Here is a 512,081-nt window from a genome sequence, read left to right as displayed (position 1 = left end):
TGTGCTGAGAGCTCAGAATGCATGTCTAGCACCGCTACCTCGGCCGAGAGCACTTCTTAATCAAGGAATTCGGGTCGGTGTTCTGTGTAAGCTTCTGAGAAGAATATTAAACCTCGGTAGAACCACAGATAAGGCATGCTTCTGTCTGCAAGCTAAGCTGTTGATCTTCGCTTCCTCGTCTGCCCATAGTGGCAGGAAGATGAGAACTTGCGAATGACCCTGGTTGTGTTACCTCACAGTGAAGCCGAAGAGAGTCCAGCATTTGCAGGGCGCCGAGTGCCATATTGTTCCACTCACAAGATCTTTGGTTGAACTGAGCCTACACGATAGAGTGTATCGGCGAGTCGGTGAGCCTGTTCCCTTTCCAAGTTCGAGATTGTTTCGAGAAGACTTCTTCGCTGTACGACATTCCCAAGGCTAGGACAGACTATCGATCAGCAGGGCCGGTCCTGTACGAAGTACAGCCCATTACACTCCTCAGTCGCGCTCTGTGCACCGGCTAAAGAACCGGTCCTGCACAGACGCGACTTTGCCTGTCCTTTTCTGCAAGTGCTCCTCAGGCGAAGATGGGTCTACGGTAACAGAGCCGACTGTTGGTCGAGTGGACATTCTAAGAGCATCACTTTGAATCATAAGCAGACACGATGTTTATGGAGTGCTTAATTTGAGGAACCGCGCGCTGTAGAAAATCTGACCAGGAGGTGAGGGCGAGAGGAAGAAGGATTCTAATAGTGATAGTGATGAGTCAAGGATTGACAGCCCCGTGGAACGAGCGAGAATATTCAGTAAACAGCTATATTTAGCACATAGCAGTACGTAGCCAAGATACATTAGGATTTTCTCTTCATCAAGAGGGTCAAGCGGACGCCCAATCTGACATCAAGGTCACATGGCCACCCAGACGTACCTATTGATGGTAAGTTGGAAGGTAAATTCGTAACAACCAACCACTATCTATCCATCGTCCAGAATCATCAGTCTGTATCAGGTTAGCTATTGCAAAGTCACTACTATCTCATAATATGTTCTCCTTTCATACAGTTCTTACATCAAGCCCTGCTAGCATAATGACAACTCGTCTTTCTAGAATGGACTTGTCTCCTCGATAGACATGCACTCCTATGCTTTGATCGTCTACGTTGTGGTGTATTTCTTTCTTTGTTAATTTTACTTTCTCATCAGAATGACAAAGTGACTTAACTTCGTCATGTTAGAAGCCCAAGTTACCTACGATATTCAGGGATGCTGCTCGGGCCATTCCCGATTGTTACTCCGAGCCTGATCGTCAGCCTGTTCAGCCATACAGCAGACCGGTCATTGTTCGTTGTACAACATGACCGACAATATCACCTCAAACAAGACGGGCCACCCAACCCCCTCCGCTGCGAACGAGAGCACCCTCCAGCAACCAAGTGGTATGCTGAATGCTTTACGTCCTCTTGATGCATGCAGATAGGCAGGCTAATAACAACAGATGTCCCGCAGTGTTCCCGATGCCTTAATCAAGTCGGTCATTCGGACGATCGCTGTCCACTACAACCTCAGCTGACTGCCGTGAGACAGACTACCATTGTCAATCCTCGACCTGGCGCCGGCGGCACTACGACTTCCGGCCTGGTGATTTCTGTCGGAGTCAGTCATACCTGGCACTATGGCAGCCCCACCGCTACAGTTGCCGTCCAGATTCCCACCGGAGTCAATGAGACGCCCACGGATGCGGTCCAAATTTGCAACAAGCCAAAGCGCAGACGCAGGAAGAGACCGGATACGGCGGCCAGGTGTGAGAACCTTTCCCGAGCAAGTCGAAGCCATGTTACTTCACAACTAGTGATCTGTAAAGAGTTCAACATAAAGTTGTCAGACAGCAAAGAAAGATGGTCCTTATGAAGGGAAATTGCATATAGGTGCATGCTGGTGGAAAACGCCAACCACATCATGTTGCTAATGAACCCTGCGCCAGTGTCTCGCCGATGTTTCTCGATCTAACATCAATACTCTTGGGGATATTACTCTTCTGAGACCACAGCATCTCGTCCACCCCACGCACTACCTCCATAAATCACTTTTTATGTGCACGTTGGTCGACATTATCCGCTAGACACCAAATGGCGTTTCTTGATACATTCTTCTTTGGATTTCCTTTCAGCCACAGAAACCATGTGAGCACGGAGCACTGATTTGACCCTTGACGGTATATCATCTGCTGGATATGAGTTGATGTATACTAACTTCGGTATAGGCTTCCAGAGACGAACAATTTCTCTCCTTAGCCATCGCCTCCGCCCCTGCCAGTCAATAAACGAGGTTTATCTACCCAACCTTTGTGAGAGGAGTCTGAAGAGAGGGGATACTACCACTACATTTGTAGCACCTAGATTGTGACGAGCGCGGAAAATCCCCTACAGGCAAGTACTGGTCTTTTTACCTGCCGTGCGGCTCACCTGCAACAGAAGTACGTTTATTTGATCCATGCATAAGAACTTCAGTACTGATACTCTCTCATATAATAGAGCAAATGCGGCGAATATGAGAAATCTCACACATAAGGGAAGTGCTGGCCCTGGTGCTGATGCCGGCATCCTGTCAGCAAGTGCAATACCCCTCGGCCCGACAACGGTCGATGGTGTCATCAATAACCACTATCATAGTCATGGCCATATTATCAACAACATCTTCTCTAAAGAACCGAGATGGGGATCCTGATCCATGGATGGAATATACATAAAACATGGATACCAGTGCTTAGAGTCCATCGCTTCCATCGTGAATCGTTTCTTGTCGCTTCTTTCTTCTCTTTCAGGGTCCGCATAGTAGGACAGATTGAGATGGCAGTTTCGGACGAGGTCCGAGATAATCAGTTATAACCGCACTTTGCGGGGACATTGGATTAGAACACGATGATGCTCTACGGAGTATGACGGTAACCTAATAGAAGATCGAACCCATTTCAGGGGCAGGGACCTAAGGTATAACTGCTCACTATGGGGGTAAAAACATAAATTACCGAAATCCCTTTCTAAGAAATAGATTACCCTGTCATTGAATTCAATCGACCGCGATAAGGTCCTTCCAGGAGGTTTAATATCCTCAGTCTGACCTTCCTCAGAAATAACCCACGCCAGAATATTGACTAAGACGTGTAAGAGAAGATCCAGTCTTGGTCTTGGCAGAAGTGTGTCTATACTGACTCTTCTTGTTGGCGACTGGGAAGGGCTAGCAGGGCGGCGCCAGGTTCACAGGGGACTCACGCGCCAGAGGTGGCCATACCAGTGTTAGACAGTTGATTCAATCCAAAGATCACCATCCGGGCCAGCTCAACGCTGTGTACTCGCATTATATTGGGCCGATAAGGCACCCAAAGAGGTCTGCTTCTGAGATCTTGATTTTTTCCCGTTGGGATCGAAGAAGGAGCGAGAATAGCGAGGAATTTGCTGCTTTGATGCTCATGCAGAACATGGTCGAGGGAGTGTTTCTGTGGGTGTTAGTCACTGAACACATTGCAGCTTGCATGAATGGTGTACTTACTTGAGTCTTAAGGACTGCCAGGAGTGGTTGACAGTCTTTGTAGGGCGAACAGTCAAAAAGAAGTATTGCTAGTTCTACCAGCAGGCTTGGAATCAAGGTCAGAAACCATATTGAAACAATTGTGGTAGTTCATCCAAGCGCTGTTCTGCTCCAGGCCGCCTTGTGAGCATTGCAGTGCCAGACCTTCTTGAGGACAGCTTCTCCTCAACACTGTTTCGTATTTGCACCTTTGCCTTTGTTAGCAAAGTGCAGCTCCACGAACTGTTTTGTTTGTTTGCCGGAGGACAGGATATAATTACGTCCTACTATAGACATTGCGAGCAGGGAACTTGGTGGACGCCGCCAGCGCCCACATTGGGGGCTGGGACCAGCGTGCCCCTGTGTGGGATTTCGCACACTTGCCACATTTTTGCCGCTCTACATCTGAGCATTAGTATTGCCACTCTTTGGATGCTTCTCATGAAGGTCGAATCAATATACTTACTTCTTTTATTGGCAGGTGGGGCCGGGCAGGAGGGCGGCATTTGCCAGCGAGATGCCAGCGCCCGCAGAGGACGCAGACAGAGCCGAACAGAGATGGTGATATTCACCGCCGCAGGGGCTTGCTGGTGGGAGGGTGTGTGCGACAGTGGTAACTGCTAGGATGGCGTGGAGGATGGAGAAAACCTATACTGATGTTAGTATATACTCACATTGTTGCGGCGTGACAGGTGATTCAAGGAATTTTGAGATTTCAGAAGCGCAACAGGAAAAGGACATGGCACTCTTTTAATACCTAGAATACGAGTCCTAGGAAAACGCTAAGGCCACCACACTTGTCATAATGCTCTGCTCTATGAACTAGGAAGTGATACCCAATATTCCAGAGGAGACCGCTCATATCTGAAGCTGCATTGAGATCTTGTCCACATCATCAAGCGCATTAGGTGCCCGCTCTCTGTGCTGTTTAATACTACAATAGTTCAACTTTGTTTACATACTTAGCAAGGCAAGCTCATTTAGGACAGTTTTGATCAAGACTTAGTATAGAGACTAAGCCGCGGTAAGACGTTCAGCATCTCCGTAGACACATTACCTTACAGGCAGGGCTGACATCCACCCAAATTGTAATAGTCGACGGCACAAACCTCTCTCAGACCGGGTTTACCAGAAACGATTGACTTCCTGGTTAGGAAATTCTTATGGGATCAGCTAGGAAACCCCGAGCTGGATTTCCAGCGTACGTAAACATGATCGATCCAGGCATGCAGTCAAGCAATACTCCCAGACGCGCTATGGAGAGAAGATGTTTTCATGCACAAAAATGAAGAACATTATCGATGCCACGGACGAAGTACCTTGCTAATTGAGAAAGGTGACATTGCATCACAATGCCTCCCAGTATCAAGGTCACTTTTCGATGACAGTTCATATGTTGAGGACTACGTACGCTATTGTATCCAAAAGTGCCTACAATGAAAGGAATGCTCGAATCACTGATTCGATTGATGAAAATTACTATATACAGAATAATATACATATGGTTAACTATATGAGCTCACTCGGAGCTGGGCTTGCCGACCACCTTCTCACCCCTCTTCTCAGCCTCCTTCCGTCCCTTCCTCTTCTCCTCTTCTTTTTTGGGCCTTTTCGGCTTTTTTTCTGGCCCTCACCAGGGCGCTTCCGCCAACGCGGCTTCTTAGCGGGCTTGGTGGGCTTGGTGAGCAGGGGGGCGGCGGCCGCCGAGGAGGTGCGAGGCGCGGTGGTGTCGACAGTGATCTGGACACTACCGTTTCAGACGACCGCAGCGACTTCTTGGCTGGTGATGGTGGTGATGGTGGTAATGGTGGCGGCGGGCACTTTCCGGCATGCCGGAAGCCACAACTGTGGCAGTATGGCTGGTACTGCCCCGTGTGGGAATTCCCACAACGGGGGCATCTCCGCTCTATACCCAAGTATTAGTACTGCCGCTCTTCAATGCTTCTCATAAAGGTTGAATCGATATACTGACTCTTGGAAGCAAGGACAGGGGCCGGAGCAGGCGCAGGAGGAGGGGCAGGCTCAGAAGGATTAACGACCCCTGCAGTAAATAATGCTCGAATCACCGGTTGAATTAATGGAAACTAATTATATACATGATAATAATATAAAGGCTCATTCCTTGGCCTCTCCCTTGTTGGGCTTCTTGCCGCGGCCGCGGCGGCGCCTGCTGGCGGGCGGGGGGGCGGCGCCCGAGGAGGTAGAGGGGGGCGGATAGAAGTAAACGACCCCGCCGTAAACATTGACCTGAACCGCCGAAGCGGCCGAAGCTGGCTGAGGTTGGGCCGGGTCGGGAGGAGCTGGAGGGGCCGTGCCCTGGCTTGCTTGGAGGGGGCCGGGGCGTGGGGCAGTCGCCAAGATGGCGACGCCCGCAAGCATCGCAAATTGGCCAGCAGGCCCCTGTGTGGAAGTTTCCACACTCCCCGCACCTTCGCCGCTCTATATCTATGTTAGCATTGCCACTAGATGCTTCTTGTGAAGGTTGAATTGATATACTGACTCTTAGAAGCGGGGGCGGGTGCCCGAGCATCGGCAGGAGGAGGCGGAGGAGAGGGGACGGCCGAAACCGCAAGCAGCAGGTTCCTCTAATAGAGGTGGCCTATAGCCCTATACGATGTTAGACATGCATTCATCCAATAGAAAAGTCATTATTGGGGCCAGCTCAACGTATGGACTCACATTTTTCTTGTTCTTTCGTGAATATCAAAAAAATTGCAAAGATTTTTGCGTAGTGGGATGGAAATAGAGGCTTTAACGAGGAATGGAGAGATGAGAGAGAGAGAGAGAGAGAGAGGGAGGGAGGGAGGGAGGAAGAAGGAAGAAGAGAAGATGCGATTGCTACGAAGGGGGTCCTGCTCGAGCTACGGAAGCTTCCATCATTCACTCAACCACAGGAAGGTGCGCATTCACGTACAAACAGGCAACAATGCTCATTTCAGGAATACTCGCCTGCCTTAGGAAGGAACGCCCGTGTATTCCAAGAAAGTGAATGACGAAATCTGAGAAACATGGATAGAGGCAATTCGAGTCCTCACGGAGCACGCTTCGAAGACTCGGCGATTCCATTCTACCTGATACAGAGGGTAAATAAATTATATACTCCAACGACACGGACGTAGGCTGGTGCAGGAAAAAACACGGCGTTAATTCGACCCTTACGGGTTTAAACGTAGCTCGCGGAGCTCAACGTCACAGTGGGAGTTCTGACAGATCTGAGGGCTCGCTAGAGCTGCTAAATGTGGTTGATAATGGTGGGATGTTTGGTGACTTTGGTCTTTCTTCATGACCTCTTTATCGTATCGCGAGTCATGGATTCAGTGGCATCTGACGAAAGTCAACTTGTCTCATAGATATCGACGAGGGCTTTGAATCTCCAGCAAGGGATGAGTCCTTATTGTGCACCAGAGAAGTGATGTCAGTATATGCGAATATCGATTTTCATTTACGCCTCACTTCCTCGGCTCAGCCCTCTGTTAGAGAAGCCTTCGATATCATCAATCTGTAGCTTTTTTCTTCCCGGGTATACCACGACCAATCTCAACTAAGATGTCAGATTGCCGAGGGTGGTGGGGGTTTACGGTTGACCTGCATCCTCGGAGAGGATCCGAGATGATGTTACCAGAAATATGGAGAACCAGAAGATTACGGCAATTATTTAGAGAGATGAATTGAACTCAATCGAGGTGCGGGGACAACTAGCACATTGAATTGTTTGTATGATCGTAACAATCCGACTGCCTACCTACTCGTCCTTGCCTCCGACCTTGACAATATAGAACACCATGGCGTCAAATCAGATCAACCGCAGCAAAATCTTTCCAGGAGGCATTCATGTTCCCTGTCTGACCTTCTTCCAAAATAACCAACGCCAGGACATTGACTGGGATGTACAAGAGAAGCATCTCTCATTTCTTATACAGTCCGGTCTCCACGGGGGTACGTCCACCTCCATCCCCAAAACATACAAAGCTACCACCTAACAACTTCAACAGTCGTCCTCGCCGGCTCCAACGGCGAAGCAGTCACACTCTCAACCGCCGAAAAGACCTCACTCGTCCAACTAACCCGCAAGCTCGCAGCCCGCCTCAGCCGCCCAGACGTAACCATCACCCTCGGCTGCGGCGGCCAATCCACCCACCATGTCATCGACGAGACCATCGCAGCCCATCAAGCCGGCGCCGATTTCGCCATGGTCCTAGTACCGAGCTACTACCATTTTGCTATGGACTCCGCGGCCATCGTATCCTTCTTCGAAGAAGTTGCGGACCACAGCCCCATTCCCGTTATGGTGTACAATTACCCCGGTGTGGCGGCCGGGCTGGATGTCGACTCTGACATGCTAGTGAAGCTGAGCGCGCATCCGAATATTTCGGGGGCTAAGTTGACGTGTGGAGGTATTGGGAAGGTTCCCCGTGTGACGGCCAATGCGGCGAGACCGTTCAGCGTGCTCGGCGGGCAGATTGACTGGATGGGGCCGGCAATTGCCGTTGGTGCTGTCGGAGCGATTACGGGAATGGCGAATCTGTACCCGAGGGTGAGTATTCTGTCTCCAATTTTGTTTCCTTGCACTAATAACGAGCCGTGGCGTAGGCGTGTGTTGAGCTGTACGATCTCTACAAGGCTGGTAAGGTCCAGGAAGCAACCGAGCTCCAGTTGAAGGCTGCCACGTCAGAATGGGCCTTTGCAAAGGGAGGAATCAACGGAAGCAAATGGGTCGTCGCCAAATTGCTGGGTTACCCCGATGACAGCGCCGCTTGCCGAAGACCATATCCTCTCTTCGCAGATGCAGCCAAACAAGAATGGATACTCGAGCTAGCCGGGAAGCTGAAGCCAGTCGAGGACGCGCTGATCAAGCGTTCAACATAGCCAGAATAGCATCTTTTTATCGTACATAGGCCCAATCAATCAGTCATACACGTCAGAATATAGTACAAAACCCTCCCTCACACATTATACACATCAAACGATGAACCATCATCAACCAACTTCCCCTACAACACCCTTCGCCCCCAACCGCCCCAAAACCCCCTTCTTCAACCTCAACATCCCCTCAATCTCCCCCAGACTCAAACCCTGCCGATCCCGCATCGTCAACGCCTGTCTAATCGTCCACGCATCCACAAACTCCCGCCCCGCAAACCCCGGCCGCCCAATCTGCTCCGACTCCTCCTGCGCAGCCTTAGCAGCCGTCTGCCGCGCAGTCAGCACCAAGAGCGCCGGATTCGCCGCTGTCGGAAAGACGGGCTGGTTTGGGTTTTGTCGTTGGGTAGGACCGGGGTTAAAGGTGCTCGTACGCGAGAAGGTAGGGTTGGGGACGACGGGGCCGATGGAGCGGAGGGAAGCGGCGAAGTCGGGGTCGCGGCCGTCGAGATCGATGACTGGAGACGTTAGCTTGTTAGCTATCTTTCTTACCCGGTTGCCGGAGAGGTATTTGTACCCGCTGATTTTGTTGTGGAAGCTTGTTCCTTCGGGAGTGATGGAGCTTGCGATTGAGCTTGGAGTGGCTGTGAGAGGTTTGGTTCTCGCGGAGGAACTTGTGGCGCCGTCCTGGACGCTGCGGAGGGCTGTTTGGGATATTGGCGTCGTGAGACGGTGCTGGCAGCTGACCGCGCCGGTTTGGATGCGGAGGAGCCCATTTTTTCCTCCTGGGATATATAGATGCTGACGATCTGATGTCTCTCAAAAAGTGAAGCTGAGTTGATAAGAGGCGGAGAGCTTGCGGAGGTTCTTCAGAAAATCAAAGACCCGCCAGACTAGCCCGTCTTGGTCAACGTTGTGCCCGCTGAAGTGACGTCAGGCCGTTGAATGTTATGATTATTTTTCGTTTTTATGACTGGAAAGTGAAGATACCAAAAGTAATATTTTAGAGATTGTAGTAAGCTATGCTATAGTGTTGTGGGTTTTACGTCCGATGTCAAAGGATATAGATAGTATATCAGGGTTCAAGACCGGTCCTACTAGTACAAGCGCATCGCCTCGTCTCCTAAGTCTGCCAGTATCCAGTACTATGCGCATCTATCTGAGACCTGCAAGGCGCCTGCCCTGCACTTCACCCAGAGCGCGGCTGCCGCTGATGAACGCGACAACACCGGCCGCAGCGACAGCTGGAAGAATCTGGAAGAGTGTCCAATGGGAGTAGTAGAGGAAGAAGATCCATTCGATGGAAACCAGGGATCCCAGGAAAACGGCGTGGGGAAATGGGGCAGACTTAAAGGCAGTCGGCAGATGGTTGAGGTTGACGCCAATGAAGAGCCACTATACGAGTCAGGACATCGGCAAGTTGCCGTCGTTTGGAGGAAAAAGACTCACCAGGCCACCGAGGATTGGAAAAGCAGCCAGCACCATTCCAATGAAAACCAGAGTCACGATAACAGGCGGGCTCTGAGGATCAGACTTGAAGATATGGTGAATCTCGGGCAGTTTGCCATATCGCGAAACCTCGACGGTCGGTACTGGTTCGTCGGGATTACGGGCCACTGTCAACGGGAAGGCAAGTTCATTGTACGCCTGAGAGCTTCCAAACGATCCAATGACAAATCTGGCGTCCAGGGGTTCGGCGACGGAGAGGAATTGAACGGGGAGGTCTTTTTGAGTCTAAGCACGCAGGCCACGTCAGCTGTTAAGTAACTCAGTACACTCGACCTCTGCTTACCAGCTCAAGCCTTGATTTGCCATTGTCCTTGACGGTAAAGGGATACGAGATATCTAAGCCGGTTTTGGGATCTTGAAGGAGGAGGAAGACTTGGTGAGCGCGTTTGGCCGAGCTTCCTTCCTGTGCTGTGAGGATCACTTTAAGGGTATCGGAGCTTCCGAGCGCGACCGGTTTGGAGAGCGGCTTGTTGTCGGGGATTCTGCAATTGGTACCATCATTAGCATGTTAATTTCTTAAATAAAGTATCAATGAATAAATGACTATACTTTTCTTTCAGTCCAGATCCGACACCTGCGCCTTTGGTTTGAACTGACACGGTGGCATCAGTAAACCCCCACGAGGATGCTGCTGCGGTCGGGATTGTTGCTGAAGCCAGCAGACAGAGCTGGAGAGCAGTATGCCAAAGCTGCATGCTGAGTCAAATAGTCAAAGAATAGAAACTAAAAGACAAAAAGACAAGTCGTGCAGTCGAGATGACAGAACAATGCAATGTTCTAGCGCAACTGCGGAGTCTTGAAGAATCGCGGAAGCGCTAAACAACGGACCTCCAGATAAGCGCCGGGACTCCCTGATAGTCAGAGTTGGGGCATCGGCGTCCACCTGCTCCGCGCAAGCCCTAATTATTTCCCGGATTCCTGCAGTTCTGGCTGTCGGCCAAACACCTCATTCCCTCCTCGACCAGCTACCTGCTGTCAACGTCCCTGCAGCGTCGCTGTGACATCGTCGATCGCCTCGATTATCGCTCCGGTAGTGATTGAGCATGTTGTTTCCTGCAGATAACTAATTACGGGAACCTTTTTGCGCTGGCAAATCGATCGACCTGAACCTGTCCAACTCCTCGCCTCCGCTGCACCGACAGGTAGCCACCGTCATTACCTGCCTTTCCATCCTATTTCTACATCATCCTACTATCGATATTGATACTATAAGGTCATAAATATCTGGAGATAACGTGTGCTGGTATGTAAATATCTTGTTTGCCGCTATTCAAACAGGCCGGTCGTTGCGGAGTGGCCATTCTGCAGGGATTGCCGCTACGACTCATCTGCCTGTGGTTTGCTCTCACCTTGGACGCATTCACTGACTGTTCACTTTGCATCAGGTGCTAGGGTTGTCGAAAACACAACACTTCCTTCTCGCGTCTCGAAACATTCGAATCTCCCTCCTTTCCTTTCCTAATCCCAACTGCTACTACTGCGTACTCCGCATACTTCTCCAAGTTTCGAAACACGTTACATCACAGACTTATTCGAATACCTGGATCTGGATATTTACTCGAGACCTCTTGCAAAAGTTAAAAGTATGTGGCAAACACCGAGTGTTGGCATGTCTCGCGCTGTGTCCCTGAATCGACGCTCTCAACTAGGGCTTCTACATAATTCTTTCATTCCTCTGACTTAACGACTAATCCTGATATAGTGGCTAAAAGAGATTCTGCCCCTCGCGACATGATTTCTCTGAACACTGTTTTTGATAGAACTCCTGTACGTGTCTTACCATCCCCGTCTTTTCCATCTCTAATCGTTCTCCAGAAAACAAACTCTCGGCGTAGCTCTTCTCATCACTCACGTAAATCAACAAGAGAGCCAGAGTCGACTAAGATTAAGATGGCTCAGACCTCTTACTCACTACCTCCGACCCCTATCGCCTCATCTTTCGAAGAATCGGCGCCATCAACGAAGCGTCGTAAATCCCAACGTCCAGTTGATCTCAAGGACTCCCAGCCAGAGAAGATCACCAAGACTCCGGTGCAAAAGAAAGACGATGTTCCTGCTTCAGAGTCTAAAAGTGATGCCAAAAGTGGCAGCCGCAATCGGAAGTCAGGCAAGCTAAATGGTCACGCCGCTGATGCAGGTGACTCGCACGGCCATCAACTGACAACTCATACTACTTCCAATGCTAAGCGCAAGGCGCAAGCTCCGCCGTCTAAGTCAAACTTGCACGCCTCTCATAAAGATCCTCGAATGAAACGCAAGTCTCTGGCTACCGAGGCCGAGCTGGCCAACGCATCCAGAGACAGATCTGGCTCGACGTCGTCGACCATGGCTCCTGCAACAACGCAGAGCGATCGCAAGGCAAGAAAGTCAATGCCTGCGAAGCTCAACGGTGTGAGCGACAAGAAAGAGACTGTCCATCCTAAGTCCGCTGACAAACCCTCCGCTTCTCGCCCTTCTACTCCCGCTCGCATTGATCGTAAAGCCAAGCCAACATCTCAAGCCAGCGCCAAGGCGACCAAGTCTGCCAACAAGGTAGCTCAAGTTACATCAACAGCCAAACCTGCTACCCCCGTTGCCCCCAAGTCTGAAAAGGCTGAAACAGCCGACTCAACAACTCCCGCCGCTCAGGCTAACACAAATCCACGCGACTCTACTGCCAGATCCCGTCGTCGTGATCGCAAGTCCAAGCCCGGGACCGATCGCAACCTTGGGGATCATATCCAAGTGTCGTCGACCAAGCACAATCACAATCACAATCCTCCTGTCCGAATTCACGAGACTCCATCTCAGCCTCCCTCTGTCCCAGATCCTACTCTCGAAGCAGCTCAACCTCTTTCTCACAACATAAACACTCGAAGCTCGCGAGCCAAAACCGCCGCTAAACTTCTGGCTGTCGATAAGCCTCTGGAGTCACCAGCGACCCTGATGGTTCTTGAGACCACCCCATACAATGGGGAGGTCGCCGACAGTGTCGAGGGGACGCCTGTGCAAGCCTACCGTGACAATTTCCACTTTGAATATGGCCCTGAGATGTATGGTAACCGCTTCGGCCTCGACGGCCAGGTGGATGGCCCGGGCTCACCGACGAGTTTATCCACGGGCACGTCCGCTGCTGCGAGGACCTCGAGTCGCATTCGGAAGCCCACCATGAAGGCTCTGGAGTCCCTGGAGTCGGAGCGGCAGTTCCGCCGCTCCAGGGCTCCATCCAGCAAACCCGAGTCGACGGCGTTTATGGGGCAGAAGAAGGGAGGCGCGGCCCAGCCTGAGCATCAGGTTCCGGCATCCGCGCAGGCGTCTGCCGCTCAGCAGCCTGACACGGCATTTATTGCCAGGCGGCTGCTTGAGCTGGCGGTGGCAGCTGTGTCTGCAGACCCTGCGCTGGATGCCGGGCTTGATGCCAGGCTGGAGAGCCTGCGCAAAGAGTTCGAAGCGGAGCAGCGGGGGCAAGATGGAGAGGGGGCGGGGTCGGAGGGAGAAAGTAGGCCAACCTCCAGCCTGCCATTTGGTATGGACAAGACGAAAGTATCGGAGCCGTGGACTGACGAGGATGGTTGGACGCATACAGGTCTTCTCAACAAGTTTGGGGAGGAGTACGTCTTCGTCTCTTCCGACTTTGAGTGGGTTCATCCCACCAACACCTACGGGGATGACCAACTCCCCCAGCCGCCGGGGCGATTCAGATCGCGTGAACAGGCGGAGAAGGACCGTATCTTCGGATACCCGCCGCGGCTGGGGGAGCGTAATCTCCCGCAGCAAACGAATCTCCCTTTTCGACTGGAGGACGTTGACGAGGAAAAGGCTAAGGTCAAAGCACGAGACGCAGCCCGGCTGAGGGGCATCCCGGTTGATCGGACGATGTCGGCAGCGGAGATTGACGCCTTGATCGCGCAGCATGACAACGCTGGGCAGAGTGAGCCCGCGAAGGAAGAGAAGCCTGCCAGTGGTTCGCGCAAGAGAAGGCGCACGGAGCCAGTCAACGCTACCCCTTACTCGACTTCGGTGACGAAGAGGCGGCGACAGAATCCGAGTGCTCCCAGTCCCGCTGCCGCTGCCGAGAAGCCAAGTCTCACGGTGAAGTTCAGATTCTCGAACCCCGAGAAAGCGGCGGCGGTGGCAGGGCTTTTTGGGGCGGTGCCATCTAGCACATCGAAGAAACGCCTTCTTGCCGACGCGGAGACAGACGGTGATGCCAGTTCTGCTAAGAAACTCAAGTCATCGCCAGCGACAGCCAGTCCCGCCGAGCTGAACCAGACACCGAATGGTCGTCCGCGGCGCCGCGCGGCAACGGCTCTGATGGCCGATTTCCAGTCTCACGCCGAGGAGCGGGCTCGTCGGGCCGCTCGAAAGAAGGCCACCACTCCTTCGAAACAGGGAGGCGGGAGTGCTGAGGGTGTGTCCATGAGAAGCGCATGATTCGGCTACTGTTGGTATTTGTTCACTTGCATTCTACCTCGCCTTCTACAAACCACTCGTACTTCGAATTACGCTTAGTTCACTGGCCTCTGCTTTGTCTCGATCGCCGTCCTCAATCGCCTTCTTCGTCACGCCTCCAGTCGATTTAACCCCGCCTCACATCACTTTGGCATCTCAAGGCTCGACCATTTGTTGAGTTGAGACCGCTTTGCCTATGTTTCACTGGGTCTTACCTCACTTCACCTGGGACGAAGTCGACCTCGTGCCTGCTATTTGAAGTCAATGTACTAGCCACTTACATGTCCATCATCTGATTTTTTCTTACTATTACTATCGTCTTCCCTCACCCGCGAAAACGCCTGCTCATACAATCAGTCCTGATTGAGTTCTGAATCTTCGGCTACATCTATCTGCCTTTTGGGGAGTGATCACCCAGCAAAATGATAGACAATTGGCGCGAGCAGTCTATTGGCTCTCCATCTACCTTCTTCTCCGTCTTATCTCATTCCTCTAAGACTAACGATTCAATTTTGTTGAACCTCTTTTGCTATGATTGGCACGAGGCAACATCATCTTTACCTAATCTAATCACACTGTTGTCGCACGGCGTTACGGATTGAGTACATGCATCAAAGCATAGCGAAGCATTCGGTGGACTTGGGCTCTTCTGTTCATTTTGCGTTTGTGATATTCTCTCTTGTTGTTTCATTGAACTCTGTTAGGTGATTGGGCCGAGCTGGACGCTGCGGACCTCCCTAGACATTTCTAACATGTTCATGCCATCAGCAGGAACCGACACGCTGCGTGTGAGGTGCCGTTGATGGCGACTGTATGTATCATTTCTTTCACCTGTACAATCTGGGGTTTGAGGCATATCGGATCCGGCGCTAGCAACGGGTCATGGATGCATAAGCAATTGATATTAGCGGATATGGCTTTGAGAAATGTACCTTTGCGTTAATAGAATTACGATATCGATCATACGGACTTGCCTGTGTGATTGTACCCAAGAATCCCTGGTATCGTAGAAATGTTCTTAACCTGCCTGAGGCATCAAGGCACCAAGGCAAACTTTTCCGCCAACCGCACACCCGTTACGTCTCAATCCTTGACCTTGTAACAATCCATTTCTCTGCATCAATTTCCATTCATCTTGTCCTACTTCGTAGTACCTTATAAACCAACCAGAGAGTAAAACAATGACAAACTCAACCCCCACCTCAAAACCCAGAGTCATCATCGACCCGCAAACCCTCTCGCAGCGACGAAATACCCGCCCCCGGACCCAAGGCCAGATCACAGATATCCGGCAGACGAAGGAGTACAAAGTCGCCGCTAGACGGTAAGCCTAGTCCATTTTTCTTTTGTGTCTCGAACTGATGATGTCATGATAGGTGGTTATCGACTATTGTGGCGCTGCCGATATTTCTGTATACGTCGTGGGTGTTGTATGATCGGAGTATGTGCTTTTCTTTCTTACTAGAATTGAGTTGAGCTGATGTTGTGTTTCTTGTAGCATATGGGAATAGTAAACCGAAGCGGTTGGGGAGACCGTCTACGGAGGAGAATGAGAAGGAATAGATTCGTTTAATAGGGTTGTATATTAGTGTTGACATTGATTTTTGTGCCTGCCTTGATGCGATATGTGTACCAAATCCAAATCCAACTCCAATTGCAGAAAGCCAACTATTCAGTATCGTCCATTTCGACACCACAGATCCCCAGTATCAACGCGGCCATCGAGCGGCTGTCCTCCAGATGACCGACAAAGGAGACGTGGCTTCCTCCCAGCTCCTCTGTTTCGGTGTCGTTCGAGGGTTCAACTCGTGAATGGCAACAGGGCAGTCCCCACGAAGCTCCTCGTCCTCTTCATCTCCCTCTTCATCTTCGTCATCCCCATCGTCCTCATCCATCTCCTCACTATCACCAAGATATCCGCCCTCGTCACCAGCAACCTCACCCTCAGACTGAACCTCATCCCAATCCCCGACAACCGTATCCGGCGTCTCAGTCCACGGCCTCCGATGCGAAAGCGTCCACCGATTCATCCTCTCCCACTTCCCAAACTCAACTTCACCATCTTCACAACTCACCAACTTTCTCCTGCCTTGGGACCCCCCGCAGACACACACCCCTCATAGGAAACCACCGGCGGTAGTTCCTCGCCGCTGACATCCCCGGAATATGTTGCTGTAGCTCCATCGCTACCCGCTGCCGCAATTGCCCAGCGATGGTCCAGTTGAGGTTGAAGTAAGTCTGCATAAAGGCTGTAAAGAGGTGTGGTATTTGGCCGCTGCGCGCGGGGGAACTCGAAGGCGAAGATGAGGGAGTATGCGTGCAGTTTGAGGAGGGTGGTGAGGCGGGCGGGGAGGCCTTCTATTATTTCATTTCCATCTTCAGGTTCAGTTTCCTTTGAGGTTGAGTTTGGGTTGGTGTTGTTGCGACGACGAGGGGGGAGGACAGGAACATAGTCCTCCGCAAGCATGATATCTTCCGTTTGTGACGACAAACCCCGCAATCTCGTCTGCGTGCTCGTCGACCAGCTCGTTCAGACCATAACGTTTGTGACGCAAATTGAGGCTGGCCTCGCGCTGGGGTTTGCGGATGAGAAAGAGGTATGTGCTCCAGGTGTTGACTCGGCGGGAGACGATGAGCACGAGGATGGGTTTGGTGTAGTTCGTTTTGTCGGTTTCGGGGTGTGGGAGGGTTTCGATGGGGAGGTAGTGGGTTATGTCGTAGATGGGCATTTGGCATTTACTGCTGTAAGGGTTTGGGTGTATATTTGACTGGATGAGAGGGTAGAGGGAAAAGGAAGTGAGGGTCTGAAGTGACAGAAAGGCGAGGGAACACAGCAATTGATTCGAGTAAAGTGAAGGGAATGACTAGAGCAACGGTCTATTGAAAAATGAAAGAACAATGGCATCTCAACTAAAGCACTCTCCCCAATTTCCTCCAGATCTAGCCCAACTCAACCCCTCGACAAAGTCATTCAGCTTGCATCTCCCCAGCTTGTCCACAGCGCAGCCATGAAGAGGCACAACCCGGTCATTGATCAAAGCGCGAACAAGAGGCTCCTTTTCCGACTTGCATTGCATCGTCTCGAAGTAGGCTCGCGCCCCAAAAGGCACGGCCCAGGACGCAGAATACCCGTCTGACTCCTTGGTGCTCTCCACCGAGGTCTGGGACAGCGGCTCAGTACCATTGTACAATCCCATGGCAAAGAATATGGGAATCATGCCGTTGTCGTGCGAAAAGTCAACGTACATGGTGGCGTTCAACGGGAAGGTGGCCGGGTTGGAGTCCAGAGTCGAATTGGTGCTCGTGTGGTCCTGCACTGGCGAACGGGTCAACCGGGCAATCAGCTCGTTGGTGAATCCTATCCCCTGAGCTGGTCCCAGAGGGTTTCCTGCGCCGTAGCCGTAGTATTTGCCCAGGGACTGGAGGTAGTCGTACTTCTTCCACTCATTGTGAGTGAAGAGTTCACAGAATGGTGACAGCTGACTCGCGTCGGTGGTGCGCGCTACGGTATCGAACGAGCACATGTCCATCAGACTGACAACATCGTCGTCTGTCAGCTTCACACCAGGGAGATGCTTTTCAGCGCGAGAACGGATCGCAGGCGCAAAGAGCGCAGTGAAATTGGCCGCAACCTCATCCCCCAACTCACTCGCCTCAAAGTTCGTGCACACGCTGTGGTCCAGCGTGTTGTTGAACGTCTCGCTCTCTGGGATAATCACACTAATCACCGGAGCGGCGCGGTTTGTCGCGCCAGAATCCGCCAGCCTCGCCTGCTGAAAACCCTCGATGAACTTCTCCCCAGAAGCGATGACGCGGTCCGACCCCGATGAGCGAATAAACGGCAACACGCTGCGCGCAAGAGCCTTGTACCTCTGGTAGAACTTGATCCCCGAGTTCACCATCTGCTGCTCCCCAAAGGGCGTGAGGTCGTCCGCACCCAGAGTATAGTTGTACGTCTTGAGAAAGGCAAACTTGCCCTTGAACGAGGTAGCATTTCTCTGGATCGCCGTCACTAGCTGCTTGTACTTTTTGCTCTTCGAGCTGGTCGGGTACCGCGCTCCATGCCGGGATAGGACCTGCACAAACGTGACCCGGCAATCTTTGGGAAGCTCACTCGACACGGACAGCTGGTCCTCCAGCGAGAAGAACGGAGAGTACTGGCCCCATAGATGAGAAGTCGCAGGGGAGCACTGGTACCCGAGCTCTACCGTATCGCAGGGCTTGGAGCCAGCCGAACTAGGTGCAGCAGACACTCTACTCCATACCAGAGTCAGAACCACAGCCCTAGCATAGCATGAAATCCAAACCACTCACCTAGATAGCAGATACGCCACCGAAAGCAGAAAAGTAAGAGTACCCATGATACCGACAATCAGGGTTCCGATTCCCTCTTCGTTGAAAGTCCTACTCCTAACCCTCAATCTGAACGGGAAACCATCCACCCCCCGCCGGACACGCCGGCCATTATATAGCTCCTTCATATCTTCCCACCGGACTCACATCGCACTCCCCTTCCGCTTACGAAACGGACGTCCGGCCCCTAGCCAGCTTGCAGTCCACCACGCCGCTAGCAAGTTAGTAGCCTCGGAGGACGAGTAGCCTATCGTCAGTGGAGCGATTCGTAGCTCTGTCGCGTGAGGGCAGGGATGAATCCGAACCGAGGACGATAGTGCACAGAAACTTGACCGAAGGGGAGATGCCATAAAGTCGGACAAACTGATGTGTGGTGATGTGCGAGTGTCTGATAGGCTGCGCGGGAAACCACGTGGGTGCAACCGTTGTGGTGGTTGGAGAGTGCCTGGCAGCCTTAGACTGACGGCCTGAGATCCCGAGCTGGGACAGACTATGTGGGGGCCTGGGTGCCTTGGAATACTGCCGAGATTAGATTGATTATAGAAGTATCGCGAATTCGCGATAGATTGAATTCCGACGAGGGAGAGCATACGCAATAAACTCTATCGAGATTTGATTTAACACTGACTACCTTCTAGGCAAAGCAATTCAGCAGTACATCAAGAACAATCGAATTACCTACGGAAACTACGAAGTAATCCGAAGTAGAGATCAAATAGCGCTTTAACAGCCCTATAATGCCCAGACCAGTACCCGCAATCTTGTCTGCCTCTCCGAGATTAATATATACCTTCCCAGCACCAATCGAACACCCTCTCACCGCAACGTGTGCAACAGCCAACTTCCAGGACATCGCTATGTGCTCCATACAGCATCATCCATGTAGACCTGCTTCCCCAATCTAATTACCTTTGCTAGTGATATGGCACACATGAACCCTGCAGATGACGACTCTGCAACTAACATCGGAGCAATGTTCCAGAGAAATTAAGTATGATGATCATCGCGCGGTTTGTTGACTCGTTTGGTGGCGTGCGCCATTACGAGGAAAAAAATATGCAGGAGATGCATTCGAGTCACGGATCAGCAGTGACTGCTTGAGCTAATGGACTTACTGTATATAGCACCAGCATGTGATTGTATGATGCACAGATGGAGGATCTGCTATATTGAGATAGTTCGATGGATGTGTTGAACGGACGAGGTCAATCAGGGGCAATCACCAGGCTCTTATCCAACGCCTAGCCGAATCAAGACCGGCTTTCTGAGCTATGTACAAATATGAGGGTCACTTGCGGCAATTTTAGTCAACTAGATCACAATTTGGCCTCCCAGAAAGCCAAGAACATTTTATAGAAAAGGCTCGATGAATATAAGCTCTCGGCCTTTCACCCACAGTCAAAATGAAGATGCAAGTTTTTCTCGCCGAGGACGCTCCCAATGCAAGCACGATGCTTATGTTTAAGAAAAAAGAGACAGTAACAATCTTGAGGACAACACAATAAGATAAAAGACAAATGAAAAGGATCATACATGAGTCAGAGGTCTTGAGCTCTCCGCAGATATAGGCAACGATTCACAGGGTCTGTCTGCTAGGAATGCGTCCAGTTCTCAGGCAGCTGGGACAGTTGCTTCGCCTGTTGTTCATGAGCAGTCACTGGGTATGAGACACCGTTGTGCCAGCTTTCTCGTCTGACAGGTAATCCAGAATCTGCACCGGAGGCTGGCAGTTTTCCGGGTGATCCGCCTGTAGCATTCAAGGCACCTCTGGCCTCTGCAGCGGACCACGTTGTCTCAGCTTCCCGCTCCGGAATCGAACGGTACACAGGAGGGGACGGGGGCCGCAGTGGAAGCTGCCCCGGCGGTACGAGGCGGGTGACATGCTCTCGGTAAAAGTCCCGCTCGGATCGATAATAATCGCGTTGCTGCATCAGCTCCCGAATCTCCTGCGCCTGTTTGTGCAGTGCCTCCTGCTGCTTCCGGATCTCGTCCTGTTGTGCCGTGATCTTCTGCTCCATCTGCATCTCATTTCTCTTCCGATTGCGGAACCTTCTCGAGGCATCGCTGTTTGCTTTTCGCTTCTCTGCCTGGCTGGATGACCCGGACTTGAGGTCCAAAATACAGGGGATCATCCCAGGCAGAGGTGGGGCATTTGTAGTTCCTCCCATCGTTGGTTGCTCGTCTCCTGCCGGCCTATCACCGACAACTGACGGCAACCGACTGACCGGTTCTGACATTCCATATACCTGGTGATTAGCGAATGATGGTGCAGATTGTGGGACGGGCATCCCCGCGATTGCTGGTGATGATCGACCGAGCGGACCATGGATGGAAAGAGGCGTCGTGGGGCTCCTCTCTTGGGAGCTGGGAGTAGGGGTCGGATTCACGCTCGTCCCCCGACTGTGGAAGGTTGGGGTGGAGTGGACGGAAACGGGGACTGGGGCCATGGTTTCGGGTCCATGGTTCGGGTTCACTGTAGCATTTTCCAACGGCAGAGGCGACCCAGAGGACAACCGATACAGTCCCGGCCGTGACGCCTGAGCCAGGGGAGAGTGTATAGCACTGTGTTTCCTAGCATACGGCCCTCCGGCTCTGACAAACCGAGATGTGGGGGAGAGAGGCGAGAGAATCTGACGGTTCACCGACCCAGGGGAGAGTGAACGCCGTTTGGCAGGATGTATCGACGGAGAAGCCAGACGAAGCGTAGGCGATGAATGCAGTCGGACATGAGAAGCAGGTGCAGAAGGAGATGGAGGGACAGATGACTGATGTCTCGTCAGACTCAGGTTATCTCCTCCCGAAGGTACCAGACAAGGAGGAGCAGATTTTGTGGGGGAATTCAGGATGGAGAGCACTCCAATAGAACGAAGTTGGGCAGCTTGCAACGGGGGCTCCACTGGAGCAGAAGGGCGCCATGAGAGCGGCCGAGGACGCACGAGATCACGGACCTCGGACGAGTGAGAATTATCGTCTACACGAGGCCGCTTCTTTTCGGACAAGGTGCATGAGTCTGTGCGGAGAGAATCGTCCTTCAACGGTTCAGAAGCCGGTGAAGTGTGCGACATGTGCTCCTGTTTACTTTCGTGAGACTGTCGCTGAGAGTTGGGGCATGACGCAGGGCCCCCCCTCTCCCGGTGTATATCGGAGCGAGGAGAGTGGGAGAGGGAGCCGGTAGGCTGGGGAATATGATAGCCAGACAACGACTTATATTGATAAGGAAGATGCACAGGATTGGAGTAGGAGGTAGTATTCAACACGCTGATCCCTAGAGTAGCCAGGTTGGCGGATGAGAGTCGACTATAACACGAGAGAAGAAAGATGACGAGGTCGAGGAAGATGAGTAGTGAGTCAGAGGAATATATCTCTCAGTCTTCGTTCTCTTAGGGGAGAGCGATGAAATTACAACAAGAGATGAGGAAGGTTAGATCAGAAGGGGCCAGAGGAAGTATGTGCAGAAGCAGGAGGTATCCAGCTGGGGCGGAAGCAAATCAATATGACCCTAGGACTCAATGGAGGCGCAGAAGAGGTCGGAAGAAGATAAGGTGATGATGGACCATGCAACTAGAATTAAGTAATAGTGCCTCGAGAGCAGCAGCAGCGGCAGGGAGAAAAGAAATTGGACGGAATCAGGCAGATTTAGAGTGATAATTCAGAGGAGTGGGAGGACATATTTTCTCTATTATTATCTTGATTATTGCTTTTTATTTATTTATTTTTATTTTTCGAGACACATGGCACTTGCACAGCACCAAGGCCCAAAGTACCTTACCTGCCATAGTCGAGATGACAATAATAATACCTAATAATAATGTTGACTGTGACAGACTGTTCGGAGGACCGTTGACAGCAGACAACAGCAGATCAAGCGGTGAGCAGAGTAGTGGAAGACGGGGGGAAGCAGGAAATGAGTGGAGACCAGTGGGTATGGCAGTAGCACTAATGCTGGGCCTGGCAGTGGGAAGTGGGAACCTGTACACTAGGAACCTGGGAGCCTGGGACAGACCCGCTCGGGAACCGCAGGCATGGGAACTGGCTGTAGGTAGCACTGCTTTAGTTAGCCGTTAGTTACATTCGACTAGTATCCAACACAATCTCTTGGTAAGTTCTAGACTTTAACCTACATAGGTATCATTATTGATATTTGAAACGTTAACCACGCAATCATGAAGAGAAAACTCCTTCCTACGGATATACCCACCTAATAAGGTAATCCTGAACCTACCAAGATACGTATCAAAGCCACTGCTTACCTAGAGAGTCCTTTCTAGGGTAGACACCGGGTGTCTACCTACCTAAAGGAGGGAACGCTATATGGATAGGGCCGGGGAATCGGAACGCGACTGTTGGTGTTCACGAGTTGGTTCGTGGTTGGATTGAAATTGGAGCTGGGAGTCTGTGAGATTCAACGTCACTCCACATCCTGAAATTGGGTAGACTTGGGGAAGGCAGTTCAACCTATGACGGGCAGAGAGCTAGCGGAAAGTAGGTAAGAGACAGAGACCCGCTCTACCCAAAGATACTTTACCTTGGCTCCAGGGTTGAAATGGAGCTGATCGCGCAAGTCATCCGATGATCGAGGGATGGTGTGCTGCTGCTGCGACCACAGTTGCGTTTGTATAAAGATTTCCAGTAACAGTTCGGGTTTCACTGTTAAGTTTGTAGGTACAAGTAGGATTTACTCCTGTAGCTTTGACCTGGTCATGGCCCAAATGCTAAAACTAAAGAGCGCCGTCACCATGGGCGCGGACAGGATCGGAGTGGAGTCCTGGTACATACCACAAAGTACCGTTATTCTTAGTGTATTACCAATATCATCTCAGATACATATTCGGTACAGGCATTAGTTACTTACCGCTATTATAACATCACCATGAGGGCATCCAGCTATTGAGCAAGATCAACAGTGCACGAGACATGTCACCGCCTGGCCTCCACATCCATTTAATGGTTATGTGATAGAATCTCAGTCAGGGCCCGGTAATTCAGTCAACAAATCACTCGGTTGTTCGAGTATCTACACCTTGCTTGTCGCTGTTGAACTGATGTTCTGTCCAATGAAAAACTACAATAAAGTCAAGTACAATACTCCGTACTACAGTAAATTAGTCCTTGAATCCGTGTCGCAGGATATCGAAGGCTGAATGAGTTAGTGAATGTCAAACGGTTGCAGGCCCACACCAGAAACACTTGCCTCGTGGCGGACCGGGGGTCGTATCATGAGACCGCACATAGACCAGACTGCATCGGTAGTCGTGATCCTACCATACTCCCTAACGCAGCTCGAAAACCAGCCAAGACCACAAAGGCCATGCCATAATGCCACGCCGCCAGTGAAGGCACTAAAACAAGGGCCCCGTTAGTCTCGGGCCGGCATATTGGATTGGGGCCAGAGAGTGAAAGTTTACCTAGTGCTTGGCCACAGTGGGCCCGGCCAGCTGACGAGATGGGATGGATTCGAATGTTGTGCATGCATGCAGTACTTGTTAGATCCTTTCACGCGTCTTCTCAGTACTCTTCCTCTTGGCTGTGCCATATGGATGAGGCGAATTGGTCCTTTGTTTCAAGACACTCTGGCACCTGTAACTGTCGGCATCTGTAAATGGTCTTCCTGGTCATTCCTCTATGCTAGCGGTCTCATAACAGTTCTGCTGCCTGCTATCCATGAGACCAATCCCTTCCGAGAGGCATGGTAGAATGCTCGCCAGTTGGCACACGGCAGTAGCGCAGCCTCTCTGAGATCCAATCAGATTGGAGATTAGCATACGCTGCAGGCGATCTCGGACCGTCCCTGGGACAAAAGTTTCAGCTACACCATTGGGCATCTGGGCATCAATAGAAGTGCTGGTGGGCACCACATGATGAGACACGCAAGGCAAAATAGGGCAAAACAAATATCCTCAAAAGACAAGCCACATCGATCATAAGTGTCTGTACTTTGTTAAGCGATTGACGAGTGTCCCGGTTCGGCGGTTCTCTGTGCAGTATGAAAGCAGGAGGACCGAAAAGTGTGGACACATCATCGGTTGCCTTGATGGCACAAACTTCCTGGCAGATGTGGCCGAAACCCAGAACCGGCCAGCTGCATGCTGCAAAAATGCCCTAATGTATGCCAAATGAGTTGCATATAAGCTTCCACCTCAAACAATACATATGTACGTAGACAGTAGAATGGACAAATCAATTCGTAGAACACAGCGGGAGAGGCGAGGCTAACTTCAAGTGTTGCACCTCAGCAACTCAAAAAGTACTTATTTTCGTGTTGCGCAGCGTTTACTCGTGCTTTTGAGATTCGACACAGCCAATCTCACCTGGTAGGAATCAGCCTGTCGAGGGATCCTCCCGACCTGTTATTGTGGATGTTGTAGCGCCGGCGATGTGATCTATCTCGGGTCCGAGATTTGAAACCTCGTACTTTGGTAGAGGTCCAATAGTACACTTTCTAGAAGAAGAGTAGATCGCCTCATGGAAACGCACTGGGGAGATACGTGCTTGACCACAATATCAGATGCAACATCCACATTGGTCGACTATGGTGATCAGATGAGGTCGAAGGCTTGAAGCTCGGTAAGTAATGATCTGCAGCAGAAGGTGAATTATCTGCAGTGCAATTTCGAAATGAAAACCAATCCCGAGTGATTCCATGGACTTTGGAGACATGATTGGTCAGAGGTGAAAAGTCTACTCTGGATATTATTCGATATTCCCTTTTTTCGTGCCTGCACCATCGGATGTGTTTTAAGCTCTCGGATAGCCTACAGCTAATCCTGCTCCGGTGAGTTACACGACTTGGTACGTTGATTCTTCGTCCTTTTCTTTTCTGATTTGTGCATCAGATGCAGCATTGACTTTGGGCTATAATTCTGGGTTGTTGGGAATAAAAGTTAGGTCAGTTTCCACTGTCTTGGCTGGATGAAAGACTGGATTGTCCCTATGTAGTCTGTATTATGTATGCCCTGTAGATCCACACTGGAGTACCTCTCAATGAAGTAGAGTCATATCATGATATCATGCATCCTTCGTCCACGTTCAGACGGTAGACTATCTATGGGGAATAGTGGCACACTGGTAGCTTCATGTACTCCATAGTAGAGCAATGTCTCACTAGCCGATCCATGGAAATTACTGACATCGAGACCTCATCGAATATATTATGTATGTGCTTGCCTCCTGAGCCTTGGATCCTGCCTGATCTCTGTTTTATGGGAAGTGGGAAGTGGAGTCTGAATCCAGGCACAGCTGACCGGGAGGATATATCCCACTTAGGACTTGGCAAGGGTGTATGCATTGTATGGTTGTTCTCAATTCTCAACTGTGACCAACTACCTTTAGCTTCGACCAGTGGGCAGTGCGACTCTAATTTTGGGGCTGCAATCAATATTGAAATGCAGATGAGCGTGTTCCAGCTTGCATTAGCACCTTTAGTTGAACGAATCCTTCCACAGGGGAGTGATTGCTGTGCTCTACTCTAGTTTCTGGGGACAGTCCTCTGTACTCCGTAGATGGCTACCTTACCTCAGCCCCTGAGCCTTGGTTCATTCATTCCGAAAGAGAACTAGAACAAATTAATATCCATCCTTTTGGCGAGGTGATCCATATATCCATACATAATCCGAGTCCTATCTGTTCGTACAACATGATAAGAGGTTCAACCCAGTTTATGAGACCCCATGCTTACCTTCCCTATTATTTACCTACCTAAATAATGAAGTCGATGAAGAAGTAAAAAATAGAATTAACCAATGTACTCCGTAGTCCATTAAGGGAACGCGAGATCCTCCCCTCCCTCCCTCTCACTTCAAACCTAGGAACCCCTCATCCCGCGCGCTTTGCTTTTTCCCTGTGAAAGCGCAACCTGCCGCTCCAAGCGCCTGTCAAGAGATGATCTCAACTTCAGATCCCGCTTTCTCGAGCGTGATGAATCAATATCTTGTCATTGGGTCCCCAACGCTCTGTATGCCTTCATCGGATACTGTTGGCAGAGTCCACATCCTCTGCGGGTGGCTCCGTATTGGTCCACTGCTGTCCCTATTCCGAGACCTGGGTTCAAAATCTACTCGTAGCGGACGATGATGCTTGGTAAGCAGCTAATCCCTACGTAGGCATTGGTATGGACTTGCATAGCGCTAGAGGAATAGAAGGAATAGATAAGCGAATCATTATTGTTGAACGGTTGCTTGCACTATAATTCTACTAGCTAGAATTGGTTGTCTGGACACCTTTTTGTCTCAGTGTTTGAGTCCATGCAACAACTCATTATTGGGTTAGGCGGCATCGACCTCCGGAGGAGAAGAGGACTAGCAAGATAGATCGATATCTAGAGGACACACGAGTCAGTGCAGCTCATGCAGCTCTGGTATCACGAGTTGGCCGAATGTGCCTCATGGAACTTACGAGCACGACTGGAATATCATCCAGTCCTCCGGTGCAACCATAAAGGAAAGAACAGTCGATTTTGATAGATGATCATAACCCGGTGCCAGATACAGTAGTCTGTGTAATTCGCTCTCCTTATGGTTAGAATGTTGCCACCGACCTTGGGCACTTCCGCCCGCAGTTGTGATCTCCAGTGCATCCACGATCTCCGGTACATGGACGTATCTCATGCATGTGGGAGACTCAGAAATAGGTCTTCTTTCTCATCTATTGCTTGTCTAGTTGGAATACTTCTGCCAGATGAGGAAGCCTGTGTATGCTTTCTATATCATTGCATTGCCGTGTGATTCTGGCCATGCGTCGTCTCGATTCTTTCTGGATGTGCGTTGACGATTCACGGTCTTCGATCTGCTGTCGTACTCTTGGCTGGGATAGGTCCATTGGTCGACTTCTTAATACCTTCCAGGCCTCCATTGGAACCGCAGATCAAACTCAGTCTACGAAATTGACAGTAAGCTTATCGGGCGCCTCGTTTCCGAATACCATGTTGTGGGACACATGATCGATGGATGAGTATAGACTCATATCGCAAGGTACAAATGTCGTTCCTTGAAGGATGGCTGGGTCCACATTGCTGGAAAAGTTGGAGCTATATGCGACTATTGAAAGTCCCATGCGTATATTCATGACTATTGACGTATCCCTCGGCATTTGAAAAACCTACTTCTGGAACCGGAACTCGTTCTTCGGCTTTCCCCTAACTCCCACGTCAATTCGATAGACCCGTCCGCCATAACGGACAGACTCTGGGAACCGCTCATCGTTGACGTCGTCTTTGGCCGTGGTGACAAATAGTTCCGTCCCTACAAAGGTCGGACAGGTGATGTTCCTGGTTGGGAACGAGATCTCGCCAATAAGCTTGCCCTCCGGAGAGATACGGATGATCTTCCCGCCCCCGTAAATCGCGCTCCAGATGCATCCTTCCTCATCGATGGCGAAGCCATCGGGTTCCATAGGCTCGCCAACATCATAGTGCACTCTGCGGTTACTGATGGTTCCCGTGCTGGCGTCAAAGTCAAAGGCGAAGATCTTCGCCGTAGGCGAATCGGTAAAGTACATGGTATCGTCTCTGGGGTTCCAGCCAATCCCGTTGGGAATGGACACCCCCTCGACCATACGATGCAACTGCAGGTCGGGGTCCAGCCTGAACAAGACGCCCTCGTTGGTTGGTTTCTGGACTTTGGGATCGTTCATCGATCCGGCCCAGAACCGCCCATGACTGTCGACGGCTCCGTCATTGAAACGCATTCTGGTTCAGAGAGCGTTCGGAACGAGTCAACTTCTATGTCCAAAGACCGGTTTCGTCAGATAATCCAGACTTACCGATGAGGTTTCTCCGGATCCTTCTCGTCGTCCCAGGCCTTGCGGATGTACGACAGTTCCCCAGTGTTGCGGTCAGCAAGGGCATAGCCGTGTTTGGCGGCTACGACTATTTGATCCTTGTGATCATCACCGCCATTCGCAACATTGGCGGTGACTCTGCATGTCTCGCTCAGCCAACCAGCCATCAGGGTCATTTAGAAGCTTAGACCTACCCAAGAGGAGAAGCTGTGTCTATTGTTTTCAAAGACTCCGGACCCTTGGCTAAATCCAGAACGTACAACTTCTGATCCCAGATGTCGACAAAGCGAAACTCGTTTCTGGCCTCATCGTGAAAGGGGCCCTCGAGAAGGGTGCCTGCTATGTCGATGTAGGGCTAGCAGCAAAGAATGGTGAGATTGCACGCTTCGTCTACAACTGATGCGCTGTACATAACAGCTACAAGCGGTGGTGTTTGAGATTCATACCTCAGTGACCGTCCACTTCTGAAATTCCGCCATTATGAGGCTTGATCGGGGATTTTCGCGTTCGTATACTGTTTCGGGCAACTGGCAGACCAGCTAACAAAGTGGGAAAGCTTGCCTTGCCTGGATGGTGCCAAAGGATGATCTCTGCGGATCCGGTAAAGTCAAGTTGCGGCCAGGATGATCACGGCGAAAACCAACGGAACTGCTCTGAGACTGATTTTCAGAAGCTCTAGCTGTCACTAATGATGAACGACAGCCGTCGACAAAATGAGCAATGGTGATGGAGAAGTATTGAGCTCAAATCCAATAGTCTCTGTGACCGGCTACGTGGGATGTCAACGCCAAGACGAACCCCCACAACCCGATCTGTCTATTTATCCACTGCCTTTACCCATCACGTCCACTCACTCGGTCCATTTCTCCGTGGGCTCCGTACTCTGTTCACTCTAGGTAAGGTAGGTGACTGTCAGTGGGCCAGCAGGCTCGATAGTTCGGTCTCCGGAGCGACAATCTCTGCCAGTCTTGTCTTAGCTTCAGTCCGGTAGGCTGCAGGTACGTGACGACAATCATCAGAGTTCTCAAAGGCTTCACAGTCACTGCTTGTTGGATGGTCGAGAACAATCTGGAGACATACTCCGTTCGCTAACGGGAAATAGTTGCTCCCTGGGAGATGAAACTCTGCCTCTCATGACGGGAAGTCGGCACCTTGATCCTTCAGGAACAGACATCCAATCAACTGGAGCGGTACCGAGACCGTTGCTAACTCAGTCCAGCTTATACCTATTCATGGGTTAATAATACCAAATTCTTGTGAGCTTCAGTTGAAACGATAACACAGGACCCCCGAGTAAAAAAAGTGAGCAATCAGCTGTCATTCGATAGGAATAGAGACCGTTCATCAGTGATGGCAGAGACTCTCAGCGACCGAATTAATGGACAGCGTACACCATATGGCGTGTCAACTTTCCCAAGGAGGTGGCTTTTTGTTTGGGGTTGTCGGGGTACGGCAGACTTCCCGTCTTGCGCCTCCTTTGGCCCCATATCCAAATCCAGACCAGGAGTTAGCTCATCGCAGTGGAGAAACAGAGAAAAGTATCCTAACCAAGGAATTGGAGCCATGGAAGCAAATAGGAAGTGATCCGATCGGACATTATGGGGTCAGCCATCCTGCTGTCCAATGTCAAACTATCGCTTGTCCAGGGTGACAGCTGATAGTTTAGTGGAAACTGATAGACATCATCGGAGTTTGAGACAACAACTAACAAATCCTGGAACATTTCCGGCCTCTTGCTCCAGTTTCTGGCCTATGATATTGGATACAGAGCATCCACTCATGGTTCAGGCACGCAGACTTCTCAACGGCGGTTCGCCGGTTTGCTAATTTGTTTTCAACTCAAAATGCGTGGGCGTCAAACATCTGACGCACAGCCGTTGCCAGGACATGTCACTCTGCATTATTCGCAGCATTGATCACCAGTTCTTGCGCCTCGAGGCGGCCTGTGTGCCGCGTTTGATTATCTCCTGCATGAAATTGTCGGAGATAGATCAGAAATGAGGCCTGGGCGTGTGCGATCCTTTAGCAGTTACCGCCCTAGGGATTTATGACCACCAGAAGGATTTCGAATGAAGCTGGGCATCACTATTTACTACTAACTTCTGAGTATCGCCGATCCAGGTAATCTAATAAACATTCGCGGGTTATGTACCGACCTTCAGCTAATTCAAGCGGTCTGGCTGTGGATATCTTTACTTAAATCGATTAGGGGCCATTGACGTCGTCTAATATACGCATACTCCGTACTGGTTAGCTTTCAAAGCTGACTCCTCTTTCCATCTGTTTCGACGATCATCAACGGGCTTGGAGATCATGTACCGGATGTCGGTTCAATCGAACGCCATGCATTGCTCCACGTCCGACCACTCCTTGCACCGTAGATACTTCGCAAAGTAAGCGGTTTTGCTCTCCTATTGAAAGGAAAAGTTAATGAAAATGGAATTTGCTGCGTACGGATCCAGCAACCTTATGCAGTGGCACTGGCCGCATTGGTTTGACCGGCCCAACGTCCAAGCTGCATAAGTCGTGCAACGGAGTGACGGGTCAGAGTACGGAGTAGAAAATGCACCTCTGATCGTCTGGAACAAGGTGGAACTAGGCAGCTGTCGCTGCCTGACAGTGACCTGCAATCTTAACTTGGAGAAGAAAATGTTGATCCACCACCGAGGCACCGACCGCTGCATGAGGCGGTCGAGAATCGACACCGCACATATGAAAATGCGGTGAAGCTGTCAAACTGTTAAGTAACGACGGCTCTGACCGTTATGATGGAACCTGAGAGGTCATATTGACTGATCAAGTTTTATCCTCCGTAAATAGAGATATGACAGACACTCTCGTGGTTTGGTGCTGTAGTATGTGGGTAGGTAGTAGGTACATTGTCAGCTTGGGTTGAAATAAATAATGAATAACAACCACCCATGCTTTAGTTCACATGATTGACTCTTCATGCAGCTGCAAGCCTGCAAGAAAGGAGCGGAGCAGAGCACCTCTAGTTAGGTTAATTTAGCAGAGTCCGTGATGCGTTGGGTGTGCAGCTGCATTAGTTGCTAGCTGATTATCTGCGCTTACCAATTGGTACTGGTGTGTATGGTAACTTACAGTACCAGCGCATTTGTACCTTAAGGAAGATACCTAAGGTACCACTACATCCTACAGAGTACATCGACCTCACCAGTTGGTAGGCAATTAGGCAATAGATAATCAAAGTGGACACCAGATCTACCAGACCAACCACCTACTAAGAGCTACGGCTACACGTACACCTACTTGAGTATATGCATTTCATCTCAGCCAGGACTGGAGCACAGCGACAATAGCATCAGGATGAAGACCTACCTACTACCCATATAGGTACCCCCAGGCTAGCACAAGCTGCAGGTGCAACTGCGCCTACGCAGCGCAGCGCTGCCTTGCATTCCACACCCTGCATCACATCGCCTCGCACCGCATGCAAGGCAAGGACACCAATGACGAGTAAGGACTTGCCACGACACTTCGAGGACCGTGGGTACGGAGTACACAATCCTCCAACCGGATCGACTGCAAAGTGAAAATTCCACCCGCCTCATTCGCCTATTGGCTCTGACTGGGAATATATACTGGACGTAATGCGGAGTATTCAAGGTTGGACGCAATTGGGTTATCTCATTTGGATTTCGTGCATATGCGCTACCTTACCTACGTTGTATGGAGGTTTGTTGGGCGTTGGTTGGGTATTAGGGTACAAGGGATGGGTGAGTATCCGCTGTAAATGAATGGAAATGTGCATTGAGGGGATGCGGTGCAGGTGCCTTGCGTTTGTTGGAGACTGGGTGGGTTGGTAGATGCTGGGAGATGTGGTTCGAGGACGGTTGCCTTGTTGCTGCCGGTGAGTTATTTTCTCTAGATGCTGCTGGCTGGTTGCGAGAGGGAAGAGCTGTTTATTGGGGATTTGATTGTTAGTTGACTACGTATCAGTGCCTATGTGAAATGCTGGATGATAGGAGTCGAATTGCACATGTAGAACCAGTTCTTTGGTTCGTCAGAAGTACTCCGTACAGAATCATATTGCTGGCTAAGATTCGTTGCTCATGTCATACCTACAGCTTGGTTCCCAGGTTGACGTGAACGGCCTTGATCTGTGTGTATGCCTCGAGACCCGCCTCGCCCAGTTCCCGACCGATACCGCTCTGCTTGACGCCGCCGAAGGGGACACGAAAGTCGCTGTCATTGCTGCTGTTGATCCAGACCATGCCGGCCTCGATCTCCGAGGCCACGCGGTGCGCCCGCTCAATGTCCTTGGTGAAGACAGCCGCACCCAGCCCGTAGGTTGTGTCATTGGCCCGAGTGATGGCCTCCTCCTCGGTCTTGAAGCTCGAGATCACCACGAATGGGCCAAAGACCTCTTCGCGGTAGATGCGCATGTTGTCCTTGACGTTGGTGAAGACGGTAGGGGCGATAAAGAAGCCCTTGCCGTCCTTGACGTTCTTGTAGGGCTCGCCGCCGGCAACAAGGGTGGCGCCCTCACTCTTGCCAGCCTCGATGTACGAGAGCACCCGCTCATACTGGGCCTTGGTAACCTGGGGTCCCTGGAAGGTGTCGTCGGCGAATGGATCGCCAACCTTGCTGGTTGTGGCCACAGCTTCCTTAAACAGAGTCACGAATCGATCATAAACGGACTCGTGAACAAGGATCCGCGAGGTCGCAGTGCACACCTGTCCCTGGTTGTACATGATGCCAATGTGCGCCCACTTGGCTGACTGTTCCAGATCCGCGTCATCAAAGACCAGCAGGGGAGACTTGCCACCAGTCTCCAGGGTGATGTTCTTCATTGTTCCGGCGGCCATCTTCATGATCTCGCGACCGGTCGCGGTCGACCCGGTAAATGCAACCTTGTCCACATCAGGGTGGTTCACAAGGGCGCTGCCCGCGACTCGACCGAAACCATTCAGAATGTTGACCACACCCGGGGGGAAGCCCGCTTCCTTGATGAGAGTGGCCAGGTAGAGAATACTAAGGGGAGTCTGTTCTGCAGGCTTCATCACGACGGTGTTACCACACGCCAGGGCAGGGCCAAGCTTCCAAGCGGCCATGGCCAGAGGGAAGTTCCAGGGGATGATCTGGCCGACCACACCGATCGGCTGACGAAGCGTGTACGCAAATTTCGCTGGAGTGGTGCTGATTGTCTGTCCGTGGACCTTGTCGGCCCATCCGGCACAGTATCGGATGGTGTTGATGACTTCTCCGAGGTCATCGTTAAACGCGACAGAGTATGGCTTTCCTGAATGATGTCAGGGGATATTCAACCCGCAGGCAGACAATGAAAGCATACCGTTATCCCAAGTCTCAATAGTCGCCAAAGTCTCCCGGTGCTGCTCAACCAGATCCGCCAGCTTCAACATCAGGATCCCCCGATCGGTAGCTGGCAACATCTTCCAGGAAGGATCCTTAAGAGCCTTCCGGGCCGCCTTGATGGCGATATCGACATCCTCTTCCCCCGCAGCATAGACGGAAGCAATCTCCGACTCGTCCCTGATCCGTCAGTCAGCCTTTCGAGCCGCTCTAGGGGGCCACAAACTTACGAGGGATTGATCGTGGCGAGCTTCTCGCCTGACTTGGACGGAACAAACTCATTGTTGATGAATAGACCAATGGGCTGCGAGTACTTGCGCCCGTTGGGAGCTGTCAGTTGAAGCACAACGTCCGACATGATACGAGTGCTGTGGAAGTGTCGATGAGCGAAGGTGGGATTGTTGGGGATACTACGGATAGTAGAAGGGATTCGAAGAGGAGGAGTAGTAGTAGTAGGATGGAGATAGCGCAGGCGCAGTCGGAGGAGAAAAGAGGGGATGTTCATATGCAGCATTCGGAGCTTAGAAAAAAAAGGTGCAGCGAAGAAGCAGGGTGTATTTATTTGTGCATGCAAGAACTGACAAATTATTCGGTATGATCCAGACAGTCAGCTTTCCCCGCCTGCCGATAACCAGCTTGTAGATAGCTGCGTAGATAAATCTCTCTCATTCGATAAAGTCGCCGCGGCCAAGTGGGTTTCTGCTGGACTTTTTCTGGGCCGTCCTAGTAACTTCGGATACACTTACTCTTCCCAGGCAAACGACCCTTTGCCGGAGTTGCCTCCAAAGCCTCGATTTGTTCTTCTGACATATTGGCAGCATGCCTCACGTTCAACCTGGCTTACGGAATGATACAATAAAATGCCCATGATGCGAACCTGTCGCATTCAGTACTAGATAATGACCTATGAAATGTACAAATGAAATACCCCAATGATTGATGCACCCTTGATTTATACCAGCGAGCCAAGACAAGTTCAAATACATACTCTTTATCATTTATTCCGCGGACTCCGACGACTCGCCCGCCAACCCCATAATGAACTTCCATTGTGCCGGCGTCACGGAGGAAACGCTGAGTCGAGTCTGCTTCAGGACTTGTAGATCCTCGAGAGGACCGCCGGGCTTCGCGTGAGCCTTGAGGTCATTGAGTGTAACCATCTTCTTGAATTTACGACGGAACTCGACGTGAACGACTTCCCATTTCGGGTTGTCTCTCTTCGACTTTGGGTCGTAGTACGGGTGAGCAGGGTCAAAGGCAGACTCTGTATGATGCGCCAAATTATACGTTAGCTATCGGGCTCAAACGCATGAGTCGGGTCCAAGACGAACCATCTGGTGTGTGCTCTTGGACGATCTCCATCATGCCTACGACTCCAGGCACTTTGCAGTTGGAGTGGTAGAAAAATGCGTAATCGCCCTTCTTCATCGCCCGAATGTGGTTCCGTGCTATCGTCCCGTAAGCCTGTATTCTGTAATGGCCATTTCCTCATATACCCTTACCAACGGGGTTCCGAACGCCTGAGAAAAAGTAAAGTCAACTCCGATCCGTCATTGCATTGTATTGAAAGGGCCAAGAATCCAGAGACTTACCATCCCACGGCTCTGGCTTCTCAGCCGCCTGCAAATCGTCAATGGAAAACTTGACATCCACTCCTTTTTCCATGCGCGACTCAGGCTCTGCCTTCATCAACCAATATGACCGGTCACTCTCCTCATCAGCAACTTTCGACTCTTCCGAATCTGAGTGTATCGGTTGCGATGCTGTCTCGGTTCCGTTCTGTACGGGGGTTTTCCTGGGTCTCCCGACTGGCCGCTTGGGGCCCTGGGGAGTTTCGGGTGCCGAATTTGGAGCTTCAGGCGCAGTTAGTCTCACAGAAGAATCTCAATGCGGCCGGCCCGTCTAGTCGATTGTTCCGTCCGGGCATCTTACATCTGATGGTCCCGTCTTTCCGGGGACGGCCTCGGCCTCTTTTGGGTCCCGGAGGAGGGGGTGGCTCCTGACCAGGTGGATACTTTCTGGGACGACCTCTTTTCCTGGGCTCTCCCGTGTAAGGATCAATTGCAGGCTATAAACGAAGAGTCAATATCAGTGCATGTTCATCCCAAGTTTTTATCGCCTCTTTCCGGTATCCTGAGTCAGCAGTCGTATTCCTATGGGTAGAGACAAGAGCCAGGACTGTAGACGGGGGTATCGATGGATTGATAACGATGCGTTCAAGCTGCCAAGAATTGCACATTCGCGGATTGACGGCTCGCATGACGCGCTGGGGCAGCTTGGACTCGACGGAGAGACCATGCGAAGAGGAAATCCGCATTGAAATTAGGCTTACGCACTCTCTTTGGAGGATTGCTATCGGCAGCGCCTTCGGACTTGCGCTTTCGGCCCATTTTATTTCCTTCCTGAAAATTGATGTGATGAGCTGAGAACTGTACTCAAAGACGTCGACGGGATGAGGGGAAAGGAATAATCAAAACAAAAGGAGAACAGAGGAAGCATCAGCCAGTCAGAAGGCAGGGAGGGGGATACTGTGACAAAGGACAGATGAGGCACTGGATCAGTTTTCTAGACGCGCCGAGACGCATAACAAACATCCAGTGCGAAACCTGTCATTGGGTGCGGGAACACCTGTGGGGGAGGGGGGAAAGGAACATGAAAGGGAGGAAGTTGATACTGGGAGAATAGCAATGGTAGTTGAACTCACCTGAAGGTATTCAGCACCTTTGTTTTCGTCTTATATAGTAAGTAGGAGGAGAAGATAGAATATTGGGAGACTACTACGGTATCGACAACACCGGTCTGGACACAGCTTGGATGGAAGCTTTACTCGCGCCTCCTCGGAAGAGACATGGGATTGACGGTCCAGCTTCAACGGGACGCGACGGACGGAAGCTCAAAGTGGGTCACGCTAATCGGTCACGTGATATATGCTAACTCTTTACGAGTCAGTCCGCAGTATCTCTGCAGTAGTATCTATGCAGTACTCTTGAATAGTAGGCTTGATCAGAGCAAAAGGTCAATGATCAGGAAATGAGAAGTCAGACAGAAAGAATGCAAAGGCCTAGTCATGAAGGCTGGACGCGCTTCCCGCGAATGTTCTTACACTGCTATAGGGTACTGCATTAGCACCATCGCTGGAACAGCCTCTTTTTCAATTATTAAATTATAGCCAAGGAACACAGAAAGACTAGATGTGAGGTTTATCTCAATAACTGTCTTCTCTTGGCCTCTGAAATGTCCGTCAACGGGTCCGAATGCAGGCCTTCGGGGAGGAGGCGATCGTCTCATCTACAAGACTACAACAACATTCGGAACTCCTCACCGGTCTGCTATGACTGGATTAGCTCGGTGACGAACTCATGGCTCACAATCATTTCCATGCTATTTCTATGAAGATTGCTTGAGCAATTGACGACGAGCTAAGTACCGAAATGGTAGGCTCGAGCAAGAAAACTCCGCCTAACATGGAAGCATGCGCCCCTTCGAGTTGATGAACGATCTGAAGCGATCGGTCATCCCTCCGAAGCAGACGCACTAAAGCAGGGACCGGGTTCCAGAGCCTGGATTAAGCAAGTTCGTGCTCCACATGGATTTTCCTCCACTCAGAGTGACAACACGGGGAGGATCAGTTCATCGGTCAGTATGGCCGTCAAGTCTACCATTGTACCAGTACTATGACTAAGGACGATTCTCTGCTTTTGACTCGAGCCTCGATCTCCTCAGTATCAGTCTTTGGATCATTCTCATCTAAATTGCCCGCGATTACGCTGAGACCTCGCAAAAATGCAACAATGAAAGCCCATCAAAAGATAGCCGTCGGCTATCGGCTCTAGGTCGAGAGGGGATCTCCGAGACAGTGAACAATCATGTTTTTTTATGAGGCAGATACTGCAGCAGAAGAAAAAGTGCTGCAGGGAGATTGCGAAGCGGCCGGGACTACTCTATCAGATGTTGAATATGTGCACCTTAACTTCGGCACCCCACTGTTTTACCCACGAGCATCTCGTCTCCGCATCCTGGGCAGCGGCTCCACTATCATTACGAAGACTACCTCCAGTTTCTATGGCCAATACCTGATCTCCTGATGCCTGACTGCTATGGCTGCGTATACGGAGGTCGAGCAGACGCTTCCATCTAATTAGTTGACGGCTAAGTGGAATGTGAGTAAGACTGGCTACGACCTGCGTATTACTCTGTTCACATTCGGTTTGGGTATTGCGCAAATGATGCTGGTTATAGTCTCCGGAATCAATCGAGGAGATCTATATCGTCTTGAGCGTATTGCCATTATGATTCGTATGATTTATTCTCTGAGTAGAGAAGTAGGAGGCTAAGCTCACCCTACCGCAATATCCTTAAATTGGATGTGGAGTCACGGAGTCCCTTGCCAGCATGCTTGTTGCAAGGTCCTTCCTCAATGAAACTCGGGGTAGTGCGCCTTTGAGCCGTAAGGCAAAAGTCCTGAACCGGTACTACGATGCGCTAGAAGAATCTGGCTATCATAATGTGGCGTTCAGTAGGCATGACGCAAAGCTATTCGCCGAATCCGATGGAAGGTCGAGAGTGACTGAGAACGCAAAACTACCGTTAGACGCAACGGCCTCCGTTGGCGCTCTATTTTGACAGTCCTGAGTTTCCATCAGGAGCAGTGGAGTAAGATGTCGGAGCGACGGCTCTATTTGCCTGCATCGAGTCCATACGATTCCGGTCGGGTTATCTTCATGGGTTCTAGCCATTTATGAACTTCAGATTCGCTCAAGAAGCGAGTTTGAAAGCATATGTCACAAACTTTATCTACTTCTCCCAGCTTTATTGGTCCTTGATCAGCGCACAGGAAGCCATGCCCCAGCATTAGAGGTTCTCGACCATTTGACGCCAACTGCCCCTCATTGCCTATGGATCGGTGACCGAGAAACTCTGGTGTGGGCCGCTGGTGCTCGGGATCGTCAATCTACGAAGTAAATAATTGTTGAAGGCCGTCTGTTGTTGCATCGAGTTGCTGCGTCGTGCACCGATTTTTTGCCCGTAAATGCTAGGTAGCATGCGGAGTAAGCATACGCAGTATGACGGAAAGGGATGTCCTATTGCGCCATTTTCAAAGATCCCCATAGGCTCTGAGCTGTAGTTTTGTTGCTTGTCAGCCAAATGTCTCCTGCCAAACCCTCTTGAAGCATGATTGGCTGACGGGTCCTCAAAAGGACTGTACCTTTACGAGGCTACCATGAATAAACAGACTATGTATTGTTAAGCTCGGCAGTTAGCAGATAATCAAACTCGAAGCTGTGGGACGGCAACAAAGAGAACATTCCACGAGACTGCAGAGAGTGGCCATATCAAGAATAGTGCATCGTCAGGTACAAAAGCCCAAGTGAAATCCAATTGCAGTCAGCTAGAACCATGACTCAATAGGACGAGGTTGTAGTTAGGGAATTGAGGTTCCATTTCTCTTCAAGAGCCCCAGGCACCGAGGCATCCGTACCTTGGTAGCCTTCATGGAACGCTGGGCTGGCCTCATAATCCCCGAATACAGCAAGTGTGGGGCCGAACCCCAAGGAACAGAAAAGCACGCTAAACATCCCACCAAGGATGAGCTCATGTTGCACCAATCACACGCTTTCTGCCCTGCTGGCGGTGGTGAATTGCGTGATCGCGGAGATACAGGAGCCTCGCTGTGATTTGCCCATGGAGCATTGTAAGAGGACGATCTAGAGGGGTATCATTTGGCTGTTCGCCGTTTGGTATAGGGGAGTGGACGACTATTTCTAGCTGATAAATCTCACTCATCCTTGTCGAGTTCGTCTTCCCATTCCATCTCTCACTCTCTGCTCAATCACCCTAAGCTTACTACCTATACCTCCATCTTCCATCTCTTCCATACACAGTCACAATGGCCCAGGAACGTGCTGCTCCGTAAGTGTGCCTGCATAGAATGACTATTTCCAAAAACCCTGTGTTCTTGAGAATCATATACTGAACATCCCCCCTCATTCCAACAGTCTCCGTCTCGGCTCTACTGCCCCTGACTTCGAGGCTGAGACCTCCAACGGTCCCATCTCTTTCCACAAGTTCATTGGCGACAGCTGGGCCATCCTCTTCTCCCACCCTGTTAGTACCCCCAATCTCCCAGATCACCGCACGCAAGGATGGTCAAATCGATGGAAAGAAACCAAACTGATCACCAATGGAATAGGATGACTTCACACCCGTCTGCACCACCGAGCTCGGCGCTTTCGCTAAGCTCGAGCCCGAGTTTGCTGCCCGCAACGTCAAGCTGATTGGTCTCGTAAGCTGAATCACGTCACCCCTAGTCATGGATAGGTTCGCTGACATTCCGCTAGAGCGCCAACGGCACCGACTCCCACAAGGCCTGGATCAAGGACATTGACGAGGTCAATGGCTCCAAGCTCACCTTCCCCATCATTGCCGACCCCAGCCGCAAGATTGCCCACCTGTACGACATGGTCGACTACCAGGACACCACCAACGTCGACGAGAAGGGCATCGCTTTCACTATCCGCTCCGTTTTCATCATTGACCCCGCCAAGAAGATCCGTCTGATCATGTCCTACCCCGCCTCCACCGGCCGTAACACCGCCGAGGTTCTCCGTGTGGTTGATGCCCTCCAGACCACCGACAAGCACGGCGTTACGTGCCCCATTAACTGGCTCCCCGGTGACGATGTCATCATTCCCCCTCCCGTCTCCACTGAGGATGCTAAGAAGAAGTTTGGCGATATTCGTGAGGTCAAGCCGTAAGTCTTGTCTTTCCTGGACGCAACATGAACGAGTCATGCTAATCAAATGGTATAGTTACCTGCGCTTCACCACTCTTAAGGAGTAATCTATTACTCGATTCACTTGCCTCCTTGGAGTAGAGAAGCAGCGGCATGAAAAGCTGGAGTTCTACCAAAAGGAACGGAACATGATGGCCATGACTTTGTCAAATGATCTTGCTTCTATTTTTTGATACCTCGCTCAACTAAATACATACATTTGCTTAATGAATAAGCTGGACCTCTCGACAACAGTATCAATCTTCACATATCAGTGTATTTTTCTTTGCGTATAGTCAGAGGGTTAGTTGTTCGTATTTAGTGTGCGGTGCCTGAGGAAATGCATTCGACCCTATGCTTCTGGGTCTCATATTAATAATACGTACCCATGCGAGAGATATCCGAGGATCTGAAATCATAAAGTCACATGGCACAAACCTGTCGTCGTTCATTTGAGATGTTTGGCAATGCCTGTGAGTGGTGTTTCGGGCTCTCCAAATCGACCAACTAACAGTAGTACGTAAATAGACAGAAGCTAATAGCATCCCCACAGTGTTCTTCATCCATATATCATTGGATCGGCGGCGGTGCCTGACTGCCTGGACCACTTGAACGAGCGACCGCTTCGAAGCCCGCACAACACTAAAGTAGTACCGTATCACTTTCGTCGGCCCCCTCTTCCTTCCACATCGCTTCTTTCTGCTGACCGGTTTCCATCTTATTAGACTCAGAATCCCGAACGCAACTTGGATTGCAATATTTTCGACCAGCAATTTCGCCAACCTCCAGCTCTGTTTCGAATCCTCCCGGGGAGTAAGGGCGGGGAACGACCAGCCCCCGTCCCACTCACTTGCCTGCCAGTGCCCGCCCGCCCCTGATCTACGCAGAAAGAGGTCCCGGTGACGATCTGGACGAGGACCGATTTGTGTTTTCTCTCTGCGGTTTGACGTCGATTCTCCATTTTTCCATTCGATCGCTGTGACCGGCCGGAGTTTCGAAAGTGTTATGTGACCTGGTTGTTTTCGCGACTCATGTACCACGGGCTGGAAATATTTTGAAATAAAACTTCTGAGATACCTAGTACCTACTGAGGGAACGAATCGACATTAAGAGGGTAGAACACGGAGAAGACGAAATCAGGCCGGCCGTTCGCTCGAATCGGGTTCATGATGATGTCAAGAAGTCAGTCAAGTTTGGGTTACATGGATACGGGCAGGGATGAACCCTCCACGTCTGGGGCCTCTCCAGGATATCAACCGCCGCCATCTACAGCCGGACCGATCAATTTGTCGGGATTAGTCTGCAATGTACGCCGCACGACAGGCAGAGAACCACACCCGCTGGTGGGAGCCACCACCACTATCCTCGGCGACAAGCTCTACGTGTTCGGAGGCCGCGTTCTATCGAAGACTCGCCCGCAGCTGACATCGGACCTATATGAGCTGGACTTGATCCGGCGGCACTGGACAAAAATCGAGGCCACCGGCGATATCCCACGCCCGCGGTATTTTCACAGCGTATGTGCTCTTGGTGATAATAAGCTGGTCTGTTATGGAGGCATGTCGCCTGCACCGAATGCGTCCAAGGAGTCTGCGAGCAATGGCGCGTCAGGGCAGGAAGCGCAACCGGAAGTTGTCGTGATGTCAGATATTCACATCTTCGACGTACCGTCTCGGACATGGACGAGAGTCCCCGCTACAGACTCACCTCAGGGTCGATACGCTCATTGTGCGACGATCCTTCCGTCGAGCGCCTTTTTCACCTCCGCTAGTGCTCCACTCTCCGCTATTCACCATAACCCCGCATCATCCAACCCCCATCAGGGCACCATTGGAGTCGACATTGATGGATTTGGCGGTGCCGAGATGGTAGTGGTAGGAGGACAGGATAGTTCGAACCACTATATCGAGCAGATCAGTGTGTTCAACCTCCGCAGCTTGAAGTGGACGAACACAAGCTCTCTGGGAAGAAGCTGCGGCGCCTATCGCAGTGTCGTTGCGCCGTTGATCGGAATGAATGTGGCAGACATCGGGTCTGCTGCCGCCGACCAGGAATCGCAGGAGCCGGTGGAGGAATCGGAAGTGGAAGGGTGTCCCATGCTGATTTATTCCAACTACAACTTCCTAGATGTCAAGCTGGAGCTCCAGGTGCGTTTGCCGGACGGTCGTTTGATTGAGAAGCCAATGCACAGTGCAGCATCGCCCCCTGGCTTGAGATTCCCCAACGGCGGTGTGATCAACGGCCATTTTGTTGTCAGCGGTACCTACTTGACCTCTTCCAAGCAGGAGTATGCGCTCTGGGCGCTCGACCTGAAGACTCTCACATGGGGTCGGATTGACGCCGGAGGGTCTGTGTTTGGTCATGGCAGCTGGAACCGTGGAGTGCTATGGGCGAGACGGAATACTTTTGTGGTTCTGGGACACCGAAAGCGGAGTCTGGTCGAGGATTACAACCACCGTCGAATCAACTTCTCTCATGTCTGCATGGTCGAGTTGGAGGCCTTCGGTTTGTACAACAATCCATGCAGAACCGCGCCCACTTCCGGGTACATCTCCCACAGTGCGCCTTCAGTTCCTGCGTCTCTACAACACAAGTTGACTCAGTTGACATCGGGTGGAAGGCCGTTCTCGCCCGCTTCTGACGAGCTGGGCAAACTTGCCCAGTCTCTTCCTGAAATGGCCGACATGGAGCTTCAAGCAGCTGGCGGAGAGCGGATTCCCGTCAACTCGCGGATTCTTTCTCGGCGATGGGGCCCTTACTTCATCCAACTTCTTCGGGAGTCATCCGACACTGGTGTTTCTGACACGGCAACCCTGCGTGGAGCGATCCCGATGTACCCCAGTCGAAACTCAAGCATCACCATAACCCCCTCGATAGGACAAAACAGTTCCTACTCCAGCGCCAGCACCCTTGTCAGCAACCACTCGAACCCTTCCAAATCTTTGTTAGCGAACCTTGAGATACCCTCTGCTCATACCTTGACCCCTACCTCTCGACCGCGTGTTTTGTACCTCCCCCACACCTTCCTCACCGTCCGAGTCCTCGTCTACTACTTGTACACCTCATCGCTCCCACCCGTCGGATCCTCCCTCTGCACGCCCCAAATCCTCTGTTCCCTGCTTCAACTCGCTCGCCCCTACCAGGTAGACGGCCTCCTCGAGGCGACCGTCGAACGACTCCACCAGATCCTCGACGGTCGCAACGCCGCCGCCGTCTTCAACGCAGCCGCCATGGCGGCCGGCGGCGGCAGAGGCACCGGCTTCATCAGCGGGCCCGGCGGCACCCTCGAGGCATTGAATGGCGCACACGCGGCCGCCAGTGAAACCGCTAGCGCCGGCGCCGGCACCACCACAGGCACCGACGCCTCGCAGAACAGCCACCTCACCTCCGACTCCTCCGACACCGAACACGGCACCACCTCTGTCACCAGCGGCGGCGGCGCCACCAGCGCGCCCTCCTCCCGCGGTATCCCGCTACGAATCAACACCAACCTCTTCGGCCGCAGTCACCACCGCACCGACCGCGACCGCGAAGACTCCATCAGCAACGCCAGCACCGCCACCTCCGCCTCGAGCTACGACCACTCGGACTCCGAATTCACCGGTAGCGAGTCGCAGTCGCAGTCCCGTCCGCGCCGCGTCCGCCGCGACACAGACGCCCAGCTCCGGCCAAACAGGGAGATCTGGACGGGCGATCTGAGTAGTGTCATCGGTCTTCAGAAGCGGGGCCTCCGCGGCCTCATGGAGGGCCGAAGACTGATGAGAGAACGCAATGCTAAACCCGGAAGCTCCGGTGGTTTGACGTCTCTGCCTGCGACTGCTGTAGATCAGAGTGCCGCTTCTGGGGTATAGGTCTGATTGCTTCTACTGTTGTGTTGAGTTTTTGGTATGTGCGACGATGATCGAGTACAAGTATATAGAATGCATTGTGTTTTTGTGCCCGCATCTAGATAGCTGGTTTCGTCTCTCGCTTGACTTGTGACCAGTGATAGCCGGTCCGGTCTACTAACGTATGGATGGACACGTTCGGTGTTATCTCCCACTCCGCTTGAACAGAAAATGCATAATGATCCTAACCTTCTATCACCTAACAATCTCAATTGCATGCTAGGAACAAATATGAACATAGAGCTTTGGAAATGAGACAGCCTCCACCAATCCTTCAAGTAAAATTCAGGGATAGGAAAATACAATACAAGACTTTGTGCTAGATCGTCAATAATGAGGGCGAAAAAGAAAAGACAGACATCACTGCCTCGAAAAAGACATTTGTGAACTTGAAAGAACCCACGCTTCCCAGAGGAAGATCTGTTCACGCTTGACTGCGAGTCCGTCGTCCCCGAGCTCGTCGACTGTCAGAGTGCGCAGCTTTTGCATGGTCGCCTTTGGTATTGATCGCCTCAATGTTCCTCGCGGAGCTAATGACATGTAATCGTCGTCAAAGGTGACTGGCTGGGGAGGGCCAGAGGGCAGATTGGACACGAGGGAGAGCGCGGGAATGGCCTCTATAATACTAACTCCAGCGCCGTTGCCGTTACTATGCCTGCTACTGCTACCGTTCGTGTGGTCGGCGGATTGTGTTTGTCTGACGTAGTCGATTTCGCGCAGGTCTATACGTTCCAATTGCTCCGTCTCTTCACAGAGGCAGGCTAACACGTCCCGCCAGCGTCCGTCTCGAAGGTGCACATTGATGAGCCTGATGTCACGAATCTGTCGCTTGTGTTGAAGGACTATTGTGATGATGTCGTCTGCATCCAGGCACCAACCCTGCAGGCTGACAGTTTGGAGCCGTTTCCATTGGACGCGATGAAACATCTGTTTTACCGGGAGAAATACAGATCCGTTGCCAGGAACTCCGAAATGGACGGCAGTCAGATTTCGAGCCGCCCGGAAGAAATCATGGAAGACGCTAGACACCTTTGACATTGCAGTGGCCATCCCAGTGTACGACTGGAAGGTGATATCCAGGCTCAGCAATCGTTCGCCCAAGGCGGAGAACATCATGGGAGGAGTTTGCAGTAGCCTGATCATGGAATCGGAACTCATTTGAGGCCCAACAAAGCGAATGGAGTTACAACTTGATTCCAGAAGAGAAATCGCCAGATTTGTGACTGCTCGAGTGCAAGCGGGCTCCCATTCCAGAATGGTTGATCGTTCCATCGGGCGCCCTTGAGTGTGTCCCATTAATATCTCGTCCGCCTCGTCCTGTAATCTCAGTAGTTTGACCTGCTGAAGACCCGAAAACGACGCTATTGCACGCCGCAGCAAGAGAAGATCCTGGTTTTCCTGGACGATCTGTTGTTGGTCCTGCAACCGATGTTTGACTGTGTTGAATAGTGAAGGATCCGTCTTTTCTATTTCAGTCAAGATTAACGGCCAGCCTGGAAATCATCAGCATTCTTCAATACTTGTTGGCGTCGAAGAATCTTCAGTTACTGTACCGTTTTCTGAATAGAATGGTCGCACCATGTAAGTGAAATACCTCACATGACAGGCTAGTTGCATAGTCAAGAAATCTTCCAATCGTCCAAATTCATTCCGCGAAAACCGCAGGACAAATCGACGGAATTTCCTTGGAGCGCCGATTCGCCTGAATCTCTTGCATACAAGTCTGAATCGATCCAAGTCGGACTTCTCCCCATACAAATGAATGCGCGCATCACCAGTGCATTGCGAGTTATGCTGATAGTACGTCTGAGATGCTCCTTTTATCGGAGGATCCAACTCTAGGAGGAACGAGAGGATTTCACTGAGCAATTCGTCCGCCAAGTCGCAAATATGTCGCGCGTCGTTCATGCTGTTCGCACAAGGAGGCAGCCGCATATTCAACTGCTGTGACGAGTCGCAGTGACACGGAAATCAAGCCTAGTACAAAATGAGTTGCAAGCGGCTGCGCGACTTGCTCGATAATGCGCGAAGAGTCAGCATGGGGATCGATTTGGGTATATATAATGGGAATAAGAAAAGACTCCAAGATCAGGGAAAAGGAAGGACCAGAGAGAAAGACGCCAACGATAAAAAGAAAAAAAACCAGAAAAAGAAAAGAAAACCGAAAGAGTAAAGACGACGAGGGAAGGAATGCATGCTTCTCTTGCAGTGTCAGTCTTGTCTAGGCTGGAGAGCAGACAGACGCCGCAGATGCCACTGCGTGCATGCAGCAAGTTGACATGTCTGACGAGGGTTAGAGCAATCCAGCCGGACTACCAGCCCGTTCGACTGGGATCATCGTCAACAATAGTGACACTTATGGTGGACTTCTACCCTGCATGCCCTTCTGTCATCAAAATTTCCCGGTCCTCAAGGACGACTGGATATTGGTTCGCTGACTGGCACACAGCAGTCACATGATTGAAAAGGCATGCGGTTATCCAGCGCGAACCTGCAGGAGATTTGGCAGAGACGGAGGACGAGTGGCTGGGAGTTGAGAGGAGTCCCGATGAGTTGGCAGGACTAAAAGGAGTCCAGGAGGGGAAGAAGAAGACGGAAGTGATCATAAGAATAATGATTGATCCGATGATGCGACAGAAGAAACAGCCGGCCGAGTCAGGATCTCTGCTAAGGCCGTCGTCGCCCTTAGTCCAACTCTGTGCTGCAGACGCCCACCCCCGCCCCTGGGCAGCAGAAAACGAATCACCGCGCTATCAGCTGCAGGTCTGGGTTGTTTCTGTGACCGGTGGGAAAATCAGCGTGACGATTCTCTGCCTTTTATTAGTCCTGGAAGCGCGTCGAGGAGCAACACCACGGCAGATTTCATGCACAACGGGGTTGAGGTTATGGTGGGACAATGCCATTGCTGTCCTCCCTAACAATCCTGACCGACCCGCTGAATCTGGCTTCAGAAGAAAGAGGGAAAAGAATCCATATCAGCCACTCGATTTCCGTCAGAAAATAAGTCTCTCGCGTTTTGAGTCTTTCCTGTGGAATCCAATCCATCATGCTACAGAATGAATCAAGGAGGGATATCGTCAGACAATGAGGACGACAGTTCCTCTTTTTCCCGGCAAGCATGGGGGAAGGCACTAAGGCAGCTAAGGTCAACACTCGGTCACTCAGACCCCTTCTGAGCCATATTGATCAGAACTGCTCTTTCCATGCTCCATAGGACATAGACATTGTCAGGTGCCTATCTACGAAACTCCGGTTTCCAGTTTAACAGCGCCGCAATTCGTCATCTGTCCTTCGGAACGTCCTCGTCTCTGAAGGTCTTGAAAGCAGGATATTCAGTCCAAGTAGGTTCTCAGAGTCTGGCTGATTAACATAACTAATCTAGTTACTGAGCCGTGGCCATTTCCATACGACGCCGTCTGATATCTGTACTGCTTATTTTCGACGCAAAGCTTTCGCCATCGGTTGTGGGAACCTCCCCAGAATGTAAGACATCTATCTCGAAGACATCGAGGCTTTTCCACCCATTCTTCGCTCGCTCGTCATTGACAGCTGCACCTCCCGAGCGAGTTTCCGCCGACACCACGAGAGCATCGATGCTTTCATCGGTGATCGTGGGTCCAAACGGGTCCGTGATTTGTACCAATTTCAGCGTCAAGCCACAACGGACCTTCATTAGCACATAATGGCCGTTGGGACCCGGCTGTGATACCCGCTCAATGCGCGGCGCACTTTTTTCCGGACGGCTGAAGTCCATAATGGCCAAAAGGAAGGACGAGGTGCTCTGACATCGGTCATCCCAGCTCTCCAGAAATTCAGCATACTTTTTGTTCTTCAACAATGCATCTCCTGTAACGCCCACAGTCAGATGTCGCTCAGGGATCGGATCAAACTCTTCCACGGGTTCCAGAGCCAACGCAGTGGCAGTGAGGAGAAGCTTATGTCCAATATGGAAGTGATCAAATGTGCCCCCTACGGCAACTGAATAATGCGGCGATTGAGCCTTAACTTCGGGGACTATCAATGTCGTGGGAGAGGGCCAGTCGGGTTGATTTGAGAGTGAATGCAAAGAACCAGCGTTCGGATCTTTGTTCTTCGAATAGATACTATCAAACGCTGTTGCTAGCTGCTGACCTGCTTCGTTTCCAGGATAGTAGATCCAGTCCCATAGTCGCGAAGAATTCGCCAGCGATGGCAAATCGAGGATCGGTCCATGTCGTGGAGTCTGACGATCCTCTGCCGAGGTTGTTGGGAAATCAATAAAGATTACCCGAGCATCAATGCCACCAGGGGCATCCAGCTCAATGCTGTGCTCCGCGCTGACAATTCCGATCAGCCTGTAGATATTTGCCAAGTAATGTTGAAGGCTTGGGAAGATCTTCGCCCGAGGTTGAGAGCTTCGTGAAAGTAGACCCGGTATGGAAATAGCGATGTCTAGAATTGCAATGCTATTAACGCCATTAAGCGTCTTGCAGAGTTTGGAAAAAACAGTAGACAAGGTCGGTTCATAAGCATCTTTGAATTGTTCAAACTTGACAGCCGGGGGAGGAGGGAGAAGCAGCAGAGCTGCGATCTCCTGGGGACCGTCATCGGAAGCCATTCTGAAAGGAATTGCGGGGGGTTAGACGAGGGGAAGATCGCAAAAGGAAGACGGAGATAGCGCGACAGATGATACACGCTGGGGGGTTATATATGCTGAGGAATTCAACTGAACATTTTTGAATAGACTTCTTGAACCAGCGAATAGCAGAGAACTAAAAGACAGGAACGCAAGTCCTGTGTTACCTCCGAGCAGGAGAAGTATGGCCGTCGGTCATGTCTCCTTCGAGAGACTCAACTCATCATCACGGCTGACTCAGCAGCACGAGACTCCTCCGGCGACTCTGGCGTGTCTCATCCTCGACCTGTTGCTGCCCAGTCGTTGCCATTCAGCTTTTCTTTACGGTCCCTGTGGGTTTCTTCGTACACTCCATGATGTGCTTGTGAAACACTACCAAGGTGATTTTTCTCTGATATGATCCCATACTGCAACACATAGGCTTGGTGCGGTCGGAGCTCCATACTCCTACCTGTACATGTCTCTCTCTCCCTCTCTTCACGGTAAAGTCATCTGCTTACCATGCTCTCAGAACTAGTCACCGGCGAGAACCTAGTGGGAGCTTTGGTTGTAGCGCAAGAACGTTGCGTACCGGGAAAGACGTTCTTCACGGATTCCTCAACGACTGAGCTGCAACAGCATGTCAAACCCCGCGCAACCCTACGAGCCCTCTCGACGGACGACCGTCTATAGCCGCCAGCCAGAGGAGCTTCATATCCCGTCCGGGGCCCAGACCAGTGCAAATATGCAGCGCCAATCCATGTCTCACGAATTATCGGCAGCTACTGAGCCCCCAATGAACAATCTCCCTTCCATCAACGTCCAGCCTTCGAGCGCCCAACCAAGTCACTATGGGGCCGGTACCAGCAGTGGCAGCGGTGCTCTCCCAGGAGCACTTCAACCAGGGAACGTGAACCGTCCTCCAGCAGTGTCTATGAACACAGCGCCTTCTGCGCTCCCAACGCTTACTCAACTGTCTACTCAGCTGCAACCGCAGGCATCGCAACAGCCACCACAACAACAGCCACCGACGACCCCCCGTTCGGGCATGGTCAATTCGCACGGTCATTCCAGATCCAGTCCTTCAAACCTCGAGCAACCCAAATATAGATCGCACGGAGTGACAGAGAATTCCAGATATGCATCATCACCTGGCGCGGGTTTCCAGCCTCATACTCCGCAAGGAGCGAAATACTCCCCGCTTGGGTTGGCCGATATACGTCCGTCAGGGGATCTTCTGAGCGACGCACTCCACAGTCCGAGCATGCCGCCAATTAATGGAGATACTCAGGTTCCAACGAACAGCAACTACATCGCTCCTTGGCCCGTATATGCAATGGATTGGTGTAAATGGCCAATTTCAGGAAGCTCGGGCTCCTTGGGCGGCAAGATCGCACTAGGAAGCTACTTGGAAGACAACCACAACTATGTAGGGACATGTTCTACATGCTTCGTCATCGTTTGGATTCATTCAACTGCTGACTAGAATCCAGATACAAATCATTGATACCCATTTGACGCAACCAGACCCGGATACACCAGATCTCGCGCCGGGAGACATGAAAATAGAGTATGTCAAAACCGCGGAAGCCACACATTCTTATCCCGTCACGAGAATCCTCTGGGAGCCGCCCTCATCCCAGAAGCAATCGACGGACCTACTTGCGACGTCCGGCGACCACCTACGACTGTGGTCATTACCCACTACCCAGCCCTTGCATAGCTCCAACTCGATCACACGTCCTGCAAATCAGCGGGATCCCCCGACTGCCAAGCTTTCCCCCTTAGCATTGCTATCGAATTCAAAGTCTCCCGAACATACTGCCCCTATCACCTCTCTCGATTGGAATACGATCTCTCCCAGCTTGATCATCACCTCGAGCATCGACACGACATGCACAATCTGGGACATTCCTACGCTTACAGCCAAAACACAGCTGATCGCGCACGACAAGGAGGTATATGACGTTCGATTCTGTGCGAATAGCGTCGACGTCTTTGTTAGCTGCGGCGCTGATGGTAGTGTGCGCATGTTCGACTTGCGCAGCCTGGAGCACAGCACGATTATCTACGAGCCGACTGAGAAGAATGACAAATGTATTTCGTCCACATTATCCTGGATGGAGTCATGCTGACACGAGCCTTCTGTAGTAATGAGCCCTGGAAACGGTAGCCCTTCAGCTCCCTCCAATTCCGTCTGGCCCCCGCCTCTTTTACGTATTGCAGGTGTGTATTCTTAGGCGCGTGCACGATGCAGACCATACTAAACACAAATTGCAGCATCACCGCACGACGCTCATCTCCTAGCAACATTTTCTCAAGACTCCAACATCGTCCGCGTGCTTGATGTCCGGCAGCCGGGCCAAGCCATCCTCGAACTCAAAGGCCACTCCGCACCCATCAACTGCGTCGAATGGTCCCCCAACAGACGGGGTGTCCTCGCCTCCGGTGCAGACGACTGCTTTGTCCTCCTGTGGGATCTGATCAACCAGCACAATGCCGCACCTGTGCCCCCCGTTGTGCACAACCCAGGCACACCGTCAACCACATCCGAACGAGGGCCAGCTGCGGCCTGGCAATGCGATTATGAAGTCTCGAACCTTAGCTGGTCGCCTCAAGGGGGGACGACCAGCTCCGGTCACCCGAGGGATTGGTTAGGAGTTTGTGGAGGCCGAGGCGTGTGGGGAGTTGCATTATGAGATGGGGACGGATAAGCGATCTTTTGCTTCTAGACAACTACTACTTATTCCCCTTTTGTTCCTTTTTCCTTACTTTCTCATCTTTCTTGAGTCTTGGTTTGCCTTGCTTATCGTTCTATCCGACGGGTGATGAAAAATGAAGTCATGCATGCCGGTATATGGAGCGAACTGGACGAGTGATGATTGAACGATTGACTGAATTGAATCAGTGAAAACATACAGACCTTGACTGTAACAGGGTGAGCGCTCATGTGAGGCAAAATTCAAGAGGGTATATAGAGATTCCTCCAATCTAAGTCTATTTACTTCTACTCCAGGTAGGTATGTAATATGTACAGTGCAAAAGGGAAAAAGCAGACCAAGCGGTTCGGGAATTGAAAATGCAACAGCCGATCAGTGGCTAGATTGAAAGACAGCATTAATGTGCTAGCGAATATGTGCGTTCGGCGTTGAATTCTGCTGCACGGTCATCTTGACAAGCACTTTATCCTCCACCCACCGGGCGAATTTGACGCTAGGGATGTCGACGGCGCGCCAGAAGATGTCGCCTGCCCAGAGGGAAACGGGCAAGCAAATGAGCCACCCGATGAAGAAACCCAGGCAGTACTGGAAATCTGTCTGCTTGCCGGTGATTTTCCAGATATTCGGCATGAGCGAGTAGCCCAGGGAATGCAGGATAGGGCCGTGGACGATGTAAAAGGCAAAGGAGATTTTGCCTAGGTATTGCGACAGTGGGTTAACAAAGAGCTTCTGGATATCCTTGGAGTGGTTTATGCTGAAGACGATCAGGACTGCGCCGAGCGTCTGCGGGAAGCGGTGGGGTTCGGGATAGGTCTTGGGGGTGATTCTCCACGTCCACGTGTAGAACGGGGTCCACTTGTAGCCTGTGTTCGGAGCGGACCCGAGATAGAGGCCGAAGATGAAGAGGGCGATCCAGAATTTGCGCCTTGAGAGGCGGGAGAGGGTGGGCCGGGTGAGGTGCATGGGTTTCTCGTCTGCGGATGGGCGCTCCCAGGTACCGTTGATCAGATCGGCTTCAGCCATGAGCATGCCGGACAGGAACAGGACGACGTCCCACCGGCCCCAGCGCATACAGAACCAGACTAGGCCGCTAACCAGGGAGAGGCGAGCAACGGCTGTGACGCGCGAGGTTGCGATGATGGTAAGGAAGAGGACAATCGAGCACCGGAACTCCACTGGAATCGTCCACAGGTGTGGGTTGTAATAGTTGTAGTAGAGCGCCCAGTTCCAAGGGTCCATGAGGTGCACCACCGTGAGGTACATGTCCCATAATTGCTTGGTAAAGGACTTCATCAGCGGAGGATGCTGCTCGTTCGTGCCGAGGACGGTGTGTCCTTCATTGAGGACTTTAAGCGAGTAGTTGTAGACGCCGAGACGGACGGCAACAAAGACCAGAACGATACCGACAATAGAGGGGATGTACAGCCGGAGACCGCGACGAAAGGTCGAGGACGCCAAAGTCGCCAATGTTTGCTCCCAGGAGCGAGTACGGATCATCTTCAGAGGCTTGTAGGATAGCACATATCCCGAAATCACAAAGAAGATAGCAACCATGATGTGGCCGGAGACCAGTAGGTGAACGATAGGAAGGTGAAGGATCCCATAGTTCTCATTATTGAAGCCCCACCCCACTGCGACTTTCCATGTGTAGGTGAAGAGAAAATGAAAATTGAAGACCAGCAGACAGGCCCAGCCTCTCAAGCCATCCAGCGCCGCGATCGCATGGAGTTTCGTGGGCTGGGGAGGCTCCCCACCCACTAGATGTTGCAGATAGCTTGGTGTGAGCGCGATGCCCAATCTTTTAAGCCAACGATCAAAATATTCCTGCCAGTGATCTGAGACGTGCTGTACGTGTGACGACAGCCGATCAGGACGTGCGAGCACATGGGTGGGGGTGTAGTCGGATAGATTTGTCCAGTTGAAGGACGACTTGCTTCCATAGGGGCCTGATTCTAGGTCATCGAGGGGAATCTCATGGATCGCAGGAGAAGGCCGAGTGTCATTGTCAGTCAGCGACATATCGTGAGAATGTTTGTATCAGGTATGAGTTTGTGCGAAGACGTTAGGGAGAGCCGGTGCTCCATACAGAGGTGGGCACTGGTATGGGGTCTGATTGCGCAATCAGATCGACAAGGCGATTCAGAACGATCCAGTCGTTTGAAATAATCGGGAAACAACGTTCGAACCAAGTCGTTCGCTTTAAGGTATTCAACAGTACGCGAAAATGGGTATATTTAAGATGCAGATGTGTTCCTTCAAGAGTCCATCAATCGACAATGCGCTGAAGCAAACGGGTAGACATTCTGGACACAGAGCCTCAATTGTTAGAATAGTCGCATGATCTCTGAAATTAGAGGGTCGAGAGACTCTCACCTCTTGTGTATCACCGATATAACGTGAAAAAGAAAGAAAGATAGCTAGGGGGCAAAGGAATGACTGAATAGAGAGAGAGAGAGTGATTGATAGCAAAGGAAGAGTTGGAGTAGAGAGAGGGAAGAGGACAAATCAGACAGAGCCTCTTTTAAGTTCCAGTCGTCAACTGGCGCCGATCACCAATCCTGTCCGCAACTCAGCTCCGATCCATGGTGAGGACACAGGGAGAAACGAAGACTTATGGGACTCCCTGTGGATTGATAAATCTACTGGATATCTTCAGGAATTGCTCAGAGAAAATCAATTCGATACGAAGTAGTCAGGAGATGCGACAGCTCTCGTTGTCCATCGCTCTCATAGCAGCAGCAGGGTCAACCAAACCAGCCAAACTTTTTCGGGCTTCTCCAAATTCTCTCCGTCTCATCCACTCCATCTCCATCTCCATCTCCGTCGTCATCGCACATTTGTTGTCCGAATTTATCCTCAACATCCAATCCAACCGTCCCTACAAAAGGCGCCAGAGTCATTCCTTTACTTTCATCCGTATCCCCCTCTCAATTCCTCTTTCCTCCCCTCCTTTCCTTTCGAACAAGACAAAGAACAGTGGCCCCTCGACGCATCCGATTGCGACGTCGGAGCCCCTGTTTTTTTATTTATATAACTTTTTAATCTGGATGTCTGGCTGGGTCATTTCATCTTCTTTATTTTGCCCTTTCCTCGCCTCAGTGTCTTCTAGTGAATATTGGCCATTATGGATTTGCGCACGATCATGAATAGCGATGCCACTGGCACCTCTGATGCTGCCCCTGCTCCGTCGCAGCAGTCGCTTTCTCGAACTGAATCTGTGTATCCTCCACGTCAAGCGCAAAATGTCACCGCATCGCCCTCGCCCTCGTCGCCTTCCCATCCTCCCGGGTTCCAACAACAGCCCCCTCAGCCGCCTCCATTGCAGAGGCCTCATGCGTCTCCAGAGCGATCGTCTTCCTATGGCTCAATACAATCGCCTTTTCAGTATCATTCGGCTTCTGCGCTGAGCGCCGGTGCGCAATCCCAACGAGGGCAGAGTCCGCCCCCTCCAGCTCCTCCATTTGCTTCCTCCGTCTCGCGTGACTCCTATTCTGCGGCCGCCGGTTATAACGCGGCTGCACCATTGGCCTCTCCATACACCCCGCAACCCGCGAGTTCTGCGGGCCCTTTCCCGGAGCAGCAACAGCAGCAGTCGTATTTCGCGCAGCAGCGAACCCAGTCCATCCAGTCTGTCCTCTCCCCTCCACCCGCAACCAACCACTCATTCCCACCCAGAGAAAGTCCTTCCTCAGCTGCTTCGCAGTCGCATCCATCACAACTGTTCTCACCCCCCGCGCATGGGTCGTTGCCTGGTACTCCGCGAGCATCCGCTACCACATCTCTACCGCGTCAAACAACGCCGTCCACACGTCCTCAATCCTCCGGCCATGACTCCCAATCACACCATGGCTCAAGCCCTTGGGTTGGCCCGGATTCCCAAGTCCACATGTCTCCAACTTCGATGCCAAGAGCTTCGCGTCAGGATTCAAGGCACCGGGAGCTGACCCCGCGACAATTTCCTCCAGGGGTTGACAGGCGAGCATCGGATGAAAGCGTGAGCCCCAAGACTGCCTATCCTGCAGCATCCCGACAAGGAAGCATGACCTCAACTTCCGAGCAGAGGTTTGCAGCTCAGAGCAGTCGCATCGGAGACGGCGCAACGAGAGAGAACTCCACAGCGTCAATTATGAATATGTCGCAATCGCCAGTTGCTCCTGTGGACGCTCGTACTGCGCCAACGACGTCTCAAACAAACAGCTCGCCCTCATCCCAGTCGTTCAAGCCCAACGCATCCCTCACCGGAGACGCATTTCCGACTAAGATGGATGTTACTCCCGACTTCAATTCCGATTCGAGTGAACGTCCTGCGAAGCGGAGAAGAAGACGATATATTGAGCCCCCAATCTTCGCTCAGCGGTCAGTTCGCACCAAAGGACGATGCCCGATGATCCCAAACCCACTCCCACCGATTCCCAAACACCTCAGAGACTCGCCCCGGAATCCCTTCAAAGCACGCCGACAGTCAACTCCTTCACAAGCGCCACCCGCTACAGTCGCGCCCTCGACCGCCGCAACAGCTGTGACCAAGTCTGAAACCCCACCTGTGAACGGCCCTCCAGCCGCCCGGTTACCCCCGGCGCCGGCTGCTCCGGCTCTCCCAGTAGGAAGCCTAGGGCCATGGGAGCCCTCGATCACCGGGTTTATACCTCACGAGGAAATTACCAAGCTGGTGTGCGACTTTTTGTTCCAACACGTAGTGCTCCGGAACGATGCTACTGCCGCACCCGCCGGCACAGCTGCGGCAGGCCAGGGTGCCATCATCGAGGTGGAAGCTAAGTTAGGACACCTTATCGACATGGATCGCGGCGAGAGACTCAGCCTCCCTATTTTAACGGAAAGCGTCATTAACAAGGAAAATCCTCGTTTTCGGACCGCATTCGAAAGCTCAATGACACTTGTGAGTACCAGTTCTACGTCTACCCTGAGCCACCTAATTAACAAGCCATTTAGTCACAACATCGGGCGATGAACAACTTTCTCAACGAAGCCGTGAAAGCATCTATGCCTCAAACAAACCAGGGCCGAATTCCCTTATCCTACGCACACAAGAAAGAGCGAGACACTTTCTATGAAATCTCCCCATCCGAGCTTCCGCCAGTCATCAGACAGAACCTCAATCCCCGTCATAAACCGAAGGTCCGCGTCACGGTCGATCAGCGCACTGGCGAGGTCCTCGCTAAGATCGTCAAATGCCGCATTGCAGACATGGACGTGCACAGTCCGCGCACAAGCGTCGATTGGCGAGTAAGCGTCAACCTCGAAATGAGCTACGAAGGCGACGTCAGCCATCTCCCCATGGTAGACAGCCGAGGCGGCCGCGGCGGAGACAGAAGCAAAGACCGCATGAGCTACAGACATTTGGCATACCAGATCGATCTGACCCAGGTTGCCAAATCAGAGGTAAGTCTTTTTTCTGGCACCTGTCCCCTACTCCTGAACCCGTTCTGACGATGACCCAGCCCCCTAGCAAAGGCGACTTCGAACACGAACTCGAGATCGAGGCCTCCGCCGCCGAGATCCGCCGTCAGGGCCAGCTAGCCATGGCCGGTGACCCGCAGAATCAATACGAAGATCTGGTCAAGGGATTTGTGGATAACATCCGCGTGCTGGCGCGTGCGGTGCCGCCGCCTTCTTGATATTCCATGCCAGGTCGGCAGGCTTCAAAACCACGTATCATCGCTACTACACCTTCCCCTTCCAGGTAGAAGAAATACAGACTACTACTACTACTACTACTCCTCCTCCTCCTCGGATGGAATTGCCTTAAGCCTTCTCGATTGTGTTAGTATATATCCCTTCTAGTTTTATTTTTAATGGCCAGGTCGACGAGTAACGGAAAGAGCCTGAAATCGTGACATGATATGACTGATACGACATGTCGAATATTCATTGCCCTTGTGACTTCATTCAAGGCCAGCATATAGATCGAGGCCCTTACAGCTGATTACAATCTATCTTCAATTTGACCAGGTGTACATGATATTGAGTCCCCCTGTTTGTATATGTCTAAAATACAACTATCGAAGTATGAAGTGAACTGACTGACCACGCATTATACATTGTCCATCTGTATTTGGGAAAAGATAAGCAAAAAAAAAAAAAAAAAGAAATAAAACCGGCAACGTAAAATACATTCCAAAAGATTCGCCTTTTTTGTGCGCTGAAAGCATGCTCTAAGGGCTGGGTGTTCCTTCGTCGTAGCGAGGCCCGCCATCCTCACCGTCCCCATATACTCCTGCGCCCGGGGTCGCCGCCGCACCACCCATCGCCGGCGTGGGTGCATCGTACGGACGACCTGAGAGGCCGCCGGGGGTCGGTGCATTGAAAACCCCCGGTGTCGGGGCGCTGTCAGCCCAGGCTCCAGGCGTAGGTGCGGAGGCCCCCGGGGTTGGTGCGGTATATGCCCCTGGGGTGGGAGCGGAATAGGCCCCACCGGGAGTGGGAGCGTCGTAGCCGCGAGAATCTCTATTCCCGCTTTCAGCCGAGGAGCTTGCAGACCAGGCCGGTGTGCGGCCGCCGGCGTTCGCTCCGCCCCAAGCTGGCGTTCGTGAGCCTGCTGCAAATGCATCAAAGCCACTCGATCCAGAGCCGGAGTCGTAGGGTGTTCGTGCGCCGGCGTTCCAGGCTGGTGTGCGTGAGCCAGCGCCTCCGTATGCGGTTCGACTCCCATCGTAGGGGTTCGATGTGCGCGATCCATCCATCTTCCATGCTGGCGTGCGAGAACCGCTGATGCCTGCCCAAGCGGGTGCTAAATACTAGTTAGCCCCAAACTTTCCACCATAAAACGGTATCAGAGAAACACTTACTTCGAGCCGAGGAGGCACCACCCCAAGCAGGCGTTCTGGATGAATCTGCCGCTGCCATAGGAGTACGTCCGCCTGACCATCCGGATGGCGGCGCTGCGGAAGCACCATATGGCACACGCTGACCTCCCTTTCGAGACATATCCAGCGTTTGGCCGGTGACAGGATCCTTGACGCTGAGTACGTCTTTCGGAATCGTCACCAGTTTGTTTCTAGAGTGAAGCTCCACACGCGCTTGTACATCTGTCGAATCTTTCACAATACCAACTAGACCCTTGTACGGCCCCTTGCGCACTTGAACAGTCTTGCCAATCAACCGGTCACGGCCAAAACTTTTGGGGGGCCCCATTGAAGCACCAGGAATGCCGTTTCTCATCAGCGCAGGATTCATCTTGGTGAGGTCAGGCCCAGTGGATCTGCCACCCTTGGCAGACACAGTGACAACATTGGTCGTACGGACCACGACGATACCTGAATTCTCTGCCTGTGCTTTGTTGTGCAAGAACAGGAACGAGCGATAAATGTGAAGAATGACGCCGCTCCTCTGGTCTCCATACAATTCCCGCACAGTATCGCCGATTCGAATTTCAGCACCATTGCGATCGGTGGCCACCGCATCTCGACGTGGCGTAATCTTGTTTGCGACCTGTGACGGAAGGACAGTGCGAATAGACCCGTTCTGGTCTAGAACCCTCAACGATTCACGATCGACCTTGACAACGCAAGCAACAGTGGAGGCACTGGGACAAGATCAGCGAATAAAGAACATATTAACCCAGTAAGAGAGAACTTACTCTAGTTGAACAAGGTCATGCACATCAAACATGCCCAACTTCCCATCGACACCAGTCTCGGCAGAGAGCCTGAGATCCTTGCTGAAGACGGTAATTTCCTGCATGCTCATGTCACTGAGCAGTGTCACAGTATCGTCTTTGACCTGTACCACCATACCCAGCTCATCCTGGTATCGACTGCCGCCAATGACCTTGACATGGTCACCTTCCCTGAAGCGCTTGCGAAGAGATTTGACTGGAGCTTCAATCGTCTGCCCGGCCAATTCACCTTCAGTTACTTGCAAGGTAACGATGTCTCCGCGAGTCGAAGTGGTGCGACCGACCAAGCCCTGCTGCTCGCCTCGGAACACCTCGACTGGGTCACCAGGAAGATATGATTCCTCGGCCGTCGAGTTTTTGAGCGTCTCCGCAAGTGATGCAAGGTCCAAGTTCGAGGTACCGTCATCAGAGCCCCGAGCGAACATCGTAACCTCCTCGAGACGGGGGTTGACGTTCTTCGTGATAAGATGCTGTACCTTCATGTCCTTGATCAAGAAACCGTCGATATAAGTCTCACCAAGGTAGCTCCACGACTTTCCGCCCAAGCCAGACGTAGCTGACAAGTATTTTCCATGTCGTTTCTTCGCTTCAGCCTCGCTGAATAGCCGCTGAGGAGGCCGAGGTCCTCCTGAAGCCATGCCTGGGCGTTTTCTCTTGATGTCGACTACAGGAGCTCCACTGTCTTCATTCAAGCCATAGTCTAACCGCGGGACCAAGCGCACTGTAACCTCCAAGCCGTTTGTGTCCACTTCTTCAATTTGGGCCAGGTCGCCTTGGTATTTGCCGCGCTTGATGCGAACCCATCCGCCAGGGTTGAGCTCCTCGGATTTCTGAACTCGAAGTAAATCGGGCATCTCTCGAACGGGAACCAGGATCATCTTTGTCCGTGGATAGACGTTTGACATATCTTCCAGCGCCTCCATCACATCAGCCTGCCTGCGCGCTTCGACGTAGATGTAACCACTCATGGCACCCCCACGCTCAAACGCGGAAATGATCTTGATGGGTTTCCGAGAGCCAGCTGGGCGCTCTTCGATCCGCTTTTGAATCGCAAATACGACTTCACGCTCCTTGCCGGCTTTGCAACGGACACCCCAGATACTGGGATCATCAACACTGGGAAGAAGCAACCGCTTGGGCACGACGACTGCATCGGTGGCGGCGGCGCGGTTTCGGCCATAACGTTCTTTGAGCAACTGCGCCTGCTTCTCAGCATCCATACTGGCCTCGAGTTCACGCTGGCGATCTAGTTGTCGATGCCGGCGGTCGTCTGTCTCCGCGCCAGCGGGGAGCGCATCCAGATCATCCGGGTGCATCTCTGCGCCAAACTCCATCTCATCCTCCTCGTCTTCAGCTTCGTCCTCTTCCTCGTCGACACCGGCCTCCGTATCGATGAGAGCATGCACGCCACCCAACCTCTTTCTTCGTTTTCTCGGACGGCCCTAATTGTAAGACAGCCAAGATTAGATCTGCCATCAGCTCGGTAAGGAAGCCACATCACTTACCGACGAGACGTCTTGCTCATCTTCGTCTTCATCTTCATCTTCGTCGTCCTCATCCTCCTCCTCCTCCTCCTCGTCCTCCTCATCATTTTCACCTTCTTCCTCGTCGTCTCCTTCATCTCTCTCACCGCCAGCGTCGGCCTCATCCGCATCAACGTCTTCCTTTACGTCATCTTCACTCCCCTCTCGGCCGGCCCTCTCGGGCTTAACATCGGCATGGTCGTCCTCGTCTTCCTCTTGCTCGTTAATCCGGCCGCGACTCGTAGACTATTCCAAAGAGTGTGAGCGTTTGTACCGATCCCAGCCAGTAGATCTAGTATACACGCACCTGTGGCTTGACATCCTCCTCATCGGACTCTTCCGCAGGCGCGGGATTAAAGTCATCGTCCTCTTCGTCGGACCCAAAGTCCTCGTTCAAAAAATTCCGTGACATGTTTTAGGTTGTGGCGTGGATGTTTGTAATGAGGCTGACACGTTGAGTAAATTCGCTAGAATTCCACAATGAATGTCGAGAGCCCGTAAGTTGATCCCCGATATCGAGAATAAAACACAAGATCGCACTGATCTCCTCTCTAGGCGAAACGAGGTGATTCCACAATCGAGCTCGAGGTAGACGAAGGGCGGGAAAAGATCCAAAGAGGAAACAGTTGCTACCGGGGGGTATCGACTGATGTAGATAGAAAGTAGGCTAGCTCACAACCGGGAAAATAGAACGTCCGGTCGAGGTCCAGAGTACTCCGTACGAGAAGGACAATGATCAAAAGCTCAGGGTGTCGAAATCGGCCAGACAGTTGAGCGGCAACTTCCCCGTTCGTTCGCCGACTCCGCGACCGCGACGAAATGGGGTTCCTGCCTTTCCGGGACGGAAAATCGGTCTGAAAGGTGAGAGAATGTGAAGTATACAGCTGCCCACCAGAGTCTGATGGTGCGAGCAGCTACTTTCGTGAATCGGCAGGGAAAGAGTTGGTTTGAGCCCCAAGGCGAGGGAACTTTGAGGTGGCAGCGCAATAAGCAGAGGGTGACTGCGCTTGTGGTTTCAATGCGCACCCGGAGTCCCCTCGGTCGGAACTCAGCAACACAACAGCAGTCGATGGATTCATCAACATCTTTTAACTCTGGACTTCGAGATTCATATTACATCTAAGCTTTCTTCTCTACATCATTAAAAAGCATAAAGCATTGTCTAGCAGTATAACCCACTTTTTTAAAAATTATTTTATCGGATCTTAGCTGGTCGTTGCAAAGGCTTGACTGTCGAGCATATGAAGAGTTCATGAGTACTTCCTCAGGCATGGTCTGGAAAGGTAGAATCAATTGATATTCCTATATGTACAAACCCACCGACTGGAATGCGAATCAAAGGCAATGCGCAACTTGGAACAGAGCTAGAACAAAAGGTGGATATCTATGTATTTTGCAATCTCATATCCAGGAAAAACTAGAGCTTCATGCCAAACATCTGGTGCACCCGCAAGCTCTGGCGCACGCTGAGGTCCAACATGATCTCCTCGCTTCCACCAGGGATAGCGTAGGCACGAACATCACGGTACAAGCGCTCAACCTTGCCACCCTGGCCTCCGCGGCTGTAGCTGAGACCTCCGAAGATCTGACTTGCCTCACGGGCGCAGAATTCGAAAGTGGTAGTCGCCTGAGCCTTGAGACCAGCAATGGCACCACCCAGCTTGAGCATCGCTTCGGTCTCCTCCATCGACTGGCACTGATAGATGATGTTCTCCAGCCAGTTGTAAGTTGCTTCGATCTGGCGAGCCATGTGTGCCAGCTTCATGCGAATGACAGGGTGGTCAATGAGCTTCTTGCCGAAGGTCCTGCGCTTGTGGGCGTACTTCATGGCTTCTTCGTAGCATACACGAGCGAACCGGACACACTGAATGACGATACCAATTCTCTCGTGGTTGAAGTTGGTCATGATAACTAGAACGTAGTCAGTATTTGTGTTTTGGGGAACTTAGAGGTAACAACTCACCCTTGAAGCCCTGGTTCTCCTTGCCGATCAGGTTCTCCACAGGCACCTTGACGTCCTCAAAGGTAACATAGGTAGTGCCACTGCTCCACACACCCTGGCAATCCATCCGTCTGGTGCTGACACCACCCGCCTCTCTCTCAATCAAGAGAACACTGATGCCGTTCATGCCGGGCCCGCCGGTACGAACAGCAGTAGTGAAGTAATCAGACCAAATACCATTGGTAATCCACTTCTTCTCACCATTGACGATATAGTGCTTGCCATCAGGAGACAGCTTGGCTTCGCATGTCAAGTTGGCAACATCACTGCCCGCATCGGGCTCGGTAATGGCGAGACAGATGCGCTTGTCACCGGCCAGAATGCCAGGCAGGATTCTGTCAACCAGAGGCTTCTTGCCGAACTTGACCAGAGGCGGGCAACCGATACCGAAGCCACCAATCAAGTTCCAAACCAGGCCACCACTGCCAGCGCGGGACAATTCGTCCGTGAGTAGCATCTCGTGGAAGAGATCCCAATTCTCAGGCGCAACCGACTGGACCCTGTTGCGAGTGTGTTGGGCGGGGTACTTGGTCCCCAACAAACCAGCAAGGTATCCTCTCTCACCCATCTGCTTGTAAATGCTGTCGGGCACCTTCTTGGCCTCATCCCATTCGGTAACGTAGGGCTCAATCTCGGTCTCCACCCATTGTCTGACTTCGGCGCGTAGGGCTGCGTGAGTTTGGTTAAAGTAGGGCGAGTGGTACTGCAGTCATTCAGAAGATCAGCGGGACGTTTCAAAAGCGTAGTAAGGAGGATACTTGCAGAAAGAACATACACCTTGGTACCATGAAGGGTCCGCGAAGGGAACCAGTTCACCGTAAGGCTCCAGGGGCTCGTCGGACTTCGCAGCAGCGACATCAACCGGGGCTGCAGCTTGAGGCCGGGGCGCCTCCTTCTTAGCAGGAGTAGGGGCAGAAGCAGCCTTCTTAGAATCTAGAGAACCAATCTGCAGCTGGCCCTTGTACTTCTTCAGGATCCCCTCATTGTGGTATTTCCAAAACTGTTTCGAAGCATCCTTGCCCGCCACTCGGGAGAGAACTAGATGCGCACTGTCAGCGCCGGTGCTGCTATTTTTCGACTCTAGCATGTGACAACGACGTACTCTTCTTTCCACCAGGGTGATCGTCCTGGAACTTGGTCAAGTCATACACATCCTCATCGATGATAACCCACAGGTTGTCTGGCTTGTTATGCGACGCCACGTCGTCCTTGGAGAATGTTTTGGACATGATTGTCTTTATAAACAAATGTTATGAGCAAAACGAAAGTATAGATACAAGCCTAGTGTATATATGTCTGCAACCCACGCAGTTAGATCAACAAGCTATCTGGGGTATGGGGCAGAGTGTGGTCAAAAAAGTGAGGGACAGGAAAACAATCCGGGGTAAGACAAGAAGAGAGGATTCGGGGATAGATATAGGTCTAGGAATTTCGGCACAACGAGCGGATCCCTCCACCTCGGAGCTCCAGGATATAATGAGGATGAGAAGTGATGATATGCCTGCGCTATCCAGCACAGCCAGTAAATGGCATGAAAAATGTACAAGTAGTGGATATCGTTTCGGAGGAACCGCCCAAAAGAGCCCACTGAGCCCGGTTCTCAAGGTATTAGTGCTTGTTATTGTCGGTAGATTTATTGATGACAAGTAGAGCAGTAGTGACACTTGCAGGGTGGTATTTGGCCATCTTTCACATGCGCAGGCCAAAAAGCAGCCATGGTGATTGATGACTGGCTGGCTGCCATGTCCCCCCAAATATCAACTGCAGCACACACGCGAAACACCTCGGCCAGATGATGCTCTGCAGGGTCATCCGCCGGTGATTGTGTGTCGTGCTATTGGCTGTTGACCGTCCGCCTGCGTCATGGCCGCACGTGTGCCGATCGCCCATATTGGGAATCTGCCGAGGTAGTGGCCGGCCACACGTGACGTCGCCTTAGTCCAGTTTGAGCAATCAGCGCGAAGTCCCGTCTCACCAGTCTCGAGGGGGTACTGTTCGGGTACTACTTACACACAGGCTGTTTAGGAGCACCTCCCATGTGAATCCGCTCTAAGATTCTGAGCCGCTCATTTTCATCACTGGTTCGGAGACAAGGATCATAGATCAGGAGGGCTCTCTTCGGCCGGTCCATATCACCAAGATTTATCCGATGGGCTGGTTAAAAGGCCCTATGCATGGGGTTTCTTAATTTAATACTCCACAGTAACCGTTCGTGGCTGCATAGAGGCATCTGTTGCGAAAGATAGATGGTAAACAGGTCTCGAGTTAAAGCTTTCTTTGATACACCCCTCCAGCTTCTTAGTGCTTAGTGCTGAACGATGCAACCAAGATGCTGCATTGCGAAAAGCATCACATACCATCATGATCTACAAAATGAACTGGCTAAGGCTTGACGTCCAAGTTGCGAAAGTGTAAACCTCAAGCACGAGTGGTGCTCACTCGCTGAAAGTAGAAGTGAAATCATCATTAATCTAGTAGTACAACCGCCGTGTAGACATGCATCAATATGCCTGCGTTTACTCCTCCATGCCTTCAGACTCGTACTCAAACTCCTCCGGCACGGGGGCTTCCTCGCCACCTTCTTCATCCTCATCCACAGCCGTTAGGACACCAGCGGCGGCCGCTGCCCCTGCGGCTGCGGTGGGATCCGCACCCAGAGGCATCCGACCAGCATCGCGCTGGGGTGTCTGCAAGGCTGCGGCGCCAATGGCGGCTTGCAGCCGATCTTGAAGCGATTCCGCGGTTGCTGCGGGTTGTCTGACTTCTTTGCTTGCTTTCATCTCGATTGTTTCACGAGGTTCGTCGGGATTCTTGTCCAACACGACAACAACTCCTCCAGTAGGCTGTGGGTACATAGTTAGCAATTTTCTGGGATGGACAGAAATGTGATTTAAAACCTACCCGTTTTACCGGCTCGTACCGTGGGTCTGGGAATGTGAGGTACTTGAGCTGAGCAGGAAGAACCCTGGACATGTTTTCGAGTTCATATCCGACCTTCTCCCGCTCCGCTTTCTTCTTCGGACCTTCGCCAGCGCCCTTCTCTCCTTCCTTCGCCTCTTCCTCAGGCTTCTCCACACCTTCGTCGGTCTCCATCTTCTCGGGGAGCTGGTCCGACACTTTAGGTGTCGTGGGCGTCTGGTCAACATCCATGCTCTCACGCCGTTGTTGTTTCTCACGACGTTGAGCGCGACGCTTCGCTTGAGCAGTCGTCGAAAGTACAGCAGTCTTGACTTTCTCAGGCGCCTCCTCAGCCTTCACCTGCTGCTCTGGAGGGTAGTCGAAAAGACTAGGTCTCGTGTTGCTATGGAACTTGAAGAAAGGAACTTCAAGCTTCTGATCCACGCCGATGACTGCAGTTGGTGTGAAGCTGAGCGACAAGAAGTGAGTGAGAGGGAACCAGTACCAATACTGAATGAAAACGGCCGCTCCAACGATTCCGGGCATGTTGAGGTTGCCTGTCTGTGTCTGCAGGCTGATAGTGCAGTTCCGACCACCGGCGTCGATGATGCCAAGAGCCACAGCGCAGCCGAACTTGGCCATGGCGTCTTCGTGCCTGTCTCCAATCATCTTCATCATGGCTTTACGAAGACTGCTGACACGGGGGTTCATAGCCTCGTTCTGCTGAACCAAAACCATGGCCAAGGCGATCAAGGCGCCCTGCCTGACGAAATCGGTGGAATCCTTCAGCATGGGCTCCAGAAGGTCGATCGCCTCGTCCAACCCGGTACCAGCGCAGGAGATACCCAGCGCCATCGCCGCACCATATCTCACATGGGGATTATAAGATTCGGACAACAGCTCAACCATCCGAGGCACGCTCTGGTACTTTCTGAACAGGATGAAACCCAAACTGAGAACTGCCACACGACGAACGTCATCGTTGACATCGCTAACGGCAACGTGCAGGAGCCTGCGGACAGCTTTGTTGCTGCCAGTACCGCAGTAAGCAAGAGCAATGGTCATGATACCACCGTAACGGAGGGTCGGGTCAGGGTCGCCCAGAAGGCCGTTGATCAGCTCATCAGCAGCCTCTTGGCGGCCATACATGATCAAGGCCATACCCATGGCCAGACCACGAACAATCTTCTCATGCTGCGTATCGTGAGCATACTGAATCATGTCCTCAAGAGCTCTCATGTTTCCGGTTCCCAGCATGACCAAGCCCATAGCCAGACCAACGGCCTCACCGTTGAGTGCCGAGTCAGTGTAGAGCACGTTCCGAAGATCCTCGTAAATACCATCATCGCCAGTGGCCATGCCCGCAACACCCAATCCTAGCGCTCCACCGTGCTGAACAACCTCCTCCGTAGCCTTTTTGAAGTGATCCCGAATCATGTCAACAGCCATTCCACCATGGTTAGCATAGATCAGTCCAAAAGCGTAGAGTGATCCACCCTGGCTGTAAACGGAGCCCGATCCGCCAACACCAGCAATATGCTCCCTTGGGAGATAGGGTTGCAGCAGCTTTTGGCCTTGGCTCAGATTACCACGGTGAATGACACCCAGCGCGGCAGTAGCCGTGAACTTGGACCAGTTAACAGCCTTGCCCAGCCACTCCAGATTGTCGCGGAAGAACTTGTCATGTGTCGTGCCAGCATGCATGAAAGCATTGGAGAGAGTAACGGCTGTATGGAAGATGGAGTTCCGAGCCTCCAGACTATCGCGGACCTTGTTCAAGATGGCAATGTCGGCTTTGTTATTCCGGTAGAGGAACTCGAGATTGAGTTGAATAGACTTTATACCGTCGAGAATCTCGAGTATATTCTTGAATGCTGTACGCGCTTCATCCGATAACTCCGCCTGGGCATCGTTCGATCCAAGAGACCTTGATTGCTCCGAGCTGGACTGGTCTTGCAGCAAAGGATCAGACTCCTTGGGCTCCTCTTGACTCTCGGTTTTACTGCTGTCGGCTTGCTGTGCTTCGGGTACAAGTTCGGCAATTTCTTCGCGAACCTTCTTGAGGAATTCTTGAGTGCTATTGTCGTAAAGGTCAAAGGAGATCTGGTAGGCAACGGCAAGTGACCTGGCATCACCCTTCTCCACCAACTGTCGAAGAATGACGGACGCCATGGAGTGCTCGTTGAGGAAGACAACACATTTAGCAATCGAGAAGTAGTCCGGAGCAGGAATTTCGTTCAGGAGTTCGAGAATGAGTTTCAAGATCTAACTCAGTTGTTAGCGGAAAACGGCCTGACAACGGCGAAATAAGGGGGGAAAAAAAATAGATAGACATACTTCATTGCGAAAAGCCCGCTCCTGCACGATTCCCATGCAAATATCCAAAACGTACTCCATGAGCTCTTCGCTTCGGCGGGATCCACCGTGTTTCTTCTCATCCTCGCTTGCCCGGACAATAGTCCTGCGGAGCACGTCCAAATTCTTCGCTTCGATGGCAATTCCGATGACTTGACGATAACGTTTTTGGACAAAACATTGCTCGAACAAACGCTCAATGACAGCTTGCAGCTGGCCCTGAACTCCCCGTTTCAAAACCAAAGAGGTTTCATCATGCTTGACAGACACGTCTTCTCCTCCCGGATGAGCGGCGTCCAAACCTGGCACTTCTTGCCGAGACAGCAATGACTTTGACGGCAATGTGGACTGCGAGAATGGTGTGATGGGAGATGTTAGGCTGGCGGATGTGCTCGTGGCTCCTTCACCCGATGTCGGGAATGAATTGTTCAAGTTGGCAGACGAATCGCCTGCGGCAGGTCTTTGAGCAGCGGACAGGGAGATAAACGTATCGACACATTTGGCTTGAGAAATCTTAGGTCAGTCGAAAGTTACATCAGTCGGAGGAGTGCTGCCAAAATTACCGATGATTGTCTCCTCAAACTCGCCACAGTTCTCCAGCTTGAAGAGTTTCCCAGCGCCGAGAGCGAACACCATGCTTTCGTTGTATTCTTGAAGGTGATAGTAAACCTTCGCTGCAACTAAAGCGGCGAGCTCTCGCTCTGGGAAAGACTCATCTTCGTATAATGCCTCTCTAAAGGTCAAGAGTCGGTTAGCGACAAAGAATTCTGGCAGGAACTTTTTCAATCATGATGTGGAAATGCGATTCTATGCAGATAATAGATGGATGACGAACATTTGAGGCACTGCGTCAACAACTTCTGTCCAGAGGAGGTCGATTTGAGAATCGAGGGTCTTCAGAGCGAAGACTCTCAACTCCGGATCGGGTTCAGAGAGAAAGCCAACAAGACCGGCGGCCGAAGCAAGTCCGACCATCTTTGAAAGATTTGTCTTGCTTCCAAGACCGGCTTTTCGTAGTTGATGGAAGGGGTCAGCTTTGCTATCGCGAGAGATGAGGCGATAGCTTCGAGATGGAGCTTCAGGACAAGTGAATCAGCTCAAATCTAGGGCAAAAGTATTCGGAAGAAGCACATACCGAGTTATAAAAATTTACAGAGAGGCAGTAAATCAGAAAAAAAGCAGATAATGGGTTGCAGATGAGAGAAGGAAGCTGTGAGTTGATTAGGAAGCTTCCGACAGCAGCCAGGCACACGTCAACGGTTGAAGCTGACGAAAGGCGCCCGTGGTTCCTGCAGAAACCCCTAGAGTGATCACGTGGTTGTATGATGGAATGGTGAACAGGTGAGCAGTTGGCGAAAGGAACAAAGCCAAAATGTCAACATGACCACCTTCGCAGATGATCATTCTTTCCTTGCGTTGTTTGGCGTTCTGTGGTGTTAGGGTCCCTTTTTTTGTTTCCTGTTTCTTCTGGTTTGACATCCATCGAAGGCAATATTTCCCCCTCTCTACTGAAGCCTAGCTAAGTCCGGTTTTAAATACAACGCGCAGAGAGTAGTAGTTCACCCTCTTCAAATGATCACATTTCATCTTCTAAAATGTCAGCCATTTTTCTTAAGAACGCGAAGCAGAATTTGTTATCGTTGCCTCTGAGAATGCCTACGTCTCAGCAAGACCCCCTTCTCTACATTGACCGCCAGACGAAACACATACAGCGCAGTTTACAGGTCTTGATTGACGCCCAGAGTGACGGTCTCCTAGCAGGCCTCGCAGGAACGCCTCATACTGACTCCATCTCCAATCAAAGCATCGCCCCGACTGAACTTAGTCGCTCCAAGAGCCCGTCTACCATACCGGTCCGACAACCTGTCGCGAGGAAGATTGGGTTACGTGAAGCACGGGAGGGGATATTCAAATCGATCTATGATTTGCTGAAGCTGAAAGAGGAGGAACGAGAAATACTCAGCTTTCGACTTGACGAAAGGGTGGATGCTCTGGAACAGATTGACAGCTTTAGTACCAAACGAGCTGGCTTGAAGGATGCCATCTCGACAATCCATGATAACGAGGAGAGCTACCGTTCAAAGGAGCTGCTTGAGGAGAGCCATCAGCTTGAGACAGAGATTCAGGAGTTGGAAACCAGGCTACTGGAAATGAAAGCAAGGCATCGGCGTGTGATTCGAGAACTTGCACAAATGGAGGATGCCATGGAATCCAAATTATCCTCTTACAAAGCTTCTCTGTCTCTTGTGGAATTGGACATCGAGAAATTCCTAAAAGACCCTCCTGTTAAGCCTGACTCGGTTACCAGCAGTCATTCAACGTTCTACTCCCTGAATCCTAAGCGCCGCACTCTTGAGATGGCCCACGAACATTGGACAACAGAGCAAGACGACTTACGGAAAAAGCAACAAGAGGTAGATGCTGAAATCCAGGCCCTTGAAGAAGGTGGAGGGGTTTGGAAGCAGGTAGTAGGGGAAGTCTCAGGCTTTGAGAAACGACTCAGGTCGGCCATGCGCAGGTCGATCCAGACACAGTCGCAACTTCTTGAAGCAGAGGGATATTCGAAAGCCAATACGGAAAATGATCAGGTTCAATCTATTATAGAAGATTTGGAGCATACGACCAACCGCGTGGAACAACACCTCAATCTTGCAGAGAAGAAGGATTGGAAGCTACTCACGTGCTGCATTGGAGCGGAGCTCGAGGCCCTGCGTGAAGCACGGGAGATGCTTCTCGACGCTTTTGATACGGCTACGGAGGACAAATCGCCCGCTCCGGAAAGAGAATCAAATGCACATCGTCCTGATGATAGAAACGATTCATTGACAGATCCTCTTGGGGTGGACAACCCCGAACCTCCAGCTGATTTACTCAGGGATGCGGAACACGGGTCTCCAGAACCGAATTTCAGATCGGATAACGAGGATGACGAGCCCGATCCCGCTTGGCTACTCCCTGAAGCTTGAATACTTAGTCTGAAAAACATATAATTCCATATAATAGCAATTATGTCGTAAATGGCATGAACTGTTAGCATTGTATAGCATTGCTGATGCTGGCTAGCAGAAGCAATGACATGCATAATATTAGCCTGATCGAGACATCCATTTTTCATTCAATGATTCATTTCGAATCAACCATCGGTTTTTTCAAGATGCAGCTGATTGGGGTGCTGGGCTAAATCACCACCGGAGCCTCTGGAGCCATGTATAAAGAGACCGTGCACAGCGAATGGTTTCCGACTCGCCTTGGCCCTCCCAACATTAGTCACAACTATATATATCCGCATCTTCGTATTGACAGGTCAACAGCTACAGATTGCCACATCTTGTGCTCATTAGCAAGGGCAGGAAGACAAAAATAAAGAAGCCGGTGTCCATTGAGATGCATCTTTCTGCCCCGACTTACAGCTTCAACATCCCTTCAGTGCACGACGGGACGGAGTTAGAGTGCCGTCTCTATTTGCCTCTCGAGCTGCAGCAGTCTGATTGTGCTCGCAAGTGGCACATACGAGGTGCGATAATAGCCCATCCATATGCTCCTCTTGGAGGATGCTATGATGACCCGGTTGTGGGCTTCATTGGCGGGGAGCTCCTCAGAGGCGGTTCTGTGGTGGGCACCTTCAACTTTCGGTAGGTCTTTAGGATGGTGCCATGTCTTTTCCACGATGGATGTCGCCGTCACTGCTTCGAAGCTAATTTTATTGACACTGTCAATAGCGGAGCTGGTGAATCTGGAGGCCGAACTAGCTGGACAGCAAAACCGGAATTGGCGGACTATGTTTCCTTCTACGGCTTTATGCTCCATTACCTGCATTCTTTGAAAGAAGACCACGCCCGACAGAAGAACAGGAGCCCAGGTCCGAATTCTGCTCCACCAGCCGAATCAACTGGTAACTCTAAAAGCGCTTCTGGGGATGTTCATCTCATTCTAGGAGGTTATTCCTACGGGTCGATGGTCGCTTCACATCTACCAACAGTCGATGTGGTAGCACGCTTGTTCTCAGAGGACGATAGCGCTGCAGGATTTCACAAAATACGCCAAGCTGCGAAGGAGCTCTCAGCTCTGTCGATAAAGAGTGTTCCTGGCACAGACATGCCGTCGACATCGAGCAATTTAGCCTTCAGAGAATGTAGCACAACTGTTGAGGATGTTGCTCGAACAACAATTTCATACCTTCTCGTTTCACCTCTTCTGCCGCCTGTCAACTTACTCCTGACATCTTTTTCGAAGCTCTCTTCGGGCTTGGCAGTAAAAACCCCTACACAGAGTAAAGAGGTTCTCTGCCCAAAGCCAGCCGACCAGCTCTGCTCACACAGAACACTGGCAATCTACGGGAATCACGACACATTCACTTCCGCCCACAAGCTACGCAAGTGGGCTAGCGATCTTTCTGAAGCGGCTCACAGCCAATTTCAATCGGCCGAAATCGACGGCGCCGGCCATTTCTGGCGCGAGAAAGGCGTTGAATCCCGAGCAAGGGAAGCTCTGAGAACTTGGCTGGGTCACATTCCATGATTGTGCGAGCGAATACCACGCTCCTGCGATCGATTAGGAGGCCTTTATGATCATTTATATCAAGTTCCTACCTCGCAGCGCAGTCGAATAAACTCAATGAGTCCTCGGTTTCCGTTTTAAGAACTCCGCCGCCAACGACAATTCTTCTGCTGTTGATATAGACCAGATGCAGTGCTCCTTTTCCCACATCATAACACTCAGTCGTACATGGTGTGTCCAATTCGCCACGCATTCATAATGCTTGTCCTCCTCAAGAATGGACACTGCAGAATAGTGGCTGCGCAATGATGCTAGTCCGCCGCAAACAAGGGTATCCGCCTATAATTATCTTACACGCTAAAGTGTGTTTTGGGTGGCCTAAAGCTACTGTATCAACCAAACAGGTGAAAGGAGTACTTCCGCGTGTTGGAAGCTTGCCTGAAAGGCATTCTCACGGTCGCACGTCAGCGTAAGCACTAGGTATTTCTCACAACCCATAGCGTCGCTGTCCTAGGCTCTCCTTTGGGTTCAACACACAAAATCAGCGGCCGGAGGTTTGGAATTCATCACCAGTTGCGGAAAAAAAAAGAAAAAACACTATCAAAGAGACCCATCTGCATGGCTCCATAACAGTTGACTCATTAAGCCTTGTCAACTGTTACCGATTTAGGTCGCCGACACCCTGGAAAAGGCTTAATGCAATCAAAGTGGGTTTCTATGATCGGGTTCATTGAGCAGCTGCATAACGCCTCTTTTTGAGCTTGGGACTTGATGGGTGAAGAGAGAAGCACTCTAGGGAAACGGGGTGCCGAAGCATTGAAAGTATATAAGACTGTATAGCCCGCGCATTAAATGCGACGTTTTTCCTCGTGGCATCGTTTCGGACATTTCCAAGCCGAGAGTAACGAGCAAATTTGTCTTTTTCCATGATCATGCTCGTTTCTGGAGAATTCATTTTGGTTTCCACCCTCCTTAGCCTTGCTTCGGCATCTCCCACTGCGGCTATATCAGCCTCTCAATGGCCTACGGATCTGAAAGTCAAACAGCTCGCCAATTTTGGGCCTAGTTCCTGGATCGAAAATCTTGCCATACGACACTCAGGCGATGTCTTGGCCACCCAACTGCTCAACCCGCGGATCTTGCAAGTTGATCCCGATGGGAAATTGCCGCCTATAGTGATTCATAGCTGGGCCGAAGGTGCCAGTGCTGGCGAGTATGATGGTGTCTTGGGAATCACGGAGACCAGACATGACGAGTTCTTTGCGGCTGTGGCTGGGCAGTACGACGAGACTATGATGTTATTACCCAACTCGACCAATTACATATTCCGGGTCGATTTCAGTACCTTGAAGATGTCGTCGACAGGGGAGGTGCTCTCAAATGCCACAGTGACAAAACTCACCAATCTTGAGGGCTCTCAACTCGTGAATGGAGCCGCGACGCTCAATGAAGGTGCTATCTTGGTTTCCGATTCCTACAATGGATGGGTCTATAAGGTCGATGTCCGGACTGGTGCATATGATGTGATCGTGGATGACCCTCTGATGAAGAAGAGTTACGCAGATTCAGAAGGGAAAATCGGTGTCAATGGGATCAAGGTCTTCGGAGGACATCTTTACTGGACCAACACTGATGCTGGTCTCTTGGCCAGAATCAAGATTAACGAGGACGGAAAGCCATGCGGTGCATCCGAGATCGTTGCTTCAAATCTGACGGAGCCGGACGACTTCACTCTGGACGAAAACGGGACAGCATATATTGCTCTGGGCCCCTTAAACGAAGTCAGCGTTGTCCATCCTGGAGGCAGCAGCAGGTTGGCAGCTGTAGATGGGCCAACAGCCGCGAAGTTGGGACGTCAACATGGTGACCATCATCGACTGTACTTCAGTACACATGGAGGTAGGTCTTTTGTACCAAATTCGAGTCACTGTGAAGTAGACGCGATGGGCTAATAATCTGACCAGGATCGAACATACTGTCCAATAATAGCACGGCAATTTACAATGGGACCATTTCGTATGTCGACATCCCCCATACGATATGGTGACTGCGAGGCGACAGTGGTGGTCAAAGTTAGGAGGTTATAATTTAGAGGAGATTGTCTCTTCTCAATAGATCTTTTCACTCAGTGGCTACTGTTTAGATGCTAGATGAAGTCTCCAGCCAAAACTCTGTTGTGCTTTCCATGGGTATAAGTGCTGATGAGGTCCGAATTGCATATTGGCCTGTTGATAATCCTGTCACATGCTTGTATTCCCCAGGAATCATCATGACTCAGGCACACGAGCTCATGGATGGGAAACAGGCAGATGACGTCACGTGTCCAGCATAAGTATAAACTGATCAGAGGGCCAAAAAAACAAAACAGCAGATTAGTACTTGCGCTATAAGCCAGTCCTCATACGAAGAAAATGAGGATGATGAGCAGTATCAAAGGAGGATTGCACAGAAACAGTGGGAGTCTGGAGCAGGCGTCATGTGGCGATGGGCGATGGCCTCCGGAGACTCCACACCTGAGGCCCAACTCTGCCCGCGTGACGTCTGAATCGCTGCTGACTGCCGAACCCCACGCTGATTTCCTGGGGTTACTACCTTATGCTGTAGAGTGCAGACTACCAAGGCAAGGGCAGTCCGCTTGGAGTACATTCACATTCATTGTCGCCTCCATCTCTATGGTTTTATTTTGCAAGTGCTCTCCTTGACATATAAATTGAGGTCTGCAGAAGATTGTCTGGCATCGTTTTAGTCTATCTTCATGCTTTGTTCTAGTCAACTTCTTCTCTGTTCCTCCTCCCTCTCTGTATTTGCCAAATGGATGGCTCTCCCTCAACGTGACGCCTACTACCATGTCGCTTTTTCATGACTCGCCTATTGTGCAACCTAAATGTTACGGCGGTGCCAAATCCCGGAGTCAGCTCAATGTCTCAACGACCCCGGCACGGCAGCGCCATATTCTAACGAAATCGATTTCCATCCCATCGTTGCCGTCGGTGGTGCGGAACTCGCTATCATGGGCTGGGGATACCCTAAATGCGTATCGCGATGGAGCCTCAAGAGAGCAAAGGAAGGCGCTCACGGATATTGAGGATCGCAAGCAGGTTTTGTACCTCAGAATGCGTAATGTAAGTCGCTAGCCTTCCTCTTTCCATTGCAGCTGTCGGTCCTTAGCTAAATCAGATTCATGGTCTAGGCAGTCTCGTACGAGGAGTGGAGGAATTGCGCCTGCGTACTGGACGAGTTAGAGGACAATAACACCTGGAAACAGACGTTCGAATGTTCCGAATACAACCCTCACCTTGTGCAAGAGCGTCTCAAACAGCTGGAAGAAGCCCGCATCAGTTGTGACGTAAGCCGGATGCTTTTTCTGATTCGCACTTCGCTGAGTCGTGATCTGGGAAATATGAGCAATGCGGCGCTGTACAGGCATTCTCATGTCGGTACAAAGGACTTGATCGACCGGTACATCACGACGGCGCTCGACACGATATCAATGTTGGTGGAACTGGCTGGAAAGAAGTGTGACGTGTTGGAGTCGAGGTATATGCTCGATCAACTGCTCGCCGCGCGACAGGCGTTTGGTCGAAGTGCTCTTCTATTCTCGGGAGGCGCCACGTTCGGAATGAACCATATCGGAGTACTCAAAGCTCTGTGGGAAGCAAAACTGCTCCCGCGTATTATTTCCGGCGCCTCAGCAGGCAGTATTGTCTGTGCCGTCTTCTGCACACGTACGGACGATGAGTTACCAGCGCTTCTGGATACTTATGCTTACGGAGATTTCGCTGTCTTTGACGAGGAAGGACAAGAGGAGAATATCTTGCAGAAAACAGCGCGATTTCTGAAACATGGCTCCTTTTTGGACATTTCGCATCTTGCTAGAGTCATGCGAAACTGGCTTGGCGACATTACATTCCAGGAAGCATATAACAGGACGAGGAGGATATTGAACATTTGTGTCTCCAGTGCTGGAGTGTACGAACTTCCAAGGTTGTTGAACTACATTACCGCACCCAATGTGATGATTTGGTCTGCTGTGTAAGTTTCATTATCCTGATGCTCACCATACCCTCGATATCTTCCCCGAGTTGTGTTCTGACCTGCTATAGAGCTGTTTCCTGTTCAGTACCGCTGGTTTTCACGCCCTTTGTGCTGATGGGCAAGGATCCATTGACCGGAGAAGCGGTCCCTTGGACTGATTTCCACAAGCAGTACATTGACGGCTCAGTGGATGGGGATTTGCCCATGACCAGGTTGTCTGAGATGTTCAACGTCAATCATTTCATCGTCTCACAGGTGAATCCTCATGTGGTTCCTTTCCTTCCGAAGGACGATGGTCCCAGCCACGGGCCAATGCAAACGTCATCTTCACCTAGCTGGCTTCACACCGTGACACATCTAGCCAAGGACGAAATATTACACCGGATGACGGTCTTGTCGGATCTTGGTATCTTCCCCACATCGCTCACGAAAGCTGCATCCATCATGAACCAGAAATATTACGGAGATATCAATATCTACCCGGAGATTTCTTACGCGAATTTCCCTCGAATCCTCAAGAACCCGACCACTGAATTCATGCTTCAAGCGTGTCTCAGCGGAGAACGCGCAACCTGGCCCAAACTCGGACGGATCAGGAATCACTGTGCGATAGAGCTCGCATTGGACTCGGCTATCCAGCAGATGCGCGTGCGAGTTGCTTTCAGTCCTAGCCTCTTAGACTTGAGGAACCACGGGTTGAATGGTCATTCGATTGATTCGCCCGATAGCAGTGGAGGGCGCGGACGCATGCTCAACCGGAGGAGCTCGTACGATCATGAAATGGAGCGAATGGAGCGCATGCGTCCCAATTCTGGCCGTCGATCCACAGCGCAAGTGAGGCGGTCTCGTAGCGAATTTCTCGCCGAACTGTCACATAACTTGACTGTTGTTCGTTCAGCCGAAGTTGGACAGGAGATTCAAGATCGAAGCGATGACCGCCCGAGGGACCTGCCCGTTGACGGAACATATTGTATTGACTTCGATTATGACGAAACGGATCTATCCTCTCCAGAGCGACCAGTACTTTTACGGGGCTCCTCATGGGGATCGTCAGCGGGTCTGCAGCCAGGATCACGGCATGGTCAGCAGAGCCCTGTCCGAACTCGGCCGTCCCTAATATCAACCGCGTCCGTGATGAGTCCCTCCATAGGCGCATCACGTCGGCCATTATCTACGCACACTACCGACGATTCCAGTACCCGAATGTCGTTGTACTCAAAGACGATATCACCTCCTCGCAGCTTACTACAGATGACGCCTGCAGTTCATGGGGGCTCGACTGGTTCGTCAACCCGTCACTCTTACAGCTGATACACAATCAGGGTGGCCAATATAAATGCTTTCCCATCATAATGAACTATGGCTCATCTGGAGATATTGGGAACTTCACTTAGAGACTCGACAAGAAGTCAGTTTACGAAGCACTCTATCCGACCTCTTTTTTGAGCATTTGTCCAGCATGTGAGCCACGGGCAGCAGTCCATTTCTTATTATGACCACCTATTACGGCTTTGATTCGCATGTGATGTTGCCCTGGGTTCTAGACCATGAATTGCAAGTTACACAGATGCCTGCAAAGGCGTTTTTGGCGACAGGGAAGCCTCGATTAGACAGTACATATACTGCGACCTTAGAGAAGGACTCGGAGTTGGTTTTCAGGTCATTTGACAGGTTCACAGGCCATACCACAGCATGTTGAAACGGCGTTCTTAGCTATTTTGTGGGCAAGAGGGAGGGTTGATCTGTTTTAGAGCAGACGATCAATAGATGCACGTCCTATACTACTATCCTATCCCATTTCATGCTTGCTCTGTATAACCGAAAACACCGAGTTGCCCACAATAACCCCTCATGAGCTGTCAATCCACTCACCAAATCAGTTGCATGCAGGACAAGGATATTAATTCATTTAACAAACCGAATCCTGCATAATTAGTGTGTTTCGTCCTCTCCAGCTAGTGCTGAGAGAAGGTCTCACTGGGCGCTTCTCTGCTGCACTGCAACCTCAGTCCTCCTAATGCTGAACTAAATTTGGCACAATTACCCTGCAACCAACCTGCAAAAGAAAACTAATTATGGTACTTGACTGCATATTCCAGACTAATTCGAAAAATCCGCGCCGTCTTACATGGATAAGTTTCTAAGAATGGACATGTTAGCCTGCTGCAATGCCTGTTAAGTGACGCTAATACGCCGGGCGGCAATAGAGCGTCTTTGTTTGTTACTAATGTTGGCAACTTGATCGACCGGATCGATGCAAGCTTAAGCTCTTTGTGGCTGTTTCAGAGACTCAGTGGATGATGAAACATAATTAGAAAACAGCAGCGTTAACTGGATATCCAGCATGGATAAGCTTATATACGCCCGTTGTCGTCCTGGTCGACAAGAGTCTCAAGCTTGTCCACAGACTGCTCTGGTGGTGCTTGTGACTGAAGCCTGCCCTTGTCCTGCATTGCATAGACTGATGGTGGTCATCCGTCAAGATCATCTGTGCCTTATCCTTGTCTCTTGAGCCCTCGCGCTTGGACATTGCAGAGCAGCCTCGTTCCCCCAGACTGCTCTTCCAGTTTCGGCTGCCAGTGTCACATCTATATACCTCTGATCCCAGCATCAGTACGGAGTACTCCGTACCATGAGAGCCATCTCTCTGGCCCCACAGCAAAACAGCAGCATTGAACATAACCAAAATGGCGAACATCGTCACCCGGCCCCTCAGCATCTTCCGCAAACACGACTCCTCCAAGCCCCAGTCGCAGCCGCAATCACATTCACTACACACCAGATGGGGCGACGCAACCATCTCCGCGCCAACAGACGGCTCCTGGACCCAATACGCCACCTCCACCCCTCATCAATCTTCCTCCTCAACCCGCAGGAGCAAGAGCAAGAGCAAGAGCACGGACAAGCCAGCCTACGAAGTGGAATACGTGCCTCGCACGCATCAACTCATCGAGTCCCGCCCAAGCTCAACCCTAACCCCAACCTCCACCACTTCAACCTCGACCTCGACCTCCCTATCACGGCGTCTCTCTATACGTCTGACGCCTAGATCGAGGAGCTCCCGCTCAGACTGTGACATAACCGAACGCCAACCCCTCGTCGAGCGACGAGCCCAGTTCGCCTACAGACCCATCCGCCAGGATTATCCCAGCGAAGTCGCCGAAAAGACAACCGCGGCGCCTCGGATCACCGTCAAAAGCGGCGCCGAGCGGTCTATATCTCCATCTCCATCTCCCGCTTCGTCGCTGGAGCCGACGCCCTCGCCATCGTCGTCGCGCTTCCGGTATATCCCTGCCTACCCGCGGTACGAGGAGGAATTCGCTCGCTCGCGCTTGTCGCGCGCGTACTCCGTTTCTTCAGGGGGTAGTTACAGCGCTGGAGACGATGAAAAGTGGGATGAGGGGTTCAACCTGGACTCCGGCTCCGGGTCTCGGAGGAGTGGTTCGTCGGCCAAGAGGCGGGTCTCGGCCAGACGCATGACCATGACTATGGTGCCCGATGCGGATGAAATCTACGGATGATTTGGTTTTGTTTATCTCGTTTGTCTTGAATGCATTTCTGCGTCATGGTGGACTTTGCGGCATATTTCAAGGCGTTGGGGGGTTGGCGTCGATTCTATAGTTTGGCAACTTCATGGTGTTAAACAGAACCATGATAATGATAATGACATTATGGCATCCAGTAGCTGATTCTTATCCTCTTAACTCATCTTACGTCTTGGATAACCTGGTATAGAGGGTTGGAAACCACCTCACAAATACGCCTTGTCTAGGTAAAGAATCGAAGTCTGAACCAATACCCTACGCTACACCGAAGTTCAAATGATCAAGTCTAAAGTCTTCCGAATACTACCTGACATTAATAATACAAATGAGCATTAGATACATGTATGTTTGTATAAATGCTAAGATCCCACGGAGAAAGGTACCCGAGGTGAGGGTCCTATCCTGACGTCAGATTGGACACCATCACCATCACCATCACCAGCCGACGTCAGAACACTTCAACCGTTCGCCCATATTTCCTATTGGCGGATTGGTCTCCCCTCTTCGCTTTTTCACAGTCGCATCGATTCACCTAGCCAAGCTCGCTACGATATCAGGCAATGGCGGAGTTAGTTCCCTCCAAATTTCCTGTTCTGTCGCCTGTTCCACTGGGTATACCAACAATGACGCCATGCCCACGCATTGCACCTTATCATCGTCGCAAGTCAGGCCATCTTCGGCGCTGCTTTCCACATCGCTCATGATTATTATCCCTATTGCTTCCTAAACCCGTCGCTTGACGATCAGGAGTAACAATTCTTACAACCAGCGCCTCAATCCCAAGTTGAATATATCCGGCACAATGGCAGAATCAGTGGTCCAAATTAAGTGTGAATGCAAGGTTCGTCATCACTACCTTGAATTACAGATTCGAGATCTAACGGTCGTATCATAACAGCACGATCCCTGGGGCAAAAAGGGCAAAGATGCACTGGCTGCCCAGCTTTGGGCCAAATCACCTGGCTCCGGCGATATCAAGGAGACAGAGACATATTCTGAGGTGAGGAATCGCCTTATCCTCTAGCCATGCTGCTCATAACAATTAACTCTTGAGCTAGATGTGGATGGGTACTTATCCGACAAACCCGTCCAAAATCCTCGCCACAGGCGAGATGCTCGCCGACTACATTAAAAACAACCCGCAGTTGATCGGGAAGGCCGTTTTGGATCGATATGGGCCAGAGATCCCCTTTCTACCCAAGGTACACACCGTGTCCAGAGAAACAGCCTGCCGACTTTTGACTAATGAAAAGCCAGATCCTATCTTTCGCCAAAGCCCTCCCACTTCAAATCCACCCCGACAAGGCCTTAGCCGAAAAGCTCCACGCAACCGATCCGAAGAAGTTCGGCGATCCCAACCACAAACCTGAGATAGCAATTGCACTATCTAACTTTGAGCTCTTCGCCGGCTTCAAACCCTTGAAAGACATCGAGTCCCTCATGAAGTTGAAGCCGCTGGAACGGTTTGTACCGCCTCACGAGAAATTCGATGACGAGCTTCTGCGGCAGATTTGCAAGGCGCTGCTGAGCGCGTCCCCGGTCGCCGTTGCCGAAACGATTAATGAGCTTCAGAACATTCCAGAGTCCCAGTTCGGTCCCAACAGCAGCTATATTCCGGGTATGCTGGAGAGACTTCGCAAACAGTATTCGGAGTACGACAATGGCAACCTGGTCGCTGCGTTGTTGATGAATTATCTCAGCATCGGCCCAGGTGAGGCTGTCAATGTACCTGCAGATAGTCTACATGCATATCTTAACGGCGACATCATGGAATGCATGGCCCGGTCCGATAACGTCCTGAACACAGGATTCTGTCCCAGGCCGGCTCGGGACAATGTGGATCTGTTCTCGCGGGCGCTAACGTTCAAACCTCACTCAAAAGATGAGGTGATTCTGCCACGGAAAAAGAGTGACAAAGGCTTGAACGGGAAAACCGATGAGTATGCGCCCGCCTTTAGCGAATTCAACGTCCTTGCGACTTGTTTGGGGCCCGGGGAGACGGAAACACACAAGGCCATCTTAGGCCCAAGTCTTATGATCGTCGTAAAAGGTAATGGTTATATGAACGCTCCAGGCGACAAGCGGTTCGATCTGAAGGAAGGATACACCTACTTCATCGGACAGGGAGTTGCCCTAGACTTCTACACAGAGAAGGGAATGGCGGTTTATCGACCTTATGCAGAGTAATCAGGAAGTGGCGCATACATATTAGAGGTGGTCAGTCAATGTGATAGAAGGAATGCATCATCTGGTCCTAATCTCTTCAATTGTCAGTCCTTGTAATTTCACAACGCAGACCATGTGCGTCAGTTGCCGAAGCAAAGGTAGAACCCTTTTGAGGTTGAACAACTCATCTGCAGAGAGATGGGTCAGATCGCAATTCCCCCTCCACCCTAGCGCGGAGATACGGGGTCAGGGCGCGCACAACCGAGTCGCCGAACACTCTCAGCCAATGATTTGCCAATCCGCACCAGTTTGGATGCTATTTTGGGCGAGGAAGGATTCGAGCATGCGTTTCAGCTTTGCGTTTGTCTGTAACCATCAACTAAACAAGATAAGCGCAAGTGATCCTCCCAGAACGTCCTCCGATTCGGTTTCTATCTTTGTCCATGACTACCGCAATCCCGCATTGCTTGATCCCCAAAATAACTTTAAACTCATGGTTCTGAAACGAGGGACCGTGATCAGGCCCGAGCTTATCAATATGACAGGGCTTAAATATTCTCTTGTTTCCGTTCATCGTAGAGGAGTGATCCGACAGCCTTGATGGAGAGGCTGGCGAGGCGGATCAGGGTCCTCTCATTCTTTCGCAGTTGATTGGTATCGAACAAGCATTGCTTCTTTTTCCCTGAAAAACGATTGTCCAGTATGGTCATTTCGCGTGATACCAACTATGCAGCTCACGTTGAATCGGATCACGCCTCGTCGACGTCAACCGATGGTTCAGGATCGGGGAGCTCCAGCAATGTCACTGCGATAATCATCGGAGTGGTCGTTGGAGGCGTTGCTGCCATTGCAAGTAGGACTCTCTTCTACCGAGCTAGGGTCCTCTGCGTGTTTCAATGCTAACAAGTCTGTATCAGTCACCGCGGGCATACTTTTCTTCCTCCATAAGAAACGCAGATGGGATCGTATCCGTCGACACGAAGAACAACTCCTCGAGTATCATATCCAGGCAGGGTTGAAGGCAGAGGATGCTGAGCTTGCTACTATGCGGGGTCGACCGTCATCTTCGCTCTCCATGTACCGCGCCCACTCTGACGACATCAGTGACCGACCACCAGCATATCAGACTTTGCACGTACCGGTCTATGACCCGTCCAGGTACAGAGACATCGATGTTCTACCAGCCGTGCAGTTCTCTGCGATGAGACAACCATCATTCCAGCCAGTCGATAATGCTTCTGTGAGAGTCTCATCACAACTTCACAACCAGCCTGTTTCACATCTAAACGACGCCTCGCCATTGCCACAGCTATTGCAGCCACCTGGGCGGTCATTTCTGGGAGCCTCGCCAGACTCGACACGAGATTCGATACAATCAGACAGTCTCTTCCAGGCCAGTGTGGCTCCTGCGGACTCGAGCACACTCGATCGGACGGCAAGGCTACCTAGGAGACCAAAACCGGTACTTTCGAGGTTGATCACAAATCTCAACTAATGACGAGACGCCTGTTTGTATTAGTTGACCATGATTCTGGCGTAAGGGGATTCTGTCTGTTTGGACGGCGTAAATGGATATTAGCGATGGCGCATGGTGTTGGGTCCTGGGTTGACTTACTCTTGTTCTTCTCGTGATCATTGGCTCAGAAGCAGCAGAAATAATGATAACGACTTGATAAATAAAACATGAAATCTGGAGGACTTCCAAATCTCAGAGCCCTGGGCTCGTGGAAGAGGCTCCAGTTGATGATTGATTCAGCAGGTTCGACCCTGAAGGCTGCATTCGGCAATAGGCAGCAGTCATACTAGGACAAATAACGTCAATAGGGATGGGCTCGCAAGTGTCCCCGAGGACAATCAAAAATTGAGGTGCGAGGAAGGAATCATCTTGAAGACTGAATGGGAGGACTCACCTCCTTCCTTTCTCTATGCCCTCATTGTGCATGATATGGAAGGAAAGTGCAGACTTGGAGTCCGCTACATCAAGACACCCTCAGCTCGATGTATTCTCTTCCGGTCTCTCGAGAAAACACGTCCGGCGGAGACATCTCTCTAATGTCCTGTTTCCTCGTCTCTGCCATATAATATTACCTATTCTTATTTCAGTCGTTACTCTCGTTACGCGTACACAGGCGAACGCACATCACCTGGACACCCATTTGCGAATCAGCATGGATGAAATGGTAGCAGGGTGCCTATGCCTGTATGGTTTCGCAACTGTGCAACAACCCGCTGACCAGGCCGCTCTTGTTTTCGGAACGAATCTCTCCGCCGCATCCAATGGAGCCGTTATCAGGAAGGAAATAGCTTGTGCTGAAGCCCTGACGCGGGCATTCCCACCAGAGTCGATTCATGTTTTTGAACCCACGCGCACCTGGTCGGAATGGAAAAGCGATACTGTTGCCGCAAATGCTAATCCGAGGTCAGCACGGGCGCGCATCTACCGCTCTCAGACGACGTACAGAATGGGCTTCGGGGATGTGGACTTCATGCGCCATGTGGCAAAGAAGCTCGATGACCATAAGGGCGTTGAAATCCTGGAACTCCACTGGCTACTCAGCAGGGAGGCCATCCGTTTTCTAGAGTTCGAGGTTGCGCAATCGGCAATGAAGGATGCAGGTCGAAGAGCGGAAGTACTAGGCAGGAGGGCTGGACTCAGCTTTGCTCCCTTGCGAATGACAGATCTCGAATGGCGAGCAAACGGGGACATCTTGCCTGCATCCTGGAAGGACGCTGAGAACGATGCGGGTGGCCGGTATCTCGACATGGAGCCGAGGATGTTTCAGTTTAATGCTATCGTCAAAGGCAATTTCATTATCTGGTGAATGTGCGGAGCGGAAGGGCTGTGCTGGTCGTTGGTTGCTCTTTGCGTTTCGGTCGCTTTGCTTGTTCGAAGGGATAACAGCCAGAGGATCTCGAAACGCTGGTGTGTTTGGCTTGCGATTTGGATCGCTCTTGCGATATATTTTTGCTGAATGGCTAGATTTGCTTGAACTTTGCTGGGATCGGTGGCTTGGGCTGAATTGCTTTGCTTATGAGATGAGATATAGGATTACAGAGGTATAACAAGTTCTACTTGCTACGTCTATACGTCAAGCATCCTAGCCAGTCCAGGGTACTAAGCCTCCCCAAAGTAGACTCGAGCCTTTGCCTCATAACATCAAGTTGCGAGACCAGTAAGAGGTCCTTGCTCTGAAAAATTTGCAACCGTCTTCATACAAACAGTGGGGAAATCTAGCAGTGCCATAAGATCTGCGTCTTGGTACGCTAGCTCTCTCTCATATGGGAGATTTGCAATCCCTGTGGACAATATTCCAAAGCTGAAGCATAGTTTGTCATTTCATGGGCAAATTCGTGGAAATAGGTCGACTGGCGTCTCCGAGAATCTCCGCATTGAAGGTAAGCGTGCAAGTGTCTCTTTCACGGATCCATGCCATAGCCAAGCTTGATAGCAGCTGCGAGGTTACATTTGATCGGACTTAACGAGTGTCGGTACGGAGTATACGCATTTACGTTCCAGACCCTGATACGAGGCGCTTGGCATGTGCGGGTTACGTTTGACTGCCAATATACGGAGTTATATCCCCGCTCTTTCGAATGTCACGAGCGTGGATCCAGTGTGCTGAGGACTGACAGATCGAGAGAGTACGTACTCCGTAGTCTTATTCGATTCGGCCGAACAACGGCGAAAAGCGAGATTTTCGTCCTGGTCGCAAAGTTGTCAGTCGATGATGTCTTTTCGTTGTCGAGGTGCTGAGAAAGGGTTCGATCTATTCGCCTAGATTCAGTCAGTCCGGAATTTCCACCTGGAGGACGACACGGAACGACTGTGATTAGACTAATGAGACATGAGCTGATGCTCCATCACGGCGCGTAGTTAAGCTCTGTGGATGGTTCGGTTCACTTGGCCCCCTCGACGGATTTACGGACTGCGGGACGATCAACCTTGTGCTTGTTCGCTTCTCAACCAACGAGGATACGCTAAATAATCGCCGAGTGTTGGTTTCAGGGTTCAACTCTGACGATGTCCAACCCAGTTAGCGATAATATTATGATGACTTGTCGGTTCTGATTCTGAATAAGAAAACACGGAAAAATACGGTGGATGCACTACTCCGCTTGGGGCAATGGGAGGAAGAGGCTAAGGGCCTTCCTGTTTGAGAATCGAGCTTCAGCTCGTTACTTTGCCCCTCCTTTTGCTGATGATCCCTGTCTGTCTCAAGTGTCCATCCCCTTTCAGTTACCCACACGATGATATGATATGATAGCGATGAGCATCATGGGGCGTGCGAATAGCAGATCCCAGTAAGTGAGACATGACATCCACACGGAGATTTCTCCCCCAGTATTGGTCGAACCTTTTCCTCAGCCGCATCCTGACCCTTAAGACATACGTTGACGACTTACCTGTCCTTAGATTACGTAGTCTGGCCATCTAGGCTACTGCCTGGCAACTGGGGCACGATCCAGAGGAACGGAGGTTTTCATCGTGGATGCTGATTATCGACGAGAGTCAACCGCGGGGTTGGAAGATGCTACCTGCTTAGTCTCCACATAGTTGGTCATCTTCTATTGCGCCCTTGCGAAAGTCCCACATTCTTCTCGAGGCTTAATCGATTGATACGGCTGCCCCCTGGTCCTGCTTCGAGCAGTAGATGATGAGCAAGCGCCACGCCAAGAAGGCGGACAGCTGCGGGCGTCGTTGTGTGCAACGTAGTTGACCAACATCCAAGATCGCTTGGCTGCGTCGGCAAGAGCTGTAAGGTGACTACGCCGCAATTTCTCTTTCCTTGCAATGTTTCTTACTCCTTCCGCGACGTACCCCTCTCGTTTAATACTATGGCTTGCAGTCCAGAGACTGTAGCCTGCTCTCTATCCTGTCTAGAAAGGTGCTCTGCCGGGGTCTTCAGGACCAGTCACCGTCTGTCATTCTGCGTGCCGCTCCAAAACCGCTGCGATGCCCAAAGACGATCTTCTTTGGGAAGTTTCCAGGTGGCGGTCCGTTGACTTTCACCTGAAGGGGGGTTGAACCAAACTGTCGGGTCTGTAACGCGTCTTTGTCTCGCATGACTCCCGTCCTACGGTGCCGTCTACTCGAGCGGACTTCTTCAGGATCTTTCCTTTCGGGTCATGTCACATAGAGCTATGTGGCTGTCATTTGATTGTGCCTGATGGATGTGTTATGATTTCTCCTCATCCCATGCAGGCCGTCGGCTGTCCAGTATCTCTCCTGTTTCCTCTCACTACAAAGCCTGACTCCCTTTTGACTCACTCGGGGGAGTCTCTGTAGGAGAGGAATACATAATTTCAGCGTCAGTCGCTACAAACTTTGCCTTCCCGACGGTGTGGCATTATTGCCGGCCCGAGTCCTTCTCAAGAAGTGAACTTCTCTTCTGGGGTACATTCTATGAGAAATCCTATCGCCATCATGACGGCCATTATTCGCAAGTTGAGGAGGAAGCGCAAGCTTTCTTCCGAACTGCATTCTCGATGGGGCGATGTATCAATCACTTATCCCACGGAAGGCTCCTGGAGTCAGTGGGACCAGCCTTCTAGCATCAACATGAATGTTGCCCCTGAGCTGCCTTCGGAACAACGTCGAAGGCATAGTTCGCCAGAGGCTCGACATCGAGAAAGTAATTCTTCCCGCCCCGAACCGACCTTGCATTCTGGGGACTCGGAAGGACGAGAATCGTCAGTCGATTCTGCCATGACAATACCCACCGGACACTACGATGCGAAATTACGAAGTCGGTCAACAAAAGAGCTACCCCCGCAGAAAATCTCAGAGCACCGGGGAATTGTAAGTGAGCAGAAGGGGCTTGTCAATCCTTGGGATGAAATATGCTCCAGCGATGAAGCCGATGAAGACGTTATTCCACCGCCAAAGGGGCCCAAACGGCTTCCGCAAGAATTAAATCGTCTCAAACTCAGTGCACATATGGATGACTATAGTCGAGCGTCCAAGTCGCCCCCGCTCTCTGTCACCTCGCGAATGCGCCGACGCAGTCAGCAAAGCAACGTCACCGAGCCGACAGCATCGGTTTCAGGGACTGCAAGTTCCAAGCATACGAGCTTTACATCCTCAGTACCGTCAGTTCCACCTGAGGATTCTCGACATATGTCTCATTCTCCATTTCAAGAACAGAAACTCGCTCGTCGGTCAAAGCATCGAGAGACTGAGCCAGTCCGCGAGCCCGAGCTGGTACCTTCCTACGATGAGCTGTACGGGTAGTGCTTATGTTCGATCTTCATACCCTCCGCACTACAATCACCATTTCTGTTTATAACAGACCTTCATTTATATGAGGCCTTCTGGCTGGGGCCTGGCTTTTTGCCCGAGGATTTTCTTAATGATTATTATGATTCGTTACCTTTTGTGCCACCAGCGAGAGCGCAATAGGACATACAATTTGCATTTTGGAGTCTTATCTTTTCCATATGGGAGGCCCCTTCATTTTTGGTCTAGGTGCCTGTCTGGCCTTCTCTTCTCAGCACAAACCCGGTGGGCCTGGGGAATGATGGGCCAGTATCTACCATGTATGAATTTGTTAGGGATAGGGGTTTTTCTGATCATTCATTATCATATCATGCCATTATCATGGAAACTATGAAATATTATTTTATTTGCTGGGGCGGATGATTGTTGACTCAGATTAGTGAAGTCGTGATACAGGGATGAGTCGAGGTAGCTGCTTTGTACCCAGTACAAGCGGCTATTATCACTGACCTACTTGTCCATCACCTTTGCTAGACTGCAGTAGGTACATGCACAGGACTGTCTAGATAATCTGGACACAGATAATATCGGCACAGTACTTCCGAGCACAAAAAGATGGAACCCAGCAACCAGCAATCTACCTTACAGATGATGCTGTCTACCTGTAAAGTACTTTGTACCTGCCTACTGCGAAGGTAAACGATGTTCTGGGCACTTAAAATGAGGGGTTTTGCTAGTGATCGACGAATCATAGCCTCCTGCCAGGGCTAACGTGAGCCGATGCGACAAGCTGCAGGCCCAGTCACAATCACATCTCCAGTCTTTTGTCGACTCTCGTCACACTCCAAATCCTGCTCCCAAGACAATTCCAAATGGCCACGGTGACTGGCTTCAGCACCAGCCCCGGTCCCGCTTTTCTTCCAACCAGTCGCGGGGGGGATAATGGTAGACCAATAACTAGCCAATATTCGCTGCCACTGCGAGCGTGTGTCTTAGCGCCCAGACAAGCACCATTGCTCATGGTGCATGCTTAATCGTCCTGGACTAGCTTGCACCCTACGAGCGACGTCCCGACAGATCCTGGAAGGAGGAAGTCGACCTGACCATGCTGCAGCGTGTCGCCTCCGGTCGGGTTCTTTATCAATCCACGAGGAGTACCAAGATGTCAACCTGGCGATGGTGATAACCGACTCAAGGACGTGACCTACCTTCATTATCTCTCTTTTGACAGGCCACTTCCTGTCTGTTCTACTTTCTTGGGCTATTGTGTTCGATCACTACGCTGTCAATTCGATGACCGGTTATCGAACCTACGGCGTGTCGCCTATTTGTCCCTCGAACTTACAGTAATAGATTGATTGGCATCAGCCTGGATCGATCGGTCCGGCTCATCCTCCAAGATGATCGGCTTCTTGAGCCAAAAGCCGAAATCTACGTCGCTTTTGGCGGCTGCTTTCTTGCTCCTCGGTCACCTTACACCTGCGGTTATCGGATTGAGGACGACACCCGGCTCGCCGTGCGCTAACGTCTGCAATAAAGTGTCCTCGAACACTACAGGTTCTGAGATCGTTTGTTTGGACGAGCAGTTCAGCCAGACTACGAAGGGGTCCGACTTTCAAAACTGCGTGGAGTGCCAATTGGAGAGCACTTACAGTGATTCGTCGTCGGGGCAGGCGGATGTCGACTGGGGACTCTGTACGTATATTACAAATCTTGGTGATATTGAGACACGCAGTCGCTAATGTGAAGCTTCAGACAATCTCCGGTATGCCTTCAGCAGCTGCGTGTACGGCTTCCCTGAACAGGTCGCCAATATCTCTTCTCCCTGCGTGGTTTCCTGCCAGTCATTATCATCGGCGCTAAAGTATGACTTGGATGATCCGAGTGGAGTCAACTTCGATACCTGGTGTGGTGCTTCGGCTTTCGCGGACAATGTCATCAGCCAGTGCGAGTTTTGTTACAACTTGACCAGCAATATGACCGATTCCCAGGTCTACCTTGGAAATTGTGTGTTGCTTTCCTTTCTTACCTCATGCCGTTCTGAACTCGCCAGTTACTGACAGCCTTGCCAACGATGCAGTTCTAGAAGCTCTTCGCTACAACTGTCACTTCCGAACCCCTACCAGCAAAGCTTTTCCTATTAGCCCGAGTAGAGTCTTCAGCGAGTCATTGCTGCCCCAATCCACAGTGGACCTGATTTCTCCTTCCGCGAAGCCCAACTCAGGCTCCAGCCGTCTGGCTTTGATCATTGCGCTTCCGATCCTGGGATTTGTGATCCTGATCTGTATCCTCGCAGTGGGATGCTTCTTCTTTATCCGCTGGCGACGCAAGCAGGCCCGCAAGAACCGTCGTTCGGACCATCTTCATGCGCGGTGGAACGATACCACCATCAGTACCCCAGCTCACGGGGCGTGGGCTGATCCTGCCGTGTATAGCCAACCGATGCACCACCCAGGGTCTGGACATGGCTTCAACTTTGTCGACACAGACGGCCGTGCTCAGGAGGTGGGATTCTCCAAGTCCAATTATGTCGAAATCAACGAATCTCCTGTCACGGTCCCATCTACCACACATTCTCCGGAGCAGGAGAAGGCTTATCACGCTCAGACATACTTTTCTGAGCGCAGTGTCTCACCTCCTCAGAAACAATAAGCTGAGAGGCTGTGAGTAATGGTCGACATTGCTCCCTTGCTACCTGCTGGTATATGGCAATCCATGGGCGTTGGTGAGAACACATGTACTGGTCGGGTAATGTGAATGGTGTTCATATTCTCCAGTGCAGGCCACTATCCGTTGTCAGAATCTCTTTCCTTTCCGCAGTTCTTCCCTTATGCATAATGAACCGCATGTTATCGAAGTCGTCAAATGATGTTTATATACCCTCCTTGAACGGTCGACTCAATCTTCATTCCACTTTCCCTCCAGCGTTTGAGCGAGATGTTGTATTGCGTGGTGATATTGCTGGCATTGACCAGTTGGCGGGTAATTCCTAGCAATGATTGACCATAGCTCAGCAGGAATAATCGACAAATATCAAAGCTGGTACATAGTAACTTTACAAAAATATAAGATATTTCTCTGACAGACTCCATCGTCTTTTTATACCCTTCTGTGGTGAGAGCCAAGGGTAGCGCTCACCGACCAGCCCCTCTTCGGCCGAATGATCAGGACAGGCATCTAGCTAAAAATAAACACGGGTTTTGGGGTTTTGGCGCCAACGAGTCAACGACAGCATAGTTATCGTAAGTCTCCAGCATAATAACACTGCCAGGTTGGACTTATTGCATTCCAGGCGTTTCATCAAGGATGCCAAGTTACCAATGGCGAAGGGTGGTTGTGTTGAAGGATTCAGCTGCTTGGGCTCGGTGGTGGTGAGGACTCTATTTATAGCAGGTTGAGTGATTCTCGTGCAGCTGAGATGGAGCAATCAATCTGCTAGGATAAGTGGAGAGTAGAAGGAATTAGCATACACTCTTAGCTATTGATGTCCTAGACTTCGAGGCTATCTTTCAAAGAAGGTGTTGTAGATTGTACTAGACTCGAAGATGTAGATGTAGATCTAGCCCTATGGTTTTGTAGCTGTGGGGTTGCATGGACAACCTTTCCAGCTATCGGGCTATCGCTTTCTGCACCTCATCCCGGTCATCGTCCCAGCCGCATACCTCAACAGCATCAACGGCCCAGTCCGGACTTCCCCATCCAAGTCAAAATGGCATCTCTAAATCAAGACCAGATAAAAACCCTCGAACAATCCCGCCAGCGGCTCGTCCAGCTCACCCGCTCCCTAGCCTCTCTAATCGGCAGCTTAAACCAAAGCGACCCGCTGCCATCATGGTACACCATCCCAACTCAACAACCGCATCCCCAAACGCAAAATACTAATTGAAGCAGGTCCTCGCTCCAATCCCAAGCAGGCATTATCTCAAACAACCTCCTCAGCATCTCCGAGCACCTTTCCGATAACAAAGACCTCCTCTCCGCGCTCGTTGCTTACCCCGGCCCCTCGTACCCCGGCCGCACGCAGGCCCCGACACTTGAGCAGCTTCTCCGCACGAAACTTGATCCAAGGGTTGAGGACTGGGTATCGCGCGGTCGGCGGGCGGGGGCGTCTGCGCTTGAGGACCGGGGTGCGTTGAGTGAGAGTGCGCTTGCGGAACTGTGGGACTGGGCGCCTGTCGAGGCGAACCAGGAGGCGAGGAGGAGGAATTGGGGTGGGAATTTTACGCTGGAAGAGAGGGAGATGGGGATTCAGAATGTGGTTACTGGGTTGAGGAGGCAGTTGGAGGATGAGGATGAGGAGGAGAGTGAGAGTGAGGAGGAAGGGGAGGGGGAGGAGGAAGAGATGGAGGTTGTTGGTGTACGACGCAGGTCTGGTGCGGGCGCTGGATTGGAGTTTGATATTGCGGCGCCTACGCCGGGGTCACGGCAGCAGCAGCAGAGAGCAGCTGGGCCTGCGGTTCCATTGGAGGATATTCTACGGTATATGACTACGGGAATGCCACCGACGCAGCGCTGATGACTGCGGGCACTACGCGGAGAAGTTTTTCAACGACATTAAAATTGTATTCAAGCATTCTGATGAGAATTGTCGGAGCGACTAATCTAACCCCGTCTGCGTGTGGTGGGCGACTTGGCCGAGGGCTTGGGCGATATTCCAGTACTTTCAGCAGCAGGAATCTTTTCCAGTGGCCTAGAGGCTCGAGCAGGCCGCTTCTTGGGCTGCGCCGGGCTCTTCCAGTAGTAGACCATCTGTGCTGCCAGGATAACGTTCAGGACAAACCCAGCAATGAATCCATACAGAATGAGCTTGTCGTCAACTTCTTGCAGCGTAGTAAAGATCCGAGAAAGGGAACCGACGAGGTAGTTGAACACCTGTCAAGTCAGTTGTGTATACTCAATATCAGTAGACAGAAAACTTACCGCAAAGGCACTCAGCTGTCCGGTTCCTCCCTCGCGCCAGATCGTGTAGATTTGAGGTGCCTTGCTGGCCACACCGAGCGCACCAGCACCAGCCTGTAGATACGACATGGTCTGCGCATCCACCAAGGTCTGGTCAAAGAGCAGCGCATACACACTGGCGGCAACCACTGCAATGAAGGCCGCAGCAGCCGTAGGGCGATCCGCGAAGGTCAATACCAAAACTCCAACGATCACATCCTGCACCGCAATCAAGGCAGACTCTCCGTATGTGCTGAAGGGGAACTGGTTGCGCACGCCGTAGGACAGAGTGATCAACAGACTGGCGGTTTCGAGGGCGTAGGAGACAAAGGATACGCCAGCGGAGGATCGCGAGCGGATAAGCTTCAGGATCTGCGGAACCTTCACGATGGCACTCGCACCCACGATGGCAATACCAAGAGCCTTGGAGATAGCAAGGGACGTGCAGGCAGGATCCTTGGTGACATCAAGATCGAGGAGGAGGGCGCTGTGGCATGGCGATCCGACCAAGGAGATGATGACATCGTGGACAGGTTGCGGGAGAGCGGAGGAGATAGGACGGAGAACGGGTTGAAGAGGGTCAATAACAACCTTTTGAAGCGTATCCATGGCGAGAGAGTACAGGCCAAAGGACGTTTCTGGGTTTTGATTGAGGATGAATTTGCCAACGGAGCACGATGGTTCTTAAGAGCAACAACAACTATCGGGGCGGTATGGTACATTCCTGCGGTTGTGGTCTTTGTGCCTCGCCGGGGAATTTCTGCTCCGTCAATCGCGACTCTTCCGAGATTCGTCTATCTCATGATCTAGATTGTCCTATCGTGGTTTAATATCGTTCCATCCATGTTCCTTCCGCCATGATTGTTCTCCGGTCCTCGTTGCTGAGGTCTGGATTGGCGCGAGATCCTGCTCGCCTGTGTTCCCAATGCTTCTCACGACTTTCACCATCACGGCGACCTGTCGCAGTTCGCAGCTTCCTCTCCTCATCTCGGCTGCGGGCTGGCATTGCCGATCATGAATCAGCCCCCTCGACTATTCAAAAGACTTATTTCTCTGCCAATCGGACCGCAGACGGCTCCACGGACAAAGATGGCTTACTGGCATCCTTATCCGCCGTCAATAGCTCCCCTCGAAGTATTGCCGACAATCCATTGTCACAGGATGCAGCCGGTTCGGAGTCGATTGCTTCACAATCTACCTCACAAGAGTTACCTCATCGCCGGAGGAAGCGGTTAAAGGAAGAGGCGGCCAAGAATAATGCTGCAGAAACCGAACTCCCTCCTGATGCCTCGTCGCAACTGTCCACCCTCTCGTCAGCCCTCCCTGCGACTTCCCTACGCCGCAAGTTGGCCGCGTTTCTCGCCCTCACGAAGCCTCGTCTCTCGTTCCTGATCGTATTGACGACTACCTCCGCATATGGGATGTACCCTATCTCCTCTCTTCTCACGCTTGACCCTTCAATGACTCCTCTACCGACCCTCTCGACCTCAACCTTGACCTTTCTCTACCTGACGGCAGGAACCTTCTTGTCTTCATGCAGTGCCAATACCTTGAATATGCTCCTTGAACCTAAATACGATGCCCTCATGTCGCGGACACGGAACCGGCCGTTAGTGCGCGGGCTGCTGTCACGCCGTGCTGCTGTATTATTTGCGATTGCGACTGCTGCTGCAGGTCTCGGTTTGCTATACATTGGAACGAACCCTACGACTACCGCGCTCTCCGCCGGTAATATCTGTCTCTACGCCTTTGTGTATACACCACTGAAGCGTATATCCGTGATCAACACCTGGGTAGGCGCCGTGGTAGGGGGCATTCCCCCGTTGATGGGTTGGACCGCTGCGGCAGGCCAGACAGCAACCACTGGCCACGACAGCTGGCGGGATATGTTGTTCAGCAAGGACAGCATCGGTGGCTGGCTCCTGGGTGGCATTCTCTTCACATGGCAATTTCCTCATTTCAATGCTTTGTCCTACATGATCCGCGAGGAGTACAAAGCAGCCGGGTACAGGATGCTCGCTTGGACTAATCCAGCTGCAAATGCCCGTGTCGCACTACGATATTCTATTCTCATGTTTCCATTCTCCATCGGTCTCTGGTGGGTCGGGATAGTCGGTAATGGCTTCCTGGTTGGCAGCACCGTTGCCAATGGCTGGCTAGTCAAAGAGGCCTACAAATTCTGGCGGCATCAGGGCGCCAACGGCAGTGCTAGACGCCTCTTCTGGGCCAGTATTTGGCAGCTGCCAATCCTCCTTGTCGGTGGTCTGGTGACGAAGAAAGGTCTCTGGGATGGTGTTTGGAACAATATTTTCGGCCAGCCTGTGGAAGACGAGGACGACTATCTCTACGAAGATGAGGATGAAGGGGCAGAGGTGGAGCGCAGGATGATACCTGCGAAGACGAGTAGCTCGTGATTCTTCCTTTCGATTTATCAGCGCAATTCGACACTGATATTGATCCTGTTACAGCATTTTATTATACTAGACCGCCTTTTTGGCATGGGAGGCTGGCGTCGTTGTATAACACTTTTGTTTAAACTTTCACCCATGATGATCCTCAATGTGTAGATATAGCCTCAACTTGATCGATTCAGGTAGTTTTCTCTATGGCACCTTAAAAGAGGGGATGTCGCTGTAACGTACCTCTTACTCCAACTGATAAGATTGAGTTCTGTATCACAATCTACTCGCACTTAAACCAAGACTATATGGGTGTATCTATGAGACATCTATTTACAGATATTCCCAAAAAAGCCCGTGAGAAGAGATTGGGTATCATGTCTATACTAATGTACATTTCAGTCGAGCGGCTTCCGGAAACTGCATATTCATACACTCATTCATCCTTTAAACGAAGGTGATAGGTTTCTAACGCTTCTTCCGTCATCATGCTAGGAGCCTTGACCATGGCATCATCGCCACCCTTGCCCGTCTTAGGGAATGCAATCACATCCCGCACCGATTCCTTGCCCAGCATGACAGCGACGAGCCGGTCGAAGCCGAGCGCTAGTCCAGCATGCGGCGGACATCCGGCCCGCAAGGCATCCAGCAGATGGGAAAAGTCAGCCAGCCTCTCCGGCTTCATCTGAAGGATATCTCGGAGGATGAATTCTTGCACGGCGGCGTCGTGGATACGGCGACTGCCACCGCCCAATTCGACTCCGTTTACGACGAGGTCATAGTGATCAGCCACCGCCTTTGTGGGATCTGTCAAGAGCTGGTCGACGTCTGCGGCGGTCTTGGGTGCGGTAAACGGGTGGTGTGTGGATGAGATGCCCGCTGCACCGCCCTGGCCTGGTTCCGAATCACTGGAGGGCGAGAATAGGGGGAAGTCCACCACCCAGAGGAAGTCGAACCCCGTGGGCGCGGGCTTGAATCCGGAGGAGACTGCAGCGGTGTGGAGTGCGCGGCGGAAGTCACCGATTGGAGTGGAGCCACCGGCGAAGGGGGCTCTTTCACGGGCTTGGATGACAATCAGATCGCCGTGATCGGGGTCTAGGAGTTCCTCGACGCGTTCAGCAGCTTCAAAACCGAATGGCTGGAGGCCACACAAAGGTTTCTTGGCGTCGTACACGAAGACCCCTGGGCCACCTTCAGGGTTGTTGTTAAATGGAGCACCAGCTGGGGAGTCGAGGAATTGCTTGATGAAATCGTAGGTTGCGAGCGGGTCATTGTCGTTGCCCTCAAATTTGAAGGCCTCGATGATGGGGTCGGTCAAGGGAGTTATCTTGTTGACTAGGTCGACAGGCAAAAGATAGTCGATCTTGAAAATCTCCATTCCAAATCTTGTATCGGGTTTGTCTGACCCATAGCGGCTCATTGCGTCCTGATATGACATTCTCCGGAACGGTCCAGAGGGCGCCTCGTCTTTCATCAAGATGGACCAAAGCCTGCGGATTATCCCTTCAACAGTCCGCATGACATCCTCTCCTGTAGCGAAAGACATCTCCAGATCGAGCTGAGCGAGGAGCTTATGTTAGATCACAGTATGAAGGTGGACAATAAGATTCAGAGCTCACCTGAGTGAATTCTGGTTGTCTATCCGCTCGGAGATCTTCGTCGCGGAAACAGCGCGCAAACTGGTAGTATCTTGGTATACCACTTGCCATGAGGATCTGCTTATATTGCTGAGGGCTCTGAGGTAAAGCGTAAGCCAGACCACGCCTCCGAGTCGGCACCAGAAACTCGCGAGCACCCTCTGGAGTTGACTTGAAAAGAAGAGGCGTTTCGATCTCCACAAAAGGAGGCCGGCATTGTTCCAGCTCTTCCTTGCATATATTGCGAACTTGAGCGCGGAATCGCAGGGCATCCCGGAGTTCACTGTCGGAGCGCAGTTGAAGATATCTATGTTCTGGAGCAAATGCAGTCCCTGGAGTCATGATAATGTCTTTAGGGAATTCATTCAGAGGATCAATGTCCGCAATGTGCACCTCCCAGCAGTCGCTGTGCTCGGTATCCGATCCCTTTCCCTTCTTCGGCTGCACGATGCCCCGTACAACCACCGGACTATTCGCATTAATTGACCTTAGCTTCTCAAGAGGGCTATTTTTAATAAACGAGACAAGTTGAATGCTGTGTTTCATGGTAGGATCTGTCAGGCGAGCAAAAGATAGCTTTTTGGAAAGGTCGGAGCGGGGTCCGAGATATCCATGAAGCTGGACCTCCTGTCCTGCAGATACATTTGCGAGGAAAGTCTCGAAATCGCTCGTGGCTGGTGGGAACTCAACTATATCATACAACTTTAGCATTTAACGCTGCGGAGGACGAGAACTGTGTTAAAATGCAACAGAACGGGTTCTTCATACCGGCCTTTTTATACCGCTCTAAAAAGGGTCGAGGAGAAGTAGGATTATCTTGCTGTTCGAGCAGGCAATGTCTCCTGTGAAAGGTCCTAACAGAAGAGGGACCTTTCAGTCCATTGCGCAGTCCTGATGGCCGACTGCGGAGGTAATTGGAGATTTCAATATAGCTCGTGCGGAGACGAGGTGAGTAACGTCCCACATTGCTCAGAAGCATACCGAGCCGTGTCTGATGGACAGCTTATAAAAAGTTGCAGTTCTGATAGTCCCCAATAGGCAATAGAGCTGGTATCAATGCGTTCCAAATTGACTTCAAATCCAAGCATGATCGAAAGATATCCAGTCGGATCTCCTCATTGTTGAATGTATCGCAAGCTTATCCGGCAGAAATTTACCGCTCATCCGATTGGGAATAGTGTCTCCTAGCCCACTACAAAATATAAAACCTCCCAGGATCCACACTAGTTATTTTCCTTTTTTCTTCATCCTTCCAAGTTTTGTACAGGTGAGTTGTAGCTCTCAAGATTCCGCTACGAGAATCGCGCAGAACGATTTTCTAACATATCCCTTTAGATGATGAAAGCCTAGTGTGTTATATTTGATCTATCGCTCCTCTCTGAGCCTTGTGGCTCTCCCTTCGGGGTTCAAGGGCTGCTTGACTCGGGATGGAGGGAGGATGATAAAGGCGTTCGGCACATCTCCTTGTTACTTCGACGGACGCGATGAAGGCATCTCTGATCCCAAATACATTACTTGGTGGTGTTAGCTCCTCCATGGAGCTTCCATGTGACCTAGGATCCTAGAAATGTGCTACGGCCCCTTTTTTGGTGCTGTAGCACATTCATGATAGGAATCTTCGGACATAAGATTGGACTCCTCAATGCTAGAGTAGCTGAAATAATTGAGCAATGCAATTGATTACCTACTTTGAGCATACCCTCTTTTGCGCTGCCGACTTTTTAAGACTTTTCCAGCAGTATATCTATTCAACACATTTACCTTCCCTCCAGCTACCAGCTACTATTTTCCCTGACTTAGAAACGTAGTCTTATTGAATTTCTCACTTGACGGCCTTGCGTAAGAGAAAATCTGTATTTCCATTTGATCCTAAGCTCAACGCAGTTATTTACGACGATTGACCTTTTTCTTGGTTGGAGCAGCTCCGCATTAATATTTATCCGTTGGAGAGAGCAGTTGATCGGCTTCTTATCATCGCCGATAGTGATAAATTCCTATTCCGTCAGGCCGGGTTATATGCTTCGCTGACCTGCATTAAAACCAATTAACCGCTTTCAACTTGCGGTTAATTGAGGTGCCAGTTCGAGGTTCCACCAATGAAGCCGCAATTGTTGTCTTTGCCTCGTGCAGGACGCTTGCGCATTCCGGTTACCCTAAAGACAACAATGCAGACGGGCTACGGTGCGCGCAGCTACATGCGAACTGCTCAGATTGCGCGGAAATGTTCCTTAGGTGCACAAGAAAACCGCTTTCTTGTCAATTCATCGATACGATCGCCGGGGAGGGAGTCGAGAAGGTGGATTACCCAAAAACATATACAGAAGGTGAAAGCTGGGGAGGAACAGTGGGCTCAGTTTGCTGCGCAGATTAAGGCTGGGAAGCGAAAAAGCTTTGTTGAACATCTAGAAGAGAGAGGACTGATCCATGATGTCGTTGGGTGAGTGGTACATGAATGCCGCCAAGTTGTCCTTGTAGTAGCTAATGGAAATCCGTCTTGAAACTACAGCGAGCGCGACTTACTACACCGCGTTTTTACCGAGAAGAGAGTCGGGATCTATGTCGGGGTAGACCCGACAGCTCCCTCCTTACATGTTGGCCATATGCTGCCGTTCATGGTGCTGGCCTGGGGTTATGTCTGGGGTCTACCTGTTACCTATCTGGTCAGTCTTGCCTCGCCCTGACACCTGAATCGACGTGGACATCATGCTGATACAATATACAACAGCTCGGCGGAGCTACTTCTAGAATCGGTGATCCAACTGGGAGGTTGAAAGGACGAGAGGCGATGGATTCGTCGGTCCGGAAGGCAAATATGGCGAGCATGCACATGCAGCTGAAAAAGTTGGGTGCCTCTGTGGAGCAATACGGCAAGAAACACGGATATCACAAAGAGAAGATCTGGCGGCGAGCTTTGGTGAACAACAACACATGGTGGAATTCGACATCATTCTTGGAAGTGCTACGGGACCTGGGCGCCCATACACGGCTTGGTCCCATGCTGGGCAGAGAGACGTGAGTCTAATTGCTATCTTTCATTCGGTCGGTCATACGATTACTGATCTCGATGATTATAGCGTGAAGAACCGGATGACCAAAGGAGACGGAATGTCTTTTGCGGAGTTCACATATCCCCTACTTCAGGCATGGGACTGGTGGGTGCTGTTTCGAAAAGGTGTTCAGGTGCAAGTGGGAGGTTCCGATCAATATGGAAATATCCTCTTCGGCATGGATGCTGTGAAGTCGATCAGCAAGAATACTGCGATAGAACAGGACCGAAATTCTCTGGAAGATGATCTAGACAAACCCATTGGGTTCACTACGCCACTATTGACAGCCGCGAATGGTGAAAAGTTCGGAAAGTCCGCTGGTAATGCCGTCTGGTTGGACAAGGACATGACTTCTACGTTCGAGCTTTATCAGGTGAGCCCATCTAGATCCTAGACGGTACGTGCAGGAATCATTAACTTTGCGTAGTTCTTCGTCCGGACACCAGACGACGTTGTTGAGCGCTATCTGAAGCTGTTCACGTTTCTGCCTTTGCCTAAGATTGCCGAGATCATGGAAGAGCAGAATAACGATCCTTCGAAGCGAATTGCTCAGCATACGCTGGCTACCGAATTCTTGGAGCTGATCCACGGAAAGGAAGAGGCTGACGCAGTTGCTTTACAGCATCGTCAACTTTTCCGGCCACGCTCCTCGACGGCTGAACCTAGTCCCATGCCCAAGGTAACCAGCCCGCCTAGCAACCACGCAAATTCGCCCACTGCAAACTATGCCAATCCTCAGTCTGGGAACAAATACGCTCCCCAGACCAATTTCGCCAACATGGGCAGCCCTCATGTCACGCTTCCCCACTCCCTTGTCTATAACCAGCCATTCCACAAGATCCTGTGGCATGCAGGACTGGTCTCCTCTAAAAGCGAAGGCCATCGCATTGTCGCCAATAAGGGCGCCTATGTGGGAAGTCGCCCAGGAGACAGTGGGCCGATGTCTGATGATCTGGCGTTCACGCCCATTGAGACTTGGCTTCCAGAAAAGACGCAAGAGTTCATCATCGACGGGGATCTCTTGCTTCTGAAACTTGGTAAATGGAAGTTCAGGATGGTAAAGATCGTCAGCGATGAAGAGTTCAAAGAGCGCGGACTTACTGCTCCTGGCTGGGAGGTGGAAAAGTCCAAATCAGAATCGGCTGCTGAAAGGACAACAGAGACGAAGTCAACATGAGCCAGTCTACTTCATGCATGTATTTTTAGACAGACCTGTAAATATACTAGCGATATAGATTACATCCCAAATTCACCTCGGATATTGAACTTCGTTGCCCCTAGTACTTTGGGCACATCATGCATTAAGCTAGAGAGAGCTATTGAACTTGGCAGTCCCTTGAGACACTACTCTGTACTGTACGCTGCTTCGAGGCCGACCAATAGCATCCCAGCTGGGAAAGATTTCATTACCATATAAGTGACTCGGCAAAGCCGTATGCACAAGCTGACTTGTTGTCACACAGAAAGCCAAGACATGAGACTTTGGCTGTTTCTCATGCACATAGAACCCTTGATCATCATATCATCCAGAAGACCTTCTTACATCCAGTGTCCTAAGGCGACCCAGTTAAGAGTGGAACCCAGCGCTGAAACTACGGCTAATGGGATTATTTCTTTGATATGACCCTGGCGCCAATGTCTTTTGTGATTAATCATCGTGTTTATGATGATTAATCGCCAAGCAGCTGGAAATATGAGGGCATTCACACAACCTGCATGACTGCATGATTGTATGAGGCTGAGGCGCGTTAGAAAATATTTGGGTCTAGGCCGTTGCCAATAGAGAGCTGGGAAGGAACACCTGCAGCTTCACCCGTACCTTGTGGACAATCTCCTTGGAGAAACTCGACGTCGACACGAAAGACTCCGATGACACTTTGTACGCACCTGCAGATTTGACGGATTGTAACATCTTCGCTGACTGCGATACTCCACAATGGGGCGATCTTCATTGAAGCGACGATTTACAACCGCAGAACTCGACTTGCGATGCTGCAGCGCCAGTCGGTCTCGTAGCCTCAAGCGTCGGGTGATCCCCGTGAAATCGATGTCTGTCAGCAGCCAGTAGACCAGTTTCCACAAAGGGAAAGTGGTCTGGATGCAGGGAGCGAAGGTGGTGATGGTGTACCCACTGCATGACTATAATTGATGAAACATTTTGCCTGCAGCTCAGGGTTGACAGAATGAAGGCGAGCTATACCATCAAGAGATCTTCATCGCTGACTGCAAAGGTATAAAAGCAGCTCATTTCCCACAGCAAACTCGATCTCAACAACAGCATCATCAGACTCAAAGCAGGTCAAACAGCAAGACTAAATCCCAATCAGCGTCTCGCTTCCAGACAAAATGCAGTTCTCCCTTCTCAGCTTCGCTGCCCTTCTAGCGGCCACCTCTGTCAACGCCACTGTGTACTTGGGATTGCGCACCAACTATGATGGACATAAATCCCAGGTGGCATGGTATGTTTGAGCGTTCATAATGTCCTGACATGATCACAAACGCTGACCAGGACTCCAAAATCAGGACCAACGGAACTCCAGAACCCTGCAGCGGTTTCGTTACCATTGTCGACAGTGACAGCAACCCCTGTGGACGAAACTTCTATGTCGACGGCAACAACGGGCCTTTCCGCTTCGAAGGCTGCGGTGGAAATGGGTTGACCCTCTTCCGCAACGGACAATTCAACAGCAACTGCAAGTTCGAAAGCCGCACTATTAAATGCAATGGAGGAGCAAAGATTGCTCAAGCCTGGGCTTGCTATTAGGCATCAGCCAGCCGGGGCCACCCGAGGTGGGAGTGCGCTCCCTAGGTCTATCGGAGACATTGCCATCTGTTGCGGAAGGGTGGAGGATAGGAACAGTGGGAGATCCTGTGCTCGTGCTCATAACACTGCTTTATTATGCTTGATCCATGCCTATGACAATGCCGCCCGGTTTGTCATGCATAGATCGGGACCCATTGTGGGACAGCGTAGGATATTGTAGCTTCCTTAAAGAAGTACATGCTTCAGAATTTTCTTCTCTTCTACGCGTTATATGCAAGATTCTCCGTACAAAGGTACATCTAGCAGAATATTCTCTGTGCCAAGTACCGCTTAGTTGGCCTAGATTGCTGGAGTGGTGTTTCCTGAGTGGATAGGCCATGGGGGAGGCCAAGAAATGATGTGTCCGTAGATAGGACCACTAAACGCGTCGACGCGCTGCGTGACGCCTCCTTATCAGACGATCCGCCATTTTTCCGTCCTGAGACCTCCATCAACATTCGCATTGCGCTTCTATCCCGCTGCTTTCTGACATCCTCAGTATGGATTATACATCATCTTAATTAACACATTGTATCAGCCGAGCATTGATTTTTCGTCAGAATGGCCAAAGGAGCTGGTGCCGCATCCTCTCCCACCACGGCGACACCTCCCTCCGGAGCGCTGAAACGATCCACCTCCAGCACACAAAACATGAAGAACCAGCGGTCTATTCTGGGTTTCTTTCAGAAATCCTCGCCATCGACGCCATCTGGTGCTCGTAACGTAGAACCTGCCTCGTCTCCCGCAGAGAGGGCCTCTGAGAAGCGCGAGACGAATGCCAGCAAAGCGACATCGAAGAGTGAGAAGAAGAGCGTACCGAGGTACACACAGAACTTGACTCCTGTCCCAAGCAGCGACTTGGTGGTGCCTGAGGAGGATGAGGATAAAACTCAGGTATGCTGATATTTCGGACGCCGCACCGTATGCTAGGTTGACAGGTTGCTGATTGCGCTTGTACAAATGCAGGATCTAGAAAAGAAGACTGCTTCGCCCTCCCGTCGGGTAAGACTATCCGTGCAATCGTCTTTGCGGTTGATTCTGGTGGACCCTGTCACTAATTGCGACATATAGGCCAAGAAACAGATCAGTTATGCCGAATCCGAATCTGAGGGTGAAGACGACGATGATGTGATATTCGGGCCCAATCGACGAAACAATCGCGCCTCTAAAAGACGCAAGGTTTCTCCAGAGAGCGAAGATGAATTCGAGCAAGGTGGTGAGGTCGGCTATTCAGATGACGGTTCGTTATTGATAGCTCTACGACCGTTGGCTCTCGGACTAACAGACTAGTAGAGATGGACGACTTTATCGTTGCCGATGACTCCGATGAAGAAGCCAAGCCATCCAAGAAGCGTAAGAGACCGTCAAATGCAACGACTCGCAAGGCGTCCTCTCTTCCCGCGCCTCCTTCTCCAGTGGAAGACCTGGACTTGGATGTTCCAGACGCCTCCTCAGGCACAGCTCTGAAGTGGACCTATGATCCTGAGAATCTCGAACCCCGCCAGAACCGGGTAATACAAGCTATACCGAAAAGTACCGCAACTCCTGCCAAGCAGAAAGTTCATCTCAGGGAACCTGAAGAGCGCTATCCTTGGCTCGCAAACATTCGGGACATAGATGGACACCCACCAGATCACCCCGACTACGACCCTCGCACTATATATATACCCCCACTGGCTTGGGCAAAGTTTTCTCCTTTTGAGAGACAGTACTGGGAGATCAAGCAAAAATTCTGGGACACAGTTGTCTTTTTCAAGAAAGGCAAATTCTACGAGCTGTATGAGAACGACGCTACCATCGGTCACCAATTATTCGATCTAAAGCTCACGGATCGTGTTAACATGCGGATGGTCGGTGTGCCTGAGATGAGCTTAGATCACTGGGCCAATCAATTCGTGGCCAAAGGTTTCAAGATTGCCCGCGTGGACCAGTCTGAATCTGCACTGGGTAAAGAAATGCGCGAGAGAGACGGAAAGAAGGCTGGCGGAAAAGAAGACAAGATCATAAAGAGAGAATTATCCTGCGTCCTGACGGCTGGCACATTGGTTGAAGGCTCTATGCTGCAGGATGATATGTCCACCTATTGCGTTGCGATCAAGGAAGCCATTATAGACGACCATCCTGCTTTCGGGCTTGCGTTCGTCGACACAGCGACAGGCCAATTCTCTCTGTCAGAATTCGTGGACGATGTTGACATGACCAAGTTCGAGACATTCGTCGCACAAACTCGTCCCCAAGAACTGCTTTTGGAGAAGTCCACGGTTTCTCAGAAGGCTCTGCGCATTTTGAAAAACAACACTGGTCCCACCACGATCTGGAACCACTTGAAGCCTGGAAAAGAGTTTTGGGAGGCAGATATAACTGTGAAGGAGCTCGATGCTAGCGAATACTTTGTCTCCCAAGATGACGATAACTTACAAGCGTGGCCGGAGGCTCTACGAGAGGCTCGAGAGAAGGAACTGGTCATGTCTGCGGTCGGAGCCTTAGTCCAATACCTCAGGGTTCTGAAGCTCGACCGCGATCTGATCACGATAGGAAACTTCTCGTGGTATGACCCTATTAGGAAGGCCTCCAGCTTGGTACTTGATGGTCAAACTCTGATCAACATGGAAATTTTCGCCAACTCATTTGATGGTGGCTCAGAGGGGACACTCTTCCAGCTTCTAAATCGCTGCATCACTCCTTTCGGCAAGCGTATGTTCAAGCAATGGGTTTGTCACCCGTTGATGGATGCAAAGAAGATCAATGCGAGGCTGGACGCCGTTGACGCCCTGAACGCTGATTCAAGCGTTCGAGACCAGTTCTCTTCCCAGCTAACCAAGATGCCTGATCTCGAACGGCTTATCTCCCGTATCCATGCTGCCAACTGCAAAGCGCAAGATTTTGTGCGTGTGCTGGAAGGATTCGAGCAGATTGAATACACAATCACTCTCCTCAAGGATAGTGGTTCTTCGGGAGAAGGAGTCATTGGGCAGCTGATTAGCGGGATGCCCGACTTGAGCTCTTTGCTAGAATATTGGAAAACAGCTTTCGACCGCACTAAGGCGAAGGAAAATGGCATCCTGGTTCCCAAACCAGGTGTTGAGGAAGACTTCGACACCTCCCAAGAGCGTATCGAACAATTGCACCGGGATCTTGACAACCTTCTCAAACGCCAACGCCGTGAGTTGGGGTCCACGGCCATCTGTTATCGTGACAATGGAAAAGAAATTTATCAGCTCGAGGTGCCGATCAAGGTGAAGAATATCCCTAAGACTTGGGACCAGATGTCCGCCACGAAACAGGTGAAGCGTTATTACTTTCCCGAACTGAGGTCTCTCATTCGCAAATTGCAAGAGGCGCAGGAAACACACAGTCAGATCGTCAAGGAAGTCGCTGGTCGATTCTACGCACGATTCGATGAGAACTACACGACATGGCTTGCAGCCGTCCGGATCACCTCACAACTGGATTGTCTGATAAGTTTGGCCAAAGCCTCTTCGTCCCTGGGTTACCCGAGCTGCCGCCCTGTCTTCGTCGAAGACGAACGCAGTGTGCTTGAATTTGAGGAGCTGCGTCACCCATGCCTGCTGTCGTCGGTGGAGGACTTCATTCCCAATGACGTGCGTCTGGGAGGCGAAGCGCCGAATATCAATCTCCTCACTGGTGCTAACGCAGCCGGAAAATCCACGGTTCTCCGAATGGTAAGCACGCAATCATTCGCCAACTTTTTCTAGAGAAGATGGACTAACTGTTTTCGCTTCTCTAGACATGTATCGCTGTTATCATGGCTCAAATCGGCTGTTACCTGCCCTGCCAGTCCGCTCGGTTGACACCTGTTGATCGTATTATGTCTCGTTTGGGCGCGAATGACAACATCTTTGCAGCCCAGTCCACGTTCTTCGTGGAGCTTTCAGAGACGAAGAAGATACTGTCTGAAGCTACACCGAGATCGCTCGTCATTCTGGATGAGCTTGGTCGTGGAACTAGCTCTTATGATGGTGTCGCTGTTGCTCAGGCAGTGCTGCATCACGTCGCCACTCATATTGGGGCAATGGGCTTCTTTGCGACTCACTATCATTCTCTCGCTGCAGAGTTCGATGGTCATCCGGAGATCACGCCCAAACGCATGAAGATCCACGTTGATGATGAGGAAAGACGTATCACTTTCTTGTACAAGTTGGAGGACGGCGTTGCCGAAGGTAGCTTTGGTATGCATTGCGCGTCCATGTGCGGTATTCCAAACAAGGTCATCGAGAGAGCCGAAGTTGCTGCCAAGCAGTGGGAGCACACAAGTCGTCTCAAGGAAAGCCTCGAGCGCCGGAAGGGCGGCGGGTTCGTTGGCTTGGGATGGTGGAGTGACGTCGCCTGGGCTCTTCGCGAGACCCCTGCTGACACTCCTAGCAGCGAGAGCGTCTCCGACTTGAGCCTTGAGGTACTCCGCAAAGCTATCGAAGCACTTTGAGCTATCGAAGTGGAGATCATCGGTAAGGTCCACATGGACTTCTCGTTTCCGCTGTCAACTGATTCTTGTCATTTGCTTTTGGGAGTGGGAGTATGGCGCTGGAGTTATTCTCACTGCATGACTGCGAAAGATCCACAGATGAGGTCAGGGAGCATTTCGGGATATATATCACTCAATACTAGAGAATCATAGACCATGATTCAAAAATGGTTTCGACTGATGTGCGATTAGTTACGGTATATTTCAAAAAAATATAGCGTCCCGAGATCGAGGACCTTTTCTCTTTATCTCGTCTCTTGAAGGCTCGAGCACTTAAGGACTCATGAAGATAGCATTTAATCAGGAAACAGAACGGCATTGACTATTCGGGGTATCTTCTCATCCAGCTAAGCAGAAGCACCCGTCATCCCATAGAAGTTCACCACGACGTCAACCCCAAGAACTGAATGAACAGCCGTCGATCAAAAGAAAAGCGCGTAATTGAAGAAACAAAGATCATAAGCCAATTCCACTCGAGTGTCGTCCTGCCATCAGTCGTTAAGAATCGGAGCACGAATCTATGCAGTGTGATCCTCCGCCTTTATGTTCTGCTGGGCAACATCCAAAGCGTCGAGCTCTGCATCAAGGTCCGCATCGTTCATGACCTCATCAAGTTCAGCTTTGACCGTGAGCTCCGAGTCATCATTGCCTTCCTCCGTGGGTTCATTCTTGATGATGACTTCGGACTTGGGAGGCTCGGGTTCGACTTCAGAGGCACCGTTTCTGTCATGAAATACCATGAGTTATGTAACCTTAAATCGAAAGAGACGAAGCAGATGAGCCAAGCAACGTACCCATTCTGGACATTGTCAGCTCCACCCTTAGCAGCCGCTCCCTTCTTCGCAGGCGTCTTTCTCTGCCGCTTGGGCTTGGTAGGCGTTGCAGCTTCCTCGCCATCGCCACCGCCATCCTCCGCACCTGTAGCAGCGGCAGCCTTCTTACGTTTAGCTTGTCCTTTCTTGGGTGTAGCCGTCGCGGACTTCGAGGACGAGGCTTCGCCGGTAGCAGAAGAGCCATTCTCGGTGCTGTTGTCGGGGTTGAGTTCGGCGAGCTTGCGTTTAGCCTTGTTGAACATGACGTTCGCGGAGCCAGCTGTGTAGCCGCCCTTGCTGGCGAGCTTTTCGTAGTCGATCTAGGTGGTTGTCAGCTTGGTGGCTCGTGTTGTCTAGTAATTCATGGGCCGATGTGTACCTTGTATTGGTCTGTGATGCAGAGAAAGCCTAGGATGATGATCTTGGCTTCGGCGGCGGAGAGGCCCAAGATGCCCTCAGGTTTGGTTTTTGCTGGGGATGCCATGTTTGTTGTTGGAGAGGTAAACGGTCGAGAAAGTAGAGAGTTGTTCTGTATGGCGAGGGAAAAAGTATGGAGGCTGGAGGGGAAACAGGAATCGCACGAAGATAAAGGAAGTTGTAGCAGGAGAAGTGAGAGAGGAGAGCGGAAGGAGCAGTAGATATAGTGCCAGTGAGAGGGCCTGTGAGTGGTTTAGAACAGTATGATGGAGAGAAACACAGACTCAGACGCAACACAAGTCAGATAAGAGAAATGTGAGGCGAGGGTGAGAATTGCTTGTGTCGTTGTGTGAATAATGTTGAAGTGAGAGTAGAATCCAGTCTCCAGGTCCCGCTCTAGTGACCGACATTTGTCTTGTGAGTGTTCCAGAAGTGTGCAAGGAGAATCTTTTAAATTACAGGGAATGTGCTAGGTAGTTTGATTCTATGTGTTGTTTTCTTTTCAGCTTTCGGGTTTTCTAGCTTCGCCTCGGTCGTGGTGAGGTTGGAATCTGCCTGTATACATGCTCCCACAGTTCAGGGTAAAATGTGGAGGACTCCTTCCCTGGTTGACTCTTTTCTGCCGTGTAGAATTGCCTCAATGTCCTACCTGCCCACCAAGGTAGAGGAACTGGGTTTGTATTTCGAAAGCTCACTGGCCGTAACAAGGCTTTGTCACGAACCAGGTCTCCCAATCGCACCTCAGTCTGCCGCGGGATCGTCGTGAACTTCATAGTATTGATATACAACGTGGCTGTCGGGGGTAAGTTCTTCGCATATTGTAGGGTCTGCTCCCGCGAACGACGAGCAAAGACGGGAAGCGCGAGGTGTACAAAGTTCACAAATGGGGCAGAAGTGTAGGCAACGAATAGCATCGGTAACGCGCCACCCACGACCACTATTGAAGGTCAGCTACGCCATTTCGGCTCGAGGAATCTCACAACTTACCAGCTGGTGCTATATACCATGGGTAGTCGTCAGAGAAAAAGGCTGGAGCCACGACAAGGCAAGAAACTCCAAAGAGGAAGATCGTCGTGATACGCAACATGCCCAGGAATATGACCTTTCCCGTCCCGCCATGATAGATCAATATCCGTTCTGGAGGTCCTATAAGCTTGCTTTTAGCATCATGTCTGTTGAGCTTGGTCCAGGGTATCCCGCTACCTCGTCTGATGGTAGTCTTTGCGTGTGTCGTCGGGGAGTTCGTAGAAGCACTGGAGCCTGTCAAGCTGCCATTGTTCTCTTTCGGTTTCGCGGCAGATAATCCATTTCCCTTGAATGCGTTCTGAGTCGTCTTGAGCCGAGTAAATAATCTGCTACTGAGATCTCTCTGCACGGATCGGGGAAGCGCTGCGCGCAATTGTGGGTGGAGGAAGCATTGAATTCTCATCTTGAGAGTCTGTGATATAGACCGTCAATTGATATACACTGGCTAAAGAAGGATAGGAAACCGTCTCGCCGACTGCCAGTTTCAATGATCGAACAGAAAATCCAAGGGAATGACGGAATGACTGCGCGGGTGATCTCCGCAACGGGGCCTTATCTAATTATCTAATTTACCGCCGGCCGACTTATGCAGGCCTTCTTAGCGCGGATGGATTGTCCTCCTTGCTTTGTCTCGATTGTTTGCAATTTCCTCGAGCAGATGTCTTCTAGTGCCCAATGTCAGATTTGTGAGAGTATCTGGGCTTCCTGAAGCCAGTAATTCCCGAGTATATCGGAAACAATCCAAGATCGACGATCACTTGCCATGAAAGCCTGCTAGCATCATCCTAAAGTCGCCATGGTTCCGGCTTACGGTGGCCTTGTTCGCTGGCTACTTACGATATGCCTCACCCTGCCATTTCTGCTGCTCTCCGCAGGAGCGTACAAGTCGATCTCAGATGAGACCTTGAAAGCCCTGCCACGACCGAATAGCGACTTCGATATCCACAACGGAGCACTCCTGGCGCCAATCCTGCGACCCCGTGTCCCTGGCACCCCCGGCTCCACAGCGGTGCTCAATCATTTTGCGGACTTCTTCCGCACATCTCTACCAAACTGGAAGATCGAATTCCAGAACTCTACATCGAAAACGCCCTTCTCCCATGGCAAGGAGGTTCCGTTCGTCAACTTCATCGCGTCGCGCGATCCTCCCTGGGCCACGGTGGGTGACGTGGGTAGACTGACGCTCGTCGCACACTACGACAGCAAATACAAACCGGAGGGTTTCATCGGGGCCATCGATAGCGCGGCCCCGTGTGCGATCATCATGCACGCGATGCGCAGCATCGATGCGGCCCTGTCGAAGAAATGGGAGGTTATGCAGGCGCAGGGCCGAACAGATGCAACCCTAGAAGATCAAAAGGGTATACAGGTGCTCTTCCTGGACGGCGAGGAGGCATTCGGTCTCTGGACGGACACCGATTCGCTATATGGCGCGCGCTCTCTCGCCGAGCACTGGGACTCCCAAGTCCACCCGGCCATGTCGGTCTACAAGACTCCCCTCTCGTCCATCTCGCTCTTTGTGCTGCTCGATCTATTGGGTAGCAAGAACCCCTACATCCAGTCCTACTTTGCGACGACCCACTGGGCCTACCAGAAACTGGCCGCGCTCGAGAAGCGGTTCCGTGATCTGAAGCAATTCAAGTCGTTCTCGGGGGACGCGTCCGAACGGCAGTGGTTCGCTGACGGTACGAAGAACGAGCATCAGCTGTCCACCGCCCATGGCATACAAGATGACCATATCCCGTTCCTTGCGCGCGGCGTGGAAATTTTACACGTAATCGATGCTTCACCTATGACGGGGTTCCCCAGTGTCTGGCATTCGTTGGATGACGACGGGGAACATCTGGATCTGGACACGGTGGAAGACTGGAGCATGCTCGTTACCGCATTTGCAGCGGAGTGGATGGAACTGGAGGGCTTCATGCCCGGGGCTGAGGCGCAACCCAAGGAAAAGCGATCTCATCCGGAGAGGAAGACTGAATTGTAAGCCTCGGCCATCACGACCTTGTTCTATCACAATCTCTGTTACACAATGTACTATCCATGGATTGCTATTGAATCGAGCCCCGCTGACATTCAATTGGTCTGCCTAGCAATTAAGGTCGGCGAGTTATACATATATCAACAGTGCATTCTGTAACTAAGGAGCTTTGGGTGATATTTTATACCTCAATCTATCAATTTCGCAGCTGGCCTGCATGAAGGGATACCCACCAGTCAAACCTACTTTTAGAAAAGGTTGCCCAACATATACCCCGTCATTGCCACAAGGCCCCATGTCGGCTGGAGCACCGTACGCAGAATCGCAGGGCCCGGGCATACCCCTTGTAAGCCCCAGGCAAGACCAAACGCTGCCGCACCAGTCACAAACCGCCAGTCAATATCCGCCACAGTCAATGTAGGCAGTCTCCAGTTATCCGCCAAGGTAGGCTTAGTGGACTCCTCTCCCTCCGGTTCCTCTCCCTTTTTCTGTCCAGGCTTCACGGACAAGTAAGTCGCAAGCGACGGGCCGATTCCGAACAGAATGATGAGCGCAAGCGAAGGATCCCATCGAGAGGGATCAGTAAGCACGGCAAAAAAGCGGAGGACTTTTGCCGGATCAGCCATTCCGGAGATGAACAGTCCCAGACCGAATTGCAACCCGGCCAGGTACGAAAAGATCGTCGTCGACTTCTTCGACCGGTCCAGCACTCGGGGGACAACTACGAAGTTTGTCACGAGTGTTAGAGCGGTGGCCGTGACCATGAACGCGAGCTCCTCGATCGACGGGTACACGGGGGTATAACAGGGGATACCGGACGGGCAGGGCGGAATGGTCTGGCCTCCGTTGACGAAATTCGCGGTCAGCAGGGCGGTAGTGAAGAAAATGGCCGTTGCGATGAGTGAGCGTGGCGACAGGCGCGAAAGACCGCAGAGCATGTGGCCGGATGTGCAGCCGCGGCCATTCTAGTTCAACGTCCTCTGTCAGCAAGAAAGCTCAGGAAAGCAGCCGCGATAGCCATTCACCTTTGTTCCCCAGCCCAGTAGGAGCCCTATGCCAAACGTGGACGCCACGGAAGCCCACGAGTTCGGCGCAGGTGGATACGTTGGTATCAAGGATGGCGCGAACAAATAGATCGGAGCCACGCTGGAGACTAACCCTACGATTATGGGGACATTATCGCAACTGGGATTGAAAACGCATCCGGACAACAAGGACGAAACGCCAAAGACAGCTCCATTGTGTAGAAGGAGGCCTGAGGAACTCTGGAAAAGCAGCAAAGCTCCAAGGGAGGTGTGGACGGGCGTGAACATTGCGACCGCTGGCCAGGTTGAATCACTCTAGAATATCGATTGAAATGAGGTTATTCCTCCCATACCACGAATTCAATGGGTTCGTCGAGTCTAGGTGTAGACGTTTGGTTGATCCTCAAGGGGTTCACCATGAAGAAGAGCGAATTCACAAAGCTGTCGATGCGCCACAGTCATTTTCCGACATTCTCTAAGATTTGTTCGGCGATTGTGTGCTTCCCCGTGAATGACGATTGTCAATGGTCCCCGAGGAGCTTATTCAGTTTCCAATCCATGGATGAAGGTTGGGGACAGCTCTCCACCGTCCGCAGGTCCCCGAACTGAAGCATAAATGAATAACGATCATCAAGGGGTAGCATTCTGACTTCTAGCTACTTCGAGGACCAAGGAGTTTTAAGGTTTTAATAGTCGATGAGTTCCCGAGAATACGAGAAGTAGGTCCGCTAAAGAGAAGCTTGTAGAAAGCTCAGTCCGAGCACATCTCATTACCGTGAAGGTATATCGGGACTCGGGACTCTTATAGTAAGGTTTGGTCCCCGAACCGGACTTTATTGGAATGGCTTGTCCTCATCGGAATGATCGACATCTCCACCGAGCTTTCTGGCAAGGAAACCTGTGCCTGGGAGAAAAATTGATAAGACTAAGAGCAGAGGAGGTCCGATGCAGGTTGTCTGTTCAGGAAGAGTGTGTGTTAGCTCTCATAATGGATCAATAGTGGTGCATAAGACCTGCAGGAGAGGCGCATATGACAGCCCCCGATACTAATCGCTTACCAACTATAGCCTAATTGTCTGCAAACACTGGTGCATATGTGAAACGGGTTGTATTGATATTACATGGACTCGAAACAAAGGGAAAGAATCTAAACAACTTTATAATGATACGTTAGCAGCCCTCATGTAAGGGTGAAAGGAGAGACCAGTCAAGCCATCTCTCCAATGTCTCCGTTCATGTCACGCATGTTATATACCACGCGGTCTCAAGCTTCAAATGGGAGGGGATTGCTCGTGTCCTTGGTTGGTGTCTCCAGACCAAAGGCCAGACAAAGGATAGGGGGAACCTTCAACGGAAGTCCGCGAAACTTAACGGAGAAAAGGGCTAAACTTACATGGATTACCCGTTCTTTCTTGCTGTAGAAAACATTCCAGTCGAAGCTTCATCACGCATGGGAGCGTCTCTGAATACATGGCAGTGCTTTCTTCATCAAGGTGGTGAACCTCTGGTTGGTTTGGACAAGGTCGGACGATTAGTATAGCGGTTTGGCTCCAACGGTCTAAATGTTAATTATGCCCGCCATGGCTGCTCACCTACTCTCGGGAAAAGGAGGAATAGTACAAGGTCAGCTTTAGTGTACCATAGACATATTTATTTGCACTGGTAATTTGCAGATGTTGTCAAAGCAAGGTGTGAAGGAAAGTGCAATATACCTAATGATGGATGGAGACATAAACAGTATGACTAAGCAATGCATAACACCGATGATCATCATCTCGTCCCTGACGTTGTCATCTCTTTTCCACTCATGATTATTGACAAGCGTAGATGTCGACAGAGTACTTGAAGAATATGTGGCCCATGCAATACCAGCTACAAACGCTCATGTGATGAATTTCCAGATACCCCACGAGCAGTCCCGCTCCCCTTCGTATCTGACAGCATCATGAAGCGCAGTTTGAACGGGGAACAGAAACAACCACAGTCCTGTTCGACTAGCGATCAGGTTCTCGAGGATAGGAAACCATTACTGTCAACGCTAGATGCGCCTGTATCGCCACCTAGAAGAAGAAGTCGGGTCAAGAAAGCTTCAGATGATCAGCCTGCACCTTCAGTCTCGTCCGCGAAGGAAACAAATGGTGGAGACTCAAAACCCCCCAGTTCTGAACCAAGCCTTGCAGCCATCGAAGCTGGCGCAATAGAGGTGGCAGACCACCTCAAGGTCTTTTCCTCCAGACTTGCGAGGTGTGCTCGTCCGGTATCACCCCGAGTGCCTCGGCTGCCGATCAGAGACTGGGTGGACCTGTACGAACGAAACCTGCATCCAAACGGCCGACACTTTGTGATTCATCAACATGATCACCCCATCGCAGGACCGCACTATGACCTGCGGCTGCAGTTTTCGGAGACAAGCTCTGTCAGCTGGTCGATCATGTACGGATTACCCGGTGATCCCAACAGTCGGCGGTTGAACCGGAATGCGACTGAAACGCGGGTGCATTGTTTCTGGGTATGTTGCCTCGTGGCCCATGGTCTTTAGTGACGCATGTTCCCTTTACATTAATCTGACAGCCATTGAACCTACAGAACCACCTAATTGAGGCAGCATCTGCAAACACAGGTAGCATGATCATTTGGGACACGGGGGAGTATGAGATCCTTCCCTCCCAGTCCCAGCCAGAAATGGCCGAAACGGACGATTCCCGGTCAGAACTCTCTGACGCGTCACTTCATTCCCCTGTTCTTAAAAAGACTGACAGTGAGAAGCTACGCGAGGCTTTTCGCAACGTACGTGATATGTCCCTACCTCAGCCCTGACGACGACTGAGCCATGCTGATAACGAACAGAACAAAATCCGGCTCCGACTCCATGGAACCCGTCTTCCAGAGAACTACACCATCATCCTCCGACTAGACAAGAATTTTGAATTTGCAAAGCCGTCTACCCGAATTCCCCGGAAGAGACGTAGACGGACTATCCGTTCATCAACCACCCGTCCAGAGCCTAGCACCTCCTCAGACTCTGACATTTCAGACGGGGAATCTCACAATCAATCTGCAGGCGCAGATGGAGACACCATGGCCTCCCACTCCGAATCCGAAAGCGCTATAGACCATCAGATTCGGGTGAATAATGCGTACCCCGGTTCCACAAACACGATCGGCTCGATCCACCAGCGACGATGGTTTGCCACGCTGGATCGCGTGAACTCCGGCTTTGTCCCTGAGCATGCTAAAGCTAAAGCTGGGTCAGGGAAAAAGAGATGGGTGCGCAAGCGGAATGTGCGGACTGGACAGCAGCTAGGGTTCGAGCCGTTCTATGTTCGCGGGCCTGACGTTGAGCGGAGCGTGGTCACGGGGAGGCTGGGGAAAGATGTATTGGAGGATGAAGGTGTGAAAGACTTTGTGCCGAGACGGGGGTGGAGGGCGGTTGTCGAGTAGGATTTCCCTGGGCCCATCGACCTACAATTGAATGGATTCTGTGACAAAGCATTTCATTCCTGCTGATCGAGACTTATCCGGACTACATGAAACGATCATCCAACAAAGACCTGCACAAGGACCTCATTGCTCCATCCACTATCCAGCCCCATTGCTTTCCACGCTGCCTGAACATCAACCGCCAGAACCTTAGCATGAGCACCTCCCTCCTTCCAAACCGTCTTTCTTGGCACAGCCCGACCACGGATAGTGACCATGAAGTTTCGAGCAATACTCCAATCCTGCAGGTCAGAAAAATAAATACCCAGAGTCCCCAAAGCTTTGAGGCTGACGTCGAAACGCAGTCGCCCGTTCTCCGCCATGATGATATCACTGTTCGCCACGGCGGCTGCGCCAGTCATCTTACCCAGCAAACCCAAGATAGCGACATGGGTGAGCCTGGAGCCGTCCGCGTTGCAGCCCCTACTTCCCCTTAGGGTAAAGGATTTGGTCGGATAGGCCGTGAGAATCTCCCATTCTTTCTGCTCGAGTACGACGGATACGAGGGCCTTGTCGTTGGATGGATGCATCAGGTCGGTGATTTTGCCGCTTGTGTGCGCGCGGATAATGTATTGGCCATCTGAGCCTGAATGAATGCCAGGGAGATCGCGCAAGGGTACGATGCAAGATGATCCCGCGGCGTGGATGTTGAAGAGTCCCAGAATGCCGCTGCCTGTCTTGGCCCACCCGGTGTACGTGCCGATGCGGAGGATGTTGCCTTCGTTGTAATCGTGGTACATATCTAGCGTGCGTCCCACGATGCTGGGTCTGAGGATGACTGTTGATCCATGGATAGTGGGCGCGGTCATCTGGTTGATGACCGGTAGGCCGTGTTTGCCGGGCTCGTCGGTAATGTATATCGGGCCGCCCGAGAGGCAACGTGCAGCTGCATGGAACGAAGCGTAGGGATGGCACGTCTGGAACATGTCCCAGTCCGGCAAGACGTTGAGGTACCGTGTCAAGAGGGCGTTGTGTGCGTTGCAAAATACATGCCATGTATGAGATGCCGGAATCTCCGGGAAGAAGTCATCTGAGTTGCGCAGAGGAATCTGAGGCTTGTTCGTTGGGAGCTGAGAGTGAAAGATGGCTTGCGGGATCATGGACATGCACGAGATTGCCCTTGTACTGAAGTGACGTAGGGAGGAAATGGACCATGCCTCCTGGTAAGCGTTCATAAACCGTCTGCGGTCCTCGGGATTTTTCAGCAGATCAAGGAAGAACTGGGCGTCTGTTTTGACCGAATCCACACCAACCGATGTTAAAAAGCTGTAGAAGTCATCATAAAAGCGCTGAATATCTTCCGGGTCAATGGCCAGCAATGACCCCTTCTCAAAGGCGTGTGCAACGGGCCCTCCTGTGGCCGGGTCCGTAATCTGCACCTCTTTGGTCTTGTACGCTCGGGCAAGCTCCCCGTTGGGCGAAATTCCACCCCAGTATCCAAAGAGGGCATGCCAGACTGCGATATGCTGGATGTTCCGATGCTTCTGGCGGATGGTCTCGATGCCTCGTTTAAATCCCTGCGGGAACGCTTTGGGATCTGCCTCAAACCGCGTCCAAGCCCTCCTGAATTGTGACTCGCCTTCGTTATCGAGAGCCTGCCAATTATCATCTATAATCAGATTTTGAATCTTGATCCCCTGCTCCTTCAAGGAGTCAAGAGCGAAAAGGATTTTTTCTTCGGTCAGATCCTGCCCCAGCCCGTTCCAAGTACAGTAACTTAGGCCATCATACCACTCCGACATCCATTGCGCCTGGGGGTCCTTTTCTACCACCACAATATCGTTGTCGACGGGCGAGGCTGGAGTCGGTGATCGATCAGACAATACCTCTGTAGCGTACGGTCTGACCATTTTCCGAGCTTCGTATATGACAGCGCTCATTGCTACTTCGAAGTCATCGGCGGCAGAAGCAAGAACCTGGAACTTACTTGCTTCAGTGTGATCACTCTTGGCCTTAATCACGACTTCCCCTTTCTCGTTCGAAGCAAGCACAGTGAGGACATCACTAATCCCTGAGACCGCCAGAAGAACCAGATGGGAACCGTCGGTCCGCAGGAAGGAACACAATACGGCATCCTCTGTCAAGCTAAAATTCTTCTTTCCGTGTCTAGGCCCGAGCCATGGGATCCATACACGTACTAGGGCAAAATAACGCGCGATTGATGATGGTTTACCCAGAGCGACTCGCTTGAAGCTCGACTCGCCCTCTTTGGCCGCTTCTACTGACCCCGAAAGGTTCCACAGAAGAGACGCAGGGGCCTCGCTCGTACGCGACTCGACCTCGACCTCCGTCGAGAGATTATCGAAGTACTTGCCAAATCGCTCTCGGCCTGGCGTTGTAGATGCACTTTCATATGTCATCGCGGAAGGACTATAAGACGGTGCCCGAGCGGGATCCGTAGTAACAGATGGAGAAACAGCCGTGTCGAATTGAGAATTCCGCGCCGGAAATACCAGCTCCCCGTCATTGATATGACGTTGTTGGTTCACCCATTGCCATTCTGCCTGTGGAGTGGCTCGAAATCGAGCTGTGAACTGCGCATAGCCCCCGGTGGCGGGCAGAGCGATTTCCTCGGAGAAGACATAGCGACGGTACTTGTAATCTTCCTCGTCCCCGTTCATCAGAGGAGCTACACTGGGCTCACATTTCTTTAGCGGGAGTGCGGTCCATTCGGAGCTACCGAGATTATGCCAAATCTGGGCCTCCCACGGCTGTTCTGGGAATAAGCTGCTTGATTCAATTACCACAGTAAAGCGAAGCTATTGTCCATTAGCTTATTTGATGGTAGCTCTCCCCAAGTTCAAGAAGAATACACAAATCAATGGCAGTAGCTCACTGTATCATCCTTTTCGGATTGCAAGGCCTTCTGTACCCTTGGTATACCAGTTACCTGCCCCAGAGGCGGGTAGCACGTCACACGTGCAAACAGACTCATTTGCGCGGGACGGTAGAAGTGAAGCTGTGATGGCATCTGATGGCGACCCGGACCGATGATGGGCCGAGTCGACGTATTCCTCGTGCTGACCTGCATCTCAAGAGTAGGCCGGGAGGCTCGAGAATATTAAGTCGAGTACGGAGCTAAGAAGTGGAGAAACATCACTACTTTTGCAGTAGCACGGAGTAATGTGAAGAGGACCCATTTCCACGATGGGTGCAAATCAGGAGAAAGGGATGCTGGGCGATCATGGCGTTATGATGCATGATGAGCTGTTGTGCGGCGGTGGCGTGTTGCGGGCAAGATGAGGGGAAGGTGCAGAGCGACGCCCCTCCAGCGTCTGTGGGCGTCCCGGGGGCGTCCGGGGGCGTCCGGGTTTAGAAGTTACCTGTCTGCAATGTAATAGTATAAGAAAATGATATCTTCAGCTTGTGTCGATAAATAGATAAGGAAACTAAAAGTGGAAAGACTACCCGGTGAAAGATGGAGATTGCTGAGATAGCATCATACGTCCATTGACATTAATTTACATCACTATATAGATAGTGCAATGGCTATGGCAGTGCATATGCACTCGACAGTCCATTCAACGTTGTCGTATTCCTCATTAATAGCCTTTAGCATAGTCTGATACGCTCACGTTTAATCAATCTCGATTGCCAGCTTTCCAAGATGCTTTTGAGCCCACTATTGTTCGCCATTAGCACCCATTCTCGATGACCTTCAAGAGAAAGAAGACTCACCATGTATTCATAGGCTTCCTTGGTCTGATCGAGACGGAAAACCTTCTCGTCAACGACTGGGTGGATATCGTTCACCTCAATGGCCTTGATCATATCGTTCATCAAAGCCTTGCTTCCGACGTATACACCCCGAATGGTGCAGATGTGGTTGAGTGCTTCAAGCATGCCAGGCTGACCCTTGGGATCGACTCCTCCGAGGAAACCAATGATGCTGATTGTGCCCTCAAACTTGATGCACTTCAAACTCTGACTGAGAGTTCCGGCGCCTCCCACTTCGATAATGTGATCGACACCGACGTTGTCGGGAGTCATAGAGCGAGCAATTTCGCCCCAGTTGGGGTTGGTCTTGTAGTTGATGATATGGTCCGCTCCAAGTTCCTTGAGCTTCTTTGCCTTCGTATCAGAGGAGGTCGTAGCAATAACAGTAGCTCCAGCTGCTTTAGCGAACTATTCCGGGAATATTGTCAGCTTGTCGCATGTTCCTTGCTCAAGCATGCCGCCAAAATCAGCTTGAAGACGTACCTGCAGGGCAAACATGCTAACACCGCCCGTTCCTTGTACCAGAACAATCTCACCCGGCTTAAGAGCGTTCATACCATACAGAGCATTCCAGCTGGTGAGAGCAGCGCACGTAAGGGTACTCGACTCGAGGAAGTTTAGATTCCTGGGAGCCCTGACCAGGCCATTTTCGTTGAAAACACCGTATTGGCGCAGAGTACCATCAAGGACACCACCGAGACCGGATTTGGTGCTCCGCGTGTCGACAGGACCGTACTGGTGGAACTGATTGAACAAGGTCACGACCTTGTCGCCCTTCTTGAACTGGGTCACTTTCGACCCGACCTCAACGACCTCGCCGGCGCCATCGGAACCGGGGACAACGGGGAAATTGATAGGGAAGGGATACATCCCCTATAGAGGCATCAGAAAGGTGCGCGACAAAAGGCTGATTTGCTCATGCCGTCTCGAGCGTAGCTGAAGTGACGCACCTTGGGGATGATCAGGTCACGATAGTTGAGCGACGCAGCGCGTAGCTTAACGAGGACCTCATTTTCACCGCACTTGGGCACAGGACATTCCTTAAAATTAAGGCTGTCAAAACCATTCTCCTTATCCACAACAACCCACTGCTTCATAGTTGAGGGAGCCATTTTCCGTATTTAAGACGTCGGGTTCTCAGGATGGTCAATTGAAGGGATATCGCGATCGAAATTAGGCTGTTAGCTAGAAATGTACCCATCAGGGAGGCCCAAGCAGATATATAATCCTAACTCAAGATCTCGACCTTTAGTTCTTGACGTAAGGAAGAGCTCCACCTGCTATGACGGCACGCTGATAACTCTCCGATTCGGGCCATCTTTAACGGTGCCGAGGGATATCCGAACTATTTGGGTTTAGTCGACGAGCAAATCATCAATGCTTGTGAGAATCCTCCGTTTAATCTGCTTATAAATGCGGCCCATCTGTGCTCAGTCTGCTGGAGATAGTTTGGGCAACAACTGCCGGACGTCTCCTAAAGTAGTGTTGTGGTTCAAGCTGCTCAAGGGATAAAGTGGATGTGGATACCTGCAAACACCGAGTCTCCAATGGCCGGCAGTTGCACCTGAAGAGATACCTTTCTAATTGTTCATTCGATTAATAATCATCAACGCTGAGGTTGAGCAGTAGAAGGGTGGATGTAGGATCCTCTTCATCGTGCGCTACTATTTGTCCGGCCTTTTTACTACGATGGGTAACGAAGAGACGTCCCGAAACTGGATTCATCTAGAAGTCTGTCTCCACTCAGGCAAATCCACGAACCGATAGTCAAATTGCCAGGCCCGTTGTTTTGGTTTCAGAATCAGATAGAATAATCCATCACTCAGCATGCTGTTAAGGCCAATATCGAGTACTAAGCCTTCTAGACAAAGAAAACCAGACTTCTTGTTCAGGACTTCTCCACGTAGCTTGTATGGCTCGTACGGTCGTACGCACGGCTGTACTTTCTCACGAATGTTACCCACCTTCAAGGTCACTCACATTGTTCCTCATAACTGCCCGGCTTGTAGGGGGTAAATCTGTGTTTCGGAGAGTCTGACTTTGCCAAGGAGGAGCTGAAGCCGGGCTCAAAGTAATCAGCGCGAGCACAGGGCAGGAGCGGCTTCAGAAAGATCGTGAAAAGAAGGCTGAAGTCGAAGTTGATTGACAATGTACGCCGCATAATGGGCCAGGCAGTCCACGAGACTGTCGTTCAGCGGGATCTTGAGGAATGCGACTCGCAAGAAAGCGATAACTGCACGTTGTGTTGATTGAGTGTTTGGGGTCTGTTGATATCCAGAAAGCATGCAGTGAGCTTTTTCATAGACCAACTGCTTTGGTTCAGCTTTGAGGTATGCGTCGCTGAAAATATAAAGCCGAGATGGGCCAGCAGAGGATGGTTGTCAAGCTCCACATCCGTGCTTTCGCTCAAATTGGCGGCTGCTGATGATGCATTGTCCTCGTCAGCATCATCGGAGGCTTTGAGCGTAGTCTGCACCAGATCCTTGCTGATCACTGATGCCTGATAGTCGCCTCGATATGCCCACTCAACAAACCGCGCAAGAGTCCCGTCAGTCGTGTCTGAGCAGGTATACACTCCATCCCGGCCCCCCGCAAACCCACTGGTGAATGCTGCATGGAGGATTTTACACTTGGACTCCAGGAGATCTTTGTGAATCTTGGACGTGCACGTTGATCCTGGCGATTTTAAGGTAACCGTATCGGAAGTCAAGAATCTATCTGGCTATTAACAGTTAAACTTGCCAACAAGGGCGAGATACTCACTCGAGACGAGTTGTCTTTCCTCCTCTTTAGACATTTTCCAGCTCAAGTCGAAGACCAACCGACAGTAGGTTAGGTGGGAAGTACAAGAGGAAGTGGATGAGCTTTGGCGCAGAGTAGAGACAGTTGGTGTTCCCTGTACTCTATTCCCTACGCAACGATTGCTTGATAGACCGTCTGCGAGACATCCTGGCTCTATATATACCTGGTTGACAGTTTCTGAGCCGCTATCATAGCCACACAGACCATTGCGTGATATTGTCCAATCTCATGGCACAGGCGATCAAAAGAAAGTGAATAGATATGGGAGTGGATTCAGTAAACAACTCTTCCACGAAAGACCATCTGCTATCAGCGGTCATTGGAAGTAAGGTGTACCTGTTGGTGTATCCATGGGTCTCATGGAGAATAAACATTCATATAGGTGGCTTGGTCTTAGCAATCAAAAGAGAGAGAAAGACTGAAACAACCCCAAAGTCAGAAGTTTGCATTATCTTGGCGGATGCTTGTCAATTGCGGAAGCGAGGAAGATGGTTTCAGAGGAAGGGGCTTCGTTTCAGGGCTCATCATAGCCCAAGTGAGCAGACACATTAGATGACAGAATGAGAGCGCTTTCGTTAAGATCCATTGTTCAGAAATCTGTTGACGGAAAATGTCCTCGTAGAGAATCCACGTAGTCTTATCGCTGAGTGAGATCTACATTGCATAAGGGGTAAAAGTAAAACAGTCAGCAGCCTGGCGTATCCCCTCACTAATTTGACAACCGATCCTTTTCCATACACCTCATCTCTGGGCGACTGCTTGCATACCCTATCTTTCTAGATTTAAAAAACGAATCGATATGTCTCTAGGACGTAAATTCAAGCTCAATTCTGGGTATGAGATCCCCGCTGTTGGTCTAGGAACCTGGGTTAGTAGATGTCCGCGTTCGAGCTATATAAATCACGCCGCTAATAACCTGACAGAGATCCGCGCCTCACGAGGTAGAAGATGCTGTTGCGACGGCACTTCGCGTGGGATACCGGCATATCGACGGTGCTGCTGTCTATTTGAATGAAGCCGAAGTAGGACGGGGATGGAAGAAGTCCGGTGTTCCTCGCGAGGAGATATTTGTTGGTTCCAATCACAATTCGCTCAATTGCGTCCGATAAAGTATCTCATATCATTCTGCAGTTAACGAGCAAGCTGTGGAATACGCACCATCATCCGAGCCATGTCGAAGAAGCGCTCGACAAGACACTCAAGGATCTACAGACGGATTATCTGGACTTGTACCTAGTATGTCCGTTCCACTCTTGACGGATATCTGCTGATAGATGAAAGATCCACTGGCCCATATCATTCGCACATACGAACGACACATTTCAGCCTGTCGACCCGGTCACAAAACGATTCCGTTTAGTGGACATTCCCATCGGGGATACTTGGGCAGCGATGGAGAAGCTAGTCAAGGCTGGCAAGATTCGAAGCATTGGAGTCAGCAATTTCACCATCGAGAAGATAGAGGAACTACTCAAGACAGCAGAGATTCCCCCGACGGTCAACCAGATCGAGGCTCATCCTTATCTCCTTCAGCCCAGATTGTTCCAATACCTGAAAGAGAATGTACGTCCCGCCAATCTCCTACAATGGCATACACATCTTGTTGACTATCTCCCAGAATATTCTGCCGGTTGCTTATAGTCCTCTGGGCAACAATATCTTCGGTGCTCCTCGGTATACTAAATCCTCCTACCACCGCTGACGGAGTGAACTAACCGCCCAACAGTGTTGTCGATGACCCCGCCGTGATCGAAATAGCAAAGAGACTGGGCAAGGATCCTGCAGGATTGCTGATCTCTTGGTCTGTCCAGCGTGGTTCCGCTGCTATTCCAAAAAGTGTCACAGAGAGTCGTATTCAGAGCAATTTCCAAGGTATTATATGCCAACCCGTCCTCAATCTAACCTTATGACTGACCGGAACGTCTCCATCAGACTTCATCATCCCTGATGCAGAGTTCGAAGCTCTCAGCAAACTGGACCGCCATCAACGGTATAGCTATCCGTTCCGCTGGGGTGTGGATGTGTTTGGGGAATTGGGTGCTGAGGAAGCCGAGAGACGCGCGGAGGAGCATGCAGCGAAGCTCAGAGAGAGTGAGAGCGCATAATTTTCGTAGCGGTCAAAGTCCTATAAACGCGGAGTGGCATCTATATAACATGATCTATACTCTAATTGGATAGGTCGGTGCTGGGAGTTTAATACTTCAAATGGGAATGAGTCAGTTGATACGCCTCTTGCAATGAATATCTTCATCTGCGTGCAGAAGTTCCTCTTGGACCATTGTTTATGGGGGTACTTGCATATTAACCTGATGTGACTGACTCGGCTTGAGTGTCTGTGAGTTACGGAACTTTCCTGATGGAGTTGCGGCGTTGATCACTATTCCTCGCTCTGGATAAGCGCTTGGTTCGAATACGTATATACATCTTCATGCTTGCCGGGCTTCATCTTGGGATGGAATCTATGTTCAATAATGTGACCTCTTGTATTTGCTACGTGCATGAAAGACAAGATGCTCACTGATATTTCCACGCAGCTGTCCCGACTGGATCCCCTCAGTCTGGCTGGGGTGCTACTCATCTCAGGGTTGTTCTTCCTATTGACTCTTCCTCGAAGGTCGTCGATCCCTATGGTCAATGAGAAATCGCTCTCCCAATTTCGGTCCTCGCATCTTCAGAGGCGGTTTTGCAAGATGCGCGCAACTTAATCAAAGCTGGTTTTCGCAAGGTACTTCCCGCATGCAGTTGATGCTTGGATTCAAGAACTAAGTCGCTGGAGGCCCTGCATCTTTCGGGTCCACTCGGACAATTTCATCAAGACCATGCTTGCAGTACTCAAATGAGATTCGCGCTCACCCTGTCTTGAGCTTTGGCCGTGCAATTACTCTGGAGTTCCACTCAGACATTCACGGATTCGAACCTTTCAATCAACTAGCCGGCAGCGATGAGATCTTCCAAGATGCTATTCGAATGAAGCTGGCCCAGAACCTGGGTGAGTTTTAGGATCTTGAAATAACTCCCACGTCATGTACAATCTTCTGATTCCTTGATTGTCAAACAGGAAGTGTGACCAAGCCCCTCTCAGATGAGACATCGATTGTCCTTGAAAAGCACTGGTCCAACGATGCCAGTGAGTTATCATTTCCCTCTGTTTACAAATACTGATCAGGTCAGATTGGCACGAAGTGGCTCTCAAGCCGACCAATCTCAAGATGGTTGCCCAGCTCTTATCAAAAGTCTTCCTTGGGGACAAGATTTGTCGTAACCCAGACTGGCTGCGGATCACTGTCGACTATACCGTGAATACCTTCTTAGCCGCTGAGGATCTCCGGCTCTGGCCCAGATTGATACGCCCTAATATGGCCAACTTCCTGCCATCCTGCCGTAAAATCCGCCGGGAACTGAAGGAAGCGACGAAAATCATAACTCCGGTGCTGGAAGAAAGACGCAGGGACCTAGAAGCAGCAGGAAGGCAAACCAACCACCGAAACGCTATGATAATGCTATGCAGTGGATGGGGGAATGCGCCAAAGGCCGGCCCTATCCCCCTGCGGAAGCGCAAATGGCCTTCTCAATTATTGCCATCCATACGACGCAGACATGCTCACACAGGTCCTCCTCGGCCTTTGCGCTCATGCAGAGGTTATCCAACCGCTTCGCGAGAAAATTGTCACGGTCATCCAGGAAGAGGGATGGAAGAAGCCCGCCTTATATAAGCTTAAACTCATGGACAGTGTGCTGAAGGAAAGTCAGCGCATGAAGCCAGTCAACATCAGTGAGAATTTCTAACCCCTGTCAAGTGTATATATCTCGTGATACTAGAAAAGACTGACTGCGCAAAGCTTCAATGAGACGTCTCGCACTCAAGGATATCAAATTATCGGATGGCACACTCATTCCAAAGGGCTCCTCCCTTCTGGTCTCTAGCCACAAAATGTGGGATCCAGACGTCTACCCAAACCCGGAGACGTTCGATCCCTATCGATTTATGAGACTACGCGAGACTCCCGGCCATGAGACTTCGGCCCAGCTAGTGTCGCCGTCTCCAGAGCATCTCGGATTTGGCTATGGGAAGCACGCTTGTCCAGGACGGTTCTACGCTGCCAACGAGGTCAAGATCGCATTGTGCCATATTCTATTAAAGTATGATTTCAAACTGCCTGATGGCTATACACCGACGGTGCGAACGAGGGGCATCTCGGTCAGTGCTGATCCTTCGGCGAAGCTCGTCATCAGACGGCGACAAGACGAGATTGCTCTCTGAAAGTGGGATTGGGGTTTTTTTATGACGCCTCTGCCAACGTGTGATTTGTGTGCAATAAGATGCACTACCTAGAATGTAAGCGTTTGAGTATGAACTATGTTCTTGTAACACACCAGTCGACATATTGAAAGATGTCCTACATTGATGACAGAAGCTGTTAGTGAAATAAAAAGAATGTTATGATGAAAGTCTAGGCCCGATCTGCTGTCAGCATTTATAAAGGTCAAGATCTGCTGGAAGAATATTCAATTTTCAGCTGGAATCATCACGCTCGAGAAATGGTTGAACTTGGGCCAAGCAAGCATCCAGTAAAGTGTGAATGCAGGAGAGAAAGGGGAGTGACTGAAGCGTCAAACACCAACTGGCGAACATAAACTGATGATTAAGTGAAAACAACCTCAAGGCAGCTAAACACGCCCCAAAACTGCTCGCTCACCAGGAATAATTTTCACATATTTATGATACTTGTTGCCATGAACTCTCATAAATAGATATTGAGAAGTGTGGCAATCACAATGCCAGCCGTCAAAAAAGGCAGAGTGACAAAAACCAAGGCTAAACAGTCATCACGACGAAAATCCACTCGACGTATATTGACAGGAAAGGCAGACCATGATCAGAATAAAAGTGAGTGAGTCATCAAACTGCGGTTATCGATATGCCCATAGATAGCATAGCTGTGGTCCTGGATGAGTCCAACGGCTGGATTCAACTTGTTTCTACCTGCCCCTTTCTGCTATATCACGACCGACGCAACTCCGGTCCATTCTGTCTCATTTGGGGCCATCCCTACACACCAAATTTCACCATTTCACTTGTGCTCTTATTTCAACTTTATTTGAAAGATTCTGCATTGCTAGATATAATTGAATCGAGACGCGTATTGACCTAGTTACAGATCCCAAGCCACTACCTCTGGTAGAGCGCACCAACAGTCTACCAATCGAAGAATTCACCTCGCTATATATCGACCCAGAGCTTCTTGATTACGATTTACTATGGCGTCCAAACGGCAAAGACAGTCCTCATGACCGCAATAAGATTCACATTAAAATGCACTGCACCGTTGACGTCTACTCATCCAGTACGATTCCCGCAGAGGTATTCGAAGTGTGTTTCAAACTCATCGAGCAGACGTCGGCAGACGCTTACAGGGCGTCCAGCTCGGGATGGTCTGCGGCCCGCAAGCGAAAAGAGATGCGATTGCCTGATATGAAATATCTTATTCAGCGACGCAGCCTGACAGGTTCACCTGAAGTGACCTTTGCGGACGGCATATCCTTCCAGAGGGGAGAGATACTTGCGTTCCTTTCGTTTATGGTCACGTACGAGGATGGCAAGGAAGTAATTTACTGTTATGAGGTGCACGTGGCCCCGAAGGCTCAGGGCCAGGGAATTGGACTGCGTCTGATGATGTTGTTGCGATCAATCGGGGTCAAGATTGGCCTGGAGAAGGCTATGTTGACTTGCTTTCGGTCTAATCATCGCGCATTGCGGTTTTACAAGTCGATTGGTTACAAGGTGGATGAGAACTCCCCCAGGTCGATTCGGTTACGGACAGGAGAAGTGGAGCCTGACTACTATATCATGTCTGAATCCCTGAAACAGAAGTCGTCGCATGAGAATGACGAGGGTTGAAATACCTTTCCAAGTTTGATACCTGAAAGGTCTAAGAGATATAGACTAGAAGCCAGAGGAATTTAAGTTGGACTTCCTGTTAGTCTCAAAGATGAATGCGCATGATACCATAATCTAGACCTGTCTAACATCTTTGCCGCGCATTTCTGGATTCTCCTGCTCCCACTCGTCTCTGAGAGCAGCAAAGGTCGTGTCAGCCAAAAGGATGGAGAGTCCCAGACTCCAGACTAGTGTGATCGCATAGAAGAAGTTGGCATTGCCAGATCCAGCGTAGATCCATAAATAGTAGAATGCGGGGCCCAGAAGGGTGGCGTACAGAAGAGCCGAAATGGCAAAAAAAGTGTAGCGCATCACTGTTTGTTGTTAGCAGAAGCAAACCGCCAAGGGGGCACTGGCAAAACTCACAGGGGAACAAATGCCGGTAAAGAGGGAGAAGGGCAAAGTACAAGGAGGCATCCGAGATACTAGGATACGGCTTGAAGATGGCGAAGATGCCCATAAGGGAAGTCAGAATGAAAAGAGGCTGCTTGCGCAATCGAACGGTGAGACCACCGACATAGCCCGTTAGATGGAGCCAGAAGACGCCAAGGAAGAACTCTCGGAAGGAATCAAAGATTTCGATGAAGAAATACCACCAGAGGCCAATGTTAGGAGTCAGGTCGGGGACAAGCAATTGGAACCCGTATGTTGCAGAGATAAACTGCCGAAAGTCTGGGACGACTAAATAAGATAGGCCAAGAAGCCCTCCGACGCCGAGTAAAAGTATGCCAAAGTGTTGGATGGAGAAGATTGCAACTCCAGATGGAGGCTTCGCGCCTTGAGCACGGCGATCGTAACACAAAAGCACGAGCGGAACAAACAGGAGGGCCGGGTAGATTGACAAATATGACGCGCATCCTAGAGCGAGCATGGCATTGAAGCTATTCCCAGTGACGGCATTGGACAGAGCATAAAGGATTGCGGTCGAAGTGAAGGCGCTCGTGGATCGGCCCAGACAGGCGGCAATGGTGAAGGGGTTGAAAAGGTACCTGTTATGGGTCAGGAGCATAGCCATGCGGGAAGTCGCAGAGTGTAATTACCATGCTGCCACATCTACCCCACCCCACTTGATATCCTTTCGCAACGCTGTATACAATCTTCCCGATATCGCCTGGTTGGAGTCGGATATGGTGACCAAGGCATTGGCATTAACAAGGTCAATCAGAGCATAAAAGACGGCTGTCGCTAACGGATAGTCTCTAGCATTCGGTAGTAAGGCGAATATAGGGAGAAGAAGCGGCGCCTAACCCGTGGTATCGCGACTTAGTAAAGACCAAAGAGAACGGATCCGGGACTCCATACCTGGTGGAAGACGCCTCCGTCGTAAGGGGAAACATTCCGGGTGTAAAGAAAAAGGCCTTCTTGAACTGGAAATAGAGATGTCAGCCTGAGTGTTCCAAAAACACTGGGAAAATTCTCGTATAAGACTCACGTCTTTTGAAACTGTTCACCGGTGTAGAGACCTCGACTCTGCCCGTCAGCAGGTCCGGCAGCGAGGGGAACAGGAGCAAGAGGAGAAGTCGCAACACGAAAGCACCGCCAAACACGGCGACTTTCCGTCGATCGACCGGCATGATGTGTTCAAAAAGAAGGTGAAGATTGCAGCATAGCAACTATCAATAATTGACCATCACTGTCTGGCTTTCAGTCAGTGCCTCACTGTGGCTCTACTCCGTAGGCTTTGTATTGCTCCAGCTGTCCTTCGGCCTGGCGCGCCAAGACTCCGCGCATTACCCTTTTCCGCAGCGCACGGGCCAACCAAGCTTGTGATTGGAGAAAAAAAGGAAAAGAGGGAAAAAGAGTTATCAAGAAATTTTTCCGGTTATCAGAAAAAAAGTCTCCCCATCAACAACTTCTCGCTCAACAGCCGTACACCGCAAAGATGGGTAAAATCAAGAAGAAGGGTATGCTTATCGATCCAAATTCATTGCGTTCTTGAGATTTATTTAACATTTTTTTCAGGTACCTCTGGTCAGGCCAAAAACTACATTACCAGAACTCAGGCAGTTCGCAAGCTTCAGATCTCTCTGCCTGACTTCCGTCGTCTTTGTATCTTCAAGGGTATGTTCAGAGAATCTGATTCTTATTTCTCTTCTCTATATGTGGTGGCTTCGATCCTAATCGGATTATTTCAACGTATTAGGTATCTATCCTCGTGAGCCTCGGAACAAGAAGAAGGCCTCGAAAACATCGACACCGAACACCACCTTCTACTACACCAAGGACATCCAATATCTTCTCCATGAACCCCTCCTCAGGAAATTTCGGGAGCAGAAGGCCGTTGCGAAGAAGATTGCACGATCTCTTGGACGCGGAGAAGTCGGCGATGCAGCTCGGTTGGAGAGGAACCATGCCCCCAAGCTCACATTGGACCATGTCATCAAGGAGCGCTATCCGACTTTCATTGACGCCTTGAGAGATCTGGATGATGCCCTGTCACTTCTTTTCCTCTTTGCCAACCTCCCCTCAACCGCTCACGTTCCTCCTAAGACTATTGCCCTCTGCCAACGGCTGTGTCACGAGTTTCAGCATTACTTGATCACGACCAACTCTCTGCGCAAATCTTTTCTTTCGATCAAGGGTATCTACTACCAAGCTACTATCCAAGGACAGGACATTATGTGGCTGGTTCCCTACCGATTTGTGCAGCGCGTCAACGGCGACGTCGATTACCGTATCATGGCCACATTTGTTGACTTCTACACCACTCTGCTCGGATTCGTGAACTTCCGGTTGTATTCGTCGATTGGCCTGAGATATCCTCCCAAGTTTGACACAAGAAGTGACGAAAATGGGGCGGAATTGGCGGCTTTCACTCTCGAGGGCCGGGGAGTCGGCGATGCCCCGAAGGCCATCGAGACTGGTAACACACAAGCAACCACCTCCACTAACAAGGAGGTCTCGAAGGAAATCCAGGCGAAGGTCGACAACGTGATCAAATCAGCAGGACTGGATGAGGCAAAGGAGGAGCCGGCGGCCGAGACGACCGAGGAATCTAGCGAAACGATCGACAAGTTCGAGCCCGCAGCCCCAGAAGCCGATACACTTCCCCAACCCGACCTGAGTGGAAGCGAGGCCGGATCGCTTTTCGCCCCATTCACATTCTACATTTCACGCGAGGCACCCAGAGCTCCCCTTGAGTTCATTCTGCGGGCTTTCGGCTGCAAGCGCATCGGCTGGGATGCCGTGCTCGGTGATGGTGCTTTCACGCACGACGAGACAGATACTCGCATTACTCACCAGATTGTCGACCGACCTCAACTGCCCGAGTCCTCTCTACCAGCTATTCCTGCTGCCTCAAAAGACGGTTCTGACGCCGTTCAGAAGGTGAAGCCCGGTACTCGGATTCCTGGTCGAACCTACGTCCAGCCTCAGTGGGTCTGGGATTGCATCAATGAGGGCAAGCTTGTTCGTCCGGATTTGTATGCACCCGGTGCCACTCTCCCGCCTCACTTGAGCCCTTGGGTCAAGCCTTCAAGAGGCGGCTACGATCCTAAAGCCAGCCTGGCCGAGCAGGAAGAAGAAGGGGAGGCCGAGTTAGACGAGGACAGTGACGAGGAGATGGAAGAAGCGTCCAACGATAAGAAGGCCGAAGCTAAGGCAGATGTTGGATCGGACAGTGATAACGAGGACGACGAGTCTGTCGACGGTGGCATGGATGTTGCCGGTACCGATGATGACGAGAGCGAAAGTGAAGAGGAAGAGGAAGACTTTGGTGGATTTGAAGAAGAAGAGGCTGCTTCTGAATCAGAGGACGAAGAGGAAGCGGCTCGCACGCAGCACCAGAAGGAACTCGAGGCTGAGGCTGCTGGTCTTCCCTTCTCTTCCAACGGTGCTACTAGCGATGCATCCAAGAAGAAGTCTTCCCAGGCTAAGAAGATCGCTGCCAAGAAGCGCAAGGAGGAGGAAGAGCTGGAGAGACAGAAGATGATGATGAGCCGTAAGAAGCGCAAGTTGCTTGAGAAGATGGTCTACTCGAACAAGAAACAGTCCGAGGAAGCGGCGAAGCTGCGGTCAAAGAGGAGAAAGCTTGAGAAGGAGGCGGCAAAATGAGTTCATATAGATAAAAGTTAGCAGCATGCTTTTGGCGACAAGATGATATCCTTTCTGGAACCTGGGGACATTCAATCTTCTGGCGTCATTCCTTGGCTTTGTACTAATTTCAGCATATAAACATCGTATATTAAGATTCCTCCACGTTCTTGCACCAACCGTGTATATTCTCAACTATACGCAGCAGGTTTGCTGAAAGCTCGATGCTGGAACCTGAGGCTGTAGCTGTTCGCACGTCACGTGATATCTTTTTCTTTTTTCTGGTTCTCGTCTGGATGCGATTCCTACATGTAATCAAAACTCATAAGGCTCGAGGTTTCTCGCAAGAAAACTATGTTTTGAAGCCAGGTCCGCTGATATTCCACTTCTGAATACCTGTTTTGGCAACTTTCTATCTAACGCCTCTGAATGAGGTCATGATCGTTCCGCCAGCTGCAACGACGCACTTCTGATTTTGGCCATACGATGTTAGAAGACGGGCAATTTTCATCAGATTACTTCCACGCCACGTATAAGTGATCTACCAGTCGCTAAGTTTCGGCTACTTAGAGGTGTATGACACTCTTTGACCGAAAAGAATGTCCTCTGTCTTTGGAAGCCAGCCCTCCCGCTTCAGTCCTCCTCAATCTGCACAACCGTACAGATCGATATTCGGAGGTCCAAGTAGCCAAGATGTGGCAGAGCTGGAACCGTACCCCGAGACACAGCAGTCCGGAAATCGCTTGAGTCAACATGATTCCGACGTTGACATGGAAGAGGTCCCATTGACTGAAAACGATCACTCAGATGATGAGACATATGTCGAAAGTGAGGACGACGGATCTGTGTCCGACGATGAGGCCAGCAATGATGGTGATTCGTACAAGTCATCGACGAAGAAGGCCGCGATAATGCCTCCTAGCAAGCACCACCCTGACAGTCCGCCGTCATCGCCCTCATACAGGCCTAATAGGTTCCGTGGGCCTGAGTCTACGTGGAGAAAACTTACGTTCGAAGATCGGCAGAATGCGCAAGCTCTGGAGGAACTCAGAGCCAGAGATCTTGCCGCTCATCTTTACAATGCTTTTGCATTACGGGCTAGGGCACGCGAGATTGCACAGCAAGCGTTAGAAAGTGATAAGCAGCTCGACGAAACCGAAGCTTTTGTACCTCCGAAACGTTGGACAGCGTGGCCTGTACCGGCAACGGAGGTCCCTCGTCCAGGAGAGCATCTTCGAAGACTAATAGACGATGAATGGACTTTGAGAATGCCGCCGGATCCCCGGCCCAGCGCGGAGCTGGAAGAGTCAATAATAGCAATCATGCTCAAGACTGCCAAGGATCGGTTCCAGACGCGAGATTGGACGACTAAAGGCGTCGGCCCAAACCCAAAGCAGAGAGCACGATCTATGTCCAGAACGAACGACGAAACTACTGGTATGGAGAGCGAATGGGAAAGTGACATTGACGCTACGGATGCTATGGAGCTTCGTCCGGTAGTCCAAGCCGATGATGACAAATCACGACGACAGCTACGCCCTCTTACGCGCAACATACTTACCCGATTCGATCAGCTACTGATGGGTCTGCACCATGCTCGAAAAGGCGGAGTGGCGGGAGATGATAGCTCAGCAAGTGAATGGCAGAGTGACACGGAGAGTGTTGCTTCGAACGCATCTCATTCAAAGAAAAGGCGCAAGGGCGAGAAGGGAGAGAGGAGTCAATCAAGAGGGCGCAAACGTACTCGCAGATCCTCCGTGCGGGCTGCATCCACGACAGGCCGATCTCGCAGCGTACTTGCATCGAGCGCATGCACTGCCTCTCGTTCACGTGGAAGGTCCTTTGATAGTGATCGCAGGCGATCAGCCAGTCGCATTCGTCGCGGGCTTCGCGACTGGAGCGAAGTGTTAGGTATTGCTTCCATGATAGGCTTGCCGCATGCTGCGGTTATGCGAACCGCTCGCAGATGTGCGGCTCTTTTCGGCGAGGATATGGAATTCCAGACCTTCAGGGAGGGTCAGCTGCAGCAGTCGAAGGAGGGATATGTCAACAAATGGGAGTATGTCGAGGACGAGTCCGACGAGTCAGAACCAGAACCACAAATCGAGCCTTCCCCTCCTAGCCGAGCTCAATCTCGAAAGCCGCGCTCCCGCGCAGCGTCTACAATTGGCTCGGCTTCTCGTCCCGGTAGTCCAACATCGGAGGCAGCTGGTAGCACACCACGACCCAAAGGCAAAGGGCAGCATCGCAAACAGGACATAGTGTGTCCTGTCAAGTCATGTCCCCGACATATCGATGGTTTCACTCGGACATGGAATCTCAACTTGCACATGAAGCGAATGCATGGCGGATACCGGTCCAGAAGCGCCAGTGTCAAGTCTGCGGGTGCCAGGTCCCGTGCTCCGTCAGTGAGCGGTTAGCAACCGTATTGCTGAAGTTAATTACCATTCCTAAGATCCAGCTCGAACAGTAGTCACTAAATTCAGGTGCTAATAGATTAACTCTGTTCATCCAGCTGAATAGTCCCTTTGGCAGACTCAATTGATAAGGTAAAATATTTGGTCACATTCTGTTATTTACCGCAGTAGGTCGGTGCGTACTATTGGCTAGATCCACCGGATCTCTTCCAACATTGAATATTACTGGATAGAAATGCCGAGCTACCCATCCGCATTTCTGGCCGTGTTTTATCGATACGCGAGATGTATTTGATATCGAAATTTGGGGTTGTGAACAGATCTATGATCTTCAACAGGGCAGCTATTTCTCTATGACTGTAGTTGGCAAATACACAATGTGTGCAGTCTCATAATCTTCAAATGAATCAACTCTACCATTGGGATATCACTGAGTTTATGTATACATGCGTTCTGTTTCTAGAATGACGTAGACCCACGTGAGGGACAGCTCCCCGCCTGGAGCAATGGTGGTAATGAATGCTTGACGGGCTCGGAGATACGATTAGCATTTATTTTACATACTCATCGTTGGATCCATCCTTCCCTCGATTCTGTAAAGTATAAAGATAACTTAATTCCCTTCTCCAGTAGACAAAGCCTTTCTAAGATCTTTTTTATTTCCGCAACATTCCAGTACTCCATCGGCGGAAGAGCTTCACGACTTTCCCCGCATACTGAGATAGGGAGGAGAATCATATCGATTATCCCTTTTGTTGCTCCCAATTTACTGTGCCACTGAAGGCCAGTTAATCCCTTTGAGGGCTCATCATACAACCACCATGGAGAGGATTATCCGTCCGGTTTCGCGGCAGTTGTTGAGATCGCGAGCTCGGTATCCCTTTGCCGTACCTACGCTTCATGCCAAAAGATTATACTCAAAAAGCCATGCTGTACCTCCGGTAAGGCCACTCTTGAAGGCTGGCATCTTATGGAAATGAGCTTACAACTGCTACTTTTAGCTGAAAGACCAGTCTCTCTTCATTGAGAAGGCCTATGTCAACGGACAATGGGTAGACGCGGAGTCAGGAAAGACATTCGAGGTTCATGGTAAGGCTGGTGCTCTCCTGGTGTTAGAACGAAACTTATCCCATATTCCCCTTAGATCCCGCCTCTGGGAAACTTATCGGCACATGCCCCGAATTCGACGCCCTCGACACAGAAAAGGCCATCGAGGCAGCCTCAGCTGCCTTTCCCAAGTTCCGCGCAACCCTAGCGCGCGAGCGTGCCCGCATGTTGCGACGATGGTACCAATTGATGATGGATAATGCAGAAGACCTAGCAACATTAATCACATGGGAGAACGGGAAGCCCCTAGCTGACGCCAAGGGCGAGGTGAACTACGCAGCCAGCTTCTTCGAATGGTTCAGCGAGGAAGCACCCCGGATTTATGGCGACACGATCCCCGCATCAGTTCCCGGTAACCGAGTCATGACGTTGAAGCAGCCCGTTGGCGTCTGCGGCTTGATCACTCCGTGGAATTTCCCCGCGGCTATGATCACAAGAAAGATCGGACCTGCTCTGGCCGCTGGTTGCACGGTTGTGTGCAAGACTCCTGGTGAAACACCCTTCACAGCGAACGCCCTTGCGGAGCTGGCTCATCGCGCCGGTATTCCCAAGGGAGTGGTCAACATCGTGACGTCGCTCAAGAATACTCCGGAGGTGGGAGAGGTGATCACCACCCATCCTGAAGTTCGCAAGGTCTCGTTCACCGGTTCGACCAATGTCGGTAGACTGCTTATGAAGCAGGCTTCGTCTACTATCAAGAAGGTGTCTTGGGAGCTGGGCGGAAACGCGCCATTCATTGTGTTCGATGATGTCGACGACCTCGACGCCGCAGTCTCCGGAGCCGTTGCCTCCAAGTTCCGCAGCTCAGGCCAGACCTGCGTCTGTGCTAACCGAATTTACGTCCAGAGAGGCGTCTACGATGAATTCGTCCAGCGCTTCGCCGCAAAGGTCAAGGATTTCAAGCTCGGTGCCGGCTTCGAGGATGGAGTCACTCACGGCCCGCTTATCCACGAGCGTGCCACCGAGAAAGTCGACCAGCACGTCAAGGACGCTCAAGCCAAGGGAGCCAAGCTTGTCGCCGGAGGCCAAAGAGTCCCCGAGCTGGGCCCCACCTTCTACGAGCTGACTGTCCTCGCTGAGATGAGCAAAGATATGTTGATGGCCTCGGAGGAGACGTTCGGCCCTGTGGCTGGAATTTTCCCCTTTGAGACCGAGAAAGAGGTTGTCGAGTTGGCCAATCGTGCCGAGGTCGGCCTTGCAGGTTACTTCTTCAGTGGTAACGTCAAGCGTATTTTCCGGGTTGCGGAGGCGCTGGAGGTCGGTATGGTGGGAGTCAACACAGGTCTTATTAGCGATGTGGCCTCTCCGTAAGTGTCCCAGTCAGACAGACTGCTAGTGCATTGTGCTAACTTTCGCTAGGTTCGGTGGTGTTAAGCAGAGTGGTTTCGGCCGTGAGGGCAGCAAGTACGGAATCGACGAGTTCCTTACGATTAAGAGCGTGACCTTTGGTGGTATGGGTGAGCCATTGCAGTCGTAGAGCGGCTGTATCATACGGGGTACTTGGGCAAAATTTGAATTCGAATCTGTAATTTTCAAGCCACAGTAATGACAATATAGCAACATGGGCCGTTAAACACGTCCTAATCACACTTCGTCTCATCACGGTAATCATCCTTAGTTGTCGTACTATAATCCCACCAGAAGTCCAAATGCTGAGGATCCGACTCTGGGATCTCGCACTCCGAGACATAATCCGGTAAATCTTGCCTCAGGATCGAGGCATACTCCTCCAAGAGACAGGAATAGCCTGGTCCAGACTGGCAGGCACGGAACGGCACCACTGCTTCGTTCAAGACTAATCGGACATATATTCCCGCAGGCGAGATGGCCGTGGCGTTGCAACTCAGTCGCTCCATGGTGAGATGGCCGCCCATTGGCACCAGCTCACTACTCGACCATGAATGGCCGAAGGCGACACGGTCAGTTGGGAGATCTTCGGGTGGGTTTAGGATACCCAGTGAGTCGATGATGGGGGTGATATCGGTATCATGTGCACTACAAGTGTGGTTATCAGATACGTACGACTGAGAGGGCAGATGGTAGGGAGGTCCACCTACAAGTTAAAGAAGAGGGTGCCGGACGAAGGTCCCTGCTCGAGAAGAGCGAGACTGGCGTTGACGTACACGGAGCCAACTGGACGCATCTTGTTATTTCCAGGTCTAGGAGCAACGGAACGGTCAATGCTGATTCTGTACTAGATGAAAGTGAGATCGGCTTACCCGGCGCAATAGTAAAAGTGTAGATCCCAGATGTACGCAAAGCTGACCCATTCATCCATGGTGAACACTCCTGTCCAATCCGAATGTCCACGGACGCTGGGTTCATAGGATGACATTGCTTCTGAGGTTAGTAAACGGCAAACAAGCGAGTAGATGCCAAAGGCGCGACCTACTCATCAACCAGAATATATCCGTGGACGTCAAGTCCAGACCGGGATACTGGGCGTTGAGCCGCTGCGCCGCACCCTCAAGCTGGGGCAACGACTGCGGCCATGCATCGCATATGCGCTGCGCATGCTGGTCGCGAGCATGACACGTACGCGATAGGGCATTCGCGCCCTGACGAGCCGATTCGGAGATGATATTGATAGCCGCTTTCGTCTTATACTCGTCATCACCGAAGAACCCTTCCCCGAACATTCGAGCCGTGTCCACGATGCGGCCGGCGTCGCTGGCGAACAGAGGCACAATCGTCTCTTCGTCCCAGAGGTGGCCGTATCGGTTGCGTGCATCCATGCCGTGCTTATAGGCGTCCTGAATACCGTTGTACGGTCCAATGGTGGTTTCCTTGTCATAGTAGCAACTTGAAGGGACAAAGTAGGTCCAGTTCTTGACAAAGTTCAGATCACCATCGGCGTGTGGCTCGTCGAACACGGCGTTCTTGACCTTTTGCAACGCCTTTTCTATCTTTGGCCCTTCGCTTGCGAGAGGGTATCGCTCCCCATGGCGTTTGATGATGATCACCTGGTCAACTGAACAGCCTGCCGGAGGGTCGCGATTGATCCCGTAGTTGCTGCGGTCCACGTATGGTCCCATTGCGCCATTGTGTTTGAGGATGTTGTTTCCATCAAGGGTTTGCTGCGAGAATAGCAGTGTTGCGGTGGTCGCTGGGATTAAGACCAGGAGTTGCGCATAATGGCGAACCATGGTGTTGGAGGTTGTCCAAACTCGCTTCATATCCAGCGGCTGCTAGATAGTTCACACAGTGTACATGGTCTTGGACACGGGTGAGAAGTTCGCGAGTCCTAGAACAAACATACCAGAGGGCAGGGGTTCATCCCGCATTCCTGAGCCACAGGAGGGACAAAGTCCCGGGCCTAATCTTGCAGTATTGAAAGGAGTGTTTGCTGTCGAGGAAGCCACTGATTTATACTTATGCGCATGCTATTGCTCGTTCATCCACAATGGCTGTAACCTGTGATAGAATGACAGCGCGATTTGGTTGCAGCAGTAAATCTCGTGACAACTGAAGCGACACGATATCGGAATTCGACCGCTATTCTTACGAGATCAGTGGAGGTCACTTGAGCGCGAGCTGCAGAAATTTGGATAAGGTGGGTTTTGAGAAGTGGTTAGTTGAACGAGTGCGTGGATCCAAGAACCAAAGACGTAGAGGAGAATGGTCTTCTGAAAAGAAGTGCATAGTGAGGCAGTTGTCTAATGTACAAAATAACACGAGCGCCGGAACCAGTAACCGATAATAAAGTTGACCATGCATATCCCGAGTATCACAACGAAACCATATGTTCAATGAAGCATGTCTGTGCCGAATCCAACCAAGCACTGTACCGTGATACAGTCGATAAGGCTTCCTTCATGGTTCAAATAGTCGATGAAGATCGTTTCCTCATTTCCTCTGCTCTATGTTGCACGCAATTATTTTCCTTGACGTTGCTTGTGCTTAGGATTCTTCGAACTGTATTTGTATTTGATCAGACTTAGGCCTATCGAATGCAAAGGGAACCGCCGATACTGACCAGATAATGTAAACTCGATTCTTCCTCCGAACAGGCTATTGACAACCAGCCGTTAGTATGATGTGGACCATGCAGCCACGCATATTTCATACCTTGCAACCATCGCATAACCGCTTAACGGACGATCTCGTCTTCATGCCCCGAACCTGCTCGAGTTGTCGCACAGTGGACCCCACAACACCGACATTGTTATCTTGCTGCTTCGCAGAACGCAGGCTCCGAAGGCTGTTGCCGACCGACGCTCTTGACAGTTGCGATAGTGACCGCGAGAGGAACTGGTGAGAGAATGGCTGACTCGGGAGAAGTTGGCGGAGGGCCCGGGTCGAAGAACCCAAGATGGACCGAATGGACAGCATGGTGAAGAATGGCGGAAAGGACTGGTAGCCTTTACCGGGACAATTCGTTCTTGATCGGCCGTCCAGAGGTGCAAAGGATCAGATGGTCGGCTTCATGCTCCCAAGGTCATCAAATCCGCGGAGCAAATGTTCACCGGAGTTTCTGTATCGCCGAGATCCGGGTCCATCACCATCCACCAATCCATAGGTAAATACTTTAGGTAGATACTGCATGCAGTCAAGGTTCCATGGACGATGTACTTCGTTTCTGGGTTACTACTATGGTTTGTATCAGGTATCACTACGAGGCACCCTCGATCGTGGTGAAATGTACTACATGAAGTCAGGACATCAGTTCTGCTTCAACCCATACCTGGAGCGACACAAGCACGGGTCGGTTCTTGACCAGAATCGAAGCGCGGCTTATTGACGATGCTCCGTGCGTTGGTGAAAGGGGACATTGAGGAGAGAAAGGAAACTGGAGGGTTGCGGGAGCCTACACCATTCATACAGCCGAGAATACGACGAGGCGGAGCTCATCGAGTTGGTGGCTGTGGACCTGCATCTCAATGATGGAGAGCAAATGCCCTCACTCTACCGCCAGAGTATATATCGCTAGTCTTCAGTGTCCTCATGGCATATTTTGCTCCCTGTGTTGCATACCCAACGTCAATATGTCGTTGCTTGACCTCCCCTTGGAAATCTTACAAGGAATTCTCGATTTTGTTGTTATCCAACAGAGACACCGATCAATCCAACTTCGTCTGGTAAATCGTGAGTTTGCATCGCCCCCTAATGATTGTTACGTGGCTGGAATGCTGAACCTCTAGGGCTGTTCGACCATGAAATCATGCTTGCATACGCCAGGAACAGAATCCTGGGGGAAGATAGGCTATTCTGGGTGCGATATTGGAGCGTACAGGAAAGATTTATGGTGCCCTACTTTCTTCATCAGGGACGGGATGACGATGACTCCTCAGGTACTGATATCATATCCCTGATGAACCACTGGGTGGATCGTCTTGCGCGGGACTCAACCAAGGGTAGCGAGAGAAACAAGCTGCGTCATCAATTCATGAAGCGACTTATATCACACATAAAGCACGATGTTCGCCGCGTCGTTTTAGCGGCCGAGAGTGGCTCCATTGATTTTGACCAGTCTTATGAACTGTTGTTTGCAGCAACGTATAACGGGGACCTTGAACTTGTGGATCAACTATCGCAGGATACGCGCCGCATCCGCGAGGATGCCAAGTCGGGGCTGTTCGAGGATCGACTTATCGAGGCAGCGGTTAAGTCCCTCGATTCGAAGATCGTGGACATGCTTCTGCGGCGTGGCGCCAGAATGCACCCAGAGGACTCAGATGAGAAAAGCTGGGACTCCCCGGTGGTACCGGCCGTTGAAAACTGGAGTGCGAAGATACTCCAACTCCTCCTGCAGCCCGAGTTCGGTCTCAGGACCTCTGGCGTGGCCTATCAGCGCGCAATTGTCATTGCGATGAGCGTGGATCGGGCAGAAGCTCTGGCGACGCTACTGGACCATTACACCGCACCGCTATCTGAATCGCGCTATCTTTTGACGGAGGGTCTTCGGGAGGCTTGCAGGTCGGGCCGCGTTGACTTCGTCCATCTCCTCCTTGACAACGGAGCCGACGTCAATGAGACGCTCAACGACGCTAGGAACCTTCATGAACCACGGCCTCTGGCGTATGCCGGCTGGAAAGGCCAGGTGGGAGTAATGCGTCTCCTCTTGGCCAGGGGGGCAAGCATCGGTGAGCACGCCGACAGATCAATCGATGTTCCTCCTGGTCCCCAGGCAATGCGCGCAGTAGCATGGGGCGGCCACTACGACGCGATGGAGGTCCTCATCGACGCTGGCCTTCGGCTGAGTATCCGTGACTGGACTGGTGTGATGTTTATCCTGAGTTGCCACCCAAACGCAGCGAAGCTCACGAGAACTATCCTTGATGACGGGCATCTCCGTGTGAGTCACCTGCTAGATCCCGACGAGGACGACAGCCCCGTACTGGCAGACCTCGTTGTTCTGGCATGCCGGCAGGGCAATTTTGAATATCTCAAGGCATTATTTGACCACGGCGCGCCCCTGAACGACGACGCCATTTACATCCAAAGGGGATATCCGCCTCCCATTGTGATGGCCATGTGCTGGCGCCAAGATACACTTGTGGAGGCCTTGACAAAGCTTGGAGCACATGAGGTTGATCCCTTGCAAAGCATTATTGGAAATCGCTTCAAGCGAGGGGACTTTCCATGCGATCCTCCTCCTCCTCCTCCCTGCCATCGAAGTTTTTCTCCCAAGGTCATTTGAGTGCTGCTGCTGTATGGAAGTGGTCTGGCTCGTAACCGGATAGTAAATATGCAATGTGAGAAAGCTTCGTTTGGGGCAGTATACCCGATTCTGTAGCATATTCTGTCTGATGCTGTAGGAGCTGCTTCCGGCTTGATATGTCCAGCAAAAGCAGTGGCCACCGCTTGTTTCTTTAATGTACAATACTACCTTCAGGCTTCTCGCTGCTAGATGAAGCCTTACAAATGTAGTATGGCGTATCTCCCAGATTCTAACCCAACTTTCTCCCGATTATTTTGCTTTATCTTTACAGATTTTCCAAGTTATTCGCACACAGTTGGATCCATCGCAATGACGCACCTGAAATTGATCTTCTCAGAAAGAGTAGCGGACATAACAACCCCTCGAAAATCAAACACATACAAGTGCCCTCTTCCCTCTCTTCCCTCTCGTCTCTTATCACAGAATACCTACAGTCTCGGTACTTCTACGCATCAGAGTATATAGGAACAAAGAAACCAGACGTGGAAGACAAACAGCAGTGGCGCCGTCACTTGCTTCTCCACTTATAATCCAAGACTCAATCACGTCCAAGATTCCAAGCAATAGCGGGCAAACCGCCGTCGTCTTCCAGTGAGAATTCTGCCTTCTGAGGTACCAGCTTGTTCAGCTCCGACGGACCGTTATGATCGGCCAGCATATAGTACTTGGACTTGCCACTACTCGAGGCAGCGAGGGCCTCGAACGGCTCCCCATCCAAAGGAGGATCTTGCTGCCGAGAATAGGCGATGTCTTCTTGGTGGCCTTCACCGAGTACTTCTTCTCCGCTTCGGCAAAGTTATGGTCATCGGTCTTGGATGCTGGTTGTTCTCGCGGAGATTGTTGATGAGGACTCGACCCTTCTCGGCGTAATTGACATTGGAGATAGTATAGCCTTGGTCGCAGGTGCCAGTTCTCTTGCAAGGCTGCTGTCCAGGGGACTTGGGTTGCGGCTTGGGAACAGGAACAGGGACCGGGTCGATGGAGGAACAGGCTGTCACTATTACGACCTCTTCAGAGAATTTAAAGGGTTGATTGTCCAATACAGCCTAGGAGATCTAAATGGGCACGCAGATTACAAACATATGACATGTATTCAAGTACTATGAACAAGATATACAATCAAATAACCCCGAAAGAAAAGCAGAGACAATAACCACAATCCTCAAGGCAAACATGGAGGGTGCAGTAAAACCCGAGGCCAACGAGCCGCTGACCTGGCCGATCAAGTTACTGGTGTCCTCTGGCTTCAGAGCCATGTATTGGATATCAGGCCGAGACAAGTTCGACTCTGGATAGAAGACCGTGATGATCGGCGTGGCACCCAGAACCATATTCTTCAGATTAGTCGATCCATTGGCGTTGGCGAAACTGTTCGAGTCCACGAGAGTGAGGTTATAGTCGCCGCCGGACGACGAATGGCAGTTTCCACTGCTGCTTGTGCTGGACGTATTCCGATTGGTAAAGGCTATAAAACCGATTAGACCATGCGATGTGACGAGGTGGTCGATTCAATTCTTACCTTGGAAGTGCAACTCCCCTAGGTTATAGTTGTGGCACGAGGTTGGCCGATTGCCGGTTGTTGTCTCTACTAACTTCTTACACACATTCGATAGATCACCATCATTCTGGGGCATCAGTTCTTGCGCAGTATTGTTCACTAGGGCCGTCAGATCTCGAACGCAATCGTCGGAAAGTTCCTGAGTACGTCGACCGTCCGGGTTGGCGTCAGAGTAGAGAGGCTCGGAGGCACCATGGTAGAAGATACTGCAGGCGCGAAAGGACGCATTTTGAATAGAGCCAGGATCTGAGCCAAGGCCAAAATAGAAATCCCTCTCGATCTGGATGAGTTTGTTCCGTCCTGTGTCGTCCGAGCTGTTCTGGATGTGGATGCCCAGCGTCCAGGAAAGTTGGGTAGAGCCATTGTTGACCAAGGGCGAAATGAAGAATGTCGTCCCAGACGCCGAAGAGCTGTTATCTGCTGCTATGCAGTGCGATAGTGCATGGCTTTCGAGAGAAGGGTTCTTGCCATTCAGGTTGGCTGTTCTGGGAGAGATCGAGAGGGAGGAAAATATCAGGAAAGGGAGACTCGTCACTGTTGACGGCCGCATTGTTAGGAGAAACTATCCATATACAATTCAGTTGCTAGATTATTGAGAGTAGTCATGTCTAAAACCCAAGTCAGGGCAATTGGCGCCCTCTTATAGTACTTCTGCTACATTGACGCCGACGGGGCAGTGCACCAAGGCAGACTGGACAAATGACGATAATCTACTTTCAATGTTGGTTTTAATGATTTTCCAACTGCTAACATGAGACATTAGCTTATATCGAAGCTACTTACCAGCGGTATAAGCTTTGCTGAAAGTGTCAACAGGCATGGTCAAATGGGCAAGATTATCACGGTGATGCGGTCCAACTAAATATATATCACCAGCCAGCATGTGCTGTTTATGAGTGTAGGCTACATTAATCAAGACTAGGCAGAATTACCCTATTCTCCAATACTCTCGCAGGACTTGCAGAAAATCTGGTCAGTTATTGATTTCCTCATGAATTGATCCATCCTATGTTGTTCCTGTTCCAGCCATTAGGGCAGGCTTCTAGGGTTCCCTGTTCCTCAGTCGCGGAGGTAACCCGAGATAGTAAACAACTGAAACCTACCTGTCAAAATATTCAATTCAATGAACTGCTTCAACCACGTCTAAAGATGTATTACCAATACTACGATCCTCCACCATCACCAGAGCCACTAGAGTCAGGCGTCTTCACCTACGGCAAAGATGGCATCAAAGCAGGAGGTTTTACCCGAGCCCACAGCGCAGTTACATCTCTACGGAATCCCTTTTCAGGTAAACGCTAGTGCAGCTGAATTAAAGAGTGCTCTAGAGACTGCAGTGAAGAACAGACAGGTGAGAAAAGCGTATTTGAATATTAGGAGGCAGGACTGACCTGCCAAGTGCTTAAATCCGACACTGACACTAGCAGTGATTGCTATCGAAAGGTCCCTGGCTGAGCAATACCGCAACCTGGAAAGAGCTCGTGAGGAACGCATCAGCCGTGAATACGCGGCGAAATTTGCAACGCTGGGGACTCCTTCTCTCGAGGCTCGCTTTGATCCTCGATTTTTTCATTGCCAAGTATTTCCTCGGACCGAACGGGGCCCCAGAAAAGAGATGCAACGAGAGGCGTTGATCCTTGAAGACGTTGATGGATCGGATTTCTCGAAAGGCCGTGCAGGCAGTACCCGGTCTGGTTGCGCATATCATCAGGCGACTGACTCTAGTTGGATGGGAAGACAGCTTCGAGCATGGACTCGACGCTGCCTTTGCGGCTCGCTCTGCACCTGGAGCTCGGTTTCACATCCCCACATCCGAGGCTAATTTCGACCTTGACCGTTTCATGGCAAAGTATTTCCTTGACGGCTTGAATGGCAAGCCTGATCCGAAGAAGACCACCACCCAATCGAGCTCTACCCATTCTTTGAGCATCTGCCACGCCTCATGAGTCTTGTAGAGTCAATACCAGGGCTGCACCTTATACGGGTTAAGGATGCATGGAGCAGATACACGATCCTTGGCTGGGACATCGCCAAAGTCATAGCCATCAAGAAAGGACACGAAGATGAAAGGGAGCGAAAAAAGGCTGAAGAAGAAGCCGAAAAGCGCGCACAAAGGCAAAAATGCTGGCACGAAGCGTTACAGCCCCATCGGGATTATATGAGAAACTATCACCCTCCCGCCGGTCCGCTGGCGCTGGACGATATCGTGGGATCGTATACCATTCTTTGCGAAGCGATAGATGAACACCTGGGTAATTATCATGACGAGCTGACGCTCGAGATCCAGAAACCAGCCAGCGCAAATGGAGTAGTGGCCGCGTTCAATCTGGATCTCGTTGAAGGGACCATGCTGCTAGCATTGTCCGATGATGCACTGCACCGTCTCCGTGAAGAACAGCCTCCCGAGTTGACCTATTATGAAAAGGAAGACGAAGACAGATCCGACAGCTATGAGTCGAACTCCAATAAGCGCAAAGGAAGCGAATTATCAGGAGGACAAGCAATCAGACGTTGGGTGGGTGAGATCCCCAACCCGAATCGTGTGTACCTCCAGTGGGGCGGCCGAGTGGTCCTCGCAGAAATCGAGGTAGACGAGGGTAACGAACACACCGGATACCTCGACTTTGATGCTTCAAGGGCGACCGCTCGCGGAGAATGGGCCTATCCGGCATTGTGGGGTAAAGAAAGAAAGATTGCTTTCTCGATTATAAACGTGGAGATCAACCTCGGAAAACTCCCAGAAATTGGAATTACTGGACCCAGAAGTGGTACGACATAGAATGGATGGGGCGCTGGGGCCGTTGGTGACTTGTATACACATCAGGACAGAAGGGAGTGGCATCCAATAGACAGCCTGAAAGCGACTGGATTTTCAAGCTGACGATGATCTGTCGCAACTGATCATTGTGAAACTGATGGCACAGCCTATCCGTGCTGCTAAGATATTCACTCGCCTCGTAATCTCAAGCAGATGAGAATTGAAATCCATTGCTATATGCAAGCCAGTTCATTAAAAGCAGGCTTCAGCCTCTAATCTATCTGATGCTTCGATCCGAACGCCGACGAAAATAAAGTATTCTTTTCATCCCAAGAGAAAATCAACAACCTGACCCAGTCAAGTATTCCCTCTAGCAGAAACGCAAAATAACGGAGAATGTGGTACTCATTTTTAACAACGGAGGAATGTCTGGTAAGTGGGAGAGTCGGTTTGCTCGCTGAACGGATACCCGAGGTCGTTGAGGAAGGCCTCCAGATCCTTCTTCTCGTCATTCGGGCACTGAATGCCTGCCAGTACCTTTCCGACATCGCCACCATAGTTGCGGTAGTGGAACAGGGAGATGTTCTGGTTGGGCCGGAGCGTGGTGAGGAACTTGGCCAAAGCTCCTGGACGCTCTGGAAACTCGAACATGAAAAGACGTTCATCCTTGACGTCGCAGCGTCCTCCAACAAGGAAACGCACGTGTCGCTTGGCAAGCTCGTCGTCGCTCAAATCCTTCGCCGGCATGCCGGCCTTTTCGAGCTGATCCATAATCTTCGCCAAGTCTTCGCGACCTGTCAGCGCAGACAAGGAGATACCCATGAGGACATCGGCGGACTCGGCTCGAGCATAACGGTAACTGAAGGCGGTTACGGCTTGAGGAAGGATCACCTCGACGAGATTTGCGAAAGCACCAGGCTTCTCCGGGATGTTGACGCTTAGCAGCGCTTCCTTCCGCTCTCCCAAAGCAGCACGCTCAGCAACAAAACGCAAGCGGTCGAAATCCATGTTTGCACCAGATGTGATGGCGACCAGCTCCCGGTTGATGTCGGGGCTAGGGTTCTGGGAGATGTACTTCTTGAGTCCTGCGAGTGCCAGGGCACCGGCGGGCTCGATGATAGATCTGGTATCTTCAAAGGCATCCTTGATGGCGGCACAGGTCTCGTCGGTCGAAACCAAAATGACATCGTCAACCACCTCACGGGCGAGACGATATGTTTCCTCGCCAACAGTCTTCACAGCCGCACCGTCCGCAAACAGTCCAACCTCCCTAAGGAAAACTCGAGATCCCTCACCCAACGACCGGGCCATGGCATTGGCATCGTAGGCCTCGACTCCGATAACCTTTACATGTGGCGCGATGCGCTTCAGATAAACCCCGAGACCGGCAACTAGCCCCCCTCCGCCGACAGCGCAGAAAACGGCCTCGAGTTTCTCCAAGTTTGCTTGACGCAGAATTTCCATTCCAATGGTACCCTGTCCCGCAATCACGTACGGATCATCAAAGGGAGGAATGCTGGTCAGACCGTGCTGCTTCTCCAGTCGATGAGCTTCCTCCTTGGCAGCGTCGAAGTCGTTTCCGTGAAGGATGACACTGCCGCCGAGACGGGCGACATTCAGATGCTTGATGGCAGGGGTGCCTGAGGGCATGACGATGGTCGCGGGGATCTTGAGCTTGCGAGCGGAGAATGCAACGCCTTGTGCGTGGTTACCTGTATACCTGTCAGCTCTCCTCGGGGTGAGTCACCACATTGAAAGGCTCTGACCTGCGGAGCAAGCAATAACACCCTTCCACCGCTGCTCGGGGGTCAAATGCGCCATCTTGTTGTAAGCTCCACGGAGCTTGAAGCTGAATACAGGGAGCAAGTCCTCCCGCTTGAGAAGCACACGACATTCCAGACGATTGCTAAGATTGATGGCGTGATGGAGCGGTGTCTCCTGAATAACATCGTAGACCCGTGACGTCAGGATAAGGCGGAGGTACTGTGTCGCCAGGATGGTGGTTAACTATATTCCGGGAACATATCCTTTGGGCTAGGACCTTACATCTGGGTAGCCATTGGGAAGCAGAAATGCACTTGGGATACCCCAGTCTCGGGATAAGCCCAGCGCGGTGTTTTGGTCCTTCTCCGAAGGGGGAGTGGGAGCGGCGGTGTACTCAGTCAGAGCGAGGTTGCTCAGCTTTGCAGTGACCGGAGTTGTCGTACCGTTCGTGGCAGGTTGATCGGGCATAATGAACCTGTATCTCAAATCAAAGACACTGATTGCGATTTAGGGTCAGAAGAACGCAATCGAAGGAGTCAGCGGCGAGATCAAAAATTCGCCGGCAGTGGCACAATCACGCCTTCGACAAACATTAATCCTTCCCGCGGGGCCACCCTTCTTGAATGCCGTGATCGGAGCGGAATTGGTTGACTCATCAGCCCTCACCTTGAGCCCTAATTTCCCTGCAGGTAAACGTACTTTCTGCGACATCTTGTTGAATAATTTCAATATCTCAAGCTGAATCAGTTACGTATTTGTCTTGATGCTCATTCTGAGCATAAGAATATGACATCCTTCTGGGATGGTCTGACCTGATTCAATCGATAACCAGTAGTACCTATGTGGCATACCTCCCAGATGATGCGAACTACTCACGCTCTGATCGTCGGAAAGCTTGGCTAACTATAAACTCCTGACGTTTAAGTGACTTAGACTTCAATGGATGTCGGTCTCGGATCAAATATAAGCTCAGGTTCAGCTTGTTCTCTGCGAGGCTGTGTATCATCCCTAGTTCCTATGTAAAAGTAGATAATCTCGAGTCACAAGAGCAGAACTAGCTTTTATACCAGTAGTTAACTACCTAGACTGAGGACTTCCCCGTCATTTTTCTGCCGTAAATCCTCTTTACGCCAGCGTCGAGCCGTACCTCTGGTGTAAATAGCTTCGAATCGCTGTCAGTGCACAATATAAAAGAAAGGCATGGTAACGTACGATACGGGTACGGAACTTTACCGCAAGGATCTCCGAATTCTCCGCAACGTCATGTTGTCTCTGGAAGTTCGATAGATTGAGGCGACATCTGCCTTCCTATTTCTAAAGAGAGAGTGGTTGGAGAAAATAATCCGCTTGAATCATTCAGTTCACTTCATTTATTATTTCAATTCTTGCAAAACCTGTACCCATTGCAGTGCTGTCCTTCATTTTCACTCGGATTGGAGTAGTGGCGTGTCAGCCCCGAATCAATCCGCGCGACTCGATAACTTTTTTACGAATCCAGCAACTCACTTCGTGAGACGTCCTCCAAAGACAAAATGCTCAACGAACCCCTTCCTTCCTCCATGGAGGATAACCCGTACGTACCGGTCAATTTCCTCGCTAGCTGTTGAGACGCGGAGGAACAGGATAGCTAACCAATCATGACCACTAGCCAATTCAAGGAGGAGACCTCTCTCCAGAAATTCCGCAGACGGCTCAAGGAGGAACCCTTGATCCCGCTAGGTAAGTTGAGTTGAGATACGCATCCTCCCGTTGCTCCGATCTAATGCGTACTTTTGCGTCCAGGATGTGCCGCCACATGTTACGCCCTCTACCGCGCATACAGGTCGATGAAGGCCGGCGACTCGGTCGAAATGAACAAGATGTTCCGTGCTCGTATCTACGCCCAGTTCTTCACACTCGTCGCTGTTGTTGCCGGAGGCATGTACTTCAAGACAGAGCGCCAGCAGCGAAGGGAGTTCGAGAAGATGGTGGAGCAGCGGAAGGCACAGGAGAAGCGGGATGCGTGGTTGCGTGAGCTGGAAATCCGAGACAAGGAAGATAAGGATTGGAGGGAGCGTCATGCTGCCATTGAGGCTGCTGCTAAGGAGGCGGGCAAGAGGCCGGCGCCGAAAAAGATTCCAGAGCAGGACGCTGCTCGGTCAGCTATTGAGCCTGCTGATGAGAAATCGATTGGGGTACTAGCTGCAGTGCGAGATTTATGGATGCAGCAGAAGTGAACTTGACATTACGAAAATGCGTCATTTACAATGTGGTTCCTCGCGATAACTTGTACATATATACATTTCAGGGTCCTGTAAGAGTAAGAGAAGCTCTCCTTCACTAGCCGATTTTGAGCCAAATGCCTCGTGGCAGACGCGACCACGGGTCAACTCCGAGGAGATCGATTCAACTCGCGATTTGTTCGTCGATATACCGTTTCATAGTTTCGAACTCGGCTTTTCCAGTCTGCCAAATGGTCAGCCGGCAAGCTTAGAACTCAGGAGCAATGCCTCATACCGAGACGAGATATCGTATATGTTGCTTTATTACAAGCAAGCAACAAATTAGCTGTACGCTTCTGCGCCGTTTCGCAGACACTCACCAAGTCTGTTACGTTGCGATGCCGCTCAAATCCTGAACGAGCATAGCTGCGCAACTCATCCCGAGTCGACGATTTAGGAATCTCTTCAAGGTCGAGATATCAATCAGCTTGCAAGACTCAACAGGTCATGGCAATTCAAATCTAGACTTCCGAGTACGGGAGACTAACTGTTCAGCGCCCTGACTATCTCCCGCCATAGACCCAGGACTCGCTGTCTTTGTATGAACTAACAGTCGTATCAATATTGATTATTTCATAGATGCTTGATATGGAGATGTTACATACATGGTCCAAGCTAACTGCAGGCTTTCTGAGTTTCGAAGGCTGGCTGCGGGAGACAGAGGCAAGCAGTCTCAAAGATGAACGCATCTTTTCATAAGCTGCCTAAGTCGAGATATGGGAAGTTGACAACATTGACCATTAAGACGCCCCAATCTGCTTCATGAACGGTACCCTGCTATACTCAAAAATAGGTATCCATGACATATTTAGCTGAAGGTAAACCAATTGGCGGCGGAAGACAAGGCGGTGAAGTAAAATTTTCAGGCGTATTGTCTTGTATGATACAGTGACATACAATACATCATACCTAGCTGGATAAACCTATCTGGTTGAGACTTGAGTGGCTTTGACAGAGAGAGCGTCATGTATCTATTCTGCACCCCCTATCACAAGTCAAACAGATCAATGATAACGATATTGTCCACTATGAGAGTCACATGAACGCAATGCTAAATAGAGCTGATGGGACGCCTAACTCTGTTACCTCCATTAAGCCCGTTAACACCGAACCACCGCATGGGCAGGTTGTACAGACCACCCCTCACTTTTATCTGACTCCTTTACTTGGCTTCAACTATGAACTTGGCATCTTTGTCCAGATAGGCAAGTTCGTATCCATCGACTAATCAATCCAAATGCCGTCGATTTCATCCGTCGAAGCCGTCTTGTCTGCTGCCGAGAAGGATAGCTCCAAACTTCTTGGCCTGGCATTCGGCGAGCAACGCATCACGACGCCTGGCCAATACCTTCCTAGAAGTGGTTAGTAGATCGAAGAAAACGGTACTTCAATTACTGATGCTTGAACTCTGCATCTAGATGCACAGAAAGAGCCCCAGATTTCCTTCAATGTATCATCTGGCACCTATATTGTCATCAGTCTGGACCTCGATGCTCCATTTCCATCGCTCGGCTTCCTAGGACCCATCCTACACTGGATTCATCCGGGTTTTAAGCCGTCGACGAACACCACTGTCACGGGGGAGACCATCTTGACAACATCTGCCCCTTTTGTTGCGAACTATATCGGCCCTGCACCTCCACCGGGCAGCGCGCCGCACCGGTATGTTTTCCTGCTGTACGAGCAGCCAAACGGCTTCGACATCGAGAGGCATGCCCCAAAGAACGGGAAGCCCGTTGGTAACTGGCAGAGGATAAGGTATGATCTGGATGCATTCGCGAAGGAAGTGAACCTCGGGCCAGTTTTGGCGGCGAACTATTTCCGCAGCAACTGAGATTGGATCATTTTGATTGATGTAAAACTGAGATAATCATAATATTGATTACCGTAGTAGTCCCCAGGCTGTCAGTCATATCAAACGTGCAGAGTACATGCACTGTACAAATGGTCTGAACTTGCCGGATCTCATTGGTCGTGACTGAAATGATCACGTGCCTTGTTCCTGGCTTCCCCGAACTTTTTTTCGGAGCAGAAAAAAGATCGCGACGCTGAGAGTAGCAGCAGCATCAGCACTCCCCAGTTCCCCGTGGTGGTGGTTGACAATCATGCGGTGTCCTTCTCTTGCACGGTTACCTCACCGTGCCCTATCTGGTTTGACCAGATCGCCTGTGCGTCTTCAATCTCAGAACTTCTTGTATCAACGATGCGCGTCGACGGCCACTCTCCGTTCACCCATTGCCGGCCCGGCTTATCAGTCGGCTTTCAACAGACACAATTTGCAACGACGGAATGCCTCCGCTGCTACTGCTGCCGCTGTGTGAGTAATTCCGATCTTGTAGTGATCATTGAGTCTCCCCTGGGGTTGCTAGATTTATCTCGTGCGCTGTATGTTCAATCGCTAATCTCGTTCTTCTCAGTCTCGAGGCCGCCGCTTCCAATCCCGACGGTCTGTCTCAGGAGGCAATCATTGACAACCTTGACCCTGCCGAAGCGATCAGACTGTCCAGGCTCCGGAACATTGGTATCGCTGTAAGTCATATCCCGGGAAATCCAAGCATTTCCGCGGAGACACAGCATCTGACTAGTACTTTATAGGCACACATTGACAGCGGAAAAACCACCTGTACCGAACGAGTCCTCTTCTACACTGGTCGTATCAAGGCCATCCACGAAGTTCGCGGCCGTGACAATGTTGGTGCCAAGATGGACTCGATGGATCTCGAGCGTGAAAAGGGTATCACTATCCAGTCTGCAGCGACGTTCTGTGACTGGGTAAAGAAGGGAGACGATGGAAAAGAAGAGAAATACCACATCAACCTGATCGATACGCCAGGACACATCGACTTCACCATCGAAGTGGAGAGAGCGCTGCGCGTTCTTGATGGTGCTGTCATGATCCTGTGTGCTGTGTCAGGTGTCCAGTCCCAGACTATCACGGTCGACCGTCAGATGCGCCGCTACAACGTTCCTCGAATTTCCTTCGTCAACAAAATGGATCGTATGGGAGCCAACCCTTTCAAGGCCGTTGAACAGATTAACACCAAGCTCAAGATCCCTGCTGCTGCCGTTCAAGTGCCAATTGGTGCTGAAGACGAGTTCGAGGGTGTGGTCGATCTGATTCGTATGAAGTCCATTTACAACGAAGGACCGAGCGGTGAGAATATCGTGATCAAGGATGAGATTCCTGAGAAGGTCAAGTCAATTGTGGAGGAACGAAGAAGAATGCTCATTGAGACGCTTGCCGATGTCGACGACGAGATGGCTGAGCTCTTCCTGGAGGAGACTGAGCCTACGGAGCAGCAGCTCAAGGCCGCCATCCGCCGAGCAACCATTGGCTTGAAGTTCACTCCCGTCTTCATGGGTTCTGCACTGGCCAACAAATCTGTGCAGCCTATGCTTGATGGTGTCATCGACTACCTTCCCAACCCATCCGAAGTCGAAAACCTCGCTCTTGACCGGAAGCGCGATGAGGCTTCCGTAAAGCTTGTCCCCTACAACTCTCAGCCTTTTGTTGGTCTTGCTTTCAAGCTGGAAGAAAGCAATTTTGGGCAGTTGACCTACATCCGTGTGTATCAGGGTACCCTACGCAAGGGTGCCAACGTCTTCAATGCTCGCAACAACAAGAAGGTCAAGGTTCCTCGCATTGTTCGCATGCACTCCAATGAGATGGAGGAGGTATCGGAGATCGGAGCCGGTGAGATCTGCGCCGTGTTCGGTGTAGATTGCGCCTCTGGCGACACTTTCACCGATGGACAGCTGGGTTACACCATGACTTCCATGTTCGTGCCCGAACCCGTCATCTCGCTTTCTATCAAGCCCAAGAACAACAAGGACTCCGCCAATTTCTCCAAAGCTATGGCTCGTTTCCAGAGAGAAGATCCCACCTTCCGGGTGTCTTACAATGCGGAGAGTGAGGAGACTCTGATTTCTGGTATGGGTGAACTGCACCTTGACATCTACATCGAACGTATGCGTCGTGAATACCGCGTCGACTGTGTGACTGGCCCGCCTCAGGTCGCGTACCGCGAGACCATTGGCAACCGAGTCGAGTTCGACCACTTGCTCAAGAAACAATCGGGAGGTCCCGGTGAATATGCCCGCGTCGTCGGCTGGATGGAGCCCACCGGCAAACTTGAGGACAACAAATTCGAGGAACAGATTGTTGGTGGAAGTATCTCCGAGAAGTTCCTTTTCGCTTGTGAGAAGGGTTTCAACCTTGCTTGCGAAAAGGGTCCGCTCATTGGTCACAAGGTGCTTGGTACCAGGATGGTGATCAACGATGGTGCTACCCACATGACAGATTCATCCGAAATGTCATTCAAGAACGCTACTCAGCAGGCTTTCCGCAAGGCCTTTATGGAAAGCAACCCCTCTGTCCTTGAGCCCATGATGAAGATCGTTGTCACCGCTCCTGGTGAGTTCCAAGGTGACGTTATCTCTCTCCTCAACAAGCGTAATGCCACGATCAATGATACCGAGACTGGTGTGGATGAGTTCACCGTGTATGCTGACTGCAGCTTGAACGGAATGTTCGGCTTCAGTACGCATCTGCGTGCTGCCACCCAGGGCAAGGGTGAATTTACCATGGAGTTCAGCCACTACGAGAAGGCTCAACCTCAATTACAGTATGTGCAATCTTTCACCCCTGATTGCCAGCGTGTCGATTTGAACAATCACTGACAACTTCTTACAGGAAGGAACTCGTCCAGAAGTACCTGAAAGCTCAGGCTGACAGGCACAAGAAATAAACGTTATGGCTGTCGTCTCTTCTCGTTGCGCAGTCATTCTGATTGCAGACCTTGGTCGTTTCATTCATATCCCTGGACAGTCTTTTACGAATCTTCTTCTGCTCAAGATGAAGCTCATACATACCCCTCGAGCATCTTGGCATTCTATTACCACTACGACAGCGATCTGCTTCTCTCCACGTGTATTCTCATCTCATGTCCTCTTCACCTTTGTGCCCAAAGCATTTGGAGCCATGTATTACTTTGCAATATAGACAAACCCTGTGGGTCTTATGAGGGATTCTCTTTGTTGGCTTTTGACAATATACCTTGTTATAGCAGCTGGGAAAAGTGAATTCTAAGATAATTTGCATTTTCAATGTGCGTTCTTCCACCCATGTCGTCTCTCAAGCGATTTAGCGTCTCAGGCTTCCAGAACATCCACTGGATAGCTGGGCGGCGTGCTGCCTCAATTCGAATTATAGCTCTTAATGAGATCCACGTCCCAAAGATAGTCAAACTTTGGAGGTGGATCCATCTCCTGCTTGCAGGTCCAGACGAACTCCTTCCAGTCTGCTGAAGACCATATCGCTAGGGAGCGGAAACGGCAGGTGGGCGTGTTGTGTCCTGCGTCCGCACGCTAATTGTGGCTGAGATGGCGCTCGGCTCCGGTGCCTCAGGCGCTGGTCCTTCTCCTGGCGGGACGAGCCCTTGTGCATGGCGTTTGAGGAGCTCCTGACGGCTGCGAAGAGTCGCATAGTTCGTCTCAATCGTATCTTTGACCCAGAAATGCAGATCCCGGGTCCACAGCATATCGGAGAACGCTGGGTCAGCGATGGCCGACTGGATCTGCGGAGTGAGGCCGACCCGCGCCATCGCTTCTTGGATGTCCAGGTCACCGTAAGAGTCGGTTTTCAGGACTGCAATGTGTGCCCATGCATAGTCCAGAAGATGGTCAGGGCACTGATCAGGATCGGGCCGGTTAGCGTAGCGCTGGAAGATCTGGCTGGCCGTTGACGGCTCAAACCCGAGGTATTCTAGCACAGCGGCGCTCTCTTCCTCAATTGGAATGTTCATGGAGATGGTGCTGGGTCGACTCCGCGTTCGAACCGACGCTGGGGACGACGATGGGCTGGAGATGCTTGAGGGTGAACTCATGACTCGAGCGAATAAGCAGGCGATGTTTCTCTGGAAGACGCAAAGAGTAGGAATGTAGAGAGTAGAGTATAGGGAGATAGGATAAAGAAGAGACTGAGGAGCTGGGAGACGAAATCGAGAAGATTCTCGTAGGCGAGGTGATAGCAGGGTCTGTATGACGATAGTAAGAAAGTCGGTTCCTAGGTATCTATGACTCTGTCCCAGAGGTAAACTAAACCTACCTTCCTAGGCTACCAACAACTGGGGCCCCATGGAAGAAGTGAATGAAAAAGGGATAGGAGTAGGGGTGATATTCACTGACAAATGACGCGAAGATTTTGTGATTGAAAAACTCTAGCAGCAAGATATTTCTAAGCACAAGTAGGTTATGGGTTCTTGTATGTATTCCTGGCCGTCTCTCCCTTCCAATGGTCAGACGAAAAAACAAGTATCATGCTCTTACTGATCGCGGTAGATGAATGGGTATATATTGGGACGGATTACAGAAGTTGCCTGTCAAGCTATTTCCCGGAATCGTAGGGGAAGATCAAGGAGTATATTTACTCCTCAAAAGCTCTGAGCGCAGCAAGCGCAGCAACAGAGAAAGTAGCCACACGGTTATGACCTAGAACATATTAGTTCTGTCTCTCCCTGCGCAAAGAACGTTGAAGGAGTTTGCAACATACCACCGTAGCCTACACGTTCCCATCGAACCTTCTTCACACCGTTCTTCCCGGACCTGTTCTCCCAGACCTTCACCTCGGTTGGGCCACCCTCTTCCTTTTTCTGGTACACAAGAGCGCCAGGGGCATCTTTCTGGTTTTCACCAGTGGCAGCAATCCAGACACTACGTCCTTCGTACCAGGGGATTTCGACATCATTGAACGCATGAACGATTGCGAGATCCAAGTCTTTGCTGGCGTACCCTGCCTTCGCGTCTTCCTCAGCCGATGGTCCGACGCCCGTCAGGCGTGCGAGGCGAGCGGCCGTGTCCCAATGGTCGACGATATGGCTCCTTACCCATCTTTGTACGCGAGGGTAGCCAATCAAGGGAGAGAGCATCGGGGGCGTAAGACCTTTGAAGCTGTAGGATTCGATAAGGTTTCGCAGGTTGCTGAATGATGCGAGGAGGATTACACCTGCGAACGGTTCGGGGTCTTTGATGGCGGGTTGGACAGCTGCGGGATCTGGCGAACCAAATGCATATCGCTCAGCGACTGCGGCGCTGACAGCTGTTCCCAGGCTCTGTCCCGTGATGACAATCCTGGATGGCGGGATGTTCAAAGGGCCGGCGGTCAGGAAATTGATAAGGGAGACACCGTCCGTAATTAAGCCTTCTTCGGTCGGGGAGCCGGTGGACACTCCGAACCCACGATAGTCAATTGCGAAGACATGGACAGGGTTGGAGGGCGTTGACAAGCCCAGAAGCATGCGATAAATTTCAGGTCTCTGAGCGGAGCCGAGATGCGCGGCATTGCCGTGGACTGCAGTTGAACAAAGATTAGTTAGTGTGCATCTTTCGATTTGTGTTGCAAGGCGAAGAAAACAATGCGCTTACAGTTGACAACTACTCGAGCGTTAGGGTCGTTGGCTAGAAATTTGAAAGCCGAGGTTCGGGTATAGTCTTCAGCTGGTCCAGATGGCTCGTTTGCATTCAGTTCCTCTTCGTGCTCATGGCAGAGGTGCAGAGGGAGTAAATGCCAGCCATAGATTGTCTCATTATCGGGGGTAACCAGATTGAATGGTTGGACCTGCGTTTCTGGCCAAGTCAACAACGACCACTTCATGGATAGCTAGGCGTTTCCACGTACTCAGGAATCCGAAGCGCTCGACCTGGTTGACATCCTCCCACAGAGCAGGATTGACTTTGTTCGCATACAGGGCGCTATGCGCATGGCGCCAGAATTGTTAGTCGCGTTCTTCGAAATATGGTTAAGCAAAGCATACAATCTTTGGACATTGGGCCATGTGAGCGCGCAGATGAAGCTCACATAAACCAGGCCTCCAGCGGCCAGCGTCCAGTAGGCCTTTTTGAAGATCGGTTGTAACTCAACCATTGTGAAGTGGGATCCGATAGCCAAATACCAAATCCTATGAGCACGCAAGCATATCTCTCAATATGAGCTTCCGAAAGAAGAGAGCAAAGTACGGAATATGCGAGCGATGCTCTAAAAGATAGGAAGCGTACCTCGGAGATCCACCAGATAAGTCGGAAAGATAAGGATTTGATGAGGAGAAATATTATTAGAAAATCATCAGGATAGATAAATGACCATGTTCATGTTTAAAAGTCACTGTGAAATATCCGTACAACGAGAGAGAAGCAGTATAGAATGAATGGAGTAGTGACACCCAGCACTGGCAGTAATCTTAGAAAGCGGCGTGATTTCATTGCTCGTGGATTCTCCGCGTTCCTTTTCTTTCTCCGCAACCCACCCTCGCTTCTTTCATCTCTTTCCCTGCAGTCACTTACAGAACTGTTGGAGATGCTTTTGATCTCCTCTAGCAAGGTTATTCCTCGACTGCCCCGTGTGTGATAGTTCAGCATGGCTGAGAAGCGCAAACTCTCCACTCGCGACCGTCGCGAGCCTTCCGCGAAAAGACGTCAATCTGAAGCCGCACCTCAATCTCAGGCTCAACAGGGCTCTTCTTCCAAGAAAAAAGGTTCTACACCGAGCGTTGCTCCCACGCCCCAGCCTCCTCCGCCTGAACCAGAGGTCATCGAGAAGCCCCTGCCGACGAAGATCAAGGATGGAGAGGCTCTCCCCACGCTGTCCGCGCCGCAGCCCGCCAACCTTTCATTCAAAGAGTACCAGTCAATCGCTGAGAGGTGCGTTCTTCGGGGTTTCATCGAATGCCACTGCCTTCGCTTTGTGCTTGCACCTATTTGAGCGCGTACTTGAACTGACGCGATTCCTTTGTCTCCCACAGTGCTGTCCTTCTCGCCTCTCTGGAACGATCGAAGAAGAAATGGCTCAGCGACGGCATTCTAGAGCGATACTACACTAAACCAAAGAAGTCCAAAAGAGAGCAGATTGAAGGCAAAAATCCCCCCAAGGAGTCCATGTTGAAAGTTGGACCTTGCAACATCGCGATTGGGCCTCACCTTTTCGATGCTATGCTGTACACCGTCAAAGATCCTAACGCGCCGCCACCGATTCAATACACTCCCCCCCAGCGGCCGATGGTTCACTATGGCCCTCCCAACAACTTCCAGCAGTACCATTCCTATCCACATCCGCCGCCATCTCAGCAGTCACGCCAGGCCGCTCATTACTCCCCCGCCCACTCGGCCTCACCACAACCAGGTTACCCCCAGGGCAGCCAACATCCGCCTCCACATCCGGCCCGAACACCCACTCATCCACCTTCTCACAATGCTCCTCGTCCCCCCTATACCCCTCAGTCAGCCCAGCGCCCGCCTGCGTCTCAGCATGCACAGCCCCCTCAACCTCCAAAGCCCAGTCCGGACCCGGTCATTCAAATGCTTGCAACGCGAGCTGCTTCGGACCCCGATCTCAAGGCGCTGATGAGAGTGGTTGCTAGCAGCAAAGCGTCTCAGGAACAACTTCGAGCGTTCCAGGCTCATATTGATGAACTGAATGCGATCATTCGTGCGAGAGAGCAACAGCAACAGCGACAGCAACAACAGCAACAAGGGCAAGCTACAGGCAGTGCTCAATCGCAGACACCACGCCACACGCCGCAACCTGCACAGCAGGGAGTTCCACAGCGACAACCTCAGCCTTCACCGCTGCAGAATTCCCAGCAATCGCAATCAGAGCAGCCGAGTCAAAAGCAGGGCCCCTCGCAGGCCCAGCCAGGCTCGACCCCCCAACATCGGCCGCAATCACAATCACAAGCTAAACCGCAGCCACAGCCGCAGCCGATGCCAAGAGTGGAAGTTCAAATTCCCAAACCCTCACCAGCGATGAAGTCTGCAGTACAGAGTTCCAGTCAAACTCCTCCCAAGCAACCTCAAACACCCACTGCTCAGAACACCAATGCTACTCCTCAGGTCAAACAGGAGCCGGGAACGACTACGACAAGTCGACCGCCCCCTGGTGGAGTATCTAGTCCTAGTATCGCGGTAGTCCCGCCACCTCCTCCAGGCGCAGCTTCTACTCCTCACCAGCCAAATTCAAGTCCTGCAGTACGGCCAATGAACCAGCCTCCTCCGAACCACACTCCAGCACCGCGTCCAGGTGGCCAGTATCCGCCATTCCAAGGCCAATCTCCTTCAATTCAATCACGTCCACAGCAACACGGGTCTCCGGCCTACTATCGTCCCGCTCCTCCCCCACCTCCTCCTAGGGTGGGCTACAAGTCGGTTGTCTTTGAGTTTACCTCGCCATTGACTCCCTACGGAAGTAGCACTTCGGGCCACGCAGGTTCAGGAGACCGGTATTTGTTTCCGGAGTACTCTATTCTGGAATGGCTGCCCGGCGGAAACACAGTTCTAGCGTCCTTCTTGCTCATTCGGAAGGTGGATCCCAGAACACCGTTCCCCATAGAAGATGCTTCGGTGACGACCACATCCCGAGCCAAGGGCAAGTCGACCTCCAAGTCGAAGAAAGCGGACAAGAACAAAGACAAGTCAGCGGAAGACGGGGAGAGCAAAGAGAAAGACAAGAAAGAGAATGACAAGCCCGATGAGGCCGCTAAGGAGAAGGACAATGCTCAATCTTCTAGCAATCAGGATTCCGCTACAGCCGCTACTGACTCGGCCAAAGGATCAGACGATAAAGGCAACCAGAAGGCTCAAGCGGAAACTCCCAGCAAACCAGACTCCAACAAATCCAAGGAGTCAAAGGAAGATGCAAACAAGTCGAACCTTAAGGAGTACTACCAGCCCGTCACGATGCGCATCTACAGCGCCAACCCAAAGTTTCTAGAGCCTCTGGCACGGGTGGTCAAGCCACCGGACGAGGTGCGCAAGTACATGAATGAAGTCATGGACCGCGCAGAACGTGCTCCCGAGGGATTCCTCGCCTTACGTCTTCCACGCGAGAACAAGGATGAACACGAGCCCGAGGACACGAGAAAAAGTGGGACTCCTGCTCCTGCCGCAAATTCAGGCGCGCGCAGCCGGTTCCTAAAGAGTAGCGCTGCGGATGAGGAATCAGAAATCGAGAACATGAATGGACCTGTCGAGGAAGAAGAGGAAGAAGAGGAGTTGAAGGACTTTTATGCGCCCCCGACTGGTCTCACGCCTCTTAGAGTATGAAATGGAGGTTTATGGCGAGTATTCAGCTCGCGTAAATCATGTATTATATATCCTGTTTGTCGTACCTCTGTAGCATCAGAATTCTTGAAACACAGAATCAATGCTCTGTCCATAGCAAGGGAGCTCTCCTCAAGTGGGCTGTTCAAACCAGGACTCGGTATGGATCATGGATCACGCCGACAAACATCATTGCCCGGGAAGTGTATTAAATACTCCCACCCCTTTGTCCAGGCCTATCACCAATCAACCCAGCGGTCTCCAGAAGCCATCTCGCGCCTTCCATTGCAGAATCACCGGCTCCCGCTTTCAGATTGAGGTTCCGTCTCCGTTCAGCCTCACGAGCTTCAAACTCCCACTTCGCCCGCTGCACCTCGACTGCACTCTGCCTCGGCTCTGCTGAGGATGCGTCAGACGGCTCAGGGACCAATCCCCAAATTTCCAGAGTGTAAATGTCTATTTGTTTTCTAACTGTTTCTTCCGACAGTGATGTAGTAGCTGGGGGGAGGAAAACGCCATTATGGCCGATGGATGACACATAGAAAGTTGCAGACTCGAGACTCGTGTCAATGGTCAAGCTGCCTGCTCCAAGAGGCGTAGGCTTCAGCTGATGACTTCGAGACGGAGGTGGAATCTGGCATCCGATCGCTATGCCCGTACTGGTGGAGAAGTATGCTACGGGAGCGTTGGGCTTTTGCACGGAGGGTGAAGGATTCCCTGGCAAAAGCTGGTGCTTTGGCGAAAGCTCAAAGAGACAGGGTAAGGCTGAAGAGTCGGAAGGCTTCGTTGAAGAATGGGACAATGGTGCAGATTTCCACGGCTGCGGAAGGTATGCTCCCAGCGTAACCATGCCCTCTCCATGTTCGGATGATTCAGATATAACACCCTCGAGTAGGAGTAATGTGCCAGCGTTCCATGTGAGAACGTTGTGAGAGAAAGAGGTTAATGATGAACCGTGCGCAGCTGTTGAGAAAACAGGATGCAGGCGCATGTTGCCCCGGAGTAGATTGACGTTTGAGGTAGGAGAAGGCAGGAAGAATGAAAGATGAGATACAACACTCGGCTTGAGGATGCTGGATTCAAAACTCCCAGGAAGCATAATTGTCGACGGAGAGAATAGTGCACTATCTGATGGCTTTTCAAGGGTGTCTGTTACTATTGCGTCAGATCCGCTCTTTTTGGTCATGTCCAGGTTCTTGCTGAACAGAAGATGTTCGAAAAGGGGCGTCAATGGATCAAAGAGATATGGTAAAGCGGTCGAAGTAATGTTTGCAAACGATCGGTAACTGATACCACCATCGGAGTCTTCAATATTGAAGGCTGCCAAAATGGTATCAGCCTCTTTCCGAACGCTCTCCATTCGGGCCCCGTTGAGGTCTGAGGTGTACGAAGCCACTGGCTCCAAGGTCTTCAAAGGTGCGATGACAATCAAGAGCATCAGAAGACGACGGAATGTAGCGACGGATATTCGAGCTTCATAGACCTTCTTATCGATGCGAGAGTCATGCTTGAACACATCAATAGCATCCAACGATTCCAACGCCGCCAGGGCAAGGTCATCATCATCATCATCATCATCCTCATCCCCGTAGTCATCGTTGGCAGGCGCATCGACCTCAAAGCCTGTTACATGCGAGTTGACAGCGGAAGAATCATCTGTCTCCTTACGTACATCCTCCGCGCCTGGAGACGCGCCGACATCACGCCTCCCAACATCAGCGAGACTTCCGAACAGAAGTTTGATGCGGTCCTTGCGCGCTCGTCGTAGAACTTTCCCATACCGTTCTGTTAGCAAGACTGCAACCTTTACCATGGCCTCGAATGTCAGAACACTCGGAGCCAATGTATTCTGAAACGGAAATGCACCCAAGTACGAAACCATCCGGAAGATCACAGGTCCAGCATCAAGCGGACAATGGGAATCGCTACTGTCAGGAACACCAAGGAAATCCGAAAGAATCTTCTCGTTCCAGTACTTCATGCCCCCTTGATCTATTGCGCGAGAAAAGAAGTTATCTTTGAAGTGAGTGAGCTCCAGTGGAGTGAAACATTTGGTCGCGAAGCGCTCAGCCAGCACATGGCTTAAGTGTTCTGTTCTTGTATTAGCTTGGCTCAAATCTGCCTCTCTTCTCGTGCAAATTGGATGAGGAAATGGATATTGCAGGAGTCGGTGCACTGGGTAAGACAGAAGACAGCGATGGTTAATACTAACCTGGGTTGCCTGCATGGCCCAGATGTTCGGTCGACTGGCCGACACCCATTTTGAGTAGGTAGAAAGGACAAAGAATATGTCACAAATGTAGCAACCTTCAATGCAAATTCCGGTGCATACAACCGCTTGATTGATTCGCACCTCATCGACTCAAGTCGAGAAATGGCAGAATGGCCGTTGGAGGTGATGGAATGCTGAGTACTCCGCACTTAAAAGAGGAATGGGAGTTTACGATGACAGTTCAGCTTCAGACCGCACAGTCAATGGCCAAGACAAGATTATTCATAGTTATCCATATCTGGAGAACCGGGAGAGTCCACCAGGCTAATCGGCTGGATGAACAATATGTTGTGTTGATGCAAAGAAAACACCAGAGAGTCTGGACCTTCCATGTGATGAAGACGTCACGGAAGCGGGTATTATTGGGGTTGCCTTGGCGCCTGGGGCTCTCCCCCACATCACAGGTCGCTGCCCCAGGCATCATCGTTACCATCATACGAGATCTGCATTCGGACATCATTTTACTCCCGGGTATGATTGGAGATGGGATTATCGTGAGAAGCAATTTTAATGATATTTTCCACACTCAAATTCATTTCACAACGAGAAATAGGTATAAGATGCGATCATCAACGAGGCATGATCCATGCCGCGAGAAGGTTTTTTTTTTACAGCATAACAATGCCAACGCCTCCCATTCTCTTCTCATCCGGCAGGTTCTTTTCGTTAACTCCTCCAGGGACAGGGGCGGTGCGATAGTTGTAGAGGTAGAAGTGAAGCTGGCCGTCGCCGGCTCCAAATTTGAGTTGCTCGAGGAACAGAGGGTTGTCGTGAAGTGTCAGTGCATTAAACACATCAAAGTGAGCCTATCAAAGATAGTGTCAGCTTCAGCAAGTCGAACCGAGAGACATGGCAGTGGATTCCTTATAGTTACCTTCTTGGCCAGGATCAGAGCGTCATTCATCAGCATCAGCAGACGCTCTTTGAGAGCCTTCATGTTATTGGTGAAGGCTGTTTCGGTTGCATAGTAGTACAGGTAAGCAGCACGCACATTGTCGTGCTTGGGGTTCTGAATGACGGTGGATTCGAGGTTATAGAAAGAGAAGAAGTCGGTGATCCTGTGCGTTTCAGGGTCCTCTGCCACGTATGCCCAGACAACCTGCTCTTTCACTGTCTCCGGCTTGTGCACGAGCCAATGGTCGACTTCCTCCCGTGTAAAGGCCTGGTTCAGCGCAAACCGCGCCGAGTATCGCTGCAAAAGATCATGCACGGCGTCAATGTCTTTGGGTTCCATGGGGCGGAGACCGGGGGTGGAGGTAGTGCTGGGAAGGTGATTCTTGGTGATCTGGCGCGCCTTGGTGGATCCGGCAGGGAGAGGCGAAAAGCCAACTTCGTAAAGCTTCAACCAGTCCAAAGGACGGTGGTAGTAGCGGCATGAGCTGACAGGAGTGGGAAGCACCACACCCGCAGTGTAGATGGCTTGGTAAATGCCATTAAGGTAGCATCGACGGGTAATTTCTTTGATGAGAACAGGGGTCAAGCGCTTCGAGCGGAGCTTCTTGTGGATACAGAGGAAATTAATCTCCACGACCTTGAGCTTTTGATTGCGCACACTGATCTCTGTCGGGACACCGCAAATGGACGCCACCAGTTTGCGCGACTTGGTAGCGCGGACGCCGACGTGCCATTCCTTTTTCCAGCCAGGCGACATAAGAGCCCTACAGCCAAATTGTCAGCGCTCAAATAATCCACATCCTTATACGCCGGTAGGAATAGATCCATCGGCCACGTTGTGCACCCACCAGTGTAGGAACGACTGCGAATATCTGAACCGGAACATGGCATTGTCATCCTCCACGTAGTGATACGTCAACAAATCCCACAACTCCTGCAGCTCAGTCTCGTTCGTCAGGTCGAGTGTCGCCCATTCAAACCCTTCAATCAGAGCGTCCGGTTCCTTCGAGACCTTTTCAGGATCAATGATCTTAATGGGGCCCCCAGTATCGGTACTCGTCTCATCGAATCGGGGCACAGGCTGCGTCTGCCAGAATTTGTACGAAGCCATATCCTTCTGATTCTTTCCCGAAACCGACAAACCCGTCAGCAGTTCTGCAATGTTCATTTTGCGCATTGCCTCCGCCGCCTTCTCTTTGTCCATGCCGGCCATCTCGTTCCTGAGAGCGGGGTTGTTCTCCAACAGCGACTCCGCCATCTGAGGGGTTATTTTCACGGTGCCGTCTTTCTTGTCGGTGGACTGGCCCTCGCGGGCCTTGCCCTTGCGATCCTTAGAGTCGGACATGACCTCTGGAGTGTGGAGAGCGAGGAGGGGGTGGTTGAGATTCGAGGGCGCGAAAGATAAATGGAGTTCCGGAAGGTTTGCAGCGATGGCCCCACGTCAGAGTCTTAAGATACTGATGGTGGGAGACGTTTCGCGGGGGACCACAATAATAGTTCGAGTCGTGTTTAGATTAACTACAAGCACGGAGCTAAATCAAATGGTAGCGAATATGAATTCGAATCAAGTGACACGTATCCTCTTCATGGCATATATTACCTCATTTCGTAGGTCTTACAGCCCCCTACTATCTACTTTAGTTCTCATGTGCCTCTTTATCCTCACGAGTGGACCTCGGGAAAGAAATGTATGACACGAGCATAAATCTTCTCGAGTTACTCGGCTACAGAGAAAGAGTTCATATTGCAGCATATCGCTATGTATAGTTCTTATTCATTTGAAATAATGGTCAAATATCCACAGTGGGCACGCTTTGGAAGGAGAGGTCTTGTTGAAAACCGGTTGAACACCTTCAAACCCAAGAATATAATTCTATATGAGACCAAAGAAAAAGAAATTCATATGGGTATCTTCGCGTTGTTGAAAACCTTTTGACAGGCAGAAAAGATGCGGATCCTGAGCAATGTAATGAGATGTGACACTGGCCTTATTGTGGACCAGGTTTGGTCTCGATAACGTCAAGGAAACCTCCGACTAGATGTAAGCTGCCCGTGACAAAAGTCATGACAGGGGCTTCGTCATGGCCTATACGGCTTCTCTCCTGTCTCGCAAGCTCCCGAGCAAAGTCAACAGCCTCCTCGATTGTGCCAAAGACCTTGACTTCCGCCTTGGGATCGATGGAATTCCATTTCTCAGCGAGGCCGTTTTGCACCCGCAACCTTTCCACATCAGATGCGTTCGTGTTCATGCTTACGAGGTCCGGTCGGTATCCCGCGTCCTTGTATGTTACGTTGGTGCAGAAAATTGCATGGGTGAATGGGCTCTCCGACCCTAGAGCACTTGAGAGGGTTTCATGGAGCGCTTGGGCGAGAGCATTACTGTCGCGAGTTTGTTGGTTAAAGATCAAAAGCCGCAGCTTCTTCTCAGCTGCAGCGCTCGATGACGAATGGATCTGAATCTGGGAAGCGAACCATTGGCCAGCCAGTTTGATGCTCTCCAATGTATGACCGCCATCAATGTACCATGAGATGTCTTTCTCACGTCTGGTCTCGCATCGGCCGCCCAACCGAGCCGATTCCAATCCCTTGCGAAACTTGGGCGGGAGAGGCCTCTCCATAAAGTCCGACGGAATATCTTCAAGCCCCAGTCTCGCAAGGAACTCGGCGGCAGTAGCTACAGCCAACGACGCATTTGTATATTGAAAGTCGCCGGCAAGGCCAAGCTTCAGCTCACTGCCGCTATGAAGTTCAGGGTGCCCCGACACAATCTGCAGCTGCGTTCCCTTCTCCTGCGCACGCTTGTGTAGTACTTCTTCAGCACTGGGGGGTTGAGGTGAACTGAAAACCTTCACGTCTGGCTTGATAATGCCACCTTTGTGCCAAGCAATCTCCTCTATTGTGTTTCCAAGCAAAGCGGTATGATCGATCCCGAGGCTTGTAATGGCAGTTGCAACAGGACGTTCAATCACATTTGTGCAGTCGTACTCCCCGCCGATTCCACACTCGATCACTGCGGCATCCACACCTTCGCTGATATATGTATGGAATGCCATCAGTGTCAGATAACGGAAGTATTGAGGTTTCGTCTGTGGATCTGAAGGGTTCTCCCCCGCCACTCGAGCAGCCTCCTCCAAGCGGTCCCATACCTCGAAAAAGTACTGAGCGAACTTTTCCTCGGAAAGCGGCGCATTATCGATTTTGATGCGCTCGCGGGCAAATCGCAAGTGAGGGGAGGTATACAACCCAACCTTGGTGATTTTTCGGGAAGAGCTTTCCAACTCGGGTGATTGCGAGACAGTGTATTGGGAAAGGATGGACGACACAAAAGCTGAAGTTGAGCCTTTGCCTTTCGTGCCCGCGATGTGAACGAGATTCAGTCGGTCCAAATCAGAAGGCTAACACATTTATAGACATTTCATCAGTACGTGGCCGTCCGTATTTTAGGTGAACAAGGGCTCCGCCAAAATAATATCAAGCTGGGAAGAACACGCACCTTGTACCCGATGCGTCGGAGCCACTCGATGGTCTCCGGAATGGACCGTAAATTCATGTTCTGCCTGTCTTTATTCACCTGTTGAATGGCGGCGAAGTTGCTCTGCAGCAAATTCAGCGCCGAGATAGCAGCCTAGTCCTGAGGTCAGCATTGTTGGATCAATGGTGCAGGGTCATGGACACAATGACCGCCAGAGCGTTACTTACATCATAGTTTCGAGCCATTGCGGATGATGAGCAAGACAAAAAGCGCAGTTGATTACTTCTAAACGGGAAGGAGAACATGAGAAGTCTCGCATCAGAGCTGGATATAAAAAGCCCTCCTGGAAGGCCGGGGAAGTAGAGAGATACGAGTAGATTATGTGATTTATCTTTTTTGTAGCCTGCAAGACCGCGGGTCTCCGACGCTCGGAGGTTATTACGGGACTTCCTTATCAACGGCATCACGTGGGGTCAGTCAATTCTATCCTAATCGTCACCCTCTCAAATATAGTCGAAGAGTGAGTCTGCAGTGTAGGTCCAGTTTAATTCCATCTAGAGCCTACGGGCCACAGAAATGTCCCTAAAGCAAGACTAGGACGCAATATGCACGCAACGCAGCCCATATGTAAATACATCTGACTGGAGGAAAAGCTTTTGAACCATGAATCGAATGAAATGAGAAGAATCTGAAGTGATAAAATATTTGAAACAGAAGAAAATCGCAAACCGCTGTCCAGCGTAAAACTACAGGAGAGCATATGCCATAGACATGCGCTATTATAACGAATATTGAAAAGGCGACGATTGTAGAGGACCGGGCACGAATCACTCAATCCTGGTTTTACCTTCTTCCAAGAAAACCAGGCGAGCATTGCTGTAACCTCTTTGGTGCCTCCTCGCAGGGAGAAATTGTCCAACGATTGGGTCGGAACGTGCTTTGATGAGTGCATCCTGATAGCCTTCGGATCCAGCTGTAGGAGTATTCAGTTTTGGCCAGTTGACCTACGTGACCAAAATGTTAGTGACAAATGACCATGCCAAGCAATGGTGTAAAGGTCAAACTTACATAGAGCATGCCATGCGCGAAGATGAAGCGTGCGCACCAGGCCGAAACACCAATCCAGAAAAAGACGAATATGCGGATAGGCCAGACGGCAGAGTCCGGCAACCGCCTCGTGAAAATGGAAACAAAGATCATGAACAGGCCTGCAGCAAGGATGTAAGGGATTGACTGGATGATCAGCGGCCTGCGGTCAACGAAGAGCTGGATGTTGCCGAGAGCAGAATCAGGAGGCAGATAGGTGCCCAAGAACACATCAAACCCATCTTGTCTGGGGCCGTCCAGGAAGTTGTTGCGGATATAGCGGGTGATGGAATTACATAGATCCTGCACCATTCCAGCCCGGGTTCTCTGACCGGTGCGCGTGAAATCCGTCTTGAGGGCTCCTGTGCCGGAATATGCTTTCGAGACAACGTCCGCATTATCAGCCCAAATGTTACGAAACAAGTTCTCAAACTCCCGATCGTCATTAGCTGCTTCGCCTGGACGAAGGACTCCTGCGTCCATGAGCTGCCGCGACACAGCCCATCGCCCAAGCATACTCTGCACCACATTCGTCCGGTCAAGGCAGTCCATGCAATTGGTCCGGACGACGCTTGACTGAAGGGACCGAATTTCTAACAATCCGCCAGGGGCACCGGGATCCTCAACACCACGGAAGTACCCGCCTCGTGAGAGTCCATCCACAAGACGTTCCAAAAGCAGCTCGGCACGATGCCATCTCAGGCCTTTGGTCTCATTGTGGAAATCAAAATAAATGTAATGCAGACGGTCCAGTTCTTTTTGCCTCTGGCTGGGTTCTACCACATGGACTTTCTCGGAAGTGTTTTCATCGGCCTCGGTGTCCTCGATCGAGGAAGACACCAATATGCGTACCAGCTGCTCATAGGCCTTCTTCACACGCTCCTCCCTGCCTTTTTGATTGACAAGATTGACCATGTAATTTTCGCCGTAAATTCTGATTTGCTCCGAGAAATGCTTGCGTGCAGCATCAACAGCTGTCTCGACTCCACGAACCTGAAGCTTCGGCGTGTACTTGAGATTGTTGACTTCGGCCCAGTATACGGGTACACTTCCTCGTGTCTGCACGAAGGACATGACCTGAAGATCTTGGCCCGAGCCACCGGATTTATCCTTGGCCATGGACTGACCTGGTGCAAACCCAGACAGCCCTCCCGCCGCATCGTTAAGGATCACGATCTGCTCCGTCTCATTATAGTTCGAAACGTGGCCGTGCTCGTCTATGCCGCGCGAGAAGTATCTGGTCCCACCCCGATGCCTAGACCTTCTGGTGATAAGGGCAAATGTAAATGAGGTTGACTTGACCCTGGCCGGGGTAATACGGAGCATTCCAAATATGACCGGCAGGATATAGGGGTCGACTCCGGGTTGTGGGCCGTAGCGCATACCGGTCGCATCATGTGCCCCGAGACTGAAATCTATCAAGTCCGATTGAATGAAGCGATTCCAGAAAAATCGATCGTCAGCGCGCTTCCACATGGGAAGGGTGGGATCACTCTGAGATTGACGCTGGAAGCTGTTGGTAAGATCCAATGCATAGGAGAAATACATCGGTCCGGTTCGGAGCAATTCTTTCAACATTGCCAGGTAGGTGTCTTCATCATGATCGTGCAGTGGACGCTCGCGGAGGGGCAAGAACTCGGTGGCGGCGACCTTGTATACCATGTGTCCGCGAAGTCTACCCATGGGCTGGGCCTTTGTTATGACTATAATGTATTTGTCTGCGACAGTTAGTATGGAAACTGAAGATAGGACGTAGCTGACATTTAACCTACCCAGTTTGAGCTTGATCATACCCAAGATACCAGCGATGCTAGATATGCGTTTCGCGCCGGACAGGGTACCATCCGCAAGTCGCAGGTCGCCCGTTGGACGGTCGACAACGAGCGTCTGAGCATTAGGTGATGATGGAGAAGTGAATGCATAATGAGAGGGAGAGGCGTGCAGGTTGATGTCGCGAAAGGGTAGCACAGACGGAGCCATTGTCGATGTCTCCCACTGTTGAGGGGGTTAAGACTTGAGAGGATATGGGTCGGTAAATCTAACGGAAAGAAGGTTGCGATAGCTTTGATTGTTGGAAAAGGGAATGAACTAAATATCAACGCATGGTGCGCATGTATTTTAAAAAAGGAAAATAGTAATCAACCCAGAGAAGGAGAGACTGAAAGAAGAAGGCTGGAGACCGGTTTTCCCAGCGAGAAAGGGAACTATCGTTGAGTACTAGATAGCACTAGGTAATGCCAGCATGTGGTTGATAAAGTAAGGTACCGTTGGCGCTCCGTCCATCCCAAAGGAAGTGATAAGGCCCACCCTCGACCCTGAGGTACCTAGGCAAGACGCAAGAGAGGCAAGGTATCTTACTACCTTAGTACTACGTACTGCGAAATCAGAGGTCGCAAGTTGTATTCTTATTATTATTACTACCTAGGTACTACAGGTACGTAGGACCAATATTATTACCTCCTTATTGGGAGCGCCACACCGCCCCGCAGGTTATTCAGTTGCCTTAGGCCCTGAAAAGCCAGTTGTGGCTGACCCCCTTCGTCATCTGCTTCTACCAGACTGCTACAGACAAGACTACAGTAGTAACCTTACCTTACCAGCAGCCCGCCATCAAACCTCCCCGGTATCCCGATCCCGCCTTCATCACTCTCAAAACCATCCCTCAGAACGTTCTTGCCTCATTCTTATACCACTTTAACCCTCAGAGATCTCGGCGCTCGAATTCTAAGATACACCCTGAAACTGTGCTTCTCCAAAATCAGTCATTATGGCCTCCAGAGCGCCAGCAGGAACCCGCCCGGGTGCTAGATTCGCCCAGTTCAAGCTTGTCTTGCTTGGTTAGCTTACCCTTTCATTCTTTCTCGCTGCATTTGTTCGAGTTATGTTACTGACGTCTATTTGATTTGTAGGTGAATCTGCTGTTGGAAAGGTTAGAGCTCTTTATATAGCCAACTAATGATGTTCTGTCGGTCGCTGACATCTTATCCTCCAGAGTTCATTAGTGCTAAGATTTGTCAAAGTGAGCTTTAGCCTTCTTCTCCTGGTGTCTGTTGGTTCATAAAGACAGCCTAGATTTTAACGGATATCATAGGATCAATTCGATGACTACCGAGAGTCGACGATCGGCGCTGCCTTCCTAACACAGACCATTTCGCTGGACGAAAGCACAACGGTCAAGTTTGAGATATGGGATACCGCTGGTCAGGAAAGATACAAGTCCTTGGCCCCAATGTACTACAGGAATGCGAACTGTGCTGTTGTTGTCTACGATATCACTCAGGCTGTATGCGCCCCGATCACCTTCTCTGCTATTAGGCTACTTTGAGAAAAACTAACTCGGGCAATTTGCGAACAGTCATCGCTGGACAAGGCAAAGTCATGGGTGAAGGAGCTGCAGCGACAGGCGAATGAGAATATTGTTATTGCCCTCGCTGGCAATAAGCTGGATTTAGTTACGGAGCATCCCGACAAGAGAGCCATTCCGACTGCTGATGCCGAAGCCTATGCGCGTGAAGCCGGACTCCTTTTCTTCGAAACATCTGCGAAGACTTCGACAAATGTGAAGGAACTATTTGCCGCAATCGCCAAGAAACTCCCTCTCGATCAGGCGGGCCCGCGCAATCTGCGCACCACTCCTCGTCCCGGTGTGGACTTGCGACCGGAAGCACCTGGCACGCAGGGCGCGGGAGCTTGCAACTGTTAATTGCCAAAATCTCTGCCATCCTCCTCAAATTCCCCCTACCGGGATCCAGATTATTTTCCCGCTTCAACTTCTTGTGCCTAGATATGAGAGGTCCGCATCCTCCTGTCTTAAGTTTGACCAAGTGATGCCGGCCTTGCTTCGCAATATGTTTTAATGGTGTTTCAGTGACTGAGAAATAGTTTCAGATGGAATGAACAATACTTTGCGCTCCTGCCTCTGTCTTCTCGATCCCGGGGAATCATCCACCGTCCTCGGCTGCGGAATCCGCACGTCGTGGCAGGGTCAATTTGGGATTTGGCTTTCTAGATCCTTTGCGATAGGGCTGTACCTCCGCTATGTCGCCTTATCTTGTCTTTAGCTGTTTCTGGTCTGAATCCGGCGTCTGCATTCTCTGATGGGCTAAATCTGGTTCTGCACTTGTCACTCTTCGCTTGTCTTTATTCAATCCAGGTTACATTAGTGTGCTATGCTTATATAATTCTCATTTCAACGCCTTGTTCGAAGATTGACACTTGAGTTGATCACTGTGTGCTTGGTTTCGCATTAACGTCGAAAGACAAAACGCGCAGCTTGTAGCCTTCCAATGCTCCATGAGAAGGTATATTTCCAACGGAGCAGTAATTACGAAATAAGAAAATATTGTTCCCAGATGTAGACACTCAGTTCAAAACGCAAAATGGTTGCATCACTCTTTCGCAGTATGTAGTCGGTGGCAGAATTTGGGCGGTGTGCGACCTCCGAAACTAAGCCACTTGGATATGGCTGTGCAGGGCTGTCGGAGCGGATCGTAAAAGCATCATCCCAATTCCGGTCCGCGTTTTCCCTCTTGCCAACATCAACCCCCTCTTCTCTACCCGCCTTCAGCGTCTTCCTTTCTGTTGTGCGGCCCGCCATGCTGCGCTCTTCTTTTGCACAGAGCCGACGGTTGCTTCTGTCTCCAGCTCGCTCACGGACAGCTGCGCAATGGCTGCCGAAAGCTGGAGCAAGCAATCGCTTTGCCGGCCAGGTATGACGACAACCTACCTTCCTGACTGTGTTCGGGGATACGTGCTAATATCAATGGCATCTTATACAGAGATTCTTTGCTGATGCCAAACCTCCCGTCACCGGTGCACCTACTCCCGCCTCCCCTTCTTCCGAATCACCTATTCCTCCAGAGACCCTCCCCAAGCCATCACCAGGTTCGACTCCCGTTGTCCATTGAAGTCATTGATGGTTCCAAGGGCTAATTAGTGCAGCTGCTGAGGCTCCTCTTCCTCCCCCGCCTCCCCCTGCTCCTACCCGTAAGACCGGGCGCTTTCGAAAATTCCTTCTCTACTTGATTCTGACGTCTGGATTCGCCTACGGTGGCGGTATCTTTCTGGCGCTCAAGTCTGACAACTTCCACGACTTCTTCACGGAATACGTTCCTTATGGCGAGGACTGTGTTTTGTACTTTGAGGAACGTGACTTCTACCGCCGCTTCCCCAACACGTTGAGAAACCAGAACCGCGCCCCCAAGGATGAGGGCCACACGGTCACAATTCCGAGCAAGAGCGGGCTTTCCTGGAAGGTTGCAGAGGAGGAATCTGGGGCTGATGTGTCACAGAAGGGCCCTCATATGAGCGCACTCGATAATGGCGACAAAGCGCAACTCAAGCCTGGCGCCGCTAAGCCTGAGGAGAAGGTCGCCGCTGTCGAGAAGGCCAAGGCCGAGTCTGCTGCCAAGGAACAGAGCTCTGAGGATACGAAAAAGGTGCAGGAGGAATCCAAGAAACCCGCGGCCCCAGCAGTGACGCCCATTGAATTTGCAACTGTCAGTGAGGGCGATGAAGAGGTCGTGCAGGAACTGGTCAAGACTTTCAACGATATTATCACTGTCATTGGCGCTGACGAGAACGCGCACAAGTTCTCTGGTGCTGTCAATAAGGCAAAAGAGGAGCTTCGAACTATTGGCGAGAAGATCATCGCCATCCGCAATGAAGCGCGAAATGCTGCCCAGGAGGAGATCAAGCAAGCCCATGCGACTTTCGATGAGTCTGCACGAGAGCTGATTCGTCGCTTTGAAGAGGCACGTGCTCATGACGCTGCTCAGTATCGGGAGGAGTTTGAGATTGAGCGCGAGAGACTCGCCCGTGCTTACCAGGAGAAGGTCAACACGGAGCTGCAGAGGGCTCAAGAAGTGGCTGAGCAGCGCCTCAAGAATGAGCTGGTTGAGCAGGCCATCGAGCTTAACCGCAAGTACCTTCACGAGGTGAAGGATCTGGTTGAGCGGGAACGTGAAGGTCGTCTAAGCAAGCTGAACGAGTTGACCGCCAATGTAAACCTGCTTGAGAAGCTTACTACCGACTGGAAGGAAGTGATTGATACCAACCTCAAGACCCAGCAGCTTCAGGTTGCTGTGGATGCCGTCCGCTCCGTCCTCGAGCGCTCTACCGTCCCCCGGCCTTTTGTCCGTGAACTTGTTGCTGTGAAAGAGCTGGCTGCCGGTGACCCGGTTGTTGAGGCTGCTATTGCATCGATCAACCCAACTGCTTATCAGCGTGGTATTCCTTCGACGTCTCAGATCATTGAGCGCTTCCGTCGGGTGGCCGATGAAGTCCGCAAGGCAAGCCTTCTGCCCGAAGATGCTGGCATCGCCAGCCACGCGGCCAGTCTTGTCCTGAGCAAGGTCATGTTCAAGAAAGACGCGGTCGCGGGCAGCGACGACGTCGAAAGTGTACTCCTTCGCACTGAGCATTTGTTGGAGGAAGGTAACCTCGACGACGCTGCTCGTGAGATGAACACCCTCAAGGGATGGGCCAAAATTCTGAGCAAGGACTGGTTGAGTGACGTGCGTCGGGTGTTGGAGGTAAAACAGGCTCTGGAGGTAAGATTATGGCCTTTCACTCTATTGATCATTTATACAGATGGGCTGACATAAGTACTTTGCAGGTTATCGAGACAGAGGCACGCCTCCAGTGCTTGAGAGTTGAATAGATAAAAGACTAGCGATCCCTTTCTGTTTCGCGTATATGTTCCTGTAGTCTATGGAAGACTTGTACCTCTAGTGGCACTCCTACGTTATTAGAATCAATCTAGATATTCCATTTGTCTAGATTTTTCGATCCATGCCTACAGGGTTCCCTTCGTTGACGTTGTCTTTATGGATCGTGGATCTATATATAATGTTTGTTCTGTTTGTATACCCACGTGCAGCTCCAAGCCGTTGACGCGCATGGCTGATCGACTGATTGTCAACTCGAATGTCTTGCATCTGAAAGTTGTGACGGAATATGGCACTTTATTCTATCTTGCCGCTATGTCCTTGAGGTCGAGCAAAGGTTGAAGTCGGCAGTTGCGGTGTTTTCTTTCAATAATTCCATGACTTCTCCACCACGTAACACACACCTCCTTACTCACTCCGCGGGAGTGACCCGGATGTTTCTCTCATTGATGTTGAACAATCCGGTGATTCCGTTGAATCGCTGTTTTCAGTGTTAATATCTATTTTGACACATAGTGATAACTTGGCATCGAAACCTGCTTCCTAACTCGAATCTAATGGCGATTTCTATCGGCGGAGTTCCACACGAATGACCGAGGGACGAGGAAGCGGCGAGCTGGAGGGCAGCACGCTCGGCAGCAGCTCGCGCGATGGAGACAGGGCCAGACGCAGTCAACGACGGACAGCCAGTTCGAGCTCATTTCTCGTCGACTCATCGTTTCTATCCAAGTCAAAGAGCATACGGACCGGCTCTCATCGGCCGCGGCGTTCGGAATCGCATCGCAACGAGAAGCGTGGCGCTCCCGAGAGTGATATTGCAACACCGAAGAAGAGGTCGCGGTTCCCCTGGAGTCGTAATAGAGAGTCGCTGGAAGGGCCGTCGGTGATTGCTGGTCCTCAGGAGCCCGCAGGGACGGAAACGCCTGGTCCATCGTCCGCACAGCAACCTCCAACGTCGGAGCCGCCGCCAGCTAGCACGGACAATAATGAGGCTGCGCCAGGTTTGGACAGGGATTCACTTCAGATTGTTAATCTGGCTCTGAACTTGAGTGAGTCCCGGAGGAGAAATAACCTCGGTCGGTCCGTCTCGACTCGCCTCCCAGGGGCTGGGACGTCGGTTCCCTATACTGATAGTACTACGTTGACTACGAGCGCCGGCCGTGGATATCCGACTCTTCATACGCATCGCGATTATACTCATACGGGGATCAGCGACCGCGCCACGCCACCGCCTGGTGAATCAGCCCTGAATCCTTCATCCGTACTGGATCTGCTACCTAATGCTGCTGGAGGAGAGACCTTGCCTCAGGCATTCTCAACGAGTACGCTAGCTCGGGCCGATAAAGCCAGGCGTCATTTTGAGCTATTTCATCTCTATTTGCGTCTACTCCCTTCGCTCCCGCCACTGAGACATCATGGCACGCAAGATGCCACAGACGCCTCATCAGCTTCAAAGGGTAGCCTTCCTCAGTCGCGAGACTACAATCCCCTCCAGGCCATTCGGAACCGAAAAGTTCGTTTCCGTGAGAGACGTCCGATTGATCCAGAGTCGGAAGGTTGGTATGACGTCGCTAGGGTGCGTGAATGGGTGAACTCGGTTCAATCTCACTATGGCAACAAAAGATACCAGCCTTCTGAATGTCTAAAGCTGCCGCCGTTTGAACGAGGCGAGAAGGATCTGCCACGAGAAGAACCCGATGATCCAGATCTGTTTGCAGCGTCTCCTCCTTCCAGCTTAAGACGCGTCAGCCGCACTAGCAGCACCAAAGCAGCTCGCAGGCCAAGATTCGACTGGACTATCTCCCCGGCTGAGCTTCTGGCTGATGCCGCCTGGGTTGAAGAAGGCCAGAATAAGAGCAAGATGGTGGACAAAGACGGAAATCTCCTGTTTCCGGACCCAGCAGAGTTACACCCTTCTGGTGACATGCCACCTAGCTCTGCCCAGACGCATATGCCAGCCAAGCCGCCGTCTGCGGGCGCACAACACCCGGATTCTGATACGCCTTTCTCAAATGCCCATCCTGCATTGGGACCCGAGTTCAGGAGCGTCAATCGTGGAAGGCGACGGCACAGATATCATAGTCCTGCACATGGTTTCCACAGCAGAGGTACTTCACTAACCGGCATAGGCACCAAGGAGCGCAACCTGGGATTACGGTCAAGTAGCTCTTCGAGTGTCTCCACCACTGGTGAAAGACACTCCTGGTATCGTCATGCGGACAATATAGGTCGATCTGCCGCATCAAAACTTACTCGAGCTCGGATCTCACGAGTGAACTCCCCTACCACTGCGCCAGAAGAAGAACATGGCCTCGATACAGGACTGCTGCCGTCTCAGACCTCGAGTACTCAACCAACGTGGGCCAAATTGGACGAGCGAAGCGGCTCGTTGTCATCCGCCGCAAGTCGTCAGGATCCTTCTTCTACTGGCATTCCGCCTGTTTCCCTTGGATACTTCCCTAGCATTGCGTCCAACTTGTCTCCTCCTTCAAGTCGCTCACCGTCGCCATCCAAACGACAAATTGCTCACGGAATCATTGCTCGCCATGCGCGAAGCAAAAGCCGCTCACGCCCCAAGGAGATCCTTGAGGACAAGTTGATCTCTGCGGCGGATACTGCCGATAATCTACAAAAACATATATCTGATGGCGCACATCCAGCCGGCAGACTTGAACCAAGCCCAATTCCCGATGATGTGTCTCCGGTGTACCAAGCTGACAAGACATGGAGCTACACGCATGCGCGCAAGGGATCAGTTCAGCCTGAATCGCGGCTGCGCGGAATCTTTAAAGGGCCAGGAAAAATTGCAGAGATCGTAGGCAACGAGGTTTCAAAAATGGGCGACCTGATAATGAAGAAGGACGACCCGGCTCATTCAAGGAATTCGTCGTTGGAGACAGCTCTTCCCTCCGAGGATAGTGCATTGGACGAGGGCGAGGAAGCGAAGGGTGAAAAGAGATCCGGGCCCAAGGCCCTCCTACGCCGACTTCCAACATTCTCGGATGGGACTCCTCGCAAGCCTCCCGAGCGTGGCAGTGCGAAGAGTCTTTTGCAATCAACTGCGGCTTTGGCGACTCCATCTCGACGGGCCGAGCAAGAAGAACAGCGTAGAGCTTCGGCCCTGGATAGTCCTTTGAAGCAGGGCTCAGATGCTCCATTGCATGATGCGCAAGTGCCGCAGACGAAGAGGGTCGGCGCTTCAATGCTACAAAAGGATGCGCACATGCTGGCGGCGAAAATTGGTGATGGCCGAAGATTTGAGCCCGAGTTCCACGGGGTCCGGAACCAGATCAAGAAGGGTCAAATCAAAGATCCATCGGTTCCTTTCAGCATGATCCGTCCCCCGGTTACGGGGCTTGCGCAAGCAGATATCTCGGCTGCAGATCGTCCTCAAGACAATCGTTGTGGTGCGTCAGGTCAGTCAAGGACATGGAGCATCTCCAACCGCAGCATTTCGACTGCGGTGGACTCTGGTATCCCGGATCGAAGGGAAATCGAGCGTACAAAGGCGCTTCTTCTGACATCGGGTATCAAAGCGCGGGAAATCACTCGCCGGGCCGAATCGATACGCAGTCCACCGCCAGACTTTCTACAGAAAGCCTATCCCGACTCCCCTGTGCCCCAGATCATTCGCCTCTATGAATTTGATGTGGCGGCCAAGGGACTGCTCCGGCGATTAGAGACGTCTCATGACTCGTTTCGGCGAACTGTGGAGAGTTTCCCTAAGGCCTCGGGCGCTTTGAGAACGCAGTTGGCACAGCTGGAAGACATGGTCAACCAGACTCTTGCCCCGCGCGTTCGAGCCCTGGCGGAAGACGCCGAAAATCTCAGCGTCGAACTCAACACGACTAGTACGCTTGCAGTGAAACAGTTGAGCGACAAACTCGACAAGGGCATCCGCAAGCGTCATCGGCGTTTGCGTTGGCTCCGACGCACCGGCTTCGTCATGCTCGAATGGGCTCTTGTCGGGATGCTGTGGTGGGTGTGGTTAATTGTCATGGCCTTCAAGGTCCTTCGCTGTATCTTTCGAGGAGCCATTTCTGGCATCCGGTGGGTGCTTTGGTTGTGATGAGGACATTTGGTTCTTTTCTTTTCAGTCTTTCTACCTACTTGTAATACTTTGAGTGGTTGGGCCATCTGCCACCGGCTCCTATTTCTTCTCTTTCATTAAGAGCGCATATACCCCTTTATTGAGGATTCAGTTTGCCTGGCGCAGCTTACTCTTTGATTCGAGAAATTGTTTTTTTCGTCAGATTTGTATATAATTATTTCTGTATGATGTTGACAATAAGAGTATCTCTATTTAGTTTTGCATAATAGCCACTTGAGTCTCCTTCCCGGACATGATGTATTGGTCTTACTCGTTTTGAGAGACGAGTTCGAATATGATGCCTCAGACTACCGATGCGTATATGCTACGTAAAGTAGGCGAATAATGCATTGCCTTCTGGAGTAGCTTTTCGAAACTCTCTCTTCTCCCTTTACGGGCGGTTGGGAATCAATAACATTGCTAGTTATTCGGTGACGTAGGAGACCTTTCTGTGTTCAGGTGGATTCACGTTGATTGTTGACATTATTCTCTAGCTAGTTGATAGCTGTAGCGATGTAAGCAACCATGCACACTGTATTTATGCTCCGGTATCTAGAACATCAACAGGGTAAGTTTTACGTATAATAATTTGATATATATGCACAGAAGTGGTTGAGAGGGAGATAGCTGGATACTTTGGTAGCTCTGGTATGAATCATTAACAAGCTATTGAGCTAAATATAATATCCAATCCAGAGCGGACTGGATAAGAATGAGGACAGCTGATGATGATGATGATTCGGAGGGGTATAATGATGCACCTGCACATGCAATGCGAGGCTGCAGAATCATACTGTACAGTAAGTAATAATACTGTGATGCCCCCTGCAGATCAGGAGGAGACCAGGAGCGGGAAGAGAAGAGAAATCAGGCTGCAATTTTGGGTTGGAAAAGAGCAAAGATGAGTCAATTGGGGGAGGACGAATAGAATGACGGATATTAATTACAGGTACCTCTCTACATAGTGAGAAATCCCTCAGCTTCGTCATAGAGGGGCACCGGAAAATACTCGTCAAGTGTCAGCACAGCGACTCAGCGTTGTTCCCCACAGTCTGTCTCTTCTCCGTCGGTCGGTGCGTTCTCCTCCATCACCAACTTTTCCCTTCTTTCTTCTTCCTCTCCTTTTTCCCTCTCCCTCGTTCTCACTTTCCTATCCATTGCCATTCGAGGTAAGTTGCATTTCGTCTGATCCCCTGCCCCTTCATTTCCTTGATTTGGCCTCTGCCTATATTGGCATTCCATATCGTCTTTCCCCCACTTTCGCTGGCGTGTGCCCTTTGCCCTAAAACACCACATCCTCCACCGCCGCCGAACGAGCCAAAAAAAAAAAAAAAGACCGCACGCGCCTCGTCGTTCGCCCATAAAAATCTCTCACCTCTCCCTCCCCCTCCGTCCTACGGTCGTTTTCTCACCTCTTCTGCAAGGGTACTGACCGCAGCTCTCCTCTCTGTCAGATTTATCTCATTTGTGGGATTAAAAAAAGTTCTCTTACTTTGTCCGCCGAGCGACAAAGTTTTCTCTACCCAATTTTCAGACCGCGTCTCTACGCCTTTGGAAACTCGTTAGTTCCAAAGGCACCAGCTCATCACGGCTTTCGCAGCCTCTCCCTTGCCCTTTCGTCAAATTGTCTCGCCTCGACGGCTCCGCGACACTCTTAACAACATTCCACCACCTCCTGCTGCTGACCCCTCCCTCGGTTTCCTCCGGTGCGCCATTTTTTAACAACCCTTTGACGCCCCTCCAACTTATTCCCGCACTCTTTGAGCTGCCGCATAGGACTTCTCTGAAGGTTCTTCCTCTTAAGGAGGAAGGGTCTAGGAGGCTTGGTCCAGTCAACCTCGGTTGCGAATCTTTTCGTCCTCCTTAACACGCAGTCGCGTTCTTGACACTCGTCTCATAAACTTATTTATCTATTTCAAACCACCTTTCAAGACCTGTTCCGTGCTTCGTCGCAGCGCATGGTTATGGCACCGACTGCTTGTGTACCTGCTGAAGTATGCATGACCAAACATTGTCACGACAAAAACGACTATAGTTTTAATCACCATAGTCAACTCAGCAATCATGGAGGGGACGACCTTTCGCAATCTAGGTTGGCTGCCAAGAACCTCGTCTTGGATGTCTTGAAGAAACGCGCCGCCGAGGTGGATGTGGACCGGTGCGGCCCCGGTGAAGAAGATGCCTTTTATGTGGCCGACATGGGGGAGATCTACCGACAGCATCTTCGCTGGAAAATGAACTTGGGTCGCGTCAAGCCTTTTTACGGTAGGTTCATTTGCCATTGGAGCTTGAGACCAACGAGCTAACGATTCCCCAGCGGTCAAGTGCAACCCCGACCCGGAGATCCTCCGTCTCATGGCTAAGCTTGGAAACGGTTTTGACTGTGCCTCCAAGGCGGAAATCGATCTGGCCCTCGACACTGGCATCGATCCCAGCCGCATCATTTACGCGCAGCCCTGCAAGACCAAGTCCTATCTGCGCTATGCCGCCAAGGTGGGCGTCAAGCAAATGACCTTTGATAATGCCGACGAGCTCTACAAGATCAAGGCCTGCTACCCCGACGCGGAGCTCTACCTGCGTATCCTGACCGATGACTCGACCAGTCTGTGCCGGCTCAGCATGAAGTTCGGCGCCTCCCTAGACATCGCCCGTCAGCTGCTTGAACTTGCTCACGAGCTCGAGCTCAAGGTCGTCGGAGTGAGCTTCCACGTGGGCTCCGGTGCCGAGGATCCCTGCGCGTTCCTCAAGGCCGTGCAGGATGCTCGTCTGGTCTTTGACCAGGCTGCAGAGGTGGGCCACGAGCTCCACACCCTGGATGTCGGGGGCGGCTTCTGCCAGGACACTTTCGAAAAGTTTGCCGGCATCCTGAGTGAGGCGCTTGACACGTATTTCCCGCCTCACATTCGTGTCATTGCCGAGCCTGGCCGCTACTACGTCGCCAGCGCCTTCACCCTGGCCGCCAATGTCATTGCCCGCCGCGATGTGCGTGACCCCGAGGACCCGGCCAACGATGCCTACATGCTGTACCTGAACGACGGCGTGTACGGCAATTTCTCCAACATCATCTTCGACCACCAGCATCCCGTGGCCAAGATCTTGACCTGCTCCGGCGAGACCCAGCCGTCCGCTCTGAATGCTGCGACTTCAGAGGGCATCGCCTATTCCATCTGGGGTCCGACCTGTGATGGTATCGACGTCATCACCCAGCGCATTGTGCTGCCTGGTCTGTTGGACGTCGGCGACTGGCTGTACTTTGAGGAGATGGGCGCTTACACCAAGTGCAGCGCCACCCGGTTCAACGGCTTCTCGGACAATCACGAGGTGATTTACATCTCGACCGAAGCCGGTGCAACTGCTCTCCTGGAGTATTAGAGACATTCTTGTATTTGCTTAAGCGTTGACTGTATTCATTTGCTGTCTGTATTTATGTTTGTTGTGGGATAGATAATGGGGAGGACGGGGGATCCCATAAAGTTTTGATTTGCTTTTTGCTTGATAGACTAGGCTTTGTCACATTGTCTAATCGATCTGCTAAGCTGCTTTGGTCATTCTTTGGTTCTCTTGGTAATCCTGGACGCTATAGAGTGCATTTCGATGCTGAAAATGGGGTCATCTGTATATCTATGAAATATCTATCTTTTTATCTACATTCGTGCCCGCATCGTCTCTTGACCACAATCGTAAGGAGCCAGCTCCACTGCAGTTCATGTACAGAAAGAAGACAAAAGTAATCTATACCAGGCGTTCGACCACTAACACGTCCTCGGCACCTTCACCAAGCTGAATCAACCCACCAGCTTCCAGCTTCTTCTTCCACTTGCCCGACTCGTACCGGGCCAGAATAAGCGTGAGACGCGCAACGACAGCCGGGTCCGCGCTCTCCGCCACCATTTCCGACGGCGTAAAGGTCCAGCGCCCAAAGGCCCAGTTGAGAATGTAATGTCGGACAGCTTCATTGCCGGACGTGGGAGGCGGCGCGGATTTCTTCTCGCCGGGGTTATCCCCGGAGTCGGCAGGCGGTTGCGAGGCAGGACAGCGCATGGTCCCCTTGATCCGGTAGACCTCGTCCTTGGGCGCGGCGAGCAGCATCATCTCGAGGGCGGCAACATCGATAGTCTGGTCGGGCCGGCAGGCCTTGAGCGTGACGGACAGCACTTCGACTTCAGACTGGTGGTCATGCCGATGCTGGTGATGGTCATCCGTCAAGCGCAACGCATCCTCAGCATCCTCCTTGGCGAACAACGCCCCGTCAATCCCCAGGAGAACCTCCTTATCCACGCGGCCCTTATCCGACTTGACCCACGGCGTCTGCACCTCCAGATCGCCCACGCGATCCAGGCACAGCTCAAACCGCTCCTCCGGCACCCCCTCCCACTTATTGAAGATGATCAGATCCGTGTACTTGGCCTGCAGCTTCGCCGTGTACGACGTATCCTCGTACCCCTCCCAATTCTCCACATCAATCACGCTGATGACCCCGTCCAGCACAAAGCTGCCCGGCTGCTCGCGCGCAAGCCGGTTCACCTCCATCGCCAGCGTCGCGGGGAACGCGCTCCCGCTCGTCTCGATGACGATGCGGTCCGGCTGGACCTCCTCGCGCAGCTGGTTCAGCGCGTCGCTGAGCTGGCCCACGAGGTTGCAGCAGATGCATCCGTTCAGCAGCTCGCGCACGCCGGAGATGGACTGCGTCGAGGCGAGCTGCGAGTCGATGGCTACGTCGCCGAATTCGTTTTTGAGGAGTGCGAGGCGGTAGGTTGCCGGGAGCTGGGGGATGAGGTTGAGGAGGAGGGTGGTCTTGCCGGAGCCGAGGAAGCCCGTTATGATTGTTATCGGGATGGGCATTTTCCTTTCTCTTCTTTTTTCTTTTGCCTGATAGTTGACAGTCTCACTCCGATGGTGATACTTTTTACACCGGAGGGGTAGAGGCGCTAATCCTGATCGGGAAGCCCTAATCAAATGACGTAGGTACCTGTCGCCGAGGGTAAGAATACTATTTATATTTTGAACGGGGTCATTGAGTCAATAGAGTATCTATTTGGATATCAATTGGCTAGATGTACAGGATGCAATTCAGGATGGTGGTCAGATACTACATGGAAGTGTAGACGATCGAGCGTCGAGACAGCACCTGAACGGACATCAACAGCTTCAGAACAGCTAGATAGTCCGTAAGGGGTATCATGGGATCATTCAGTCCTCTCATACAACACCTCAGTATAACCCTCAACACCAGCGTTCGCCATCGCCTCATCGACACTCTCCAGCGACAGCTCACTGCGCACCCTCCTCAACTCAAACTCCCCAAAATAGCTCGGCTCCTCGCTAACCTTGCAGAACCCAACACTCTCAAACAGCGCCAGACTGCGCCCATTGTCCTTTCCAATCTTCACACTCAGCGCGCCGAACCTCCAGTCCGTCCTGCCTTGTAATGTAGCACCAGCACCAGCACCAGTGCCTTGCACAAACTCCCCCACTATGTCTTCCTCATGCTCAAGCACATACCGCAGAAACGCAAGCAACGCGGCCCGCCCATAGCCCTTTCGCTGATTTGCCTTCTCGGCAATCATCAGCTCAATCTCCCCGATGATCTGTGGACATGACGGGCCGTCTTCGTCTTCATCGTCATCCTCAACCCGGAGGAAGAGGTTAATGTCGCCGAGCATCTGCCCGGGAGCATCATCTCCGTCCTGCAGCCGTAGCCCTGACCCAGGCAGCTGCTCTTGACTTTCAGTCTGATGCTGAGACTGATGCTCAGACCGAGCCCGAGGAACAGGCAAACAAATAATAAAAGTCAACTTATCAGCATCCTGCCGCCAGTTACGCTGCATGGCGTACTCTTCTTCCAGGGTAAGTGGTTCCGAGGCCGTGGCGGCTTGGATTTCCTGTAGTACATTTAGCATGGCATCTATCATCTTATCAATTGGGTTGGGAATGGGGTGAGTGTCTACCTCATCTTTCATCCATTCGTGGTAGCGGGGGACGTGCCAGCTGGAGTATGGGACTAGAAGCACCTTTGAGGTGGAGATTGCTGCGTCCTTGTTAGTTTTTAGTTTTTGCGGTGTTGTTTGAAGATGCGTAGTGCGTACCGGTTTTTGCGTTGAGGCGCATGTCTATTATGTTTTGAGTTAATGTCAAGTCTATGTCTATTGCTGCCTGCAGCTGTTTGGCTTTTTGATCGGGGGGCTAGATTGAATTTCCGGCAGAGGAAATGAGGACTTTGCCCGGTCTTGGCGTTGATGTACAAATATAGCCTACAACATAACTACGGAGAACAGTCATTGCAGAATTCGTGGTGACGCACATATCGATGTCATCAGGTCTTCTGTTGTATTATTGCTTTTCTTGCTTTCCTGCAAAAGAACCGAATTTGACCACCTCCACCTCCAATGTCTCGCTATCCACGAGAACCAACTCCCCCGTCTCCTTGAACTTGGGAATCGACAACAGACGCACACGCGCACCAGTATTATCGGCCGCGTCGGTCATCTCCGTGTCGGCTCCGTTAAGCCTAAGGGGAGAGTCGCCTTCCAGCACGGCCGTCTTGAACCGTGGCTGATTGCCAGTGAAGAAGATGTGCGGACAGGACTGCATTACAAAGGGGTCGTTTGTTTGGAAAGGATAGGACCCTGCAGAATAGTCAGTACTTGGTCGAGATATGCGGCAGAGAAACGTACATATTGTATCAGGTGCGGTGGGAACTCCACACCTCCACCGTAGCATGGCCTCCATGATTCTCATCCTGGCCTCGATGTCCCCATCACCGGCGTCCAGCGCATCACGGTCCGCAAAATCCAGATACCGGAGGACATCGTCCACGTTCTGTCCACTGCTTCCCCACAGCCGCCATCCCTCGACATCTCCTTCCCACGGGTTTGTGACGCTGTCAAACCAGCCCGGCTCGGGAGCTTCGTCCCCCGACGGAGGCGGAGCACAGTATGCTCTGGCTCGTGGGAACATCGCTCGGTGGATCCCCTGCTGAGGGAGTGCAAAGTTCGCCGGGTCACTCTCCCCCGGCATGAGAGTCACAGGTATGCTCGGCAGGATCTCCGCAAGGAAGTTGTCTAGTTGTGTAATGGGCGATGCGTTGTATGCAGAGGCATCGTATCCATACTTTCTCGGGGCAAGCTTCTTCTTCGCTGCCGCTCCCGTCTCTGCGCCAGTCGCTGCTGCCTCAGCCGTCACATTCACCCCTAGTGAGTTTCCGGCAATGATAAGCCGTGTGATTGAGGATGCATCCGACCCTGTATACCCCAGAAGATAGTCTGTCAGAAGTTCCAGCGCAAGAGTATCACTCGATGTGCCCGTAATCCCAAGACCACTCACAAAAGCAATCTTGCCCTTGCGCGACTCTTTCGTATCCGTCTTGTCTTCGTCTCTCTCCCACCGACGCGGCTGAGGAGGCAGGTCAGGCACTCTGATATCAATCGTTTCAAAATCACCATTCGCATTCTCCGTTCCCAGTACCGCTATAATGGCTCCTGTCGCGAGTTGAGTTGACCGCAGAAGATTCCCTGTTAATCGCAGGCGGCCCGACTCGTCTTCCAACATGATTTGTGTCAATTCCGGATGAGCGGGGTCTTGGTAAGTGCGACGTGGCGGAGGGGCTAGGGTGTGACTCTAGGAGGTGTCAGCGATGCCTGGAGACATGACCGTTGGGGACTTTCGGACCTCTCTGGAAAGATCATCCAGGATATTCGGCTTCAGGGGCATGTCCATGTAGACCGTCCCAGCCACCCAGCAAAGCTCGCCTTGTCGGACATCGAGCACTCGCTCTACACGACGAGCGCGTTCTCCGGCAATCTATCACCCCATCAACAAGGTCAGAAAATGACGAGCAAGTGCCAAGCGACTGTCTTACACTGAATCCTTCCCATGCGTCCGTTCCAACCTCTTCCACCACAGGTTTCAGTCGTGCGAGTCGCAAGAAGTACATGTCGCCATATTGTTGCTGGTAATGTCTTGCATCGCCGGAGGGGAGTTTGAAGGTATGAAGTGGGTTGTAGTGGGAGGTCTCGCGATACACAGGCGAGAACTGTTCGTCGCTGTATCAAGCGACGGTTAGCATCATTTTCATCCATCTGAGCATTGAGAAGAGCAGACCTCGGGGGTTGCAAAAACACGTCCTCCGCTGTGTTGGTGGCCATTGTGTGAGGAAATCTCTTATCTTCCAAAGCGTTCCCTTTGGGCAGTGGAAAATAAGACGATTCTTTCCGCTATGGCCCAAAGAGCATGTAATTGAAGAAGTTGAAGCCGAGCTTCGTCATTGTTCGATTGACTTTCGAGGAGGCCGCTGTACCACGCGAATCACGCGTCTTTTGGCGTTTCCCCGACAGTGTAATTACAATACCGAATTGGGCGGAACTATCTACCACTACTACTACAACCAACCTAAGACTGCAAGTGCTCTCTCGCTGGAACAGAAGAGATAGTTGCTTGTTGAATTCTACGAGAGTGTTTTTCCGAGTTCCTTCTCAGAGCCCAAGATGTTTTTGAAAATGCTAGATTCTGGTTGATTGACGACATTCAACTCCGGTCATCGTTGCGAATGATCTTGGACCTCCAGTAAGAATGGCCAGAAATTACTCTGAGACAGAGCTCTTGGAGATAAGACCAGCAAATAGATTCTCAGACTCATGCTTTCTTCTGCAATATGCTGGCTGTTTCGGCCAAAAACGTGCTTGTGTCACCGAGGAATGCTGGCTTGAAGCCATACCGGGTCGGCTACACAGCTAATCAATCATTACAGATCTCTCTGGCAGAGTCTAGAAGACCGAGCTTTTAATCTGCAGTAGTGATGAGGTCGTTTGCGAGATCGCCATTGGGACTAGACGTCGTGAGTGGACCTGGACTAGATGATTGTTGACTATCTGCCGGAAGACCACGAACGCATTCCGATCTCCATTCCGCATACCACATCTTCCATGAGTTGGATTGCCTCGAGTCGATCGAATGCACCAGGCCATGATTGTTTGGCGTCATTATGTGTCTCCTTCTCTGATAGGTCTGCTCGCTCGCAGACGGATCCATTTCATTCTTGTCGGTTGAGAAACGTTATTCGAATGACATAGTCGAAGGACTCGAGAATGGATCTGCTCATATCTCATACGTGCATCTGCATGTCTTCCATGAGTATGGCAGACTTCATAACATTAGCCAGCCCATATCTCGTCCTCCCATCCGTGGCTGGCCAGAGAGTTGATCTCCCCAGGTCATCCTCACAGCTCCAAGACGCGTTGGAAACACCGGACGTCGTGAAATCTATTTTCACGACAACAGCATCAGGATGAAGATCCTACCGTCTTTCCTCCGTCTTCTAGGCAATCTACTGGCCGTCAGTCTGTTGGCGTGCCTCTTCGTCACGGCGTTCAATCTCGACTTCCTCCCGCGCGGTTTATCGACGCGATTGTTCGGACGAAGCCTTCCAGGATCGCTGGTAACGGCTCCCCAAGGTGCAGTTGGCCATCAACCTCCTCCAGGGCCCGTTGCCAACGATGCGCGACCAACAGAGGCAATGGCCTACAAGACCATCACCACAACGATCATTACCCGAGAGACAACGCATGAATTGAGGCAGGCCCCGGCGGCAATGAGAAACTCGTCAGCTCTGCATGGGTATATCTGCTCGTTCTGATCTCTAGGCGGTTTTGCTGATGAAGTTTACCAGACCCTCGAACAACGTTGTCGTAGTCACTGGGACTGTGACCAGGACACGGGTGATGGTGGTACCTACACAGACAGCTTCCTCTGAAGGAAGTAGAGCCGCTACGGGATGGGGCTTAGCTACATTAGCCTCTTCGGTTTTGTGGGCCCTGTGGCATTTGTGATTGTGCAAAGAATAGATGGTCATCTCAAATTCAAATGTTCACAGCATGCCCCGTTCTGGCCCTCTTCTGGCTGGCTCCCTGTGGGTGCAGCATAATCAGTATCTAACCCTCGAGCACGCTCTGATTGATCAAATCGGGGCTCAGTAGCCAAGCCTCGGGCGCCGTGACCAACAATGCCGATCCCTTCCACGCCAGTCTAGTATCTAGTGGAACTCTGCTCTATGGCAGGAGGTAGAGTGGATAGCCTGACTCGTAGGGTGGATAGGCATAATTGGACAGCTGTATTTCTCCTCCTTCGATTCTCTAGTGCTCACGCAGATTATTTCTGTATTCGCGATTCGTGCAGTCCAGTTACGAATCGCAATATCATAGAATGTGGGCCTAAATGACAGGCATTGACAATTGACCCAATGGGGGGGGGCTATGTGTACATTATTCCTGTAACCCCCTGATGGTCCGATTGACGTGCACTGAAACCCTGAGCCTCATAAGCGATTTGCAAAATCTCCAATTGCTCTGGAATTTGGGGCCTTAATTCTGTTTGTTACAATTGACTCTCAGGTACTATCCTCTGCGGTAACCTAAGTTTACAAGTAATCCTACGCTGGTCAACATTCTCCCTCTGTATTGTCATTGCTTCGACGCCCTCACGGCCAGTCGACCCGGAATTCACAGTCAATGTCTGGCGTATTAGACGGCCCCGCTGGGTTTGCGCTCCGCAAGAATGGCACCTGTCTCGACACAGAGGTAGACTGTGGTGCCACCCTTCACCCCTTTCGAGCCTGTTGTCCCGCGGGCTCACACTGTCCAAGCCAATACAATGTGGACTGCTGTCCATCCGCCGCAAACTGCACACAGCTGCTTGTGGAGACGCCGAAATGCGCCAATGAGACGTGGGATTTGTACAATTATTACGGATACTTTTGCTGTGAGAATGGGACAACAGCCTTCGGGACAAGTTCGAACAGTGATGGCTGCGCGCTGCCGGGGTATAAATTCGATAGCTCTGAGACTCTGTTGCCGGTTGTCTCCAAGGGGAAGGGTACGTGGGCTGTAAAACATCCAGAAAGCTTCAGGTCAATGCTAACGTACCGTTCCAGCATCGGTTGCGACATCGACTTCCTCTGTAACATCCGCAGCGACGAGCTCTACATCCGCGACATCACCAATACAGACGTCGACTCAGTCCTCCGAAGCGCCCTCCAAGACAAACACAGGAGCCATTGCAGGAGGTGTAGTCGGCGGCGTGGCTGGAGTAGCCCTCATCGCTTTCTTGGTGTGGTGGCTTCTCAGTCGCCGAACGAAACGTCAACCAGTCGTCCCCGCGCCACAGGTAGTCCCCGTCACAGATTACAAGAATAATAGCCATATGGTCAGTGAACTTGACGGCCGCAGTCCTGCACATGAACTTGAGGGCCAGGTGAATCCTCACGAGTTACCGGCGGACTCGACATTCCGTCGATGATACAAGGAACGAAGGATACCACTAATCATTAGCGCCTTTGTCACTATCGGCTATATGAAGTAACGGAAACAAAGGAGATGGTAGACGTAAATGGTGTATTGTTGATAGTTGGAACGAAGGCACAGGGTGAATTCAGCCTCGGTCCGACTACTCGAGGCCTCCGCTTCCCCGCATTCACAGACACGACAGCTGCATCGCCTGCTCTGTATTTGATCATATGTGTGGATAATGATTCGGGAGCTCGTGAGAGCTATTTCTTCTGTATTCATGTAGTCAATAGTGCTATTAAGATGACCTCCCGTCTACTCGATCCCTAACGATTTATTAAGCCGTCTCACCCTAACTATTCCTTCTCAATCTAGGCACATCCTTTACCGCAGTTCTCTCCTTCACTCAGTCCTCTACGACAGCGGTGAAGAATAGGGATGACACAAGACAACGCTTACTTCTGAAGGCAACTTGATACCCCTAGTTCTATTATCTGAACTACAAAATGTCCGTCCACACACCCCTCTGCTCGCTCCTCAACATCCAGCACCCCGTCCTGCTGGCAGGCATGGCGCGTGCATCCGGCGCTCCCCTCGCCGCCGCCGTCTCCAACGCAGGCGGACTAGGAACAATCGGCGGGCTGGGCTACACACCCCAGCAACTCTCAGAGATGCTCACGGAGCTCAAATCGCTCCTCCGCGACAAATCTCTCCCCTTCGGCGTGGACCTGGCCCTGCCGCAGGTCGGCGGCGGCGCCCGCGCCACAAACCACGACTACACACACGGCCAGCTCGACGAGCTCATCGAGGTTGTCATCTCGCACGGCGCGAGGCTCTTCGTGTCTGCCGTGGGCGTGCCGCCCGAGCGCACCATCAAGCGGCTCCATGACGCCGGTATCCTGGTCATGAATATGGTTGGGGCGCCGAGGCACGCGGAGAAGGCGTTGCAGCGCGGTGTGGACATTGTCTGTGCGCAGGGTGGGGAGGGTGGCGGGCATACGGGCGACATCCCCTTCTCCGTCCTCGTCCCGGCCGTCGTGGACGTTGCGAAGCGGTATAAGAGTCCGATGACGGGTCAGCCGGCGCTGGTCGTCGCGGCGGGCGGCATCAACGACGGCCGTAGCCTGGCGGCGTCGCTGATGCTGGGTGCGGCCGGGGTCTGGGTGGGTACGCGGTTCGTGGCGTCCGAGGAGAGTGGTGCTAGTCGGATGCACAAGGAGGCTGTAGTCCGGGCCCAGTACGGCGAGACGCAGCGGACGCTTGTTGTCACCGGACGGCCGCTGCGCATGCTGCCGAATGATTACATCAAGGACTGGGAAAGGCGGCCCCAGGAGATCGCCGACTTGACGGCCAAGGGCATCGTCCCTATGATGCACGACCTGGAGAACGAGAAGGAGGTCGATATGCCCTTCCTCATGGGTGATGTCTCAGCCAGCATCACAGAGATCAAGCCTGCAGGTGACATTGTGCGCGAGATGGTCCGGGATGCCGCCGAATTGTTGAAGCTAGGAGCGTCGTATACCACCGGATCGTCAAGCAAGCTATGATTCTTTGGCTGTGCGTAGTTTAGATGTCTTTGGCACGCTAGAGATTCCAGCAAATTTGATGCTATGTTGTAAAGATGAATTCCATGATTGCCTGAAGCTATCAATAGGGTTTTTGTTCATTCGGCTTGTACAAGTACAGGAACATGTGCAACAAAACAGAACGGGTGCGACGGGCGAAATGAAAAACCTCGTGGATGAGGAAACATGCTTTGCGGTATACTTTGAGACTAGTTCGGCAGCACCAGACGAGAGGCTCACCGATAGCGTCTCCATTATTCTGGCTTGAACTATGTGAAATGAGCCTTCAGGCGCTGAGAGGCTTGCTGCTACACGTAATTTCGTGATATGCGCGACTCAAATCAAATACTCATAGCGAATCGAGTCATATCCACGCGGGTGACAAGCGTCTCGCAACGAATATACACCCTTCTATGCATTGGCCGCCAGGAGACTCATAGAATACGAGGTAAACGCGATACAGCAGGTACTAGCGATGACCAAGATCCATTAGTGGCATCCGTTGATCATGGCTTTGTTTCCGTTCGCTCGCGCTTCCAAGAGGTTAGGCGGCGGGGGTGGCCCAAAGACAGGCTTCTCAGTCGGCTGGGGAGCGCTACGGCCACCGTTGATGTCGTGCTCCGGGTTGTCCAACTCGTATTCATCGTCGCTGATACCCTCGTCGTCTTCATCATCTTCGTAGTCTTCGTCGTACTCGCTCTCTGTTCCCTCGTCATCTCCATTCAACTCGGCTGTGAGACCCTGCCCACGACCCTGCGCCTGCATTCGCCGGCAAAGCGCTTCAAGGTGTTGACTCTTCTTTCGCCACTTTTCCAACTCTTCGTGATTTCGCGTCCGTTCCTCGGCCATCTCTAGTATGTTTCGGTTCGTTTGGTCGTGCTTGCGCGTGAGTGTCAGGTTCTCCTTCTCTAACCGTTTGGTTTTCTTCGACATTTCCTCCATCTCTTTGCGGAATGTCAGGAACAGTTCGTTACTGTTATTGAGTGTATCCTCCACCTGTGACATTATTATTACCTGCTATTGTAACAGAAGTGATGGGCTGGGTAATGGACGCCGAAGCATACCTGCTTGAACTTTTCAACGTAAATATTCAGTTGGCTGCGCAACTCGGCTTCGGTATGCGAAAATGTAGACACCTGCGAACTGAGTGCACGACAACGGGCCGCTTCGTTTTCAGCAGCGCGGCGCTGTTCTTCGTACTTGGCAGTCAGGCACTGGATCTCGGCATCCTTGCTGCGCAAGAGCGCTTTATAATGCAACTCTCGCATTTCGAACTTCTCGCCGATGGTCTTAATTTTGGCGCGCAGACTGTGATGCAAAGGTCAGCGGTTAAATTGACTGTCCGTATGACAGTGGACTTACGCCTCGTCCAAGTCGATATCCAGCTTTTCGTTGCGAGGGTTGCCCTTTGCTGCCATGACATCTTGGATATCGTACAGCAGAGAGTCAAGCCGTTCATTCACAATCAGCCGCGCCTTTTTCTCGGTTTCCTCCAGTTTTTTGTTTTCGTCCTGTCGAATATGCGCCTGTCAGACCAACGCTCTTGCAGCTGAAATAGACGATTCCGTCGAGTCCGAATCAACCCACCTTGACCTTCTTGTTCTCTTTGGTAAGCTCTCGGCAGAGTTTCTCCAGTTTATCTTTCATGGTGACAGTCTTGTTCAGTTCCGACTTGCCCTTGTCCTGGTCCTTCTGAAGTTGATCGGCCCGCTTTTTGCTTTTGGCATAGTCGCGATCCAGCTTCTTCATGTCCGCCAACAGTTCGGTGTACTTCTTGTGCACGGTCTCCAGTCGGGTCATGGGGGACTCGATGTTGCTGAGCAATTGGTTCAAATCTCTGGTAGCCTTCTTGACCTCACGCTCTGTCGGTTTGTGCCAGTTAGTGTCAACCCTCAATAAGTATCGTAGCGACCAAAACTCAGCTGCACATGGGATTTTTTGAGAGGAAAAGGCAGCATAACGAACCGATTTCTTGTTCTTGATCTTTCTCCCCAGCGGCATCTTGCTCCAGCTGGGAGATTTTGGCAGCAAGTAGCTTAGACGTCTCGTTGGGATCCGCCATCTTCTTCCCCTTGTTCTTCTTCGACATTGCTGCAGATGACATGACCTCCGATTCCTGCAGAAACAGTGCCGAATATTCGGTGCGATTTGCGGATTCGTTGGCGGTGGTCGCGTGGCCAATCCACGGATGCCGAAAATTGCGAAGACGGCAAGGTTGGCGAGAAGCGGTAGACCGTTAAATGGGTGGCTTTTTTCGGTACACGGCTGCGGAGGCAGGAACACCACGGATGTAAGACAGTACTCCCCAAGAAGTATGATCGAAGCTCTAGTCTAGTCGGAGCCCAAAACCCACAGAGTACCTATACTAGCGGAGAACCTAGGTGGCCTTCTCTTTTAAGACTCGCAGAACTCGGTGGATTGTATCTCCACAATCTTTTGCACAGTTCTGCCAGACGATCGAAGACCTTCAAGCAAGAGAATAGGCTGCGGGGGCTTCCGGGGAATGAGAGCAGGTCTGCCAGATGAAAGACGGACACACAGAACAGAAGCTTCGAGGACCTTGCCGGGGAGAATGGATCGAATCGAATCCAGTCGTGAGCGTAGGTAAGAGGGGGATGCGCTCTTGACCGGCACTAACCCGATTTGAAATCTTCAATCTTGGCATCGGCCAAAGTACCACAGCCTGGTCTGCCATCATATCCTTCGATTCACCTACACCTGTACAGCTACTTCGACCTTTTCTGCCGTCCTTTTCAAACGCCCCCGTCTGTCCAGTCACGGGTATTCTTGGTCGGATCAGAGTGATCGGGACACTTTTGGCTGCACCCTTAAACGACCTCCTCATCTCGGCACCATAAGTTAGAGTAACAGCTCCTAGAGGACAGAAAGCTCACCATCCCTATAGACTGCTGCAGCTAGGCGGTCTCTCTCCTTTCCAGGTTGTCCACGCCATGTTGCGCTCTTTCTCAGGGGCAGGGAAATGCAAATGCCGAATACCGGTCTCGAGGCAGCCAGTCTGTGGTCGGTCGCTGAGAGTCAGCAACACACTCGCTCCATGGAATCAATCTCGAAGAGCTGCGTCGACTGTCACTAGCTTGGACAGTTTTCCAAATGTCGGAGAGAAACTTCACGGGTTTACAGTCCAGGAGAAGAAACATGTGCCAGAGTTGCATCTTACGGCAGTACGGTTAAAGCATGACAAGACAGATGCAGATTACCTTCATGTCGCCAGGGAGGATAAGAACAATGTCTTTGGTATTGGCTTTAAGACGAACCCACCTGATGCGACTGGCGTGCCACATATTTTGGAGCACACCACGTTGTGTGGAAGTGAAAAGTGAGAAAGCTTCGGTCCGACTCTTGCGCAAGTATAAATGTGCCTTTAGAGTTGAACTTATTGCTGATATGTTTCGACATTCTAGGTACCCAATTCGCGACCCCTTCTTCAAGATGCTTCCCCGATCATTGTCGAATTTTATGAATGCTTTCACCTCCGCAGACCACACCACATACCCCTTCGCCACAACGAATCAACAGGACTTCCAAAACCTGCTCTCAGTGTATTTGGACGCTACACTGCACCCATTACTGAAAGAAGAAGACTTCAGGCAAGAGGGGTGGCGGCTGGGACCAGAGGACCCTCGTTCCATCCTTGCCCAGGGAGAACAACCCAAGGGAGACCTGCGGTCAGACGATGTGGTCTTCAAAGGTGTCGTCTACAACGAAATGAAGGGACAAATATCGGACGCCAATTATCTCTACTACATCAAATATCGTGAAAGCATCTGCCCGTCGCTGAATAACTCTGGTGGAGACCCTCAATACATCACCGATTTGACGCACCAGCAGCTTGTGGACTTCTCCAAGCGGAATTACCATCCCAGTAACGCCAAGATTTTGACATACGGGGACATGCCTCTGAGCGGACACTTGAGACAGATCGGTGAGGTGTTGGATGCCTTTGAAAAGGGACAGGCCGACCGAGATGTCAAGCTGCCCTTGGACCTGAGTCGGGGTCCCCTGAATGTTACTGTTCCCGGACCTATCGACACATTCGCCAGCGAGGACAAGCAGTACAAGACCTCGACCTCTTGGTATATGGGCGACACGACCGACGTCGTCGAGACGTTCTCGGTCGGAATACTTTCTTCCTTACTCCTCGATGGCTATGGTTCGCCAATGTATCGTGCGTTGATCGAGAGTGGGTTAGGGTCTTCTTTTACTCCCAACACGGGCCTTGATTCCTCTGGTAGAGTGCCAATCTTTTCAGTCGGTCTTACCGGCGTGAGCGAAGCGGACGCACCAAAGGTCAAGGCGACTATTCAAAGGGTTTTCGAGGAGTCTCTTTCCTCGGGTTTCAATGATGAGAAAGTCCAAGGCTTCCTTCATCAACTTGAACTCGCGTTGAGACACAAGACGGCTAATTTCGGTATTGGTGTCATGGAGAAAACCCTTTCATCCTGGTTCAATGGTTCGAACCCTATGAAGGAGTTGTCTTGGAATGAAGTCATCGATGAGTTCAAGAAAAAGTATGAACAAGGAGGCTACATTGAGTCATTAATGCAAAAATATCTCATGAACGATAACTGTCTGACGTTTACGATTGTGGGAACTCCCTCGTATAACAAAGATCTCGATGATCAGGAAATGGTGCGCAAGGAAAAGAAGCTCAGTCAGCTCGTTGAACGCCATGGCTCGGTTGAGCAGGCTGTCTCTGCGCTTGCTGAAGAAGAGCTTCAATTGCTCAAGATTCAAGAAGAGGCGCAAAACGCCGATTTGAGCTGCTTACCCTCTCTGCGCGTTGAGGATATCTCCAGGGCAAAGGAACGCAAACCCGTGCGGGAGTCCAAGGTGGACGATATAGACGTCGTCTGGCGCGAAGCCCCAACAAATGGACTCACCTATTTCCAAGCATTGAATTCTTTTGAGGAGCTCCCAGATGATCTGCGATTGTTATTGCCGCTGTTCAACGATTGTATCATGCGGCTAGGCACTAGAGACAAATCCATGGAACAGTGGGAAGATCTGATCAAGTTGAAGACCGGCGGAATTACAACATCCACTCTCCACACATCTTCTCCTACGGAATTGGGCAAATTCAGGGAGGGCTTGCAGTTTTCAGGATATTCCCTGGACAGCAACATTCCAGATATGCTGCAGATACTCACTACTCTCGTCACTGAGACAGATTTCACCAGCCCTCATGCGCCCGCCATGATTCAGGAATTACTGCGCATGACCACCAACGGCGCTTTGGACGCTGTTGCGGGGTCGGGGCATCGTTACGCCCTGAATGCGGCAGCCGCTGGTCTATCTCGGGGTTTTTGGGTTCAGGAACAGCAGTCTGGTCTAGCGCAATTGCAGGCTACGGCTAACCTCCTTCGCGACGCGGAGAGTTCTCCAGAGCGTCTTGCTGAGCTGATTGATAAGCTTCGGCTGATTCAGTCATTTGCTATTTCCAAAGGCTCTGGTCTCCGTGTTCGCATGGTCTGTGAGCCCAGCAGTGCATCACAGAACGAGAATGTGCTCCAGAAATGGCTGGCAGGGCTACCTCGTAACCGGTCACCCACTTCGCCACTTGATAATTCTGGCGTGAATTCGGTAGCTAATAAGGTGTTCTACGACTTGCCTTACAAGGTCTACTACTCTGGACTTGCCATGCAGACGGTCCCTTTCATCGATCCCTCTAGTGCACCTCTCAGCGTCCTTTCTCAACTTCTTACCCACAAATACCTTCACCCTGAAATCCGAGAGAAGGGAGGCGCGTATGGCGCCGGGGCCAGCAACGGCCCTATCAAGGGATTCTTCGCCTTTACTACCTACCGGGATCCCAACCCAGTGAACAGTCTCAAAGTCTTCCAGAACAGTGGGATCTTTGCTCGGGATCGTGCCTGGTCAGACCGCGAACTTGCTGAGGCCAAGCTGGGCATCTTCCAGGGCCTTGATGCTCCTATGAGTGTCGATGAGGAGGGTGCCAGGTATTTCATGAGTGGTGTTACACATGAAATGGACCAACGTTGGCGAGAGCAAGTGCTGGATGTCACTGCAAAGGATGTCAATGAGGTCGCTCAGAAGTTCCTGGTTGAAGGATCTCGCCAATCCATCTGTCTGCTCGGTGAGAAGAAGGATTGGGCTGATTCCGAAGGCTGGGAAGTCCGAAAGCTCTCTATGAATGCCTCAGGTGAGCCTCTGATCGACCCCATGGGCCAAGGTGGTGCCGTGGAGTCTGCTTAAAGTTGAGACGGTCATCGACGACTTGGTCTAGACGAACATGATACCCCGAAACTTGGACCCTTTTTGACGCTCTGGGGCTCCATATTGTATCAGTATAATGACCTTTTATCATCACGTTCGCCCGACAAATGGCTTGTATATAGACATCTCCCTGTATAGTATACCGACTTCACTCCCTGTGTTTCTTTTCTTCCTTCCTTTTCCCGTATCGATCATTCCAGCGCGTCTCAAGAACAAACCTCGACCCCGTCTTCGATCTTGATCCCCATGATCGGTAGATGGCTGGTCCTCCTGGCTTTTCAAAGCCTGGAGTAAGCGCAAGATCAGTAAGAATGTGAACCCACGAGGTACACTTCTTGTCTCCGTTTCTCAGACCCTCTCTGAACTGTCAGCCTACGCAGAGCGGACTAAAAACGCGAGAACATGGATAAAATTGGAGCAAGCTGGTATCTGTTGTATTTGATCTCATAATAGTTGATACTTGGATGCCGCCTACCTGCGCTGGACGATGACTTGTTGAAGTCTATAGACCATCAGACCGGGGGTTACGGTCACTTTTCATAAATTAAGAGCTGCAAAGAAGGCCAGGAACGATAAACGGGGGTCGTGATTGCATTCTGCAACCAATTTCCAATTCTCGTTAGAGTAATCTTGGCTTATCAGGGATCCGTTGACCAACTGACGAATCGTGAGAGGATCTAAATCAAAGAAGAGGAGGTCTAGTCTAGTGTCTAGGTACAGAGTACTGTCCAGCCTCCCCCTCTCACGTGTCTGGACTTTAGACCCTCAACATCCCGAATACTCCAAATTCTTCTTATCATCGTTTACTTCAGATGAACTTGAAAAGAAACGTTCCCCAGGCGTAAGGAAAGTGGCCGCTCCTTTGCCTCGGCTGGGTCCTCCGACGAAAATCATGCTATTCGGAGATTCATGTGTATAGCGCCATGAAGAGAACGGGCTCCATTGTCCTGGGCCCCAAGCCGACAAAGGCATGCGGTAGGTGGAGCTGAATTCTCTTGGATTCAAAGTAGATTGATTAGTGTCGGATAAAACTGACGAAATCTGTTACAGTCAATTGTCGTAGGCTGAAGGTGAAGTTGCAGCGACTGTCGACCAGAATGGGCCAATTGTACTGACTGTCTCCAAGATGAAATGTGAAGTCGACGGGGCTCCTCCATGTCGTCGCTGTCGTCATACAAACGCTCCGTGTATCTTCAAGCCTAGATCAAATGTACTGATCGCATTTGCCTCAGTGCTTCCCTGGAAAGTCTGAGGAATTTCCATTGCATACTGACACCCTCTAGGCTGCAGCGGTCCAGTCAATCCCAGAACGGTCACAGAGTGTGCAGGGCACGCTTGTGTATCATCCTTCGTCTCCCGATCAGGATGCTTCGTCTATCATCGGGCGTCTGGAGCGGATCGAGTCACTGCTAGGCATTGGTAAAGAGGGAAACACGTCCTCATTGCCGACCATCGACTCCGATCTGGAGGAAGAGCCTGACGATGTCTCTGCCCGCGGACTTTGGAAAGCTGTTGAGCGTCTTAAGATCATCACCAGTCCGCCTCAGGATCATAATATCTGGTCATATTCGATCGTCACCCGTTTATGGATCTCGTATGTAGCTCATACTTTGTTTGCCTTCTCCCTTCGCAGTGTGCGGGCTGACTCAAATCCAGATTTCTGAACAACCTTCCATTACTTCATTTTGTTCAGGACCAAAGTGTCTTGGTCTCCCCTTCACCTCTATTGCTTGCTTCTGTTCTCTACATATCGGCGGTACATAGCCCTCTAGCAGAGCTTGCTTCGTTAGCAGGTGGGTATTTCGCAGCTACATGCAGTGCAATTTCCGAGCTCGTCGTTCCAAGCGCAAGGCCTGGCATGTCTGGCTGGACCAGAAGCCATGTCTCCTCATCCTCAAGTGACGAGCATACGGTGTTTCAGGATATTCTCGGCCTTATTATGGCCAGTCTAAGTTGCGAAGCGTACATTGAAACTACGGACAAGTGGATAGCCCTCGCATACCGGCTTCTACTTGACCACTGCCCTTCCAACCTGGAAGACGCGACATACGATTGGCGCCGACTTTTTTCAGGCATTCAGGTACTTTGCAGTGTGCTTGTGTTTGATTCTGGGCTATGTGCTAATGTCTCTAGGTGATCGACATAGAGCATGCCTCCATGCACATGTGCTATCCCCTTCTTCCGAGACAGCCACCCATACCGGCTCTGCAACACTTGGATAGCCAACATGACAGTGCATTTCGCGGCCTCTCACAGATGATGCACCAAGGCCTTAACCATTTCGTAGGCCGGAAACTCCCCACTATATGGTCCTTTGTGAGTGCAAGGGATTCAGATGCCTTGCCCTCGGTCGGTACACCTTTCACAGATAAGGATTCTCAAGTTATTCGGCTGTGGGCCAAGAAACTTGATGAGTGGCTGGTTCAATACAACGGAGCGTCGCGTAAGGCATTTCCCTGCTGGACAGAACTAGCGATGGATGTAGCCAACACTAACATAGCTGCTTGTGTCCATAGAGCCCTCACCGTCCGACCGTCAAGGTATCCTTATTCTCCTACAGTATCATCTTCACAAACTCTACGTTCTGTCAATCTACCATCCAGCTCGTGGGTTCGACCTGGGCTCTGCGAACATCACCCCGAGCGAACGGCAGGAGCTCCTGATGTCGGCGCGCGCTGTCCTGCGATTGCGGCAGGATGATGCGAGTATCTGGTCGAACTGGGATCTAATTGTAAGCATATACTCACCTCCTTCTCAGGACAAGACTAACAGTCCAGATGATAACATGGGCAGCCATGCTCCTGCTACGCGGGGTCGAAGACGGAATGACACATCACGATGGTACAGTACGATCAGCCATGCGTTGAATCATCTGCTAACACGACTTGTTGCAGATCTCCGTCTGATCCAAACCCAGCTCAGCACCTTGAAACGGAGCGATCCGTCTACATTCAGCATCCACGGCGTCCTTGCAGAGCGGCTTCAGTCAGGAATACAGAGCATGCATACCCCGCCGGACAATGGACCTGATTTTGCCTTCCCGGCGCCGAATATGGATTATACGTGGACGATCTTTGATCAGCAGATCATGAATTTGGCCAATCCGCCTTGGCTTTTTGATGACTCTTCCCTAGCGCCACCATAAGCCGGTCGAGCGATGCCAGTGACACTGACGTCGAACTCTCTGTGATATATGGCAAGCTTCATGCCTCTGAGCGGTTCCTTGCAAGGTTTTAGACTCCGCAAGCCAGGACAAAGCTGAACATAGCAGTGGGTTCATATTGGCGTTACTGTAAAAAGATTATACATTGATCGTACAGTACACCGAGTGTATAGCTGATTGTCTTTGTTCTTGAGAACTGGGTATAAAGTAACTGATCGTTAATCATATCATAATGTACAACTCAGGCTCAATGCCATGGAATTGGCCCATTTGAATATAAGCGTTTCCAGCCGCCTTCTTTTCTGAATCACTGCTGCCAGCGTTCTTGGCATTCCTTAACTTCCAGCCGGAGCGGGTCAGACAGTTCCTGCAGCAAGCGGATTAATCTTCTCCACTTTGCCCGTGAGAAGCCTTATAACCATGGCTGTGGGACGAATTTAGCTGACCAGCAGCTCCCGAGGGGTTGCTGGGAACTTGAGTAGGTGTTCTCGGGGACGTTGAAAGGTCTTCGAACGAGCCAGTCGCTGATAGAGAGGAGGGTAGTGGGGGGAAGGGTTCTGTTTGGGAGGAATTCGCAGGCGGTCGCCAGTCCGACTCGCGGCGCGAGACCCCTCCACGGGTAGGTGAAAGGGTACGGGCTTCATTTGACTCTACATGGGTGTGATCCGGGGCTGTAGAAGGACTATCTGAAACACGAGGTGCAGATTGTGGATAAAATGACGGCGAAGGCTACAATTCCTAGTGAGCATGAATGGTTCCAAGTTTCATCGCAATTAGCATACCTTGTCTTTGCTTTGATCGAGGCCACGACTTGCAGCCAATTTCCGTGCAGCAGCCCGTCTCCGAGCGACGTCTGTTTCTTCCTCTACCTCTGCTTGCTCCTCTTCTTTTCTCAGATCCAGCAAGGACGCTGTGCCGTAATCACGAGCATGCTCTTTGTTATGACTTTGGGATTGTCGTAACCGACTCTTTTTCTTTTTGGACTCCCTCGAAGCTGAAGTCTTAAAACTAAATGTTCCCGACATGGACCGTTTCATTCCTGCAACTTTGTCGCTCAATTGATCATCCGAGTCTAGTCCTGTCCCTCGGCGACTGACCCACGCCAGTGCAAATTCGTCGTCTAGAGGAACTGCATCTTCCTCCTCGTCGCTAGGAATCAAATCTCCTCTCGAGCTCAAGGAGTTCGCGGTCTCACGCGATGTCTGCGTGGCACTGCGGTAACGCCCATTCTTGCTGCGGGAGTCCTGCTCCTCCGTTTCTTCAGCGGACTCCATGAGGGGTTCATCCTCGGGCACATGCCGGCGCAGCCCCGTAGGATGTTCCTGGAGATCCGCAGCAGATGGTCGATATTTCAGCCCTCGCGCCCCCAGTCTCCAAGGAAAGCGCTCCAAGAACCCCAGAAAGGACGAGCTTGGAATAACAGTCGGGTCATTTCGGTTATCTGGTACCAGAACACTGCTCTTCCGTCTCGTGCCTCGAGTACCGTAACTCATTTTACGCTGTCTGCGTGGCTGTTCGGCGCCCCCGCGCGTCAAGCCGCTCCCCGCCAGCAGCCGGTCGAGCTCGTCCGTGCCCCATCCAAGCAAGCTGTCGTTGGCATCATCATTATCCCAATCATCGTAAAAGTCAAAGCTGGCTTCCGCACGACCCCGTCTTCGACGTCGAAGATGGTCCTCCCTACTGGGAAGACAGGGGGCCGTACATGCGTGGATGCAGTTTCCAATCGACGAAAGACAAGGCAGGATATAATGGTGCGAAAATGTATAGAGCCCTTCCTGCGCCGTCTCGTTCGCGGATTCCAGGTTGTGAGAGATCTGGTTGATCGTCTGGCGGACCCGAGGGTCTCTGGGTCGCATCATCTTGATGATAAGGTATCCCGTTTGGGTATGACAATCAGGCAACGGCGGAGACTTTGTGCGCAGATGCTTCAGTCTGTTCCAAAAGAATCACATTGAAGTGAATCGATGGGACGAATGATATCGGCAGTGGGCGGCTCGATCGTCAGCCCCATCGATATATCCATACGACGTGTAGATAGAATGCGATGGTTTGGATGAGGTGTGTCTCACTGCCTCAGGAATGAGGGCCCGCCTCCACTCTGCGATGTCATTTCGGCACTTGGCGGTTTAGTCAGCGGGCACGTGCCATCAGTATCTATCTATCGTCCATACCAGTAAACATTTACCAGAATCTAACTCACTAGGATCGCCAATCAGTTCTCCGTCTCTGACTTGGAAATGGTGTATTACGTTCGTTTCCTGAAGACTCCTCGACTTCAGAGTCAAAAAGCGGGGCCCGTCACTGTAACTGCGCTCATATGCATCACCACGGACTTGGGAGATGCATTTCTAGCCCAAGATATCGATTTGCAGGTGATATTGAGTTCCAATGGCTCAGGCAGGATCCTTTATAAGGACAACCTACAGTGGAAAGCAGGAAAACGCGAGCTTCCGCTATCTTTAGGTCCATTTCCCGCCAGACTATCCCAGGAGGCTATCGTGCTAGGCGTAACCGCAGTTGACCCTCAACGGCCGAGCCTGCCCAGTACAGATTATCTGCTCGACACCTCTAAACTCCCTCTAGTCATATCAGGCTGGAGCGCGCCGTTTGGAGGAGCAGAGACTCTTGTGGCTGAGAAGCTCGTCGAACGACGCTTCTGCCCAAAGGATCAGTTGGATCTCCGGATATGGGAGGAGACCGGCAACAGCATTGCGCGGCACATCTGGTGAGGCCTCTAAATCCCGATCTGGTTATCGTTCTAAGAAGATATATATTGCGTTCACAGGGATGCAGCTATCGCATCCGTTATGTATCTTGAGCAAGCGATCACTAAGACCCCAGGGTACGCCGCACCTCTGCTCGGGAGCCTGCTACAAGGCCAACGCAGCACCCCTCTTCACGCCATTGAATTGGGGTCTGGCTGCGGTATTGTGGGTATAGCGCTAGCAGAGCTCCTCTCGCATTGCTCGGTTCTACTTACAGATCTTGATGAAGTTGAGGAGATTGTCATGAAAAACATAGCCGTCGCAAGGCCAGCTCCGTCGTCTCAGGTCAGATATCAAACACTTGATTGGGATGTAAAGCTGCCTGACGATTTATGTGACGGCCACATTGACCTCATTCTTGTCTCGGATTGCACGTATAACGCGGACAGCCTGCCAGCGCTGGCCAATGTGCTGGACCGTCTGGTCCAGATGTCGCCTGACGCTGTGGTACTGGTGGCTTTGAAGAGACGACATGATAGCGAAGAAGTCTTTTTCAGCCTGATGGACTCGGTTAATCTTTTCAGTCTGCATAAGGACACCATGCAACTTCCGTCTCAACATGACCAGTTTGACGAGATTGAGTTGTATTGCTATGGACGAAAGGACAGACATGACGCTCAACATTGCAAGCCCATCATGACGAGCTGAAAGACACTTCTTTGTCGTGATCAATCCATTGTTTAAACAATGAGCAACTAGCAAGCTTGCCTATCGCGCGGCGAACCTTTCAGCTGAAAGGCAAACCCGGCATATTGTATGCCGACTCTGGCCAGCTTCTGGACGCACTTGCCCGGATGGCTTGTTTCGGGGGTTTTCTGCCGAATTATGCCATCATTCTCAGTTGGCGCTGCCAAGCAAGCACGACCATCCGACATATACGGTTTTAGGTTGATCGTCGCATCTACCTCTCCTTCACCTGACCACGTGAATCCGAGACGCTAGAACTATTGAAGAGCCTCCGGATGTCGCTCCTTACAAGAAGTCGCATTGGGCCACAAAAGCGACGATGGAACACTTGGATTAGACTAGTAATAATCCTATTCGCCGAATCGTATGAGTGCGGCACATCGGCCGCGCAACATTCAAATTGGACATTCATATTGTGATTTTCAATTATTCTGTTTGAGATCTGCTGTTGTTGTTCTATACCAGCGCCTGAGTACTGTAATCTGACACTTCGTTTTGCAACCTGCCCTCTTCCAGCCGTGCAATCTGCTCAACAGACACAGCCAAGCTGACAGGAGTCTCAAATGGAATGACTTAGTGCCTGGACCGAGAACGGTACTTGGATCCTGTTTCTCCAACGCGTCGTCGAGAACTGGATCGGTTCCAGGATCGTGCATACTCGGACCGCTTCCGTCGCGACACGCGCGGTGCTGTCCCTCGGCTAGTGACGCCCATAATCTCACGATCGACGTTCGAACTGTTTTCTTGTTGCTGTTGCTCATCGTTGGATGGGAAGTCTCCCTCTTCATTCGGAGGGTTGGATGACATTGCCTAAATGTGGTGCACAACTTGTGGGTCAATACTATCAAGGGTATGCGACAACCGAGCTGAGATAGTCGCTTGCGTGTTCTTTGAAGGCCCTGGGATCTGATATACGGGGTTTGGACCGAGAGCGCCACAGTAGAGGATTTGGATCATGATGACGATTCTGCGATGCAATGACGGAAGATCATACCTCCCATTCAATGAAGTCATATTGTTGATGCTCGCGATCTCGATCAGAGAAATTTCTCCGACTTCTGCCTTGCTGTTTCAAGTCGTCCTCTGTGAATCCGCAAGTGATGCCGTCTTGTTAGTGGCTTTTCTTGGAGGCCCATCCGTCACCAGATACCATTCTAATATTGGTCTATGGCTGTAAACGCATGTAGAGCTCGACCTCCGTTTGGCGTAGAGGGCCGTCGAATGGGTTACCATTGGACGAGCCGCGTCTCATGATCCTGAGTCAAGCGTAGAAGATATGCGCTTCATCAAAGAGATTTGGCTCCTCGAAATGGTCACACCTGTTGTTCTCATTGACAAACGGCGGGACACGTGGATCTCGCAGAGTTGTTTTGCAAACGTGGCAGTAAGCCCCATACGAGTGGCTTGGTAAATACTCTGCATGGCGACGCCTCTCGGTCACTGTATCCTGAAAGGACTCCATGTCCGTACCATCGGTCATCCCCAACGGCTTGGAAAACTTCGAACCCCAACAAAGGGCACTGGGCTGATACTGATTACTGATCACTTCAATTCAACGTGCTCTAGTTTCTTGGCACTTATCAAATTACGGAGACTGTGAAGCTGATCTGTTCAAGTATGCTATACAGCCAAGGGATGCGGCTTGCAGTGACCTGGCCATGAAAAGAGAGAGATGCGACTGGGACTAGAAGGCACTATCTCCTCAGCATGTTTCATCTCGCATCGCACTTCCTCATTGAGATAGAAACAAGGAAAAAAAATTGTCATTTTTTGCCAGCGTTCTTTGGCTGTGTCCTGGATTCCTGATGTAGCGGTCGGATGCATGATTCCATGCTCTCGGGGTTTAAAAATGTCTCCTTGAACGAGCATCAGAGTGGCTAGCAGCGTAGAGATATTCAGGTGGCCATGGAGAGAGGAAGCCGCGGCCTGGAGTTGCCGGATAGTCATGTATACGAGCGTCTACATCGGAGAGCATGAAGTACTTCGTATTACGGTATAGAATCAATGGGTACAGCCCTCGGCAGTCCCGCTGATGATGACTCAGCAGCGTATGTTGAGATGGTAGTTATCCAATGCCACGGCACTCATCAATACTATTCAGCTTTTGACGAACTATATAAAGAGTCTTATTTGCTTCCGGATTTACAAGACAGAGCCGTAACAGACTGCGTTACCTGGACTGCACAGCATGGCCGCTCCCAAGATTACACTCTACTTCGACGTCGTGAGCCCGTTCGCTCATATAGCGTTCCATGTATTGAAAGTGAGTGATAGCATGCTCGCATCCCACATCTAAGAGGCTGCTAGTAACATTTTTGAAGCACTCTCCCACATTTGTCAAGTGCGATATCACATATGTGCCCATTTTCCTGGGTGGGTTGTTGAAGGCATGCGAGAATCCTCCGCCCATCCGGATCAAGAGTAAGTCAATTTCCAGGGAGGTTCCATGCTCAACTCAATACCTAATTGTGTCCTCCAGATAAGGCGCAATGGATCAACCAAGAACGGCTCCGCTGGGCCCGCTACTTCTCCGTTCCCATTGTTGAACAAACACCGGCAGGCTTTCCGTCCCTGACTGTGGCACCGCAGCGTGCTCTGTGCGCCATCTCGCAAAAGGCGCCGGAACGCTTTGTTCCCGCTGTCGAGGCGCTCTTTCAGTCCTACTGGGTCGAAGCGAATAGCCAGATCGGACAACCTGAGGGATTCGGCCCCGTCCTGGAGAAAGTGCTCGGCAAAGAAGGCGCACAGCAGATCCTCAACGCTGTACGTTGACTGTTGTTCCTGCGTTTCGTATTGCTGGCTTTACTGACCGTCGGTGACAGACGAGCCAAGACGAGGTCAAATCGCTCTTGTCGGACAACACTGACCGTGCATTCCAGTCCGGTGCCTTTGGGCTTCCCTGGTTTGAGTGCACCAACTCCAAGGGTGAAAAAGAAGGGTTCTGGGGAATTGACCATCTGGGCCAAGTCGCCGAGTTCTTGGGATTGGACCGCAGTCTGGACAACGGTTTCCGGGCGGTGCTGTAGCGTGTGAGATAATATCTAGTCTGTCGCATTTGAGTCGTTTCAGTGGTCATTTCGCAGTTCGCGATTCTTGTTTGCCATTGGTATCGTAGCTAGGCGGATCGTCAATTGAAATGTATGTACATCAATTTGCTCAGATGAAGCCAAGCCTTCGCATTGTCATTGCTGCTTCGAAGGCCGCACCGCATCGCTCTTGTGCTTTTCCTGCAGAAACTCGGCGATTCGCTCTTTCGGCAGCTCGTCAATCCTGCGAGCTTCTTGCGGATCGCAGTCTGCCTCGTATCAGCCCCATCGCCCATTAATAGTTAGGAAGAGGCGAGCAAACCTTCAACCCCCGTACCCGTACTCTCCTCCGCCTGTTTACTCCCCATCGTGATCGAGTACGCCGTATCCCGGACCTCCCGGACAACATCCTCGGCTGAAACCGCACCGGCTTTATTTTTGATTTCGGACATGGTCGTCCCAGCCATGTTCCTGATATTATTCCCCAGGTCAGCGAGGGAATTCGTTGTCGTCGAGTACATATCTGCAGTGCTGGTGCTAGACCCCGTCGCCCGAGTCCCGTCCCGCCCTTGTCCCTCTGCTTGCTGCACCCTGGATTCCATTTCCGGGGGTTGTCGGGTATCGCGCGTAGAACCAGAATCGGGATCCATTCTGACAATCTCTTGATTTAGAACAATTCTCAATTGAACTCAATCGCGAGGAAATTCTAGATTGGATGTTGTATTGTTACCAATGTTCTGTCGGGGTGTACCTATATGAAGATATGGGTCCACGGCCGAGGCGATGACATCAACCGTGCAGAAGTTCCAGGATATCATCATGTCATGATTATCTTTAGGTCCATCCGTCAGCCTTATGGATCCCCCTGGAACGATTGCCGAGTTAGCTCAGTGGAGCCAAAATATTTTATGTGTGTCTTATTCGCCGGTTTGGAATTTGTTGAACAAGCATGCCTTTCGTCGGACCATGGCTTTTGTCTCTGGGGACTGGGCTGAAGTCATACAGCATACTGCTCTTGATTAGGCAGCATAATTTTTTCAGCCATGCAGGAAAGATGTCGTTCTTTGTGATATTCTTGTTTAAATTTGTAGGTCCGTATTATTGTTGAAGTATCAGTATGCGTAGTTCTGCTTTTATGTATCTTTCTTCCTTCAATGGAATCTGGGATCAAAGCATTACGCATCTAAACTCAAAAATCGACTATATAAATTTGCACTCAGGGGTGAGGAATATAACCTCTCTAGGGTGATGTTGTGCTTTGAAGACATACCAACCTCCTATTCCAGTAAACTTCGTGGAGAATATATATACATTGAAAAGATTCAACCACAATCATAAAGACAGTGCCATAAGGATTGTCAGACAAAGAACTAGGAAAGAACTTTGATTCAACACATGTGCTAACGCTTGTCCCAGCCGTCTTCCAACCGCACTCTCCTCGCCTCAAACCGGCCACCGTCTAGCCAGCTTCTGGCAGCCTGGGTCTTGGCCGGCGACGGAGATCAAACAGTGCTCGCACCCTTAAGCGTTGAACAATGCAGGACCAGGAATAGGGTATCCACCGCTCAGGCTCGAGTAGATGTCAAACTTGATGCCAGGATCAGTGTTCTTGTACAGGGACGTGCCAGCGGTGCCAGATCCCTGAGCACTGCCGCTACCGGTGATCTTGATATTAAAGCACTGGGGGTAGTTCTGAGCGCCGTTCAGGTTACCCGCAGAGTGAAGGGCAATAATCTCGTGACGGAGGACGTAGTTGCCCGGGGCATATGAGGCAGGAATGGTCACCGTGGCCGTGTTGTTGTTGGCGATCATTTCATCATCAGCCCATTTACCAGGTGGGCTGGAGCCGTCGACCAAGCCTCGAGCGGCAATCTTGACGAACTTCAAGGTCGTCTTGTCCACGGTGGCGCAGTCCCCGTTGCATGGAGCAAGGTAGGTGATCAACTATACTATGTTAGCCTGCCTGGTCACAGTGTGCTCTCGTCTCTTCGGCCTCGTACCGGTCCATGGTGAGACTCTGGCCACGTGGTCCACTGGAATTCGATCTGTGAACCAGCTGCAACGGTTGCGGTCAACTTGCCATTCTTTGCGTTCCTGTGGCAGATAATGTCCGAAGACTGGTAGCCGGTGCCGTCCACAAATCCGAGGTCGGTGGCGGTGGTGGACCAGGCAATAGTGTCCGGGGGGTTGCTCATGTAGGGGTACTGGTTAACAAGGTACCCTCCGTAGCTGGAATAGGTGTTAGCTGTTGTATCTGTCATAGTGTGGTTCAAGCACATACTATTTCCCATCAGCAACAATGCCAGAAACAAAGCCGTGGCCCGCCACGAGAGATGCCGAGCCCAGAAGGCCAGCAACGTAAGCGATCTTGGACAAAATCATTCTGGCTGATGGAAGAAGGCGGGTTCAATGAAGCAGCAGCAGCCAATGATGAAAGACCTGCTTGATCAGGGGCGTCTGGAGGAAGTAGCGGTTGGGTTGAGCACAGAGAACAGAACAGAATACAGCAACGAGCGACTTCTCAGGCCCTTTTATAACCATTCTGAAGAGCTTCGACCCCTGCAATATCAACAGTGCATGGTACGAGAACCCCCACAACCCCCGCAACCCCCTGGAAAGTGCCCTTGTGGGAAGCCGGCATCACTGAACGAATTATCCATCCCTCCGATACAAGGGCTCCTGAATCACCAGATTCCCTTCTTCATCTTCGGCAGATAGAAACGCTACGAGAAATCCCGGCGCCAATGGCTGCATGCATGCATGGGTGCCTTGAATCATTGGCGCTCCACAACCTTGCAATCCGGAAATGTTCCCTGAAGCCGGCCTCTTTGGGATCTGAACGAATGTACCATGCAGCCACAGTCCCTGCCCTGCTTTTTCCTCAGACCTTGCAGCTGGAACCATCCAGAAACATCAAACGCATCAGCATCTTTCACCTTCCTCCACAGTGGATATCGCGGTTTGACCCAGTGGGTACCCTCAATACAGCGAGTAAGTATCACGACTCAGCGTAGCGAAACCCGAACACAGACCCCATAGCGATCCATCTCTTAACACAATGCGCAATATGCCAGACCGTCGCGACAGACTGAGACGTCCTGGTCATCCGACTGACTAGTACGCCATCCAGATGTTTCTCTTTGATGAAAGGAGGCGCTGGGTATGCCGCACAGAGCACAGCCAAGAGGCTCCCTGTATGGAAAGCGACGATCCCCCAGGTTTTGCCGGACACACGGGCCGACGGCAATATACGAGCCTTTGGCACTTTTGTCTTGGGATCCGTGCCTGAAACGGTTACATCGCAGTTTCTTTTGCTGTGTTGGGCCTCCAAGGCGGCTTAGGCCGAGAGCAGGGAGGGTACGCCATATATAAGTGGCCTTATCTGCTAGTGAATTGCCGTGCCTTGAAGAGAAATGATTAGCGTTCGATGTCCCAACTATTGTTTTGATTCGAGGATGTTTACTTTCGCTGGCAAGCTGCTCCGAGCCTCTACTTCGAATAAAGCCGGCGCTTGATCTCAGTTGTTCTCCATCGATATCAAAGACGAACGCTAGAACAAGTGCACAATTGATTTGTCACCTGATGTGGGTTCATTACCGTGCAGACAAAATCCTATGCGGAAGCCTTCATGGCCGACAGTCAGACATGACGATCGCCGTCATCCTGACTCGCTGAAATAAGAGGGAGGCATTGGAGTCGAGGGGTTCATGTTTCATCAAACCTTTGCCAAGACATAATATAGCCTAAGTCAGTCCAAATCTGATACGACGTCCTGAAGATCGTGGGAGGTGGACAATAAACCCGATACTGGAGGAAATATGAAGATCCAATGAGAAAGCGATCTTTCTGGCCGAATTCTAGTCAACCGGTGGTCTGCAACAAAGTGGGACTTGGAGTCCAGTCATTACTCGGTATCCCCCGAGGCGAAGTAAATAGATACGCACAGGTCAGACGTCGCACGAAGTCTCGATAACTGTTAACAGCCTAGACAAGATCATCAAGCGACACATGCCATGTTTGTACCGGATGCTGTCCGAGTCCCGTACCCATATTGCTTCAGATAACAATGCCAAGTGCTCCATCGTCTGCTCTAAGGAGGCAGCGCAGTATCATGTCCACCCTAAAGTGACCGCGTCAAGAGGGACGATTAAAGCTATCCTACGTCATATGGCTGAAACCTACAGAGTATTTGAACTGATAACTGAACTATTGTGGCCCATCCATGGCGACACAGGTCACAATCCGTGCGTAAAACTACTCGTTTCAGCATCACCTGGAAGCGGAAAACAAGTAAGAATTTTCAACTGTTTTTCTCCATTAAGATATAGAGCTCAGGGGGCTCCGACAAAGCAGCCCCTGGTGGTAGGTGCAGGTAGGTAGGTCTGTCTGGCTGATGTGAAAATGCCATCTGCCCTGACGTTTCGACGTGTTCAAAAACAGTCGCGAAGAAAATCAAATTCACCGCACAAGCTGAATTGTCATTCTAATGTCGGCCCACAAAAGTTCATGCCCATGCCGATTCGCTTTTGGTAGTTGTTTCCTGCATTGACCGAGCTCCATTGACCGAAACTCAAATCACCCTTTCCCCATCGACTGAAGGTATTTACAGAGCCTTCTTCTTGTCACCCTTGGACACATCGACAACCTTGAGAGCTGTTGGATGACGTAGCGTTAGCTTGATATCCCTAGGAGAAGCGCGGCTTGTTTTCTCATTCCACTCATCACGTCTACTACTACACACTATTCCCAAAAACAGTGATCCGTGACTGGGGCAATTCGGATAGAAACTTAGGTTTGCAACGCACCTGGGGGCAGGCTCTGCTTGAGCTTGTCGGCCTTGTCGGAGTCCTTCAGGACAAGGGTGTAGATGAAGCGGTGGCATCTGACCTTGAACTTGATCTGCTGGGTCGAACGGTTGCGCTTGATGCGGGCAGCTGTAAAAAGAGAAAACCAATTGTTAGCATCCATGCAATTCCATCGCTAATCCTTCCACGGAGCTGAATCCGAGCTTATTCCCATCGCTCTACTCCGTTAAAACCGGGGAAGTCGTGTGCGGGAAACGTACAGGAGGCATCCTTGCGGCGGCAGATCTCAATGAACTGCTTGATATCGGAAACTTCGCGAGGCATGGTGGGCAGGGGTTATGGACGCAAACCGGGTGATCTGAAAGAAAGTCGGGAGCGAGGGAATGGAGTGCAATCACTTTCACGGAGTCTCAACACGGGCGGCTGCGGACACTTGAGGCAATTGTGTGGAATCTGGCAGATTAGGGTTTAGCCGGTCGGAAACCCTTGGCTGCTGTGCCACACAGCCACACAGCCACACCTCACAGTCTCTCCTCCTCTTGTGGCTGGTGCTGTCTCCACTGCCATGGCGGCACAGTCCCAGGCGCAATGTTGTCGGTAACTCTGGATGCATCTCTGTAAATCGGGTTGGGGCGATGAATCACTGATGCAGCATCCGCTTGACTTGGTGCAAAGTCATATCGAATGGGTGCAGTTGTGTGAGGAACATCTCCGAGCTCCACGCCGTTTCTGCTCCTCGGGTCTCTCTTGGAAAGATGTACTCGGAGCCTGTTTCGCCTCCAGAAGGCAACCCTGAGCATTGGAGATGAGCATCACCGTCATATATGGGATACAATACTGCCACTTACAATTTGACTGAATTGCTGAGAAAGATGATCATAAATGTAAGGACACTGAAAGCTAGACCTGCCCGCAGCAGTGTATCGAACCATTCGAACGCAGGATCGTAAAGGCGATTGCTGCCCTTGGGCGGCGGAGGCATGATGATGACGATGATGATGGAAATAGCAGAGTAATGTAAAGGTACTCTGATGTAGGAATAGGCGAAACGTTTGAGTATGAGAGAGCGTGGCTTGATAACAGTAGGTATACGGTAAAAATTCTATGTCTGCACAGAGGAACGAACAGGGAAAAGTGAGAGGTATTGAGAAATCCATCTTCAATAAGACGGACTGCAGCTATAAGGTACTATATCTAGAGTTGCTCTTTCCTACTCAAGCCACCACAAGTAATACTACAGGAAGTCATGATCATGACAAACAGGAGCTGGCAGCTTGAGAAAATTGCAACAACGGGCTAGGCGCCTCACTTCCTTCTATATTCAATCTATACCTCTCGAGAGGTAGAATTCAGGAAATCATGCGGCAAGCCCCGAACCGAGGAGATGTGGATGCCTGAGGCGTTGATATCCCCAGAATGTGGCGTCGGTGCTGCAAGTGGCGGTGCAAAGGTCTAGGCGGCAGCTTTCCGACCATGACAATGGAAGCTTGACTCGTAGCTCCGGTGGCGAAACCATCATATAACAACAGAAGATAATATCAAAATACCAACAACCGACCTTGCAGACGTGTTCTTCGCCCAGAAAAAGCCGGAATCTGAAAAAATGCCCACAGCCTTAGACCGAGCAATGAGTTCCAAAGTGAGCATACCCCAGCTTGCTGCATTCAGCCACATTTCAACTAGTGGTAACTTGCTGACACATATCCAGAATCTTGTCCTGGGTAACTTCTCCTGGCGGCGCACACATTGAGTTCACGAGTTAAACTGAGAGGATGTAGGTTTCGCCGGGATGGTCACGGCTGCCGCAGCGTGGGCAATCTGGGGTAGCGACATGTTCCCGTCCGAGCCAGACCCAACAGGAGGTATGCAACTCGGGGCCATTGCCATACCGGAATAGGAGGCTGACTGTGCGATTCTGAGAAGATCCTGAATATTGGACTGCCGACGAGATGCGGAGATGGCTTCGCAATGTACGTTGCGCTCCTCTCGTCAAGGATGTACCAACTAACTGGCAGCGATCTGCAGAGAGCTCTCCTGCCCACTGAACAGGCCACACGCGACGAATTACTCGAGCGTGTCAAAGCGAATCTGCGCGTACCGCCGAGATCGACCACCTGAGTTTTATGAGACACACGAATGTTGTTCTGAGCAGCTTCTGTATTTTCGTGGCGTTCTTTTGTAATCATTTCGTACTTCAAACCAGCAGAGATACCTAGTGCGCGTGCCTTATATGGATGAATAGGCGATGCTTGTGTTGTGAGTGATTTGTCGAAAAAGTTGATATGTCGGACGTAACCACGTTGCCTCTTCGGAGTATGCATTAATCAAACGACAAGTCGAAAGTTTTGTGTTTGAATAAGCCATTCTCTCCGGCGTTTTCCTTTGGGGGCATCCGCGGTAGGATTCGGTACCAGAATGAAGGTTTCGCTGAAGCCACGCTGCGGTAGATCTCTGGACTCCCCAAATCGTACATAGCCGCTTACTACCACCAATATTGACATGTCCTTGACAGTCGTCTGATTGGGGAGCTTCACGCCGGATGTTGTTGGCGTGGGGTATGTTGGATTGATGACCTGACAATCGAACGACTGCACCTCGTAGTGAGCAGGGGGCATTTGGTTGACGAAGATTTCTTGGACGGCATTGCCATCCGCGACAGCGTTTCCGTTGAATAGGATGGTAGAGGTGGGCTGGCTGTAAAATGAAGCGATTGCGGCGCGATTGGACTGTAGCGCGGGGTAGAAGGATTGGACAAATTCAGTAGTAGCTGGAAAGACACAGTCAGAGAGGAACGACGACGTTGGTAGGGCCCAACGCACCATCAGTTGACACTCTTGTGAGCACATCTTCACTTCGAGTAGTCATTTTGACGACAGATTGATTATGTTAATCAGGATGCAGATTCCGCGAGCTTTGGTTGATGGAACACGCGACAACAATTTCGTATACGACAGCGAGACGCGCGACACAAACGTTGACTATACGGTATTAAGCTTCTGGAGGGACTGTAGAGGTTCAAGGTCCCAAATAGATCGGGTTGAGGAGAGAGACCGGCGTTAACAAATGCAAAGGTGGAAAATTGCAGTGTATTGGAAATCGGACTGAAGAGGGAAAAAAAAGTTACGGAGGAGCTAGGACCACCCGGAGATTATCGAGCTCCGAGAAGTCATCCAGCGTGAAGGTGTTATCCATAAACTACTTCATCTTTCCATGTGACTATTGCTTCCCAATGGCTTTTTCTAAGGGGCGACTCCGTACGCTTTCATGGGCCAGTCAATTTGTAGCCCATAGGCGTCCATTGTCGAGATATGCTCTGTGCAGAAGTCCTACTCAAACCATTTCGGCGCGCCGATTCGCGACAGCGACTTCTGAGCAAGGCTCGAAGAAGCCGTACTATGTGACAACTCCAATATTCTATGTGAATGCCGGTACGAGCCTCTATCAAAACTCTATGCGGACCGAAGCGTCGCATTTGTACTGATGGGATCGATTTTCTGAAAGCCCCCCATGTTGGTCATTTTTATACTATGGTGATCACCGATATTCTGAAGAGATGGCGGGTACTACTTGGAGACAAAAATGCTCAACTGTTGACGGGAACCGACGAACACGGAATGAAGGTATCTCCTGGTGCCTGATCTGGGGCTGTCTCACGCGGTTAACTTGGTGAAATAGATTCAGCAGGCCGCGAGCGCGGCAGGCATGGACCCTCAAGCCTTTTGTGATATGAACTGCAAAACATTTCAGGTCGGTCGCGCTCTTTCTGTAAACTCTTACGAGGGCCTCTACTTAAATTTGCGATAATATGTTTCAGGCGCTAGCAAAAGCCGCAAATGTTGATTACGATCATTTCATACGAACGACCGACCCTGCGCACAAGGAAGCTGTTCAATACTTCTGGGTTCGTCGAAAATGCTGCTAACTTTCTGCTCCGCATGCTGACCATGGGAAGGAAATGCTGAACCACCGGGGCTATATTTACACTGCAAAACATGAGGGATGGTATTCTGTCAGCGACGAAACATTCTATCCCCCGACACAAGTGCAGAACTCCTTGGATCCCTCTACTGGAAGGAAGAGAATGGTATTTTGTCCTAGAAGCTGGATGTTATCAGATGTACAACCACTCACTGTGCCAGGTTTCAATTGAGACAGGAAAAGAGGTAGAATGGTCGTCGGAAACCAACTATCACTTCAGACTGTCTGCCTTTCAGGAGCGCCTTCTGGAGTTGTACAAGAGTACAGAGTTTGTCACGCCTGGTAATTATATGACAGACCTCGTTAAGTCAGTCTCCTCGGGACTATCGGATTTGTCGATCTCTAGGCCCGTAGAGCGATTGACCTGGGGCATTCCTGTACCGGGCGATGAGACACAAACGATCTATGTCTGGCTGGACGCCCTTATCAACTATTTGACTAAGGCTGGGTACCCTTTTCCTCCTGGTCAGGAGGGCCGACTAGGTTGGCCAGCCGATGTGCATGTCATCGGCAAGGATATTGTCCGGTAAGTTATTCTTCCGCGTGACGGGCAGGACGAAAGATTGACAGCCGTGTCAGTTTCCATTGCGTCTACTGGCCCGCCTTCCTCATGGCATTGGATTTGCCCCTACCTCGTAGGGTCCTCATTCATGGCCACTGGACCATCAACCGGGAAAAGATGTCGAAATCCACCGGGAATGTGGTGAATCCCTTTTTCGCGATTGATCGGTTTGGCGTCGATACCATGCGTTTCTTCCTTGCTTTCCAAGGTGGACTAGCGGGGGATGCCGACTATGATAACTCCTACATTATTCGTGATTACAAGAAGATGCTCCAATGGGGTATTGGAAACCTAACCCACCGTACAATTGGTTGTGCAAAGGGTAACCTGCGATCGTACATTGCGGATGCAGCCGCCGACAAGCTGCCCGCGCCGACGCCCGAAGATCTGGAGCATCAATCGCTCCTGGAGCAGACACCTGATAGAGTGGCGGAACAAATGGAAAAGTTAAACCCCCGTGCAGCTTTGCAGGACATCATGGTGATTATCGAGAAGGTCAGTGTTGAGAGTCCATATCACAACGACTAGACACGATTATCTCAGACTGACATCGCTTTTGTTATCCTAATCGCAGACAAACAAGTATTTCCACGCGGCAGAGCCATGGAAAACTCCAGCCGAGTCGCAGCGAGTGCTATACAATGTCGCCGAGTCCCTACGAATTTCCGGTATCCTATTGCAACCTTTTATGCCCAGTAAGTCTAACGAACTTCTCGATATTCTCCGTGTAGACAAGACAGAGCCATCGAAACGGAGCTTTTCGGCTGCACGCTATGGTTGTGATCCGGACTACGGTGAGGGTGTCAAAAAGAGTATCCTTTTCCCGCCTCTCATTATTGAAGAATGATGAGAAAATGAGTTTTCGTTTGATAAGAAGAAAGGATCACAGTCCAATCATACAGAAAGGTGATGATTCTCTGCTTCTCCGCCAATGCAAGGGTTAAGTAAGACACTTTTCCGTTACTTGCCAGTGGAGCTGGGTTACAGGACTACACGATCATCGCCATGTATAGATGAGACAAGGTTTGTGTTATGTCATGGCGTACGGCTTCTGGATCCTCCTACGCTTGTCCACAAGGTTATCAGCGGGAAAAAGTGTTCCAGAATCGCGACGTTGAATTCCCGAACACCTTGCGGACGGAAAACCCTGGCCCTTTCCCGCGGCAAACCTCCTATCATAGTATTCGGGAAGTATACCCTAATGTATATCAGAAGAACTGGTGTTTTGGAGTCATATAGATCATGGATAAGCAGGAATTGGCTTGTATTATTTCTCTCATGTTTTATCTTGGCTTCTATTCTCCAGTGTGATACTAGAACTCTCCTTTTTCCCCGGCTTTTTTTGCGTTCCTTGATACCTCATATACTCTGCTCTGTTTATACTACTACCATCACAGCTACGAATTGGACTGTATACAATACTTGTCAACTGCGCTCCTCTGTCTTTTCCCTGGTCCCTTGAGCAGAAGTGCATACCCGCTCTTGCACCATGGGCAGCATCTCACCTGAGGAAGCGAAGCTGAGCTTCAAGATGCCATGGGTTGAGACTCCCCTTGTGGAATCCGCCTGTCTGTCTCGTGCGGCAGGCTGTAGAATCTTCTTGAAACTCGAGAACATTCAGCCCAGCGGATCCTTCAAATCCCGTGCAATGGGCAACCAGATCCTCTCGCACCTCGTCAAGCCGGAAAACGCTGGCCGGCCGGTGCATTTCTATGCTTCCTCGGGGGGCAATGCCGGCCTTGCTGCGGTCTGTGCTGCCCGGAGCTTGGGTTATCCTTGCACCGTGGTCGTGCCTGTCTCGACGAAGCCCTTGATGGTGAACAAACTGCGTGCGGCGGGCGCTTCGGACGTTATCCAGTACGGCGAGACATTCTCTGAAGCTGGGGAGTACATGCGCGAGGTGATTATGAAGGCAGATGACGGAGACGCCGGGAAAGATGTGGTCAAGATTGCCCTCCATCCGTTCGACAATGAGCCCATCTGGGAGGGGAACAGCACGATCATCGATGAGCTCGCTGCTCAGCTGCCGCCGGTAACAACCAGAGAAGAAGCTATCGCCTACAACGGTCGACCTTTGCCACTGGACGCGGTGATCTGCAGTGTTGGCGGCGGCGGACTGCTTAATGGTCTGATCATGGGCCTAGAGCGACGGAGACATCTACAAAATCAGAGCTCACACTACAGCAACAGCATCACATCCTCTCAACCAGACCCCATCCACATACTCGCCGTCGAAACCCAAGGCACAGACTCCCTTGCCCTCGCTGTCGCCCAGAAATCCCTCATCTCCCTCCCGAAGATCACATCCCAAGCTACCTCGCTGGGCGCCATCCGCGTCTCAGAACGTACATTCAAATACGCCATCTCCCCTCCACCTGGCATTGCTGTGCACACTGCTGTCCTCTCAGATGCCGATGCCGCTCGAGGCGTGCTGCGTCTCGCGGATGATGAAAGACTACTGGTGGAGTTGGCATGCGGTGTCTGCGTCGAGGCAGCCATCGGCGATGCGGCCAAGGCACGCGCCTCGGGATCAGCAAGCACACATCTGGCAGCCGAGCAGGCAGGCCTGGCAGGGAAGAAGCGGAAGAGGACACAGACGGAATTCCCCCAGCGGGATGAAGGGTACGGCGATGACCGACTGTCGTCCGGAGAAACCGAAACGGAGTCGGAAGAGACGGGCAGTCAGCCTCAAGCACATCCTACCGAAAATACGCCGCCGTCTCTGTCGCCGTCGCACGAGTTCCAATCCAAACTGATGCAATTGGTCCCTAACCTGCAACCGGATAGTCGAGTGGTGATCATCGTCTGCGGAGGCAGCAATGTCACCATCGACATGGCGGCAGAGTGGAGAAAGATGTTGCAGGAGGGTTGGGGTGCCTAAACCAGTTCTTCCCACAACAGTATATACAATATGCCCTTTAATAACGGATACGCTTTTTTGATTTGACGAACTCGTTTATGCCATGGCTATGGGACCTGGATTTCTTGGAGTACTTGGGATCGTTTTACATGCTAGAATGGAGGATTTGTGAATTTTACGCTGAAATGACTGCTACTGAGGCCATTTACGACCTCGTTTCTTCCACCTCTGTCTTTAATACACAGGGTAGGATAGGATTAATCAATGCGTTACTATGGATTTCCTTTTTTGAAGTTGGAGCTGCCGACGTGAGACGGACCTGCCCAATTGGAACATGCAGGATGAGATGCCCTGCTCGTTTTCTCTCTCCGTCTTTTGCCGTTCTTTCTCTCCTCTTTTCCTTCTCTTCTTTCGTTTATTCACTTACTTCCTCGTTCTGTAACTCTTTACAGTTTGATTATTCCGATCAGGCACCCGACTGTGACATCTCTGCTGGGCTGCGTTGTATATTAACGGGAGCATAATATGACAACCAGGTGCGTAGTCCAGCTAGACTCGCTCCAATAACTAAGGGTTCCTTCCGTGTCCTCCGTCGCAGCCATCTTCAAATAAGGCAGGCCTAGGCCAGGTTCAACATACTTTGGGTCAGTAGATAGCTTAGGCCTTTGGATGCTATACATTGTTCTGTTTCAGGTAGATTTTTTTCTTCTGAAAATTATGCAATAGATGAATAGCTTCTTGTGTATTTCGATTGTCTCCCAGACACACTATCAGCGCCCTTGCTTACGTATAAGACAGATGTCCTGGCCCTAAACGCTGCAAGTCGCTCTGTAAACGGAACATAATACCAAAACCGCTGTGGAATCACAAACTATATACATGGAAAACCAAGAACTGAACACAGATAGGTAGAAGTAATATAAAGAAGAGTATTCGAAATATCGCAAGAGAAACATCTCCAATCAAGCGGACGCAGATACCTCCGTAGCATGTGCCGCCGACACCGTAATCTGTCGGATTCGATACTCCCAGTAGTTCCTCCGGATAGGGTCGTACTTCTCCTTGAGGAGAGTGAGCATTTTGACCGCCTCGGCTGCACTTCCTTCCTCGCTTCCGTCTTCCTCCGCGTACACGTCCGCTAACCACTCAATAGCGTGGCTACTTTTGACCACAACATCCACCACCTGACCGTTCTCCTGCTTTTCAACCACGAATCTCCGGGCAAAATCCTTCCATTCAGAAAGGGGTCTGCCGGCTGCCTGGAGTACTCCGCGCGCGTACGACCATGGACTGCGGTTCTCAGGAGCTTTGAGTATCTTAGCCTGCGAGTACTGCAGCTCAGAGTCGACCAGATCCTCGTCGACAACTGGCAGGCGGCCTTTTTCCGAGGATGGCCCCGTGGTATTGTGTAGACCGGCATCAAACTCGTTTTCATCACGCGGTCCAAAGCGCAGCATGTACCGATGGTTCCAGGCGGAGTTGTTCCGGACGTCTGATTTCAGGAGCGTCTCCACATCCTGGATCTCGCGCGGATGATCCCAGAGCTTGAAATGTCGGACGAGCCAGTGGCGGTATGTCCAGACGTGATAATTTTTGGCGTCCTGGGCAAACATCTCCATCAGAAAGTCCTGCTCTCTGGGCGGAAGAGCTGGGAAATGAGCCCGCGAAGACATGAGAACTTGGCGGTGGTGCCTGTGGAAGTGCGTCAGACGGATGGGATGCAAGGTGTAATAGGGCCTAATACTTACCATATCTGGTAGTTCTTGAGATGCTTCAAAGCGACTCTATTGAGCCATTCAATCTCCTCATTGAGATCTTTTCCTAGGGCGAAAAGAATCTTAGCCCGGTATATCCTACATAAAAGATATTAGTCGTTTTGAAGACGTTTTTAAGGCGGCGAGGACTGTAGTCTGATCTCACCAGACAGTGTAATGCGCTGGGTTCATGGAGATGATGTCTCCTGTCAGTCTCAGGGCTCTCTCAGACATCTCGTTGGCGGCCATTACAGCTCGCAGGTAAGAAGTAGCCTCGAGATATTCTGGGGAATAGGAAATGGTGGCCAACGGCATGGCGCCGGATTCGCTGCCATCATTGAGCTCAATGGGCTTGATAGATGCCCACTCTGGATCGGACGAGTATTTTCCCTCCATGCTGGGACGGGATAATGATTGTTGTGAGTCTGAGCAACTGTCAACAAGGAATTCTCCGGGAACGAGCTCCAAAACGCCCTGACAATATTAGAGTTTTGCTTTAATGCGGAAGCACGCGAAATAGTCAATCAAAGTGAAGTATCCCGTAAAGGGTCGTGTTGATCTTTGCTTGGAGAAGAGCGATGGTACTGTGCTCACAGTGTCCACAGTCCTTTCCCACAGAAAATGTGGGTTCCCCCTCGTCAGAAATTGGTGACCAAGCAATTGCTTCCAGATCGCCAGCGTCTATAATCGTATTTAAAAGGCAGATGTAACAACAAGTAGAAATGATCCCAGTGAAGAGGGCGGTGCGGAGTAGTAAGGAGGAAATTCCTCAAATACACGATAAGATAATCGAGTGGGGTTGTGGCAGCCTCAGGCGGCCATCCCCCGAACAATATCAAGACAACAATATCAAACATCCATTCCTTTCGTCCTCTTTGCTTCCTCATCCACAGCCACAAATCATCTGATCATTCTTCTTTGTTCTAACCATTGAATTTGATATACATATACAGAAATAGGTCATGTCAAGCGAGTTGCCATGGAGCCCTCGAGGCTGGTAAGAACAACGAGCTTTCATCTTACTTCGTGGTCATGTACGTTTCTGGTAGCTGAGATGAAAGAGATCCGCCACGCGGCGCTGAAAGGCGTCGTACTCCATGCTTTGGATGCCTTATCTGCTTTTTGCAGCAGTCTTCAAGCATCTCTTGATACAAACGCCGTCTTTTGTGGAAGTAGCAATGCTGACCTGTTGTTTGATCAGTTCAAAGGGTCTCAATCATGCAGCTAGTTCCAACCATAGGGACTCCTGCCACTTCCCGAGAGCAGGGGATCAATGAATCGACATGGATAGTCCTGAGAAACCTTATGATTCATATACTTCATGGAGAGCCTTCAACTTTGCCCCAAACAGGCAAACGTCCCAACCAGTCTCTAATTGGGCGCCGCCTGCTGATAAGCTCAGGGTTTCCCCGCACGCTCTCGGCATCTATTATCTTGTCCAGATGACTTGCTTCTACTTTGAGCGGTAATGGGGAGTTTGAAGATTCTTCCAACTTCCAACATCTCTCGATGACAACCTATCTGCTTTATTGTTGTCTCAGCCGATGAGGTTGAATCGTTATGCGACGAGTCAAAAAGTCCCGCAACGGTTGTGCTAGGTGTAAGAGCAAAAGGGTGAGTGCATCCTCAACATATGCCCGTCACGTAGAGCCTCGACTCTGTGACTGCGATAATTTATCAGGATCACTGAACAGGATGATAGGTCAAATGTGGGGAAGAAAAACCACACTGTAGCCGATGTATCCGTTTGGGAGTGAAGTGCCCCGGATATGTTCAATCTTTGCGCTGGGTAACCAAGTTTCAAGAGCGTGACAATGATCAAACGAGCATATCTGAAGCATCCGCATCCAGATCAATTCAATCCTCAGATCGGCGGCCGTCAACTTCACCCAAATCGCCGGTCTTCATCAATTCATTGCCGCAGGTCCCGTTGGCCTTAGATAGGAGCAATCTGAATTCGAACAGCCCACATGAACCATCTGAAACAAGAATATTGGAAGCGAATGGCGGAAGTGTCTTGTGTGATAATTTATGGGATCTCCAGAGCACAGGCTCTCTTCCTGAGTTGACAGATCTTTGTCCTCCATCTCCAGCGTCAGCATCGCCTCCGATATCAGTGCCGCGACGGGAGAGCTCCGTGCTCGACTTCGGAACGCCAACGAATCTCACAACCTTCTTTTCATCAGCAGGATCAGAGCTGCAGCATAATTCTCATCATTTTTCCGGTTTCTCGCCTTCGACGATCATCCGCATGTATTCCTCGTCCCATCCAAAGCCGCCTTTGCACGATTTCACCCCGATTCCTCAAACGTTGAACAACCCCTCTTGGACTTTGATTGAATATTACTTCAAAGAGGTAGCTGCTCTGTTCTCTAGCTATGATAGTCAGATGAACCCATTCCGGTCGACTGTATCACGTCTCTGGGGCTCCTCTCTGGCCATGTGCAAGACTATGCAAAGCATGGCAGCAGCCACCCTGGTGAACGACTTTCCAGAATTCGGCCCGTTGGGACAACGCATGCGCAACGAAGCAGTGGAGATCATTTCCAAGGAGACTACCATGGACGACAAGTCCCTGTTGGCTCTGCTTATGCTGGGCCAAACCGCTAGTTGGCACGATTCCAAAGATTTAGGCGTCTCCTTTTTCAACCTCCTTCGCAAGCATCTGGATGTCAAGGCCGCCGAAACTGCAAGTCATAATTGCGGTAATAATTACCAATTCTTCGAGGAGGCTCTCGTCTACTGGGAGATGCTTCTGTCGTTTGTCGCAGACGACTCGGCCGTGTTGTCTGGGAAATCTGCCTCGGGAATCGGTGAATCAGTCGTCCTGCAGCGAGTGCCCCATCCTTGGACAGGGATTGCCCGCGATACCCAGTTCACCGTACAAGAAGTAGGAAGGTTAATTCGCGCAGAGAGGAAGAGAGTTCGCACCAGGAACTTCACCTCTCAGGCAGACATCGACCGAGCGCAGATGGCCATTACGAGGGCTCGAGAGCTGGAAGAAAGGCTGCTTGGCCTTGCTCATCCTACAGAGGGTGAAATCGTCAGTCCTGGCGACGAAGAGACACCAGTTTGGCATCTTCTCACCATGGCTGAGGTGTACCGCTGTACAGGCCTCCTGCAGCTGTATAGAGTATTCCCCGATCTACTTCGCCGTCGGCTTCCTTCCAATCAAACGTTGTCTTCACAGACAGACCAACAATCGTCCGCTACTGCTCCACGCGATCCTTTCTTCTGCTTGGACCCCGACTTAAATCTCGAGGGCATGGCCTGGTTCTCCGACTCTCCCTACGCACAGCCGGAAAGCAATATGCCGTCAGAACCAGCAGCATCAAGTACAACCCACTCAGATTCTTATTACAGCAGCTGGTTGACCGAATTTGCACTCACCACCCTGTCCCGCCTCAAGACCATTCCCCTCGAATCCCGCACCAGGTGTCTCCAACCATTTCTGCTCGTCGCATCAAGTAGCGAACTTCGCCTGCCACGTGTAACACCGTCGGAAATCCCTCTAGACGTAGATGGGCCCCATCTCTCGTCGCATGCCATCGAGGTCTCCAGGACGCGCCGCTTCGTTCTCGGACGGTTGACCTCCTTCATGCATGTCCTGCCTCCGAAGCCGATCAGCGTCTGCCTTCAACTTGTGCAAGAGGTGTGGAGACGAATGGATGCGGGGGACAGTAACGCATACTGGATGGATGTCATGATTGAGAAGGGCTGGGAGACGACGATGGGTTGACAGCCTTGAGACATGAGGACCGCACCATCCTGTGATACCAGATTAACGATATTTCTACGATGTTGTTCAATGGGCTATCGAACATGACTGCCTGTCGCGTTGCGTCCACATGTTTTGGACTCATTACACCATTGCATGTGCTTGTATAACTATAAAATATAGCAATTCATGGCTATTTCATGCAATTCCCTGGACTTTGGTTGTATAGATACATAAGTTTGTTCAGCGCTCAATCCCCGACCGCTCCCATGACGATCTCAAACAAGCATACGCAGATGGTTGAAAAATGGAGTACTCAAACAAAAACTGGCGCGGAAGAAGCGAACAGTAAAAAGAAGCGCCATGCAAGAAAAGAGCAGGCACTATCGTAACAAGTACTGAAATATGATACAAGAACGAAGATAAAGATATTTGTGAATGAGAATAGTTAGAGAAAAGCGCTTATAAAAGGCATATCATGCAAGAGTTCCTGACGCATACTGGGTGAAACGGAGCCGGAATTTTAGAAAGGGCAGGAAAAAAAGATAAAAAATAAATAAAAAATAAAAATAAAAAAAAAGGATGCAGAGTGTCCGAGGGCATCATGAGAAACGAGGCGACCGTTTCCAGAATTTCCATCCTTCCCGCTTCTCCTGGACGCCGACGCCCACGAGACGCTCGATGCCCTCGGGGCCGACTGCGTTCTCGAACTTCTGCTGGTCAATCTCCTCGCCACCTTCTTCGTCGGTGCCGTTGCGAAGAACGGCCGGCCAGAGGACACCGATGCCGTCACCTCCCAATGTCGTCTCGTACTTGACGAATCCTTCGGTGGAGAGCTTCTCTTCGAGCTCGCGGACGGCCTCCTCTTTGATGTCCGGACGGAGAAGAGTGATTGCGCACCCGCCGCCTCCAGCACCGGTCAACTTTGTCCATCCAATGTCGGCGTAGTCGACAAGCTCGCGGATTCGTTCCAAGCGGGGATGCGAGACACCGAGCGATACGAGGAAGCCGTGGTTGATGCGGATCAGGGTACCCAGGTCTTCCAGCGTCCGGTCTGAGATACCATTGGTCTTGATTTCCTCGATCTTCTGTTGCGCCGCTAGGGTCACCTGGTCGATCGCCTCCAGAATCGAGTCGGTCACGACCGGGTGTTCATCCTTCAGCTTGCCCACCTTGGCCACTTCGACGGCGGTTGAGCGGGATTGTCGTGTGTCGACGAGCAGGAGAGGTAGTTCGGGAAAGTTAAGGAGCGGAGTGACAGTCGGTGGCTTGGAGTAGTCCTCCCGGCGGAACACCACGGCCTTGCCGCCTGCGGAGACCGTGTTGTCCACACCACTGGGGTTCCCGTGCGTGCACATCTCCCCGACAAACGCCCAGCGATTGATGCGCTCGATTTGCACTTCCGCCTCATCGGGAGGTTGGTCGGGATGGGGACCGGCGAGGGTGCGAATCTGGAGCAGTAGCGCAGCGCTCAGACAGACGCAGACGCTGGCGCTGCTGCCGAGACCTGCGCCGATGGGGATGGTGGACCGGAGGGTGTAGATCGCTCCGGGGTTCTGCGGCGACCCGAGGGAAAGGAACAGGTAAAGGAACGCGGAAGCGGATCGGCGATGAATCTTGCGCACGTCCTCTGGTTTTTCTGGGGACACGGCATCGGCGTGGGGCTGGATTGCGGCGACGAGTTCCGGATCAAGGGAGGTGACGAGGTCGTAGTAGAACTTCTTTTTGGACGGATGCTGGAACACGTCCCACGGCAGCTCGTCAATGTTCCACGTATGGTCCAGACCGATATCCCGGAAATTCATTGTAATTGTCCTCTGCGATTTCGACAGCGTTGTGACGAGAAGGTAGGACCGGAGGGAAATGGCGGCAGCCATGGCTGCCTTGCCGTGGACAACAGCATGCTCGCCATAGACGATAACCTTGCCTGGCGCAGACACCATAAAGGCCGGAGCCATTGGTGATGAGGGCTTTCTCGACATATTTCTTTTCGTGCTGTCTGTACCGTTGATAGCGGTCTTCGAGGTGGATTCGGTCGTGGAAGGAGTCGTGGATGCGCCGCCGTCAGAACTGTCCTGGCTGTCGTCGTTGCTGACAATCGAGACCTTGGGTCGTGGTGCGAGGGGCTGGTCTGACAATAGGTTGGACACTGTACCACGTTGGGTACCCTTGCTGGTCTTGATGCTGCCGTTCGTTCGGCGTCCACGGGGGTTGCCCATTCGAGCTATCGGCGATGCGACGAGAAAGGGGGGTCCCGAGAGGAAGGACGATGACGAAAGAGGATTCGAAGGGATAAGCGACTGGAATATTATTCGCGTGCACAAGGTAAAATATTATTATTAGTAGTAGAGAGATTAGTGCAATGGATTAGAATAAGAGCGAAGGGAGGGTAAGAAATAACGAGAGCAGTTCAATTGGCGATGAGCGATAAAAACATCCCAGTGTAGTTATATTTTATTATTTATCTATGTACCGAGGGGTACAGCACTAGATACGGTATTAACGGAAAAACACTTGGGGATGACCCAGACCGTGCGCTATGGCCCAATAACACGCGGGCAAATTGTCATTTGCTACCCCCAAACTAGGTAGGCTTCTCAATGGAAATCTATTTCGTTTGATGACTTTTGAGAATGAGAATAATAGTAACTGGTTTCCTTCATTTTCTACTTATTGTCGGGATCTCGCTGCCGTCAGCTTCTGTCAAAGAATAGGGTTTCTTCTTTTTGCGCTGCTGACATGCATGTGTAATGTGATTACACGAAGATTACGAGACCAAACACGCCTCATCCTTCAGCTGTGCTGACACTGGCCTTCCTCTCTTCTAAGCCCTTTCGGTCAAGATAATAATAGTAAAAACTGGAAGAGGTCTGACAAAGCAGTCATCTCAGTCAATTATAATCTATGTCATTGTGCTAGCTGTATTGAATGAATCATGTCGCCAAGTATGTGTGCAGCGCTTCAAAGCATCATCACTGGAAATCAAATAGATCATCACAGGTTCATCGTCACGGTCATACTATTGCTGTGGACCAACAGGCAGGGTGGCAGTCCTTGCCACAGGACCTCCAAGTCACTCAGGTAAGACTCGCTTGTCTCTTCGCTTTCCGCGGTACCCTCAGACGGGGAAGGCAAGGTCGTGAAGATGACGGCCGTCTGACTGCTTTGCCTGGCCATCAGTTCGTTAAGGATCAGGTGCTGCGCACGACTGGGAAGATCGTCAAATGACAGAGGAACAGACGCCTGGTTGGGATATCCCGAAGCACTTCTGGCCCCGGAGGAGGAACGTCGCCTGTAGATTGATTCCAACCGTTTCTGGAAGCGAGGAGGCGATGAGCTTGGCGCAAACATGATGGACGGGCCCGCGTTTTCCTCTGTGCTGACTCTTGCTTCAGGTATGGGCGAGGAGGAGAATCGGATGCTAGATGGTGAGCGGCTGATGGGTGGCCGGATAAGCCCAACTTTGCTCTTGGGAGATGCCTCTTCGTCCGTAGTGATGATGGATGGAATATCCTGCCTGACTGTAATCTCCTGAGGGGACATCTGATCCGGCTTAGGCGAAGTCGCAGCTTCATGACTTTGTGAGTTATGATCATCAGTCGCTGGGGATCCCTCTTCTCCGTCGTCGGCGTCGTCACTAGCGTACGGCTCAAATTCGCTATCACTACTACTCTCGCTTGCACTGCTGTCGTAATGAACGAGTGAATCAAGCAGGCGATGCGTCTTCATGCCTAGACTGACCCCTCCGAGCCCTTTAAAACTCGATATAGATCGCCGCCGCCGGGACTGGATAAATTTCCTCAGTCCGCCAGCCATTTGACTCTGCGACCTTGTCATTTCGTGGCCCGATGCCCCACTCCAGCTGGACATTCTTTCTGGTAGGCTCGCGAGGCTTAATTGGCCCGATGTGTCCGGGGAATCTTCCGAGTTATTGCGGAACTGCCGCAGCTCCTGCCACCAGTCTTCATGCTCCAGCACAGCGTGGACATGGTCCTGGGCTTCCTTGGTATCCGGGCTCATGTCACCGTTGACAATGATGCGATACGCTTTCAAGTCGCCACATGCAAGCCAGAAGACTAGGACTTCCGCCTCGATTCGAAGTTTCTCAAGGAGAGCTTCAACCCTTCGGCGCTCGTCTTCAACGTCGGTCTCGTATTCCACAAATACCGCCACCCGAAGCTTATACGTCTTCTTCCACGAGGGGACCGTGTTTAGAATGCATCCTAGCTGAAGGATGAGGGTGTAAGTATCAAAGTTAGTCGTGAGGACATTTTGTTTGCTTTCGTTGTCTGCGCCAAGCTCGGCCGACATCTGAATAGGCCACAGATCGATATACTTCTTCGTATGCTGTCCATCCGGGCTTGGAAGCTCGAGATCTTCGAATCCTTTTGCCACGGCAACATTAATACGGAGCTTGAAGAGAAGATCCTCGAGTATAGTCACATAGCTTCTGCAGCTCATAGAAAGGCCATGCGCCTCATTCTCAGATGACTCGCCATGCGTCTCGTGAGAGTTGCGTTTGCTATTCGTAGAGACTTTTCTGTGACCGGGAAGCTGCAAGACTTCAGCAAGCGATTGACCTTTCCGAAACTGATCAATAACCACGATGTTGGGCCTCATCCCTCCAAGTCCAGAATTCAGAACGACATTTCTGACGCCCCACTCAACACTTGGAGCCACGGCAATGTTGACAAAGGCCTTGACTCGAGAGTACTCAACTAACTTTGTCCATGCACTTTGCTGACGACGAGCTTCTGGCACTGCGGCAGAGAAGTCATCCGTCACGAGCACGTGGCCCAGCACAAACAACGCTCCTTTCTTCAGTGAGTTGCAAAAAGAGACCATCTTGTACTGTTCATCAAGATTGGTCACGAAAAGCAGAATTTGAGGCCGCCAGAATTTGACATGTTCCTGACGAAGGCGAAGCAAATACTTGCGGACCTGGTGGTAGATCAGGCTTTGGCTAACATCTCCCCACGACTTTGGAGGCGAGGAGTAATGAATCAGCAAGAACAGCACAATGAGAATGACAACACAGCCGGTGGCATAGAGACCATCCACAAAGAACATGCTGGCACCGCACACCAAAGTTCCGGCTGCCGCAGTCTGCCAGTTGAAGTAGTGGAAAGACGGTCGAAAATTGGGCGCGGAGCCGATCTTCAGAAGAAAGCACGCTAAGTTCATGACCAAAAATGTCATCAGGTACGTCATGGTAACAAAGGATGCGATCTGGTTGATATCGAAAAGCATTGTAAGCTGTGCAAATACAAAAGTCAAAATAATAGCATATACCGGGTCGTCGCTCTTCTTGCTGCCTTTGCCGAAAAGACTCAGCCCAGGAAGAAGGCTGTCGCGCGCAATGGCCTGGAGGAGTTTCGCAGAACCGATGACTCCCATCAAGGAGGAGAAGAACGACGTTGCAAACTCCCCCAGCAGGATAACGACACCGGAAACATTGACCAGCTGGAGGACGCTGGTATTTTTGTAGAACGACTCTCTGGTTATTGAGGCAGCCATTGCCAGGATCACAAGCGTGTAAGTGACAAAGGTCAGTGCCAGTCCATGAAGCGTCCCCTTGGGTATCGATTTGCTAGGATTCTTCAAGTCACCCGACATGCTGGCACCTGCAAATATTCCGCCTGTAGCAGGGAACAAGATTCCGAAGAGGTCCTGGAAATTTTCTCGTCCATGGATTTGGCTACCAGCGGCACCCTTGGTGAGCCTAGGCTTCAGGTTCTCCAACAATGTCTGCAGCCGAATGCCAGTGAATTCAATGTTCAACTTGGGATTACTGAAAGGTTTCATGGCAATCACGGAAACTGGGATGCTGAATGTCGCCACCAGTAGAATGACTAGCAGTCCGTTACTAGCCCTCGCGAACATGGAGCTCCCGGCCAAGCATATTGCAGTGCATAGAACCAAGACGACAGTTCCCCATAGATACTGCCACCAGAATCCTTCTTCAAGGAAGTTGGCCCAGTTGCCCGATTCCGTGCCAAAATTCTGAGTGAAACAGTCAACGAGACCGACAGCATTCATGCCAGTATTCAGGACATAGCCTAGGTAGAATACGATTCCAATCGAGCCACCAAATTCAGGTCCTAGTGATCGGGAAATCAGATAATATGCGCCGCCTCCTCTTACGGTGCCGTTCGTTGCGATGGCGGAGAGAGACATTGTCGTTACCAGGTTAATTGTATAAGAAGCAACAAGGAGTCCTGCGTCCGTTAGCAGTCTTTCTAAATGGAGGAAGTTGTCCAAGACAGCATATACCGACCTAGCATCCCAAGTAAGCCGGCCTGCCCGAGGACGAACCCAAACCGAAGGAACATCAGGATACTGAGCACATTCAGCGTTGTCGGTACAAAGACTCCAGAAAATGTCCCAAGCTTATGTGCAGTCTCCGACGCACGGTGTGCTGATGCGTTTTTTTCCTTCTTATCAGGACTCGAGTCTCTCCGCGGCCCTGCAGAGAGGGAGACATTGGCTGCCACATTGTCCGCCCCGGGATCCTGGCTGCCACTGTCTCGGCGGTGCCACCAACGAGAGAGACTGCTGAAAAGACCGGTCAGTTGCGGATGACGCTGATTATCTGACCTTCGCGAAGAGGCATTCAGCGGCTCATAGGGACGGGACGAGAGAATAGTCCTCCAATCGAGGAGTCTGCTGTTCGCCTCAGGAGATGCCTGGGCTGGGTCGTTTGGATCCAACCTGGATACATCTTCTTCAGCAGTTCGTGTGGAAAAGTTCGGCCTTCGTCTGGACATCGACCCCAATTTGCTTTTGTTTGGTCCGTCGTTCTTCAAAGACACAACCCTACACCTTATCGCAGTGGGGTCCCCACCCCTTCAATAGCACACTGGTCGTAGCCGAGGATCGCAACAGAAGGGTGTATCAACAATGAAGCCTTACGCGAAGATGAAATGGCAGCATATTATTATTATAATGCGTTCTACTTCATGAAAAGCATTGGTGCGTTCAACGATTCGAAAATTCGGCAAAATCGAGCTCAGAATGAAGCAATTGACTTGGCATCGCTGCAAACTGCAATGCTTGGAAGATCGGCAATGACCTCACGCAGGGAAGAAGACAAACAGTGCAAATTCCTCGTTAGTCACCAAGCACACTCCCATGCGTCCTCCTTCCGTTGGCTGTGTTATACTCATCTACCTCTCTATAAATGAGAATGAAGGATGGATACCACTACCACTCTTCATTGATATAGCCATCAAGATATCTTTATACAAACAAGACATCGCTTCGGTGGAAAATACAGCCGGCGGAAAATACAACCGCTGCAGAATACACCCAATTTTTACACCCAAGTCGCGTTCCCTCGTCAGCGCTGGCTCACTGCTTGTGAATAGGCCGAGGCTCTATACTGAGTGTGCCGGTCCCACTCAACCTCTCAACTTCTTATCTTCCCATCTTCAGCTTGCTTATTCCATTGCGAAAATGGCGTCGTCGGGGAGAACAGACAATGGGGAGGGACCATCATATCAACCAAATCGCTCTACTCCTATGTCAACTCCAGCTAAGCGTTCGGAATCTCCTTCAGCAGACATTGGGTCAAGACATGCCTCTATTGCACGACTAGCTTCGCCAGTCCCTTCAGTTTCAACCTCATATTCATCCAGACAAGTACCTATACCAAACCAGTCTACGACAGGTAACGGACAGGAACTCGGCCGGGTGGATAATCCAGCCTCGCTACCAGGCCCAGGACAGTCTATGATCGCATCTGCGCTTCAGGAAAGTCTTGGTCGCTCACCTCCGAGACTTGGAACTCCACCGAGACGAACCGACTCTCCCGCCTTACTGAATCAGCCAGTGAGGTCAAATTATGGTTCATTCGACAATAAAATAGGAAGGGAAGGCTCCATATATTCAAATGCGCCATATGAGGATCCTGAGGTCGTGAAGAGACACCTCGTGCAACCGCAGAATGCTCTCGAATCCAATAACTTCAGGGACATGGCAAGCAACGCCGACGATGAATTCTCTAGCTTGCAATTGCAGGGAGGAGACATTACAAGACAGGTTTATAGGTGGGCTGAGGATGCCGAAGCCGGGAATTCTGTACGAAGACATCTACGAAGTAAGAGTTTCAGTCTCAGTAGACCTACGCCGGAGGAGGAAACCATGGACATCAATACCATCCGGGTGCCAGGAGGTTTCAGAAGAGACTTCATACGAAGGACTGCAGGCAGTCCTCATCCTGGAAGTACCGACGGCCGCGCAAAAGCGTCAGCGACTCATCATCAGCTCCATACCAGCAGCTTCCTGGAGTTTCTCACCCTCTACGGTCACTTCGCGGGAGAAGAGCTAGAAGAGGACGACGAGGTTCTAGGGCCCGATGAGTATTTCTCCTCAGAACCCTGGGACGAAGCAGAAGAGAGAGAACCAGGGGAAGACTCGGCTTTGCTCCGACCAGAAACTCCTGGCCGAAGGAAGCGTAAACCAAAACCGCGCGGTGGAACGGGAACCAACACAAGGACAGGAGCTGCTCTACTTCTACTCAAATCGTTTGTCGGCACGGGTGTTCTCTTCTTGCCAAGGGCTTTCCTGAATGGTGGGATGTTATTCAGCAGTTTGGTTTTGCTTGCTGTATCCATACTCAGCTTCTATTGCTTCATTCTTCTGGTCAACACCCGCTTGAAGATCGAAGGCTCCTTCGGTGACATTGGTGGTGCTCTCTTTGGAAAACATATGCGCCGGATCATCCTCGGATCTATTGTTCTCAGTCAACTGGGATTTGTCTCGGCATACATCGTCTTCACTGCTGAGAACCTCCAGGCCTTCGTCCTGGCTGTCAGCAAATGCAAGTCGTTCATCGACATCAAGTTCATGGTGCTGATACAATTGGTCATATTTCTGCCTCTCTCGCTAATTCGTGACATTGGGAAGTTGGGTTTCACCGCACTTGTGGCAGATGTGTTTATTCTACTGGGGCTCATTTATCTCTATTACTACGACGTTGCCACTATCGTTTCGCAAGGTGGCGTTTCGGATATCAAGTCATTCAACCCATCCACATGGACTCTTTTCATTGGCACTGCCATTTTCACCTACGAAGGGATTGGTTTGATTATCCCAATTCAGGAGTCAATGAAAGAACCACGTCGGTTCCCAGGCGTCCTTGCCGGTGTCATGGTCCTCATTACCATTGTCTTCCTCTCTGCTGGTGCTCTCAGCTATGCAGCTTATGGCTCCGCGACGCAAACTGTGGTCATTCTCAATCTTCCTCAGGATGATAAATTCGTGAATGCGGTCCAATTTCTGTATTCTCTAGCAATCCTGCTGAGCACCCCCCTACAACTATTCCCTGCCATTCGAATCATGGAAAATGAACTTTTCACTCGCAGTGGCAAGTATAACCCCGGGATCAAGTGGAAGAAAAACTGCTTCCGTTTCTTTCTGGTCATGATTTGCGCGTTTGTTGCCTGGGGCGGAGCGGATGACCTCGACAAATTTGTCTCGCTCGTCGGCAGCTTCGCCTGTGTTCCTTTGATTTACGTATACCCGGTATGTCTCTAGCAACTAGGACTCCTGAAGCTTTGTCTAAAGTTACTGACTCTTGCTCCAACAGCCACTCCTTCATCTCAGAGCTTGTGCGCAATCAAGACGCCAGCAGATCGCCGATATCGCTCTTTCCTGCTTTGGAGTCATTTCCTGCATATATACTACCTCATTGACACTCCACAACTGGGTGAACTCTGACAACACCAAGCCTCCAGGATACTGCGATTCGTGATTCGCATATCGATACAAGTTTCTATTGCGACTGTTCTTTTGGTGTACGAGACCTTTTGTAGATATGAGACGACGATCCACTGCTGTTTGGCACTTTGATTAGAGAGCAAGCGATTCATATCATTCCTCCGTCATTATAGTCCTTGGTCATGTTCAAGCAAGCCTGCATATGCACTTCTGCCATGTGTGTCAATAGTTAGATCATTATGTCACTAGAGTCTAGCAGCATTGCATATAGGTTGCTAGTAACAAGCGAGATATTAGACCAATCGATGTGCTCAGACTCACATTCGACAGGCACTGCTAAAAATCTCCTGCGATCAAGCTCTCAGCGAGTCACGCTGCCGAGACTATCAAAAACAGCCAAGTAGTGGCAGTGCAAAGCATTCATTTCTGCAAGAAAGACTATGTACAGCCTCCAGGAGTACCCGACCATCTCATCTATTTAGCACAGTTTATCAGAGCTGAAAAAGCTGTTCTCTGGGTAGAAGCCGTCGGGTAATCCTCGAACGAGTCGACACTCGAAATCCATTTTTGCATTCGCCTGGAGTAGGTCTAAGTACTGCTGAGAAAGAGGGAGATTATATAGGGACGGCATCCACCCGGGAGAAACCAAGAAACACGCGAATAAAACGGGGGAATCACATCGTTTATGCGCCGGCTTCGGTGACTTCCTTACCCTGCTTGGCGGCCTCTGCGAGCTTGGCTTCCCGGCCTCCCCAGCTAGATTTGAGAAAGGTTGTCAGTCATGCATTCTGTAATTGTGTTGAGAGAAGATTAAGGAACAGGAGGCAGCAGGTTCGAGGAAGGCGAGCAGAGAACATACTTCCAGTAGTTCAGGTACCGGTATCCTTGAGTCATCTGAGCGGAGCAGTTGATGAAATGGCAGGCGAAGAGGAGGTAGTTCTTGGGTGAGACAGCGAGGGCGTAACGCATGAAGGTTGCGGAGTAGACTGTGAGCGCAGCGGTCATCTGTCCGGAGATACTGTTCGAGTATTAGTTGAGCGAGCTGACTCGTATCTGCGCAGGAGATGCAGAGCAGGCGGGAGGTTCAACGAGACATAGTAGCATTCCAGTCTGAGATAGGGGGTTCATTGAAATATGGCCAGGCTCGGAACTGGGTGCGATGACGACGTACATTTCAGGGTCCTTTTGAGTGTCCATCACAGCAGCAATGGGGATACCAAAGTTCGAGGCAGGGCCCCAGAAATCTGCATTGGCAAAGCTTCGTCAGCGATTCTCATGCACATTATCCCGTCAGAACAAAACATCATCCCGAGATCAATTATGAAAGGCATCAGAAACCTGGATGCGCTTTCATGGATACCGTCGCCGCCGTCCAGGGCAGGCCGATCTCGGGCGACAGCGTCGACGTGAGGCATTGTACGTACGTGTTGAGCAGACATAATCCAGAACCTTGTTGGAACGGATCTTAGCATTGATCGCCTTGATTGCAGCGGCCATGTTGAATGAATATTCGATGAGGCAGGGGTAACGGTTCAACGACAAGTATCCAGGCTTGCTAACCAGGCACGATTTGTTACCATTCCCCGACCACGGAATCTCAGCGCGGAGTTAACCGGGTGTCACGTGAGACTTTACTTGATATGACTACAGCTTCAAGCGAAGTTGTTTTAAAGAAACATTTCAGAAGACATATTATGAATTGACTAGTGTATCGGTACTTTAGACATATTTAGCATTACTGCTTATCGATCCTAGACCAACTTCCTGGAGTTGATTCGTTCTTCATCGGGACATTTCCAGCATCCGCACACGCCGCAACGCCGTTTGCCTGGTAGAGATGTGTGCTGTATCTATTTGTCGGATAGACTTGAAATCATGGCGAGTCCTTTTTCCTTTTCCTAGCCTCAAAATCTTGCCGTGCTCAATGGACGGCCGGGATATTGTATGCCATCGTGCCGTTCCGGAAATCAATTAATCATCTACCACCAAAGCCTGGAGGAGGGAAACCCCGGCCCTGACCGGGAGGTTGGAAGCCTGGTGGAGGCTGGAAAGCGCCAGCTGCATCGAACACAGTTAGCAAAGAGTTAGCCCATACTCAGAAGTATTGAGAACTTACGAGGACCACCTTGAGGCGCAAATCCAGGTGGGGGACCGAAGCCAGCTAGGAACAGATGGTTAGTTTCGCGTTTGGAACGGAAAACTCTTCACAAAAGAAAGAACTTACGAGGTCCACCAGGGGGTCCTCCACGGCCAGCAAATCCTGGAGGAGGTGCTCCAGGGAATCCACCGGGTGGGAATCCACCGAAGCCGCCAGGGGGCGGTGGTGGTCCTCCAACGCCAGCAACAGGGCCTCCCAGGCCGACAGGAAGACCTCGTCCAGCGGGCTTGCTTATTCCTGGGCCAGCAGCAAGAGTGGCAGCTGCAGCTGCGCCGGGCGCACCTGTTCCCAGTCGCGCAGAGGGTTCGGCGGGAGGTGGGCCATCAACGGAGCAGGAAACGACGTGAGTACCGCGCACGATTGTGAGACCGAGAGTCCGCTTCTCTTCCGCTTCGACTAAGGGAGCGTTTGACGGTCCAGCAGCGGGCTTGGACTTCCGCTTGACGCGGCGGAATTCTTCTGTGTCTGCGAGTACGAGGTTCATGTGCTATAAGTCAAAAAGCGTTGTCGTTAGCTACATTATATGTGCCGAAAAACGCCTGGCAGAATTCACCTTATCGAAGGCGAGCATTTGTCCCGTCATCTGTCGGCCGTCGGTCAGGGTAATCCTCATCCGATAGTTGATCTGCAAGAATGTTAGACTCGGTGGATGGGGAGCTCTAGAAGAGTCATCGAATCAATGACTTACGAGGTTTTGCTGCAAAAGAACGGAGTGTCAGCTATGAAATACCGCAGAAACATCCTCTTCAACAAGAGAAACGACGAAAAGAACGGCAGGACGAAAACTTACCATCTTGCCCTGCTTGTTGGCGGCCATGTTGGCTGGGCAATGCGCACGAATGCGACTTGGGAATAGAACCAAAGAATGTAGTGAAACAGTAGAAGACGAACTCCTCTACTTGATCATTCACTTTTTTGAGCTAATGCGCCCGTAGATAGGTAATGGTGAATCCAGCTAAAGCAGGCTCTCCGACTCTATCATTCCGCTGGCACGGGAGTCGGAGTCGTGATCGAGACGCGGCTCTGCGCTTAGCGCCAAACGACCATGCCAAGACGCTAAGGGCTCTCGCTTCCCACACCAACCCACACATACACTTTTGCACACTTTTCGAACCTTCGATTCTTCCACTCAACGAGTCGACCAATCTAACGCCAAAAGCAGTCGCCATGGTATGTTGCCAGTTTCCCCTACAAAACCCACTGCAATTGAGGAAGAAGGACAACTTTTTTTTCTAACAACTTATCGTCATGCAGTCGGACGGAAAGGACAAGAGCGCAAACCCCATGCGCGAGCTGCGCATCCAGAAGCTCGTGCTCAACATCAGTGTCGGCGAGTCTGGTGACAGACTTACCCGTGCTGCTAAGGTGCTCGAGCAGCTGAGCGGTCAGACTCCAGTCTACAGTAAGCACGCCCGAATTCGATTTTGAATCCCATTTTTTCGATGCCGTTGGGACGACGAAGAGGGGGGATATGGAAGGAGCAAGAACAACAATCAGAGTCATGGGAACAGTATGGCTGATGGGACACCTCTTTTCCAAACTATAGGCAAGGCTCGCTACACTGTCCGTACCTTCGGTATCCGCCGTAACGAAAAGATTGCCGTCCACGTTACCGTCCGTGGCCCCAAGGCCGAGGAGATCCTCGAGCGTGGCCTCAAGGTCAAGGAATACGAGCTGAGAAAGAAGAACTTCTCCGAGACCGGCAACTTCGGCTTCGGTATCAGCGAGCACATCGATCTCGGTATCAAGTACGACCCTGGTATCGGTATCTACGGTATGGACTTCTACTGCTGCATGTGAGTGGCCCTCGGTTCTAGTTTTGGCTTCCCCCTGGACTGCCAGTCAAGTCCATGGCTGACAATTGTGTCTTTTTTAGGACTCGCCCTGGTGAGCGTGTTGCCAAGCGTCGCCGCTGCAAGTCTCGCATCGGTACCAACCACAAGATCACCCAGGCTGAGACCATCAAGTGGTTCAAGAACCGCTTCGACGGCATTGTCCGGTAAATATTCCGTCCATGGGTCTGCAGAGGGGCGGCTTTGGGGCTGTGTGTTTTATGATGAATCGATAAAAAAGGCGGGCGTTTCTCTACATTGCCGCTCTGCTCTGAAATGCTTCTTTCTACCACGGCATATGGATAGGCGTGCTAGGAATATCAATCCACAATTTCAAAAAACGCATCCACTTTTCACAATGAAGGCTTCACAAAGGGTGATGTTTTCCGCATAACCATTGTTGAAAAGTTTTACATGATGCTCCCATGAATCCATGGGCTGCTCATGGGATGTTCCTGGCCGTGGGGTCAATGACTCTCAGCCGATTGCTTTCCGTCAAGGAACACTTTCGGTTGTGTCATGATGTGGGCTGTCCAAGGGTTGAAGTCGTAGGACTTGGGTCACCCAACCCTCTTCTGATGCCGGTCTGGTATCAGAACGGACACCCTTCTAGCACTGGCGTAGGCCGTCCATCGTAGGGTGTTCTTGCGCTGTGTAGACGCTCGTAATGGTCCGTAGTACTTCGCCAACTCATCAGCATCGTCTCACTTTACGGCAATTTAATATTGGCTAGGTATACGACAACCTGGTCCTGGGAACGCCAAATTGCACACAGCTGTTACCTGGTGCATGCTTAATAGGGTATGGGCTACGGTATAGGACATGCCGCAATAAGCAATAATATTCAGGAACTCACGATATTGACGCATTCCTCAGAATCAGCAGCGCAATTACGCTGAACGAAACTAGAGCAGGGAAGGCAGTGAATGTCCATTCTGGTGCCCAGCTTCGTAATATTGACATGCTCCGTATGCATTGCATTAACATGTACAAGACAATTCCAATTTCCCTTTCTTTCCTTCACAGCCATATCGGCTCAATCAACGGCCCCTGGTGTATGTATTCCAGAGCTTCGAGAGGTAGCCGCCCTGCTCAGACTGCTCCAACCAACTCTGCCGACGAGCAGCCACGCTAGGATCAGTGGCATTCCGCTTCGTGCTCGTCAAGCCTTCAAAGAGACCTGTGCTTGACCGTCTCCGCTCCCCGCTCCCATTGCGTGGAGGACTTGCTCCTTTGGCAGAAGCGTTGGACGACTCGGATGATGTTGAGTCCTATGCACGTTAGCACTGAAAGGACACAAAACCAGAGTTGATGACGAGAGGAATTGTTTGAACGGTAGTTTCTAAGAAACCTGTCAGACGTACATGTCTGTCGTTCATATCGGTAGAGGGTCTTCTACCGGGCAGCGTTTGGATAGCGCCGCCTCTAACCCAGACATTGAGTTGTTCGTAGCGGTCACCTACAGTTCCGTGCCAGTGGCGTTTTGGGGGTTCGGACCCGTTGTTCATTTTGGATTAATTGACTGAGGTTTGCGAGAAGTTGTTGTCAAGATAATGGTTCCTAGTAAGTGTGATAAATTAGGCAACGCTCCAGTATCAATCAACAGTGCTATTCTTGGAATTAAGAGCAATCAGAGCGAGGAGATCTAATAAATAGTAACAGCTTCAGAAATGTCTAGAGAAACCCAATGAATAATCAAGATGTCTCACAACCTTCCGGGGATTACAAAGATGACAAACGGAGATACAAGAAGGATATCACTCACTTACCAAACGTTATGAAAGGTTGTCTGCTCATCTTGTGAAAGACCATGACTGATTGGTGTATATATAGCCGACTCTTCCTGCCTGGCCAAGGGAGGCGTCTCCAGGCGAGAGGGGTAAGCTACCTACCTACCCTAAAGCAGTGAAACAAACTCTGCTGGGATGATGTATCACTGCTTCTCCATTGTCTTTCAGGAGCTTGATTGGGGCAAATAAGAAAATGGATTGATCCAATGGTGGCTCGCAGCTGGTCATCCTTTGAGAAATTGGTGTCGACAAAGGATTGGTACGATGATTCATCGTCTTCGCAGAAGCGTCCAGGTCTGCTGATGGCAGCACTGATGGACATGCTCTAGGCGAATCACCGCTGAGGGATGATCATCCCATGCTCAGTCAGACTCCGGAATTCGGTTCACCAGAAGCGAGTCTCGATGTCAAAGACAGCAGAGTATCTGCCGTCGTCGAGGTGATCTCGTGAGGGCTGACGTCAAGAGTCCTTCTTGATGCGGGGAACCTCGCCGGTTCATCCATGGAATCATATTGTAGGGAACGGACTCAATTGCAGAGGGAATAGACGTCCATCTGATAAAGTGATCCATTGCGTCTCATGCCGATTGATAGTTGAGGCTGTTTCTGACTGCGATAAGCATTCATCGAACTCCTTGTCTCAGATTGGATCAGGAGCATACCCATTTAGATGCCTCAGGCATCAATCGGCGTCCAGTTCTGGCGCCGACGCGTAATGTTGCTACTTTCCCCGCAAAGACTGGCCAAACTGTCGGCTGCCCTGGATGTCGACTCCATCTGGTTGGCTCTCCCGTCGCTTTTGCCGATGAGCTCACATCGATCTTGGCTCATATCGCTTCGAGATTCGTTCTCTTGGATGTATGCTTCCCTAGTAGCTCAGCTGCTCGGGTATCAGATGGCTTATCTTCGCCATGCTGGGGGAATCCCCACTGATCGGCCACGTTATATATAATGGTAGCCAGATGTCCTATCAATATGATACTTGAAGGCAAGAAAACGCACTCAAAACATAACAGGAACTGGGTTGAGAATCACAGTTCGACATGGAAACCATTCGATCTCCGTATCTGAAGTCTCTCGCCCACCGAGGCTATGTCCAAGGTGTTACCATTACATCGAAAGCTACAAACACTCCCCTTTGTCGCTTCTTTGGTGGCATTCGCTACGGCTTAGCTCCTTCTCGGCGCTGGCGTAGAGCCCAGAGACTGCCTTCGGATTACGCCTATGGCACCCGGGATCAGCCCGGTCAGTGTGACAGGCTTTCAGGCGTCTGTCCGCAACCTCCCTTTATGAACGTTTCTTTTAGAGATGAGTGGACCGAAGATTGCTTCCAGTGTAATGTGTGGGTTCCTGTAGCCGAACCTCCCAAGAAAGGTCCGTCAGCGAAGACCTATGTACCATCTTGAACACCGTCCTGACTGGTTAGCTGACAGCGGACAGGATGGCCTGTTTTTGTCTTTATTCGTAAGTCTTCTATAGCTATCATAAGGGACAGATCATACTCTTGATGGATATTGTCTTAACCCTTTCCGCGTCTTAGACGGCGGTTTTCTCCAGTTTGGTACGCCAAACACCTTCTCGGCGGCAGCTTTTCTGGGTGAGACGGACTTCAATGCCATCATAGTCATGCCTGCATATCGTCTAGGGGTCTTTGGTTTCCTTTCTTCTTCCGAGATTGGACAAGACGCCGGCTCTGTAGGAGAGACTGTGGGAAACCATGGCTTCTGGGATCAGCGTCTAGCGCTAGAGTGGACCACAGACAACATCGTTCTCTTTGGGGGCAACCCGTTGCAGGTCACCATATCTGGTTATTCGGCTGGTGAGTCTCCTTCAGTCTTTCGAAGATCCATCCTCATTTCTTGTGTACCAGGAGCCTACTCGGTATTCTATCAGCTGGCCTACGGTCTAGAACTCCCTCCAGAACAATGTGTTGTAAAACAAGCTTGCATCTGGTCCAACTCGCCCGGCGTCCAGCCCAAAAACGAAGTAGCAGCGCAGCTCCAATTCAACCAGCTTCTCTCCGCCCTCAAGATCCCCGCGTCCCTGGCCTGGACAGAAAAACTGTCCCGTCTCCGCTCTATCCCAGCAAGGACCCTGCTCGACGCAGCAACCAGCATCGAGCTGCACCAGTTCCGCCCAACAAGCGACGGCACCTTCATAGACCCATCTCTCTTCAAGTCCTTGGACAACGGCACCTTCGCCCGCAAGCTCGCAGCCCGAAACATCCGAATCATGCTCGGCGAATGCCGCGACGAACAATCCCTCTACGCAACATGGCACCCACCACAGAGCAACACCCTGCAATCCCTCCACCGCCGTCTCCTAGCCGACTACCCCCGTCACATCGCCGACGCCCTAATCAAAATCTACTGTCCACACGGTCAACTACCCCCCGGCTGCGAGAACTGGCACACCGACGCCTTCGGCCTGATCTACGCCGACATGCAGGTCCACAAGACGCAGCGCGGGCTCATCCACGCCCTCGCCGCCGGCAACGCAGGCCATCTCCTCTACCGCTACCGCATCGAGAAGCGGCTGCGGTGCGCGGACCGGACGATCCCGCCCTCGTGGGGTGTCACGCACGCAACAGACCAATACCTCTGGTTCTGGGGCAACGGGGAGGCGCTGCAAGCGGACGAGAAGCCCATGGTGCGGGAGGCGTTCATCGACCCGCTCACCAGGTTTGTCCGGGGCGATGCGGATGCGGATATCGGCTGGGGAACGGGGGATTACCGGCAGTTGAGGACTCTCAGGCCCGATGGGTCGGTCCAGATCTGCGAGGACGGTCTGTGGGACGAGGCCATGCGGGTCTGGAGGGCGTTGCGAGAAGTGGGGGAGCCCGACGGCGGCGCTGCGTCTGCGAAACTCTGACGAAGCAGCAAGGATCGTTGGACGTTAATCCATGTCTTTGTGTCTGGATTGGACTACCCAGGCCTATCAAAGTAGTATGACACGACTTCATATTCCGCTACACTTCGAGTGAGTTTGTGGAAGTTGAAATGGCATCTTCGTTGTGCTCAGAAATAGATTCCTTGACAGACATAGAAACAACCGACAATAAACCCCAACCCAGATTATAAACGCTCTAAGGAGACATCAAAAGCCATTCCCATTTTCGTATCTCCATACAAATAAGCCGTGTACGGGCCTGTATACAAGACGATACAACTTCATTCATTCGTAATTTCGATCTACGCCTTGGCGATCTTACAGATGAGGTCCTGGCCATCGACGGAATCGCCTTCCTTGACGAGCAGGCCGGAGACCTTTCCGCTGTGAGGAGCAGAGATTACCATTTCCTAATAACTCCATTAGCTTGTTTGACATCGTAATATTTGGGCAAGAAATGCAAACTCACCATCTTCATGGCGCTCAGAACGGCAACGGGGTCACCCTTCTTGACCTCCGAGCCCTCGTGGACACGGATTTCAACGACGACACCGCTCATGGGAGCACCGATTTGGCTACTGTCGCCAATGTCGGCCTTGGGGCGGGCGGTGTTGTCGACAGAGGCCTTGTTGTCGTCAACGGTGACCTGACGGACCTCACCATTGACCTCATAGAAGACTTCACGCTGACCGGTCTGCTCGGACAGGGGGCCGATAGCCAGCAACTTGAGGATCAGGACCTTGCCCTGCTCCAGCTCGACGTGGAATTCCTCGCCGATCTCGGGCTTGGCCAAGAAGTAGCGGGTAGGCAGGATGGAGAGATCACCAAACTTCTGCACGAACTTCTTGTAGTCCTCAAAGACCTTGGGGTACATGGCGTAACTGGCCACGTCGTACTCGGTGGCTGAGCCATACTTCTCCCGAATTTGGTTCTTGATCTTGGCCAGGTCCAGAGGCTCCAGGTAGAGACCGGGGCGCTTGTCGAGCTTGCGGCGGTCACGCAGAGCCTTGGATCGCAGAGGCTCGGGGAAGCCACCGAAGGGCTGGCCCATAAGACCCTCGAGGAATTCAAGGACAGAGCCGGGGAAGTCCAGCTCGCCAGCACGGGCGATAACGTCCTCGGGAGTCAGCTTGTTGGAGACCATGAACTGAGCCAGGTCACCGACAACCTTGGAGGTGGGGGTGACCTTGACAATGTCGCCGAGCAGGTCGTTAGCCGCCTCATAGGCTTTCTTGGTCTCGGCCCACTGTTGCCCCAGGCCGAGCTGACTGGCCTGGAAGAGGAGGTTGGTCAACTGGCCACCGGGAATCTCGTGCTCGTAGACCTCAGGGTCGGGGCCGGTCAGACCAGCCTCGAAGGGCGAGTACAGTAAGCGCAGCTGTTGCCAATAGGAGTCGATGGCCCGAACGTGGGCCCGATTGAGCTTGGGGTCGTGCTCGGTACCCTCGAGAGAGGCAAGGATAGCACCAACGCTGGGCTGAGATGTCATACCGGACATGCTGTCGGTGGCGGCATCGACGGCGTCAGCACCGGCCTGAGCGCAGGCAACCATGGAGGCCACACCGGTACCGGCAGAGTCGTGGGTGTGGACGTGGATGGGAAGGTCGGGGTAGCGCTCACGGATGGAGCCAACCAGCAGGCGCGCGGCCTGGGGCTTCAGCACACCAGCCATATCCTTGATACCAAGAATATGGGGGTTGAACTGGACAATCTTGTCCACCAACGCCAGGTAGTACTCGAGGTTGTACTTCTTCTTGGGGTTCAACATGTCTCCGCTGTAGCAGATGGTAGCCTCGACGACACCCTCGGCGGCCTGCACAGCCTTGATACCGACCTCGAGCTGGTCAACGTCGTTGAGAGCATCGAAAACACGGAAGATGTCGACACCGCACTTCTTGGCCTGCTTGCAGAAGTGGTAAATGGCGTTGTCGGGAAGAGATGAGTAGGCGACACCGTTGGCACCGCGAAGCAGCATCTGGAAGGGAATGTTGGGCACGGCCTTACGCAGCTTGCGCAGACGGTCCCAGGGGTCCTCGTAGAGGAAGCGCATAGCGACGTCGAAGGTGGCACCACCCCAGCATTCCAAACTGTAAGCGTTGGCGTACGCGTAGCTGGTCTCCTTGGCGATGTTCAGCAGATCGATCGTGCGGACACGAGTAGCCAACAGCGACTGGTGGGCATCACGCCAGGTGGTGTCCATGATCAAGCAGCCCTTGTTGGCACGGATAGCCTTGGCAAAAGCAGCGGGACCTTCACGGTCGATGATCTGCTTCCAACCGTGGGTGCAGGGAACGCTCACGTCAATCGGCTTACCGGCGGCGTCCAGCAGTGTAGGCTTGATGATATCGCCCTTGAGCTTGGGCTCACCGATCTGGCCCTTGATGCTGCTGCCGTTGACGGCGACATCACCCAAGTAGGCAAGAAGCTTCTGAGCACGGTTCTGGCTGCCGACAAGAGCGAACAGCTCGGGAGTGTCATCGATGAAGGTGGTCCAGCACGTGCCATCGATGAAGGTGGGGTGGCTCAGCAATGAGGTGAGGAAAGGAATGTTGGTCTTGACACCGCGAATACGGAATTCAACCAGGGCACGCACGACCTTGCGGCGCGCAATCTCGTATGTGGAACCACGGCAGGTACACTTCACCAGCATAGAGTCGTAGTGAGGAGTGATGATGGCACCAGCGAAACCATTGCCGCCATCCAGACGAACACCGTTTCCACCAGCGGAACGGTAGACTTCGATCTTGCCGGTATCGGGCCTGAAGCCGTTGGCCGGGTCTTCGGTGGTGATACGGCACTGGATGGCGAAACCGCGGGTGGAGATGCGGTCCTGGGTCAGGCCCAGCTGCTCCAGAGTAGCACCGGCAGCGATTTGGATCTGAGCGGCGACGATATCGATGCCGGTGATTTCCTCGGTGATGGTGTGCTCGACCTGAATACGAGGGTTGATCTCGATGAAGTAGTAGCGGTTCTGCTGGTCAACCAAGAACTCGGCGGTACCGGCATTGCGGTAGTTGACCGACTTGGCCAGCTTCACAGCATCGGCCAAGATGCGGTCGCGCACATCGGTAGGCAGATCCTTGGCGGGGGCGATCTCAACGACCTTCTGGTGACGGCGCTGGACGGAGCAGTCACGCTCGAACAGGTGGATGACGTTACCGTGGTTGTCACCGAGAAGCTGGACTTCGATATGCTTGGGGCGGTCGAGGAAACGCTCGACGAAGACGGTGCCGTTACCAAAGGCGGAGCGGGCCTCTGAGGTAGCACGCTCAAAGGCGTCCCGCAGATCGGCCTGGTCGCGGACGACACGCATACCACGACCGCCACCGCCGAAGGCAGCCTTGATGATGATGGGGAAGCCATAGGTGTCGGTGAAGGCCTTGACCTCCTCGTAGCGCTCCACGGGACCGGGAGTACCAGGGACCACGGGAACGCCGCACTTGATGGCCAATTGACGGGCAGAGACCTTGTCGCCGAGCGCGTCGATGGTTTCCGGAGTGGGGCCCACGAAGACAATACCGGCCTTCTCAACCTTGCGAGCAAATTCGGCGTTCTCAGACAAGAAGCCGTAGCCGGGGTGAATCAGGTGCACACCATGCTCTTGAGCAATCTTGACGATCTCATCGATGGCCAAGTAGGCAGCGACGGGGGTATATTGACCGCGACGACCGATCATGTAGGCCTCGTCGGCCTTCTGGCGGTGCATGGACAGACGATCCTCATACGAGTAGATGGCGACTGTCTGCAGGGAAAGTTCGTGGGCGGTACGGAAGATACGGATGGGAATTTCACCACGGTTGGCGACGAGGATCTTTTGAAATTGCATGATGGCGGAGTTGGCACGTAGCCGGCGATGGACCGAGTCTCTGTGGTGCTCATGGTGATCATCGATGAACTCGGTGTCATCGACCGCCTCCTCGGGCTGGCGAAAGGGAGCAGCCATGGTCGGCAAATGTGCGATGAATGAGGAGGGAAAGTGATTCAATCAGCTGGCCAACTAGTTGCCGCTGCTGCTGCTGGTGACACCAGCGATCAGTAGTTGTAGAAGATGAGAGAGCGAGCCAAAGAGGGGAGGAGAGGGGGGAGACGATGGGGAGTTGTAGCGGAAGAAGAGGTTCAAACAAGTGAGGTCCGGGACAAGAAGAGGAATGTTAGAAAGCTGGGGAGATTTAAGTTTGAGACGGAGACACGAGTGATGGCGAGCCACGGAGGAAAAAAGGAAAGGAATAAGTAGGAAAATAATGAGTCACCTTGGTGGAAGAGGAGGAGAGATCAAGGGAAGCTTCCCGCGGGGCTGCACAAGAAGCAAGAAAAAGGACCGGTTTCGGCAGCGGAGGAGATGAGCGGCCAGAACAGGAGGGGCGGGAAAGGTTGGAACGACTCCACGGGTGGAATAGGCGAGGCAATGGTCAATGGGGATATAGTTGGAGCTTGTAAAGAATTGATGCAGGGATGACTTGCGATGAATTGATCAAGAGCAACAACAGAGGAAGCTGATGAAAGGATGAGAAGCGAAAGTGATGGAAAGACGTTGTTGATAACAAGGAGCGGGGGATTTGGACGGTGATAAGAAGGATCTACTGCCTGAGGCCAATAATGATAATACTACCAGAGGTATCTACACCTAACAATCATATTTATGAAAATACTGTCTGCTGTATTTGTATCCTGATGATGCAGAACTATGGAGTATCTAGATACAAAAAGAATAAATATCACAAATGCTACTCTGATCGACCTCTTGGAAGTCTTGGATTTAGCTCACCGGTACACCGGGCAGCGGGGGATTCCATGGATATCCCGTAGGTTTTTTCCCCTTTGTACAAATTGTTGTACAAATCGTTTTACTCTACTGAAAATCAGATACTGGACTATCTATCGACATTCAGCCAGCAGAATTATCCGCTCGACCGAGCCATTGGTGGATGAAATATTAGTTAGTTAATTGATTTTGTCGTTAGTATCTTGTCTACCGTATCTATCTACTTCTTCGAGTATCGACTTTCAAGTGTGAAGGAGAACTCAGAAGAACCGATCCCTCTGCACGATCTCCAAGGTGAAGATGCTCGGAAAATGACACAATAATAACCTCCAAGCTAAAGAACATCCACAAGGCTTCATGTCATATTCTAAAATATCGAACTATCGATAAAGAATCGGATCATTCAGGTACCGCGATCCCTACAACCTCGGGCCCTCGGGAGATAATCAATCGATCCATTTGAGTCTTGAGGAACTACTTTCCCAAAAGCATCATTTCGAGAACAGTTAGTTCGTTCCTATCCTGGGATGGGGATCTCACGTTTCCAGAATAATGACCCTACTCATACCCACAATCCCACATGCTTTCTAGCAATCTCCGTAGGTAAACGGCGCTAGGCGCTCGCTCTGGGTCTGATCGGCAGCATTGCCGGACAACAAACTCCGTGCAATCACGTCACGTCCGTCTAGTCTATCTACTAAAACTAACGATTCTGGTTAGATGGACCGAGGTCATCGCAGCCACAAGAAACGTAAATCGTCTGCAATCTAACTGGTTGTTCTGGTTCAAACGCTCTCGGACTGGAATGCCCCGACCGATCAACGGACCAGTGTAGAAGTTATCCAATTCCATCAGCAGTCCCAAACTGGTGCAGGCACGGTCTTACAGGTCAGCAATTCACTATAGAACTCTGTGTACTCCGTAGAAAATGGGCTAGACCATGCATGACCTTGGCAGAGAATCTCGTTTTGGCAATGGTCATACCGACAAGACGGGACAAGCTGGATCTTTCCGTGAGGTCATCTGACCTCTATCTACACATCCCTTGCGGGACACATAGTAACGGCATAGTAGCCAGTAGCGTTTAGATACGCGGAGTAGAGATAAACTAATTATGTAACTATGGACCATGGACTGCTTGACCATTCTACTACTACGCAGTACTATGCGTACCGGGTAAGGTAATGCTATCTTACTGCGGTCAGCAATGCAGAATCCATGTACTTCATACTCTCCTTGACTCCTACACAAACCCGGCACCGAAATGCAGCGATGATTTTGTCCCTTGCCGTGTCACACTGAAATGCCACACCGTCTGTACGGTGCATCCCAGCCAATTGTCAACCTTCAACCGCACAATTCATCCTTCTTCGCATGCCATCCGGCTGCATCTCTACAATTGAAACTCGTCTGTCATTCTTGACATTTGCCTCGTCAGCCTCCGCGAATCGCCATCGTCACGGGGAAAAGTTCGCTGCCCCGAATCGTCCGGGCTAATCTATTTCCCTGATGCTTCCTTTCAACCCGATCAAGAGCTCGCCCACTATTCATCGTCAGAGACAGCTTACAGAACGTAGACTAATGACTGCTGCAGTCAATAGACCGGCAGCCACGACCCATTACTCTTCATGCCGTGAAAGATACTAGTTTATTCACCTGGAGGAGAAAAAGGTACAAATGTTCAAAGCCTATCGAATACATTGGTACGAAGAAAAAAGAAAAAGAAATGCAATGCCATCAGGGATAATGAGTAAAAAATCACATCGCGGACGAGATACCCAGCCATGTATATCACGAGCCCACCAGCTGGCACTCTCCCGGTGCATACATTAATGAACAAACGTCAGCTAGAACGAACGGAAGCCAGTGGCTTGCGGCGTGATGCCATTAGCCTGTCCGTATGCCATTGGTACAGGGGCAGGCGTCGCCGGCCCTTGAGTCAGCATGAGCCGCGAGCCTCCCAGGATTGGTGTGTTGTCTTCTTCCTTCTTATGCGACACTTCCCGCGCCTTGCGTTCCTCATTGTCCTTCTTCAGCATTTCGATCGTACGTGTCTGCTCGCAGAGGAAGTTGATCATGTAGGGCATAGTGAAATCATGAAGACCGTGACGCCAGGACATCTCCAGGATGACATCGGGGCGGATGAGATCGTAGCAGGCATACAGCATGCCGACGTAGCACTCCCGGCTGCCAATATCGACAAACTAGACACAGTCAGCAAAATTGTTCCAGTGTGAGAAAAGCGATCGATGAGGGATGAACTTACGTAGCGAAGAAGCTCCTCGACCACGTCCGACTTGCCAGAAATCGCCGCGGTCTCAATGGCATCCTTGTATAGCTTGTCCTGCTTGGAAAGCGAAATCGACTTCTCCCAGCGCTTGTTGTTACGGTAGATGTTCGCCGCAATCTGCCGGAAGAAGATGAGGTCATGCTTCTCGAGACGCTGCGCCAGCTGCACCGCATCAAAGTTGTCATAGTTGTCCACCGAGTCGCGTAGAGTCTTGTAATCCTCCTCCTCGATCAAGAGGTCGTTGATGGCATCATTGACGGCTCTCTTGTTCTGAGACTGGACGTTCAACAGGAACGGCTTGATAAGAGGAATGTTGTCGGAGCTCTGGAAAATGCGTACAACACGGTTCACGTCGATCCGAGGGGTCAAGACCTGGAGTAGATCCGTAAGAAGCAGAGGCTGCTCCTGCAGATAGAAGTTCAGAGCACGATAGTAAATCTCCAGGTTGGCAACCTTAACAATGATATCCTTAAATGAATGGTGCTCCCAGGCATCCGCGGCACGCTCCATCATTGCCAAAGCGGCGTTGTCCCACTCGTCGTAGTGGCAATACAAGAATACTAGCTCTGGCCAGAGATTTGCTTCCTCGCAGGCGCGGATCATCTTGGGAATATTGATGCGAGACCAGAAGAGCTTGAGGTGCTCCATGACCCGGTCAGGGTGGTACTTGGACAGAGCAATGCCAAGCTCGGTGAACATGCCCATGTGCGCCCTCTCCAGTCCCAGACCAGCTTCGAGAACACTGATCAACTCGTCGAAGTAGCCATTGCGCTCGTATTGGCGCACAAGATCCTGCAGCTCCTCGGCATGCACAATGAGGTTGAGACCGCAAATCTGGGCGAGACGGAACTCCTTCTTGTCCACACAGGCCTGGTTGACTTCCTTCCAAACCTTGACACTGTTGGCCTTGCGTGCACACTCGACTGCAGCCTGGTAATCCTCCAAGTGCACCAGGGTGGTAGCCAGCTTAGCCCAGTTGGAGATGCTAGTATAGAAAATCTTGGCTGCCTGGTGGTAGCCTTCAGCATAGGCCTTGTCACCGGACGTTTCGATATCGGCCACGTTGGTGCTACGCAGGAAGTCCTCGAGCTCCGGCAGCTGGTCAAGACGAGCATAGCAGAAAGCAAGGGCGGTGTCAATGGCTGGCTCCCGCAGTGTCTTGCGAGCCATCTTGAGATATTTGACAAGCTCCTCGTCTTTGCCGGCGTGAGTGGCAGTCTCAATGACCTCGAGGTAATTCGAGGGATCATTGGCGCGGATGTACGATTCGATCGAGTCAGACACACGGAGACCGTCAAGCTGTGCCTTTGCAACCTTGCTCCAAACATCCGGCAACTCAACGCGCTCGGCAAATTCCTGAGCACGGTCAATGCTGACAATGTTCTCAACAAGAACATTGACGGCAGCAATGTAGTTGTTGACCTTCTTATATATCTCGAACGCTTCCTCGTACAGCCCGACGGAGATACACATCTCGGCGATCTCGTCAGCGCTGAACTCATTGAGCTGATGAATGTAATCCATCAGACGTCCCTTGTCGGCCTTAGCTGCCGTCAACATCAGAAGGTTCTGCAGGCTACCATTGTCGCTGAAGGGCGAGGGCTCGAGGATGATCTTTTCCAGGAGCTCGATAAGCTCGCCAGGGAGGTCGGCCTCAAGGAAGGCCTTGACGGCAACGGAAACCTTGTCGGGCTCAGTCGATTCAGGAACTGCCGTTGCGATGACCTGATCGACAAGAGAACGGCGGTGCAAATTATTCTCGCTCAAGACGAACGACCAAATCTCAGGATCGGCACGCTCAACAAGGTAACGAGCTTGGGCCCGGTACATAGCATTCTCATTGGTAATGTTGATGAGTTCCAGGTCATTCTGTCCCTTCCTGTATGCAATGTAGGCCAGGTTCGGATCACGCTTCTCGCAGTATTTACCGACGGTCAACGTGTCATACATGTCGTTCTCCTTGAGGAACTTCTCGGGGTTGTTGTTGCTGTCGATGTAAATCTTGGCGAGAGCATTGTAAACGGCCTGTTGCTGATTGCCAGCCGCCAGAGTGGCCTCAAGGAAAGGTAAGAGCAGCTTCAATCTGTTTCGTGTTTCGACCTCAGAGACGAGCTCGTCAATGGGAATAACAGAGGGCTCGACGGTCGACAGAAGGTTCTTGATGATAGCTTCATCACAGTCAACATCCAACAAGCCTCCAACGACGGCCGGAGTGCGAGAAGGGTTAACACGCTGCACATAGACCTCGATTGACTTGTACTGTTGGTTCTGGTATAGGTAGAGAACCAAATCGTGGATGAAATTGAAACGGTCGCATACGATGATGAGAGGAAGCTGCTCGGTCAATTTGGCTTCTTTCAGGAAATTCTTGACCTTCTCCGGGTTGTAGTAGTTGCTCTCGCGGCAGATGCGCTCGACCTCGGTGATCTGGCCCATGGCCGTAGCAGCCTCAATATACTTGAAATGAACCTCAGGATCCTCGCTAAGGTTGACAATGCTTCCGAGATAGTAGTAGAGACCCTCAGCCGTGCGGTACTTCTCGAAAAGGCTGATGAGTTGACCGGGCCCAAGGAGATCCGAGAACTTTGTTGCAAGCTGAACAACAGCCTGCAAGTTCTGGCGGATGTTCACCTCCAACATGGTGTCCATGCAGTCAAGAGTCTGTTCCACAGAAAGACGGCCAAAGTAGTTCATGAGCCATTCAGGGTTCAACTTGTCGGTACGAACAATGTTCCGCTTGATCACCGCAGGGTCATCAGTATTTTCCAAAGCACGTTGGATGAGGCCGGCATTCTCGCAGAGCTGGGAGATTCTAGGACGATCATAGTGGGTGAAAATCTCGTTACCAAGAATTGCGTCTGCAACCTGGGGAGCGTTGACGAGGTTCATCTCAAGCAACCGTGTCTGTAGGTGGCCGTGCTCGGGCTTGTTGTCCTTGAGGGCATCGAGCAAGAACGAGGTTGCCTGCTGAATCATGTTCTGCGACAGGAAGACGTCCACGACGCGGTCAAGATCAATGAGTGCGCCACTTTCCTCGTTGGCAAGCTGAGCCGCGAATTCGGCACCCTTCTCGGGATTGACGCGGACAATGTGCTGCAGAAGTTGAGTGTAATCGGGCTGGTATCCAACTTGCTTCGAATAGGCGAGGATCTTGTCAAATTGACCAGTCTCGGCAAACCCAGCAATGACCTTGTGGGGTACATTGGCTTGCAGATAGATGGCCAGAGCCATGTTCATGTCGAATGGTCGGACGATATCTCCGAGTTCCTCGGAGGCTTCCAGCTTATTCTCACGCATCCATTTCTCCAGCAGGTGCTTCCTGTTCTGTTGCAGGACAGGGCGCACAAGCTCAACACTTTCATACTTGTTGAGGGATCCCTTGTCCAAGAGCATACCGAAGTACTGTAGGATTACAGACATCTGCTGGCCAGTTTGAGGCGCATTCTTGAAGCGGTTGATGGTCTCGGGTGTACGAAGGAAGCCTCGGGGAGAGTTGGCAGCGATCTTGGCAGCTTCGGAATAATTGCCTTGCGCCAGCAAGTTGTCGAACTGCTGCTGGTAGAGGTGATCCGCTCCAGGAAGGCCAGCCTTTGACGCGAGCTTCACCGCAAGTCCAGACATGGCAGGGTTCTCCATCAGGTACTGGATAATAGTTCCCTCATCAACGCTGACCGACAGGACTTGGCCTTTGCGGTTGACACCGACCAGGCCTGCAGATTCTGAGTCGGGGGCTGTAGTGAAAATTGTTTCACTGGAGATACGGTTCATGAAAATGCAGGTTCCGGTTTCGAGGTCGTAAAGATGAATGAAGCCATACTTGGTAACGAGATAAACGATGTCGTACTTTCTGGAGACCTGCATAGCGACCGGGAAATCATTAACTGCTTCTTGCGGGAAGTAAACTTCCACGGCCTTCTTCTGGAAGCGCGGGTTCGGCTCCTGGTGATCGATCTCGGCGATCTGCAGTTTCGCGCCGGTCTGAGTACGAACAGCGAAGGTGAACAGCTTGTGCTCCAAAGGAGAGCCTTCGACTCTGATTGAAGCAAAAGCTGCCGCGTGTCCTTCAATAAACTGAGAAATCCCGCGATCTTTGGAATACAGTTGCATTGAACCCACAACACGTCCCTGCTGTTGGCTGATACCCACCACAACCATCCACTTCTCCTCGTCATTGACACGGTAGTTGATAATTTGGCAACCCTGGCAGCGGTGATGTCAGTTACTATGGGTCGAGCAATGTGTTGGACTTTCTGATTTCCGCCACACTTACACTCAGGTTAGGAAGTCTGTCAAAAATCTTGAGAGGCTGGTTCTGGGTTGGATCAAAAACGTCCCAGTGGTAGACCGATGCCTCGGTGACCAAACCTAGACTCGTTTCACTGAACCACTTCCAGTAAACAACATCTTCATTCATGACCGCAGACTTGAGCTTCTGCTTTGCAGAAAGGTCGAAGATCTGAATTGTTCGACCCTGAGCTCTGAGGGCGATGATGTTCTTGGTCCAGTGCATAATGGCACTGTCCGCATTGATCGGCCGCTTGATGACTTCATTGTTGTTTTTGAGGTTGACAATAATGACTTGAGGCTTGTCTTCTTCATTGAGTTTTTGCCTCACGCAAACGAAATGATCCGATTCTAAAGTCTATCCAGCAATGACACTATGGTTAGCAAGCTTCGGCAAGATCCCTGTTTGGAGGTGCGCCTCCAAGCTGTACTTACACACGAGTTGAAGCCAATCGATTGTGGCTAGAAGAAACAAAACGTAAGCAGAGATCCACAAAATTTATAGGCAAAGGAAGGCGCGTCCGGCGTGCCGGCGTGCGACACCCTAGTTCAGCGACGGATGGCATCAGGCAGTATCGGATGGTAGGACATACAGCAATTTCGGCATTTGTCAGCTATAGTAGATTAACCACACATTAGCACTCTCTGTCAACGAGCGGAATTGAATCAACACATGAGAGAGGGGAAATACATTGATGAGCTCCGTGAACTTGATGGGAAGAGGAGCCATATTTACCAAGGCCGCAAGACGACCTTACCCGCCCAACGAAACGCCGCTCAAAAGAAATCAACTAAGCTCGAGGTGAAATGGTGAAGGGGATAACGGCGAATTGAAGCTAAAGACGGAGAGAAAGAAAGAAAGTAAAGGTGAGGAATTAGAGGAAAGTGAGATGAGTAGGAGGGATACGTAGGTGGATTAGCAACTGGGGAATGCGGGAAGTGACCTCAGGAGGCCGACGCTGTTGTCGTTGCTGAGGTGTCGCTTATGGGGACGTCACGTGCAAAGGGGTAAGCTCCAAACGGTACCTGGGAAGTGACGACGGCTGCAGTCAAGCGTTTGAGAGACAATGACGAAGATGAGGTGAATGAGAGAAGTTAATGAGGTTAATGAAGTGAATTGAATGAAATGCCTAATCTCCTGAGATATTATTAGGCATTGGTTGAAGCATTCAATTGAGAGTTTGTGTTTGCTTTTTCTATTTTTATGTTCTTGAATCTTGATTGAGCTCCCACAGATAAGTGACAGTGAGGCTCACAGGCACGTGGATGGCCTGAGGTTCATTTCTATGTGACAGGTGCCAGGGTCTCTTCAATTAGGTAGTGTTTTGTCTAGTTCAGTTTTGATTCACTACCACCAGGTCCACATCCATCTGAGCTGATCTGAACCAAAGATGGTTATAGAAACAGTACTTCACTAAGCGGGCTCAGATGCAACCTGAAATGAACTCCTGGGGTGCGACACTAAAGGACTGGTCGAGTCTTCTTTAAGGGTGGAAATGCTCATTCGCAGCACCCAGTCATACTCTCAGTTCCATTAGAACGTTCACGAAACTCAAGTAGCACGCCCATACTCCTGTCTAAAATGTCTCAAATGGCAGTCTCGTCCGTGTCAACATGTCCAGAGAATATGGGAGTTGAGAGACAGACTGTCACTCTCTGCCTCCAGAAGCATGTGCGCCGACTCGAGCATGTCCTAGTACGGCCGGTTTTATACCTGATATCAGGTCAAGCAAGACGAGGATCGCGGCAACCACGATCATCTATGACCACGGGAGCATTGACTACGTCAACGTCACAACATCAAAGCGTACATGAAACCTCGGAGACATGGGGAGACAACGACCACTGCTGTCAGTGTTAAAGTGGACGAATACTGGTGTGAGCTACTTGTGAACCGATTGTTTAGATATCACGTAGCAGGAAACGAGTAGTATTATTTCTGACTATATACAACAGAGCAGTATCTGCCACCAAGCGGTCCTCGATGTGGGTGTTCCTGTCCCCGGCTCGGACTTACGTGGTTCCAAGGACAGACTGTTGTGGTTCTCGGGACAAACCAGGAGCTGGCCAGTGCAGGCAATGCAGGACACGTACGGTTGATCTTCGTCATGCTGTCCAAGCTTCTTACATGCATATGTGACTGCATCAGTTGTTATTCTCCAACGGTGCATGCACCTTAGACCTCCGCAAACTATATAGTTCCGCCACGCTCATCGAACACCGACGTAAGGCGTATACGCTGGGACGGAGGCAATCTGAGCTTCGTCCGGGTGCTAATCACGGCGACAGGATGATATTCTAAAGAAAGGTTGAAAAAATAGCGGTAAAAAAAATGCTCACAAGCGGATTTGAACCGCTGACCTCATGATTACTAGTCATGCGCTCTACCAACTGAGCTATGCGAGCTAGTAGATATTAGAGCGTGGTTCGCTTTGCTAATAATAATATGAAAATTATAGTGTGCCCTACCTACATCTCCTCTGTGCCGCATCCACTTGTGTCTTTCTACATCACTACCACCCGATTCCATACCCGACCTTCGACCTTTCGGGAAACATGGGATGGCTCTTAGTTAGCTTTCCAACTTGATGGATACTCTCTCCGGTGCAGAGCTAAATCCCTCATGGGGTCCGTCCCTTGTTCGCGCGAGTGGTTCTTGGTCCTGGTAACCATGGCCAGAGTCGATCCCAAGTATATTTCCGTGACAATGCCGACGGATAGAGTGCAACACCAATGACAAGGTAACCAACTAATAGCAGTCTTACATGCCTTATCAGCTATATCCGAACAAAGTGCAATCAGGGACAACAATTTGCCAAGATGCAAAAAGAAAGCATGCAGAACTGTATAATACATCTATCACAAGCTCACGATTACCGATATCAAACTAACTGCAGAAACGGTATGTGTGAGGAAACATGGCCGACCTTTAGAAGAAGGTCCTACTCATACCGTCTCAAGCCTTAGATAGGCAACGGGAGCTATATGAAAATACCGCTCAAATAGCCTCGACAGTCACACAATCGACGACCTTCTCTCCAATCCACCCCGCGAACGTAGTCCTCACAGAACAGCATAGATCATGTTAGGGACCCGCAACACATCGCACCGCGAAGCTTGGAATATAGCTAGTGACGGGCGTCGACCGTATTCTACCAATCGCTAATTACCAGGCACCTTTCTCGCAAAGTTCCGTACCAGATACTTCGATGCAGACAGTCCCTCTACTGTTGGTCTGTTACATAGCTACGGCATCTCAGAGAGTATAAACATAAATAAAGTGGTACTGAGTTGAATCTATACAAGTTCTGTTCGTCAAGGGCGCTATTCAGAACGCCAACACATCCCATAATCACATCAAAGACATCAAGCACTTTTGGCATGACTCTCTTGGAGGCCTGTCGATGGTAATACTTATAGGGTCATCACAAGACTACGCAAACATCACTGCGGTATCATCGTCCACCGAGACAATAGTAAACTCCCCACACTTAGTGGTGGAACAAACGAGTGCCCTGTTCGACGAAGACGATACCCAGCTTCTCGGCCGTCTCGAAGACGGGGCCGTCGTTCTGGCTACCGCTGGGGGCAGCGATGTACTTGGCACCCGAACGGGCAGCACGGAAAACGTTGTCGATGAAGGGGAACTATTTGACTCTGCATCAGCACAAGCTATACAATCACATGAAATAGAGCGGTCAAGCACTTACGAAAGCGTCGGACGAGACGGCAACCTCTCCCATCTTCGACAGCCAGCTGTCACGCTCCTCCTGGGTGAAAGGAGCAGGGACTTCCTCGAAAACGCGCTCGTATTCGGCCTTCTCGACATCGTTACGGGGAGTCTGTCCGGAGCAGAGAAGGTCGATGGCATTGCTCTTGTCAGCCCGCTTGGTGCCGGCCTTCCACTTGATGTTCAGCACACGGTCGTGGAAGCGCATCCACCAGTTGTCGGCCTTGTCACCGGCGAGACGAGTGCAGTGGATACGGCTCTGCTGACCAGCACCCAGACCGACGACCTGGCCGTTCAGGGCGTAGCAGACCGAGTTGGACTGAGTGTACTTCAGAGCGATGGTGGCCACAGTGAGATCCCGCAGAGCGGAGTCGGGAAGGGCCTTCAAGTCCTTAGGAGTGATGATGGTGTTGAAAGTCTTCTGAGGCGAGATGACAACATCGTTGCGCTGTTGGCTGAGCTGAACACCGTACACAGTGCGAGTCTCCTCGGAAGCGGGGACGTAGCTCTCGTCCATCTGCAGGACAAGGTACTTGCCACCCTTCTTCTTGGAGAGGATCTCTAGCGCCTCAGGGGTGTAACCGGCGGCGATAACACCGTCCGAAACCTCGCGGGAGATAATCTTGGCAGTGGGAACATCACAGACGTCGCTGAGAGCAAGTAGATCTCCGAAACTGGACATGCGGTCCGCTCCACGGGCACGAGCATAGGCCTGGGCCAGTCCAGAAGTCTCGATACCGGCAATGTCATCGACCATGTAGACCTTGCGCTCCTTCTCGCTCAGGGGAACACCGACGGCAGCACCGGCAGGAGAGACGTGCTTGAAGCTGGCCGCAGCGGGGTAGCCAAGGGCCTGCTTGAGCTCCTTGACCAGAGCCCAGGCGTTGAGGGCATCGAGAAGGTTGATGTAGCCCGGGGATCCGTTAAGAGCCTTGAAGGGCAGTTTGCCATGGAGCATGTAAGCAGAGGCAGGCTTCTGGTGAGGATTGGCACCGTAGCGCAGAGACAAGTATTGCTCGCCGTTACCAGCATACTGCTTGCGGAAGAAGCCCGAGATGGCAGTATCGTAGTCCGCAGTGTGTTCAAAGGCCTTGAGGGCGTACTGCTTCCGGCTGGCTTCGGAGATCTCTCCAGCCTCCAGCTCCTTCAGGAACTCGGGGTAGTCCTGAGGGTCAGAGAGGATGGTGACACGAGCGTGGTTCTTGGCAGCAGCGCGCAGAAGGGTTACACCGCCAATATCAATCTCCTCAACGGCCTCGGCGATGGTAACGTTGACCTTGTTGACGGTCTCCTTGAAGGGGTAGAGGTTGCAGACGACGAAGTCAACCTTGGAAATATTCTGGTCGGCAAGATCCTTCTCGTCGGACTCGATGTCGCGAGCAAGGATACCACCGTGGACAGCGGGGTGAAGGGTCTTGACACGGCCACCGAGCATCTCAGGAGCATGAGTGATAGCGGAGACATCCCTAACAATTGAAATACCATGTCAATAACCATCATACTCCGAGTAAATGGGAAGAGCTGGTGACTCACTCAACCGGGAACCCAGCTTCACGGATCATTCTGGCGGTACCACCAGACGCGAGCAGACGGACATTGTGCTTGACCAGACCCTTGGCCAGGTCCAGAAGGCCAGTCTTGTCATAGACGGAGAGGATAGCTGTTTATAGAAAAGAAGTGTACAAGCTTGAGTCAGTCCAATGCTCGTTTCAATTCCACACGAGTAACAAAACTCAGAGTGGGGAAGCAACCGGCCAGTACGACTTGGCGAGGAACAGACCCAAGCCCCGAGTGAGGGGAAGAAGAGGCTGAGGAGATATCAATGATGGACATACCTGACTTTTGTTGAGACATTGTGAGACGCTGACAGTGATGGACACTGGGACACAACAGAGTCAGAATCGAGCACCGACGAAAATTTGGAGGGGTGGTTGGAGTATTGTGAAAAAGTTCAGATGACAATCATGACAGGAGCCCCGCCTGAAGTCAATTGAGTTGGGTCCTGAGGGCGATAAGTCTATTATTCTTATTCTTACCTGAGAATATGACAGTCTGGATAGGATGAAGATAAGTGTCACCAGTCTCTGTCAATCACAGCAATAAGAAGTACCTGCAACAATTGTCTATCGACAGCTTTTCTATCTCTGCGCATCCTACCGCGGGGTCAATCATGATCCTCTCTTTCCTCCCTGAGAATCATGGCCGCTCTCGGACTGGTTGTATCATTACAGATGATTTCCCGAATAACCACCCCACTTCCATTCATCTTTTGGTAAATTCACAGCGTTAGGTGTAATGTAATTTCCACAAAAGGTCCCCTGAGCCGGAGCTGTCACATGAGCTCCACATATGCTATGCAATACATGTTTACATAATTATGCACAGCGCAAGAGGTCTCCAAAATCACATGACAAAGCACAGACCACCAATTCTCAAACGGAACACAAAACTCGCTCCGTTGAAAACTTCTTTCCTTTTCTTTTCTTCTTTTTTCTCTTCATGAACAACGCAAATAACAACATTCTTTCAAAAGCGTTCCTACGAGGATTATCCTCTTCTACGGAAGAGATAGGCCTATGAAGTACGGAAATCGTCATATAGAATGGAGAGGGATTGTGGGAAACCGCAAAGTGTCGATCTTGGGTGCAGTGTCTGACTTGATCTCGTCTAATGGCGAGCTCGGTGGAAGGGACTGCAATGATTGGCTCTACAGCCTTTTGTAGAATCTGGAGAATGTGTATGGTGTCCAGTCGTGTGTTGTCGCAGTGGTGGAGGACGCGGCACCTTGAGTAGTTGGAGACGTTGCCACTGACATCGTTGACATGGTAAGTTCGTAAGTTCGTACCCAAAGCTTAAGCCTCCGAGCTTAGGGCTTGGTGATCAGGATCATTCCATTGTCCTATCATGAAGCTAGTCTATGCTAAGAGCCCTATCTATCGATGGTAACCTGTTGAAGGAAGCTACCTGGCGCCGATCAACCCAAAACTCAGCGAGGTAAAAATGAACACGAAATAGGCAAAAATTCGAAGGACTGTGACATGGACTCCACTAATCGAGTCTATCTCCTGCCTGTACCTCCGATGGCAAGTTGCCGGCCGACGTTGCCAAAGCAGACGCAGGCGCAGAAGAGAACACTTGAGAGCCATATGCGGATCGCAACGCCCTCCTGAGTGAGACCCGTCGGTAGTCCATATTCTAGGACAGTGCCATTTAATAGAGGTATGGTAGTCGCAGGAGTATCTGCGGACGTTGGGACTAACTCCGGCTTGAGCCCCAGCACTACACCCGTCCCAGCTAGTCCCACCACGGTCGACAAAAGGAAGCCTGCCTTTGTGCGGTCAATGAGATACCACAGCACAGGGTTGACTAGAGCCAGAGTAGCAGACGCCTGAGTTGTTGATTCCCAGGGAAGTCTCCTCTGTGCCGCAGAGCCCAGTCAGCGTTGCAAGCCTTTAGGTAGATAGATGCGAGTGATCGGAAAAACAAAAGAATAGAGATAATTCACTTACCAGAGCAAACGCAATTCCCACAAACGCCCCAACGCTCCGAGCCACTGTAACCCAAGCAGGAGTACGATCTTCGCGGGGACGATTGTTCTCCTGCCCTTTGACGGTCCGGGAACGATCCGTATCCCACTCTCCAGCAATGGAATCCAGCCAGGGAAGCACATTTCCCAGAGCCACTCCAGCCAGACCCCACAGACCCAGGTATTGCCAAGAGTCGTAGTAGCGAATATTCTCCAACTTCACGGGTGTGATCCAGTGATTTTCATGTAAATGGACTGTGATAACTCCGTAGGCCACACCGAACCCAAAGAGAAGCACACTTCGGAACACCTGGGGCAGAATCACTCCACGGAATAGCCCATGACTGAGGCGCGACCGAGTTCTCTGAAGTGAATGGCGAATTGGCGTCTCAGGAGACGTTTTAATGATAGGTGGATTTTCCGAGATAGGTGTTTGTCCCTCGCCTTCGAATGCGGTCGGAGAATAAATGCCATAAAGGGTAGACGACGTCAGATTCATGATGGAAGCAGTGCGGCTTACGCTGGTCGAAGCGGCCTCCTTGGGATTGAGCAGATCGGAATTGGCGGGCTCCGCGGGAGTAGGAGATTCGGACGATTCGTTCGAAGCAGGCGTAAGGTCGAACACTCGCCGCGGACGAGGTTGAAGGATGGCGGGTTTATCAGCCATGATGCGTGATCTGCTGAACAAGGATATGGTATGTTTCGCAGTGGGACAGAAATAAACGATCAGGTAGTTGCGGTCTCCCAAATCCAATTATGAGTTCGATGCGGTATCGGCAGGTGAGGTTAAGGTCGCAACTGAGAATCCCCCGCGTTTATATCGCCGAAAATAGACCAAAGGTAGGATGATGTAGGATCGAACGCCCCCTGTAAGTAAATGTGATCTCTGCAGTAAAGAAAATAGCCAGCCTGATGGTGGCAAGGTACTGGGTGGGGAGACACCCCGAGAAGGGAAAAAAAAGGAGGAGAAGGAGGTCAAGGACCTGTCAGGTGTGCAGCGACAAGACTGGAAGTTGCTGTAGCTGTACGGAGTACTTCTGTAGCAATGACAGCGCAGTCGTCGACTTAGCGGAGGTTTGAAACTGACGAGATGAAGGCGACTGAAGCCGACTCGTTCAAGAGCTGGAGTGGAGCACACTTGCAGGTGCAATTCGGCGGCAAGATTCCTTGTGATCGGCTGATCTCTGGGGCACACAAACAATGGAAGGAGGACCCAGTATACTACAGTTCTTGTTGAATTTCTATAAGAGCCAAGATGACACGTTTACAAGTGTAACCTGATATAAAGATAAACACAATGACAGATGAGTGCAATGATGAGTGCGGATGTTTGTGCTGTGAGCAGATCCGAGAATTTTTGTTGAGCGCTCGTAGGACAGGGGACAACGATGAAAGAGGCGGCGGATGCGTTCACATGTCAATAATGATCATGGTTGAGTACTCCCATAGAGACATTATTGTACGGTAACCTCTCAACCATCCAGGGTTCCCCTCCACAAAGTCTACCTATGCTATTTCATTTGCGTGGGGGACTCTCTACGATGCACATACTGTAAGGTAATAACTGGAATTGAAAATGATACATGGTTCGTTCGACTCTACAACTCCGAGGCTGCTCTGCAGCAGCAGCCATCTCTCCCTTTGATTGCAGCACAGCCCTGGACTGCCCAATAACGACGTTCGATCGGGTCTGGAATGTCTGTATGATGTCCATTTAAGTCCGACGCTGGATTTATCGGTTTTATCGGTCGCCGTTGTTTGACATCTATTCATACTGAACTTGACATAGATGATCAGAAGACAATGTAATGTAGCTTATGCAGCGGAATTGAGTCCTGAGCACAAGTCCGTTCTGGACACTCATGATTGTATGTGGCTACTGTACTCTGCTATGGTAACAAGATGGACACGGTCACATGGGCAAAGACACATTAAAAATTTGAAAAAGGGCAATGAGGAAGACAAAGTAAGAAACAGAGTGGCAGAGTGCTAAAATATGAAACGTCTAGTGTGACTTGTAGGAGCATTCCAAGAAGAGACCCAAGCATGAAAGCGGTGTCTCTACTAGACTTTGCCATCGTCTAGGACAGCGGTAGTATCACCAGCAACAGAAGAGGTCTCGCTGGCAGCGTATCCATTTCCGCCATCGAAAGTCGAAGAGTTTTCGTCCACATCGACTCCACCATCTCCGTCGTCGAGATCCTCCTCATCGTCAACTTCATCGTCGGATGATAACGCTTCCGCGTCGTCATCTGCATCACCACCCATGAAACTATCCTCGTAACCAGGCTCTGCTGGGCGCGAAGATCGATCGTCGCGATCCGCAGCGTCATCCTCATCCCCGCTTCCTTCACCTAGCAGTTCGCGATCCAGATCGTCAAGGCCTTCGCCGTCAAGATCGGCGTCCTCATCGGCCAGACGAATGGAAGGAGGCAGCGGCGAGAGATCCTGGTCTTGTAAGGGAACGTCGAGATCATCCTTGCCTGCCACACCGGAAGAGGCCCCTCCAGCACCGCGGCTAGGGCGACTTCGGCTGCTCTTGGAGCGGGAGGATGACGCAGTTTGCCCCTTGGAGGCCTCGCCGGCCGTAGCACCAGAAGCACCAGCCTCTGCTTCGGCGAGCTTGCGTCTCGCATTGCGCGCTGCGCGGGCTCTGCTACGAGCGGACATCGAGGCTCGCCCACTCAGGTCAAGGGCATCCATGGCATAGCCGTTCTGCCTGGCCTTCTGGCGCTCCTCTCTCTCTTTCTTGCGGTCTCTCTTCGGACCATTCGCGTTTTCATAGTCCCAGCGGTCAAGCCTTCTGGCGGCCTTACGGATCACAGATAAGAAGTAGCCCGCGGACTCTCCAAAGTCTTCTTCTTCCTCGTGGTGAGGGATCAAGCCACCCTTGCCCCATGAGGCCTCCTCGTCCTCAGTGTCGTAACCTTCCGGAAGAGATTGCAACAAGCGACCGTAGCGCGCGAACGGGATTTCGTTTTCTCTCTTCGCTCGTAAAATTCGGTAAGCCTCGTTTTTACGCTTGGCCAGGAGATAATCGATACGCTGGCGCCGATTCTGTTCGACAGCCAACTGGTGCTGTGTAAGTGGCCGAGGGCGGCGAGATGAGGGAGGCTGACCAATAGTGGATTCGGTCACGAATCTATTCAGAATCGGATGACCTGATCCTGGAGGCGCCGGCGAGGACGCGTCGGGGGTCTGCTCCATCTTAGTCTTCAAAATCAGTCGCTGCTGACCGACCGAGCGGTTGAGAGACGACTCCCGCTTGGGTCGTTTGGACTCAGAACGCGATGATTGAGTAGGCGTCAGATAGCCTTCATCTGGATCCGCTGGACGCTTGGAAGGCGGCCGCATAGAACTGGTTCCATAATACGCGTCGTCTATTCATAGATAACCTTGGTTAACGCATGACTACACATGCTGGATCATTGGACTGAACTTACACGCAGGACCTTCTCCTGGGCCCGCATCTAAGGGAGGTCGCGGAGGGAGATGGTCAGAATTACCCTTTCGTGGACGCTTTGGCGGCCTGGGTAATGGCTCGTCCTCTTCCAGAATGCCTATGACAACGTCAGCCCACGCACCGAAAGGCGGAAAATGAGTCGACCATCGCATGAACTTACGTTTACGCTCCAAGCGTTTTGTTTCTCCGTATTCGATTTCTGAGGGCGTATCGACATTTTCCTCGTTTGCCTGCTCTTCCGTGAGGCTCTCGAAGCTGGGCACCTTGATTGGCAGGCCCTCGGTTCCTTCACCATCCTGGCCCGGGCCGAATGGGTTGTTGAGGGCAGCTTCACGCGAGTAATCACTCTCCAAATACCACCACATCAGCCATAAGAAAGCTCTTGCACGGCTCTTACTGCTGAGCGTGGATCTCATGACCAAGTCGAAGAAATCACGGGGAGGGAAGAAGTGCAATTCGGACACCTTGGGAGCGTACTGTGCGAGGACAAAGATGAGGTGCACCGGATTGGTCCGAGGGATGGGATGGCGTTTGATCTTCTCGAGCGTATTCGGCTGGTCAACATCCTCTGATGCACCCTTGAGGATCGATTTGAGACGAGGAGCATCCTGAAGCTGCTTGTATGCGTTGGGGTCCTGGTGTGCCTGCAGGGAAGGAATGGAGTGATAAGTCCGTAGTTGAGCGCGCATTTCTGGGAAAACTAGATTTGTCTCCGAGTCAGTCTCGAGATCCAATGGCACAAGTTAAGGGAGGGTTTAGGGAGGAATGAGATCGCGAAGAGGGCTGAGTGAAGAGACAAAGAGAACGGCAAAACCATACAGTTCAAAGTGGTATTCATCCTCCCAAAGTTAACGAGCAGACAAACCATCGCCATATTGATGGCGGCTTGCTTATCGCTCTGCAGTTTGTCCTTAAGAATCTTGCTCGTCTTACTGCTCCTCGCCATCGCATCGATGTAAATATCCGCAAAATCCAAGTTCTTCTTGCCATCGGACCAGCGAGTGAAGACGGGGGTCTTGTCCTCGAAGACCAGTTTGAGAAACTGGTACTGGATGTCCTTGCGCCAGAGCGGCATGCCATCTTCCTTTTTCAGATGCCTGATTTTGTTTCCCGAGTAGACGGAGCCAATGGTGCCATTCGCCTGACGCCTGATGCCGACCGTCGCGCTGACCGTACTGTGCGAAGGCTGCTCGTCCTGGGTTTCGGACTGCGCAAACGACTCGTCTGCGACGTTGCTTTCAGCGTCGGCCATCTTCGAAGGGACCCCGTCAATTCAGCAATTTCTCGAGAGGTAGGTTATTATCAATGGAGAAATTATCCACTGTCGCGAATGGTCCGAAATTGTGGATTGTTGATTCGTGCCCCAGGGGGGGCGTCACACGCTGTCAGGCTTGGGTTATCGAGGACCGCGAAGCGTGTAACTATTTAAAGGGGAGGAAATGATGCCAACAAGTTTATAGCTAGAGTCAAGGAAGAAATGAGAGAAACTCCAGAGGGTTGGAGATGACAAAATGAAGATGAGGGCTGGATGCGATGATGATAAATATAAACGAAGATGGACTCTGGTGTTGGATGAAGAGAAAAGAAAGTGGTTCGAGCAAAGGCAAAATGAGCGTTGTGGGAGTTCTGGTGCCGATATTTCTTTCTGGCTTCCTTCCGGGATCTTTTGCCTTGCCGCAGCTTTGGTATACAGAGGTCATACTACCTACGTGCTACTATGTACTGTTCTTTAATCATTCTGTCTTCCCCTATCATTACTTCACAATGAGGTGGATTTGATATAACCTTAATCGCCGTAATTGATGTTATTCAATCCAATGATCAGAATATTCGAATCAAAGTTACTCATTGCGAATTTCGCCATTCGTCTAGCATCCATGCGAAGATGCTCAACAATTGACAGACGAAGCCCCGGATTATGTAAGAACTGAGTGAATACGGCCCTTGAGACGTATCGTATCTACTCTGGATATGTGAAGTTTGACCCCTATTACTACAGAAAAAACAGAATCTCAGACAGAGATCTGCTAATCTGTGTTGGGGGTGAGGAAGAGGAGGCTGGGGGTTTTCAGTCAGTGATGTTATTATTATTCCGTGGATTGAGGTCAGACCTTGCAAACCACTAGTAGTAATAACACCCACATTCCATCAACGCGGGAAAAGGAACTTGTCATTGCTCATCACCATCCAGACAAATCGAGAAAATTACTGAAACATTAACACGTCCTCAAAAGCTACAATGACACAGACAAAATAGAACTTTTTAATTGATAATAGGTAGCTCTCTTCTCTCGAGACTAAGGGTCTCCGTGAGCTACGCCGTGCCGTTAGAAGGCCTAATGCCCCAAGCTGCTTCTGACTGTAAAGGATGATGCCTCCGAACCAGCATGAACATCAATGCGCCAGAAATCACAGCTTTACCCCCTCCAAGGATCCGAGTAATGAACCACAAAAAGACTCCCATTCAAATGTCAAGCCTCCACGGACCCCGGTGCAGAGAATATCTTGTGGACACAGCAGCTCAAGTCAACGCCATAACACAATGCAAATAATCCCATCTATATCACTCGCATCGAGTAATTTATGCACCGCGGTAAAAGAAAAACGAAAGTACACACAAGGAAAAAAAGGCCCGTGAACACGATTGCCGCGTGCACTCGCCTCTTTCATGCGGTGTGGATGCGCAGACCCGGAATAACCGTTCAGAGTCGATGGAAAGTGATGACACAGTTCGGAGAAGAAAGCGTTGATTTCCATGAAAACAGGAATAACGCATGCAAGTGCGAGTAAGAATTCGAGCAAAAAGAGGAAAGACACAGAACAGGCCCGCCTTTAGATACCGAAACCGTAGAGATCTATGTTGCAAGACACAGTCGATGCAGCTGCAATAGCACCGAGCATATGAAAACCATAAAAAGTACTTTTCTGAAGACGAAAAGCCGGCACTCCCGCTCGGCGCGCATCGTTCAAGCGTACCTCCACATGGACGCTTGAAAAACAGGTAAGGGTATCTGAAAAAGACGGTCGTAGCAGGAAATTCAACGCGATCTATGATAGTCATGCAATGCCGATCAAGGCGCTTCTATCCATACCGACCGTATGGTTCGGAGCAGCGAGATGGAGATATCGGACCGCATCGAACGTCCCATGTCTAAGACGGAAAAGGCGAATGAAAAAAATAGCAATCGCGAAATGCTCAGCAGATAAAGAACACCCACAAACCCAAATCGAGGAATCAGATAACATAGGAAATTGTAGAAGAGGAAGTCGTGGCGGTCGTGACAAAGCCGGTCCTGATAGGAATGTGAGAAAAGGGAGAAGGACGAAGAGAGGTACTTCAGGACTCGTTTTCCGATCGTAACCATCAGATGAAAGGCGTGAGAAAAGACGAGCCATTCAGACCCGACGGCCTCGCCAAGGACCACAACCTCCTAGGTAATTTACCACCAGGAAGAGGGTCCAGTTGGGCCCGAGGGGTTTCCGTAGCTGCCGCCGCCATAACCACCGCCGTAGCCACCGCCGTAGGCTGGGGGGGCAGCGTAGCCGCCAGCGCCGCCGCCATAGCTGCTGCTACTGGGAGCACCGTAGCTGCCGCCAAAGGAGGGAGCACCACCGCCAACGTTACCACCCACACGACGCACATCGCGAGTGGCATTGCCACCACGACCACGACCTCCACGGCCTCCGCGCCCACCATATCCGCTGCCTTCGCGAGCAATGCTCTCCAGGAAGGAAGGAACTTCTTGATGAGCCTCCTTGAGAAGGTCAATCAGCTCACGGACAACACCACGGTTGCCACGGTTGAAGAAGGCAGTTGCGATACCAGTGTTACCCGCACGACCGGTACGACCAATGCGGTGAACGTAGTCGTCAATGTCGGTGGGAAGATCATAGTTAATGACGTGGGTGACGTTGGGAATATCAAGACCACGAGCAGCGACAGCAGTAGCAACCAGAATAGGGCAACGTCCGGAGCGGAACATCTCCAGAGCGCGTTCACGCTCACGCTGGGTGCGATCACCGTGAATAGCAGTTGCAGGGAAGCGCTGGTTCAGCAGGAAGTCGGAGAGAGCATCGGCCATACGCTTGGTCTCCACGAAGATGAGAGTGAGACCGCTCGTGCCATGAGTGTGAAGGATATCAAGGAGGACGGAACGCTTGTCGTGGTCCTCGACATACTCGACCTTCTGAGTGATGTTCTCAGAGGTAGAGCCGACACGACCGACGGAGAGGAAAACGTAATCCTTCAGGAAGTCCCGGGCAAGCATCTGAATATCGCGGGGGAAAGTGGCCGAGAACATCAGAGTTTGGCGCTCATTGACGTTAGGCATGTCTTCACCCTCCACGATGCGGCGAATCTGAGGCTCGAAACCCATGTCCAACATACGATCAGCCTCGTCGAGAACCAGGTACTTAATGTTAACCAGAGAGATGCGGCCACGCTCGATCAGGTCAACCAGACGACCGGGGGTAGCAACCAGGAGATCGCAACCACGCTCGATCTGACGGAGTTGAGAGCCAATATCGGCACCACCGTACACGACACAGGGGCGAACCCAAGAGCGGTAAGCGAACTTGCGGGCTTCGTCAAAGATCTGAGAAACAAGCTCACGAGTGGGGGCGAGGATCAGGGAAGTAGGGTACGCCTTGCGTTGACGACCGTATCCGAACTGGCCCGAGGCCTGAGCAGGCGCGGCGGAAGGACCTGTCTGGAAGGCCTGAGAGAGAATGGGGAACAGGAAACCACCAGTCTTTCCGGAACCAGTCTGAGCACACGCCATGAGGTCGCGACCGTTCATAACGATGGGAATAGAGTACTTCTGGACGGGAGTAGGGGTTTGATAGCGAGCGAGCTTGATGTTGGAAATCAAGTGGTCATCCAGCGGGGGGTTCGTGAATGCATTGACGGGCTCGGGAACGTCCTGACCGGATGCTTCGACGGGGATATCGTCGTAGTTGGAGAAGTTGATACCAGTGCTCTGCTTGGTGGGATCGTTGGGAACACCGAAAAGCTCACGCTCCAGGCGGGCGTTTGCGGGACCGGGGATGTGCTTGCCGTCGCGCCACTGGCCGTCTCCAGAGCCTTTGGCAGAACCGCCTTGGGAGCCGCCGTAGGAGCCTCCGTGTCCTGGGTGTCCGTAAGCATGTGGATCAAAGGGCCGACGTTGAGCTTCCGTGGGAGTCCAGCTGTTGTTACCATTGGGGACATTGGGACCACGAGGGCTGAAATCAGAGGCATTGGCATTAGCCCAGTTGCCACCGCGAGGAGCGTTTCTGCAAGAAGTACGCCACGGTCAGCCAAAATGAACAAAGACAAGAAACTGAGATTTGAGAAGGATCTCGAATACATACCTTGGGCCGTTCCAAGCTCCAGCAGGAGCAGCAGGACCGGGGGGAGGAGGAGCAGCGGCACCGTCGACGTTGGCGCCCATGGTGCGCTGACGGAGATGGGGAGGGATGTAGGCAGCGCGGCCGTTTGAAGGGGGACCAGCAGGCGCATGCTGGGATTCGTTAAGGGACAGATTTCCCATCTTCAGACCGTCGGCCATGATTGCGGGAATTTTTGAAACTGTATCAGATAAATGAGCAAGCCGATTCAACAGTTCAGTGTTTGAAATCAATCGGATCTGGTGACTCTGAGGACGCAATTGTAAACGTACAATCGAAGGGTTGCTTAGTGTTCTTTTAGCTCGAGAACGTGACACAGACAATCTATTTCAGAGATTATCTGTTGTAAGGAAGGCTTGAGATTCTTTTCGAAATCAAGAATGTGTACAAGATGAGAGAAGAGAGAAACTTCAAACAAAAGCGTTGTCTCTCTATCGTCGAGTGGCGACGTAGCAAAGGTCTCAAGCAGAGAAGTAACACAACTTGGAAACTGAGCAGACTTCAAGGGAGATAAAAAACTGAAAACAGTGTTCTCCCAGATCTAACCCTCTATCAAATCTTGCAAAGGAAGAAAAGAAAAAGGGAGGAAGAGAAAGACAGTATTAAGTGGAGAGAGGTTTGGGGGAAGAAAGAAGGAGGAAGATGGAAATTTAGATTAAGTAGTAGCCGATAGATGGGAGGGGAGAAGAGCGGAAGAGGTTTTGTGGGAAGGGCGAGAAGATCCAGCGAAAGAACTTTTAAGAAAATGGAAATACTGACACCGGGAGGCGAAAAAAAGGAAAAAAAAAAGTTCAAAAAACGTCAAGTCAAAAAAAGGGCGAAAAAGGAGAGGAAAGGGTCTGACTGGATATCCAGATAACCATACAGCTGGGCCCAGTCTTTCTTTCTAGTGAATTTTCAACCTTTTTTTTTTTGTGTTTTGGGTCCTACAACACGTATTTTATTACTGTTGAATTTAAATAGAATCATGATTGGTCATTATTATACATTATGAATGTCTTTGGTTCAAATAGATATCTACTACACGCATAGGTAGATCGTCCATGTGCTTCAATATCATTGATGGCAAATTTTGCAATGATTACGGAGCGCATGTGTCTTCTCTGGGTCAGGTCCACAATCCTTAAAGCAAGGTAGAAATCCGGAACCTGCTGAAAGGGTAAATGACTTGGATTCACTTACAGTCACATACATCTCCAGACTATCGGGACTAGATAGGTTTACCTTTACATACTTGGATACTATCAAGTTATCAACGTCAACCTATTACTTCAGGCTATTGATTATTGGGTGCTCAATAGTATCAGGCAACAAAAAGCAATGTTGTTTATTCGCCCAAGCTTTGTACCTAGTCCCCGAGTCAACTGAGTATCTTCTTTCTGTTGTCAGTGCCTGCTAAGGCACGGTTACGCTTGATTCAATCGTCGACTAGAGGGGTACTACTAATACTAAGGGATACCTAGTAAGGTACTCCGTACGTGCGTGTCAACCCCACCCAAGTGACATGCTCCAGGTTGCCACTACTATGACTCTATGCCTGGCTCATTCGATGGACATTTGCCACCACCTACTGGCGGCAATCTGGACTGTATGATGGCGGGTCAAGCGTACCACACAGCATCTATCGAAGTTAAATATTCTGTTTTGAAATATGTATTCAATTTATGGATCTATATAAACAGCTGAGCTTTAGCACTAACACTGTTGACTAGACCTCGCTCTTCTCATTGAACTGCTTTGCCTTCTTCTTGCTGATCTTCACCGCCATGATAACCATAGCGATGACGATGGAAAGGAATGCAACGTTGCGAAGAGAATAAGCGGAAGACTCGGGCAGAGTGGATATTTCTGACGGTTCTCCATCGTAGAGCCCATCAGCTGGATCTTGTTCTGAGCGTCATCCAACCATCAGCATATTTGATTGCATATCAAAGCAGCAAGGACTGACCAGGAACAGGTCTACAGCTCCTCGTGGCTACCTTTGGTGGATTCATCCTTGATCTCTCCACTCTTGACGATCTTGACGGTCTCTGCGGGCTTGTCGCCAGGACCCTTGGGCACATTTTCGATCTTTTCCACGATCTCGTAGCCCTCTAGAACCTCACCAAAGACGACATGGCGACCATCGAGCCATCTATCAGTTACATGAGGTATTAGTACGCTGCTCGTATATATCGGCAAGGAAATTACGGGTGGTAAGCTCACGGAGTAGGAACGGTGGTAATGAAGAACTGAGAGCCGTTGGTATCCTTGCCAGCGTTTGCCATGCCTGATATAGTTAGAGAACGGCGACGTTCAAGTCAAGAGATCAAGGAGTGTCGTACTCAGAAGGCCCTTGCGGGTGTGCCTAAGCTTGAAGTTCTCATCCGCGAATTTCTCGCCGTAGATCGACTTTCCACCGGTACCTACAAGTCAAATATTGTCAACACATGCGCTGTTACTAATTGACGTGCAGAACTTACCATCACCACGGGTGAAGTCACCGCCCTGGATCATGAAGCTCTTGATGACACGGTGGAAGGTAGAGCCCTCATAACCGAAGCCCTTCTCACCGGTAGCGAGAGCGCTGTGTTACGTTTAGTAGGGGTCGATAGATATCAATTGATTGAACAATCGTACCGGAAGTTCTCAGCTGTCTGAACTCAGGCCGTTCCATTAGTATCCAGTCCCAACCTAGAAGCAGTGCTGCAGAAAGGAACGATGCCTACCTTAGGGACGGTCTTGCCGTACAATCCAAGCACAATTCTTCCTAAGGGCTTGTCTCCATGCTCAATATCAAAGAAAACCTATGCAACCAATCGTTAGATGCATATATCAATGGCACGAAACTTGCTTACCTTGCTTGTGATTTTTGGGCCTCGTGGCTCCTTAGTCTCCTCAGCGTGGACCAGAGCGAGTCCAACCGCGAAGACCAGGAAGAAGGACAAAAGAAGACTTTTGAAATTCATAGTTGCTCACAATTGCCGGGAAGAGTAGATTTCAGGCAATGACTGTGAGAAAGCTGTGAGATAGATCGAGATTGAAGGAGGTCGAGGCCAGCTTGCAGTTATCCATAGCGTGCGGAGATGCCAAGACACTTTCAATGAATCAGGTGCGTAATTTTCAAGATGACTTGCTGCAAGTCTGCTGCAATGAGGAGCAGAATATGCGACGTGTACAGTGGGACTAAGCTTTTGATACAAAACCTGGTAATTTTCAATACATTTGCAAAGCCAACTCGGAGAAATATTTTTGCAGCCTAGTTTCTTCCGCTTCCTTGGTGATCAATTGCAATCAATGATAGCAGTCCAGCGCAATTGGAAGAGGAATCCGTCCTAGGAACTGCAGATTCCTACTAGTTATTCAAGATGGTATTGCCCAAGTTCTTCTCACTGCGATTATGCATGCTCACCGTAATCTAGGTCTTCATTCTGGGTGTGAATTTCCCCGAGCGGAATCTCGTCAAGGCAAGCGCATCTCTATCCCGCGACTCAAACCCGGCGACCAAACCTTTGTTTGATCATACAGTCTTAACGCGATTCTGACGATTAACATAGAAATCACTCGAGACGTTCTTCGGCGTTGGTCCCCTGGTTTCTGCACGCCTCCTCGCCCGCTTCCACATCCACCCCACATGCAAGGTTGGGGAGCTTGCGAACAAGCAGGTTCTGGACCTCACAGCTGCTTTATCCGACATGAAGATTGAGAATGATCTCCGGAGACAGATTCTTGATGATATCAAGCGGTTGAAGGAGTCGGGTTCGTACCGTGGCAGACGCCATGCGTTGGGACTACCGGTTCGGGGCCAGAGAACGAGGACACAGGTGGGTTATCCTTCTACATTTGCGAGTCTCGTCACAGACTCGCATCGTGCTATGATTTGGAAACAGGAAAGGCAGTACTGACGAGATCCACAGATTTCGACCGCTGTCAAGCTCAACCGTATGGAAAGACGACTGTGACTTTGAAACGATGGCTGCTATACTTCAAGGCATGGTAATGGCGTTATGCTCGTTGGCTCTTATGTACTTTTGAAATTTCTATATCCATGTATCATATTATAGGCAGGAGAATGTGAAGCTAAAAGCAGATTAGATCTCCTCTTCGTTATATGCTCTTTGATCTCTACAAAACAAATCTGATAGCGTCTAAATCGGTCGAGACAAGAATAACTCCAACTTTTTCGTACTCCACTAAGAAACCAAAAGAATATGTGCGATACATATTATGCCGACAATACGCCTTCGCCCCGGTTGATTTGAATCCTCTTATCCTCTCCCGCACTAACAATGCCGACTGTCTTGTCCCAGCAAACACTGAAGACCTTGACACCTTCCCCTCCGACACGCTTAGTATCAGACTTTCCTTGCTCCTCCAGACTCTTCCGTGAGATGGAGTAGACGCTCTCGCCGACGACACCGTCTTTATCGGTCTTCGTGGCACGGATATCCCAGATGCGACAGGTGCCATCGTGGCTTCCACTGATCAAACCATATGTACTGTGAGGGTCGCGAGCCAACGAGACGACGGCGTTTGTGTGACCCCGCAATGTCATGGCGGAGATTGTCGTCGCTGATACGCGGGGGTCAATGAGGGTAATGTGCCGCGCGGACGTTCCCGCAGCGAGCAGATTGAGTTCCGGAAGATGCTCAAGGGAAAGCAGCGAGTGAGACGTCGTCCGGGTGTCCACCAGGGTACTGGTGACAAGGTCCCATGTGCGCAGCGAGTGGTCCCAAGAAGCCGAGTAACCAACCGTCGAGTCCTTCGCATCGAAGATAGCAGCCGATACGGGTGCGGTGTGCGAGGACAAAAGTGCCAATGGCCCTCGCTGGGGAACAGTCACGGAAGAGTTCAGCTTTCTCCTCTTAGAGCTTCTCGATGCGGCTGATGGCAGCAGGTCCTCTGGAGCGGTAGGGGCGTCCGATTTCTTGGTCGACCAGAAGCCAACACTATTGTCTGAGGAGGCGGATAGTATACGGTTCGAGGGCGCGTGAACGGCCAGAGAGTTAATGCCAGACTTGTGTCCGTACAGCTCGAGCTGGGGAGCTATTGTGCCTGAGAACCCTTCTTCACTCTCAGAATATTTCCATAGACGCACTGTACGATCAAGGCCCGCCGATGCGATCTGGTTCGGTGTGACGAATTTGGCAGCTTTGATGGATGCCGTATGGCCCCCATCGGCGGCCGCTGGGGAAGTCGCAACAATCTGAGATGACATGTTCCATACCCGAAGCAAGCCGTCGTAGCTGCCTGAAAGGATCTGCTCCTGGCCTTGAGAAACTGTCGCTGATGCCCAGGTGGCAGCGGGGCAGGTTGCAGAGAGCACATCAGTGGAGCTAACCCAGTCATCGTGCTGGAAGGACGCGATGTGCAGCGGGGGAATCAATGCTCTGACATATTCAATTTCCAAAGTCGTCTCCGCAGAGATACCGTTGGCTGTTAGATATTCATCGATCGAAGTCCGCAGAAATGTACCGTTGATCAGAAACTCGAATGGTATCGGTTTGTCGTTACCAAGGAGGTTGTTCACCAGTGTCGAAAGCGCATATCGTCGCAGACCTGTAGTAGCAGACTTGTCAGATTTGCGACAATTTAGTCGAATGATATTTGAAGGGTATGACCTACTTGTAGGAACCAAGATTGGTCCAGCGTTATCTGGCAGCGCAATATCTTCCTGTTTGCTGGTGAGCTGCACGCGGACCTGTCGCTGGGCAGCAGACGAGGTCGCAGTAGCATCAAAATCCGAGCCGTCGTTCATATTGAATTCTGGACGGTAACTATCCCAGAAGAGGCGTGTTTGGAAATTCTCGTCGATATCAGAATCTTGCTCCGTCGACCGTAGAGTGAGGAAAAAAATACGGCGGCCGATGCGGCCACTTGCGCAGTGCGCGGAGTTTCGCCGCTCCCCCAGTCTGCCAATTCGGAGAAAACAGAGAATATCTACAGGCAAAATAGTCAATCATATCTGCGTTGGTCAAGGATCTCTTGTGCTATCTATTACAGTATGTAATTATATACAACTTGTCAATTTAAGGTCTTATCCCCTAGACTGTCGTCGAATATCTGCAATCGCCTTCCGTCGGTAATCAGACTCCGCAAAGAGAGCCTCGATCAGATCAACCACCTCGTCTGCTGAAAATTCGAGCCGAAGCTCTCCTTCTGTCCACAGAAATTTGATGTCGGCAAGAGAGCTTTCCAGTATATTTATCAGGTATTGAAACTTCAGCCAGTTGCGCACGTACACCGCGGTCATTGGCACACGCTCAATACCTTCATTTGGCCCAGGCATGAACAAGTCCTCCAATTGAGAGACCTGATTACAGAAAGACACCAGGTGCTGGGACTGAGCTTCCGAGATGTCACCCAAATCCTCGATATCAATGATAATCTTGTTGATGACGGAGGCTACCAATGATCCAATCGATTGAAGAAGCGCAGAGTGTGACAGGATCGGTTGCCATTCCTTGTAGACATCGCGGATTCTGTCAACAGTGGCGCTTATTGCATTTTCGCACTCCCCAAGGAACGGCTGTTCTGAACACTGACTGAATCCCTGGGTGCCATCGAGCAAGTCGGTGACTATAGTGCGTTGAGTCTGCATCTCCTTGCTATAAGCGAGCTTGCCGAACTTTTCAAGCGCATCCAGATCCGAACTGAGACGCGACAGCTTATATTCCTCAACCATAGTTCGGAGCTGCTCGACGAGGTACAAACTGTCGTTATACAAGTACATTTGTCCAGCATTGAGTTTGAGACTGTAGAATGAAGGTGCCGTGGCCTTGAACATAGCCAGGATTAACGTCGGAAGTGCAAGAAGACCAGCTCCAGAAGAGACAATACGCGTATGATCGTGTCTAAGTTGTTGTAAGCGCATGTACAGATCATAAATCATTATCAACTTACCCAGGCTGTGAGATGGCCTCCACATCCGTGACCTGCCGTCGGACAATCGCCATGATGGAGTCCGGAATATCCGTGACAGTGTAGTGCTCTCTCAGGGTAACTTCCCGGGGTGCACGATGTCCGATATCTCTTCCAATTACGGAAGTCGCCTTATCAGTCTCCTGGGCTGGTTGGTTTTCAACACGTTCATCTCCATCTTCGTCGTCACCCCAGCCCCACGCATCTGCATCGTCGTCATCGGCAGATTCTGAGATATCGGCTTTGGTCTCCACTACCTCCTCCGTAGCGTCGTCATCAAGACCCCAAGCGGCGACATCATCCTCACCTTCTTGGGTTCCTGAGGGGATTCCCTTGGACTCGCCCCCATTCTCGTCGTCCCAACTAGCATCCCAATCGTCGGAAGTGGCGTTTTCCAACAGTACTTCATCTGCTCGAGATACCTCTTCCTTTTCAACCCTTTCTACTTGCTTTGTCAACCCCTGACTCCCCGCAAGAACTTTACGAACTTGATCGAGGGAGTCAGCTCGCCGCCTGGTAAGCCAGAGGCGGGGCGCTTGATTCACCCAAGACACAAGTTCTTCCTGCCCGCGCCATCCAAGTGTCTCGATTGTCTGAGCAAATTTCAACACACTATCCAGGATCGCTTCAAAGTCAGCGAGGCCTGCAAGATCTGTAGGGATTGCAGATGAAAGCCAAGATGATATGATTTTGGAGGACAGAGCCGGTACGAAAGTGTCGGAGAAGGAATCTGAAATTGACGAAGGCAGACATTGCCGGAGAAGGCCTAAGACATCGGAGACACGATCGAGCAGCTGCGGAGCAGTGGTTGTGGCTGGTTCTGGCTGCACATGAATCGAGCCTTCTGCAACACGGATCGGACGACTATAGCCGTCCAGATTAAGCAATATCGGTTCCACTATCGCTAACAGAAGATCCTTCTGCAGTTTGTCGTTTGCTGGGATAAGTAGGTCCAATCGAGCCATGGCAGCTATTGTATCATCCAGCAAGGCACCTATTCGCCGTCAGATTGGATGATACACAAATCTCTCTAGATGCGACTTACCGTCATTTTTGGCGACCTCGAAGCTGCCGGCCTGTCTGTCAACTTTCAGCAGGTTGTTCCACCGAGCCCGGAGATCCTCCGCAATCTGTTTTCTCAGTTCGGCGACATTCTGCACCAAGATGTGTTTTACGTTAGTGTTGGCGAAAAGACTATCCTTTTGTACAGTGTCTTCCACCGCGTCTACCGCGTCAATGGCGGCCATGATGCGGCCTTCCGCAAGGTCTGTCCGTCCTGCATTGAGTCGCTGGCAAAGCTCTTGTACCTCCTCGAGGGTCCTAGTCACGGCCTGGTTGAAAGCAATCTCTGTCTGAATCAATCGAACCTTCGCAGAGGCGTCTTCGACCTTCAGCTGCAAGGGCCTAGTGTTCTCGTGCTGCGCAACAATCTCACGCGCCGTAAGCCTGGATCGCTCAATATCTGCATGAAGCTGTTCGGCTTGCGACATCCAACCGTCGGCATCAAAGTCATTCTCTCGACTCAATGAGTTTATTTGAGCCTTGTGGAAAGGAAAGATATTAGCAATAGGGGACCGAACATTGCGGATATTCACTACGTACTTCGACCTGCTCCCGTGCATTCGATATAAGCTCCAGTTCTTTAGCCAGAGCTGACGTAGGAAATACTGATGATACAACATCTTCTGATCCTGGAAAGGTGCCTTCTGTGACGAAATCCAGTACCGACTGGCAAATCTTCTGCTCCGACGCCTGCGGAGACATCTTTCAGACAGTCTCTAGGGTGTCTGGGCTTGTCCTGAAATATAGCTCAGAGGTAACCTCCGGCTCTGACTGGGCGATACAGTGCCCGCAGCACTTGATGATATATCCTGGGCAGGGAAAGCTATGAGCTTCGGTGCTGGTAGTAGCTGGCAGAAGCGAACTTGCTGTCCATAATAACAACAATCCCCGCCATGTGACCTCACCGTCAGATTCACCGCCTTAGCTGGATAAGCTGAAGGAGTCTCACCACGAGCTGTCGTCTTCCTAAATAAACTGACAGATGAAATTTTGATTTATTTGCTGATTGGCACTGAGGACGTCTATTAATGCTGTAGAGTTGCTGGGTTCTAGTCACTCGAGCCTGGTTGACGTCGTCTGTTGAGACTCTTGCGTGCTAGTGGCATGGTTGATCTTAGGGAACGGGACCCAAACTCCACTCATAGGATTCTGAGTTCGACGACAGCTGCAACTGTCCAGGATCCTAGCTCGTTTTCCCCCTAAAAAAGCAGTATTGGCGCCGCTTACGCAGTCGTGTTGTCTCGGCTTTTTCAGCGAGGCCTGAGTCGGGCGTATCCTACTCGATCTATGTGAGTACAATACACTTATTGTTCTCTACTGAGCTCAAGCGGAGAATCAAAAGATTCTGTGTCCCGCGTTATATCGAAGTCAATGCCGCTTCGAAGCCTGTGCTGTGCCATAGCGTTATAAAATCCACGTCCAACGTGTTCTTCGCAGCATTATACAAGCGAGTCGCTCTTTTTCGTTGATATTTGCGTTTTTGTTATCTGGGTGCCAGTCATGGAATGGGTGCAGCTCCCGTTTCTTTCATCGAACCTGTCATTCCTCTGCTGTTTTCCGATGACAGACGTTGTTCATACTTTGAAAGGTCCTTCAATTACTGACTTTGTACCAGATTGTCTCAACGAGATTTGTTCGGCAGTATTTGGAGGATCGGAAACTGGACAGAGTTTCCGTTCATGTCATACGGCAATATGTCACCCTCTGACCAGAAGACTCACTTTAAATTACTCCAGAGGTTCAAGCCCGACTACTCGCCGAGCGAGTTCATTCAATATGAATCTCAGAGGACCGGAATGAGAGTCGTGGTCATTGATCAGAAAGGGCCCAAGGTGACCGGGTACTTTGTCCTCGCCACAGAGATCCTGGATGATTCAGGAGCCCCTCACACTCTGGAACACCTGTGTTTCATGGGATCGCGCAATTATAGGTATAAGGGATTCTTAGACAAGCTCGCTACGCGAGTGTATTCCAACACAAATGCCTGGACGGCCACAGATCACACAGCCTACACGCTGGATACAGCGGGCTGGGAGGGCTTTTCTCAGATCTTGCCTGTCTACCTGGAGCATGTGATTGCACCTACTCTGACAAATGAAGGCTGCTACACAGAAGTGCACCACATTGACGGTTCCGGTAACGATGCGGGTGTCGTATACTCGGAAATGCAAGGAGTGCAAAACAACGCCGCCGAGCTGATTGACTTGACGGCTCGACGCCTGATGTACCCGCCTGGCGTAGGCTTTCGTTATGAGACCGGAGGCATGATGGAGCAGCTTCGTGTCCTCACTGCAGACAGGATTCGCGCGTTTCATCGTGAGATGTATCAACCTCGTAACCTGTGTCTGATTATCACGGGTGAGGTGGACCACGATAACATGCTGGAAACACTTGACAAATTCGAAGACACTATTCTGGATGTTATTCCAAGTCCCGATTCGCCATTCAGACGACCATGGGTAGATTCCAAGCAAGCTCCTCCATTGGAGAAGTCGATTGTGAAGACCGTTGAATTCCCCGAGGAGGACGAATCTTTTGGTGAAATAGAAATCAGGTTCTTGGGTCCCGATTGCACTGATCCCGTACAAAGTGAGTCCCCACGTCTCCGTCCTTTTTGTGATTCATCGCTTATATGTACAAGCCGGTGCTCTTAATGTCGCACTTTTGTACCTGGCTGGGTCGTCGGCTTCTCTTCTAGAGAACATCCTTGTGGAAAAGGAACAGCTTGCCAGTGCGGTCTACTATGCTACTGAAGATCATCCAAGTGTCGAAATTCGTTTCACCCTTACCAGTGTCGAAACCGCCAAACTCGCTCAGGTGGAGAAACGATTCTTCGAGGTCCTTGATGACGCAATGAAGAAGGATCTGGATATGAAGTATCTGAAAGAATGCGTCGACCGACAAAAGCGGACTTGGAAGTTTTCCACCGAGAACTCTGCTTCTTCTTTGGCAGAGTATGTCATCTCTGACTTCCTCTTCGGAAAGAAGGACGGCTCAACGCTGCTGGACGTTGCAACCTTGCAAGAGTACGACGTTTTGGAGAAGTGGAGTGAGGATGAATGGCGGAATTTCATCAAGAAGTGGCTCTCGGACGCACCACATGTCACTATACTTGGCGTGCCATCAATGAAGATGTCCGAAACCTTGAAGAAAGAGGAAGAGGCCAGAGTCGCAGCTCAGAAGAAGCGGCTCGGGCCCGAGGGCCTGAAGGAATTGGCCGACAAACTGGAGAAGGCAAAGGCCGAAAATGATAAAGAGATCCCTAAAGAGATGCTGGAAAAGTTCAAGATTCCTGGCACTGAATCTATACATTTTGTGGAGACAAAGACGGCCCGATCCGGTGCTGCTTTGACAGCCGGACGCGCGGATAACAAGGTTCAGAAGTTGGTGGATGCCGATGGCTCGGAGCTGCCACTATTCATCCATTTTGAACATATACCCAGTAGCTTCGTCCAACTTTCACTTCTTATCTCGGCTCAGTCTGTGCCAGTCCACCTTCGTCCTCTTCTGTCCGTGTATACGGAGGCGTTTTTCAACCTGCCGGTCCAAAGGGATGGGGAGACGATCAATTTCGAACAAGTTGTGGTTGAACTGGAAAGGGATACTGTTGGCTATTCGATGGAGGGTGCAAGAAGCCTGGGTAATTCGGAGATGTTGCGCATCTCCTTCCAGGTCGAAATTGAGAAGTATAGCAATGCAATCGCCTGGCTTGAGGAGCTCTCCTGGAACTCAGTCTTTGATGTGGAGAGACTGCGCGCGATCACCAGTCGGCTCCTTGCTGACGTGCCCGACGCCAAGCGTAGTGGTGATGACATGCTGGCAGCTGTGCATGTCATGGTTCACTATGCGCCTGAATCCATTGTGCGGGCGCGGAGCACCTTGGTCAAGGCGCGGTATCTTAAGCGGATCAAGCGACAATTGGCCGAGCAACCCGAGGCCGTTGTTGCTCGCATGGAAGAGATCAGACAAGCTCTTTTCAAGTTTGAGAACATGCGAGTTCTGGTTATCGCAGATATTGACAAGTTGCCCAATCCAGTTTCATCCTGGAAGCCGTACGCTGAGCGACTCGGTGATCTGACCACTCTGAAGCCCGTCACCGTCCGCAGGGACTTGCTGAGTGAGGCAGGTCGCACCCCTGGTGGAAAATCGTACGTGGTTCCGATGCCGACGATTGACTCGTCCTTTGCCTACGCAACTGCTCTGGGTCTTGACTCGTACGATCACCCCAAGCTCCCCGCTCTGCTGGTTGCCATTGCATATATGAATGCCGTCGAGGGTCCTCTCTGGGTCGCCGTCCGTGGCAAGGGCTTGGCTTACGGTACGAACTTCGCCTATAATATCGACACTGGCTTTGTGAACTTTGATGTATATCGGTCACCGAATGCACACAAGGCATTCGAGTCCAGTAAACAGATTGTCGAGGACCACCTCTCCGGTGATATCCCTTTTGACCCCTTAATGCTAGAAGGTGCTATCAGCAGCATTGTTGTCAGCTTCGCCAACGAGCAGTCGACCATCGCCAGTGCGGCGCAAGGCAGCTTCATTCGTCAGGTCATTCGCAATCTGCCCAGCGACTACAAGGAAAAGACGCTCAAACAAGTGCGAGTCACTAGTGTCGAAGACGTCAAAGCAGCCTTGCGCGAAATCATCCTACCATTGTTCGCTCCGGACAAGGCAAACCTTGTTGTCACCTGTGCACCTGTACTTGAAGAGGTAAGAGTTCTCTTGCATGCGTAGAATAAGGCTGTGAGCTACAGATACTTACTCTGGATATAGACAATCAAACAAGGTCTCGAAGCGGCTGGTTTCACTCCTACAGTGCAGCCACTGAAGGACTTCGAAGATGACTATGGATTGAAAAATGTTGGCGACGAAGACGAAGACTCCGACGACGAAGATGATGACGACGACGACGACGAAGATGATGAGTCTGTATCTGAGGAAGACGAAGAAGAATCCGATGATAACAAGTGATGCAACTTATGATGACGTTGGGGAGGCATCGTACGAGCGGATGTATACCTCACGACCTAGACAAGAGTTCTACATTCACTATGATAGACCCGGCAGGTACTTCTCGTCCATTATACAAGAAAAGCGTAACGAGAGAAAACCTGCTATCATTCCTAAGCGACTTCGAATGGGACATCTGGACTTTTCAAGCCGTTTATACAGCAATCTAGATAGACTATGCAGATTGGACGAAGGGGGCCTGATTCGCATGCAATTCAACATATATTAACCTCTGGCCAATGATACAGTATCTGCTGTCTTAGTTCGTCTCACTAGGCGCAAACTTGATTAAGCTGCTCCATACTGCCAGTTGTGATTGGAGCTGATGGTGCAGTAAGCGCCGGGAGTGTAGGATAGCTGCGCCGCACAGTATAACCAGTTTAGTGTTGATCATGAGATAACCAACGGCCTCAACCTCAAGTAGTGACACAGCCAGCATGATTTCTCCCCCATAAGCAATTCTTTTGACTCATGCCTTGCTGTGAGCAGCCGTTGACGAGTTATTCAAGGGAATTCCGAGACAACCCTGACAATATACTCAATCAATTCCATGTCATAGTTCTTTGAGGTTGAGTACTTTTGTTGTATAGCAATCACTCCGAGTCAGCAATCGGTCTGCGCTAAAGATTGATGCAATGTCACGGTTCGCAGCAATGACAGCGAGATGGTTACTTCGTCACCAAACCAATGCCAGCTTCATTTTCCTGGCATTGCTGTCGACGGTCCCCTCCATCTCAGCTACGAATTGCTATACGCCTGACGGAACAATATCGAACGATCGCCCATGCAACGCGTCAGCCTCAGCCAGCGTCTGCTGCACGCAGGGCTTCCTCTGCACTTCCAACCAGCTCTGCCAGCCCCCCGGCTGGTGGGATGGCTCGGACGGCAATCCCCTCCAGTTCATCAGAGGGACCTGCACGGACAAGACGTGGGCTGCGCCTGAATGCCAGGGACACTGTGTTGCAGGTGAGCCTCGAGCCAAACCCACTAATTACTGTGTTCGCTCAGTTGAACTCTGCCTGCAGATAACCCCTCGGGAGGAGAGTGGGTGATGCGATGTGGAAATACCACCAGCAACTACTGCTGCTCTGCAGATGACTGCTGTACCAAGGCTTCGTACTTGAAATTCACCCTGGACGAACCCACTATCACTGCGACGGCGGGTATAGAACCTACCTCGACGGCGACGACCACGACAGAGTCCTCCAGGGAGACATCCACGGCAACAACAAGCACATGGACGTCGAAGACGCCAACCCCCACCACGAGCGCAGCCTCAAACTCGAACGATTCGCGCAGTTCAAAGTCAGACTCAACAACAAGTATAGCGATCGGCGTCGGTGTCGGTGTCGGGGTAGGCGTTGTCATCATAGGATGTCTGCTCGTGCTGTTTGTCATGCGATCGCGCCGGAAGAAGCGACTCGCAGCCGAGCAGAACAATTCAGCCTTCTTGCGGGGGTCTCAGGAAGGCCCCTTCGGTGTCTATCCTCCGGTGACTCGAGTCCAGCATCCCTCAGAGCTAGACTCGCAGCAGCAGCAACACCCGACTGTGGCGGAGCTAGACGGCGTCCACACGGGGAAGCACGAGGTGCGGTGAGATTGGGATAGAGTGTTTACATCTGCATGATCAATCTCCGCGATTTAGCATTTATACCCGGAGTACTTTGCGTGCATATATCAGAAGAATCTGCGCTGTGATGGAAATAAGGGTTTGCACCATGCTGGTGCCTCATGATCATTTGGTGTTGCTTCTATTTCCTGTATATAAAAGAAGTTAAGGTTGAATGGCTTCTTGGGACCCAGATCCTGGCCCAGAATGACACTCCATATGTATAATAGACGCAACCCGAAGTAATGTAAGGACCTGATATCTGTATGTATATGGTACATGTGAAAAAAGCATCTTGTCCCAGCGAAGTCAAGATGCCACACCAGCTATCCAATCGATCTAAACAATCACAGTGATCGGAATAGCTATACAGTTCTCGAACCCCCATGAACACAGGAATAATCCTGATAAGTCCGGAAAGAATCGAGACTGCATCGTCTCCAGATCCATTGAGACTCGCCATCCATCCATCTAGCGAGACAATGCCCACGCCGATTCCCGTACAATCCCCTAAAGATCGTGACCAACGCAAAAAGCACACCCCTTACCAACTCAGCGACTTCCGTCCCTTCGCTCTCCGGTGCTGGAGAACCTTCCTCCCTCCCCTCGACCGCAACCGCGCAAGGAACCCATGACGACGTTTCTGCACTCTTCGCGAGGGATTGTAGGTAGCACGTTTACCGGCCAGCGACGCACTGGCAGAGAATGACCGAGTCTGCTCCGTCAGACTGAATGACAGCGAAGAGACGGGTGTGAGAGATGTGCGGAATGAGGGGAGACTCTGTGTCAACAGTGTCGGTTGTGAACGGAGGGCGGATGAAAAGGTGCGGAGTGGTGTTGATAGGGAGGTGGTGAGGGTCTGAGTCGGGAGTCTGTTGATTCAATTGTTAACTGAAAACCTAGCCTCATATGATAGCTAGTAGAGTCTCTCGAAAGTCGAAAGGATACTCTCAGAGTATTGACAGGACGTACCTGAACGGCTGGGAGCGCATTGCAGTTCGCAGCGCGGAGGGCACGGCCCTACATTGGAAGCAGAGCATGTCGAAGTTTCACAAAATCTGAATAATTAAGTAGTTCGTGACCGTTTTCCCTCAGAAACGTATTGAATGGACCGCTGAATATTGCGGAGACGGTGACGGTCGCTGAGTCTGAGGCTATCGGACACTGACTTGAGTTGAGGCGGACGAAAATTGAACCTCCGGCGCGGCAGACGCACGGACCAGCAGATTTCTTTTCAATTTGATGCTTCAAGATTTCATGGTTAGAGCTTCTTTCCTTTGCTTTCGCTACACCTAAGTTTTTTGAGTCTATTCTCTACAAAGAAATCATCCACCCAAGGCCGCTGGGATATACGCTCATTAATTGCGCCAAGCCACCAGACTTTTTCCTCGACCATCCACTTGCGACACTACATTTTCATCGCAAACCTATTCGATCTACATTCCACGAAATCAACCGAGCAGACAACAAGCCTCAGAAGATCCAAAATGGCGTCTCAAGGTCCCTCCCCTCTTCCTCCAACAACCATTCTCTCCTCAAAACCCATCTCTCAGTCCGCCGCCCATGACTTCCTCGCCGCCTATCTCGATCGCGCCGCCACAGACCCAGCCCTGCAACCCAACGCTAGCATCAGCGAGCACGGCCCTATCTCCCGCACCACAGCTGCAGCGCCGAACCTCATCCTGCACAATCTGAAGCGCGTCCAGGCGGGGCTGGCTGGCGAGGTTCTGGGCCGCGATTTGACTCTGGCGAAGATCAATGCCGGTGAGGCGCTGCAGGGTGAGAGTGGGGACAATGTCGTGTGGGAGGAGACCAAGCATGAGCAGGTGGCAGCTGATGATGCGATGGATGACGACGAGGAGGAGATGCGAGGGGAAGATGATGAGGAGAAAGAGCAGCAGCCTGGGAAGGTAGAGGGTGAGGCTGACGAGCATACCGTGGACAAGGAGGAGCGGAAGAGGAAGAAGAAGGAGCGCCGCTTGGCTGAGAAGAGAGCTAAAGCCAAGGGGGCGGATGCATAGATCGAAACCGGCTGGCAGCTTCATTTGGATTACTTGCATCGTTCTGCTGATGGATTTTCCCGTCCAATTGGTTGCGGTTCTCAATAAACAGAACCCGTGTCTTGCTATTGGCGTTTATTTTTGGATGATATTACATCACACAGGGTATGGAGTTTGCTGCTATACTAGAATCAAATCGACCTTTGCTCTACAACCAACGGACACCTTTTACCCCAGCCGCCACCTAACACCGTGAACGGAACGAAACAGGAGAGAAAGGACTTATATCGAGCGAGGAGAATCGGTCTGAGTTTAAAGCTCCCGATCAGCTGCCTTGACCGGCTTTTCGCTATCTTCGATCTTCGCGTCGGTGACCTTTCCTCCCTGCCAGCCAAGCGCCTTGAGTCGCTCGGATAGGATCGGGTGAGAGTAGTGGTAACTGGCGTACATCCAGTCAGCGTCCATGGTGCTCAAGTTCTGGATCTGAAGCTTGAGAAGGGACGCGGCAAGCTGTTCGGAATACCCGAGCTTCACGGCGAAGGCATCTGTGGCACAGTCAGCTTCTGTTTCTAGAGAGGTCCTAGAGGACAGGAATCATACCAGCTTCGAATTCGAATTTGCGGCTGAGAATGTTCATCAAGAGCTTGACGACAGCATCCATGGGAGCCAGAGCATCCGAGAACAGGAGGAATCCAATCATGATGGGCATTTCCTGGTGGAAGCCAAATGATTGATAAAGGGACTTGTTGTTCACAAATACCGAGAATAGGGCGAAGATGTAGAACATGTGAGACTATAACGTAGGTCATTAGCCTTCATCTGTGCACTTCTGTGTCTCCACAAGGGCGCAATATCAAGAGGCTGTTCAGTAAAAAACATACCTGAGCAATAGCAAAGAGCTTAGTAGTGTGGCCGAGGCTCCAGTGACCAAGTTCGTGACTCAAAACGGCGACGACTTCCTCAGTCTCGCTCTTCTCAATCAGAGTATCATAGATGACAATGTGCTTTTTCCACGGCAGTCCGTAGAAGTACGCGTTGCTGTGAGCACTCCGCTTGCTGCCGTCAATGACGTACAGCTCATGGAGAGGGAACTTGAGCTTGCGGGCAAGGCTCTCAACGCCTGTCTTCAACTCGCCGGGTTCTAGAGGCGAGAGCTTGTTGAACAGTGGCAGGATGACAATGGGGTAGATGGTGATAGCGAAGATCTGAACGAAGACACCAAAGAGCCAGAGGTAGTAGAAGAACGAGTTGCCAGTTTTCTGGACGATCTTAAGGACGGCGCTGATGATCGGGGTTCCCAACACAATTCCCAGCATCTGACCCTTGAGCATGTCTGTGACCCAGAGCTTGAGCGTCTGCTTGTTGAAGCCAAACTTCTCCTCCAGAACGAAGGTGTTGTAGTATGAAATTGGTAGGGACAGGATGGTGCTGATCAGATTGAACCCGAAGATGAACAGAAGCGTCTGGGAAATCTCGCCCTGGAACCGAGAGGGAAAGTACCGGGCTAGCAAGAGACCGCTCAATCCCCAGAGCTTGGGGAGGACATCGCCGTAGATGAATGCAAGATTCTGGATTTGACCGTAAAGACCCGAGATGAAACCAAACTTGGCTTTTGCGCGACCATACGCCTATAGGGAAGGACGAACATGTCAGACCTGCAATCGTTACAATAACAATATTACCATCTCTGCTTACCTGACTCTGATCGAAGACTTTCTGTGACACTTCATTCTCCAACACCTTGGGTGGCTTTGTCCGCTGCAACACCTTGTATTGCCGGAAGGACAAGAATCCTTCGAGGATGAATTGACCTAAAGAGAATCCTACGAGAACATTCTTCCACGGGAAGAACGGGCGGTCCAGAAGACGCGCTAGTTGCTGTTAAGGGCAGAATCGTTTGGTCAGCTTGAGCAAGCAAGGTACAACATGAACAATATCAACAGGACATAGGTGCCTACAAAGGGACGAATTCGGGGAGCTTACCTCAAGGATATACATGGCTGGAAATTCAGCACAACAACAGGCGATTTGAAAAAGGCGCTGTGTTGTAACCTGTTGTTCGCAGCCTTGTGGTGTTGACAGATGCAAGTACTCCCGCTCGATGGATGGTGATTTAATGTCTTAGTCAACAACCACTTAGTGCAAACTGGCCGCATCTCCAGCTGACAGAACAAAGAATGTTCAACAGCACATTTTTCAGAACGTGAATGGATGTGATCTTTCAGGTCAAGGGCCATAACTGGTTTGATAGTCTATTCTGTATATATCGCATATTCAACTTTGGTTATTATAAGGTTGACTACTCCCCATCCTGTTGTTCGCTTAGATACTCCATCGGTTACCTGGCAAAGCATCTACATATGTACTCCACAATAGGAGACAAAGCAACAAATATATAAAAGAAAATAGAAAGTTTTCACATAAGAACAGCTTCATAACACACATCACAGAAGTAGTGGCACTTCATCAACGTGACTCATCCTTTTATGCACCCATGTCTCAACCAAAACAGACAGCCTCTAATCTTTTAATGACCCCTTAAGTACGGCCGTCTTTGCATCTCGTAAACAACTTCCTCAGAGCTCCAACAGCAGGAGAGACGAACGCCGGAGCTTCCTGCGTTCTCTAGACTGGAGTGAATCCCGACGCTCTTCCGTGACCTCGAGTAACCAACCTCTTCTTTTCAGCTGCTTCCACCGCCTTGGTCTGCTGGCGAAGAATCGGGGAATGCGAGTGAGCTGGGACCCCTAATGTCTCCCTCAACAGCTCCACGAGCGGGTTGACCCAATTGACCTGACAAGCGACTTTGTCTAGTTCAGAATGGGCTCAAGAGTGTTACCACTGTAATAGATTAGTTATATGAATCCATATCAACGATAGGGAGTCAGGATGACTTACGCGACAATATTGGCCCAGCCGATCAGACGCCAATGCTTGTCAATTCTCCGGCTGATAGCAATCTTCTCTCCAATCTCTGTACAAGCCGGGCTGGTCAAGCTGAGCTTGGCAGCATCAGCCTTCACACCCATAACCTTAGCACCAGTGGCCGTAGAGCCGATGTTAACCATGAGGACCTCGTTCTTGGTGAGCTTGGCGACCTTGGCCTGCTTGCCGTCGGCGGTCTTGACACCGAGCAGACGACGCAGGAGGAAGTAGTTGACCTCCAGTTCAGTGTAGATGGCCGGCAAACGGCCACGGTGGCCCAGGACGAAACCAACGAGACGATCGGCGCGGCACAGGGTAGGGTCGACACGGGTTCCGACACCGATCAGACCACCAGGGACAGCGAACTTCAGATCGTTGTGCTCAGCGAAGAGCGAGACGACACGGGAGAAGATGGGGCGGCACTGAATCTTTCCGTTCTCATCCTTGGTAACGAGACCGGGGCGAATCTCAATCTCGTCGTTCAGCTTCAACACACCAGTGAGGATAGAGCCACCTGCAACACCACCCTTCAACTCATCGATCTCCGCACCGGGCTTGTTGACGTCGAAGGAACGGATGACAATCATGTGAGGGGAAGCAGTGAAGTCACGGACGGGAACCGGGATGTGCGAGACAAGGTATTCGTTGACAGCGTCGATGTTGTACTTGAGCTGAGCAGAGATGGGAATGATAGGAGAGCCATCGGCAACAGTACCACGAATGAACTTCAGGATTGATTGGTAATGTTGCAGAGCACCGTCTTCCCTCATCAGATCAACCTTGTTTTGCAGAATGATGATATGGCTAAGCTTCATGATTTCAATAGCCGCCAAGTGCTCCGAAGTCTGAGGCTGGGGGCAAGCTTCGTTTCCGGCAATCAGCAGAAGAGCGGCGTCCATGACGGCGGCACCTGACAACATGGTACTCATGAGAATATCGTGCCCAGGGCAGTCGACGAACCTGCGAGTAACGAGGATTAGCTATTAGACCCCTTCGACAAGCGAAGGCAAACTCGTTCTACTTACGAGACATGTCTCAGCAATCTGTAACGACCTGTGCATCCTTCTCTCTCACATGGAGGGTCGACCTCCTTCTCACTCTTGTAACTCTTGAAGCACGTCGGACGCGGGCACTCAGGGTTGTCGCACTTGTAGATCTTCGCGTTGGCATAACCAAGCTTGATGGTAATATTACGCTCCAACTCATTTTTGAACCGGACAGTCTGCACCTCCGAAATAGCCTTCACCACAGTCGACTTGCCGTGAGCGACGTGTCCGATAGTACCGATGTTGATTGTGGCCTGGCGCGCAATGATCTCGGGCGACAGAGGCGTGAGTGTCGACAAATCGAGAGTCTCTGGGTCGGGCTGCTCGGGGAGTTCTGGACGCTTCGGCTGAGGAGCAGGGGGCGCTGAGCCTTTCTTCATCGCAGACTTGAGAGGCTTCTCTTCCACGTCAAGAGGCTCCTGTTCTTCAATGTCATCCTGGCCGTTCGCCGCATCCAGCATGGGAGAGCCAGGCTGCGATTCATCGTCGGTAAAATCACCGTTGGTAGCCATGATTGCGATAAAAACCCTTTGATTGTTTACGCACAGAGAGATGGAGAATCCTTGGGGTTAAAGGAAGGTCTTAGTCCGAGAGTGGATGGTGATAATCAAGGGTTCCGTTGTTGGATGAAATTTGCTTGCTTGGAAAACGGAGGCGATATGATACCAGTGGGGTTCGGTTTGTGCAGTGGAGTGTGAGTGGGCGGTGGGAGCCTCTTTCGTGCCCTGTGGGCTGCCAGGTCCGTTGGGTTGATACGGTCAATCGAGAAAAGAACAGGTCAATCTATCTATAAACTCGGGATATTTTCAAGGGTGTTATTCTCTCTCGCATGGAACTCGTGGATATATTGGTTTTGATGAAGGAATAGAGTTGGCTGATTTTGCTATCTTACTGAGCTCAAACACCTGGTCGCTCTCTTCAGTGCCATGCTCGAATGACTCATGTCATCCAGTAAAAGAACCTAGCATGAAGCAACCGTAATGATAGCATTCTGTATGGTATGTTACAGCCTTGATGATTGTTCAGTCAACCTAGGAAATAGTTGAACAAATTGTGTTGCTTTTAGTAATTTACATCCGGTGGTCTATGAGCACATGGTCGGGTATATAGAACAATATCACTGGAAGCTATGTACATTCATTCTTGGTCACTCCCTTCGCCGGACTCTTCTGACTCTTCTTCGTCCTCCTCAATGTCGTCTTCTGAGCTCTCGTCGAAATCATCGGGCGTCAACGGGTCTGGGGGTAGCATGACGAAGGCCCTGAGGCAGGTTATCCGATTCCCTGTCTCATAGACGTTCAACAATTTTCCAACCTGCAGATTCCTTGATCCTTGGCTCTTGTCGTCAGAAGCCTCCGAGTTCTCCTTCATATTACGAAGGAGACTATTCGCGCGCAGCATCCATACGCGTACAACACCCTCGCTGTTCGCGGTAACCACAAGAAGATCGCCCTTCTGTGCGGTGGACTCCTCTCCCACATTCAAGATCTCGAAATCCTTGACTCTGCCAGGAAAGCCAGCTGCCCTGCCACCGAGCTCAGCAACAGCCTCAGCGTAAGGAATTGGAGATTCGTCGTCATCTGCAGCCTTCTGTAGCCTCTTAGTTGAGTAGAATATGAGTCTGCCATCCTCTGTGGAGACAGCAAGCAATTCCTCGCCGTCTTCCACAGAGGGGTCAAGGGCGACGTATTTAATCTGGTGCACCTTGCTTCGTGGACTGGGTAGCACTCTGCAAACGGGTGTCGAATCCTATAAATGGTTAGACTTGCTCGCGCAGATTCAAACGGTCGACAGGAACACTCACTATTCCAAACACGACGGCTCCCCATTCAAATGCAACCGCGAACTCTTCACCCTTTGAGTTCCATTCAATCTTTCTGCCTTCGCCAGTGCTCCAGCGACCTTCCTTCACACTCTGCAGGACTTCCTTGCTAAAGTTCAACACTCCAGCCTTCTTTCCTGTCACCAAATTCCAAAGTCTCATGCACTTTTCTCCTCTACCAACAGAGAGCATGAGCTTCATACTGGGATGCACTGCGAAATCGTTGACTCCCGATGGAGCGCCTCCGGGCGGCGCAGTGTCACCACTTGGTCTTCCCTGCACTTTGGGACGCGGGGCCTTGATGGTGGAGACAACTGTCCAGTCGCGAGTCTTCGTGACAGAAATGTTATTATCCTCCGCAGCAGCCAATAACTTGGAGCGTGAAGGGAAATGCAAGGCGGAGATATAGGCACTGTGGTGTAGAAGAGAGCCAAGTTCTCGGTTTTTCGGGTTCTCCAGGACTTTATTTCCAGCAAGGGTCGGAACTGTTGGATAATGCTCATTGACCGTCGGCGTAGTGGCAGACAACGAGTACAGATTGATTCGCTCATCCGTGCCTCCACTGGCCAAGATGACCTTCGGAGGCTCAGTGGAATCTTTCTTTGGCACCGGCGACAAAGCAAGGCAACGGATAGCAGACGCATGAGCTTCGAACAGGAAAGTATCAACGAATTGGACCAGATTTTTGTCGGTCTCAGCTTCATGAGAATCTGTAGAGTTGAAGCAGGCTGGAGAAACAGCAGCAGTGAAGCCATGGAGCACACGCTCATAAGAGCCAGTGACTATCTGCAAGGTGACCGCAGGACTGGCCGCATCAGTCGAGACAACATGTTGAGCTGTGGATGGTTTGACAACTTTCGCCGGCTTCGCAGAAGCTTGCGTATCCTTGGAAGACTGTTCCCTCTTGCGCTTGGCCATAACTGTGTTTATTCAGCGATTCCTTCGACGATGTGTCTTAAGCGATCTAATATCAACAGTTCAACGCTCTGTAATGCTGGAAAACGGATAACTTTTTTTTTCTGCCAGACTTATCGCAGTCTTAGGCGGTGACAGTTTGAGGAGGCGGCCTTGGTGCCTGCGGCGCGGTCACCACTACAGAGGGCTTCGTAGACTGGTACTGAATCCGAATGCGGTCATACACTCTGAAGTTGGTTGGTGGCCTTGCAGCCTGAGGCTGCAACAACACCCCTGATCTCATTCCTGACTTACATACTCTTTTGTTGCTTGGACTTGCCCCTACCTGAACGCCATTAACAAGACTGTTCCCGGCACCCTTTCATACCTAACACTTGCCCTCCCCATCACCAAGCAGTAACCAGAATCAACCAACCAAACTCACCCGTACTACCCGTTCAGAAGTTTCATCACCACACCCCAAAAATCCCTTCAACGGTGAAATCTTCGCGTCTCAATTTTTCTTCATCACATAACCGCACAACCCCGCCAGATTCATCATTTTTGAGCGACTTTTTCCATCTGGATGACTTCGCTCAACCCATCCCCCTTCTTTTTAGCGCGTTAATCGGATGCTGTGTTCCCGAAATAGACTCGATGCTCCGTGACGAGCTACTCCGCTCCAAGAACGATGAGATCGCGTAAGTTTTTTATTTTTTCGAGCGACTTTTTCTACTGTACATGATCTCATTATATCGAATTATCGCTTATTTTAATTTTTTCAGACGTTGTTTGTTGTCGCGGAAGCGCAAACTGAGCGAGCTCTACTTTGCGACCGTAGGCTTCGCGGGCGCGACCGAGATTGCTCCGACCAATGCGCTATATCACCAACGAGAACAGACGTTTCTTGACGCCAACGACCTCTCTAAGTAAGTAACTATGTTGCATCTCACTCGATACTACACGCATTCGTTCTTGCTTTTTATCTGTCGTTATTTGTTGTTCTCTTTTAACGCTCATTCCTCGTATTGCGCATTACATGCCGGTATTCGAATTCTTGCGTATTCCTAATACATCTATAGAGGTCGCTATTTCAATGAAGCTACTCTTCCACCCTTCCCCGACTTTGCAGCTCTCATCCCGCGCCCCGAAGAACAGCAGACATCGCCGGAGGTAATTGAACCAGTTGTTCAAACACAAGATGTCTCTGTCAATGCGCCTAAAGCGGAAGGTGCCGTTCGAGGCATCGCGCCCAGTTTCCAGCAGCGGGAGGGACAGACTGCACAGGTGATTGAACGGAGATTGGTTGAAGATTCGCTTAAGAAGGATGATGCGCGCATCCACCAGCAGCCGGCGCTCGCTGCAACTTCCGAAATCCCGCAGGTCGCCAAGTCCCCTGCGACGTCTGCGCAACCTGACCAACTGCCACAAAAGGCGAGCTTTGCAGTGCCTGAAACTCCACCTACAAGTACCAGCCACGAGTCGGCAGATGTCAGCGTTTCTCCTGCTCTGAAAGAGCAGCCCCCCGGCGAAGTCGTACCTCCGCGCGCGGCCTCAAACCAACTACCATCTGCGCAAAGAAAGCCTGAAAGTCGGCCATCTCTAGCATTGGCTCAGTCTTTGGAAGATCAGCCTCTCTCACCCGCCTCGTCCGCAGGTCCTTATTCCAACAACACTCCGGCTCCTGTGGCTGTATCCCCTGATACCAGCCCTGCCGAGGAAGTTACAGAAGCAGCGGATGAAGTTGCGCTGAGCCCGAAACATGTTGGACCAGTACAGTTACAGCCAGGCTTGGTCCCGTCCACGCCGGACGAACAGCTTCAGCTGGAGGCGGCGCAATCTCTTCAACAAAACACCTTAGCAGGGAAGTCGATCAGCGACGTTACAACGGCAAGCAGTCTGTCCAATGAAGTAATCAAAGAGGATGTTGGTTCCCCCCCTTCTGCGGCAGCCGATCCATTAAAGGAGACACAAGACCAGACTTCCGCATCTGTAGTGCCTCCTGAACCAAAGAGGCCAGATGGAGTTGTCGTCACTCCCGAGGAGTCCCAGCCCCTGGCACAGCGTATACAAGAAGGGACCCAGCCTCAAGTGGGCGCTGAACTTAAGGCGGTTGCGCCAATGACTCCGGCTGGCAAGAAGCCAACGGCGGCGGCTATGGTTCCTGCTCAACCAGAACGTATGACAACTCGTGTATCATCTGGGGCTATCCGACACAAGTCCGTATCTGAGATACTCGGCGAGACTCCAAAACCATCTGTCGTGCAACCTGAGAAAGCTCATCCGATTGAGAAACCTGCGGATATGGTGCGGGCTCGCCCTAGCGCCTCGCCTGAATCTGCAGCGAAGATGCGCTTGAAAGATAGAAAAGCCCGAGAGAAAGAGAGGAGCAAGCTGTCGACTGTCGTTTTCCCCAAGCAGCAGCAACAGCAACAACAGCAACAAGAAAAGGATGATTCTTTGGATATTGTCCGCCAGTATGCGGGCGAATTAGCTAGGTTGAACGAGGAGCAGGACTATCTATTCACCTTGTTTCAGAACAAGGCTTATGCTCCTCCTCGAGGAACAAATCTTAGCACACTGCTGGCTTCAGCTCACAAGACACTTACAACCTCCAATCATCTCCTTGAATATCAAGAACAGATGGACTGCCGTACCTTACGTCGAATCTATGCCCTACAGAATGCGAACAGATGGCCGCTGCGCCAATTGAAGCGCTCGGTTGAGCCTCCTCGGCAGGGAACGCATTGGGACGTTCTGCTTGATCATATGAAGTGGATGCGCACCGACTTCCGCGAAGAACGGAAATGGAAGCTTGCAGCGGCGAAGAGCTGTGCTGACTGGTGCGCCGAGTATGTCAACAGTGACCCAGAGCATCGTGCCCTTCTTCGTGTACCGTGCAGGATACCTTCTTCGAATCTTGAAAAGAAAGAAGTCCACGCATCCAGCATGATCTCACCGCCGGAGGAGACCACTGAGGAGATGCTCGTTGTTTCGCAGCCTACTCCGGATCTTATACCGTCCGCAGAAGATGAGTCCGTCAGTGACGGCTTCAACGACGAGATACGTCATGATATCCGGGACACTGTGGCTCCAGCTGCAATCTTCTCCCTTGGCTCGGATGAATTCACTTTCTCATTAGACATGACACCTGCGGCCCAGAAGCTCCTTGATGAACTGCCGATATACACACCTGTGAAGGTCGCTCCTGGGACCAACCTGCCGATGTTCGAGCAGCCTCCCGATTCTGCCTGGAAAACCGAATTATTGCCCGTCTCGAAATATGCTTCTGGTAGGATCAAGTTTCACGAGACTGAGCCACCCAGAAAGCGTAGCCGTTATGACTACTCGCAATACGATTCTAATCCGGAGCACGGCATGTTAGACTTGCCTCCTGAACAGACTAATGTTGCGCTTTTCAGGCCTGAGAATAAACCCATACGGGATCGGATCCATCCCGGTCATTCCTTCAGGCCCCCAACTGAATACCCTATGCCTTCCGTTGGTTTCTTCGAGTCCAGGCAGTCCTCTCAGTGGACATATGCTGAAGACGACGAATTGCGACGTCTTGTGAAGGAGTATTCATACAATTGGTCGTTGATATCCAGCTGCCTTACTCCGTCATCGCAATTTACATCGGGGGCTGAGAGACGGACACCCTGGGAATGTTTCGAGCGGTGGGTGGGATTAGAAGGACTGCCTGCCGACATGTCGAAAACACAATATTTCCGCGCGTATCACCAGAGGATAGAAACTGCCCAACGCACTGTCTTGGCCCAACAGCAGGCTGCTCAGCAGCAGCAGCAGCAACAGCAGCAGGGGGGCAACAACAGTGGCCAAGCCCAGCCACCGATTCGCAGGCGTACAACGCAACCTGTACGAGTTGACAGAAGGAGGTCTTCGAAGCATCTTGCATTGCTAGATGCTATGCGAAAGCTGGCTAAGAAGCGTGAGACGATGCTTCAAAAGCAGCAACACGGTAAGCCTTCAATATAACTGAGTGTGTTGGATTACACTGACCTCTATCCTCATTTCTTCTAGCTTCTCATCTTGCTTCGCTGAGGAAGGTCAATGAAGCAAACCAGCCGAAGCCTCCGATCTCGTCCCCCGCCGAGTTCAGTCGGCTCAAATATGATCGGGAGTTGAAGCTTCAGGAGAGGCAAGAGCAATACCGTCAGCAAATGATAGCCCAGCAGAGAGTAAGACTCTCTCTCACTCCCCATAGAAATGGACCTGGCCACTGACTTCTTCTAGGCGAATTTGGCAGCTCAGCGTGCAGGTCAAATACCTAACCAGCAGCCGATGATGAACGCTCCACCTGGACGAACCCCTAACGGTATACCTCATAATCCTGGAACTCCCGGTATACCTGGCGCTACACCTAACGGCATGCCTAATGGAATGCCCAATGCATTGCCGAATGGCATACCGTCAGGGATGGGCGTCAGCCAAGGCCGACCTCACATGCAAGGCATGCCGACTGGCGGACCACCCATGAATGGCCCCATACCTCCGAATCCGATGGCCATGAAGATGATGCCGCAGGCCGGGATGCCACAGGGTCCGGGTGGTCGACCTGGAATGCCAATGCAGACATCTCCGGATAATACCCGCGTTATGCGCGAAGCGAACCGCTTACAAGAACAACAACGTATCGTGCAGTCTCGTCAGCAGCAACCGCAGCCACCGCAACATCAGCAACCTCAGGCTCAGCAAGCACAGCAACAATTTCACAATCAGCAACAGTTCGGACCGCAAGGCTCTCATTCGCCGAATATGAACCTGCCCCATGTCAACGGCGCCCCGAATAACCCAGCTATGATGGCGGCTCTCCAGGCCGGGAGTGGAATGCAGAGCCCATCTCTCCACAATGCCATGCCTCAAGGCATGTCCACTCCGTCTCCTCGGATGGGGCAGCCCAATCTTCTATCGGGCGGGGTTGTCCCGACGATCAGCAGCATCCAGACCCAGATTCAACGGAGTAACCCTAACATGCCCCCGGAGCAAGTGAACAAGTTGGCCACAGACCGGCTACATCAGTACCAGCAGCAGCGAATGTCCCAGGTGGCCATGAATGCAGCCGCAGGTAACATGGCTAGTGTCCAGGCCAACTATCAAGTTCCTCACGATGCCAATTTTCAGTCTCCTCAACCTGGCATGAATGGGGGACCCGGAATGCAAGTTCCTCAGTCGCAAGGATTCTCGCCTATGATGCGTGTCCCGCAGCCTGCTCAACAGAATCGAATGGGAGTAGGCAACTCACCGGCGATGAATGGCACCCTTGCCCAGCAGAGCCGTAGCGCAACACCGCAAACACAGCGCAGTGGAAGTGCTCAGGCGGGCCCCGTACCAGGCTCAAGCAAGAGTCCACATCCCCCTCAGGCTCAGATCCCTAGTGGCTGAGGCTTGGAATCCGTGCTCTCTGGTGCAAAAATCGTTTTGCCGTTTACTCGATGCGCTACACTTCTTTTCTACTTCACTTGTACATATTTTGCCCACACCAGAATACTTTTATTGCCCACTTTCCCCTATCCTCCTTTTTGCGCTTGACGATTGAAATGTCACACCTCCCTTTTCCGCCCCCCTCCTTTGCACCACTCGAGCTTCCTGTTGTCCAGGGCAGCCTCTTGCTCTGACGCTTCAGTCCCACTTTTCTTTTCAGACGCTGCCACAAGCTGCACCTGAATTCGACCCGATGTAATGGGATGCATGGGTATACATGTGTGCTCCCTCTCGGGCTTTGACTCGCGATTTCTGATGTTCTCACTACCTGTACTGATAAGATGGATTTGAAAGTACTTGGACGTACTTGTGAAGATCCGAATGGAAATGATGAAATCTAAGAAGCCAGCAATGCTAATTGTACGACTAGACCTATTTCTTAAGCCTGCCTCTATCACTTGGTAAGCTCTTATTCACATGTTTTGTCTTCAACAAACTGTACGTAGTGTAGCGCAAACGAGACTAAGCGCGCGCTTAAGTGGTGCTACGCCACCCGCACCGCCTCGTCAATAACGTAACATATCAGACCTCTACGCCTTCCAGCATTGCCGTGTGTGTTTGATTTTGTCTCCTGAACCAAATTGCAAATTACACTTATGGTCTGTAATATATAAGCACATTTTGTCTTCTTCAGTTGCGTGTCTGGACACGAGGCGGGTTGTCACAATGTCCTCCTCAGAGCCGCCCAAGGACGGCAAACCGTCGTCAAAACCATTTTCTTTGTCGCTGTCTGGATCTGGGCCTAACGGACAGTCGAAAAAGAGTGCGTTCAATATCCCGCCGTCGCGAGCAGCCGAACCGCCGAGCCGAACACTTACGCGACGCCCGCACCGGCTTCATGACGATGAGTCCGACGAGGAGGAAGCCCCACCGGCATTCGAAGCCGTTGCGGGGTTCGACACCCATACCGGAACGGTTCTGTCAGCGGATGGACGGGCAGTGGGCAAGGAGAAGCGCGAACTGGTTATACCGGTAACAAGCAAAAACAACTGGCGCGACCGCGTGGGGGCGAACAGAGGCACGCGGGGGAAGAACCTCCTCCCGAAGGAGGTACAAGCGATGCAGGAAGCTGAGAGGCGAGGCGAGACTGTTGAGGGTAAACATGAGGCGGACCGTCCGAGCATGTCTTACGGCCTTACCTTCGCGAAACCCTCTCAAGACGAGGAGACCAAACCGGGCGAGGACCAAGTGATGAAGGATGCGGGCCCGCTTATACCTCCGGTCGTCGATGAACGCCAGCCGCTGACGCAGGACGAAATCGCCCTGCAAGCGCTCATTCGCGAGAGCAAAGGCGAGACGGAAGGTCGGACGGACTTGGTCATCGAGAGTGCCAAGCGGGAAGCTGACGAGGGATATCCTGTGCGACTCGACGAGACGGGTTCGTTCCGAGTTGATGTGGCTTCGCGGCCTGAGCCGGCGACCCTGGACCAGTACAATGCTATACCGGTGGAGGAGTTTGGTGCTGCCCTTTTGCGTGGAATGGGTTGGAAGGAGGGCCAGTCGATCGGGCGGGGGAAATACGGCACTTCTGCTACGGATGACAGGTCTCAGACACCACGGATACCCGAGCGTCGACCGGGCTTTTTGGGTATCGGGGCGAAGGACGTTTCTGGTGGCAAGGGCGCGGAGGCTGAGCTTGGTGCGTGGGGTAAGGCTGCAATGCGCAAAGGGGCTAGAAAAGCAGAGGCCCAGGGGGGTGAAGGCAATACGCAAGGTGTCTACATGCCCGTCCTGATGCGGAATAAGAAGACTGGTGAATACATCACGGAGGAAGAGCTCACAGCCTTGAAGAAGGAGGGTACAGCAAAGAAAGACGACGACTGGCGGGAAAGACGAGACCGCAACCTTGAAAAAAGCGGACGTGACCGAGATAGAGATAGAGACAGGGAAGGGCATTCTCGCCGGCGAGACTACGACGATGACGACAGCGATCGACCTGACAGACGAAGAACGGGGTCTTCACGGAGAGACAGAAGTTTGTCATCCAGTGATCGACAGTCCAGACGGCGGACGTACGACGATGAAGACGGCAGCGGGAGAGACGATCGGTACTATCGCGATAGAGATCGAGACAGGGACCGGCGCGATCGTGACCGCGATCGTGAGCGGGATAAAGACCGAGACAGGGATCGGGATCGGGATAGAGAGAGGAGTCGCGACAGGAGCAGCAGGTATCGGGATGATGACCGGTACCGCTCGAGGCATTCGTCCTCTCATGCGTCTAGCCGGCACGGACGCGACCGAGACAGCGATCGAGATTCTCACCGGAGAAGAAGACATGATGATTAAGGTCTGAAAAAACGTTGGGACAATGCTGCGGATTAGATAGACATATGCGAGAGAAGAATTGTGTACACCATAGTCGTGCTTATGTTGCTTTGTATGATACCCCTGGTGATTTGGGGATCCCGATATCACATTCTTTCTATAGGTGTTCGATGGATTATTCCCAAAACTGAGCTTGAAGAGTCAAAATTGCTTCAAGCCTGCAAAGATCTGTATTCAAAAGTATCCGAGAATAGATTCTAAGCAAAGGAAATGCAGCAAAGGTTTGAGAAAGAACAGAGACAATGGAATGCTTTTAGACTCCCTCGCCGTACAGGACGAAAATGGTATATGAAACAAGCGTACTCCGCCAGTGAAGCGCCAATTCATCATTCTCTATATACTTTATACATGAACAGCCCACGAGCGCAGCATCTTATACCCCCAACATGATGAAATCCTTTTCATGTTCAGGTACTTGATCACCATTGGCTTCGCTCGTGCTGGAAACGCCGAGGTCTCCCAGAAGGCCTACGCCGCCGTCCATCTCACCCAAAACCCATTCGACCAGGAAGCTCTCGTCCGTCAGCTCCTCGATACGGCGATAATGTCTGTCAGTGTATGCGGCCAAAGCCTGCAGGATATCCTTCATGCCTGCGGCGGTGCGACGATCACTGCCTCGCGTTGCCATGCTGGAGGTTGCCAGCTCCACGAATGTTGAAGCAGGATATGATCTGAACAAAGCATATAAGATTCGCTGTGCCACTCGAGAAGTGCGCGCGTTAGTGTTCCAGTCACGCAATCGGAGCAGAAGAAGGCGGAGATTAGACGGATCGAGGGATTGAAGGACCTCATCGATCGATGCGTCACCAGTCAAACTGTTGACACGCTCGTCTTTGTCTGAGTCTGATGAGTACGGATTATCCGCAGCATCGATTGCGGTTGTGAAGATAGATAAGAGTCGTGCGGGATGGTTAAGCTGAAGAGCTAATGTGATAGCTTCGCGATAAGCCCCTGCTCTAATGTAATTCTGCAACTGCTGATCTTGCTCAATGCGGGCAGAATTGGCGCTGACTGCAGCAGTGTAAGTCGCAGAGGTGGTATCAGTCCAAAAGGTGACGGTGGAATCAGCCGAGCCGGAGGCGAGCGCGTACGGAGTAGCGCCTTTCTGAGAGAGCGACGATTTGACATCGGCACGGGAGCCGGAGGGTGTAGGGCTCGCTAGTGCCCACACTCGATCCTCGTGATTGTCGAGGGTGGTCTCGACCTCGCCGGTATAAGGCGACCAGATCTTAACCAATCCGTCGGCAGCCGCAGATGCGACTAGGGGTTTAGGCTGGGCAGCGATTTTGCGCGCCGAAGCATCCGCATCTTCCTCTGCGTCTTCAGCTTTGGTGGACAGTTCTGAAGGCGGGAGCCAGATGACTTTCAGCACACTGTTTGTGTGCCCTTCAAACGTCAAAAGACAGCTGTAGTCAGACAAACTCCAGAGCTTGACGGTCTTATCTCCAGAGCCTGTGGCAATCAGGCCCCTGTTGGTACTGCTTTTGGTGTCGGCGCTGATGATGGGAGTGTCTTTGGGGGCAAAGCGGACAGACCAGACTCCTCTCTTGTGTCCGCGAAGGACACCAACAACAGAGCCATCTTCAGTGGACCAGATTTTCACAGTCCGATCCTGCGAAGCTGAAGCAAAGAGTGTTGATGAATGGTTGATGTCAAGGGCATTGATGTCTTTTTCGTGGGCTTTTCGGGTATAAAAAGCCTTGGGTGTGTGCGGTTTCGACGAAGTGAGGGGAGCTAGCTTTCCAGTCTCCCATCGCTTGATTGTACGATCTTGAGAGCCTGTCAGAAGGAACGAAGGTGGATGGTTCAAGGGGTCATTGTGTGCGGGTGTGTTGACTGGGGGAGGCACTCGAGGAAGACTGATAGCTCCCAGTGACTCTGCATGACCGGTGAAGACTGCGAAACATGTATAAGATGATGCCTTAGGATCAAGACGCCAAAGACGGGCTGAGTTATCTTTTGCGCCAGTCGCCAACCAATGTCCAGACCAATCTACATCAATGCATATGATAATATCGTCATGACCCTCAAGATGTGCGACATCGGCACCGAAATATTCACGGTTTTGGGTCGAGGGACGGTCCTCAGACGGAGCGACTGATATAATGCGAATGTTTTCCGTGTTGGTGGCAAGCGCCAGCATTGATCTATCGGGACCGACATATGCCAAATCGATAATATCGTCGTCATTGCCTGATATGCGCCTGACAACTGCCAAAGGATCCAGTGTGGAACCCGGCTTAAAGGCGGACAAGGACTCGAGTGAATGAAGCCTCAGGGTCTGGTCTGCATGAACGGTCATAGCGAACTTCATACCAGGGAAGTAGTGGATGGCCACAACCGCCTCAAATTCAGGCCCAGCTTCTTGCTCTTTGGTCACCTCTCCTCCGCGGTTGCAGTCCCAGACGCGCAATTTGCCATTTTCACCTGCCACCATGCACAGCCCACTTTCGGCGACAAATGTGGCAGCTTCAACACTTTCGAGCACGGGAATGATTCGCCGCGTTTTGAAGGTCCTCACGTCCCAGACGATAACGGTCTTATCTCGAGCAGCAGATAGCAATGCATTCTCCGAAGGAGAGTATGACAAGCTTCGTACTACAGAGACGTGAGACTCAAGGGTTGCCACTGACTTTCTCTTGTTCAGATCCCACACTCGAACCTTGCCCTCTTCGTCTCCCGAAGCAAGTCGGAAGCCCACCGCGGAGTCGGATTCGGCCATGTCGTCGTCACCGTCCAGATCCACGGACTTCTTCTTTGACTGCTTCTTTTTTGAGGAAGGCTTTGTGTCACCATCCTGAACTGGGACCTGGAAAAAGCACAGGGCTGATATAACACCGCCATGACCATGGAAGGTATGTGTGATATAGCCTCCCCTAATGTCCCAGACTTTGATCGAGCCATCTGCAGCTCCGGTTGCGAGTAGTGTACTAGTTGGGTCGACTGTAGATGTCACGACAGGTGCGGTATGTGGTTTCAAAGTTCGGAGAAGAGACGTCTCAATCGTTCTGGAGGTTTCGTCGAATGGTGTTAAGGCATAGATTCGCATTGACATGGACCGTGAGCAGACGATGACATGGGAAGCCGATGGAGAGACTGGTAATGTTGTTAGTCCCACACTTCAAAGACCAGGCTGGTGGCAGGGAAAATGGGAAAGGCAAACACGTACTTGCTAAGCTAGTGATGATTTCTCCATCCTAGCAATTCTGGGTCAGCGACTTGCGACTTGGTCACTCTTGGGTAAAAAGTCCAGACTCACTCCTTCAAGACTGGCAAGCTGGTCGCCAGTCTCAAGATCCACAATCAATGCATCCTCGCCGACACAAGTCACCAGTAACCGACCACTGGCATCGAGCGCCGTACTTCCTCCGGTATATATGGGACGAAGCGTGCGAGACGCCTCGAAAGTCGTCTTGACAACAGCTTTAGACATGATTCTTGGTGGATTCGAAGTTGATATTGCAAGGGGACTAGCGCGCCATCATACGTCCAGAATCAGCTCAGTAACACACAAATTGAAATGCTTCTCGTCGTTCAAAGCGACATAGGACTGTGCTGTTTCCAGAAACTTTTGATCTTTTTCCAGGCTGTTTGTTCTGTTTGTCAAATGGACAGAAAAAAAAGAACGATAAACGTTGGTCCGTGCACCAAGCGCAGTAGCCGCCATCAGTGCGCACGTGATCAGCCCTCCCAATCTATCAATATGACACTCTCGACCATCTTCATCACAGTTGTAACAATCAGGGTCCATTCTTTTCAGGACAAAGCTCTTGATTTCGACTTATTTTGAAGAATAGTGATGCCGAACCATGGGCTCATGTCTTATTGACGCACAGGATCAAGTTTTATTTGTAGCTCACAATGGGGCGGCAGGCTTATAGAAATCGACTTGCTCTGGTAGGCTTGAATCTCATATTTCATTCGTTGTAGTCTTTCTGCAGACAATATTACCTTGAAGCCTGTTAGTTGATCATCGACTTGTCACCTGTAACGACCTTTGTTTGGCTTTGCTGAAAGAAGACGTCCGACACTAGCCATGATCATGTGTTGGTGTTTATGTATTCTGTTGGAAGATACCTGATGATCAAGCAGGGCCGGTCTCCGTACGAGCCCCCCGAGCCTCCTGTGGGCGCCGCTGCTGATGCATCTGGCCGAGTTCACCGGAGGGCTTCCGCTGTCCATGCGGACGGATACATTCAGCATTATGACGAACGAGGGCATCCGATAAACCCAGATTCTAAGAGCTTTGGCAGGGAGTTACGAAGAGCTAAGAATGACATCCTTTCAACAATGGGGATTGTCGTAAGTGAAGACCGGAATGCTGGCGCCCCAAACGAGCAGCAGAAGATCGATACGATTGCTGCCGAAAACGACTATGGACTGATCATGGCCACTTTTGACCAAGTCGCTGTCTTCATCAGTTCATGGTGGACCTCGTCGTTGACAGGGCGAATACAGGTAAGTACTGAGTCCTACCGATATCTGAAGCTTTGAAAACCTATCTGATTGGGTACATCGTAGGCATTCAAGAGCTACACCAATGTTCCTCTATTAGGTATCATAAGTCGTGAACGCTCATCTATGGGAATAATGGGATTTTACTTCTCCGGAATTCCTGCATGGGCAGTGTCTACTTGTCTATCTATCTGTCGCCATCATCCCCTTGATCGCATTGTTGCCTCTCTGCAGAACGAGCATCTCGGTGATGACCCCTGGTCGCGACTTGTGCGGGCCTCGCTCAACATATTTCATTCTGCGTAGGTGTCTGATAACAAGTTGGATGTCTGTAACTAACTCTTTTGGCAGGGCGAGGGGCACTCTGCTTGTCTTGGCATTGCAGACATATGTATACTCATTACTGCAGTCCCTGCATCTAGTCCAACCGTACTCTCTTCCGGGTATTCAGTTCCTTTTCCCGATAGGCAACTTGACGTCAATGCATTTTCCGCCTTTGCCTACTGAGCTCTCCTTCAAACCCATCATCGACTTTGCGCTGGGGTTATCCAAGTCTCCTTCTCTTCTCGTCTATCTCTATGTATACCTGCGGCCCGTAATAGAAATAAGGATCTATCGCTTGATCCGCCGAAGATTACCGAAGCCGAGCCTTGCGGATGAACTCTCCATCAAAGTGGCGTTCGAAAATGATCTGTTAGATTGGATGGTACCAACTCTTGGACGCAGATCAGAGGAAGAGAATCGCCGCAGTAATCTGTCTCTTACAGACGATGTGATTTACGAATTGTCTTCTTTCAGAGACTGGATGTTGTCGTTGGTTCGTCTTAGGCCACGTCGGGAACCTACAGAGAAGGCGAGCTCGTCACTTAGGGACGGGCGGGTAGATCCTCTACGTCTGAACATGGCAGACCTACAAACAGAGCTCAATTCTTCGCATTACCGGTCTTATTTACCCCAGGAAGAGCATTTACGGCCTACCGCTTCTCCTGAGGAGCTGGCTCTCCAGGATCATGCTGAAGCTGCGCAGTCCGGGTCTTCTGGACTAAATGTTTCCACACAGGGGCATGGCCAAGATGCAGACTATAACGAAAATCGGGTCCTATCCGGTGAAGACGATCCGATTTCTCAGTCGCCCGCCGAGTTGAGCACAGGTTTCTCCTTGGAGGCAGCTACACTAGGGGAACCAACCACCATCTCTTCTGCTGCAGATTCATCCAACCCATCGGCAGATACTCATCGCCCCTTTGAGCAAGCTCAGAGCCGGCTCAACTCACGATCCGATACCCTTCTATCTCGGCGGTCGTCTCCTGCAACATCTCCTCCGACCTCACCACGTGTCCGAGCATCGTTAATCCATCAGAATTCGGATGTCATCACCATGCAGCTAGAAGTCTTGGGAAACCGTAATACTCACAACCAGAGTCCACAGAATCCAAGAACTGCCAACGAAATCGATCGGTCCGACTACAATGGAGCGCCCGCAGACCGTAGGTCAATTCAGGATTTCCTGGACAATCTTCTAGCGAATCAGGGACAAAGTCTCGCTACGGTAGCTGGGTCAGAAGCTGTAGACAGCGATGGACTTTCTAATATGACCACCGCACTGTCTCCTGAAACCGGTGACGGTGCGTCAAGTATTCCATTACACGATCAAGCTCATGGTCAGCGCACATTAGATGAGCAGCCTACGCATGTTACTCCCGCCACGCAACCGGTCACAACACTCGCCAACATTCTACCAGACAGCGTGGAAGAACCAAGCCAGGACGACAATCTTGAGCCGACCTCAGACGCGGACGTCCTTCATGCCGGTACTTCCGATGGGGAGCTGCCACCGCCACTAGTAGACGCTCTCGCTTCTGGTGACATGCCAGCCGACCCCTCCTCTGTCCCACACCGCGTCACAATCCTTTCCTGTCATCCAGTCGACTCTCTTGCTTCACATCTCGCCTCTATTATCACCACTGCGCTCTTCATCCCCCTCGAGTCATACTATTTGCGTTCCCTCGCCTCTTCCTATCTGTCATCCGTAGGGTCCCCTCGACGTTCCGACGTCCGTCCCCTCGGAGCATGGGGCGGAGGTGGCTCTTCTCTGGATATAATGGCATACATGGGCAAGATGGCCCTGATGGTTGGCCTGCAAGCTGCAGTGAATGCAAGTGTGTGGGGGGTGATATCAGGCGCTGCAATCAGGATCGGCAAGCGATTCTGTGGTTGGGGAAATCTATGAGCTTGCTGATCCAATACTAGTAGTCGGCTTGTCACCTTGCCATAGACAACCATGACCTAACTTTAATCCTTCTTTTATGCGGAGAGCGCTGCAGGGTGTAAACCGTGATACGGACTGATAACCCTGTAGCTTTCATTACAGTGTGCTACATACTGGTGAAGCAAAAAATAAGCCACATGGAACATGGTCACCATCGTTATATCATCACATCTAATGGTACAATAGTATCTCTCCAAGCGAGTGCTGTATCAGTATATCTTGCACATGCGACTTCATCTACCGCAGCCGATGTTTCTGAATAAATCACTGGCTTCACTCAGTGAGGAACTCGTCTCTCACTTGGCCGCGCCCTTGCCCTTCCGGTTATTCATACCAGGGATCTTTCGTCGCTCCCAGACCATCAGATAGCCTTCCCGCGTAAACAGAGTCTCACTTTCAGCCTTCTTGACAAATAGATCTTGGATCTCCAGCCAATCAGGTCCTTGCTGTTCCCCAGCACCTTGGCTTTGGTGCCGTCTGTTCTCCTCTGCCATGGCCTTGTCGTGGAGCTGGACAAGCCAGGCCACCCTCTCACTGCCAGCACCGGCGCCAGCCGACGACGTTCCGCCCGCAGCGGTGAGGCCCTTCTCTGCAGCATCCTCAGTGGCACCTGGTGCTGCCACAGTTGGATCCAGGATAATGTTGGCAACGAGATCATATAGAATCGGTTCGCCAGGCGGCCAGATTTCCGGGTTAGGTTCCACGTACGGCGACATATCTAGAGAGCGCGGCGACGGGAAAGTGACAATAGTGGGATTGCGCTCAGAGACAAATCGGTTCTTGCTGAATCGTTTGATGTGGAATAAGAGATAAGGGGGAAGAGGGTGAAGAAGGCGATGTCGGACACGGTGAGCCAGCTTCTCGGAGGCAGTAATACCGTTGTACTTATTTAGAAGAGTTGTGAGGGGCACATGGGGGATGATGGATTCTCGGTTCGCGGATTGAAACAGGGGTGTTGGCGGAAGATCCAGAGTTAGAATGAGGAATGGGGTGGTTTGGCTATTAATGGTGCCTGATTCGGTGAAGACCAGACGAGCATTTTGCGTATCTGAATGCGCAGTAATGGCTTGACTTTCAATTCTCAAATGACCTTGGAAAGCAGCCTGTATCACACTCGTCGGGGTCGACGATGGTTTCTTCGAACCACCTAGGGAAAGGTGTAGATTGTTTAAAAACCAGGAGAGGAATTCTACAGGATCCGATTGTTGGGTAAGGGTGAAGCGCTTCGACGACCGGAGTGCAATCTCCTGTAGCAACTCGTGTGGCGAAACATGCGAGCGGAAAGCCTTGGGATTCCACAGTTTGCGTACCAATGTGCTGAAACGAAGAACCAATTCCGGCGTACCTGGTACAGGAAACTGATGCAGCAGGAAATAGTTACGAATTGGGAAAACGTGAGCCAAGACCTGGACGACGACATTAAGATAATCGTTGGCTTTGATGTTGTTCATTCCCACGAAGCCTATCAGGGGAATCAGATGCGTTAATTTGTGCTGAAAATTTTCAATAGAACTGAAGAAAAGACTTACCAGGTCTGTAACGATTACCTGCAAGATCAAAAGCATCATGAACTTCTTTATCCAACTTAGAAACCTCCTCTTTTGAGTAGTGAGGATCTACCACATATTTGATATCATCCAAACTTTTGCTCTTGACTTCATATCCTTCAGGAAGGACATAGACCTTCTTTGTCGATATGTTGATGAAGACATGATGTCCAACTTCGAGAGCGTGAAAGTACGCATATGACTTGGGACCCCGGCCCTGGAAGTATTTGCCGCATACGAGGCAGGCATACACGTTGATATTCGAAAGACTGACGGAGCACAGCTTCTCAAAGTCAAAATCGAGAATTTCGCGATTGATCGTGTCAAGATAGAGGTCGCTGTAGCCTTCCATAGGTTCACTTTGGCGTTTCGGCGGTGCGATGACTGGCCGGTCCTCGTCGACATCGGACGATTCGGCAACTTCGGCGTCCTCTGGAATTGCCTCTTCCATCTCTTCTTCTTCATGATCAGCTGCTGCAAGGATATTTTGCCCTTTGCGTTCATGCTCCTCCATTTCCTGGCCACTGGCTCGTCGCAAAGGTAATGCTCCGTTGCGGGGGTCGCCTTCTTCAAGCTCGTCTTCCACACGAGCCTTCTTCGAAACAGGAGAGCCTACTGCAGGCTCGTCCTCGAGTGACAGTTCTGCCTGTCTTTTCGACATCGTAGCCGTGAAATTAACAGTTGAGTTGAGAAGTCACGGAGATGGAGCTGGTTTTCCGAAACCATCGCCGGGCTAAGCTCTAAAGACGCGACAGATCAGAGGTGCAAACATGTCAAACATGCAGCGTCACCAATGCGCATCCCGTTATTCAAGAGTTATCACGTTCTACTCAAGCGGATATTCTGAGTTCAGGAGAGTAAGTATCGACCTTTGAGTCATTTCCATTGGTCCCTATCAAGAGACACATACGTGCCCAAGTCATGGAAAATACCTGCCATGCATCCCGGTCTTCAAAAGCAAATCAGTGAAAAGACAAATCATGGTATGATACAACGCCGTCATTCCAAGTGTGAGATTAAGCACTCTTGACTATTCTATCATTATCGACCTCTACTTCCTTGACACCATCCTTGGTCACGACCTTTACAAGAACCTATATGGAGTAAGTCAGTAGCTGATGCTTGCAAAAGCCAATACCGCTGGGTTGTAAGTTGGGAACGTACGCCCTTGTAATCGATTGGTAGTCTGCGCTTGAGCTCGTCTGTGCACATCTGTAAAAGGTTCATTCCCTGTTCGAGGGAGATATCGGGATGATGGTGTTTGTCGAGGATCGATAGGCAGTAGTACCTAACACATTGTCAGCGCCCTTGCTTTCAACGACCACTCGTCGCCCTCAATGTCGACACTTACTGAGCATAACCGTGTGCGGCATAGGGTACTCGGGCAAGCGCAGACAAGTAGTCAATCCAATACAGGTGAGGTTCCTGTGTGATGGAGTCCACTCCGCCCAGCAGGAGGTTGACCGTGTAGGGATTCCGCGATCTCAAACTGCGAGCCAATTCTCCTCTGACGAAGTTGGCAACGGCATTCGGACGCAATTCAGTGTCGTTCCTCATAGTGTATAGCGCAACATTAGCTTGAATGTATTCGGCGAATTGCACTATCCGCAACGATCGTTAGCTGTGCTGTGTTGATGTCATTCGTTGCAATTCATCTCTACGGACCTGTATCTCCTGCCTCTCCTGAAAAAGCCATAAGAGTGTGCTGGCTCAATTGCCGTGTCTTGTCATCTTCTGCTTTGAGAATAGTCGGCCCTCTCATAGCGGCTTTGGAAGCCGCCAGGATGACGAAGTCCTTGCCGGTGATACCTAGTAGAACCTCCCTAAAAGCAGTGGTTAGACCATAACCTCTTGGGAATTTTGAATTCTAATCTCACATATTGATAGTAATCTGTCGTAGGAAGGGGAGACGAAAATGAAGAATGAGGACAAAAGAGGATGGAGGACGATGGAGATTGTAAGCTGATGAGCTCACCTGAAGCCGCGCGAGCTCTCACTGCCTGGAGCTTCTGCGTTGTTGCGGAGCTGGTCGCTTACTCAGCATTTAGGCGTAAATTCTTCTCCGATCCCCGAGGCCGCCCTGGTGCACAGACCAGCGGCAGAAAAAAAAGAGCGACAAGAAATTATTACTTGCGGCCAGCACAAAAGACGGCCGGCATCTCTTACCCTAATACTTCATTGTCGATCACAAAGTTGCTATTGACGGATAATTTTGCACGGTAATTCTCAGATACGACTGTGCGATGTCGTCCTTTTTTACATTGCCCGCTTCACAGCGAAAGCGGAAGAGAGACGACCGCGCCGCAGCTCCGGCATCAAAAAAGCGAGGTGTAGATGCGGACGGAGATTCTGGTGCGAAGGGAAAGAGCAGGACGAGAGAAAGAGATCAGTCTATTTCTGGCAGTGACCTGGACGATGACGACGAGAGCGTGGCGTCGGCAGTATCTGAAGAGGAAAGTGGTTCGGAGTCTGAGGATGGCGAGACGGCAGCAGAGAGAAGATTGAAACTCGCTGAGAGGTATTTGGAAAATGTGCGAGAGGAGGTGGACGACTATGGCTTCGATGCTGCTGAGATTGATCGAGACTTGATCGCCGAGAGACTAAAGGAGGATGTGGTATGTACCGCCTCTTTATTTTTTCTTAACCCACCCGTACTGCGCAAATATGTATTGGATAGACCAGATGGCTGACGCTCAAGAAGGATGAATTTAAAGGACGCTCTTATCGTCAGATAGCTTCAGAGTTAGCATTTTCGACGGCGACACCATCGTTTTTCCGCGCAGATACCCAGTCGACAACTTCAATCGCAGTACACCCGCCTTACGTTTATACAGTGTCAAAAGACAAGACGTTGATCAAGTGGGAACTCGCAACGCCGAGTCACGCTTCCGCAACGGTTCCGGCGACAAATGGACAGAATGAGGGATCTAAGCGTCCTGCAAGGCCTCAACGGAAAAAGCCAAAGCAAGTGAAGTTCGCTCGGGGATTAAGAAAAATCGCAGAGACCGGCGAGGAACATGGTCATACCAAGGCTATTCTTTCAGTAGCCGTGTCGCCTTCGGGCAAGTTCGTGGCTACTGGTGGAGAGGACCGGAAGTTGATCATATGGGATGCTGCTACGTTGACGCCAATGCAGACCTTCAGCCAACACCGCGATGCAGTTAGCGGGCTCGCTTTCGTCCGACACATCTCCACTATGAGCTCCGGTGAGCAGTTATTTTCCGGTTCCTATGACAGAACCATCAAGACATGGTCATTAAGTTCGGCCGGCCATGCCTACGTTGAAACCCTGTTCGGGCACCAGGACAATGTATCGTCAGTCGCCGCCATGACTCTCGATCAGTGCATCAGTGTTGGAGCACGCGATCGCACCGCTCGGTTGTGGAAGGTCGTCGAAGAAACACAACTGGTCTTCCGTGGCGGATCATCAAAAAACACCTATCAGGAAAGTACCATCGACTGTGTGGCACCTCTACCCCCAAGCCATTTTGTCACAGGCTCAGATTCCGGCTCCATCTCCCTCTGGTCCATTCACAAGAAGAAGCCTCTCCACACCATCCAATGCGCTCACGGCTTAGACCCTCTACCGCCACTAGACGAGCTCTCAGCTGAGGTCGATCAGAAACTCGCTGACTCAAACTCCCGTTTCCTGCGGCGCATGCCCCGCTGGGTCACGGCTTTGGCAACAGTTCCCGGCACTGATATCGTTCTTAGCGGCAGCTGGGACGGCTTCATCCGAGCCTGGAAGGTTTCCGAGGACAAGAGGACAATCATACCGCTTGGCCCCGTCGGCGGAGGAAAGCTCGGTTCTGCCGCACTGGACACGCCGTCTCGACAGCTCAAACAAACCCTCGAGTTTAACACAGCCGCCGACGCAGACACCATGTCCGTTGACGAACCCCAGAATCAACCCACCGAAGACAGCAAGGAGGAACCTGAGCCTCTCATCAAGGGTGTCATCAACGATATCGCCGTCTTTGAGCGTCGTGCCGACACAGCAAAACCCGGCCAAGGCCTGGCTGAATCCAAGACTAAGACCAAGTTGTCCGAGCCCGAGTCCCGCGGTCTCTGCATCGTCGCTGCTGTGGGGAAGGAACACAGGTTTGGGCGCTGGAAGTGCTTTGCGAACAATTTTCACGAGGGATCTGCAGCTGATGGCCGCAACGGCGCCGTTGTTTTTGAAGTTCCCTTTATTTCCGACATCAAGCAGTGATTGGAACACACATTTGCTGAATGGGGCATTGGAGCATGCATTTTGCATGCACGCCTTTATCATGAGGTCATTGGTTGCAGAATTGAAGTTCCGGAACCCACTGAAAATAAATTTATGGTATCGAAAGCCTCGTATACCGCTTCGATTTCTTTGCATCTTCTTGTACTGGGAAATAGTCCGGCGTTCGGTACGTTCCCTAGCCTTCAATGTACATAAATCAACCACACAGGCCATGAGAAACTATTTGAGGCAGTATCCCTTCAGGAATTTCAGCCATAATATGGGCCCGAGTTGCTTTTTTTTCGACGTGCCATGGACCCTCCGTAAATTTCATAGCAGTGCCTAATAATTGCCGACTGGACAAACTTACTTTCCTCTACGAGTAAAGACAACTCCAACAAATTCATGAACCCTCTTTTGAAATGTTCGCTAGATAAGGGCTATGGTAACTGCTATGAAGACCAAGTATGAGCACAGCTAAGAATTGGCCTTGAGAATGACGGGAAGGGGTATTGGAAATGAACCTGAACAATAAAGCCAAAATCACGCCTCGAATGCTAAAATAGATGTCCCTAGACCCTGATCCGATCTTTTACTCCCTCCCATGAGTGAACAAGGTAAACGCATCGATTGTATGATGGTTCCGGAATGCCGGAAATCGTTAATCATTGAAAAAAACCCATAATTTTATGGTCGGCGCGAGTGAAAGCATCGCAGTAGCATATCCATGGTTATGGTTCCTCTTATTATTTGCGCTGCACCCTTGCAAGCGAACACAGCATGCAACTCTGTCGGAAGGATGGAGCGCGTCGGTGGAATCGTTCATGAAGTCGCAAGCCAATCTCATCAATGGAACTGCTCCATCCGGATGACAATGGATTGCTCAGTAGGCATGGACCCTACAACCTCTTCTGTTCCTTGCCCGCCGTGACGGACCAACGGGGCCCTCGTCAGAATCATCTTCCACGTTAATCGCATTGTAGGCCGATGATCCCGCAGTAGACGCTTGATTCCCATGAGATGAGGTACCACGACGAGCCGAGTGGGAAGTCCTCGTGGTAAAAACACGCGGGGGTGACGACCCATGTCTCACTGATATCACTACTTCATCGTACGATGGTTCCCGACGACGACGGTTCGCGTTGACGGGTGGCCGTACAGGCTCATCATCGTCATCACCGTCGTCGTCGTGTCCATGTTGCTCGTCGTGGTCCAGGACGCTGGATCCAGTTGGCGTAAGGTCGTTCAAACTATCCTCATCATCACTAGTGTGTGTCATTGAAGAGTCAGTGTCCAACTGTGACACGTCGTAGTGCGCTCTATTGCGGGCCGGACCACCGACGACGGTAGATATATCTGAATCAGAGACATAATCGCGGCCGGCATGTTCGTCGTCATCAATAAAAGAATCCATGTCGGCATCCTCATCCGCGTCATCATAGTCGTCGATCTCCGAGTAGTCAAGGCTTGCTGAGTCGACGGAAGGGAGGCGTTGAATTTGGTTCCGAAGCGCGGGAGTCAAATGGTGGAAAAGTTGGTCGAGATCCCAACCATTGCGGTAGCCACCGCCAAACCCGACTTCAACTTCGTCATCGTAGTAATCAGTCATCTCAGAATTCTCGTCCTCTTCGGTCCAACCCGTCACCGAATCGGAAGCGTCCGATACTGATTGATCGTCTCGAAGGTATCCACATTGTGCGCAGCCGGCATCATCTTCAAGTTCCCAAGAACAGCGTGGGCAGCGAATGACATTATCTTCAACATCGATGATGGGCGCCTGACGGATTGGCTTATTGAATGTACCCCGGAACAACCCCCCTTCTCTTGGATGCGTATTCCTTCTGTCGCGCTCCACTTTCTCAGCTTCCTCACGCTGAGAACGCTCATGCTGAGCTGTTGTCTCGTTTTTATCCAGGAGCTCTGCCCGACTCGTGAACATCTGGACAACTGAACGAATCTTCAAACCGTAATATTAGCGCAAGAGTCTTGAGGACTAACATTGTTCAAAAAACAGAGGGCATCTCACCAAGTAGGCAGGCGCAGGCTGGCTCTTTACCGGCGCTCGACAGTCGGGGCATGTTTTGTTCGATCTTCCCGAAGTAAACCATGATGACAAGCACTATCCCGAATGTTAGACATTTCGTCCGAATAATGGGGAACTTTGACCAAAACTAACAGTGTAACAGAAGGTATGCCCACACGCGATTGTGAAAGGTTCATAAAGTGGCTTAACACAAATACCACATTGTAAGAGAGATCTGATGTCGTCTACATGTCCCTGTAGCGTTTGAACGAGCTGTGCGAGGCTATTTTAGCATCGGCCTAGCGGTGACCTTGGGTAATTTCAAATTGAGTCTACTTACTCCTGATGCGCCGTCCCCCAATCCATTTGTCGAGTTAGTCGAGTTTACATTATCGGGGCCGATGGTGGACCTGGCTTCCGCGGTGGTAGAAGGCGACATTGCTTGATGGGCTAATATTCTCCCCAGGAGGAGAAAGATGTCGATATTGCTCCGAAAACCCCTGCAATGACGAAGGAAACACGGGTGCGAACAACCGCGCGAGCGAGATTGCAAATACTGCGACAGTGGCAAGATTCGGGGTTCTCTTGTCGGCAAAGCTTCAAAAACGCGGCAGCCACCTTTTTGTCTGAAGTATAGAAGGGTCCGGTCGGAGGAGGTCAGATCCCAATGGCGAACCGCGGGACGATCCCTCGAGGATTCGGTGATTCGTCCCAGCGAAGATTGGACGATAGAATAGCTGGAAGAAAGCGAAGGGAAAAGAAGACTTGAGCAAAGGAGATAAGCAGAAGCAGAAGACGAAGAAGAAAAAAGTTCGTGGTCGATAAACCACGGTCCTTCAGCCAGGACAGGGCGACGTGAGCATGACTTTCTTTTTCGGAAGTTCCGCGCGCAAACTGAACAAACACCGCGTCGGACAATAGGCGGCAGGTCACCTGACTGCGCATTCCAATAGACTCGATGTGATGGCTCAACTACCCCCTTTCGACACCTCACAATCCATCAATCAGTAGTCAATCATCTTTGACCCATCTTCATGTGCTCGTCTGATTGTCGCTGGTTTCCGGTTCCTGGCCTGAATATGACAGCTATTATCCAACAATAGCAGCGTGGGCCTCTGAATTGACAATGACACTTCAGTCCTTGAACATACACAAGAGCAAATAGTTTAATAAATAATAAGATAAGAAGCAAGACGGTGTACTCGTGAATGGCTGTGGCCTAATCTCACCTGGTGGTGAAGGGCATTGTTATGCGGCTTTAATCATTCAACAAGCCTGCCATTGTCTCCTTCTCTGCTCTGAATCGAACTAGGCTGCTCAATAGGCATATGTTGAGGTGTTTGTTTTTGAGCCAGCTTACCGAGCAGTCATATGTTATTAATATTATCAAAATTGGCCTCCTCAGTATTGTCAGCACTTTGGGGAAACAGCTTGATGTGCTGCATTCGGATTGATATTGGCCAACGTGCTTAGACTCGTCACAATTTTTGATGCTACGACTTGCCTGCAACAAATATTGTCATGAATTGGGCACCGGCTATCATGAAAAGTCATTGGTAAAGACATCACGAAAGAGGAGATAAATGCAGGTCAGCAAATAACCAAGACTCGGAAGCATTGCGATCTGCAGTACTAGCCAGGAGTAAGAACCGCGAGACTAGACTCAATAACCTACTGGGTAACTGTCTTAAGCTGCTTGCCCCAGAGTACTGAAGGGCGACACAGGGAACTGAGTCTTGGAGCCTAATGACAAAGGGGATGTGCATGTTCCACTGCAGCGTCAGCCTACTCTGCCGCAGCGAGCTCACGTTTCTTGGACTGCTTCAGTTTCAGATCTTCTGAAATGAGGTGGCTGTCGCCAGTCACGCCTTTGATGACCTTGTCCTCTTCAACGATCTCTCGGTCCATGTGCTCCAAGAATTCTATTTGTTCATGAATGAACTGCTTCAGGAATCCCGTGTTGAAGCGGCAGTTTGCACGCTTCCGGTCCCGCATGTACTTGTTGACTTCCCTGAGACGATCTTCGAGAATCTCAAAGCGGTATTCTGCAAACTGATGATACAACTCGCCAAGGTCAGAAATCGGTCTGATAGTGGTCAGTACCGTGTGGTCGGGAATCGCCGGAGATCGTGGGCGAAAGGAGGTCACCATGGTGATCCGCTCGGTCATTCCCAGGGCACGAAGGGCTCGATGTTCGATGTACCGTCCCTGGAGGATTACTGCCGAACCCTGACGGACCTGGTTAAACTTGTATTGTACCCCTTGGGAAAGACGACTTACCATCTGGGGGCCCCGGATCTTGATCGTTTCGCCATTGCCTTTTCTTAGTTCTGTCTCTCCCCCGATCATGTCCTCGCAGTCGGAGAGCATCACCACGCAGACAAAGTGATAGCCGTCAGTGTGCCAATCCACGATCGGATCCTTGTCTTCCCAAGCACTGTCGGAAACATTCTTGCCAGCCTCCGGACTTTTCTTCTCCGTTACCGCTGCGAGAAATTTGCCTTTATCCTCTTCGCTCTGGACGGAAATGTTGATATGTCCTATCTCGTAGTCCATGACGGGAACCAAATCTACGCCGGCAATTTGAGAAACAATAGCGAGAGTCTGGGCATGTTTCCAGGCGTCGTACACAAACGGGGCACACCTGCGATTGTCAGAGCGCGATTCGAAGTGAGTGAAGACATCACAAAACCCACTCTGCAGCATAACCTCTAACTTGGCCCTTGGCAAGATCGCTGGAGCAGTGATACTTGGAGAAGACTTCCTCTCTAAGGGCTTCCTTTCTCATGGCTTGAATGGCCTCGGCAGAGAACATTGGGAAGGGTTCGGAGACTCCAACAGGAGAAATACCACGACGCTCCGGGTACCCGAGCTCGGCCATGGTGTAGACCTTCGAAGGAGGAGTAAAATTGAGATGTTTAGCTGGGTCGAATTCGACAAACTCCGCTTCAGCCAGCTTCTGTGGCTGAGAGGCATGACTCTCCATTCCTGCATCTCCCTCATCGTTGGTGTGAAGATCAATCGCTAGATCCAGAGATGGAGCAGAAGAGAGTGCCTCAGAAGCTGCCATTGCTCTGGTTCTGGATTATCGTCAGTCAACGTCATCTATCATCCATGGACCTGCAACCACTGGCAATAGGCTGTCGAGGGGAACTCACGTCTTCAATACCGATTCCAACCTGAACCACTTCGATTAGAAATGCGAGTACGTAATCCTATAAGCCTAGTCAACCCAGACTGATGTTGTGGATAGGAGAAGAAATAGGATAAGAGAGATTTTAAACTAGCTTGATTACCCGTCAGGCACTTGCGTTGTGTGAATGCTGAGTAGCGGTAATAAGTGATCCTAAGTTATGGCATATATAATTCCTACTATCAGTACATACATTCACTATGAAGTAGTGAATCTCGTGAATAAATAGCTGTTTACTTGGGAATTACGTGCAAGCCTTAGCATAATAATATTCCACTATTGAAATGACTCCCTGCGCTTCTCGCCTAATCGCCCGATTCGGGTGCTGCTGCTTTTATGAGGGCAACACATGTCTGATCATGGCGTGCTCCTGGCGCGCTTCATGCCACTCACTGCTTGATCAATGCTCATGCATCGACTGCTCCGCACACTCCCGGATTGCCCTGAGGCCTCTGGGAGTAAAGCTGGACAGGCTCCTGCTTGTCCCTGATCATTGTTCACATGACCAGGACCGGGCCCTTGAACCATGGCAGACTAAGCTATTCCAATCTATATCTACATATCAGGTGTAAGCTATTACTTTCCTAAAGGCCTTATAAGGGCAAGAGCCAATAGATTTCCCTGCTTATTCCATGATATGTCCAGTTTAGCGTGTTTTAGCTAAATGCGCTCCCAAATGGAAGGCCAACCAGGAAGTAAAGGGAAGACAAGCTTACTCTGATTTTTACCAATAACCATGGATATAACCTTAAACACCATTAAGAGAAAGGTTCCTAATACATATTTGCTCTCCTATCCAGCAGAAATTCAACTACGTCTGCATGTCCTCCCTCTATAGCTGGTAACAGAGGTGTATTGCCGTCTTCATCCTTCGGGTGCATATTATCAACTTTTGCTCCATATTCAAGCAATTTGACCGCCTTGGCGTTTCCTGTGCTCGGAGGCTTCGCAGCTACACAGAGAGTGGTTTGCCTAGCTCGACACAGGGTCGAGATGATCCGGGCGGGGATGTTCGATATGCTCTGTCAGGGCTGGATCCAGAAGATCGCAGCGAGTGTTGGTTGGACGCCGGGCCTCGCATTGCTTGAATGTGCGGGCCCTGTCGCTGCATCCGCAGGAGTAGACATAAACCACGAAGTGGCACCTTAATCCTTCGGTATCAGTATGTATCTGCTGTGGTGCAATGTGGGGTGGTATGAATTTATAGCTCACATAGTTGAGGTCTCTACCCCGTAGGATCAACTGAGGAGGATCCGGAAAATATGCCCGGTAGACTGGAATATAAGTCTAGAGGCCCTGTCGGAGAGCGTAGTCATGTCGTCATTACTGGAAAGATAGCAGATGACAAGTGGATGACGAGGGCGTACCTGATGTATCTGACTTGTGAGACCTTAAGCCCTTAACTCGTGGCCTAAGTTTGTCTGTCCGGGAATCATCTGCCCGCTTTTCTACCAGAGATGACCTCAGGTATAGCATACCGGTGCAATAACTTGCATCACGATGTACTTCATTTCTTTCCAGACCCAACAAGGAAACTATACAGAGCTCCACCAAGCAAGGCATCGAAGACCCATCGAAGATCCAAAGCACTGATTACTCGGCTTCCACTGGAAATTCTCCACTTGATATTGCTCAACCTGGACCTGGGCAGCCTGGGGATGCTGCGTCGCGTCGACACCACATCAAGGCACTTAGTAGAATCGCTCCCTGCGTACTGCCTGTTGAGGAAGCATGCACCATACGCGCTACGTCTCATGGATGCTACGAGGTGCTCGTCGCATTTCCCGATCCAGTGGATATTCACAGAGTTCTGCCACCCCTGGTGCCGGACATGTGGCGAATTTGGCCCCTACATTTACCTGCCAACAGTCAGTCGGTCATGCTATAAATGCAATTATCTCCGACCCGAGTATAAAGTAGCACCAGTGACAGATGTTTGCTTGCACTTTGGGCTGACCCAGAAGGACGTCAAATCACTTCCCATCATTGACACCATCTTCACGCCTAAACGCCGTTTAGCTGACGTTACCCAAGCAAAAGCGTTGGGTAAACAGCTACATGGGAGTTACAAGGCGATGAGGCAGCAATACCAGACCAGTCGGAAGGAATTCAAAGAAAACTACCGACACCGGGTTCAGGAGTGGAAAAGACAAAAGCAACAAGGGCCTTCCGCTCGACGCCCTCGCCAATCTATTCCTACTGTACTCGGCGACGACGGAGAGTCAGGCTCGTGGAGAATGCAGGCAACAGTTACATTTCCGTACTGGGATCGCCGTACCCAGACATTGGAGCCGGGCACCTTCTGCCGAGCCTGCACCTATCACTGGGAGGATGGAAATGCGAATGACTGGAGATGCATGGAGACCATATGGGATCTACATCCTCCCGGCCGGGAGGCTTATTTCCGGGCTTTTCTGGCGGCCGAACTACCCCAACATTTTCTACATTGTGCAGCAGTGAAGGCAAACTATAATTTCCGAGAACTTTCACTAACAAGAAAGGAACCTAGGAGAGAAGGAACCGATTTTGTAGTAGCACCGAAGAAGATCATTGCTGGATGAGATTCGTGGTAGTTGTCGGGCTCATCGGAAGTTCGGGTGGCTGTCAATGTAGATTACATCCTTCATCAGAACAGCAGAACACAGTGCTAAAGTGTAGATCTTGGTGGATTGCTGAAGTATATACGGAGTTAAGTTATCTATAAGACGAAGTATATACGGAGTTAAGTTATCTATAAGACGAAGTATCTCCATATGCCAAGACTGTGGGGCCCGGGCCGGATTTTCCTCGGCACCAGTCCATGTATCGTTCGCATGGAGGCTGGATCATCATTATTGAAGATCGCAATTATTCAGATATACTCACAGGTACAAGACCACGAGCATCTCATCTTATTGTGTAGCTCAGCTCTGTGCAAAATAGTCTGTATCCTGAGCCCGAGGCCTTCCATTGATAGGAGAGATGTCATCGCAATCATCCCAAGCCGACCAACAACAGCAGTCATCACAGCCAGGGCAACCCAATGCTTGGGAGAAAGCGGAGCGCAAATTTGCCAAGTAAGCTGATTCCTCCTGTTCTTCGAGATCTCTGTGCCGTCTGTATTTTATTATATTCCCGATAGTTTTGAAGACCTTTGTTGTCCGGTATTCCTCAGAGGGCATGAAATGTATCCAAATCTCGTTGCTTCTGAATTTCACCGGTCTCTGCTTCAGACAATGCTCTCTTGTTTAGCAACTAAGGGACTGACCTTGATACAGTAAACATGCGAGTGAATACTATGACCCATGCCAGGATTTCGCAGATCGAAGTCTCAAGTGCATGAAGCGGAACGCCTTCGACAAAGATATGTGTGGAGACTACTTCCAGTACGTTTATCCATTCTTTCCTGCAAATCTGTGCTGGTATTCAGTTTTGTGAGCTTACACGAGCTAATCTGTTTTCTGAAAGAGCCTATCGTGACTGCAAAAAGGAATGGGTATGTTGAACTAGTTAATGTCTTTCATCAGAGCCAAAAGCCCAGGGGGGAGCAAGGACGGCGCCCAGGGGACCTATGCGATTATCATTCTAACATTAATTCAGTTGACCCAGAAGAAGCTCAACTAGTCACCTTTCCTGGTATCAGGAGAGAGCGGCTCCAGCGCTGCAGGACCACTCTAGAGCTCTGGGATGCAGTATAGCGGGATAATTCCCTCGCCAACAGCCAAACTTCATGGGCCTTGGCATCTATCGGTTTCCTAGGGCAGATATCACTGGTCCTGAACACGCAGGTAATATCTGAAGATCGGATTCGTTCTCTCCAACTCACGGCAGGCGTTGGAGGCCCTATTGGCAGGAACGGATTCGCTGTGGTGCTTGGTTATGCAACTGCGTACCTACTTTACGCTCAGGCGAGACCTCAAGTCTATTTGACGGCAGGCTTGCAAGAGTCTACTATTCCAAATTAGGGGTGTTTAGCCGGAGTTTGTGCTTTGGAGTTCGAGTGAAGATTTTGAACTTGTATATTATCGTGTATTGTACTACTGTGGAATTTATCATAGTTTGTGAAATGGCTGCGCTACAGTTACCTGGGAGCTTGTAAATGGCTCCTTACGTTTATACTGCTTTTCTCAGTGCTGCGCTTCGCGGAGAGCTTGTGCTTCTGAGAGATTTATATAGATAGCATCGTGATGCCGGGAATGAAGACTTATGAAAGCCACCTTTTGTGGATTTTCTCAGAATTACAATAAAGTCGTCCACTAAGTAAAGCAAAGGAGTTAATAGTACAAGAGATTCAATTGACGATCTATAGCAGTAGCAATGAGACATTAGAAGGACAATAGCTTGTCGACTGAGCTCAGCCATCACCGCCTCGGGAGAGTGTCTCCCCGCCAAACATGCGACGATAAGAATTTCCGAGACAACTAATTGATCCTCCCCTCATCTTCCGCTTTCTTCAATTCGATTCCCCGCACATCTGTGCTGTGCTCGGCCGGGCAGCAAACGACCTTGTCTGGTCATTGCCTTGACCTCTATCCCTGTCTACTAGATCTAATCTCAGATTGTTACCATCGGGCTCTCTGATTCAGAATGTCGGCCACCAACGACGCCGTGTTTCATCGGCGGAACAAGCAAATCCAGGATGCCATTGATGGGCAGAACTTGAAGCAGGCTTTACAACTCATCGAGAAGCGCATGAAAAAAGGAGAGGACTCGAGATTTCTCAAGGTAAAACATCCACTACCGCTCTTGGGTTTTATTGGCGCAACCAGTTGTTCCGTTTCACTATTTTGGCTGCTTCCAAGCAATGTGATACAACACTTTCTTGCAGTATAATCCGTGAATGGTAGCTAATTTTTTTTTTTTGTTCGTGCCCGATAGGCGTGGAAAGCAGAGATCCTATACCGCCATGCGGACGACGCCCATCGCCAGCGCGGCCTCGCCGAAACGCTGGAGCTGTGCAAGTTAGAGCCACCAACGACAGATTTAGACACACTCGAGATCTTGCAGGAGACGCTACAGAAGATAGGCGGTCAAGAGGATACTATGAGAAGCTTGTGGGAGAAGGCTGCCAAAGCAAAACCGCAGGACTTAGAAGTTCAGTTGAGGTGGTTTTCATATGCATTCGAGGGGGACGACTGGAAATCAGCGCAAAAGGTTAGCACTGTGCTTTAACGAAATTACCCGCCTTCCTATAATTGAGTTACCTTTGGACCTAACTGATCTTCGCAGGCGGCTATGAGCCTTCAGAGCAACTTCCCCAAGACGCGGAAATACTATTTCTGGGCCATTTTCCTCAGTTACCTTGTTGCCGTGGACAAGAACAGCTCGGAGGCCGAACAGAGGCTCTTTGGGACGCTGGCTTATCGTATGGCCTCGAAAGCTGCAGACAGCGTCCCTGCTGATCCAGTACGTTCAAGCTTTCCCTTTCCTCTCCGTGTTCAGGCGACTCCCACGCTATGTATCTTCGCGGCTTGATGAAATGATTCTTATACCCGTCACAACAGAAAGAGTTGCTGAGCACTCCCAGAGCTATACAAAACGCCGAGGAGCTTTTACTACTTATCAAGATCTGCGAATCTCAGGGGCGTCACTCGGAGGTTGTGAAGCTCCTTGATAGCCAGAACTTGGGTCTGAGCTCACGGATTGTTCAAAACGATTGGCCTTTCGTTGGAGAGAAGCTCTCTGGCTTGGAGAACGCCGAGATGTGGGCTGAGGGTCTCTCCTACGCGAGGGGCCTTCTGGCGATTCCGACTAATGAATCAGAGGAGAAGACTCTACAAGAGCGCGACGACTGGGCTGTCTGGAGCTTACTTGTTCATTCAGTCCAGAATATCAAGAACACAGAGTAAGTCGACTTTGGAGAAGAGACTCCTGATAGGCTAATAACGGCCATAGAACTACTGCTGAGATCAGGAAGTTCATCGATGAGTTCATCGAGGCTGTTCCCAAATCACGAAACGCACAATTGGCCCGCCTTGACTTGATTCACTGGGGCTTCAAGTCTGGCAACCTAAAGAGCGACGAATTGATCACCGCGTGCCAGGAATACTTTGATCGAAATAAGACCAAACTGTATTGCTTCGTAGACCTTCGGAAATACCTGTCGGATTTGGATAAGGGATCTCTAACGGATTTCATTCAATATGCGTCTCGGGCCGAAGGGATTCAAGGCGATGTATGTCCAATTATGATTGCGATCTACGTCCTTGTTTACTAACTCTCTAGATGAAGGAAAACGACCCGCTTAAGGACGTCCCAGCGATCAATGCTCTTAAACTCGAGTACTGCTTCCTGCTTTCGGCTGATGAGGCCAATGCCACACAGCCAAAAGTCGAAGAGTTTGTTTCGCGTTGCCTCCAGATCTTCCGCGGTGCAAAGCGTCCTGAGCGTACCGCAGCCGGCTCGACCATCGAGAGTCAGCCAAGTGATGACCTGTGCTTGCTCGCCGCTATGAGTCTCATTCGATTCAGTGGAGGCTGGATCAATGATAAGCCGGACCAGATCCCGGATACCAGTCTGATTCGCGCAGCGGGTATTCTGGAGCGTCTCTTGCTTGACTCTCCTCATAATTATAACGCGCTTCTGCTGCTCGTTCGGATGTATCTTCGCCTGGGCGCAGGATCCCTGGCTCTTAGGACATTCAGCAAACTATCCGTCAAACAGCTGCAGTATGAAACAGTGGCCCACAATCTTTTTACACGACTAGCAACTATCCACCCCGATTCAGCACCGCCAGTTGAAGGGGCAGAGTACAAGGATTTCCACCCGCAATCTGCATTTGTACAAGCACTCAACTTTTACCGGACTGCGGATGTCACGACAGTTAGGAACAGGACGAATGGGTTGGAATACGGCAGTTATGTGAACGTGGAAGGAACCATTGACCTTCAGAGACGGCTCAAGCACAGTATTTGCCGTAAAATGTGGGCATTAGATGTGAAGCGGATACAGCGGCTAGCTGGAGGCGACAATATGGGCCGGTACAGTGATTTGGGTGAGACTTTCTCATTTCCAGCGGAATATATATTAAGCCAAATGCTAACCTGAACGGCCACTCCAGCAAGAGAGACATCTCCCACGGTAGATCAACGTGCTTTCGATGCGTTTATGAACTGTGAAGCACCGGGCCAGACTACCTTTGAGGAGCGAGTGCGCTTGGGACCTCTGCCTAAGGTGAGTCTTCTTGTCTCTGAATAGAATGTGACTAATGTAGTTTAGGAACGTTGGGTGAAATCGGCTCAGTTGACAGATCAACTGTTCGACCTCTTGAAGAACCTTGCTGCTCAGAAACCGGTGTCTTCAGATTTTGATGTGCCTAGCCTGGATGATCTTCTGAGCTCAGACGCCGAGTCCGAGATGACCGCTCCTGAAATAGAGAGCGTCAAGCTACATCTGAACCTCCTTAAAATGGCGAAGCTTCTCAGCGGATCAAAGTCTGTCAGTTCAGAAGAGGTTGATACCTGCCTATCGCAAGTGGAGCAGTGGCTCGAGTTCACGTCGAAGGACTTTGCCTTGGACAGCGCGAAACTCTCCCCAGTTATGTCGAGAACTGCAGTGTACTTGAAATCCGGAACTCCCTCGGCTCCATCATGGAAATATTTACATGACGCTTTCCTCGTTCTCGAGTCGCTCAAGGCGTTGTCATTCACATATACCATCGCATCAAAGAAGGGTTCCAAGACAGCAAAGCTTCCCAAGGACCGTGTCGAAAAATTGGCCGGCCTGATTGGGGAAGTGTATGAAAGCGTAAGGGCAAATATTCGTGCTCTCAAGTCGCGAGTCTCCGAGCCAGGCATGCTTGGCTCCCTGGTCGACCTCGTTCTGGCTGGTGGTCAGCAACTTCGGACCGAGCTCGAGAAGACGCTTGACATGCCAGCATTGGAACTTGTCTGTGGTGAGCTAATGGAAAGCTGGGAGGAAAGCCTGAATGGAGCGCTCTCTGTGAAGTTGTGACAAGCTGTGATGATTGGGTGACGGTAATCCAGAGACGAAGAACTCGAACTGAATTTTAGATATATGTGTATATACCGATTCTATACAGATAGAAATACCTCTTCATAGAAATCGAATGGACTAACCACCCTGCCATGGATGATGAAGCACAAACACGTGTGGTATACTTCGACGGTGAGCAATGATACATTGCCTCTTCAGCTCAACGGTCTCTTTGTGACTGTTAGCACGTGCATCAAACAATCAAACCACAACCACTGTGCCACAGATATAGCCTTCCACCGTCCTACACTCCAGTCCCCAAGTTCTCATCAAGCAACGACCTCAGATGTGCTAGTACGCATGGCACTTTATAATCGCACTCTGGGCGAGATAATCCTCATCGAAAGACTACATTCTCGAATCTCATCAACATGTCCATTTGCACCAGGATGCTAATCCCTTACATTCCTGCATCCTCATGGCCAGAAGTTTGATACGCGAGTCATCTCTCCTCCACCAGTTCCGAATCCACTCAGAATACGGGCCAGTAACACAAAGACCACCTCGAGGGTTACACAACCGGATCAGCTCCATTCCTGAATCCTTGTCCTTCCATCAAATACGAGCCTTGAATTAGGATAATAGGGTTATTTGCCAGTCTCCACGCGCAGATCAAGGCTTTATATCGATCCGTTCTATTTCTGTGCCACAGGGTTCCTAATTCGGTTGTACCAGGCATTCTTCGTCGTGTGTGATGGCGAAGCCGTAAGCTTATGGACCGTAGTGTATGCAGGTAATCGCACCACAAGTGTGAGTTTGATCGTCCTCTTGGCTGCCATGGGCGCATGCTGGATGCTACATCAGCAGCTGGTGGTGTTCGGTGCCGTCGCAACGGATCATTTGCTGCTGCGGATTACAAGGCTCTTGGTGCTTGTTCTCTCCTGGATCTTGACTTGTACTTGCAGAGCGAAAAATGGACCCCATGGACGCTACATCTACTCTGTAGAATTGCTGATGCCCTTGTCTTGATCTCGCATACAGTTTGTCGGCACTGTCCTTGACGCTGGGATTGCTCCTACAAAGAAACCTATCTAACAGGGCGTAATGACTGTTCCTGACGGTATGCAAACCTCTGCAAGCGAAGTTCATAGATATGTCTACCGAGATTCGGTGCGCTACTGGAACGTCGTCACGCAAGCGACATGCCTCGCTATAAGTACAGTTCTTGTCTGGATGCGGATGTATTCGAAATTACTTATCACTAAAGCACCAGGATGGGAAGATTGTACGTGAAATCCCAGCATGAGGATCATTATTCAAGATATCAAGCGCTGAGACAGTGGCCCCATAGTTTGCTGCGTTCTCGCCTGGGTATGGCTCACTTCTATGACTTGAATAATGAGTCACTCATAAACACCAGCTTGGACTGTTAGCATACGTCGTGATCACATTCGAGGCTGACAAATACGGCAATGGAATTCATATATGGGAAGTGGATGAATCTGATCTGCGGGAATATAGCAAGGTGAGTGAGCGCCTTGCACCCGGGTCTAGTATGTTCGCTGATGAGGTTCAGTGGGCAAATACCTCGCAGATAGTCTATGGCCCTCTGATCTTCATCACCAAACTATCAATCCTTCTGCTTTACTTACGCGTATTTGCTCCCTCCTTCAGAAGCAAGACCTTCTTCTGCATCCACGCGCTTATCTGGCTCAACTTGGGGTTCTACTTTGCAGACACGATCGTGAAGATATTCGAATGCTCGCCTCGAGCGAAGATCTGGGATAAGACCCTCAAAGGGCACTGTATCAACATCAATATCCCCATCATTGTGACTTCCTCAATCAATGTGGCGTCAGACTTCCTGATACTGGTTTTGCCTATTGTGAGTGTGTGGCGCTTGCAAATGAGAAACCCCAAGAGATGGGGCACATCAGCGATTTTCGCTGCTGGCATCTTGTGAGAATTACCTTTGTTACTCGGTGACCATGAGTATCTTCTCGGACTGACCAACATAATTGCACATAGCGCTTGTATGTGCAGTATCATGCGCCTTGTGGTCAGTGTACAGAACAAAACCGTCAAGGACAAAACCTACGACTGGTTCCCAGAATTCTTATGGACGTAAGGCAATTTCCACGGACGTCGGTCATTATGTCTTTAATTTATGATCAATTTGCTGACAGTGTTGTCTTTGTTCTTCAATGAAGGTCTGCCGAGGTCACCTCCGGAATCATAGCCAGCTGTATGCCGGCTTTACCAACCTTCTTCAGACACTTCATCAAGCGAGCACGTGCCCTAATCTTGAGCGCAAGCACCAGCTATTCGTCCCGCTCGGCAAAGAAAGCGATGGAAGTAAACAGTTGGCCCACCAGCTGGTCCGTACGTCAAAAGAAACAATCGAGCGGCGGCCTTAGCATGACCGAGCTCTGCCGGGGCACCAACTGCGAGCTAGATGATACTGAGCAACAGCATGAGGAGCACACAGGACGTATCTTCTCAGGGGCCAGTTACACGACTGCCGGTACTCAAGGGGGTATACTTGAACTTCCAAACGTGGCGTCGGACAGTTATACATTCGACAATCGAGGCGCTGGACATGGGTTTGACTATCGTACGGGGATTCTAAAGACAGTTGAGGTGGATGTTGCGTCTCAGCGAGTATGAGGCATCTTATATATTCCCGCAATTTCTTTCGCTTTCAAGGTTATGAGTGCGTCAACATTCAGTAGAAGACGAATAATACATCATGCGTACACAGGGCTGATGAAGAAGCATACCTTCCCGAAATGGTAAAGCATAAGCTCTTATCCTGGTACGGCAAGTCCCCATGCGGGCAAGCGCGAAGGTACAAATATAGGTCAACCACCCTAGCCCTAAGCCCTAACCGCTCGCCTACGCACCAACGCGGGCGACCAACCAAAACTTTGCAAACTCCATTGCGATTCTATCCGCACCGACGACCGTCGACTCGACAACTTCCTTCCAGCAACCACCGTCGTCGCCAAACCCCAGTCACAACCGTCGAGATGGCGCAGGAACGTTCCGGAATCGTGGTCGGTCTGAACAAGGGCCACGTACGTTGAATCCCTCTCCCGTTTCCCTAAGAAAAAGAATGTTTCCCGTCGGTATTTGTCCAGTCGGTCTCGAGAAATTTGGATTGAGGATACGGAACATAAATACGGAGGGGACATATTGTTGGATTGTCAAAAGGCGCAATTTCTTATTGAGATGGTGGAAATGGAACGACAACGGACGTACCAATCGAATTTATTGGGCCCGACTTGACAGAAATTGACCGGAAGCATTTGACCTTGGTTTATAAGGAATAAGGAACAATCAGTGAAGCTGACTTGGGTTCCCATTGATAGAAAACCACCCCTCTGAACACCCCCAAGACCCGGGTCAGCCGCACCAAGGGCCAGTCTTCCCGCCGCACTGCCTTCGTCCGTGACATCGCCCGCGAGGTTGTCGGTCTTGCCCCTTATGAGCGTCGTATCATCGAACTTCTGAGAAACACTCAGGACAAGAGAGCTCGTAAGCTCGCCAAGAAGAGGGTATGTCACGAGTTCTGGATATTGGTCTTCACGGGTGTTCCTTTGCTCGCTTCCCTGGAATGTCAATCATACGGTGTCTGCTCTTCGAAGTACAATTTGATTAAGCATACGGCAACTGTCAATTGGACACTACGCCCTCCGTGAATCTAGCCATTCGAGTACAGACATCACCGACCAACGACTTGTGGAGCGAGCTTGGGGAACACTTTGTTGAGAACTTTCGCACTCATTCATAAACAATGCTAACGAATGATCTTTTATAGCTCGGTACCTTCTCCCGTGGCAAGAGAAAGGTTGAGGACATGCAGAGAGTCATCGCCGAGTCCAGACGTGTGGCTGGTCACTAAATTCGTTTTTCCTTCCTCTGAAAATGTGTTTATTATCGCCAGAGAACGAGATAACGAAATTTAAGTGAAATCGTTTCGGTTGCTGAGTTGGCGCATGGAACCAGGAATTGTTGTCCGTAACATTCAATCCGTCAAAAAGGCCCAATGGAAGGGACAGAATCATGATGCAATAAGCATGGACTAAATACCAAAATGGATCTCTTGAATCTAATGCAACTGGGAGTTTTTCGGGTTGGTCTTACGGCCTCGGTGACTTTGAACCTAACACTACTTTTATTCTATCGAAACACTTTCTCTGATGGATTCACCTATCACGCGGATACAATTCTTTGCCAATACTCTGTGTCTCTTATCGCTCGCAGCGAATGCCTTGCGGGAATTCCGTGATGTCCTTATCTTCTACCGTCATCATCTATGCATTCGACTCCCATGGTACCAAGTTGATGGCTAAAGTCGAGTATTGCGAGCATGCCCGTAGATAGATCGTAGCCATTGGTCATTCTAAAATACACAATGTGATTTCACGCTAATAACAAAATGCCATTTCAGATTCTCATTTCTTTCCAGGCAGTTTCAACCACTTGGGTATCCCGCCAGGTTTGCGTCCTCCAGACTTCTCTCCATCGCGGTCGCCGAGTCCGCCTACCTTTGCAGGCAGAGTATCCTGTGAAATATCCATCAACTCTGGCGGCTGCTGGACCTTGAGCTCCTGAGCTTGGTTCCGGAGCTCAGGCTTCAGCAGACTTGCTCTGGTTGATCGAGCGGCGGGAGACGCACTTACGTCCCAAGAGAAGGTGACGAGGACCCGACCGATCATGCCAAGATCCTTGATCAAGAACGTCTGGTCTGTATCAGGAATGATACTCTGAATCTTCTTCGCACCTAAACCCGGGGCCCCAGCAGGGAAGGACGTGAGTATGAATCTCTCGCTGGCAAATTGCTCCGACAAACAACTTCTTACGAAGCCGTAGAGCGTTGCGCCGGTATCTTGTTGCCCGAACTTTGAGACAATCTGGCTCTGGTCCGGAAGGCGGACCTTGACGTCGACTTCTCTGACCGCAGCACGCTTCTCTTCCTCCTCTGCTGCTTTGGCTGCGATTTCTGCATCCGTGGGAAGACGGACGGGCCGGGAAGCGGCATTGAGACGGCGCTGGTGGGCTTGTGCTTGGTCCACAGATGGAATGTAGTCGTCTTCATTATATGTCATTTGGGCGGCCTGCGGAGTGGTGTTGGACGGTGCTGAGAAGACTGTGACTGGTCGCGAAGAGGGCTGGATCACAGCAGATGGTTCGGTAGAGGCGATGGAGGGATGAGAAACAGGTTCCGGTACTTGTGCTGATGGCGCAGGTGTCGCCGCTGCTGCTGCTGCATCCAGGGGCTCAGCATGTTCAGCACTCGGCACTTGTTGTAGAGGTTGGCTTTCGGTAATAGTCATAGGTTGTGCTGGCGCAGCGGCCGCGTCTTGTGGTTCCAGGGCAGCATCCTCAAACGTTTTGAAGTAATCTTGAATCTTAACCATAGCTACCTCAAGAGGTTCCTCTGTCCGGCGGAAACTTAATCTGACCAGGACATTCCCACTATTGAAACCAAGCTGTGCTAACGACTTCTGAAGAGCTTCGAATGTCGACAGTTCCCGCCCCATGATCTGAACTACCGGTGTCTCGTAAAATAAGCGTCCAGATCCCTCGTTACCGGCACTGGCGACTGGGACGCCTCGCCCAGTGAAATTTCGTGTCGGTCCGCCACCTGCAACACCCGCCTCAAACTTCCGCAGCACTAGCCATAACGTTGTTGTGCTGGGGAACTTGTCTAGGAGCCGTCCGTTGGGAACACCTCGAGCTTCTGCCTCGGGCAGTTGTAAAGCGACCGTGACAATGGAAGGCGATCGGGAGAGCTGTACTAATTCAAGTTTCGCACCGGAAGCCAGGCCGGAGAGACGGAAGACCAAAGAAAGATCGAGCTGTTTGCCCTTGTACCTTTCCAAGTATTAGAGTCGGTTCATTGCTTCATCACCCGCTTAGGTCACTTACTTGAGGCCGTACTGGCTCGCATTCAAGCCGAGCTTAGCGCATGCTTCTTGCAGGATATCCGTCAAATGTTTCCCAGGTGTTGTTTTGATTGTGGCTCTTCGAGCAGTCGAGTCTAGAACGACGACATGCGAGCTCATGATTTGAAGGCGATCGCTTGCTTGAATGATATTATTATTGCGGGGCAACTATGGAGGAAGATGGCAGTTGGGGGCTTCAGAATGAGATGAAAAGAGAAGTTGACGAAACCAGATGTTCTATATCTGAATACGAAGAGATTTGTAGAGGAATAAGATAGAAGTTTGAAGAAAGAGGAGGGCATGAGACAATCAATATTCATCTACCTATGGAGTACTTTCGACGGTTCCCGTAGGCAGCGGGCGCAGCGTCATCCGCACCGAAGCTCTCGGCGGCTCTCACGCGTTGGACCAAGCAGCAGAGCTTCCCCATCATTTATCATCTTTCTCCATCATCGGCTTCACCTTCATCCTCACCTCGAATCCATTCTCCTCCTTTCACCACTTCTTTGTCTCCTTCAATTTAATTCTCTCAGATCTCATTCAGCTTGCAATTTCTCGACATACCTAATTCAACATGGTAAGTTGAGCTTACCCTTCGTAACCTGACCGACTTGAGCTGACCAAACCCAACCTACAGAGCTCTCCCTTCGATATCAGTACGCACTTTTCCCGATCTTTATCGTGATCTCACGTCCAAGAGACTGACAGTGTCTTCTTTAGATGGCGGAGCTTGTGTCGCCATGGTGGGCAAGGACTGCGTTGCAATTGCCTGCGACCTGCGACTGGGCATGCAGGCCTTGACCGTCTCCAACAACTTCCCCAAGATTTTCAACTACGGTCCCTCGACTTACCTCGGTTTGACTGGCCTGGCCACGGACGTCAACACTGTCTCAGACCTCTTTCGCTACAAGGTGAACATGTACCGACTCCGCGAAGAACGGAACATTGCGCCGCAGACTCTGGCCAACCTGGTCAGTTCATCGCTGTATGAGAGACGGTTTGGGCCCTTCTTCGTGAGCCCTGTCATTGCTGGCGTCAACAGCACGACGGGTAAGCCTTTTATTTGCGGGTTCGACAGTATCGGATGCATCGATTTCGCCAAGGATTTCATTGTCAGTGGTACGGCGAGCGACCAGCTTTTCGGTACATGTGAGGGTTTGTGGGAGCCAGATCTGGTACGTTTCCTGGTTCAGCCATATTGCGAGATGGTTCCGCTAACGTTCGATTTCACCTTCCTTAGTCCCCTGAAGATTTGTTCGAGACCATTTCTCAAGCCCTTCTCAGTGCAGTTGACAGAGATGCTCTTTCCGGTTGGGGTGCTCAAGTATACATCATAGAGAAAGACAAGGTGACGAAGCGGCTACTCAAGGGAAGACAAGATTAGATGTTCTGTGTTTGGCCCGCATTCCGTTTATTTTCGTTTAATGCCATCTCTCAATCATATCCTGGTCGAAACACACCTACTGGTTGGAAGTAGTCGGTGTTGTCTCATATATGCCTTAAATCCTACATACTGTCGGTTGATGGGGGAATCAAGAGCACAGCGATGTCTGTCCATGTACCTCTAGCTCTGAAGCATCAGCCTGACACGGACCTGAATTGGCAAGGGCAGAAGACTGCTTTACGGCCTTGATGACTATTTCTTCATGAACCCGAATATAGGCCTCCGCCTTTAGTAGCCATTCTTTCCAGTTACGGCGGCATACGCCTGGCCACCCTTCCCCAGGAAGCTTCTCACATCAGCAGCGAGCAGCTCCGGTACTTCCCACGCGGCAAAATGACCACCACATTCAAACTCACTTTCCCGCACCACCGAGCCCATGCTCCGGCACCACAAAAAAGGTAACTTGACCAACTCTCGTTTGAAATGAGCCACGGCCAACTTGACCTCCGCAGGGATGGACGCGGAGATTGCATCTGCAGTCGAAACCCTCTTCAACGTCGACGCTGGCGCACCAGCAGGCGACGTCTGCGCAGCCTCGTAGTAGATCCGAACCGAAGCCGCGGGACCCGCGACCGAGAACTGGTAGACGCTCACCCACGTGAGAATCTCATCGTCCGTCCAGGGATAGTCGTCCGCCCAGGCGTGTAACTTGTCGTACATCCAAGCCAGTAGGGCGACGGGACTGTCCCGTAGCCCGTAGCCCAGCGTCTGGGGGCGAGTTTCCTGCTGGCGCATGTAGGCATTTCCCCGGTTCAGATAGTCGAGGGTGGTTGAGATGAGAGCCCTGCTTTTGGGTGAGAAGGGGAGAGTCAGGATTGATTGCAGAAAGATCCACGGGTGGCGCCATGGGTAGGGAGGAGCCACGGGGGCGAAGTTGAGATGGACGGCTTTGATGTGCTGGGGATAGAGCGTTGCCATGACGCGGGCGATGATGCTACCCCAGTCTCCTCCTTGGATGACTGTCGCTCGTCAATAGTGTTATTGGGATATTTATACGAAGCGTACCGTATTCCTCGTAGCCTAGATTCAGCATGAGAGAATGCATCGCTTGAGCATATTGCGCCAGACCGAAGCCTCTCTAACATAGACATGGCCGGTCAGCAGGGCAGTGCAGCATGTCCTGATGGCACAACTTGGACAGACCTGTTTCACGCCCTGGGAGAAGCCAAAGTTCGGCAGCGAAGGCACCACCAGTTCGAAAGCCGGCCGATCCTTGTCGCCTTTCGTCAAGAGCGGTATCAGCTTGACAGCCTCAAGGAAGCTTCCTGGCCCTAGGTATTGTGTACCAGTCAACACCTTCATCTACAAAACTAACCGCCCATATGGTACATTACAGCCGTGTAGGAAGAGTAGCGGGATAGCACCCGGCGTAGGACTCTTCTGGTGCACGCAATGAATATCGAGCTGCGCAAACCCCGGAACAGAGACAGAGACCATGAGCTGATGCAGGTTTTCGTTCAACTCCTTCTCCTTTGCGCGCCAGTCGAAGCTATCGCGCCAATATGCGGTCAGTCGTTTGATCTCGTCCAGTGGGACTCCCAGGTCCCAGCCTGCAGCGTCTAGTTCATCGGGGAAGCTAGCGGATTGAAGCTTTTGGTTTAAGAGGTCCAGTTGGGAGTTGGGGACACTGATGGTGAACGGTCTGACTGTATTCATCTCGATACTTGTTTTGGTTTAAGTGGCAGCTGGATTGGTCGAGACATCGTAGATACGCCGTACTATGATGTACATATAATGAAATAACGCAGCTGTCATGCCGACGGATCTACATATGAAACCGATCGATACCTCGGTTCGTAGAAATGTTTTGTACCTCGAGGATTCCGAGTTGATTTCCTACTCCGTAAGGAGAACAGAACAGGTGCATGGATTGGGAATAGCAATATCACGGTAAGTAGTACCCTTATTGTGCCTGCAATGAAGCCATCCATAGCAGTCCAGAGTTCATCCGAAGTTGGGACAGAAAGCCATGCTTTTTCAATTAATGAACCCATGACTATTTTGATCATATTGCGCCAGTCCTTGGTATGATTTATGGCCATGTCTCATTATCTAAGCCTTGATTCCAGGTTGAAGTAGGTCGCTAACAAGAGGTCAGTCCTGTCCTACATGTCATAGAACTTCGAGTTAGTTTCAACCCCTTCTAGTGAAGGAAGCATTGGTTCTGGGAATACCCCTCTAGACCGAAAAAGGCAATTCTGAAACATTCCCCAATTCTTTGGTATTATCGTCGTTGTTGTCATCATCACTATGCTGTCAGATTTGCCACCGTTGTCCACTCTGTCAACTCTGTCGTTTGTTCTAGATCGCAGCCCATCCAGGTTTTCGCTTGTAAAAGTAAGGCAAGGGGAGGGAGGGTCCGGCGTCTTGTGTACTTACATGGAACCAGCAATTAATTCTGGTACCTCTGGTACAGAACCACAATAAATGTGGTCCACTCTGTTCCTGATCCAAAACCGTGCTTATTATCATTATTACCTCTTCTCTACCCCTCTACTTTCAAGCTGAAATACTATGAAATATCTCCGGTGAACCAAAGACAGAGAGCATTGGCGAGGCAAGAGGATAGGTAATAATGATAATACCAATACTCCGTAATAACAATCCCCATAGGATCGGCATGCTGTGGCCTACGGTTTGCAGCGTTTCAGCCTTCCCGTGTGTCTAGACCAGCCGATGGAAGAGAAGAAATGGATCTGTCCAGTTTGTGAGCGAGAGCAGACTGGTTAGTGCTGCTCTGCTGTCTTTTTACAGATGGAAATCGGAGATCTGGAAGTAGGAGAAAGTCTCTTCTGGTCATTCATCCCTCGTAGACGTAGTTGTGCCTACCAAGTGTCTAGTAGTCGTACTAGTTAATTAGGCTCTACTGAGGATCTATTAACACTGTTCTCGCCTATTCCCCGCGTTATTTTCTCTCTGCTTCGTCTCCCAGTCTACCTCTCCTCCATTAACATCCATCTTCAATAATTTATCATATCAGCACAGTCCTCGTTCTCTCACCATGTGCTCGCGCTCTTAATCTTTCGTCCTCCGCTTCGTTCCCGTAGATGGACCGCTAACACAATCTATGTTGTTACTTTCTCCCGATAGAGAGCCATGCTTTGTGTTTCGATCAACGATACCTTGTTTCGTGAATCTCTGATCTCTCGCAAGTCTGCATCAGTCTCCTGGCGCCCACCTATACCTTAACGGCGGAAGAGCAAACACCATTGGTAGAGGGAGATCGGAACCATTACCAATCGGCAGCGAAAACTCACCGTCCGAAAATTATGCCCGACTCAGTCGAGTCAGAATGGTCGGATTCAATCCTCTCCTGCAGAACCATGTCATTCCTCCCCTGCAAATCCCAGTGTCGCCCCGGTGATACGACTGCCACTACGTTCCGAGACGATGAGCCCGGGTTCGACTCCTCGCCTACTCGCAGATACGCCGGCAGTGCCCAAAACATCGCCATTGAGCGTTTGGTAAAATTGAAGCAGGAACTCAGAGCGCTTGACTCGGAATCATTCTGGAACCGGCTCATGGAGAGCGTCACCTCGATCTGTAATGCCCAGTATGGCTTCGTAGCTCGCAAGGTCCAAGACCATGAGCTCGTGAGTGAGATGGGGGATCACAAGCCGAGTCTGTTTGGCACTGCGTTCTATTACAATGACGGGTATCAGACAGTTGGGATGCACAGACACAGATATTTCGCTGGGGGCAATCCCTTGTCACATATGGACCACGAGAAACCATGTTTGATACCGGAGAACCTTGAATCCCTTAGTCCTTCCTGTCCGGACAAACTTCCATTTCCCGCGGACGGATACTTGGCTGTGCCGCTCTTCTTTCAAACAAAGTGTATCGCCCATCTCGGTCTCATGTGGTCCAAGTCTGGCCTACAGAAGCGAAGTCTACCGTGGTCATTCCTAGAAATGATCCTGTATTCGCTGGAAGATTTGGTTGTCCAACAGATTCATAATGATGCCGAGTGTCCGAAACACTATGAGCAACTGAAGACAGAAGCTGCGGGCACCCCCGGAAGTGTAAGAACTGTCGACAGTATGAACTCCAGCACTGCCGATTGCTATGCCGAGTTCACCACTCAGCCGCTCAAGCCGTATGCTCGGAGCTTGTCCCATGAATTACGAACGCCAATGCAGGGAGTTGTGGGAATGCTGGATGTCATGCATGCCACCGTACGAGAGGCCATGCAGGCAAAACCTTCTGCAAAAAATGGATATGTCTTTCAATCTCTCAAGGAAAGCATTGAGATGGTTCAAGGTTAGTTGCGACGAGACATTCTTTCCCGAGCAAGCCGCTAATGCAACCGAATTACAGACAGTGCAAGGCGGGCGGTTGAGGCTGCAGATAACGTCGTCCATGCCTACGATCTCAATATGCAAGTTCCCAAAACACCCCAGCGGGAGCGGGAGAGCGATCCGTTTAGTGGCCCGGTTCAGTCCCCCATTGAAAGTCTGCCAAACATCTTCACCGAAGGCAGCAACCCATACAAGCGGCGACGAAGCAATCCCGCTGACTGGAGCGAAGCATCGACCCCAAAGGCTAAGGCGCCCCGGCGCTCGGCCAGGAAAGAGCTGTCCCCGCGGAGTGAGGACGTCAAGAATGCCGTCCACGAGAGCGAGCAAATCGTTCACGCAAATCCCTCCCATCACATTGATGAGGTCATGGCAGACATGGTGGAGACGCGTCCCCCGTTAGCTGTGAGGAGATCAGCACCCCATCTTCTGCTAGAAGGCATCAATCTAAATATGAGAAGTCCCTCTCTGAGAGTCACCAGGATTCGTGACCTGCTTCGACTGGTGATAAACGAATCGCTCCATGTCGGCGGCCGACCTGATTTTACTCTGAGCGAAACTACGGAGCTAGGAGAGAGGATTGAGGTTCGGACCCGATCTTCCAACGGGGAGATTTTCTCCAAGACTATCGTGTGGAGCGTCGATGAAGCTCTGCCGGAAACTTTGCTTGTGGATGACAAAGACCTGGCAAAGTTGATTTCGTGCGTCTTTCTAAACGCAGTGAAGTTCACAAATAGTGGTATGATTACGGTCAGCGCAAAGGTTGGGCCCAATGTCGGTGAAGTCTTCATCACCGTGCGAGATACTGGACCAGGCATACCAGAGGCATTTTTGCCCAAGCTCTTTACACCCTTCGCAAGAGAAGATGCGTCAATCACTCGGAGCAAGGACGGCCTCGGTCTTGGACTTCTGGTCGCTAAGGGTCTTGCTAGGAAGATGGGCGGTGACTTGATCTGTGTTCGCTCGTCTACCTCTGGGCCCGATCATGGCACGGAATTCGAAATTAGTATCCCCGTCACTCAATCCAAGTCAAGCAACAAGCCGGTAGCTTGCGTGGCAAGTAGTTTGACTCCTCCTGACGGCAGCGAATCTTCGCGATTGAGTACGACGAGTACTTCGAGCAATTCCAGCCTCGAGCAGTCCATGCTATCACCCTCGATCCGCCGGCCGAGCCAGCCGATCCAACAGCCGTCCCCAAGTTTGACCGAAGAAACTTCGTCTCAGACATCGACTCCCGTTCGCTCAGTCTCAACCGCGAAATTTATCCGCCCTTCAATCAACGGGGATGCGTATGACGAGAAGCTCGGACAGAAGCACCCGCTCACCTTCCTGGTAGCTGAAGACAATATGATAAATCGACGGGTTCTGGTGAACATGCTCAAACGGCTTGGGTACCAGGATATTTACGAAGCCTGCAACGGAAAGGAAGCCGTGCGTGTAATGCAGGATGTTTTGGCATCTCAGAAATCCAAAACCTCGACTCGGCTCTCCGACTGTGATCAGTTAGGAGATTGCGGATGTAAGCGCACGAAACCAGTCGACGTCGTCTTGATGGATCTCTGGATGCCGGAGATGGACGGCTATGAGGCGACGTCGAAGATCCTCAGACTGGTAGATGATTACCAGCGCCGCACCCTTCAGGAACCACCGAAATCTCAAGCCAATAACTTACTGCTGCCGCTCCCCACGGTGCTTGCCGTCAGTGCAGATGTAACCGATGAGGCTCTCGGGCGTGCCTCCAAAGTCGGCATCAAAGGCTACATGACCAAGCCTTATAAGCTGTCAGATCTGGAACGATTGATCGTTGAGTTCTGCGGCGAGGCGACGAGTCAAATCTTGACCGGATGAACATATTATGACACCTGACATGATTCGCATTGCTACTACCGGCGCCTTCTCACCTGTCTTTTTGCATTTTATTGTTTGAATGTCTATTTAATGTTTCTATACCCAGTTCCGTGTAAGATGAAAATCAGGCACGGACCCGTTTTGCTTAAACTTTATGATGGGCGATACGTCTGTGAATAAATCTTTTACGGCCGATGATTGACAAGATCGCAACATATGAATCCGATAATAGATGGAATTGGCTATCTGATAAGCTCTTTGTTTCTCTGGTACAGACTACATGAAGAACGCACCGAAGGCACTGGTTTGTAAACCAAGTCATTACATCCATATCAAGCTCAACCTACAACTATAACAACAGAACGCTGGAAATGCAACAGATAGAACTCAGGATAGTATGAGTGTCCCAGCCCGCAAGTGTCATCACAGGTTATTTCCTTCTCGTTGTCTCAACCGCCGCCAAGATACCGCATCTGTGTCGACCTAACAAACAAGCGTAGACTGTCTACATTTATATGCCCATCTTAGCAGCTGGGTGATCTGAGGTATATGTAGAGACGATACAGATCGAGAAAAAAAAGGACGCTACTTCCCATGCAACAGATGTCCGCCGACTAAGTCTCCCTCTCCTGCGCCCAACTTCACCCCCTTACGTCAGCTTCTGCTTGATGAAGAAGGACCGGAGATGCGACAGTTGCCAGGCACATGCAGCGGACAGCACGGCGAGTTGGATGAGTGTCCAGCGGACAACACGGGCGTTGGTAGCCTCGGATTGATCACGGAATTCAGCTTCACGCTCCTACAATCGACGAAAGTCAGCAAATCAGCGACCGCCATCCCCCCGCCCCCCAAAATTCAAACAGTTGTAAGACAGTCGGAAAGAAACAACATACCCGTTGGAACACCTGCTCACGACGAATATCCTGTAACCGCCCATTGAGATCCTTGACCTTCTGCACAATATCCTTCATCTTGTCCTTGTCCTCAGTCTCGATCTTGCTCGTCTCACCGATGGCAATGTCCAGGTTCACCCTGACGGCGCCCGCGGGGGCACCGGAGAGCCAGCCGCCCACGGCAGCGTTGGTGTCGGGCGTAAGACAGATTCTGTGCTGGCCGGCGTCGGCGGCGGAGAAGGTGAAGCGGCCGGCGTGGCCGTCGCGCTTTGAGACGACGCGGTGGTCGTTGTCGAAGGTCTCGTCGACGGTTATGAGCATCTTTAGGCTTGGGTCGACCGAGTACGTGTTGGACTGCTGGCTGATGACTTCGGTTTTGAAGTTTCCTGCTCATTCAGAGAAAATTCTTAATTAGCAATCAATCCACAGTATACAGAATCAATAGAAGGGCATTACGTACCGACAACCAGGGTGTCCTTGGGCAGGTCCTCAAAGAAGCATTTTGTTTGACGGCCGTCCATATAGAAGTAGAGGGCATTGGCGGGCACAGCAAGACAGAAGATAGCACATAGGGCCAGGGCTGACGAGAGCCACGAGGCCGATGATCTGGTCGGAGCCATATTGAAGATCCTAATTGAATTCAGGACGACAATCGATGCTGGAGGAGAAACTGGCGTTGTCGGTGGTTGATGTTGAACTGAATGAAGATCTGGCACCAACGACTGGGACGGTCTTGGCGCGATTCGATGGGCGGAATGCAGGAGACCAGCCGTTTTCTGCGGGCTAGTTTCCATTCTTTCAGCCATCACGGTCGGCATCTCATCTCTGATTCCATCTTTGATTTTCTATTATTTCCTTAGCTAGTACTCTTTCACAGAGATATTTGATCAACTTGCGAACTTCTAGATTGACTGAACCCCTTTCCGGTGGTTTTAATCGCCATCATGGCCGCCGCCGATGTGCGCGACATGCTGGATTTGCCCGCAGAGGGCCAGCCTCGACCTCACAAGAAACAGAAGGTGGTCGAGAAGAGACCAGGTCGGTTTGCATTTATGATAAATTCTGTCAGCATACAGACACTGATGTCCATGCTCAGAGGGTATCACTCGCGAGCTCTACGCGCTTCTAGGCGAAAGGGCGCCTCCGATCGCCATCAACGAGAACAGATACAAGGGAAGGCCGAAATGGATGAGCAAGCTCAGGGTGCGCCCATGGTATGCTCTCGACTTGCGGAGATTTGATGTTATTGCCGTGCTGATTATTTCCCTTACCAGGCAAATGACCCCCTTCACCAACAATGCTCGATCGGATGGACTTGTCCTGCGTCACTGGCAAAGACAACCAGAGTCCGCAAAAGCAACGGCACTTGAAGGAGCTTCGGAGATGGAGGTCGATGAGGCGAAAGTGGAAGGAGACGCTGCAAAACCAGAACAGGAGTATGCATTTGCAAAATACAATGTCAAACCTCGAGTACCGAGACGGTACACGGACGATGAATACAACCGGCACTTGAAGAGCGATGACTGGTCGCGGCAGGAAACGGACTATTTGATGGACCTTGTCGAAGAGTACAACCTCCGCTGGGTGGTTATTGCCGATCGCTACGATTTCCAGCCTCAACCCATGGACGCCGAAGCGAATGCGACCGCGCTCGTCCCGGCTAAACGGTATCGAACAATGGAGCAGATGAAGGCGCGATACTATTTCATTGCTGCGTCGATGCTCGCCCTGGAACATCCTCCCTCAGAAATGTCCGAAGCCGAATTCGACCTGCACGAGAAGATGATGAAGTTCGACCCAGACCGCGAGCGGGCTCGCAAAGAACTTGCTGCACTCCAACTAAACCGCACCGCAGACGAAGTACGCGAGGAAGGCATACTTTTGGAAGAGCTCAAACGCATCACATCCAACGAGCAAAACTTCATGACCGAACGCAGGGAGCTCTACTCCAGACTCGAAGTGCCCATCAGTGTGGGCAATACTACCATGTACCAGTCTAGCCAGGGTTTATCCCAGCTCCTGCAAACCCTCCTCCAAGCCGACAAGAGCAAGAAGCGACGCTCCATTCTCGGACCTGAAGCCGCCGCTCCCAGCCCCGCTGGACAAACACCTACATCGAACGCCCCAACCAGCGCACGCGACAGCCGAGCAGATACCCCCAGCCACGCATCCGCCGGTCCATCCAGCAAGAAGGGATCAGCCGCCGTCGCCGCCGCAGCCAAAGAGCCCCCGCAAACCGTCAAGACGCTCACCCCAGCCGAAGAAGCCCGGTACGGCGTACAGCACCACGACCGTCTCGCTCCGGGCGTGCAGTTCCGAAGCGACCGCGCGCAGAAGCTCACCCAAGCCAAGTCCAACGTGCAGTCTCAGAAACTCGCCACGGCGCTGTCAGAGCTGGAGATCCCGCCGCGTCTGCTTATGCCTACGGAGCGCGTGTGCAAAGAATTCGAGAAGCTTATCCATTCGGTCAACCTGTTGCTTGATGCGCGCAAAGTGTCTGAGAAGATTGAGAGTGAGATCCGTGTTCTGGAAGCAGCCAGAGAGGAAAGAGAGCGCAAGACGAAGGAGGTCAAGGACAAGGGGAAGCCGGAGGTTAAGTCCGAAGAGGTGGAAAATCCTGACTCTACAGCTGGAGACTCTGCTACGGCTGCTCCCGCGGCAGACGAGCGTGCGGAAAAGGGACGACAAAGTGCCGAAGATGCGGATCAGAGTGCGGGGGACCGCCATGGTGTATCCCATAAACGTTCAGCCAGTGTACTGAGCAATGGAAGCGATAAGAGTACCAAGCGGCAAAAGAAATAGCTGTCTCGGTGGGATATCTGGCGTCGGTGTTGGTGCTGCGTTCTAATATACCTCTGTACGACTACATGAATTGATATCATTCTCTGGCCCATTGGCGGTCTTCGTATTTTCTATGTGCTGATAGGGATAACATTCTGAATTAAACAAACAGCATGGTTGCGTGGGTGTCACTGCTCGCCTTGAATAGACAGGCCGAAAAAAGGGATTCTTTAAAGTCATGTTCCATCAGACTACGGCCATCGCATTCCGCGCTCCATCCCTCTCTAAGTCAAGGAGCCATTCCTCCAGAGGACTTCACTATGGGTCAGAATACAATTCGAGGCAGTCTTGGTACATGCTAGCCCAATCATCGAGGGTTGTTTCCTGGTCATCGCATTGGAGGGGTCCCTCATTGTCCGCATGGGAGTGCTGGACATTGGGTCGTTCGAGAGCATATTGTGATATTATGCATCCTTCTTTGTCTTGGGAAGTACTGTATGAATTCTCTTCCTTCACAGTATGCTGTGACGAAGACATTGACCCACCATCGCTCGCAGTATCGCGGCATCTCTTACGACTAGGAGACCTCAATTTCATGGTTTGTGCTCCCTTCTTCCGACCAATGGCGTATTCACAGCTAGGATTGGTTGTTGTCATTGTATGCCTATGTCCTTTATGCTTAGGATTGTGCTGTTCCATTCGTAGGCTTTGTGATGACTGTAGTTCTCTCGCAGATTCCATCGAACTGTCTCGGAGACTCTCATTGAAGGCTGGCGCACACTGCCCCAATGCATGACGCTCGCTCACACAGTCGCTTGAGCAATTTTCAGGCTTCTGACTCCATAGAACTCTTCGGTTATCAGACATTTGAGCGTCGGCGTGATTCTTTCTTCGATCTGCGAACCTACGCCAGGTGCGAGAATTGACGACAGAGTCACAACTCGCAGAGTTGCTGGCATCTGAAGGCCTGATGAGAGCAGTTGCGCCAGACCAGCGGGAAACTCTCAAACGATCAATAATATGCGCAATGTGGGGTTTGGTCGGCGTTTCCCATCGTGTCGACGATGCTTTGCCGGAGTCTTTCTCAGCAGTTTCGTCCCTGTCTCCATCTACTACAGTATATCCATAGCCAAGACGTCGCCCTCCCGACATCCATCCAATACTGACTTTGCGCGGCGACGTCACTCCATCGCTCATTGCGACGGATCCGAGGGAGGTTATGGACCGGTTCAAATCAAACTGTTCGGTAAATCTGCTCTTCAAAGCATCTGTTTTGCCAAGAGAGCTACAATCCAAAGACGGAACATGTTTTTCCAAGAGTGATACGCTTCGAGATGAAGCATTAGGGGAAAGAGCAGCGAAAGGTGTCCTGCTACAGCTGATTTCTCTCTTGATTTGATTCATATTTGTCTTTTCAAGATTCGCTGGAACGTCCGCGGACGCAGAGCTAGTCCTGGGAGAGTAGCATGAAGACGCTTGCCTCGCATCTTGCACCCCCAGCTTTAATACTCCTCCGTCCCAGACCGGTGTCAATATCCTAGCGGGACTACCAAAGCGACCGCCTTGGTATTGCGGGGCCCAAGTACCGGAGGTGCTGCCGTGTGGGTTTTCGTAGCTTGATTGACTGGGTGATAGGATCACAGGAGAATTTGACGCAGACGCAAGCATCTTGGAGATGTCCAAATCCGCGAGGTGGATCGACTGGTCTTCGCCTGTCGATTCTTGATGTCGTTGTCTTCTTTTCGTGATAAGAAGTTCTGAAGAGCGCTCGGTTGACGGCCTGACCAGATCCAAAGTATGGAGTGGGGTATTAGAGCCACGACCAGTAGACCCTGGCTGTTCTTGGAGGATAGGAGGGATGATGTCCTTGTCTTCGAAGATGTTCAGGGATGTTGCTGAAGACGAAGCAATTGGGACAAGGCCGCAGTTCGCATTGTTCTCGCCGGAAGAAGCTCCATTGTTAAGGCTCACGGAAGGATGAGGACCCCCTCTGGCTTTAGGACTTTGGACATTGGGTTCGTGGGATATGAAAAAGCCATGAATTGCCAGCGGACTCCAGCCGTCATGCTCTGGTGAGCTGAATGACACTTCTGTGTGCTGATAAACCGGACACTTGTCGTCCTTTGCCAAGGAACTGTTCCCTTCGTTGCGGTAGGGTTGCGCAGGAAGTACACCCTTACGACCAATACTGGCCGCAGCCTTTACATTGTCCGCATTCTGAATCGGAGTGGAAATGAACTGTGCATCACTGTCATAGCCTCTTTCGCTCATTAAGCCACTTCCAAACTCATGTGGTGTGACTACACCGCTGTTGTACTTCGCAGGCTTCGAAGAGATCGAGAACAAAGAGGTGCCGGATCTTCTGTCAGATCTCCGTGAAGCCACGTGCAGTCTCCTTGACTCTCGAGAAAGCCTCCGTCGAAGCCTTTCGGAAAGCCCTTCGGAGGATTGACTTGGACTCTGAGGCACGATCGTATAGTCATTCGCAGATGAAAGACCTGGTCATGTCAGAAAGGGCGTCCACCACAGAGAAGGAGCAGGTAATTGTCAATCACCTCTTGGATGGACATCTAGGAAGAGTGGCGGCTCAGTCTCATTCAGTGGGTATGGTTGTTCAGCAATGGACGATGAAGGGGATTTCCAAATCCTTCTAAACCGACGGCAGAGAAGGAGATCCATTGAGCATCAGTGAGGTTCCCGTACAGACAGGATGCGATCCTCGCAGACACATCGATCGCCGCGTAGTTTGCTGAAGCGAGGCATGTCCCGGAGTTGAACGGTAGATGCCTGGCTCAGCCTCGAGAATCTCATGAGGACCATCATGGATGCTCAAAACGGAAGCAGCGAACGCATGCCTGGTGGTGAGGGTCAATAAAGGAAGGAGGCGTAGGTGTTCTTGCTTTCTCTGGCTTTTGAACCGCAAACTTTGCGATTCTTTCTTCCGTTCTAGAAAAAGGACATCTAGGGATGTTATTGGCTATTGTAGAGAGATATATATATATATATACTTATCATTCGGCGATGTAAATGGATGCCTCTCGGGTCAATCTATATCGGAGGAGCAGTAATGCGCCGAGAATATTACGCGTCGAAATGTCCTGTCACCAATAACTAATAGCCACTTGCTCATCTCATGCTTAGTCTACGGAGGTAGAGTCTGAACATCCCCCCGAGAATTCGTAGACTAGGAGTTTTCAAAAAGCGGTCTAGGTACACTCGCAAATGTCTTCGGGTATGTCCCATTCGGATTGACGAAGTCGGATGTAGATCAGCTTCCTCCTTATCATTTGGTCCGTAAATTCGAGTCTACCAAGGACACCTAACCTTGAGTCTGAAGCAATTGTCTTGACTGTTTCCATCCAAGGGTTCAGTCTGGAAACCGCATCACTCTACTGATATAATGATCAATGGTGGACCGGTAACTGTGCTATATCACCACTCTTGCAAGTACTCCATTTTTGTAAAATAAGATTAGGCATCTCACCCTTCTACGGGGGAGATGCAGAGGACAGCTGTTGAAAACCTACCTGGATGGTGAGATTTGTATGTATGGTACGAACCAGTAATCTGGTACCCAGGTACTGAAATTGTTCCTAAGGTTCCTAAGTAGTGGCCGATCACGGACCCCGAGCCGGACTGGCCAGCGTTCTCCGACATCCCACTAAGGTACGGAGTACAATGGACACCCATTATGGGGCCCAAAGACTGGATGCAATGGCTGGAGACTGGCAGATTCTGGAGGAAAACCCATCACGCCATTTTGACTCATGACTGATTAGGTATGGTCAGGAAGAGTTTATAATACTCCGTACTCCGTACATCGACGGTCATTGAAACATCGATTTACCTTATTATTACCTGCCATAATAGAAACACCTAATAGCTCCGTGTCTTACCAGCCAATTACCGCCGATTACCCCTCCATTCCCCTCCAACATACTGTCTTTTTTTTTTCCCTCGTGCTGCTCCTATCTATCGGCGGTCCCACATCGAGGGGGGGTTCCCCTCCATCCTCTGCTGTGTATCCCAATATTAAATATTCCCCCATCCCTCTCCCTGCTTCTTCTCTTCCCTCTTCCTCTTTCATCCCTCCCTCTTCCTTTTTGAACTCACCTTTCTTCAGCAAGAGACTGATCTCTCTTGTCTGTTTTTGCATCTCGTCTTTTTGTGTGACTCAATTCATCCCGCTTACCATTCCTCCTTTCTTCTCCTTCAAGTCTCGTCTCCTCTTCTCTCCCCCGCTTCGTTCATATCACACATCATTCAAGATGGTTCAATCGTAAGAATCTTCTGACTCTCTTGACTGTTCGGCGCGTTCTTCTTGACATGCACTAACGTTTGTATCTGTAGCGCCGTTTTGGGTTTTCCCCGTATGGGAAAGCTCCGTGACCTCAAGAAGGCCACCGAGGCTTACTGGGGCGGCAAGATCTCTCGTGATGAGCTCCTGAGCGAGGGAAAGAGACTCCGTGCTGAGCACTGGAAGATCCAGAAGGATGCTGGTGTCGATATCATCCCCAGCAACGACTTTGCTTTCTACGATCAGGTCCTCGATCACATCCAGCTCTTCGGCGTAAGTTCCCTTGATTGTTCAGGCATATTCCACTAGGTAGTCTAACAAAATCATTGAATAGGTCGTCCCTGAGAGATACAGCAAGTACAACCTTGACCCCCTTGATGAGTACTTCGCCATGGGTCGTGGTCTCCAGAAGCCCGCCTCTGAGGGCCAGCCCGCCATTGACGTTCCTAGCTTGGTATGGTGCCCCCTTCCAACAACCAGATATTCAAAAGGTTCCCAATCTAATACGGTATCTACAGGAAATGGTCAAGTGGTTCGACTCGAACTACCACTACGTCAAGCCTACCCTTCAGGAGAACCAGGTCTTCAAGCTCGCTGCCAACCCCAAGCCCGTTGCTCAGTTCCTCGAGGCCAAGGAGGCTGGCATCGTTACTCGTCCCGTCATCCTGGGTCCCGTCTCCTTCCTGACCCTCGCCAAGGCCGACCGCGGTCAGAAAATTGACCCTATTGACAAGATCAACGACCTGGTTCCCGTCTACGTTGACCTCCTTGCCCAGCTGAAGGCTGCCGGCGTCGAGGATGTTCAGATTGACGAGCCTGTTCTCGTTTTCGATCTCCCTACCAAGTCCAAGGCTGCCTTCAAGCCCGTCTACGAGAAGATTGGTGCTCTCGGTGACAAGGCTCCCCGCATTGTTCTTGCCACCTACTTCGGTGACATTGTCCACAACATTGATGTTCTCCCTGCTCTGCACAACCTGTATGGTATCCACGTGGACCTTGTCCGCAACCCTGAGCAGCTCGATGCTATTATTTCCGCTCTTGGCCCCAAGCAGGTCCTCTCTGCTGGTGTTGTTGATGGTCGCAACATCTGGAAGACCAACTTCAAGGCTGCCATCGAGAAGGTTGAGAACGCTATCCAGAAGCTTGGCAAGGACAGAGTTATTGTGTCTACCTCCAGCTCTCTTCTCCATGTCCCCCACACCCTTGAGAGCGAGAAGAAGCTCGATCCCGAGGTCCGGGAGTGGTTCAGCTTCGCTGTTGAGAAGACCCACGAGGTTGTTGTGATCGCTAAGGCCGTCACCGAGGGCCCTGCTGCTGTCCGTGACCAGCTCGAGGCCAACGCCAAGTCCGTTCAGGCTCGTGCCTCTTCCGCTCGCACCAACGACCCCAAGGTCAAGGAGCGCCAGGCTGCTGTCACCGAGGAGATGCACAACCGCAAGTCTCCCTTCCCCGTCCGTCTTGCCGAGCAGAGCAAGTCCATCAACCTTCCTCTCTTCCCCACCACCACCATCGGTTCCTTCCCTCAGACCAAGGAAATCCGTATCCAGCGTAACAAGTTCACCAAGGGTGAGATCACCGCTGAGGAGTACGAGAAGTTCATTGAGCAAGAGATTGCCGAGGTCGTCAAGATCCAGGAGGAGCTTGACCTCGACGTTCTCGTCCACGGTGAACCCGAGCGTAACGACATGGTTCAGTACTTCGGAGAGCGCCTCACCGGTTACGTCTTCACCACTCACGCCTGGGTCCAGAGTTACGGATCTCGTTGCGTGCGTCCTCCCATCATTGTCGGTGATATCTCGCGTCCCGCTCCCATGACAGTCAAGGAGTCCAAGTACGCCGTGTCTATCTCCAAGAAGCCCATGAAGGGTATGCTTACTGGCCCCATCACCTGCCTCCGTTGGTCTTTCCCTCGTGACGACGTCCACCAGTCCGTCCAGGCTCAGCAGCTGGCACTCGCCCTCCGTGACGAGGTCATTGATCTGGAGGCCGCTGGCGTTAAGGTCATCCAGGTCGACGAGCCTGCTCTGCGTGAGGGTCTCCCTCTGCGTGCCGGCAAGGAGCGTGAGGATTACCTTGCCTGGGCTGTGCGTGCTTTCCGCCTGGCTACCACCGGTGTCTCCGATGGTACTCAGATCCACTCTCACTTCTGCTACTCTGAGTTCCAGGACTTCTTCCACGCCATTGCCGCTCTGGATGCCGATGTTCTCAGCATTGAGAACAGCAAGTCTGACGCCAAGTTGCTCAAGGTCTTCGTCGAGGAGGCTTACCCTCGCCACATCGGACCTGGTGTCTATGACATCCACTCTCCTCGTGTTCCCAGCGAGCAAGAGATCAAGGATCGCATCGAGGAGATGCTTCCTTACCTCCGCCCTGACCAGCTCTGGATCAACCCTGACTGTGGTCTGAAGACCCGTCAGTGGCCCGAGACCAAGGCTGCTCTGACCAACATGGTCAACGCTGCCAAGTTCTACCGCCAGAAGTACACCAAATAAATGGTGTGACTGGCTTTTTCAATGAACGGGGACGACATTCTTCAACCTGTCGCTCCGGAAACAAACGAAACTTGTTTTCGTTTTGTTAATGTGATGAGTTACGACGATGATACCAAAAGTTCAACATAAGGGTTCGGGGTTTTGTATTAGAAAATATGGGGGTCAACGGAGTTTCAACATTTACGATTTCAACATCGGCGTTCAAGCCAAACATGACTGCCTCTACATGCGGTCAGCATTTCCATCGGTGGGATGTTTCTTTTTTTTCGCTACTTCGGTTTTAATCAAAAGGGATATGCATGATCGCGGCAGTCGGCGCCGCTGATGGTTTTTCTTCAATATTTCAACAATGTGTTGTACATGACACTGGAGGTACTGATCTAGATCTACCTCTTAGAGCCTAATCATATGAAAGGCAATTTCCAATATACTTCTCTGCTGTCTCAGTAGACATTGTAGATGATGACTGGAGGTCTGTGGGTACGAGAAGATTTGTGAAAAGCATGTACCGTAGCGACCGCCTGTGATGTGAAGAGTCATGAGTGACCTCTCCACCAAAGTAACTAGCGATGTTGTTGGGTCATAGTATTCAAGAGAGATGAGGTCCTATCTTTGAGCTTTCATCGCAGATGCTCACAAGCCATATCCCGCTCACAGCCACGGACACCATGGAACAGCAGCCCCTCGACCCGCAACAGCCTTCTCTCCAAACTTCTCTACATACCACTTCCGGCCCCAGCGCGCATGAGGCAGCATATTAGCCACCGCATTAACAACAAACACAACAGCCGGAAGAGGCAGGGGAACCTGTAGTTTCTCCGCGAACGCCGCAGCAGGCTTCAGCCACGGAGCGATCTGCAAGGGCGGCGAGGCATAGGCGAGTGCCTGAGCGGCGGGGAAGACGGCCGTGCCGACGAGAGCGAAGCCGAGCCACTCGAGCCATTCGAAGGCGTAATGCGGGTAGAGGATGGAGCGGAAGACGCCGCGGGCAGGTGGGATGACGTAGACCTTGTCATACTTATTCTTCTTGCCGCTGGCGTTGGCGTTGGCATTCGTGTCACTGGACGAGGACGAGGATGATGCCTGGATGAATGTCGGATGGTCCTCGTCTCCATGCTGGGTGATATCCTCGTCGGACTTCTTAGCCGCGCCGCGCTTCTCGGCTGCTTCGCGGCGGAGACGGAAGAGGGTGCGCTCCGAGTGGATGTTGCCTATCATGCCGGCTGCGAAGAGGACCATCCCCAGGCAGGGCAGGAAGTGCGTTGCGGCAGAGTAGGGCGACGGCCCTCCCGGAGGGCCCGAGACGGCGCCGTTGGTTTTGTACCCCAGCACCGGGACGTGGTATCCCACCAGCCAACCGGCCAGGCAGGTTGAGTTGAGCCAGTTGAACAGCACCGCCATGGAGACGACGGACGCATGCATGGGGGACATGCTGGGAGCCGCGAAGAATGGCGAGATGATGGCGCGGTTGACGTAGTGGATTACATATAGGGACGCAACGAGCTTATTAGATAGTGGGAGCGAGGTAATGTTGAGCGCTGGCGGCAATTTGTAAAGGATGTAGAGCAAATTCACCGGTCCCACGATCTCCATGAGAAACCAGCCTAGTTTGCCTGGGATGTTCAGCCAGGAGCTATGGTAGGAGCCTTTGCCTGCTGGATGCCAGGAGACAGCCCATTGGACGAGCGACAACTGGTTTACGTTAGATTGCCATAGTTTAAGGAGAATTGCATAAACCCACCACTGGAAAGTATTGGAATACGTTGAGCAGGGTTGTGTAGGCCTGGGGACTGGGGAGGATGAAGTCTCTCAAGGGGGGAAGAGACCACAGGAACGACGAGATTGCGGAGCCCATATTTGCCTGTCTGACACATTAGTATAAGCATGAAATTAAGTGAACTTAATAATATGATCAACGCTAATTTGAAGAAAAACATACGGGGTAATAGTCCCTGATCAAGCTACCTACTTATTTCAAGGGTCACGCTGGTTTGGGATGCTGAGATGCTCAGATGCTCAGGCGCTCAGAGTCTGAGACGATGGTGATCAAGGAATCTCCGGAAGTAAATTCTCAGATCATGACTATATACGCCTCTCACGATCCAGCACAACAACAAAGAGAGGTGAATTTAGGGATATGTTCAACAAAGAAGGATCAATAGCTTGTGTTCATCCAATGATGTCACGAGACAGTCACTGCACGTGATCAGCTGCTTAGTTACAGGTCGATGTATCGAACATGGATCAACGCCTTGTCACAATTGAAGAAGGATGTATCTCTTCTCCCTCCTTAGCAGCCTATCTAGGTGTATACAAAACAGCCGAGCACACAGTATATGGGAACATGAAGACAAATGCGTTCCAATCCAGGAGGTCAAGCATGGCATTCTTAATTCAAAATGAAGTAATGCGCAAGGGCTGGCTTGAGTGGCTTCTGATGTCTATGCCGAGCGATCATTATCCATCAACAACTTCTATGCAAGTTTTTCTTGTGCTTCAATCAGTCGATGTATCCATAGTGTCAGTCACAGTCTGCGCTAAGGGCTGTCGGCGCGCCGCTAGTCTCTCCGCCTTAAATGCCTCAATCTTGGCCTTGAGCTCCGTATCTAGACAAAACCAGTCAGCCGCGTCGCTTTCGAGCTTGAGACAGGCAAAGACAGGCAAGAATGAATACTTACCAGGGTTTACATCCTCCATCTTCAGCGGAGCTCTGTTGAACGGATCATGTGGGTCACTCAGAAGGTGAGACCGAAGAGTAGAACGATCCATGGATACCCTGGAGCCAGGGAGGATAACTGGATCTTCCATCAAGGTATACATCAGGGGATCTAGCGAAAAACTATCAGCTATTTGGCCATCACAGGTAAGTAATTCATCGAACGTACCCAGGAATTCATCAGGAATTTCGCCCAGATCCTCCTCGGCTTGTTCATCAGCCTCCTTGGCCGCCCTGACCTTCGCCTGCAGCTGTTCCCATTGTTGGAGCTCCTCCGAGGATTTCAGCGACCATTTTCGGAGAATATCCCCGGCCTTCTGAAAATTCGCCGGCTTGTAGGACCGTCCGTCCCTTGCGACGGCGAGAATGAAATTTTCCTTGCCCATCAGGTTGAGATACACATCGACGATCTCACTCAGCAAAGCACGCGGGTTGAAACCGTACTCTTGCAGATTGTCCACTCGTAAGCTGGAGCTCTTTGGGCCAACCATGGCATCCAGGTTGTAATCAAGCATGTCTGCCAATCTCTGGACAATCTCAGGCATGGTGAACGAGTCTGCCAACGCTTCCGTAAATAACTTGAGCATGGCGACCGTCTCATTTGTCAACTGCATGTAGGATTTGGCGTTCCGTTGCGCGGATGCGAGATGCTCCTCTTTTTGCTGACGCTCCTGAGGATCCATGTTGTTCCCATTGCGACTGAGCTCCACCTGCGTATCGTGAATCGTGATGAATGCGCCAAAGGATTCATCAAGCACGTAAGTCACGTCGTTTAGAAGCAAGTTCACAAAGCGAACGAAAAAGTCCAGATTTTGCTTGGACTGGTTGTAGAGCTTTTTCCGATAGAGAGTGTTTGGCCAGATACACTTGATGATCTGGAAGATTTCGTAGCGAATGTTGAACTTGTCAAAGAACTGGGTGTGCGTCCCCGTGTGCTCTGCTTCAATATAGAACTTCATGACGGCATGCAGCAGGTATTCATTAGCAAAAGGGAAAGAGTTCAAAAGATCCACTAGAACACCGCGGGCGCCACCGGGGCGAGGCCATGTCCCCCGAAACAGGATCGAAACAAGACCCGCTTTCAGGTAAGGGTTCTTGATGTAGTCCGAACTCTCCAGAAAAGTGATACAGAGCATAACTAGCTCGTCTCCCTGTGTCGCGGTGATGATCTGGGGCATGCACCACATGATGAATTTGAAGTTGCTGACAATGTCATCAACAAAGTATTCGGGGAGACATTTGAAGACCTCCGGCTGCTGCTCCGGAAGAGGCAACTTCATCGGCTCCTTTGGAAAATTGACACCGGACACAAGCCTGAGCAGCCAAACGACGACATATCTCATGAACAGCATGGAGCGCGCCTGCCATTGGTCGTCGAACAAAACGCCTTGCAGACTGTACTTCAGAGCGAGACCCAAATCCAGTTTATCCTTGTATTTCTTCAGAGCCTGTTCAAATACCCTAAGCTGCACTGGATTGTGGATCCATCTGGGTCGCTCCAGCTCAAACCTCCTGATCGTACCCTCCATGTGCCGAAGGTCCTTCTCAAGCTGGTCCAGCTTTGACGTCAGGGACTCACTACCGTAGTGATGAGCAGCAACAGTCAAAAAGAAGATTTCAGTGATGAAGTTGGAAGTCCCTTCTTCTTGCTTTGAGTAAAACGCGTCAGACGCATGCTGATCGGCATTGATCTTGGTTTCATCTTTCATATCAACGCGTGGGTTCCGATGCAAATACCCCGCATCGATCCTGTCAATCTAAGAACCCGGTAAGCTTAGTGGAAGAGCATAATGAGATGAAAGTGCCAAGCCTACCTTGGTGAAGGTTGCGTCCATAAAAGGTTCACAAAGCTTGTCCAGACATGTTGTGAGGTTGAACATGAAACCGTCCGAAGCTACAGTAGTAGGATCCACCTGCATTGCTCTTCGTTTGTGGTTGATGTTCAACGCGGCAGCGAACCAGTCCAGGACTCTGTCTCTTGCCTCCTTATTCGCGCGAATGATATGGTTGACGACATCAAACAGATCTGAGCTAAGCATCTGCTGTATCATTCTCATGGATCTTTGCGCATTTAAGATATATGACTGATCTCGAGTCTTGGGACTTGAGAAATAGGTCATGGTAACATTGCCCTGGAGAGGTGACAAGCGGAACCATGGACCCAGAAGCGTCTCCTTCTCAAACAATGCTGGATCACGAGACTCGTTGAAAAAAGGTGACTCCGTAATAGCAGCGGCAATGACCGGATTACCAACCAGGTTTCGCAGAGCCTAGACAGGTCAGCAACAGGAATCTTGAAGAAAAAAGCGCTAGAGGCAGAGTATACTATTAGATAAGACTTGTAGTCATCATTGATAGTCATCGAAGCGAGGTCACGGCTCATCTCCTCTACGGCGGCGATGAAAGCCGGCTTGATGCTTTCGTCTTCCTCAAATCTTTTTACAGCTTCGCCCAAGAACTCAAGATCAACTCCCTTATCATCTTCGGGATCCAGAAGAAGATATGGCTTGAGCGGAGACCGATCGGATGGCTCGAGCCTAAGAGACAACGGAATCAGCCAATCTGTCGGCCGTTTCGTCAACTGAACAGGGGAGAGGCAGGAACCCACCCGAACATCTCCGGCATCGTGATCGCGAAGATGCAATAGCTCATGCACAGGCGCCGCGCCTCACAGATGACACCGAATTTCGGATCATCCTCGCGGGCACGGCGAAAACCCTTGTGGAGCCTTGAGATCCGCCCCCAGCATGGCAATAGATAGTCCAAAGGCTTCTGCTGGGTATTCGAGGCGGCTTCAAGGAGGGCCTGGTCCAGTACAGTAGTGTCGATGCGCGGTTCGCGACCCTGGTCCTCGAGTTCGCTCCGCAACCCAGGCAAGTAGATCAACTTGTGCCCATGGATATCCCGCTGTCGGTCTTCCCTCAAGCTAAGCTTGAAGACGGCGCTTAGTGTGCGATCCTCAAAGGATTCAATACTCTCTTCTGCCTTCGGTGGCGGAGGCGTGTTCGATACCGGGGTAGCAGATACTGACTCCAGGGCAGGACTGGCAGGGGCTGACGGTGTGATCTTAATTCGCTTGCCTTCCGATTCTTGCAACTCCGGCCGAGGCGAAGAAGTTTGTGAGCGCGGTGCGCTGCTGATATTGATCTGTGGCTGCGGAGCGTCGGAGGTTTGTTGAGGAGAAGGACTGGGCACTGAAGGAGTAGAAGGCTGGGTAGAAGCTATCTCTGAGGCTGCTGCATTTTGTGAGGATGGGGATGGGTTTCCAAGCTTTGCGAGGCGCTTGTTGCGGATCTGTGCAAGGAGTTTTAGTTGTCATCCAGCCACAAAACCACTCATTTTGACGACGAGCATCAAGCAGTACAGCGCTCACCTTATCCGCATCAGAGAGAGTATCTGACATCGTCTGTTGACAGGGGAGATATGAACAAACGCCCCAAGAGAAGAGGCTCTGTCAGCGGGGCAGAAGGGTGCGGAGAAGATAGAGTAAGCAGTTACTAGTATGACTGATCCAATAGTGATCACAAAAGGCAACAGTCAAAGAAATATATACACTGGGGAATCTGGGCACATCTATGATTTAGTAACAAGAAGGGTAACGACCGGCCAGGCCGATGGATGAATGCTAGTGGTCACTCTACAGTACTGGCGACATTCGGTCATGGTCGCTGAGATTCGCCTGCATGATTAATGTCCTTAACTAAGCCAGACAGACCGCCCTTGCCATTCCTCTATTTGTCAAGCATGATAACAATTTATTATATTATCTATTCACTTATCCCTCTGAGAACGGTATCAAATGTCTCCGAGTTAATGTTTCAGTTTCTCTTCACAGCCGTTGATAAAAGTATTTGCACAATAATAGTAATCATAGACATCCAGTAACTCGTCAGTCCATGGGACGCCATCGAAATCTCCGCCAGTCATTTGCTTCTAATGCAAATCAGAAAAGCAGACAGAAGGAGCAGCAGCCAAAAGGAATCCTTGAAGAACCAAAATCACGGGTCAAAATGCAAAAGAACGTATCGTGAGGCTGGCTAATATCTCCCCTTCAGAGAATCTAACCGCCGGCAGCTCTTAAGTTCCATGGACCTCGCCTCCTTCATCTTCTCTACGTCTGGGAAGAACCAGCCCTGGGCTTCTTGCATCATCCGGTCCCGAGCATGTACTTCGCTCTCGCATTCGTACCGCAATTTGGTGATATAGTCCACTTCCACTTTCGTGTCCAACTGGCGAAGTTTCTTCGCACTGTAGTCTTCCACGTCCCTAGGATTGACGAAATAATTGATGCTGTATTTCGGCGTTGTCCGCTGCATGGTATGAGGGGGTACAGCGGCATCGAATCTGTAGGAAGGACCGGAAGGAGACGACGAGCCAGAGAAAAGAGACGAGAGCAGAGGAAGCACGAATAGAAGGATAAGAGGGAGTAGTGACTGGAACGTTGCCCAGCCAGACGGTGCGGCTTCGGCCTGAGCGCTGCCTTCGCGAGGTCTTCGTCGCGGTCGGGGCCCTCCAAACTGGTGTACCCGGAAACCTGGGCCTCCGCCCATATTGAAAACAAACTGAGAACCTCCTAAATAGCATCCGTAAGCATGAAGCCTCGGAGAGACAAAAGAAAAATGTAAGTCAAGCGTACCGAAAGGACCGAACCCTCCTCCTCCGAACCCGCCATTGAAGAAGCGATTGAACAGCTCCTCTGGCGATATCTCCTCCTCGAACATAGGACCACCAGCACCCGCTGAGCGCGGGAACCCACCACCACCAAAGCCGCCGAAAGGAGACCCCCCCGAGGGCCCAGCACTAGGTGTGAACCTGCTGTCCGGATCTCCGCCAAACTTATCATACTTGGATTTTTTGTCCGGGTCCGATAGCACTTGGAAAGCACGAGAGACCACTGCAGCCACATGTATCAGCTACATCCGAGATCCCATCATCCTAGCATCTGAGGAGGAAGAACTCACTCTTAAAAGCCTCATCCGCCCCCTCATACCCGTTCTTATCGGGATGTGTCAATAAACTCAATTTGCGGTATGCCTTCTTGATCTCCCCATCCGACGCTGACTTGTCCAAGGCTAGAATCTCGTAATACGCCGTGCTCGAGCATTTTCGTATCCGGATCACAGCTGCCTTCTGCTCCGCGGTGTATTTGCGATCCTGGTTCCCCTGGTTGTGTTCGCGTGATCTGGCTGAACCGCCAGTATCCGCGCCGGATGCTGAAGCGGACGGCATGGTGAAAGAGCGTATCTGATGGGTTTAGTCGTCCGGTTGGTGGTTGAAAATCGTGGCTTGACACGCGCTTGATCGTTTATCTACTCTTGCTCCTTCTATGAACAAAAATTGCTTCGGAGGCGGCGCAAGTTAAAAGGCCGCAGAGGGACCGATCCGATGGCCGTAAACGACGGGAACGAGAGGATAATGCGCTTTCCAGACGGTAAATAGAACGGGGTTGACGTATTAACAGCGAATAAGGATGAGTAGCGTCAATTTGACCCTAGGGTTGTGATGGTTGGTCTCCCTAGCTCTGGGAGATAAACGTGGTGTCTTTTCGGAGTTCAGATGTTGACGCTAAGCCGCCGGCTAGGCCTGTCAGATTATCACTCTTCCGGCGGTAGCTTTGAGTATTTTATCTATCGAGTGGACGGGCTACTGTCGCACGACCGAGCATTAATTTGAAGACAATCCCCATAGTCCTTAATTGAAAGATCTCCTTGCTTCTCATTCTATAACCTTCCTCATTATTAAACCTTTATCTAGACATTCCTAGTCATCCGGAACAATGGCTGGTGAAGATCCAACGGAAATGGCGAAACAGTCGCTCATGCAACGAGCCAAGGCATGGGGAGGTAAGGACCCAGCTTGCAATGACTACACGATCTGTGATAAATTCCAAAATTCGATGTAGTAACAAGAATCTAATCAATGTGGATGCCTCTACCTCTAGAAAACCCATTCCCTCCCACTCTCCTGGCGTCTCTCATCACAGCACAGCACATGCGTCCCTTCCAGTTCTTGCCAATGCTATTTCCCCCGGTCCTCATATTCACAAGCTACGCGAATATCCAGGGCTTCAAGACAGACAGCGCGGGGATCAGCGCCGCCTGGTCGGGCCTCTATCTTCTCCTTGCAGGTCGGCGACGACAGCCGTTGATGAAGAAATGGGGCGCGCGGGGAGTTGTTCGCGGCACGACTATGGGTCTTTGCCTGCTCAATATGGTGGGCGGTGGATTGGCTTATACCTTGGGGAAGAGAGAAGATCATGATGAGTGAAAAGCCGATTACACTGTGACGTTGTATTTCTATTGATGCTAGGTATATGATGTGGAGTAGGGTGTTCCGGTTGGATCGTTTGTCTCAGTATATATGCTTCGGGGTGGTCGGTTCATGTATAATAGGCGAAATAGGTGGTAAAAGTCATTACGCTACGATAGCGCCGTCTGAATCTACTCCAAGTATTCACAGATGCCGTGAGTTCGGCTACTCGGCGTACGGCCGCTGGGAGAGGATGTATTCCCGGACGTTCCGAGGGACCAACCAGTCGAGATCCTGCGAATTCGTATGAATGGCCTCGCGTGCTTTCGTTGAGCTCACGGGCCTCTCTCCCGGCTTCTTCCCTTCTACAAGCTGTATGCGCTGCGCCCACTCACGCTTGCCGCCTTCATTCTCCCGGCCGCCCTGAGCCAAGTGGAGCAGAAAAGCCTTTTGCTCTTCCTTGCTACCCCATTCATCATCGGGACGCATGGTGACCCGTAGTCTATGTTGGGAGAGGAACGGCCCAAGCGGTTGGAGTGTATGTTCTGGGGGATAGTACTTGGGGTTGAAGATCCGGATCAGAGTGTCGTAGCCCGTGAGATGGACCTGCTCCAGCGGTTTCGGGTATATGCCCGACTGCTCGATCTCCGCCGCTTTATCCACGAAGTATGGTTTCTTTGTCACTCCAATGTCGATCTGTTGGAGGCCCGCATTTGCCGGAGAGGACGAGGTTGTTCCCAGATGTGATAACAGGTCCTGCGCAAACAACTCCATCATAGCCAGACGGTCTTCGAAGTCGGCGGGCTTGGATGGCTTATCGGCATTCTGGGTAGCGAGGAGTAGCAGCAGTCGAGACGGGACACTGGGGCTTTCGAGAAGAGCTGAGCTTGCAATTCTCAGATGAGCGAGAGTTGGGGGGTTGAACGAGGAGTCCAGGACATAGAGTACATCTGGGGCCTGCGAAGGCTGTTTTTGCTCTTGTAATTGGTTCGACCGGATGGAGTTGAGTATCTCGAGGTTCCTGGGAGAAGCGATGAAACGCTTCAACGCGGCTTGGTATTGTGACCGAAGGGCCTGATATGAGTTGCTCGCCATGATGGTTGACAATGACAGTCAAATTGGCTGGCAAGACATTTCTGGTCTGATAATAGTGAGAAAGGACTGTCAAACTAAGGTAGCAACCATCCACATAATGCTTGATGCAGTCACGTCAGAGGCGGCTGACTGGCGTCCACAGGTGGGGTCATATTGATAAATCATCCAAGGTTAAGAAGGCGGGCGGCTGCAGTTCCAGAATGCGCAGCCCACGGCACAACGAGGGCAAATATCGAAGATAGCAACTGTTATCTTGTCTATCAGATGCACTTGAAGAGCCAGTTTAATGGCTCTATCCAAAGTCCAGGATAGCACGCCTTTAGGGTCAGTCTGCTCGGCAAATAACTGGTCTGTGGGCCAGGGGCCGTATGACAAGCTCGTAAGTTGTAACAGCTTAATTAACAGGGAGACGATCATAATCAAGGGTCACTGGCCTCACAAATCACAGCTCCATGAGAGCAAATTCGGACAGCCTGGAAGGGTCTTTGATTCCCAGCCTTGGCCCGGAGGCCTGATGTCTGGAATCTGACCCATCTCGAACCTCAGACGCAGTACGGAGTAGATACTCCGTATTCGCTTGGGGAAGATCGTCTGAATCAAGTTTCAAAACTATAACATGTCAATACTTGAGGGATCTGAATCATCTGATGCTTCTGTGATCGTAATTTTGAAAGTTCTTCAGAGGGAGTTATCTAGAATATGCAGGTATCAAGCTGTACGTCAAGTACCTTAATCCCTGGTTGGGCCAGTTATATACTCTAGGTGTAGGGACATATTGTTGACGCTAGCTAAGTCTATCATATCATTGTCATTGATCAGGATCACACTGTACACGGAGTGCGACATAGTTTTAAAAAGGGTCAGACTACGCAAAGTCTCACTCTCAACCTCAAGTCCACTATGCTTTGTGGTTCAGTATCACCGTCACTGGCTGACGTCAAAGCCACTTCCGAATGTGAAACATTATTATTGGCGGCGGAGGGTGGTTAAGATGAGAATGAGCGAATACGAAAGCCAAGAACGTAACGGACTGCAGCACAGGTCCTTCGGACTACGTTTCAACTTAGCCTAAGGACTGCCCGGATTGATGCCACGGGTCGCCAGTTCAATCTGTCTACTCTGAACAACTGAGAAACTAGACTAGACGTTGGTCATTTGAAAAAAAAAAAGGCCGCGACTTCAGAACAATTTGCTCGTTGTCTAGACTCCCTATTTCTCCACCTCGCATCGACAAACCGCAAGATTATCCAAGCCTCTCGATCCTCGCTTGCCAGCATGATGACTGTTGATCGGCGACTGTCAAAGCTCACAATTTACCGTAGATGGTTGTATGTCGCTCAAGGTACTCCATAACAGACGCGGAAATGGCACTATTTAATTGACCCCGAAGACGCACACTCATTGTATGTGAAGGAATAGATCGTTGCTTCTGTATCCTACGACCAGAAAAGGGGGGAAAGGGGCATAGAATCCACCCGGACCAAGAGATTATGCCCCGTCGTCAGTTACTGGTAGAGCTGCTTTCTTCATGCAAAATTAAACGGACTTGAGTTAACAAGCTCGGCGAGAGGCACAGAAAGTGTTCATCTCAGAGCAGATCCAGATAGATGAGTCTGCCATTGCAGGATCCATTGTTTGTATCCTTTCAAGCTTAAAATTATGCACTGTTGGGCCTGGGACTGGGAGCGGTACATAGTATCATCTTTTTTGCGACTTCTAGTTCCTTCGGGGCTTCGCCTCTCGGGACAGTGCCACTTAGGGAAGTATCTACTTAGTAGTATCCGTACCCCCGTGGACTACTCCGTACTCCGTACACCGGATGGCCAGCGCATGCTAAAGGCTTGAACTCGGTAACTTGGCATTTAGATATTTCCAGCAATGCCATCACCGCCGAAATCACCGTCATTTGGCGTATATATCAATAAACTTCAGAGTCTGTCTAGAATTCTTCTACTAAACCCTATCCCTCGTAAACCTGTGCCGTGTCCTGAATGTATCTGGATACCGGCAACCCGAACGGCGAGAGTGGAAAAAGGAGGGAAAATTAGGTACGTAAAGGTAAGCTACCCAGAAAAAATCCCACCACAGCAACGGAGAAGGGAAGCGTGTGTGCCACGGACGGGAGGCACGCGGAGAGATTAAGCAAGGGGCACCAGCCAATCACAAATCACCAGTACAGCATGAAACGGGCCTTCATCTCAGGCTGCAGCCAATCTGCGTGCGGTTCCTGAGCTTGGACCCACCGCAGTAATTAGATATTACTTCCATCCTTTTGTGTCAGATACGGAGAATAATCCATACCTAGAAAGGGGTTATCACCAACAATATCGGAATAATAACCTCTAGGAGACATTGTTGGCTTTCCTAAGAGGATGTAACAGGCTGACTCGAAATGGCTATGACACCCTACCGATCTGATGCCTGTCGACGTCGAAGTACAACATCACAACATGATACAGAGTTTAGCCTTTTTACCGTCGATTTGGTCCTTTTAGTTTCTCCACTTGAGCGCCACCCACTCCAGAGTCTTTTTAACTACTGTGTTATGGATAGTATGAGGATTATCTAGTTTAGTCTAAGTGCAGGCTGCAGGCTGTACCAGGTACCTTACCTGCCTGAAGCAACTGCACGGGCTGTTTGTGCCGTGTATCAGATACGGGATGCTTGTCGCAGAGACAAATAATCATAATCATAATTAAAATTTAATTAGTTTAATTTGAATCCTAAGGCGACAACCAATACTATACTAGTCTGTGATGTACCAATATGCGCTGTTGGCCCCTCCCTCCTTTTAATTCCCCTACATCAGCATCTGGTCTCCCTCTTCTCTTCTGGGCTTTTTCCCTTTCCTCCAGACTGTCTGCGGCCTTCACTTCTGCTTCGTGTCAGAGATCATTCCTTTCTCTACGCACAGCCACTCTTTCTATCGGTTGCGAATAGATTTCGCTTCCCCCACACTCGTTTTAGGCACAGTCTTCTCGTCAGAAAGAACAGAAAACCCAAACATTCTATAGATCAGCAAAGGCATTGACTGTCATTGTGCGATACATCCTTGAAAATGCAGTTCACAAGCAAGCTTTCCGTCGCTCTTCTGGCCATCCTGGCTGCTGGTGGTGAGGCCAACCACCAGGCTCTCCATGGTCGCAAGTTCTTCCACCCCAGAGGCTTGAACTCGACCACTCCTGCTTCCACCTCGACTGTCGTTGTCTACCCGACTCCTATCGAGTCTTCGTCCGCTACTGGTGGCTCGATCTCTGCGATTACCTCGGCCCCCATCCCTCTCAGCACTGGTGCTCCTGGATCTGGTGGCTCCGGCGGCGACAATGATGGCCAGGACGTCACTATCACTTACACTCTGGGTTCTGGCAGCACCAAGTCCGTCGTCACCACTACTATCCACAAGACCTCGACTGATCTCCACACTGTCTACGCTGTATGTCGCATTGATCATTCCACTACTCTAGTCATATTGCAACCGATTGACTGACTTTCTGTATCATAGTCTTCCTCTGATGGTGTTACCACAATTTCTTCCACCTCTACCACCACTGCTACTCTGATCGCTGTTTCTTCTCCTACCCCTGGTTCTGGCAGCTCTGGAAGCGGAGACAACTGCAAGCCGGAGACCGTCACCGTCACTGCTACCGTCACTGTGGTATGTATTTTGATTCCGTTCATGTCTCAGCGCATCGTCAGTGCTAACGCAACGCCATTGTAGACTGCCCCTTCTGCTTCCGCTCCTACCCCCGCCGGTGGTGACAAGAATGACGCCGACCTCGAGGACAGCGGCGCCAACGAGAAGTACTCTGACAAGGACGGCGACGACGAGGATGACAACGATGAGGATGACGATGAGGAGGATGACAGCTGCGAGGATGAGGAGGACGACGAGCCTACCACCAGTGTGCCCACTCCCACTGCTCGCCCACCCTATGGCTACGGCAACGGCACCATTCCTTTCCCCAGCGGCGCCCCGAAGCCCACTGGTTTCAAGACCAGCAAGCTGCCCTACCCCACTGGCTTCCGCCGCCACTAAGTTAGCCAGCCTGGTGCGAGTCGCCGGGTATCCGAATTCGTGACAATGGCCGTTTTGTAACCGAGAGATCATCGATTTCGAGGCGAAATGCGGACGCTGGCGTTGTACCTCTTGAACGAGGGATTCTCCTTCTCCTTTTTTCTTTCTTCTGGTACAAACTTAGTTGGGGAACAAACTTCATTTAGACTTCTTTTACGCTTCTTACGTTCTCATCTTATCCGGAGGGGAAGAAATCTTTCTATACCTTCCCGGTGCTTCTTTTACTTTCTCTCCCACAAAGCGAATCACGCCAGATCTCGCTGATTTAACCAACAAAGTTGCTTCTTTTGCAGTTTCTGAAGACGCTTCCGGGCCGAATTTCTGTATTGCCAACGGTCATTGGTCACACATCTGGCGAGATTCGGATACACGACATTGTTCAGCGACAGTGCTTTTATGCAAATTGTATGAACTATTTCTGATCTGCCGGAATGACGTAGAGAGATGCACGATCTACTGCATTCCGCCGGACTGACGATCTCAATAGACTATGTAGCGAGCGAATCCATTTCTATGATTCCTATTGCGTTTGCCTGCCTATAACAGGGAGAATAGCATGTAGCATTGTACTCAGTTTTATTGATTGCTTGTCGGACCTTGCACTCGAACCATCACGGACTTCTATGCTAGTTGTATACAGAATAGCATGCAACGATATCTTCATGATTCAGCGTAGAATATCACGTATATAAACACAATCTATTATACAGGGTATCACATATATCAAAGCTTTCCACTCTCACACTGCGAGACCGCATCCAAACCCTCTGCCGAAATTCGCTGCTTCATAGCCTGCCACTCCAACCAAGTTACACCTTGGACCAGACAATCCGCCAGGTCATCCATCTTGCGTACATTCGGGGGTTCAATCACAGCCCCGTCATCCTCTGCCGCAGCCTGCCCTTCGGCCTTAGCCCTCGATACCGACCTCGCAGGATTCGATTTGCCCGCCCACCGCCGCAGATACGCATCGACCAGGGCCCGAAGCTCAGGATCATCCGCGACAGACAACCGAAACGGCGAGCCCGAGCCCAAGCCCGAGCCTACCTCCACGCCTCCCATCCCAGCACGCAACCACTCCCCCGCCAGATTAATCTTGACCTTCTTCCCCTCCCTCGCCGAAGCCTTCTTCTTCTTCTTCGGTGCGTCCACATCCACCCCCAACCGATCCTCCCAATACGCCCCCACCCGCCTAGGCTCAACACCCAGCACCGCCGGCCGCATCCCCGCCTCTGCTCCTCCCTCCCCAGCCTGTCCCAGCGCATGCAAAACCGCATACAACATCCCCTCAAACACACCCACCCGCAGCGTCCACTCCTGCACCGCGCTGCCCCCACCCGAGCGAAACCGCTGCCGCTCTATGAGTACATGGCTGGGCCGGTACGCGTGCAGCAAGCCCGTGACGAGCGCGTACGCCGTGCGCGCATACTCGGATGGGGAGAATGTATGTTTCTCTTTCTTTTGCTGCTTTGACGTACTTCCAGGGGAAGACCGAGAGTCTGGGTCAAGTAAGGCGTCGGAAACAGCTAGCCGGCGCCATGCGTTTAGCTTCACTACTCCCGGAGCAGCAGCGGTAGCTGCGCTATTGCTATCGCGTGGGACAAGAAGATGCGCGTATGCGAGGTTCTGAATCCCCATGTCGATGCTTAGGATACTCATACCGCTGGTCCTTGTGCTGGAGCTTGTGCTTTTGCATGTCCTCATTTGGTTCTCGGGGTCTGGCTGCGGCAGTTCCTCTTTCAACCGGGCGATGAGACATGCTTTTGTCCCTGAGGACTGGATCCCCGTTGCTTGGGCGATGCGCTGCAGCTGGGTTGCTTTGAGGCTGTTGAGCCAGGTATATGAGGTGAGGAGGGGCGATGATATGCGCATTTTCTTCTTTAATCCGTGATCCCATATTGGGATGGCATTGTTATGGCATTACCTGAGTGAGTTGCTGGGAGGTAGTTAAAGGTGGTTATGCAGACAAGTTGGATACCTGCTTACATAATCTACACATTTTATGTATGCTACAGTATATATATATGTCTGATGATCGATATTAATATTATAAGATAACTCATTCTAATCGAACTAATGGCATATACCAGGTTGGTACTACCTCTATCAAAGTATGCGACAACACCCAGCCTAGAAGAAGGCAAGGCTTTTTGATCGAATGCCCTTCCCATGTGGACGCCATGACCCGACAAGAACCGATGCAGGACGCTGAATTGCATGCCACAAGAAGGACAAGAAACGAATGATGAGACATGACCCGGAACTCCGCTTTGTGCCACCCGAAGAAACTAAGCCAGCAAGATGACAGTGAAACTCCAAGTGAACGACCGAATTTTAAAGAAAAAGACAAGGTATGACCGTATGCAGTAATGCTTCAGTAATGCTCATGTGACGCAAATCAGCCCCAAATGCGCAGTCCTGCCGTTAGGACTCTGCGGCGGGCAGACTGCTCGCCACGTCAGTCGCTGACAGGCTCTCGCGCACGTAGAGAATGGGCGCCCATACCCTCCAATGCAGGACGCCAATGTGTGCTAGTCGCATCGATATCCGCTCAATGTCGTAGTGCTGCGGGAGTGGCGAATGCGAGTAGCTTCGTTGAGACTCGCAGATGGCCAGAGGCGACATGTTGAGGTACTTTTTGGCAAAGGCAAACGTGGAGACCAGCAATTTCTGTCGCAGCGCGTTCTGAAAGTACTGAAACAGCTCCGACGACTCGTTGGACAGATGCCACTCCAACGTCGCTTCGATTGGTGCGATGACAGTATCCGAGACCATGGAATCCCCAGAGCATGCTGCGCACGCAAACCGTGCAATCTCCAAGGCGATCCCGCGCACATTCTTCAACCATCGCGCCGACCCCCGCCGGCAGTCTTCGTTCTCCTCCATCAATGACCCAATTCGCGAGCGAAAGCTGGCATAGGTTTGGGCCGGCGCGGACAAGTACCGTTTCTGCGTATGGACGTATGATTCGAAGATGAACCAGCAGATATCCAGAGTGATGAGATTCTGGAGCCCAGATCGGAGCTGCCATAAGCGGTCCGAGTCGAAGACGAAAGTTTCCGGGAAACCTTCCGGCCCATGAAATTGTAGTAGGATATCGGTTAACCCGTGGAATAATAACGAGATCGGAAGGAAGCTGTCGTTTTGAGCACTTTTGCCCAGGTTGCGTAGCTCCTGCTCCCGTACGTCCAGATACCATAGCCGCGAAGCCTCTACGCGAAAATTGTCTCTGGCTATCTTACTCCGGAAGTACTCTTGCAGGAATGGGACAGTGTCTTCGATTAGGAGAACCCGAAAGGCGCGGATCTGGTGATTTGCCACATCCTAAAGACGAAGGAAGTCAGCACATGTACCTTTCCATGTAGAACTCAGGCGGCCAAGCCTACCAATTTCATAGCCTCCAAAATGGCGAAGAGGGTCTGCAGCCCGCGGACAATCTCCATGGAGTCCTGCGATTCCGAGCCCGAACTGATCTGCTCAACCATGCGGTCTGCCCATTGGTCTCGCATCGGAGCGCAATGTGTTTTAAGGAGCCTGGCTAGCCAGTTGGCGATCCCAACCATGTCGAGAACTCCCTTCCGGACCTGCTGCATCAGCAGAGCCACCTCAAGGTTTTGCGTAACGGCCGGGTGATCGCGCTCCGGAACCAAGGTTTTGAGGACGTCTTGTAGGGTTTCGAACATGGCGGGCAGTCGGGGCTCGAACGTCTGCCGCAGGTCATCCTGCTGGTCGTCGTTTGTGGCGTCCTCGGCCTGGCTTGCGCAAAAAGCATAGATTGCGATTTCGGCAGCCATCGCCTCCCAGTAATCTCCCGCTTCTTTCCTTTTCCTTCTCCCTTTCTCCCCGTCTAAATCCGGTTTGAAATGTAGGTCCCGATCGAAATTGGCGTCCATTCGAAGGTTGATATTGCTCATGATGCAGGGCAAGTCGAGCTCACTCAGCGTTCTCTTAGTGACTGGAGGATATCGTTTAGCTTCCTGGAGTAGTTTGTGCTGTTTCACGCTCAATTCTAATGCTTTCGGGATCTTCATCGCTTCAGACGAAGGAGGCGGAGGGGTCGGCGGCGTCGCCTATCTCGTCGCATACGAGTTAGTTTCGCGAGACAATAAAGAAGGGGAGATCTACTCACCGAGCATGGTTGCTCTGTACTTGCGCTATCCTTGCCGCAGTTTTTGCGTTTGGTTGCATCGCGATGATCCAGAGAATCGTTCTTGAGGGAGTCGATTGAATGACCGCTTCCGTTGTATGCTTCTAGTGGACACCCCGTTCCGTCTTCCTCCCCCGGCGCATTGCGCCTCGCCTCCTTTGTTTTCTGAAGATCCATCTCCATCCGATCAGCGGTCCCGAGGCGCTGGGTGTAGATAGTGAACAATGATCAATCCTCTGGAGAGCGGTATAGATCTGTCTGGGCGTCTCGGATTAAATTGTATGATTCACGACCACTGAGCAGTCCAATCCGTCCAATGTAATCAAGACACCATAGCCCTGGACACGTTGCTAGGTTGATCTGCTATCCCTTCCATTAGCCCTTTGGTCAGTCCTTGCCTGGGGCAGTTGGGGTCAAGGCGGAGGAAGGGGTGAGGGGGATAAACATACTTGCCTGGTGCTTGTCAACGGATGTAGATCGCAGGCGGTGATCGCAAAAACGGGGCACCGGGTTTCAGATTAGATCCCTGGATTGATGTTTTGATCGTATATTTTCCTAGATTAGATCTTGCGCAAAAGTAATCTTTCTCCCTGAGGCGTTGCTAGGTAAGGTCGACTCAGAACAGCTCTGCTGTATAGCCAAGCACGAGTGAGAGGTCGGAGGGTAAGGACCACACAGACAGAGAAGAGTGTAGGTATGAAAATACTGAGGAAGGATACGTAGAGAATAAGCAATGACAGTTGAAAAGTTGAATGGTCTGAGATAAGAGCAAACAAAGTGGAAGCAGGCGATCTACTGCAGCGCAGCGCAGTGACGAAGCGGTCCAAAACACCAAAGGGAACCCAAAGTAGAGGTAAAGATCAAATCTGGCAAAGCGACCAGGAGAAAGTATCTTGATATAGCCAATGGCAAGAGAAGCAGATGTTTTCAGCAAGACAGTGTAGTGTAGGCATTCAAGGTATTCTGAAAATGGTCACGCATGCACTTGGAGACGGGGGATGGAGAACTGAGGGAGACCCTCCGAGCGCACGATCACAGCACCGCAGCGGAGCCAGAGAGCAGAAGGGAAACGTGAATCATGGAACCTGGGCCAGAAGGAATGGAAAGCTACAAGATCGAATCGGGAACAGGTCGCCTGTAAACGCAAAGGGTAAGGCAGGAAAGTGAGGCTGCTCAAGAGTCGAGAGTTAAGACGCATTCAGCTACTGCATGAACTGGGTCGGAGGGCCAACAGTGGATTAGAAGAGGGAAACAGGTTTAGAATTCATGATTAAGTTAGTTCGGACTGGAGAGAAGAACAGCCCTGATGAAGTGAAGCTGGTATCAAAGTGGCTGATTGATTGAACCCCTGAACAAAGCCCGGATGGGCGTTGTGAGGACAGTAGTTGTCGCTACATATAGAGTGGATGACTATCTACAGTAGATAGACTATACAGAGTACAGGGGATTTGATTGTGTCTGTCTAGACTCAAAAGACTGAGTAGTTATGGAGGGATTATCCACTAGTTCGTTAGTCCCCTTCCTTGAACTGTGCCAGAATCGGTGACAGTGTTGTGGACTTGCGGCCCTTGTGGGTCAGGAGAAAAAGAGGGTACGTATGTGGAGAGGTAGACTCTATTATTATTATTGAACTTACTTACTCGGCATGTACGGAGTATATCATCTTCAAGATTTCTTGAGAATGACCAGGTATGGATTTGATAAGATGATCTCCGGTGGTGCATAATCCCGCATTCATTTCTGGCGACATCCAGCATTCCAGATGATGGCGAAGTACCATCGTCTCTGTCTTGTATCTAGAGGGATGATCCCAGACCAGACCTCTGCAAGACCACAATTAGCACAAAAGTTCGCCAGAGGCAAATGCTGTTACCCGATAAATGGTGGACATGCACAGCGAAGCGAAAGTGACAGGTCAAGAAAAAGCCACGGAGATGGAAAGCATTTGGAAAAAAAAAAAAAAAAAGCAAAGGAAATATTGATAGGAAGACGGTACCCAAGAGTACCTCCGTACTTGATCGAGTCCTTCTCTGCCAGTTGCCACTGATCTTCGGTGAAAAACCACTGACGACCAATTGTTGTCGCAGAGCGACAAACCACGAGCAAGCGCGAAAATGCAATTGCAAAGGCATTGGCAATGGAACAGTAGATAGCAGATGGATGGATGGATCATGGATAGCTACAATCAAAAAATTCTACTGCAGGTGGTAGCCTGGAGAGATGCGCAGACCGATGCGGCTTGCCGTCTGCTCACAACTAGAGTGTGATTCACCCAGTGGGATAGTCGAGACAGGTCCCATTACGGAGTACAGTCGAAGTACAATACTCTCACCCCGCTGACCAGCTGGCTTCATGATGGAATGGGATGATGCTTTTGCTTTTCCCGTTTTGGCAGGCAATACGGAGTGGGAGGCAAGGAGATTCAAAGCAGGGGGAAATCGATGAGGAGAGCCCTCGGCGATGGATTTTCCTAAACGAGCGCGATCGCAAACATTCCACAATTCGCCCAATGCATTGTCTCGTTAAAGGTGATGGGTTTCATCGCCGGATACAGGTTTATCCTGGGACCATCTATACTCTTTTCTACGGAGTTTATGTAGAATAGTCTCCTCTCGTCTCTAACTGCTTATCCACAAGTAGCTCCACCCAATGTTACTTAAGTATTAATAGCCCACAAGCAAAATGGCTGAGTTCGTCATCTTGCTGATGTCAGTCAAGTGGATGTCTCCTGAACCCTGGCGCTCCGTTCACGGCTTCAACACAGTGAACCTGACACTGCATAGATAGATGTCCAGGATGGTATGACCGCGACCAAACTGAGCTTTGCAAGCATCTGAAGGCAAAGCATCTCTCGATCAGTTTCTGCGGCAATTCCATCATTACAACAACGCCTTGCGCGTGGCAACTTTCGTCTTCGTGAAGGTTTCAGATTATCCTCGTGACGGGTGAGGTTTAGCTTCTACGGAATAGTCGGACGGGAAACGAATGTTGATCCTCTTCGACTTGATGTTCAGCTGTTTAGGTACACTTCACCCATCAAGCAATTGTTAATTCCAGTAGGTGATGGCCCAGCCGCCCATTGCTGTTTCCAACAGATAGATAGAATCAATGCGACCGGCCGGAATAGTGTTGTATTATTACGGACTAGGGAAATTACCTTCAAGTGCATCAAGTTTCGTTTCCGGGAACATTTCAGGAGGAAGTCCTGCGAGTGCGCCTGGGGATATTCTGGTATCCTGTAAACAGGAATGAGGCTGTTGATCGGCGGAATATACATTCATACGTAGCGGCTAGTAAATCACTCTGCGAGGTGGTTAAGATCATCCCACTGTTACATGATCTAGAGCATCCTCTGAGTACTTCATAAACAGATGTCGTGCCAAAGGTGAATACTGACCGCAATAGACATCTCCAGCACACGCGCTTGACGCCTCACTTTTGCAATGCAGTGCGAGTGCACTGATCACTTCCCGCGTGGTCGCCTCATTTCGGAGCTCAGCGGAGGAGAGTCAATTGGGGAAAGTCAAGTCGTTGACACTTCATTATTGACTGTCAAACGAGGATTCGGTCAGCGTTGGTCGAAAACGACGGAAGCGATTCCGCTATGGTGACAGAAAGTTGAAGCAGACGAGGTCGGATAAGGATGAGCTACTCCATACTGTACTTGGTCTTCCTAGCTAGGGCTCTTCGGCGCAAGTACAAGCCAATCACTGCAGACACCGATATTTCAATGAGTAAGGTACCTAGGTTCTTTAGCTGATTATTCCTGTTCATAGGCTGCATCATGCCAAGCTTCTCCTTGTCCACATACTCTACTCGAAGTAATTTGAGAGCCGAATAGTCCTCCCATCCATTCAGATTGGCCCTGAAGGTGCTCTTTGGCCCAGTTCCGTGATGTCAGCCATCCTATCCAAGGCCCTAACTCCGAGCCCTATCCTCACCACGTGGTCCCTAACTGCCTGGTAGCCTCAGGCAGTCAACGATCTACCTACCTACATCAACCACCGAATAGAGAGCGACTACCTTACTGCAGTTCGCGCATTCCAAACTATCCATATGGATCATACTGTAGTCCATTGCTTACATGAGATGAAGAAGAGAGCGCTAACATGAAGCCGCGTGTTTCTTTATTTTCCACCTCTATGTGTGGGCAACTTTGTCAACTCTGGCTCAATAAGCATTCCGCTATTGAGGTCAACATCGGGATAGTCTCAATCAAATCACCCAGGCTCCAGAACACCAATAGCTCGCCAGCATGGCTTTTATTCAGCATATTTGCCACAGAACTCTTTTATGACTTACTGTACATAGGATATTTCTGGCAAAGAATGTATCGGGCTTTCTCTGTGCTTCAGTCTCGTCTTCTTCTCTTTCTGTTGGTCAGGTTGATGCGATATATCGTCGACATCGGATAGCGTCATGAACGTGGCTGCTATACTTTCTCTTTTTCACGCAATATGGGCTGTGCCTATGCTGTTGCTGTGGACGGCGCCCCGAACATCCGTGGATATCTCACAGTTTGAAGTCCTGTCGTTGCCCGATAGTCCTACTGTGCCGCGCAGCTGGGCCGGCCGGCTACCTATTCCCGATACAGAGAAAGGCAATTCCATCTTCTTCTGGCTCTTTGAAGCCCAGGATCCCACATATGATGAGAATCTGATTAGTTTGTTCCTCCATTCTGCAGTTCTTCATCAAACACCACAAACGCTGACTCGTTCCAAACAGTATGGTTCAATGGTGGACCGGGTTGTTCGTCGCTGATAGGGTTGATGACAGGCAACGGACCTCTCCTGTTCGATGGCAATACCACTCATCTCATTGAGAACCCCCAATCGTGGACGAAGCTTGGCCACGTCCTCTATGTCGACCAGCCCGCAGGAACGGGGTTCTCAACGGCAAGCAATCCATATCCTGTCCGGGACAATGACCGGGTAACCTCGGATTTCTACAAATGGCTGCAGTCCTTTTTTTCTCACTTTTCCCACCTTCGTGCCAAGCGTGTCCACATGATAGGGGAATCATATGCAGGAATCTACATCCCGTACTTTGCTTATGCCATCGCGGAGAATCAGGACGATTACCCAATCGACCTCCATTCCATATCTCTAGGGGATGGCACCGTGGGCAATCCTGCTGCCATGACAGCCGTCACCGTCAGCACATTTCTTGAATCTAAAAAGAACTTGCTGCAGATACCAGACGAGATCTTGTCCGCCTTCACGCAAGCCGACCAGACCTGCCGTTTCACAGCCGTCCTACAACAGGCCGATCAGTTTCCTCCGAAGGGCAAGTTCGAGATCGTAGGGGACCCAGAAAACCTCAACTACAAACACCGGCATCACCGACACCAGTTTCAACAGTACCAGCGCCGCAATCTGCGAAACGTAATGAATGAAACGTGCAACAACCACCCCACCACTGCAGAGCAGGTCAGCTCGTCCATCCTCAACTCAACCTGTTACGGCTCCTGTGCGGCCTTCTCCACCGCCTTGAACTACCTAAACGCAGTCTCCGCCGCCGGCACAGGGAAGCGCTGCTTCGACATCTACGATATCACCAACGACTGTACCACAATAGACCCGCTCGGTCTAATAGCCTCGTATTTCAGCCGTGGCGACGTCCAAGCCGCTCTGAATATTCCCCCGACACCAGCCGGTCTGGCGTTCGCACCCTGCAACAGCACCATCCTCGACACCCTGCTGCTAGCCGTTCCGCCCACGCCTCCGGCGTACGCCATCGTCCCCTCCCTCGTGACTGAGCACAATATCTCCGTCCACGTCTACTCCGGCGACAATGACCTGCTTCTCAACCATCTCGGCACAGAATTGGTCCTCCAGAACATGACCTGGCGCGGCGCGCAGGGCTTCTCGCGCAAACCCAGTCGAATATTCTACGCGGATAACGCAGCACCTGCCTTGCTTGGTTCTGACGCTTGTGATGTCGACGTCAGCCACGATTCGACTGCTCGGCCAGAAGTAGGGCAGCTTTGTGTCCCGGCGGGCATTTGGGCCTCGGAACGCGGAGTCACCTACCATCTCTTCCGAGGCGCTGGGCATAGCGTGTTCATCAAGAAGCCACGGGAGATGTTCGCTTATGTGCGGGATGTTGTCGTCGCGGACGTGAATGGTTGACCTGTGGTACATCCAAGCAAATCTTCTTAAGCTGTCCATTCACAATGAGAAATACAGAAAGCTCTCGTTTTAGATAACAAAAGAGTTCGTCATGCGATCCACTATCCGCAATGAGAATTGAGACAGTATATCTATTCGCAAATCCTGCCCATCATCCATTCATGAAACCAAGCAGACACGCACGCTATGCAAAGATTTTGTAAAGATACAGATCAAACGCTAAATCATAACTCCAAGTTCCTTTCACCTCTAACGCAAACCTTTTCCTTTTGATCCCCATTTCTTTTGGTTATTTTTGGTGAAAAGAACGAGACGAACAAGAATGCAAGAACAAGTGAAAAAAGTTCAGAAGATGAGACATTCAAATCAAGATCTGAAACTGGGTAGGTGTACAAGTGAGAAATATCATTGGCGTAAGTGGGCATAATAAGTGCCGACGCAGGATCTTGCATGGCAGCACGCGTTAGTCTAAAAGGACCAGCATGTCCAACGTGGAATGGCGACGCCTCTTCCCGGGTTAATAGAAAATCATCCCCAAATAGAAGAGACAACTGTATCATCTCAACGCCGACTGAAGAAAGGTGCCTGGTTCGGCATTGAGAGGAGTGAGTCCGCCCGCTGAAATACGTCACCCTCGAAAAATTTGTCACTATACGCGCTAGCAGGGGTTGATGGCACAGTTGCCTGCGCGGCAGGACCAAGAGCAGCGCTCAAGGGGGTAGCGGGAAGGTGAACAGATTGCGGGGAGAGATTTGAGTTGACGTGTAACACGTTGGAGCCGGACGCGGATGTTTGATGTTGCGTATGCTGCGATTGCAGCAGCGGTCCGTATATATTTCCAGGTCCGTTTGCAGGGGTCATGTCGGTGAGGTACGACCATGGAGAAGCTTCGATCAGCCGACTAGCTTCCCTGCTGGCTCTCTGAACTGGGCGGAGGACAACGATGATGTCAGAAGGTAACAGGTGCATGCTTCTGACCTCTTTCATATCAGTCACAAGATCAACGAATGACTGCATGAACGCTTTGCACAATTGCCAGAACTCGCGCTGGTTGCGCATCCCCCCGCCCGGCTCTTTTACCTTCATATTGGAAAGACGCAGCCCGAGCGCCTCAGAGACTTCAAGGCAGACACGGCAACGGCGAATGAGATTGTTCCAGAGCATTTGAAGCCCTTCGGATTCCCGACTTTGCTCCGCTAATTCGAGACATCGCACGAACTGGCGGCGCGCTAGAGGCAGCGCCTGAAGGGCAGCAGTGTATGCAGCAGATAATTGGTGGAATATCTTCTCAAAAATGCGCTCCTCCTCAATCTCGTCCAAACCAGTCAGTGGGTTAATTCGGGGTACTACTGAGGTCGGTATGGGGGGGAATGTTTCCCCTGAACGGGGAGTCGCAAGTGATGAAGGCACGGATGAGTTAATCAGGTTGGACCTGCTGCTTGACCGGCTCCGCGCTCCCAGGCTATAAGGTGATGATGCAAAACCTGGGGAGCTAACGGCCGACTGATAGTTCGCCGCTGCCGGTAAGGGCCCATTAGTGGTGATTCGAGGGTGTTGTATCGTGGTATCGCTCCTGTAGCGGCGCACTGACATGGACCGATCACCGCGTGTCGGAGTCACGGTCGGCCCACAAAATCGATCCGACAGGGCAGGCTCTTTAGTGATTGCGGTCACTGGCGTCTTTCCTGCCGAAAGCCGCTTCTCAGATTGCAGCGGAACCCCCAAACTCACGCAGGCGTTGCGAAGCTCAATGATGCTCCCGTGGATCATGAGCATGAGCGAACGAACGTAGCGCGAATCGCCGTTGGCCACAATCTTTTCAAGACTATTCCGTAGCTGCGTTCCCACGTGGCTATAAGCCACGATACATGTTTCACATTCTCGCTTGACGGCTTCGTTCGTCAGCTTGAGCACATCCTGATCGTCCTGTCGAGAACTCTCCGCAAGCTCGAGAGCTTCATTGAGTCGATCAACGTGTGTGGATGCATTATAGAAGACGATCTCCAAACTATTCCGCCGAGAGTCATCTCGTTTTATGACGTTTATCACAGCTGATACGTGAGACTGAACTTGGAAAAGGGCAAATAGAATGCCTTTGGCACTCTCAATCACCGGGTCTCGGGCTTCCCTCTCACCCTTGTGTTCTGGCAGACTCGACATTCGATTCACAAACCCGTCTTTCAAGCGCCTGCGCTCCCGCGGGCTACTTGGACTAGAGGAATTGCTACCGCCAGCGTTGCCCACTGGTCGTGACCTGAGAATGGAGCCATGGCTGAGTCCACGCAAGTGACTGTTTCGATAAGGTCGTGTTTCATCGAGGGTTCCCAAGTCAGTGTTCTTTCGCGTAATGACCCCCATCCGCTTGTTGCGTGCGGCGAACGATGCTTGAATGATGCCTTCGCTGTTGCTTCGGTTGCGTTCGTTCACTCCACGGTACGGACTTGGGCCGGGTCGTTGAAGGATACCACTATGGAAGATTGGCCCTTGTCCAGAGGCGATACGGTAATGGGATTTGAGCGGAATCGGTGGCGGCCGCGCAACGGACGGTGACTTGGGATCAGAGCCTTCACCTGTGCTAGGGATCACTGGGAACCGGCTGCTAAGCTTGCGTCTGACGGGCTTTGGAGTATCGAGGACACCCTCGCTTAAAAACTGTCAGCTGAAGTCGCCAGCCGTGTTGTGAAAATCCACCGTACCTTGACTCGCTTCCTCGGTCTTGCTCATTAATCTGTCGAGCTTTGAGGAACCTTTTCAGTTCTGCAGTGACGGCGACCTCCTTCTCATTGTCTGTCATGGCGGACGGGGCGATTTCCGTCTCCGAGGTCTCGAGAACTCGTCGTAAGGGATACCGTAGTGGGTTACCCGCAACCTTCAAAATCTGGAGTTTGTTCATTTCCGAAATCCCAATTGGCAAATCATCTAATCGATTCTGCATAATTGAAAGTACACGAAGCGAAGACAGTCGCTTTATCTCTTCAGGAATGTGGCTGATTTTGTTCCGACTGAGATCTAATATCTCGAGGAGCGGCAGTTTGTACACCTAAGATACCAGTTAGAACTTGTGTAGTTTATGAAAAAACAGATTCTCTGATGACACGTACTCCCCTGGGAAATTCCCGAAAATTGTTCGCTCTGATGTTCAGATAACGGAGGTGAGAGCACTCGGCGAAACGATAAGGAATGTGGAAGAGATGATTATTCGACAAAGACAACCTGAGAGCCATCAGTTTCTGACAATATGATATCGATTATGGTTTCCAGGTAGCCCTCCGAAGTGAAAGCCTCTTATGCATAGCCGCACATACCTTTCGACTTCGTCTTTGATCGCATCCACTACCGTTTCGGGAATGCGAACGATATTGGAGTGGCCCAGATCAATGGTCAGTTTGGGCTTGACCACATCACTGACAGCCTCACTTCCTGCTAATGAGCGTTTTGTCTCCAGTATTCCATTCTCAACTGCACGGCGAGCTAGCTCAATGGTTTCCTCTTGAGTGAGAAACCGCGGTCCTGAGGAATTCTTGTTGTTACTGCTGCCATTTTCATCCTGATTCTCGTGGGAATGAGATATTTCGTCATCGCTTTTTGTCCCTTCATCGTTGTTCGAGGAAGACGATGACGAGGGAATATTTTGCTCCGGAGTCCTTCTGCTTCCATCTTCCTCGTCGACATCACCACGATATGAGTGAGGCATCCTAATCGGATCTTCGGACCGAACCATTGTCGAGAGCATCTCGGACGACCGATTGAGTAGAGGAAAAGAGACTATAAACTCGACTCTTAAATGTCGTCGGTTACGTCAACTCGGGATCGATTGCTTGCAAACATGAATTAAATGGTCTGGAATAGCCGAAGATTTGGATGCGGGCAAAAACCCAGCATGGTCAATGAAGTTGTCTCGAAACAAGAAGGAGATCGTAGAGGACAATAATTGCCGGTCGTGTTGCAGCAGGTTCAGTCGCGAAAATCAACCTCGGCGTGAGACGGAGCCCGATAGTTTCGTCTGATCTCGAATCGACGAGTATTCGCACACGAGGAAGCTAGATAGCACAGAAACGTTGAGAATCTATTATACTGTTAGATAGGGCTGACAGTTTGACAAGTACAATAGGGCTCCCTGAAGTGGCTCACAGGTGAGGGTTCCAGGCTGAGAAACAGCGTTGTGATCATGTCATGCCAATTGAGAACAGAAAGGTGAAACGCGGAGTAGGAGGCGCAACTGCCTGCAGGAGACGCCACCACAAGTCAGGTCAATTAATCCTGGACATAGAACCAGCTATCAGAAGGAGAAGACGACAATCTTGAGATTGATCAAGGATAACATCGATAACCTTTATGCGTGGTGGTGGGAACAGCCAGAGTTGAACCAAGCGATAACTGAAAGACGGGGAGATTCTACGGCGCGATAAGTCGCGCTGTATGATTGGCTGAACAGTCTTGCCTTCACTACCTAGGTGTTTCGCCTAAATCCTGTACTGCTATTGAAAGGACAAATATACATAATACTATGTAGAAAGACACGATCATTGTGGCTGAGTATATGGTATTGCCCATAAGTGAAAAAAATACATACAGTGCGTGGTAAGGAGGACTTTGAAAAGATAAGAGGTTGAAACGAAAGCGTAAAGATGGACCAAATCCAAGTAATATACATGTTGTGTTTAGGCAACAATTCCTCCAGTTCAGTTGCGAGGAGTATGAGGCTTGTGATAATCTCTTCTTGGGAAAATGTATTATACCGGCACTGGCACCTTTTCTTCCAGCACTTCCACAGCATCATTGGCGGCGGCAATCTCAGGAGCACCGGTAAATGCTGCCGTTCTCTGATCCAGCAATTGCGCTTCTGTCTTGGCCCATGCCTTCCAACGCTCGTACTCTTGGTTCTCCAGTTCCATGCCAACTTCCAGGAGAGAGGGCCCGAAGGTCGCTCCCGTTGCTTCCGCCTCCTCTGCAGCGACTCGTCGTTCAATATCTTCTTGTAGTCGTAGTCGGTAGAATTCACGCCGGGCAATATCATAAGCAGCGCTCTTTGTCATATCGGGCACATTGTTTAAAAGCCAGAGCTGGCGTTGAACGACACTGTTGAAATGGAAGAAAAGTAGTAAGCATCCGTCCTTGACTGACCATTGGGGCGCATCTCAAGCAATTGCGGTGCATGGCACATACCTTTCACCGTCTAATCTCTTCCCTGGTTGCTGGAGCCGGCTCCAGTCATAATGTTCGGAATCCTTGCCGGTGCTTTCGACGAGGACCCGGGGTCTAGCAAGTTCCCAAGGATGATCACGGAAGAATTCCCGTCGCAGCTGATCTTCCTCGTATTTGATTTCAGTCGGCAAGAACATACGACTTGCCTTCTTTGGCTTGATACGTTTCTCTTGAACCTCGAAGACGACCTGCGGCTTCGAGGCACCGGGAAGCGTCTTCACGCGCTGTCGGACGAGCTGATGCTGAGCTGGTTGGTTTCGCACAAGGACCTGAGCAGGTGGAATATCGGCCACTACATCAAGCCACTTTGGGGGAGCGCGAATCTTGCCAGCCGCATGCTGTCGCAATGCTGTTTGGCGAACTCGGAGTGCTGTGAAATTGTATTTGCCCATAGTGGCTGGGGGAGACGGCCTCGGTAGGCCCTTTCGAATGTGTAATTCGAGATTTCACAACGACTTCTGTCCAATGTTGGAGGGATACCTCTAGACTTGAGGCCTCTTTTCCCCTATTTTCCGCAACGCAATGTGCAATTCGTTCGTTCCAGGTCAGATTCTGGTGCTCTGGAGATATCGAGTGCGGGTGTAAAAAAGAGGGCAATCCTGAGCGGAGAGAGTAATGCGCGCCTCCGATTGGACCGACCGACGGGCTCCGCCCAAGCGCAGAGAAAGTTGAGAAATGCAAGTTCTCCAAGACAATCAACGCAGAAGGGCTCCATAAATTACTCGCTCGCCGGGGAGAGCTTCTATATCATCGCTCAATTACCAGCAGGACAGTAATTGTATTTGTCTGTCTAGGCCCGCCTCATCGAACTCACTGCTCTCCCCTATATCTTACTGTTCTCCCTTCCACCTTTCCATCTCGTCACCCTCTGTTGCTTGAAGAGCAAGCTGCCCTGCCCTGTTCAACCTGCTCGAGAATTTCCTCGGGACATGCATGGCTGATCCGATGCCACCATGTCTGCCGTCTCATGCCTCTTCTCAATAGGTCCCAAAGCTCACCCGACGCGGGAATCCGTCCTTTGCAGGCGCCGGATACTTACTTTTCCCGCAACTCCCGCTCGATGCCCGTCTCAGATACGCCCTCATCCAGCTACAATGCCTCTATCAAAAGGCTCGGATATCGCCGTATTCGTCCCTCCGTTGCATCTATAGCCGACATTTTCGTCAACTCCTTGGTCATGGCGAGTTTCTGTCGCGATCACTCTCCCCGCAACAGAGGGCTTTCTACAATGGCTGTAAAGTCTTCAACCCATAACATGGCTCGTATGAAGGGAAAGAGTCTGGCAAACATCAGGCGGCTCACGTCTGGGAAGCGCCCGGTCCCTTCAAACTCGCCGGTAGAGTGTTTTGGCTTTGACAGATTGCGGACGCAACGAACATTCAACTCGGGTGTCGTGCAGAAGGTTAAGGATGATGACCATGGGGAAGGCTATGGGACTCAGAAGAATGTGGCAGGCTTAGACCAACGGGCCGAAGACCTCGAAGCAGGTCGAAATCAAGGTCATAATAGCCAGTCAGCATTACTTCGCTCGAAGAGCAAGTCATTCCTCGATGATAATGGCCCTTCGAAAGAACCTCATCCTAGCGATTCGAACGAATTCGTATCCAACCAAACGAGAGATCAGATTGATGCACTGGAGGGCCCTATTCATCTTATAGAGCCACTTTCTGGAAAAGAATCAACCGCCTTGAGCTGGGCGGCGCATCCTAAACAGTTGGAACATTTATTAGACCGGAAGAAAGCGTCCGAGCCCGATGCGGACTGTTCAAAGACACCATCACCACCGCTCAAAGTCGGAAAAGATACCAACAGAGACGCCATTGAGTTTCAAGCTGTTGAGAGATTCCTTGAAGCTGTCGAGGATCCTAAAAAAACAAATCAGTATATCTTCCGTCTCTACAGAGACCTTCCGTCGCCCGGTGTGGCGCACCTTTCGAAGCGCACCCGTGGTCTTCTTTTGCGTCGAATGTCCCAGCCTCCCAATCGTCGTTGGGCTGACGCACGCCGTTATCTAGCTATAGTGGAAGATATGATTGCTGCTAAGCTTCCATTGTCACCCGCTTTATGGACATCTGCTATTCACCTGGCAGGAAGGGCGATGGGCCATGTGAAGAAACAAGATCTCGTGCGATCGATCGGCATCTGGCAACAAATGGAACACTTGGCTGGAATTGAGTCCGACCCGGTGGTTTTCACTATTCTATTTGATATCGCCATCAAAGCGAGTCAGTTCACAGTTGCAGACAGGTTGCTTCAAGAAATGTCAAAGCGCGGCATTGAGTTTCGACGTGCCGGCAAAGTCTCAAAGATTTACTATTATGGAATGCTGCGCGATGTCAACGGTATACATCGGGCCTTCGATGAGTTTTTAGCAGCAGGGGAAATCGTTGATACGGCGGTCCTCAATTGTCTAATGACATCGTTCATCAGGGCTGGTAAGATCCGGATTGCGGAATCGCTGTACGAACGGATGATGCAGGCGCAGGCGGCTGCACGACCAGCTGGAGATACTGATCACAAGGGGGTGTCGTCGACTCACCAACCGGCGCTTGCTTCGGAATTGGTGTTGTACCGGAAAGCAGCCAAGGAGCTCAATCGTGCTTTTGAGATGGCAGCTCGTATTAAACACACTTTGCCAGCACACCATCGCGCCCTACAGGAGTCCATCCCGATGAGCCCGGACACGCGAACATTTCACATCTTTCTTTCTTACCATGCAATTCACTCGGGTAACCTGCAAGCTTTCTCGAAGATCGTTGAGGATATGGAGAAAACGTTCGCAATTCCACCTCGCGGTATGATATATCTGCTACTTTTCGAAGGCTTTGCTCGCCATGGCAGAAAGAAGAAGGGTTGGACCGCGGATAAGTTACGGTTCGCTTGGCGATCATATGTTCGTGCCCTTTACGAGTCACGGACAAGACTGAATGGCGACTTCTCTATCCATCGACCTGCTCTTACTTGGGAGAACCCATTGAAGGGCGACTCCCCGACTGTAATGACAACGTTGGCGGACTCTTCTCGACCCACAGTTGGCTTGTACACTCCACTACCGTCAAGCACTGGCGAGACCAAGGCTGTTTTGAACGCCAGTGAACGGGCGGGCGGAAACGATGTTCCTAGCATCAGTGAGATCAAGGATACCCCAGAAGAGAACGAAGTCCAAGATAACAGCCAACGCATGGACGAACAAGAAGATGAAACAAACGATGGTGAACAGGTTATAGAGCTCGACGATGGTATCGAGCTCGATGTTGATGACCTCTTTCTGGCCCCAACAGAAAGCGCGCCGAGTGACTCGGACCCTATGGAGCATGAACTTGGGCGCCGGATCGAGAACGGGGTATTCCTGGGCCGTCGAATGATTCTGCTGATCATTCGGGCATTTGGCACCTGCTGTGGGCCTGAAGAGGTGATGGACGTCTGGTTGTCACTGGAGCGCATCTGGCGGCCTCAAAAACGAAAGTCGCTGGATGTCCTCGCCGTCAAGGAGGAGCTCAACAAGTATATTAAAGACCTTACTGGGCGCTGATGGCTGATGGCTGGCTGGTAGCAGCAGCGCCTTGAACTTGTATATTATCTATCTGTATATAAATACCCTTAGAGTAAGTCGACTGTGACATATAGACAAACCATTATGTGCTTGGCAAGTCCACTTCGATACATGTAGAAGGTCAACGGATGGCACTGGGATGGCTCCTGCTCTCTTAGAGGAATATCAAATCATGTCAAGCCATATATTAGTCACGTGATACCGCGTGTCCCTTCTTTTCGGCTTTTTCGCGTCGACGCGTGGATCGAAGATAATTTAGCCGAACAATTGTTCTCATCACTGTATGTTCTGAGCTTACTATTGGTCTCAACGATGCAGAGATGCTTAACGGCGGATTAGAGCGCCGTAAAGTAGACTTGGATTTCTACTTGCACCGTGTCTTCCGCAAGCAATCATTTCGGTAAGTTCCTGGAATACTATTGCCGCATAGGACTCAAGATAACACTGACATGCCACACCTTGATACCAGTCCTCTTCAACGCGAAGTTGTAACAGCTGCGGTCGAGGGTCATGACGTTTTCTTGCAGGCGTCGACATCCTTCGGAAAGAGCTTGTGCTTCCAGCTGCCTGCTGTCCTCAGTCATGGCGGTTGGTCCACCCTCCACCAGTTTGCAAAATTGGCATTTCACTAAGGCATTTCCTTTGATTACTTACTCTCTTCGTCGACAGTGACTGTTGTGGTGTGTCCTCTGCTTGCTTTGATGGTGAGTAGCTCTGTTCAGCTGTTCCCGCCTTTATAAATTTGTGCAGTCCATTAAAGATGTGTCCTCCCAATAGACGGATCAGGTGAATGCACTTCAGGCTCTGGGAGTAGCAGTATCCACCATCAACTCGACGACTCCTTTAGCGGAGAGACGGTTGATTATAGACGATCTTCTTTCTGGGCACCCCAGAACACGTCTTCTTTATGTGACGCCAGAATTATGCCAGACCGTAGCGTTCAGGCGGACTCTTCAGACTATCCATTCACAGGGAGAGTTGATCCGCATAGCAATTGATGAAGCACATTGTATTAGCGAATGGGGCCACGACTTTCGTCCGGCGTACAAACAGCTTTCTTGGTTCAGGCGTCATCTGACTGAGCCGCCAGTTCCAATAAGTGCTTTCACGGCCACAGCAACTCCGCGTGTGCGTGCAGATATCATCAACATCCTTGGATTAGAGCCTGCTCGGCTGAAGTTATTCAACACTCCCTCTGCTCGGCCGAACATCCACTATGAGATCAGATACCTCGAAGATTTTGCACAAGACCCGCTTGAGATCGAAGATTTTCAGCTGAACGACCTACACTCGTGGTTAAAATCCATCCGATCGCGACGAGAAGCTAGGCTAGACGCTAAGGACGCCGTACTTCCCCCGATTTTCGGCATCGTCTATGTGCCTTACCGCGTAATTGCTGAACAGCTAGCCACCGCTCTCACGAAAGTTTCTGATGGAAGCATTCATGCAGTAGCTTATCACGCCGGCCTTTCCTCCGAAGACAGGAATCGCGTGCAAACTGAGTGGACCGCGTCAAGGCCTTTGGCTGTAGAGGAAGGCCCCCATCCTTCATTCTATATCATCGTTGCGACTAACGCGTTCGGTATGGGCATTGATAACCCCCACGTCCGCTTTGTGGTCCACTGGACTCCTCCTCGCAGCTTCGAGGGTCTCGTTCAAGAATCTGGCCGTGCAGGCCGAGACGGCCGCGCCGCAGCCTCTCTCATCTATTATAACACCCAAGAACGAGACCGGGTCCTCGACCGCCTCTACAAGGACGTCCAGAACGCCAAGATTCGAGCTGGTATTAAAGGCGATAACAGCAGTGAAAACCCGGACTCATATACAACAGCCGTACATAACTTACAGAGCCACAGTGCCCGGCTGCAGAGCTTCAAACAGGTTATCCGATACTGCGAAACAGTGACCCAATGCAGACATGAGCTCATCAAGGACTTCTTCGGGGACCAGGAGCTCGAGATGATGGGGTCCCAAGTCCCAGGCCGCAACGTGAGGACCGAGGGAGCGACCACGTCCCCTTGTGACTTTGCCTGTGATTTTTGCAAATATGGCACGGTTGAGCTGAGAAAACGAAAAGCGAGCATGCCCCCTCCGAGCGACCCTTCAGCGTTCATGGACCGCAGCCTTGTTCAGATCATCCAAAGAATGTTTAGTGATCTCCACTAGAGTGCTTGTTATTGGTGATCTCTGGTACTCTAGATCATGCAGGGACCGGAACATGACTCGGATCTGCTGAAGAACGGAGTGTATGGCTTTGTGAGGACGGTATGTGTAAAGCTGTTCTTTGGCAGGTCTTTTGTTTCCTCTATCAAATACCAGAGACTTAGAAGTATTTGCTATCAACTCATCAGTATGTTGCAGATTTCAAACCGAGATTTGTGATGAGTATAGATTGACAAAATCCCATTGATAATCTACAAGTGCCGAAGGCCAACCACACTCAATTAATTGACTGCCAAAAGACATTATTGTAAGAAACGAGATGAATTTTGAAAATTATTCTTCAACAATCAGCTCGACCTATAAAATAAAGAATTTTTCCTTGCGAGCGTTCGACTTAACTGTCACTGCTCCCTTATGTCATGTGGATGTCCTGGGAACCATGGCATAACATTCCTAAAGACCGGGAGGTGGTGGAACCTGATTGACGACGTTAGTGTAAGATCTCCATCACTGAGCTCAACTGATGCTTACAGCACTGTAGCTGCCACCGCCAGGAGGCGGCGGAGGGGGAGAGCCAGAGCCAGGGGGTGGCGGGGGTGGGGCCTCGCTAGCTGGGGGTGGTGGCGGAGGGGCAGGACTCTGGGACTGGGAAGGCTGATGTTGCTGCTGTTGTTGAGCCGCCTGTTGGTAGTACTGGTAATATGCTACGTAGTTCTGGTAGCCACCGTAGGCCGCATAGGGGTCAGCTCCGTAATATTGCGCGTACTGTGCGCTATAGTCAGCCGGGCTTCCAGCACCAGCGGCACCCGACGTTCCTGATGCAGCCTGTGCAGGACTAGCCGTGGCAGAGGGCGAGTTGGAGTGTTGCTGGTTATGCTGGCTGGAGTAACCACCGCCGTAACCACCTCCATAGTAACGATCACCACCGCGTTGACCATATCCGCCATAGCTGTGCTGAGGCGGATTTTCCTTGAAGCGCTGATATTGTTCCCTGACATTGGCTAGAAGATCCTCACAGAGTTCCTTAGCAGCCTGGACATCGTTTGGATCGGGGCCACTTCATTCCGTCAGTCAATCGAGTCCAATCAGAACGGAGACTGAAACTGTACTTACGCTACGTGCAAAAACATGGGCTCATCACTTTCCCTGCCGGTGCTTGGTTCCAAGAAACCGGAGCCGCGACCCTTGATCTGCACCTTGCAACGAGTCTTCTGTTGAATGTGCTTCACATATGCCCCTCCTTGTCCGACAACTTGGGCTCGGAGATTGAATCCAGGGATCGGTTCCAGATCAACCGGAATCCGTTCCTCGGGCCATTTACGCTGTACGCAATTAGCGCCTTCTCAGAAGTGAACAAGTGAACGAGTCCATACACGGCCGTATTCATCACGCTCAACTGGATCCGGCTCACGCCGGCGGAATCGTCTCTCGTCAACGAGATTCGGTAGTTCCTTCTGCATCAGTTCGTCGATCAGGGCCACGGCCTTTTCGAGGCCTTCTTTGGACGTGCTAGTTACGTGGAGGTACAGCGGCGGGTTCTACACAAATCTTATTAGCAATAGTACGCACTGGGGGGGGGAGGGGAATGAGGAAGGATAAGCACATACCGCGGCGGTGGCCATGCTCTTGTCGGGATAATAGCTTCCTCGGGTAGTGACATCTTGATAATAAGACTTGATGAGCTTCCTTCTTGATCAAAAGTTTCATAATAATATAAATGTGGAATGAAGGCGTACCGGCGCCAGTTTGGTCTTTAATCTAAATGTCACGCAGCGGAGGTCAGCAGATGAAAATGAGGGTAAGTGAGATGCTATGGATTGTTTGATTTGGGTAAGCTTTAGCCACGGCCACGAAATAGAAGAACAGAGATGGAAGGGAAAGCAAGATGCGCGGCTATAGCGGTAGCCGGCTTGCACAACAGTGCCTGGAATATCAGCAGACGCAAACAGGAATAATTACCATCTTTTGGGTGGAACCCTTGGTCAACGTGTAGCGGTTGCGCAGGTCATTGATTTCAATGTCTTTGATGTAATCGCCGTCAGCAACGTAGATTTCGGGATTCAACTTCTTCGAGTCCGAGGTGGAGGACGGCGAAGCGGCATTCGGTGCGGGACTGGCAGTCTGGAAAGCATACACGGGACCAAGTAAGCAACAGTGGCATCATGAGCACAGGACCATCTCGATTTCTCACCGAACGTATGGGAGGGACATCGACGTGCTGAATTCCTTTCTTGGCTTGCAACTGGGCGTTAATCTTGGCCGCTGCAGCAGCTGTTCAGATTTCCACATTGTCAGCTTCTGCGGTAAAAAAAAAAGAGGTTTGAAGCTTGGTTGCTGGTCATACCTGCTGCAGCTGCAGGATCTACAGAGCCTGATTTCCTCGAATCATCGGCGCCAGGGCTGAAGGGTTCACGACTGAGAGGACTGCGGGTGCGAGTGGATTCTGGCTGTCGCGAAGAAGGAGACCGAGAGCGACGGTCAAATCGTGAAGCTCGTCGCGGCTCAGGCTCCGTCTGATCGAAGCGAGAGCGTTTGGCACGGCGTTCGTCGTCAGCCATGTTAGGCGATAGGTATGAAGGCAGAAGAAGTTTTGCTGTAACTGGACAGGCGCAATCACAGAAGATGGTCCAGAACAAGCCTAAGAGGAGGACCTTAGGAGTCCAAAAGCAACAAAAAGGTTTGGTGGAGTTAGAGGATCAGCCCAATGGACGCTAGTGTAACAACCAGCACCGCCGGAACACTTTTTTCTCTTCGGTACGGAGTATGGAGAAATGGCCAATCGCAGGGGAGCTTTAGTCAAGGAGCACCTAGAGGTTGGTGAGCTCTGAGTGAGGCTTAGCGGTTTGCAACCTAGTCAGTGTTATGACAGAGCTCGGCAAAATTGAGCAGACTAGGTTATTCTTCAGTTATCCTCCTTGAGGACAAAGACACGAATAGAAAAGATGGCGATGTGCAGCAGCTCCAGGTCATGTGACGATGCGCATACTCCCATGTCCCGCTAGTCTAAAGAAAGTCTAGCGGTATTGTCACCCTGGTAAGTGACATACACAGGCTTGAGTCAGCGCCCCCGACGTCGGAAGGCCGCGAGTATAAAATGCGATTTATGACTACCGACACCGACACCCTCTCGTCCTAGAAAAAGACTCCATTGAGTCGGATCAGCCTCTCTTGTTTTGCCTGCCTTCGTCGCAGGTCAATTCGAGAGATCATGTCTTTCCGACGCCCTCTGATGCTGTCATCGGCAGCATCAGCGCCCTTTCTAGCGGTGTCTTCCAAAACCTCCCGGGTCGCAGCCGGTCTTCCTCGATTCACCACATCCAGAGCCTCGTCCAGCTCGACCTCGGCATTGGCCTACAAGGCCTTGCATCGTCGCTCGCCTCTCCCCCTGCCTGTTTCCGATGCCTCGCCGCAATGGGACGCCCCTACGGCCGTCTCGTCGATTTTGTACGAGACACCTGTCACACCGACCAATCCTCCAAAGCGTCACATCCTGAACTGCTTGGTGCAGAATGAGCCCGGTGTGCTGTCCCGCGTGTCTGGAATCCTGGCTGCCCGGGGCTTTAACATCGACAGCTTGGTCGTCTGCAACACCGAGGTTGAGGATCTGTCTCGCATGACCATCGTGCTGCAGGGCCAGGACGGTGTCGTCGAGCAGGCGCGCAGACAGCTGGACGACCTCGTCCCCGTCTGGGCCGTCCTCGACTACACCGACTCCGCCCTGGTGCAGCGCGAGCTTCTGCTCGCCAAGGTCAGCATCCTGGGTCCCGAGTTCTTCGAGGAGCTGCTCCAGCACCACCGCGAGATCACCACGCCCGGTGACGCTCTGGAAGGGCAGAAGGAGAACAAGAGTGGCGATGCGCAGACCAAGAAGGTCGAATTTCATCCTCGCCATCTGCCTCCCAGTCAGGCACTGAGACACAAGCACGAGCATCTTGATGCCATCACCCGCCTGACTCACCAGTTTGGCGGCAAGGTTCTGGACATCAGCACCAACAACTGCATTGTTGAAGTGTAAGCTTTTATATGTCTCCTCTTTTATAATTCGCGATCCAGCATCGGCTAACGTTTCGACAGCTCCGCCAAGCCTTCTCGTATTGACTCCTTCCTGAAACTTATCAGCCCCTTCGGTATTCTCGAGTCCACGCGGACTGGTCTCATGGCCCTTCCTCGTTCTCCTCTTTCTTCTGAGCCCAGCGAGGAGCTTGAGAAAGAGGCCGCCGATGTTGTCGATGCTAGCACCCTTCCTCCTGGTTAATTACAATGCCCGATACGAAATTGTCTGCTGTAAAAAGCAAATTTCCTGGTTGTAACTCGAAGCCTGGTGAAATTGACCGTGTTCCTTGGTAACAATTTATAATTGATATGTCTTTTTCCTGGGAATATCAAATTGATTGGTTCATTCTGAGATCAGTGTCCGGCTTCGTGCTTGTATATCCTAGCGCTTTCTTCCTTGAAATTGATTCATTCCGCTAATCGCGTGTACAATTTCCATTCAATGTGATCTCAATCCATAGCCTGCTAGCAAATTTGACTAGGTACTGAAGGGAAAGCATACTGTAGAATCGGGCTCGTCTACGTGTTCTCAGATCACCCTGCAGTAGAACCCATACTCAAATGACTTTATACCCTTAGACGCCAAATAGAGTCCCTTGACCCAAAAACACATCCTCCAAATCAGATTTTCACATTGGCCCGAATTCCCTTGCTGTGATAGTCAATTGTGGCTGTATAGTGGCCTACCCGAAGGCCGACCGTGGCTATTGCATCAAGTTCAAGCGAACCTCCCAGAGCTCTTTTCAGAGCATCGTAACCGATACCATCCGGATTCATCTCGACAGGCAACCGGGGCGTCTTCGAGACTCCTGGGGGCACCTGGAAAGGAACGGAGTAATTAATACTACCGACCTCTTCGTGTTCCGCGTAGAAAGCGTTGGCTTGCACAGACATGATGTCTATCAGCGTCTTCGGGAGAGGCGAAAACAGGGTGAACTCGGCAGTGGATGACCAAAGGTGCAGCTAAGACCACACGTAGATTAGTCGCCTGTTCAAAAAGGAACCTGGTCCGCGAACTATCGGCTCTATGCCAAAAGACACATTGCCCACTGGTGGCATACTAGAACCAATTCGAGGCTCATGAGGGGAAAACGGCTCCTATCAAGGCAGGTAGTACCGTAGCTTCTTGAATGAACCTGGTGTCCCCATTGTCACCATTTGGTGCCTTGGGTGAACCCGGAATGGACATCCTGGGGAGTTGGAACTGAAAGCCCAACTTGGATAACGCTCGCCCGAGTTTAGGTAACGCTGGGATAGTTCCCTCGTGCCCCTGCACCGTCACGGTAATGTTGGACCCTAGACGTTGGTCAGAACCTTGACGATGACATGAATGATTCTCGGTTTTTATGTATCTTACCTGAGACACATTTTGATAGAAATTCTCGGCCAGCTTCTACACCATTCTCGCCTCCTTTGGACGGCTCCCACATGATATCGACCTGAACTGTCGCATCCGCCTTTGAAGCCATCGCGATGTCTAGGGCCGTGATATGGGCGACCTTAGTCCCATTGTACAACATCATAAAGTCGGCGTAAGGTACTGAAGCTGAATATTCCGTGGGATTGGTGACATTCACTCTCGTTCTGACCAGCATGGAAGAATCGGTTGTATGTCCAACTTCGATGGACTCTAGCCGGGGCATCAATTCATCGATAGTGCCAGAGAACGGAGCTAAACAACGATCAGTGATCTGTCCCTTCGGAAGTTGTCCTGCCAATATACTCACGCTTGACTTGAACGGCCCCCTCGGCCGGTATACCTCTGACAGCAAACTGGCCAAGCTTCGTTGCGACTTCCGCATCGACCGCTGCAACGACACGAAGGTCAACCGGCTTCCCTTCAAAAATCAGAGATTGGAGGATTTCGGTCAAAGCATCTTCATCAGTAACCCTTAGCGGTGCATCTTTCATCGCGAAGGTTACGAGCAACGCCGGGGAACCGTCTGTATCATTGATACAACTTGCATTGGCGGGCTGCCACTTTGGAAGATTCATGACTCCAAGCTTTTTCCCATGGTAGAAGACATCGGCATTGGCACGAACATGTGGGATGTCTATGTGCAAGTTTATCTGCTCCGGCAATGCAACTAGCACCTTGACCAGGGCCGATATTCTTGGTTGAGATTCCTCTGAGTCTGGCTCACCGAACGGATCTGGAAGACTGAGATGCACGTCTGACATTGTGTAGTTCTTAACCAAGTTGTCCAGTGCATGTCCTGTAAAGGGCATTGGCACTGTCACACCCTTCAAGATGTCTGAAAGCCAGGGTGGAGTTTCTAGAGACGGGTTATCAGCTCCACGGATATAGACCGTAGTTGGGCGGCCGTTCATATAGCTCTTGACAAGAAAATCAAGTGGTGAGTCTTCCCTTCCGGGACACGCTCTTGTCAGTTCGTCAGAGAGACTCTGCATAGTACCGACTACATTCATGACGGCACTGGAACCAGGTTCGACCTGAAATTCCTTTGTGACCGCATCGGCTACCAAGATGTTGGGGTCCCCTGGCGAGCAATTCGGTACGAGCAGCTCAAACCCGAGCGAGGGTATCGTCAGGGACAAAGGAGAATCAATCGACGCAGTGAGCGACACGTCAAACGCCAATGCGCCACTTCCGCCAGGGATATCCAGGTCATAGACATTCAGCTTCGAGATTCTGACCTCAGGCAAAGCAGGGAAGTCTTTATCTATAGACAGTATCAGTGATTGAGAAACTCTCTGCCAATGATGAAGAACAGCAGCGGGTAGACGGAACTAACCTTTGAATGTCACAGAGTCAGTCAATACTTGCTCACCCAAGCTAAGTAAACCAGACTTGAGATGAACAATGGCCTTTCCATTGACTCTGAGCTGACCAAGTTTCCCTTCAATCCAATCGTCCGCCACTGCACGAATACCGACGAGGTCGCCGGCGACCAAATCTGTCAGAAAATCAAGGTTGTTTGTATGACCGTTTTGAACATTCACTTTGATGGAGGGCAGAGAGGCCGTGCCGGCGAGAATATTTCCATAGTCTGGAAGGTAGACCTGTACCTCCGACTGACCCGTTTCCACTTCCCTGCTGATCCAAGTGACCAACCGGCCTAGAGTCCGGACTGACCGCTTCTGAACACGTTCTGCATCCAAGACAAATTTCCCTTGAATTCTGGTTCGCACACCATCCTCAGTGGTCGAATTAATTGAAATATCCGTAGGTTTGAATACAGCGGCTTTTTTCGCATATTCCTTCACCACTGCTGGTGCTACATAAGCGAATACAAGGATGGAAATGACTGTCGTCAGCGTGACGGACGCGCAGAGAAATTGCCATCCTATCCTGCCACTTGAACGCTTGAAATACTTGTGCAAACTGGAGGTCTCAGACGCTGACGATAAAGCTGATGCTCTCCGGGGCGCTGTGCCGTACGCAACAATATCACCATCATCACGACGGACTAAGAGAGGCGTAGACTCTGACGACAACTCGAATGGTCGAATCGGTCGATCTGCGCGAGAGGATGAGCCATCCGTAGACGTTCCCTCGTTGAGCAGAGGTCTGCGTTCTTCGTCAGCCATAATGGCTGGAGGAGTGGGGAAGACAGCCGACTGTGGAGCAATAGAACGGATAATTTATTCAAGAGGACCTATGGAGATAAAACAAAGAATAGATCTATACGATTACTATAGAAGGATGCAATCTATAACAATAATAAGATCAAAGATGAGCAGAACAAGAATAGGTTGATGGATGGATAGGTAAGGTACCCCATACTTGAAGCATCGGATAGACTTAAGGTAGGTGATGATCAACGACGTAACCTGTAAGTAGGTAACACCGCCAACAGCCCAATAATAAACTGCTGAGAGGAGCGTCTCCAGTTGTGGAGGAGCTCAACCAACCAGTCCAATAGCTTAGCCAACTATCGCTATCAGCTATTTAATAATTGGTATGAGTCGATCCGATAATTGGATACACTAAATTACTTTTATTTTTGATTGAATCATCCCCAGTCAAGTAGACGAGGTATGCCTGTGTAATTGTTTGGATAATTTCTCTGAGTCATCCCTTAACTAACTTATATACCACCACATTTACAGCGTCGTTGGTTCTCTCAATTCCATATCTCAAATCTCATTCCCCCCATGGCTTGCGGTCTAAAACTGGCTGCCGCCCGATACGGCGCATTGAACGGCCAACACTTGCGTCAACGCGTCTCCCTCAATGGCTTGCGACGATATTCGTCCCAGACTACCCCTCCTACCTCTCCTTTCGCACCTCGCCATTTTCTCTCCATTGCCGATCTGACCCCTACCGAGTTCGCTACCCTCGTCCGCAATGCGTCTTCGTACAAACGCTCGATCAAATCGGGCTCCGTGCCTCAGAATCTCCTTGGAGCCCTGAACGGGAAGACCGTGGCCATGATGTTCAGTAAACGGAGTACCCGCACCAGGATTTCGACCGAGGGTGCCGTGGTGCAGATGGGAGGCCACCCGATGTTCCTGGGAAAGGATGACATTCAGTTGGGTGTTAATGAGTCCCTATACGACACGGCGGTGGTGGTCTCCTCAATGGTTTCTTGCATCGTGGCTCGCGTCGGCAAGCATGCTGAAGTTGCCGACCTCGCGAAGCACTCAACCGTCCCTGTGATCAACGCTCTCTGTGACTCATTTCACCCGCTGCAAGCCGTTGCCGATTTTCAGACCTTGCACGAAACGTTCACACCGAAGGCTCATGGCCTCTCCAGCCTGGGTCTGGAGGGCTTGAAGATCGCCTGGATCGGCGATGCGAATAACGTTTTGTTTGATATGGCCATTGCGGCAGCCAAGATGGGCATTGACCTGGCCGTTGCCACGCCCAAGGGCTACGAGATTCCTGCCCACATGCTGGAGATTATCCAAAGTGCCGGGGAAGGCGTTTTCAGGCCCGGAAAGCTTATCCAGACCAATGTTCCTGAGGAAGCTGTCAAGGACGCGGATGTTCTGGTCACGGACACTTGGGTATCCATGGGACAGGAAGCCGAATCAATCAAGCGGCTCAAAGACTTTGAAGGCTTCCAGATCACAGCCGATCTGGCCAAGCGTGGTGGTGCTAAGGAAGGGTGGAAATTTATGCACTGCTTGCCCCGTCACCCCGAGGAAGTGCACGATGAAGTCTTCTACAGCCAGCGGTCCCTAGTCTTTCCTGAAGCAGAGAACCGCTTGTGGGCTGCGATTTCTGCTATCGAGGCATTCGTTGTGAACAAGGGAAAAATCGTATGACAATCGAATAGATTCTATAGAAGAACCAAGCCGAAAATCAAATTAGCAACTTTGATCGAATACCATCCCGTCCCAGCTAGACTTGTGTGTAGAGTGCTATAATTCTTATGTCCTATGTTGGCACTGAATTGCTGTGTATCATCAGGTGGATTGTATATAGTGGAGATGTGGAGATTTACCCCAGGTTATGCTTCATCGATGGTATTCCCACGAGCATGTCACGAGATCGTACGGAGTACTGCCAGAACCCAAGAATATCGATCTACCAGGTTCAGGCCCTGCAATGATGCACTCTATCCGATCCAATCCTAGACCAAAAAGCCACTCGCAAGAGCGAAGGTCTGTCTGTCCTCGAGCCCACTTTCACATGCCGACAGTCATAGCTCGGGCGGAGAAGGGAGAGTCAGCGAATTCTTGCCGCACCTCCTCCTCGTCTACAGAGTACATCATCCCATATTTCATCAAGCTTGCAAGCTATTAAGAGCTCTTTAAGCGTATAATTCCTGTTCTCTTTCTTCCCAGAACCACTTCGTCAGTTTCTCAGCAGAAAATAGGAATGGATGTATGGGTCTCTCCTCCCATCTGTATTCCTTCTATCTACTCACTCAGCTCCACAGGGTTCTGCATCCCAAAGCGGGAGCGAATTTCGATCTCGCCGCTCATATCCCTCGCTAAATCATGTTTCGCTCGCACCATTAACAAATCGGTTCCCAATTGACGACGACATAGAGCCAGAGGACTATTTCTCACCGCGAGATGAGCGACCTGCCGACACCCCGACCCGGACATCCTATCTCTCAAGCTTTTCCGTCCCAGGGACCCCAGGCGTTCTCTCGTATTCCCGCAGCGGATCCCGAGTCCGTCTGCACTCCCGAAGCAAGAGCTCAAGTCGTATCCACCGCAGCGACAGCAGCCTGCAGAGCCAGGACGACGCACAACCCCTGCACCATCACCAACATGCACACGGATCCAAGAAGAAGACTCACACATCCTCGTCGCGGCATCAGCCCCCCGAGTCGGCCGGACGCCGCGATGCAGAATGGATGCTTCGAGCCGGGATCGCGCTCGCTTCGTCCACGCGAGAGGAAAAAGGCCAGAGCTGGCTCGTGAAGCGCGAGAGCTCGACCAGTCTTGTCTCGGAAGCAAATCACGATAGCCCAATTTTGGCCCGCCGATCGAGATCCGGGAGGTCTACGCCGGCCGCGCATTCGAGATGGGGATCCCGTGCGGCAAGTCGAAGGAACAGCAGACCCGATCTGGCCATGACGAGCCTCGATACGCTCGTCACTAGATCAGGGTCGAATGCTCACGACTCAGCCGGTCACGACGAGGAGACACGCCATTTCGTCCCTGACTTTGTGGATGAGCGTATCCGCGCGGAGATGGCATCCATCCAACAATTTGAGGACGGGTATGCCTCGGCCTCGGACGAGGAGTCTGACTCGGAGGACGAGATCGATGAGCAGGAACTGCAGCGTTTGACTCGGGAGCGAGGGTTCGGTCTGGGCAGTTGGATCGATCGGATGGTCGAGTGGACACTATTCGGTGTCGAGGATCTACCTCTTTCTGCAAATGTCCAGCCCGCCCAGCCAGCAAAACATCCCGACGCATCTCCAGACGACAATGATGTCCGCGATGATCACTCTTCTGCGGCTGAATTGACCGACGACAATGCTAGCGTGTCGGCTGACGAATCTATAGCTTCGACCGTGGTAGAGAAACCAGGGGAGAACGGAGGCTGGGAGGATGCAGGGTGGTTCCTCCGTGTCATGAAGCGTGCACTATCATGAGTCTTAGAAAACGCGATCTCCACATTGTGCAATCTGTCATGCATTGCTTCCTTTCTCGACTCGAGCATCACTCATAATTCTCGAGAATATGACTACCAAACTTAGCTTCGAGCTAATCTGGAGTACACTCGTTTACTTTAACATTGATCCATGCTCGTCTAACTCATGGTCAACCAAGATTCTGCAGATTCATTCTGAATGAATACATGACTAATATTACAATCTGTCCACTGCCATTTTCCTTCTATTCCGTCTCACCCTCTAGAACCATTATTTAAGTTGCTTGTGTGCAAGGGGCCAGTCCGCATACCGACACGTAGCTGGACCACAACAAGTCTAGGGTGCCTCTGAATTTCCACAGTGCTGCGCGGCGACAATCTTTCTGCTGTTTAAAAAGCTATTCTAGACACAATTCCCAAACGACGCATTGTGAATGCGACTTGTTTCTTCAAAAACCGAGCATGCTAACCATGCACGGATTGAGAGCATCTGTATCTTTTACTTGATACATGGCCGGCCCATCTGGCACAATAATTCAGAATATGATCGAAGCCATCGCAATTGAAGATGACACCAAGCTTCAGCCACCAGTATGATCGGAAAGAGCGGGAAAAAGAATGGGCAAAGGGTATACAAGACAGGTAGCGGACATAGGGGAAATGATTGCCATCAAACGGCACAAAATCCAGGCTTAAGAAGGCGGCCGTAGCAGAATAGAAACAGAAATGAAGAAGGAAAAGTGAGCAAAATGAATGACGGGAAGGAAAAAGGCTTGTGATGATTCGTGTCGGAGGTGTTATGATGTAGCTTGACAGGCAATAAGACGCGATAACAGAAGTATTCCCTGTAGCCTTGTTCTCTCTCTCTAGGTAACGATAAAAAAGACGGCGAGCCTGGTTTTCGGAAATATGACACAATAAATAAAGCGCAGTGTCCCTTTGCAAACTGTAAACGTCAGGAGATCCTCAACTCTCTAATTCATGCAATAGGTATCGTGATCGTATCATATGTAGGCGTTTACGGTCGAGTAATCGGACAGTAGCCATCGAAAATAACGAGTAAAACCGCGACGCTGCCGCAAGGGTGTGTCGGACGAGCAAGACTGCGAGAAGTGCTTCTTTACCAGGGTCCAACTTTGACGGGAGTTCCCAAGCCATAAGTGCCGGAAAGTAACTGTTCCCTGACCGAGACAAGATCCCCACCAGTCGAACTTGAATAGCCTTGGGAGTCTGGGCCGTGCATCCAACCCAAGCTGTTACCAAGCTCGTTAACGGCAGCCTGAAGTCGACCGCCGGCATTCTGATTATGCTTCGCCAATTTCTGATCCCATCCACCATACTGTAGCTGAATTCCGCCACCACGCTTTGCCGCCTCTCGGATTACCAGAATCCATGCCTTGCAAATTTCATCATATGCAGAGTCCCGCTCTACGTTGTTCTGTGGTGAGTGCCATCGTGGCAGTGCGTGAATGATATCTGTAGCACCGTCCAGATAACTCAGAGACACGGACGCTTGAGTTTCATGTGGTGGCAAGAAATGCGGTGTGAAATCACTCAGAGCATCCAGTAGATTCCCCAGCGGCTGCCGGACACGGTTGTAGGCATAGTCCGACTCAGGATTGCCACCTAACGGAAATGAATTTTGTAGAGTCGATTGGTAATTGCGGAGAACCTGAAGAGCAGAGGAAACACTCGGGCGTGGTGATGTGTGAATCACTTCGTCAGCCAAAGCCGGGTGACGCTCGCACATTGACCGTAATATTCCCCTCAAGGCATCTGTATCAAGGGTTTCGAGCAGTCGAGGGAGGGAGAGTGGTCTGCCAGAGACGTTGGGGCGGGACCGTTTGAAGGAGCGAGGAGCCGGAAGAGATCGAGGAGTGAAGGCGGGGGAGTTGGTGGGAGAAGCTGACATCCGTCCATCGTGATCATTGCCATCATCATCGGCTTTCCGTTTACGGTTGGTGGGCGTATGAGTAGGGGTAGACACTGGGATAGTCGTCAGCTCCAATATCGAGCCTGTAAACCCCGAAAGTCACTTACTTGGATGTGGAGAGGAGAGACGAGAATACTCGTAGAAGTGTGGAGGCACAGGTGGTGTAGCCACCAAGCTGTTCATGATGGGTCACAAACAGTTGATGGCAAAGAAGTACCGATATCTCAGTGGCGGAGGGAAACGAGTATTTCGAGCACAAGAAAGCAGGAGGGCGGGAAAGAGGGATAGATCAAGGGAAAGACAAGATTTCAAATACAAAGAAAAAGATGGAGAATTAGAGAAAAGAGAGAAGAAGAGAGAGAGGATGTAAGGACGAGTTGAGTTGAGGTGAGGTGAGGTGAGTGGTGGGGAAGGGCGAAAGAAAGAAAAGCGGTGGACTTGCACTTTGCAGGCGGTTGCGGGAGGCAACGCAGGCCGACTGCGCAGGTTTCTGGTCCATGACACCATCCATGGTCATTACAATTGAAGATTCAGGGGAGGAGGTTTCATTTCTACAATTATATATGATGGATGGAAGCTTGAGAACATGTCTACAAAATCATACAAACGTATATCGTTCATTCGAGTAGACAGAATCAAACAATGAAATCCTTCTTTTCATTTCCGACGCCAGGGAAATGCGAGACCTCCAAAACGACTGTGACCATACGACACATACATGCTCCCTCGCAGAGGTCATAGGAAGTATAAAAAAAAGAAAATGATATTTACAAGTACAGGGACTGTGCGGCCACAATGTCCCTGCGCACCTTAGTCAGAGCTTCCTCGAATTTGCTCTCGAGTTCCTCGTTACCCATAACCTTGGAGGCTTGCGCCATCTGACGGAGACACTCCTCCAATCGACGGAAGACCCGGATCAAAGATCCTTCATAAACATCGGTCATTCCACTAGTGAGACAGGCAAGTTAGTTTTCGAAGTAGACTTTTGACTCAAGAGTGCCGACAAATAGACGACTTACCAAATATCAGCAAAGGATTTGCCGTTCGCCCATTCGTAGATGACCTCCATAAGTTCCCAGTGGAAACTGTTTACGTATTCCTCCTCGTTGACAGCCAGCTTGGATTCTTGAGAGACTTTGGCAACTATCCGGGCCTGCGCTTGGATTTCCTTTAGGGGCTTCGCCAGCTCGTCCCGCGTCAGAGCAGGAGTTTCCTTGGACTTCTCCTCAAAAACGAATACACTCAATACAGCAGCGATCTGTTCCGGAGTAAGCTTGTTGAAGAAACCGTTGAAAAGAAGCTCGCTGAGCATGAGCTCGTCTCCCGTGCTGATCTCGCAGGCGACTCGTGCCTTCAACTGCACGACTTCGGCCTCGTTGATGAAACCGAACCGACGAAGTACACGCTTACGGCACTTGAGCTCATCAAGCTGCATGATGGACATGGCCTCGGAAATCTTCTTCTTCGTCTCCTTAATCTTCGTTCCCAACTCCACCTTCTCGGAATATTGCTCGTAAAGTTCTGGTAGGCGGGGTGAGTTGTGCAGTGGGTTGGAAAGCAAACGAGACTCGAGGACCTCCACTTTCTGTGATGATAGTCAGTAATGCACACAATACAAAATAAATGCAGAAGAAGAAATAAGTTCTTACCCTGAGTAGTTTCTTGAAACTTTCGTCCTTGATATTCATATCCTCAATCGGGTCAAGTGTAGCAATGCCATCAGGGAACCGCTTATGGATCTCAGCAAGAGATTTCTTGACTCCGTTTTTCGCCTCTTTTGGGTTCAGGTCCTTTGGAAGCTTCATGCGTACATGCGAGATGGCACGGATGCATTCGGTAAGGACTGGAACGACCTCCATCCGAGAGTTGTCCCCTTCTTTCACTGGCCTGACTCCCGACGGTAACTCCTCAAATGTCTTTGTGGCCACAGACGGGCCTTCGGCAATATTGAGCAGAACATCGACGACATATCTCTTGTCACGAGGAATCTCCTCCGTTGAATTCTTTGGTGGCCTCCGTTGTTTGTAATTGACAACCACACCCCATCCAAAGTCTTTGTCTTTGTGTTTGATGTGCACTAAACGACCCGGAGACATAAAGGTCAAAGAATAATCTGGGTGGCTGATGACTGCTTGTATATCATCTGCAAACTTGTCGAGCTGCGTCCTTAGTTCGTAGTATTCGCGAATGGTGCCTTCGTCAGAAATGGACATGTTGGCCCTCTTCTCTTCAAATTCCTGGAGTTCTGCAATGGGGTTAGCACAAATATCCTCCTCCCAGTTATCAAGTGATTAGGCATACGTTTCTCAAGGTCGGCAACGCCGGCCGTGTTTTGGAATTGGTAGAAACATCTCTCGAGCATGAACTCGGGCGAGATGCCTTCCACACGCATCAGGTTCAGTATCATATTGTAACCCAAATGGAAAGCTGAGTTGAGCCTATCCTGCTCTCCTCGCACAATCTCCTTCGCCACCGCAGGATCCATCTCTTCGCCAACCATCATGATCACGATACCGCGGTCATCAAGACCTCTTCGACCAGCTCGCCCAGACATCTGGACGAATTCGGACGGCGTTACCCAGCGTTGGCTAAAACCGTCAAATTTCCGGACGCTCGTGAAAACCACAGTCTTCGCAGGCATGTTCAGACCGATGGAGAATGTTTCCGTCGCGAACAGCACCTTGATAAGTCCTTCTTGGAAGAGAATCTCAATGGTTTCTTTGAGAATAGGAAGCAACCCAGAATGATGGACACCGATACCTCTCCGAAGCAGAGGTAGAATGTTCTGAATTTGAGGCAGGTTCCTGTCTTCTTCGGAAAGCATCTCGATAGCGCTGTTGAAGACCTTGGATACCATTTCCTTCTCCGAATCATCATTGAAAGCCAAAGTACTCATCTTGAGAGCGCACGCCTCGCATTCACGTTTGCTGAAACTGAAGACAATGACGGGGTTGAGGTTCTTCAGCATGATCATTTTCACAATCTTGTAAATGTCGCTCGGGCCCTCATTTCCGCCCTTATTCAACCTCTTGTCTTTACCCTTTCCCTTCCTCTTGGCCATAGCGTCGGACGGGTCATCTCCCTTCTTGTCTGCGATGCTGCCCATTGCTTTTTGGAAGTTCTCTTCCCGGAACGCTCCCTTTTCGTCGACGACGAGGAAGATCCCCTCGCCTCCCGCGGGGAAGAAGTAGTGTTGTAGAGGAGTAGGTCTGAAATCAGTATATACGACGTGACAGGGTTGGCTGTGCATCTTGACGATCCATTCGGCGAACTGCATAGCATTGGGAATTGTCGCCGACAAGAATACATATCTGACCTTGTCCGGTAACAAAATGATGGTCTCTTCCCAAACCACACCTCGAACTGCCATAGCTGTCAGTAGCTTCTAAGGGCCAGCAGTACTCCCGATGACTTACTGGCATCACGCATGTAATGAATCTCGTCAAAAATGACCCATGCAACTTCGCGCATAATTTCCGAGCCGCGATACAACATGGACCGGAGAATCTAGGCGCGTGCGTCAGCAAAAACATCCATGTTGCGCTTGAAGAGTCATGGAGGCCTACCTCTGTTGTCATGACCAGACAGGTCGCTGTTGGGTTGATAGTGACATCTCCCGTCATCAAACCAACATCACCAAATTCTGCCGCAAACTCTCGGTATTTCTGGTTACTTAAAGCCTTGATAGGACTTGTGTAGATGACTCTTTGGTTGTTCTTCAAACTTTGCGCGATGGCGTACTCCGCAACTACAGTCTTACCGGCACTGGTATGAGCCGAGACCAGAACACTTTCCTCTCTCTGTATGGATGCAACGGCGACTTGCTGGAACGGATCGAGCGTGAACGGCCATACCCTCGCAGGGTTCTCAGGCGGCTTGTGTTGCGAGATTGGTACGTATGGATAGTTGGGCGGAATGGCGACTTGATGCCGAACCTGGTGCGACAACTTAACCGAAGTTGTTTCCTTTGCGGCTTGTAGACCTGCAGATGCTGCAACCTCGCGCTCCTGCGCCGTCTCGAATTCGTCTGCTAGTACAGGCTGCGGTTCCTTCTCCAGTCGCGGACGTTTCGCATCGGGTTGTTGCTCGTTGTTCTCGGTCGCAGGCGCTTCAGCCTGTTCCCCATCCGCGAGTTCACCAGCAGTTGCATCGGGAATCTCGATATCCTCCTTGCTCTCTGTCGCTGCGCCATTTTCCTTCACATCGCCATTTACCTGACGCTTCTTGCTCTTGTCCTTCTTGGGTCGCTTGGGTGCGCCATCGGTGACCTTCGCTGCCGCTTGCGGCTGGTCTTCGAAAACATCAAAGAGTTCATCCATGATCCGACAAACTCCAGAATCAGCCACAGATGGCAGAGACTAAGGCCAAGTTGAGCCGAGACGTCTGTCGTTTCTCTGCGATCGACCCAGAAATTTCAATGTTCCTTCTGAGGAAGGCGGCGTGTGATTGGGCAGAAACGGTTTTTTTGAGAAAACTGTTATCACCGCCGGCAAAACCTGCTACTTCGGTGCAATAAAATCACGTGATTGTGGTCCCGGGGAGCCGCCGAAGCTGTATCGTTCCACTCCTTCTCTTCCCTTCCGGATGGTCGATTATCGGGTTACTTCGACGGTATCGTGTCTCCTGCTTCCCTCAAGGTGCGTAATTGTTACTTTTTGACTACCTCTACTTTCAATTGGTTCTGACTAGTATGTTCAAGATGAACGCCGCTTCTGCTCTCCGCGCCAGAATGGCCACTTCCTTCGTCGCCCGTCGTGGCTTTTCCACCACCCGGGCCCAGCTCGGCAGTCCGTACCACTACGCTGAGGGCCCTCGCTCCAACATTCCCTTCAACCCTCTGACCAAGTACTTCTTCTGGAGATACTGGGCTTTCATGAGTTCGTACTCCCAATTGAATGTCCGAGATGCAGGCAATGAATCACGCTGACTTCTGAATGTAGTCACCGGTTTCGGTGCTCCCTTCGCCATTGCTGGTACGTCCTCAGTAGCCGAACGCAGGATCATATATTCTAACAGTGCTCCTATACAGTTTGGCAAACCTACAAGACCCGTTAAGAAGCTCGCTTACGCTGAAAGTTCTCGCGCCTCGGCATCCTTGGGCATTGGGAAATGGCGGGAAATGTATCCTATACTTGAAGCATTCGGTATTATGTACAAAGTTTACAATTCAGTGGTCGAGGCAGCAGTTCTTTGCGGTCTATTTTATTTACTGTCTTCCGTTCCTCGTAGTCGTTGGCTGTAGTGGATTGTGGTAGATGGGTTGATGCCCGTTAGAATATGAATGAAGTCATTGGTCGAGCGCTCACTCTTGTCCGTCCGAAAATTAAAAATCTTTGGTCGGCACAGCTATGTTTGCAGTCCGCAGACAACACAATTAATTGTACATGAAAAGCACTAATCCTTTTTGAGAGTATTCCACAAAGGCCTTTTCATGAAGTCGATTAATTGATTACATTAAATCGACTATTTACTTGTGCAAGCCTCGGCGATACATGGCGGGGTAAAATCTTCAATATCTTGAAAGATGCGCAACTTGAAAAACGTGCGCCTCGCCGAGGTGCGTCTTCAGAATGAGCTTCCTCTCACGGCTACCGCGTGGGATACAGCTTCGGACGCTGTAATTTGTACCTTTGGACCTACAGAGGCAAACCCCATCATTGAGCTTCGGAGGAAACACCAAGACAGCTACTTTTCGGACCCTGTAGGCGCAGAAGTATTTGAATGCATCGCATCCTGGGATGCGCCTTGCCCGCTGCCTGATTTGCGCTGCGATCGGGTTCTCTCACTACATTACTTCGCGGACAATCTCACCGCGTGTTTGGTCTTGGAGGGAGGTGATATCGTCATCGTCCGTGAAGACCCCCTTCCGGGCGAAGATAAGATCGAGATCGTGGGTTCAGTCGATGTTGGCATCGCAGCTGCCGCTTGGTCTCCAGATGAGGAGCTACTGGCTCTCGCAACTAGAGCCAATACCTTTCTCTATATGACTAGAGAGTTTGAGAATGTTGCTGAAATCACATTCACCCCCGAAGATCTTAAGGCATCTCAGCATGTTTCCGTGGGCTGGGGCAAGCGAGAGACACAATTTCAAGGAAAGAGAGCCAAAGCCCTCAGGGACCCCACGATACCTGAAAAGGTCGACGAGGGCCGATTGAGCAGCAACGATGACGGCAGAACTACTATCAGCTGGCGCGGTGACGGTGCTTACGTTGCTGTGAACAGTATCGAAGCGGGTGTTCGTCGCGTGATTAGAGTCTACTCCAGAGAAGGCACTTTGGACAGCGTGAGCGAGCCAGTCGACGGTCTAGAAGGTGCCCTTAGCTGGCGGCCCTACGGCAATCTGATTGCTGGAATTCAGAGACTTGAAGACAAGGTCGATGTGGTATTTTTCGAGAGAAACGGCTTGCGCCATGGAGAGTTCTCGCTTCGCCTCACCGAGGAAGAAAGAGCATCCTGGGCCTCGGATATTCACCTCAGCTGGAATGTCGATTCAACAGTCCTTGCTGTATTGTTTCGAGATCGTATACAGTTCTGGACCATGGGTAACTACCACTATTATCTCAAGAATGAGGTTCCTGTGGTGGTCAACCCGGATTATCCTCATCCCTTTGCCTTCAAATGGCATCAAGAGAAGGCTCTACGCTCTGTTGCTTGTGGCTCAGGTACTTGGCACTCCGATGACTGTTCCATATACGTGCTGATGATCCTTTCTTAGCGTCTATTCTGGACCTGGATTTTGTCTTCGACGTTTCCCATGGTTCGACCGTCGCACCTCATGACGTCGGTGCTGTTGCTGTGATCGATGGAAGTATGTTTGTATCCGCATCTGATGAGCAGAGCTTCATGCTAATTCGCAAAAGAAACCCTGAAGTTGACGCCCCTAAGGCTATCTGGAGTTCCTCCCCCAATGGCTCACAACGACGTGCCAGTGGACTCGAACGTTGTCGATGTCGCATTCAGCAAGTCTGGCACCCGGATAGCTGTCCTTATGAGAGATTGCTTCTCTATCTACATGTGGTCACTGAAGACTCGTCCTGTTCTTTCTCCAGTACTCGAATCTAGCCATCCCTTGCCGGACAATGTAGACAATCGGCCGCGACAGATCGCTTTTTTGAACGAGAATGAAGTCTACATTCTCAGGAACAGCGGACCTAACAGTGCCTGTATTCAAAGGACAACGCTCGAGACACGATCAACGACGACAGTCTACCAAACAACAGACTCGGAGCAGATTCTCACAATTTTCCCGACTGTTGGACATGAGGCTCTGTGGTTTTCGCATGTCCGTCAATCTGGACGTCCAATCGCGTACTCTATCCTGAAGGCCCTCTCCGAAGAAGACGTCCAAGTGGACTCCTGGGACCAGAGCCCTGCTGTCGACACTCACTGGTCTCGGGCTGTCCACTTGTCAGATGATGAGGTATTATCTTCTTTGCTTACAATTGACTGAATCCCGGCTGACGGCTTGAAAGCGCATTTTAATTTCATTATCAAGGACCGGAGCCCTTTATGCAAATAACCAGCTCCTTGCAAAGAACTGCACGTCCTTTCTCGTGACCCAAGCACACGTCTTGTTTACTACTTCCCAGCATCTTCTCAAGTTTGTTCACTTGACAAAAGCAGAAGGTTTGTTGAGTATTCCGATCTCATCACCAAATTCTAATGGCTAATTTCAAATTGCAGAGATGGAAGTTCCTGCCGACACCCCCGAGACAGACGAACGATGCCGTAATATCGAACGTGGAAGTAAACTGGTATCCGTCATGCCCTCTAAGTTCGCTGTCACCCTCCAGGCGCCCAGGGGCAACATAGAGACAATCTACCCTCGAGCGCTTGTTTTGGCCGGCATCAGAAACTACATCGACAGAAAGGACTACCGCTCCGCGTTCCTTGCCTGCCGCAGCCAGATGGTAGACTTGAACATCCTCCATGATTATGCACCTGAACAATTCCTGGAAAACGTTGCATTATTTGTGGATCAAGTGAAGAGAGTCGATTTCATTGATGAATTCCTATCTCGGCTGAGGTGAGTTAACGGCCTGGCTTTTCCCTCTCGAGAGCGTTGCTGACCGGCCCTCAGTGAGGACGACGTCTCGCAAACATTGTACAAGGACACCTTGAAGACACCCAAGGAGGTTCAAACCACAGTTCGGCCGGAGGGTACAACCTCTTTCAAGCCGACAACCAAGACCAGCAAGGTCAACCGGATCTGCGATGCTTTTTTGGCCACCCTTGAGAAACGCTTAGACACCAACTTGCATAACCTAGTCACTGCACATGTTTGCAAATCGCCACCGGATCTCGAAGCTGGACTTCAGCTTGTCGCTCGCCTGAGAGGTCTGATTACAGTCATGAGTACTCCTTTGCCAGTTGCTGACCGTCCTACAGAACAAAGCGCGGAGCAAGCAGAGGATGCAATTGAGCATATGTGTTTCCTCACTGATGCTCACCGTCTATACGACCATGCATTGGGTCTCTACGACCTTGAGCTCACTTTGTTGGTTGCTCAACAGGCTCAAAGGGTAAGATTGGCGCCGTCTGGCTGGCGAACGAGTCTCTAATTTCGTGCAGGACCCCCGAGAATACCTCCCATTCCTGCGGAAACTCCAGCAGCTTCCCGACGATCGACGCCGTTTTGAAATTGACAACTATCTTGGCCGCTGGGCCAAGGCTCTGAAGCATCTCCACACTCTGAACGCCTATGACGAGATACGCACCTATGTCATAAAACATGAGCTGTACAAAGAAGCGATTGACTTGTTCAAATATCAGCCAGAGCAGCTGCGTGACATAACACATATATATGCTGACTTCCTGCACGACCACTCCAAATACAAGGAAGCAGGAATCGGTGCGTCTCTTCCAGTCTTAGATAATGCCGCCGAGTAGCACGCGAGCACACTGATGCTGATTTCTTTCTAGCTTACGAGAGTCTCTCGCTCTACGAAGATGCATACAAGTGCTATCACCTGGCGCACCTCTGGCGCGAGTCCCTATACTGTGCCCTAATGGTTCCTCTATCGGATGCCGACCTCACCGCACACGCGCTTGCTCTATCGACTACATTGACAGAAGAAAGCCGCGACTACGTCTCTGCAGCTCAAATCCACGCTGAGCACCTGCACGACATCCCGGCAGCTGCCCGCCTCCTCTGCCGCGGCTCTCGCTTCGCAGACGCCACGCGTATCCTCGCGCTCCACGGCAAAAAGGATCTGATCCCGGAGATTGTGGACACAGGTCTCGCAGATGCCATGGGAACCACGACGGACCTCCTCGCCGACTTCAGGTCACAGTTGAACGCCCAGGTCCCACGTGTCCGAGAACTACGTGAACGCCGAGCTGCCGATCCCCTGGCGTATTTCGGTGGTGATCCCACCACCGGCGACCTCGGAGTCGATATTCCAGATAACGTTTCTCTGGCTCCCACGGACGCCTCCACATTGGCTGGCCGCACCATGTTTACGAGGTACACTGGGAAAACGACATCCTCACGGCACACGTCCAAGACCCGGCGACGGGAGGAGCGAAAGCGGGCGCGTGGTAAGAAGGGCACGGTCTACGAAGAGGAGTACCTGGTCAACAGTGTGCGGCGACTCATTGAACGGGTCAACTCGACTGTTCCCGAGGTGGAGACGCTTGTTGACGCACTCCTGCGGCGGGGGATGCGCGAGCGCGCCGTTGCTATTGAAAAAGCTATGCAGGAAGTGCTAAAGATGTGCGCTGAGAGTAAGGACGAAGTGTTCGGCGTCCCGGAACAAGACGAGAGTGAAAATGCAGAGGGACTCGACAGGGAAGATGTTGGCGGCGCCGAAGAACTTAGACCTCGTGGGGGACAGCGCGTGTTCGCTGAGAGTGTCACGTCCGTGCTCGGCACCAGTAATCCAGGGCGGGAAGTCCCACCGGTCAGAGAAATGAAGAAATCTGCCCTGCTGAACTAGTCTCCTGACATGAATGAGTTTTGAGTATGTTTGTTGGGCCACTATCTGCTGAGGTAATACTGGATAGATAAAAAGGAAATATAAACCCGAATTCCAACAGTGTCTGGACCACGTGCTAATGGACGTCGCACCATGCAATGCTGTAAAATACATGATATGCAGTTGTAGCTTAATATTTAGATGTGCATGACTGAACGTTGTGATTAAAGCCATAATGGACAATTCAGAAGTAAAGAAAATGACCACAGCTGGGTATCTTTTCGTATCAAGCACCATATTCCAGGGCACTTGTACATAGCTGATTAAGATGTTTTGCAGTGCTCATAGCATTTCAAGAAGAGAGAATATCACCCGTTGCGCTGACAAGATGATCCTCCACACTGACAGGACCCTCCCCGACACCAGTCAAAATGACGCGGCTGATGCCGTTCTTCAGGACATCAACAACTCTAGAGTCAACCTTCTCCAGAGGCACGCCTGGAGCAGTGACATTCTTCAAGATATCGTAGAATGGGCCGTCGAACCCTTCCGTGTTGGGGCCCAAAATAGCCTTGACGGTTCCTGCGACCACCTCCGAGTCTTTCTCAAGGTAGTAGATAACGGCATTCGGGCCAGCGTCAAACGTGTAAGCGCACACAGTCCGGCCAACAGCACGGTTGATGTCGTGGACGAGTCTCACGGCGGCTCTAGAGACATCGTTCATGTAGAAGATCGGAGGCCAGGAGTCGAGGCAAGTTGCGTGGAAGCTGTTAGAGTCACGCATAGTGATTTCGGCAAAGGTAGGGAAGTCCTTGTTCTGGATTGCCGTCTCAATGGCGGCCATCCGCTCAGGGACAACAGATGTGGCCCGAGTGGCAAAGAGACTCGAGGTAGCAACAGTAGTCTGCATACCCTCTGTACTGGGAACGTCTTTCTTCTCGGCACTAACCACCAGAATGATTGCACGCATCTCAGGCCAATCAGATGCAGGAGCGACTTCCTCAGCCAGACTGTCGCTACCATCTTCCCGCTCGCCAGCACGCCAGGCAACATAACCGCCCATCAGAGACCGACAAGCAGAGCCGGAGCCCTGACGCGCAATGCGGCTGAGCTCCAGTGGAGACTGTGGAAGCTGATAAAGATCCGCTATGGCACGGACAAGTGCTGCGAAACCAGCGGCTGAGCTCGCGAGACCAGCAGCGGTGGGGAAGTTGTTCTCGGAAACAATTCGCAATGGTAGAGTAGACAGTTTAGGCAATGAGGGGTCGGCATTTTCGAGAGCCTGACGGAGGGAGCGTAGATTGGAGAGACAAGCGAGGGTGCGTTTGGAGGACTGAATATCCTGGGGCTTGCCGTTCAAGACGAGCTCGTCTGCGGCGGGGTAGATAGCTGAGCAGGAGGCGGTAGTGAGGGTTCGGAGGGAGGCCTGAGAAAGGGTAACGGAGAGGGAGGAATTGGTCGGCAGATTCAAAGATGCATCTCTTTTACCCCAATATCTAGAGTACCCTGTTAGGAGAAAACGAGAATTACCACAAGACGGATTAGGGGTCGACAGTCAACTCACTTAATAACAGCAATATTGACCGGGGCGGTAGTGGTAGCCCGATAGACGGTACGATCACAAGTAGCGGCCATCTTGTTCGATGCAAGGGATTTGCGTTTCTGTCGACAGCAGGGGGTGAAAAGTGGTGTACTATAAACTCAATTGTTGATGAGGGGCTGCGGATTATTTGACCATCTCGGGCGTTACCCTTTCGGGCAATCAGCGCACTCTACAATCCGAACCAGTGCGGTGTACCTCTCGAAAGTGAAAGGCGGTGAAAGGCTGTCAACCGTCCGAAATCCTTCTCCGCCTTCCGAACCTCTTTGACTAATCCAGCAATTTTTATGGGTGCTTCAGTGAGATAGATCCTGAGATCGTACATCTTGTCTTGGATTGGTTGTCTGCAATTCATCAAAATGGGCGCCGGTGCAAGTACACCATCCGTCCCCCCTGCAGACTCAGCTGCCGCTGCAACCTGTCCTGTCGACCACAAAACCCGTGAGGTATGGTTGCAGCAGCACAAGGCTTCGGGCGGAGCTCCCCATCCTCTACCTGGCGAAGAAGAGAAAGCGAAGACAAAGCTTCAACGGCCTTTGTCCACCGATCGTGAAGTGAGCAGCATACCACGAGCCTTCGAGGCCTCATCACGAGCATCGTCCTCCGAAGCTCCCGCCGCATGTCCGTCGCCGTATGCCGCATCGCACGGCACACCATCGAATGCAGAGGCTGAGACGGGTCATGACCAGAATACAGGCAATTGGATCTATCCATCTGAGCGACAATTCTTCGAGGCTCTAGTACGGAAAGGAAATACACCTGCGACCACAGGCTCCGCGTCCGAGCTGGCGACAACAGTAGCATCGATTATCCCCATCCATAACGCCGTCAACGAGCGTGCCTGGAGGCAGATCCTCGAATGGGAAAATCAGGCGCCGTCGTCAGATCCTGGTAGCAAGAGATGCGGTGGACCAAAACTGTATTCATTCCGCGGGCTGGGCGTCGATCCCCAGTTTCTCAGTCCCCGTGCCCGGTTCAATAGCTTGCTAGGATACCAGAAGCCGTTCGACCGACATGACTGGGTGGTAGAAAGGTGTGATGGCGAGCGTGTTGAGTACGTCATTGATTTCTACCAAGGGAAGTCATCAGGAACGGACGGCGGTGCAGCTGGATTGACGGCCAACGCGGGGCCAGGGAAACTCAGTTTCTACCTCGACGTACGGCCAAAGCTCAATACGTTCGAGGGCTGGAGGATGAGATTCAGACGCTTTACAGGGCTATAGAGCACGCGTCTATGTCGAACAGTTAACTGGATTATTTATTATTCCCCGCTTGCACATAAGAGGCGAAAAGGAGTTTGGGTGTATATTAGCAGCAATTATCTCGATGTATGTTCTTGTATAACAGCAGCTATGTATGATAAGGAACAAGCGCGCAAAGCAGGACTCTTAATGAAATATTCTTCACTCCAAATGCGCCTGTCGTTCATCAAAGGAAACAAGTCATGAGTGTGGTGAATCGGTACCAGCAATTCAAGGTAAAATCATACATGGAATCGTACAGGTGGGGATATCGGTCGTAAGAGGGAAGGTGAAAGGGTAGTCGGTTCGAGAAAGGCCAATCGAAGTAATCCGGGGTGTCCGATACAGTCATAGCAGACTATCCGAGTGTGACTGCTAGGACAATAATGACCAAAATCACGGCGAGAATAAGAAGGAGGCAGCAAGCCTTGTTCCGAGCGTTCTTTTGGTATCTGCTGGCGCTACGAAGCTCGACGTTCGCGCCCCGAGTGTCCGTAGTAACTCTCTCCACGTTCTCGCTAATGATATCCAGCTGGCCTCCTTGCTCGTGAACAATATGCGCGACGTCACGGAATAGTTCATTCAGCTCGCCCACGCTTTGCTCAATGTTGCGAATCTCCGCTTCGCGCTCAATGATAAGAGCCTCCTGGAAGTCCACCTCATCTTGGTTGGCGAGACGAGGCTGCTCCTCGAGCAATTGTTGTTGCTCATGGGAGGTACCATCTGCTGGCGCATGCTCCCCCTCCTCCACTGCCGTGCGAGCGGCAACTGCAGACGCTCTTTGCTTCTCCAAAGCTCGACGCTGAACGGTCTGGAACTCCTCCAGTGTCGCCTTGAACTCCGAAGACAGCTTCTGTTGAGTCCATTTTTGTGAAGGCTAAGTAGTATTAGTCGCAGCCAAGGGGAGCAACACACAATATATTCCGGCAACATACATTAACATCCTCCCACATCTGGACTTTCTTGATCCCTTCGCCTACATGCTTGAACCCCGATCGAGTTTCCTCGAGCAGATTGTGAACTCGTTCCCGCACCCGCTCAGTGTCCCTTTTCGTTCCTAAAAGCGCGATCTGGTCCGACAACCGAGTGATATTCGAGGTTAACGTGAACAACTGGTTTGAGAGACTCTCTGTTAGACGATCAAAGTCGGGGTCATCACGGTAGTGAGGATCTTCAGAACGGCGCATAGTAGTAGGCTGCGCCTCTAGTGAGTTCAAACGATCGAAGGACATGATGTGCGTCGTTATGTTGGAATTAAGTGATAGAGGGTTAGGTATGTTGCGACAGGATGATGCATCAACATGCGGATGTTGCCTTGGAGGAGCACTGTTGATGCCCGGATCTGCATGCTTCCATCACATGATGTATCTGGTGCGGCTGTGCCTTGGAAATCTGCAAGCGGAATAGCGTAATCTACCTTCATCATCTAGCCTCATCACCTGACCAACAGGGCTGTGGCTGGTGTGTTTTGATGCTTTGCCCAAAAAGCTTCAATTATTATTTTATCATCGCATTCGGGCAAGCTGTCAACGCATCGGCCTCGTTCCTGGAGCTCCACAGAGGCGCCATTATACCTCAGTCTTCCATTCCCTTGGTATAGGGTTCAAATCGCTCGGCGACTTTGATCATGCTCTAAATTTCTTACCGTCTACTTCTCTACCTAGAGATCTCAGTGTCCCTCTTTCATTCTTCATCATGGCCGCCGCTAGGCCTCGGCCGTATAGGCGCATTCTGACATCTGCGCTGCATCGTAGATTTGTTCATGCGTCTGCCCTAGCGCTTTCAGTTTGCTATTTTGTTGCATTCCTTCTGGGAGACAAATCATCCTGTAAGTGGCATGGTTTACAGGTGGTCAAGTTCTGCATTGGGCTATTCCTTATAGCTGCAGTTGGTAGCTGACTCGCCCCCTTCTCTGCTAGTTTTGTGGGCATGGTTCCCAATTGGAGCATGCGGTTTCCGCGCAGTTCTCCTCTTTCTCTCCAGTCTCGTCGTTTTCGTTTTGCGCGTCGGTCAGATGCATCTTGGGTCGAGAACAACTGCATCAGCGATCGGCACGTTTAAGTACCTAGTCCCCCTCGACGTCATACAAACCTTCGGGTGGTACCTGTTCTCGGCTTGGTGGTTCAGCGAGATCTACAAGTGGTCGTGTCCTACAAGTGCGCAACTTGAATGGGTCAAACGGGGCAGGTATGTGTCCAATTGAGTCGAAATGGAGTCTGCAGGACTATTCTAACCTAGAGAGGAATCAGGCCACACGAGCGAGCAACACTGAACGAGAGACCGATCTATCTACATACCTACCATGTACTGCTGGCAATTGCCCAGTCGATCGTCCATCTCTACTACGACTACGACCGCGTTCCTATACCTGTGGTTAAGCCAGACTCTGGTGCTTCAGACCGCAGAACTCATCCGTTAGAGCCAGTCTCCAAGCGCATCCAAAGGGCTTTACCCGAAATGATCAGGGGTGGTCTCGCAAGGAGCGCACTTGTTGCAGCCATTTGCCCGTTCGCCTACGTCCTACTCCTCAGGCGGCCAGCATGGAGCTTCACCTTGTATTTCGCCAAGCTGTTTTGGAATTTTCCTAGATCTGCAGCGGATCCTCCTGGTGTTATTCCTGACTTTGGGTTTGGCCTTATGATTCGGACCGCCATATCCGGAGGACTATTGACCCTTTGCTGGCAATCCGCGAACCTTTTCTTCTCGATGTTTATCAGCAAGGAACCTCTCAAGCTGGGCCAACCCTTGACAGCGGAAGCAAAGGATCCTAACGGCAGCCTACTGACCGGCCTAAAGGCGAAGAAGGAGACAGTAAAGGCCTTTGCATTCTGGGAACTCTGCCTCATCAGTCAACAATTTCCTGATCGGCGAAAGGCGATCTTTAACGACATCGACCGTGAAGGTGGCTCCACCTGGACTCAGATCCTGCAGTCTGCCACTGAGGTCATCGAGGGCGTTTCTAACAGGATCAATGAGAAGAAAAACCCGACATCAAACGCGAAGCCTGAGGAGCAGTCCAAAGAATCACAACCTGTTCTCCACGCTCTGCCACGCTTAGCAGAGCCTCCCAAGGAAGACAACATCTTTGCGAGCTCGCCCAAAGCAGTATCGCGACAGGAGAGGATAGGAGAGGCCTTCAGTTCAGCAGCCAAGAAGTATGGACAATCGCCCGACTGGACTCCGACAGCTAGGGCTCGAGCTCGTGATGTTTTTGACCGCGCATCCTCGGCTGTGCTGAGCCCTGAACGAAAGCAGAAATTGCTCGCTTCTTCCCGGGAGCTCAAGATGCTCACCGGACCGACGAGCAAACCAGAGAATGTGCACACTCTGCTCGCACAGGTCCTTCGCTCGCCGATAGGCCTCATCATCCGACAGACTTACGCCCGCCGGTTATCTGGAATAATCTTGGGCACACCACATGCAAATTTATCTTCCATCGTTGATGCTATTGAGTCGCTGACCCGCCTCCTCATCGCAAGTCTTGCAGAGGATCAATACGGCAAAGTACAAAGCGATGTTCCCGGGGTTGTGCGCCTCTTCACAGAGACCATCGCGGTCCTTGAGCCATTCATCAACGGCGGGCTAGATGCTCACTGGACGGATGTGAACTTCCCACCCTCCAGCGACCCCGATGCCCAGGCCAAAGCGCGTCGTGTTCCAGAGGTGGACCTCGTGCTGGATACAGTTAGGAGTTGCCTCAAAGACCTCTTATCAGCCTTCAATCTATACTTCAAGGACGTTGGACTGGTCGGGAAGGATCTCCGACTAGCAAAAGAAGCTGCCGGGTTGATTGAGGATAAATATTAACTCATCTCTGCCTTATTCCGCGCCCTCCGGCCCGTGGCTCTGATGAGAAGTATTTCTCGTCGGACTTTCTCTCTACTGACATCTACTTCTCTTTCCTGAATCTTTTGCCTTTTTGCGATTCCGTGGGCCGTTGGCTATGCATTTTTCAGGCGTTTGTGTCTGCGTTTCTCAAGCAAGATGACAATTTACTTAGGACTGTACACTACACCTAACTGCGGATTTAAGTGACCTCATGCAAAAAAGAAGTACCTCATGTGATACCGGTAACTGAACTAGTATCCTAGCTTTTTGTGTATCCTTTTTACATGCACGCTTTTTTTTGGAGGTCTATATACAGCCACCCAGCACCAGCTGGGCCTTGCATGCAACATATCTTGTCCTGAACTATGTAGTCCAGACATGGCCCGTTGAGCCGCAGACCGAGAGACCCAAGGGTCTGAAGTTAAAGTGAGTGAGAAAGAAGAGGGCGAGGAGAATGCGGAGATTGAGATGAGAAGATAAGAAGTGGGAAGTAAGATGTGAAACCCAAATCGACCTAGAAACCAAACCGTTATATCGCGCGGCCAAAATCAGACGAGCAGCCTCCCACATAAATACCCAGACTCCGATATACCCTTGCCAAAGCCGCAATAGTAGATGATAAAATAAAGTAGATGAGATCATGTCACGTCATTTCAGAATGCCACCCCTGTGTATATCCTGTAAACCCTTTATCTGCTGATTATATATAGTCTCCTAATTTCTTTTCTTTGCGTTTCGCAAGCTCAGTATCCGAGGTGAGACTTTTGAATGTGAAGTGCGGCAGTGGTCCAGACGCTATCAAGTAATAGGGCGACCACGAACGAAGAACTCGAAAGCGATATGACCTAAGTGATCGTGAAGGAAAGGGAGAAAACAGATGCTGGTCATATGTACGAGAGTCGAGGCTGCTAGAAGCAATTGGTTGCTATCAAAGAACTAGAAAGTCCTGAGAATCGTCGCAATCCGTTGCTCCTTCACCAAACGACCTACAGACATACCAGTAGTTGTCAGCACGGGCTCAGAACCTCACTAATCTTATTTGACGTGAGCGACCCCGTCGTTGCTGGCGCAGCAGAGCCTGCTCCACTGCTGTGTGTGGTGTTTTTGGGTTCCGGAGGCGCTTCTTCCTTCATGCACGCGTTCTCCAAGACGTTGGTCCATTTACCACTTGTGCCCGCGTGGCTGTGCTTCAGATGCTGTCGAAAATGATCCGCACGGTAGAATTTCTTTCCGTTGTTGCACTCCCCGAACTTGTGCACTGAGGTAAGATGTTCAAACCTGCGATCCCAATCGGGCTGCGGAAAGTTCGGAAACTCCTCGCCGCAGTAGCCACAAGCATCGTGAGAAGGACCTGAATTTGTTTGCGCGGTTGGGGAAGTCGAAGGGTGGAAAGCGGCTTGATACCCTGGCAAGGCGGCGCACGACCAGGAATGACGCCGCAAGTGAAGAGAGTTCTGATGACGTTCAGCCTCGTTCTTATTCTTGAACCGATTATTGCAGAACTGGCAAGAATATTGCTTCTCCATCTCATGTGCACTAGGCAGGGTATTAGTTACTAAAGATCAGTCACAGCAGATAGGATGGTCAAACCATACCGTAGTTCAGCAGGACTGTCGAACTTCTTAGGTTTCTTCGGACAACAGTCACAGATATACAGTCCAGCCATCTTAGGCGCAGCTGATTTTGGCACAGTAAGGGTAGTCTGCAAAGACAATTTTCTCGTGCTATCTGCGTTTCGTAGATCGGTTGTGTTGGGGACTTGTGCGTTTCTCACACTTTGCTGACTAGCTAGTCCTCCAGGAGAAGTTGAACTGATTGGGGATTTGTCATGGAGAGCGTCAAAATCAGAATTTGGCGACAACCCCCCAGGTGATGGACGATCAAATGTCGACATACTCGTCATACTGCTTCCTCCGATGGACATGGCGGCTGACGAATACGTCCCTGAAGTCCTCAAACTTAATGACGATGCGGCAGACAAGCTTCCGTGGCTTTGTGTATAGCCACCATTGACCGAAAGGGTGTTGGTATACGGATGTCCAGATGTTCTTCGCTGAGAAAGATCGCCATTGCTTGTGGTAATATGGGGTGCATGTCTATCGTCTTTCACTGGCTCGCGCGGTGGTGAGGAGGCTCTCCTCTTAATACCTGACTTCGAAGCGTCCAGATAGGGTGGCGTTGCTTCACGGAGGTTGAAATATCGTGAGGGCAACGACTCATCGGTGGAAAAATCACCTTCGATATCCGAAAAAACGCCTTGGTCATAACTTCCGCGGTTTGATCGACTCGGTAAGCTAAGAGTTTCTTCACTTTGTGGTGTTGTGCCACCTCCCCGGCGCCGATATACGTCACGCAGAAAGGCCGAGTGGTCGTACTCCACCGCTGAAGAAGGGGCGCTACTCTCAACACTGGGGCTTCGGTGGCCGAGATAATCTCTCCAACTGACCTTGGTACCAGGAGAGACTGCGCCAGATTGAGAGTTGCTTGGCCATCGCACGTCGAGCGCTGGTCCATCGGAACCCCCAGGAGATGGCAACCCCCCAAAATTTCTCGGGGGAATGGGCAGCGTCGACAGTGAGGCCTTGGTATCGTTACCAAGGCTGATTGATTGTCGGGGAGAAAGCGGTTTGCCTATCTTGGAAAGAAGATGTTGGTCGTATGCGTCTGATGAATCCTTTACGCTTCGTCTGGAAAAATCTCGCTCGCCTTTCAATATTGGCCCGGGTGCATTGATGGTAATGGAATTGCGAAATCCTTCTTCCACCGGTGGCGGAGGTTCTATCTTTATATGCGCCTTCGGACTTGTCGAGACAGGCAAGCCACTTTGTCTTCCGTCCAGTTCATCCAAGGCCATTCGATCAGTCTTGCATACAGATTCCAGGCGACGATGGCCTCCAAACAGGCTAGAACCGGGATTGATTGGCGCAAGTCTCGCCGACCCAGGATGATTTCTGGCATTCGCAAATAGCCAACCGGCATCATGGCCATCTTCGAGGTCAGTGATATGCGGCGGTGGAGGAAGTGGCGGCGGAGCGAAGTTAGTTATCGATTTTGCCGGTATAGGCATCGGCCTGAGGGGTGAGTAGGACTGTCGAGACATGCTTTTTGGCGATCCCTCGGTAGAGTGAGATTGGTCATACCCACAGTTATTGATCTCGTGCACATTTATTAATGGTGGGGAGAGTCGCGGAAAGTCCATGGTACAGCGTAGTCATCAATGGACAGATCGAAAGACAGCCAACAACCGGAAAGGACAGAAAATGCAGCCGGATCAAGTTGACAAGACACCGTAACGTGAAATGCTCCAGTGGTTTGACAGCTGAAGACTCTTAGCCCTGGCCCTAGGGAAGGATTCGTTTCACGTCACAGATGTCGCCAAGGTTCACTCAAGGAGATGATTGCAACCAGGCAAAGTGATAGAAAATGGAAGGAATAAATATTGTCAGAAGAGAGTGTGAAGTATCTCAAAGTCTATGAAAGCGTGTAAATGGCCAGAAGTCAGGTCGGTCTGGTCTCATCGAGATAGATAGGGCTGCAGGAAACCAATTCTTCCTTAAAGGTCCTTATTTTTGATCAGTTGGACCAACGATTCGCTGCGTCAACGGCTTTCTGTAACACTCGCGCGCAACCCTGGAAAACCGTTTGTGTGCCATCAATTCGCCGGTCAGTGCAAACTCATTGACAGGAAACGGCGCGGAAACCACTGAGCATTCTTGCGAGATTCGTTTGGGAACTTGTCTTTTTGCGGGACTGGAGAAAGTTTGAATATAGCCGATAGCCAGGATCCACCAGAAGTGAACAGAAAAAGAAAATTAAAGACGGAAGATCATAAAATGGGAGAAATGAAGACCGCCGGAGTACAAGACGGCTGTGATGAGGGTGGCGGCGTTGGTGGTGGGATGGGCGCTGAAAGCCAGACTGCAGGGCGTTTAGGTTCTTCTGGAATCACACCAGGTTCTCGATTCCACCTGATTGGAGGATATGCTGAATGAAGCTGAATGTAATGATAATGACGGAGTCGAAAAATAGAAACAAACCGATGTCGCATGCGTTGTCTTCAGCTAGAATGGTAAGAAAATGAGAGAAGCTGTTGGTGATCTAGCGCCGAGATGCAAAGGCGAAAAATAGAGATTTGAGGCCCAGGAAGTAACCTGAGGCAGAGATGCAGTAGGTACGTGAGTGGACCTTTTCTGACCTCTATGCAACAGAAAGTTGGACGGAGTATGGAGGTATGTACCTAGGTACGTTCTGTTGCGTAAAGTAGTTTATAAGAAAGTTGTCGAGAAAGGTGGTGGTGCAAGCCACTGCCTTATTGGTCCCTACAGGGCTGGAGAAGGAAGATGATGTACTCCGGAAAGTACCTAGGTGCCGCACGGTAAGGTATGATTTAAGGTGAAAATAAGTAGTTCCAAGGATCTAATTGAAGCCTCGTTCCTCCTGTCATTCCAGATTCTGACCCCTCTGTCGTGTCTTTCCTTCTCCACTCTGACACCCGATGGTATTCTCAAACAAACAGGAGGTGGTGATGGCAATGCACGTAACGTAGTACCGATGGTCGCACGAGAAGGAGACGTTGAGAGAAGGACAGGAATTATTCATTCGAGATGCAAAATTAGAAGGAATATCTAATAATCGGTAGGACGGGTTGCGGACAATAACAATAATGATGATACCATACAACAATGGTATTTGGTACCCACCTTCAACTGTGGTACTTGTATGGTGGTCTACTCCGTAGGTGGACACTACTCCGGACAAGAACACTTTTAGCCTAGGCTTGGACAGTCCCCTTTTTCTTAAGGGGGTAAAAAAAAATGAAGAGAAAAGGGGAAAAAATCGACTGGCTTGTAATTTATGCACTTCTTGTAAATATCAAACCAAGCGAGGACTTGAGCACGGGGAGTTAAGGTAGCTAACAAAAAGAGCAATGGGGAAAAGAGAAAATTTGTAAACTCATTATGATGAGCAAGATAGGTAAATCTGAAACTCACACAATTAGAGAGGTGAATTCATGCATACCTACAGGATCATCATTAGAAGAACTATGGAGTATCTTAGAGAAAGTAACTGAAATTTGTGTTCCAGTCTTAAAGTTGAAAATTTTCGACCTGTATTTCATGGCATTCCAACAATTTTATTTAAACTTTGGGGCTTCTAGGTGCTTGGGCGATGACACAACACTCGTGTGGATATCTATCAAAATGTAACCCAGGCAGAGAGGCAGACAGGCAAATTAGGACTGATTGCCCTGATCAACGTCAGCAATCTTCTCAGGACTATCGACTGGGTAGAAAGTGGGGGAGTCCGCTGGAATCTTTGTTCGAATACGAGTAACTATCGGCACTGTCTCTTGTTCAACAGTGATAATCCTGCTGGTTGAAAAGATCATCTCAGCTGTCTACCTTCATATCCTTTCAGATTGATTAGAGCTCACTCATTCAACTGAGTGCTTTTGCATGTCAACCGATCAATAGGCAGAAGGATTGGCCAGCGAGCCTACAGAACACCATCATGATATTAATCGCCATCGGTGTTATGAACAGGGCCGTTGATCCTAAGACAGTGTACCTTGACAGCTGCCTAGAAGCTCGTCAGCGTATTACAGGCTTGTCTTGTTGTTGAGATATGGGAATATGGACTGTCAAGCTTGCTCCAAGAGGAGCAAGACTACCTTGCTCAAGTACGAGAGACCCGGTAGTAGCCGCAATTTATGTATAGGCACATGGCTATGAAGGACTCAGGAAGATTGATAACTTCATAAGGCTATGGAGATAATGGAGCTCAATAATAATAATAACTTTACTCTGTGAGCCTTGTAAGGTCACCCAGTTCTAGTCTAGATGTTAGCAAGTGGACCAAAGGATGATTCCCCATGAAGTCAAGTCAAATCATCAACTCCTCAGTAAGCTAGGAACCAGCAAACAGTCCAGTTTCAAGAGCGGTGAACATAACACTAAGCTAATCTGGGTCAGACAACGGCTGTCAGGTTAATATTGATTGAGGCAGTGCTGGACTTGGTATGGCTTTTGTTCAATGATACTCCTGTTTTGATGATGATATAATCTTTCTGTATTTGACGTATTTGAAACACCAATTAAGAGTCAGGGATGCGGTCTAGGATGTCCATCGGGCCATATATGAGAACGCTAAACATTAAGCCATAATGCCACGCTGCCATGCCGTTTATCAACTTCGATTTATAGTACAATATACGAATATCTGCCTGAGTCTGAAGGCAGACATTTCAAGGACCCTGCAACCGCCTTCAACCTGTATGGTTCTCTTTTCCATTGGGTGACAGCCCTAGGGTGACGGAAGGAGAGTTTCAATGCAGGGATACTATTAGTGACAAGAGTGAGTCTTCGAGACCATCTTTTCCATAAAGGATCGATTGAAACAACTCATCAAGAAATGTTTGTCGCCAAGTTAAGGTGCTCCGAGAACGTACTAAGGTACTAGGTACTGCAGTATACCCCACCATACCTACTTGTGCAAGCGAACCAAATCAATTTGAATGGCGAGAGGATGCTTGACCCGCTGCCGTTCAAGGCTTAGTAGGTTCCACTAAACTCTTAGATACATGCACTGCCACAGTGCTGGACCACTGGTTGTCTGTCGATGTCTGTCGCATCAATTGGAATGTCTAAGGGGAGCCAAGGATCTCCGTAAGCATGGGCAAAAATGGTCAACAAGTGTGCCTTTGCAGTTGGAGGAGAGATTGTAGAGAATACGTCGAATTGAAGAAGCCCATCTTTATAGAGCACCATCTAGATTCAAGTGAAAGGGGCCTGGATCATTCATTCTATAACTATTGCATAGTTCAGTGTCATGTAATAATTTGTTCATCACTTAGTATCTACAGACAGAGCATGACAGTGACTCCACCAAATGTCGTAGCTTACGTCTTTCCCATACCTCATCCCCTATTGTCTTGTCTCGGGGGAGGATGCAAGAGGAATAGCTTGAGCTACAGCTATCAACCGACGATTGGGCAAGGAGGGAAAGAGGGAAAAAGAGTCATTAACCTGCAACTTACGGAGTCCATCATCCCAGATCAGCCAGTAGCAGTTACTGCTAACCTACCAAGATACCTAAGTAAGGACCTACCTAATTAGGCGGCTTGCTCCGGTTGTATGAAATTCATTATTTTCAGTTTGAGCTGGTTTTTAGTACACTTTTGTTTCGCCACGACGCGTGATTGCTAGGTACGCAGGTCTCTAATGATTAGTAGTATTGGACACGCACACCTGCATCCACTGGTGGTGGCAACCCAGGAGACTGGATCGGTCGCTGTAGCCATTCCCAGTTCCCAGCCATTCGGCGATCATAGTGGCCTGTCTTTTGCCATCGCCCTTGGTACGGTCTACGGAGTACTCTCCTACCTTAATTCCCACTTCTGATTGTCTTGAACTTGGCTTAAACAAACAGATATGTCACCGGTCAGCTTCCATTGGTCAGCTTTTTTAGAGCGTTTAAGGATGGAACACATCTCTGATACTCCGTACCACAGATCAAAATCGGTAGCGAAATATTTCAACCCCACCTCGTACACTAGCGTGCCTGGATTGTAGGTTTCGAGAAACCTGCAAATCAGTGGGCCAATAGTGCTCAAGCAGGTCTCATGCAACTGAAATTTAATTGTCTCTATGCTAACTGGTTATCTAGGACCTGGAACTGGAAGTCAGGAACGTCAGCCCTCAGCGCTTCTTGAATTTTCCCGCAATCCAGAGCCTATCGATCAATCGAACCAACCACAAGTTCCACAACGTAACGACTAACGTACTATGTACCTCGGTAGGTCCAAGAGTCTCATAGAAGTCTAAGATCTAATCCTGTCAGCCTTCAGCCTTGGAAGGATGCGCACAAGAATGCGCAGGATTAGAAGGCTGAAGCACAGGCCCTAGGCCAATTTAGCCCACGTGATACTGGTGGACACCATAATACAAGTAAAAGCTTAAACAGGCTGTGGCCATGACATCCAATGGGTGATCTCTTTCCGACAGCACGTTGTACGGAAGGACTAATACAACCCCAGGAGTAGGGTTAAGGTGTTGAAATTTGGGTATATCCATCCTTCTAGAATATTCTCCAGCCTTAAACATCGGAAAGGCTCTTTGTCACAGGCACAGTCAACAGATTCTCTGACCCTGGCCTTGTGGGTTTTGCAGCTTTTGCCAGCCTGCGCATCAATCTCGAAGACGAAGCAAAGAATGGATTGTCCACAATCAACCTACTGGTGAAATCGAGCCCTGTCTACCCGCCCTTTGTGACACATCTTGCAGTGGCCAAGCTTGATTCCACTCTCTTGGCTAAACGACCGTCAACCAATGATCTCGAGTATACTCTCTCGCTACCAATACATGACGGGATGCCTTTAATATGCCTACAAAACCCCAGTACCCTCTCATACAATAAAATCAGTATATAACACCAGCCTAGTAAGCACCCTGTTATTATTAGTCCAACAGGCTCGAAAAAAGAAAACATTCTCAAAATAACTGATCATTTATCTTAAAGATACTCAGTCATACGAGACACTGGACAATGATTGCCATGGCTTGTTCAGTCGCACAGACCACTGACCTATAGGCGCTTGGCAGATAGGGAACCAATCGATGTTGTGCAGTGTGCTTGACTTAATAAAAGTGGATTACTCCATGAAGTCTAGCCATTCACTTCCCGTCCATGTGCTTCTGAACAATGATGTCCACCTGCTGGCTAGACAGAATTACGTCTCCTCTAAGCAAGTCTAACTACAACGACGAATCCTGGGCCAGCCAGCTCGTTGATGGCCTGGTTTAGGGCTGGTAAGCAGCAAGGCCACTCAAAGACTATCTGGAGAAGCGGCAGAGGAGCGATTGCCAACCGCGGCAGTTACTAGGCAGTGATGACTGATTGGTAGTGAAGGGTACAGGTCAGGATTTTCCTGCCTGGGCTAGCGTGATGCGGTAGGCAGGTGGAATCTACCAGAGTGAATCGGATGAAAGTTATCAGGCCAAACCATTCGCAATTGCGGCACGGTCATCTGCAGGGGATGAGGGGTAAAGTAGGTACTGTATGCCGCCAATGTCACTTTCGTAACTGTCATAAGAGTTACTCCAAAGTTCGATGAAGAGTTAAGCAAGAGACTCATTCTCTATATCTTGACAATATCACTACCGCCTAGACCTGGTTGAAGCTAAGCATCTCGAATTAGCCAGTGATCCCGCGAGTCTCAGACTTGGCCTTCTTAGGTACAGACACCCAAGGCAATACTAACAAACCAGCAGGCACGTGGATGTTTCAGCCCTAGCCCTAACTACACCTTAATCTTCAGGCACCTACGGTACTAGGAGGGCCGCCGCGCGCTCACCACGAGAGACCAATCAAAGTCACCGAGCTCTTCTTGGCTCAATTCAGATCGATTCCGAGGCTCATTAGAGTGTCACCTCCGCTAACTCTGTACCTACATACAAGGAGACCTTTACACTATATTCATGATTTTGTCCTTCTTTGATATGCTATAAACTTGTATCAGCATGGCTATGAACAAAATCCCAGGACACGATATCTACATCGGAGGGTCAGTCCAGCTTACCCTTCCCGCCATAATAGAATTTTGTCGTGCCGCTGAGCTCCCCACGATGCGGGGCCAAGAACGAAAATAAGCAGGGGACTCGAAAGCAAAGTGATCGATAAGATGAACACCTGCTAACAAATAGAATAATTTGCAGTATCCTAGCAGTCAAGAACAAGGCGGCTTTGAGTAGAGCGAACATTACACACATAGTCTCGGTGCTACGATTGAATCAACCTGATGAGATTTTTGCCAGCTTCCAGCATCATTGCATTCATGCAGACGATGTTGGAGATGAGAATCTCTTGGAACATTTCCCATCTGCTATCAAGTTCATCCAGTCGGGATTGGATGCTGGAGGCAGTGTGCTCGTACATTGGTCAGTAAATATTCCGGCTACTGAGTTATGCAATGTATCTTTGAAGTCTTACTGACACCAACCAGTGCAATGGGGAAATCGCGCTCCGCCACCATCTGTATTGCCTATCTGCTCCATCAGCAGCCCAGTGCATTGACCCCTCAGTCTGCGCTTGCTTTATTGAGGAAAGGCCGACCACTCTGCGAGCCAAACGATGGGTTCATGGAACAGCTAGCTCTCTACCGCGAAATGGGATGTCCCGACGATGTCACTGGCCATCCGCTCTACAACCGTTGGCTGTATCGCCGCGAAGTCGAAGACAGTGTGGCCTGTGGACGAGCACCTGAGATGCAGTCGGTCTTGTTTGAGGATGAACAGCCACACAGACCTCAAGAGACCAGTGACCGTACGACTGAGATCAAGTGTCGTAAATGCCGGTTGGTTTTCTTACTTGTCTTCAATTTAGACCACTGTCTGATAGGCTCTCCAGGCGTACGCTGGCCACCACGCCATTCATCATACCACATGGTCCACGGCAGAATAACAAGGCAACGGAATGTGCTCACATTTTTCTCCATCCGCTGACGTGGATGCGACCATCTCTTTTTCCTAATACCACTGCAGACTCCGAAGCGACAGAATACGGTTCCCGTCCTGATGATGCACCATTATCTGGCCGCTTGACGTGTCCGAATACAGCTTGTGGAGCTAATATTGGCAAATTTGCGTGGCAGGGTATGCAGTGCAACTGCGGTGAATGGGTTGTCCCAGCCATCGGTCTCGCGAAAGCCAGAGTCGATATATCTGATCGGTTTAGCATGGCCCGTGGGCCGGGTGGTTTGCCGCCAGCTGCTTTCGGGATCCGCATGCCACCGGGCATGAGACCTCCAGATGATTCAGGCGCGGGCCGCGGCAATCTTTGACGTGGTGCTCAGAATCTAATCCACCAGCGTCTCGATGCAGATGATTAGCAAGGGATGAGACACTCCAAGAACACTTGGGCGCGTCGCCACGTGCTCATCACCAACATTAATCCAAGTCCCGACGCCCTTATGTGTCTGGATTACGCTCAGCTTACGTTAGCAGACCGAGTCATACTCGCGTTAAGAGCAGTCCCGGGTCGCAACTCTTGGAATTCAGGAATGTCCAACTATGGACACCACCGATTCTCAAGTGGCGAGACATTGAAGAAACTGAGTAAGATAAGGCGATCGTCAAATGCAGCCATCCTTCAGACAGTCGAGGTTGACTGTATCAAAGAGAATGGGCGATCGGCGAGACCAAGAAGTCCGTTGGCTTGTATGTAATGGTGTATTTGGCCCACGAACAGGATGTCATTTCTATGAGGGTGGGTAGCAGAAGTTGACAGACAAATATGCGACATCGATCGAATGATGACTCCAACGAGCTCTTATCCACGTCTTGATTTCATCATTCAGAGACCCCTTGCATTAGGATGCATTAGGAATAGCGGTCAGCAAGCAAGACAAGGAACACATGGTAATCTCATCAGACTTCGCAAGCAAGGTATTGTGCAAGAAGAATCTTCAGTTGGGATCCACGAAATTACACTTCTAGCGTCAATGTGTTTCGGAGGACCCTTATGCCGATCGTTCTGTGGGGATTGTTAAAATGAAAGCGGCCTGTGCTAAAACTTGCACCGTACACTGAACCTTATGATGCCTTGACGTTGGAACAACTTAACAAGGCTGATGATTTGCCTTTCATCGGAATGCCTGTCCATTAGTCTGATTACTCGAAATAAGTTGGCACTTCTGAGATGTGGAGACCCTAAGCGCTATAAACCCATAACAGCCTCGTTCCTGAAGACAGCTGGTATAAGCATTGGAGAAATCTCAGTCAATGATGTAATGTCCCCTACATTTGTTGCGCAGTTCAAGTCTTGAGCTTGTTTCCGCGAACTCTGTGAGATGGAGCAATTTTCAGTTTGTACCAGGAAGCGTATACTTTACCAGAACCAGGAACCTACCTTAGCTTGCCTTATGTCATCGAACCAAGGGCCCCCGCGGCTAGTGGCCTGTGCCGCCTGTCAGCATTCATCCAGGATTCAGGGCTAAAACCCACATCCCCACGAGGCTGTTGGAGGGGCCTAAGGCAGCCCCATCTGGAATGGACAGAGCGACCAATGGGTGTTGTGCACCAGTCCAGGATCTGCGGCAAGAGAAGATCAAGGATGAATGACATTCTAGTTTACTAACCTTCAGACCTTCCGGAAGATAGCGTAACTACCTTCCTAGAGGGGCACTGAGAATAATCCACCTTAAGGCAATAGTCAGCCTTATCAGCTAAACGCTTCTCGTATGCTGTCGAATACTGATATTGTATACGCGGCGATGATCATATTTCAAGTACACTACTCTACGCAGTACTATGTAGCTTCAGAGGAAGATTCCGTAATTCCGTTGCTGGTTCTCTAGTGGTTGGACTACTGGTAAGCACAAGTCAACCCCTGGCCGTGGTAGGCTAGCAGAGCCTAGGCTAATGTGGGCTGCAGAACTAGTTAGCTTCGGCACGGGGGCTGTGCAAACTGCTCTTACGCAACTGGACGCACCAAGGACCCATGGACCTGCCTGTTTGCAATTTTCTATCTTTCCACTTCCGCGGGGTTCCGCGTGTCAGGGGCTGTGGGGCTTTCTGTATCGTATCTGTGTATTTTTCATTTCCTACCTTGGGTAATTCCTTCGTCTGTTGCCGGCGTCAACAGGTAGACCACGCCGTAAGCAGCACTCAGCGATCTTCAATGTCATCATGATTGATCAATATTCTGGGTTCTGGGGAGAGAGATTTACATGCAGCTGCTGCACTTCAGACCACTAGAGAGGAAGGTATGACGGAGTCATGGACCGACCAGCTATCAACTATAAAAGGAGTATGTAGGGTTGGCCATCGCGATATGTCACCCGTCTGGGCAGCACTAAGGAAGTCCGTGCTTGTCAGCCAGTCATCTCTGCCAAGGAGATGCACAGCCTACCTGCCTTACGGAGACAAGAAGTAGTCCACTTCGCAAGGTGTATGTACTTCACTCATTTCAGGAACCAAGCGATCAAACCAGATCGAGCGGCGAGACTGTTTGAGCTGCATACCTCTGTCTCCTCTGTTTAATGCAAAGTGGCAGTTGGTTTATCTGAGGATGACGTCACGCGGTGGATTTCCGAGATTGTAGATCGATAATCGCAGGGCTGGCACCTTAGCACCCTTGCAGTTACATCAGGGGATTGATGATCTCCTGATGATGGGCAGAGAATCGTGAGTGTAACTGTAGGCACGGCAGGCTTCAATGTTGCAACCTATTCAGGCAACCAGCATACCTTGTTCCTCCTCGTCCAAAGGTGCCAGCCCTGCTAATCTTCGGCGATATTGACATCCTTGTATTTGATCAGGCGACAGGCAGCTTGCTACTCAGTGAAGGAGCTATTCTTCTGATGACTGGCGTACAATAAATTCCACGTAGAGAGGATAGGGCAGTACTTGGCGCAGCAGATCAAAAGTTGCGTCCATATAGTTTTCTGATTGCAAGGTATGGTTCAAGATAATCTCTGCAATGAACTGCCGCCGAACTGAGCGAAACAGGAGATGTGGTATAATCCGCCATTCACACCTGGCTTATGCATGCTGTGACCAGAAAGATCAGCAGATACTCTGTCATAGTATCCGAACGTACCGCACCGTTCGCTTTCTGCAACGGCTTGATCACATCGTGCTTCCTTATCCAGGCTAGTGCTTACCACAGTATGCACAGCCGTCTTTCTGGAAATTTTGTGAGACGTTCTAGCTTGCCGGCTGCTGGCGGGCTATCCGGATCATGTCGTGACTCGGTCATTGCCAATGAATCTGTCTTCTCGGTATTTGAGAAGGCGGAACTGGTATGACCGCAAACAGGATCAGCAGCAGGATAGTGGGATGCTTTTGTTGAGTCGCTGCCGCCATTCCAAAATCACTCGCTTGAGCTCAGAATCCGCCAGCGCATCAGCCTTGAGGCTACCCGCGGATCAGGTTTCATTTGGTGTCAGCCTTGCCAGGCATGAAGGATCCGCATCCTAGTCCGTACTCCGCGCACGACTCCCGAAAAGGTTTAACGTTCAACGAATAGATAGATAGCTTCTATGCATCAAAAAACATGATGGGCATGACTGCCATGTATCAAAGTTCACCGGACGGGACAGATGGGAAGAGAGATGGCTCTTGCAAGCGCTGACGATTCCGCTTGGCCATTTCAATATTACGCTGTCTGTCGACGCGCATCTGGTAGAAATTTCTGTCCATCGTTAGTTCAGATCAAGGATGACGTGGTTAGCTACGTATCCGGTTTGGGAATAGACATACTTATGCAAAGCGAAAATACGAGGCGAGTCATCCGTAGCGGATGACGAAGCGGACTTTGTGAGGGACTCGATCTGTTCCCGTCAGCGAATCGTCTTAATTATTCCAGTCGCAGAGGTAGAAAGAGGGCCATTTCTACCTTCTCATCTCTTTCTTTCTCAAGTGATTTGGCGCCGCCGTCGCCCTCCTTGTCCGATTTCTTGGATTTCTTATCTGAATCCTTCGGCTCATCATCGGTCTTCTTCTCCTTCTCTTTTTCCTTCTTCCGTCGCTGCTTCTCTTCATACTCCTTTTTCACTATCTCAATTTCCCGCGCCAATGCTTCCTGCTTTGCCTTGGCTGCCGCCTGCTCCGAATCCACGATAGGCGAGCAGAAATGCCTATCTTGTAGATGGATAGGGCAGACATAGAAAAAGTCCTACGTAGTCAGCAGGATCCCGACAGAGATGACCGTACAAGATGACTGCATCTCAATACCAAGGCGGAGCCTACCTTGTTGTCTGGTGTAATCAGAACACTAGCGGAGGGCTTGTAGCAAACGAAGCATGCTTTGGCGGCATTATCGGCCACCCGACGTAGATGCCATACATTGGGGAGTGACATTGGGCCTTCAGCAAGAGCTCAAGTCTATAAGATGTATAAGTTAGATATAGAGTGGGATCCGAATTATTGACTACAGAAACGAAGGAGATTCTTTGTAGAGGGCGACAAGTTTTAAGAGCGATTGTTGATCGCTGGTGCGGAGCACCGGATGTCATGTGACTGGCTACTATGTCCGTCTGGCGATGTTCACTTGCCGCAAAGTTCTCCAGACTCGACAATAGTGTCTAGCTGTTGATATATTTCCATCACTGTAAATACAAACATTCCATATTTCGACTAATGCTCTGCTCCAAATAAAAATCTCTACTCGGTCACACTATCCTTGATGTTGCGAAGAGTGCTGGGCTCCCTAGAACCAGTCACCATGGCGGCAGCATTCTGTGCTCGTCTGCGCGCATCGGTCCAGAGCATAAATTCACCATAAGTTCGGGGCATGACCTGAATGTCTTTCTCAACCAAGAAGGTATAGTTGAATTGGCCCGTAGATTTCCTGCTGCCGTGCTCCACGTCCCTAACCTTAGAGTCGACGCGGACCTGCACTTTGGTGTATGTGGTGCCGTCTCTCTCCACGGGTTCTGTGTGAGCAACCGTAGCCCGTAGGTACAGAACGCTTCCCACGGGCACAGGGTTCTCGAAGGTGCTGGGATCCAGGGAGATGAAGTTGGGACGGGCGTGGGAAAATGAGGCGGCGCAGCAAAATGCGAGTTCGAAAGTCTGCTTGAGGAGGAAGCCACCGAAGATCATAAAGTTGTGTCGGTTGCGATCCTGCGGTTGCATAATCATGGCGGATTTCAGTACTGTGTCGCTCATAAAGACCATATTGTCAGGTCTTTGGGCAGGTGACTCGGGATCTGTTCCCGTGTTAGCATCAGCGTTGTGACAGCCGAAGGGATTCTTGTCACTCACTCAAATATGCCATCTCCTTCGTCCACATGTTATGTATCAAATTACTTTCTTCGGCGTCAGGCGCCTTCTCCAGGAGACTCCTCGTTCTCAGAGCCTTCTTGGCTTGATAATTCTCCTCGCCCTTGTGAAAGAGAAGACGTTCCTCCGCATTTTCCACAAGCAAAGGTGCAATAGGAACGGGCCTAATGGGGATGTCAGTGCTGCTCTCCGAGATCTTGATACTCGGCACTCACTTCTTGGTGGCGGGATCAAGCGAGACCATGGTAAAGGCGCAGGTAATAAGGACATCCTCCGGTTTTACCGGTTCTCCTTCCGCAGGGACCCTGGTCACTTGAAGGGACACCTCCATACTTGATCTCCCCGTGGCATACGTGACCTGACCGCTCAGCTCAAGATCACAAATCTCCATTAGAGGATGCTCGATGGTAATCCGATCCACTGCCGCGGTCACAGTAGCTACTGATTCACCGGCGTGTTTGTACGCGATGATGCCCGCCAAGGCATCCAGGTCCATCAGCAGTGATCCCAGTCTATGAGAGGAGCAATTAATGAGTTATGCCCCACAGAAAGAAAACACAATCGTACCTGATATGTCCCGAAGCATTCAGGTAAGAATCCAGCAACCATTTGTCTTGACTCAAGGGTAAAATCTAAATGATTGCATTCGGTCACTCCATTCGCCTTCGTGCAAAACAGACAACATTCATAGCGCAACTTACGGCACTGTAATAACTATCTGACATTTTCTTTGGTGTCAAGTCTGGCTTTCCCTGCGCACGAGGTGTCTGGCCCGACTGCGCATCCTCGCGACTCTTCGTCAGCGCCTCGATCCACGGAGTCTTGACGCGCATGGGCATCCATGTCGGCTTGGAAGAAACATTGGTCACGGCGCTGGGGTGAAAATCCCTCCACGAGATTAATGACTTTGTTGATGGATGCTCAGCTTTTAGGCGAAGACCGGTTGAGCCGGCCGTGTGTAGTGATAGCCATTGTGCCCGAGTAACAACGGATCTTCGCGCGCTGAGCCTGAACATGATGGAAATGTGAAGTCGTCAGAAGTACCCGATCTTGGTGATCAGTAGGATATAACTGTATATATATAGATTGATGAACCGATCTAGACCAACACCCCTGTTTGACTCCTCTGTTTGCGGAGTAGGGTCAAGGACCAGTGGTCGGCTCGATTAATCGGTTGGGTTCCCGAGGCCCTTTCCGCCCGGATGAAGTCGGGGCCAACAATGACAATATTTCTCATTCATTAATTTATAGAATCTGTATAGGGTTCAAGCTTGTGGAGATCTAAAGAAGCTTTCACTTAATAGACTCCAAATCACTTCCGTGCTCATCGGGATGTACGTTGGTTTGTTGAGAATGTTGTTGATGGTTGATTGTTGACAGCAGATCTGTTGACATCGTCGGGATTTATTTGCCTGAAGCATTCGGCATCAATCGCGGATCGAGTGTTTACGAGCAGAAGAATCTATGCGCGGCTCCAAATGGTCACTACTAGTAGATAGGTACTATCAAACCACATGCTTGCGTTCCTACCACTTGTGCCCTGCCTTCCAACTACTCCACCCAGGCCAAATGTAGGCGATCATCTCTCTCGTCCGAGGATGCGTCAAAATGAAGTCATTGATAAAGGTGACTTTGGGGGGGTCATGTGTCGAACCAGACGGCTCGATACGTTTGATATATCAGCGAACCGGCTCTCATATAATTGTATGAGCACTCTCTAATCTATTACTGTGCCATTGACGTGCTAGTTCAATCAGCCAACACGATGAGTGACCCTAACAACCCCTACATTGAGCAGAGATCAACGCCCCAATGGGCTCTCTATCAACGGGAAAACTTCTTGAAAGCAAGAGAGGGCAAGACTGTGCCTTTCAACACTGGTATGCATATTCTGACACATGGTATAGCATCGAAGGCACGAACTAAGGTTCTAGCATTTAAGATCCCAGAAAACTCGAAGAGCTAGCCCGCGAAAAACTCAGCCAAGGCGGCTGGTATGTCCGCAAGGCTGGATCTCGATGGATAAGCCAGATACTAAGGCAATCCACAGGTACTATGCCTCCTCGAATGCAGGCATGTCCAATACCCACCTAGCCAACCGACAAGCCTTCTACCGGCACCGCATTGTTCCCCGGCAGCTCGTCAACACCAACCTCCGCGACACAACAACGGAGATCTTCGGCCACAAGGTCTCGGCACCCATCGGGTTCGCCCCGATTGGCATCAACAAGATCTACCATCCTGCTGCTGAAGTCGCCGTCGCCAAGGTCGCACAAGAGCTCAATCTCCCGTACTGCCTCTCCACAGCTGGCAGCACACCAATCGAGAAGGTCGGCGAGGCGAACGGATCAGGCACGCGTTTCTACCAGCTGTACATGCCACACGATGACGAGCTGACACTCTCGCTGCTCAACCGGGCCTGGAAGTCCGGATTCGACGTACTGATGCTCACAACGGATACATGGCAGCTCGGCTGGCGGCACGATGATGTCGCCAACTCGAATTATGCGTTTTACCGCGGCATTGGCGCTGATCTGGGGCTAACGGACCCAGTGTTCCAGAAGCGCTGTCAAGAGGCCGGCATCGACATTGAAAAAGACGTCGTGGCCGCTTCGACCAAGTGGATCGACTCTGTCTGGCATGGCCGGGCCTGGTCCTGGGAGACAATCCCCTGGCTGATAGAGAAGTGGAAGTCCATCTCCGGTGGTCGGCCGTTCGTCATCAAGGGGATCCAGGCCGTCGCGGACGCGAGAAAGTGCGTCGAGTACGGTGTTGACGGGATCGTGGTGAGCAACCATGCAGGCCGCCAGGTCGACGGTGCGATCGCCAGTCTTGATGCGCTGGAGAATATTGTCGACGCTGTGGGTGACCAGATCTACATCATGTATGACTCTGGAATCCGGGGTGCGAGCGACGTCGTCAAAGCGCTGGCGTTGGGCGCAAAGTTCGTCTTTGTCGGTCGTCTTTGGATCTGGGGGCTCAGTATCATGGGCGAGGAGGGCGTGCGCCATGTCATGAAGTCACTCCTGGCGGATTTTGATATATTGATGGGAGTTGGGGGATTTAATAGTGTCAAAGACTTTGATCGGTCTATATTAGGTACGTCGAGCTCAGTAAAGAAAGGCACGGCAGCCGCTGATCATTTATTAGAGTCTTGTCCCAGGTCGTATACCTACATACCGGACAAGGTTCTCTGATATGTTTTGTCTATACGTGCGTTCATAATTTGGAGACCATATTGAAAAATGCATGTACATACACAGAGCTCATTCGGAGTTCACACACTGGGATACTCTGGTAATGCCATCTGTTATATTACAGATCGGACTCTAGGAACCACTCATGCCATCAGTAAAACGTCTGGATTAAAAAGACAGTATGTGTTATAACTTTGTCGAAGGTACCCCTCGGAAAAGCATTCAATTCAAGAGAATGTGCAGTCGTGCTTACGCTGGGTAAATAATAAAAGACCCATCAAGGCGTAGCCGGTACTATAGCAATGTATAGAATGATGAAAGGTATATAAGCTGGTATCGAAAGTTGCAGATTTGGTGTGGTGGAGCTTGGCTACACCAACACCATGCAAAGAAGTGCGGAAACAAAGGGCCAGTGGACAAATCGGGATACAATAGACGCACTCCCAGTATGGACCGCTATGGAGCCAGTCAATGTCGACCCAGCTCCGTCTGTCGCAGAAGGGTCTGCGGCTGCAGCGACCGTAGTGGTTGGTGATGTAATAGGAACAGAACGATTTGCGAAGCCAATCCGATGATTGTCATAGTCGAACACAGAATAGACGTTCTTCAAGAACACATCGCCCAAGAGCCACACGTCGTCTCCGTACAAGGCTTGTCCCACAATAGTGGACAAGCACGCCGAACCGTATGCTGGTCCGACGTAATCCTTGGGGGAGATGTTGTAGCTCAGGCCCGAGAAGCTCACTTGCACCACTGCCGTCGAGTTGCACGGCAGGGTGAAATTCTGCCCCTGTGAGGTCGTGATAGCACCCGGAATGAGGTTGTGCAACACTGCGGCGTCTTTCGGGGGAAGCATGGCGTACGATGTGCCAGTGTCGATGACGGCGGTCTTATTGGCGAAACGACAAGGTGTACCATTCACACTGGCGTCGTCCAAGGGTATCCTCCAGTTATTGCTGTCTCCAGTTGTGTTCGTGTAGATGATATCACCCGTGAACCTGGTCGTATCCACATCGCCAAAATTCGCCGCTCCATCTCTGGCACCATCCGAGTTGCGAGAGAAGCTGAATCCGATAATATTTGATTTGAGAAGGCGCTGCGCCGCGACGGTTTCCATGAATGATGGAGTGTTGAAATTGCTATTAGCCGATCGTCCCAAGCCCAGAATACCATCCACGGGATACGATTCGAAATCGGTGGAAGCATTTTTGGCCAAGCCAAACGTCATATTTACATGCAAACCAGCAAGTGAGAGACTGTCCGTCCCAAGGACGCCGCTGACCAATCCTGTCCCATACCCGACAGCCCAGTTCAGCGGTAATAACTTGAGAGACTTTGAAGCAGCTTCACCGAATGTTTCGTGTCGCTGACAGGCCTCAGTCGTGCAGTCTGAGCCAAAGACCCAAGTATTCGGTCCCCCCGTATCCAGAACCATCCACATCTGCTGGTCTTGGGAGCCGACCCTGACCGTAGCAAAGTAAGAGTAATCGAGGCCCTCCTGGTTAAGAGCGGCAGTGTTGGGTTTTGTAGGTTCTTCTGCCAAGACAACATTGTACTTGTTATCACGGCGGACAGGAACCTTTTTGAGGTCCAGCGTTAAAGAGACGCCATTTGAAGAGGACCCGTGATTGTTGTCTGAGTCGTCCGGCAATAATTTCCATGGCACGAAACGGCGGGCGACATCATTGCTGGCAGACCTGTCGGTCGAGACCTCGAGGTTAAATGAATAAGGAACAAAAGCTGTGACTGTGGAGACGAGAGAAATGGTCGAAAGAAGACATTGTAAGAAATGCATGATCCGAGAGGGGATCTATGTTCGTCGCAATATTGAAAAAACCATCAGAGGGGTCAACGGAGAGTTTGGAGTACCAGAACCTCGGTATATTAGGATTAAATGCCGATAGTGAGAGTGAGTTCAGTAGAAACGAATCTGCAATGCTTGTCTATGGGGTATTACTGTAATTAAAGAGTGAAATCCAGACAAAGCGCGATGAAAGAGCAGACGCTGAGGGTGCAGTCTATAATAGAAGGGGTATAAAGAACAAGCAAATGAAAGAATTCTTAACGGATCAAACGACCTGCACCCTGCTGAGCAATATAATAAGAGCTCATCGCAAAGGTGAGAGATCAGAGATGCAGATGAAGATGAAGATGAATATGAAGATGAGAGATGAAGCGCATGGTGTGCAGCAGGTGGGCAGGTGCTTGACGGATAGGGGATGTTCTCCACTAGCAGATCAGGTATTAAGACCCCAAAGGACTAGAACAAACCTTCAGCAAGTCACTAGCTCTTTAGTGGTAGACTCACTAACTATCTCCAGGTAGCTCCACACCTAAAACAGTTACTCTCATTGTCTAGCTTGGGCACTGTGCAGGCACATAGGACAATTCTCCATCATACTAACACTTATCAGTTTTAATGCTTTGAATGAGGCAGGAATCTGACTGACAAGTGGTTCATGAGTCCGTTTAGTTACGTTCTTTAATAGCCACTTTATGGGTCAAAGCCCTGCTGGCCCCCTCCGATCTGCACATTGATGCTTTTCTCGGGATTTATGGTGAGCGGGGATATCTGAAGGTTGCATCACCCCTAAGAGAAGGTATTGCTGGTCACAATTCATTAGCAGCCGTGGTTCAGATTTCAAAGTCGAGATACCTCTCTTCATCCCTCAAACCGCGGGTCAGAATCTTTCTCAACCGAGGATGTCTTGAACAGGCGAGCAGCAGGAACGCCAAGTCAAGCTGATCCACCGTATGCATGTTGTGCGCCTTTCAGGCTTCCAGCCCTGCCCAGTCAAAAACTAGACCAGACCTGAACAGAGACATTGGATATCGAGTCAGCCACAGAACCTACGAACTGTGAAATCTGCTTTGGTTGCAACTAGCTTGGCGTCATCCTTGGAATTGAGCTGAACAAGAAGTGCCTTTCTTTTATACAAATGGACGAGTCTCATGCAAGAAAGACGACGAAGACTGCCTCGTCACCGTCCCATACATTGCCACCACAAGGAGCTGTTGTCGTCTTTGGACACAAGAGCTGTTTCAGTGCTTCGATAACCCCACTGATTCGCCACTACTGACGTTTTATCATATATGTTGCTATGCTCTGATATCTGTCACATTGGAGATGATCCTGTGCTATTTACCATGGCCTTCAATTATCTAAATTATCAGCGCTGTGGGAAGAGCTCGATAGTCGACCAATCAAGGAAGTCCACTTGATATGAAGTAGATAGTGGTAAATCCAGACTGTCTGGACAGTCGACACGGAGGACATAAATGATCCATCTCACAATATCATAAATTCTTCAAGGCGGCAGGCAGAATAGTAGCTAGCATTGCCTTTTCGCTGCATTTGAATCACGTGATATATTCCCCTTCAAAACGCCAAATTCCAGATATTTCTTGGCGAAGAGTTAATGGGAGCGAAGGACTCATGTGTGACCTTGAATGACATTCTGCCCCTGGCTTTACCGTGTAAGTTCCCTTGCATCATCCTCGGAGTGGGGTATGTGCTCACATGGGCAGTGCTAAATGATTCGTCCTATTCGCGATTGATTCCACAGCTAAAAGAAATAGTGCCTTGTACTCCGTAGTCAACTGGTCTTGAAGAAAGTTGGATGTTCTTCCGCCACTGGAACCTGGGGTAGCTCCCGTCGTGTGCACTGCAGTCTATTGTGCGTTGGCGCTTCAGTCAAGACAGATATCATTGATTGTAATCCTGCCACTCTAAGCAGTAGTCACGAATTTTGTTCCTGCAGGAATGCAATCCTACACGAAAAACTCGGCCAGGAACCACCAGGACAACGATCGTGGAGGATGATTCATGGATGGAATAGAGCATAATCCGCCTCGGAAGGAGCCGGGAAACCTCCCTCGTCAGTCCATCACATCACCACTTGGACACATTCCGAAGGGAGAAGTACGTATCCCGTGACAATACCCTAGCATTTGCTAGAGGACTATCAGTTACTTTGTTCAATGCTACCGAGGGCCGAAATGGATGGTTTTCTGACCTTGGCGACTGGTCCCTTGGACATCATAGTTTAGCCTAGGTAAATCTAGTGGGCGTCCATGTCCACCTACTAGGTCCGATAGGAGTTGCAACAGTGGTGGTATAATTATTTCTTGGGCCATGGATTCAAGAAGACTGGCATGGGTTGTACCGTGTACCTGAGAAGCAGGCGATCATAACACGTTTCACTAGATCGGAAATGAAAGGATAAAAGATAGAACAAATTAAGAACAGGAGCACTTCGCCATTAAATCACGGCGCTAATATTCCATACAACAGAATCATACATCAACGTCACTTTCTCTGGGTCTGCTGTTTAGGACCTAAGAGGTCCTCCAGGAATCCGGACCAAAGCTCTCTGACAATACCGGGCTCCTTGGCTTGTGATCCGTTCTGCTGTCTTTGCAGCTCTTCCCCGAAACGGGATCTGCCAACGGTCTCCGTCAAGGAGAATGGATCAATATCCATTGAGTGATTATCAACAACCTCACTCATGGGGCTCGCAGCCACATCTTCTCCGGATACAGTATAGACCTGGGGCTTCATGGGCGGGTCGGACGTGATCGACTGCTTTGAGGGATCATAGTACTTGTAGATATCGGAGAGGATCGGAAAGCGTGGGTCCGGACGAGAGGGAGGAGCATCAATCTCCTCCATAGAAGGGAAGTATGCAAAATCGACAGTGGATGAATCTCCGACGGCCTTTGCGGCACGAGAAGTGTTGAAATGACGGACGGAGGGACTGGACATGGTAACAAATGATGTCAGTGCTGAGGGTTTCGATGAGTAAACTAAGTGCGGGCGAGCATACTCTGTAGAAGAGCTGCCATTGATTCTTTTCATGGCGATGCTAAAAGCACGAGACTGTAGGAAATCATGGTTGGAAAGCCGTTCCACAAGCTGTAAGTTGAAATAGGAGAATCAGTCGCAGCTCATGCATGAGTGACAGCTATCCGGTATACAAACCTCGGCTTGAGTACCATTGCTTGCTATCGATCTCTTTTTGCATTCGAGCTTGAGATCAGCCAAAGTACGAGTGGCATAAAACGAAGCCTTGTCGGTCACATTAACCGGTTGCGCGGAGTTTGCGCCAGTGATATGCAAGCTACGGCGAACGCAAGGTGTAGTGGTATGTTGCTGGGAAAGCACGCGGAGAGCGCGTAATGAAGTTGAACGGGGAGCAGCCATGATCAATGAAATGGATTCGCGAGTATGAAAGCAAAATGTCGCTTTAAGAATGTATTAGTGTAAACGAGTCAGTGAGGTTGCCCGATGGATGTTTGTTGAGCTCTGGAATGAACTATGAAGATAGGCTAAGCGATCAGATGAGATAAGGAGTAGAACGAAGTGTGATAAAGTGTCGAGGTTACAGGAAAGTATTTTCAGAAACAGAGTAGATATATTAAGAGTAGGAGAAGAGAGGAGAGAAAAGAAAAAAGGCAATGGGTGGCCCGGGGAAAGCTGAGATACTTGAATATCTCAAGGGATCCGAACCGTTGGGGGGGGAATGGCATAGGATGAGCTCTACCTACCTTAGATCGTCCTTTTTTAGGTAGCTTCCAAGTGGATACCTGGAACACTGGGGAACGGGGCGGTCTGGCCAAGTCTGGCTATGCTGACTTTAGTGACCCAGCGGATTGTAATAGTAGCAACGACTAGCAACTAAAAAGTGCGGTTAAAGGGATCGACAGCGTACAGAGTGAGCAGTGTTCTGGGCAGGCAGATTTTGGGCAGGCAGATTTAACGTAGGCAGTAAGGGATTTGTTTGTCCGAGAATCAAAAGTGAGAAAAAGCAAACACAGGGGAAATGATGGGTCTCCTTCAACAGACCGAGATGGGTGGGCGATGAGGGGTAGAAATGTGAAATAATGGTAGGGGAAGGGGAAGTAGGATGGAATCTGCGTCGTACATTTTGTACTACTTGTACCTTTGGAGTGACCGTAAATCTACACCGTACTCCGGAGATGGAGGTATCCCGGATTTGGATTCTGCCAGACTAGCATCGTACTATTTCTACTCTGTTGAAGTGTTGAAGGATGAGACGAGAATTATGCCATCTTCCCCGGTGCCCCCGGTTGGTGAAGCAGCCAATGAATCAGCCTGCGGTCCCATTTCTATGAGACTATGACTGCGGAACACCATTGAGACGGAGAGTTGGTCAGTTGATGATCATCTGAGCAACCTAGAAATCGACCACCCACCATCCACATTCGGACTTTGCGAGCATCTTCTCCGACTGGCACGTTTTAGATTGACCTTTCTTGTTGATCTTCCCCTCATTCTCCCGTCATACACTGGTGACGTGAAGTAATTGTACGGATAAACAGTGTAATGCATGGTAAACTTCCGGGGTCCTGGTCTTCCGGAATGTATATGATAGGAGGCAGTACAGTTGATCCTTTCTTCCTTCGCTCCGACTCGCATATCCAACGTAAAATTGTATGTTTGTCCATGTCATTGACGCTCTCGTAGGATCCTGCTAAACATAACCCAACCCCGAGTTGATCGAATGCGCGCCAGCTTGCCTTGATAGTCGGTCGTTTGCGCTCGCCAGCAAATGTATGCCACTAGACTGCAGCAAAAATAAAGATGACAGCGGTAGTACTTTCGCAACCGGCAGGGGTTCAACTTCTACAATGTGATAACTCAGTGTTGTCTGGAAACGAATAACATTCGCATATTTCCATGCTGGGTAGACGGAACTTGGGTAAGATTAACAAAAAATGTCGAATGGTCATGTGGTCATGTATTCGGGACTTGTCTCCAGTGAACCTATCTTCACATCTGTAAAGTCGGGTCCCGGCGAGTTCCTTGAACTGCTCTAGCGCACTCAGCGCTCCTATTCTGGAAAGGCATCTTGATGAGGCTTGGCGTAATAGCTCTCTCAAGCTTCGCTGCTGGGTGTGGCGTGAAGCAAGTAAGGTGAAGGAGGATTACCTAGAAACATTGACCAAATCAACTACTGGTAGTCTAATTTTATCGAATATTTACTGGGTCTTGCCCTCAGAAACTTCACGTACTTTACTTCTCTCTCGATCCTTAATCGACTCCTCTTCTACAATCTACTAGTCAAATACTTCACGTTCCTTGGTTGCAACGAATACTGCGGATGTTCCATGAGGCACTTTAGGACAATGATTTCTTGTCTATTGATGTATCCCTAAAAACTTGAGGCCTTCAAGAACTGGTCGCTTAGCTCAGTCGGTTAGAGCGTGGTGCTAATAACGCCAAGGTCGCGAGTTCGACCCTCGTAGTGACCATTTTTTGTTATTTTCTTCGTCTTTTTTTTTTGCTCTGCCTGTCTCATCTGGAATGCAATATGTGATTTCAATATCATGATGAGATCTCAATATGTTATTATTGTAAATATCGTCTGAATATTTACTCAATTTCCGTAACATGGTGGTGACGACCAACATATATATATATATCTTGCGGCATATCCCTGATGTAGACTAACAATAAGTACGAATCAGAAGCTAGACCACTGGCTACAACTGCAGCAGAAGAACAACTATGTCCATCAAGTTCAGTGCTTCTTCGTGAATCACCCGCTCGAAGAGGTGGCTGTGTAAAAATACCAAGCAAGGGCCGGTTTCAGCAATCAGAACATGATACGAGTGAGGCCTAATGACAAACTTCTAGTATCCATCATAACGGATCACTGCTCCAGTGTATGTATTACTTGTATCATAAAATCTGAATGCACGGGCTGTGAGAGAAATACCCTCGTGAATCCCCATCTCATCAGGTTTAAAGCTTGGCGACTTCCTTTGAACGCCGACCCTTTGCAACCGCTCGGGCATACGGATGTGACCGAGAGTCAGGAACTAGATGATCAATATCGCCCGTGTGGACCATATGAGGGCCAGCCTCATCAAGTGACGTAATCCCATTGTTCCGCATCGCTGTCTCTAGCTCATCTTTCATAACTGCAATGGCTGGTTAGCTTCATAGGTTTCGACGTGCGACATCACCTACTGTCTATCAGATGTTCGACTCCTTCCTGCCCGTAATTCGTGGCGAAGAGCATGCTGCGCCCCATGCCGACAGCGGTGGCACCCAGGCAGATGGCTTTGAGTATGTCCGTTCCCCGACGGATTCCGCTGTCCACATATATCTCCATCTTGTCGAAGATCTCCGGACAGCGCTTATGAAGCTCAAGCAGAGTGAGTATAGATGGAGGGCTCGTGTCAAGATTGCGACCTCCGTGATTGCTGAGAAGAATGCCATCCAACCCAGCCTGCATCGCCAAGATCGCGTCATCCGCAGACATCACTCCCTTCAGACACACGGGTAGATGCGTATGCTTTCGAACCCACACCAAGTCATCCCAAGTCAGTCCAGGGTCAATGAAGCCGGCCATAACACGTCCAAGGCCGCCGCCCTTCTTGTCGTTCTTCGCTCGCGCCGGTGCCATGGGCACAGACAAGTTCTCATCGGCTTTGACTCGCTCATCCGCTTCCCGTTTGCCTGGCCATGCAGCATCGACTGTCACAAAAACTGCCTTGACGTTCGGATTGGCCGAGCATTGACGAAGAAGCGCTGCAGACTTCGATCTGTCTCGATTAACGTACAGCTGGAAGAAGAAATTTGCCGAAGGAGCCGCGTCTTTCAGCTGATCCAGAGTGTACGAAGAATTGTTGGAAACCTTCCCTATAATGAGCACTAGAGCTTGACAACGCGCAATGGGACGAAATGGGATATAAGATCATGACGTACTCCTTGCATGATACCTTTGCGCTCACATGCCCGGGCAATCGCACACTCTCCCTCCGGATGGATAAGCTTAGCCATAGCAGCCGGGCTTACGAACAATGGCATGCTACAACTGACGCCGAGAATCCTGGTGCTTGGATCTACGGATCGAACGTTTCGGAGGACGCGAGGTCGAAACCAGATCCTGTCGAAGCAAGATTTGTTCGCATCGCGAGTGATGAGATCGGTCGAGGCGCTGGAATAAAATGCCCACGTCTTTTTGCTTGCGGTCTTGGACGCCACAAGTTCGAAATCGTGTGAGTTGATCAGAGTGTGCAAGGGCGGCTTCTCGTTGTCCAGGACGACCTGTGGATTCTCGCTGGGAGGCTGTTTGAGCCATTCTTCATCGATTGCGGACGTGTCGAGGATTCCCTTGTACTTCTCTGGCGGTAGATTTGATTTGATGACACCAGGAGAGTGAACCTCTGAGTAGGCCTTGGTGGCATCACGGCCCGCGTATTTCAGAATGACTGAATAACGTGAGCTTTCTGAGTTCGGTGCCCGCATAACCGGCAAATCTTACTTTTTGACCCTCCGGGGTGTTCCTCCACAAAATCAGTTACGTCCCATACTTTATTATCAACAACAATCCAACAATCATCAGGCGATTTGTGTTTCAACACCTCTTTAGTGGATAAAAGCTTCTCGCCAGCCATCTTTACTTTCCTGAAATTCGCGCAGTGCAGTGGTTTGCAGAACAAATCCTTTCGAAGACTCCCAGCCGAAAGTGATTATACTCGAGCAACTGCAGGAGATGAGCCTGAAACGGATATTAGAGGCGCTGTTGGTTATATAGACTGGTAGCTGCATTGCACTTCGGAGAGCTCTCCACAAGGGCCTAAGCAGAGTGCGGAGAAGCGAATTTTGCTCCACAGCGGCCTAGGGCCGCGTTTGGGGGTTCACAACTAGCCCGAAGTGCTGGAAAGCATGAACAATTAAGGAAGGGCTGACGGATCCACGAATCAAATTATTAGAGTCACCTTGGGAAATTCGGGATCAGAAATACCGAGAATGCTATCTTTCGTTCTCACAATGATTCTTGATGCCTCAAGCAATCTCAACAACAAGGGGGAACATGGGGAACATTTGCTTCGAATGTATGTCCGGTAACTCAGCAGAGATGGATATAGAAGAGGCAACCTACTTTACCTGTCTCTACTCCATTTGCCTTTTTTCATGAAGCAAAACATAGGTACGCTTCAATTGTTGCAGACATCGATTCTTGCTTTTCTCTCATGCACCGAACTGCCAGATTCTCTCGGTCGAAAGCATCGGGGCCGTCGCCGACAAAACCAGTCGACATCGGGTTTCGCTCCGGGGAGGGCTTATGTAATTTACCACGTGCTTTTTCTCCAGCCACACAGGGGCAGAGGGGATTTGTGGCTAAGCACTACGGAGTACTTGGACACAATTTGGAGAAATCTGATCATTGTATTCCGGCACATGATATCTACTTGCTTGCCAGGAATCTAATATTGCCCACAGACAGTGCTCGGAGTGACTTCGTACATCTTCAACGAAGTGACTCATTGTCTGATGCGTGTGACTCACAGCGTAGGCAATATTCTGAAGGCTGTCGGGAATAGTAATTGTACCTCTTTCCTCGGTTGCGTAGGATTCAGGATCAGAGAAAAGTCCCTCAATCTACACTCGCAACTGCCTCTGGGTTGCCCTGAAAATTGTTCAGGTATGTTTAGACGGTTAAATTCAATCTCACAGCGGAAGGAATGCTCCTCTGCTTGATTAGATGGATTGGAAACGGTAGTATTGCAGATTGGCTCACCGATAAATGCAGTCTCAGGGAGTAGTCTGCTGAAGTCAGGACGTACCTCTTCTTATTCTCTCTTGAACTGCAAAAGATATTACTGTTCTGCTGTGAATAAAGCACCAGCCAAAGTCAAGATGAGTGATTATAGCAAGCCCTTGAGATATGTTGATGTAAGTGTTCCTTTACAAGCATCGTATATCTGCAATGACTGTTGCTAAGATCGACTGCTCCTAGATTGGAATCAACCTTGGTGACCCTGTATTTCGAGGAGAATATCACGGCAGGCAGGTTCATGACAATGACCTTGACGATGTCATTCAGCGTGCCCGCGATGTGGGGTGCACGAAGTTCATGGTGACTGGTTCAGATCTAGTAGAATCTCGGCATGCTATTCAGCTTGCTCAAAGTTACCGTAAGTTGCACACCTAACTTTCCCTTACCCATTGTTTCTTTGTGCTATGAAGCCTAACAAGCTCGGCTACCAGCTGGTTTCTGTTACGCAACTGTTGGTGTTCATCCATGTCAAGCAAAGCTCTTCGATGAATTTCCTGGCGGTCCAGACAAGATGTTGGAGGAGCTGAAGTCTCTGGCGCTGGAAGCAAAAGCAGCCGGGCATGCTGTTGCATTCGGTGAAATCGGTCTAGATTATGACCGACTGTTCCTCAGCGCCAAAGAACCTCAGCTGAAATATTTCGAAGCTCAACTGGATCTTGCGGTGGACATACAGCTCCCGCTCTTTCTTCATTCCAGAGCCGCCAGCGAGGATTTTGAGAAGTTGCTAGCTCCCAGACTGGAGAAACTTCCCAAGAAAGGCTTGGTGCACAGTTTTACAGGGACAATGGACGAGATGAAACGGATGCTGGCGCTGGGTTTGGACATCGGTGTCAACGGATGCAGCCTGAAGACGGAGGAGAACTTGGAGGTGGTGAAAGCTATTCCACTTGATCGAATCCAGATAGAGACAGATGGTCCATGGGTATGGAGTTCTCATCTCCCTTGCAACATCCTCACATTCTTTCCTCTCTGACTGGCAAATCCTTTAGTGCGAGATCCGGCCCTCTCACGCATCCGCTAAGTACCTGGAGGGTTCTCCAGCATTGCCCAAGGCAGTCAAGAAGGAGAAATGGCAGAAGGGCCTTATGGTCAAGGGTCGCAATGAACCCATTGCGATAGCCCATGTTGCCCATGTCATCGCTAGATTAAAGGATATTACGGCGGAGGAGGTTTGCGAGGCGTAGGTTATTCGGATTGAAACTTTTGGCCACTAAGGAGCTGACTTCTCCATACTTAGGGCTTGGAATAACTCAATAAGTATGTTCGGACTCGGAGAGGAAGTGTCGTAACTCTTTGCTCTCCGTGTTTTGAAGCTGCTCACCGGAAGGGGAGGGAAACAGTTGCTTGGGATTTGTCAAGCCCAGTCATTCTGTCCATACCCAAACTTTGACTCCGATAGATAGAAATGCTTGCAAGCGTGTAATGAATTTTGATTTCCAATGTTCATGGCCAAGCTGTCTGGTACAAACTGACCGAAGCTCTGCTGATTCGAACGCTTCAGGCGTCGATTTACAAAGTTGGCATCGTCTGACAAAGAAAGCAGTCCATTTCCAATCACTACGAAAGTGATTCAGCAGAGAAGCGACTTCAACTGTGACTCTTTGCTCCTGCCATGATATTCTGAGCCGGGACTATAACGGACTCAATATGAGGCTATCTTTGTTGAAGCAATATGCTGTGACAGAAGTTGGTAGCCATGTTTTCCACTTGCAATTGCTGAACGCCTTCTAGATCTTGTTCCCTAGCCTTCAATATAGGGCTGTTTCATGCCAGATATCGCAGGTCAAGCTCGTGCTAGCGCGGTTTTTGTCAAACTGTGCCATTCACTCTGTTGATATCCCTCCTCCAGTAGCTCACCGCCCATACTTCTTCAACAGTCTATGTCTCACTGTCTATGTTGTTGTTATTGACGAGATAACGAAGATAGCCTACTCACTGATCTATTCTCTTTCTTGCTTTCCCATCCTGTCTCCTGACACTCTCGAATACCTCCATCATGGCCTCTCCTCAAGCCTTTTTGTTTGACTGAACACCGGTTCATCGGGCCATCGACTTTCTATCCTCGGACTCTCCCATAGAACTGACGTCTCTTCCGAGGACACTCTTACAATCCGTCCTGGAACCTACCGTATCCAGATTCCTGGGTTGGTAGACACGTCTCAAAGCTCGTTGCTCTGTATTCCCCTGCCTCGAGGCATATCGCAGGCGCCTGACGGTTCCCTTCAAACAAGGGAGCGTTGAGACCACCAAGACGCATCAAGGCTGCCCTGAATTTCATCTATGTCAAAGAAAACATTACGATGGCTACGCCGCTTAGTGAGAAGTCTTCCAATAGCTCCCTCAGGGCTAAAGCAGGTGAGCATTTTTCAGTTTGTTGTTGGCCTTTGCAGTGAGCCTTTTACTGATTAGACCGCGTCAACCAGGTGAAAGGACTCGTCTCAGAGAAACATCATTGGAGTCGGAGATCATCCACACTGAAAAGTTGCCTCCAAATTTCGGAGAGGTTGTCAAAGAAGTCTATAGAAGCTCTTTTCCGCACCCTTGGCATTTCCAAGCACTAAAGAAGCTGGGCCTCAGGATGATTGTGTAAGTGGCCGCCATATAAGATCATCACCCCTTCCTTACGCTTGTCCACATAGTACGTTAGTTGAAGGGGATTACACTCAGGACCACCAGGTCTTTCTCAAAGAGAATGGTATAGAGCATCGTCGCATTCTTATCCTGGCAAACAAGGATCCCACGATTCGAACTCCGGACCATGTCGTGAATCGAGTCCTGGAAATTATGCTCAACAAGGCCAATCACCCACTTCTTCTACACTGCAACAAGGGAAAGGTGAGCGCAAAGGCCGATAATACGAATTCGACCTGACTAACCAGTCTTGATAGCATCGGACTGGATGCATTGTCGGCTGCTTTCGGAAGGTTCAGGGCTGGGACATGCCAGCTATTCGCAAAGAATACATTAATTTTTCGTGGCCGAAATCAAGGCCCCTCGACGAACGATTCATTGAACTTTTCGATGACACAAGACTCAGAGCCCTCGCTGTTTCTTCTGGTGCAAGCTCATGGCCTGCTGGTGTAATGCTCAATCCGCTTCGCGAAGAAATAGTCGAGGACGAGAACGCCCCGAGAGGCAGTAGGCATTCTTCTGCCAGTGTATTTCACAAGTCCGACGCTATGTGATGGACTTAGCGCACTTTGCATGACTATCACACTATCTGATGAAGGACTGGATGTCTTCGACGGGTACTACTGTACCGATGTTGAAACAATTTGACCGCATGGAGTACGGAGCACGAAGGTGCATTGGGACGGCGCATGTTGACTCATAATTGACCGTGATCTCTCTGTCAGATACCCAACACTTTATTGACTGATGCTACAGTGGCGTGTTCGGTGTATGGTGTTGCGAATGAACGGTAATTCGGGCTAATGTTATGAATTAATTCAGGTGTGGGTTTCTCTTACTTTGTCTGAGAATAGATGGATAATCGATGGCTGCACTGGTATCTTCTCTTATTATTCTAATAGAACACAACGAGTACCCAATCTCTTTGGCTGAAGTTGGATCCTCTTGATTGTGAACGCAGCCTATTAGGCCTATTTGAAACGTGTCAATTTGTTGTAACGCTATGTAGTTGATAATGTATATACTGTAGAAGGTCATTCATGCAGATAGATACCCTGCAGCTCGACAGCCTGTTATTACAGATTATAGAACCCAATTGTGGTCACACAGCATCAGGTCACAGTCCTCATCGGAAGTCTCACAAGTCCCCGAGAAGCTAGAGCTATAGGGAAGAAGTTGTGGGCTCGTAGACTCATCTTCAAAGCAGTCCGATGCCAGCATCTCGCCATCACTTATGGAAAGGTGGCAGGAGAGTTGCTCAGAAAGATTGAACACGGATATTGTGGTTTTAGTCTGGGTATGGTCAAGTATTGTCTGGTCTTCCCAAATTCGATCAAGTTTGGTATCCCCATGCCCCAGCATATCAATTGAATGGTGTGAATAATTTCCATCAAAGGATAAGACGGAGTTCGTCTCGTCTTCCTCCATGAGCTCCTGGTCCTCGGAGTTGCTTCCCAAATAATAATCGGAGTCGTATATCTCGTGATTTTCACTGTTCAGATCATCGTGAAAGTCATCCATGCCTACTTCTGACAAAAGATCCTCTTCAGCTCCTCTAAGATCATCGGCGGAAGTAGTCACAGCATCTGATGCACTCAATTTTCGCGAAGCGCGGGGATCATATAGTTGCTTCTGGGCAATCTTCCAGAGGGCAGTCTGCATTGCTGCTCTAAAGTCGGTCGACCTCGGTGTCTGAGACGCTTCTGTTTGAGAATTATGCAAAGCTTGAAGATCGTTAAGTCTGCTTTGTAAAGTCGGATTTCTTGACGTTTTCAGAACTGAAGCTAGGGACTTCGCGATGGACGGAATCAAGTGGGATCGCTGGTTCATGGCCTGTGGATGGAGACATGCGTGTCAGTTATATGTACCCTTCTTGGTGAAAGCCAATCAGGAATAGTACCTCACGGTAGCCTAAGCTGAACACCGAAGGCACAATGCGTGACAGGGGTTGGAGAACCCTGTCTCCTGAGCTCTGAGTGCCTGTATCACTCTGCCGACATCTATCGACTATGAGCGATCGAAAGCCTTTCCTGAACAGTTGATCAAGCTCGTTGTAAATCTGACGATCAGGGTCTTCCTCCATTCGGTAGTCGTCTTTCATATCCCCAAGCTCCTCCAAGAACAACCGTGTGCTGCTGTCCATGAATTCGTCTACACAGTCTGTTTGCGTCACAGGAAGCTTCGGAAAGCCTTGTAGGCCTTCTATTGTACTCCATTGCTTGGGATTGGCTATAAATGTTTTGGGAGGTACTGAGATTGGCAGGTTCGGCGCTAATTGGAAGTATTCCTGTCTGACTTTGTTCGAGTCGTAGACTTCAAGGAATACGTTTATCGTAGACAAGTATGCTGTGTGAATATTCGCAGGAGGAGCAGCATCCCCGTCGTGTTGCGCCGATATTGGTACTCGTAGGAATCTGTTTGTTGACGGCCGTCCAGCTTTTCTTCGCAATCCAAAGGAAAGCTTGATGGTCGTTGAATTGTCCGATCCGGACAAACGGTCGCAGCTTCGGAGTAGGACAGCAAGGTCCAAATCTGACCAGAGCTGCAGGGTGTCTGTCAGTAGATCGGTCGATCACAGCCCTGTGTAAGTGGTTCTGGGTTCTTGGCCCGTGATAACGTACTTTTGACTTGCGAATTATATCCCCTACGTGAGAGATGAAAGATGGAACTGGCTCGGAGAAATGAGATCTGGTAGTGACGACGACATGCATTTTAATTTCTGGTGATTGGGATATCCATATCAATCCAGAATTTATCAGTTTATCAAGATCCCCAGGGCGTCCAGAATTCAGATTTCCTGAGAGAGATATGTCCAGCGACGCACGTAGCATCAGAGACAAATCTGAGTTCGAGTGGGAGAGATGGATTGTATCTTGCCCTAGGCCAATAACCAGGGTCATGGTAAATGATGATTTGATGCTTTCAGCAGTGACTGATGATTCTCCGAGCAGTAAGAAGGGACTGGATTGGCAAGTCTTCTGTGTGCTTTACCTTAGCCTTCGGTTCTTCACGCAGGGGTGTTTGCATTACCTTATCAAATGCGGAGACATACAGCTGCTATCCTGGTCAGGTACATTTAAAATGTCAGTATCTACCAGAGCAACTCATTGTTTTGTTTTACTGGTATTTACTGCATTCAATAAATATACTACTGCAATCGGACCATGATATACTCATTGCAGTAGGGCTGTAACACTGATTGTTGGGAATTTGATTTATGTTTAGCACAGTAGATGATTTAATAACTTTCATAAAAAGAAGTCCATGGATCCAGCACATACTTACTTTCCATTCAACCTGGTCTGTCTAATATTAGAAAAAACGTAGATCAAACATGGCCCAAATGTTTAGTAGATGTGACATGCAAGTATAACTTGTAGCTGTGATTGGCTGTGGTCTTTCTTTGTTTGCTTATCGATAAGCGCCATCACGTGTGATCTTTGTGGTTACCTGGCCCCAAACGATGATCGGTTGGTAAAAAGGTGAGGTTACCATGAGCTTCAAATTCAGCAATGAAAGAGGATGAAGGACGGGAATCTCTATTACTTGACCATTATGGTCCAGATGAAGGAGAATCTCAATCGTTGCTCTCGGGATCTTCGAGCAAAGAAACCGATCGGCCAACCCATCCCCTTCCAAACAGTCCTCCCCTGATCTCCCCTTCTGCTCCTCCTGGTTCGCACCAGTATCGATCGTCAATCTCTCAGCCTGCTCCGGATGGGCAACGTCGCCCTCGTACAATGAATCGTGTTCGGTTTGATATTGAGGAAGAATCGGAAGAGGAAAGTCTCCCGAACGGACGCTCTCGCGACTCGGAGGACTCGTGGCTGGAGGAGGAGGATTATGCGCGGCCAAATGCAAGCCGATCGGGAAGAAATGGCAGAGGTCAGATGGTTCCTCTTTTGACGGATATAGAGGCGCCCAGTGTAACCCTTGCGACCTCCGATGATTTCTTCCCTGAGGATCACCTTGAGAACGCGAGGCCGAGGAGCGGAATGCGGATGGCCTTCATGAATATGGCCAACAGCATTATTGGAGCTGGTATCATCGGACAACCCTATGCGCTTCGGCAGGCGGGCATGACAATGGGAGTTTTACTCTTATGCGCGCTCACAGTCGCAGTGGATTGGACAATTCGCTTGATTGTGGTCAATTCTAAATTGAGCGGCGCGGATTCCTTCCAAGCAACGATGCAGCATTGTTTCGGGAAGAGTGGTCTCATTGCGATCTCCGTCGCTCAGTGGGCTTTTGCCTTTGGTGGTATGATTGCATTCTGCATAATTGTGGGTGATACTATACCGCATGTTTTCAGCTCTGTATTTCCTTCTCTTCGAGAGATGTCCTTCCTCTGGCTCCTTACGGATAGGCGAGCTATCATTGTTCTTTTTGTCCTGGGAGTCTCATACCCATTATCTCTGTACCGGGACATTGCCAAGGTGCGATTCTAATACTCTCTATGCAGCGGACGAACATTTCCGAGGCTAACAATGCAGCAGCTGGCTAAGGCGTCTGCGTTAGCGCTCATAAGTATGTTGGTGATTGTCGTTGCTGTAATTACCCAGGGATTCCGAGTTCCCTCAGAATCTCGTGGCGAGGTGAAGAGCCTACTTTTTATAAACTCTGGTTTCTTCCAGGCCGTGGGAGTGATATCTTTCGGTAAGTTTGCCTTGTCCAGAGAACCTGAAGTTCTAGTGTCTAACCGACCATAGCCTTCGTTTGCCGTATGTCGCCCACCGCATATACATAATCCGCAAGACCCTAACTGACCGTCCAAAGACCACAATAGTCTCTTGATTTATGGTTCTCTCAAGAAGCCAACCATGGATCGCTTCGCAAAAGTAACCCATTACTCAACCGCCGTCTCCCTTTGTATGTGCTTGGCTATGGGTGTCTCAGGCTTCCTCTTCTTCGGATCCAAGACCCAAGGCAATGTGCTCAACAACTTCCCTTCTGATAATATAATGGTCAACATCGCGCGGCTGTAAGACCTCTTCCATACGACTAACAACCCTTGCTTAACCTAACATCAAATTGTCTGCAGTTGCTTTGGCCTGAATATGCTTACAACGCTGCCCCTTGAAGCCTTTGTTTGCCGGTCGGTCATGACGACCTACTACTTTCCCGACGAACCTTTCAACATGAATCGACACTTAATATTCACGACATCTCTGGTGGTGACAGCTATGGCCATGGCCTTGTTCACCTGTGATCTTGGGGCTGTATTCGAGCTCATTGGCGCAACAAGTGCAGCTGCTTTGGCGTACATATTTCCTCCGCTTTGTTACGTGAAGTTAAGCAATGCGAGTTGGAAATCTAAGGTTCCCGCATATCTGTGTATCGCCTTTGGTATCACAGTTATGGGAGTCAGCCTGTTGCAAGCTGTTGCAAAGATGATAAGCAGTGAGTTTGGGCCCTTGACGTTGATCTTCTTGAGGTCAGATCCGCTAACAGGAGAAATTCGCTGCGTAGATGAGGGTGGCACGAGGACTTGCAGTGCTTAGCAAGTAGTAATGCCTGTCTAAATATATGATTGCACCTTTGATCGGCCCATAGACGTCTCTCTCAGTCTTGGGACCGTTGTACATATACACGAATTACTTTCAAATAAACTGAACTCTTACTGATGAGAGATACCGACATGCCAGGAAGGGCCTCGTTGTAGTTTTGAAGAGTCTCCAGTTTCAGGTATTCTTTCCTTCCAGATACCGTGAAGCTGATTCTTTGACACATCACCTTTGAAGGCTCTATTGGAGTCTGATGTGATCTGGGATGCTCTGAGTATAACACTAATCCTTGTTCAACTGCTTCTGAACTGAGACTATGATCAGAGAGACACAGCGGTCTACATACAATCAGTAGAGTCCTTCCGTTTCAGTCCACTAGTTGCGTTTGCACTTGACGCCGTAGCAACAAACCACTGAACATTCCCAACACAATTTCTTCTTTGTTATTTTACTTCTCTTTTCTCTCACACTCCCCTCCCTCTTTGTTTTCCCTGCACAATTCTCTGGTTTATGAAGCAGTTCATTGTTCCCTTACCTCGGTTTACTCCCAAACTGCCATAATCATGAAGGGGATAGTCACCTTTCCTACAGACTCCCACTAGACATTGGAAGAGTTTTTGTTGACCTTCAGGTATCTTCTGACTCTGAACTGACAACTAGAAGATCTTCCGCTACTTGCATCTTGACTTCATTTCGATTCTTATCAACAGAGAGTGGGCCCTCTGTTTGTTCCCCTGTGGTGCTTTGCTACATTCACTCATTCTCTTCATCGTCTCTGACTCTGGAAACATACGTCTGTTGCACTTTTGCTTACACATTTCCATTCTCGTACGTTCATATCTTGCAGATCTGAGCAAGTCATCATGGACGAAGAGGCAATCGAGCGCCTGAAGAGGCTTCAAATGGTAAGATAATTGTGCCTTATTGATACCGTCATAAGATGCTTGTAGGAGAGTCTGACTAACACTGAATTGTATATAGGAGGACCTTGGGACGCTTAGAAGAGAGTATATCTCGACTGTTGACACCAAGAAGTTCAAGAATATTCGCTTGGAGGATATCGAAGCCGCGCGAATGATATATGTTGCTGGATCAGACGCTGCGCGTCTGGCCCAAGCGAATCAAGCACGCCTTAACGCTTGGGCAAGTGAGTTTCTCACTACATTAAAAAATTATCCTGATTATTGGCTAAGATTTGAGAAAGATGCACACAAGGATTTAGGCGACCCGGCTGATCAAGAGCCTTTAGACCATCTTCTGAACGGCCAGAGCCACCGTCTTGGACTGCGCGCCGTGATAGAAGGGAGTGGTGGCCAGTCTTACTCAACAACCACCAAGAAGAATGATAGTTTCCCTCAGGTTGCGGGCCGTGCTCCGAGCGGCCGCTCTGCATCAACGAGAGGCTCCAAAACAACCGGCCGTGGCGGTGGTGTCATCGGTACAAGAGGTCGTGAAACAAAGCAGACCTCGCCAAAGTAAGCCACTGATCCCATTAGCAAGCCCGTGAATCTGGCCTAACCCACAACCAGCGCTCAGACAAGAGTCACACACCAAGGCGCCGTCGCAAAGCTGGGCAACCATGTGGTCCAGTCCCCTCACGCCAGGAAGCACCTGCAGGATCCTGCTCTTGATATCAATAATGAGCCGCCGAAGAAGGGTAGGGATGTATCTGCCTCGAAGTCGCAAACAGTTGTTAAAGGTGGTAAGTACAAGCCTCTGCGAGCTTGAAAGAAAGCTACCGATTGACTCTTCCGAGAAGGCGCGAAAAGAGACCTCGTTTTTCTCAAAACTAGACGGCCTACGTAAGTTCAACATCCACCGAGCCTTGGACACAATCTGACATTGTGCAATAGTGCTAACACCGATTGGTCAAGAGTCCTCAGCCCTCCTGAAGACTTCCTTTCTATCGCGCGCGGTTGTCTGGTCAATGGGAGGGCTTCGAATGTCCCAATAACTGTTCGTACCACGGGTTCTGAACAGACTGAAGTCACAGGGGCCGTTGATCACGAAACTCCCCAATCTATCAACCAACCTGAGGAGGCCAATGCGGGCCGAGCGTACGAGGACTCCATCGTTTCTTTCCGTTCAGACGCGGACTCAGTGGCAGTCGCTACGCCTGTGTCCTCTAATAATGATCAAACATCTCGGGTAAGCATAGCCCAGGCAGCTCATACAGCGAGTGAAAGAAACCAGCGGTTTGAGCCCAGCAGACTACAATCTCCACAGCAAGGGAGACCGCAGCACGTCAAATCCACCTCCGAACAATCAGACGACAAAGCTCAAGTTGGAAAGCAAAACCAAGACAACGCGCTTGTTGATGTCTCAACACCGCCGTCCGGCTCAACTACAATCGTCCAGAGCAAAGATCTCTACTCTGCTAATGTCCAAGCCGAGGGGAAGACTGGAATTCTCCTTGACTTCAATTCCACTCCTCCAAGGAAGAGTCTTCCGGGCACGGAAGATAGTTTGTCGATGAGCCCAGCCCTGCAAGATTTGGAAGGCATCAATTTTCAAGCAAATGTTGCACAAAGTCTTCTTTCGAGGCCAGAATCGCGGCCAGAAACGCAGATATACTCTTTCATTAAGACTGAGCCAGTGGGTTCGAGGAACTCTTCCAGCCCAAGGATCGGGGAAAGCAGTGAGGATACGATGACCTCTACGCCTGACGGTACACCATCTGATCTAGCTGCCCTCCGAGAAAAGCTCGCACGCCTTTGCAAATTTGTGGAGGAAACATTGCGCCACCATGTGCCTGAGCCTCTCCGAGATATGGACTTGCAAGCTCTCAGGAAGTACGAACAAGAGCTCAAAGAGATACTTTCCTTGCACCAACGAACGGTGCAGCAGACTGCCTCACAGACTGTCGGAAAGCGACAGGAAATTCTCTCATCTCACAAACCTGGGGTAACGGAAGCTAAAACAGCCGTGGAAGGAAAACATTCCAAGATATCCCCCCCCACACCGTCGGTCTGTTCTGCTCCTGTGAAAGCTCCTGTTGAGGAAGGCAATAGTAGACTTAGTCTGCGTTCCGAGGACACACCTAGTCCGTCTAAATTCAATGTGCAAGCGAAGGAATTCGTCCCAACGGTTGCTGCCAGGAATCCCAGTTTCTGTGGCTGGCGAGATACTAAGCCTAGCCCTCCAAGCTCAACAACCTCCGAGTCACGAACTGGACAGTCACAACATTCTCGCCAGAATAGTCAAGATCATATGCTTATTGATTCGACTGCTTCCGTTTCTTCACGATTCACATCTCAGCTCCCTCCGCGCGGACGTCAGGCCAGTGAGAATCATATCTTTGGTGATCATTTATTGCCCGGTAGGGGAAGACTCAACGGTAAGACACATGGGAACGAAGCATTATTGTCAGATAAGAACGCGTTGAAGGGTATGTATTCTTATATTTGTGATCTCTACCTAATCATTGCTGACGCCTCATTTGTCTAGAGCCGGATAATACTCGTCCGAGATTCTTGACACCAACAATGCCACAAGCCCTTACTGTGCCTAGAGCAAGACCTTCCGTCCCCGAAAGCATAAACACGCATGGAACATCGAACTCGGAATCTGCCAAATCCACTAGTGCGTCGTGCAGTATCTATGAACCTTCTCCGAGACCTGTCGGGTTGGCAACCTCTGCGCCAGGGACTGGATCTAATGGTGTGAAGTCAAATTCAGACTCAGGCCCATCTACTCCTACTCCTGTGCCCAAGGCAGTCAAAGCGGTGCATAAAGCTATTCCGAAGGTGAGCGCTATTTCGCAGGTGAATGCATTGCAACGGTCCATGCATGCTCCAAACGTGCAAGAGAATCCCACGGTCATGAAAAGTCTGAGCCCCTCAACATTGGGGGGCCTCAGAGGCTCGATCCACACAACCCTCGTGGTGCAAAAGCCTACTGTTGCAGCACCTGAGAATCGCAAGTCTAGTGGCCTTCTGGGCTCGAGATGGGCAAGCTCTGAGACTCAAAAACCACTACGTTGATCATCGCACACAGCCGTGATTTGCTTCGTCCGACTGTCTTCTCCGACCGATATTACATTATTTCCCTTTCTCTTGATTATGTGTCACGAACCTCCCAAATGTGAAATCTGTACGAGTAGCTATCCCTCACTGTCCTTACTCTAGCTAGCACTCCAACGCTCATATGTATGTATGGTTGTCATTACCATTTTTAGCACCTCTACTTCTTTGTCCTTTCGAGAGCACCTTCCTTTCTCGTGCCCCATCGTATGTAGGCAAGATGAGTGGCGACAAGAGTACTCAACCGATACATTCTACATTAGAGCACAAGCATTTTGACTATATGGCGGTGTTACACTGCGTACAGTTACTTGATGTATTCGGACTAATAATGGAATCTGTTCGTCTGCAAAGGTAGTGACTAAGGCTTGCAATGCCTCGTCGAGTCCGTTAGACCGTCGCCTGATGCTGTCTGATAGCTCTCCCTGGCGCGAGCCCTGTGATTGAGAAAGTGGAACATGCAGAAAAAGGGGCTAATTCTTGCCATCTTAGGCTTAAGGGCTATATATGATTCATGCTTGAATGATCCTTGACGGCAAGCAAACGATGCAGGGCGCATCCATCAGTCCTTTCCTTGTTCGGAGTCAAGCAATCATTTAATGCTCATTGTAAGTCATTCCGCCCTGAAGGCCGGTCAAACGGACGGCAAGTGCCCAAAGATAAAGATGAAGATGCAGATCTAGCTGTAACCATCAAGCAATGATCAAATGCTAATCTGCCGTCCCAGTAACTATGCCGTTATCGCCTAAACGCCGGCTACTCAACAAATCCTCTAAAATGACAACGAGGAGGTAAGCGAAAATAATGAGCGTGAAAGACCAAGTATACTCTATTGCTGCTGTTGCTGCTGTTGCTGCTGCGGCGGTAAGGCCGGCGTTGAATTTCCATCAATCTTGGGTCTTTTGGGATCATTGGCATTGACTGCTGAAGCAGGCCCGCTGCTGCCAGAGACAGATGCATTCGTCACGTCACTTAAAGGCGGTCGTTTCCCATTAACGTTGGGTGGTCCAAATCCGGCTCTGTTTGCAGCTGCGTTGCTTGCAGCGACTTTTGGATCGAGATTTTGCCGAGTCAGTGGGCGGTATGATGAAGTCGTCTGACCCCGGTTCATCATTGGACTGCCAGTACTACCAGGGGCGCCAATTTTTCGATGCATGTCCGTGGAAGGATTGATAAAGTCGCGCGTATTGTTCGAAGCTGGCGAGGCTCCCGCAAGCATTGGCTTCGATATCGGGACACTCTTGCTATGATCGACGCCTGCTGTCTTGCGGATCGAGGGACTTTCGGCGTGGGGATCGAATTGGGGAGCATTCACAGCAGTATGTGGGTTTTCCCGCAACAAATCTACTGCTCGAGCTGAAAAGAATGAGGCGGGCGGAATAGAGGGTGAACTGGCCGGGGGAGCAGTATCCTGAGCTTTAGCGTCAAATTCTCGCTTGATAGGCATTTGGCCTGCAGCGCCCGGCAAGTTTGAATCTTGGCTAGTCCTTGGTTGATCAGGGGGTGCCATCCTGCTGTTTTGAAAGTTCTGCTGTTGTCCTTGCGGGACAGGTTGCCTTTGTCCGACATATTGGTTTTGCAGGGCAGGATTGTGTCTTTGATTGAGAGTGGGCGGAACGGAAGGTTGTCTGTTGTTGACTGTTTGGTTGAATGGCCTTTCTGGCCTAGAAGGTGTCACGACTGCCGCGTTTGGGCGGTGAAAATTCCCCTGATGGCCTGTCTTTACAGGAGTCGGCGGTTGTGGTTTTGCTTGGGTTTCTAGTTCCAGCACTATCTCATCAGGGTTTCCAGAGGCCGTGACTCCGAAATCAGCCTCGTCAAAGAGATCACCTAAATTCATTAGCCCTGAATGAACAGAAGAAATAAACACGGCCTGTTTTGCTTACTTCCAAACTCCCCATCGCCATCAAACACAGCAGTATCATTTGTACTTGTAGTATTCCCAGCATTTGGTAGACGAGGAGGGAGGTCGTCATCCTCTGGGACGGGTTTTGGTAGAACAGGCTCCTTCTTTATCGGTGCGTAGTCAGGATGCCGGTGAAGTTCGTCAACATCCCATCTCGCCTATAGGTTCGTCAGAACAAGACATTGTTCGAGTATCATGCCGAGGTTAGCAACATACAGGAGTGGCTTTCACTTTGGTGACTTTCGCAACATAATCCTTGTCGTAAATGCAGTTACCCAGAACGTTGCCAAAATTTCTCAATGCACGTTTAAGTGCATCAGTAGTTCCTTCTTTCTTGGCCTTTTCAAAAGCAGCAGCCTTTCCTTTGCAATTCTCAATATGACCGTAACCGATGTCCTGAGTTGATCCAGACCAGTTAGTAAGGGCAACCGTATGAAGTACGCAACCGTGAACACATACTTCATGGTAAGTACCATCCTTCAGTGTTACCCTCACGATGACCGATAGCCCCAAGCTGATCTTCCCAGTATTTTGACTTTCCTCAACCTGTCACGAAGCATCCATTAGCAATTTCTCCCAACCACCGCCCGAACGCGTTCTGATCCGTTTCATCGAACATACAAAATCAATCTGAATATTCTGTATTGAACTCGACCAGCCATTGAAGCCGAACACCTCATTGGCAAGATTGATGCATTTATCCGCGGATAGATAGTGCACCTTCTGTCCCGCGGCGCCAGGCCTCGAGGAGATGTATTCAGGGCCCAATTTCTTATCTAGGCGTGCTTGGAGCGTAGCAATTTCCTGCGCTGTATACTCGCTGATCCGCCGAGGCGGCTCTTCAAATGGGTTGCCGGACATGTTTCCTGTCGAATTTGGCATCATGACGCATACTGGACCACTGCGGTGTTGGTCGCCGACACTGCAGTAAGTCGCGATTAGTTTTGGTCATGGGCATAACAATACGAATAGAGTATCACATATTAACTTACGCGGGCATAATTCGGTGATATGAATAAGCTGCGAAATATCAGGTCATTGAAGCCCGCGCGTATTTATGCTCTGTCGAGCAGGACGATGAGGCAATGAGACTGATGAGTATACAATGATGAAGAGCACGAGGTAATGAGACGCGTCAGGCAACACGGACATGTCGCGACATCACGTGATCACACTCATGAATACAATTACTGGCCCAGCGCTCAATTCACTGATTGGTAGTTGCGTGTCTGGATATCTATTACTTCAATTTTTACGCAGTAGACTTGGTTGGATAGTAATTGTCTGCGTTAATATCGTAATCAACGTGCAAAGTGGTTGCAGCCTGATTAAGGCGGCCAGCTTCACCGAGTCCAATACCACAATCACTGGACTATAAGGCTGGCGCTGGGAACAAGTCCAAGGTCTTTTAGAGACTCACCAAAGAATTCGGCGTCGTATACTTTTCTGGGAAAGTTTTGCACGAAGCTTTGCACCTCAATGCCGTCCTCCTGTTGCAAGGCTGCGGCAACTTCGAACAAGGTAGTAGTGACGGGCATTGTTTTCATGACATTCCCCTTGGGCGTCTGGAATCTCAGTCGAGTCTCAGTGTAAGCAGCTGCGGGCTTGGAAGCAACAGGTCCCGAGGTTGTAGGCGCTGGAGCAGCTTGTTGTGCAGGAGGTGCCATGCCGGCACGCTCGGCTTTCTCCCGCTCAGCTCTCAGTCTCCGCTCTTCTTTATCCGCTTCGATCCTGGCTTTAATGCGACGCTTGGCTTCAAGTTCCTCCAGTTTCTCTTGCTTCTTCTTGGCCGCTTCCTTCATCATCTGTTTTCTCTGCAGCTCTTCCTTGATGTCTTGCGATTCTTTGGTGCTCTTCCGTCGGATTTCCTGTACCGAAACTATCAGTAGGTGATGTTGAACGGGGCTGGCAGAATGCCCTCACCTCATTCCTTTTCTGATCTAGTTTATCCTGCTCAGTCTGTACCGCTCGCTTTGCGGCCAACCTCTGCCGGAGCTCCTCCAACCTGGCCTTCTTCTCCTCCTCTGTCAAGGGTGCAATCTCCTCCGTTGACTCTGAGAAGTCCACATGCCCGGACTTAGATGCGTGAAATTCTGCCTGTGCCTGGCTGCGGAACTTTTTCCCACATTCGTTACAAGCCAGACTGCGGGGTTCTTCACCGGGTTGCAATGCGGGCCCCTCCTCATTCTCCCCTTGTTTCGACCCAGCAGCCTTTATTTCCTCCAACGACTTGTCTTGGTTTTCCTCAAGCCACTCTAAAGCTCCTTGGACTGAAATTGATCGAAAGGAAAGATCAGTACTTCATACGAGGTGAGGAGTGAGGGGTGCCCTTACGTCCACCGGTTCTCGCCACCGCCAGCTCCGCTCTCTCTTTATCGAAGCCCATTTCAATGAGCTGATCCAAGTCTGAAGTAGCCATCTCGTAAAGCTGAAGTGATAATTCTGAGGAAGGTGATGCCCTGACGTGGGGAAGCTGTCGAGAGTTCGGAGCGGAAGTAAAGGCCAAGCCGTATAGACCCTAAAGCTTCTCCGATATGCTAGAAGAGAATGTCAAGGTTAGATAGGTTGGTCTATGCAGCTGCTCAGGGGCCGGAGCGCGATTGGAAAAAGCTGCGGTTGGCTGAAGAGGAGATTGTACACAGCAGTAGGTAGATAGATGCCAGTTTACAAGTGACGTAGAGAGGTACAGCCTTTGAGCTTAGGCGGCGAAGTGAGAGATGCGGGATGGTCCACTTTTATTAATAAAGGGCGGAGTTCTAGGTACCAGAAATCTTACATCTTAGTACTGTTCTAGCAGCATAACCGTCCTGACAAAGAACTAAGATTTGTTCCCATTAGGGCTGAGATAATGAGAGAAATGAAAGCTGTGTTGTTTTCACTGAGGGCGCATGTAATATAACTCAATGGGAAAGAGACTTACAAATGCTGAAAGATTGTCCACAACGGGGTACAAAGTAGTATATAAGTGATAAAGTTGGGCAAGAAGAAGCATCTAGGGAAGATGGTTACTGAATAGACAACCGTCGACAGGGATACTAGCCAGCTATCGGCCCAGTTCAGACCATGAATGTTGGTCTTCTTATTGTATCGAAAGGGCTGTCTCACTTCGCCGACCATTCCATACGGAGCCACTGGTCCCGTGATAGCTCGAAGGAAGATATCTAGTTATTTCCGATGACACTGTTGTCTCTTAATAGAGATTGAACAAGACTGATGCAGTGAAAATCTGACTTGCAATGTCACATCAATATCCCCGACACTATAAGAGTACAAGGATTCAGGATTTCTCTCTGCTCTGAAAAGGATTATTTCTCCGGTGAAAGGATGCCACATCCATACATGTGTCATGTCCTCATTCCTGATAAACAAATCGGCTTCCTTTGGTTCACGATCGGAATGTTTCGAGGATCTCGGCCTGTGGATCCCCACGCTGTCAACAGAACCAGAACGTACAGATCGAGCATCGACGTATGTATCCGTTCTATGAGGCCCAAGCACAAAGATATTATGAGTTCGAAGACTTAGTTAGTGAAGAGGCCGACACTTTAGATTTGCCCAGGTCATACCTCTGAGCAGTTAAAATATGCCGTTGATCGTAAAGGCACCTGTGATGACATCACCTGACTTGAGCCAAACGTTGCTGATTAATCAGCAGACAAGCACCAATGAGAGCGCAGAGCGGGACTTGCGATATGGAAACGATCCATTATTATTGCAATCAGCTACGTACCTTACTCCGTGATCACCTAAACTACTCCCTTGGCCGCTTCACGATCTCCCCTACCTTATCCAACCTCCACATTACCGACTAGCTTAATCCACCCACTTCCTTTTTTTTTTCCTGATTTGAGTGTCTCTCCATATCTCATCTGCCTCGTTCGCACATCTAGTCGCCTTTATTCCGTTACAGCAATGTCCATTCTTCTGGAACCACCTGAGTTGGGGTTCAAACGTGGGTCTTCCCAACCCGGGATTTGTGGGGGACTGGAACATATACGCTGACTGAGAAATCAGGCCCTTTCGATCGCGAAGTCTGTGAGATTCTACACTTGAGCAATACTAATCCAGAGCCGGTGGTCTTCAAGGTATTTAGCAAATGCGCCCCCGGGAAGAGTAGCCTACCATGATCGCACACTAACAAGCCTGTGTGCGTTAGGTCAAAACAACCGCTCCGAAACAGTCCGTACCTCCTCTAGAATACTAGCTTTGCATATCAGACTCGAGTATTGACTGACAGTCAACCAGCTACTGCGTTCGCCCTAATTCAGGACGGATAGAACCTGGCAAGAACGTGGATGTCCATGGTTGGTTCATATCTTGAAGCTAGTGCTCAGCCCTTGGCGGGAGTGCTGATCAGTCGAACAGTGTTACTTCAGGCGATGAAGGAAGAGCCTGCGCCTGATGCCAAATGCAAAGACAAGTTCCTGGTTCAGACCGTCGCCGTGACTGGTGACATGGAGTTCTCCAATGTTTCTTCGATTGTTCGTCTGTCCCTTGCTGCAAGTTGCCCTGCCATACTTTCTAATAGCTATTTAGTTCGAGAAAGCTTCAAAATCCTCCATCCAGGAGCGCAAGATCCGTGTGAACTGGCTGCCTGCAGAGTCCTCAAATGGCGAGCAGGGGAAGGAGACAAACGGAATTGTGCGCCCCCTTGTCGCATATCAATTATCAATTCCTAGATCACTCATGACTAACTCCCAATTCTAGAGTGCACCCGAAGAAGAACCCCCTTCCTATACGTCACCTGCTGCGAACTATCAAACTCCTGCAGTTGGGGCTTCCACCAAAATTTCCAATGACACGTCACCTATCCCACCGCCAGATTTCAGCGAGAAGCCCAAGCGGGATACGTTCGCCCAACATTCAAATGAGACTTCAGCCACATCTGTCAAATCAAACACATCGGGTATCCCAGCTTCAGCTGATGAGCTGAAGACTCAACTTTCGGAGGCTAATGCTCAGATTGAAAAACTCAAAGAGAGACTTGCGGACCAGGGATTGAGACAGAGGAAGATTGGGGGCGAGAACGAGAAATCAGCGTCTACGATGCAACGACAGCAGGTCCAACCCGTCGCCGCAGGTGTGCCATTGCAGATCGTGGCTGGGCTTTGCTTGCTAAGTTTCTTGATCGCGTACTTCTTTTTCTAGATCAATTTTCGCCTTTCCCAGCCTCTTTCTGTCCGGACTTTTCTTTTCTATGTTTCTATTACTTACAGACCCGCTGTATTCTGTTGTGAAGAGCCCTGTCTCTCTAATTTTCTTTTAAGGCGTCAGCTTGCACTTGTATGCCTTCCATCCTTTACAGCTTGCCTTGTCCCATTTTTTGTCTCCCCATTCCTTTTGAAAGTATGATTTCCTAGTTACCCTTTATGATACGAATCCAGCAAATGGCAGCGATTTCTGTCCGTACCTCGCGGAAGAGCACGGGGATTTGTCTATCAAATACCACGCGCAACTTTCGCTTGTGTCATACGAATTTCCTTTAAAGCTCTTCTGGCTTTGCCGCATGACTATCTTTCATTCTTCGTCTCGGTCTTCCTTTTACGGGCATCCAGTTGCCAACTGTTAGCAAGCCATTGTATTTCTTAGACGATTCTCGACACGCTCATAGCCAGGCTGTATCGGGTACATTATGATGACGTTACTGAAATGCCAATGAATGTTTCTTCAAAAACTCCTTCATTGCAGATGCCTTGCTTGTCAGATTTTCAGTATTTATTTATCTCTTGTAATCTATGTAAGACAGTCGTTCTGAATGTGGAGTAACTGGGCCCTAAATAGATGTACACTGTTTTTCGGAAGTTGTTGCCAAATGAAGTGGCTCCACTCGACCCTTTCACGTCCACATAACTTGGAAAGAGTTCTTGTCGAAACTACACTTGATGATATAGGTACTTCAGAAATCAATTCTGAATCTCGCTTTCCTTCCAACCATCTCCCCCTTCGTCGATTCCGGCCGAAGCAGCAGATATCCCCTCCCCCGCTCGGCCATTTCCGCCTCCACCAACGAGACGACCGCCCTGCGCTCTCTTGACACGGCACCACATGCCCACATTCTTATCCAGAATGAACGTCCAGATGACCCAGACCCAGCTGCGGTGGCAGGGGAGCGGCTCGTAGAACTCTTTCGCGATGCGGTGAAGTTCATGGAGCCTCGTCCACGGGATGGCCGGGAAATCGTGGTGCTCGTTGTGCAAGCCGACATTGTATGTCAGGATGTTGAGGGGCCCATAGTAGGAGTATGTCTCTGGTGGCGGAAGGGAGTCCAGAGGGTGCGGTTGCTGCTTTTGCTTGCTGGTTCCGCCGTTCGCCCGCATTTCCTTCTGCTCTTCAATGCTTTCTGTGCCGCCACTCTCCACCCGGGAGAAGAAGTAGTGCTCGGCGATAAAGTGGCCGGCACAAGGATGGAGAGAGCCGGCGAGGAAGGAGCTGAGGAGCAGGTAGAGTACTGGCTGGAGCGAGCCGCCGCAGAACTTGGTGAGGGCATAGTCGAAGGAGAGTTGAGTCATGAGATTAAGTAGGTGGATGTAGGTGAATGGAGGACTGTAGATGAACATCGGGCGGACGGCGTAGAAGAATATCTGGAAGGTACAGAAGAATGCCTTGCCCAGGAGGGAGTCTAGGAAGAAAGCTTCAACGGCGGTGGGGAGGTCGGTGTCGAGACCTGCGACGCCGAGGGATTTGTGATGTGTGAGATGGTATGGCTGTAGAGAGAGACAGACAAAATGTCAGCAGGTCCGCGTTTCTTTTACACCATTGCTCAGTGGATCAGTGTCACGGTTTGGAGTTTCAGAAACCACATACTCGAAAGGCGGCACTATATGGGAGCCCGATAGGAAGATTGGCGATGATTGCCAACAGCCGATTGGCCATTGCTGAACGAAAGGCCAAATTATGCGAGATCTCATGGATCGCAAGGAATAGATTCTGGTTTGCAGTTGCCCCGATTATATACGCCGTTGCCCAGAATCGCCATGAAAAGAATGATGTATCGCGCAGGAGATATGCGCAGCAAATCTGAAGGGTAACAACGCCCAGAACGACATATTTAGTGAGAGGCTCAGGCCCGCAGAGCTTGGTTACCTAGAAATATTGATACAAGGTTAGCAAGCTGGCTGGTGTTGTTTAACAAAGAGGACACCTACCTCTGGATGAGCCTTGATGATCGCCTGCCGCCTCGACCGATGAGGCTCTTCAGTATAGGTCCAGAAGAATTGATCTTCGACCGCCGACTGCTCCGGGGGTGGAATTCTCGTCGATGGTTGAGTATCCGATGAAGACTTATCGCTCTGGTTCTTTGCGGCGGACACGCGGAGGTGAGGCGCAGAGGCAGTTGCAACGACAGAGGGCATGGTGGTGTAAGGGAATTGCAAGACTCGTAACAACTTAGCCCATGGATGCAGCAGGTAAAAAAGAGTGAACTGGAAAACAAAAAAAGACAGATATGGGTCAATTGACGTTGAGCCTTGACTATCAGACAACAATAATAATTGGAGATTATCGGTCTCGGAGCTGATAGTTTCCACGTGGGGCTACACCGGCACATGATATGATTAAGGGACAAGTCGCTAATTTTATAACTTCTAGGACAGGGCAGCCATGGCCCTGGATACGTAGATGAAGGGTAACTGATTCATTTTTTGACTCTATATATGCTGAATCCTAAGCCTGGGTCCTATCATTCTGCTTTCTTCGAAGCATTGAGCTCTTAGGCTCATCATAATATCCACATCAAGTATGCAAGAACATTATAGACATTTTTTTTTTTTTTAGTAATCGTCTCCCCGGCTTATGACTTCCTTTACGGTCGGTCTGAGAAGGATGGTCTGTAGTTAAGGTTAGCTTCTATTTCCCGAGCATCAGGGTGTAGGTCTTTCCCATACATGTTCGAACTGGGCGGTGTATGAGCCCTTGATATCGCAGAGAGGAGGATAATCCTGTACAATACCCGACGAAACAAGGTTATTTAACTGGAGAGGTATGTCAGTACTGTAGAAGAGAGGAGATTGCACCGGAAATGCCATAGGAATGACGTACTCCAAGGAGATATTTCTCTTGGCCTAGTCGGTCAAGATACCGACGGCAGAAGGGCAGTGTGCCGAAATTCTTGTTGATGACATTGAGCAAGTTCTTCGCGGAAGAGAGCCTCAGAGGGACTGAAGGCGCATCGGGGATCAGGGCATAGTGGGAAGTTTCCATCTGCAAAAATATCAATTGGCACATTTCGAACGCGAGCGACGCCATCTTCTTGACAGTACTCACATCTTCCCTCACGTAGCCCTTTCCAGTACTACCGAAGGTTTCGATGGCGAAGGTTTCACCCTCCTCCATCTTCGTTTGGTCACTGCCCTTCACAATGGGCACACTCTTGCCACCATGGATAATGTGCTGATCGATATTGTGACCGTTCAGGTTCCGGATGCACTTCACAGGGTACATCGTGCCGTTGAGCTCGACTTCATAACTCTCCATGGCCTCCTGGATGGCTGCACCAATGTCGCTCATACGCACATCGATACCGGCTTCCTGCAGTGAATCGTCAGTAAGAAATCCTCGATAGCTTGAAGCATGCGGTTTGACGAACCCGAATACCGGTGTTGGTAGCATCCTTGACGGCTTCCAGTAGAGGGTCGTAGACAGGGTCAAAAGTCATAGTAAAGGCACTGTCAACAATGCGGCCGTTGATATGCGCACCAAAGTCGACCTTCATCACATCTCCTTGCTGCAACACCATCTTATTGCCGGCATTGGGAGTGTAATGAGCCGCACAATGATTAATGCTCAGACCGCAAGGGAAACCCATACCACCCTTGAGGTTATCACCTTCCTCAAGTCCCTGGTGACCAGTCAGAGCACGCACTGCATCCTCAATACCCTCGGCAATTTCTGTCAAGGTCTGGCCGGGCTTGATGGTCTTTTGCGCATACTGGCGGACCTGACGGTGCACCTCGGCAGCTTGGCGATACTCCTGCAAGAAGTCGTTGTTCATGCGATCCAGATAACGCTTCTCCTCGTTGGTTGTGCGGTAGGAATTCTCGTTCTTGTATTCAACGATTTCACCCTCAGGATATTGGTTGTTGGGGAAAAGATTCGATACTGGGACACGCGGAGGTGAACTCTGAACCTTGGCACCTCCCTTCTTCTTCTTCTTGGACTTGCGCTTCTTCTTTTTCGCAGCTGCAATCCGGGGATTGTAAGTAAGAATTCCCAACGCCTGACTGATAGGCATGCTAAACATGAACCCAGACGTGTAGGTACGCACCTCCGCCTGCACCGGCCTCCGGAGCAGCATTTCCATCTTCCTTCTCGTCGTCCGAGTCATCTTCCGCCTCACCAGCTTCTGTCTGACCGACGGCAGTGGTATCCGCTTTGGCGTCACCATTCTGGCCGTTCACTGTAGCGAAAAATCATGTTTCATTAGTAAAAGCCGACTTGACAGAGTTGTAGACAGTGCATCGGATTTGAGGCGGGATTACTCACGGTGGAGGTCCTGCAGCTTCTCGCTAACCTGAGCCGCCATAATGATAACCTTTTATAGAATAAGGGAAAGACCGTCGGCTGGCAACAAAAAACTGAGTAGCTGGTGGGGGGGGATTAAAGATGAGGAAGAAGAGGCGAATTACTTTGATGGGGAAAGTTCTGTGCCAAGACCGAGTGCGGTATAGACGACTGGGTGATAAGACTTATGACGATATACCAGGGGCAAAGAATCATGACTGTACCAGAGATAATGCTATAATTTCAATAGTTTGGTCGACGTGAGTTATTGCAGTGGATTGTGACTTGATCTAGTTTCTCGTGATTTTGTGGGGTAGATATATATTGCGGAAGTTGTCTATAAACAGTGAGGATGCCGCGCAGATCCTGATAACAATACCCCAGAGTAAGGGAATATGTGGTCTACGCAGTAGTCGATGGAAACATAATTGAAGTTAGGATATTAGACCAATTTGGATGAATGTGAAACTCTGTATAATTATTGTCTGGACGACGTGCCCAGTCCTAGTAAATCCAGCGGGTTTTGAGAGTTGTCATACCTATATCAAGGGGAGAGAAGGCCTGGGATCTTTATCAGATCTACGTCCTGGCAATGTCCGACTGCCGATGACGCACCTACGACGGCGGGAATTCCCCGTTCAACTTCTAACAATCCTCTCTCAATCCCAGACGACTTCCTCTCAGCAACTGTCTCTCTTTTTATAGAACTAGATGTGAACTCAACGGATGAGAAGTGATGCCATCTCCTCGTGTGAGGACTTTTACTCCATTCATTCTCAATGCTTCCTGGCAGCCATCAATCCACCGGACTCGAGCGTGCACGGCTTCATTTTCAACGACAACGTCAGCCCTATATGCAGCCAGCCGCGAACCAACATTATACGAGATACTCGATGTGCCGGTGACGGCGTCAGCAGCAGAGATTAAAAAGTACGATAGTTTGCATCGTCCAGCGCTCCGTCCCTCACCCTCACCTATCATCTTTCTACTGTCGGCACCGCTAACATAACCCGCATCGTCAGAAAATTCTACTCCCTCTCCCTCCATCATCACCCAGACCGCAACCCTGGCGATCCGAAAGCCTCCTCCCGCTTCGCGCGTATCTCCTCCGCCTACCACGTCCTAAGCAACAGCGCCAAACGCTCCGCCTACGATCGCGAGCACGGCATCTACGCCCAACATGGCTCGTCGACACACAGCACCGCAAACGCGGGCCAACACCCCATGGGTAGCCACAGCAGCTACGGCGCAAATCTACACACTAAGGGCGCCTCCTACGCGGGGTCCAGACCGGCCAGCGGCCTAAGCAAGCGGCGCGGGCCCTTCCGTGGTCCGCCTCCGTCGTTCTACGCGCACGGCGGGTACGGGAGTAGCAGACGCCCGCCTCCAGGCGGTGCGTCGGCATCCTCGTCATCTGCGAGTGCTGCGGGCAGCGCCGGGGATGAGGACCCGACCTCTTTCATAGACCGGAATCCCGTCTACCACTTCAATGCCCGCGGGCATTACCGAACTCAGTCGGCGGAGGATGCCCGGCGGCAGGAGCGGCGATCGAGAAAGATGAGTGCTTTGAACGAACAGTACATCGGCCATGCAGGTGATTTTGCGCTGCGCTTCGTGATCGTATGTGGAATATTACTAGGTGCGGGGGCCATGACTGGCTGGCTGCGCTGGCCGACCACCTCCAAATCCGGCACGTCAAGCCGGCGGAAGGAGGGCTAGGGCCTTCCGACGACGGATAGTGCGACATTGAAGTCGCACTTGCGATGGGACTGTGTGCATAGTTTGTGAGATTTCTTTCATCATATATACACTTTCGAGGCGACTTGATGATGGCCTCGAGACAGCGCGTGACATTTTAGTGTACAGTATAGCATAGATCTACGCAAGGGAATGGCCTCCGCAAGGTTTGGACGTCAAACAAATGAAATTCGGACCTGATATACAGTGATCTTCGTGGTATACGATACATGAAATAGACTAAGCCCACCTCAACAGAGATCCACATCCACTCCAACAATGTTTTCCAGCGCTTACTTCAACGATCTCCGACCGCGACTTCACGTAGTAACTGCGGAGGCACATGGAGACCAAGAAAACAGCCAACTCAGAAAACTCTAAATTACTATCAGATCAACACACAACTGCTGTTGGCAGCTTCTTGAGAAGTATTTTCAATTCGTACTGAGAAAAAAATTTCGGGGCATTGGAATCTAGGTGTGAAGGATACTCGAGGTGCGAAAAATGTTTGGTTTGAGAAACCATCTAAGCCTCGAAGGTGAAGCTGGCACCGACCTTGTGGGCGGCCTGGTTCAGGTTCTGGGTGTCGAAGGAAGCACCGAGACCGAGGGTGACGCCAGGGCGGAGCAGGACGTTGTAGGCCAAAGCGGCAATACCACGGTCGTTGATCTTAGCCTGTATTAAAGGAACACAGATTAGCGGGAGTTTGTTTCATAACAGAAAACGCTTCCACATACCTTGGCAAAGGAAGAGGGGTCAAGTCTGTACTTGCTGGCAACCTCAAGGCCAACAGAGTTGCCGGCCTTGGAGTCCCAGGTGGCCTTGGCACCGGCCTCAACCTGCTGGTTGACGCGGTGGTAGTAGCTGGCGGAGAAGACGGTCAGGTTGTTGCCAGCAGTGATGGCAGCGGTGTACTGAGGAACGCTGTAGCCGACGGCAGCAGAGTACTTGGTGATGGCAGCCTTCTGGACGTCGTAGCCACCCTCAGCACCAACAAGGAAACCCTCGTGGCCAAGGACAGCGTCGAAGTTGGCGGAGGGGCCGTTGAGGAGGTCGAAGAAGGCACGAGCGTGCAGGTTGGGCTGCTTGAAGTAGAGGTTGAGCTTGGCACCCTTGGACTGCTTGGAGGGAAGGTACTGAGTGAGGATCTCAGCCTTCAGACCCTTGGCAATGTTGTTGTCGAGCTCGAGCTTGGTGTCGAGGGCGTTGGCGGTGGTCCAAGCCTGGGTGAGGGTGAGACCTGGGTGGGGACAGAGTATTAGCATCACGGAATGAGCGACTATCCTGGTCATGAATAGGAATCTGAAGTATGCTGACGAGACCTGGCCGCATGTAAAGGAGAACATGGACCTGGCTTCGCCGGTTGTTCTGGTGCTGGGATCAGGTGGTTTGCGCATTATGGGGCGTTTACCAGTAGGCAGGTCGACGTATTTGGCCTCAAGCTATACAGATAACGAGTTGCGAGTCAGTACCAATTCGGCCAATTGGACTCTGTAAAGCCCAGGGAGGCGCAAGATGCGAGACTTACGGAGCCAGCAATGGGACCCTCGTGGGCAGACTTGCCCTTCACGTTGAAGGTGACGCCATTGGGAGCCTTGGACTTGACCTCGAGGCTGGCTGAAGGTACGTGGTCAGCTTAATCGCGCAACATGTACAAAGGTGGTAATGAGACTTACCAGCGCTGGTGTGGTAGAAGTCCTTGTTCAGGAGCTAAAACACAATGTATTAGCACGGAGGGATCCTACCCATCGTTTGCGCTATTTTTCTTTCTTCAAAACAAGGAACCAAAAGGAAGGCATACATCGTTAGCCGCCTTGGCAATGTCAGAGAAAGCAGCAGGAGCAGACATTGTGGATGAGAGAGGATAGGATTGTATTAGAATGGTAAGAAAAAGTAGCTGTTGGTTCAGGAGGTTCGGTGATGATGGAGGGGAGAAGAAGTGGAAAGCGATGGGGGAAGAACGAAGAGGTCGGCAGAAGGTTGAGTTGCCAAACAATGGGGAAGCCACGGGAAAAGGATCTTGCGCCTATTGGTTGTTGCTCGGGTTGCCGGTAAAAGCCGCTAAATCGCGTGACGTTGTTTTGATGCCTTAGGTTTCAATCCCTCCTTCGGTACCTGACCAGTACTTATATCAGGGGTAGATACTCTGTACTCGGATTGTTTGGCCTCGACTCAGTTACGCAGAGTATCGAGCAGTTGAAGCGCAAGGACTTCATGAAACGAACCTATTTTTCCTCTGTATGAGCTGATTCTTAGTGCCATTCCTTGTCCTGTATATCGTGATATAGACTGCTGTGCATGCCTTGCTCGACGCATTCAATGGATCAGGGCTCCCACGTCGCGCTTACAAACCCCGGGCTTGAAAGAAGACCAAGAATTGAAGATAAGATTTCATTAAGGGAAATAAATCGACATATATCGCAACGCCGTAAGACCAGTGATTTGACTCTTTGTCGGTCAGGGAAAAAGAATGGACGTCCCAGAAGCTCAAAGAAAGTGACGAATAGCTTTACATATGCTGCAAAACTCTGCTTTTGCAATCCCAGGAGTACTTCCGTTTAATATTCTATACATGTCTATGCCCAGAAAATTTTGTGATGACCGACTTGCGGGAACCAAAACTGAAAGAACTATTTACTCAACGTGCTCATACTTGGCAGCGTGGATTGCGATAGCTCTGGAAATTACTTTATCAGCATCGCAGAAGAGTTGACAAATTATGAGTTGGCGCTCTTACCTTCCACTAGGGTCGGTCTGTTTCGACCATGTCGGTGTCCAACGCTCGACGGTGGATGCGCAAGATGGGGGGAAGTGCTCGTCAAACATCATGCGGTACCAGTATCTGAAGATTGTTGTTAGACTTATATCACAACCCAGGCTTCTGAGGTCGGTGGAACTTACGCTTCCTTGGTGTCAGGGATATCGTTACCCCATTCCGCCTTGGGGTTCTTCATCATCTCATCCGTAATTTGCTTCTCGGCCTGATCCTTCAGGCCGTCAATCCAGCTGTAGCCGACGCCGTCGCTGAACTGCTCCTTTTGACGCCAGAGAATCTTCTCCGGGAGGTAAGGCTTGGTGTCGGGCTCGTCCGAGGTGTCGAAGGCTTTCCGCAAAATGTACTTCTCAATGCGCTCTTTCGTGATCATCTTCTCCTGAGGGTCGACACCCATGGCCGCCTCGAGGAACTCCTTGTCCAGGAAAGGCACACGAGCCTCGAGCCCCCATGCAGAGGTCGACTTGTTGGCTCTGAGACAATCCGCCAAGTGCAAGTTCTTGACACGTCTGACAGTCTCCTTGTGGAACTCCTCCTTGTTGGGGGCGGCGTGGAAATACAAATAACCACCAAAGATCTCGTCGCTGCCCTCTCCACTGAGGACCATCTTGACGCCCATAGCCTTGATCTTACGGCTGAGCAGGTACATGGGAGTAGAAGCGCGGATAGTCGTCACATCGTAGGTCTCAAGGTGGTAGATGACATCGGAGAGAGCGTCGAGACCTTCCTCAACGGTGAAGGTGAAGGCATGGTGCTTGGTACCCAGGAATCTGGCCACCTCAAGGGCAGCTTCAGTGTCAGGGGCGCCAGGAAGACCAATAGAGAAGGAGTGCAATTGCTGGAAAGTGGTGACGGTCGACAGCTCGTTAGTGTCGTCAATGCCGACCAAATCAGACGCGCCAGTCTGGTCTACAAGAGCGTTCTTGGCCGCTTCTTGCATACGCAGGGTCTCCCGCTGGGCGATGGAGGCCACTAAACTGGAATCGAGACCACCAGACAGCAAAACACCATAAGGCACCTCCGCCATCAGACGCTTGCGCACGGACTTCTCCAGAGATGCACGGATAACCTTGTAGTCAACAGGAGCCGTGGGGACGTTAGTGGGATCCCACCACTTGGGCTGGAAGTAGCGGGTCATCGATTCGGTCTTGGAGTCGTACACATGGCCAGGGGGGAAAGCCTCAATCTTGTCGCATACAGGATGCAGAGACTTCAGCTCGGAGGCGAAGTAAACAGCTCCAGGGGTCTCAGAGGACCAGCCGATATAGAAGCTGGTGATACCGATGGGATCACGAGCGGCGACCACCCGGTCTTCCTTCTTGTCATAAAGAACCCAAGAAAACATACCATCAAGATGCTTAGGAGCGTCAAGGCCATGTTCCATATACTGAAGCTGATTAGCCTCTGGAAGCCGGCAATTGTGTGAGATGTCTCGGGGCATACCAAAGGAATGACCACTTCACAATCTGAGTGTGTTTTGAAGTTGTACTGCTTCTTCAGCCCCTTTCTCAAGATCCGGTGGTTGTAGATTTCGCCGTTGACGGCCAGGGCAATGGTGCCATCATCGTTGACGAGGGGTTGCGCTCCGGAGTCTGCTGTGAGTTAAGCGTGCAAATTCGAAAGCGGGAAGCTTGGCAAGAGCACGAACCGACACCGACGATACACAAGCGCTCGTGAGCGAGGACTAGGGTTCAATTAGCATTTCAGCGAGCTTTGATATGAATTGTCAGATGTACGAACTAGTGCCCTCAGAAGACCAGTTTCCACCTGTCATCGTTGTTGCGGTTAGCCGGACATTCTTGGAGTCTCCCGAAAACGAGGTGACTCACTCCAATCGGGACCACGATGGCGCACACTGGCAACAGTCAGTCCTGAATCCGTAGGATGAGGTATGGGTTGATGCGAGAAACTTACGCTTTGGCCATGCGCAAAGCCGTGGGCTTGAATGTCTGCACATCGGGGTGACTGTCACACAATCAATGGTCAGCGCGGACTCAATCAGACCTGGAGAAAGGCCCCCGTCCGATGTGCGGCCGCCCACTAAAATTCGCGGGGCACATGCACAAGGGACGAAGGTAAAAAATGGACATACTGGTGGCAAGCGAAGATTCCACACATGCTGGGCACGAGCAATTGAGAAATCACTCCAGGGAATTTTAAACAGCAAGATGCTCAAGAACAAGAGAAGAGTAATTGACCAAGCTAGCCCGATATTCGTGGGGGAGGGAAAGGGAAATTTTAAAGGAAACCTGGAGCCAGACCGGCGGGGCGGAACAATGAGCGAGGGGCGATTTCGGCCACAAATCTTTTGACTCATACCACCGATAAGATAACTGCCCTGCCACTGCCACTGCCGGTACACTAACCACAGGTCGGACTACTGTGACAGTGTGACTGCTGAGGAAATCTTTTACCACTGCTGTGGAGTCGCAAACTGTCAAGCTGTTGTTCACATTGATGTTCATTGACCAATATCTTCATGCTCTGGTCTTTTCTCTAGTAACCACCATGATATATGTCCCATCATCGTAGTTGCTTTCCACATCCATCCTCTGCGGACACTCACCAACAGAAAAAATGATGAAATTACGCGATAAAATGGGTGGGACTGGTTCGCCAAGGATTCCTGGGAATTTCTGAAGATAAGGACAAGGCTTTGCTAGACTCCTCATCGGATTGCCCGCCACAACAGAAGTGACTTTCTCTTACTGCCCAGCGTGGAATTGACTGCGCGAAGGGTGCACAAAGCAGTATTGATCACTGGTGTTCTCAGCCGAAGCAAGCCCTTAACAAAAAGAGAATATACGTCGATCTGTGTTGACAGCCACTTCTTCAATGCTCAGGCATGGCGGGGGCCGGGCTCTGACCAGCTCTGTGCAACTGCCTTATGGGGATGAAAACTGTTTGATATCTTGCGCGTCATCACTGCCACAGGATGAATATCTCTGAATGCAGAGAATGCACCTAGCGGGTTTGTCAGCCATGCTGGGAGGAATTTTGGAGGCGGCTATAGCGGGAATAGACGCCTTTTACACCAGAAGCAGTAGCGCACAGTGCTGAAAGCAGTGTACAACCGGATGACTAACGAGGCCACTATAGGGTGTCCTACCTGCTGCGGTACAAGCTTGAATAAGCCCATTCTGGAGTTGCGAGCATGTGCCTCCGTTTCTCGACCGAGTGGACGCAGATCGTTGTATTCTGCCAGAGTGCTTTTGAGACAGTCCGCGACAGAAGCTTCGTTTTTCCTTGACCAGTCAAAATCAGGACTGGTTGCCCGATCTATGCTCATACACTGTCTTCATATACTTAACAGAATGACGGGCCCGTCCTGTCTGTATCCAATATTGCGCAGCGAGCTAGAGATAACATGACTTTCATATCTTGCTCAGCGGCAGCATTCTGAAGCTTGTGCCTAGCAAGGAAAAAGACAAGAAACGCTCTGATAATTACACTGTTTCTCATACAGGGAAACCTCATGGGTGAATAACTGCAGCATTACCGCAGGGTGTCTTGTCTAGAATCACGCGGTTCGGATGTGTGCTGAGCCGAATGAGAGTTGCCTAATTACTAAGGTGTAAGTCCAGCATACCATACCCCCTTAGCTCATACTACGGTAGGTAGATATACTTATGAACCTATATAGGTAGATAGGTAGGTAAAAAATATGTTATTCATTAGTTAGTTCCTCATGCGTCCTTCTCCTGGACCTTAAGAATCCATTCTATGAAGACTGTCCTTCTTCTCCCTGTCGCTCCAGTTCTTCCTCGTTATCCTCATCGCTACAACCCCCTAACCCTTGGACTGACCCTCCCTGTGTGCCCTCGAAATGGTGTCGATGCTATTGCTCACGGCCTACACGGCCGTTGCTATGCTGACGGTGATCTTGCTCAATGTTGTTTATCAACTATTCTTCCGGCTTTGGAATCGGACAGAACCGCCAATGGTCTTTCATTGGGTCCCATTTCTGGGCAATACCATCAGTTACGGGATTGATCCCTACAAATTCTTTTTTGCCTGCAGAGAAAGGGTGAGTTTCAAAGCTAGCGTCTGACATTTATCCCGGGGTGCATTGCTGAGTATTGCTTTCTCAACCGGCAGTATGGCGATATCTTTACTTTTATACTATTAGGCCAAAAAACCACCGTCTACCTGGGCGTTCAGGGGAACGAGTTCATTCTCAACGGCAAGCTCAAGGATGTCAATGCGGAGGAGGTCTATAGTCCATTGACAACTCCCGTTTTCGGATCTGACGTGGTGTATGATTGTCCCAACTCCAAGCTGATGGAGCAGAAGAAGTTCATCAAGTACGGCTTGACTCAGTCGGCGTTAGAGTCTCATGTGCCACTTATCGAGAAGGAGGTTTTGGACTATCTGCGCAACTCGCCGAACTTTCAAGGCTCGTCTGGCCAGGTGGATATCTCTGCTGCAATGGCTGAGATTACCATTTTCACTGCTGCTCGAGCCCTCCAAGGCCAGGAGGTTCGTTCCAAACTCACAGCTGAGTTCGCTGACCTCTATCATGATCTGGACAAGGGCTTTACTCCCATCAATTTCATGCTACCATGGGCCCCATTGCCGCATAACAAGAAGCGAGATGCTGCTCATGCGCGCATGAGGTCAATCTATGTCGACATCATCAATCAGCGTCGTCTTGACGGTGGAAAGGACTCTCAGAAGTCAGACATGATTTGGAACCTGATGAACAGCACATACAAAAACGGACAGCAGGTGCCTGATAAAGAGATTGCGCACATGATGATAACCCTGTTGATGGCTGGTCAGCATTCGTCTTCGTCCATCAGCGCCTGGATTATGCTGCGACTGGCCTCACAACCACAGGTCCTGGAAGAGCTTTATCAGGAGCAGCTGGCCAATCTTGGCCCCATTGGGCCAGACGGCAATCTTCCTCCGCTCCAGTACAAGGATCTTGACAAACTCCCCTTCCATCAACATGTTGTTCGTGAAACCTTACGACTTCATTCCTCTATTCACTCGCTCATGCGCAAGGTGAAAAGCCCCTTGCCCGTTCCCGGAACCCCTTACGTGATTCCTCCCGGTCGCGTGCTCCTTGCTTCACCTGGGGTGACAGCTCTCAGCGACGAACACTTTCCCAATGCCGGATGCTGGGATCCTCATCGCTGGGAGAACCAGGCGGCCAAGGAGCAGGAGAACGACGAGGTTGTCGACTACGGTTACGGCGCCGTCTCCAAGGGCACTTCGAGTCCCTATCTTCCGTTTGGTGCTGGCCGACATCGCTGTATCGGCGAGAAATTCGCATATGTCAACATTGGCGTAATTCTGGCGACCATTGTGCGCCACCTACGACTTTTCAACGTGGATGGAAAGAAGGGTGTGCCTGATACCGACTATTCATCGCTCTTCTCAGGGCCCATGAAGCCAAGCATCATCCGCTGGGAGAAGCGTTCTAAAGACTCATCCAAGTGAGACTGTTGTATTCATCGACATCAAAGGATTCGGTGCGATCAGAGTGGGCTTATTATGCCTTATTCGGCCCCTCGAGGGACTAAATAGATGACTGCGATTGAAATCCTTATTGAACCCCTATCGGCCCCTGTACACCTGCCTATGCTCTAGTAAGAGTATCTGTAATTATAGAAATAATTGAATGTATCCCAGCGAGCCGTTCGATAGAGCCACATAACAGTGCACAGAACTGAAACAGGTGCTCCTATAGCAATGCCATCAAGCCTTGGCCTTGGCACACAACACACACGAGCGAGGAAGACGCTCTCCGTGCTAGTCCTTCAGGGACACGCCAGACTGAAAGTTCTTTCACCGTATGACTCGCCAATCCTTTCCCCTCCAACCCATCCAAAACGTAGCAGCGATCCGAGACTCAACGATCTCAAATTAATGTAGCTCAAGCCAAAAGCGCAAGAAAAACAAAACCACAGTTCTTTGTCTAGATGACGGGGAGAAGCTCGTGCAAAAACCTGCTTTGATAGTCCTCAAAGTCCGCGATTGATCTGTCCTCGAGTTGCACGGTGGGAGTCATAAATGGGGGATCAGGGGCACATTGCCGCCTCGAGGCGTACTGAATGGCATTGGAACTCATGCTCGTTGACGTTCTTTGACAAAACTTTGCCAACGAAGGATCTGCGGACCAACGCGCTAGAAACCAAGGAAATCCGAGACCGTGGCGTTGAAGGCTGGAGTTGAAGTGATGGGAATCCTGCGACAGTCAAGGTACAGCGTCATCTGTAGAAGAGGGTGAGTAGGATTAATGAGGGATTCCTGCTTGTGAGTATTCTGTGTGACGACAGGTGTCAAGTTTGAACGTCATAGTCTGATGCTGGCCTGTTCCCACTTCGCGGTCGATGAAAACTCGCGAGATGCCTCGAGCTTGACGTGTCCGAAAGTTGAATCTGAATGGGATGAATTAGTTCTTAGCACTAGCACGCAGCGACGAGCGTGCCTGCTAAGATAGCATATGCATGTCATACGCGGACGGGGTCATAGTCACACGAGAGGTTCGATCTCTTCCTGTCTTGCAGTAAGTGTTCTAGACTCATGAGGTTGTGCCAGCATGACCACGCGCGAACTGATGGGAGTTTCTACACATCGCAATGGGTGCTCGGGCTCAAGGTTCGTTTGCCACTCGTTCGGCAGGGAGTTGTGGGTGTCTTGATACCTGTAAAATTTTCCGGCCTAGACTGGAGTTTCGAGGTCTGAGGTAGCAGCCTCTTCTGATGTAGCAGCCTCTTCTGAAGAGGCAAGTAGATTCGAAGGTTCTATCTACTATTTCTCCGCTGGACTCCGGATGCTGATTGAGATGGTTGCATCAAGTACGGAGTATGAGTATGATCCGTCCCTCGATGGATCACCCTGACGATCTATTGTAGCCCTAGATACTCTAAATTGGTATGTTCGCCCCAGCGGATGGACTGACCCGGCGTCCGTGTCGAGCTGAAGGGGCGATGATCATCAGCTCACCAATACGGCTGCTGAACCTTGACCACATCCATGGCTACCTGGTCTCCCAGGTACACTACTTCCATAGTCCAATGCACACCTAGATGAATGATCCACAGTGACAGGACAGTCCGAACCAGGACAATATGATTATCGGTGCACAAAACTGGGGGTTGTTGCAAGATATAAAAATAGCTAACACAAGTCCTTCATCGCGGAACATGAATGATAACCACGGAAGCACAATTTGGAATCAATATGTAAATTGTGGACTGCTTATTGCACCTAGAAATGAACTTACGATAGATATCAAGGTCCAGGATACCTTGCATGAGGCGATTGCCAGTGATCAATACAATTAGCCACCTACCATGGACCCATGGACCTCCACCTTCCGAGTACGTAAGGTATGTGGGGATTTGGACATGGGGATAGCTCAGGCTAAGGACCATAGTAAGGTTTCGTATTTAGACTGGAACTGCACGGGCATGGAGATCAATTGCATGTTTAGTAGCATCCGATCAAAGCAGCAGTAATCGATGCAACTGATGCATTGATTCTTGGTACAGGACACATTCCATATCGGCAATGTATTCGAATGGCGTCTGGCGTCTGGCCTAGGCTTCAGACCAGATTCAAGTATCAAGGGTTCAAGTCTTGAGATATTATGCGCAAGACTGTATAGGGTTGGTCGCGTAGAGGACCGACTATCTATTCATGCCTTGCTCGAGTGGCAACTGGCAATTTGTAACCAGCTCTTGGTACAGGTTGAATATTCCATAGTAGGCGAGAGGCATGACCATCTCCTGCGCTACCCATCTTCGTCCCACTTAGCTTGAAGCATCAGAAATATTCAAGAAAAGAAAAAGGCATTGCTTGCGTAGAGCAAACTGAAACATAGCACGAGTTGATCTTGCATCCAGGTTCCAGCCTCCAGGACAGCAAACACTTGCTGATTATGGTCGTGCTCCCAGAATAAATCGATACATGAAGAGTCTTGCATCTGTCATGCAGGGTCATCCCTGTCTCTCCACACCCTGACGGGGGACTCTGGGCGCTGGTCTGAATATCCATTGGATGATTGAGATGGGTGAGGAAAAACGGGGAGACGTCTGTGTTCGTTTTTACAGTTTTAGCCACAGCGCCAACGACTTCCGGATGAACAATAGTGCTAAGAGACGCGCAAACGGGTTTAGCCTCTGTCCGTCTCACTACCTGTCGAAATCGTGGTGTTGGACTTGCGGCCTCAGGCAAATACCACTCCGAGAATGCAGCATCTGTCGGAGCTCGCCTAGTCCGAGTCGACAGGTAAACATGAACAGCGCACTGATTCAGACCGGAGATTGTTGACTGCTGATTGAATGCTAACATAACGATGGTTGGGTTTGAAACAAACGCCCATTTGCTTTTTATGACCTGTCAAAGATGGTTTCACTTGAGTTTCGATCTCAATTTGCCTTTCTGGTAGTGCTACCTGGGACGTTTACGTTTAACCTGATATAGTTACGCAAATGTATAGTACAGTATAGTAGTGTACAGTGAGTCAGTAACGGATTGAGCATCTGAACTGGCCTGACTACGTCTCCATCAGATGGTAAATAGAAAGGTCTTTCGACATCATGGCCCTAGAAAACAAAAAGCAAAATCGATAAGCCCGTAATTGACGGGGGAGTGAGTATGGACTATTTGACTGCAACCTTGAAAGGAGGAACCTAATTCCAGACCAGACGGTTTAACGTTTGAATTAATGGAGTTTGGGTGTGAACCCGTTGGCCTGGATGAGATCCGATAGACACTTAGACCTCGCGCGACGGCCCTTAGTCTCCTTCTAAAAACTCGCTAAAACACCACTAAAACTACTACTTCGTACGGACGTGGTCAATCTGCGAATCCTCACAAATCACAGTATCTTTCCAGTCTATGCCAAATTACCAATAAGGCCAAGGGAAGCTCCCTTTTGGCTGGCTCTTTGACCATTTCAGTGAAGTTTCTGAGTAGTGTATCCGAAGGACTTCTATCGGATCTTCATGCGAACTACGGAGTAGACCATTTAAAGTCCAAACATCGAAACCTACCAATTTCGTAAATAAGTCAGGCCCACTTTGATCAAGTTCAAGCCCACCCGGACAATTTCAGCAGGGGGTCCTAAAGAACATCCGTGAGGTTATCATCGGGGAACCTAGACTTTGCAGGCATACCCATAGTGCTATAACCTTCACAGAGACTCATGTAGGTACACGTCGAACTCTACGCACTGTACTTCTGAAATTAATCAAGTTGAGGTCCGTGAATGGTTCATGCCGGAAATTGCTGCTCTGCATGAAATTCAATCTGTTGAACTATCAATCACTCACTCGAGCGAACGGAAAGGTACCCTCTCGAAAGATGTGTCTCGCAAGGATTCCTTGGTTGTAGGTTGGAGTTTGTTTAAAGGCCACCGTGATTATGCGAATAACTAAGCAGCCAATTCCTAATCAGTATCTAGTACTCTCGTGTTTAGCACCTGAATCAACCACGTCCCCATGGCAATCACTCCAACCAAGGGTTTGGTACTTATGTCAGAGTCTCTGTTACTGCTCCCTGGGACTGCTGATGAATCAGACCCGGGTCAACTGGGTCTTCCCCAAGAGGTATTTGAGTAGAAGCAGAGAGAACCCCATTCGAACTTTGAAGGCAGGGGGTATGTACTGCATATTGCATGGCGCATAGTACCCAAAATCATCACTGGAGGTGAGCCATGCCCCAGAATGGCAATCCCCCAACTTCTGATGAAACGTGACGAAGATCAATCAGAGGCTCAGAGCAAAAGGAGAATTGATGATGAATCTTATTGTCAATACAAGTCGTTACGCATGGCGGATGGCTTCCAGGATTCGCCTTCCATGGGGATTGAACGTGGGGCAGGCTAGCTGAGAGCCTGAGACCTCAGAGTCAGGGCTGCGAGCCGGCGAGTGAAGGAGAAAAATAAAAAAAAAAAAAAAAAGGGAAAAAAGGAGGCGCAAGATCCGTTTGATTCTTCATAGATCCGGGGCCATGAATATGACAGCTCTTATTTCCTTTTTGCCAGGGATCCACTTTTACTGGCTCGGCGTGCATGTCTAGTGGGAGTTATGGATATGCTATGCAGCATTTTCCTGCTTACTGTACATACATGGATATTGTAAGACAGGCAGATATACGGTACGGATGTATGTACATGCATAACTATCCTATGGAGACTGAGTATTATTGATATTTGTTTCCCGTCTTGTCCACTACTGAGTGTTCCTGCTCAATACTAAATTAAGTTGCCCCGTTTGGCGTATTTCCTTTTCGGTCTTTGCTATCTAGGGATTTGATGGCGAAAGCACATTTAGTCGTTGCCCCATTGCCGCAAGATTTGAAATTCTACCCTTGATCAGTAGGCCTTCATTGATATTCGTGCCATTGGAGTACAATCACAGGTTACTGCTTTGAATCCGATAGATGGTACAGTAGAGAATAAACATAGAAGTAATACCCCTCGGTATTGCGCATTCTATTTCTGTCTACTGTCGAGTCAGAGTGGCGCCCTCAGAATCAACGGTATGCGTGTCCGTTGGAGATGTCATTGATTGGATATATTCCAAATCACTTTGGCCAAACTGACTGGGCAACTGTCTTACTTATTGACGTTTTGTGGCTTTACGGGGCTAGTCACCATTACCCCAAGACGGAAGAAGCCCAGAACGTCGGAGCCATGAGCCTGACAGCCATCTGTTCCTGGTCGCTGGGTTCTCCCCGTGACCCAGGTAGACGGGCCTACCTCGGGCTGGTGGCGATCATCGAGTGGCCCTCTCGAGGCTTCGAGGCTTGATCCCTTTAGGGATGTAGGGCTACATAGGTGAGTTATTCGGCCTCGCTCGGTTGGGTAGATAGACGTATTCTGTACAGAATTGAGAGTTCTATTGATGAACATGCTCGGTCGTGCCGACACCGACTCTGCTGTATTCATCGTGCTCAGTAGTTATAGATACGGTATGCACTACGGTAGCATTGCCATGGACGATTATTATCGCCATCAATGATTGCTCGATTGCCTCCTCGCAGAGTGTCTCAGGTATTTTTGTTCAGCTGTCCCAAGCTCTTCGCTCTTCCAGCAAGCTCAGGGTCCTTGCTTCGTGCTATTTGATTCTGATCAGGATTTGTGGAGCCTGAGGCAATGACGACCCGCAATGTGGAGGTTTTGCGTCTGCCTGTGCGTCGAGATATTTATCTGTGCCATCACTATATTAGCCCAGTTGATCGCTTGTCAGTACTTTTGTCATTCTCGCAGTACCAGTGTATCACCACTGCTGCAAGTAGACAGGGAGGATGCATCGGCAGCACTTCCAAACTCCAGATCGGGATGGACGCAGACGGAGGCTGTTTCCGATTGCTTCTTCCGCCATGCAATGGGTCGGGGGCATTTGAAATGGGGAATCGTCTTCTCCATAGGGATCACATCCATTGAGCTGCGTCTCTTACCCCAGAAAGAGCAAAAGCAAAGCCGGATGGGCAGTTCCGCAACCGCCACAGAATCTTCAATGATTGCGCTCATGCACACATTACGGGAAACGTTTACTCTGTTCTCTCGCCCGTACGCACACACTCACACTATCTTCGGGGACTCAATGCTTTGATTGAAGCTGAAGGAGCCCGAGGGAATAAGACCATGGCCATTATTGGCTGAATCAAAGTATATATTGAAGTATTATGGCAGTAATGCAAGGGGAATCGATGTCTTCTACCCGTGTAGATCGAAAATCCACAGCAGCAGTGACAAATCAAGGGTCTGCGATCCCTATCCAGCTCAAACAGCGTGGTCATTCAAACAGCACGTTGATTCGTCGATCTTCTTTTCTCCTCATATGCCAGTTAGTGTGAGCCACATATGTTATGTGAGGTACTTACTCATAGTGCCGTCTGTGCCCTTAGGTTTTGTGACACAGATAATTCAAACGGGACCACGCTTCCCGAACACTATCTCGATACTATCTAGACAGCTCCGTACCCCATAGACGATGTTACAGTAATTGATTAGTGGATGTCGAAACCAAACTCTGGCGGAATGCCATTGTTACTTCCCCGCCATCATGGGATGGACCTGGAAAGATGCTGCTGTGGCTTGGTAGGCCTCATGCACATCAGTACCAAGGGATTGACCAGGAAGTCATGTCAATGATAATTTCTATTATTCCTGTCAGTAGGTATGTCATCTTCTAGACCAGACCCATTTTCTATTGCCCACACGCTCTAGATACTGTAATTCCTAATTCCCTTTCGCATTTCCGAGTTGGGTTGGTCGCAGATCTGCCTGGCTAGCCGATAGTTGATACATCCTCGATTTAGATAGATACACTCACACTTTGGAGAAGAGATCCAGAGATTCGAGCTCCATTTTGCTTGCAGCTCATCCACTGCACGTCTGAGCGCCACCCACTAAGTCGAACTCCTCTTTGTCCTCTCCTTCATCCCTCGTTCGCCATCCTGCATCCAGATATAAAACATGCAGCGGGTTCGCACCTTATCCACAGAACAAGCAGCTTTGAGTTCTTCATCTCTTCACATTGCCTCGTGGAATCCCTCGCTTTGCCCAAGCATCCCCCTTGAGCTATATCTCTCGATTCTTAAACAAGTGTCTCACCTGCTTTGCATCTACCTTGTGTCAACAGTACAACACGAGAAGCATTGTTTCTCTACCTTCTACGTTCCCATCTCTTGCTGTTGTCTTTGAGACATACCCACCAAGCAAGGTTACGCACATACCCGCCATACATACACATACAGAACACCGGTCTGAAGGTCGTATATCGCTGTGTCTACACGGTGGGACACACAGACATAACCGTTCCGCTCTCAGCCACCTGCAAAACACACAGCACAGACGGAACCATGATGTTTGAAGACATGGCGTCGACTTGCGACGAGATCTCCCAGCGCCGCGCCTTGCCGTGAGTGATCAATGTCTGTCGTCGTTTCAAAATGTTGTCCGACTGACATACCTTTCCAACCGTAGCAGCATACTCTCTATCTCAAACAGCTCATCCGGGCCTGTAGATCTGGGCGATGACCGCAAATTACCCCCTCTTCCTCGAGCGGAGCCATTGCCTCGGGGACCCTTTAACCCTTTCACTTCCAACATCTTTGCTCCCAGCCCACCCAGCCCACATGACACTTTCCCGGCCAAGTCGCCGTGGCCAGTTTCAGAGCACATTGTGACTCCTCCCTCTCCCGCCAACTCCGCCGACAGCTCCTGGCCCGACAGCTTGACGCCTCGCAAGGCCTTTGACTGGTCTCAGGAACTCTCTCCGGCCGACCTGCTGAGCTTGATTGCCCCTAAGAACATCAGTCGGAAGCCACCACTGCAGCAATTGTGCGGAAGAAAGCGCAAGGGAAGCATGATCTCCGCCGACGTTGATGATCAGCGAGAGAAGCATCGCATTGCCGAGGGTAACCGACGCAAGAATCTCAGCCAATTGCACCGGGAGCTGGATAGCCGGATTCATGACTTCTTTCTTGAACGGGCAGGATGGAACCCGGCCAAGAGCTTGCCTGAGTCGAAGGAACACATCGTTCAGGGAGCTATCTTCCTCATCGACTTCATGCTGCTGATCATCGTACACCTGATTCGCCAGGAGAATGAAATGCCTCGACAGCTGTCAGAGAAGCTGCAGCCCCAGATCCGCTGCATGCAGCTCCAGCAATTGGTGGCGAACCTGCAGCAGCAGCACCAGACAGCCCAGCAGCAGATCAAGGTTTTGAAGCAGGAGAATCAGCTGCTGGAAGAGCGAAACCAAGCACTTGAGTTTCAGCTCAAGTCATACGAGCACATGTTCCGGTCCCCCAAGAGCGAGCAAACGAGCCCTCGTCCCCTGACGCAGGTCCCTGAAGCCAAGACTCAAAATGTGCTTCCTGGTTTGCGAGTTCTCTGTGATGGTATCGCCGCCCCGAGCGCCGCCCCCGAGCCCTTACATCCAGGCTCCTCCCACGGGCAGTCCTTCGGACACACCTTTCTCTCCGCCACTCCTCCCATAACAGGACCTTCATCACCGGTATTTCCTCATACAACTTATTCGGCTGCACATTCGCGGCGCGAATCTCTGATCCCATCACCGTGATGAAGAGAAATGAGTTTACTATGCGGTGACTTCAAAGGTCGTCTTTCTGTCATAGTTTCCCTGGGTCATAGAATGGTTGTCGCTCAAACCGGCTTGCTTTCGATTGTCTATCGCGGTTGAGCGTTTGCATTGTATCAACATCAACTCCCTGAATAGTGATGCGCTTTTCATTCTGCAGTTTCGAACGTTCGACTTCGGTATTCTCTCAACTTATCTCGCGGATTATAGAATATTTATGGTGCATTTATTGGCGAAAATTGGGGAAACCGGGGCGGTATATTTGAAAGGCAAAGGAAATCACGGGTGGGTTTCAGAGAGGGCTATTGGATTCCGTTGTATATTTCCTTTGTTTGGTTCTGTTTCCTGTGGAAACTTGGTGTTTGGAATACGTGTCGTTTCTGGGCTGGCCTGATGTTGGTTTCCTTCAGGCTCCTTGTATATGCGAAACGTCAGGAGCAGGTTTCGGTTTCTTATCTCTCCCACTGTTGAGCGTTATGATATGCTTGAAGGACATAATAAGCTGCACACACCAGCAAATACACGATTCATGAATAATAGCCACAAAATTCCGAATTTTTATCATCTTCGATTGACTACGCTCCGAACTGCATGCAAATTCGCAATGCAGAGGCATCTAGATAGATCTCGAGATAGCAAATCTCTCCAGTTGGCGAATGGGATGCGCCTCGACCAACTGCCAAGAACAACCCCTTTTCGCCACGATGGTGGTGGTTGATGAAGATGGTTGAGAACACCACAATATTGGCGGAATATGGATAGGATGCGATCAATTCTAGAGCTTGGAATCAATGCTACAGCGATGATAATGTTGGTGATAAAGTTCCACCGTTGACTTGACCACCACCTAGGTATATAAAGTGATAGTCCGAAGGGTGGACTTTCCTCTGCGTTCTGGGCTCTGCCATCCCCGTGCCCAGATTGCACTCAGGGAAAACTCCCCGTCCTTCTTCGACGGCTCGCTTTTCCTTCTTCCAAACGGCCTGATTCTCTGGCAGCATCGTCACCCACCTTCGATTTCGCTGGACCTTTGGTTTTCTTCTTTTTCTTCGTCTTAGATATACATTTCATAATTACATTTGGCTCCATTCACACTCGTTTGTTGTCTCTCTTGCGGTGTCCTACTGGACCGCACCCTTCCGCCAGACCACCTTTTATCCCCATCTCCACCGAGCCATTCCTCCCTACTTCGCGATTTATCGCATTATCGACTCCTTTCCTCTGGTTCCGGTGCCAGCCAGGCCGACTTGTTGAAAAGTTGCTTCGAATTGTGATTATTCAAGTTCTTGTAAAACAGCTTCGAGGATTTACATCTACCGTGCGGTCGGCTGGTTAACTCCGTTCGACGTTGAGTGTCCACAACACACCTTCCAGGAATCCTTGCCCTTTCCAGACCGTGACGGTTTCCCAGTAATCGAACGGTACCTCGCCAGTCGCAGCGCATTCTCTGGTCATATATTGCAAAGATGCTTCTTCCTAAGGGTGGCGTGACGTGGAAGTCGACCAAAGCTCGACTCCCTCCCTGGAGGGCCGTCGTTGTTCTCCTTACACGGCCACGATTCTTGATATCTTTAGCTCTCACAGGCATTTTGATCTTATTATGGCGTGGAATCAGCAAATCAGCATCTGGAATGCAAAAGTGAGTATCCATTCGCTCGTCATGAAAGAAGTGTGGAGTTGTTCTGACAAGGGGTTGGTGTGATCAGTTTCTACTGCTATGGCCCCCCCAAATCTCCAATGGAAATGTCCATAAACGAGATGAACGCATGGATGGCACATACTCAGACTCCTGTGATTTTTAACCACCATGAGCCCTATGTTGTAAACGACAGCAGTATTATCAATGTCGACCTCAACGGCATTCATTCAACCCGTGCAGCTAAGGAGAACAAGGAGCGGGTGCTGATCCTCACTCCTCTGAGAGATGCCGCGCCCCATCTGGAAAAATACTTCGATCTCCTCTACAACATCACTTACCCCCATGAACTCATTGATCTGGCCTTCCTTGTCGGCGACTCTCAGGATGACACGCTCGCCGTTCTCGCTAGGGAGCTGAACCGAATTCAGGATCAAGTGGAAGACAAAATTGCTTTCCGCAGCGCGACAATCATTCAAAAGGAATTTGGAGCTGATACTGGCATGAATGTTGAGGATCGACACTCCTTTGCGGCTCAGGGCCCCCGGCGCAAGGCTATCGCCCGAGCTCGCAATTACCTACTCTACTCCGCTCTGAAGCCTGATCACTCCTGGGTCTACTGGAGAGACGTGGACATCGTTGACAGCCCTCCAACTATTCTGGAAGATTTTATTTCCCACAATAGGGACATCCTTGTTCCTAGTATGTCGAAACTCTTCTATTCCAGTTGTTTCAGCGCTAACGTATAATCTGTTCCAGACATTTGGTTCCATCGTTACAAGGACGGTCGTGATATTGAGGGTCGCTGTATGTGCATGCCCTTTCCCATGTTTGGAAGCATATTCGCTGACAATCGTTAGTTGACTACAATTCGTGGATCGAATCCGACAAAGGCCGCAGGTTGAGACAGAATTTGGACCCGGACACTATTCTCGCTGAGGGATACAAGGAATATGATACGGGTCGGGAATACCTCGTTGGAATGGGTGACTGGAGGAAGAACAAGGACGAGGAGGTTGAACTTGACGGCATTGGTGGTGTCAACATTCTGGTCAAGGCAGACGTTCACCGTTCAGGTTGGTCCATCTTCTGTCATCATCACATACATCTGAGTTCTAACCGTCCACATTATAGGCATCAACTTCCCGCCCTATGCGTTCGAGAACCAGGCTGAAACGGAGGGGTTCGCCCGTATGGCCAAACGGGCTGGATACGAGGTGTATGGCTTGCCGAACTACATTGTGTGGCACATCGACACCGAAGAGAAGCCCGGCAACCTCGGGGATCGCAAAGCGTACTAAAAATCAACGATATGAGTTAATGGCCTCATCCATGCATTCGGGTTTGCCAAAGTAGACCTGAAAGACCAGCTCTCCAATTTACGCTCAATACCCGTTTGTCCACTGATATCTGACGTAGTTGCCGTCAGGATGATTGCGTGAAGTTCTCAACCATATTCATCATTGCTGGTTACATTCCCAGCTATTCCTTTCTATGCTCTTGTTTTCTTCAGTGACGTTTTGAAACGGATATCTAATGATATCAATAATTTTCAATCTTCTTCATGTTGTGTTCTAGGGATTTCTTTATGTGCTGTTTCCTTGGCGCTTCGGGGACGTTGTTCAGCGGTATTTGGAGGATTATAGAGTTGACTGGTCGACTGATTGATTGACCTCATAGCCGCCTGAGCCTTGTTCTTGATCTTCTGCCATTAGGCAAACGGACATGACGACCCTGACGCTTTTAATCTGGCATTGTCGTCCCTGGAACCTGTTCTTGGTTCGAGAGTCTCGTTCCCACTTGTCTTCTAAGTTGGGATCAGTCAATGACATCGTTCTCAGACTTGTGTCCGTGGAGTATGCAGGGGTCCATTGACTGGATGCCTGGATCATTTCGCAGAGAGACATATTGCCGGGCCAGAACGCGTCCAAGGGCGTTGATGTCAACTTGAGATGGACAGGGAGATGGATCGGGCATCGAGGTCGCAACCCTTCATGTACATACATATATATGTACCTACACAAAGTGAATTTCCGACAAGCATACCAAGTCTTCGGCATCTTTTTAAGCCCATCTGCTCAGTCACAAGAGTTGCTGCTACTTCGCGACATTACCATATTCATCTAACCCATGAAGATTATGACAGTGACCATGTAGTTGCATACTGATTGGCAGTAAACCGCGTTATTAAGAGCAAGCATTGCTAACATCCTCATCTTCTCGTATGATCATCTTTTCGTATCATCTTCGTATCCGGTGCAGGAGTAGAACATTCCCCACATTGTGACACGGTCCCTCTGTGCCCCACGCCGAACCTACCCATCTCGGCTTCGATGCGAATTAGAGTACCGAGGGACAGTCTACTTAAACAAAAGCAGTAAATTCTAAGCCTCCTACCCTTCTCATCCACCTCATCAACACTCATGTTCCATCTAACCAGACTCACCTCCCCCACTTTTCTCAACCGATCATTCACCCGAGCATTCTCGACTACAATCATGGCTTCCACCAAGCATGAGTTCCTCTGCATCCTGCCCGATAAGCCCGATGCTTTGGCTAAAAGGCTGGAGGTGCGCGCGTAAGTCACACTTTCACCTTCCTGGACTCTTTTCTACTAGAGTTTACGAAATGAGGTACTGAGGTGGGTTTGTATAGCTCCCACCTTGAGGGCGTCAAGCCCCTGGTTGCGGATGGGGTGATTACGATGGGAGGTGAGTACCTTGCAAGCGTTTTCCTGCCATGTAAACTGGATGGTTCCTTGTAGAGGAGACGGCTGAATGAGTTTGCAGGGGCTATGCTGGAGTCTCATTCTACCGAGGGCACGCCCTCGTTCAAGGGGAGTGCGATGTTGCTGATGGCCGAGAGCGAGGAGCAGGCGAGGGAGCTGCTGAGCAAGGATATCTATGTTCGGAGTGGGGTGTGGGATTTGGAGAAGGCGCAGATCATTCCGGTACGTGATTAGGTTTCTTGTGACTTGCTTGCTTGCTTGTTGAGGCTAATGGTGGTTCAGTTCAAATCTGCTGTTCGGACGGCACTGTGAGTACTAGAGTTGCGTGGGACACTATGAACAAGTGATGTATTTGTGTGAGATAATAATACATTGATAAGTCTGGCAATCTACCCAAGCGATGAAGCTACTATCTATTTCCAAAAATCTGTTCGCATATACAACATGCATGTGACTACAGCTTTGCCTTGGGCTGGAGCATCGCCTCTGCTACCTTGCGACGCTGGATCTTCCCCGTTGCCGTCTTTGGAATCTGCGTGACTATCCAGACCTGTTGTATGGCGTTAAATCATTGCTCAGAAAGATACGTTGGGCACAAGGGCATTGGAATACCTGCTTCGGGGTCTTAAATTTGGCCAGCTTCCCGGTCACCCATGCCTTGAGATCTGCCTCGGTTGCAGAGCCGGCACTCTTCAACACGACCGCGGCTCCAATATCCTCTCCATAGTGGCCCTCGTCAGGGATAGCGAAACAGACTGCTTCCGCAACCTGGGGATGAGACAACAGCGTGTTGTCAAGCTCAATAGGGCTGATCTTCTCTCCGCCCTTGTTGATGAGCTCCTTGATGCGGCCGGTGATGATAACGTAGCCGTCGCGGTCCTTCTTCCCCTGGTCGCCCGTGCGGAAGAAACCGTCCTTGGTGAAGGACGACTTGTTGGCAGCCGGGTTGTTCAGGTACCCCTTGGTCACGTTGTCACCACGGACGCAAATCTCCCCCTCTCTGCCCTGAGGCACTTCCCGGCCACTGTGATCGAGGATCTTGACCTCTACGCCTTGTCCGATACCGACACTACCCGGTTGGCGTTTTCCGGGCGGGAGAGGGTTACTCGTCATCTGGTGGGCGGCTTCTGTCATGGCGTACGCTTCCAGAACGGGGGCCTTGAAAGTTCTCTCCAGCTCCTCAAAGGTCTTTGGAGAAAGGGGTGACGAGCATGAGCGGATGAAGCGGATCCTGGGGATGGGGTCCGGCAGAGGGGTCTTTAGGAGGATCTGGTGGATTGTAGGCACAGCAGTGTACCAGTTTGCCTGGTGAGTCACGAAATCTTGCCAGAACTCCGAGGCAGAGAACTTGAGAGGTACTATAACAGAGCCTCCTGAAAAGAGAGGGGCGAGGAAGCCGGCCAGCAGCCCATGAACGTGGAATAGAGGCATCACCAAGTACGTTCGGTCCTCGGGAGTTAACTGATATGTATCCCGGATATTCTCTGTGGTCGATCAGTGAAAATTAGACCATGTCAGACTGTGTTGTTCACTTACTCATGGTTGTGGCAAGGTTCTTATGGGTTAATGGGACCTGTTCCCATATTACGATCAGTATGATGGTCTTCGTGCAGGGGTAAAAGGGCCATACAGCTTTGGGTCTACCAGTTGTCCCACTGGTGTGCAAAACCAGCGCAATATCATCAGGCTGTGCTTCGAGAATACCAATGCTGCCCTTTCCTGCCAGTTTGCCCAGTTCCTTGACGTCCAGTACAACCTCCTTCCCATCCCAGTAACACTCCGCGATAGCAGCATTGTATTTCCTACCCGCCCGCACAGCAGGACCACCTTGGGCAAAAGAGCCCCGTGGAATCAACACCAGGCTCGAGCTGAGATCATCAATATAGAATTCAAACTCATCCTGCTTGTATGCCGGGTTGAGAGGAGCTGCGATAGCTCGCTGCCACGATGTAGCCAAGAAAGAGACTATGAATTCAAAGGAATTAACGAGAGCCAGTGATACTGCAGCTCCATGGCCGACCCCCAGTCCAGCAAGCTTGGCTTGAAAATTGGCGACATGGGTATGAAGCTGTTGGTAGGAGACCGACAAGGCCGACGGCTTATGAGGGACTATCACTGCAACACTCGGACTGTCGGGCGAGAGGGACCGAGTTAGAGTGGCCATCGTTCTTATAGTGTGTCTTGGCCGTCAGGGGTTATTTACAGTGATGGAAAAGATAGATATCCAAGATAGATTATACAGATTGAACGTGGGGATTCCGCGGATACCACTCACGTATCTTACGCATTTGACGTAGATGTGCCATTATTATTATATCCATGAAGGACAAACCCATGGGTCCTCGGACTTAGTTGCGAAGGATCGGATCAACCGTCAATCGTCGTAGGCCCCATTATTTTCTCGCTCTTCCTTCCCTGTTCTTTTTCTCCTTCCGAGCGGGTGGCACCGGGTGGCTTATGTAAGGTTGAGTCAAACATATCAAACAGTGCAAGTCGAGCAAACATCGTTATGCATGGGACTACTCCGCATCTCCAACTCTTCAATGATCCTCCTCTCAGGGACAATATTATAGACCTTGTTCTCCGTCTTCTGTATTGAACTATCACTGTTCTTCGCCTACGTCTTAACCTCTTTATCCATGGCCTCGGATTCTACCCCTTCGAAAGGGGGAGGCCTGTCTCTCTATGCCAATCTCCTCGACCCATCATCCAATGCATCCTCTCCCGCAACAATTTCTCGCGCCCCGGTCGTCTTCAAGCAGGCTTCGGAAGGCGACTCACAGACAGATGATTCAGCTGCCAAGAAGCAGCTATTAAGTGCTGGTAGAGCTCATACCCTTTTTTCGTGATCGAGAAATTCTCTTCATGTATCCCATTTTGACGATCTGATTGCTCACTTGGCCTTCTTCCTCTCTTCTCGGGTATTCAGCTTCTCTTCGATTTCAGCCTACGAAAAGACCACAGCTAGCGGCTCAGAAGCCTAAGCCGAAACCAGCGCTGCCCAAGACGACTCCTGCCGCTGCGTCTGCGCCGGCTCCTCCCGTGAAGACCACCCTTGCGGACTGGGCAGCAACCGAGGAAGACGATGTCAATGGATTCTACGTTGGCGAGAAGAGACAGCGCGGCGGGCGCAAAAAGCGCAAGAAGAACCGGGAAGCGCAGGCGTTCGTCCAAAATTGGGACGACATCTACGACCCTTCAAGACCGAATATCTACGAAGAGTATAAGCACAGTGATGAGCAGATTGCCGAGGTGCGCGAGTGGAAAGATCGCCTCTACGCCCACCGGATGGCACGATCGCCGAGCAGGAACTCTTATAGTGACGATGAATCCAGACCAATGAGCAGTATGCTTCCCTTTGCATGGGATTGCGAATGTTTCAAATGCTTACGAACTTTTGCAGGACAATTTGCGCCTCCAAAGAGTTTCGCGCCTCCGCCTAATCTCAACGATATCCCTCCTGCACCGCTTGATGAAGCCACAGGAGACGATGCTGTTGCTCGACGCGCGCGCATGACGGCAGGTCAATCGGATACATTAATGTCTGGTCAGACGCCGCCTCCACCTCCGCCTCCCCCAGAAGAGCCACCTGCTCCAATTCCGGATGATCCCACCGGTGAAGATGCCTACCTGAGACGGGTGCAAATGGCGGCTGCAGCTCAGCCTACGCCGCACGCGCCTCCTCCGCCTCCGCCTCGACCTTTGGATGCGCTGCAGCCAGCTTCTGCAACAATCTCTCGTGCGCCGGTCCGATATACCTTGCCTCCACCTCCGGAAGATATTCCCGCCACAGAAGCGGAGCTTGAAGAAGTCTTTGCGAAGGAAGAGCCTGCGGAGGATGCACTCGACGAAGAAGATGGCCAGCGCTCACTCCGACCGGGACAAAAGGGATTCGCTGAGAGATTGCTGGCGAAGTATGGGTGGACCAAGGGGTCTGGCCTGGGTGCCACGGGGTCGGGTATCGTCAAACCGTTGCAGGTCAAAGTCGAGAAGCAAAAGAAGCGGCCAGACTCGGAAGGCGGTGGTTTTGTTACTCCTGCTGGCAGGGGCAAAATCATTGGTGGTAAGAGAAAAGCAGAGGAAGAGGAGGGCAAGTTCGGCCGTATGAGCGAAGTCATCATCCTCAAGGGTATGCTTGATGGGATGGATGTGGACGCTGAGCTCGAGGGTGATCAAGATGGAGGGTTGATGCAAGAGATTGGCGAGGAATGCTCAGAAAAGGTACGCTTCGTTATGTATGACTGGGTTGCTACCATCTAACATTAAAACAGTACGGTCGTGTGGAGCGTGTCTTCATTTCCCGTGAATCTGGTCCCCCAGTGCCGGTCTTTGTCAAGTTTACTAACCAGTTATCGGCTTTACGCGTGAGTGTTCAAGAATTCAGGAGCCTTCCAATCTGGGCACTAACAAAATCTATCAGGCGGTGAATGCCCTGGAAGGCCGGGTGTTCAACGGCAACACAATCACAGCCCGTTTCTATGACACTCAGAAATTCGAAGAAGGGATATATGACGACCGGTAGCAAGCATAGGAGCCAGGAACATGTACAGCACATCCGCGGGTTTCGTTGCTAGTCAGTCGATGATATGACTCTGGTCTGCCGTGAGACCATGATATCTGCTGCTGCAATAATGTCTGGCAGATGAACAGTATGAAACTATGCAGATCAGAGTATCGCGCTTCAATGTTTTGACTCCATCCATGTTGCTGGGGACTTTCGAGTCTTTAAGATAGCAACCTTGCGCTTCATCAACTTCCTGGCAGGCTTCGTTGTCTGCCAGCTTTTGAATATCAAGCGATCCAGGTTTTGATGCTCCGAGCCTCAGTTGAAGGAGTTGTCGACGGTGCACCACTGGCCGGCTCATGTCACTACGAAATTCAATATCTCGTTCGTGTAGCAGTCATAGCCGAATCTGAATGCTTGTAAGCAGGATATGTGAAAGCAGTAGATGGGCTTGGTATGGGGCAAAAGGGCATGGAGAGTGACGTGTTTTTGAATCCTAACAAAGGGACATATCAAGCACTCAATGCTAGTGTCGCCCTACTAAGGGCCTGAGGCAAGGCTTGATCCTTGGACATGGCTAAGATAGGATTCACCTTGCTGTTCTTTGTGTTGATTATTCTGAGTGTCTAAAGACAGAACAGCTTGACTGATCATACTGATCACTAGACAAGAAATATCCTAATTACCTTACTCTAATCACATAACCTGTGGACAAACATGTACCTTCACGCTTCCATCTCCTTCTGCACGGTGGCCACTGGAAACTACAGAGGTCACATGATCATGACTGTGAGATTTATCAGTGGAGACCCGATTGGCTGTGGGGTATCAAATCCATTAAGCAACACTGGAAAAGCCTCATCTGGTGGCCATTCACTTTGAGCCTCTTAGCCTGTGACTCTATCTCCTTCCTCTCACTTCCTCCTTTCTTACCTGTCTCCATTCTCCCCCTCTTATATCCTCCGCGGCGAACCCTTCTTGGTCATATTCTCCAAGAACTCGCCATCATCGCGCTTCGACCTAACGCAAGCCTCATCCTACTACCAATTCACATCGCCGACTCACCATGTCCCTGTGTTTAAACCGCCTTACAGAAGAACGGTATGTCCACCAGCCCAGGTCACCTTCGCGCCGCGCAAACACACCCACGACTTCGCATCCGACAGCAACACTGAAACTAACAACCCCACGCTCAGGAAGCAATGGCGACGAGACCACCCGTTCGGCTTCTACGCAAAGCCTCATCGGACACCTCAGGGCGTGCTGGACCTGAAGCGCTGGGAATGCGGTATCCCGGGGAAGGCGAATACACTGTGGGAAGGAGGACTGTTCAAGCTTGACGTCGTCTTTCCAGATGGTAAGCCTGCCTGTGCTCGTGCTCGCTCGGTCCTTGTATAGCAAGCGAATGTGCTGACCGTCTCTCTTTACCGGAATAGAATATCCGACGAAGCCGCCAAAATGTACGTATCTCCTTCCGACTACCGGCATCATATATCGATATACATTGCTACCTCTTCCCGCATCCGTATCCGAGACCGCTAAACTGACGTCGCAAACGATACAGGCAAATTCGTCCCCCCACTCTTCCACCCCAACGTCTACCCCTCCGGCACCGTCTGCCTCTCAATCCTCAACGAAGAAGAAGCCTGGAAGCCCGCCATCACAATCAAGCAGATCCTCCTGGGAATCCAAGACTTACTCGACGACCCGAACCCAGAGTCCCCCGCGCAGGCTGAAGCATACAACTTATTCAAGAAGGACCGGCCGGCTTACGAGCGGCGCGTGCGCCAGGTCGTCAAGGAGAATCCTGCTCTCTAGAAGTCTGAGATTTGTTATGCGGATGACACGATGAATCTTCCAAAATCTCGTATTCTCCTTCGGTCTAATCAATGCTCTTGATTTACGGTACGGCGCCCATCGCATCGCGGCTGGCGGTTGACGCTCATTTTCATGTGATCTAGTCGCATCTGCTTGTTCCAGTGTCTCGGTTTTCTCTTAGCGTGGCGTTCTCAATTGATAAAAGCGAACGGCTCCAAATGGATGTTGCTCTCTTCTTCTGTCCACTTTTTTCACTACCTAGTCGCGATTTCATCTGTGATTTGTAACGCACATAGACAGTCTCTGAATGCCCAACCTGTCGTCTTCTATGATACCATTTGTAGCTTCGCAGGAAAACAAACTCCGACGCATGCGTATCCTGGCGATATGTGCATGCGTGTTCCGATCTGATGCACATACACGAGCTTGTGCTATGCCCGCGACTTGTTTGTACCTACTGCGGACAATTTTACCCAGATCTTACAAAGCCCGCATGATGTCAGGTACATAGCCGCGATCTAATGAGGGTGGATTGCTCAAGAGGCACATATTCCACACCATCTCGCCAGTAGATTCAGTTTTGAACGTTTGTAAGGTTGCTCAAATGAAATTCGATTATTATCATAAAAACAGTCAAAGCACTGCAATCAAAAAAACCATGGCTTATTAGACAGCTCTACCCACCCCCGGAAGGAGTTTTGGAAAACAAACAAATCCACATGCAATTTCCTGGTATCGGCGATCCTTTACAAAACGTACTGCACCAGAGCTCCAAAAACGGCGGCGAATCCGAGAGCGGGGAGGTTAGCAGCGTTGAGATCAGCAGCGCTAGACTTGGAAGCGGAAGCAGAGCTGCCGCTGCTAGTGGTGGTGGTGCCAGAAGATCCATCCTTGGTAGTAGGGTTAGGCTCGGTAGCCTTGCACTTGTAGGCACCGCGAATGATCTTGTCGTTATGGGCCTTGTCAAAGCTGTCGCAGCTGAAGTTGCCGGTGCTCTGCAAGTTGAACTGGCCCTTGACGTTCTCGAGCTTGGGCATGCTCACTCTGCGATTTGATTAGCATGTTGTGCGATATTTCGGCCGGCAGGAAAAGGTCACTTACTCGTCGAACTTGCCGCTGAAGTCAACGGCACCAGTAACAACCTGCAGGGAGGGCAGATCAATGCTGCTGAGCTCATCGTTGCGGGTAATCAGGAAACCACCATTGACAGTCTCGAGAGCTGGCATGCTGATGTTGGTGAGCTTGGTGTTGGCGTTGAAAACAAGGTCGCCAGTCTCGGTGAGGTTGGGAGCACTGAAAGACGTGAAGGAGTCGCCCCAGAAGCCAAGCTGACCAGTCAGGTTGTGGAGAGAGGGGATGGAGACAGCGCTGACGTTGCGGAAGGTCATGTTGGTACCACTGGAGAGGTTGGGCAGCTCCACTTCAAGGGAGTTCAGGTTACCAGCAAAGTTGATCAGGCCAGTTGCGTTCTTCAGGTTGTTGATGTTGATGGACTTGAGCTGCGTGTTCTCGGTGATGTCGAACTTGCCAACGGTGTTCAGGGAGATACCGTTCAGGTTAGTCAGACCGGTGTTGGTGATCGAGACATCACCGGCTTCATTGACACCCTTGGTGAAATCAAGATTCTGAAGCTGTGGCAGAGCAGTCCACTGGATCGATCCGACACTGGTAAGAGAGGGGAAGCTGAGGGTGGTCAGAGTGGTAAGGCCATCCAGCTTGAAAGTGTCGGCGATGGAGTTCAGCATAGGCGCCGCGATGGAAGAGATGTTGGCGCCACCGGTGCAGCTGAGGGTGCCGTCAATCTGCTTCACGCTGTTGAAGGTAATAGCGCCCGAGAGGTGCTCGTCGATCTCAATAGTACCCTTGATGGTCGAGCAGGAGGAGTAGCCGTCGGCATCGCTCTGGCTGGAAATCTTGATGGTCTCATCGGTCTTACCGCAGTCTGTGCCAACAATCAGCTCCCACCCTCGCAATTCCAGATTCGTTGGAGTCGGGGGTGATGGTTCACTCACCGGCAGCAAGGACGGCCTGGGCTGCAGCCAGGGCAGGAAGAGCGTACTTGAGGAAAGCCATTGCTAAAGGTTGTTTATACTAAATTTCAAAACAAAGTCAATAATGTCATTAGCAGGCTTTGCAGGCTTCGCAGGCTAGCATCAGGCAAGGGTCCCACGACAATCCATCTTCACGAGCAGGAAAAGACCACTCTGGAAATGTAATGAGAGAGAAGATGAGAGGGGGGGAGAGGGCGGGAGAGATAGAGACGGAGTTGATGAGACTTACCAATGTTCGATGAGGTAGAGATGTAGAGCGGGCGATGCTCAGCCCTTGAGATGTTAATATGGGCGAATGGCAGTAGCTGCAAGAGTTTGGCAGACAAAAATAGATGAACGAGCGAAAGAAGGCGAGAAAGTCAAAACGAAGGAGAAGCTGTAAGCGGTGATTTCTTCAACGAAAGTGGACTAATTCGGCAAGGCAAGTACGTTGGACGAAGAAGAATGAAGGGAAAGAAGGAGAAGAAAAGAGAACAAAAGACTGGATGGAATTGATTGGAAAGGAACCTTCAAAAGACAAGGCAGTGGAAAGGAAAGTGCCTTTAGGGAGGACAAGACAAGAAAGGAGGCGTGGCCCCAGCACCGGGTCCGGTAAACTTGATTCACATTCTCCTTGTAACACAATTACTAGCTCCCCCCGAAACGACAATCGGGATGGACACAATTTTTTCTTAGGTCCTTCTCTTTCCCCACTGTCCTCGGTAATGAATTCAGCGACTACTACACTGGACAATACACAAGGTGCGTCACAAGCCAGATTTGCGCTCCAGGAATCCTGATTCTTAGGCTCGGTAATGAGCCCGTTGCTTCTAGTTGGCTCCATTCTGTAACACTGTCACCAATAATTGTGCTGCAATGCTACCAGTGATTCGCCCCGTGGCTCCATTCTGGCTCCATTCTGGCTCCCGTCATTTTTGACCATTCAAAGCGCACCATTCCCCTTTGTTTATTGTGACCACGGTGGTTGAGATACGTAATCTTGGACGTTGGTACCTTGGGTACAGAGTAGTACGTTCCTGGCCGCAATACAGTTTGGCAATCGCCAGAATTTGTATCCATTGATTGTTGAAACTCTTTCTCCAGGAATAGAGGCACTTGATGATGTATTATAAAGGTTGTTATCTCCTTTGCAGCAGTAGTACAGCATACGAACCTAATTACATGAATTACTGTTGGCCATAAGCTGTCATCTAGGAAAAAGATTTGTTTTTGAAGTACTACTTCATGAACCAGTGAGCAACTGGTGCAATCCATACATTGATACAACATTTTCTGAAATACACCAGTATTGATAGGTAATATTCTATAGATTGTTGTCCGTGGCCAGACTCCTCAAGACAAATCCAAATGCAACACCATAAACAAATAACAGCCACATCCAATCATTTATAATTCATGATCTGTAAACACAAATTCCTTTTGCTATGAAGAGCACTAACAATATCTACAATTTGGTTCAGTTCGTCCAGGTCTAGCAGACCGTCGATGGAAGCAGCTATAGTTAATCAATATGTGTAAGGCATTTAGAATGTTATTGTTTCAGAAACTGGACTCCTTAGTAAGGAGCAAGCCCTGTCTGTCATGGAGAGGTCGGCAGCAAGACGAAAGTAAATAATATCTGAAATTCTCAAATCAATGGATCCGCTCTCCTGGCATGAGTGTTATCACCTGGGCTATGGATTTTGGAATGTGAGAATATCGAAAGCCTCAAGGAGGTTGGGATTCAGAAATCTGTTGTGCCGTTTGCAAGCTACATTGATTTATTGTCATTCCTTGCCACTTTCTGCCATGCAAATGATCCCTAAGGTATTGAACGTTAAAAATAGGGTACCATACTATATTTCTCGGATATCTACTCCATAATATCGCAGTGTCTTTCTGCTATGTAGATAGATTGACTGTCTATGATTCCCTATTTCCACGATCGTCCAGCCACGCTACAGATATTCCTGTTTAACTATGTTTTCATCATCATTATGCCACTAGGTCAGGCACAAGGCAAAATAGGCAAAGTGCGATTCCACTAGGCGAGTCAGACACCAATTGAGACGACCAGGCTAAAACTAATTAAGTGGTTAAGTGGCGAATATGCGTGCGGCCCGATATTGCTTGTTCCTTTCTTTGGCAAGCTCTGCGTGTGTAGCTAACTGTATACACAATTCTTCCAATACGATGCACACGTTGGCAGAGTCCAGAAATAATGAAGGTCCTAATACAAAGTACTCAATTACTCAATAAATAATGGCATTCTTATCTTGCGGTTATCCCAACCTAAGTACGGAGTAGGTAGGATCGTAGATAACAAATAATAATGAAATAGTTCTGTAACTTACCAGTACCATCGAAGAGACTTCATCTTGGTTAGACCCACTTAGTAGGTTAGCGGATCCATGAAACAATCCTGCAATAGTGAGCTATGCCTTCATGGAAAATTTATGGAGCTAAAAATATACAACATGATAGGGATGGCTCAGTCAATCTATCTCAAATTCTAGACTCTCCTCTAGATTCTTCAGGTACTGTACATTTGTCAGTGATGGCTTGCCTGTCAAGTAAAGTATGGCTGTGCAGAAAGGCTTGATGAGCATGGCACTAAGTAACCATAATCAGTTATCTAGTCATTGTTTGAATACTTTGACAGATCATGATCATAGAACAAGGAACCACCCAATTATATGACAGAAGTTTATCAACACCAGCTCTTCCAGTTGACAGCTCGCTTCATCTGGCCATTGTATGTTTGAGGGACTAATGATTCATAATCATTGATAATTATGTCTCGGTCCATTGAGAGTTCTTCTCCCGTCCACACTGTTTAGTTGTTATTAGGAGTCGAAGAACTCCACTGATATCCGTAGCTACTTGCATATCACAATAACGGATAAGCTCTTGGTCAGAACTTAGATGATGACCCGCTTGAAAATTGCAACCAGCCCTCGTTCTAGTAATTGAACTATTTGAGATCCTGCGACGCTATCCTGCTTTGATGCTCAACATTTACTTCGACGTCACCCTGCTGTACCTGTGCGCTAATTTACCAGTATGACTGTGTGTAATCTTAAGTGACTATTCATCAGGCACGTTCCCCAGAACGCCACATAGGACGGGTGGCTGGATGTACAATAACACCAAACAGTCAAACTGAACAAAGCTATACAACTGACTATGGAGTACTCATAGATGTCTCCTATAGTACAGATAATATGCTATCTTCAACTCCAGCTTACTCTGTATTCTGCGGTGATAGTGAATTACTGGAAACAGTATAGCATCCCTATTTTGGAGAAGCGTCATATTATTCCTTGGAATTGATGTGCATGTTCTAAAAAGTTGCCCTCCATCACTGCTTGCCTGAGGTTTAACAAGGCATCTTTGCCATTAATCCATTCTTCAAGCCCCATGCATTGCGCCACCCCTTTTTCCGTATTAAATATCATATTTATCTCAGATCTATTGCTTTTGGAGCTTCTAGCTAAGTGTCATAACCAACTCCTCATACTCTTGGGATCCTTCTAATGCTAGATAATGGCCTAGCTATGATCACACGCGGCTCTTGTCCCATGGATTCATCCTGGTTATTTTCCATCGACCGAGCCGTAGGAAGAGCCAAGTCATGAGCAGCTCAAGATGTTAGCCTGTTCCACCAGAAAATGTGCGGTCTTCACACAGAGATGTCATGTACAGGAATGAAGTGAACCTCGTTAGCTTTCATTCCTGGAATCTCACAAGAAGTATGCACCATGCAAAACGAAGACGAAAATAAGATTATAGAATGCAACTTGGAAAAGACTGAAGGGCTGCCGACAGTTTTCTAGGAATATTTGTATATCGCGGCATAGTACTACTGCCATTGCCTGAGTAAGAAGTCTTATTACTCCCAGAGTTCAACCTTGGCCTCCCTACCTCAGATTCGAATTAATTAGCATAGAGGAACCAGATGAGGCCCTTGATACTTCATCATGACCGGTATTCACCTTGTATGTCCTTGACTGGTCTACTGGGGTCACATCACTATAATAAGAGCATAGGATATTGTTAGATAGAGAAGGCATATGACTTGTTCTCCTTCCATCAGTAGTTAGGCTGAATCCAATCTACTCTGTAAAGCCTATGATAAATACTGGGCTTCCCTCGTCGAAAGAATACCGTCTTTGACTCTCCTTGCCCATTACATAGTTCTCTAGCTACTAACTGGCATCCTGTGTCCTTATCTCTTGCTCTTCGCCTTCGACGAAGAGGCTTTCATCACGAAAAATTCCCACCCTTTTTATAATGGCGATTACCGCCTGGAGCTGCTCTGCATTCCCTACCAATGAGTGATTGGTGGACAGGGCCCCGGGGTCGGTGGGCGCCTCTTCTTCGTGCAGAGACTGCAATGCTGCTTCTTGCAACACCGAGGTACGTGCGCTAAAACATGGCTTCGTTTCATATCATTTGCAGCTAACTCTTAGCAGTGTGCTTCCCTGGACAGGATTTCTAAAGGATGTTATTGCTCAGGGTAAGCCTTAATCAACCATGAAGGCCTGAATGACTTAACCCTGATCTTTATAGAGGTTGCCATTGCGTGCATTAAGTTCTAGGCTTTATCGGCTCGACTCGGCGCGTTAGAGCTATGTTTATTCGACGCGATAGTCGATAGATGGCCAGAAGTCGTTTGAGGGTGTGGTGGACTTGAGCGCAGCAAAGGCCTGTATAAGGGTTGCTCGTATTTGGGATAATATCTTCTATAAGTATCCTTATATATTTGCAACTCTATCTCCTGCAGTGTACCAGGGCATACTACCTCCCCTCGACGACAGATCTGATGACATTAGTATCTCTCTGAACCGCTGGGAGGTCCCATGCGTTGTCAATCTGGGATGTACTATTTGAATAAGTTGTAAACCGAAAGCTCCCTGCTAATGAGCAGTTGAGCTAGCCTCTCTAGGGCCTCTCTGTTAAAAGAAAACGCAATTCGCTTGCACAAATATATCAGACGGGATGGTTATGATTACTCGGAAATCTGCAGTTAAGAGCTCGTTCATAGTTTGTGCAAGACACATGCACTCAATTTTTCCTCTGTAAATACCTTTATTCTGAATGGGTAGATATATAACTCGGTTTTAACATGGCCTAGATGAAGTAGTGGGCAGACGGTGGAGTATTCCTAGGCGAAAGAGCGGTAATCAATCATGAAGCCCTCAGTATCAGAAGCGAGCTACATCGAGCCATGGAGAGCAATTATCTGCTCTCGTCGTATACAAATCTCGATAACAAGCTGTATAATAGACTGTGGACCGTTTGTGACCCTTGATACAACCAATATGGATACAAGTATCTCACTCAATACGAGCCTCGGAGCGGATGACTTAAGCGGAATCTGGATGAATGTACTCAGCACCGAACGTCATCCCAGCAAGCGATCATCGAAAAGACATCAACTCTTTACCAGGGATAGAAGGGACAAGGAGAAGACACAATTATTGCCTGTGCCTGTCGTCGTCTTGTCTTCATGATGACCCTCCGACGCTCGGCCCGCCTGACTTCGGTGCTCAACAACAAAGTGCTACCACCGCAACCGCCGAGTCCACCAAAGAGATCAAGCAGGCCTCAGTCCAGCAGCAGGGTCAACAAAGCGAAAGGCCGGTCTAGAAAAGATATCAATGACCTGAAAATCAGTGTGGAACAGCTTCCTCTCGACGTTACCCTTCCAGATACCGAAACCATACCCGTCTCAAACAACAATGCGGAGACAGATAACGTATTTGACCTCATATCTACCGACCCTCCGAGCAGACTACATGCCACCCCCCCTCCCCTTGACCGACCCGTCGAACCGCATAGGACAAATGCAACACTCTTAACACCCCATGGCTCCTCTCTCGTCGCCTATCCTCCCGGCTCGGAGAGTCTCTCCCCCTCCAAGACCGGTCGGCCCCGTCCGACCGCTACGACCGGTACCCTTCTCGAGAAAGCCGTGGCACATCTAATTGCTACAGATGCGCGCCTGGAGCCACTCATCAGGCGACATCCGTGTCCTCTATTTTCCCCTGAGGGACTGGCCGAGGAAATCGACCCCTTCCGCAGTCTCGTTAGCAGTATCATCGGACAACAGGTGTCAGGCGCTGCAGCCCGATCTATCAAGGACAAATTCGTGGCTTTGTTCAACAGGGAAGATGACGGACAGGACCCTGCGAAGCCGCGTCGGTTCCCAACACCAGAGGAGGTCGTCCAATGCGACCTCGCTACGTTACGCACGGCTGGACTCTCCCAGCGAAAAGCCGAATATATTCACGGGCTATCCCAGAAATTCGCTTCCGGGGAACTCAGTGCGAGAATGCTGCTCAATGCCAGTGACGAAGAGCTCATGGAGAAGTTGACTGCCGTCCGAGGGCTAGGCAGATGGTCCGTTGAGATGTTTGCCTGCTTTGCGTTAAAGCGCATTGACGTCTTTTCCACTGGGGATCTCGGCGTGCAGTAAGTTAATCATCAACCATGCCGAACCTCAGCGCAGCAATATGCGTTCGACTACTCCTGGCAAGCATAACCCGCTAATGATGGTAACAGGAGAGGCTGCGCGGCGTTCATGGGAAAAGACGTGAGTAAGTTGAAGGCTAAAGGAGGCGGTAAGTTCAAGTATATGGCTGAGAAAGACATGCTGGAACTGGCTGCGAAGTTCGCCCCGTACAGGTAAGTTGGTATCTCAATTTCTTCACTTACTTCAGCAAAGCTGGGTCATAGGAATTTTTCTCACGTTAGCATCGCAGGAGCCTTTTCATGTGGTACATGTGGCGTGTAGAGGATGTTGATGTCACTGTAATGAACGCTTGAGAGGCCCACATGCGACATTCCTCGAGTATATATAGTCACTACTCAAATTTGATCATATAAATCGCGCTGAAGAAGATGACACTGCTCAATTTAAACGGCAGTACTGCGTTGAATACGCAGAAAAGTATCGGTACAATCTGACCAATACAAACTCAGAATTATACAATTGGAAGGTCGAACTAGCCCCAGTCTTCACCACCCGGGATGAGCACACATGCATCACCTCTGCAGTGGTGGATTGCATGACAAGCGGACGATCAGAAAAAATGACGATGAATTTGTACAGTAACAGTACACATGACTTGAGCGATAAATCCGAAGTTCAATCAGAATTCAGCCGCAGGCTCGTAGGCAAAGCACAGCCGCTAAATCGTACAACCCCTTCCTCGTTATTTTTCCGTCCGTCTATTACCCTAGTGACACGATTCCGTGTCCTCTATGCGTTATGACTAGGGATCAAGCCATCTACCGTCTAACAACGAGGGTGTCGAGGTCCACACGCTCCTTGTTCTCCCTCTCGATCTCACGGATGATAGGGCTCAGGTACTCGACGTCCTAGAAAGCAAAATTAGCATCCATGGTGCTGCTTTATATAACCACAAGTGCTTTCTGGACGCATTTCGAGACCGGAAAGTGTGATAAACCCGATATAAGCCAGTTGACAAATCCGCGTTACGGGATTGGCCAATACTTTATGCGGGGAATTGACGAGGCCGGAGTAGATATGGAATGCGAAATCGACTCACCTCCTCGGGCTTAGTGTGCTCATGAGCGGGAAGGAGTGTGTGGGAAACGGAGCACTGTGTTGACGAGGCAGATTAGCGTTGATGTCTTCCAGCGATCTAGACGGAGACGCACCTGGAAAGCTCTGCGGATACGGAAGACGCGGTCGTAGGCTTCCTTGGGAGGAAGACGCTTAATGGCAGTCTGAACAACGTCGCTCTCTTCGGGAATCAGGTCATCGAATCTGAGAATAATCAGCTTGACTGCTTGCACAAACAGGTCAGGAGTAACATTTGTCCCAGATAAGCGACCAGAGACAAATCATGCACAACCGAACGTCGTATAGCAGCGGTAAAGTTCAATCACGTCGCTGTAGCATAACATGCTCATCTGGCGCTCGTCTTGGGAGGGTTGAAGGCGGGGGTTGGCTACCTCAATCCGAGTTTCCTGTAGCCGGCAGCGTCGGTGTACCACTGGGCAAGTGGCATCATCCAGCGCTTGAGCCACGGGCGCTTGACAATGTAGTTGGTGAGAGAAGGAGCGGACATGGTGACTGATCTCAGATGGATGTGGACAGGAATCCAATTGAGGGCGTGGTGTGGGAGGGAAGAGCGCGAAGGTCAGTCAAGCTGCAAAGAGTGACCCGACGTTGGAGATTGTGCAAAACGGAGGTCCGGCCGGGATGACTTTCCCAAAAACATCCGAGTTTGCAGCCTGAGGCATCTAATATGGCTATGAGGATTCCGATCAATGTCATGTGACTATCATGCCTCAGGCTGTAGCCCTGGCGCTTGGGACCGGAATGAATTCAGTAGCTAAGTCATTCCACTCCACATGACTGCCGAAAGAGGTACGTTGATTGATCTTGGCCACAATCATCCGTGCGGCCCGGTTCTCGCCTTGTATTCCAACCTTCCC

General features: G+C 50.7%; 183 protein-coding genes and 2 non-coding genes across 185 annotated transcripts; 90 read left to right on the top strand and 95 right to left on the bottom strand.

Moving 5' to 3' along the window:
• Positions 1-1,333: 1,333 nt before the first annotated feature.
• On the top strand, positions 1,334-5,466 carry ALT_5346 (uncharacterized protein; the record flags this gene model as incomplete). The annotated part of the gene is made up of 3 exons (XM_089599897.1): positions 1,334-1,415; positions 1,475-1,778; positions 5,181-5,466. The coding sequence occupies 3 exons, from the start codon at positions 1,334-1,336 to the stop codon at positions 5,464-5,466; spliced, it is 672 nt and encodes a 223-aa protein (XP_089455774.1).
• A 192-nt stretch (positions 5,467-5,658) lies between these two features.
• On the bottom strand, positions 5,659-6,073 carry ALT_5345 (uncharacterized protein; the record flags this gene model as incomplete). The annotated part of the gene is made up of 2 exons (XM_033555206.2): positions 5,659-5,982; positions 6,044-6,073. 2 exons carry the CDS (start codon positions 6,071-6,073, stop codon positions 5,659-5,661), a joined length of 354 nt encoding a protein of 117 aa, XP_033411097.2.
• A 1,252-nt stretch (positions 6,074-7,325) lies between these two features.
• ALT_5344 (dihydrodipicolinate synthase family protein) lies at positions 7,326-8,409 on the top strand (the record flags this gene model as incomplete). Its single annotated transcript, XM_033555207.2, has 3 exons — positions 7,326-7,479; positions 7,536-8,077; positions 8,134-8,409. The coding sequence occupies 3 exons, from the start codon at positions 7,326-7,328 to the stop codon at positions 8,407-8,409; spliced, it is 972 nt and encodes a 323-aa protein (XP_033411098.2).
• A 111-nt stretch (positions 8,410-8,520) lies between these two features.
• ALT_5343 (putative oligosaccharyltransferase subunit ribophorin II) lies at positions 8,521-10,607 on the bottom strand (the record flags this gene model as incomplete). Its single annotated transcript, XM_033555209.2, has 5 exons — positions 8,521-9,188; positions 9,597-9,798; positions 9,853-10,137; positions 10,196-10,394; positions 10,462-10,607. 5 exons carry the CDS (start codon positions 10,605-10,607, stop codon positions 8,521-8,523), a joined length of 1,500 nt encoding a protein of 499 aa, XP_033411100.2.
• Positions 10,608-11,802: 1,195 nt separating this feature from the next.
• On the top strand, positions 11,803-14,325 carry ALT_5342 (putative GPI-anchored cell surface glycoprotein; the record flags this gene model as incomplete). The annotated part of the gene is made up of 1 exon (XM_033555210.2): positions 11,803-14,325. One exon carries the CDS (start codon positions 11,803-11,805, stop codon positions 14,323-14,325), a length of 2,523 nt encoding a protein of 840 aa, XP_033411101.2.
• Positions 14,326-15,524: 1,199 nt separating this feature from the next.
• Positions 15,525-15,906, top strand: ALT_5341 (uncharacterized protein; the record flags this gene model as incomplete). The annotated part of the gene is made up of 3 exons (XM_033555211.1): positions 15,525-15,667; positions 15,720-15,784; positions 15,842-15,906. 3 exons carry the CDS (start codon positions 15,525-15,527, stop codon positions 15,904-15,906), a joined length of 273 nt encoding a protein of 90 aa, XP_033411102.1.
• Positions 15,907-17,249: 1,343 nt separating this feature from the next.
• Positions 17,250-18,704, bottom strand: ALT_5340 (histidine phosphatase family protein; the record flags this gene model as incomplete). The annotated part of the gene is made up of 2 exons (XM_033555213.2): positions 17,250-18,597; positions 18,658-18,704. The coding sequence occupies 2 exons, from the start codon at positions 18,702-18,704 to the stop codon at positions 17,250-17,252; spliced, it is 1,395 nt and encodes a 464-aa protein (XP_033411104.2).
• Positions 18,705-20,288: 1,584 nt separating this feature from the next.
• On the bottom strand, positions 20,289-21,761 carry ALT_5339 (uncharacterized protein; the record flags this gene model as incomplete). Its single annotated transcript, XM_033555214.2, has 1 exon — positions 20,289-21,761. One exon carries the CDS (start codon positions 21,759-21,761, stop codon positions 20,289-20,291), a length of 1,473 nt encoding a protein of 490 aa, XP_033411105.2.
• Positions 21,762-27,789: 6,028 nt separating this feature from the next.
• Positions 27,790-28,949, bottom strand: ALT_5338 (SMP-30/gluconolactonase/LRE family protein; the record flags this gene model as incomplete). Its single annotated transcript, XM_033555215.2, has 4 exons — positions 27,790-28,378; positions 28,453-28,608; positions 28,665-28,825; positions 28,917-28,949. 4 exons carry the CDS (start codon positions 28,947-28,949, stop codon positions 27,790-27,792), a joined length of 939 nt encoding a protein of 312 aa, XP_033411106.2.
• Positions 28,950-32,552: 3,603 nt separating this feature from the next.
• ALT_5337 (aldehyde dehydrogenase family protein) lies at positions 32,553-34,162 on the bottom strand (the record flags this gene model as incomplete). Its single annotated transcript, XM_033555216.2, has 3 exons — positions 32,553-33,733; positions 33,785-33,984; positions 34,035-34,162. 3 exons carry the CDS (start codon positions 34,160-34,162, stop codon positions 32,553-32,555), a joined length of 1,509 nt encoding a protein of 502 aa, XP_033411107.2.
• A 640-nt stretch (positions 34,163-34,802) lies between these two features.
• On the bottom strand, positions 34,803-36,194 carry ALT_5336 (EVE domain-containing protein; the record flags this gene model as incomplete). Its single annotated transcript, XM_033555217.2, has 6 exons — positions 34,803-35,068; positions 35,136-35,252; positions 35,307-35,324; positions 35,397-35,657; positions 35,737-35,872; positions 36,141-36,194. The coding sequence occupies 6 exons, from the start codon at positions 36,192-36,194 to the stop codon at positions 34,803-34,805; spliced, it is 852 nt and encodes a 283-aa protein (XP_033411108.1).
• A 3,497-nt stretch (positions 36,195-39,691) lies between these two features.
• ALT_5335 (peroxiredoxin) lies at positions 39,692-40,644 on the top strand (the record flags this gene model as incomplete). Its single annotated transcript, XM_033555218.1, has 5 exons — positions 39,692-39,714; positions 39,801-39,909; positions 39,995-40,087; positions 40,143-40,555; positions 40,614-40,644. 5 exons carry the CDS (start codon positions 39,692-39,694, stop codon positions 40,642-40,644), a joined length of 669 nt encoding a protein of 222 aa, XP_033411109.1.
• Positions 40,645-41,742: 1,098 nt separating this feature from the next.
• On the top strand, positions 41,743-44,427 carry ALT_5334 (putative regulatory protein Ral2; the record flags this gene model as incomplete). The annotated part of the gene is made up of 1 exon (XM_033555219.2): positions 41,743-44,427. One exon carries the CDS (start codon positions 41,743-41,745, stop codon positions 44,425-44,427), a length of 2,685 nt encoding a protein of 894 aa, XP_033411110.2.
• A 396-nt stretch (positions 44,428-44,823) lies between these two features.
• ALT_5333 (F-box domain protein) lies at positions 44,824-46,398 on the bottom strand (the record flags this gene model as incomplete). Its single annotated transcript, XM_033555220.1, has 2 exons — positions 44,824-45,929; positions 45,984-46,398. The coding sequence occupies 2 exons, from the start codon at positions 46,396-46,398 to the stop codon at positions 44,824-44,826; spliced, it is 1,521 nt and encodes a 506-aa protein (XP_033411111.1).
• A 1,447-nt stretch (positions 46,399-47,845) lies between these two features.
• Positions 47,846-49,060, bottom strand: ALT_5332 (putative pantetheine-phosphate adenylyltransferase; the record flags this gene model as incomplete). The annotated part of the gene is made up of 1 exon (XM_033555221.2): positions 47,846-49,060. The coding sequence occupies one exon, from the start codon at positions 49,058-49,060 to the stop codon at positions 47,846-47,848; it is 1,215 nt and encodes a 404-aa protein (XP_033411112.2).
• Positions 49,061-49,697: 637 nt separating this feature from the next.
• On the top strand, positions 49,698-51,756 carry ALT_5331 (putative WD repeat-containing protein C17D11.08; the record flags this gene model as incomplete). The annotated part of the gene is made up of 4 exons (XM_033555222.2): positions 49,698-50,486; positions 50,551-51,154; positions 51,209-51,283; positions 51,338-51,756. The coding sequence occupies 4 exons, from the start codon at positions 49,698-49,700 to the stop codon at positions 51,754-51,756; spliced, it is 1,887 nt and encodes a 628-aa protein (XP_033411113.1).
• A 426-nt stretch (positions 51,757-52,182) lies between these two features.
• Positions 52,183-53,796, bottom strand: ALT_5330 (acyltransferase family protein; the record flags this gene model as incomplete). The annotated part of the gene is made up of 1 exon (XM_033555223.1): positions 52,183-53,796. The coding sequence occupies one exon, from the start codon at positions 53,794-53,796 to the stop codon at positions 52,183-52,185; it is 1,614 nt and encodes a 537-aa protein (XP_033411114.1).
• A 1,105-nt stretch (positions 53,797-54,901) lies between these two features.
• triA (mRNA triphosphatase) lies at positions 54,902-57,413 on the top strand (the record flags this gene model as incomplete). The annotated part of the gene is made up of 3 exons (XM_033555224.2): positions 54,902-56,674; positions 56,728-57,177; positions 57,237-57,413. 3 exons carry the CDS (start codon positions 54,902-54,904, stop codon positions 57,411-57,413), a joined length of 2,400 nt encoding a protein of 799 aa, XP_033411115.2.
• A 537-nt stretch (positions 57,414-57,950) lies between these two features.
• spt5 (transcription elongation factor spt5) lies at positions 57,951-61,348 on the bottom strand (the record flags this gene model as incomplete). The annotated part of the gene is made up of 5 exons (XM_033555225.2): positions 57,951-58,525; positions 58,584-59,320; positions 59,375-60,855; positions 60,919-61,182; positions 61,244-61,348. 5 exons carry the CDS (start codon positions 61,346-61,348, stop codon positions 57,951-57,953), a joined length of 3,162 nt encoding a protein of 1,053 aa, XP_033411116.2.
• A 1,005-nt stretch (positions 61,349-62,353) lies between these two features.
• Positions 62,354-64,167, bottom strand: ALT_5327 (putative acyl-CoA dehydrogenase; the record flags this gene model as incomplete). The annotated part of the gene is made up of 4 exons (XM_033555226.2): positions 62,354-62,847; positions 62,900-63,641; positions 63,714-63,976; positions 64,041-64,167. 4 exons carry the CDS (start codon positions 64,165-64,167, stop codon positions 62,354-62,356), a joined length of 1,626 nt encoding a protein of 541 aa, XP_033411117.1.
• A 1,287-nt stretch (positions 64,168-65,454) lies between these two features.
• On the bottom strand, positions 65,455-69,166 carry ALT_5326 (proteasome regulatory particle base subunit RPN2; the record flags this gene model as incomplete). Its single annotated transcript, XM_033555227.2, has 5 exons — positions 65,455-65,781; positions 65,840-68,101; positions 68,174-68,694; positions 68,755-68,924; positions 69,027-69,166. The coding sequence occupies 5 exons, from the start codon at positions 69,164-69,166 to the stop codon at positions 65,455-65,457; spliced, it is 3,420 nt and encodes a 1,139-aa protein (XP_033411118.1).
• A 677-nt stretch (positions 69,167-69,843) lies between these two features.
• ALT_5325 (uncharacterized protein) lies at positions 69,844-71,157 on the top strand (the record flags this gene model as incomplete). The annotated part of the gene is made up of 1 exon (XM_033555228.2): positions 69,844-71,157. The coding sequence occupies one exon, from the start codon at positions 69,844-69,846 to the stop codon at positions 71,155-71,157; it is 1,314 nt and encodes a 437-aa protein (XP_033411119.2).
• Positions 71,158-71,575: 418 nt separating this feature from the next.
• On the top strand, positions 71,576-72,709 carry ALT_5324 (uncharacterized protein; the record flags this gene model as incomplete). The annotated part of the gene is made up of 2 exons (XM_033555229.2): positions 71,576-71,823; positions 71,911-72,709. 2 exons carry the CDS (start codon positions 71,576-71,578, stop codon positions 72,707-72,709), a joined length of 1,047 nt encoding a protein of 348 aa, XP_033411120.2.
• Positions 72,710-73,620: 911 nt separating this feature from the next.
• Positions 73,621-77,840, top strand: ALT_5323 (putative Patatin family phospholipase; the record flags this gene model as incomplete). Its single annotated transcript, XM_089599896.1, has 6 exons — positions 73,621-74,587; positions 74,653-74,704; positions 75,435-75,810; positions 75,879-76,720; positions 76,792-77,557; positions 77,622-77,840. 6 exons carry the CDS (start codon positions 73,621-73,623, stop codon positions 77,838-77,840), a joined length of 3,222 nt encoding a protein of 1,073 aa, XP_089455773.1.
• Positions 77,841-79,410: 1,570 nt separating this feature from the next.
• Positions 79,411-80,244, top strand: ALT_5322 (uncharacterized protein; the record flags this gene model as incomplete). The annotated part of the gene is made up of 1 exon (XM_033555232.1): positions 79,411-80,244. The coding sequence occupies one exon, from the start codon at positions 79,411-79,413 to the stop codon at positions 80,242-80,244; it is 834 nt and encodes a 277-aa protein (XP_033411123.1).
• Positions 80,245-81,070: 826 nt separating this feature from the next.
• ALT_5321 (class I mannose-6-phosphate isomerase) lies at positions 81,071-82,455 on the top strand (the record flags this gene model as incomplete). The annotated part of the gene is made up of 4 exons (XM_033555233.1): positions 81,071-81,109; positions 81,167-81,268; positions 81,327-81,470; positions 81,526-82,455. The coding sequence occupies 4 exons, from the start codon at positions 81,071-81,073 to the stop codon at positions 82,453-82,455; spliced, it is 1,215 nt and encodes a 404-aa protein (XP_033411124.1).
• Positions 82,456-83,136: 681 nt separating this feature from the next.
• On the top strand, positions 83,137-85,256 carry ALT_5320 (uncharacterized protein; the record flags this gene model as incomplete). Its single annotated transcript, XM_033555234.2, has 3 exons — positions 83,137-83,287; positions 83,352-83,896; positions 84,564-85,256. The coding sequence occupies 3 exons, from the start codon at positions 83,137-83,139 to the stop codon at positions 85,254-85,256; spliced, it is 1,389 nt and encodes a 462-aa protein (XP_033411125.2).
• Positions 85,257-87,859: 2,603 nt separating this feature from the next.
• On the top strand, positions 87,860-88,666 carry ALT_5319 (uncharacterized protein; the record flags this gene model as incomplete). Its single annotated transcript, XM_033555236.1, has 1 exon — positions 87,860-88,666. One exon carries the CDS (start codon positions 87,860-87,862, stop codon positions 88,664-88,666), a length of 807 nt encoding a protein of 268 aa, XP_033411127.1.
• Positions 88,667-90,051: 1,385 nt separating this feature from the next.
• Positions 90,052-91,303, top strand: ALT_5318 (uncharacterized protein; the record flags this gene model as incomplete). Its single annotated transcript, XM_089599895.1, has 3 exons — positions 90,052-90,346; positions 90,407-90,658; positions 90,705-91,303. 3 exons carry the CDS (start codon positions 90,052-90,054, stop codon positions 91,301-91,303), a joined length of 1,146 nt encoding a protein of 381 aa, XP_089455772.1.
• A 1,057-nt stretch (positions 91,304-92,360) lies between these two features.
• Positions 92,361-93,167, top strand: med8 (RNA polymerase II mediator complex subunit MED8; the record flags this gene model as incomplete). Its single annotated transcript, XM_033555238.2, has 2 exons — positions 92,361-92,485; positions 92,543-93,167. The coding sequence occupies 2 exons, from the start codon at positions 92,361-92,363 to the stop codon at positions 93,165-93,167; spliced, it is 750 nt and encodes a 249-aa protein (XP_033411129.2).
• An 86-nt stretch (positions 93,168-93,253) lies between these two features.
• On the bottom strand, positions 93,254-94,198 carry ALT_5316 (putative monosaccharide-P-dolichol utilization protein; the record flags this gene model as incomplete). Its single annotated transcript, XM_033555239.2, has 2 exons — positions 93,254-93,523; positions 93,572-94,198. 2 exons carry the CDS (start codon positions 94,196-94,198, stop codon positions 93,254-93,256), a joined length of 897 nt encoding a protein of 298 aa, XP_033411130.2.
• A 248-nt stretch (positions 94,199-94,446) lies between these two features.
• Positions 94,447-96,003, top strand: cox10 (protoheme IX farnesyltransferase; the record flags this gene model as incomplete). The annotated part of the gene is made up of 1 exon (XM_033555240.2): positions 94,447-96,003. The coding sequence occupies one exon, from the start codon at positions 94,447-94,449 to the stop codon at positions 96,001-96,003; it is 1,557 nt and encodes a 518-aa protein (XP_033411131.2).
• A 421-nt stretch (positions 96,004-96,424) lies between these two features.
• On the bottom strand, positions 96,425-98,336 carry ALT_5314 (aspartate--tRNA ligase MSD1; the record flags this gene model as incomplete). The annotated part of the gene is made up of 2 exons (XM_033555241.2): positions 96,425-97,546; positions 97,608-98,336. 2 exons carry the CDS (start codon positions 98,334-98,336, stop codon positions 96,425-96,427), a joined length of 1,851 nt encoding a protein of 616 aa, XP_033411132.2.
• Positions 98,337-99,790: 1,454 nt separating this feature from the next.
• Positions 99,791-101,849, top strand: ALT_5313 (tyrosine--tRNA ligase MSY1; the record flags this gene model as incomplete). Its single annotated transcript, XM_033555242.2, has 5 exons — positions 99,791-100,062; positions 100,132-100,285; positions 100,351-100,637; positions 100,700-101,045; positions 101,100-101,849. The coding sequence occupies 5 exons, from the start codon at positions 99,791-99,793 to the stop codon at positions 101,847-101,849; spliced, it is 1,809 nt and encodes a 602-aa protein (XP_033411133.1).
• A 1,169-nt stretch (positions 101,850-103,018) lies between these two features.
• ALT_5312 (uncharacterized protein) lies at positions 103,019-103,436 on the top strand (the record flags this gene model as incomplete). The annotated part of the gene is made up of 2 exons (XM_033555243.1): positions 103,019-103,131; positions 103,196-103,436. 2 exons carry the CDS (start codon positions 103,019-103,021, stop codon positions 103,434-103,436), a joined length of 354 nt encoding a protein of 117 aa, XP_033411134.1.
• Positions 103,437-104,036: 600 nt separating this feature from the next.
• ALT_5311 (mismatch repair ATPase MSH6) lies at positions 104,037-107,919 on the top strand (the record flags this gene model as incomplete). Its single annotated transcript, XM_089599894.1, has 5 exons — positions 104,037-104,369; positions 104,442-104,477; positions 104,547-104,715; positions 104,766-107,158; positions 107,224-107,919. The coding sequence occupies 5 exons, from the start codon at positions 104,037-104,039 to the stop codon at positions 107,917-107,919; spliced, it is 3,627 nt and encodes a 1,208-aa protein (XP_089455771.1).
• Positions 107,920-108,476: 557 nt separating this feature from the next.
• ALT_5310 (putative histone h1.3.) lies at positions 108,477-109,254 on the bottom strand (the record flags this gene model as incomplete). The annotated part of the gene is made up of 3 exons (XM_033555245.2): positions 108,477-108,681; positions 108,753-109,090; positions 109,150-109,254. 3 exons carry the CDS (start codon positions 109,252-109,254, stop codon positions 108,477-108,479), a joined length of 648 nt encoding a protein of 215 aa, XP_033411136.2.
• A 451-nt stretch (positions 109,255-109,705) lies between these two features.
• ALT_5309 (uncharacterized protein) lies at positions 109,706-110,616 on the bottom strand (the record flags this gene model as incomplete). Its single annotated transcript, XM_033555246.2, has 3 exons — positions 109,706-110,124; positions 110,175-110,333; positions 110,391-110,616. The coding sequence occupies 3 exons, from the start codon at positions 110,614-110,616 to the stop codon at positions 109,706-109,708; spliced, it is 804 nt and encodes a 267-aa protein (XP_033411137.2).
• Positions 110,617-111,009: 393 nt separating this feature from the next.
• Positions 111,010-112,200, top strand: ALT_5308 (glutaminyl-peptide cyclotransferase family protein; the record flags this gene model as incomplete). The annotated part of the gene is made up of 1 exon (XM_033555247.2): positions 111,010-112,200. The coding sequence occupies one exon, from the start codon at positions 111,010-111,012 to the stop codon at positions 112,198-112,200; it is 1,191 nt and encodes a 396-aa protein (XP_033411138.2).
• Positions 112,201-112,442: 242 nt separating this feature from the next.
• ALT_5307 (YeeE/YedE family protein) lies at positions 112,443-113,507 on the bottom strand (the record flags this gene model as incomplete). The annotated part of the gene is made up of 2 exons (XM_033555248.2): positions 112,443-113,159; positions 113,220-113,507. The coding sequence occupies 2 exons, from the start codon at positions 113,505-113,507 to the stop codon at positions 112,443-112,445; spliced, it is 1,005 nt and encodes a 334-aa protein (XP_033411139.1).
• Positions 113,508-115,164: 1,657 nt separating this feature from the next.
• Positions 115,165-116,660, top strand: ALT_5306 (uncharacterized protein; the record flags this gene model as incomplete). Its single annotated transcript, XM_089599893.1, has 3 exons — positions 115,165-115,728; positions 115,791-116,006; positions 116,067-116,660. The coding sequence occupies 3 exons, from the start codon at positions 115,165-115,167 to the stop codon at positions 116,658-116,660; spliced, it is 1,374 nt and encodes a 457-aa protein (XP_089455770.1).
• Positions 116,661-116,755: 95 nt separating this feature from the next.
• Positions 116,756-119,730, bottom strand: ALT_5305 (putative raffinose synthase protein Sip1; the record flags this gene model as incomplete). The annotated part of the gene is made up of 2 exons (XM_033555250.2): positions 116,756-119,458; positions 119,536-119,730. The coding sequence occupies 2 exons, from the start codon at positions 119,728-119,730 to the stop codon at positions 116,756-116,758; spliced, it is 2,898 nt and encodes a 965-aa protein (XP_033411141.2).
• Positions 119,731-120,276: 546 nt separating this feature from the next.
• On the bottom strand, positions 120,277-121,528 carry ALT_5304 (zinc-dependent alcohol dehydrogenase family protein; the record flags this gene model as incomplete). Its single annotated transcript, XM_033555251.1, has 4 exons — positions 120,277-120,321; positions 120,378-120,824; positions 120,900-121,289; positions 121,367-121,528. 4 exons carry the CDS (start codon positions 121,526-121,528, stop codon positions 120,277-120,279), a joined length of 1,044 nt encoding a protein of 347 aa, XP_033411142.1.
• Positions 121,529-124,017: 2,489 nt separating this feature from the next.
• ALT_5303 (aldehyde reductase 1) lies at positions 124,018-127,479 on the top strand (the record flags this gene model as incomplete). Its single annotated transcript, XM_089599892.1, has 13 exons — positions 124,018-124,086; positions 124,142-124,288; positions 124,350-124,454; positions 124,545-124,781; positions 124,837-124,892; positions 124,945-125,090; positions 125,151-125,309; positions 125,397-125,508; positions 126,035-126,207; positions 126,277-126,345; positions 126,390-126,646; positions 126,828-126,990; positions 127,058-127,479. The coding sequence occupies 13 exons, from the start codon at positions 124,018-124,020 to the stop codon at positions 127,477-127,479; spliced, it is 2,115 nt and encodes a 704-aa protein (XP_089455769.1).
• A 1,053-nt stretch (positions 127,480-128,532) lies between these two features.
• ALT_5302 (N-terminal L-serine N(alpha)-acetyltransferase NAT4) lies at positions 128,533-129,117 on the top strand (the record flags this gene model as incomplete). Its single annotated transcript, XM_033555255.2, has 1 exon — positions 128,533-129,117. The coding sequence occupies one exon, from the start codon at positions 128,533-128,535 to the stop codon at positions 129,115-129,117; it is 585 nt and encodes a 194-aa protein (XP_033411146.2).
• Positions 129,118-129,231: 114 nt separating this feature from the next.
• ALT_5301 (GPI-anchored transamidase subunit GAB1) lies at positions 129,232-130,730 on the bottom strand (the record flags this gene model as incomplete). Its single annotated transcript, XM_033555256.2, has 5 exons — positions 129,232-129,470; positions 129,523-130,145; positions 130,197-130,399; positions 130,459-130,523; positions 130,589-130,730. The coding sequence occupies 5 exons, from the start codon at positions 130,728-130,730 to the stop codon at positions 129,232-129,234; spliced, it is 1,272 nt and encodes a 423-aa protein (XP_033411147.2).
• A 308-nt stretch (positions 130,731-131,038) lies between these two features.
• Positions 131,039-133,209, top strand: nop7 (mRNA-binding ribosome synthesis protein NOP7; the record flags this gene model as incomplete). The annotated part of the gene is made up of 3 exons (XM_033555257.1): positions 131,039-131,060; positions 131,119-131,217; positions 131,300-133,209. 3 exons carry the CDS (start codon positions 131,039-131,041, stop codon positions 133,207-133,209), a joined length of 2,031 nt encoding a protein of 676 aa, XP_033411148.1.
• Positions 133,210-133,787: 578 nt separating this feature from the next.
• On the top strand, positions 133,788-135,608 carry ALT_5299 (uncharacterized protein; the record flags this gene model as incomplete). Its single annotated transcript, XM_033555258.2, has 1 exon — positions 133,788-135,608. One exon carries the CDS (start codon positions 133,788-133,790, stop codon positions 135,606-135,608), a length of 1,821 nt encoding a protein of 606 aa, XP_033411149.2.
• An 818-nt stretch (positions 135,609-136,426) lies between these two features.
• ALT_5298 (NAD-dependent succinate-semialdehyde dehydrogenase) lies at positions 136,427-138,189 on the top strand (the record flags this gene model as incomplete). The annotated part of the gene is made up of 4 exons (XM_033555259.1): positions 136,427-136,546; positions 136,607-136,694; positions 136,750-138,019; positions 138,072-138,189. The coding sequence occupies 4 exons, from the start codon at positions 136,427-136,429 to the stop codon at positions 138,187-138,189; spliced, it is 1,596 nt and encodes a 531-aa protein (XP_033411150.1).
• A 103-nt stretch (positions 138,190-138,292) lies between these two features.
• ALT_5297 (histidine phosphatase family protein) lies at positions 138,293-141,044 on the bottom strand (the record flags this gene model as incomplete). Its single annotated transcript, XM_033555260.2, has 6 exons — positions 138,293-138,707; positions 138,770-138,871; positions 138,932-139,049; positions 139,105-139,900; positions 139,972-140,028; positions 140,781-141,044. 6 exons carry the CDS (start codon positions 141,042-141,044, stop codon positions 138,293-138,295), a joined length of 1,752 nt encoding a protein of 583 aa, XP_033411151.2.
• Positions 141,045-141,697: 653 nt separating this feature from the next.
• On the top strand, positions 141,698-143,352 carry ALT_5296 (ankyrin repeat domain-containing protein; the record flags this gene model as incomplete). Its single annotated transcript, XM_033555262.2, has 2 exons — positions 141,698-141,797; positions 141,854-143,352. 2 exons carry the CDS (start codon positions 141,698-141,700, stop codon positions 143,350-143,352), a joined length of 1,599 nt encoding a protein of 532 aa, XP_033411153.1.
• Positions 143,353-143,911: 559 nt separating this feature from the next.
• Positions 143,912-145,481, bottom strand: ALT_5295 (uncharacterized protein; the record flags this gene model as incomplete). The annotated part of the gene is made up of 3 exons (XM_089599891.1): positions 143,912-144,158; positions 144,547-144,838; positions 144,893-145,481. 3 exons carry the CDS (start codon positions 145,479-145,481, stop codon positions 143,912-143,914), a joined length of 1,128 nt encoding a protein of 375 aa, XP_089455768.1.
• Positions 145,482-146,080: 599 nt separating this feature from the next.
• On the top strand, positions 146,081-147,710 carry ALT_5294 (uncharacterized protein; the record flags this gene model as incomplete). The annotated part of the gene is made up of 4 exons (XM_033555264.1): positions 146,081-146,222; positions 146,359-146,510; positions 146,575-146,780; positions 146,936-147,710. 4 exons carry the CDS (start codon positions 146,081-146,083, stop codon positions 147,708-147,710), a joined length of 1,275 nt encoding a protein of 424 aa, XP_033411155.1.
• A 390-nt stretch (positions 147,711-148,100) lies between these two features.
• Positions 148,101-149,921, bottom strand: ALT_5293 (threonine dehydratase, biosynthetic; the record flags this gene model as incomplete). The annotated part of the gene is made up of 3 exons (XM_033555265.2): positions 148,101-149,401; positions 149,456-149,672; positions 149,736-149,921. 3 exons carry the CDS (start codon positions 149,919-149,921, stop codon positions 148,101-148,103), a joined length of 1,704 nt encoding a protein of 567 aa, XP_033411156.2.
• Positions 149,922-150,985: 1,064 nt separating this feature from the next.
• On the top strand, positions 150,986-151,669 carry rcf1 (respiratory supercomplex assembly factor RCF1; the record flags this gene model as incomplete). Its single annotated transcript, XM_033555266.2, has 3 exons — positions 150,986-151,026; positions 151,102-151,172; positions 151,236-151,669. The coding sequence occupies 3 exons, from the start codon at positions 150,986-150,988 to the stop codon at positions 151,667-151,669; spliced, it is 546 nt and encodes a 181-aa protein (XP_033411157.1).
• A 1,282-nt stretch (positions 151,670-152,951) lies between these two features.
• Positions 152,952-156,462, top strand: ALT_5291 (elongation factor G, mitochondrial; the record flags this gene model as incomplete). The annotated part of the gene is made up of 6 exons (XM_033555269.2): positions 152,952-153,075; positions 153,133-153,472; positions 153,876-154,031; positions 154,132-154,243; positions 154,310-156,339; positions 156,408-156,462. The coding sequence occupies 6 exons, from the start codon at positions 152,952-152,954 to the stop codon at positions 156,460-156,462; spliced, it is 2,817 nt and encodes a 938-aa protein (XP_033411160.2).
• Positions 156,463-157,032: 570 nt separating this feature from the next.
• Positions 157,033-157,599, bottom strand: ALT_5290 (uncharacterized protein; the record flags this gene model as incomplete). The annotated part of the gene is made up of 1 exon (XM_033555270.2): positions 157,033-157,599. One exon carries the CDS (start codon positions 157,597-157,599, stop codon positions 157,033-157,035), a length of 567 nt encoding a protein of 188 aa, XP_033411161.2.
• A 539-nt stretch (positions 157,600-158,138) lies between these two features.
• Positions 158,139-159,635, bottom strand: ALT_5289 (alpha/beta hydrolase; the record flags this gene model as incomplete). Its single annotated transcript, XM_033555271.2, has 5 exons — positions 158,139-158,203; positions 158,265-159,062; positions 159,137-159,337; positions 159,390-159,463; positions 159,526-159,635. 5 exons carry the CDS (start codon positions 159,633-159,635, stop codon positions 158,139-158,141), a joined length of 1,248 nt encoding a protein of 415 aa, XP_033411162.2.
• A 489-nt stretch (positions 159,636-160,124) lies between these two features.
• On the top strand, positions 160,125-162,805 carry ALT_5288 (uncharacterized protein; the record flags this gene model as incomplete). Its single annotated transcript, XM_033555272.2, has 2 exons — positions 160,125-160,408; positions 160,510-162,805. 2 exons carry the CDS (start codon positions 160,125-160,127, stop codon positions 162,803-162,805), a joined length of 2,580 nt encoding a protein of 859 aa, XP_033411163.2.
• Positions 162,806-163,010: 205 nt separating this feature from the next.
• On the bottom strand, positions 163,011-165,063 carry ALT_5287 (TLD domain-containing protein; the record flags this gene model as incomplete). Its single annotated transcript, XM_033555273.2, has 2 exons — positions 163,011-164,893; positions 165,015-165,063. 2 exons carry the CDS (start codon positions 165,061-165,063, stop codon positions 163,011-163,013), a joined length of 1,932 nt encoding a protein of 643 aa, XP_033411164.2.
• Positions 165,064-165,682: 619 nt separating this feature from the next.
• Positions 165,683-167,313, bottom strand: ALT_5286 (glycylpeptide N-tetradecanoyltransferase swoF; the record flags this gene model as incomplete). Its single annotated transcript, XM_033555274.2, has 3 exons — positions 165,683-165,880; positions 165,949-166,732; positions 166,817-167,313. The coding sequence occupies 3 exons, from the start codon at positions 167,311-167,313 to the stop codon at positions 165,683-165,685; spliced, it is 1,479 nt and encodes a 492-aa protein (XP_033411165.2).
• A 643-nt stretch (positions 167,314-167,956) lies between these two features.
• ALT_5285 (tetrahydrofolate synthase) lies at positions 167,957-169,685 on the bottom strand (the record flags this gene model as incomplete). Its single annotated transcript, XM_033555275.2, has 3 exons — positions 167,957-169,363; positions 169,462-169,593; positions 169,668-169,685. The coding sequence occupies 3 exons, from the start codon at positions 169,683-169,685 to the stop codon at positions 167,957-167,959; spliced, it is 1,557 nt and encodes a 518-aa protein (XP_033411166.2).
• Positions 169,686-170,267: 582 nt separating this feature from the next.
• Positions 170,268-172,506, bottom strand: ALT_5284 (putative phosphoinositide phosphatase (Sac1); the record flags this gene model as incomplete). Its single annotated transcript, XM_033555276.2, has 3 exons — positions 170,268-170,444; positions 170,509-172,244; positions 172,299-172,506. 3 exons carry the CDS (start codon positions 172,504-172,506, stop codon positions 170,268-170,270), a joined length of 2,121 nt encoding a protein of 706 aa, XP_033411167.2.
• A 787-nt stretch (positions 172,507-173,293) lies between these two features.
• Positions 173,294-174,229, top strand: ALT_5283 (Rab family GTPase; the record flags this gene model as incomplete). Its single annotated transcript, XM_033555277.2, has 5 exons — positions 173,294-173,363; positions 173,436-173,455; positions 173,519-173,545; positions 173,618-173,809; positions 173,882-174,229. 5 exons carry the CDS (start codon positions 173,294-173,296, stop codon positions 174,227-174,229), a joined length of 657 nt encoding a protein of 218 aa, XP_033411168.1.
• Positions 174,230-175,121: 892 nt separating this feature from the next.
• On the top strand, positions 175,122-177,187 carry ALT_5282 (MICOS complex subunit MIC60; the record flags this gene model as incomplete). The annotated part of the gene is made up of 4 exons (XM_033555278.2): positions 175,122-175,235; positions 175,305-175,410; positions 175,468-177,077; positions 177,143-177,187. The coding sequence occupies 4 exons, from the start codon at positions 175,122-175,124 to the stop codon at positions 177,185-177,187; spliced, it is 1,875 nt and encodes a 624-aa protein (XP_033411169.2).
• Positions 177,188-177,783: 596 nt separating this feature from the next.
• ALT_5281 (type III PLP-dependent enzyme) lies at positions 177,784-184,656 on the top strand (the record flags this gene model as incomplete). The annotated part of the gene is made up of 3 exons (XM_033555280.2): positions 177,784-181,244; positions 183,377-183,549; positions 183,602-184,656. 3 exons carry the CDS (start codon positions 177,784-177,786, stop codon positions 184,654-184,656), a joined length of 4,689 nt encoding a protein of 1,562 aa, XP_033411171.2.
• A 360-nt stretch (positions 184,657-185,016) lies between these two features.
• ALT_5280 (GTP-binding protein) lies at positions 185,017-186,126 on the bottom strand (the record flags this gene model as incomplete). Its single annotated transcript, XM_033555281.2, has 1 exon — positions 185,017-186,126. One exon carries the CDS (start codon positions 186,124-186,126, stop codon positions 185,017-185,019), a length of 1,110 nt encoding a protein of 369 aa, XP_033411172.2.
• A 344-nt stretch (positions 186,127-186,470) lies between these two features.
• ALT_5279 (N-acetyltransferase 9-like protein) lies at positions 186,471-187,392 on the bottom strand (the record flags this gene model as incomplete). Its single annotated transcript, XM_089599890.1, has 2 exons — positions 186,471-187,312; positions 187,371-187,392. 2 exons carry the CDS (start codon positions 187,390-187,392, stop codon positions 186,471-186,473), a joined length of 864 nt encoding a protein of 287 aa, XP_089455767.1.
• A 222-nt stretch (positions 187,393-187,614) lies between these two features.
• ALT_5278 (DNA-directed DNA polymerase delta subunit POL31) lies at positions 187,615-189,428 on the bottom strand (the record flags this gene model as incomplete). Its single annotated transcript, XM_033555283.2, has 5 exons — positions 187,615-187,910; positions 187,959-188,901; positions 188,953-189,084; positions 189,143-189,326; positions 189,385-189,428. 5 exons carry the CDS (start codon positions 189,426-189,428, stop codon positions 187,615-187,617), a joined length of 1,599 nt encoding a protein of 532 aa, XP_033411174.2.
• Positions 189,429-190,567: 1,139 nt separating this feature from the next.
• Positions 190,568-190,915, top strand: ALT_5277 (uncharacterized protein; the record flags this gene model as incomplete). Its single annotated transcript, XM_033555284.2, has 1 exon — positions 190,568-190,915. The coding sequence occupies one exon, from the start codon at positions 190,568-190,570 to the stop codon at positions 190,913-190,915; it is 348 nt and encodes a 115-aa protein (XP_033411175.2).
• An 871-nt stretch (positions 190,916-191,786) lies between these two features.
• ALT_5276 (uncharacterized protein) lies at positions 191,787-192,573 on the top strand (the record flags this gene model as incomplete). The annotated part of the gene is made up of 2 exons (XM_033555285.2): positions 191,787-192,150; positions 192,209-192,573. 2 exons carry the CDS (start codon positions 191,787-191,789, stop codon positions 192,571-192,573), a joined length of 729 nt encoding a protein of 242 aa, XP_033411176.1.
• Positions 192,574-193,066: 493 nt separating this feature from the next.
• Positions 193,067-194,107, top strand: ALT_5275 (NAD(P)H-dependent flavin oxidoreductase; the record flags this gene model as incomplete). The annotated part of the gene is made up of 1 exon (XM_033555286.2): positions 193,067-194,107. The coding sequence occupies one exon, from the start codon at positions 193,067-193,069 to the stop codon at positions 194,105-194,107; it is 1,041 nt and encodes a 346-aa protein (XP_033411177.2).
• Positions 194,108-194,614: 507 nt separating this feature from the next.
• On the bottom strand, positions 194,615-196,229 carry ALT_5274 (taxilin; the record flags this gene model as incomplete). Its single annotated transcript, XM_089599889.1, has 5 exons — positions 194,615-195,121; positions 195,190-195,433; positions 195,488-195,651; positions 195,713-195,987; positions 196,091-196,229. 5 exons carry the CDS (start codon positions 196,227-196,229, stop codon positions 194,615-194,617), a joined length of 1,329 nt encoding a protein of 442 aa, XP_089455766.1.
• Positions 196,230-197,575: 1,346 nt separating this feature from the next.
• cym1 (pitrilysin family metalloprotease cym1) lies at positions 197,576-200,359 on the top strand (the record flags this gene model as incomplete). The annotated part of the gene is made up of 1 exon (XM_033555288.2): positions 197,576-200,359. The coding sequence occupies one exon, from the start codon at positions 197,576-197,578 to the stop codon at positions 200,357-200,359; it is 2,784 nt and encodes a 927-aa protein (XP_033411179.2).
• A 944-nt stretch (positions 200,360-201,303) lies between these two features.
• Positions 201,304-203,525, top strand: ALT_5272 (fungal specific transcription factor domain-containing protein; the record flags this gene model as incomplete). Its single annotated transcript, XM_089599888.1, has 7 exons — positions 201,304-201,355; positions 201,671-201,974; positions 202,037-202,460; positions 202,514-202,823; positions 202,897-203,111; positions 203,158-203,221; positions 203,275-203,525. The coding sequence occupies 7 exons, from the start codon at positions 201,304-201,306 to the stop codon at positions 203,523-203,525; spliced, it is 1,620 nt and encodes a 539-aa protein (XP_089455765.1).
• A 399-nt stretch (positions 203,526-203,924) lies between these two features.
• On the bottom strand, positions 203,925-205,402 carry ALT_5271 (uncharacterized protein; the record flags this gene model as incomplete). Its single annotated transcript, XM_033555290.2, has 2 exons — positions 203,925-204,272; positions 204,326-205,402. The coding sequence occupies 2 exons, from the start codon at positions 205,400-205,402 to the stop codon at positions 203,925-203,927; spliced, it is 1,425 nt and encodes a 474-aa protein (XP_033411181.2).
• Positions 205,403-205,780: 378 nt separating this feature from the next.
• ALT_5270 (protein N-lysine methyltransferase family protein) lies at positions 205,781-206,956 on the top strand (the record flags this gene model as incomplete). Its single annotated transcript, XM_033555291.2, has 2 exons — positions 205,781-206,268; positions 206,329-206,956. The coding sequence occupies 2 exons, from the start codon at positions 205,781-205,783 to the stop codon at positions 206,954-206,956; spliced, it is 1,116 nt and encodes a 371-aa protein (XP_033411182.2).
• Positions 206,957-209,183: 2,227 nt separating this feature from the next.
• Positions 209,184-210,021, top strand: ALT_5269 (putative 2-hydroxychromene-2-carboxylate isomerase; the record flags this gene model as incomplete). The annotated part of the gene is made up of 4 exons (XM_033555292.2): positions 209,184-209,258; positions 209,317-209,416; positions 209,475-209,758; positions 209,818-210,021. 4 exons carry the CDS (start codon positions 209,184-209,186, stop codon positions 210,019-210,021), a joined length of 663 nt encoding a protein of 220 aa, XP_033411183.2.
• Positions 210,022-210,177: 156 nt separating this feature from the next.
• On the bottom strand, positions 210,178-210,671 carry ALT_5268 (uncharacterized protein; the record flags this gene model as incomplete). The annotated part of the gene is made up of 2 exons (XM_033555293.2): positions 210,178-210,290; positions 210,344-210,671. The coding sequence occupies 2 exons, from the start codon at positions 210,669-210,671 to the stop codon at positions 210,178-210,180; spliced, it is 441 nt and encodes a 146-aa protein (XP_033411184.2).
• Positions 210,672-211,542: 871 nt separating this feature from the next.
• ALT_5267 (AA9 family lytic polysaccharide monooxygenase) lies at positions 211,543-212,403 on the bottom strand (the record flags this gene model as incomplete). Its single annotated transcript, XM_033555294.2, has 3 exons — positions 211,543-211,965; positions 212,022-212,250; positions 212,303-212,403. 3 exons carry the CDS (start codon positions 212,401-212,403, stop codon positions 211,543-211,545), a joined length of 753 nt encoding a protein of 250 aa, XP_033411185.1.
• Positions 212,404-214,624: 2,221 nt separating this feature from the next.
• On the bottom strand, positions 214,625-215,150 carry ALT_5266 (60S ribosomal protein eL38; the record flags this gene model as incomplete). The annotated part of the gene is made up of 3 exons (XM_033555295.1): positions 214,625-214,674; positions 214,827-214,955; positions 215,087-215,150. The coding sequence occupies 3 exons, from the start codon at positions 215,148-215,150 to the stop codon at positions 214,625-214,627; spliced, it is 243 nt and encodes an 80-aa protein (XP_033411186.1).
• A 197-nt stretch (positions 215,151-215,347) lies between these two features.
• On the bottom strand, positions 215,348-215,808 carry ALT_5265 (uncharacterized protein; the record flags this gene model as incomplete). The annotated part of the gene is made up of 2 exons (XM_033555296.2): positions 215,348-215,618; positions 215,675-215,808. 2 exons carry the CDS (start codon positions 215,806-215,808, stop codon positions 215,348-215,350), a joined length of 405 nt encoding a protein of 134 aa, XP_033411187.1.
• An 807-nt stretch (positions 215,809-216,615) lies between these two features.
• On the top strand, positions 216,616-216,944 carry ALT_5264 (Ish1 domain-containing protein; the record flags this gene model as incomplete). The annotated part of the gene is made up of 3 exons (XM_033555297.2): positions 216,616-216,688; positions 216,750-216,796; positions 216,852-216,944. The coding sequence occupies 3 exons, from the start codon at positions 216,616-216,618 to the stop codon at positions 216,942-216,944; spliced, it is 213 nt and encodes a 70-aa protein (XP_033411188.2).
• Positions 216,945-217,150: 206 nt separating this feature from the next.
• On the bottom strand, positions 217,151-217,691 carry ALT_5263 (putative nuclear transport factor 2 domain protein; the record flags this gene model as incomplete). Its single annotated transcript, XM_033555298.1, has 2 exons — positions 217,151-217,593; positions 217,646-217,691. The coding sequence occupies 2 exons, from the start codon at positions 217,689-217,691 to the stop codon at positions 217,151-217,153; spliced, it is 489 nt and encodes a 162-aa protein (XP_033411189.1).
• Positions 217,692-218,353: 662 nt separating this feature from the next.
• Positions 218,354-220,213, top strand: ALT_5262 (methionine--tRNA ligase MSM1; the record flags this gene model as incomplete). Its single annotated transcript, XM_033555299.2, has 7 exons — positions 218,354-218,446; positions 218,502-218,573; positions 218,641-218,727; positions 218,779-218,910; positions 218,966-219,330; positions 219,384-219,861; positions 219,941-220,213. 7 exons carry the CDS (start codon positions 218,354-218,356, stop codon positions 220,211-220,213), a joined length of 1,500 nt encoding a protein of 499 aa, XP_033411190.2.
• A 642-nt stretch (positions 220,214-220,855) lies between these two features.
• ALT_5261 (putative L-serine dehydratase) lies at positions 220,856-222,247 on the top strand (the record flags this gene model as incomplete). Its single annotated transcript, XM_033555300.2, has 1 exon — positions 220,856-222,247. One exon carries the CDS (start codon positions 220,856-220,858, stop codon positions 222,245-222,247), a length of 1,392 nt encoding a protein of 463 aa, XP_033411191.2.
• Positions 222,248-223,188: 941 nt separating this feature from the next.
• ramB (bifunctional protein farnesyltransferase/protein geranylgeranyltransferase) lies at positions 223,189-224,376 on the bottom strand (the record flags this gene model as incomplete). Its single annotated transcript, XM_033555301.2, has 3 exons — positions 223,189-223,918; positions 223,975-224,079; positions 224,147-224,376. 3 exons carry the CDS (start codon positions 224,374-224,376, stop codon positions 223,189-223,191), a joined length of 1,065 nt encoding a protein of 354 aa, XP_033411192.1.
• A 1,855-nt stretch (positions 224,377-226,231) lies between these two features.
• ALT_5259 (uncharacterized protein) lies at positions 226,232-227,719 on the top strand (the record flags this gene model as incomplete). Its single annotated transcript, XM_033555302.2, has 1 exon — positions 226,232-227,719. One exon carries the CDS (start codon positions 226,232-226,234, stop codon positions 227,717-227,719), a length of 1,488 nt encoding a protein of 495 aa, XP_033411193.2.
• Positions 227,720-228,300: 581 nt separating this feature from the next.
• Positions 228,301-229,917, bottom strand: erg12 (mevalonate kinase; the record flags this gene model as incomplete). The annotated part of the gene is made up of 1 exon (XM_033555303.1): positions 228,301-229,917. The coding sequence occupies one exon, from the start codon at positions 229,915-229,917 to the stop codon at positions 228,301-228,303; it is 1,617 nt and encodes a 538-aa protein (XP_033411194.1).
• Positions 229,918-230,692: 775 nt separating this feature from the next.
• ALT_5257 (putative cation chloride cotransporter) lies at positions 230,693-234,465 on the bottom strand (the record flags this gene model as incomplete). Its single annotated transcript, XM_033555304.2, has 2 exons — positions 230,693-233,916; positions 233,976-234,465. 2 exons carry the CDS (start codon positions 234,463-234,465, stop codon positions 230,693-230,695), a joined length of 3,714 nt encoding a protein of 1,237 aa, XP_033411195.2.
• Positions 234,466-235,429: 964 nt separating this feature from the next.
• ALT_5256 (putative amino acid transporter) lies at positions 235,430-237,235 on the top strand (the record flags this gene model as incomplete). The annotated part of the gene is made up of 1 exon (XM_033555305.2): positions 235,430-237,235. The coding sequence occupies one exon, from the start codon at positions 235,430-235,432 to the stop codon at positions 237,233-237,235; it is 1,806 nt and encodes a 601-aa protein (XP_033411196.2).
• An 866-nt stretch (positions 237,236-238,101) lies between these two features.
• ALT_5255 (pyruvate transporter MPC1) lies at positions 238,102-238,915 on the bottom strand (the record flags this gene model as incomplete). Its single annotated transcript, XM_033555306.1, has 4 exons — positions 238,102-238,174; positions 238,278-238,436; positions 238,590-238,662; positions 238,843-238,915. The coding sequence occupies 4 exons, from the start codon at positions 238,913-238,915 to the stop codon at positions 238,102-238,104; spliced, it is 378 nt and encodes a 125-aa protein (XP_033411197.1).
• Positions 238,916-239,393: 478 nt separating this feature from the next.
• Positions 239,394-240,393, bottom strand: ALT_5254 (small nuclear ribonucleoprotein-associated protein; the record flags this gene model as incomplete). The annotated part of the gene is made up of 6 exons (XM_033555307.1): positions 239,394-239,476; positions 239,535-239,579; positions 239,643-240,063; positions 240,130-240,201; positions 240,265-240,273; positions 240,367-240,393. 6 exons carry the CDS (start codon positions 240,391-240,393, stop codon positions 239,394-239,396), a joined length of 657 nt encoding a protein of 218 aa, XP_033411198.1.
• Positions 240,394-240,824: 431 nt separating this feature from the next.
• ALT_5253 (60S ribosomal protein uL5) lies at positions 240,825-241,579 on the top strand (the record flags this gene model as incomplete). Its single annotated transcript, XM_033555308.2, has 3 exons — positions 240,825-240,978; positions 241,123-241,372; positions 241,453-241,579. 3 exons carry the CDS (start codon positions 240,825-240,827, stop codon positions 241,577-241,579), a joined length of 531 nt encoding a protein of 176 aa, XP_033411199.2.
• Positions 241,580-242,448: 869 nt separating this feature from the next.
• ALT_5252 (uncharacterized protein) lies at positions 242,449-242,916 on the bottom strand (the record flags this gene model as incomplete). Its single annotated transcript, XM_033555309.1, has 2 exons — positions 242,449-242,679; positions 242,773-242,916. The coding sequence occupies 2 exons, from the start codon at positions 242,914-242,916 to the stop codon at positions 242,449-242,451; spliced, it is 375 nt and encodes a 124-aa protein (XP_033411200.1).
• A 1,325-nt stretch (positions 242,917-244,241) lies between these two features.
• ALT_5251 (putative carboxylesterase) lies at positions 244,242-246,069 on the top strand (the record flags this gene model as incomplete). The annotated part of the gene is made up of 4 exons (XM_033555310.2): positions 244,242-244,572; positions 244,639-244,662; positions 244,739-245,017; positions 245,069-246,069. The coding sequence occupies 4 exons, from the start codon at positions 244,242-244,244 to the stop codon at positions 246,067-246,069; spliced, it is 1,635 nt and encodes a 544-aa protein (XP_033411201.2).
• A 320-nt stretch (positions 246,070-246,389) lies between these two features.
• On the bottom strand, positions 246,390-250,030 carry ALT_5250 (pyruvate carboxylase; the record flags this gene model as incomplete). The annotated part of the gene is made up of 2 exons (XM_033555311.2): positions 246,390-246,497; positions 246,557-250,030. The coding sequence occupies 2 exons, from the start codon at positions 250,028-250,030 to the stop codon at positions 246,390-246,392; spliced, it is 3,582 nt and encodes a 1,193-aa protein (XP_033411202.1).
• Positions 250,031-252,696: 2,666 nt separating this feature from the next.
• ALT_5249 (putative clathrin heavy chain) lies at positions 252,697-263,007 on the bottom strand (the record flags this gene model as incomplete). Its single annotated transcript, XM_033555313.2, has 7 exons — positions 252,697-253,053; positions 253,116-257,339; positions 257,410-257,774; positions 260,932-261,070; positions 261,134-262,619; positions 262,687-262,813; positions 262,989-263,007. The coding sequence occupies 7 exons, from the start codon at positions 263,005-263,007 to the stop codon at positions 252,697-252,699; spliced, it is 6,717 nt and encodes a 2,238-aa protein (XP_033411204.2).
• On the bottom strand, positions 259,757-259,829 carry ALT_t104. Its single transcript has one exon. It is a non-coding gene; the product is annotated as a tRNA-Thr (tRNA).
• A 1,204-nt stretch (positions 263,008-264,211) lies between the features above and the next one.
• Positions 264,212-265,346, bottom strand: ALT_5248 (INSIG family protein; the record flags this gene model as incomplete). The annotated part of the gene is made up of 2 exons (XM_033555314.2): positions 264,212-264,571; positions 264,663-265,346. The coding sequence occupies 2 exons, from the start codon at positions 265,344-265,346 to the stop codon at positions 264,212-264,214; spliced, it is 1,044 nt and encodes a 347-aa protein (XP_033411205.2).
• Positions 265,347-266,743: 1,397 nt separating this feature from the next.
• On the bottom strand, positions 266,744-269,394 carry ALT_5247 (ino eighty subunit 1; the record flags this gene model as incomplete). Its single annotated transcript, XM_033555315.1, has 4 exons — positions 266,744-268,059; positions 268,123-268,239; positions 268,303-268,842; positions 268,962-269,394. The coding sequence occupies 4 exons, from the start codon at positions 269,392-269,394 to the stop codon at positions 266,744-266,746; spliced, it is 2,406 nt and encodes an 801-aa protein (XP_033411206.1).
• A 2,188-nt stretch (positions 269,395-271,582) lies between these two features.
• ALT_5246 (DEAD/DEAH box helicase) lies at positions 271,583-273,691 on the bottom strand (the record flags this gene model as incomplete). Its single annotated transcript, XM_033555316.1, has 2 exons — positions 271,583-273,416; positions 273,495-273,691. 2 exons carry the CDS (start codon positions 273,689-273,691, stop codon positions 271,583-271,585), a joined length of 2,031 nt encoding a protein of 676 aa, XP_033411207.1.
• Positions 273,692-275,238: 1,547 nt separating this feature from the next.
• On the bottom strand, positions 275,239-276,478 carry ALT_5245 (peptidylprolyl isomerase; the record flags this gene model as incomplete). Its single annotated transcript, XM_033555317.2, has 8 exons — positions 275,239-275,420; positions 275,510-275,664; positions 275,736-275,799; positions 275,855-275,935; positions 275,993-276,096; positions 276,150-276,166; positions 276,239-276,316; positions 276,368-276,478. The coding sequence occupies 8 exons, from the start codon at positions 276,476-276,478 to the stop codon at positions 275,239-275,241; spliced, it is 792 nt and encodes a 263-aa protein (XP_033411208.1).
• Positions 276,479-276,877: 399 nt separating this feature from the next.
• ALT_5244 (mitochondrial 37S ribosomal protein uS13m) lies at positions 276,878-277,414 on the top strand (the record flags this gene model as incomplete). The annotated part of the gene is made up of 2 exons (XM_089599887.1): positions 276,878-276,922; positions 277,067-277,414. 2 exons carry the CDS (start codon positions 276,878-276,880, stop codon positions 277,412-277,414), a joined length of 393 nt encoding a protein of 130 aa, XP_089455764.1.
• Positions 277,415-277,734: 320 nt separating this feature from the next.
• Positions 277,735-282,194, bottom strand: ALT_5243 (ribosome biogenesis protein ytm1; the record flags this gene model as incomplete). The annotated part of the gene is made up of 6 exons (XM_033555320.2): positions 277,735-279,068; positions 279,135-279,421; positions 279,560-280,363; positions 280,413-281,424; positions 281,476-281,971; positions 282,033-282,194. 6 exons carry the CDS (start codon positions 282,192-282,194, stop codon positions 277,735-277,737), a joined length of 4,095 nt encoding a protein of 1,364 aa, XP_033411211.2.
• A 992-nt stretch (positions 282,195-283,186) lies between these two features.
• Positions 283,187-286,466, top strand: ALT_5242 (putative zinc metalloprotease; the record flags this gene model as incomplete). The annotated part of the gene is made up of 3 exons (XM_033555321.2): positions 283,187-284,081; positions 284,134-286,205; positions 286,269-286,466. The coding sequence occupies 3 exons, from the start codon at positions 283,187-283,189 to the stop codon at positions 286,464-286,466; spliced, it is 3,165 nt and encodes a 1,054-aa protein (XP_033411212.1).
• A 674-nt stretch (positions 286,467-287,140) lies between these two features.
• ALT_5241 (uncharacterized protein) lies at positions 287,141-288,102 on the top strand (the record flags this gene model as incomplete). Its single annotated transcript, XM_089599886.1, has 2 exons — positions 287,141-287,471; positions 287,531-288,102. 2 exons carry the CDS (start codon positions 287,141-287,143, stop codon positions 288,100-288,102), a joined length of 903 nt encoding a protein of 300 aa, XP_089455763.1.
• Positions 288,103-288,658: 556 nt separating this feature from the next.
• Positions 288,659-289,154, bottom strand: ALT_5240 (mitochondrial 54S ribosomal protein bL34m; the record flags this gene model as incomplete). The annotated part of the gene is made up of 2 exons (XM_033555323.2): positions 288,659-288,986; positions 289,087-289,154. 2 exons carry the CDS (start codon positions 289,152-289,154, stop codon positions 288,659-288,661), a joined length of 396 nt encoding a protein of 131 aa, XP_033411214.1.
• Positions 289,155-289,601: 447 nt separating this feature from the next.
• Positions 289,602-290,135, top strand: ALT_5239 (uncharacterized protein; the record flags this gene model as incomplete). Its single annotated transcript, XM_033555324.1, has 1 exon — positions 289,602-290,135. One exon carries the CDS (start codon positions 289,602-289,604, stop codon positions 290,133-290,135), a length of 534 nt encoding a protein of 177 aa, XP_033411215.1.
• A 291-nt stretch (positions 290,136-290,426) lies between these two features.
• Positions 290,427-292,112, bottom strand: ALT_5238 (zinc metalloprotease; the record flags this gene model as incomplete). Its single annotated transcript, XM_033555325.2, has 5 exons — positions 290,427-290,659; positions 290,715-290,907; positions 290,996-291,742; positions 291,810-291,992; positions 292,098-292,112. The coding sequence occupies 5 exons, from the start codon at positions 292,110-292,112 to the stop codon at positions 290,427-290,429; spliced, it is 1,371 nt and encodes a 456-aa protein (XP_033411216.2).
• An 812-nt stretch (positions 292,113-292,924) lies between these two features.
• On the bottom strand, positions 292,925-294,597 carry ALT_5237 (translation initiation factor eIF2 subunit gamma; the record flags this gene model as incomplete). Its single annotated transcript, XM_033555326.1, has 3 exons — positions 292,925-292,955; positions 293,013-293,999; positions 294,065-294,597. 3 exons carry the CDS (start codon positions 294,595-294,597, stop codon positions 292,925-292,927), a joined length of 1,551 nt encoding a protein of 516 aa, XP_033411217.1.
• A 625-nt stretch (positions 294,598-295,222) lies between these two features.
• On the bottom strand, positions 295,223-296,825 carry ALT_5236 (putative 60S ribosome biogenesis protein Mak11; the record flags this gene model as incomplete). The annotated part of the gene is made up of 2 exons (XM_033555327.1): positions 295,223-295,834; positions 295,890-296,825. 2 exons carry the CDS (start codon positions 296,823-296,825, stop codon positions 295,223-295,225), a joined length of 1,548 nt encoding a protein of 515 aa, XP_033411218.1.
• A 633-nt stretch (positions 296,826-297,458) lies between these two features.
• Positions 297,459-302,204, top strand: eaf1 (MYB and HSA domain protein; the record flags this gene model as incomplete). The annotated part of the gene is made up of 5 exons (XM_033555328.2): positions 297,459-297,502; positions 297,587-297,730; positions 297,884-300,780; positions 300,843-301,000; positions 301,056-302,204. 5 exons carry the CDS (start codon positions 297,459-297,461, stop codon positions 302,202-302,204), a joined length of 4,392 nt encoding a protein of 1,463 aa, XP_033411219.2.
• A 765-nt stretch (positions 302,205-302,969) lies between these two features.
• On the top strand, positions 302,970-304,592 carry spp2 (spliceosome ATPase-activating subunit SPP2; the record flags this gene model as incomplete). The annotated part of the gene is made up of 1 exon (XM_033555329.2): positions 302,970-304,592. The coding sequence occupies one exon, from the start codon at positions 302,970-302,972 to the stop codon at positions 304,590-304,592; it is 1,623 nt and encodes a 540-aa protein (XP_033411220.2).
• A 412-nt stretch (positions 304,593-305,004) lies between these two features.
• On the bottom strand, positions 305,005-308,064 carry ALT_5233 (U3 snoRNA-associated protein UTP13; the record flags this gene model as incomplete). The annotated part of the gene is made up of 3 exons (XM_033555330.2): positions 305,005-307,727; positions 307,801-307,828; positions 307,891-308,064. 3 exons carry the CDS (start codon positions 308,062-308,064, stop codon positions 305,005-305,007), a joined length of 2,925 nt encoding a protein of 974 aa, XP_033411221.2.
• Positions 308,065-308,687: 623 nt separating this feature from the next.
• ALT_5232 (uncharacterized protein) lies at positions 308,688-311,316 on the top strand (the record flags this gene model as incomplete). The annotated part of the gene is made up of 3 exons (XM_033555331.2): positions 308,688-309,089; positions 309,153-309,388; positions 309,438-311,316. 3 exons carry the CDS (start codon positions 308,688-308,690, stop codon positions 311,314-311,316), a joined length of 2,517 nt encoding a protein of 838 aa, XP_033411222.2.
• A 335-nt stretch (positions 311,317-311,651) lies between these two features.
• ALT_5231 (ubiquitin carboxyl-terminal hydrolase family protein) lies at positions 311,652-313,563 on the bottom strand (the record flags this gene model as incomplete). The annotated part of the gene is made up of 2 exons (XM_033555332.2): positions 311,652-312,817; positions 312,885-313,563. The coding sequence occupies 2 exons, from the start codon at positions 313,561-313,563 to the stop codon at positions 311,652-311,654; spliced, it is 1,845 nt and encodes a 614-aa protein (XP_033411223.1).
• A 355-nt stretch (positions 313,564-313,918) lies between these two features.
• On the bottom strand, positions 313,919-314,946 carry pre1 (proteasome core particle subunit beta 4; the record flags this gene model as incomplete). The annotated part of the gene is made up of 6 exons (XM_033555333.1): positions 313,919-313,996; positions 314,067-314,190; positions 314,254-314,503; positions 314,568-314,725; positions 314,780-314,864; positions 314,940-314,946. The coding sequence occupies 6 exons, from the start codon at positions 314,944-314,946 to the stop codon at positions 313,919-313,921; spliced, it is 702 nt and encodes a 233-aa protein (XP_033411224.1).
• A 199-nt stretch (positions 314,947-315,145) lies between these two features.
• On the top strand, positions 315,146-317,115 carry ALT_5229 (ribosomal RNA-processing protein RRP9; the record flags this gene model as incomplete). Its single annotated transcript, XM_089599885.1, has 2 exons — positions 315,146-315,517; positions 315,634-317,115. 2 exons carry the CDS (start codon positions 315,146-315,148, stop codon positions 317,113-317,115), a joined length of 1,854 nt encoding a protein of 617 aa, XP_089455762.1.
• Positions 317,116-317,998: 883 nt separating this feature from the next.
• ALT_5228 (uncharacterized protein) lies at positions 317,999-319,054 on the bottom strand (the record flags this gene model as incomplete). The annotated part of the gene is made up of 1 exon (XM_033555335.2): positions 317,999-319,054. One exon carries the CDS (start codon positions 319,052-319,054, stop codon positions 317,999-318,001), a length of 1,056 nt encoding a protein of 351 aa, XP_033411226.2.
• Positions 319,055-320,923: 1,869 nt separating this feature from the next.
• On the bottom strand, positions 320,924-322,208 carry ALT_5227 (uncharacterized protein; the record flags this gene model as incomplete). The annotated part of the gene is made up of 3 exons (XM_033555336.2): positions 320,924-321,367; positions 321,419-321,782; positions 321,835-322,208. The coding sequence occupies 3 exons, from the start codon at positions 322,206-322,208 to the stop codon at positions 320,924-320,926; spliced, it is 1,182 nt and encodes a 393-aa protein (XP_033411227.2).
• A 4,689-nt stretch (positions 322,209-326,897) lies between these two features.
• On the top strand, positions 326,898-334,149 carry ALT_5226 (uncharacterized protein; the record flags this gene model as incomplete). The annotated part of the gene is made up of 15 exons (XM_089599884.1): positions 326,898-327,035; positions 327,189-327,464; positions 327,540-327,716; positions 327,815-328,155; positions 328,206-328,485; positions 328,536-329,304; positions 329,371-329,483; positions 329,529-330,204; positions 331,679-331,770; positions 331,822-332,204; positions 332,274-332,369; positions 332,519-332,906; positions 332,978-333,322; positions 333,617-333,802; positions 334,066-334,149. 15 exons carry the CDS (start codon positions 326,898-326,900, stop codon positions 334,147-334,149), a joined length of 4,344 nt encoding a protein of 1,447 aa, XP_089455761.1.
• Positions 334,150-334,702: 553 nt separating this feature from the next.
• On the bottom strand, positions 334,703-336,316 carry ALT_5225 (putative UBX domain protein; the record flags this gene model as incomplete). Its single annotated transcript, XM_033555341.2, has 2 exons — positions 334,703-336,125; positions 336,180-336,316. The coding sequence occupies 2 exons, from the start codon at positions 336,314-336,316 to the stop codon at positions 334,703-334,705; spliced, it is 1,560 nt and encodes a 519-aa protein (XP_033411232.2).
• A 454-nt stretch (positions 336,317-336,770) lies between these two features.
• Positions 336,771-337,580, top strand: pup3 (proteasome core particle subunit beta 3; the record flags this gene model as incomplete). Its single annotated transcript, XM_033555342.2, has 4 exons — positions 336,771-336,773; positions 336,834-336,852; positions 336,917-337,371; positions 337,437-337,580. The coding sequence occupies 4 exons, from the start codon at positions 336,771-336,773 to the stop codon at positions 337,578-337,580; spliced, it is 621 nt and encodes a 206-aa protein (XP_033411233.1).
• Positions 337,581-337,868: 288 nt separating this feature from the next.
• ALT_5223 (epoxide hydrolase) lies at positions 337,869-339,296 on the bottom strand (the record flags this gene model as incomplete). Its single annotated transcript, XM_033555343.1, has 4 exons — positions 337,869-338,599; positions 338,646-338,718; positions 338,784-338,911; positions 338,975-339,296. The coding sequence occupies 4 exons, from the start codon at positions 339,294-339,296 to the stop codon at positions 337,869-337,871; spliced, it is 1,254 nt and encodes a 417-aa protein (XP_033411234.1).
• Positions 339,297-340,909: 1,613 nt separating this feature from the next.
• On the top strand, positions 340,910-343,786 carry ALT_5222 (ATP-binding response regulator; the record flags this gene model as incomplete). Its single annotated transcript, XM_033555344.2, has 2 exons — positions 340,910-341,903; positions 341,961-343,786. 2 exons carry the CDS (start codon positions 340,910-340,912, stop codon positions 343,784-343,786), a joined length of 2,820 nt encoding a protein of 939 aa, XP_033411235.2.
• A 649-nt stretch (positions 343,787-344,435) lies between these two features.
• Positions 344,436-345,299, bottom strand: ALT_5221 (p24 family protein; the record flags this gene model as incomplete). Its single annotated transcript, XM_033555345.2, has 3 exons — positions 344,436-344,585; positions 344,680-345,065; positions 345,140-345,299. 3 exons carry the CDS (start codon positions 345,297-345,299, stop codon positions 344,436-344,438), a joined length of 696 nt encoding a protein of 231 aa, XP_033411236.2.
• Positions 345,300-345,623: 324 nt separating this feature from the next.
• On the top strand, positions 345,624-347,481 carry ALT_5220 (SANT/Myb-like DNA-binding domain-containing protein; the record flags this gene model as incomplete). The annotated part of the gene is made up of 3 exons (XM_033555346.2): positions 345,624-345,717; positions 345,776-345,893; positions 345,954-347,481. 3 exons carry the CDS (start codon positions 345,624-345,626, stop codon positions 347,479-347,481), a joined length of 1,740 nt encoding a protein of 579 aa, XP_033411237.1.
• A 297-nt stretch (positions 347,482-347,778) lies between these two features.
• On the bottom strand, positions 347,779-349,731 carry ALT_5219 (uncharacterized protein; the record flags this gene model as incomplete). Its single annotated transcript, XM_033555347.2, has 1 exon — positions 347,779-349,731. The coding sequence occupies one exon, from the start codon at positions 349,729-349,731 to the stop codon at positions 347,779-347,781; it is 1,953 nt and encodes a 650-aa protein (XP_033411238.2).
• A 1,997-nt stretch (positions 349,732-351,728) lies between these two features.
• On the top strand, positions 351,729-354,249 carry ALT_5218 (5-methyltetrahydropteroyltriglutamate--homocysteine S-methyltransferase; the record flags this gene model as incomplete). Its single annotated transcript, XM_033555348.2, has 4 exons — positions 351,729-351,739; positions 351,811-352,030; positions 352,092-352,211; positions 352,276-354,249. The coding sequence occupies 4 exons, from the start codon at positions 351,729-351,731 to the stop codon at positions 354,247-354,249; spliced, it is 2,325 nt and encodes a 774-aa protein (XP_033411239.2).
• A 651-nt stretch (positions 354,250-354,900) lies between these two features.
• On the bottom strand, positions 354,901-360,368 carry ALT_5217 (ubiquitin-ubiquitin ligase UFD2; the record flags this gene model as incomplete). The annotated part of the gene is made up of 9 exons (XM_033555350.2): positions 354,901-355,941; positions 355,991-356,110; positions 356,779-356,855; positions 356,928-357,077; positions 357,135-358,722; positions 358,780-359,235; positions 359,292-359,502; positions 359,574-360,259; positions 360,339-360,368. 9 exons carry the CDS (start codon positions 360,366-360,368, stop codon positions 354,901-354,903), a joined length of 4,359 nt encoding a protein of 1,452 aa, XP_033411241.2.
• Positions 360,369-361,002: 634 nt separating this feature from the next.
• Positions 361,003-362,194, bottom strand: ALT_5216 (J domain-containing protein; the record flags this gene model as incomplete). Its single annotated transcript, XM_033555351.2, has 3 exons — positions 361,003-361,538; positions 361,602-361,859; positions 361,927-362,194. The coding sequence occupies 3 exons, from the start codon at positions 362,192-362,194 to the stop codon at positions 361,003-361,005; spliced, it is 1,062 nt and encodes a 353-aa protein (XP_033411242.2).
• A 547-nt stretch (positions 362,195-362,741) lies between these two features.
• ALT_5215 (uncharacterized protein) lies at positions 362,742-363,232 on the top strand (the record flags this gene model as incomplete). Its single annotated transcript, XM_033555352.2, has 2 exons — positions 362,742-362,808; positions 362,907-363,232. 2 exons carry the CDS (start codon positions 362,742-362,744, stop codon positions 363,230-363,232), a joined length of 393 nt encoding a protein of 130 aa, XP_033411243.2.
• Positions 363,233-363,439: 207 nt separating this feature from the next.
• On the bottom strand, positions 363,440-364,309 carry ALT_5214 (nicotinate-nicotinamide nucleotide adenylyltransferase; the record flags this gene model as incomplete). Its single annotated transcript, XM_033555353.2, has 1 exon — positions 363,440-364,309. The coding sequence occupies one exon, from the start codon at positions 364,307-364,309 to the stop codon at positions 363,440-363,442; it is 870 nt and encodes a 289-aa protein (XP_033411244.1).
• A 3,058-nt stretch (positions 364,310-367,367) lies between these two features.
• On the top strand, positions 367,368-368,345 carry ALT_5213 (uncharacterized protein; the record flags this gene model as incomplete). The annotated part of the gene is made up of 3 exons (XM_033555354.1): positions 367,368-367,742; positions 367,812-367,964; positions 368,028-368,345. The coding sequence occupies 3 exons, from the start codon at positions 367,368-367,370 to the stop codon at positions 368,343-368,345; spliced, it is 846 nt and encodes a 281-aa protein (XP_033411245.1).
• Positions 368,346-369,107: 762 nt separating this feature from the next.
• On the bottom strand, positions 369,108-370,256 carry ALT_5212 (uncharacterized protein; the record flags this gene model as incomplete). Its single annotated transcript, XM_033555355.2, has 1 exon — positions 369,108-370,256. The coding sequence occupies one exon, from the start codon at positions 370,254-370,256 to the stop codon at positions 369,108-369,110; it is 1,149 nt and encodes a 382-aa protein (XP_033411246.2).
• A 552-nt stretch (positions 370,257-370,808) lies between these two features.
• Positions 370,809-372,708, bottom strand: ALT_5211 (TCP11 family protein; the record flags this gene model as incomplete). Its single annotated transcript, XM_033555356.1, has 3 exons — positions 370,809-371,708; positions 371,771-372,454; positions 372,514-372,708. The coding sequence occupies 3 exons, from the start codon at positions 372,706-372,708 to the stop codon at positions 370,809-370,811; spliced, it is 1,779 nt and encodes a 592-aa protein (XP_033411247.1).
• A 4,242-nt stretch (positions 372,709-376,950) lies between these two features.
• cp9 (putative serine carboxypeptidase) lies at positions 376,951-378,662 on the top strand (the record flags this gene model as incomplete). Its single annotated transcript, XM_033555357.2, has 2 exons — positions 376,951-377,194; positions 377,257-378,662. The coding sequence occupies 2 exons, from the start codon at positions 376,951-376,953 to the stop codon at positions 378,660-378,662; spliced, it is 1,650 nt and encodes a 549-aa protein (XP_033411248.2).
• A 561-nt stretch (positions 378,663-379,223) lies between these two features.
• Positions 379,224-382,395, bottom strand: ALT_5209 (uncharacterized protein; the record flags this gene model as incomplete). Its single annotated transcript, XM_033555358.1, has 4 exons — positions 379,224-381,306; positions 381,359-381,702; positions 381,764-381,875; positions 381,968-382,395. 4 exons carry the CDS (start codon positions 382,393-382,395, stop codon positions 379,224-379,226), a joined length of 2,967 nt encoding a protein of 988 aa, XP_033411249.1.
• Positions 382,396-383,395: 1,000 nt separating this feature from the next.
• Positions 383,396-384,259, bottom strand: rsm25 (mitochondrial 37S ribosomal protein mS23; the record flags this gene model as incomplete). Its single annotated transcript, XM_033555359.2, has 2 exons — positions 383,396-383,741; positions 383,829-384,259. The coding sequence occupies 2 exons, from the start codon at positions 384,257-384,259 to the stop codon at positions 383,396-383,398; spliced, it is 777 nt and encodes a 258-aa protein (XP_033411250.2).
• Positions 384,260-384,834: 575 nt separating this feature from the next.
• ALT_5207 (pentatricopeptide repeat protein) lies at positions 384,835-387,399 on the top strand (the record flags this gene model as incomplete). The annotated part of the gene is made up of 1 exon (XM_033555360.1): positions 384,835-387,399. The coding sequence occupies one exon, from the start codon at positions 384,835-384,837 to the stop codon at positions 387,397-387,399; it is 2,565 nt and encodes an 854-aa protein (XP_033411251.1).
• Positions 387,400-387,740: 341 nt separating this feature from the next.
• On the top strand, positions 387,741-389,586 carry ALT_5206 (putative RecQ family helicase RecQ; the record flags this gene model as incomplete). Its single annotated transcript, XM_089599883.1, has 3 exons — positions 387,741-387,820; positions 387,890-388,008; positions 388,511-389,586. The coding sequence occupies 3 exons, from the start codon at positions 387,741-387,743 to the stop codon at positions 389,584-389,586; spliced, it is 1,275 nt and encodes a 424-aa protein (XP_089455760.1).
• A 450-nt stretch (positions 389,587-390,036) lies between these two features.
• ALT_5205 (KH domain-containing protein) lies at positions 390,037-392,141 on the bottom strand (the record flags this gene model as incomplete). Its single annotated transcript, XM_033555362.2, has 9 exons — positions 390,037-390,060; positions 390,115-390,640; positions 390,697-390,905; positions 390,957-391,121; positions 391,191-391,243; positions 391,320-391,341; positions 391,543-391,704; positions 391,775-391,854; positions 391,928-392,141. 9 exons carry the CDS (start codon positions 392,139-392,141, stop codon positions 390,037-390,039), a joined length of 1,455 nt encoding a protein of 484 aa, XP_033411253.2.
• Positions 392,142-392,791: 650 nt separating this feature from the next.
• Positions 392,792-393,838, top strand: ALT_5204 (acetolactate synthase regulatory subunit; the record flags this gene model as incomplete). The annotated part of the gene is made up of 2 exons (XM_033555363.2): positions 392,792-393,594; positions 393,658-393,838. The coding sequence occupies 2 exons, from the start codon at positions 392,792-392,794 to the stop codon at positions 393,836-393,838; spliced, it is 984 nt and encodes a 327-aa protein (XP_033411254.1).
• A 419-nt stretch (positions 393,839-394,257) lies between these two features.
• ALT_5203 (uncharacterized protein) lies at positions 394,258-397,188 on the bottom strand (the record flags this gene model as incomplete). The annotated part of the gene is made up of 5 exons (XM_033555364.2): positions 394,258-394,599; positions 394,754-394,932; positions 394,994-395,308; positions 395,364-396,320; positions 396,393-397,188. The coding sequence occupies 5 exons, from the start codon at positions 397,186-397,188 to the stop codon at positions 394,258-394,260; spliced, it is 2,589 nt and encodes an 862-aa protein (XP_033411255.2).
• A 567-nt stretch (positions 397,189-397,755) lies between these two features.
• Positions 397,756-398,871, top strand: argB (ornithine carbamoyltransferase; the record flags this gene model as incomplete). Its single annotated transcript, XM_033555365.1, has 1 exon — positions 397,756-398,871. The coding sequence occupies one exon, from the start codon at positions 397,756-397,758 to the stop codon at positions 398,869-398,871; it is 1,116 nt and encodes a 371-aa protein (XP_033411256.1).
• Positions 398,872-399,431: 560 nt separating this feature from the next.
• On the top strand, positions 399,432-400,661 carry ALT_5201 (DUF3984 domain-containing protein; the record flags this gene model as incomplete). Its single annotated transcript, XM_089599882.1, has 1 exon — positions 399,432-400,661. One exon carries the CDS (start codon positions 399,432-399,434, stop codon positions 400,659-400,661), a length of 1,230 nt encoding a protein of 409 aa, XP_089455759.1.
• Positions 400,662-401,780: 1,119 nt separating this feature from the next.
• On the bottom strand, positions 401,781-402,776 carry ALT_5200 (cut8/STS1 family protein; the record flags this gene model as incomplete). Its single annotated transcript, XM_033555367.1, has 2 exons — positions 401,781-402,646; positions 402,701-402,776. The coding sequence occupies 2 exons, from the start codon at positions 402,774-402,776 to the stop codon at positions 401,781-401,783; spliced, it is 942 nt and encodes a 313-aa protein (XP_033411258.1).
• Positions 402,777-403,360: 584 nt separating this feature from the next.
• On the bottom strand, positions 403,361-406,912 carry ALT_5199 (ATP-dependent RNA helicase MTR4; the record flags this gene model as incomplete). The annotated part of the gene is made up of 6 exons (XM_033555368.2): positions 403,361-403,541; positions 403,613-404,178; positions 404,243-404,838; positions 404,895-405,956; positions 406,010-406,100; positions 406,160-406,912. 6 exons carry the CDS (start codon positions 406,910-406,912, stop codon positions 403,361-403,363), a joined length of 3,249 nt encoding a protein of 1,082 aa, XP_033411259.2.
• A 410-nt stretch (positions 406,913-407,322) lies between these two features.
• ALT_5198 (cytochrome c oxidase VIIc family protein) lies at positions 407,323-407,648 on the top strand (the record flags this gene model as incomplete). Its single annotated transcript, XM_033555369.2, has 3 exons — positions 407,323-407,470; positions 407,534-407,566; positions 407,623-407,648. 3 exons carry the CDS (start codon positions 407,323-407,325, stop codon positions 407,646-407,648), a joined length of 207 nt encoding a protein of 68 aa, XP_033411260.2.
• A 469-nt stretch (positions 407,649-408,117) lies between these two features.
• Positions 408,118-412,531, top strand: ALT_5197 (Elongator subunit IKI3; the record flags this gene model as incomplete). The annotated part of the gene is made up of 8 exons (XM_089599881.1): positions 408,118-409,255; positions 409,309-409,401; positions 409,454-410,013; positions 410,066-410,219; positions 410,277-410,619; positions 410,674-411,115; positions 411,165-411,444; positions 411,516-412,531. 8 exons carry the CDS (start codon positions 408,118-408,120, stop codon positions 412,529-412,531), a joined length of 4,026 nt encoding a protein of 1,341 aa, XP_089455758.1.
• Positions 412,532-412,862: 331 nt separating this feature from the next.
• On the bottom strand, positions 412,863-414,145 carry mvd1 (diphosphomevalonate decarboxylase MVD1; the record flags this gene model as incomplete). Its single annotated transcript, XM_033555371.2, has 2 exons — positions 412,863-414,006; positions 414,075-414,145. The coding sequence occupies 2 exons, from the start codon at positions 414,143-414,145 to the stop codon at positions 412,863-412,865; spliced, it is 1,215 nt and encodes a 404-aa protein (XP_033411262.2).
• Positions 414,146-414,469: 324 nt separating this feature from the next.
• Positions 414,470-415,333, top strand: ALT_5195 (cytochrome c1 heme lyase CYT2; the record flags this gene model as incomplete). Its single annotated transcript, XM_033555372.1, has 1 exon — positions 414,470-415,333. One exon carries the CDS (start codon positions 414,470-414,472, stop codon positions 415,331-415,333), a length of 864 nt encoding a protein of 287 aa, XP_033411263.1.
• A 376-nt stretch (positions 415,334-415,709) lies between these two features.
• Positions 415,710-416,583, bottom strand: ALT_5194 (SNAP receptor PEP12; the record flags this gene model as incomplete). The annotated part of the gene is made up of 2 exons (XM_033555373.1): positions 415,710-416,228; positions 416,287-416,583. The coding sequence occupies 2 exons, from the start codon at positions 416,581-416,583 to the stop codon at positions 415,710-415,712; spliced, it is 816 nt and encodes a 271-aa protein (XP_033411264.1).
• Positions 416,584-417,046: 463 nt separating this feature from the next.
• ALT_5193 (nucleoporin NDC1) lies at positions 417,047-419,158 on the top strand (the record flags this gene model as incomplete). The annotated part of the gene is made up of 3 exons (XM_089599880.1): positions 417,047-417,179; positions 417,247-417,538; positions 417,601-419,158. 3 exons carry the CDS (start codon positions 417,047-417,049, stop codon positions 419,156-419,158), a joined length of 1,983 nt encoding a protein of 660 aa, XP_089455757.1.
• Positions 419,159-420,186: 1,028 nt separating this feature from the next.
• Positions 420,187-422,246, bottom strand: znfA (putative C2H2 finger domain protein; the record flags this gene model as incomplete). Its single annotated transcript, XM_033555375.2, has 2 exons — positions 420,187-420,715; positions 420,775-422,246. 2 exons carry the CDS (start codon positions 422,244-422,246, stop codon positions 420,187-420,189), a joined length of 2,001 nt encoding a protein of 666 aa, XP_033411266.1.
• Positions 422,247-428,697: 6,451 nt separating this feature from the next.
• dspC (dual specificity phosphatase YVH1) lies at positions 428,698-430,016 on the top strand (the record flags this gene model as incomplete). The annotated part of the gene is made up of 4 exons (XM_089599879.1): positions 428,698-428,741; positions 428,881-429,114; positions 429,180-429,530; positions 429,584-430,016. 4 exons carry the CDS (start codon positions 428,698-428,700, stop codon positions 430,014-430,016), a joined length of 1,062 nt encoding a protein of 353 aa, XP_089455756.1.
• A 3,238-nt stretch (positions 430,017-433,254) lies between these two features.
• On the bottom strand, positions 433,255-434,037 carry ALT_5190 (AAA-ATPase Vps4-associated 1 family protein; the record flags this gene model as incomplete). Its single annotated transcript, XM_033555377.1, has 4 exons — positions 433,255-433,369; positions 433,438-433,508; positions 433,574-433,852; positions 433,927-434,037. The coding sequence occupies 4 exons, from the start codon at positions 434,035-434,037 to the stop codon at positions 433,255-433,257; spliced, it is 576 nt and encodes a 191-aa protein (XP_033411268.1).
• Positions 434,038-434,340: 303 nt separating this feature from the next.
• ALT_5189 (putative acyl-CoA thioester hydrolase) lies at positions 434,341-435,977 on the bottom strand (the record flags this gene model as incomplete). The annotated part of the gene is made up of 5 exons (XM_033555378.2): positions 434,341-434,888; positions 434,944-435,125; positions 435,177-435,473; positions 435,529-435,593; positions 435,663-435,977. 5 exons carry the CDS (start codon positions 435,975-435,977, stop codon positions 434,341-434,343), a joined length of 1,407 nt encoding a protein of 468 aa, XP_033411269.2.
• A 749-nt stretch (positions 435,978-436,726) lies between these two features.
• ALT_5188 (putative lactate 2-monooxygenase PB1A11.03) lies at positions 436,727-438,158 on the top strand (the record flags this gene model as incomplete). Its single annotated transcript, XM_033555379.2, has 4 exons — positions 436,727-436,841; positions 436,904-436,955; positions 437,012-438,060; positions 438,112-438,158. 4 exons carry the CDS (start codon positions 436,727-436,729, stop codon positions 438,156-438,158), a joined length of 1,263 nt encoding a protein of 420 aa, XP_033411270.1.
• A 370-nt stretch (positions 438,159-438,528) lies between these two features.
• ALT_5187 (pepsin-like aspartic protease) lies at positions 438,529-439,953 on the bottom strand (the record flags this gene model as incomplete). Its single annotated transcript, XM_033555380.2, has 1 exon — positions 438,529-439,953. One exon carries the CDS (start codon positions 439,951-439,953, stop codon positions 438,529-438,531), a length of 1,425 nt encoding a protein of 474 aa, XP_033411271.2.
• A 2,514-nt stretch (positions 439,954-442,467) lies between these two features.
• Positions 442,468-443,361, bottom strand: ALT_5186 (SAP domain-containing protein; the record flags this gene model as incomplete). The annotated part of the gene is made up of 2 exons (XM_089599878.1): positions 442,468-443,073; positions 443,140-443,361. 2 exons carry the CDS (start codon positions 443,359-443,361, stop codon positions 442,468-442,470), a joined length of 828 nt encoding a protein of 275 aa, XP_089455755.1.
• A 1,998-nt stretch (positions 443,362-445,359) lies between these two features.
• Positions 445,360-445,433, top strand: ALT_t103. The gene has a single exon. It is a non-coding gene; the product is annotated as a tRNA-Ile (tRNA).
• Positions 445,434-445,926: 493 nt separating this feature from the next.
• Positions 445,927-447,438, bottom strand: ALT_5185 (cytochrome b2, mitochondrial; the record flags this gene model as incomplete). Its single annotated transcript, XM_033555382.2, has 3 exons — positions 445,927-446,105; positions 446,155-446,824; positions 446,896-447,438. 3 exons carry the CDS (start codon positions 447,436-447,438, stop codon positions 445,927-445,929), a joined length of 1,392 nt encoding a protein of 463 aa, XP_033411273.2.
• A 1,395-nt stretch (positions 447,439-448,833) lies between these two features.
• ALT_5184 (3'-5'-exodeoxyribonuclease) lies at positions 448,834-449,937 on the top strand (the record flags this gene model as incomplete). The annotated part of the gene is made up of 4 exons (XM_033555383.2): positions 448,834-448,869; positions 448,934-449,111; positions 449,185-449,675; positions 449,743-449,937. The coding sequence occupies 4 exons, from the start codon at positions 448,834-448,836 to the stop codon at positions 449,935-449,937; spliced, it is 900 nt and encodes a 299-aa protein (XP_033411274.2).
• Positions 449,938-451,053: 1,116 nt separating this feature from the next.
• On the top strand, positions 451,054-451,961 carry yphA (tyrosine phosphatase family protein; the record flags this gene model as incomplete). The annotated part of the gene is made up of 5 exons (XM_033555384.2): positions 451,054-451,108; positions 451,177-451,339; positions 451,393-451,588; positions 451,642-451,891; positions 451,948-451,961. 5 exons carry the CDS (start codon positions 451,054-451,056, stop codon positions 451,959-451,961), a joined length of 678 nt encoding a protein of 225 aa, XP_033411275.2.
• A 506-nt stretch (positions 451,962-452,467) lies between these two features.
• Positions 452,468-454,095, bottom strand: ALT_5182 (uncharacterized protein; the record flags this gene model as incomplete). The annotated part of the gene is made up of 3 exons (XM_033555385.2): positions 452,468-453,217; positions 453,285-453,926; positions 454,006-454,095. 3 exons carry the CDS (start codon positions 454,093-454,095, stop codon positions 452,468-452,470), a joined length of 1,482 nt encoding a protein of 493 aa, XP_033411276.2.
• Positions 454,096-454,896: 801 nt separating this feature from the next.
• ALT_5181 (uncharacterized protein) lies at positions 454,897-460,871 on the top strand (the record flags this gene model as incomplete). The annotated part of the gene is made up of 13 exons (XM_033555387.2): positions 454,897-455,820; positions 455,881-455,911; positions 455,966-456,040; positions 456,094-456,105; positions 456,161-456,365; positions 456,426-456,818; positions 457,736-457,793; positions 457,870-458,035; positions 458,093-458,363; positions 458,418-458,590; positions 458,648-458,690; positions 458,742-460,276; positions 460,336-460,871. 13 exons carry the CDS (start codon positions 454,897-454,899, stop codon positions 460,869-460,871), a joined length of 4,422 nt encoding a protein of 1,473 aa, XP_033411278.2.
• An 868-nt stretch (positions 460,872-461,739) lies between these two features.
• On the bottom strand, positions 461,740-465,235 carry ALT_5180 (RAD52 DNA repair protein RADC; the record flags this gene model as incomplete). The annotated part of the gene is made up of 9 exons (XM_033555388.2): positions 461,740-462,740; positions 462,797-462,974; positions 463,033-463,212; positions 463,276-463,362; positions 463,438-463,738; positions 463,809-463,836; positions 464,237-464,684; positions 464,740-465,086; positions 465,151-465,235. The coding sequence occupies 9 exons, from the start codon at positions 465,233-465,235 to the stop codon at positions 461,740-461,742; spliced, it is 2,655 nt and encodes an 884-aa protein (XP_033411279.2).
• A 1,493-nt stretch (positions 465,236-466,728) lies between these two features.
• On the top strand, positions 466,729-467,964 carry ALT_5179 (vesicle-associated membrane protein-associated protein C16G5.05c; the record flags this gene model as incomplete). Its single annotated transcript, XM_033555390.1, has 7 exons — positions 466,729-466,768; positions 466,831-466,901; positions 466,973-466,995; positions 467,062-467,120; positions 467,182-467,297; positions 467,353-467,457; positions 467,524-467,964. 7 exons carry the CDS (start codon positions 466,729-466,731, stop codon positions 467,962-467,964), a joined length of 855 nt encoding a protein of 284 aa, XP_033411281.1.
• A 755-nt stretch (positions 467,965-468,719) lies between these two features.
• Positions 468,720-470,168, bottom strand: ALT_5178 (sphingolipid delta(4)-desaturase family protein; the record flags this gene model as incomplete). Its single annotated transcript, XM_033555391.1, has 3 exons — positions 468,720-469,520; positions 469,621-469,899; positions 469,962-470,168. 3 exons carry the CDS (start codon positions 470,166-470,168, stop codon positions 468,720-468,722), a joined length of 1,287 nt encoding a protein of 428 aa, XP_033411282.1.
• Positions 470,169-470,585: 417 nt separating this feature from the next.
• On the bottom strand, positions 470,586-472,336 carry ALT_5177 (methionine aminopeptidase 2; the record flags this gene model as incomplete). Its single annotated transcript, XM_033555392.2, has 7 exons — positions 470,586-470,642; positions 470,700-470,786; positions 470,854-471,015; positions 471,079-471,342; positions 471,401-471,993; positions 472,079-472,210; positions 472,297-472,336. 7 exons carry the CDS (start codon positions 472,334-472,336, stop codon positions 470,586-470,588), a joined length of 1,335 nt encoding a protein of 444 aa, XP_033411283.1.
• A 714-nt stretch (positions 472,337-473,050) lies between these two features.
• ALT_5176 (J domain-containing protein) lies at positions 473,051-474,033 on the top strand (the record flags this gene model as incomplete). The annotated part of the gene is made up of 2 exons (XM_033555393.1): positions 473,051-473,244; positions 473,337-474,033. The coding sequence occupies 2 exons, from the start codon at positions 473,051-473,053 to the stop codon at positions 474,031-474,033; spliced, it is 891 nt and encodes a 296-aa protein (XP_033411284.1).
• Positions 474,034-474,576: 543 nt separating this feature from the next.
• ALT_5175 (porin) lies at positions 474,577-475,900 on the bottom strand (the record flags this gene model as incomplete). Its single annotated transcript, XM_089599877.1, has 5 exons — positions 474,577-474,726; positions 474,789-475,493; positions 475,580-475,668; positions 475,728-475,761; positions 475,853-475,900. 5 exons carry the CDS (start codon positions 475,898-475,900, stop codon positions 474,577-474,579), a joined length of 1,026 nt encoding a protein of 341 aa, XP_089455754.1.
• A 785-nt stretch (positions 475,901-476,685) lies between these two features.
• ALT_5174 (asparagine synthetase B) lies at positions 476,686-478,942 on the bottom strand (the record flags this gene model as incomplete). Its single annotated transcript, XM_033555395.2, has 9 exons — positions 476,686-476,728; positions 476,789-476,893; positions 476,953-478,211; positions 478,268-478,416; positions 478,473-478,508; positions 478,565-478,591; positions 478,654-478,679; positions 478,739-478,789; positions 478,917-478,942. 9 exons carry the CDS (start codon positions 478,940-478,942, stop codon positions 476,686-476,688), a joined length of 1,722 nt encoding a protein of 573 aa, XP_033411286.1.
• A 1,708-nt stretch (positions 478,943-480,650) lies between these two features.
• Positions 480,651-482,269, top strand: ALT_5173 (cytochrome P450; the record flags this gene model as incomplete). The annotated part of the gene is made up of 2 exons (XM_033555396.2): positions 480,651-480,851; positions 480,923-482,269. 2 exons carry the CDS (start codon positions 480,651-480,653, stop codon positions 482,267-482,269), a joined length of 1,548 nt encoding a protein of 515 aa, XP_033411287.2.
• A 7,380-nt stretch (positions 482,270-489,649) lies between these two features.
• Positions 489,650-490,875, top strand: ALT_5172 (putative HLH DNA binding domain protein; the record flags this gene model as incomplete). The annotated part of the gene is made up of 2 exons (XM_033555397.1): positions 489,650-489,708; positions 489,798-490,875. 2 exons carry the CDS (start codon positions 489,650-489,652, stop codon positions 490,873-490,875), a joined length of 1,137 nt encoding a protein of 378 aa, XP_033411288.1.
• Positions 490,876-492,359: 1,484 nt separating this feature from the next.
• On the top strand, positions 492,360-493,830 carry ALT_5171 (ANP1/MMN9/VAN1 family protein; the record flags this gene model as incomplete). Its single annotated transcript, XM_033555398.1, has 5 exons — positions 492,360-492,532; positions 492,600-493,231; positions 493,289-493,336; positions 493,390-493,605; positions 493,664-493,830. The coding sequence occupies 5 exons, from the start codon at positions 492,360-492,362 to the stop codon at positions 493,828-493,830; spliced, it is 1,236 nt and encodes a 411-aa protein (XP_033411289.1).
• Positions 493,831-495,027: 1,197 nt separating this feature from the next.
• ALT_5170 (YciI family protein) lies at positions 495,028-495,569 on the top strand (the record flags this gene model as incomplete). Its single annotated transcript, XM_033555399.1, has 4 exons — positions 495,028-495,107; positions 495,185-495,240; positions 495,319-495,479; positions 495,540-495,569. The coding sequence occupies 4 exons, from the start codon at positions 495,028-495,030 to the stop codon at positions 495,567-495,569; spliced, it is 327 nt and encodes a 108-aa protein (XP_033411290.1).
• Positions 495,570-495,711: 142 nt separating this feature from the next.
• ALT_5169 (acyl--CoA ligase) lies at positions 495,712-497,421 on the bottom strand (the record flags this gene model as incomplete). The annotated part of the gene is made up of 4 exons (XM_033555400.1): positions 495,712-495,807; positions 495,870-496,741; positions 496,794-496,830; positions 496,888-497,421. The coding sequence occupies 4 exons, from the start codon at positions 497,419-497,421 to the stop codon at positions 495,712-495,714; spliced, it is 1,539 nt and encodes a 512-aa protein (XP_033411291.1).
• A 475-nt stretch (positions 497,422-497,896) lies between these two features.
• Positions 497,897-499,779, top strand: ALT_5168 (G-patch domain-containing RNA-binding protein; the record flags this gene model as incomplete). Its single annotated transcript, XM_033555401.1, has 5 exons — positions 497,897-498,080; positions 498,187-498,603; positions 498,661-499,478; positions 499,529-499,621; positions 499,678-499,779. The coding sequence occupies 5 exons, from the start codon at positions 497,897-497,899 to the stop codon at positions 499,777-499,779; spliced, it is 1,614 nt and encodes a 537-aa protein (XP_033411292.1).
• A 699-nt stretch (positions 499,780-500,478) lies between these two features.
• ALT_5167 (E2 SUMO-conjugating protein UBC9) lies at positions 500,479-501,579 on the top strand (the record flags this gene model as incomplete). The annotated part of the gene is made up of 4 exons (XM_089599876.1): positions 500,479-500,550; positions 500,653-501,118; positions 501,198-501,221; positions 501,326-501,579. 4 exons carry the CDS (start codon positions 500,479-500,481, stop codon positions 501,577-501,579), a joined length of 816 nt encoding a protein of 271 aa, XP_089455753.1.
• A 746-nt stretch (positions 501,580-502,325) lies between these two features.
• Positions 502,326-503,652, bottom strand: ecm33 (GPI-anchored protein Ecm33; the record flags this gene model as incomplete). Its single annotated transcript, XM_033555403.2, has 3 exons — positions 502,326-502,623; positions 502,681-503,521; positions 503,592-503,652. The coding sequence occupies 3 exons, from the start codon at positions 503,650-503,652 to the stop codon at positions 502,326-502,328; spliced, it is 1,200 nt and encodes a 399-aa protein (XP_033411294.2).
• A 5,472-nt stretch (positions 503,653-509,124) lies between these two features.
• alkA (DNA-3-methyladenine glycosylase II) lies at positions 509,125-510,303 on the top strand (the record flags this gene model as incomplete). Its single annotated transcript, XM_033555404.2, has 2 exons — positions 509,125-510,086; positions 510,177-510,303. The coding sequence occupies 2 exons, from the start codon at positions 509,125-509,127 to the stop codon at positions 510,301-510,303; spliced, it is 1,089 nt and encodes a 362-aa protein (XP_033411295.2).
• A 602-nt stretch (positions 510,304-510,905) lies between these two features.
• ALT_5164 (ubiquinol--cytochrome-c reductase subunit 7) lies at positions 510,906-511,711 on the bottom strand (the record flags this gene model as incomplete). The annotated part of the gene is made up of 4 exons (XM_033555405.1): positions 510,906-510,995; positions 511,187-511,240; positions 511,299-511,407; positions 511,596-511,711. 4 exons carry the CDS (start codon positions 511,709-511,711, stop codon positions 510,906-510,908), a joined length of 369 nt encoding a protein of 122 aa, XP_033411296.1.
• Positions 511,712-512,081: the final 370 nt, after the last annotated feature.

Source organism: Aspergillus lentulus, assembly GCF_001445615.1.
Source record: "Aspergillus lentulus DNA, contig: Alt09, strain: IFM 54703, whole genome shotgun sequence".
Taxonomy (NCBI): Eukaryota; Fungi; Ascomycota; class Eurotiomycetes; order Eurotiales; family Aspergillaceae; genus Aspergillus; species Aspergillus lentulus.
This window is presented reverse-complemented; position numbering and strand designations above follow the sequence as displayed.